Source organism: Elephas maximus, chromosome X, assembly GCF_024166365.1.
Source record: "Elephas maximus indicus isolate mEleMax1 chromosome X, mEleMax1 primary haplotype, whole genome shotgun sequence".
Lineage (NCBI taxonomy): Eukaryota > Metazoa > Chordata > Mammalia > Proboscidea > Elephantidae > Elephas > Elephas maximus.
In genome coordinates, this window is record NC_064846.1 from 73,536,786 (window position 1) to 74,113,501 (window position 576,716).

Here is a 576,716-nt window from a genome sequence, read left to right on the forward strand (position 1 = left end):
CTCATTAACATCATAGAGGTTAGGATTACAACACCCAGAACAATCACATCAGATGACAAAATAGTGGGCAACCACATGATACTGAGAATCACGGTCTAACCAAGGTGACACACACTTTTGGAGACACAATTCCATCCATAATATTCCATCTTTTGGCCCCCAAAAACTCATGGCCGTGCCACATGTAAAACACATTCACCCTATCACGTCACCCCAAATGTCTTAAATCAACTATAAGTTCAACTTTCATCCTGGGGGAAAATTCTTTTTCATCTGCGAAATCTAGAATCAAGTTATCTGCTGCCAAAGTACAATGGTGAAAAAGGCACGAGGTAGACATTTACATTACAAATGGAGAAATTGGAGAGAAAGTAAGGATAACAGACACGTAGCAAGTCAGCAGAACACATCAGCACATTAGCTCCCAAGGCTCAGAAACAATCTTCCGTTCTCTGAGACCACCCAGACAATGACATTCTCCTCCAGGTTCTGGGTGTTGGCCACACTTTCTGGATTCTGGATGGAGGTCCCTCAGCCCTGGGCTTCAGCTCTGCCTTCCAGGCCCACTGGAATGGCAACTGTGTTCCCTCAGCTTTGAGCAGCCCCATTCCCCTGGTCCATCTGAGTGGCGACTCTACCCCCTTGGCCCCAGGAAAACCCATTCTTCTACCCCTTGGGCATGGCAGCCCTACCCCCTGTTTTGGGCAGCAGATCTGGCTCCATCCCACTGAAACTCATGAAAAGCAGCCCCACACTCCGGAACCAAGTTGGTGAAGATCTGACTCTTTGAAACCTAGGACACTATGGCCCCACCCATTGAAACCACAGAGGTTCTGGCCCCACTCTTTGAGACTGAGGCAGCTCTGCTTCCTGTGTCCCTTGTCTCTTCAGCTTCTGATTCCTAGTTCCTTAGCCTCTTGGCCCCTCAGGCCCTTGGGCCAGCCTGGTGTCTGCCCTACCCAGGCAAGTGTGCCAAAGCTCTTTAGCTCTACCAATAAGTGCCTGGAGACACCCCACTCTACCAGTAAACCTCAGCCAGAAGACACTCAGCTCTTTTTCTTCAGCAAACGTAGCTCCAAGTATAAGTACCCAGAGGCACCCCACTCTGCCAAGAATCCTCCTGAGCAAAGACACTCGGCTCTCTCACTATGTGGGTTGGCTCACGTACTCTCATACTAGTCTGTGGGTTCTGGTGCCACTGTTTCTGTGCTGTTGCTTCTTACCATCTGCAGCATCTCCAGTGTTACAGCTCTCCTCACTTCCTTCTGAGCTCTCACCAAAATTGTCTTTGATGTCCATAATTCCACCAACAGTTCCTTCAAAGCAATCTAGGCTTTTACTATTAGGCACCTTAAAACTCTTCCAGCCTCTACTCATTCACAATTTCAAAATCGCTTCCACATTGTAGGTACCTGTTAGAGCAGCAAACCACTGTCAGAATCAAGTTCTTAGTTATCTAGTGCTGCTATAACATAAATACCACAAGTGGGTGGCTTTAACAAACAGAAATTTATTCTCTTGCAGTCTAGGAGGTTAGAAGTCTGCATTCAAGGGGCCAGTTCTAGGAGAAGGATTTCTCTCTCTGTGGGCTCTGGGAAGGCCCTTGTCATCAATCTTCTCCTGTTCTAGGAACTTCTCAGCACAGGGACCCCAGATCCAAAGAACGTGCTCTGCTCCCAACACTTCTTCCTTAGGGGTATGAGGTTCCTCTCCTCTCTGCTCAATTCCATTCTTTCTTCCATATCTCAAAAGAGATTGACTCAAGATACAACCCAATCCTGTAGATTGAGTCTGGCCCCATTAACACAACTGACTCCAATCGTGCCTCATTAACGTCATAGAGATTAGGATTTACAACAGCCAGAATAATCACGTCAGATCACAAAATGGTAGACAACCACACAATACTGGGAATCATGACCTAGCCAAGTTGACACACATCTTTGGTGGACAAAATTCAATCCATAACAGCATTGTATTTCTGGTTTTCTGAGGAAAGAACTCTGATGGCATGAGACTCTTAGTTTCCTAGGGCTGCCACAACAAAATACCATACGTGGATGTCTTCAAAAGACAGAAATTTATTTTCTCACAGTTCAGGAGGTGAGAAGTTCAAATTCATGCCATAGGTTCAAGGAGAAGGTCCTTCTTTATCTCTTTCAAGCTTCTAGTAGCTGCCAGCAATTCTTGGTGTTCCTGTTGTCACATGGCATCTTCAACCTGTGTGTGTCTATGTCTATTCTGCTCTTTTTATAAAAGACCACGCAGAAGAAATTAGCTAGAGGAGCCACCCTTCACCCTCTCTCCTCGCCACCCGCACCATGACTTCATTAACATAACCAAATAAAAACCTTATTTTCAAACAGGGTCATATTTACAGGTACTGGGGTTAGGACTTAAACATAACTTTTTGCAGGACACAATCCAATCCATAACTGAGACATGGGTGGATTTCGATGGGAGAAGAACAGAAGGAAAGGAATTTCTGAAACATTGTATTACTTCATAAGGAAAGCCAGAGGAATCATGAGATTACAAAATATTCATATACGGTTATCACTCAAGTATAGAGGTGCCAAACAGCCAAGGCAGTATGAGAGTGGGAGCTACCAAAAGTAAGGATGAAGATGAAACAAAATCTGCCTAATTCAAAGTTGTGAGATATTAGTAAGGAACCCACCATACTTATTCAAATATAGTGACTCAGCATCATGTAACCTTCCATTTTGTTTTCATTTGGAAACTAGACATGTTTTCCAGCTGTTTAAAGTGTTTTGGAGAGTTCTGTGCATCTGTAATTCAACCCCTGACAGCTGCAAATGTGATATTGGAAAAGGACCTAAGATAATGTATAAAAAAAAATATCTGTTATGTTTAGGGCCATATGAAATCATTCAAATTAAACATTGTCAATGCTGAACATTATTGTTTAGATTATATTAGACTGTGCTTATAGGATATTTCATTTGAATGACAGTTGAAATCAGCCATTAAGATTTGTGTACCATTGCAATCTGTTCTTTTCATGAGGTTCAAAAAAGCTTCATATTTCTCTTTTTATGGGAAAATATCAAACTTATTTAAAGAGACTTTGAGAACTCTCAATTGTACATTTCCAGCTAGAAATGTAATATGCTTCTTGCTGATAAAACTTGTGAAATAACTCCTAAAGCTTTATACTTTCTTGGAAACACATCAATCTTTCTTTTCCCTAAAGTTATTATGTATCAGGATTTAGAAGCACTGATAAGGAAAAGTGGCTCTTCTTTGTTTCTATCTATCTATATCAAGGTGTTAAAAAGTATTGATTAATGATTTGTTCATGCCTAGCCTTGTGCTCTGGATACTTGTCACAACTGAAAGGAAGATATTGGGTGGAGGTTGGGGCTCAGGACACAAAGAAGCAAAAGATTAGGTCACTGACAGGAAGGAGCTCACAAACTATTTAGGGAGAAGAAATATGCACACACGAATCAAAGAAAGGAAAACAGACAATAAGGTATGAGTCATTTTTGTAGTATAGATAAGTATATAGGAGGTCAGAGAAGGGGCCAAGTAGGCTAGTCATAGGGAGCTTTACAGAAGAGGTGGGCCTTAGGCCCAACCTGGAAGGACAAGTGAAGTTTGAATAGGAGGAAAGGAAAGTGATGGCATACTGGGCAAGACCAGCATGAACAAGGTTGCAGAGGAATAATAAGCCTGCAAATCATTCTAAGAAGCAGTAGGGAGATAGAATGGGATATTCAGTGTTGAAGGGATTTGTAATTTTCTTCTGTTTCCAATGTCTGAAAGAATAATTATCATTGTTACTATAATGTAGTAGTATAATTCATATTTAGCCAATATGGACTTAACACAAGGTCATGGTTGGGGGGACTAGTAGAGAGAGACAGAAACAGTCTGTCATATTGCCACTTATTTGAAAAGGGCAGATGCAGAACAAGGAAATCAGTTAAGGAATATTGATAATGCCATGACATTATTAGAATTAAATGTTTGACTTGGACAACGTGAGCAAGCTCTTCCAAATTATTAAAATCCTCAGAGATTTTGAATTCTTATCTAATTACTCTACAGCAGAGTTAGATTGCCTCAAGGGAAAAAAAAAGAAAAATCTGGTTATTTCTCATTTCAAATTATCACCCTATGTGCCTCCTTTCTCTCATCATCAAGGTTGATTCTCAACCCACTGTAATCTGCATTCTGTTCTCACCCACAATAATGAAAATTCTCTTAATTGAGTTCACAATTGCTTTCTATAAAACTCAATGGTATTTTATTAGTCCTAAACTCTTTTGACACTGACAGGAATATGACAATCTTGATCACTTTTCCATGCTTAAAACTCTCCCCTTTCTTAGCTGTTGTAACCTCTATCTTGTTTTTCTTCTTCTACTGCTCTTTTTTAGGCTATTAACTTTATTCCTCAACCTGCCTTTATGTGTTGGCATCATCTAACATTTTCAATTTATATTCTCTACATAGCTTCATCAGAAAAAAAAAAAGTAAAACAAAACAATCCATCGTAACCTTGTTCTACTTCCTATATTCCCTATCATGATCGATCATATATCATTCACCTATTTGTCCAAGCAAGAAATCCCAAATCAGCCTAACCCTTTTAATTAAGGCATTACGAATTTCTATTAGTTCTCACTCTAAAATGATTTTCAAATACATCCTCTCATCTCCCTACAGACCCTTATTTAAGGTTCTCATCATCTCTTGCCTGAATTAGTGAACGGATACTTCAATGGTCCTCTGCCTTCAAACGCTTAGCTTTTCTTCTGCATCTTCCTCAATGCCCACAAAATTAACTTGATCATGTCATTCCCTTGACTATAGTGCTTCAATCCCCACTGACTACAGAATAGCATGGTTTCAAAGTTCTGCCAGTTTATTAATCTCTTCTCCTTGAAATACATTCTGCATTTGACTACCAATAAGACACAAATCACTGGTTTTCTCCCATCTTACTGGCCACTTCTGCTGAGTCTCTTTTGATGGTCTTGTCATTTTTTGACAAAAGGAATATCTCAGAGTTCCATCTTTTGGCTTCTTTCTCTTCTCTAGCTTCCATTCTTTACCTCCAATTTGCATCTTTTCAGCAAATTCTTTAACGCTAGCATGTTAACTTATAAATATTTAAGATTTTAGACCTTCTGGGAAGATAGTTATCTTAATACATTTTTTTCTAAATGAAAATATTTTCATAATTTCTCTTTGTCTGGTGGGACATTTCAGGTACCATGCTAAATAATAAGAAATCATGTTCATTTTGAGAACACTGATTCTTTCCAAATAAAAGAGAAATAATATTTATTGATCAAATAATATTTGTTGATCACCTATTACAAATTGAGAACTGCAATAAATGTTTAACATATGTTAGCCTACCTAAGCCTCACAAAACAAACATTTGATTTAGATCTCTTCTTAGTGGACTTTCACATCTTATAAATCAGATTTTCCATTCTAAAAACAATTCAATCTACTTTTGACCAAGAATGATTCGCAATGTTCTGGAAGGTTACTACTATTTTATAAAAATTTATCCAGCTTCTAAATAAGTGGTGAAATATGGGCACTTTTTATTGTTATAATGACTGATACTACAGTTTTAGTTTCGTACACAGTTCAATTGTGAATATATATTTCAGCCTATTATGAGCTTGATCTTGAGTTCATTTTTTTAATTAATTAAATCCTTGTAGATTCTACATACCTTATAACAGAAAGTAAGATTTCTAACAAACAACACGTGGAACCCATTGCTCTCCTACAATGAGAAATAAGTGTACTTTTTCCATTTTTCTTTTTTTTAATGATACTTATTGCGTTTTCAGTTTAGTTACAATTCATCAATTTCTAAACAAGTTTTTCAGTGACACTAGTTACATTTTCCACAATGTGTGAACATTCTCATCACTTCTGTTCTGGTTGTTCCATTTCCATTAATTTAGTTTCTCTGCACCATTAATTCTCATCTTTGTTTTAAAGAAATTGTTGACCATTTAGTCTCATATAGGTAATTTTTTAAAGGAGTACAGTACTTACTGGTGATATTCATTATTTTTTGAGCCAATTTGTTATTTAGCTACAAGGTGACCTCAGGGCTTACTTTTGGTTCAAGGTTTGAAGAGTAACTCAAGGCAATAGTCTCAGAGAATCCTCCAGTCTCAACTGGTCCAGTATATCTGTTTTTTTTTGTTTGCTTTTAGGAATTTGAGGTTCTGTTCTACATTTTCTCCCATTCTATCAGGATCCATACACCATGGTCCTGATAAGAATGGCCAATAATGGTAGCCAGGAACAATCCAGTTCTTCTGAACTCAGGGTACATAAGGCCATGTTTCTTGTAGACTATTTTTCCTGTAGATTAGTTCCTTCTTTGAGTCCTTCTTTCTCTTTTCCTTTGAACGAGTAGAGACCAATAGTTGTATCTTCAATGGCCACTTGCAAGCTTTTAAGACCCCAGACACTACCCATCATACTAGGAGGTAGAACATAGCTTTATGAACTATATTATGACAATTGACTAAGATGTCCCATGGGACAATGGCCCTAATCTTTCAAACCCAGAAATCCAATCCTGTGAGATGTTTGGTTATGTTTAATGAGTACCTGTAAATGTGCTCCTCAAGTTCTTTATTATATATGAACATATGTACATACAGTCACATAAATGCATACACATATATATATATATATACACACACACAGATAGACATACCTATATACATATATGTCCATGACATCATGGACTTCATACATGAAGAAACCAACAGGTCATTAAAAAGAAAGAAAAGATCAAAATGGATGTCAAAGAGACCCTGAAACTTGCACTTAACCATAGAGTAGCTAAAGTGAAATAAGTAAATGACAAAATAAAAAACCTGAAAAGAAGATTTCAAAGATTGACTTGAGAAGTGAAGTGTTTTAATGAAATGCGCAAAGGCCCAGAGTTAGAAAATCAAAAGGGAAGAACATGCTTGGCATTTCTCAAGCTGAAAAAACTGCAGAAAAAATTCAAACCTTGAGTTGCAATATTGAAGGAGCCTATGGGCAAAAAATTGAATGATCCAGGAAGTATCAAAATAAGATAGAAGGAAAACGCAGTGTCACTGTGCCAAAAAGAATTTGTCAACTTTCAACTATTTCTGGGGGAAGCATATGATCAAGAACTGATGGTTCCAAAGGAAAAAGTCTAAGCTGCACTTAAGGTATTGGCTAAAAACAAAGCTCTAGCATCTGATGGAATACCAATTGAAATATTTCAACACATTGATGCAACACTGGAAGCACCCATTCGTCTATGCCAAGAAATTTGGGAGACAGCTACCTGGCCAACTGAGGGGAAGAGGTTCATATGTGTGCCCATTCCAAAGAAAGATGATCCAATGGAATGCAGAAATTATCAAACAATATCATTAATATCACATGCAAGTAAAATTATACTGAAGATAATTCAAAAAAGTTTGCAGCAGTACATTGACAGGGAACTGCTAGAAATTCAAGCTGGATTTAGAAGAGGACATGGACGGAGGGATATCACTGATGATGTCAGATGGAACTTGGCAGAAAGCAGAGAATACCAGAAAGATGTTTACCTGTGTTTTATTGACTATGCAAAGGCATCCAACTGTGTGGATCATAACAAATTAGGGATAACATTGCAAAGAATGGGAATTCCAGAACACTTAATTGTGCTTATGAGGGACCTGTACATAGATCAAGAGGCAGTCTTTCGAACAGTACAAGAGGTCATTGCGTGGTTTAAAGTCAGGAAAGGCTTTTGTCAAGCTTGTATCCTTTCATTATACATATTCCATCTGTATGCTGGGCAAACAATCAGAGAAACTGGACTATATGAAGAAGAAAGCAGCATGAAGATTGAAGGAAGACTCATTAACCACCCACAATATGGAAATGACACAATTTTTCTTGCTGAATGTTAAGGGGACTTGAACCACTTACTGCTGAAGACAAAAAACTACAGCCTACAGTATGAATTGCACCTCTACATAAAGAAACCAAAAAATTCTCATAACTGGACCAATAAGCAACATCAGAATAAAGGGAGAAAAGATTAAAGTTGTCAAGGATTTCATTTTACTTGGATCCTCAATCAACACCTATGGAAGTAGCAGTCAGGTAATCAAACAATGCATTACATTGGGAAAATCTGCTGCAAAAGACCTCTTTAAAATGTTAAAAAGTGAAGATGTCACCTAGAGAACTAATGAGCACCTGACCCCAACCCATGGTATTTTCAGTCTCCTCATAGGCATATGAAAGTTAGACAATGGATAAGGAAGAACAAAGAAGAAATGATGTCTTTGAATTATGGTGTTGGCAAAGAATACTGAACATACCATGCAATGCCAGAAGATCGAACAAATTTGTCTGGGAAAAAGTACAGCCAGAAGGCTCCTTAGAAACAAGGATAGTGAGACTTTGTATCACTTACTTTGGAAATGTTATCGGAAGGGACCAGCCCCTGAGAAGGACATCATGCTTGGTAAAGTAGAGAGTCAGTGAAAAAGAGGAAACAACAAGATGCATTGAACTAACTAGAGGCTGCAACAGTGGGCTCAAACATAACAATGATTGTAAGGATGGCACAGGACTGGGCAGTGTTTTGTTCTGCTGTGCTTGGGGTCACTTTGAGTCAGAACTGACTCGACAACACCTAACAACAAAAACAATACAAGTATATGCCTACATACATACTGTGATGGTTAAGGTTGTGTGTCAACTTGGCTAGGCCATGATTCTCAGTTTTTGGCAGTTGCATAATGACGTGGTTTGGCAGTAATGTAATGATATTGGTATCTTTTGTTCTATAATATAATAAATCACCTCCATGATGTCATATGATGTGATCAGCCAATCAGTTGTAAGGGGATTTTCTTCCAGGGTGTGGCCTGTATCCAATGCATATGGATGTTCTGGCAAAGCTTGCTGGCTTTTGCTCATTTTGGATCCTGCATCCAGATCATCATTATCTGACCCCCAGCTTGGGACTAGAGCCTACGGCTTGCTGTATTGCCTGCCGATCTTGGACTCCTCAGCCTCTGCAGGCCATGAGCCAGCAGCCTGCCATCTGTCCTTCTGATCTAGGGTTCATCAGTCCCTGTAGCTATGTGAGTCAGGAGAATCCTCTAGCCTGATGCATGACTTGCCAGCCTCTTCAACCACATGAGCCATTTCCTTGAGATAAAACTCCCTCTCACTCTCTCTCTCATCCTTTCTCTCTCTCTCTCTCTACATATATATATATATATATATACACACACATATACGCAAATATACACATATATACATACATACATATATATGTGTATGTGTGTGTATATATATATAAATGAATAATATATTTTATAAAGATCCACATAGAGCTGGTTGCTATGAGGTGGACTTTAGAGATGTCACAAATGTCCATCTTTTCCAAGCTGCTGTACCACTCCATCATCTCTAAAGTCAACTACTCAGTGCTCTTCCTCCTGTCTTTGGTTTACCTAACCCACTGCAACGTCTAACAAAGCTCGTAAACCCTATAAAGAAAATGGTTCATGCAGTTGTGGAGGCTGGCAAGTCCCAGTTTCATGGGTGATGCATAGGCTTCTCCCAACCCATGTGGCTGGAGCAGCTGACGAGCCTAAACTGACAGTTCAGACCACAGGCTTTTGGCTCACAAGGCTGTGAAAGCTGGCAAGTCAGGTCACAGGATAGGCCACTGGCCCAAGGGGCTGTCGAGGCTGCTGAATCGCAGAATTGGCAGGTCAGACAGCAGACTTCCGGCTCGAGTCCCCAGAATCAGAGGTCAATTTATCACCAACCAGAAGCAGGATACAGATACAGAGAGGGAGAGCCTCGCCAGGACAAACACATATATCTTAGATGCAGGCCACACCGCAGGGAAGGAAGTAACTTTAGTAAGGGTGGGACTTCAGTAAAGCCCTCCTACAAGGTTGTATCCCAAGACACACCCTACCCCAATTCTGCTTCATCAGCCTGTGGGGTCAGGGTCTACGACACATAAAATGGAGGACAACCACACAATATTGGGAACCATGGCCTAGCCAAGTTGACATATAACCCCAACCATCACAGGTTCCACATACCTTATTTGCATAGTACTACTCAATCTTTTTGTGTGAGTCACAAAGACCATGGCTAGAAGAAAACCAAAAAAAAAAAAAAAAACCCTTTGCCATCGAGTCGATTCCTACCCATAGCGACCATATGACAGGACAGAGTAGAACTGCCCCATAGAGTTTCCAAGGAGCGTGTGGTGGATTTGAACTGCTGACATTTTGGTTAGCAGCCATAGCACTTAACCACTACTCCACCAGGGTTTCCATGGCTAGAAGAGGGCACTGGTAATACTTGGTGTGAGGTGGCAATAGAAATATTCAAAATATCACCACCAATAGATCAAGTATTAGTGAGAGGCTGGCTCTGGGTGATGGCATGTTTGATACTTGTCCACAATTTTGTCAGCATGAGAAGAATAAGGAGGTTGTTTTGTTGGTCCTGCTTTCACTAGTCAATGTTGTGAAAGAAAGAGATAAGTTCAGGGCTTCAGAGTCACAGCTCAAGCACTACATAAAAAACCTCAAAGTTGCCACTTGTGCCCTGAAAGAAAGCCTTATTTCTTATAGTAACAGAGCTGATATTGCCAAAAAACAAACGGAGTCTTATCATTAAGAGTGGCTGTTCAATGCCAGTTGAATTCCCAACCTTAAATGGTGTCTTAATTCAAAGTGAAGGCATTGATTGGGATGAAATGGATCCAGAAACATGGGATGGGGAAATATGGGCAGATAATCAGGAAGCTGGGGACACTGAGCTCCTAAATTCTGTTGAATGACGCCTGCCAACAGAACCAGCTCTCTCACTCCCATCTGCAGAGATTACTCCATCTTTGTCTGTTAAGCCACCCTCCCCAGTAAAACCATTAGCCCCTCCATGCCCATCTGATGAGATTAACCCAGTTGTCTCTGGAGAACTTTTGTCTGAAATAGCACCTGGGAAAGCATCTGAGTAATTGCCTGGGAGGACTTCTGCCTCATTGCCTGGGGAATTGCCTGAGGCTGATCCCTTACAATACACTGTTGAATATCCCCAGAATCCATCCTCACCACCCATTTTTGGTTCTAGACCTATAATCAGACTTAAGTCCCAGCAAGCCCCAAAAGGTGAAGGACAAAGTGTGACCCAAGAAGAGATACACTACACTCCAAAAGAACTGCTTGACTTTTCTAATATGTACGAACAGAAATCTGGGGAATATGTATGGGAAAGGCTGATAAGGGTGTGGGATAATTGTGCAAGAAATATAAAGTTGGGTTAGTCTGAGTTTATTGATATGGGCCCGCTAAGCACAGATTCTTCAGTGTTTTAGCCCAAGAGGTTAGGTTTGGGCTGCCATGCAAGCCGCTCTGCCACTTAGGCCATATGATCTGGCTGATCCAATGGTCCTTGAAGTGTCCATAGCAAATAGAGATGTTGTTTGGAGTCTTTGTCAGGCCCCTATTGGTGAATCACAGTGCAGACCCTTAGGGTATTGGAGTAAAACCTTGCCATGCTCTGCTGATGACTGCTCTCCTTTTGAGAAACAGCTTTTGGCTTGTTACTGGGCCTTGGTGGGGACCGAAGGCTTAATCATGGGGCACCAAGTCACCATGTGGCCTGAGCTGTCCTTTATGAACTAGATGTTGCCTAACTCACAAAGCCATAAAGTCAGACATGAACAGCAGCACTCCATCATTGACTGGAAGTAATATATATGATATTGAGCTCAAGCAGGGCATGAAGGTTCAAGGAAGTTACATGAGCATGTGGCCCAAATGTCGATGGTCCCTACTCTGTCAGTTTACCTGCCCTCTCCCTGTCTGCACTATGGCCCCGTGGGGAGTTGTTTATGATCAGTTGATTGAGGAAGAGAAAACTCTTGCCTGGCTTATAGACGATTCTGCACGATATGCAGACATCACCTGAAAGTTAACAGTGGCAGCACTACAGTCCCTTTCTGAGACCTCCTTGGAAGACATTGGTGAGGGGAAATCCTCCCAATGGGCAGAAATTTGAGCAGTGTACATGGTTGGTCACTCTGCTTAGAAGGAAAATTGGACAGATGTGTGATTGTATATTGATCCATAGGCTGTGACCAATGGTTTGGCTGGATGGTCAGGAAATTGGAAGGAACATGATTGGAAAGTTGGAGTCAAGGAGGTATGGGGAAGAGATATGTGGATAGACATCTCTGAAAGGGCCAAAGAAGTGAAGATACTTGTGTCTCATGTGAATGCTTACTAAAGGGTGACCATAGCAGAGGATTTTTAACCATCAAGTGTATAGGATGACATGTTCTGTGTAAACCAGCCATCATCTTTCCCCAGCCACTTCTGTCATTGCAAAATGGGCTCATTAACAAAGTGGCCATGGTGGAAGGGATGGAGGTTATGCTTGGGCTCAATAACTTGCACTTCCACTCACCAAAGCTGACTTGTCTACAGCCCCTGCTGAATGACCAATTTGCCAGCAGCAAAGATTAACACTGAGTCCTCAATATGGCACATTCCTCGAGGTGATCGGCCAGTAACTTGGCAGATTGATTACATTGGACGACTTCCATCACGGAAGGGGCAGCATTTTGTTCTTACTGGAATAGACACTTACTCTGGATACAGACTTGCCTTCCCTGTGCACAATACTGCTGCCAAAACTACCATTCTTGGGCTTACAGAATGCCTCATCTACTGTCATGGTATCCCAAACAGGATTGCCTTGGATCAAGGGACTCACTTCACAGTAAATGAAGTTCAGCAGTGGTCCTATTCCCATGGAATTCACTGGTCTTACCAAGTTCCCCATCAACCTGAAACAGTTGGCTTGATAGAACGATGGACTGGCCTTCTAAAGACATTATTACGGTGCCTGCTAGGTGGCAATACCCTGCATGGTTGTAGCGATGTTCTCTAGGCAGCTGTATATATTCTAAACCAGAATAAAATAAATGGTGCTGTTTCTCTCATAGCTAGGATTCATGGGTCCAGGATTCAAGGGATGGAGATGGGAGTGGCACCACTTACTATTACCCCTAGTGACCCATTTGCAAATTTTTTGCTTCCTGTCTCCACAACCCTATGCTCTGCAGGTCTGTAGGTCTTAGTTCCAAAGGGAGAAATGTTCCCATGAGGAGACACAATAATCCATTGAATTGGAGGTTAAGAATGCCACCCAGCCACTTTGGGCTCCTCATGCCTCTGGATCAATAGCTCGTCATCTGACCTCTGGTTCTTGGGACTTGAGCCAGCTGCTGCTCAATATGGGATTCATCACTCGGCACAGCCTGTTAGCCAGTAGCCTGCCATCTGACCTGCCTACCTTGTGTTCATCAGCCCCAGCAACTATGTGAGTTAGGAGCAGCCTCCTGCCTGACATCTGACCCACAGACATGGAACATTCCAGCCTTGGAACATTCCATCCTCTACAGCCACATGAACCATTTCCTTGAGATAAATCTCTCTCTCTGTGTTTTTTTTTTTTTTTTGCTTCTCTAGAGAACCCAGCCTAAGACACATAAATATATACCCACACATACCTTTTTTGGTTGTTTTTGCTGTTGCTTCAAAATTATATATTCCATCGCAATTATCAATAACTTTTTTCTTGTGTACTCTTTAGCGACATCTTTTACTTTCGTCAAGCTTGTGCACTTCACTCTCATTCACTGTTACCTTTCTCATATTTTCTTCATCTTTAAATGAGGAAACTTGAGTTCTTGTAACCTGTAAAATCATTCAGTTAGTGGCAGATTAAGATTACAACTCAGAACTGCATGACTCTAAAACCTAGTCTCTATCCATTCTACTACACTATCACGGCATAGGAAGTATTGCATTAGCCTTATTATTTGTAGATTGGGAACTTAAACCTTGCAGAGGACACCGTACTTCCACTGCAAAGTAATTATATTAAAAATCTGTCTGTCTATCATCCGTCTATCTATTTATCCATCTCTTCTATCTTCCATCCATCCACTCATCTGCCTGTTTAGTTATCTGAATGTGGTTGTCATTAGTTGCCATCAAGTTGGCTTCGACCCATGGTGACATAATGTATAACAGAACAAAGTGATGCCTAGTCCTGCACCACCTTCATAATTTCTTTATACTTGTGAGCCCTTTGTGGTGGCTCTTTTATCAATCCATCTCATTGAGGTTTCCCCAATTTTCGCTGACCCCTACTTTACCAAACCCTATGTCCTTTTCTAGCAGTTTGTTTTTCCTTATGACATGTTCAAGGTAAGCAAGATTAAGTTTCCTCACCCTTGAATCTAAGGAGCATTCTGGTTTTATTTCTTCTAAGACTGACTTGTTCATTCTACTCAAAACTCATGGTATATTGGGTATTCTTTGCCAACACCACTATTCAAATGTGTCAATTCTCCTTTTGTCTTTTTTTTTTTTTTCATTGTCCAGGTTTCACATGCATATGGGGTGATTGAAAAGACTAAAGTGGGTCAGGAGCACCTTAGTTCTCAAAGTGACACCTTTGCTTTCGGAACTCCAAAGAGGTCTTTTGCAGCAGATTTGCCCAATGCAATGCATTGATTTCTTGACTGTTGCTCCCATGGGCATTGATTGTTGATTCAAGTAGGATGAAATTGTTGATAACTTCAATTTTTTCTCCACTTATCATGATGTTGTTTATTGGTCCATTGTGAGGACTTTTATTTTCTTTATGTTCAGGCATAATCCATAATGAAGGTTATAGCCTTTGATCTTCATCAGTAAGCTCTTCAAATAGACTTCATTTTGCAAACAAGGTTGTGCCATCTGCATATATCAGATTACTGAGTTTTTTCCTCAAATTCTGATGTTGCTTTCTTCATATAGGCCGGCTTCTCAGATTATTTGTTCAACATACAGATTGAATAAATATGCTGAGAGGAAGTAACCATCCTGCACAACTTTTCCAATTTTGAACCAATACAGTATCCCATTGTTCTGTTTGAATGACTGGCTCTTGAGTACAATTAAATGTCCTGGAATTCCTATAATGCTATCCATAATTTGTTACGATTTACACAATTGAATGACTTCCATTAGTTTATAAAACACAAGTTAACATCTGTCTGGTATTCTCTGCTTTTGGTGAAGATTCGTCTGACATCAGCAATGATAGCCCTCCTTCCATATCCTCTTCTGAAGCTTTAACTTCTGGCAGTTTCCTACTGATGTACAGCTCCAGTTGCTTTTGAATTATCTTCAGCAAAATTTTGCTAGCATGTGATATTAATGATATTTTCAATAACTTCCGCATTGAATTGGATTGCTTCCAGTTGGTTGGCAGTGTAGCTGTCTTCCAAATTTCTTGACATAGACAAATAAGCACTTCTAGGGTCATAACCATTTGTTGAAGCATCTCAGTTGGTATTCTGTCAATTCCTGGAGCCTTGTTTTGCACCATTGCTTTCAGTGCACCTTGAACTTCTTTCTTCAGTATCAGTGGTCCCTAATTACACTCTGCCTCATGAAATGGTTATATGTGGACCGATTATTTTTGATATACTCTTTCTGTGTGTTTTTTCTATCTTCTTTCTTTCTTTCAATTTTTTGCCCATAAACTCCTTCCTTATTTCAACTCAAGGCTTGAATTTTTCTCTTCATTTCTTTCAGCTTGAGAAATACTGATCATGTTCTTCCCTTTTGGTTATTTAACTCCAGGTCTTTGCCCATTTCATCATAATACTTTACCTTCTCTTCTCAAGACACCCTTTGAAATCTCTTAAGCTCTTTTACTTCATCATTTCTTCCTTTTGCTACTCTGCACTTAACAGCAAGTTTCAGAGTCTCTTCTGATATTCTTTATTTCTCTTTTTTTAGTCATCTTTCATTTTTTTCATGTATGATGTCCTTGATGTCATCCCACAACTCTTCTAGTCTTTGGTCATTAGTGTTCAGTGCATTAAATCTATTCTTGAGATTGTCTCTAAATTCAGGTGATATATACTCAAGGTTGTACTTTGGCTCTTGTAGACTGCTTTAATATTCTTCAGCTTCAATTTGATGGTCTGTTCCACAGATGATATTGAGCTTCCACCTTTTGCTACAGATGTAGTGGATTTGATTCCTGTGTAAATCTATCTGGCATGATCCACGTGTATAGTCAGCAATTGTATTGTTGGGGAAAAAAATTTCCAATGAATAATCCATTGGTCTTGCTGAATTCTGTCACGAGATCACTAAGGCCATATTTTCCAAGTACTGGTTCTTTTTCTTTGCTTCCAACTTTCTCATTCTAATGACCAGTAATTATCAATGCATCTTGATTGCATATTCAGGCAATTTCAGACTGCAGAACATCATAAAAATCTTCAATTTCTTCAACTTTGTCATTTGTGGTTGGTGTGTAAATTTGAATAATGGTCATATTAACTAGTCCTCTTTATAGTCACATGAATATTAACTTATCACTGACTGTGTTGTATTTCAAGATAGATGTCAAAATGTTCTTTTTAATGATGAGCGCAATGCCATTCCTCTTCAATTTGTCATTCTTGACATAATAAACCATATGATTGCCACCTTTAAAATGGCCAATACCAGTCTATTTCAGTTCATTAACACATAAGGTATTAATCTTCAAGCATTCCATTTCATTTTTGATGACTTCCAATTTTCTTTCATTCATGCTTTGTGCATTCCACATTCTGATTATTAATGGATGTTTGTTGATGCTACTTTTCATTTTGAGTGATGCCACATCAGCAAATGAAGGTCCCAAAGGCTTTCCTTCATCCACGTCATTAAGGTCAGCTCTACTCTGAGGCAGCAGCTTTTTCTCAGTTACATTTTGACTATCCTCCAACCTGAAAGGCTCATTTTCTAGCACTGTATTAGACAGTGTTTTGCAACTACGATAAGGTTTTTATTGGCCAGTTTCCTGAAGCCAGACTTTTCTTCCTAACCTGTCTTAGTCTAGAAACTCCAGTGAAACTTATCCACCATGGGTGACCCTACTGATACTTGAAATACCAGTAGCATAACTTCCAGTATCATAGCAACACATAACCCACCACGGTAAGAGAAACTGACAGGCATAAGTGCAATACTCTCTAGTGTGGACAATTCCAATACTTTTGTTGGTTAAGAAAACCCTGATAAGAAAAATACTATCAAAAATTTTAAAACAATAGAACAGATTAAGAACAGAATGTGGAATTAGGGCTGGGATTGGTTAAAAATAATTTATTCGATACAGTTATAAGTACATACTAAAGATTTATTCCAAAATTGCCACGAGGGGAGACCTAAAACAGATCAATCCAAAGATAACCTCTTGGTAAGGACATTTTTTAGGGAGTCAGAATGACTAGATCTTCATTTTTAAAATGGATACAGAGAAAAGAATGTCTGTTTAGAGATTAGTGGACACCTGACTGACATTAAGCTAATGGTCACCTGGATGAGTCATGTTATGAACAGGCTCACCCTTAACATTTGCAAAATTTTCCAATAGCTCACATGGAAATCCACATACTATGCACCTAAATATTTAAAATCTATAAATCCACCAAACTCTTTTTTTAAATATACTCTAACAAAATGTATTTTCGTAAAGACCTGGAAGGCCAGTTTCTAATTTAGAATACTGAAACTCCTTTGAGTTCTATACCAAAAGATAGAAATTCCAGGAGAGCCAGGACACAACTGATTTCTCTACTCTTACCTCCTCTGGAATCTCTGAAGTGTACTTCAAGAGGTCTTTCATGCCTATCTGAGCTCTGTCCACAAATCTCTGCAACCTTGCTTCTAAGGAGCATTCTGGCTGTACTTCTTCCTAGACAGATTTGTTCATTCTTCTGGCAGCCCATGGAAAATTCAAAATTCTTCACCAATGTCATAATTCAAAGGCATCGATTCTTCTCTGGTTTTCCTTATTCATTGTCCAGCTTTTGGACACATATAAGGCAATTGAAAATATCATGGCTTGGGTCACGCTCACCTTAGTCTTCAAGGTGATATCTTTGCTCTTCAACACTTTAAAGAGAACTTTTGCAGCAGATTTGTCCAATGTAGCACATCAATTGATTTCTTGATGCTGCTTCCATGGGCATTGATTGTGGATCCAAGTAAAATGAAATCCTTGACAACTTCAAAATTTTTTTCCGTTTATCATGATGTTGCTTATTGGTCCAGATGTGAGAAATTTTGTTTTCTTTATGTTGAGGTATAATCCATACTGAAGGCTGTGGTCTTTGATCTACATCAGTAAGAGCTTCTAGTCCTCTTCACTTTTAGCAAGCAAGGTTGTGTCATTTACATATTGCAGGTTGTTAATGAGTCTTCCTCCAATCCTGATGCCCTGTTCTTCTTCATATAGTCCAGCTTCTCAGGGTATTTGCTCAGCATACAGATTGAATAAGTATGGTGGAATACAACCATGATGGACACTTTCCTGACTTTAAACCATGCAGTATCCCCTTGTTCTGTTTGAATGACCACCTTTTGGTCTATGTACATGTTCCTCATGAGCACTATTAAATGTTCTGGAACTCCCATTCTTCACAATGTTATCCCTACTTTGTTAGAATCCACACAGTAGAATGCCCTTGCATAGTCAATGAAATACAGGTAAACATTTTTCTGGTATTCTCTGCTTTCAGCCAAGATCCATCTGACATTAGCAACGATATCCCTTGTTTCACATCATCTTCTGAATCTGGCTTGAACTTCTGGCAGTTCCCTTTCTATGTACTGCTAAAACTGCTTTTGAATGATCTTCAGCAATATTTGCTTGTGTGTGATGTTAATGATATTATTCAATAATTTCCACCTTCTGTTGGATCACCTTTCTTTGAAATGGGCACAAATATGGATCTCTTCCAGCCAGTTGGCCAGGAAGCTGTCTTCCAAAATCTTGACAAAGACAAGTGAGTACCTCAGGGCAGCATCTATTTTTTGAAACATCTCAATCTTTATTCTGTCAGTTCATGAAGGCTTGTTTTTTGCCATTTCCTTCAGTGTGGCTTGAAGTTCTTCTCTCAGTACTGTTGGCTCTTGATTATATGCTACCTCCTGACATGGTTGAATGCCTACCAATTCTTTTCAGTACAGTGACTCTGTGTATTCCTTCCATCTTCTTTTGATGCTTCTTGCATCATTTAATATTTTCCCCATAGAGTCCTTCAGTATTGAAACTCGAGGCTTGATTTCTTTCTTTAGATCTTTCAGTTTTAGAAATGCTAAGCTTGTACTTCCCTTTTAGTTTTCTAACTCCAGGTCTTTGCATCTGTCATTATAATACTTTTTCTTCTCAAGCATCCCTTTGAAATCTTCTGTTAATATCTTTTATCTCATTATTTCTTCCATTTGCCTTAGCTACTTGATGTTCTTGAGCAAGTTTTACCAAAATACAACATTGAGTATATCCCACCTGAATTTGGGACCATCTCAAGCATAGATTTGATGCATTGAATACTGACCAAAGACCAGACAAGTTGTGGATGACATTAAGGACATCATACGTGAAGAAAACAAAAGGTATTAAAAAGACAGGAAAGAAAGAAAAGACCAAAATGTCAGAAGAGAGGGTCTTATACTGGTAATTAAATGTCCCTTCTCACAACCCATTGGGAATAAGTAGTCACATGGACTTGCCCAACTGTGGGTGCAGGGGAAGGTGTGGGGAAACATAAGCTTCCAATGTGCCCTGGAGGAAAAGGAGGCAAGATGGGAGAACATTAGTATCTCTGCTACTGATTCTCAATCATAGTGGGAAGTATTTCAAGGCAGAGATTGTGATGTGAAGCAATGATTTTCACTTGGGTAGAAGGAAGAATGGACAAATTCTAGGATTTTCACTAGTGTCTCTCTTTCTCTCTACCTCCCTCCCTCCTTCCCTCCTTCACTCCCTCCATTCAGTTGTTTTTCCTTTCTCTTACTCTTATTCTAACTCTTTTACCCCCTCTTCCCACCTGCCCTCAGAACTTATTTATTTCTCTCATTCTGGGCAATACTTTTTTTGTTTTCTTATTACTATTGTACTACTGTTTTTGTGTTATGAAGCATCCTGAATGATTGGAAGACTATATACTACATGTTGCTAATACAAGTTAATAAATGTGCAATGGTCACGAGACAAACAACTCTTCAGAGAACACCTCTAACGTCTGCATGCCCCTCTTATGAAAATACCCAAACTTCTTACATTGGTTACAATACCCTTCTATCTAGATCTTACTGTTTCTGCCCCATCTGTCACTCATGCTCAAAATTCAGTGTGCAAAAGGGTCACCTGGACAATTTGTTACAAACTTAGAATTCTAAGCCCCATCTCAGAGGTTAGAATTAAGTACATCAAGGGTGGAGCCCAGGACCCAGAAGAGTTCTTAATCCCATTAAAGTTAATTGAAAAATTGCTTAAGCATTTTATCAGAAATGCTTATTTCTTTTCAAGGCTTATGAATTACACCATACACAAATATTCTGTCGTAGGCTAGGTTTGTGATAATCTTATTTATTAGGGGAAGTAGTTATCATCATCTCCTCTACCCCCAACATGCAAGAACACAGATTTATAAATACACCTGCTAGCCCTTGTGAGAGATCCAAAAAAGCAGAGCTTTAGAACTACTGGCACACTGTAAAGGGTATGGGCTTTGAAAGCCAGAGAGTCCCAAATTCAAATACAGTTCAACTATTGCCTCTTTGTGAAAACTTGGGCAAGTCATTGAACCTTTCTGAACCTAAGTTTCTTTATTTATAACATAGATATATTTTTTGAAATCTTTTCAACAAACCAAGGGAACAAAAAGTATGTCTAGATTTACCCTCCATTACTTAGAAAAGTGAATTAACCAGGTACTTCCTGAGGATTCTAGGGAACACAAGTTGCAGGGTGTATTTATTTGAAGATATTTTTGAGAGGAGGTCCTATAAGGAAAGACAAGGTGCATGAACCAAAATGGAAAAAGAGTTGTCTCCACTGTATATATATCAAGGTCTATGAGAGACCTAAATGCAAAATTTTTTAACCTTAACTGATTATCTTCTTATATTTACGTACCTACAAGCTTCAAGTGACTTTGGAAATGTGTCTATTTTGTAATCAATGCAAGGGTTTCCTTACTGATATAAATGGTAAGCATATGTAAATCTACAGGAGTAAATTTAGGCTTTAATTTTGCCATGAGAGAAAATGAGAAAGGTCATATAAAGAATAAGACAATGAGGTCCATTATTTCCTTTACTAACCCTCTTATGATTTGTAGAGCAGAGCTCGGTGGGAAGTAGGGGCAGGAAGGAATGTGTGCAGCTTATGACAAAGGATGAGGTCAGGAATGAAAGCAACAAAAATTTGACAACTATTACCTGTAAAAAAAAATTTTTTTTTTAAAGTTAACATTTGTAAAACTGTTTTCTTCTAAATTTTATTTCTTTTGTTGTTGTTATTGAGAACCAAACCAAACCAAGCCCAGTGCCATCGAGTGGATTCCGACTCATAGCGACCCTATAGGACAGAGTAGAACTGCCCCATAGAGTTTCCAAGGAGTGCCTGGCAGATTCGAACTGCCGACCTTTTGGTTAGCAGCCATAGCACTTAACCACTATGCCACCAGGATTTCCGGTACTGAGAACACGCACAGCAAAACGTACCCCAATTCAACAGTTTCTACATGTACAATTTAGTGACATTGATTACATTCTTATACTTATGCAACCATTCTCACCCTCACTTCCTGAATTGTTCCTCCCTCATTGGCATAAATTTACTGCCTCCTAAGTTTCCTATAGGGTTGCTATGAGTCGGAATTGACTCGATGGCAGTGGGTTTTTGGTTTTGGTTAAGTTTCCTGTCTAATCTTACAAATTGCTGTTGTCAATTTGATTGATTTAGATAGTTCTTAAAAGAGCGTAATGATCAAGGTTGACCTTTTTTACTAGTTAAGCTACACTATTTTTTGATTTTAAGATGATTTCAGGGGGTATTTTTGGCTTAAGGTTTGAAGATTACCCCAGGGCAATAGTTTCAGGGGCCCATCCACCCTTCATGGCTCCGAAAAGTCTAGAGTTCATGACAATTTGAAATTCTGTTCTGGATTTTCACTCTTTTGATCAGGATTCTTCTATGGAATCTTTGATCAAAATGTTCAGCTGCAGTACCTGGGCACCATGCAGTTCTTCTGGTCTCATGGCAAAGGAGGCAGTTGTTCATGGAGGCAATTAGCCACACATTCCATGTCCTCCTCCCATCCCGGACTCTCCTTCTTCCTTTGTTCTTCCAGGTGAATAAAGATTTTTTGTTTGCCTTGGATGGCCACTTGCAAACTTTTAAGATCCCAGGCACTACACAAGGAACCAGGAGGTAAAACAGAAGAACTAAATATGTTATTAGGCCAATTAACTGGGATGTCCCATGAAACCATGACCCTAAACCTTCAAAACCAAGGAACCAAGTCCCATGAGGTATTTGGTGGTACATAAGCAGCCTCAGCAGCTACTCTTTTTTTCTTTGTGAATAGATCTATCATGCAAATTTTGCCAGTTCAACTCTCTACAGGTGAGACAACCAGTCATTTAGATTGACACATTCTTCTTTGAAAATTCAAATTCTAATGAGTTAATGTACCTAAATCTAGGGGCTATTTTAAAGCTTAAATGAAGTAATGGTAAACAACCCAGCTCAGCATTTAGTATAAAATAGATTTTCAATAAATATTAGTTATGCTGCCCCTTCATATATAAAATTAAATTATCCATGATTCCTTTCAGCTACAATTTCCTATAAATATTTATGTATTTATTGAATCATATTAAATCAACAGATGAAATCAGTGAATGAAAACATTGTTTTTTTCTGGAAAGTCTGAGAAGGAAGCACAATTTTTACAGCATTAATATTGCCTGGAAATGGTCAGGCTGGCTAGGTTGAGTGAACTCTGGCCTAGGGAGAGTTTTTAAGTAGCTGAAAAGTACTTGTGGCTTGAAGAGGAGAGAAGACAAGAACTAGAAGGATCAGGGAGGTGAAAGGAGAGTTAACTTTAAAAGCACTATTATGGAACAAAACTGTGTTAAAAAAGAAAGAGATAAGGCATCTAAAGCAAATCCATCTGTAATCGAGCACATTCTTTCATATTCCTCCAACCAACACTTTTTGATACTTCATAACACAATACGGTTTTAGTGTATAAATGATCCACCTGCTTGGCATTGTCCTTTAAAAATTACAAAAGATTTAGCTAAAAAAAACCCTTAGAAAACACAGTTGGATACCCTCATTTGTCTGTAGTTATAGTGAGTTAACTGATTTCTAACATTTGCATAGTAACCTATCATGTGCAAAGTACTTTCATACATAAAACCCCAGTGCCCTCGAGTTGATTCCGACTCATAGCAACCCTACAGGATGGAGTAGAACTGCCCCATAGAGTTTCCAAGGAGCGCCTGGCGGATTCGAACTGACAAGACCTCTTTTGACTGTGCATTAGACACTGCTGAAGATGGTATTGGCCATTTTGAATTAGACAATCATATGATCTACTATGCTGGTGTCTATGGCTGGCTTTTCTAAAAAAAAAAAAAAGCAAAATCAGTAAAGCGTATAAATATATACATAGAGAGATTTATATTAAGGAAACGGCTCATGCAGATGTAGAGGCTGGAACGTGGGTCAGGCTGGAGGCTTCTCTTCATTCACGTAGCCTCAGGGCCTGGTGAACCCAAGATCAGCAAGTCAGACAGCAGGGCTCTGGCTCACAGGCTACAAAGAAGATAGATGAATACCACGATCAGCAGGCAAGATGGCAGGTAAGCTGCTAGCTGAGTCACAAGAACAGGAGATCGGGTAAACAGGAGTCAGCTGTAGGATCCAGTGCGAGCAAAAGCCCACAAGTTTTACCAGAAAATGCACTTATGCTGGATGCAGGCCACATGTCAAGGAAACGCTCTTTTAACTGATTGACTCCTCACAGCAGATTCCATACGGGAGGTGATTGCATTATATCAAATCTCATCATGGAGGTGATCACATCATTATAGGACTGCCAAACTACATCATAACTGCCAAACCACTGAGAATCACGGTCCAGTCAAGTTGACACACAACCTTAACAATCAGAGCTGGGAATGACAAGTTAAAGAGAAATAACATCACATTCATTGTCAAAAAAAATTGGAAGACTAAAACAGAAGAAGGAACTGGAGATCTACTCATGAAAAAGACTGAAAACCTTATGAATAGCAGCAGAATGTTATGTAATATAGTGCTGGAAGATGAGCACCTCAGCTTGGAAGACACTCAAAATACAACTGGGGAAGAGCTGCCTCCTCAAAGTAGAATTGACCTTAATGATGTGGATGGAGTTAACCCTTCGGGACCTTCATTTGCTGATGTGGCAGGACTCAAAATGAGAAGATACAATTATAAACATCCATTAATAATTGGAATGTGCAATGTATGAAATATCAATCTAGGAAAATTGGATATTGTCAAAAATGAAGTATAATGCATAAAGATCGATATCCTAGGCATTAGTGAGCTGAAATGGACTTGTATGGCCGTTTTAAATCAGACAATGATATGGCCTACTATGCCAGGAATGACAAATTGAAAAGAAATGGCATCACATTCATTATCAGAACCAACATTTCAAGATCCATCCTGAAGTAAAACACTGTCAGCGATAGGGTAATATCCATACACCTACAAGGAAGACCAGTTGATACTACTGCAATTCAAATGTACACAACAGCCACTAATGCCAAAGATGAAGAAATTGAATATTTTTACTAATTCTGCAGTCTGGAATTGATCGAACATGAAATCAAGATGCACTGATAGTTGGAACCAAAGATTAAGGATCGGTCCTTGGAAAATATGGCCTTGGTGATAGAAACGAAGCTGGAGGTCACATGATAGAATTTTGCAAGACCAAGGACTTCTTCATTGCAAATACCTTTTTTCAACAACTTTAACTGTGGCTATACACGTGGACTTTGATGGATGGAATACACAGGAATCAAATCGACTACATCTGTGGAAAGAGAAGATAGAGAAGCACAATATCATCAGTCAGAACAAGGCCAGGGGCTGATTGTGGAACAGACCATCGATTGCTCATAGGCAAGTTCAAGTTGAAGCTGAAGAAAATTAAAACAAGTTTACAAGAACCAAAGTAAGATGTAGCTTATATCCCATCTGAATCTAGAGACCATATCAAGAATAGATTTGACACATTGAACACTAATGACCTAAGACCAGACAAGCTGTGGGATGACATCAAGGATATAATACATGAAGAAAGTGAAAGGTCAGGAAAGAAAAAAAGACCAAAATGGATGTCAAAAGAGACTTGAAACTTGCTCTTGAACGTAGAGCACCAAAAGATAAAGGAAGAAATGATCACGTATAAGAGCTGAACAGATTTCAAATGGCAGCTCCAGATGACAAAGTATTATATTGAAATGTGCAAAGACCTAGAGTTAGAAAACCAAAAGGAAGAATACACTCCGTATTTCTCAGGATGAAAGAACTGAAGAAAAATTCAAGCCATTAGTTGCAATATTGAAGGATTCTATGGGCATAATATTGAACAATGCAGGAAGCATCAAAAGAAGATGGGAGGAATTCAGAGTCAACTGCATTGATCAAAGTTCAACCATTTCAGGAGGTAACATATAATTAAGAACCAATGATATTGATTGAATGAAGAAGCCCAAGCTGAACTGAAGGCATTGTCAAAAAAACAAGGCTCCAGAAATTGGCAGATTGCCAACTGAGATGTTTCATCAATGTATGTAACCCTGGAAATGCTCCTTCATCTACGCCAAAAAAATTTGGAATACAGCAACCTGGCCAACAGACTGGAAAAGACCCATATTTGTGCCCATTCCAAAGAAAGGCGATCCAACAGAATGTGGAAACTATCAAGCAATATCATTAATATCACATGTAAGTAAAAATTTTGCTGAATATAATTCACAAAAATTTGCAGGAGTACACAAACTGGGAAATTCCAGAAGTTCAAGTCTAATTCCAAAGAAGAGGTGAAACAAAAGATATCATTGTTGATGTCAGATGGATCTTGACTGAAAGCGGAGAATACCAGAAAGGTGTTTACCTGTGTTTCATTGACTATGCAAAGGCATTGGACTGTATGGATCATAACAAATTATGGATAACGTTGTGAAGAATGGGAATTCCAGAGCACTTAATTGTGCTCATGAGGAACCTGTACTTAGATCAAGAGGCAGTTGTTAGAATAAGGGGATACAAAATGGCTTAAAATCAGAAAAAAGTGTGCATCAGATTTGTATCCTTTTGCCATAATTATCCAATCTGTATGTTGTGCATATAATCAAGAAGCTGGACTACATGAAGAAAAATGGGGCATCAGGATTGGAGGGAGACTCATTAACAACCTGGGATGTACAGATGATACAACCTTGCTTGCTGAAAATGAAGAGGACTTGAAGCACTTATTGATGAAGATCAAATACTTCAACATAGATTATACCTTAATATAAAGAAAAAAAAAAACCTCACAAGTGGACCAATAAGCAACATCATAATAAATGGAGAAAAGATTGAAGTTGTCAAAGATTTCATTTTACTTGCATCTACAATCAACGCCCATGGAAACAGTAGTCAAGAAAGCAGACTATACACTGCATTAGGCAAATCTGCTGCAAAAGACCTCTTTAACATGGTAAAAAGCAAAGATGCCACTTTGAGGATTAAGGTGCACCCAACCCAAGACATGGTATTTTCAAATGCCTCATATGCATGGAAAAAACTGGACAATGAATAAGGAAGACCCAAGAAGAATCGATGCCTTTGAATTATGGTTTTGATAAAGAATATTGAATATACCATGCTCTGCCAGAAGAACAATCAAATCTGTCTTGGAAAAAGTACAAGAATGCTCCTTGGAAGCAAGAATGGAGAGACTGCATATTACATACTTTGAACAATTTATCAGGAGGGACCAGTCCCTGGAGACGGACATCATGTTTTGTAAGGTAAAGAGCAAAAAAGGAAGACCCTCAACAAGATGGATTGACCCAGTGGCTGCAACAATGGGCTCAAATGCAGCAACAAATAGTGTCTCTATGAGTTGGAACTGACTGGATGACACAAAACAAAAACAGTTGGGGTCTTTTTAAACAAGTGATATAAGTACCCTATATTTTACTAGAATAGTCTTCCTTTTCATGTCAAAACACAGTAAGCTAACCTCTTATCTTAATTCAAGGTATTGTTTGTTTATTTATTTATTATTTGACAAGATTCCCTTCCAGAAATATTTACAAACCTATGCATGCAATTTTTATGTGTTCTACAAATCTATTTGTTGTGCCCCTTTCCTTCTCAGCCAGCCTTTATTTTCCGGTCTGTGGACTTGTGCAAGGTATCATTTATTCACCGAAAGCTGGGTTTTCATAGGCTGTTGTGGCTCTTATACTTCTTCACCGCAAACATGAGCTGTCCCTCTCCCCTCAGGTCCTGACAGTGAAGGCTGAGAGGTATAATATTTAATTTTACAAAATTCTTGATTGTTAAGGGGATGGAATTACAACTTATAGAAACTTAAAACTGGGTGGAGCTTAGTGTCTACAGACTCAACAACAACTTCAAAATGATAACTTGGGTTGGCATTTCTCTCACTAGCCGAGGGCTGTAGACATGTTACCTGAACCAGCTCGCGTTTATCCCTTGAGAATCTTCTTGAGCATATCTCCCTTACCCATAGTTCTGCTCCCTACCAATTCTAAATTCCAAAGAAAGTTAACTTAATTTTCAAAATTCAACATTATTATGCAGATCAATTTAGGCTTATTTTTCATTTAATATTAGAATCTTAGATTAAACTTTGCATTATTTCTCCATTACAAGGAGGCAGCCATCTTCCCTTAAGGGTAATTTTAGCCTTTACATCTAGAGATATAAATCTTTTAGGAACTTTTAAAATGACAGTTTTTCCTCCCTGTTAGTCATTAACATTAAAAAAAAACTTATAGTTCAAGTTCAGCTAGAGCACCATATAACACTTCATTAAAAAAAAAAAAATCAAGGCAAAAAAAAAAAGTGGTTAGCCCTAATTTGTTGTTGTTAGCTATTGTGGATCAGACTATTGTGATTTGTAGGGTTTTTAATGGCTGATTTTCAGGAGTAGATCAGCAGGCCTTCCTTCCTAGCCTGTCTCAATTTGGAAGCTCTGCCAAAACTTGATGAACTTCACAGCAACATGCAAACCTTCAATGACAGATAAGTGGTGGCTGTGCTTGAGATGCATTGGCTTGGAATAAAATCTCGTTCTCTGCGTGGAAGGCAAGAATTCTACCACTGAACCACCACTGTCTTCTTGCTCTAATTGAAAACTCAAATCATACAACTAATGTATGGTAAAACTAGGAATAAAAATTAAGTCTTCTGACTGCTAATCCAGTTTTCTATTTACTCTGACACTATGCCTTGATGCAGTTAAGATAGAAACACTAGGTCTCCAATCTACTAATCCAATAGTTCATTTGTCTATACGAAGTGTTCTATGATGCCAACCAAGTTATATTTTTGTTGTTCATCAAACAATGAGAATTAAAATATTATGTGGTACTTCCAGTCCATACAAGATGGTGTAGACTCATTTTCCTTGCTCCATCCTGTTGAGTACAAAGATAAACCCTGGAAATAACACAGGAGACAACAAAAAGGACTCAGAAACTAGAGGAACAATGCAGGGGCAAGGTTCCTACATCCTCCAACCCAACAGAGGAAGGTGTCCCAGACTTGATATTTATCAACCCCCGAACTAGCAATAGAAGGCAGCTGAGTGGGCTTATTACTTCCTTAGGTTAAACGGGACTCCCACCAACAATGCCATGCCACTGGCACCACCAGCAAGGGGAATCAACAAGGACTCTGTTGACAATAAGCAGCTAGAGGAAGCGCTCTCCTTCCCCTTCATGGAGCCTGAGACTCCCATCCCCCTAGGAGAAATATGGAGGCCAATGGACAGTATTGATAGAGGGGAATTTGCCACAACAAGCAATCTGGCCCTGAAGTGGTTTCCCTCCCTCACAGGCAGGCAGAAGGAAGCACTCTTCCATAATATGGGCTGGAAACTCCTTTTTCCCACCTAGAGGTGCCAGACTACTCCATCTGGTGAAGCTGCTTTGTCCCCCTCAGACACATCAGCAGATACCAGTGGGAGCCTCAGTAGCACCAGAAAATTCAAGAACTACAAAATAACACTAAAAAGGCTCTAAAAATTAAACTGAGCAAGAGCCCAGAAAAGTACGTTAAACCTCCAATTAGAAAATGGCAAAAATATATGAATAAACATTTCGCCGAAAAGGATATACAGATGATAAGCACATAAAAAGATGTTTAACACTGTTAGCCATCAGGGAAATGAAAATTAAAACCACAATGAATATCACTGTTTACTTATCAGAATACCTAAAATAAAAATTAGCAACAACACCAAGTGCAAGTGAGGATGTAGAGAAACTATGACTTACATTGCTAGTGGATTGAAAATGTTACGCATATTCTAGAGAAAAGTTTGGCAGTTTCTTATAAAACTAAACCTGCAACTATCGTACAATCCAGCAATTAAACACTCCTGGGAATTTTTCCCAGAAAATGGAAAGCGTATGCCCTCACAAAAACCTGTACATGAATGTCCATAGCAGCTTTATTCATAACAGCCTACAGCTAGAAACAACCAAAATGTCCTACAATAGATGGATAGTTAAACTGTGGTACATCTATAGCATGAACTCAGCAATAAAAGCAAATTATTGATAGATGTGATAACTTGGATGGCTCTCTAGGGAATCATGATGAGTCAAAAAGTCAATTTCAAATGATTACATATTGTATGATGCCATTTATATGGAGAACAGATTAGTGGTTTCCAGGATCTAGGGACAGATGGGGAGTGGGGGGTGGGGTGGAGAGAGAGGTTAGTTTGGCTATAAAAATGCAATAGGAAGAGATTCTTGTGGTGATGGAAATGTTGTGTGTCTTGACTGTATGATGTCAGGTTCCTGGTTGTGATACTGTACTATAGTTTTGCAAGATGTTAACATTAGGGTACACAGGATCTCTGCATAATTACAACTACATGTGAATCTAAAATTTTTGCAAAATTAAAAAAAGTTTAGTGTTATCTCTTTTCATATTGTTAATCTTATCTCCCTTTTCCTTAAGAAGTTCATCTCTCTAAAGCAATGGTTTTATCAGCTAGGAATTATTTTGCCTACCTCAGAGACATTTGGCAATGTCTGGAGTTATTTTTGCTTGTCATATTTGGGAGAAGAGGTGCTGCTACTGGCATCTAGTGGGTACAGATCAAGGATGCTCTTAAACATCCTACAATGCACAGGACAGTCCTCTATAACAAAAGATTGCCTGGCCCAAAATGTCAGTAGTGCTGAGGCTGAGAAACCCTTCTCTAGTTGCTAGTACAATACTTCTTTATGGTTTATCAGAAACAAACAAACCAAATAGGTAAACAACTTGTTTTCTGTGATAGGAAAAAAACTCTATTTACAGCCCCACATTTTCAAGAACTTTCTGGACATTCCAACTTGGCTGCTTCCAAATATTCCAAACTAATCATGTGGAAAGCAAAACTCATTACTTTTCCCCAATACTTCATGTATTATAAATATCATCAATTTTATTATCATTGCTTTAGTCTTCTAAAGTAGAAACTAGAGAATTAAATTTGCATTTGCCTTCTCCCTAGAGCTCCACATTTAATTAGCTACTAAAATTGGTCAGTCTCTGATGCAAACATAATAAAAATTTCATTGCCCTTTTAACTTCTTGCCCTTGAATAACTTGGGCCTTTGTACATGCACTTTTTCTTCTTTATCTAGAATTTTACCACCACCACCTTTTTTTCACCTGTAAATTTCTTACTTACCCTCTAGAACCAGCTCAAGTACCATTTGTATGGGTCTTTCTTGGACTGCCATTCTTCTGAGATTTCACAATAGTACTTAAAATTTGTCTTTTATTTGTTCCCATGTTTCCCATGCTAGGCAGTAAGATTCTGAAAAACATGATTATTATTCATCTTTGTATCCCTAGCACCTAGCACAATGTCTGGCACATTGTAGATGACCAGAAAAAGGATGCTGAGTGATTGAATGAATAATAGGTAGGTAATGGAATGAATCTATGAATAAAAAAAAAAAAGTTAACACATTTCAAGTTGGCCTTTATACAGAAATTTTTTTGTGGAAAACAAAGTGAAAAAAAATGTCTTCTCAAATGAATCTGGTATCACAAATAATACCTAAATATTCATTAAAAATAGACTTCACAAAGTTAAAATGTATTTTTGAATATACAGAAATTTCCATAAAAAAAAAACCTTTTGAATTATGATTTGTCAAATGTGCTATAAGATCTTTCTCTAATTGTGCATGAACAAACACTATATTATATAGGCCACTCACAACAGCTTTCATAGAAAAATGATTAATGAATTAAAATTGTAAATTCTTATATATTAAATACAACTTAGAGGTAGCCATGGCTATTCTATTTTAGTATGAGCTATTAGGAATTGCCGTTTGTTATAAAAAAAAAAAAGTTGTTAAATGTATTTTTTATATAGACATGAAGATTATTTTTGATTTTGAAAAAATTTTTAAGTTTCTTAAAAGATGAGTTGAAACACATTTTATATATTATTTTCTCTCAAAGTTATATTAAAATAAGGTAGCCTAATGATTTGCTAATTTATTGATGTTTACATTTTAGATAATAATGTGAATCTTTTCCAATATCTAAATGTTTGACATTTGTATTCAGAAAAAGGAGGAAATATCTATAACCTAAACCCAGACCCAGTGCATCTATAACCTACTCATCATAATTTACATCTCCTCTCATGATCGTCTCAGTCATAAAATCACTTACTACCAATTCCTCAGGAAAACCTCACATTCTCCTCTACTAGAAAGAGATTACCTGAAATGTAATAAAAAATGAAAAATATAGCTAGGCACTTTCACATTACAAAGAGTTGACTGATGCTTCCTATGTTTGCCAGTCTTTAGGCCATTGCCTTACTCATTCTCTCCCCACTGGATGGTAAGTAGGAGAAAGGAAAATATTCGAAATTTAAACTAGCTACATATCTTTGTTACTAATCTGATACAAGAGCTTCTAGGAGAAAATATCAATGCTATTTGACTAAGATGAATTTTACATTATTTCTGCTGTTCCTATGTCCTAAAACATGCCTAGTAGAATTGAATAGAATGATGACTTGTACCCTTTCGTGACACGTGGGACACATTGTGTCCCTAAAACTCTTTATGTCTCTGGAGTTCTTTGGGAAGGAGGTTAAAAAAAGAAAAGAACCCACTGCCATTGAGTCCAACTCATAGTGGCCCTGTAGGACAGAGTAGAACTGTCTCATAGGGTTTCCAAGGAGGGCCTGGTGGATTCGAACTGCCGACCTTTTGGTTAGCAGCTGTAGCTCTTAACTACTACACCACCAGGAGATTCCCTTATTTTCACATATTTAGCCACAAGGGGTGTGCCTTTTGATATGTGTGAAACTCAAGAATTCTGAATTGGAGCCTCATTTTTGTGTTGATTGAGCGTTGTCTTAGGTGATGTCTCCAGAATGTGTGAATTTTCTAAACTTTGGACAAGTTTGCCTTTATTTCTGAGAGATAAGTCTCCTCACTACATTTCCCAGTTACTATGTTCTCCTGAGAATATTCTTATAGTAAAAGTAAGCTATTCTTTGTCTTCATTCAGTCATAGTGATGTTGTTAGATGCCTTCAAGTCGGTTCCAACTCATAGGACCCAACATACAACAAAACGAAACACAGCCCTGTCCTGCGCCATACTCACAATCGGTGTTACGCTTGAGTCCATTGTTAAAGTCACTGTGTCAATTCATCTCATTGATGGTCTTCCTCTTTTTCACTGGCCCTCTATTTTGCCAAGCATGATATCCTTCTCTAGGGACTGGTCCCTCCTGATAACATGTCCAAAGTATGTGAAATGATGTTTCGCCATCCTTGCTTCTAAGGAGCATTCTGGCTATACTTTTTCCAAGACAAATTTGTTCATTCTTTTGGCAGTCCATGGTATATTCAAATTTCTTCACCAACACTGCAATTCAACGTTGCCAATTCTTTGGTCTTCCTTATTCATTGTCCAGCTTTCACATACATATGAGGCAGTGAAAAACATCCTGGCTTGGGTCAGGCACATTCAGTCATAGTGGCCATTTTCTCCTTGACACCATTCATTGTTTCCAGGAGTTACTGGCTCCGTGACTTTCTAGCTTCTGAACAGTAATTAATGCCTTTGCAATAAAGAATACTTCATTGCAGTGGTACTTTTCAAGAGACTCAAACTCCTATAAGTTATTCTTACCTCACATTCAATCTTAGGGCTAAGTCTTTGCTTCCACGTGTAGCAGGTGGAATGCACCACTGTGAGCTATTCTGCAATATTCCATGGCAGCTGTTCCTGTTTTTTAAATGTTAGTACTGCTTTTATTATAATGAAGAATACATAGTAATGGTAATTTTCCTGAAATTCAAGTTCCTTTAGTTTTATTTGGCCTGTAAGTACTGCTTTTGCAGTAATGAAGAATGCATTGTACTGTTAATTTTCCTGAGGAAAACAACCCCTTGACATTATTTATTTGGGCTGTAAATACTGCTTTTTCAATAAGGAAGAATGCATTGTATCATGTTTTTGAAAAGTTTCATGCAAAATAGTAAAAAGGCTAGTAAGAAAAATCTATGTGCAGTCATTGCCAGGGTCTTCATGTTTTACCTCATGTCTGGCAAATTTTCAACAAAAAAAAGATTTTATCCTTGACTTACCAATATTTACTATGTCTAGGGCCTGCTGGAACATATGTGATCCCATGTAATAAGTATCAAAATCCATAACTCATAGCAAAAATTCTGAATTGGTCCTTTGATCAGCATACCTTCCATTAGTTAAAACACATAGTATCAACAAAAAATTCAAAGGACATTCTTCATCCCACTTTGGAGAGTGGCGTCTGGAGTCTTAAATGCTAGAAAGCGGCCATCTAAGATGCAGCAATGCGTCTCAACCCACCTGGAGCAAAGGAGAATGAAGAACACCAAAGACACAAGGGAATTATGAGACCAAGAGACAGAAAGGACCACATAGACCAGAGACTGCATCAGCCTGAGATCAGAAGAGCTAGATGGTGCCCAGCTACAACCGATGACTCCCCTGACAGGGAGCGCAATGGGAGAGCCCCTGAGAGAGCAGGAAAGCGGTGGGATGCAGACCCTAAGTTCTTGTAAAGAGATCAGATTTAATGGTCTGACTGAGAGTAGGAGGACCTCGGAGGTCATGGTCCCCTGACCTTCTGTTAGCCCAAGACAGGAGCCATTCCCAAAGCCAACTCTTCAGACAGGGATTGGACTGGGGTATAGGATAGAAAATGATCCTGATAAAGAATGAACTTCTTGGATCAAGTAGACAGATGAGACTATGTTGTCATCTCCTGTCTGGAGAGGAGATAAGAGGGCAGCGGGGGTCAGAAACTGGCCGAATAGACATGAAAATAGAGAGTGGAGGGAAGGAGTGTGCTGTCTCATTAGGGGGAAAGCAATTAGGAGTATATAGGAAAAAAAAAATATAGGAAGGTGTATATAAATTTTTGTATGACAGACTGACTTGATTTGTAAACTTCCACTTAAAGCACAATAAAGAAAAGAGTAAATCCATTGAAATTCAAAAAATCAAAGGAGAAAATAATTGGTTCTTGAAAGGGTTTAAATTTAAATATGATATTTTCAGAGTACTATTTCTGATTCATGCTTTAAAGAAAATTATTAGTTAACCCACCATTAACAACAGTCACTTAATGAAATATTACTGTTTTAAATTTATAGGGAAAGCAGTATCTTAAATGAATAGCTAATCATAGTGTTGATAGGTACATCTCTGGGTTATTTATAGAAAGGTAGATATAACTTCCTTTGAATGTGAATGTATCAATTTATTATATATTCATCATTTCTTCATTTATGAAGTACATACTATATGTTGTGAGTTGTGTTTAGCACTGGGATTACAAAGATGATTTATATCCAGAGTTCCTCAAGGAAGTAGTAGAAGAGACATGCATGCATAAGAAGCCATTTGCAAAGGGGAAAATTAGATATCTGTATTTCCTTACAATTATTATTAGGGAACCCTGGTGGCGTAGTGGTTAAGAGCTACATCTGCTAACCAAAAAGTTCAGCAGTTCGAATCCACTAGGCGCTTGTTGGAAACTCTATGGGGCGGTTCTACTATAGGGTCACTATGAGCCGGAATCGATTCAATGGCAATGGGTTTGGTTTTGGGTTTTGGAATTATTTTTAAGCCAGATATTTTAACAAATTCTTTTCAGAAACTGGTTTTCAGAGTACCTTTTATGAAATGGGAAACCCTGGTGGTGTAGTGGTTAAGTGCTACGGCTGCTGACCAGCTCAAATCTGCCAGATGTTCCTTGGAAACCCCATAGGGAAGTTCTACTCTGTCCTATAGGGTTGCTATGAGTCGGAATCAACTCGACAGCGCTGGGTTTGTTTGTTTGGTTGGTTTTTTATGAAATGAGATAAAAATACAGGATGTATGAAAGAAAGGAGTTTTAACTAGGGAACTTTAACAAACAGAAAGAAACCATGATACATTTAACAATCTTTTTTTTTTCAAGTAATTAGCCACAGTAATTGTCTAATTTTTTTTTTTTTTAATATTAGGCATACCTAATATATTTTAACTTAGTGTGTGAGCAATCCTTCTTGATTTGGAATAACTTAAAGATTAATTCTACGGATTTTGGAACCCCCTTTCATGAGAATTAAGATGGACATTTCTGGATAAAGTAGGCAGTGACATTATCTCTCTAGGAATATGGTGCAAAAATAAAGAAAAATACACAAACACAATAGAAGTTAATTTTTTTTTTTTTGCTTTCCATTTTCTCCCATTTGCTATACTAAAGCCAAAAGAGAATAAACTCTCATTGCTCTTTTACTATATGTGCCAGCTGGAGCTCTTTCACACAAACTGAAAGCTGGTGGAACTAAACTCTTCTTGGTTGGTGGACTAAGAACTGCTCTGCATGTAGCACAGCGGTTAGCAATTTAGTCTCCAGACACACTTTCTTTAGGGGCCAGTGTGTTTAGGATTATGCATGGACAGTGACCTAATAGTCCCTCTGACTGAGATTTCTAACAGCCAAGGGCATTCCTTCATGACTTCATAGCAGACTAATTAGTTTTCCAGTCTGTAGGGAGAGAGGAGGAATTGGCTGCAAGACTAACTTTCGCAAATGATTCAAAGCAAGTTGGTTGTTATTTTGTTAGGATTGGGAAAATCTATCAGTAGCTATCATTCTCTGGCCAAATATCAAAAGAGGTAGGATGAAAGCCTACTACAGGGTGGAAAAAATGAGCTAAACACTGGAAAGAACTGTGTTTACTTGGGTTTTCAATTAGATTTTCTGAGATTTATTGTTTTTATTGCTCATTTTCGGTTTTATGTCCTATTGTAGAACTGAATTTACTGACTTTGCATAACATGAACTATGCTTGTATGGAGAGTTTTGATATTTTTAGTCATTGATTTTAAAGAACTGAAAAATATGACAGATCACCAATCAGTACTGCAGTTATATATTTTGTCCTACCAAAGATATAGAAATATCTGATCAAGCCTTTAGCATTTATCATGCAAAGTTTTTGCATTGACAATAAATATACTTAGCATGAGACAGAGCCACCACAGTGTTGCATTAAAAATTCTGTTTTCTTTGTTTGGCTTCCTCTCCAGTGTTGCATTAAAAATCCTGTTTTCTTTGATGGGCTTCCTCCCTCCCAACTTTGCATTTGAATCTTGCTTTTGTTTGGGGGCTCTGTGTAAACCCCATTGCACTTGCGTTGTACGGTTAAGAATATTGCTGACCTAATTTGTGTGAACTCCTTACTTGTAAACCCAAATAGTAACTAATTTGCTCATGGGGAGCAGTCTTGGCAGCAGCAGCTCCGACTGACTCCCTTTCCTTGTACAATGAAAGAAAGGTGCCTTTCCTATTCTCGGAAACCCTGGTGGTGTAGTAGTTAAAAGCTATGGCTGCTAACCAAAAGGTCAACAGTTCGAATCCACCAGGCGCTCCTTGGAAACTATAGGGCAGTTCTACTCTTTCCTATAGGGCCGCTATGAGTCAGAATTGACTAGAGGGCAGTTCTTTTTGTTTGTTTTCTTCCTATTCTCCCACCTTGGTCTCTCATTTATTGGTTGACACAAGTCATACCATGCAAGAACCTGGAATTTCCACCTGGTATCAAGCATGTTGTATTTGTCGCATGTTCTAATCACAAATAGTTTTGCAATATCCACCTTTTAAAGATTCCATGGTTTTAATAAAAGTTGTCCACTGTATTAACTTTGCTTTTAAAAATATAACCTACATGGTGCCACATTATGTTTTGTGTACCAAAGATGTAATATTTAAGAATTCTTTCCTTTCACATACCTGCTCTATAGAAGAAAGCATTTAACTTTTATTTTTGTAAAATAATTACAGTTGTCATGCATGAAAAACTGCCACTAAGTTTTAATTGTGGTTGTGACAATGATAAATTTTCAGTGATTCTCAGACTCTTCTATGAAGTAATTAGGGCTACAGTATCCTAAAAATTATATAATCGAATCTCCCTATTTTAAAAATAAATTTGAAGTCAAGAAAGTTTTAAACACTCGCCTAATTTTATGTAGGTAATTAGTGGTAGAATAAGGACTAGAGATCAGGTTCTTTTTCTACTCATTTAATAATTTTCCATCATTAGTTTCCTGCATAATAAAAAGATTAACAAAACCTGAACAAGAGAAATTAATATAACCAGGGTGTGTATATTTTACATATTTCTTCTGGGCTGTCAAATGACATCTATGTGCCCACATCAACTAATTTTTTTTCTCTCTCTCTTTTAAACTTCCATAAACATCCTAAGTGGAAAAGTTCTTTAAGGGTAGTTGACCAAAGCTGTTGTTGTTGTTAAGTGCAGTGGAGTCAGTTCTGAATCATAGCAACCCTAGGTACAGCAGAAACAAAACACTACCCAGTCCTGCATCATCCTCACAATGGTTGTTATGCTTGGACCCATTGTCGCAACCACTTTGTCAATCTACGTCACTGAGAGTACTCCTCTTTTTTCGCTGACCCTCTGCTTTACCCAGCTGGTATCCTCCAGGGACTGATTGCTCCTGATAACATGTCCAAAGTATGTGAGGTGCAGTCTCGCCATCCTTGTTTCTAAGGAGCATTCTGGCTTTATTTCTTCCAAGACAGATTTGTTCATTCTTCTGGCATTTCATGGTATATTCAATATTCTTTGCCAGCACCATAATTTAAAGGCATAAATTCTTCTTAGGTCTTCCTTAGTCATTGTCCTGCTTCCACATACACGTGAGGTGATTGAAAACTCCATGGTCTGGGTCAGGCGCATCTAAGTCCTTAAAGTGACGTCTTTGCTTTTTAACACTTTAAAGAGATTTTTTGCAGCAGGTTTGCCCAATGCAATGTTTTACTTGATTTCTTGACTTCTGATTCCATAGGAGCTCCTATACCCCTTTTGCACAGTGGTTAAGAACCATAGCTGTTAACCAAAAGGTCAGCAGCTCGAATCCACAAGGCGGTCCTTGGAAACCCTATGGGGTAGTTCTACTCTGTCCTATAGGGTCACTATAAGTTGGAATTGAGTCAATGGCAACGAGTTTGGTTTGGAAACCCTGGTAGAGTAGTGGTTAAGTGTTACAGCTGTTAACCAAAAGGTCAGCAGTTTGAATACACCAGGTGCTCCTTGGAAACTCTATGGGGCAGTTCTACTCTGTCCTATAGGGTTGCTGTGAGTTGGACTTGACTCAACAGCAATGGGTTTGTTTTGTTTTGTTTTGTTTTGTTTTTTGGCTTCCATAGCCATTGATTGTGGATCCAAGTAAAATGAAATCCTTGACAACTTCAATCTTTTCTCCGTTTATCGTGATGTTGCCTATTTGTCCAGTTGTGAGGATTTTTCTTTTCTTTATGTTGAAGTGTAATACATACTGTAGGCTGTGGTCTTTGATCTTCCTCCGTGCTTCAAATTCTCTTCATTTTCAGCATGCGAAGTTTCGTCATCGAACATATCACAGGTTGTTAATGAGTCTTCCTCCAATCCTGATGCCCCGTTCTTCTTCATATAGTCCAATTTCTTGAATTATTTGCTCAGCATAGGGATTAAGTAAGTGAAAGAATAGCACCCTGATGCACACCTTTCCTGACTTTAAACCATGCAGTATCCCCTTGTTCTACTCAAATGACTGTACAGGTTCCTCATGAGCACAATTAGGTGCTCTGGAATTCCCATTCTTTGCAATGTTATACATAATTTGTTATGATTCACACAGTCAAGTGCCTTTGCATAGTCAATAAAACATAGGTAAATATCTTTCCTGGTATTCTCTGCTTTCACCCATGATCCGTCTGTCATAGGCAATAATATACCTTGTTCTATGTCCACTTCTGAATCCAGCTTCAATTTCTGGTGGTTCCCTATATATGTACTGCTGCAACCACTTTTGAATGATCTTCAGCAAAATTTTACTTGTATGTGATACTAATGATATTGTTTGATAATTTCTGCCTTCTGCTGGATCACCTTTCTTTGGAATAGATACAAATATGGATCTCCTCCCATTGGTTGGCCAGGTAGCTGTCTTCCAAATTTCTTGGCATAGACAAGTGAGCACCTCAGGTGTTGCAGCCCTTTGTTGAAACATCTCAGTTGGTACTCTGTCAGTTCCTGGATACTTGTTTTTCACCAATACCTTCAGTGCAGCTTGATCATCTTCCTTCAGTACCATAGGTTCCTGATCATATGCTACCTCCTGAAATGGTTGAACTTCAACCAATTATTTTTGCTACAGTGACTCTGTGCATTCCTTCCATCTTCTTTGGATTCTTCCTTCATCATTTAATATTTTCACCACAGAAGCCTTCAATATTGCAACTCGAGGCTTGAATTTTTTCTTCAACTCAGCTTGAGAAATGCCGAGTGTGTTCTTCCTTTTGGTTTTCTATCTCCAGGTCTTTGCACATTGCATTATAGTACTTTACTTTGTCTTCTCAAACCACCTTTTGAAATCTTCTGTTCAGCTCTTTTACTTCATCATTTCTTCCTTTCGCTTTTGCTACTCTATGTTCAAGAGCAAGTTTCAGAGTCTTTTCTGACATCCATTTTGATCTTTTCTGTCTTTTAAACGACCTCTTGCTTTCTTCATGTATGATGTCCTTGATGTCATTCCACAACTTATCTAGTCTTTGGTAACTAATGTTTAATGCTTCAAATCTATTCTTAAGATGGTCTCTAAATTCAGGTGGGATATAGTCAAGGTGATACTTTGGCTCTCATGTACTTGTTCTAATTTTGTTCAGCTTCAACTTGAACTTGCAAAGGAGAAGTTGATGGTCTGTTCCACATTTGGTCTCTGCCCTTGTTTTGACTGATACTGAGTTTTTCCATTGTCTCTTTCCACAAGTGCAGTTGATTTGATTCCTGTGTATTCCATCTGGTGAGGTCCACATGTATAGTCGACAGTGTTGTTTCCGTCACCCAAGCCATATATATATTTGTTCAACTTCTGAATCATTGAAGTGATATAATGTCAGGAAAGATTTCTTTCTTAAATCACATCCTGGGCATGAAGAATGCAAAGATCATTCAGGCAGATTATTTGCCATCCAGGACCACATGAATAAGATAATAAGGAATAATTAATAAAATAAATATAAAATGTAAATTGGGAAGAAAAGATAGGAACTCTAAGTTATAAATAGATGAATGACATTTTATTGATTCAATTAATTGATGAAAACATTTTGATCACTCATTTTCAACTTTCTGATTGTCACATTGATATTGTGGATGAAAAATAAAACAGCCATTAGGATAAATTTATTTTTTTTTGCCATTTTACCCATTTTTAAGTGTACCATTGAATGATTGGAAACCCTGGTGGCATAGTGGTTAAGTGCTATAGCTACTAACCAAGAGGTCAGTCGTTCGAATCCACAAGGCTCGTCTATGTTGTAGTACGTATCAAAACTTCATTTCTCTTTAAGGCTGAATAACATTCCATTTTATGTATGTACCACATTTTGTTTATCCATTAATCTGATGATAGACACTTGTTTCCACCTTTTAGCAATTGTGATAATGCTTCAATGAACACTGGTGTACAAGTATCTGTTTTAGTCACCACTTTCAAGTCTTTTGGGTATATAGCTAAGAGTGGTATTAATATTTTTTTTATGGTAATTCTCCCCCACTTGGCTGTCAGTTTGTCATACTGTGGGGGCTTGTGTGTTGCTGTGATGCTGGAAGCTTTGCCACCAGTATTCAGATACCAGCAGGGTCACCCATGAAGGACAGGTTTCAGCTGAGTTTCCAGACTAAGACAGACTAGGAAGAAGAACCCGGCAGTCTACCTCTGAAAAGTATTACCCAGTGAAAACCTCATGAACAGCAGCAGAATATTATCTGAATATAGTGCTGGAAGATGAGCCCCCCAGGTTGGAAGGCACTCCAAAGATGGCTGGGGAAGAGCTGCCTCCTCAAAGTAAAGTCGACCTTAATGATGTGGATAGAGTAAAGCTTTCGGGACCTTCATTCACTGATGTGGCACGACTCAAAATGAGAAGAAACAGTCACAAACTTCTGTTAATAATTGGCTCAGGACAGGGCAGTGTTTCGTTCTGTTGTGCATAGGGTTGTTATGAGTCGGAACCGACTCGACGGCACCTAATGACAACATGGTAATTCTATGGTTAACTTTTGGAGAAGCTGCCATACTGTTTCCATAATGACTGTACCATTGTACATTCCCACCATGAATGTGTGAGGGTTCCAATTACTCCACATTTTCACCCATGCTTACTACTTTCCATTTTTCTAGTAATAGTCATTCTAGTGAGTGTGAAGATATATCTCACTGTGGTTTTAATTTGCTTTTCCCTAATAACTAAGGAAGGAGCCCTGGTGGTACAGTGGTTAAAGCTCTTGGCTGCTAACTGAAAGTTTAACTGTTTGAACCCACCAGCTGCTCTACTCTGCAGGAAAAAGATGTAGCAGTTGGTTTCAGTAAAAATTACAGCCCTGGAAACCCTATAGGGGTAGTTGTACTCTGGCCTATAGGATCATTATGAATCGGAATTGACCCAATGGCAATGGGTTTTGATTTTTATGACCAAGAATTTTAATCATCTTTCCACCTGTTTATTGGCTATTTGCATATCTTCTTTGGGGAAATGTTTGTTTGAATCCTTTGCTTTTTATTTGGGCCATTTGTGTTTTTATTGTGGAATTGTGGGAGTTCTTTATATATTCTCTATATCAAACCCTTTTCTGATATATGATTCTCAAATATTTTCCCCCATTCTGGAAGTTGTCTCTTTACTTTTTCAATAAAGTCTATTGATGCACAAAAGTTTTAAGTTTTGATGAAGTCCAATTTATCTCTCTTTTTTCCCCCCTTTTTTGCTCTAGTTTTTGGTAAGAGTCCATTACCAAAAACAAGGTCCTGAAGCTTTACTCCTATGTGTTCTACAGTTTCATGGTTTTCATCCTTTTATTTCAGTAATTGATTCATTTTCAGTTAATTTTTGTATATGGTATGAGGTTTGGCTCCAACACACTTCTTTTCATGTAGAGATCCAATTTTCCCTGCGTTATTCATTTAACAGATTATTGTTGTTAGGTGCCATTGCATTGGCTCTGACTCATAGTGACCTCGCTTATAGCGGAATGAAACATTTTCCAGTCCTGTAACATCCTCGCTTCTAAGGAACATTTTGGCTGTCCTATCTCCAAGAATGATTTGTACGTTTTTCTGTGCAGTCCATGGTGTATTCAGCACTCTTCTCTATCACCACAATTTGAATGTGTCAGTTCTTCTTTGGTGTTCCCTTTCATTGTCCAGCATTTGCAAGCATATGAGGTGATTGAAACGATCATGGCTTGAGTCAGGCACAACTTAGTTATCAAGGGGACATCTTTGCTTTTTAAGATTTTAAAGAGGTCTTTTTTTTTCTTTGTCTTACATTTGTCCAATGCAATACCTCATTTGATTTATTTTTATTTTTTATTGTATTTTAGATGAAGGTTTACAGAACAAACTAGTTTCTCATCAAACAGTACACACATTGTTGTATGACATTGGTTAACAAGGCTACAGGATGTCAACACTCTCCCTTCTCAACCCTGGGTTCCCTATTACCAGCTTTCTTGTTTCCTCCTGCCTTCCAGTCCCTGCCCCAGGGCTGATGTACCCTTTAGTCTTGTTTTGTTCCATGGGCCTGTTCAATCTTTGGCTGAAGTGTAAACCTCAGGAGTGGCCTCATTACTGAGCTGAAGGGATGCCCAGCAGCCATACTCTCAGGATTTTTTTAGTCTTTGTCAGGCCAGCAAGTCTGGTCTTTCTTTTTGAGTTAGAATTTTGTTCTACATTTTTCTCCAGCTCTGTCAGGAAGCCTCTATTGTGATCCCTGTCAGAGCAGTCAGTGGTGGTAGCCGGGCACCATCGTGTTGTACTGGACTCAGTCTGGTGAAGGCCGTGGTAGATGTGGTCCATTAGTCCTTTGAACTAATCTTTCCTTTGTGTCTTTAGTTTATTTCATTCTTCCTTGCTCACAAAGGGGTGAGACTAGCGGAGTATCCTAGATGGCCACTCACAGGCTTTTAAGACCCCAGAAGCTACTCACCAAAGTAGAATGTAGAACATTTTCTTCATAAACTCTATAATGCCAACTGAGCTGGATGTTCCCTGAGACCGTGGTCCCCAAAGGCCTCAGCCCACTAATTTGGTCCATCAGGGAGTTTGGATGAGTCTATGGATCTATCGTGTCCTTGCTTTGTTCAGGTTGTGCTGGCTTCCCCAGTATTTTGTACTGTCTCACCCTTCACCAAAGTTACTGCCTACCTTTTGTCTATTAAGTTTTTTTTTTTTTTTTCCATCCCCATCCGTCCCCGCCCTTGTAACCATCAAATGTTGTTTCTTTTCATGAGTTTTTACAGTAGTGGTCTCATGCAATATTTGTTCTTTTGTGATTGACTTATCTCACTCAGCATAATGTCCTCCAGATGCATCCATGTTATGTTTCACAGATCCATTGTTGTTCTTTATCTTTGACTTTATTGCTATCATTTTATAGTTTTTTTTTTTTTTTTTTTTTTTTGCGGTGCTAACATTTTCTTTGTTCCTGTTACTCTCCTATGCTGAATTCCTTTTGTTTGAGCATTTTCTTTGTTTTTGTAGATTTTGTTTTTATTGAGACTTTATGTTTTTCTTCTTTATTTTGATGGGTAGTTTTGTTAACTTTCTTTGTGGTTACTTTGAAATTTACCCTTATCTTCCTAGGTTTGAACCAGTATATTATTACTCGGTATTGCCTTGCCTTCCTCTCTATCAGAAAGTTCTTTACCTACACCATATATTCCCTCTTTTATTGTTCTGATGTTGCTGTCATTTACAGATTAACCTCTCTGGTTCCCTGTTGCAATTGTTTTGGTTTTGGATAGTCCTTGAGAGTTCATTTCCTAGGTTGGTATCCAGCTGGTACAATCTTGCACCCTAGATTCAGGCTGTAGTCTGATGCTGTTTGTTCTCAGGCCAAAGGACTTCCTTTAATAATTCTTGTAAGTCTGGTTTGGTTTTTACATATTCCCTCAATTTCTGTTTATCTGGAAATGTCCTAATTTTACCATCATATCTGAATGAAAGTTTTGTAGGATATATTATTCCTGGTTGGCAATTTTTTCTTTCAGGGTTTTACATATGTCATCCCATTGCCTTCTTGCCTGCATGGTTTCTGTCAAATTGTTTCTCCTCTGTATGTGACTTTTTGTTTTTCTCAAGCTGCTCCCAGGATTTTTTCCTTGTCTTTGGTTTAGTGAGTGTGATTATTATACGCCATGGTGTTTTTCTCTTGAGGTCTACCCTATATGGGGTTTGTTGAGCTTCTTGGATGGTCAGCTTTTCATCCTTTCTGTGTTTTCCATTTTCTTTCCCTGATCTGGACCTCTGATCACTTGCAAATTTTTGCTTTTGATTGTATCCCACATAATTCTCAGAGTTTCTTCATTTTTTTTTCTTTTTTCCTGATTTTTCCTCAGAGTTGGATCCAAGTGTTTGTCTTCAGTTTTGCTGATTCCATCTTCTATCATTTCAAACCTGCTCCTCAATCCTTCTATGACACTGTCCGTTTCTGAAATCTTGTTTATCTTTTGGATTTCTAATTGTTTTTGTATGATTTCTAGTTGTGATTTTATTTTGGTATTTTGTTCCTGTATTACTTTCCTGAATTTTTCCATTTTTTTTGGTCTGTATTTTCCATGAACTTTTCTGCCTTTTCCAAAAAATTTGTCTATTTTTTCATCATTTTTGTCTGCTTTTTGCTTCAACTCTTGGATTGCTCTGAATATTAGAGATTTGAATTCCCTGTCAGGTAGTTCTAGGGGCCTTTTCTTCTACTGGAAAGTCACCTGGTGTTTTATTTTGGACCCCCACTCAAACCATCCTGTCCTTGTTTTTTTTATATGTTTTGATATTGTCTGCTGTCTTCGGGACATTCTGTAGTTATTTTGTTTGTTTCTTGATTGTAGATTTGTTTGTTTCATCCTGCTTTTTTGTTTTATCTGGGTATGTCTGAGCAGGTGGAGTGTGTGTTTTTTGTTGTTTCCTCATCTGTAGTCATACTTTTCATCTCCTTGTCCAATGGGCAGGGCCAGTCATTCAGTTACATTGCAGTAGGGCAGGTCCAGCTGAAGGGGGAGGAGCTGAGATGTTTTGTTTGTGGCATGTACTAGGGCCGACAGGGTGGGCCAGGAATCAGTGCTGGGAAGGTTCCAGTAGGCCATGCCTGTGCTGCTTGGAGGTGTGATGTTCAGTGCATGGTGCAGGTAGGCAGGAAAGAGGGGGGAGGTTGTGATGTTTGCAGCTAATAGAGGTGTGGGGAAGAGGAGAGAGAGGAGAGAAAAACAGGAGCCAAAAGCAAACAGCAAACAAAGAAAGAGAAATTAAAAAAAAAAGAGTGCTAAGGGCGCTCACTGTTGGAGTGGGGAGATGAGAAACCAAGAAATGAAGAAAAGAAAGAAAAAAAAGTAGATAAAAATTTGGAAAAGAAAAAAGGAAAAGCCCCCAGGAGTCCCAGAGTCCCACCAGTGCGGCTGCTAAGACTGGAGAAGTGATTCCCAGGCTGCACAGAGGGGGTATAGATGTCAAACAGCACCAGGTATTCAGGAGACAGGAAAAGAAGATATGTGTGGAGAGACACAAACTGAGAAATGAAGACAAACAGGAAGGGAAAAAGAGAGGAAAAAGAAAAAGAAAGAGAGAGAGAGAAAAAGAAAGGAAGGAATGAAGGAAGGAAAGAAAAAGAAAGGAGGAAAGAGAGAGGGAGAGAGGGAGAGAAACAGAGAAAGAGAGGGAGGGGGAGAGAGGGAGGGAGGGAGGGAGGAAGGAAGGAAGGAAGGAAGGAAGGAAGGAAGGAAGGAAGGAAGGAAGGAAGGAAGGAAGGAAGGAAGGAAGGAAGGAAGGAAGGAAGGAAGGAAGGAAGGAAGGAAGGAAGGAAGGAAGGAAGGAAGGAAGAAAAGAAAAAGAAAAAGAGAAATGCCCCCCCCCCACCAGGGTCCCACCTATCCTGTGGCTGCACAGACTGAGGGAGTGGCTCCTAAGCCGACCTCCTGTGCAGCCCGGCTAGAAGGGGCTCCCAAGCTGTGAAAAGAAAAAGAAAACAAACAAAACAAAACAAGGGGGAAAAAAGCCCCAGGGATCCCACCAGTGTGGTGTCACGGACCTGGGGAGTGGTTCTCCAGTTGAGTGTAGCTTCACAGCCTTTCAAGAAGAAGCCAAGATGGCACACGGAGCCAGGTGTTCCAGAGAAAGGAGGGGGAGGTAGTAGGAAAAAAAAAAAAAAATAGGAGGCACAGAAGAAACCAAAAGAGACAGAAAGAAGCAACGGCCAGTGTGAATGGGGTGAATCCAAGCAGCCTGAGGCCAAAGCAATTGCCTCCTGGCCAAGAGACTGTGGCTGGCAGGAGGCTGAAGGTGGGGAGGAGGAAGGGGGGTGTTAGGAAAGCGTATATCGCTGGTTACCGCGTGCTCTGTCTCCTGCTGGGAGTTCCTTCTGCGAAGCTGCTTTCCCATGCTCCATGTTGGCTGATTCCCGACTGGAGTCCAAGAAGGAGGATCCACGCTGCGTTAGTGGATGGGTCCCTCCACACATATCTCTTCTCGCTCTCCATCCTCTGTCAGTTTCTTATTCCCTTCAGTTCTTGGCTGAGTTCACTATCTCTTCATTTTGCACTTCAGGTTCCAGGAATGACGTTTGTTTGTTTTTCACTTAGTTTTTCCAGTCTTTGCTATGGAGGGGAAACCCTGGTGGCGTAGTGGTTAAGTGCTATGGCTGCTAGGCAAAAGGTGGGCAGTTCAAATCCACCAAGCACTCCTTAGAAACTCTACAGGGCAGTTCTACTCTGTCCTATAGGGTCTCTATGAGTCAGAATTGACTCAACCACACTGGGTTTGGTTTTTTGGTTTTGCTGTGGAGGGAAGGTGTGGTGCTTTTGTCTATGGCCCATGTTGGCTGGAAGTCCATCTTTTGATTTTTTGACTGCTGCTTCCATGGACATTGATTGTTGATTCAAGTAAAATGAAATTATTTATTTATTTATTTTTTATTGTGATTTAGGTGAAAGTTTACAAAGCAAATTAGTTTCTCATTCAAAAATTATACACAAATTGTTTCATGGCATTGGCTGCAATCCCACATTTTGTCAGCAATCTCCCCTTTTCCCTTTCCACCCTGGTTTCACTATGTTCATTCGTCCTGTTTTTCTGTCCTCTTCAACTTTGTTGTATCTGTTCCGGGCCATGCGTTGCCCAATTGATCTCATATACTTAATTGATCTAAGAAGCACTTTCTTCATGTGTGTTATTGTTTGTCTTATAGGCCTGCCTGATTTTTGGCTGAAAGGTGAATTTTGGAAGTGGATTCAAGTGTGAGTCAGAAGGGTGTCTGGGGGCCATTAGTCCAAAGAACTGATGGACCACATAAACCACAGCCTATGTGACACTGAGACCAGAAGATCTAGATGGTTCCCAGCTACCACTATCGACTGCTGTGACTGGAATTACATTAGAGGGTTCCTTGAGTTTTTAGTATTTTTCCCTCTCCTTTCTCCAAAATAGACTAGACCAATAGTTGTATCTTAGCTGTTCGCAAGCTTTTAAGACCACAGTTGCTACTCACCAAAGTAGGGTGTAGAGCAATACTTTAAGAACTATGTTGTGTCAGTTGACATACATGTCCCCCAAGTCTATGGTCCTATGCCTTTGAGCCTGGGACCTTCATCCTGTGAGGTGTTTAGTTATGTATAAAAGGGTTCCCCGATTGTGCCACATGTGTGCTCTATTGTCTATATTAATATGTGAGAAACACCTACAGTCATGTATTTAGAAATTTCCACTATGGAACCTGTATCAGCCAATGGGTGTGTTCCCTTATCACCCCCCCCACCTCTTGGCATATCTATCTATCTATGTATTGATTCATAGATTATTTTTTGTTGAATCTGTTGGTGCAGGATTGTCTATGCTATAGCACTTACCATTAAAAAAAAAAAAATAGCACTTACCATAGATGTTTTTTATTCCTGCATTCCTCTCAGTGTCCTCTCTTGCCTTGGTCATGTTGTGCTGACTTCTCCCATATTATGTATTGCCTTACCCTTCACTAATATTAACTCATGTCTACTATCTCTTCGGTAATTTCCCTCCCTACCCTCACATCCCTGGAAACCATCAAAGTCTTTTTTTTTCTTTTCCTGTGCATAAACCTTCTCTTGTTACTTTATAAAAGCGGTCTCATACAATATTTGTCCTTTTGTGATTGACTTATTTCACTCAACATGATTCCCTCCAGATCCATCCACGCTGTGACATGTTTCCAGAATTTGTCATTATTCTTTTTCATTTGATAGTATTCCATTGTGTGTATTTACCACAGTTTGTTAATACATTCATCTATTAATGGGCACTTAGGTTTCTTCCACCTTTTTGCTATTGTGAATTATGTTACAGTGAACATGGGTGTGCATATGTCTTTTAATGTTATGACTCTTATTTCTTTAGGGTATATACCTAGGGGTGGGACTGCTGGATCATATGGTATTTCTATTTCTAGCTTTTTGAGGAAGCGCCATACCATTTTCCTTAGTGATTGTACTATTTTACATGCCTTCCAGCAGTGTATAAGAGTTCCAATCTCCCTACAACCTTGCCAAATTTTGTTATTTACTGTTTTTTTTTTGTTGTTGTTGTTGTTAGCTCCAGTAATATCAGGGTGAGATGGTATCCCATTGTAGTTTTGGTTTACATCTTTCTAATTGCTAATGATTGTGAGCATTTCTTCTTATGTTTGTTAGCAGTCTGAATGTTTTCTTTGGTGAAGTGTCTATTTCCTTTGCTCATTTTTTAATTGGATTATTTACCCTTTATCATAGATTGAATTACGTCCCTCAAAAATGTGTGTATCAATTGGGCTGGGTCATGATTCCCGGTATTGTGTGATTTTCCTATATGTTGCAAATCCTGCCTCTACGATGTTAATGAGGGAGGATGGGCGACAGTTCTGTTAGTGAGGCAGAACTCAACCTACAGGATTAGATTGTGTCTTGAGGCAATCTCTTGAGATATAAAAGACAGAAGCAAGTGGAGAGCCAGGGGAAGGGACCTCATAACACCAAGAAAGCAATGCCAGGAGCAGAGCGCATCGTTTGGACCTGGGGTTTCTGCACAAAAAAGTTCCTAGTCCAGGGAAGGATTGATGAGAAAGCGGACAGAGAGAGAAAGACTTCCCCTGGAACTGACACCCTGAATTTGCACTTTTAGCCTACTTTACTGTGAGAAAATAAACCTCTGTATGTTAAAACCATCCACTTGTGGTATTTCTGTTATAGCAGCACTAGATGACTAAGACACCTTTTTTTTTTTGTTAAGATGTTGAATTTTTCTATAAATTGTAGAGATTAGACCCTTGTTAGGCATGTAACAGCCAATTTTTCCCCCCAATGTGTCTTTTTACTCTCTTCCAGAAGTCTTTTGGCGAGCGTGTTTAATTTTTAGGAGGTCCCATTTATCTGGTTAAATTTCTTCTGTGTGTGCATTTTTATTTATGCTTGGTAATCTATTTATGCCAAATATTATAGCCCCTAGCATTTTTCCTCCATGATCTTTATGATTTTAGGTATTATACTTAGCTCTTTAATCCATTTTGAGTTAGTTTTTTGTATGGTGTGAGGTATAGGTCCCATCTCATTTTTCTTCAGATTGATATCCAATTTTGCCAGTACTATTTTTTGAAGAGACTATCTCTTCCCCACCAATAACCTTTAGTCCTTTGTCAAAGAATAGCTGTCCATAGGTGGATGCATTTATGTCTGGATTGTCAATTCTGTTCCATTGGTCTACGTGTCTGTTGTTGTACCAGTACCAGGCTGTTTTGACTACCGTGGCTGCATAGTATGTTCTGAGATCAGGTAGTGAGGCCTCCTACTTTGTTCTTTGTTTTTTAATAAGGAAGGGCCTCTTTCCCCTTCATATAAAGTTAGTGATTAGTTTTTCCATCTTGGAGAAGAATGCTGTTGGTATTTGGATCGGAATTGCATAATATCTATAAATTGCTTTGGGTAGTATTGACACTTTCACAATGTTAAGTCTTCCTATCCAAGAGTATGCTTTTCCATTTATGTAGGTCTCATTTGGTTTCTTGCAGTAGTGTTTTATAGTTTTACTTGTTAATACATTATGTCTTTTATGTCCCTGGTTAGATTTATTACCTAGTATTTTATTTTTGGGGGGGCTATTGCAAATGGTATTGTTTCCCTTATTTCTTTTTCACAGTCCTCTTTGTTGATGCAGAGGAATCCAACTGATTTTTGTATGCTATTTTACTCTTGCATCCTCCCACTTTGCTGAATGCTTCTATTGGTTCCAAGAGCTTTCTTGTGGAGTCCTTAGGATTTTCTATGTGTAGAGTCATATCATCTGTGAATAGGAATAGTTTTACTTCTTCTTTACCAAAGTGAATGCCCCTTATTTCCTTTTCTTGTTTTATTGCTGTCACTAGGACTTTAAATATAATGTTGAATAAGAGTGGTGATAAAGGGCATCCTTGCCTGGTTTCCATTCTCAGGGGGAATGTTAGCTGTTGGTTTTGTGTAAATTTTCATTATTCTATTGAGGAATTTCCCTTCTATTCTTATTTTGTTGAGAGTTTTTATCAGAAATGAGTGTTGGGCTGTGAACTGCTCTCTTTCTAATTGTTTAAGTTGTAGTGTTAATGTTTTCATTTTTGTTCTTTCTTCTTTTTTGATGTATTTACTACTATAAATTGACCTCTGAGCACTGCTTTTGCTGTGTCCCAAAGGTTTTGGTGTGTTGTGTTTTCGTTCTCATTTCATTCCAGGGATTTTTTAAATTTCATCATTGATTTTTTTGTATTACCAAGTAGTTTTTAAGCAGGGTGTTATTTAGTTTCCATTTATTAGATTTTTTTTTCTTGCTCTTCCTATTATTGATTTCCACTTTTATAGCATTGTGGTCAGGCAAGATGCTTTGTATTATTTTGAGGTTTTTGAATTTGTTGAGGTTTGTTTTGTGGCCTAAAATGTGGTCTATTCTGGAGAATGATCCATAAGCATTGGAGAAAAATGTGTTCTTTTCCACTGTTGGTGATGTGCTCTGTGTATGTCTATGAAGTCAAGTTGGTTGATTGTAGCATTTAGATCTTCTGTGTCTTTGTTGAGTTTTTGCCTAGTTGTTCAGTCCTTCACCAAGAGTGGTATGATAAAATCACCTAGTATTTTGTGGAAGCATCTATGTCTCTTTTCAGTGCTGTTAGAGTTTGTTTTATGTATTTTGCAGCTCTGTCGTTGGGTGCGTATATATTTATTATCGTTATACCCCCAATTTGTCCTTCCTTGTTTTTTTTTTTTTTTGGTGGATTTTGCTTTAAAATCTATTTTATCAGAGATTAATATTGCCACTCCTGCTCTTTTGTGGCCATTATTTCCTTGATATATCTTTTTCCATCCTTTGAATTTTAGTGTATTTATATCCTTGTGTCTAAGATGTGTCTCTTGCAGACACCATATTGATGGCTTCTTTTTTTTTTTTTTTTTTTAATCCATTCTGCCATTCTCTTTCTCTTTATGGTGTATTTAGACCATTTGCATTCAGTATGATTATCGATAGGTATGAGTTTGTTGCTGTCATTTTCTTAAGATTTTTTTTGTGGGGGGGGGTTGACTTTTTTCATTCCATTTAATTTTCTGTGCTGAGTTTTTTGTTTTTCTTTTTTGTTTGTTTTTTAATTGTGGCTTGTCTTTTTATTTCCTTCATCATTTTTGGTTTTGTGTGTGCTGAATCTTTATGATTTTTTTCTTTTATATTTTGGTGAATAGGTTTGTTGACTTTTTTGTGGTTACCCAGATATTTACCTTTATTTTCCTAAGTTTAAAGCAGTAATTTATTTCTTGATATTGCCTTGACTTCCTCTCCGTATGGAAGTTCTAAACCTATTCCCTTTATTCCCCCTTTGTGTTTTGAAGTGGTTGTCAGTTACAAATTAACATCTCTCATTCCCTGTTTTCCATCTTTTAGTTTTATTTTTGAGAGTTTTTTATTTGGGTTGATATCTGTCTGATGTTGCCCTGTGTTTTCATCTCAAGTTGTTGTCTGGTGTGTTATTTTCTTTCCAAAGGACTTGCTGTAATATTTGTTGGAAAATTGGTCTGTTTTTTACAAATTCCTTTAATTTCTGTTTATCTGGAAATGTCCTAATTTCACCATCATATTTGAGGGACAAGTTTGCCGGTTATATAACTCTTTGTTGGCAGTGTTTTCTTTCAAAGCTTTGTATATATTACCCCATCGCCTTCTTGCCTGCATGTTTTCTACCCAGTAATCAGAACTTGCTCTTATCGATACCCCTTTGTAGATGATCTTTTGTTTTTCCTGAGCAGCTTTCATGATTCTTTCTTTGTCTTTGGTTTTGGAAAGTTTGATTATAATATGCCTTGTTGTTCTTCTATTGGGATCTATCCTGTATGGGGTTCGTTGTGCTTCTTGTATGGTTATCTTCTTGCTTTTCATGATATTAGGGAAGTTTTATGTCAACATATCTTCCACAATTCTCTCTGTGCTTTTTGTTGACTCCTCTGCTTCTGGGATCCTGATCACACGTTAAGTTATTCCTCTTAATGGTGTCTCACATAACTCTTATGCATTCTTCATTTTTTTTTTCTTTTAATTGTTCCTCGAACAGATTAGTGTCAAGGGTTTGGTCTTCTAGTCCACTGAACCTACTTTCTGTTGTTCCAATTCTACTCCTATGACTTTCCTTTGAGTTGTTAGTTTCTGCAATTTTATTGTTAAGCTTCTGGATTTCTAGTTGTTGCTTCTGTATCATTTTCAATTGTCTATTTATTTTGTCATTTTGTTCTTGTATTTTTTTCCTGAATTCTTCTAGTGTTTTGTCTGTGCATTCCTTAGTCTGGTCTGTGTTCTCCATAGTTTCGTCTGTGTTTCCCTTGATTCCTTTGAGAACCCTATTCATAAGCTTTTTGAATTCCTAATCAGGAGGCTCTATTACCATTTCTTCCTCAGATAAGATTTCTGGTGTTTTATTATGGCTACTTGCTGGGGCCATCTTGCCCTGCTTCTTTAGGTGGTTTGCTATCATCTATTGCCTCCAGGACATAAAGGGATTATATATTTTTATTTGTATAATTCTTTGTTGGGCCTTGTTTTTGTTGTTATTGTTTTGTTTTTGGTGATTCCTGGCAGGTGTGGCTGGAGTGGTGCTCTGGTCACTGAACTGGCTGTGCTGCAACCCTCTCTTTCTTTGGGCTGGTGGAGTGGCTGGTAGGTGTAGGAGCTTGGGTTTCTATTTACTGATCTTGTAGGATTTGGCCTCTGTCTCTCTTCAGTTTGGTGGCTCAAGAGTGGGGAATGATACTCTCTGTGCAGGTGGAGCAGCTGATGTGGTGAGTGTTGGGGGCAAGTGGGAGCATGCTTCTCTCCTTTTGCTTGTTACAGGGAGGGAGGTGTTTGTGTTGGGGGAGGTGGCAAAGGGACGTTTGCACAGTCACTATACTTCCACCTCCTCCTTGGCCAGGGGAGGGAGGAAGGAACAGCAGTCAGATGTTCACTCAGTCTTGCTGCATCTGTCTGTCAGTGGCAGGAAGAGGGAGGAAGGTGCATCATGTGGGTACATGCAAACTTACTCTTCTTCCTCCCTGTGCTGGCTAAGAGGAGGGAAGAAAAGGCCTCAGGGAGGATACACATGTAGTTGTAGCTCCTCTGCCCCTGCTGGATGGATTTAATTCTGGTGGATGCACACACAGTGGTGTCATCTCACATCAGACAAGGTGAGGAAGGAAGAGGATACAGGGGTTGCATGTGTTGTATCTCCTCTGCCCCTCACTGGGTAGGTTAAGGGATGGAGCTACGTCTGGTGAGTACATGCACAAAGGTGCTTCCTCAAGTCAGGAAAGGGAAGGGAGGAAGGAGCCGCTGAGGGATGTGCATGCAGTTGCTTTTCCTCTGCCCCTAGCTGGGTGGGTTAAAGGAGAGCTGTGCCTGGCAATTCCAACCGTAGTGATCCCACCTCATGTCAGTTTTGGAGGGGAGAAGGAAGGGGCTGTGGTGGGATGTGGACATAGTTTCTCTGCCCTTTGCTGGTCAGGTTAAGGGAGAGAGTCACACCTGGTATTTGGACTCACAGAAGTGTTACCTTGCACTGGATGGGGAGGGGAAGAAGGGAGTATGGGGGAATGCAGTCATAGTCATGGCTTTTCTACCAAGCACTGGGTGGGTTAAGAGATGGAGTCAAACCTGGAGGATGCACCTATAGAAGTGTCGTCTAGTGCCAAATGGAAGAGGGAGCAGTCAGCGAGCTCTATTGCTCTTCCACTGCTACTGCCCTCCACTGGGCCCTTAAGGGGGGAGTAGGTTGCAGTCAGGCACATGCATGGATATGTGCCTAGTCTTGCTCATCAGGTGGGCAAGGGGAAGTAGTGGACAGGGTTGAGTGGGGTGGCGGGAAGAAGTTAGGCTCAAGCTGTGGTCCCCCAGTCAAACAAGGAGGTTGGGGTATGGGGCCCTCTGCTGCCTCTGATCAGGAGGGTGGGGTATGGAGGAGTGTGTTTCTCTATCTAGAATATATAGGTGTCAAGGCATGTTGTGTCTTCACTTTCAGCAAGCAAGGTTGCGTCATTTGCATACCACAGGTTGTTAATGAATCTTCCTCTGATCCTGATGCCTTATTCTTCTTCATGTAGTCCAGCTTCTCAGATTATTTGCTCAGCATGCAGATTGAATAAGTAAAGTTAAAGGATAAAAACCTGCCATGCCCTTTTTCTAATGTTCGAATGACTGCCTCTTGGTCCATGTACAGGTTCTGCATGGGCACAATTAAGAGTTCTGAAATTCCTATTCTTCCCAATGTTATCCATAATTTGTTATGATTTACACAGTCAAATACCTTTCTGTACTTGGTAAAACACAGGTAAACATTTCTCTGGTATTCTCTGCTTTGAGACAAGACCCATTTGACATCAGCAGTGATAGCCTTTGTTCCACATTCTCTACTGAATCCTATGTGAACTTCTGGTGGTTCCTTGTCAATGCATACCCAGTAAAAACCCAGTGCCGTCGAGTCGATTCTGACTCATAACAACCCTATAGGACAGAGTAGAACTGCCCAGCCATTTTTTAATTATCTTCAGCAAAATTTTGATAGCAGGTGATATTAATGATATTGTTAGATAATTTTCACATTCCATTTGATCTACTTTCTTTGAAATGAGCATGGTTATAGATCTATTCCAGTGGATTGGCCAAGTAACTGTCTTGTAAATTTCTGGACATAGATGAGTGAGTGCTTCCTGTGCTGCATTCATTTGTTGAAGTTTCTCAGTTGGTATTCCACCAGTTTCTGGAGTCTCGTTGTCATGAATATTTCTCTATCCTTTCCCTTTCAACCTATTTGTATCTTTTGATCTAAAGCAGGTCTCTGGTAGGCAGCATATAATTTTCTTACTTTAGAATGAATTTTAACTTCTCAGCAACTTGTGTTGATTCACTGTATAATTCTTTATTCTGAGGAAAAAGCAAAGTTGTTAGTTAGATAAGCTGAGACCGGAGAATAGTGAATAGCCCCTTGCTTAAACTCAATATAAAAGTATATAAGGCATCTTTGCAACAACATTTTCTTATTTGAGGCCCAAGTGAGTTTAGTTAGCTTTCTTTAAACAAAGAATATGATAGGAAAAAAAAAAGTCCTTAATATATATTTTCCTTTTCCTGTAAAATTGATTAAACTATTAATGACTATATTAATATTGAGACTAAGTTCAAATAAAGGATTATCTTAATTATTCCCAGACTGATACTGTAACTTGTCAATAAAAGAAAATTAGACAAATAAATGGAATCTTGTGTTCCTGTTTAGCTTGCCAGAAACCTAATAGTTCTATGCTTGGCAGAGTTTTTTTTTTTTTTTCCCTTGAACAAAGCTAAGTGGGAATATTATTTGGGCACTGCAGAGACCACAGTATGGTATTTCTTCCTTGCAAATGATTATCTAAAGAACAGTAATCGTATTTTGAAGTTTGATTCAAACTGAAAGAAATACCTGAAATGGAAATTCGAGAAAAAAAGATGCAGTGTATTGTTTAATACATGATAACAAAAATGTGGCCTATTAAAATAAAACTATTCACATAGAACCCCTGTTGAAGTCTCCAGATTCTTATTATCAGAATGTGAAATTAACTTTAATTAGATTACTATACCCTTTCCTGTAGTTTTTAATTTGAACTTATTAATAATATTTAATAGAGGGTTGCATGTATCTCCGTTTACAGATGCACTCATATCAATGGGTGCAAAGCAGATACTTTTCCAATTAGTATAGGTCATTCTGCTTTTGGAGACTATTATTTTTATTAGTCTTTTTGTTTCCTCATTGTTGGAGAAGCTCCACAGAAACTTCTCTTTTTTTTTTTTTTTTTTAACTTATAGATATCACATACATATAAGGCAGGCATGATTTTAAAGTCTATTGATGAGGTATTATTTGACAAAGATAAATCTTCATCACATCTAATTTCTTAATTATTAGTTGAATTTTAGATTAAAAGTGGTTGGTTTTACTTGGTAGTAAGTGACCTAAAATATTTTTTGAAAAAAAATATGTATTTCTGTAAAAAATTCAAAAGTTAAATTCCAACACATGATTGACTAAGCTGATGCAGATTTTCCTCCTGCTAATTTTTTTTTTAAACACAGAAATAGACTATAACAGAAATAGTTTACGATATTCACAGCTAAGCTTAAAAGAAAAAGAAATTCTCAAGTTCTAGAAACAAAGTTAACACCATAGTTGGCTTGGTGGGTATTAGACCTAAGGCTTAGGGTTTGGGTTTCAGTAAGCAGGCAGACTGACTATACATGACTTCAGGTCTGATCAAAGTGGAATGCTAGTCCTGAGAACCTGAATAAAACCAAGACTTTTGACTTACCACTCAGTAATTGAAGATGAACTAGAAAACGTCTTCCCATAGGCAGGGAATGATAACAATATCATTCCCTTGAATTTCTAGGTAGAAGAAAAAAGCATCTTAGAAACTGAAACCACAAGACTATGCTAGACATAGGTGAAAACTCCAAATTTACACTACCAAGTTAGTATTTTAATCTGAAGCTTAGAAATTAAAAATGGGAAAAATTAACTGGTCTCATGCAACCACTGGAAACATAACAGAAAAAAAAATACTTCTCTAGGAAAACTACTGTGATCATAGATTTATTATGTGGGAAGGGCAGAGGTAGAGTCACTCAGAAGAGTTCATAAATGCATAAATCATAAAAAAGGAAATTCAGCAAAAGCAACAAATGGGAGGATTCCCTCTCCCAATTATTAATAATAATGGAGTAATATATGAAAGAGACTATGAAGTTAGCATGTTTATAATAAATATAAGAAATTGAGTTCACAGAAAATAATCTAAAAAAGGAAGAAGGCTTCATGACAATAAGACACACTATTCATAATTAATAGCACACATTAATGTTAAACTGTTTGAAAAGAAAAACAGATTTTCAGATTAGATTTAAAGGCAAAAAAATAAAATAAAATTCTTGGACTTCTGGTTGTGTTTATGAATGAAAAAATTGTGTTGGAATCATCCTTCCATGAAAAACAAATATGGAAATATGGGACAAAATTACATATAAAACAACTATTTAAAGTCGATGGGGGGAAAAATACTATAAATTAGGAATTCAATAGATGTGTTTTTGATAGTAAATTAGTCAAAGAAGAAAATACTGTTGATAAAGTGCTAGGCATCAGTAGATATTATTCATATTAATGAAGAAGACAATAAATGATAGAAAATACAAACAATAAGGGTAGCAAACAGTGGGGTATGGTCATCTGCTCTAATGTATGTGTGACTGGAATGTAAAGGGGAAAAAGGAACCACTGAGAGAGAAGCGATAGCTGAGGAAATACTTGCTGAAATTTTTTTAAATCTGAAAAAAGACATGAAATCACATATTCAAGAACCTTCATATGTACCTTAAAAGAATACCTACAAAGAAAACCACAAATAGGCATCTTACTAAAATTACTTAAAAATAGAAAAAAAGCAAATCTTAAGAGTTGCCAGAGAAATAATACACATTGTCTTCAAAGAAAAACAATTAGACAAAGATGACATACAACAACAATAAAAAAAAAAGTAGAAGCTGGAAGACCATGGAGTTCCATGTTTAAACTGTTAAAGAAAAGAAAAACAAACCATCAATTATTTTTCTACCTAATGACAATGTCTTTCAAATATGAAAGCAAACTAAAAGTGGTTTAAAAAAGCTGACAAAAATTATCACGTGTAGATCTCCGCTTCCCTCAAAAAATGTTTTTAGTTATCTTTGGGTTGGTTCCAACTCATAGCAACCACATATATAACTGGATCCTGTGCCTTCCTCACAATGGTAGGTATGCTTCAGCCCATTGTTGCAGTCACTGTCAATCCATCTCATTGAGGGTGTTCCTCTTTTTTTGCTGACCCTTTCCTTTACCAAGCATGATGTTTTATTTCTATTCCTTTCTCCAGGACCTGGTCCCTCCTCATGACATGTCCAAAGTAAGGGAGACAAAGACTTGCCATCCTTGTATCTAAGGAGTATTCTGGCAGTACTTCTTCCAAGACAGATTTGTAAATATTTCTGGCAGTCCCTGGTATATTCAATACTCTTCCCCAACACCATAATTCAAAGGCATCAATTCTTCTTAGGTCTTCCTTACTTATTGCCCAGTTTTCACATGTATATGAAATGACTGAAAATAAAATGGCTTGGGTCAGGCCCACCTTAGTCCTCAAGGTGACGTTTTTGTTTTTTAACACTTTAAAGAGATTTTTTACATCAGGTTTGCCCAATGCAATATGTCACTTGACCACTGTTTCTGTAAGTGTTGATTTGGATCCAAGTGAAATGAAATCCTTGACAATTTGAATATTTTCCCTGTTTATCATGATGTTGTGTACTAATTCAACAGTTATGATTTTTGTTTTCTTTATGTTAAGGTATAATCTTAATGTTGAGCTGTAGCTTTTGATTTTCATCAGTAAGTGCTTCAAGTTATCTTCACTTTGGCAAGCAAGGTTGTGTCATCTGCATATCACAGCTTGTTAGTTCCTCCAATCCTGATGCTGCATTCTTTTTCATACAGTCCAGCCTCTTAGATTATTTTCTCAGCATACAGATTGAATAGGATTGGTGAAAGCATGCTACCCTGGCACTAACATTTTCTGATTTTAAGCCAAGCAGTATCTTCTTGTTCTGTTCAAACAGCAGCTGTTAGTCTATGAACAGGTCCCACATAGCCACAGTTAAGTGCTTTGCAATTCCCATTCTTCACAATGTTATCCATAATTTGTTATGATCCACACAGTCAAATGCCTTTGCATAGTCAATAAAATGCAGGTGAACATCTTTCTGGTGTTCTCTGCCTTCAGTCATGATCCATCTCACATCAGCAATAATAGCACTTGTTCCGTGTCCTCTTATGAATCCAGCTTTGATTTTTGGCACTTCCCTGTCAAGGTACAGCGGCAGCCACTTTTGAATTATCTTCAGCAAAATTTGGCTTGTATGTGATATGAAAGATATAGTTTGATAATTTCCTCATTCAGCTGGATCATCTTTCTTTGCAATGGACACAAATATGGATCTCTTCAGTTGATTGGCCAGTGTCTTAGGCTGGGTTCTCTAGAGAAGCAAAACCAGTAAAGCTTATAAATATATAGAGAGAGATTTATATCACAGAAACTGCTCACATGATTATAGAGGCAGGAACGTTCCAAGTCTGTGGATTAGGATAGAGGCTTCTCTCGATTCACGCAGCCTCAGGAACTGGCAAATACAAGATCGGCAAGTCAGAGAGCAGGACACAGTTCACAGGTTGTGAAGATCCACAAATCCCCAAATCAGCATATAAGCTGATAGCCCAAGTCCCAAAAACTGGAGGTCAGACCAACAGGAGGCAGCCACAGGATACAGAGTGAGCAAAAATCCAGAATATCTGCTTATATTTGGATGCAGGCTACACCACCAAGGAAACTCCCTTTCAACTGATTGGCAGCAGATCCCATCATGGGAGTGATCACATATAAACACTGAGAATCATGGCCTAACCAAGTTGACACACCATTACAGCCAGGTAGCTGTCTTCCAAATTTCTTGGCATAAATAAGTGAGAGCTTCCACCTTGTATCCATTTGTTGAAGAATTTCAGTTGGTATTCTGTAAATTCCTGGAGCCTTGTTTTTCAGCAATGCCTTCCAAGTGAAGTTTGGACATCTTCCTTCAGTACCATCAGTTCTTGATCATATTTTAACTCCTGAAATATTTGAACATCTACCAATTTTTCTGGTACAGCAACTCTGTGTGTCCTATTTCTTTTGATGCTTCCATTGTCATTAAATTTTTTGCTCATACCAAAAAAATAAAATAAAACCCACTGCTGTCGAGTTGATTCTGACTCATAGCAACTCTATAGGACGGAGTAGAACTACTCCATAGGGTTTCCAAGGAGTGGCTGGTGGATTTGAACTTCCAACCTTTTGATTAAGAGCCAAACTGTTAACCACTATGTCATCAGGCCTCCTAGACAGTTTCAATATAACAACTCAAGGCTTGAATTTTTTCTCCAGTTTTTTCAGCTTGAGCAATGCCAAGCATGTTCTTCCCTTTTAGTTTTCTAACTCCAGGTCTTTGCACATTTCCTTATAATATTTTCTTTGTCTTCTCAAGTCACCCTTTGAAATCTTCTGTTCAGCTTTTTTACTTTATCTTTTCTTCCACTTGCTTTAGCTACTCTGTGTTCAAGAGCAAGTTTGTCTTTTCTAACATCTCTTTCTGTCTTTTCTTGCTTTCCTGCCTTTTTAATGATCATGTGTTTTTTCATAGATGATGTTTTACCTAAAAAATAGGGTAGTACTTTATGCTGGAGGAGAAAGATTCCAGAGAGAAGCACAGAATGGAAGAAAGAATGAAGACTATCAGAAAGTATAAATACGTGGGTAAATATAAATAAATCCTGATGGCTTAAAACTACAATAATAACGTGTGATTTAAAACATATGTAGAAATAAAATACATTACAACAAAGGCACAAAATTTGGAAAAGAATAAATGAAGTTAATATGTACTAAGATTCTGGCATTTTGGGAGAAGTGGTAAAAGTTCTAATTGAAAAGATACTATATTAACCATAGGATACATATTGTAATCTCAAAATTAGCCATTAAATTAGTAATAAGATAGCATGTACCTAAAAGCCAATACCAGAGAAAAATGGAAAGAAATATAAATGGTTTACCCAAAAGAAGGCAAGAAGGAATACAAAAGCAAAGAACAAATGGGGACAATAGAAAAGAAATAGCAAGATGGTAGACTTACACCCAAACATACGAATAATTACATGAAGTATTTAATGGAAGAAGCACTCCAAGTAAAAGAAAAAATTAGCTGGGTGGGAAATAAAATTCAGCTATATGCTGTTTAGAATAACCATGTTTTAAATACAAGGGCACAGTGGGTTTTAACCCTTTCAATACCCAATTATTTTCCCCTTTGCATTTTTTGTTGATATTTTTTGTTGAACAATGTGTGTTCAGTAGTGGAATGCATACTGAGTCATTGAGTGTGTTTAAATGTTTGGTTGATAATACAGATTTTGAGGGCCCTGGTGGCGCAGTGGTTAAGTGTTTGGAGGCTAACCAAAAGTTTGGCAGTTTGAATCCACCAGCCACTCTTTGGAAACCCAGTGGGGCAGTTCTACTCTGTCCTATAGGCTAGCTATGAGTTGGAATCAACTCAACAGCAACAGGTTTGGGTTTTTTTGGGCATAGACTTTAAGAAATATTACGTGAAAACACATGATTTTGTGGGAGCTTGTCTGACCCAATGGTCTTTGGTAGTAGTCTTTATTGCGTGGTGCTTTCCATTTGGATACATGGGGCACCTCTGATTTTGCCTAATACCCCAGCTATTTTGCTTCAATGAACATTTCTTTTGCCTTTCATTGTTACACAAGTCCCCACAGGAGGGAAACAAATCCTTTCAGTGGAAAAAGTATACTCCCAAAGAACTCCAGAGGCATAAAAAGTGAGTGGGATACTGTCTGTTCCAAGAGTCACAAAAGGGCTAAAGGAAAATAATGGAAAATATATACCATGTAAACAGTAAATAACAGAAAGTGTAGCTGTATCAATATTGGACAAAGAAGTCTTTAAGTAAGAAATATTACTAGAGGAAAAAAATTTCATAATGGTGAAAAAGTCCATAAATGAGATAAAGCAATCCTAAATTCTGGCTAATTTCATAAAGTAAACTCAAAATGTTTAAAAACCAAAAGCTGACAGAACTGAATCTAGTAATATGAAATTTTAACCCACAGTAACTGAGGGAATAATTAGATGTAAAATTATTAATCATACAGAAGATTTCAATTCATACCCATATTAAGAGCCCAATACCAAACCACTGTCTGATACATATTCTTCTGAATTGTTCATGGAATGTATGTCATATTCTGAGCTTAAAGCAACTCAATATGTTTCAAAGTATTGAAATAATAAAGGTTATATTCTCTGATGACAGTGGAATTAATGTAGAAGTCAACAATGTAAAGATAACCGAAAGATCACCACCTTTGTAAATAAAAGGCACATATCTAAATAATCCATGGGTCAAAGAACTAATCACAATAGAAATTGGAATATACTTTAAACTGAATAAAAATGAAAATAAGACCTATCAAAATGTGTGGGGTGCACTCATAGAGGCTTGTAGAGAAATTTATATGTTTAAAAAATATATTAAAATTAAGGAAAATTTTAAAATCAATTATCTAAGCTTTATTTCCAAGAACATAGAGAAATAACAGCAAATTTAAATGCAGAGAAAGTAAAAGGAAGGAAATAAATAAAATAGAACATTGACATACAACAGGGAAAATTTAAAAAGCCAAATGTTCGTTCTTAGAAAAGATTAAACTCCTTACAAGACAAAGAAAATACAAATTATCAATATTAGATATTAAATAGGCAGCATCATTAAAAATCATATAGATTTTAAAATGAGAATAATTTAATATTATGAATACTTGATTACAAATTAATTTGACAATTTAGAAGAAATGGATAAATTCCTTGAAAATTCGAGTTACAGAAAATGACAAGGAGAAATTGAAAAACCTGAATAGCCCTATATTTATATAATAAATTTTTTCAAAAGAAATTCCTCCCACAGAAAATTCCATGTACAAATAACTTGCTGGTGAAATTTTCCAAACATTTATTTCCAAATGAAAAAATAATAACCAATGTACACAACTTTTACAGAGAATAGAAAATTGTGGAACATTTCTCACATTATTGTACAAAGTCACAATAACTTTGATATCAAAATCTGACAAGGATATTATAACACAAAAACTTCAGGCCAATGTGTCTTATGAATATAGATGCAAACAACCTAAGTGCAGTATTGGTAAATCAAAACAGAATATATAAAATGAATTCAATTCTAGGAATTAAAGATTGGTTTAATAGCAAATCAATCAACGTAATTCACCACATTAGCAGAATAAATGAGAAAAGTCATAAAATCACCTCAATAAAAAAATAATAATAATAAAAAAAATTGGTGCTATAAAATCATTTCATAATTCCAACCTTCATTTTTTTGCTGAAAAATAAACTCTCAGCAAATTAGTAATATAAGGTCAAATCTTAATTTATTAAATGGTATCTTCAAAAATCTACAGTTAACATCATATGTAATTATGAAATAGTGAATAATCATGCCCTGAAAACAAGAAAAAGACAAATCTAGCCACTTTACATATTCTTTTCAGGCCTTTATTGAAAGTCCTTTCCAGTACAATAAAATCTAACATTTTTCCAAATGAACTGATTTAGTACCTAGAAAACACAAAAAAGATCACAAGGTTAATACTAGAATTAATAAGTGAATTTAGCTAGGTGGCAGAATACAATGTAAATATGCAAAAGTCAATTGCGTTCATACAGCAATAAACAATTAGAAAATGGTACATAAAAATACCATTTATAACAGTATTAAAAATATCAGATATCTGGGAATAAATGTAAAGAATTAGGTGCAAGACCTTTAAACTGAATACTACAAAACACAGCTGAGAAAAATTAAGCAGAACTTAAAGCAATGCAGGGATATTACAAGTTCACAGCTTGGAAGATAGTATCTTTAAGATGAAAATTCTCTCCATGTTGAATTATGAATTAAATGCAATTCTAACCAAACTCCACAATATGTGTGTGTGTGTTTGCCAGTAAATTGAAAACCTGGTTCTAAAATCCATGTGAAAATTTAAAAAAAGAAAACCTTAGGATGACAACATGATTTTAAAAAAGAATGAAGCACAAAGCACGACACAATGGGTATCAAGACTCAATATAAACCTATATAGATAAGAGAATGTAGAACTGGCAAAAGAATAGAAAAAACAGACCAACAAAAGAGAGTCCAGAATTAGATCCACAAATATACAGATATCTTATTTTCTAGAATATCTCCATGAAGTTCAATGAAGAAAAGGTTGATCTTATCAAATAATGGTACAGAGTCAATTGGACATTGATATGGGGGAGGAAAAACAACTTTTTCCTTACTCTACTGCATACACAAAAAGTAGTTTGAGATAGATATTTCTAATTGTGAAAGATAAAGCCTTAAAGCTTCTGGAAACAAAACCTTATCTTCATGATCTTAGGATACAAACATTTTTAAAATAGGACTCAAAAGATATCACCATAAAAGAGCAGACTGAGTAATTGTATGTCAATAAACTTAATAACTCTATATATCAAAAGAAACCGTTAAGAGACATAATGCAAACTGCAAAGTAAGAAAAATATTTACAATGCATTTTCTGACAAAGAAATATTACTTCAAATATATAATTACCACAAATCAGTAAGACAAACAAAAACAACCAGATTGTTCAAAGAGGACATTCAAATAGTCACCAAGCCACCAAACACATGAAAAAATGCTCAGCGTCATTAGCCATCAGAGGGAGCAAATCAAAACCACAATGAGATACCATTTCATTCCTGTTGGGATGGCTAAGATTTAAAAAAAAAAAAAAAAGAAATTAACACATGTTGGTGAGGATGTGGGGAAATTGGAACCCTTATTAATTTCTGGTGGGAATGTAAGGTGGTACAGACATTGTGGAAAATAGTACGGCAGTTCCTAAAAAAAACTAAAAATAGAACTACCATATGACCCAGCAATTGCACTCCTAGGTATATACCAAAAAAAAAATGAAAGCAGAGGCTCAGAGACTTGTTCACCAATGTTCATAGCAAAAGAATAGAAAAACAAGCCAATGGAAGAGAGTTCAGGATCAGATCCACGAATACACAGACATCTTATTTTCTAGAAAGCATCCATTAAATTTAATGGAGAAAAGGTTGAACTTATCAAAAAATGGTACATTTTTGTTCATTACAGCACTATTCACAATAGCCAAAAGCTAGAAACAGCGTAAATGCCCATCAATGGATAAACAAAATGTGGTACATACATACAATGGAATACTACTCAGCCAGTAGGAGAAATGCAGTCTTGATACATACTACAGTATGGTGGAGCTTAGACATTATGCTGCATGAAATAAGTCAATCACAAAAGGACAAATATTATATGACCTCACTTGTATAAAAAGACAAGAAAGGCAAATGCGCAGAGATGAAGGTTTATTACCGGTTGCCAGGGGCAGGAGGGAGGGGGCGAGGGGGTTATTACTTACAGAAAGATTGCACTGATTCAGGGGTAGGGTTTCACAGCTGATTATTGTAGGTGCTGTCAATAAGTTGTACGCCTGCAAAAAGCAGAATTGGCAAAAGTTGTGTGATGTATTTACAGCAATGCCAAAAAAAAATAAAAAGTAGCTGTTGAGGCTGCATATGTTCAACCAAACACAAAATAAATGAATGAATGGGCAACACACTTACATAAGCACTTCACACAAAAGAGGACTTGCAAATGGATGTTAAACATATGAAAAGTGCTCAGTTCATTAGCTACCAGAAAAATACAAACGAAAACCACAATAAAATACCACTACACTACCAGAAAGGTTAATAATTATTTAAAAAGAAAAAAGAAAAGCACATGTTATATTAAGTGTGGAGAGACTTGCAACACTGAAACTCTCATGCATTGCCCATAGGAGTATGAAGTGGTACAACCACTTAAGAAAGCTATTTGGCAGCATGTACTAAATTCCAACATAAATATATAAATATACACTGTAACACAGCAATTTGACATTAACAGAAATCAGCATTTATAGCCACACAAAAAAAGTTAATAGGAAATTTTTTTTATAATAGCCAGGAACTAGAAAGAACCTAAACCTTCGTCAACAGTCAGATGAATAAATACATTTTTTTGTAGCTTTTCCAACAGAAAATAACAAACAAGTGTTATAAAAAAAATTATTTTTTATTTACAACATAGATGAATCTCAATGATATAAGTTTGAGTAAAAGAAATCAGGCACAAAATGGTGAATACTGTGTGTGTCCATTGATTTGAAGGTCAAGAATAGACAAATTACTCTGTTTCTAAAAGTCAGAATAGTGATTTATTTTAATGAAGTACTGACTGGGAGGAGGCATGAAGGAACCTTCTCTTATGATGGAAATAGTCTATATCTTGATCCAGGAGATGGTTACATAATTGTATACATATCTAAACATTAATTCAGCTATTATCTTAGGAGTGAGTACCACACTTTCTTCTGGGGTCAACTAGAAAAGCAAGAGAATTTTTTAAAATAAATTAATAGCCATTTGAAGTCACTATAGAGTTACCAAACCAAACCGCTTTGCTGACGAGTCGATTCCTACTGACAGCAATCCTAAAGGACAGAGTGGAACTGCCCCATGGGGCTTCCAACGAGCAGCTGGTGGATTCGAACTGCCGATCTTTTGGTTAGCAGATGAATGCTTAACCACTGCACCACCAGGTCTCTGGAATTGGTTTAGGAGGATACAATTACTATTTATAAGGATTTGGCAATCTGTCAAATGAAGATGCAGTCTATATTCATTCTGCATTATTTCAGAGAAACGTAAATGGAGGCTCTAGAAAGGCAAAAGAAAACATACCTTGATTTCAAAGCTTACCCCCCTCACTTGTGATCTGGAGCAGATTGCTAAGCCTCTGCCTTTGTTTCCTTTATCTATAAAATGGAGAAAATATTAATACTTATCTTACAGAGTCATCGTGAGTATTGAATGATAACAACATCTAAAGGAATGCTTCAAACTGTATCTGGAACATTGCTATTCTCAATTAAAAAATAGGTAAAATTACTTTTAATACTCAATATAAAGTCTTCAAATAGTTATAATAATTTAATATTATAAAAGATTATGAATCAGAGTGCAGATGCACTTTGACTCATTTCCAAATTATTGGTATAACCATATTCAACACTATTTGCTGTTCTGTAAATTATATTTGATAAAGTTGAAGAGAGAACTGAATTTTAATTTTACTGTGAAGTAAACAAAATTAGATGGTTCCAGCTATTTTGAATCAGTGTTAAGTAGGATTTTAGAATAATTTAAAATAAATGTATTTTTAACACATTAAAATTCGGAGAGTAACACAAAATAACCAAGGCATTCTTTTTTTTTTAGTGTGCTTTAAATGAAAGTTTAAAAATCAAGTCAGTCATACAAAAATTTATATACACCTTTTTTTATATACTCCTAATTGCTCTCCCTTTAATGAAATAGCACACTCCTTCCCTCCACTCTATTTTCATGTCCATTCTGCCAGCTTCTGACCCCCTCTGCTCTCTCATCTCCTCTCCAGACAAGAGATACCAACATAGTCCCATGTGTCTACTTGACTGAAGAAGTTCATTCTTCACCAGTATCATTTTCTATCCCATAGTCCAGTTCAATCCCTGTCTGAAGAGTTAGCTTTGGGAAAAAGGCCCCTGTCTTGGACTAACACCTGGGGACCATGACCTCCAGGGTCTTTCTAGTCTCAGTCAGACCATTAAGCCTGGTCTCTTTACAAGAATTTGGGAACTGCATCCCATTGCTCTCCTGCTCCCTCAGGGGCTCTCTGTTGTGCTCCCTGTCAGGACAATCATCGGTTGTAGCCAGGTACCATCTATCTCTTCTGGTCTCAGACCAATGCAGTCTCTGGTTTATGTGGTCCTTTCTGTCTCTTGGTCTCATAATTCCCTTGTGTCTTTGGTGTTCTTCATTCTCCATTGCTCCAGGTGGGTTCAGATCCATTGATGCATCTTAGATGCTAGAGTTTAAGACCCCAGATGCTACCCTCTAAAATGGGATGCAGAATGTTTTCTTAATAGATTTTATTATGCCAATTAGATGTTCCCTGAAACCATCATCCCCAAACCCCACCCCCCGCTATGCTGGTCTTTGAAGCATTCAGTTTCTTCAGGAAACTTCCTTGCCTTTAGTTAATCCAGTTGTGTTGACCTCTCCTGTATTGTGTGTTGTCTTACCCTTCACCTAAAATAATTCTTATCTACTATCTAATTAGTGAAAACCCTTCTCCCTCCTTCCCTCTCTTCCTCCCTCCATCCCACCCCCCTCTCGTAACCATCAAAGAATATTTTCTTCTCTGTTTAAACTATTTCTCCGGTTATTATAATGGTGGTCTTATATAATATTTGTCCTTTTGAAACTGACTAATTTCACTCAGCGTAATGCCTTCCAGATTCCTCCATGTTATGAAATATTTCCCAGATTCATTATTGTTCTTTTTCGATGCTTAGTATCCCATTGTATGGACATGTCATAATTTATTTCTCCATTCATCCGTTGATGGGCACCTTGGTTGCTTCCATCTTTTTACTATTGTAAACAGTGCTGCAAGGAGCATGGGTGTGCATATATCTGTTCGTATAAAGCCTCTTATTTCTCTAGGATATATTCCAAGAAGTGGGATTCCTGAATCATATGGTAATTGTATTTCTAGCTTTTTAAGGAAATGCCAACTCGGTTTCCAAAGTGGTTATACCATTTTACATTCCCACCAGCAGTGTATAAGTGTTCCAGCCTCTCCACAACGTCTCCAACATTTATTATTTTGTGTTTTCTGGTTTGATGCCAGCATTGTTGGAGTGAGATAGAATCTCATTTTAGTTTTGATTTGCATTTCTCTAATGGTTAATGATCGTGAGCATTTCCTTGTGCATCTGTTAGCTACGTGAATGTCTTCTTTAGTGAAATGCCTGTTCATGTCCTTCACCCATTTTTTAATTGGGTTATTTGTCTTTTTGTATTTGAGTTTTTGCAGTATCATGCAGATTTTAGAGATCAGACACTGATTGGAAATATCATAGCTAAAAACTTTTTCCCAGTCTATAGGTAATCTTTTTACTCTTTTGGTGAAGTCTTTGGATGAGCGTAGGTGTTTGATTTTTAGGAGCTGCCAGTTCTCTAGTTTCTCTTCTGCGTTGTTAGTAATGATTTGTATACTGTTTATGCCATGTATTAGGGCTCTTAGCATTGTCTCTATTTTTTCTTCCATGGTCTTTATCATTTTAGATTTTCATTTAGGTCTTTGGTCCATTTTGTGTTAGTTTTTGTGCATGGTGTGAGATATGGATTTGTTTCATTTTTTTTCAGGTGGATATCCAGTTATGACAGCACCATTTGTTAAAGGGACTGTCTTTTCCCCATTTAACGGATGTTGGGCCTTTGTCAAAGATAAACTACTTGTACATGGATGGGTTTTTGTCTGGATTGTCAATTCTTTTCCATTGGTCTATGTATCTATTGTTGTACAAGTACCAAGCTGTTTTGACTACCGTGGTGGTATAATAGGTTCTAAAATCAGGTAGAATGAGGCCTCCCACTTTGTTCTTCATTTTAAGTAATGCTTTACTTTTCTGGGGCCTCTTTCCCTTCCATATGCTTTTCTGGGGCCTCTTTCCCTTCCATATGCAGTTGGTGATTGCTTCTCCATCTCATTAAAAAATGTTGTTGGAATTTGGATCGGAATTGCCTTGTATCTATATAGCGTTTTTGACAGAATAGACATTTTTGCAATGTTAAATCTTCCTATCTGTAAGCAAGGTATGTTTTTCCACTTACGTAGGTCTCTTTTGGTTTCTTGCAGTAGTGTCTTGTAGTTTTCTTTGTATAGGTCTTTTATTTCTCTGGTAAGATTTATTCTTAAGTATTTTATCTTCTTGGGGCTACTATAAATGGTATTGATTTGGTGATTTCCTCATCGATGTTCTCTTTATTGGTGTAGAGGAATCCAACTGATTTTTGTGTGTTTATCTTGTATCCTGATACTCTGCTGAACTATTAGTTTCAGTAGTTTTCTTGAGGCTTCTTTAGAGTTTTCTGTGTATAAGATCATGTCATCTGCAAACAGAGATACTTTTATTCCTTCCTTACCAATCTGGATGCCCTTTCTTTCTTTATCTAGCCTAATTGCTCTGGCTCCTAATCTCAAAGGGAATGCTTTCAGGCTTTCTCCATTTAGAATGATGTTGGCTGTTGGCTTTGTATAAATGCCCTTTATTATGTTGAGGAATTTTTCTTCTATTTCTATTTTCCTGGAAGTTTTTATCATGAATGGGTGTTGAACTTTGTCAAATGCCTTTTCTATATGAATTGATAAAATCATGTGGTTCTTGTCTTTTGTTTATGTGGTGGATTACATTAATTGTTTTTCTAATGTTGAACCATCCCTGCACCCCTGGTATGAATCCCACTTGGTCATGGTGAATTATTCTTTTGATATGTTGTTGAATTCTATTGGCTAGAATTTTGTTGAGGATTTTTGCATCCAAATTCATGAGGGATATTGGTCTGTAATTTTTTTTTTTTTTTTTTTTGTGGTGTCTTTACCTGGTTTTGGTATCAGGGATATGCTGGCCTCATAGGTTGAGTATGGGAGTATTCCATCCTTTTCTATGCTCTGAAATATCTTTAGTATTAGTGGTGTTAACTCTTCTCTGAAAGTTTGGTAGAACTCTGCAGTGAAGCCGTCCGGGCCAGGTTTTTTTTTTTGTTGGGAGTTTTTTGGTTACCTTTTTAAACTCCTCTTTTGCTATGGGTCTATTTAGTTGTTCTATCTCTGTTTGTGTTAGTTCAGATAGGTAGTGTGTTTCTAGGAATTCATCCATTTCTTCTAGGTTTTCAAATTTGTTAGAGTACAATTTTCATAGTGATCTGATATGATTCTTTTAATTTCAGTTGAGTCTGTTGTAATATCGTCCATCTCATTTCTTATTTGGATTATTTGCTTCCTCTCCTGTTTTTCTATTGTCAGTTTGGCCAATGGTTTATAATTTTGTTAATTTTTTCAAAGAATCAGCTTTTCGTCTTGTAACTCTTTCAATTGTTTTTCTGTATTCTCTTTCATTTAATTATGCTCTAATTTTTATTATTTGCTTTATTCTGGTACATCACGGTCACTTCTGTTGCTCTCTATTTGTTCAAGTTGTAGGGATAATTCTTTGATTTTGGCCCTTTCTTCTTTTCGTATGTGTGCATTTATTGATATAAATTGACCTCTGAGCACTGCTTTTGCTGTGTTCCAAAGGTTCTGAGAGGAACTGTTTTCATTCTCATTGGAATCTATGAATATCTTTATTCCATCCTTAATGTCTTCTATAATCCAGTTGTTTTTGAGCACTGTATTGATCAGTTTCCAAGTCTTTGATGCTGGAAAAGAAATTATACTTGACTGCTTTTGGGTGGAGTGTTCTGCATGTCTATAAGGTCAAGTTGGTTGATTGTTGCAATTAGATCTTCCATGTCTTTATTGAACTTCTTTCTGGATGTCCTGTCATTCAGTGAAAATGGTGTGTTGAAGTCTCCTACTATAATTGCAGAGCTGTCTATCTCACTTTTCAATGCTGATAGAGTTTATGTATCTTGCAGTCCTGTCATTGGGTGCATAAATATTTAATTTAGTTAAATCCTCCTGGTATATTGTCCCTTTAATGATTATACACTCTCCTTCCTTGTCCTTTGTGGTGGATTTAATTTTATAGCCTATTTTGTCAGAAATTAATATTGCCACTCCTGCTCTTTTTTCATTGTTGTTTGCTTGATATATTTTTTCCATCTTTGAGTTTTTGTTTGTGTCTTTAAGTCTGAGGTGTGTCTCTCGTAGGCAGCACATAGATGGATCATTTTTTTTTATCCTTTCTGCCACACTCTGTCTCTTTATTGGTGCATTTAGTCCATTTACATTCAGCTAAATTATAAATAGATATGAGTTTAGTGCTCTCATTTGGATACTTTTTTTTGTGCGTTGTTGACAATTTCTTTTTCCCACTAAATTTCTTGTGCTGGATAGTTTATCTTTATATATTGTCTTTTATTTGTTGCTGTTGATTTTGTTTCTGCTAAGTCTCTATATTGTTCTTGTATTTTATTTTTATTAGTAGGATAGTTAATCTCCTTTGTGGTTACCTTAATATTTACCCCTATATTTCTATGTTTAAACCTAACTTTTATTTCTTTATATCGCCTTGCCTTCCTCTCCATACGAAAGATCTGTGACATTTCTTAGTCCCTCTTTCCTGTTTTAACGTCTTCTTTTACATAGTAACATCACTTTTTCCCTTTTTCGAGCTTTTTTTTTTTTTCTTGATTTATTTTTGTGATTTCCGTGTCTGGGTTGACATCTGATTGCTCTGCCCAGTGTTCTAGTCTTGGGTTGAAACCTGATATTATTGATCTTCTAACCAAAGAACTCCCTTTAGTATTCCTTGTAGTTTTTGTTTGGTTTTTATGAGTTCCCTAAACTTCTGGTTATCAGGAAATGTCCTAATTTCACCTTCATATTTGAGAGACATTTTTGCTGGATATGATTCTTGGCTGGCATTTTTTTTTTTTTTTTGCTTCAATGCATTATAAAAGTCATCCTATTGCCTTCTTGCCTGCATGGTTTCTGCCAAGTACTCCAAGCTTATTCTTATTAACTCTCCTTTGTAGGTGACTTTTTGTTATCCCTAGCTGCTCTTAAAATTCTTTCTTTATCTTTGGTTTTGGCAAGTTTGATTATAATACATCTTTATGACTTTCTTTTAAAATCTACCTTATGTGGAGTTTGATGAGCATCTTGAATAGATAGCTTCTCATGTTTCACGATATCAGGGAAGTTTTCTGCCAACAGTCTTCAACAATTCTCTCTGTATTTTCTGTTATCCCTCCCTGTTCTGGGTCTCCAATCACTCATTGGTTATTTTTCTTGATAGAGTCCCACATGATTCTTAAGCTTTCTTCATTATTTTTTAATACTTTTATCTGATTCTTCTTCAAATATAGTGGTTCCAAGTTCTTTATCTTCAGTCTCACCAATTCTGCCTTCCACTTGCTCAGTTCTGCTCCTCTGACTTTCTATTCAGTTGTCTAATCCTGTAATTTCATTATTAATCTTCTGAATTTCTGATTGCTGTCTCTCTATGGATTCTTGCAGCTTATTAAATTTTTCATTATGTTCTTGAATAATCTTTTTAATTACTTCAACTACTTTATCTGTGTGTTCTTTGGTTTGTTCTGTGTATTGTCTGATATCTTTCCTAATCTCATTCCTGATGCATTGAAGAGTTCTGTGTATTAATCTTTTGAATTCTTCATCCGGTAATTCCAAGAAGGCACCTTCATCCAGAAGATCCATTGATTCTATGTCTTGAGAGCTTGTTGAGAAAATCCTGGTCTGTTTTTTTATGTGACTTGGTATTGACTGCTGTCTCTGAGCCATCTATAAGTTATCGTATTAGTTTATTTTATGTTTGCTTAGTGTATCCTTGCTTATTGCTTTGTTTTGTTTTGATATGCCCAAATGGATTGCTTGAGTGAGCTAGCCTGATTATTTTTGCCTTTGGGTCTCTGACGTCCTGTCCCCAGATGGCTAGAGCTGTTATCAGGTATATCAGTCTAGGAGACCATTCACTTTTCTTGTATGGATTCAGCTCAGGTGTCCAGGTAGTTGGTCATCAAGTGTGTGGTACAGGCTCTGTCCTACAGTCTTAGAGGGGCAGGGGTGATTGGTGTAGGTACCTCTATCTGGTTGCAGCATGGGGTCACAGTCTGAACAAGGCAGGGGGCTGAAAATCATCCCCTAAGTGTCTGTGAGGAAAGTGTGTCCTGTTCCCTAGAGTCTATAGGTGGATGGGTTCTGCAGACGGACCTTGGGCACCCAGTGCTTTTGGTTTTAAGGGATGGGAGGTATGAGCTATCTTTGGGCCCCTGTTGCAGTTTGCTTGTTGACCTGAGTAGAGCCACCAGTCCTTATGCCCCTCAGTGGGTAGGTGAGGACCTTGCTTAATAGGCCAAGCAGTGTCAGATATCAAACACCCACCCCGTCACTGCACAGCTGAAATGGTCGCAGTCTGCCAACAAGGGCCTAGTCTCCTAAAATACGCCCACACAGGACTATGCAGGGGGGAAGGTATTCAAAGTCCACAGGCTGTTTATGCCTGGACAGGAGCTGTTTTTGTCCTGAGCTCCCCCAGATAGTGGAGCTGGCAAATTATCTTTTCCCCAACTGTGAATTTATATCTACTCCAAGGCCAGGAGGATGGTTCAGAGTGCTTAATAGGGCCTATCTCAGGCCCAGGGAAATCAACAGACACTGAAGGTGGCTTGGGGGATGGGGGCATATTAAAATATACACTAGTACTTAGCTTTTGCAGAAAGTGCCATTCTTCTCTGGTTCTGGAGGTGTGAGGAGGCTATGTGGCAGGCTGCTTCTCCCTGAGGAAACTGCTGCCACATGCTACTACCAGCCTGCCACAGCCTCTCCTGGGGAATGGTGCCTGAGTGATCCCAGTGATTTAGGTCTGGCAACTCATCTCTGCTTCTGAACCATGTCTTCCTCCCCCTGCCACTCAATCCATTTTCTAACTTTGCCTTTCTGTTCAGGGCTCCTATCTTGTCATAAATATAATTGTTTCACTTGTTCTTTTGGGTCTTTGTTATAAGAGGGATCCCAGGAAGTGTCTGGCTATTCCACCATCTTGGCCCTACCTCCCAAGGCATTCTTAAATAGGTGTCCTATCAGGTTTCCTTGTATGAAGATGTAAAAGCCATTAGACCTTTTGCTATACATAATTAAGATTCTAAATGTTTAAGGAACAGTTAATTCTCTTCACTAAGTTAAATATTTTTACCTTGCTCTTTCCTCAAATTTCTTCGTAACAGGTTTTTATTTTAAGCTACTGTCTGCCAAGTCAGTCACTGCCTCATGATGACCCCATGCACAACAGAAAGAAATGCTACCCAGTCCTGTGCCATTCCTATGCTCCATTACGGCTTGGACTTTTGTGATCCATAAGGTCTTGATTGGCTGAGTTTTTGAAGTAGATCACCAGGCCTTTCTTCCTAGTCTTAGTCTGGAAGCTCTACTGAAACCTGTTCAGCATCATAACAACATGCAAGACTCCACTGACAGAGTGGTGGTGGCTGTGAATGAGGTGACCTGGCTGGGAATCTACTGCCTTCAATTCAGCCTGGTCAAGCATGACTTGAATCACTAAAGTACTTTAATGATATTTTAATATATGAAAGAACAAACCATCATTAAATGTAGAATTTTAGAGGAATGAATAGTTTTTGTTCTAAAAAGATAACTCTTCCAAGTATATCACCCGGAGTGAGAATTTGCAACAGGTTTACTTCACTCAGTTGTTTTCTTCTTTCATTTAAAATACTGACTTTCATGTTGACACTTTATTGCATTGGTTGTGACATTTTAATGCTATACAATATGGATGTCATCTCAGGAAGCATAAACATTGAATGAATGTTATTACATCCAGAGAATGGCCTCATTCTGTCTAAATTTAGGTATATCACAAGTTGTCATACCTAATTTACTATTCGATTTATGTCAGAATTCCATTTGATACCTGATATCAAATATTTTATTTATTTATTTATTTCAAGATCAGCCTCTTTTTTTAAAACTTTTTTTTATTGTACTTTAGATGAAGGTTTACAGAGCAAAACGAGTTTCTCATTAAACAATACACATACTGTTTTGTCACATTGGTTGCAAACCCCACTACATGTGAAACTATCCCCTTCTCAACCTTGAGTTCCCAATTATCAGCTTTCCTGCCCCTCCCGTCTTCTCATCCCAGCCCCTGGGCTGGTGTGCCCATTTAGTCTCTTATTGTTTTAAGGGCCTATCTAATCTTTGACTGAAGGGTGAACCTCAGGAGTGACTTCAATGCAGAGCTATAAGGGTGTCCGGGGTCATACTCTGAGTTTCTTCAGTCTCTGTCAGAGCAGTAAGTTGATTTTTTTGTAAGTTAGAATTTTGTTCTACATTTTTCTCCAGCTCTGTCTGAGATCCTCTATTGTGATCCCTGTCAGAGAGCAGTCAGTGGTGGTAGCCGGGCACCATCTATTCATGCTGGACACAGTCTGGTGGAGCCTGTGGTACTTGTGGCCCATTAGTCCTTTGGACTAAACTTTCCCTTGTGTCTTTGGTTTTCTTTCTCTCCCTTGCTCCAGACGGGGTGTGACAAGTGGAGCATCTTAGATGGCCACTCACAAGCTTTTAAGACCTCAGACATTAGTCACTAAAGTAGAAGGTAGAACATTTTCTTTAAAACTGTTATGCCAACTGAGCAAGATAGTCCCTAAGACCATGGTCCCCACAACCCTCAGCCCAGTAGTTTGGTCCCTCTGGGAGTTTGAATGTATCTATGGAGCTTCCATGACCTTGCCTGGGACAAATTATGCTGGCTGTCAAACACTTTCTTTAGAATTTCAAGAAAACACAACCTCATTCAGGTTGAGGACATTTCCTGTCTTACCACTGATTATATATTGTTGCTGTTATTGTAGGTACCGTTGAGTTTGTTCAGACCCATAGCAACCCCATAGGACAGAATAGAACTGCCCCATAGGGTTTCCAAGGAGTGGTTGGTGGATTTGAACTGTTGTCCTTTTTGTTAGCAACTGAGCTCTTAACCATTATGCCACCAGAGCTCCCTGATTTTATATATATATGGAAACCCTTGTGGCATAATGGTTAAGTGTTATGGCTGCTAACCAAAAAGATCAGCAGTTTGAATCCACCAGGTGCTCCTTGGAAACTCTATGGAACAGTTCTACTCTGTCCTATAGAGTCACTACGAGTCAGAATTGACTCAACAGCAATGGGTTTGGGTTATTTATGTACATATAAATACTCTGTCCTATAGGGTCACTATGAGTCAGAATCGACTCGACAGCACTGGGTTTTATATATATAATATATATAAAATGTATATAATAGTAAATATATACATTTTACTCCTTTGTAAAGTGAAAATAAAAAGCTATGCAACTACTTGCTTATAATTACCCCTCCACTTCCCACTACTGCACCACCACTCGCAGTCAAGGAAAAGCAGACTGCAAAGGAATATGAGACTTTTAATAATCAATATGGAAACTGCTTTTTTTTTAATGCTATTGTATTATGTTTCAAGACAGTTTTACCTCACACATGTTAGAAGGTAGTGGTCCAAGGAGCACATGAAAGATTGGGACTCTGAAATTAAAAGGGTCACAGTAGCTCCCATGCTGCTATAAAATCAGCTGCCATGGAGTAGATTCTGACTCATGATGACCCCATATGTGTCAGAGTAGAACTGTGCTCCACACGGCCTTTCTTCTGAGTCACCTCTGGGTGGACTCTAACTACCAACCTTAAGGTTAGCAGCTGAGCATGTCAACTGCTTGCACCACCCAGGTATTAAATTTCAGCTATAGTCATATTAATGTGAAAAGTGTTAATACAGGCCTATAAAATACTTAGTTTACATTTAATCATCTTCAGGGAAGCTTCAATTAGTGCTTTTAAACTACTAAGACTAGCACAGAGACTCACTGAAGTTCTTTGGAGATGTATCTTAATGGGTCCTTAATGATTTCTCCCTTCTACCTTCAGCCCAACTCTAATCATATTTGTTCTGTTTTTTTTTTTGTTTGTTTGTTTTTCCTGCTTTTTATACCATGCTTATTGGTGAGATTTTACTTGAAGACAACATATGCCAAGAAAGAGGTGGGCAATCAAACTGGTCAGGAACAAGAAGCTGCGAATTGCCTCTGGACTGTAGGGTTCAGGGAGGGAAGAATTACTTCTGTGAAGGAAATCCATTAAGCTTTAAAAACTGAACGCTAACACCCCTTAATAGTATCCAACTCTCTTTTTTGGTTGTGCAACAGAGGAGGCTCAAGTGTGAGGGATAGAAATCTTGGAGGTCTGGGATAATCAATCCTGCCCTCTTTCTTGATTAATATTATACTTTCTAGCTGTATATTTTTTATAATCTTCAATTATTTTCAAATAATACTGAAATACTATTTTAAATGCAATAAAGCAATCTTAATAGTGATTACTAACAAAAAGAAAATAAATCACAAAATTTTAGATAATAGATTTGTACAGGAACTTCGAGACCATGATTATATAGTTCAACCTCTTATTTTAAGATGAAAAATCAAGGCTTGTCCAATTTTTCGAGGTCTTCTGGCTCCCAGTTCAATGCTCTTTCCATTATGTCTCTCCTGCCTCCAAATTCTAAACTCTGAGACATTTTTAAACAATATACATTCTGAGTGCCTCATTTCAGAAGAAATATTGACACAAATGTATTTGAAAATAATTCCAGCATCTGAAATCTACAGGTCCTGCTGTGTGTAAAGCACAGACCAGGGTTGTGTGCATGTCTCTGTGTGTTTCATTCTTGTTTACATAAACTTTGCTTAAAATCTTTTTCTGTCTGTCGTTTTTTTGTATTCTTCCAATATTGGCAAGTTTCTTTCCCAAGAAGAAATGGCTACTTCTGGCAACAATAATTCCTGTATTTTTTTAACTACCCTCAACCAAACATTGTCACTCTAGCTTTTCTTACAGGTTATTGGTTAAGCACTTAGCTATTTTAACAGAGACGTCAGGGCTGAAACCCACCAGTGGCTCTGTGGGAGAAAAGACCTAGCAATCTGCTCCCGTAAAGATTACAACCTAGGAAGCCCTATGGGACAGTTCTATTCCATCATATAGGGTTGCTATGTGTTGGAATCGACTCACTGGCACACAACGAAAACAATACATCATTCTAGTACAACTAGAATGTCTGGGAAAGTAATTGTTCATGACATTACTGAAGTATGAGTGCAGATGGACCCTTTGCATTGTGCAGTTTAAATGACAACAGCTATCAAAAAAAAATCACATTGTTCTAAAAAAGAGCCTTTTTAGGAAACATGAAAAGCTGGCTTCTTTTAAAAATGTGTTACTGATCAATCCTGAAACTCTGTTTAGGAATTCAGATATTTAATGTCAACATTGTTTTCAGTGTAATTGCTCAATCAGTAAGTACATGTCTCTTTCAGTGCTATCTGTCTTGGCTTGAAAGTTATAGGAATGCTTGCTTTGATTTATTATTTTTGTCTTTGTAAATGTTGGTGTTGCACGATTTCCATTTTGTTTTTGAATGATATGCACAAACCAGATTATACCATATTAGATAAGATGGCTTTGGAAATATAACAGCAGCTTGCTGGATACAGCTTAAACTTTAGAAAATCTATTTTTGGAAAGAGAAGAATATTCTATTATGCTATGACATAAAATCTATAATTATATTTTACTTATACTTCTGGGATAAGTTATATAATTGTATTGCTTTTTTTATTTGAAATTTCACTGTTTAAAGTATAATACAGGGGATATAATTTGATGATATTCTTTTAATGTTGAGAAAAATTTCCAACACTGAAAATAAAATGAAAGGCGAAGTGTTTAAAAAGTTCCCCTGCACTAAAAAAAAAGCTTTGAAATTACTCACCAAGATATAACTGAATTGCATCTGTCAGTTTGTCATACTCTGGGGGCTTGTGCGTTGATGCAATGCTGGAAGCTATGACACTGGTATTCAAACAACAGCAGGGTCACCCTTGGCTGACAGGTTTCAGCTGAGCTTCCAGACTAAGACAGACTAGGAAGAAGGACTGGGCAGTCTGCTTCTGAAAAGAATTAGCCAGTGAAAACCTTATGAATAGCAGTGGAACATTGTCTGACATAGTCCCAGACTATGAGTCCCTCAGGTTGGAAGGCACTCAAAAGACGACTGCGGAATTGCTGCCTTCTCAAAGTAGAGTTGACCTTAAAGACGTGGATGGAGTCCAGCTTTCGGGACCCTCATTTGCTAATGTGGCATGATTCAAAATGAGAAGAAATAGCTGCAAACATCCATTAATAATTGAAACCTGGAATGTACAAAGTATGAATCTAGGAAAATTAGAAATCATCAAAAATGAAATGGAAGGCATAAAGACCCATATGCTAGGCATTAGTGAGCTGAAATGGACTGGATTTGGCTATTTTGAATCAGGCAATCGTATGGCCTACTACATTGGGAGTGAAAACTTAAAGAGGGATGGCAGCACATTTATCTTCAAAAAGAACATTTCAAAATCTATCCTGAAGTGCAGCGCTGTCAGTGATAGGATAATGTCCATACATCTACAAGGAAGATCAGTTAATACGGCTATTATTCAAATTTACACACCAACCACTAAAGCCAAAGATGAAGAAATTGAAGATTTTTACCAACTTTACCTCACTATTTCATGATATAAAAAATAGCAGCCTCAATTTTCAGCCAAATGAATTTCTTTCTTTGGTAGACAAAGTAGGTTAAGACATATTTGAGGATGTCTCACCTACTTTGTCTCATGTACTTTGGAAAAGTTATCAGGAGGGACCAGTCCCTGGAGAAGGACACCAAGCTGGGTAAAGTGGAGAGTCAGTAAAAAAGAAGAAGACCCTCAAAGAGATGGACTGACACAGTGGCTGCAACAACAGGCTCAAGCGGAGCGACCACCGTGAGAATGGCGCAGGACCAGGCAGTGTTTCATCCTGTTGTGTATAGGATCGCTACAAGTCGGAATCCACTGGATGGCACCTAACAAGAACAACAATATAACCGAATGTTCCTATTTTAAAAATTGAAATATTTTAATATAGGAAGAACATATTCAGTTTTAACAGTGTCGTTTTGATCTGTAATTATATTATTGAAATATTTCAGCATTTCTTGAGGATCAGTATTCAAATATATGTACATTTATCACATAGAACAATTCTCTTAGTGAAGCTATACTCTAAATCTAACTGCATTTAGCTCAGGTTAGCTTAGGATGGGTTGTCTTATGCATTGTCTACCTCGATTATACTGGTAGAATGCTATTTTTAAATTAAAATAATATATATTAAAAAAAACCTTAGGAATTTAAAAAATATATAACTAACTCGTAAGACAGATCTTGGCATTGTTAGAGGGTTGGCTTTACAATGTTACTGAGGGTCACTAAAAGCTCCTGGTCTGTTTTCCACAACAGCCTGCCACAAATACACAAATTTTTACTCTTGGGAAATTCTCCATTTTAGGCTATCAAATTTAAGTTTATCATGTTTATGTTGTCTGATGCGTACTAAAGTGATTTTGTTTATTAGGCTGGCTAGCAAAAAGAGACTGTAGGTGAAAACCCTGGTGGAATATCTATAGTTGGAGCCTAAAGGCTGCCAGGACTAAGCAAGAGGGGAGCAGGTATCTCTGTGTGGGTAACAATCAAGATAGAAGAATGTCAACAGGAACCTAAGTAACAGAGAATCCACTCCCTTTTTTTCTCGTATCTCTGGGAATTAAATATTTTGACTGCTCAGCATGAAGCAGCAGAGTGGTAAATTTCTGCCCCTGCTGAAAATTTTAGGACTTCGGTTGCCTTGTAGCCCTGTTTAGAGCCCGGTCTTCCCCTGTCTCAGTCCTGCAATCTAGATCATTCTTGAGCTTCAGGTATAGACAGTTGGATGAGGAAGGTCGAGAGTGAGATGTTTCTGTTTTCAAGACTTTGTTCAAAGGAACCGAGAAAAAAAAATTTGTAACAGTTACAATAAATTTAATTTCACTTTATATGATTTTGGGCAAAATTGTCTCTGTGTGTGTGTGCACGTGTGTGTATGTGACATTTATTTAAATCTGTGACTCTCTTTTGAGTCCACAGCTCATAGACTGTGCTCCTCTGTGAATCTGCTTCTTTAGAGTATACTTGGTTCATTGGAGAAGTCATGTTTATATATTCAAGGTGTGTTTAGATGGTATGGGAAAAATAAAAAAGAAACAAAACATTTTTGACAGAACAAAACCACACATTGATCATTGAGATTAGGTGTCTTAATCCACTAAATTATTTTTTTTAAAAGATCATCAGAACAATATGACAAACTTTTTCCAGTATTAGTTCTTGAGGATTATGGCACACACACATACACACACACAGCAACACATACTTAAATACAATGTTAATTTTGGTGGCAACATGCCAGTACAAATTCTCATCCTGTCCCAGGGGAAAAAAAAAAATATCTATTTTAAATAAATTATCAGAAAATAAATTAATACACACACACACTTAAGTCCAGTATTAGTTTTGATGGCAACATCCTAGCACAAATTCGTATTCTTGAAAGAGAAAAAAGTATACATCATTTAAAATAAATTATTTATACATCTCAAAATAAATTAGCACACACATAGACACGCATATCCTATAACCATTACTTTAGGTTAGTCTTAGGATAAATGGGAAATAAATTTGGTTTCCTGTATGGCTAAGGCCTTTAATTGCCTACTATTTTCTCACCTGGGAGGAAATATTTATAATTATCAAAGAACAATGTAACCTGATTAATGCATCTCAATGAAAGTTCTCATCTTTCTAAAAACAATAGCGGAACAACTCAAGGGAATTTCAGTGGAAACTTACGACTCTTCTATTTGTGTCAACAGACAATATGAATATTTCTGTAAGCTTGCTCTCAAAGATACATAACAAAAGGAGGCAGAGCCAAGATGGTGGAATAGTCAGATGCTTCCTGTAGTCCTTCTTACAACAAAGACCTAATAAAACAGGTGAATGGATTATATATGACAATCTAGGAGCCCTGAACATGAAAGACAAAGTTGAGAAACTGGACTGAGCAGCAGGGAGAAAGATAGTTCAGAAGCAGCAAAGAAGTGGTAGACCTGACCTACCTGGAAGCCTACAGGCTGAACCATTTGCCACGCGTAGGCTGAGGCAAGCAATAGTGCTTGGGGTGTGTTTTTACCATGTTGGGAGAATCCGAGTGTCCAAGAGCCTGCACAAGCCTCTGGACCCAAGGGGAAGCAGTGCTGGATCTGGAAATATAAAGGGCAAGTGTCTAACCTGCCACATGGAATCAAAATAAGCCTCCCCCCTCTGGGAAGTGCCTCTCTTCCCCTTACCCACCCCCTCCCCGTTCTGCTCTGGTGCTGGCCCAGCAGAGTTCAGCTATTGCCTTGACCCAGGGCATGAAGTGGGACCCCTCATGCCAAGCCAGTTTCCTGGCTTTGGAGAGGGAATAAACAAAGAAAATTAAAGGAAAATGCTAGCTCCCCTAAGCTGGACCCTCAGGGCTAACCGAGCCCAATCTAGATCCATGGCTTTAGAAAACTGCCACACCCACTAAGCTGGGAATTCAGGGTGGGCACTGCCCCTTTGCCTAGGCACAGGCATAAGAGGTTCATGGGCTTCGAATGCCTTTCACCCCTGCGTAGACTTGTATGGGCTCATTCAACAGCATAGTATAGCAGTGTATTTCCTGAAGCTTTTTTTCAACTGCAACTACTAAGTGGGAGTGACAGATTCATGACATTTGACACCACCCTGCCCATTACACAAGGTTCTCAGCCACCCACATCAGGGGCCTGAGGATTGGTGGCTTCACCCACTACGACTAACCACCCACAAGAGGGGTCTGAAAAAAGTGGTGCCTCCCAGTACTTACAGCCAACAGCACTGGGTACCCAAAGTTCTACTGCAAAACTCCCCCATCTATTCACTTCAGGGGACAGGAACATGCCTTTCCCCAGGCACTCAGCAGCAGCCTTCTGCCCCCTACCTTGCTCAACACATAATCCCCTACTATAGCCATATACCTGTGCCTGTTCCAATCACCCATATGTAGCCCTGCCCATGCAGGACTGCAGGTGAGAGTCTGCACCACACACTCAGTGACCAATGACCTGGGCACGTGAGCTGAATCCAGGCAAGAAAAGTAAATGGATTCCTGGCTCACATACCTGGTGACAGGACATGAGAACCTCAAAGACTCCAATAATCAAAGTAGTTCACATGTCTAGCTTATTTAGGCATATCAAAACAAAACAAAGCAAGAAGCTTGGACAGAGTAAGGAAACATATAATAAATAAATATAATAACTTATTGATGGCTTGGAGACAGGAGTTGATATCAAATCACGTAAAGAGGCAGACCAAAGAACCAGGAAATGTCCCAGAGGAAGAGAAGGTCTTGGAATTGCCACAGGTACAATTCAAAAAATTAATATACAAAGCTCTTCAAGAGATAAGGAAGGAGATCAGGCAAAATGCAGAGCAAGCCACGGAACACACAGAAAAAGCAATAAACGAATTTAGGAAAGCTATACAAGAGGAAAATGACAAATGAGACTTTAAACCAAAATCCAGCATAAAGGGTAAGAAAGAACAATATGTAATGATAAAGGGTCAATACACCAGAAGGACATAGTCATAATATTTACACACCTAATGACAGGGCTCCAAAATACATAAAACAAACCTTAACAGCTTTGAAAAGAGAAATAGACAGCTCCACAGTAGTAGTAGGAGGCTTCAACACATCACTTTCAGTGAGGGCAGAACATCCAGAAAGAAACTCAGTAAAGACACTGAAGATCTAAATCCCATGATCAACCAATTTGATCTCATAGACATATGCAGAACTCTCCACCCAACAGCAGCCAAGTATAATTTCTTTTCTAACGCACATGGAAGACTCTCCAGAATAGACCCCAATTAGGACACAAAGCAAGGCTTAACAAAATCCAAAACGTCAAAATATTACAAAGCATCTTTTCTGACTATAAAGCCATAAAAGTAGAAATCAATAACAGAATAAGCAAGGGAAATAAATGAAATACTTGGAAACTGAACACCTTGCTTAAAAACTACTGGGTTATAGAATAAATCAAGGATGGAATAAAAAAATTCATAGAATCAAATAAGAATAAAAACATCCTACTAGAACCTTTGGGACATAGCAAAAGCAGTGCTCAGAGGTCAATTTATAGCAATAAATGGACACATCCAAAAAGAAGAAAGGGCTAAAATCAAAACATTAACCATACAAATCAAACAGAAAGAGAGAAGCAAAAGAAGCCCTCGGGCACCAGAAGAATGGAAATAATAAAAATTAGAGCAGAAATAAATGAAATAGAGAACAAAAAAACAATTGAAAGAATCAATAAGACCAAATACTGGTTCTTTGAAAAGATCAACGAAATCAATAAACTGTTGGCCAAACTGACAAAAGAAAAACAGGAGAGGAAGAAAATAACCCAAATAAGAAACAGAATGGGTGATATAACAACAGACCCAACTGAAATTAAAAGAATCATAACAATATTATGAAAAATAGTAGTCCAACAAATTTGATAAACCTAGGGGAAATGGACAAATTTCTAGAAGCACACTGCCTACTTAAACTAGCACAAACCGAGGTCGAACAACTAAATAAACCTATAATAAAAGAAGAGATTGAAGAAGTAAAAAAAAAAAAAAAAAGAAATCCCAACAACAAAAAAAGTGCTTGCCCTGGTAGCTTCACTGGAGAATTCTATCAAACGTTCAGAGAAGAGTTAACACCAGTACTACTAAAGGTAGTTCAGGGCATAGAAAAGGATAGAATACTCCCAAACACATTCTATGAAGCCAGCATGACCCTGATACCAAAACCAGGTAAAGACACTACAAAAAAAGACAATTACAGACCAATATTCTTCATGAAAACAGAAGCAAAAATCCTCAACAAAATGCTAGCCAACAGAATTCAACAACATATCCAAAAATCATTCATCATGACCAAGCAGGATTCATACCAAGTGTGCAGGGATGGTTCAACATTAGAAAAACTATCAATGTAATCTATCATATAAATAAAAGATAAGAACCACATGATTTTGTCAATTGATGCAGAAAAGGCATTTAACAAAGTCCAGCACCCATTCATGATAAAAACTCTCAGCAAAATAGGAATAGAAGGGAAATTGCTCAACATAATAAAGGGGAGTTATGCAAAGCCAACAGCTAACATCATCCTAAATGTAGAGAGTTTGAAAGCATTCCCCTTAAGAACGGGAACCAGACAAGCATGCCTTTTATCAAACTCTTATTCAACATCGTGCTGGAGGTCCTAGCCAGAGCAATAAAGCAAGAAAAAGAAATAAAGGGCATCCAAATTGGTAAGGAAGAAATAAAAGTATCCCTATTCGCAGATGATATAGTCTTATATGCAGAAAACCCTAAAGAATCCACAAGAAAACTACTGGAACTAATAGAAGATTCAGCAAAGTATCAGAATACAAGGTAAACGGTAAAAACAAACAAAAAATCAGTTGGATTTCTCTACACCAACAAAGAGAACTTTGAAAAGGAAATGACCAGATCAGTACCATTTACAATGGCACCCAAGAAGATAAAATAAAAAAAATACTTAGGAATAAATCTAGCCAGAGACTTAAAAGACCTATACAAAGAAAACTGCAAGACACTACTACAAGAAACCAAAAGAGACCTATATATGTGGAAAAATAAACCATGCTCATGTACAGGAAGACTCAATATTGTGAAAATATCAGTTCTGTCCAAAACAATCTACAGATGCAATGCAATCCTGATCCAAATTCCAACAACATTCTTTAACAACATGTAGAAACAAATCACCAACTTCATATGGAAATGAAGAGAGCCCAGGACAAATAAACATTATTGAAGAAGAAGAACAAAGTGGGAGGCCTCGCACAGCCTGATTTTAAAACCTATTATAATGCCAAGGTAGTCAAAACAGCCTGATACTGGTACACAAGATAAATAGATTAATGAACAGAATTGGGAATCCAGATGTAAATTGATCCGCCTATGAGCAGCTGATATTTGACAAAGGCCCAAAGTCCATTAAATGGGGAAACGGCAATCTCTAACAAATGGTGCTGGATATCCATCTGCAAAAAATGAAACAAGACCCATACTTCACACCATGTGCAAAAACTGACTCAAAATGTGTTAAATATAAAATCTAAAATGATAAAGATCATGGAAGTAAAATTAGGGACAACTCTAGAAGCCCTGATACACAGCATAAACAGAGTACAAGCCATAACTAACAATGAACAAGCACCAGAAAGTAACTAGATAACTGGGAGCTTCTAAATATCAAATGCTTATGCTCATCAAAAGACTTCATCAAAAGAGAAAAAGAGAACCTATAGACTGGGAAAAAAAAATTGGCTATGACATATCTGACAAGGGCATAATCTCTAAAATCTACAAGATATTGCAACATTTCAACAACAAAAAGTCAAATAACCCAATTAAAAAACGTGCAAAGGATGTGAACAGACATTTCACCAAAGGAGACATTCAGGTGGCTAACAGATACATAAAGAAATGCTCACGATCATTACCCATTAGAGAAATGCAAATCAGAATTGCAATTAGATACTATCTCACCTCAACAAGGCTGACACTAATACAAAAAATACAAGATGATAAATGTTTGAGAGGTTGTGGAGAGACTGGAACACTTATACACTGCTGGTGGGAGTGTAAAATGGCACAACCACTTTGGAAATTGATTTGGCACTGAAAAAGCTAGAAATAGTAATACCACAAGATCAAGCCATCTCACTCCTTGGAATATATCCTAGAGAAATAAGAGCCATCACACTGATACATGCACACACCTGTTCATTGCAGCACTGATCAAAAGAACAAAAAGATAGAAACAATCTAGGTGCCCATCAACAGATGAATGGATAAACAAATTATTGTACATACACACAGTGGAATACTATGCAAAGATAAAGAACAATGTGCTGAGTGAAGTTAGTCACAAAATGACAAATGCATGAGACCACTATTATAAAAACTCAAGAAAAGGTTTAAACACAGAAAAAAAACACTCTTTGTTATGAGGGTGAGGAGGGAGGAAGAGGGGAATTCACTAACTGGATAGTAGACAAGAATCATCTTGGTTGAAGGGAAGGATGACCCACAATACAGGGGAAGTCAGCACAACTGGACTAAACCTAAATCTAAGATGTTTCCTGAGCACAACCAAACACTTTGAGGGACAGAGTAGCTGAGGCTGGGGTCTGGGACCATGGTTTCAGGGCACATCTAGGTCAATTGGCATAAGAAATTTTATTAAGAAAAAGTTCTGCATCCCACTTTGGTGAGTGGTGCCTGAGGTCTTAAAAGCTTGTGAGCAGCCATCTAATATACATCATTTGGTCCCAATCCACTTGGAGCAAAGGAGAATGAAGAACACCAAAGACACAAAGAAATTATGAGCCCAAGAGACAAAAGGGCCACACAAACTAGAGACTCCATCAGCCTGACACCAGAAGAACTAGATGGTGCCCGGCTACCACCAATGACCGCCCTGACAAGGAACACAACAGCGAGTCATTGAGGAAACGGGAGAAAAGCGTGGTGCAGAACTCAGACTCACATAAAAAAGCCATACTTAACGGTCTGACAGAGACTGGAGGAACCCCCGAAGCCATGGGCCCAGAACACTGTGTTAACCCAGAACTAAAATCATTCCCAAAGACCACTCTTCAGACAAAGATTAGACTGGACTACAAAGCATAATATAATACTTGTGAAAAGTGTGCTTCCTGGCTCAAGCAAATACACAAGACCAAATGTGTGGCTCCTCTCTGGAGGCAGGATGTGAAGGCAGGAAGAACAGGAGCTGGTTGGATGGATAAGGGAAACCCAGGGTGGAAAGGGGGAGTGTGCTGTCACATGGTAGGGATTTCAACTAGTGTCACATGACAATACCCCGCCCCCGCTGCTATCGAATCGAGTCCGATTCATAGCTGTGTATAAAATTTTGTATGGGAGATTAACTTGAGCTGTAAATTTTCACCAAAAGTACAATAAAAAGTAATAATTTTTAACCCCCCCCAAAATAAAAATTCTTTGGAATCCGTGTGATGTTAATTTATCATCATACAGACAATCTTAATCTATGACAAGTGTGAAATTCATATGGGTCACTGACTACTGAAATACATGGATTGACTTTTTGTTTTTTTCAGTTTTTGTTAAAAATGTGAAGGGAAGATCGAGACTAATCTTCTAGATTTCTGCAAGGATAATTGAATTTCATAGAACTACAATTTTTTTTTTTTACAATGACTTTTCATTAAAATATAGTTTATTTAAATCATAATATATTATTCACATATATTGAAATCAAATCCCTATAGTATTTAAAAACACTTGAAAGAGAAGAAAGATTTCTGTCTTGGGTAAACAGGGCATTTAAAGTTTCCCTTGTAGAGTCGTTTTCAAATATATATTCAAACAGAAAAGGAATCAGTATAACATTGTGTTAAGGCTCTTTGAAATGTATCATAAATGTTTTTTAGCTTAAGAATTCTTCAGGATGATTTGGGACATTATGGGGAGAATCATTAACATCTTTATATATTATATATGTATTTTTAATTATGACTCTGTTATGCAAACTTAAAACATCAAAGACTATTTTAAAACTAAACACAACTGGCGGAGCCAAGATGGTGCAATAGACAGACACTTCCAGCGAGCACTCTTTACAACAAAGATCCAAAAAAAACAAGTGAAACGAGTATATTTGTGACAAGCTTTGAGCCCTGAGCATCAAAGGCAAGTTTAGACAACAAACTCAGGGGCAGAGGAAGGAAGAGGCCGTTCAGAAGTAGAGGAGTTGCCGGCCCTGAATCGCAGGGGAGCCCTCAGGCACCATTCCCGGAGCAGCAGCAGCGGCGGCAGAGGAAGGCTGGTCCTAGTGTTTGGCCGCAGTTTCCTCAGGGAGAAGCAGCGAGCCACACAACACACTCACAACTCCCGAACCTGAGCAGAAGGGTGTTCTCGGCAAAAGCTAAGTACTTGCGTACATTTTACTGCTCCCCCCCAACCCAGCTTCAGCAAAATCTTTGGGTGCCCATGGTCCCTCTGCAGACCCCACCCACCAGCACGCTCTAGGGAACAGAGATGCGTTTTCCTCAGAGACACTTGGGGGTTGGTTCTCAGGCCCCTGCCTTGTTCAGATTGTGACCCCCTGCTGTAGTTAGATACGGATATATACGCCAATCACCCCTGCCCTCTAAGAATGTAGGACAGAGCCTGTACAACACACTTGATGGTCAGGTACCTGGAAACCTGAGCTGAATTCATACAAGAAAACTGAATGGACTACTAGACTGACATACCTGACAACAGCTCTGGCCAGCTGGGGGCAGGACACCAAAGCTCCAAAGGTGAAAATAATGAAGATAGCTCACTCAAGCAACCCATAGGGGTATACCAAAACAAAACAAAGCAAGCAGCTACGACACAGTAAGCAAGCATAAACTAATACTATAACTTATAGATGGCTCAGAGGCAGCAGTCAATATCAAGTCACATAAAGAAACAGGTCATGATTACCTCAACAGGCTCTCAAAACAAAGAATCCAGGGATCTTTTAGATGAAAGTGCATTCCTGGAATTACCAGACACAGAATACAAAAGTTTAATATACAGAACCCTTCAAGACATCAGGAAGGAAAAGAGGCAATATGCAGAACAAGCCAAGGAATACACAGATAAAGAAACTGAAGAACTCAGAAAGCTTATTCAGGAACATAATGAAAAGTTTAATAAGCTGGAAAAATCCACAGACAGACAGAAATCAGAAATTCAGAATATTAACAATAAATTTACAGAATTAGATAACTCAATAGAAAGTCAGAGGAGCAGAATTGAGCAAGTTGTAGAAGACAGAATTTCTGAACTTGAAGATAAATCACTTGGCACTAATATATTTGAAGAAAAATCAGACAAAAGAATTAAAAAAAATGAAGAAACCTTAAGAATCATGTGGGACTCTATCAAGAGAAATAACTTATGCGTGATTGGAGTGCCAGAACAGGAAGGGATAACAGAAAATATGAAGAAAATTGTTGAGGATTTGTTGGCAGAAAACTTCCCCGATATTGTGAAAGATGAGAAGATATCTATCCAAGATGCTCATAGAACTCCACATAAGGTAGATTTTAAAAGAAAGTCACCAAGACATATTATAATCAAGCTTGCCAAAACCAACGATAAGGAGACAATTATAAGAGCAGCGAGGGATAAAAGAAAAGTCACCTACAAGGGAGAGCCGATAAGAATAAGCTCGGACTACTCGGCAGAAACCATGCAGGCAAGAAGGCAATGGGATGACATATTTAAAAAACTGAAGGAAAAAAATTGCCTGCCAAGAATCATATATACATCAAAACTGTCTCTTAAATATGAAGGTGAAATTAAGACATTTCCAGATAAACATAAGTTGAGGGAATTCATAAAAAAAAAAAAAAACCAAAACTACAAGAAATACTAAAGGGAGTTCTTTGGTTAGAAAATCAATAATATCATGTATCAACCCAAGACTAGAACACTGGGCAGAGCAACCAGAAGTCAACCCAGACAGGGAAACCCCCCCCAAAAAAAAAACAAAGCAAGATTTTTTAAAAAAAGCCCAACACAGGGTAACGACGATGTTTGTATAAAAGAAGACAACATTAAAATAATAAAGAGGGACTAAGAAATGTAATCATACATCTTCCATATGGAGAGGGAGATACAGTGATACAAAGAAATAGAAGTTAGTTATAAATTTAGAAAAATAAGGATAAATAATAAGGTAACCACAAAGGAGACAAACTATCCTATTCATCAAAATAAAATACAAGGGAAAAATACAGACTCAGCAGAAACAAAATCAACAACAACAAATATGAGGAAAGGACAATATATAAAGACAATCTACTCAGCACATAAAATCAAGTGGGAGAAAGAAGCTGTCAACACACAAAAAAAAGACATCAAAATGATAGCACTAAATTCATACCTATCCATAATTACCCTGAATGTAAATGGACTAAACGCACCAATAAAGAGACAGAGAGTGGCAGAATGGATTAAAAAACAACATTCATCTATATGCTGCCTACAAGAGACACAGCAAAAGCAGTGCTCAGAGGCCAATTTATATCGATACATGCACACCTACATAAAGAAGAAAGAGCCAAAATCAGAGAACTGTCCCTACAACTTGAACAAATAGAAACTGAGCAACAAAAGAATCCATCAGGCACCAGAAGAAAACAAATAATAAAAATTAGAGCTGAACTAAATGAATTAGAGAACAGAAAAACAATTGAAAGAATTAACAAAGCCAAAAGCTGGTTCTTTGAAAAAATTAACAAAATTGATAAACCATTGGCCAGACTGCCTAAAGAAATACAGGAAAGGAAACAAATAACCCGAATGAGAAACGAGATGGGCCACATCACAACAGACCCAACTGAAATTAAAAGAATCATATCAGATTATTATGAAAAATTGTACTCTAACAAACTTGCAAACCTGGAAGAAATGGATGAATTCCTGGAAAAACACTACCTACCTAAACTAACACATTCAGAAGTAGAACAACTAAATAGACCCATAACAAAAAAAAAAGATTGAAACAGTAATCAAAAAACTCCCAACAAAAAAAAAAAGCCCTGGACCAGATGGCTTTACTGCAGAGTTCTACCAACCTTTCAGAGAAGAGTTAACACCACTACTGCTAAAAGTATTTCAAAGCATAGAAAATGATGGAATACTACCTAACTCATTCTATGAAGCCACCCTTTCCCTGATACCAAAACCAGGTAAAGACATCACCAAAAAAGAAAATTACAGATCTATACCCATCATGAACATAGATGTCAAAATCCTCAACAAAATCCTAGCTGATAGAATTCAACAACATATCAAAAAAATAATCCACCATGACCAAGTGGGATTTATACCAGGTATGCAAAAAAAAAAAAAAAAAAAAATGCAAGGCTGGTTTAATATTAGAAAAACCATTAATGTAATCCACCATTTAAACAAAACAAAAGACAAAAACCACATGATCTTATCAATTGATGCAGAAATGGCGTTTGACAAAGTCCAACACCCATTCTTGATAAAAACTCTCACCAAAATAGGAATTGAAGGAAAATTCCTCAACATAATAAAGGGCATCTATACAAAGCCAACAGCCAGCATCACTCTAAATGGAGAGAGCCTGAAAGCATTTCCCTTGAGAACGGGAACCAGACAAGGATGCCCTTTCTCACCGCTCTTATTCAACATTGTGCTAGAGGTCCTAGCCAGACCAATTAGGCTAGACAAAGAAATAAAGAGCATCCGGATTGGCTAGGAGGAAGTCAAATTATCTCTATTTGCAGATGACATGATCTTATACACAGAAAACCCTAAGGAATCCTCCAGAAAACTACTGAAACTAATAGAAGAGTTTGGCAGAGTCTCAGGTTATAAGACAAACATGCAAAAATCACTTGGATTCCTCTACATCAACAAAAAGAACATCGAAGAGGAAATCACCAAATGAATACCATTCACAGTAGCCCCCAAGAAGATAAAATACTTAGGAATAAATCTTACCAAAGACGTAAAAGACCTATATAAAGAAAACTACAAAGTACTACTACAAGGAACTAAAAAGGACCTACTTAAGTGAAAAAACATACCTTGCTCATAGATAGGAAGACAACATAGTAAAAATCTCCATTCTACCAAAAGCCATCTATACATACAATGCAGTTCCGATCCAAATTCTAATGTCATTTTTTAATGTGATGGAGAAACAAATCACCAACTTCATATGGAAGGGAAAGAAGCCTCGGACAAGTAAAGCATTATTGAGAAAGAAGAAAGTGTGAGACCTCACTCTACCTGATTTCAGAACCTATTATACAGCCACAGTAGTCAAAATAGCCTGGTACTGGTACAACAACAGACACATAGACCAGTGGAACAGAACTGAGAACCCAGATATAAATCCATCCACATATGAGCAGCTGATATTTGACAAAGGCCCAGTGTCAGTTAATTGGGGAAAAGATAGTCTTTTTAACAAATGGTGCTGGCACAACTGGATATCCATTTGCAAAAAAATGAAACAGGACCCATACCTCACACCATGCACAAAAACTAACTCCAAGTGGATCAAAGACCTAAACATAAAGACTAAAATGATAAAGATCATGGAAGAAAAAATAGGGACAACCTTAGGAGCCCTAATACAAGGCATAAACAGAATACAAAACATTACCAAAAATGACGAAGAGAAACCAGATAACTGGGAGCTCCTAAAAATCAAACACCTAGGCTCATCTAAAGACTTCACCAAAAGAGTAAAAAGACCACCTACAGACTGGGAAAGAATTTTTAGCTATGACATCTCCGACCAGCGCCTGATCTCTAAAATCTACATGATTCTGTCAAAACTCAACCACAAAAAGACAAACAACCCAATCAAGAAGTGGGCAAAGGATATGAACACGCACTTCACTAAAGAAGATATTCAGGCAGCCAACAGATACATGAGAAAATGCTCTCGATCATTAGCCATTAGAGAAATGCAAATTAAAACTACGATGAGATTCCATCTCACACCAACTAGACTGGCATTAATCCAAAAAACACAAAATAATAAATGTTGGAGAAGCTGTGGAGAGATTGGAACTCTTATACACTGCTGGTGGGAATGTAAAATGGTACAACCACTTTGGAAATCTATCTGGCGTTATCTTAAACAGTTAGAAATAGAACTACCATACAACCCAGAAATCCCACTCCTTGCAATATATCCTAGAGAAATAAGAGCCTTCACACAAACAGATATATGCACAGCCATGTTTATTGCAGCTCTGTTTACAATAGCAAAAAGCTGGAAGCAACCAAGGTGTCCATCAACGGATGAATGGGTAAATAAATTGTGGTATATTCACACAATGGAATACTACGCATCGATAAAGAACAGTAAAGAATCTGTGAAACATTTCATAACATGGAGGAATCTGGAAGGCATTATGCTGAGCGAAATTAGTCAGAGGTGAAAGGACAAATATTGTATAAGACCACTATTATAAGATCTTGAGAAATAGTATAAACTGAGAAGAACACATACTTTTGTGGTTACGAGGGGGGGGAGGGAAGGAGGGTGGGAGAGGGTTTTTTTACTGATTAGGTAAAAAAAAAAAAAGAAAAAAAATTTCTTTTTTTTCCTTTTTTTAGTAGATAAGGTCTGCTTTAGGTGAAGGGAAGGACAATACTCAGTACATGGAAGGTCAGCTCAACGGGACTGGACCAAAAGCAAAGAAGTTTCTGGGATAAACTGAATGCTTCAAAGGTCAGAGGAGCAAGGGCGGGGGTTTGGGGACCATGGTTTAAGGGGACTTCTAAGTCAATTGGCAAAATAATTCTATTATGAAAACATTCTGCATCCCACTTTGAAATGTGGCGTTTGGGGTCTTAAATGCTAACAAGCGGCCATCTATGAAGCATCAATTTGTCTCAACCCACCTGGATCAAAGGAGAATGAAGAACACCAAGGTCACACGATAACTATGAGCTCAAGAGAGAGAAAAGGCCACATGAACCAGAGACTTACATCATCCTGAGACCAGAAGAACTAGATGGTGCCCGGCCACAACCGATGACTGCCCTGACAGAGAGCACAATAGAGAACCCCTGAGGGAGCAGGAGATCAGTGGGATGCAGACCACAAATTCTCATAAAAAGACCATACTTAATGGTCTGACTGAGACTAGAGGAATCCCGGCGGTCATGGTCCCCAAAGCTTCTGTTGGTCCAGGACAGGAACCATTCCCGAAGACAACTCATCAGACATGGAAGGGACTGGACAGTGGGTAGGAGAGAGATGCTGATGAAGAGTGAGCTATTTGTATCAGGTGGACACTTGAGACTGTGTTGGCATCTCCTGTCTGCAGGGGGGGATGGGAGGATAGAGAGAGTTGGAAGCTGGCAAAATTGTCACGAAAGGAGAGACTGGAAGGGCTCACTCATTAGGGGAGAGCAAGTGGGAGTATGAAGTAAGGTGTATAGAGAGTTATATGTGACAGTCTGACTTGATTTGTAAACGTTTACTTGAAGCTCAATAAAAGTTAAAAAAAAAAAATCTTACCAGAGATGTAAAAGAGTTATACAAAGAAAACTACAGTACAATTCTACAAGAAACCAAAAGAGACTTACATAAGTGAAGGAACATACGTTGCGCATGGATAGGAAGACTTAACATTATAAAATGTCTATTCTACCAAAAGCTATCTATACATTTAATGCAACTCCGATCCAAATCCCAACGACATTCTTCAGTGAGATGGAGGAACAAATCACCAATTTCATATGGAAGGGAAAGAGGCCCCAGATAAATAAGGCATTACTGAAAAAGAAGAACAAAGTAGGAGGCCTACTTTGCCTGATTTTAGAACCTATTATACTGCCACAGTAGTCAAAACTGCCTGGTACTGGTATAACAACAGATCCATGGACCAATGGAACAGAATTGAGAATCCAGACATAAATCCATCCACATATGAGCATTTGATATTTGACAAAGGCCCCCAAACAGTTAAATGGGGAAAAGACAGTCTTTTTAACAAATGGTGCTAGCAGAACTGGATATCCATCTGCACAAAAATGAAACAAGACCCATACCTCACTCCATGCACAAAAACTAACTCAAAATGGATCGAAGACCTAAATATAAAATCTAAAACGATAAAGATCATGGGAGAAAAAATAAGGACGTTAGAAGCCCTAATACATGGCATAAACAGTATAGAAAACATTATAAATGATGTAGAAGAAAAACTAGATAACTGGGAGCTCCTAAAAATCAAACACTTATGCTCATCCAAAGACATCACCAAAAGAGTAAAACGACTACTTACAGACTGGGAAAAAGTTTTTAGCTATGACATTTCTGATCAGTGCCTGATCTCTAAAATCTACATGATACTGCAAAAACTCAACTGCAAAAAGACAAAGAACCCAATTAAAAAATGGGCAAAAGATATGAATAGACACTTCACTAAAGAAGACATTCAGGTAGCTAACAGATATATGAGGAAATGTTCATGATCACTAGCCATTAGAGAAATGCAGATCAAAACTACAAAGAGATTTCATCTCACTCCAACAAGGCTGGCATTAATCCAAAAAACACAAAATAATAAATGTTGGAGAGGCTGTGGAGAGATTGGAACACTTCTACACTGCTGGTGGGAATGTCAAATGGTACGACCACTTTGGAAATCGATTTGGCACTTCCTTAAAAAGCTAGAAATAGAACTACCATAAGATCCAGCAATCCCACTCCTTGGAATATATCCTAGAGAAATAAGAGCCTTTACACAAACAGATATATGCACACCCATGTTTATTGCAGCACTGTTTACAATAGCAAAAAGATCGAAGCAACCAAGGTGCCCATCAACAGATAAATGGATAAATAAATTATGGTATATTCACACAATGGAATACTACCCATCAGTAAAGAACAGTGAGGAATCTGTGTAACATTTCATAACATGGAGGAACCTGGAAGGCATTATGCTGAGTGAAATTAGTCAGTTGCAAAAGGACAAATATTGTATAAGACCACTATTATAAGAACTTGAGAAATAGTTTAAACTGAGAAGAAAACATTCTTTTGTGGTTACGAGAGGGGGGAGGGAGGGAGGGTGGGAGAGGGGTATTCACTAATTAAATAGTAGATAAAAACTACTTTAGGAGAAGGGAAAGACAGCACACAGTATAGGGGAGGTCAGCACAATTGGACTGAATGCTTTGAAGGCCAGCGTAGCAGGGGCAGGGGCCTCTGGACCATGGTTTCAGGGGACATCTAAGTCAATTGGCATAATAAAATCTATTAACAAAACATTCTGCATCCCACTTTGAAGAGTGGCGTCTGGGGTCTTATACGTGAGCAAGCAGTCATCTAAGATGCATCAATTGGTCTCAACCCACCTGGATCAAAGGAGAATGAAGAACACCAAGGACACAAGGTGATTATGAGCCCAAGAGACAGAAAGGGCCACATGTACCAGTGACTGCATCATCCTGAGACCAGAAGAACTAGATGGTGTCTGGCTACAACCGATGACTGCCCTGACAAGGAACACAACAGAGAACCCCTGAGGGAGCAGGAGAGCAGTGGGATGCAGACCCCAAATTCTCATAAGACCAGACTTAATGGTCCGACTGAGACTGGAAGGACCCCAGTGGTCATGGCCCCCAAACCTTCCATTGCTCCAGGACAGAAGCCATTCCCGAAGCCTACTCTTCAGACATGGATTGGACTGGACAATGTGTTGGAGAGGGATGCTGGTGAGGAGTGAGCTTCTTGGATCAGGTGGTCACTTGAGACTATGTTGGCATCTCGTGCCTGGAGGGGTGATGAGAGGGTGGAGGGGGTTAGAAGCTGGTGAAAAGGACACGAAAAGGAGAGTGGAGGGGAGAGCGGGCTGTCTCATTCAGGGGAGAGTAATTGGGAGTGTGTAGCAAGGTAGATAGGGGTTTATGTGTGAAAGACTGACTTGATTTGTAAACTTTCACTTAAAGCACAATAAAAATTATTTTTAAAAAAACTAAATACAATTTAACTCTTATGGTCTAGTTCATTCAACATAATTTGCTTACATACATGACTTTAAATTAGAAAGCTGAGATGCTGTTTTACATATATATGATATATATATATTTAAATATCAGCAATGACAAAGGGTATATTAGCACAAACACTAAAGATATGCAAACACCACTGACCTAATATATAAGAAAATTTTGAGGAAATGAAAAAAAAATTTTATTGAAAATATAAATTACCAAATTTTACCCAAGAATTAGAAATAATGAACAGATCATTAACTATGGAAGAAATGAAAGTTTTCAAATAATTACTTAATTGAAAGTGTCAGCTTATGAAATTTTATATATAAATTAGTTCAAAGAACAGATTATTTTCATTCTAAATAAATTTTCTTAGAACATGGAAAAAGATGGAAACATTCCAATTCATTTTATAAACTGGGAATAAACTTAAGAAAACATCGCCTAGTACAAAAATTAACAGATTAATTGATGTATGATTAAAGATATCAAATTCTAAATTTAAATATTGCAAGAACAATTTCATCAATACATTAAAGGAATAACATCTTGATAAAGGAGGGACCATTCATGGAGTTTCAGCATAATTTAATGTTAGGAAATCTATCATTATTTTTTTCAATACGTTAAACATAAAAAATAAGCTCATATAAACTAGGTATTTCATAAAATCCAAGAAACCTTTAAAATAGAGGCATGTAAATTTTGAACAAATTGATAGTTCAACATAAACCAGATCATATCACTGCACTACTCAAAACCCTCATTGACTTCACTTTCAGTAAAAATTAAAGCTTCTACATACAATTTCTTGTGAGGCCCTGCCTTTAAACCCCCTCTCTGCCCCTTATTTCCTCTACTACAGCTATATTAACATTCAAGTTTTTCCTAGAACATGCAAGGCATGTTCCTATGTTCTATTGCAGAAATAGAAAAGCTGATCCACAAATTCATTTGGAATTTCAAGAGGCCTTGGGTAGCCAAAATAGTTTTAAAAAAGAACAAAAAAGGAGGATTGGATGCTCAGTGTCATTAGTAATTAAACCCAAAAACCCACCGCTGTCGAGTCGATTCCGACTCATAGCGACCCTATAGGACAGAGTAGAACTGCCCCATAGTGTTTCCAAGGAGTGCCTAGCAGATTTGAACTACCAACCTCTTGGTTAACAGCTGTAGCACTTAACCATTATGCCACCACGGTTTCCGCGTTAGTAGTAATTAGGGAGGTCCAAATCAAAACTAAAATGAGTTATCACTTTACACCCACAAGATGGCAATGATCAAAAAAACCTGAAAACAGCAGGTGTTGATGAGGATTTGGAGAAATTGGAATCCTCATCCATTGATAGTGATAATTGAGTAGATACAGCTGAAAAAATATAGAGAAGAAAAGCGAGAGTAGCAAGCAAAACGAAATTGAAATGAATGAATAAATAAAAAAGATTAAAGAATTAAATTAAAAAAATTCTCTATAGATGTATGGAATAATGACTAAATTCTCAATTCTATTCCATTGCTCTATATGTCTATCCTTATACCAGTACCACACTTCATTCTTCTTTTTCAAAAGCTGAATTTGTAGGTCAGCTTTTCCATTTCTGCAAAATAGACTGTTGGAACTTTGGTAGATATTGTGTTGAAACTATAGATTGCTTTAGGTAGTATTTACATCTTTACAACATTAGGTCTTTCAATTCATGAGCATGGGAGAGCTTCCCATTTTCTTAGGTCTTCTTTAGTTTCTTTTAGCAGTATTTAATCTCCAATGTATAGGTCTTTCACCTTCCTGGCTAAATTTATTGCTAGGTATTTTATTTTTCTTAGATGCTATTGTAAATGGAATTATTTTCTTAATTACTAGTTCATATGTTTATTGCTGGTGTGTGGAAACACAACTGATTTTTATGTGATTTTGTATTCTGTAACTTTGCTGAATTTACTTATTAGCTCTAGCAGGTATCTTGTGGATTCTTTCAGGTTTTCTATGTATAGTATGATGTTATCTGCAAATAGATACAGTTTTCCTTTCTTATTTGGATACCTTTTATTTCTTTTTCTTGCCTAATTGCTCTGGCTAAAATCCCGTACAACGTTGTGTAGCAGTGATGAGAGAGCGCATCCTTGTCTTGTTCCTGATATTGAGGGAAAGGTCTCAGTTTTTCTCCATTGAATATGATGTTAGCTCTGGGGTTTCCATAAATACCTCTTATCAGATTGAGTAATTTCCCTTCTATTTCTTCTTTCCCGTTTCTATCAAGAAAGAGTGTTGGATTTTTTCAAATGTCCTTTCTGCATCAATTGCTCTATTAATGAGATATATCGATAGAGGTACACTTGTTTTGGTTCAAAACTTTAAAAGTCTCTTTACATAACTCAGAATTTTGGATAACCCAAATATTCAGATTTCCTCCCCTTTTTTCTTCTCTTCAAGATGATGACTATGTATATAGGGGGCTGATTGAACCTTGTGGCTTTTTGTTGCAGGGAGCCCTTGGCCTTATGCTGGGCATTTGGTACACAGTAAATAACTAGTGGTTATTTGCTGAAGTGTGATTTGTCTAGTCCTGTTGCTGGGCACTTTGATGAGAATCAATGTTGGGTTCTGCTGCTGGTATAGTTTAGAGTATGTTCTTTATAATTTAGGCAGTAACCTTTAGTCCTTTGTTATATATATGTCATGGATTGAATTGTGTCCCCAAAAAATATGTGTCAATTTGGTTGGGCCATAATCCCCAGTATTGTGTGGTTGTCCTCCATTTTCTAATGTTAAAGAGAATTAGGGTAGGATTGTAACACTCTTACTAAGGTCACATCCCTGATCCAATATAAAGGGAGTTTCCCTGGTGTGTGGCCTCTACTGCATTTTATCTTACAAGAGATAAAAGGAAAGGGAATCAAGCAGAGAGGGGGGACCTCATATCATGAAGAAAGCAGTACTGGGAGCAGAGCATGTCCTTTGGACCCGGGGTTACTGTGGAGAGAAGCTCTTAGTCCAGGGGAAGATTGATGACAAGAACCTTTTTCCAGAGCTGACAGAGAAAGCCTTCCTCTGGAGCTGACACCCTAAATTTGCACTTCCGGCTTACTATACTGTGACAGGATAAACTTCTGTTTGTTAAAGCCATCTACTTATGGTATTTCTGTTATAAGAACACTAGATGACTAAGACAGTATGCTTCTGTAATGGTCTCAAGTCTCATATGTGTAAGTCACTTATAATGTGAAGTTAGAAATAGACAAATTCTGAATTCAGGGATAGAAAAATTGGAGTATGTGAAGTTTGTTGTAAACAACCTCCCTAAATTTGCTTTTCATCTGCATGCTGTAATAAAAGAAAATGTAATATGTAAATAAATCTCTGTAAGATGGCCTTGAAGCATAAGTAGACCATAAACAATCCCCTAAATCTCTATGCTTGATAAAAAGATGAGGCATATAGCTAATATCTGACCAGAGAGAGAAGATCTAATAGACTAGTCTTTGTTAACTTGGCATTATCTGGCCCTTATTGTGTGAGGTCAGGGTGGTAAAATCATATATAAACTTTGGATTTCTGCCCACTCAATGAGAGAAAGAAAAAGTAGAGACTGTCTCTAGACTCTGACTCAAAAGTTTGAGACATAGACAGAAAGTGAGGGCCCTGCTCTCACCTTTGAGACTGAGATATCCCTTATGTCACTCTTCTTTATTTCTGGTTCCTTAGCATTAATAGTAGATACGGTCAAGGCAAAGAAACTGTTTTAGTAGTTAAAAAGCAAAAAATAGGAATCATTTCAGAATATTATCACTTTTAAAGTATTCATACATAATGACCTAGTGATTTCACTTCTAGGAATTAATACTAATGAAAAAATTTGATATAAAATATTTATGAATAATGGTATTCATCAGGATATTACTTATAAAAAACAGTCTAAATATCTAACAATACTACACCAATTAAAAATATTATGATAATATATACAGATGTGTATTCATTATTAAAAAACAGAAGGCAGATTGATAAATTGTTTGAGAACATAAAATTTAGAGCTAATTAGACTGGGTTTAAGTCCTGTTTATATAAATTATGATCTGTGTGACGATGCAAGTTAGTATTCCATCAAATATAAAATCTACTATTGGTACAAAAGTCTCTATGAGGGTTAACATAATAATGTATATGTATGTAATAGAATACTATCGGCCAGAAATAAAAGACCCACAAAAAGTAATCTATTAGCTCACATAGTAGCTCACATAAAAAAAAAAAAAAGAAGTCATTAATTAGAATGGTACTAAGTTTGGTTAAATTGCCACACTTAAGAATGTTGTTAAACATCAGCCTTTTTCATTTTCTCTGCTCTGCCATCTTCAGAGTGTTAGCGGTATCTCCCCTAGTGGCTGCAGGATAGCTGCAGAAGATCCAGATGTCACATGCTAGCATGATTTCTAATGAAGGAAAGATGCATTCCCTCTCACAGGAGTCTTTATTAGTGATGAAAACCTTTTTTTCAAGGCACAAGAGGAGACTTATCCTTAGGTCCCATGGGAAAAAATTGGGTTGTGTGCCCATGGTTAAAGCAACCACTGGCAAGAGGAACGAGATCATCATGATTGTATTTGACTTATTCACACCTGGGAACTGGGGAGGATAGCACTTTTCCTGAATGCATAGCTTTATAGAATGTGGACACAGAAATAAAATTTGGGCCATGCTAGTGAGAAAGGGAGCATGGAACAGAGAAGGGGGATGTGACTATGGTGACCACCACCAATTGCCAGAGTTTTTAAATAACTTAGGGCAGTGCTCTGTGTATGTTGTTATTGTTGGTAGGTGCCATTGAGAGGGTTCAGACTCATAGAGACCGTATGCACAAAAGAACGAAACACTGCCCTGTCCCACACCATCCTTACAATCGTTGTTATGCTTGAGTCCATTGTTGCAGCCACTGTGTCAATCTACCTTATTGAGGGTCTTCCTCTTTTTCATTGACCCTGTACTTTACCGAGCATGATGTCCTTCTCCAGGGACTGATCCCTCCTGAAAACATGTCCAAAGTATGTAAGACGAAGTCTCACCATCTTTGCTTCTGAGGAGAATTCTGGTTGTACTTCTTCCAAGAGATTTGTTCGTTCTTTTGGCAGTCCGTGGTACATTCAATATTCTTGGCCAACACCACAATTCAAAGGCATCAATTCTTCTTCTGTCTTCCTTATTCATTGTTCAGCTTTCACATGCATATGATGCGATTGAAAATGCCATGGCTTCAGTCAGGCGCACCTTGGTCTTCAAGATGACATCTTTGCTTTTCAACACTTTAAAGAGGTCCTTTGCAGCAGATTTCCCCAATGCAATGTGTCCTTTGGTTTCTTGACTGCTGCTTCCATGGCTGTTGATTGTGGATCCAAGTAAAATGAAATCCTTAACAACTTCAATCTTTTCTCCGTCTATCACGATTTGCTTATTGGTCCAGTTGTGAGGATTTTGTTTTATTTATGTTGACGTGTAAGCCATACTAAAGGCTATGGTCTCTGATTTTCATTAGTGTTTCAAGTCCTCTTCACTTTCAGCAAGGAAGGTTGTGTCATCTGCATAACACAGGTTCTTAATGAGTCTTTCTCCAGTCCTGATGCCCCATTCTTCTGCATGTAGTCCAGCTTCTTGTATTATTTGCTTAGAATACAGATTGAATAGGTATGGTGAAAGGATACAACCCTGACACACACCTTTCCTGACTTTAAACCACTCAGTATCCCATTGTTCTGTCCTAACAACTGCCTTTTGGTCTATGTACAGGTTCCTCATAAGCACAATTAAGTGTTCTGGAATCCCTATTCTTTGCAATGTTATCCATAATTTGTTCTGATCCATACAGTCGAATGCCTTTGCATAGTCAATAAAACACAGGTAAAAATCCTTCTGGTATTCTCATTCAGCCAGAATCCATCTGACATCAGCAATGAAATCCCTGGTTCCATGTCCTCTTCTGAATCCAGCCTGAATTTCTCCCAGTTCCCTGTCAATATACTGCTGCAGCTGCTTTTGAATAATCATCAGCAAAATTTTGCTTGCATGTGATATTCATGATATTGTTTTAAAATTTCCACATTCGGTTGGATCACCTCTCTTGGGATTAGGCATATATATGAATCTCTTCCAGTCAGTTGGCCAGGAAGCTGTCTTTCATATTTCTTGGCCTACAAGAGTGAGCACTTCCAGCGCTGCATCCGTTTGTTGAAACATCTCAATTGATATTCCATCAATTCCTAGAGCCTTGTTTTTCCCAATGCACTCAGAGCAGCTTGGACTTCTTCCTTCAGTACCATCGGTTCCTGATCATATGCTACCTCTTGAAATGGTTGAACGTCAACTAATTCTTTTTGGTATAATGACTCCGTGTATTCCTTCCATCTTCTTTTGATGTTTCCTGCATTGTTTAATATTTTCCCCATAGAATCCTTCAGTATTACAACTCAAGGCTTGAATTTTTTCTTCAGTTCTTTCAGCTTGAGAAACACTGAGCGTGTTCTCCCCTTTTGGTTTTGTATCTCTAGCTTTTTGTACAAAGTATTGCATTATAATACTTTACTTTGTCTCTTGAGCTGCCCTTTGAAATCTTCTGTTCAACTATTTTACTTCATCATTTCTTCCTTTTGCTGTAGCTGCTCGACTTTCGAGAGCAAGTTTCAGAGTCTCCTCTGACATCCATCTTCGTCTTTTCTTTCTTTCTTCCCTGTCTTTTCGATGACCTCTCGCTTTCTTCATGTATGATGTCCACAGGTCCTCTGGTCTTCCGTCATTAGTGTTCAACGTGGCAAATCTATTCTTGAGACAGTCTCTAAATTCAGGTGGTATATACTCAAGGTCATATTTTGGCTCTTTTTGAGCTTGCTCTTATTTTCTTCAGCTTCAGCTTGAACTTGCATATAAGCAGTTGATGTTCTGTTCCACAGTTGGCCCCTGGCCTTGTTCTGACTGATGATATTGAGCTTTTCCATCGTCTCTTTCCACGGATGTGGTTGATTTGATTCCTGTGTATTCATCTGGCAAGGTCCATGTGTATAGTCAACGTTTGTATTGGTGAAAAAAAGGTATTTTGCAATGAAGAAGTCATTGGTCTTACAAAATTCTATCATTCGATCTCTGGCATTGTTTCTATCACCAAGGCTGTATTTTCCAAGTACCGACTCTTCTTCTTTGTCTCCAACTTTCACATTCCAATCACCGGTAATTCCTAACGTATTCTGATTGCATGTTTGATCAGTTTCAGACTGCAGAAGCTGATAAAAATCTTCAATTTCTTCATCTTTGGCCTTAGTGGTTGGTGCGTAAATTTGAATAATAGTCATATTAACTGGTCTTCCTTGTAGGCGTATGGATATCATCCTATCACTGACAGCGTTGCACTTCAGGATAGATCTTGAAATGTACTTTTTTGATGATGAATGCAACACCATTCCTCTTCAAGTAGTCATTCCTGGCATAGTACACGATATGATTGTCTGATTCAAAATGGCCAATACCAGGCCATTTCAGCTCACTAATACCCAGGATATTGATGTTTATGTGTTCCATTTCATTTTTGACAATTTCTGATTTTCCTAGATTCATGTTTCATAATTCCAATTTCTGATTATTAATGGATGCTTGTAGCTCTTTCTTCTCATTTAGACTCATGCCGCATCAGCAAATGAAGGTCCCGAAAGCTTTACTCCATCCACATCATTAAGGTCGACTCTACTTTGAGGAGGCAGTTCTTCCAGTTGTCTTTTCAGTGCCTTCCAACCTGGGGAGACCATCTTTTGGCACTATATCAGACAATGTTCTGCTGTTATTCAAAGGTTTTCACTGGTAAATTCTTTTCAGAAGTAGACTGCTGGGTCTTTTTTCCTAGTCTGTCTTTTATCTGGAAGCTCAGCTGAAACTTTTCACCCATTCATGACCCTGCTGGTATCTGAATACCGGTGGTGTAGGTTCCAGCATCACAGCAAAATGCAAGCCCCCACAGTACAACAAACTGACAGTCACATGGGGTTTTTGGTATATAGTAAACATAAAAACCAACATGTAAACAAAATATTGTTATATTTGTAATTCAAATAAAACAAACTTGAAAAATATTTAATAAAATAGTAACATTCTCTCAATTTATTTTTGTAGAAAGTCTGATTACAGTCTTGTTTTATGAGGAATTAATAAATATAAAGAGCAACAGAAGAAGGAGAGTCAGGAATAGGAGAAAGATATGGAATGTGTAACTAATTGCCTCCATGAACAACTGCCATCTTTACCATGAGACCAGAAAAACTGGAGAGTGCCCAGCTATCATTACTGAACATTTTGATCAAGGATTCTACAGAGGAATCCTGATCAAAAGAGGGAAAATACAGAGCTGAATTTCAAATTCTCATGAACTCCAGCCTTTCTAGAGCCGTGAAAGCAGGATGAAGCACTGAAACTATGGCCCTGAGACAATCTTTAAACCTTAAGCCAAAAATATCCCCTAAAGTCTTCTGAAAACAAAACAATAAAAAAAAATAGTTTGGCTTAAATAGTTAAAAAAAATGTCTGCCTTGATCATTACACTCTTTTAAGAATTATCTGTATGTGATCAAAGTGACAACAGGAACTCAAAAGATTAGACAGAAAACTTATGGGAAAGTGTCTTAGTTATCCAGTGCTACTATAACAGAAATACCACAAATGAATGGCTTTAACAAACTGAAATTTATTCTCTCACAGTCTAGGAGGCTAGAAGTTCGAATTCAGGGAGCCAGCTCCAGGGGAAGATTTCTTTTTCTGTCGGATCTGAGGGAAGGTGCTTGTCATAAATCTTGTCTTGGTCTAGGAGCTTCTCAGTGCAGGGACCCTGGGTTCTAAAGGACAAACTCTGCTCCTGGCTCTTCTTGCTTGGTGGTAAGGAAGTCCCTGAACTGAATCTATAAAAGAGAATCCATTCCTTGCGTTCTGACCTCCATAACTATAAGATAATATATCTTCTTTTGTTTTAAGCCACTAAGTGATAATTTGTTACAGCAGCAATAAGAAATTAATATGAGACATTTCTATACTTTGATACATTCTTGGTTGTTTTCCAAGTTTGTAGGAAAAAACAGTGTGAAGTAATTCTATGTCTCTCTCCCTAGTGGAGATAGTTAAGTACACCTACTCCTCACTTATCGACTGTCTCATTATTCAAAGTCTTGCATTTATGACAAAGTAAAACCTCTTCTATTAAACTATTTTCTTAACTAACGACATACATCTGGCAGTAACAAATGCCGAGGTGCAAGGCAAGAAGAATAAAGCTGGCTGTGATGGTTAAGATTATGTGTCAGTTTGTTTGGGCCATTAATCTCAGTGGTTTGGCAGTTATGTAGATATAATTTGGCAACTATATAATGATACAATTTGGCAGTCATGTAATGATATAGTCATCTTCCATTTTGTGATTTGATGTGCTCATCCTCCATTTTTACATAATGCCAGTTTACACATAATGACCTGGCCTTTGTTTGGAACTTAACCATGTCCATAAGTGATGAGTAGGTGTAATATATTTTTCTTCTTAGAATAGCTCTTTCTTGTCCTGATATCTAAATCACTTTATCTCCTGATGGGCATAATTTAGAAAGTGTTAACCTTGGTAGAGTGAACATATTTTGAACAGTGTTCAAATCTATTTATGAACCTATTCTCTTTTCCATGTGAGATATTGTTTTTCTTTATACATATATTGTTTGTATTTGAGTATTACATGCAAAATAACATGCCCTGTAAGCATAATTTTTCTAAAAATAATCAATTAAACTCATAACAAATATATAATTCTGAATGGCCAAGTTTCTGGGCTATTCAATATACCACCTCTGTGATATCAGTCAGTAAGGAACCATTTTTGAAAAATTAGAGTGTACTAATGGATTTTTGGCAATTGTTCCAAGCCTTTTGGGGTTATTATGAGAAATAAGTGATATTATGTGTGTGAAATCTTTTAAAAAAAATACCGTGTGAAGCGAATATAATTTATTATCATTTAAAATAATATATGCTTTCCAAATTGAGTTACCTAAGGGTCCCTATATTTCTTAGTCATCTAGTGGTGCTATAACAGAAATACCACAAGTGGAGAACTTCAATAAAGAGAAATTAACTTTCTCACAGTCTAGTAGGCTAGAAGTCAAAATTCAGAGCATCAGCTCCAGGGGAAGACTTTTTCTGTTGGCTCTGGAGGAAAGTCCTTGTCATTAATATTCTCCTGAACTGGGAGCTTCTCTGCACAATAACCAAAGGATGCACTTTGCTCCTGGCACTGCTTTCTTGGTGGTATGAGGTCCCCAACTCTCTGCTTGCTTCCCTTTCCTTTTATCTCTTGTAAGATAAAAGGTGGTGCAAGCCACACCGCAGGGAAACTCCCTTTACATTGGATCAGGAATGTGACCTGAGCAAGACTGTTACATCCCACCCTAATCTTCTTTAACCATAGGCAGAGATTATGATTTATAACACACAGGAAAATCACAAAATGGAAGATAACCACACAATACCGGGAATATTGGCCTAACCAAGTTGACACATATTTTGGGGGGACACATTTCAATCCTTGACATTATGTTATAATTACATTGTTTGAATTCTGATGTGATTTTAATTAAAAAAAAAAAAAAAGAAATTTAGTAAAAATTTTCTACTTTAAATGGAACAAGTTTTCAGTCTGTCCTTATGCTTAATTTTTGTAGAGGTATGATTTTTGAAGTCTGACTACATAGACTTGTGGCTCAGAGGAGGTTATTATTAGTGGTTTCTGGAAGGAAGAGAACAGAAAAGAAGGGAAGATAATAAAAGATAGCTACATTGATGAGGAGTGAATGAGAATAAATCTATAGATTAAGAGTAGTGATTTTCTTCATGCATATCCCATTATATTTGGGGATGTGGCCACAACTGTAGGGGGCTTAGTATGACTACAACCATAGAAGCAGGTAAGGAACCAGTTGTTTTACAATTCAGGCCAGTGGATAACTCTTCTAACCCTACTCCCACCTTCTTACCATTCTTGGCTTTCTCTAATAAAACATAAAATGTTAATGAATATTTGAGTACATCAAATGAAAATGGAGATTTTGTGAATATTGGTCTTTCACCTGTAATCTTCCTATTTAGTTATGTAGCTTACCTCTTTATTAACATCTTTGTACAACCTCAGCTAAAATTCCTTACAAAATCTGTGTTTCTGTACGGTCATGTGTACACAGAGTATGCTAGCTATGTACTGGAGTAATTATACCTAATGCTACTGTGAGGGGATGTATTAGATGCTTATGATTCTAAAACTAGTGGCCTATGCTCTTGGATGAATATAGCAAGAGTTACACATATAATAGACATGTTTTTATATACTTATTTAATGAGTCAGAATTGACTCAATGGCAGTGGGTTTGGTTTTTTGGTTTATCATTAAGGTGATTAAGAGCTCAGCTGCTAACCAAAAGGTCAGCAGTTCAAACCCACCAGCTGCTCCTTGAAAACCCTATGGGGCAGTTCTACTCTGTCCTATAGGGTCACTATAAATCAGAATTGACTTGATAGCAATGGATTTGTTTTTTTTGTTGTTGTTTGTAATATTAAGGTAATTGTGTGTGTGTGCATGTATCCTCAGTTGAAAATTAGAGCTCAGTAGAAGAAGTAACTTAATCTTACTAGTACGCAATCATAAATATACCCTTGAAGTTGAAGGAAAGGTGACTACACCTTTACTGTTCTCCTTGGCTCATCTTTCAGCCCACATCAAATAAGTTTCCCCTGGGTTTGCAGAAATACCCCAATTTTTGATCTCCCTCTAACCATCTTTTTTGACCTTCTGTTCTCTCATCCATGATTCTTGCTTCATTATGTCACTGGTCTTTCTGTCCAAGGAGGTAACTACAAGAAAAATATCTACAAGCAAAACAAAATAAAATTTTGCTAACATTAATATTTTCTCATAGAGTAATTTTGATGTTATGATGAAAGACCCTTTCTCTACCAGTGGTGAGCTTGAGCAAGAGAAAAGTGGGCAAGTGAAACAGAGAGCCCCCCAACTGCCACCACCGACTCCTCCTCAGGTGGAACATTTTATTATGTTCATATTTTTAGCCTGAAGGAAAAAATCTTCAACCTTCACTTCTATGATTTAAAATGCATGCATGGACGCACCTGTGCGCGCACACACACACACACACTCCCGCACGTGTCCGTCCAATCTCAGGTAAAGTGGTGAGTAGCCCTTTGTACTTTGGCAACAAAACTCATGCCGAGTATGCTTCTGTCTTTACATGTGGTATCAGCTCATCAGATACCTTACCCTACAAAAAAGACTTTTGTCGTTTGGAGTTATTTTTCTTTCGCACTACTTCTACGAAATGATGATTTTTAAAAAGCTTGGCATTAGGTGCCTGTGGGTTACAGCCAAGTTGGTGGTGAAATGATCCTGTTTTCTGAAAATCAACTTTTTTTCTAGAGGATGATGATATTGTGTGTTGGAAAGTGGATGGAAGAGCAGCAAAGTTAAAATGAACACAGTCAGAGTCAATGAAGCAGGTGTTTGGAGTTCAGACTAAGTAAACAAAGGCTTCACATGGCCTCCCGTGCCAAAGCTTATGAGTATCTATTGTTCAGATAATCTTGTTCATGCATCTGATTAAAAATAAACATTGGAAATGCTCCTGCATCATGAATTAACCTGAAGATAGAAAAATAGAGCATCTCTAGCTCTGCCTTTCTCTATGTGCCTCTCTCTCTTCCCGTATACTGCATGTATGTGTGTCTGTGTGTATACATATAAATATACCAAACCCACTTGCCTTTTAGTCGATTCCGACTCATAGTGACCCTATAGGATGGGGTAGAACTGCCCCATAGAGTTTCCAAGGAGCACTTGGGGGATTCAAACTGCAAACCTTTATTTAGCAGCCGTAGCTCTTAACCACTACGACACCAGCGTTTCCTTATAAATATACACACAAACATAAATATATATGTGTGAACATATGCATATACATATATTGTCGCTCTTTGTTGTTGCGGAATTGGCTCTGACTCGTGGCAACCTTATGTATAACAGAACGAACGAAATGTTGCCTGATCCCACATCATTTTCATGACTGTTGGTATGTATGTGCACATATACATTAAAGGAGATAGTATAGCATAGTCATTGCTAAGAATGAGATATATGTATTCAAATGTATCTGTTGTAGGTGTTAGGATATGAGCACTGGGATATGAGTGCTCTCCTTGTTATGACAAAATGGGTGTTATGAAGTTATTCATTGTAAAGAACCATGGGGTAATGTAGATATAATTGAAGATTTCATCAATAAACTCATTTTCTGATACTGTTAATTCAAATGGAGATAGATGTTAAAAAAAAAAAAAAGAACTAGCTGGATTTAAATAAAACAGCTACTTCTCTCTGTAAAAATAATCAGTTTGGACAGGTGTCAATCTTCTGTAACTGTTGTTGCCTCTGGTTGTTTTCAATGAAGGTAGACTACATCAGCTCAAACCATCTAATCTGAATGAGATTAGAAAGGGCATAGCTTTAAGAGATACAGACTGTAGCTATAGATCATCCATAACATATTGTTAGAGAACAGATAAGGTAGAATAAGTTAGAATCAGTTACTATGGGGCTTCTTAATGACCAAGCAAAACACACTTGTTAATTCACTTCCTAATTACAGTGATTCCAGGTGACCACATTTTCAGTTTGACCACTTAATTAGATTACCTGTTAAGACCTTTGGACTATTTTTGTTGTGTTTGCTCTTTAGCTCTTTCTTTGGGCATAATTCTTAGGTTACACACTCCGATTTGATAGGCAGTTTGCTGTCTTTGCAAAGAGCTTACACGATTTGTTACAAGTATATTTTATTGAAGACAATGCCTTTATTCTGAAGGACTGCATATATTAAAAAAATGATTTTTAAAATTCTACAGAAATGACCTAGTTATTTCAAGAAATGATCTGTTGGATGAACTTTAAGAACAATGAAATAGTTTAGACCTGTTTCCTTACATGAAGTCGACTGAAAGGTAGTTTACCTCATTTAGGTAAGTGTGATTTTCAAAAAGTAAGACTTTTGAAAGGACTCCAAATTCTTTGAGTATTTTTAAAAATCAGTTTTCATGTATTCGTGAGTTTTGACATTTCACAACCTCTATTCTACTTCTTCTACTTCTTCCTATGGCTGATTAATTATATTTGACTTCATACACCGTAAAAAAGATAAAAACATATGATTAATTCAATACATTCAGAGGAAAAAAAACTGTTGATTAAAGCAGTAAACTTGTCATTTTAAAAAACTCTTGGCAAACTAGGAATATAATGAAATTCCATCTACTGATAAAGTTTACATTTCAAAAATATACCACTAATATCTTACTCTTAAGTTTTAAAATGATTTCCTTTAATGTCAGATACAAGACACGGGTTCCCATTATCATCATTTCTGTTCAACTTTTCAGTGATGTTCCAAGTCAGTGAGATATGTTAAAAAAAAAAATGGAAAAAAATGTTGTCAATATTTGCAGATAGCATGACTATTTACATAAAGAATCCAAGAAATCAGGTCTTACTTCATATCCACTAGGACGGCTAAAAATAAAAAGAAATACAAAGTAGGAGGTGTTGGATAGTATGTGGAGAAATTGAAAATTTCGTCCATTCCTGGTCGGATTGTAAAATTGTGTAGCTGCTGTGGAAAGCAGTCTGGTGGTTCCTCAAAAAGTTATATATAGAATTATTATACTATCCAGGATTCTCAATCCTGAGTATATACCCAAAATAGTTGAAAACAGAAAAGCAAACAGATACTCATACACCAATGTTCATTGCAGCAGTGCTCACAACAGTCAAAAGATGGAAACAACCCAAATGTCCATCAACAGATGAACAGATGAATAAAATGTGGTGCATACATACAGTGGGTTGTTACTCAGCCATAAAAAGAAATTAAGTCCTGATACAGGCTACAACATGGGTGAACCTTGAAAACATTATGCTCGGTTAAATAAGTAAGTCACAAAAGGACAAATATTGTATAATCCCATTTACACCAAATATCTAAAATAGGCAATTATATAGAGACCAACGGTTATTTAGTGGTTACCAGGGGCAGGCAGAAGGGAAAGCGAAAGGAAGATCTAATGCTTAGGGGACATTGAGCTTATTATCTTAGGGCAACGGTATGGTTTGGGAATAGATGGGGTAATGGTTGAACATTATGAACATAATTGATGTCACTGAACCGTACATGTGAAGATTGTTGAAATGTCAAATGGTTTGTTGCATAAATATTCACCATCATAATAATATTAAAAAAGCCACTAGTTTGACAAATTAGCAGGCACCAAAAGAAATTTCTTATTCCTAAATAATTTTAAATACCATAGAAAGGTACCATTTACAATTAAAAGAAATATGTTACCGTAAGAATCATTTTAAACTAATCCTGACTTGAGATTTTGAACTGCTCAAATGATGTGAATTTGGACTTTAAGATTATAGAAAGCCTTGTTTAGTTTGATTTCATGCTTACCTTGAAAGTGTAGGCTTTTGGGTCAGCAACTTAATGTGGAGAGTTTTTCCCATAGAGTCTCATAATTCAAGGCCGTGTAAATTAAAGTTCAATTTTTTCACTCACAGCGACCCTATAAGACAGAGTAGAACTTCCCCATAGGATTTACAAGGCCATAATCTTTACAGAAGCAGAGTGCCACATAGTGCGCCCACAGAGCAGCTGGCAGGTTCAAACTGCTGACTTTTCAGTTTACAGCCAATCTTTTAACCACTGAGCCACCAAGGCTCCTTCACCATCAACAAATGCCCTAAGGACAAATTTTGCTCAAGTGCTTTGCTGCCCTATCTGAGTTACTACTTGTCCTAATTATGGTCACTTAATTCTTTACTATTTTGTTAGATTTTTTAAAGCCTTCAGTAAAATTTTCAAATTTTAAAGTACTTTTAATTGTTTACAGCAGTAGGATTAATCCAGAAAACTTATCTCCAGTAATGATAATTTCAGACTGCTTTTTCTTAAACAGATTTTTTTTTTTTTATAACTTTTATTAAGCTTCAAGTGAACGTTTACAAATCCAATCAGTCTGTCACATATTAGTTTACATACATCTCACTCCCTACTCCCACTTGCTCTCCCCCTCTTGAGTCAGCCCTTTCAGTCTCTCCTTTCTTGACAATTTTGCCGGCTTCCCTCTCTCTCTATCCTCCCATCCCCCCTCCAGACAAGAGTTGCCAACACACTCTCAAGTGTCCACCTGATATAATCAGCTCACTCTTCATCAGCGTCTCTCTCCCACCCGCTGACCAGTCCCTTTCATGTCTGATGAGTTGTCTTCGGGGATGGTTCCTGTCCTGTGTCAACAGAAGGTCTGGGGAGCATGGCTGCCGGGATTCCTCTAGTGTCAGTCAGACCATTAAGTTTGGTCTTTTTATGAGAATTTGGGGTCTGTATCCCACTGATCTCCTGCTCCCTCAGGGGTCCTCTGCTGTGCTCCCTGTCAGGGCAGTCATCGATTGTGGCCGGGCACCAACTAGTTCTTCTGGTCTCAGGATGATGTAGGTCTCTGGTTCATGTGGCCCTTTCTGTCTCTTGGGCTCTTAGTTGTCGTGTGGCCTTGGTGTTCTTCATTTTCCTTTGCTCCAGGTGGGTTGAGACCAATTGATGCATCTTAGATGGCCGCTTGTTAGCATTTAAGACCCCAGATGCCACATTTCAAAGTGGGATGCAGAATGATTTCATAACAGAATTATTTTGCCAATTGACTTAGAAGTCCCCGCAAACCATGTTCCCCAGACCCCCACCCTTGCTCCGCTGACCTTTGAAGCATTCATTTTATCCCAGAAACTTCTTTGCTTTTGGTCCAGTCCAGTTGAGCTGACCTTCCATGTATTGAGTGTTGTCTTTCCCTTCACCTAAAGCAGTTCTTATCTACTGATTAATCAATAAAAAACCTTCTCCCACCCTCCCTCCCTCCCCCCCTCGTAACCACACAAGTATGTGTTCTTCTCAGGTTTACTATTTCGCAAGATTTTATAAGAGTGGTCTTATACAATATTTGTCCTTTTGCCTCTGACTAATTTCGCCAGCATAATGCCTTCCAGGTTCCTCCATGTTATGAAATGTTTCACAGATTCGTCACTGTTCTTTATCGATGCGTAGTATTCCATTGTGTGAATATACCACAATTTATTTACCCATTCATCCGTTGATGGACACCTTGGTTGCTTCCAACTTTTTGCTATTGTAAACAGAGCTGCAATAAACATGGGTGTGCATATATCTGTTTGTATGAAGGCTCTTGTATCTCTAGGGTATATTCCTAGGAGTAGAATCTCTGGGTTGTATGGTAGTTCTATTTCTAACTGTTTAAGATAACGCCAGATAGATTTCCAAAGTGGTTGTACCATTTTACATTCCCACCAGCAGTGTATAAGAGTTCCAATCTCTCCACAGCCTCTCCAACATTTATTATTTTGTGTTTTTTGGATTAATGCCAGCCTTGCTGGTGCGAGATGAAATCTCATCGTAGTTTTAATTTGCATTTCTCTAATGGCTAATGATCGAGAGCATTTTCTCATGTATCTGTTGGCTGCCTGAATATCTTCTTTAGTGAAATGTGTGTTCATATCCTTTGCCCACTTCTTGTTTGGGTTGTTTGTCTTTTTGTGGTTGAGTTTTGACAGAATCATGTAGATTTTAGAGATCAGGCGCTGGTCGGAGATGTCATAGCTGAAAATTCTTTCCCAATCTGTAGGTGGTCTTTTTACTCTTTTGGAGAAGTCTTTAGATGAGCATAGGTGTTTGATTTTTAGGAGCTCCCAGTTATCGGGTTTCTCTTCATCATTTTTGGTAATGTTTTGTATTCTGTTTATACCTTGTATTAGGGCTCCTAGGGTTGTCCCAATTTTTTCTTCCATGATCTTTATCATTTTAGTCTTTGTGTTTAGGTCTTTGATCCACTTGGAGTTAGTTTTTGTGCATGGTGTGAGGTATGGGTCCTGTTTCATTTTTTTGCAAATGGATATCCAGTTATGCCAGCACCATTTGTTAAAAAGGCTTTCTTTTCCCCAGTTAATTGACACTGGTCCTTTGTCAAATATCAGCTGCTCATACGTGGATGGATCTATGTCTGGGTTCTCAATTCTGTTCCATTGGTCTATGTGCCTGTTGTTGTACCAGTACCAGGCTGTTTTGACTACCGTGGCTGTATAATAGGTTCTGAAGTCAGGTAAAGTGAGGCCTCCCACTTTCTTCTTCTTTTTCAGTAGTGCTTTGCTTATCCGGGGCTTCTTTCCCTTCCATATGAAATTGGAGATTTGTTTCTCTATCCCCTTAAAATATGACATTGGAATTTGGATCGGAAGTGCGTTAAATGTATAGATGGCTTTTGGTAGAATAGACATTTTTACTCTGTTAAGTCTTCCTATCCATGAGCAGGGTATGTTTTTCCACTTAAGCATGTCCTTTTGAATTTCTTGTAGTAGAGCTTTGTAGTTTTCTTTGTATAGGTCTTTTACATCCTTGGTAAGATTTATTCCTAAGTATCTTATCTTCTTGGGGGCTACTGTGAATGGTATTGATTTGGTTATTTCCTCTTCGGTGTTCTTTTTGTTGATGTAGAGGAATCCAAGTGATTTTTGTATGTTTATTTTATAACCTGAGACTCTACTAAACTCTTCTATTAGTTTCAGTAGTTTTCTGGAGGATTCCTTAGGGTTTTCTGTGTATAAGATCATGTCATCTGCAAATAGTGATAACTTTACTTCTTCCTTGCCAATCCGGATACCTTTTATTTCTTTGTCTAGCCTAATTGTTCTGGCTAGGACTTCCAGCACGATGTTGAATAAGAGCGGTGAGAAAGGGCATCCTTGTCTGGTTCCCGTTCTCAAGGGAAATGCTTGCAGGTTCTCTCCATTTAGAGTGATATTGGCTGTTGGCTTTGCATAGATGCCCTTTATTATGTTGAGGAATTTTCCTTCAATTCCTATTTTGGTAAGAGTTTTTATCATGAATGGGTGTTGGACTTTGTCAAATGCCTTTTCTGCATCAATTGATAAGATCATGTGGTTTTTGTCTTTTGTTTTATTTATGTGATGGATTACATTAATGGTTTTTCTGATACTAAACCAGCCTTGCATACCTGGTATAAATCCCACTTGATCATGGTGAATTATTTTTTTGATGTGTTGTTGGATTCTATTGGCTAGAATTTTGTTGAGGATTTTTGCATCAATGTTCATGAGGGATATAGGTCTATAATTTTCTTTTTTTGTAATGTCTTTACCTGGTTTTGGTATCAGGGAGATGGTGGCTTCATAGAATGAGTTGGGTAGTATTCCGTCATTTTCTATGATTTGGAATACCTTCAGAAGTAGTGGTGTTAACTCTTCTCTGAAGGTTTGGTAGAACTCTGCAGTGAAGCCGTCTGGGCCAGGGTTTTTTTTTGTTGGGAGTTTTTTGATTACCGTTTCAATCTCTTTTTTTGTTATGGGTCTATTTAGTTGTTCTACTTCTGAATGTGTTAGTTTAGGTAGGTAGTGTTTTTCCAGGAATTCATCCATTTCTCCTAGGTTTTCAAATTTGTTAGAGCACAATTTTTCATAATAATCTGAAATGATTCTTTTAATTTCATTTGGTTCTGTTGTGATGTGGTCCTTCTCGTTTCTTATTCGGGTTATTTGTTTCCTTTCCTGTATTTCTTTAGTCAGTCTGGCCAATGGTTTATCAATTTTGTTAATTTTTTCAAAGAACCAGCTTTTGGCTTTGTTAATTCTTTCAATTGTTTTTCTGTTCTCTAATTGATTTAGTTCAGCTCTAATTTTTATTATTTGTTTTCTTCTGGTGCCTGATGGATTCTTTTGTTGCTCAGTTTCTATTTGTTCAAGTTGTAGGGACAGTTCTCTGATTTTGGCTCTTTCTTCTTTTTGTATGTGTGCATTTATCAATATAAATTGGCCTCTGAGCACTGCTTTTGCTGTGTCCCAGAGGTTTTGATAGGAAGTATTTTCATTCTCGTTGCTTTCTATGAATTTCCTTATTCCCTCCTTGATGTCTTCTATAACCCGGTCTTTTTTCAGGAGGGTATTGTTCATTTTCCAAGTATTTGATTTCTTTTCCCTAGTTTTTCTGTTATTGATCTCTAGTTTTATTGCCTTGTGGTCTGAGAAGTTGCTTTGTAATATTTCGATGTTTTGGACTCTGCAAAGGTTCGTTTTATGACCTAATATGTGGCCTATTCTAGAGAATGTTCCATGTGCGCTAGAAAAAAAAGTATATTTTGCAGCAGTTGGGTGGAGAGTTCTGTATAAGTCAATGAGGTCAAGTTGGTTGATTGTTGTAATTAGATCTTCCGTGTCTCTATTGAGCTTCTTACTGGATGCCCTGTCCTTCTCCGAAAGTGGTGTGTTGAAGTCTCCTACTATAATTGTGGAGGTATCTATCTCGCTTTTCAATTCTGTTAAAATTTGATTTATGTATCTTGCAGCCCTGTCATTGGGTGCATATATATTTAATATGGTTATGTCTTCCTGATCAATTGTCCCTTTTATCATTATATAGTGTCCTTCTTTATCCTTTGTGGTGGATTTAAGTCTAAAGTCTATTTTGTCAGAAATTAACATTGCTACTCCTCTTCTTTTTTGCTTATTGTTTGCTTGATATACTTTTTTCCATCCTTTGAGTCTTAAACAGATTTTTAAGCAATCCTCTTTTTTTTTTTTTTTTTAGCTAAACTCTGACTACACACTTCGAGATGTACATTGCATAACCATCATCCATTATTGAATCATTTTGAAATATTTGGGCATTTTGTGATACAAATCAAGATGATTCTCAACTTTTTCTACTTGCAGCTTCAGATGCAATTCTTTGAGGTTTCTAATTCAGTTAACTAGTCCATTTGCCATGCAGCTTCCAAATTTTGTTTCAGCTGGCCACCCTAACCCCTTTCACTGACTTTTTGTTTATGCATTTAAAAATATATGTATATTTTTTAGTTCAGTTTAAGGGGAATTGAGCTAAATGTACTTGTCCACTCTTCCTTTTATAATAAATTCTCAATACCATTTATATATAAAAGTGATCTTACAGAATTTTGCAACCTTTAGAAATCTTGGACAAATCTTACAGCATTTAAAAAGCATCATACAGCATTATGAAGGATTTTAATTTTAAAAATCTACTAATTTATTTCATATTAAAGTAGTGCTGTTCCAAAAAATGAAACAAGACCCATACCTCACACCATGCACAAAAAATAATTCAAAATGCACCAAAGACCTAAATATAAAATCTAAAATGATAAAGATCATGGAAGAAAAAATAGGGAAAATGCTAGGAGCCCTAATACATGGTATAAACAGAATACAAAACATAACTAACAATGTACAAACTCCAGAAGAGAAACTAGATAACTGGGAACACCTAAAAAATCAAACACTTATGTTCATCAAAAGACTTCACCAAAAGAATAAAAAGACAACCTCAGACTGGAAAAAAAAAATTGGCTATGACATATCCCATCAGAGTCTAGTCTCTAAAATCTGCAAGATACAGCAAAACTTCAACCACAAAAGTTGAATAACCCAATTAAAAAATGGGCAAAGAATTTGAACAGGCACTTCATCAAAGAAGACACTCCAAAGGCTAACATACCTGAGAAAATGTTCACGATCATTAGCCATTAGAGAAATGTAAATCAAAACTACAATGAGATACCATCTCACCCCAACAAGGCCAGAATTAGTCCAAAAAACATAATAAATGTTGGAAAGGTTGTGGAGAGACTACAACACTTATACACTGCTGGTGGGAATGTAAAATGATGCATCCACTTTGGAAATCGATTTAGCTTTTCCTTAAAAAGTTAGAAATGTAAGTACCATAAAATCCAGCAAGCCCACTCCTTGGAATCTATCCTAGAGAAATAAGAACCATCACGTGAATAGATATATGCACAACCATGTTCATTACAACACTGTTCAGAATAGCAAAAAAAGATGGAAACAACCTAGGTGCCCATCAGGGGATAAATGGATAAACAAATTATGGTATATTCACACAATAGAATACTATGCAATGATAAAGAACAATGATGAACCCTCAGAAGATCTCACAACATGGATGAATCTGAAAGGCATTATGCTGAGTGAAATTAGTCACAAAAGGACAAATATTGTATGAGACCTCTATTATAAGAACTCAAGAAAAGGTTTAAACACAGAAGAAAACATTATTTGATGGTTATGAGGGTGGGGAGGGAGGGGGAGGGCAATTCACTAACGAGATAGTAGACAAGAAATATCTTAGGTAAAGGGAAGGACAACATACAATACAGGGGAAGTCAGCACACCTGCACTAAACTGAAAGCTAAGAAGCTCTCTGAATACAACCAAATACTTCAAGGGACAGAGTAGCAGGGGCAGAAGTCTGGGAACCATGGTTTCAGGGGACGTCTAGGTCAATTGGCATAACAAAGTTCATTAAGAAATGTTCTGCATCTCACTTTGGTGAGTGGTGTCTGTGGTCTTAAAAGCTAGAGAGTGGCCATCTAAGATGCATCAATTGGTCTCAATCCATCTGCAGCAAAGAGGAATGAAGAACACCAAAGACACAAGGAAAATATGAGCCAAAGAGAAAGAGAAGGCCACATAAACCAGAGACTCTATCAGCTTGAGACCAGAAGAACTAGATGGTGCCCAGCTACCACGAATGAATGCCCTGACAGGGAACACAACAGAGAATCCCGACAGAGCAGGAGAAAAGTGGCGTGCAGAACTCAAATTCACATAAAAAGACCAGACTTAATGATCTGTGACTAGAGGAACCCCAGGAGACATGGCCCCTGGACTCTCTGTTAACCCAGAACTAACAACCATTCCTGAAGCCACCTGTTCGGGCAAAGATTAGACTGGACTATAAAACATAAAATAATACTCATAAAGAGTATGCTTCTTAGTTCAAGTAGATACACGAGACCAAATGGGCAGCTCCTATCTGGAGGCTAGATGAGAAGGCAGAAAAACATAAGAACTGCTTGAATGGACATGGGAAATCTGGGGTGGAAAGGGAGGGATAGCAACTAGGGTCACATAACAAAATGTGTATAATTTTTGTATGAGAAACTAACTTGAGCTGTAAACTCTCACCTAAAGCACAATTACAAAAAAAAAGGAACAGAGTTACATATAAATAGATAGTACTAATGTCTTAGGCTAGGTTCTCTAGAGAGGAAAAACAAGTGAAGAGCGTGCACACACACACACGCACACACGTACACACACACACACACACACACATCTATGTATTAGGAGCCCTGGTGGCACAGTGGTTAGGAGCTCAGCTGCTAAGCAAAAGGTTGGGAGTTCAAATGTTCAAATTCACCAGCTGCTCTTTGGAAACTATATGGGTGTGTTCTACTCTGTCCTACAGGGTCGCTATACATCAGAATCAACTCAACGGCAGCAGGTTACATAAAAGTATTAATACACACACACACACACACACACATATATATACACACACACAGACGGATTTATCACAAGGAAATGGCTCACGTGGTTGTAGAGGCTGGCAAATCCAAAGTCTGTGGGTCAGGTGTCACATTAGAGGCTTCCTGAAAAACATGGCTGCAGGGGATGATGAACCCAAAATTGACAGGTAAGATGATAGGCTGCTGGCTCACAGGCTGCAGAAGCTAACGAATCCCAAGATCAACAAGCAATATGGCAAGCAGATGGTTAAAGTCCCAAGAACCCGAGGTCAGGTGATGATGAACTGGATGCAGGATCCAGAGCAAGCAAGCAAGCTTTGCCAGAACATCCATATATATTTTGGATGCAGGCCACACGTCTGAGGAAACTCCCCTTACAACTGATTGGCTGATAAAAAAAGATCACATCATGGAGTATGACTACATCATTACATAACTGCCAAAACACTGAGAATCATGGCCCTGCCAAGTTAACACACAACCTTAACCATCAAAGTCTGTCCCACGTTAACTTGGAAAATGTATACATCTCTTAAACTCTACACAAATTCTAAATAAATACAATTACAAAGCTATACTTGTGCCTAACATGATACACCTAAAGTGCATATGACAAAAAATGCACTAGCCCCATTTGCAATTTATATTTTATATGTAAATGAAACAAAAATACTTGATACACACATACAGGGAAGAAATACCATAACAATTACAGTCCTCATTTCTAAAACTGATCACATGTTTGTAACTGGTATTTAGAACTACCTTCTTACACCACCCATTCTGTATTCCCTTTCCCCTCAGCTGGTCCTGGTTCTTTGTTTGGTGGAATGACCCAAACCTTGATACGTCAAGGGTTTGTACTATTAGTAGTCATGTCGTAATTGGATTGGTGTAGTTTTTCATTGGCTTCAATCAAGAGACGCCCTAAGGGATGTCCTGTATTCCAGATATACTCTTCTTTACCTCCATTAAGCAATGTCAGTCAGATTTCCTCTTGGTAGTCAGGGTCAATCGTTGTTGTTGTCAGGCGCTGTCGAGTCAGCTCCGACTCATAGCAACCCTATGCACAACAGAACGAAACACTACCAGGTCCTTCGCCATCCTTACAATCGTTGTTATGCTTGAGCTCATTGTTACAGCTACTGTGTCAGTCAACCTCATTGAGGGTCTTCCTCTTTCCCGCTGACCCTGTACTTTGCCAACCATGATGTCCTTCTCCAGGGACTGGTCCTTCCTGACAACATGTCCAAAGTATATAAGACACACTCTCCCCAACCTTGCTTCTAAGGAACATTCTGGTTGTACTTCTTCCAAGACAGATTTGTTCTTTCTTTTGGCAGTCCATGGTATATTCAATATTCTTTGCCAACACCACAATTCAAAGGCATCAATACTTCTTCAGTCTTCCTTATTAAATGTCCAGCTTTCACATGCCTATGATGTGATTGAAAATACCATTGCTTGAGTCAGGCGTACCTTAGTCCTTAAGGAGACATCTTTGCTCTTCAACACTTTACAGATTTGCCCAATGCAATGCGTCTTTTGATTTCTCGACTGCTGCTTCCATGGCTGTTGATTGTGGATCCAAGTAAAATGAAATCCTTGACAACTTCAAACTTTTCTCCGTTTATCATGATGTTGCTCATTGGTCCCATTGTGAGGATTTTTGTTTTCTTTATGCTGAGGTGCAATCCGGAAACCCTGGCGGTGTAGTGGTTAAGTGCTACGGCTGCTAACCAAGAGGTCGGCAGTTCAAATCCGCCAGGCGCTCCTTGGAAACTCTATGGGGCAGTTCTACTCTGTCCTATAGGGTCACTATGAGTAGGAATCAACTTAACCACTATGCCACCAGGGTTTCTGATATTAATGATATTGTTCTATAATTTACACATTGATTTGGATCACCTTTCTTGGGAATAGGCATAAAAATGGATCTCTTCCAGTCAGTTGGCCAGGAAGCTGTCTTCCATATTTCTTGGCATAGACGAATGGGCACCTTCCAGCACTGCATCCATTTGATGAAACAGCTCAATTGGCTTGGAGGTGCAATCCATACTGAAGGCTGTGGTCTTTTATCTTCATTAGTAAGTGCTTCAAGTCCTCTTCTCTTTCAGCAAGCAAGGTTGTGTCATCTGTATAACGCGGGTTGTTAATGAGTCTTCCTCCAATCCTGATGCCCGGTTCTTCTTCATATAGTCCAGCTTCTCGGATTATTTGCTCAGCAGATTGAGTAGGTATGGTGAGAAGACACAACCCTGACGCACACCTTTCCTGACTTTAAACCAATCAGTATCCCCTTGTTCTGTCTGAACAACTGCCTCTTGATCTATGTAAAAGTTCCCCATGAGCACAATTAAGTGTTCTGGAATTCCCATTCTTCAAAATATTATCCATAATTTGTTATGATCCACACAGTTGAATGCCTTTGCATAGTCAATATAACACAGGTAAACATTCTTCTGGTATACTCTGCTTTCAGCCAGGATCCATCTGACATCAGCAATGATATCCCTGGTTCCACGTCCCCTTCTGAAACTAGCCTGAATTTCTGGCCGTTTCCTGTCAATATACAGCTGCAGCCATTTTTGAATGACCTTCAGAGAAATTTTCCTTCAGTGTGATATTAATGATAAAATCTGTTACTGTCGAGTCGATTCCGACTCATAGCGACCCTATAGGTTAGAGTAGAACTGCCCCCATAGAGTTCCCAAGGAGTGCCTAGTCGATTTGAACTGCCAACCTTCTGGTTAGCAGCCATAGCACTTAACCACTATGCCACCAGGGTTTCTGATATTAATGATATTGTTCTATAATTTACACATTGATTTGGATCACCTTTCTTGGGAATAGGCATAAAAATGGATCTCTTCCAGTCAGTTGGCCAGGAAGCTGTCTTCCATATTTCTTGGCATAGACGAATGGGCACCTTCCAGCACTGCATCCATTTGTTGAAACAGCTCAATTGATATTCCATCAATTCCTGCAGCCTGTTTTTTTTGCCAATGCCTTCAGTGCAGCTTGGACCTCTTCCTTCAGTACCATCGGTTCCTGATCATATGCTACCTCTTGAAATGTTTGAACATCGGCTAATTCTTTTTGGTATAATGACTCTGTGTATTCCTTCCATCTTCTTTTGATGCTTCCTGTGTCATTTAATATTTTCCCCATAGAATCCTTCACTATTGCAACTCTAGGATTGAATTTTTTCTTCAGTTCTTTCAGCTTGAGAAATGCCGAGTGTGTTCTTCCCTTTTGGTTTTCTATCTCTAGCTCTTTGCACATGTCATTATAATACTTTACTTTGTCTTCTCGAGCTGGTATTTGAAATCTTCTGTTCAGTTCTTTTACTTCATCAATTTTTCCTTTTGCTTTAGATGCTCCAAGTTCGTGAGCAAGTTTCAGAGTCTCCGCTGACATCCATCTTGGTCTTTTCTTTCTCTCCTGTATTTTCAATGGCCTCTCGCTTTCTTCATATGTGGCGTCCTTGATGTCATTCCACAACTCGTCTGGTCTTCGGTCACTAATGTGCAATGCATCAAATCTATTCTTGAGATGGTTTCTAAATTCAGGTGGGATATACTCAAGGTTGTATTTTGGCTCTCGTGCACTGGCTCTGATTTTCTTCAGTTTCAGCTTGAACTTCCATATGACCAATAGATTGTTTGTTCTGCAGTCAGCCCCTGGCCTAGTTCTGACTGATGATATAGAGCTTTTCCATCGTCTTTTCCACAGGTGTGGTCAATTTGATTCCTGTGTGTTCCATCTGGCAAGGTCCATGTGTACAGTCGCCGTTTACCTTGGTGAAAGAAGGTATTTGCAATGAAGAAGTCGTTCATCTTGCAAAATTCCGTCATTTCATCTCTGGCATTGTTTCTATCACCAAGACCATATTTTCCAACTACCGATCCTTCTTTATTTCCAACTTTCGCATTCCAACCACAATAATTATCAATGCATCCTGATTGTATGTTCGAACAATTCAGACTGCAGCAGCTGATAAAAATCTTCAATTTCTTCATCTTTGACCCAAGTGGTTGGTGCATAAATTTGAATAATAGTCCTACTAACTTGTCTTCCTTGTAGGCGTATAGATATTATCCTATAACCGACAGTATTGTACTTCAGGATAGATCTTGAAATTTTTTTTTTACGGTGAACGCAACACCTTTCCTCTTCAAGTTGTCATTCCCAGCATAGTAGACTATATGATTGTCTGATTCAAAATGGCCCGTACCAGTCCATTTCAGCTCACTAATGCCTAGGACATCGATGTTTATGCATTCCATTTCATTTTTGATGATTTCCAATTTTCCTAGACTCATACTTTGTACATTCCAGGTTCTGACTATTAATGGATGTTTGCAGCTGTTTCTTCTCATTTTGAGTCGTGCCACATCAGCAAATGAAGATCCCAAAAGCTTTACTCCATCCACACCATCAACTTTACTTTGAGGAGACAGCTCTTCCCCAGTCGTCTTTTGAGTGCCTTCCAACCTGGGGGGCTCATCTTCTAGCACTATATCAGACAATGTTCCACTGCTATTCATAAGGTTTTCCCTGGCTAATTCTTTTCAGAAGTAGACTGCTGGGTCCTTCTTCCTAGTCTGTCTTTGTCTGGAAGCTCAGCTGAAACCTCTCCTTCACGGGTGACCCTACTGGTATCTGAATACCGGTGGCATAGCTTCCAGCATCACAGCAACACACAAGCCCCCACAGTACAACAAACTGACAGACACATGGGGGCAGGGTCAGTAAGACCAGCCAATATGGCAACTCATTCTTTGCCTGTGTGTTTAGAGGCATGAGGAACCCAAAGTGTCCGGGTAGCATTCTTAATTTCCAGTTCAATGGAATCTGTGGTGTGTCTCCAGTTGGTAGTGCTCTTTCCTTTGGAAGTAAGACCTCTTGATCCACAGAACATAGGGTGGTGGGGACAGGAAGCAAAAATTTTGCAAGTGGGTCACAACAGGAAATAGTGTGTGGTGCTACTCCCGTCTCCAACTCTTGATTCTTGGAACTGTGAATCCTGGTTATGGGAGAAACTGCATCATATATCGAACACTGGCTTAGAGCATATTATGGATTGAATGTGTCCCCCCAAAATGTGTGCCAACTTGGCTAGGCTATGATTCCCAGTATTGTGTGATTGTCCACCATTTTGTCATCTGATGTGATTTTCCTGTGTGTTGTAAATCCTACCTCTATGATGTTAATAAGGCAGGATCAGAAGCCGTTTCGTTAATGAGGCAGGACTCGATCTACAAGATTAGGTTATCTTGAGTCAATCTCTTTTGAGATATAAAACAAGAAGCAAGTAGAGAGTTACAGAAAACTTCATACCACCAATAAAACAACACTGGAAGTAGAGCATGTTCTTTGGAACTGGGGTTCCTGCATTGAGAAGCTCCTAGACTAGGGGAAGATAGATGACAGAGACCTTCACCCAGAACTGACATAGAGAGAAAACCTTCACCTTGTCCTGGCACCCTGAATTTGGGCTTCTAACCTAGACTGTGAGAGAATAAACTTCTCTTTGTTAAAGCCATCCACTTGTGGTATTTCTGTTACTGCAGTACTGGATAACTAAGATAGAGTATATACAGGCTGCTGGAGAACACTGGCCAAGTCCTGAAAGATATTTTCACCCAGCTGGAGCCATAATTGTTCTATGAAGTAAGCTGTTTCAGGATGATGGGGAACATGGTAATACCAGTGAATTCCACGGCATGGGCCCACTGCCATACTTCATTTGCTATGAAGTGAGTCCCTTGATCCAAGGCGATGCTGTGTGGGATAGCATGACAGAGGATAAGGCATTCTGTGAGTCTACAGATGGTAGTTTTGGCAGAGACATTGCATGCAGGGAAGGCAAATCCATATCCAGAGTAAGTGTCTATTGCAGTAAGAAAGAAAGAGTGCCCCTTGCATTATGGAAGCTGTTCAATGTAATCAACCTACCACTAGGATGCTGGTTGATCACCCCAAGGAATGGTGACTCAGTCCCAAGGAATATTGGGGACTCAGTGTTGTTCTCTGCTGCTGGCAGATTGGACACTCAGCAGTGGCTTTAGCCAAGTTGGCCTTGGTGAATGAAAGTCCATGTTGCTGAGCCCATGCATAACATCTATCCTTGCCACCACTGGGCAATGAAGGGAGCAGCATGGGAAAAAGAATGACTGACTTCAACAGAACGCATCATCCTATCCACTTGATTGTTAAAATCCTCCTCTGCCAAGGTAGCCCTTTGGTGAGCATTTACATGAGACACAAATATCTTCACTTCTTTGGCCCATTCAGCAAGGTCTATCCACATATCTCTTCCCCATACATCCTTGTCATCAGTTATCCAATTATGTCCTTCCAAATACCTGTCCATGCAGCCAAATCATTGGCCACAGCCAGTGAATCAGTATACAGTTGCACATCTGGTCATTTCTCCTTCCATACAGTGAACAACCAGGTGCACTACTCGAAGTTCTGACCATTGGGAGAATTTTCCTTCACTACTTTCTTTCAGGGAGGTCCCAGAAAGCAGCTGGATTGCTTTTGCTGCCCACTTTAGAGTGGTGCTTGCATATTTCAGAGAACCATCTGTACAACCGGCATGAGTTTTCACCTCCTCAGTCGGCTGATCATAAGTAACTCCCCACAAGGCTATGGATGCAGACTGAGAGAGGGCAGGTAATGTGACAGTGATGGAGAATATGGGCATTTGGGCCACTTCCCCATGCAACTTGCTTAAGCCTTCATCTCCTGCTTGGGCCTGATCTGGTATATACCACTTCAATTTAATGATGGAGCATTTCTGTGCACTTCCACCTTTATGACTCTGTGGGTAAGACACCACCCAGTTAATGATGGGCAGCTCAGGCTGCATGGTGACTTGGTGGACCAACAGTTAAGCAGTCAGTTTCTACTAAGGCTCACTAACAAGCTAAAAGCTGTTTCTCTAAAGTAAAGTAGTTATCTGCACAGGATGGCAGGGCTTTGCTCCAAAATCCTAAGGGCTTGGGCTGTGGTTCACCAATAGGGGCCTGCCAAAGACTCCAAACGGCATCTCTATCTGCCATTGACCTTTCAAGCACCATTGGATCAACCAAATCATATAGCCCTAGTGGCACAGTGGCTTGCATGGCAGCTTGAACCTGTTGCAGAGCCTTCTCTTGTTCTGGACTCCAAACAAAACTGGCAGTTTTTTGTCACTTGATAAATAGGCCAGAGTAGTATACACAAATGAGGAAAAGGTTACCATCAAAATTCAAAGAGGCCCACTAGGCATTGAGCCTCCTTTTTAGTTGTAGGAGAGGCCAGATGTAACAATTTATCCTTCACTTTAGAAGGAATGTCTTGACATGCCTCACATCACTAGTGTCTTAGAAATTTCACTGAGGTGGAAGCAGCACGAATTTTTGTGGAATTAATTTCCCACCCTCTAACATGCAAATGTTTTACCGATAAGTTCAGAGTCATTGACACTTCTTCCTTACTAGGTCCAATCAGCATAATAGCATCAGTGTAATGGACCAGTGTGATGTATTGTGGAAGGGAATGTTGATCAAGTTCCCTGTGGACTAAATTATGACATAGGCATGGGGAATTGCTATATCCCTTGAGGTAGGACATGTAAGGTGCATTGCTGGCCTTGCCAGCTGAAGGCAAACTGCTTCTGATGGTCCTTTGAAACGGGAATCAAGAAAAAGGCATTGGTCAGACCAATAGCTGTATACCAGGTACCAGGAGATGTATTAATTTGCTCAAGCAATAAAAGCACTTCTGGAACAGCAGCTGCAATTGGAATCACCACCTGGTTAAGTTTACGATAAGCCACGGTCATTCTCCAAGATCCGTCTGTTTTTTGCACAGGTGAAATAGGTGAGTTGAATAGGAAAGGATTTAGTGGGAATCACCACCCTTGCATCCTTCAAGTTCTTGTTGGTGGCAGTAATCTCTACAATCCTTCCAGCAAAGTGGTATTGTTTTTGATTTACTCCTTTCCAGTTATAATGACTTCCACTTGACCTTTCCTAGCATATTGCCCTGGCTGCACTTGTCGTGGGTGTTGAGGAGTGTATCTATTCCAATTACACATTCTGGAACTGGGGAAATCACTACAGGTTGGGCTCGGGGACCCACTGGACTCACTGTGAGATGAAACTGAGCTAAGGCTCCATTAGTAAGTTGACTTCCATACACTCTGACTGGTGCCACAGTGACATTATGAGTCTCCTAGAATTAGTGTCAATTCAGAGCTTTTCAGAGCCAGTTTCCAGTAATCCCCCCAAATGTCTGATTGTTTCTTTTACCCCAATGAACAGTCATTCTTATAAAAGGCTGTATATGCTGTTGGGGAAGGGTGGGAGATATATTAATGGTATAAATTTTTGACAGTGTAATGGGTTCCTTCCTCAAGGTGACCCAGCCTCCCCTTTATTCAAAAAGTTGTGGGTCTGTAAACTGGCTCAAATCTGGGAATTGATTGAGGGGCTGTGACTCTCTATTCTGGTGATTCAAGTTAGACTGCCATTCATGTGACATTTAATTCTTCCATTTGTACTTATCAAGTAAATATTTAGTATATTTCCCATCTATTTCACTCCTAGGGGCAGTTTAGGCTGTCAAATCACAGCAGTCTTCAAGGATGTTGGAGCTCCCTTTACAAATTTGTTCCTCACTGTTGTGGTAACTTCTGGCTGACCTCTGGGTATTCCATGTGTGGGTCTGTGGGTCTAACCTGATAAATCTACTCTAGCATGAAATTTCCCTAAGCCTTTGGACACCTTCTTCTACATTATACCAAGGCATATTTGCTACTTCAACTTGATTTAATGTAGACCATCTCATAATTCAGAGCCTAGTGGCACAGCAGTTCAGAGCTCAGCTGCTAACCAAAAGATTGGCAGTTCAAATCCCCTAGCTGCTCCTTGGAAACCCTATGAGGCAGTTCTACTCTGTCCTATAGGGTTGCTACGAGTTGGAGTCGACTCAATGGCAACAGGTTTTGGTTTTTTATCACAAAATTAATGCTTCAGCAAACCAATAAAATAAACTGTTAGATTCTTTGCTAATCTCTTGAGGTGAAACATTAAATGAAATATCTGTGCTTTGGGGACCATATCAATAAACTCAGACTGATCCAATTTTATGTTCCTTGTACCATTATCCCACACCCTTCATAGCCATTCTCACACGTATTTCCCAGCTTTCTCTTTGTACATATTAGAAAAGTCAAGTTGTTCTTTCAGAGTGTACCATACTGCCACCTGTGTCACTTTATACTGCATCTTTTGGGTTTCTCTGGACTTAAGTCTAGTTATAGGTCTAAAAACAAAAATGAGTGGTAGGGGTGGGTCCTGAGAACATTCAGCAATGTCTTTTAAGACATCTACCTCAGGCGATGCCCCAGGCAATGCCCTAGGCACAGTCCCAGGTGATATCTCAGAAAAACTCTTCAGACACAGCTAGGTTAATCTCATCAGATGGGCTAGAAGGAATAATGGTTTTATCGTGTTAGTTGGCTTAGAAGACAAAAATGGCATAATCTCTTCAGGTGGGAGTGAGATGGCTGATTCTGTTGGTAAGAGTGATTCAATAGAATTTAGGGGCTCAGTGTCCTCAGCTTACTGATTATCTTACCTTATGTCCCCTTCCCAAGTTTCAGAATCTCATTTCTTCCCATTCAGTGCCCCCACTATAACTTCAGACATCATTCAAGGTTGGGAATTCATTGGCTTTGTAATTCAGCTGCACTTACAATAAGATTCTGTGTTTGGTTTTCAGCAATATCAGCTGTTTACCACAAAAAATGAGACTTTTTTTCAGGGCAAAAATGTCAGATTTCAGGTCTTTTATGCAGTGCTTGAGCTGTGGCTCTAAAGCCCTGAGCTCATCTCTTTCTTTCAGCACTTTAGCAAAAGTTGGACCAATGAACCACCTTCCTTATACTTCTTATTCTGACAAAATTGTAGAAGAGCATCAAATATATGAACACCCAGAGCCTCGCTTCTCATCAATACTTGCTCTATTGGTGGTGATATTTTGTGTATTAACATTGCCATCTCACGTCATGGATTAGCAGCCTCCTCTTTACTACTGGAGGCAGAGTCTTCAGTGCCTTTAAGGCTAGTAAGTTTTGAGAACCAAGTTAGAAAACGCATCCTTAGGATTTTGTTTCTCTAGAATCACTCTTGGTACCAAATATCTTAGGCTGGCTTCTCTAGGGAAGAAAAACCATTGAAGAGTAATATATATATATATATATATACACGCACACATATATAGAGGAAATGGCTTGCACAGCTGTAGAGGCTGCCACATCCCAAGTCCATGGGTCAGGCATCAGGCTAGAGGCTTCTCCTGACTCACATAGCTGCAGGGGCTGATGAATTCAAGATCAGCAGGTCAGATGGCAGGCCACTTGTTCACGGGCTGCGGAGGCCAACAAATCCAAGATCAGCTGGTAAGATGGTAGCCTGCTGGCTCACAGGCTGCGGAGACTGACAGATCCCAAGATTGGCAGGCAATATAGCAGGCAGCTGGCTCAAGTACCAAGAACCAGAGTTCAGATGATGACAAGCCAGATGTAGAATCCAGAGCAAGCAAACCAGCTTTGCCAGAACATCCTATATATGTTGGATGTAGGCCATACACACAAGGAAACACCCTTTACAAATGATTGGCTGATCACATAAGATCACATCGTGGAGGATGACTGCATCATTACACAACTGTCAAACTACATTATTACTTAACTGCCAAACAACATCGTTACTTAACTGCCAAACCACTGAGACTCATGGGTGAGTCAGGTTGACTCACAACCTTAACCATCACAACTATCAAGCGAAGTGAATTAGTGTGGTAACTCACATTCAATATTGAAAGAAAACAAATTGTAGCTCAGTTGACTACTGCTGATAAACACTTGCAAATAAATATCTGCTAATTGGGGAGGGTTTCCAAGGATGTAATCTATATGGAATATGACTGTCACATGTATCTCCAGCAGAGTGGCTGGTGAATTCAAACTGCCGACCTTTCAATTTGCAGCCAAGCACATGCTTCTGACCCAAGCCATGGTATTTTCAATTACCTCATATGGATGTGAAAGTTGAACAGTGAATAATGAAAACCAGAGAAGAATTGATGCATTTGAGTTTATCATGTTGATGAAGAATACTGACTATACCATGAACTGCCAGAAGAATGAACAAATCTGTGATTCGATGGATCATTTTGTGTGACCTTTCTAGCCATGGTCTTGTAACTCCCACCCAAGTGATTGGGAAGGACTGTGTGATAGGGTAATTGTGACCCACCAAAGGGATTGGCCAGTTTTGCCATTCTCTCGGGCTTGAAACAAGCCACTCTGGAGGCAGGAAAGAGAAGATCCCACCACTATCAAGGAAGAACAGCCAGGAGCCAGCATGTCCTTTGGACCCAGGATCCCTGCACTGAGAAGCTCCTGTACGTAAGAGGCGGAGAGGAAGCTGTAACCTTGAAGACGATGAAACATGGTGGCAGGAGAGACCAGGCAGCAGAGACCCAGCAACAGGAGACAGCATGGTGGGCTTCCCAGCCCACAGAGAGAGAAAGCTGAGTGCCTTTGAGCAGAGGCTGAGAGCCAGGGAGAGGCGTGCCTGAGAGCACGGCTAGAAAGAGATTGTCCTGATGGAAGAATTGTATCCTGAGCATTTCTGAGCCTGAATTATAGCTTGTTACTTCCCTAATAAACCTCATAATCCTGAATATTGTCTGTGAGTTCTGTATGATATTGCAATGAATCATCAAACCCAGCAGAGAAGTAGAGAGTGCCATGGGAAGGATGGTTGGTGTCAGGAGGGTGGATTTATTTTCCTGTCCAATAAACTCAATCATAGAGTGAGAAAAAAATATAAATGTAATTTTTTTAAAGCCAAATCAGTTTAGTGATTTATTAATCAAAGCCTTTCTATTGGTTAATTTTTTGGGCTATCAAATTGGTAGGAAATACCTATTGTTCTTTCCATTATATTCCTGTTGTAAAGTTTAAAGAGATACTGTTAATAGGAAGGTTCAGCAATCTAAACATACCTGACTAAATAATAGTTCTTCTTTATTTAGGAATGTCGTCCTCACTAGCTCACTTTTATAGAAGAAATGTTCTTGGAGTGGCCAAATTGTCTGAATCAAATATGTTAACAATCAAGAGACAGATATTATAGTTACCTAAGATGCTTTGCCATCTATGTCTGTAATGACTTCAATCATTGCCATAATCAGTTCTGAGATTGGTGAAGACAGCTTGGAAAACATATACAAATTTACTTTCCTAAGATACCTTAACAGTCAGTCTTTTTGTTGTGATTCATATGAAGCAAATAAGAGAAACAGAAAACTGACGTGACTGATGTGATATTATACTTTACTATTGATTGGGTAGTAGATAACAATGATAATTTAAAAACATTTATAGATCACCTCCTGTAAGTAAACATGAGCTAGTTATAGATAGCTGTTTATGCATAGATCAATAATCTAAGCAGATTTCAATTTGAATTCTTTTATGTTGTTATATACAGTAAAATTTCAAAGTAGAGGAACTCAGTTAACAAGAAACCTCAAGTTGGCAGAGCTCCACCTTTAGAAAACATAAAGAGGGATCTAAAGCAACTTCTCTGATACATACTGCATTAGAGACACATTCAGCTCAGTTAGAAGAGATTAAGATTACTTGATTAATGAAAGGAGAAGTGAAGATTCAGAATCACATGGCCCGGCAAGCTCTTCAGTCATTAAATAAAATCTCAAATTGTATTACATTGAGCAAGACACTTAATCCCTCCAGCTCTCAGTTACATTATCATAAAAATGAAAATAAACTATTTCACTTATCTAAAGGCAAGGGGAAGATCTATATTTTTGAGGTGCCTTTATATCATTTTATGATTCTGATTGCATGGAACTGCAAGAAGTATAGTGATAGATATTAAAATAACCATGGTTAAGATAAACAGAGTTTCTATCTCATCCTCAGCTGAAAGTGTTCAGTTGTCTATAACTAAACACAACCGCCTTTTCTGGAATCATTTTTTTTTTTTTTGTCTCTACCTGTTGCTATTATTTTGATGTGGGCTAGATAAGAGTTTGCAACCCTACAACTATTGCATTGATGCTAATAGCTTATAATGGTTTAAATAAAAGATTCTAAATCAGAGGTATATATCAGAACCACCCGGACAGATTTTTAAGTTATATGTACCATGGCTCCAGACTCAGAAATTCTGATTTCATAGCCTGGGTTGGACATTGGAATATCTTTGTTTTTTAATGTTTCCAAGATGATTCTGATGAGCAGTCTAATTATAAGCAACTCTAAAGAGAAAATCTTGGATATTTGAATTTTATCAGAAAACTGCTAGTACCACGTTGCTTTAATCCAAGCCAAAATATGTTTTTTAAGTGGTAAAACATTAGACACAATGGTTGGCTGGTAGAGGTAGAAATTTTGGGGACAGCTTTTCAGGCCACTCCTCAAACTGTAATTTGACATGCCAGATTTTTCACTGACTTATTTGCATCTAAAAAGATGTAAAAGAAAAGACCAACATACTTCAGATTCTTACAGATTGGCATTGGTGTATCACCCTGGGGTTAGGGCTTATTCTCAGATGTGCAAGTCTTGAAATGAGTTTTTCAGTTCAACATGAATATGTAGGAAACTGCTTCACATGCGGGAAACTTTACAAACAGGTTTTATGATAGGAGAGGCTGAGTTTTCCATGAAGAACAGGACATTTATCTTTCAGGGTACCTAACATTGGTCATTTCATTAGGAATCTCTCCCTTTCAGTATTTTTCATCAATTCAAGTAATTCTCTTGAAATTAGAGGTCACCAACTTTCTATAAATAAATTATTTGATGGGGGAAGAAGCTTCATAGGGAGGGAATGTTTTCTGATGGAGAGAGATTAAAAACTGGGAAGTTTTTTTTTTTTTTAATCTCTATTCTGTAAAGTAAAATGAAGACTAATAGTTCAGTGGGGTTTCCAATGATCATCTCTGTAAAGGGAGCCCTGGCATGGAAGATAAAAATACAGATAAAAAGTGAATCTTACCTTTTAGGAGTTCATTGGATAGTCCTGGGGAAAGACTCATAAAGAAGTCCTTTTATACTGCTTGAGTTACAATGATAGAACTATTTATAACATCTAATAGAAAAATAAAAAAGGAGCACTATTAAATAAGGTAAAATAAAGGGGAGGCTGGTGGGGAAAATTCTGCTTTAACATTAACAAATCATCTTTTATACTATGGGCATTTTTTTTTTTTCTATAAAGAGCTAATACATTTTGTTTTATGGTTTGGTTGCTTAGCTTTAAATTCAGATAGTGCATGTTTACTTTTATATTGTTTCTATGGAAACCCTGGTGGCATAGTGGTTAAGTGCTATGGCTGCCAACCAAAGGGTCGGCAGTTCGAATCCACCAGGTGCTCCTTGAAAACCCTATGGGGCAGTTCTACTCTGTCCTATACGGTTGCTATGAGTCAGAATCAACTCGACGGCACTGGGTTTAGTTTTTTGGTTACTATAAATTTGACCCTAATTACAAAAACTTTCTACAAGCTAACATGAAAAAATTTTTTCAGCATATCTATACCTTGCATGTAGTCTACTCTTTAGTAAGAATTGCATGCTCAAAATGGCTATAAGATATAGTTGCAATTCTACATTTCTCATGGGGAACAGATTAACATCTAAATCTGAATTAAATAGATAAAATCTAGCAGAATGCTGTGAAATACAGTCTAACTAATAATTCATTTTCTATTTTTTGAATTAGAAGAAAATTATTCTTGAAGGAAAATAAATCTGCTTTTTGGAAGTGACACTTAGCTTCCAAAATTTTTTCTATTATTTTAAGAAATGTTTTTCCATATACTTTTATTTTAAAAATACGACTTAATCAGAAAACATCAAATTGCCTCCTCAAAAATGCATCTTTGTGCATGATATTAATTCATAATGGCAAGTAATTTCAATTGAACATTAGAAAAGACGGAATGATTTGACATTTTGATATATGGACCACAACATATTTGGGATGGTGGACATATATAAATACAAAGTAAAATGATCAATAAAATTTTATGAAGACACAAAACCAAATTCATATATGGTTTTAAGTTTCAACTTTTTTTCCTGTAAAGCAGGTGACATCACACAAATTATATAGTCCATATGCAAAAAAGAGGTGTGATAATTAATTTCAATTCAAAGAAATTGCATGCCATAAGAAAAAATTCATACTAGGTTTTCTCTCCTCCACACGTCTGTTGCTTTGCCATACTTTGGGTTTGTGCGTTGCTGTGATGCTGGAAGCTGTGTCACTGGTATTCAAATACCAGCAGGGTCACCCATGGTGGACAGGAATACCAACGGAGATGTTTCAGCAAAAGGGTGCATTCGACTGTGTGAATCATAACAAATTAAGAATAACACTGTGAAGAATGGGAACTCCAGAACACTTAATTGTGCTCAGGAGGAACCTGTACGTAGATCAAGCGGCAGTTCTTCGAACAGAACAAGGGGATACTGCAAGATTTAAAGTCAGGAAAGGTATGCATCAGGGTTGTATCATTTCACCATATCTATTCAATTTGTATGCTGAGCAAAAAAATCAAAGAAGCAGGACTACATGTAGAACGGGTCATCAGGATTGGAGGAAGACATTTACAACCTGCGTTATGCAGGTTACATAACCTTGTTTGTTGAAAGTGAAGAGGACTTGAAGCACTTATTGATGAAGATCAAAGACCACAGCCTTCAGTATGGATTATGTCTCAACATAAAGAAAACAAAAATCCTCACAACTAGACCAATAAACAACACCATGATAAAGAGAGAAAATATTGAAGTTATCAAGGATTTCATTTTTCTTGAATCCACAATCACCATCCGTGGAAGCAGCAGTTAAGAAATCAAAGGATACATTGCACTTGGCATATCTGCTGCAAAAGACTTCTTTAACGTGTTGAAAAGCAAAGACATCACCCTGAAGACTAAGGTGCTCCTGATCCAAGCCAGGGTGTTTTCTATCACCTCATATGCATGCGAAAGCTGGACAATGAATAAGGAAGACTGAAGAGGAATTGACGACTTCGAATTATGGTGTTAGCAAAGAATATTGAATATACCATGGATTGTCAAAAGAATGAACAAATTTGTCTTGAAAAAAGCACAGCCAGAATGTTCCTTAGAAGCAAGAAGCGCGAGACTTTGTGTCAGATACTTTGGACATGGTATAAGGAGGGATCAGTCCCTAGAGAAGGACGTCATGCTTGGTAAAGTAGAAGATCAGCAAAAAAGAACAAGATCCTCAATGAGGTGGATTGACACAGTGGCTGCAACAAAGCACTCAAGCATAACAACGACTGTGAGGATGGCACAGGACCAGGCAGTGTTTCATTCTGTTGTACATAGGGTCACTATGAGTTGAAACTGACTTGATGGCACCTGACAACAACAACAGGTTTTCTCCAGCACAATGAAAACAAAGCTATACATCTCAAAATAATTTATTTCTTGCAAAGACTGCCCCTTCAAATATGGTCATAGTTTTCAGGATATGGGAGAGAGCTGAATACTAATATTGACTTATAATGTGCACAGCACTCAGCAAGACCTAAGCAAAGAGTTCAATGTAGAGGCAAAAAAAGAAGTGTAACATATAGTTTACATTTACTAGTGAGTTCTGGTGACTCTCGGACACTTAGAGAAAATTTGAGAGAAACATCACTCAAAAGAATTTGAAGCTTTGTAGGGGTTTATTTAACAACTAGAAGCCAAGTGTGATATTTAAGGTTGTGTATCAACTTGGCTGGGCCATGACTCTCAGTGGTTAGGAGTTAGGATATAGTTTGTCAGTTGCATGATGATGTGATCTCCTCCATGATGAGATTGATATAATGTGATAACCTCCATGGTGGGATGTGCTGCAAGTAGCCAATCAGTTGAGAGTCTCCTTGGGGTGTGGCCTGTGTCCAACATAGGTGGACTTTCTGTCAAAGCTCACGGGCTTTTGCTTGCTCTGGATCCTGCAGCTGGCTCCTGTTCTTCTGACCTACAGTTCTTGGGACTTGAGCTGGCAGCTTACCAGCAATCTTGCCACCAGTCTTGGGGTTCGTTGATCTTCACAGCCTGTGAGCAAGAACCCTGCTGTCTGATGTGCCTATCTTGGGTTCACCAGCCCCTGTGGCTACATGATTCTGAAGAAGCCTCCAACCTGACCTATGGACTTGGGAAGTTCCAGCCTCTACAACTGGATGAGCCATTTCCTTGATATAAATCTCTCATATATATATACACACACACACACGGTTTACTAGTTTTGCTTCCCTAGAGAACCCAGCCTAAGACACCAAGAAATTTGATTTTAAAAATCCATTGGCCCTGATTATTATTGTTTATAAAATATCCCTTAAAAATAATAGGTTCTAGGTATTGTAGCTTTCCTGTGGGTCATGTGTCTTTTTGAAGAATCAGCTATATTTTATCAAATTACTCTTTCTTAATTTCCAATTTATTAACTTCAGCATTTATCTTATTTTTCCTTTCCCTATTACTTCTTTTTTTTTAATTATTTTTTTTCCTTGTCAATATTTTTATTTAAGACTATTATTTTCTTTCTAGATGCTGCTTTTTTTGGTATATTTTATTTTTGGTAAAAATACACACTGTGAAGATGAACCATTTCAACAAATTTTACATGTACAATTCAGTGACATTGTTTACATTCTTTAAGTTGTCTACATTTTCTCATTATTCTTTTCCCAATTATTCCACCACTGTTAACATAAACACTTCCCCTTAAGCTCCTCATGTAACATTTTGGGACATTGTCAAGTAGATCTTACATAAATAAATCTAAAGCACTGTAGCCTTTACAATAAAATAGTATGCTTTTATTGAGGCATAAATTGAGCTCAGACTTATGCTCAGCACTGCTCAATGCTCAAGGCACACACACTTTACAATTAAGGTAAACTCTTGTTTGATTCAAAGAAGACTTCTGGGGAAAGTTTTGGTTTGAGGTATTAGGTTTAAAGATTGTCTCAAGGCAATAGTTTCAGTTAGTCATCCAGCCTCAATGACTCCAGAAGGTCTGAATTTCAAGAAAAATTTGAAACCCTGTTTCAATTTTTGCCCCATTTGATCAGAATTCTTCCATAGATTTTTAGATCAAAATGTTCATCAAAATGCAGGGATGGTTCAACATTAGAAAAACAATCAATGTAATTCATCACATAAATAAAACAAAAGACAAGAAGCACATGATCTTATCCATTGATGCAGAAAAGGCATTTGACAAAGTCCAACACCCATTCATGATAAAAACTCTCAGCAAAATAGGAATAGAAGGGAAAGTCCTCAAAAGAATAAAAAGCTTTTACACAAAGCCAATGGCCAACATCATCCTAAATAGAGAGAGTCTGAAAGCATGCCCCTTGAGAATGGGAACCAGGTGAGGATGCCCTTTATCACCACTCTTATTCAACATTCTGGTGGAGGTCCCAGCCAGAGCAATTAGGCTAGAAAAAGAAATAAAGGGCATTCAAATTGGTAAGGAAGAAATAAAAGTATCTCTGTTTGCAAATGAAGTGATCTTATACAAAGAAAATGCTAAAGAACCCACAGGAAAACTACTGGAACTAATAGAAGATTTCAGCAAAGTAGTAGGATACAAGATAAACATACAAAAATCAGTTGGATTCCTCTACACCAACAAAGAGAACGTCAAAGAGGGAATCACCCAATCAATATCATTTACAACAGCCCCCAAGAGGATGTAATACTTAGGAATGCATCTAACCAGAGACGTAAAACACCTATACAAAGAAAACTACAAGACACTACTGCATGAAACTAAAAGAGGCCTACATAAGTGGAAAAACATACCTTGCTCAGGGATAGGAAGACTCAACATTGTGAAAATGTGTATTGTACCCAACGCAATCTACAGATACAATGTAATCCCAATCCAAATTCCAATGGTATTTTTAATGAGATGGAGAAACAAATCACCAACTTCATATGGAAAGGGAAGAGGCCCCTGAAAGTGAAGCATCACTGAAAAAGAACAAAGTTGGATGTCTCACGCTACCTGATTTTAGAACCTATTATACCACCTCATTAGTCAAAACAACTTATCACTGGTACAACAGATACATAGACCAATGGAACAGAATTGGGAATCCAGACATAAATTCATCCACCTACGAGAAGCTGATATTTGACAAAGGCCCAAAGTCAGTTAAATGGGAAAAAGACAGTCTCTTTAACAAATAGTGCTGGCATAACTAGATATCCATCTGCAAAAAAAATGAAACAAGACCCATATCTCACAATGTGCACAAAAACTAACTGAAAATGGATCAAAGACATAAATATAACATTGAAAACAATAAAGATTATGGAAGAAAAAAATAAGGACAACATTTGGAGCCCTTACACATGGCATAAAAGGTATACAAAACATTACTAACAATGCATTAGCACCAGAAGAGAAACTGGATAACTGGGAGCTTCTAAAAATCAAACACTTATGCTCATCCAAAGACTTCACCAAAAGAGTAAAAAGACAACCTACAGACTGAGAAAAAAATTTTGGTTACAAAAAACCCAATCAACCTCTAATCTCGAAAATCTACAAAATACTGCAAAACCTCACCAACAGAAAGACAAATATTGCAATTAAAAAATGGACAAAAGATATGAATAGCACTTCACCAAAGAAGACATTCGGGCAGCTAATAGATTCACGAGGAAATGGTCAGGATCATTAGCCATTAGAGAAATGAAAATCAAACTACAATGAGATACCACCTCATCCCAACAAGACTAGCATTAACCAAAAAAAAAACACAAAATAATCAGTGTTGGAGAGGTTGCGGAGAGAATGGAACACTTATACAACGCTGGTAGGAATGTAAAATGGTACAAGCACTTTGAATTCGATTTGGCACTTCCTTAAAAAGCTAGAGATAGAACTACCATAAGATAACGCAATCCCACTCCTTGGAATATATCCTAGAGAAATAAGAGCCTTCACAGGAATAGATTTATATGCACACCCATGTTCATTTGTAGCACTGTTCACAAAAACGAGATGGAAACAACCAAGGTGCCCATCAAAAGAGGAATGGATAAACAAATCTTGGTATATTCACACAAAGGGATACTAAGCAATGGTAAAGAACAATGATGAATCAGTGAAATATCTCATAAAGTGGATGAACCTGGAAGGCATTATCCTGAGTGAAATTAGTCAGTAACAAAAGGACAAATATTGTATGAGGCCACTATTATAAGAATGCAAGAGAAGGTTTATACACAGAAGAAAACATTTTTTGAGAGTTACAAGGGTGGGGAGGGAGGGAAAGGGGTATTCACTAATTAGATAACAAAATTAGATATATACAAGAATTATTTTAGTTGACGGCAAGGACAACACACAATACTTCAGAAGTCAGCACAACTGGACTAATCCAAAAGCTGAGAAGTTTCCTGAATACAACCAAATACTTTGAGAGACAGAGTAGCAGGGGCAGGAGTCTGGGGACCATGGTTTCAGGGGACATCTAGGTCAATTGGCATAACAAACTGTATTAAGAAAACATTCTGCGTCCCTCTTTGGTGAGTGGTGTCTGGGGTCTTAAAACCTAGTAAGCGGCCATCAAAGATGCTTCAATTGGTCTCAACCCACTTGGAGCAAAGGAGAATGAATAACACCAAAGACACAAGGAAAATATGAGCCCAAGAGAAAGAGAAGGTCGCATAAACCAGAGACTCCATCAGCCTGAGACTGAAAGAACAAGTTGGTGCCTGGCTACCACCAATGACTGCCCTGACAGGGAACACAACAGAGAATTCCTGATGAAGCAGGAGAAAAGTGGGATGCAGACCTCAAATTCTAGTAAAAAGACCAGATGTAGTGGTCGGACTGAGACTGGAGGGACCCCAGACATCATGGTCCCCAGACCCTCTTTGAGCCCAAAACTAAAACCATTCCCAAAGCCGACTCTTTAGAGAAAGATTAGACTGGAATATAAGATACTGGTGAGGAGTGTGCTTCTTAGCTCAAGTAGACACATGAGATTATGTGGGCAGCCCCTGTCTGGAGCCAAGATTAGAAGGCAGAGGGGGACAGAAGAGGGTTGAATGGACATGGAAATACAGAACAGAGAGAAGGAATGTGCTGACACATTGCAGGGAGAGAAACTAGGGTTATATAGCAAAGTATGTATAACCTTTTGTATGAGGAACTGACGAACTGTAAACTTTCACTCAAAGCACAATTAAAAAAATAGTTAATTAAAAAAAAGGTTCAGTAATGATATCTGGGCACCATCCAGTTGTTCTGGTCTCATGGCATAGGAAGCAGATATTCACAGTGACAACATTTCCTTTGATTTCTGCCTCTCCTTCTTCCTCTGCCACTACAGGTAAATGGAAACCTATTGTTGTAGCTTGGTTGGCTGCTTGTAAGATATAAGCCCCAGGCACTATGCAACAAACCGGGAGGAGGAACAGAAGCACAGAAAAACAGTACTAGGCTAATTGACTGAGATGTCCCATGAGATCGTGACCTTATTTTGTAAATTCTTAAGGCAATCTTTCTTCTTTAATAATAAAATATTGAATACTATGAATTTTTGTCTGAATACGTCATAGTTTTGGTTTGGTGCATGGTATTCAGGTGTTTTAAGATTAATAAATTATTTGTAGTTTCAGTTTTTATTTTTAATTTTTTAATATCCAAGTGGTTGAGTTTTTGTTGGTTTGTTTGGATTATTTTTAATTTTTGGTATAAACCCACATTGGTCATTGTCTTAGTCATCTAGTGCTGCTGTCACAGAAATACCACAAGTGGATGTCTTTAATAAAGAGAAATTTATTTTCTCACAGCCTAGGTGGCTAGAAGTCCAAATTCGGGGTGCCAGCTTTGGGTGAAGTCTTTCTTTCTCTGTTGGCTCTGGTGGAAGGTCCTTGTTATCAATTTTCCCCGGTCCAGGAGCTTCTCACTTCAGGGACCCTGGGTCCAAAGGACACGTTATTCTCCTCGTTCTTCTTTCTTGGTGGTATAAGTTCCCCTATGTCTCTCTTCTAGCTTCTTTATTTTATATCTCAAAAGAGATTGACTTAAGACACAACCTAATTTTGTAGATTGAGTCCTGCCTTATTAAATTATAGGGACAGGATTTACAACACATAGGAAAATCACATCAGATGACAAAATGGTGGACAATCACACAATATTGTGAATCATGGCCTAGCCAAGCTAAAAAACATCTTTGGAGTACACAATTCAATCCATAACAGTCATAGAATATTATTTATAAGATTTTCACTTTTAAGAAATTGTTAAGGCATCCTTTGCGACCAAGTGCATAGTATGTAATATTCCAAGAGCATACAAGACTGTTGTACATCCTGTGATAGAGATATGTTACTTCCATAATCAATATGTGAATGATAGATAGAGTCACAGGAGTAGACGGCCTTCTCAAGGGGCTAAGTGAAGATAGTGAAAAAAGATGTTCAAGAAAGAAGACTTTCCACTACGTAAAGGTATGAAACAATCTTTTCAGCAGGCGTTTATGGTCGTAGGAGATTATTACGGACCAAAACAATTGGGGAAGGTTTCATGGAGTTTGTGGAAAAAGTGGAAGGCATTTTCCACGAACTCCGCGAAACCTTCCCCAATTGTATTGGTCTATAATAATCACTACTTTAAACTTCCTAAATACCTCAAGGAGCCCTGGTGCAAAGTGGTTAAGTGGCTGGTGGTTAACCAAAATGTTGGCAGTTTGAATCCACCAGCTCCTCCTTGGAAACCCTATGGGGCCGTTCTACTCTGTCCTGTAGGGTTACTATGAGTTGGAATCAGCTCAACGGCAACGAGTTTAAGTACCTCAAAGTTTATATCATATATTCTAGAGCTTTCTTATATGTGCTATATTAAAAAAAAAAAAATCACCATCTATTCTTTGAATTATCCCATAGTACTGTTTATAAGGCTGAGTACAAAGTTGACTCAGTAAAAACATACTGATTTATTGTAAAAACTTCAAAGAATTAGATAACAAGTCAAGTCAGTAGATGAGAAATTGGGTCTTCAGTTTTGAAAGAAAACTAAAGCATTATATACTGGATGATTTATAATGTGAGATATTACCTAATAGTTAAAATAGCATTTACATAATGGATCTGCTTGAAGTTGTATGGTGAAAAGCAACCAAATAATGAGTATTGCAAATTGATCAAAATCAATTCTCTTAGATAATAGAGTTGCCAATAGGAACACTCCTGATGGTTTGGTCATTACTCAGATATCATATTTGGTAAATAAGTCATAGGTATAAAACCAAATATTTCAAGAAATTTAAATTTAAATATTTTATGTCTGTAAAACTCTGGAGTTTTCTGACTCTTAGGATTAAAAGCATACTAAGTCCAAGTGAGTTAGAATTATTTACTCTTACAAACCATGTATTTTCAAATGCATAAAACACTATAAAAATGATTCGATTAAGACTAAAAGAAAGAAAACAATGGAGGAAGAAATTAAAAGGAGAAGGAGGAAGGGAATTAGGGAGAATAAAAGAATAAGAAAATAAGTCAACTAAATGGTGATTGTTTTAGCAAAATGCTGTCACTGTCCAAGAGGAATACAGGGTTACAGAAAATAATGTGCTCAACAAGAAGTGATATTAGTGGGGGTTTGTTGCTAGGGGAAAGCCAGAGAGCTGTCACCAAAGAGGCCTCACAGGATGCCATTTATATATGTCTGTGAATTTACTTACTACAGTCCAATCTTTAAGCCTCTCTGACTTTATCTTCCAGCAGTATAACACAGTATTTAATACAAAATTTTTGGAAGAATGGGACGCACACTAATTATAATATTTCATAGGACAGGCACACTAAACAGGAAGGAACCAAACAGATGATTGGATTTAGCCTTCTCCATTTGTATAGATGAATATTTTGAGGAAGGGATAAGTTGTATGATTTGACGATGAATACTCAGCTGTTAGTGATAGTCCTTGGACATCTCCATTTTTAAAAATCATTCAACTCAACATTACAAAGAGTAGGCATAGTGATTGTTTAGGAAAACACAATTTGCCTTTTAAGAAGTATCGCAGAGCAGTGCCGTCACAATCTCATTTCTACAGCACATTATCTACCTCTCAATCTTGGATTGGATTGGATTCACATTATCCAAGGTCATGAGAGATGTGTAAGATCATAATGCCAATGTATTATAATCTGAAATGTCCCAGGGCAGGTCTTAGCTCATTGACACATACTGTTCTTACTACTTCCATTGGTTATTGAGTCAGTTTCTTTGCATACGGCAAATTGGGCATCTTTTCCATGTCTAAGGAATTTTCATGAAGAAAATCCAATGAGTTAAACACAATAAAATATTATTTTAAGAAAATCCAATGGGTTATTTTGATAGCGTTTTCCAGCCCTCACTATTTCATGATATAAAAAATAGCTGCCTCAATTTTCAACCAAATGAATTTCCTTCTTTGGTAGGCAAAGTGGGTTAAGACATATTTCAGGATGTCTTGTGTACTTTGTCTCATGTGCTTTGGACATGTTATCAGGAGGGACCAGGCACTGGAGAAGGACATCATGTTTGGTAGAGTACAGGGGAAGACCCTCAATGAGATAGATTGACACAGTGTCTGCAACAATGTGCTCAAGCATACCAAGGATTGTGAGGATGGCACAGGACTGGGCAGTGTTTTCATAGGAGTTCTGGTGGAGTAGTGGTTAAGCACTTGGCTGCTAACCAAAAGGTCGGTGAATGAACCCACCAACTGCTCTGCTGGAAATAGATGTGGCAGTCTGCTATTGTAAAGAATACAGCCTTGGAAACTCTCTGGAGCCGTTCTACTCTGTTCTGTAGAGTCCCAGTGAGTCTGAATAGACTAGACAGCAACATGTTTGGTCTTTTAGTTTATAGAATCTCATGTAACCATGGGTTGGATGCTAGAATTTGAGCTGATTGCACATACGTGAACAAAACTTATATCTGAATAAAACACCTGCCTTAGTTAGGAACTTCTGAAGGTAAGATGAAAGGGCCTCTCTCAGCCCACTTAAAACAAAAAGCGATTAAATATATTAGGACAGTTTGGCTGGAAGTGGGAAAGAATCTTGTTAAAATAATTGTGTTAACCCAAAATTCTCTTGGGATAGGTTAAAGTTTTGTTTGTTTGTTTTCTCCTTTATTCTCTCTAGCCCTTGTATTTATTATGATCTTTCAGTTTTAGCTACTGACGTTAACTGTCTTATACTCTTTAGTTTTTTTTTTTCAAATTCCCAGGAGAGGAATTTGGGTTGGTTCAGTTCATTTGGGGGGAGCAGGCTAGTCAATGTGTTATTATCTGTACTCTGTTTAGTTGACTAATCTTGAATTGGAAACGACAGAATTCAGTCTATGGCTACCTCTGTTCAGGGCTAAGAATGAGGCATAAAAAGAATGAGGCATAGTTGTCTAGAAATACAATAGTCATGGCAATTGCCATCATTTATATCTAGTAAACTACCACATTCCAAAGACCCATTATTATAGTAAAAATAATATTATTGCTTTTTGCTTTATTTCATTAGAGCTTTACTGATAGTTATAATTATGAGTACTTCTGTCTAATTTTACATAATAATATTTTACATTTATATTCTGTTGAAAAAATTATTTCACATACATTATCTCCTTTGACTGCTACATTAACCCTATGAAGAAAATGCAACAGGTTTACATATTCCCAGCTTTAGTGTTGTAAGAGCTGAATTTGAATGGGATATAATGAAATAAACATTCAACTAGCAGTTACCAAAATTTTATTCTAGTTCTCTCTATGATACTGATTAGTTGCAATATTGTTCAAGTTACTTCCTAAGTTTCATGTTTCTCATCTAAAATGAGAGAATTAGACTAAATCATCTACATGTGATCTTCCTTTTTTTCTTTTTTTAGGTGAAAGTTTATAGCACAAAGTAGTTTCATATTCAAAGATTTATACACAAATTGTTTTGTGACATTGGATGCAATCCCTGCAATGTGTCAGCACTTTCCTCCTTTTCTTTTACATCCTGGGCTTCCCATGTCCATTTATCCAGTTTTCCTGTCCCTTCCTGCCTTCTTATCTTTGTTTTTGGGCAGGTGTTGCCCATCTGGTCTCGTATAATTGATTGACCTAAGAAACACGTTCCTCACGTGTGTTATTGTTTCACAGACCTTTCATTTCCCTTTCTTGCCGTATTGCTCTGGCTAGGACTTCCAGTACAATGTTGAATAAAAGTGGTGATAAAGGACATCCTCGTCTGGCTCCCGTTTTTAAGGAGAATAGTTTCAGCCTTTCTCCATTGAGAATGATGCTGGCTGTTGCTTTTGTATAAAATTTTTTTTTTTTTTTTTTTGTATAGATGCCCTTTATTATGTTGAGGAATTTCACTTTTATTCCTATTTTGCTGAGAGTTTTTATCAGGAATCCTTGTTGGACTTTATCAAATATCTTTTCCAAGTCAATTGAGATAATCATGTGATTCTTTTCTTTTATTCTAATTATGTGGTGGATTACGTTGATTGATTTTCTAATGTTGAACATTAGAAAATCCATGCATACCTGGTATGAATCCCACTTGGTCATGGTGTTTTGATATGATTCTGAATTCTATCTGCTAGAATGTTGCTGAGAATTTTTACATCTATATTCATGAGAGATAAAGACTGGTCTGTAATTCATTTTGTATGTGTGTGGTGTCTTTGCCTGGCTTTGAATCAGGGTTATGCTGGCTTCATTGAATGAATTCAGGAGTATTTCTTCCTTCTCTATGCTCTGAAATAGTTTGAGTGGTATTGGTGTGAGCTCTTCTTTGAAAGTTTCGTAGAATTCTCCAGTTAAGCCATCTGTGCCAAGGCTTTTTTTTTTTTTTTGCTGGGAGTTTTTTTTTATTATTATTATTATCTCTTCTCTTGTTACAGGTCTGTTCAGATTCTCTATCTCAGTTCATGTTAGCTTAGTTAGGTAGAGTGCTTGTAGAATTTCCTCAAATTTGTTGAAGTTTAATTTTTCATAGTATTTTGTTATGATCCTTTTTATTTCAGTTGTATCTGTTGTAATATCCACCGTCTCATTTTTCTTTTATCAGTTTGGTCAGTTGTTTGTCAATTTTGTTGATCTGTTCAAAGATCCAACTTTTGGTTTAGATTTTCTTCATATTGTTTTTCTGTTATCTATTTCTACTCTAATCTTTATTTTTTTTCTTGTGGTGCCTGTGAGCTCCTTTTGCTGTTCGTGTTCTGTTTATTCAAATTGTAGGGCTAACATTTTGATTTTGGCCCATTCTTCTTTTATGATGTGTGGGTTTATTGCTAAAAATCGACCTCTGAGCACTGCCTTTGCTGTGTCCCAAAAGTTTTTGGTATGATGTGTTTTTAGTCTCCTTTGATTCTGGGAGTTTTTTTGATTCCCTCTTTGATTTCTTCTGTTACCCAGTTGTTTTTAAGCAAGGTGTTATTCAGTTTCCATATATTTGGGGTTTTTTTTCCTTGTTTTTTCCTGTTATTACCTTCTAACTTTATGGTGTTGTGATCAGAGAGAATACTTTGCATTATTTTGATGTTTTGGATTTTACTCAAGGTAGTAGCCTAAAATGTGGTGTATTCTGGAGAATGTTCCATGGGCATTGGAAAAGAATGCATACTTTGCTGTTGTTTGGTGGAGTGTTCTATATACGTCTGTAAGGTCAAGTTGGTTGATTTTGACCTTTAGAGCTTCTGTATCTTTGTTGAGTTTCTTTCTACATGTTCTGTCCTTTACTGAGAGTGGTGTTTTGAAGTCTCCTACTATTACTGTGGAACTGTTTCTATTTTCAGAGCTGTTAGTTTGTATTTTGGAGCCCTGTCATTGGGTGCATAGATAATTATTAAGATTATGTCTTCTTATACTATGCATCGACAAAGGACAACAAATGAATCTGTGAAAAGTTTCATAACATGGAGGAATCTGGAAGGCATTATGCTGAGTGAAATTAATTTCAAAAGAACGAATATCGTATGACACCACTAGTATAAGAACTCTAGAACAAGTTTAAACAGAGAAGGAAATATTCTTTAATGGTTACGAAATGTGAGAGGGAGGGAGGGAGGGAGGGAGGGAGGGAGGGAGGGAGGGAGAGGGGGATTCACTAATTAGATAGTAGACAAGAACTAATTTAGGTGAAGGGAAAGACAACACACAATACAGGAGGGGTCAGCAAAACTGGACTAAACCAAAAGCAAAGAAGTTTCCTGAATAAACTGAATGTTTTGAAGACCAGCATAGCAGAGGCGGGGGTTTGTGGTCCCTGGTTTCAGGAGACATCTAGATCAATTGGCATAATAAAATCTATTAAGAAAACATTCGGCATCCCACTTTGGAGAGTGGCATCTGGGGTCTTAAACGGTAGCAAGCGGCCATCTAAGATGCATCAATTGCTCTCAACCCACCTGGAGCAAAGGAGAACGAAGAACACCAAAGACACAAGGTAATTATGAGCCCAAGAGACAGAAAGGGTCACATAAACCAGAGACTGCATCAGCCTGAGACCAGAAGAACTAGATAGTGACTGGCTACAACTGATGACTGCCCTGACAGGGAACACAACACAGAACCCCTGAGGGAGTAGGAGAGCAGTGGGAGGCAGACCTCAAATTCTTGTAAAAAGACCAGACTTAATGGTCTGCCTGAGACTAGAAGGACCCCAGAGGTCATGGTCCCCAGACCTTGTGTTAGCCCAAGACAGGAACCATTCTCAAAGCCAACTCTTCAGACAGGGATTGACTGGACTAAAAGATAGAAAATGATGCTGGTGAGGAGTGATCCTCTTGGATCAAGTATACATATGAGACTATGTGGGCAGCTGCTATCTGGAGAGGAGATGTGAAGGCCGAGGAAGACAGAAGCTGGCTGAATGGACACAGAAATACAGGGTGGAGAGAAGGAGTGTGCTGTCTCATTAATGAGAGTGTAATTAGGAGTATATAGCAAGGTGTATATGTTTTTGTATCAGAGACTGACTTGATTTGTGAACTTTCACTTAGAGTACAATAAAAATTTAAAAATAAGTAAATAAAAAGGATTGTCTTCTTGGTGAGTTGTCCCTTTAATCATTACATAATGTCTTTCCTTGTCTTTTACGGTTGATTTTGTCTTAAAGTTTATTTTATCTAAGATTAGTATTGCCACTCCTGTCCTTTTTTGGTTATTATTTCCTTGATACATTTTTTCTGTTCTTTGAATTGTTAATTTTTGTCTTTGTTTCTAAGGTGTGTGTCATGGATTGAATTGTGTCCTCCAAAAATATCTATTAACTTTACTAGATCATGATTCCCTTGTATGATTGTATTGTTGTCTACCGTTTTATCTTCTGATGTGATTTCTCTATGTGTTGTAAATCCTAGCACTCTGATGTAATAAGACAGATTGGTGGCAGTTATACTGATAAGGTCTGCAAGATTAGGTATTGTCTTAAGGCAATGTCTTTTGAGATATAAAAGAGAGAAGTGAGCAGAGAGACATAGGAACCTCATACCGCCAAAAAAGCAACGCCAGGAGCAGAGCTTTTGGACCCGAGGTTCCTGAGCTGAGATGCTCCCAGATCAAAAAGGGAAGACTGATGACAAGGACCTTCCTCCAGAGCCAACAGAGAGAGAAAGCCTTCCACTGGAACTGACGTCCTGAATTTAACTTTTAGCCTACTAGACAGTGAGAGAATAAATTTCTCACTGTTAAAGCCATCCACTTGTGGTATTGCTGTTACCGCAGCACTAGATGACTAAGACAGTGTCTCTTGTAGACAGCACATTGATGGGCTGTACTTTTTTAATCCATTCTAGCACTATCTGTCTCTTTAAAGGTGCCTTTAAGCCATTTACATTCAGTGTGGTTATCAATCGGTATGAGTTTATTGCTCTTATATTGTTGTGCTTGTTTTTTGTGTGCTGACGTTTTCTTTGTTCCTTTTATTTTCGTGTGCTAAGTTCCCTTGGAAACCCTGGTGGCATAGTGGTTAAGTGCTACAGCTGTTAACCAAAAGGTCAGCAGTTCAAATCCACCAGGGGCTCCTTAGAAACCCTATGGGGCAGTTCTATTCTGCCCTATAGGGTTGCTATGAGTCAGAATTGACTTGATGGCAATGGGTTTCGTTTTTTTGGTTTTAAGTTCCCTTGGTTCATGGATTTTCTTTTCCTTCATTATTATAGATTTTGTGTTTACTGAGTCTTTATGTTTTTCTTCTTTTTTATTCTGATGGTTTGTTAACTTTCTTCATGGTCACCTTGAAATTTATCCTTCTTTTCCTAAGTTCGATCCAGTCTTTTATTACTTGATATCACCTTGACTTCCTCTCCATTTGAAAGTTATATACCTTATAACATTTATCCCTCCTTTTATTGTTTTGACATCGTTTTCATTTACGGATTTACATCTCTGTTTCACTTTTTAAGTCTCAGCTTTATTTTATTATTGAGAGTTCTTTACCTATGTTAGAATCTGGATGGTGCTGTCCCATGTCCTAGACTATGGTTGTTGTCTGATATTGTTGTTTCTCTAACCAAAGGACTCCTTTTAATTCTTCTTCTAAGTTTCATTTGGTTTTTACAAATTCCCTTAATTTCTGTTTATCCGGAAATGTCCTAATTTCACCATCATCTTTGAGAAAGAGTTTTTCAGAATATATTATTCTTGCTTGAGGGTTTTTTTTTCTTTCAAGGTTTTATATATGTCATCCCATTGCCTTCTTGCATCCACAGTTTTTGCTGAGTAATCAAAATTTAGCCTTATTGTTTCCCCTTTGTAAGTGACTTCTTATTTTTCTCAAGCTGCTCTCAGTGTTCTTTTTTGTCTTTGGTTTTGGCAAGTAGTTGCTATGAGTTGGAATTGACTCAACAGCAATGGGTTTGGTTTCTTTTTATTATTATTGTGATATGTTTTGGTGACTTTTTTTGGAATCTATCCTCTATGGGATTTGTTGAGCTACTTCTTGGATGGTCAGCTGTCCACCTTTCATGATGTTTGGGAAGTTTTCTGCCAAGAAATCTTCTCTGCATTTTCCATTTTCTTTCCCTGTTCTGGAACTCTGATCACATGCAAATTTTTGCGCTTGATTGTATCCCATATAATTCTTAGATTTTCTTCATTTTTCTTCATTCTTTTCTCCGATAGTTCCTCAAACAAAATGGTGCCCATGGATGTGACTTCAATCTCACTGATTTTATTTTCACTGTTTCAAATTTGCTCCTAAAACCTTCTATTGAGTTGTCCATTTCTGAAAATTTGTTGTCTTTGCATTTCTAGTTGCAGTTTTTGAATGATTTCTAATTTTTTATTTCTTTGATGTTTTCTTCTTGTATTATTTTCCTGAATTCTTCTATTGCTTTGTGTTTTCCTTAATTTTGGCTGTTTTCATTGGTTCTGTCTGTGTTTTCCATGATTTTGTCTATTTTTTCCTTGGCTTTGTCTGTGTTTTCCTTGATCTCTTTCCCAATCTCTCGGAGAACCCCAAATATTAGTCTTTTTTATTTACTTTTTTTTTGTGCTTTAAGTGAAAGTTTACAATTCAATTCAGTTTCTCATACAAAAACTTATACACACATTGTTATGTGACCCTAGTTGTTCTTCCTACAATGTGGCAACACACTCCTTCTTTCCACCCTGTATTTCCTGTGTCTATTCAACAGGTTCCTGTCCCCCTCTGAATTCTCATCTCGCCTCCAGACAGAAGCTGCCCACATAGTCTTTTGTGTCTACTTGAGCTAAGAAGCACACTCCTCACCAGTATCATTTTGTGTCTTATAGTCCAGTCTAATCTTTGCCTGAACAGTTGACTTCAAGAATGGTTGTAGTTTTGAACTAACTGAGTCTGGGGTTCATGGCCTCTGGGGTCCCTCCAGTCCCATGAAGTCTGGTCTTTTTACTAGAATGTGAGGTCTGCTTCTCAGTTTTCTCCTGCTCCATCAGGGATTCTCTGTTGTGTTCCCTGTCAGGGCAGTCATTGGTGGTAGCCAGGCACCATTTAGTTCTTCTGGTCTCAGGCTGATGTAGTCTCTGGTTTATGTGACCCTTTCTTTCTCTTGGGATCATATTTTCCTTGTGTCTTTGATGTTCTTCATTCTCCTTTGCTCCATGTGGATTGAGACCAATTGATATATCTGAGATGGTAAATATTAGTCTTTTGAATTCCATATCAATAGCTCTGCTACCTATTCTTCTAAGCAAAAGTCACCTGATTTTCTATTTTGTTCACTTGCTGGAGCCATCTTGTCCTGCTTTTTTGTATGTTTTGATATTGTTTGCTGTCTCCAAGACATGGAAGTATTTTTTCCTTTATATATTGGTTGTATGTTCATTTGTTTCCTTCTGCTTCCTTCTTTTGTTTTGATATGTCAGGGTGGGCAGACCAGGTGTGCTTTGCTGTCTCCTCCTATGTGGGCACAATAACTCTCACCACTTTATCTGGGTAGGCAGGACAGCAGCAGGCAGGGCAAGCCCACTTCACTGTACACTGGTTTGGCAAGGGCGGACTGGGCAGGTGCTGTCTTTCTCCTGATGTTGGTCCAGCAGTGTGGGAGTGTTCACAGCCCCTTGACAGATAGGTGAGTGCATTGGACAGGAGGTGCCATGGGCTTGCCTCCCACCACTCAGCAGCCTGTCAAATGATGGCAAGTGAGGGCAGTGCAGTCCTGGTGCAGCAGAGGGCCTGAGCTGGGAATGGTGTAGCCACAGCCAAATAATGAGGGCTAGTGGGAAGGGAGGGGTGGCATATGGGGCTAGGTGAGGGGAACAAAGAAAAGGAGAGAAAGTAAAGAGAAAGGGAGGCTGGCAGTTGCATGTATCAGCTTTTGATCAGCTCAAGCATTCTGTTTTTCTAAGTGACTTGGCCAAGATCATAAAGCAATTATTTGGGTAGTGTTTCATTTAATATCGTAATTTCAGCTTATGAGGCTTTTCTTCATATTTCCAAAGACAAATTTAAAATCATGGGCTTTGCGTTCTGTTGAGTGTTACAAGATGAGGCTACCGAATGATCCAGCCATATTTGTATTTACATGGCCAATGTACATTACATAAAGTTCTCCTCCCAGAATATTAATGATTTCTAGATGAAAGCAGTGATAATCTTGTGCCTAACATGTATTTTTTTCATTATATTTTGCATTTGTTGTTGTGTAGTATTGATTTGTTAAATTTTGGATTATATAAGCATTACATATTTATTATGCGTGTTTTACTTGTGAGAGTAGTGATAGGTATACAATTCACAACAGCTACAAAAGAGCTTAGTGAGAACAGGTGAATTTCCATATTTAATAGTAAGCAGTAGAGGGAAGGAAACCCTGGTGGCGTAGTGGTTAAGTGCCATGGCTGCTAACCAAAGGGTCAGCAGTTCAAATCTGCCAGGAGCTCCTTGGAAACTCTATGGGGCAGTTTTACTCTGTCCTATAGGGTCACTATGAGTCGGAATCAACTCGACGGCACTGGGTTTGGTTTTTGGTTTAGTAGAGGGAAAATGCCTTCTTTGTGTTTTGAAAACATGTTAATTATCCAAATAATTGTGTTTATTTAATGGGATGTAGTATAGTTCTAAAATAAATGTTAGTTTTGGTTCTTTGGGAATGCATATTTTTTCTTAATTTTCTCTAATTTAAGAAAGTAATAGAATTTTTACTAACAAGAGTTTGTCCTGTGTGGAGTTTTGTCAAGAATCATTGCCCTCATAATGGTAATTTTTCATTCTTCTTTATGTGCTTCAATTGTCTAATACAAAAACATTCTTAAGTACTTAATCATATTGAATAGATAGGATAAAGTAAACATAATTATAAAAAAAATTATGGTAAGTATAAAATTCTCTTGAGTAGTCTACTAGTTTGCAAATTTAGAAATTTTCTCCTATCTATGAACTCAAGAATAGAAGTCTAAATCTAGTACTCAATTGCACATTTAAAATTTTATTGATGAGTCTAAATATAATATTTTATATATCCATTTAAATAATGTATATATGTATATTTATATATTACAAAAGACCAAATATTAAACTTAAGACCAAAATGTTAATACTACAGAACCTTTTTATATGCCATCATATCTATTGTTAATTTGAAACTTATCCCATGGTTAGAAAAATATTAAAAAAAAAAAAAAAGGAATAACAATTTTATCATCTCAAGTGGGCTGGGGTTACCATTCCATCTAAGTTCACATAATGATAAGAGAGCCCTAGCTGGAATGTAAAATTTTATTATTACCTATGACCTATATGGAAGTCACTGAGTTTTTTAAAAAATATATAATTGCTGTAACAATATCTCTATACTGTGCAAAAATGTTGGGTTCATGACCCATGTTCCTAAGATTAAATTTTACTGTTCCTTCAGATTGGAATTTACAAAATCTCCTTCCCCAGTTGTTGCAAATTACTCATTCTTTCACTTCATTGTTTCTTTTTGTAATTATTCTACTTTGTTATTTTATTTATTTTTCCTTTATGATTCTAAAGACATTTTAAATACAGCAAACTTTTCTTCAAAATTCAACCAAATTCCAAGTTGGAGGCACATTTTTCTGCTCAACTGCTATTTGAATCAAGAAAAAGAAAAAGTTTGTCTGAATAACTGAGTCGAGGGATTTTCTTCAAATTCCTGTACTGCGACCACATTACCCCAAAACTTTCATTTTTAATCTGAAATGTATTAATGCACAGCAAAACAGTCATTTATTGTATCTGAAAGCAATCTATGGAATGAACCACTGGAAAATGGCAATGCTTCCATTACTGATGCCTATATTAATACATTGCATTAGTGTTCCCTGTAGTTTGCAGTCTTATGCTTCCCTGGAAATTATTAGGTTTAAAATTACATTTGCCCTCCTTCTGGAAGAAATTCAGGAGATAAATTTCACATTACAGCTATTAATTTATTTGGTTAGGAAAAGTGGATGCTATGGTTAAATGAATCAAAAACAGAATGAGGGGTAAGAGTTACCTTGAATAATGATGCTTTTCCAAAACATAAAGCAGATGACAATCTATTAATTGAATAACAGAAGTATGATTGGCTTAGCTTCCATGCCACACCATACCTACATATCTCATATTTCCCATACCTATCTCTTCTTCCAGGCTTTCAAACCATTCAGCCATTCAGGATATTTTCAAAACCCCAGCATCAATGAGCACTGGGTAATTTTTGTTGTTGTTGTTGCCTGTGGTGTGATCTCATTCTGTTTTAACATTAATTATTTATAGGTAATGTTAACGCATTTTAATATGATTGTTAGCTGTTTTCGGAAAGACTAAAAGAAATATTGTGGATTTTACTATCATGAGGCAGAGGTGGGGATGGCAGTGGCGGAAGTTAAAATCAGAGTTTAAATTAATGCACAGATTTTATGTTTCCACTGTGTCTCGATCTTTAAAATTTAGGATGCAAATAACAGTCCCCAGTAGTGTTGCATGTCTGTATATGTTTTTCCTGACAAATTGATTATAAGCAGAAGTCAAAGTTTTATTTCAAAGTTGCTATGAGGAAAGAGGTCTCAAAACAGGCACATTTGAAGATTTCCTCTACTAGGAAAATTATATAGAAAAAAATGGTTAATTAAACTACAATTGAAAATAAAATCTATTTATAAAGCATTAGATTCATTTTAAAACTGGTTAAAGGGCATTGAGCTCTAGTAGAGGCTGATAGTCAACTCTGTGGGATTCCCAGAGGGGGGTATTAAACTCATTAAAGTCTACAAAAATTTTTTCTACAATGTTAATTTCTTCCTACGAGAAACAACTAACTGCATCAGAGGACAAAATTCTGTCACAGCTCAAGGTTGGGACAATTGTCTTTCTGTATCCTCCTTTTGACCAAGATAATGTTACTGCAATTTCGCGAGTTAGAGCTGCCTGCCACAAACAACCAATTCTTGAGACGGGGTGAGGTGGGTAGCAAGAGCTTGATTATATATGCCAGTATATAGAGACAGAGGGGAAATATCTCCTCCTAAAGTCATCTGTCTCCCTGGACTACAGGTCAGCTCAGATTTTTAAGGGAAAAGGAGCCATAAGTTTTAGGGACTTGTGGAATGTGCACTCTCTTCTGTTTGGTTTTGGTGGTAAATCTCAAACATGTTGATCTTTTCCTCCCATTATCCCATCGCCTCACGGGGTGGCTGGCGCCATCCTTCCTCTTATTTGACAAACTTAGATCAATATCACTTGTATTCCACAGTCCTAGAGGAAACATTGGTTAACATTTAACCTTCTGGGGGAGCTGACATCAGCTGACTTGGAGACAAGGATGGGCTAGGGTAGGAGAAAGGAAAGAAAGAAGAAGGAAAAAAAATTGGTTCAGGTACTGTTCAAGATACGGCTGAGCAGCCTGTCTCAATAATATTTAAGGATTTGCCTTTATCAAAAAAATGGTCTATTTCATTGTGTTGTTGTGCTAAGATCATTAATTTATAGCTTAGTCAATTATGTTTTGCATTTTTTGTCTATTGTGGACATTTTAGAATTGGCTTAATTTATAGAGTACATGTATAATTATAGTTGCTAGCATTATTTGTGTACATATTTTATCCCTTTAAATCAGTTTTGTATGTTAGAGAAGACTTTCCAAGTAAATTTCAATAAACAGTTTCAGCGGTAGCTACTACAGATTGTGTATAGATCTGACTGAGCCTTTACGTTGTGATGTTGTTGTGTTGGGTCATTGATTTGATTCTGACTCATACAGACCCAGGTGTTACACAGTAGAAATGAGCTCCATAGGATTTTCTTTGCTGTAATCTTTAAAAAAGCAGATCATCAGGCCTTTTCTTCCTTGGCACCTCTGATTGGGTTTGAACTGACAACATTTCAGTCAGCAGCTGATTGCAAACAATTCATGCCACCCAGGAACATTATTTTGTTTCATTTGCATGGGCAAAATAAAAGCCGCATAAACCTCCTTGTTTTTAGCCAACAAATTTAGGGACAAGCAAATTTGCTGAAAAACTACTAAAGTCTAAGATGGAAGAGTTAAATTCATTCTCAAACTTTAAGTTATAAAATCCAGGGCTATATCTGAGATTATTTCTCAAAGTATTTACAATATCTCAGATTATTGGGTCCAAGAAATGTTTGTTTCTTTATTTCTTTCTCCCCTATCACTACCTCTGCTTGGATACAGAAACAATGCCTTCACTGGCCCTTTTCTGGTTTTCCAATGCAGTATCTATAAATATTCTTCTTTCACAAATTATTGAGCCTGATAGTGTTCCAAGTCTTTCAGGAAGCGGCAAGTTTTTCTACCTGTAAGATTATTACTCATAAAGAAACTGCCAGATTAATTTCCTAGAAAGAATTTATAGGCATTCTTTCCACATATTAAGTATAGTTCTATTTTTTAATAGTAAGATTTTCATTCCTAATTTAATAATTTTGATTGTTGAATGTGACCTACCGAGGAGATGTTAACAAATTTTTTTTCCTATTATATTCTGATAGACTGAGCTTGCAGAGTATTTAAATGTAATTTCAAATGCCACAAAAAATAACGGGAGCTAATAAAGGCAATTTGTATAATACCTAACTAGTGATCTGTGTAGTTTTGTATTAAAGAGCAAAATGCATATGTAACTTTTTATATACTTTCTGATATGTATATATCAGATAGTATATATAATCATCAAATACTACCAGTGACACTATCTAAAAATATGGTTGGCTTGATTACCCTATTTATATATATAAAAAAATATATAGTTAAGTAAAATTTAACCAAACATTCCTCATAAAATAATAATTGTAATTTTATTAAGCCTATTAAATCTCATTGGAATGCAAAAGTTAGAAACAAAGAACAAGGATCGGTAGTTGGAAAATATGACTTTGGTGATAGAAATGATGCATAAGATTGCATCATAGAATTTTGCAAGATCAGCAACTTTTTTACAGCAAATACATTTTTTCAACAACATAAACAGCAACTGTACACATGAACCTTGCTGAACAGAATACACCAGAACAAAATCAAGTACATCTGTGGAAAGAGACAATAAAGAAGCTCAATATCCTCAGTCAGAGCAAGGCCAATGGCTGACTGTCAAACAGACCATCAATTGCTCATATGCAAGTTCAAGTTGAAGCAGAAGAAAATTAAAACAAGCCCACAAGAGCCAAAGTATGACCATGAGTATATTCCACCTTAATTTAGAGATCATCTCAAGAATAGATTTGACCCACCAAACACTAATGACTGAAGACCAGACTGGCTGTCTGATGATATCAAGTACATTATACATAAAGAAAACAAAAAGTCAGGAAAGTAAGGTATTAAAGTTATTAATAGGAAGAAAAGTCCGAAATGGATGCCAGAAAAGACTCTGAAACTTGCTCTTGAACATAGAGGAGCTACAGAGAATGGAAGAAATGATGAAGCAAAAGAATTGAAGATTTCAAAGGGTGGCTTGAGAAGACAAGGTAAAGTATTGTAATGAAATGTGTAGAAACCTGAGGTTAGAAAACCTAAATGGAAGAATACACTTGACATTTCTCAAGCTTAAACAACAGAAGAAAAAACCCAAGTTTTGAGTTGCAATATTGAAGAATTCTGTGCACAAAATATTGAATGACCCAGGAAGCATCAAAAGAAGACAGAAGGAATACACAGTCACTGTACCAAAAAGAATTGATCGACATTCAATGGTTTCAGGAGGTAACATATGATGAAGAAATGGTGGTATTGAAGGGAGAAATCCAAGCTATGCTGAAGGCATTGACAAAAAACAAGGCTCCAGGAACTGAGGGATTACCAATTGAGGTATTTCAACAAACAGATGCAATACTAGAAACACTCATTCTTCTATGTCAAGAAATTTGGAAAACAGCTACCTGGTCAACCTACTGGAAGAGATCTCTGTGCCTGTCCCAAAGTAAGGTGATCCAAATGAAGGCAGAATTTATTGAACAATATCGTTTAATATGGCTTAACTCAACATAAAGAAAACAAAAAATCAATACAACTGGACCAATAAGCAATATCATGATAGAGAAAATATTGAAGTCGGCAAGGATTTCATTTTACCTGGATCCATAATCAACCTCTATGGAAGCAGTAGTCAAGAAATCAAATGATGTATTGCATTGGGCAAATCTGCTGTAAAAGAATTAAAGTGTTAAAAAGCAAAGATGTCACTTTGGGTACTAAGGTGCACCAGACCCTCAAGGAGATGGATTGACACAGTGGCTGCAACAATGGACTCAAACATAGGAATGATTGTGAAGATGGCGCAGGATGGGGCAGTATTTCATTCTGTTATACACAGAGTTGCTATGAGTCTGAACCACCTCGATAGCACTTAACAACAACATTAGTCAGCACAGGCTGCATTAAGTTGCTGAAACAAAAAAAAATCCTAAATTTCAATGGATTGACAGGTAAAGTTTTTTGCTCAAGTGAACTACATTGTAAATTTTGCGATTCACTAGAGAAGTTCTTCTGTATAAAATGATACACAATCCAAGAATTATTCATATGATTCTAACCACAAGGAAGCTGAGAAGTGAAGGAAAACATGACATAATCATCATTGCTATAACCACACAGCCATTTCTCCTGAGTACAAATCTGTTCTAGGAGAGCTATATTAGGGCAGCTTTCAATATCTATGATTTTACAAACCCAGAATGACCTTCTGTTTTCTCTCTCATCTAATTCAACGCCAGAGAAATCCCACTCCATCTTCTCTTTCTACCTTCTTGTTATGTAATCTTAGGTTTCTCATTTGTAAGTATACCTTCTTTGTGTATGTGTGTGTGTATCATAGAGCTTTTAAAATAAATAAGAAAAAGCTATCATCAATAGAAAAAAGGCAGTGAGAAGTAACAAAACAAAAAGAAAAGGGAAGAAAAAAAAATGGCCCAAAAGTACACATAAAAAAAAAAACCACTTTCAAGTAGATAGTAAGGGCAAAATGGAAAATTAAACGAGGTGCTATCTTTCTTTGATAAAATTCCCTTTAACTTGGTCTTGATCATATCCTTCTTGGTGGATACCAACTCCTTCATTCCAAACACTAAGGAGAAACATATGGAACACTAGCCTCAGAGTGCTTGGATCTCCCTATTCGAAATGGCCCAATTCTTCCTCCAGATTTCTGAATAGCATGGGATGGAGCTATCTTTATAAAGTCAAAGAAAATATGTTATTCTCTTTTATCCTGAGGAATGAAAATCTTCTTGAATTAATTTACATAAATAAAGGGATCTGATGAGGAGAAAGAATATCTGCTCCATCATTGACTCTGTTTCCTGACTACGTAAAGAATCAATTCTGGCTTATTTTTTCAGGGAAAAAATATCTGTCTGTCTGTCTATCTGTCTATTGGTCTATCTATCTATCTATTGATGTATGGTTTTTTTGTTTGTTTGTGTGTTTGTTTTTTTCTTTCCTTGCCTTTCCTTCACTTCCATCTTGATTGTTGGTGATTTTTTCCTCTTAATTAATTAAAGCTATCTTTATCTAAATTAAAATTGAAGTAGGATTTTTTTTTAAAGAAAAAAATACATTTATTTGTTATTTACAAAGCAGGGTTATGAGATCCAAAAGGAAATAGCAGGGAATGAGGTCTGTGTTTATACCACAACAATAACATTTTAAAGAGAATGAAGAAATTGGACACTATCCAAGATTTCTGAAAGATTACCAGGGTGTCGACTGGACTGGGAGATGAACAAAAGAGACTTCGTTTAAGAGGATTTAGTAGCTTGGGGAAAATAGATGAGGCCTGGAAAGCTGAGAGCACAGAAGCAGGGATTACCTTTGGGAGAGTTTCTAAGTAACTTTACTTCCTGTGCTTTGGAGCTGTGAAGGAGCCTAGTCAATGTTTGGATACCACACTAATGACTATAGATTATAGAAAAGACCCCAATAAGCAAAAATCCCCTCTTCATTCCTGAAGACACACACACCGTGAGGAAAACCTGTTAGCTCTTTCTCTCTCTACCTGTTAACGTGAGTTTTCCATTAAAAGAGATCTTAAGGTCCAGTATGACTACTACCTGTGGTTATTCGGGAGGTCCAGTCACAATTCTAGGAGGGTTTATTCACATAGATTATAATGAGAAATGCCAGTCCAGGGAGCTATGCAGTGCACAGCCTGCATAACCATATATAGGTGCCCTGGAAACTCCCCATACTTAGAGTTATATTAGAATTTCACGCAAACTAACCTATATATGCATCTACTTAGGAATGGCACAAGATACTTGTAAACACCCCAGAAGAGAGGGGCATAGAGGGACACATGATATCAAGATGGCCACAAGAGAAAGCCCCTGCACTAGAACTTGGTTGGATGTTTGAAGTGGTGCTATATATACAGTCACGCACCACGTAATGTTTGTTCAGGCAACATCTGACCACATATACATCCATGGTTCCATAAGGTTATAATACAGTTTAGAAATCCTGATAGGAGAATGGGACGTAGAAGGCGTAACCAGACATAGTGAATGGAACAGCTTTCTGACAACACCTGTGTCTCATGTCTCTTGTACACAAAGCAATTGCATTGCCAGGTGTATAATGGTATGGTACATGTATAATCTATAATACATACGTCTTGATAGTCATAAAAAATTCCTATGTTACTGGCTTATGTATGTACTGTACTGTACTTTCTATCATTATTTTAGTGTGAGCATTCCCTACTTCCAAATAAAAAGTTTACCGTATGAGAGTGTATCCTTTGACTCATAGGCAGCAGCATCCAATCTCCTGTATCATGGTCTCTTGAGTGTTATAACATCACCTCTCTATTTAATTTTCTTTTTAATATATTACTGTGAAGTGCATCATGGCTCCTGTATGCAGCAAAATCAGTGTTAGTGATGGCAGTAGCAAGAGGCAAAGGAGAAGTATTGATTTGGATGTCTTCATGGGTTGAATTATGTCCCCTCAAACTGTATGTCAACTTAGCTAGGCCACTATTCCCAGTATGGTGTGATTGCCCATTATTTTGGCATTTGATGTGATTTTCCCATGTGTTGTAAATCCTGCCTCTCTGATGTTAATGAGGCAGAACTCAACCTACAAGATTAGGTTGTGTCTTGTCAATCTCTTTTGAGATATAAAAGATAGAAGCCAGCAGAAAGATAGGGGGACCTCATACCACCAAGAAAGCAGTGCCAGGAGCAGTGCGTGTCCTTTGGACCTGTGTAAAGAAGCTCCTAGACCAGGGGAAGATTGATGACAAGGACCATCCCCCAGAGTGACAGAGGGAAAAAGTCTTCCCCTGGAGCTGGTGCCCCGAATTCAGACTTCTAGCCCCCTAGACTGTGAGAGAATAAATTTCTCTTTATTAAAACTATCCACTTGTGGTATTTCTGTTACAGCAGCACTAGGTGACTAAGACAGAAGTGAAACAAAATGTTGCTAAACAACCAACCCTTTGCCATCGAGGCAGTTCCCACTCATAGTGACCCTATAAGTCAGGTTAGAACTGCTCCATAATGTTTCCAAGGAGCTGCTTGTGGATTTGAACTGCTGACCTTTTGGTTAGCAGCTGAGCTTTTAACCAATGCGCCACCAGGGACCCATTAAACAACAGGAAGGTGGAAAATCTGTGAATGCTACTGCTTGCAATTTAGGCATATTCATAAAAAAAAATTTTTTTTTTTTTTTTTATACATAACCTCCTATTGCGTGAACACATCATGGACATTAAGTAACATATGACTATCTCTATATCTATGTCATCTATATCTATTTATATCTATAACTAGGAGCCTTGGTGCAGCAATGGTTAAGTGCTCAGCTGCTAACAAGAAAGTTGACAATTCAAACCCACCAGCCACTCCTCAGGAGAAAGATGTGGCAGTCTGCTTCATAAAGATCACAGTCTTGGAGAACATATAGGGCAATTCTACTCTGTCCTATAGAGAGTTACTATGAATCAGAATCGACTCAATGGCAACTGGTTTGGTTTTTAGGTATATCTATATTTATGTTTGCATCTGTACATTTACCTGTACTTGTACCAGTATCTGTATATGAGTCTATATCTGTATATGAATCTATAGCTAATCAAAATCTGTACCTATGTATATATATATATATACCTTTACTTATATCATTAACTTCAATATATTACCCACAATTGGATTATTTAAAAAGTAGTTTTAAATGCATTTATATTTCTTTATTGAGAGTATACGGACCCTCATTGCACAGTGGTTAAGCACTTGCTGCTAAACAAAAAGTTGGTGGTTCAAACCCGCCGGCCACTCCACGTGAGAAAGATGTGGCAGTTGGCTCCCGTAAAAATTTACAGCCTTAGAGACCCTATGGGGCAGTTCTACTCTGTCCACTATGAGTTGGAATCGACTTGACGGCAGTGGATTTGGTTTTAATTGAGAGTATGCATACAAATAAATGCTGTGAAATTCCACCTTTGTCTTATATAATTGATACCCTTTTTTTCTTCTTCAGTGTGTATGCGAGCAATGAAATTCAAAATTCCTAATTAATATATATATTTCTTAAATGTTAGTAGGTGACAGGTTTGATTGTTTACAAAATGGTCATAAATTATCCTTGTTGGGGGGGGCCAAGATGGCTGACTAGGTAGACACTACCTCGGATCCCTCTTGCAACAAAGACTCGGAAAAACAAGTGAATGATCATATACATGACAACCTATGAACTCTGACCATCAAACACAGATCTAAAGAGTTGACCTGAGTGACAGGTGAGCGAAAAGCTGCGCCCTGAATGAGCAACAGCTTCTGGAACCCGCAACCCACTCCACACCCTTGAGCCCTCGCGATTCCCTGGTGCCGATAGCGGCTTGCTGAGGCGGGACAGGCAAGGGACACAGCCCTAACCTCTAGCCCCCTGGGGTAACCTCCATAGAGACTCAGCCAGTACAAGCAGACTGCACACTAACGGGGCTAAAGAGAGAACGAATGAGCAACCAGGGGAAGCAGAAACTGTTTTTGGAGCCTGGAGCCAGTGTCCCAGTCAGAAAACATTGGCGCCGGGTTTTGGACTGGGCGTAGGGGAGCTGAGCACGGTATCCTGAGACGGCACAAACATGGGAAGCAGCCCTAGCCCTCTGAAGTGACCTCTTGGGAAGCCTAGTCAGTGCACGCAGGCAGCGCAGCGATGCTGCAGACAAGAGGAGAAGTCACCAGGAGGCAGAGACTGGTTTTGGAGCTGGGAGTGTGGCATCCCAGCCGGGGAACCTGCGGAGAAACTGACCACCGCTTCTGAGACAGCTAGTGCACAGGACTTGGGCCTGACCCCCGGGGGCAATCTCGACCCAGCCAACTCACACAGGCTACCCGCCCCTCGGGAATCTCAGATAAAACAGCTCTCACCAAGCAAGATAAGTAACTTTGTCTATATTCCTGGGTGCTACTCTCTCGTATCTATCTGATCCCTCTCCTCCCCTTCCAAGGAGGCTTCATTAACATTGGGATTTCCTGGCCCAGAGAGTGAAGTGCTCTGCGGTTTTTTTGTTTGTTTCTTTCTTTGTTTTGTCTTTCCCTAACCCATTCTCCTGGCCTGAGAGAAGCAGCTACAAAAAACCCAGGGAAAAGAATCCTTCCCTGACGTCCCAGAAATTGGAATTAAAATACAGAACCAGCTCCAGCCAAGCATACGAAATCCACAGTCTTGGGCTTTCATCCCTACAGGGAACAAGGTTGCTATTATAATAGAAAGGCAATTCTGATAGTGATCTGACTGTACTTGTTTTAGGGGATTACTGGAAATACAAGTTTCCCAGGTCTGATATCTCTACCTATTAAACAGAGCTCTCACTGACACACAACTGGGAACTGAGTGCGGAAGCTCCACCCAAACCACCTAACCTCCTTCTATAGGGGTCTGAGGATAGTGACATCTACCAATCTATAGAGGTACATGCATTGGATGCCTAAGGTATGGCTGCAGAGCCCACCCACCAAAGTGCTTTAGGAATAGAGACACACCTACCTCACTGGCACTTGGGGGAAGCCCGTCAGCATCCTGCCCCCTCCGGAATGTGACCCCCTGCTGCTCCTAGAATCTGGTGCACACAACTATCACCACTATTCCTCTAAGCAAATAGGGGACAGTCTACCCCACACACTTGGTGACCCCAAATCAGATTCTATTAAAGAATAGTGAACGGACTCTTAAGCTTATATTTCTGGTAACAGCCCAAACCAGCTGGTAAGAGGACATAAATGATTCAAAGGCTACAACAATCAAGACAGCACAATCTAGTAGCCCATCTATGTACATTGAAAGAAAACACAACAAGGTAAGACTCAGTGAGCAAATATAAAATAAATCATTACAATATCTTATAGACGGATAGGAGACAGCAGTCAATGTCAAACCACATAAAGAAGCAGACCATGATTGCTTCTACAACTCCCCAAACTAAAGAATCAAAATCTTTCCCAAATGAAGATACAATCCTGGAATTGCCAGATGCAGAATATAAAAAACTAATTTACAGAATGCTTCAAGACATCAGGGATGACCTCAAAAAATATAAGGCAATCTACAGAAAAAGCCAAGGAACACACTGATAAAGCAGTTGAAGAAATCAAAAAGATTATTCAAGAACATAGTGGAAAAATTAATAAGCTACAAGAATCCATAGAGAGACAGCATTCAGAAATCCGAAAGATTAACAGTAAAATTACAGAATTAGACAACTCAATAGGAAGCCAGAGGAGCAGACTCGAGCAATTGGAATGCAGAGTGGGGGAGGTGGAGGATAAGGCAATTGACACCAATATAGTTGAAGAAAAACCAGATAAAAGAATTAAAAAAAAAAATGAAGAAACCCTAAGAATCATGTGGGACTCTATCAAGAAGAATAACTTGCATGTGATTGGAGTTCCAGAACAAGGAGGGATAACAGAAAATACAGAGAGAATAGTTGAAGATCTGTTGGCAGAAAACTTCCCTGACATCATGAAAGATGAAAGGATATCTATCCAAGATGCTCATCGAACCCCATTTAAGATTGATCCAAAAAAGAAAATCACCAAGACATATTATCATCAAACTTGCCAAAACCAAAGATAAAGAGAAAATTTTAAAAGCAGCCAGGGAGAAAAGAAAGGTCTCCTACAAAGGAGAATCAATAAGAATAAGTTCAGACTACTCAGCAGAAAGCATGCAGTCAAGAAGGCAATGGGATGACATATATAGAGCACTGAAGGAGAAAAACTGCCAGCCAAGGATCATATATCCAGCAAAACTCTCTCTAAAATATGAAGGCGAAATTAAAACATTTACAGATAAACACAAGCTTAGAACAAAAACCAAATCAAAGCTACAAGAAATACTAAAGGAAATTGTTTGGTCAGAAAATCAATAATATCTGATACCAGCACAACACAAGGTCACAGAACAGAAGATCGTGATACCAACTCAAATAGGGAAATCACAAAAACAAATTAAGATTAATTTTAAAAAGAAAAAAAAAATGCTCAAAACAGGGAATCATTAAAGTCATTATGTAAAAGATCACAATAATCAAAAAGAGGGACTAAATACAGGAGGCATAGAACTGCCATGTGGAGAGGGATACAAGTTGACATAGGATGATACAAGTTAGGTTTTTACTTAGAAAAATAGAGGTAAATATTAAGGTAACCACAAAGAGGTCTAACAATTCCATAACTCAAAATAAAAACTAAGAAAAACGTAATAACTCAGCAAACATAAATTCCACTACTATGAAAATGAGGAACACATAATTTACAAAGAAAAAAGTCTCAGCACAAAAAAGTAAGTGGAAAAATGAGACTGTCAACAACACACATAAAAGGCATCAAAATGACAGCACTGAACACATACTTATCTATAATTACGCTGAATGTAAATGGACTAAACGCACCAATAAAGAGACAGAGAGTCTCAGACTGGATAAAGAAATACGATCTTTCTTTATGCTGCCTACAGGAGACACACCTTAGACTTAGAGACACAAACTAAAACTCAAAGGATGGAAATATATACATCAAGCAAACAACAATCAAAAAAGAGCAGGAGTAGCAATATTAATTTCTGACAAAATAGACTTTAAAGTTAAATCCACCACAAAGGATAAAGAAGAACAATACATAATGATTAAAGGGACAATTGATCAGGAAGACATAACCATATTAAATATTTATGCACCCAATGACAGGGCTGCAAGATACATAAAACAAACTTTAACAGAACTGAAAAGTGAGATAGACGCCTCCACAATTATAGTAGGCGACTTCAACACACCACTTTCGGAGAAGGATAGGACTTCCAGTAAGAAGCTCAATAGAGACACGGAAGACCTAATTGCTATAATCAACCAACTTGACCTCATTGACTTATACAGAACTCTCCACCCAACTGCTGCAAAATATACTTTTTTTTCTAGCACACATGGAACATTCTCTAGAATAGACCACATATTAGGTCATAAAACAAACTTTTGCAGAATCCAAAACATTGAAATATTACAAAGCATCTTCTCTGACCACAAGGCCATAAAAGTGGAAATCAATAACAGAAAAATCAGGGAAAAGAAATCAAATACTTGGAAACTGAACAATACACTGCTCAAAAAAGACTGGGTTATGGAAAACATTGAGAAGGCAGTAAAGAAATTCACAGAATGCAACGAGAATGAAAACATTTCCTATCAAAACATCTGGGACACAGCAAAAGCAGTGCACAGAGGACAATTTATATTGATAAATGCACACATACAAAAAGAAGAAAGAGCCAAAATCAGAAAACTGTCCCTACAACTTGAACAAATAGAAAGTGAGCAACAAAAGAATCCATCAGGCACCAGAAGAAAACAAATAATAAAAATTAGAGCTGAACTAAATGAAATAGAGAACAGAAAAACAATTGAAAGAATTTACAAAGCCAAAAGCTGGTTCTTCGAAAAAATTAACGAAATTGATAAACCATTGGCCAGACTGACTAAAGAAATACAGGAAAGGAAACTAATAACCCGAAGGAGAGACCAGATGGGCCATACCACAACAGACCCAACTGAAATTAAAAGAATCATATCAGATTATCATGAAAAATTGTACTCTAACAAATTTGCAAAGCTAGAAGAAATGGATGAATTCCTAGAAAAACCCTACCTACCTAAAGTAACACAATCAGAAGTAGAACAACTAAATAGACCCATAACAGAAGAACAGATTGATAAGGTAATCAAAAAACTCCCAACAAAAAAAAAAAAGCTCTGGCCTGGACAGCTTCACTGCAGAGTTCTACCAAACTTTCAGAAAAGAGTTAACACCACTACTACTAAAGGTATTTCAAAGCATAGAAAATGATGGAATACTACCTAACTCATTCTATGAAGCCACCATATTCCTGATACCAAAACCAGGTAAAGACACCACAAAAAAAAAAAAAAAATTACACACCTATATCCCTCATGAACATAGATGCAAAAATCCTCAACAAAATTCTAGCCAATAGAATTCAACAACATATCAAAAAAATAATTCACCACGACCAAGTGGGATTTCTACCAGGTATGCAAGGTTGGTTTAATATTAGAAAAACCATTAATGTAATCCACCATATAAATAAAACAAAAGACAAAAACCACATGATCTTATCAATTGATGCAGAAATGGCGTTTGACAAAGTCCAACACCCATTCTTAATAAAAACTCTCAGCAAAATAGGAATTGAAGGAAAATTCCTCAACATAATAAAGGGCACCTATACAAAGCCAACAGCTAACATCATTCTATCTAACATCATTCTAAATGGAGAGAGCCTGAAAGCATTTCCCTTGAGAACGGGAACCAGACAAGGATGCCCTTTCTCACCGCTCTTATTCAACATTGTGCTAGAGGTCCTAGCCAGAGCAATTAGGCTAGACAAAGAAATAAAGGGCATCCGGATTGGCATGGAAGAAGTCAAATTATCTCTATTTGCAGATGACATGATCTTATATACAGAAAACCCTAATAAATCCTCCAGAAAGCTACTGAAACTAACAGAAGAGTTCAGCAGAGTCTCAGGTTACAAGATAAACATACAAAAATCACTTGGATGCCTCTACATCAACAAAAAGAACATCGAAGAGGAAATCACCAAATCAATACCATTCACAGTAGCCCCCAAGAAGATAAAATACTTAGAAATAAATCTTACCAAAGATGTAAAATCCTATAAAAAGAAAACTACAAAGTACTAGGGCAAGAAACTAAAAGGGACCTACATAAGTGGAAAAAAAATAACTTGCTCATGGATAGGAAGACCTGACATACTAAAAATGTCTATTCTACCAAAGCCATCTATAGATACAATGCACTTCCAATCCAAATTCCAATGACATTTTTTAAAGTGATGGAGAAACAAATCACCAACTTCATATGCAAAGGAAAGAAGCCCCAGATAAGTAAAGCATTACTGAAAAAGAAGAAGAAAGTGGGAGGCCTCACTCTACCTGATTTTAGAACCTATTATACAGCCACAGTAGTCAAAACAGCCTGATATTGGTACAACAGGCACATAGACCAGTGGAACAGAATTGAGAACCCAGATATAAATCCGTCCATATATGAGCAGCTGGTATTTGACAAAAGCCCAGTGTCAGTTAATTGGGGAAAAGATAGCCTTTTTAACAAATGGTGCTGGCATAACTGGATCTCCATTTGCAAAAAAATGAAACAGGACCCATACCTCACACCATGCACAAAAACTAACTCCAAGTGGATCAAAGACCTGAACATAAAGACTAAAATGATAAAGATCATGGAAGAAAAAATAGGGACAACTTTAGGAGCCCTAATACAAAGCATAAACAGAATACAAAACATTACCAAAAATGACGAAGAGAAACCAGATAACTGGGAGCTCCTAAAAATCAAACACCTATGCTCATCTAAAGACTTCACCAAAAGAGTAAAAAGACCACCTACAGATTGGGAAAGAGTTTTCAGCTATGACATCTCCGACCAGCCCCTGATCTCTAAAATCTATATGATTCTGTTAAAACTCAACCACAAAAAGACAACCCAATCAAAAAGTGGGCAAAGGATATGAACACACACTTCACTAAAGAAGATATTCAGGCAGCTAACAGACACATGAGAAATGCTCTCGATCAGTGCCCTCGAGTCAATTCCGACTCATAGCGACCCTATAGGACGGAGTAGAACTGCCCCATAGAGTTTCCAAGGAGCACCTGGAGGATTCGAACTGCCAACCCTTTGGTTAGCAGCCGTAGCACTTCACCACTACGCCACCAGGGTTTCCCATTATTAGCCATTAGAGAAATGCAAATTAAAACTACCATGAGATTCCATCTCACTCCAACAAGGATGGCATTAATCCAAAAAACACAAGATAATAAATGTTGGAGGGGCTGCAGATAGACTGGAACTGTTATACACTGCTGGTAGGAATGTAAAATGGTACAACCACTTTGGAAATCTATCTGGCGTTTTCTTAAAAAGTTAGAAATAGAACTACCATACAACCCAGAAATCCCACTCCTCGGAATATTCCCTAGAGAAATAAGAGCCTTTACACGAACAGATACATGCACACCCATGTTTATTGCAGCACAGTTTACAATAGCAAAAAGATGGAAGCAACCAAGGTGTCCATCAACAGATGAATGGTTAAATAAATTATGGTACATTCACACAATGGAATACTACGCATCGGCAAAGAACAGTGACGAATCTGTGAAACATTTCATAACATGGAGGAACCTGGAAGGCCTTATGCTGAGTTAAATTAGTCACATGCAAAAGGACAAATATTGTATAAGACCACTATTATAAGATCTTGAGAAATAGTATAAGCTGAGAAGAACACATTCTTTTGTGGTTACAAGGCGGGGAGGGAGGGAGGGTGGGAGAGGGTTATTTACTGATTAGTTAGTAGATAAGAGCTACTTTAGGTGAAGGGAAGGACAATACTCAATACAGGGAAGGTCAGCTCAACTGGACTGGACCAAACGCAAAGAAGTTTCCGGGATAAACTGAATGCTTCGAAGGTCAGCGGAGCAAGGGCGGGGGTTTGGGTACTATGGCTTAAGGGGACTTCTAAGTCAATTGGCAAAATAATTCTATTAGGGAAATATTCTGCATCCCACTTTGAAATGTGGCGTCTGGGTTCTTAAATGCTAACAAGTGGCCATCTAAGATGCATCAATCGGTCTCAACTCTTGGGCCATTAATTCTTTGCCTTAACGTAGGATATTGTGTCAAATGATCTCCTAAGCTCATCAGCTTTGCACATTTCATGGTTCTGAGCTTGATAGAAATTATGAAGATATTTCAAATTATAATTTTTGCTTCCTGAGAAGGAAACAATTTGTGGGGAAAATTGTATTGCAACCACCAAAAAGGAATGAATTTACAGTGTAGTAATTATCCTACATAGTTTATGAGTTGTTTTAAAGAAAAAGAAGTTCACAATTTAATTTAATTTAAGCAACTAATGATGTAAAATATGTATCTTTGAACCCAAATGTGTGTTTGCTTTACTCATAATAATGAAGCTGCTTTTTGTCTGCTTGACCTTATAAAAAAGGTTAAAGTAAGTATTTTAAATTTACGAGTAGAAATTATTTTACTAAACCCTAAAATAAAGATGTGTTAAATGATAACTGAGTTCTTAAAGTGCTACTTAATTAAGCTAACAATAATCTACCCTCAGACTTAGAGGAAATTCAAAAGAGCACAATATGACATGCCTTCATTTGCCACAGTGTCTTGCTGAGAATCTGGGTTGTCAGTGTGTCACGCTGAAAAAAATGTTGAATATAATAAACTGAACTTTTACAAAACCAAATGGAACACACAGAGAAATATTTAACATTCCTGGAGTTGGTCTGTAACAGATGCTTTACAAAATTAAGTGGTTGGACGCATTTCAAAATTCATCAAAACACTGTGAGCATTTCACTAAATCTGAAGTTTTGGTGTTTCACAATGCCAAGCCTTTGTCAATAAAATTAGTTTAGTGCAAACATTAAAACTGTTTCGTTTATTGCGGAGCAATGAAGGTTAACAGATTTTAATTAGCATTCAAGACTTAAATTCATCATTAGTCAATGATTTCTTTTGGAAATATCTGTCTTTAAGCTTTTCACAGAGCATGAGGAAGACAATACATTTTACTCCTTAAATTTGAAGAAAAAAATTTTCTCATTGAATTTCTTACTATGAAAATCTATCCTGCAGCAAAACTTACAAGGCAAATAAGTTAACAAGGCTTAGGACAATGATTCTAAAGAGTCTGCTTGCTCATATCAATGATCCTCAACATATCTATCTAACCACAGATGTATTTTTTTTGCACCATAGCATACAGTAATTATACTCTCAGATGAGAACTTTTCAATAATAAATGTGCAATAGATATAGTTTGTGCCTGATTTGAAAATGATCAAGAACTCATTATATGGCAAGCATTTATATCAGAGAGAAGACTGAAGTGGTTGAGAATTCTCTGAGTTAAATTTTGTTGCCTCTGGGAGCTGTCACTTTGCACATTTTGGTAGCAATTCTGTCTTCATGATGACTTTCTCCTGAAAATCTCAGTTCTCCATATTAAGTATAGAGCAAGGAAAATAATCTCCATGTCTACCAAATTTTCAAGGCAGTTGCTGAAACATAGACAAATTACTTGATTAACTTTCAGTTGCTTTGCCCTGTTGAGAAGATGGTAATGAGGACTGAGCAGGCAAAGTAAGCAGCGGGAGGGCCTGAAGCATGAGGCCAGAGGACTGAATAATCTGAGAACTGGCTAATCAATTCTTAAATAAACAAGTATTAACCGAAATGGTACATATATTTGGAGTTCCATCAAAGCTCAGATGAAGTAGGATAGAAAGAGTAACCCTACTAGAATAATGAAAATCAAAATGTGTTTTATGCAAAGCACAAGGAAAAACTGAAATTGCAAAAAGTTTATGCATTTACTTAAGGCTGAGTAAACTACATCTACATCAGATGTGAAAGACACAGTCATTCTTATTTACTTATTTTTAACCATTAATTACATTCACACTTATAAATAATCAGTCTATGTGGGTTAGAATTAGTAACAACTGTGTGGTTCCTCCTGGATCTGCCAGCCGTTTAGAATAAAAAACTGAAGCCTATTTTCAAACTTTAATGCGTTGATTGCTCCTGTATAAAAACCACGGGGAGTGTACACTGGGTTATAGGAAAGGATAGCCTAGAAGAGATGTCACCTCTTTTAATTAGATGGCTATTGTCCCTTTAGTTACTACTGGTTTAATGGTGTGCCAGCCACTTTTTATGCCTCTGGACCTCTTAGGGGAGCCCTGACAGCGCAGTGGTTGAGCTATGGCTGCTGACTAAAAGGTCGGCAGTTCCAATTTCCAGCTGCTCCTTGGAAACCATCAGGAGCAGTTCTACTCTATCCTGTGGGGTCGCAATCAGTTGGAATCAACTTGAAACAGGTTTGGTTTTTTTATTTTACTTTTTTTTGGACCTCGTAGGTAGTAAGCTACTCTGGTTCTAAAGTATTTAGCTTCAAGGTGGGTCCCTTTTGAAATGCAGGAAGTTGATCAGACCAAAGTTGGAGCCTCATTGCTGTGTAGATTGAGCATTCTGTTAGGTGATGCTTCCTGGATGTGTTAGCTTTGTGAACTTTTGCCTTTTTTTCCCTCTTTATTTCTGTGAGATAAGGCTTGTAAGCATAATTATGGCTTTCCTGTGTATTAGTTATGGAGCCCTGATGGGTATGTTTTGTTTTTTCTGCATCATATTTGGGAAACTAGAGGTTCCCCATGTAACCTAATGGAAAGGCACTGGAAATAAATTCTCTATTTAGTTCTTATTGGTATATTGTCATACCACAGATTAGTGGAGTCAGAGTGACACCAGAGTGCCACTCGCTTTATTGATGGATGGTATTACCGTATTACATTTCTCAAAATCCGTATTACCAACCCCAAATTTAAATACACTCAATTAGTAAACATGCATTCCAATACTGAAGACACATGCTACTAAAAAGAATTTTTTTTTTCTGAAATGAAAATTTGATAACTAAAGGGTTATGCAGAAACAACTGTCAGGCTGAGAATCTATTCTATTTTTTTAATGCTTCTGGGTAAATCATAAGTGATTTATTTTCATTTGGTTTTCAATGCCCTCCCTTAACTTTCTTTACACTAAAGTAAAAAAAAAAAAGGCTACTATTAATCAAGCAGTATTTACCCATTGCCATTGAGCTGATTTTAACACATAGCGACCCTATAGGACAGAGCAGAACTGCCCCATAGGGTTTCCAATGAGCAGCTGGTAGATTCCTACTGCCAACCTTTTGGTTAGCAGCCAAGCTCTTAATCACTATGCCACGAGGACTCCAAGCAGCTATTTAGATACTGACTTCTGGTATTTTACATATATTTTCTCACCTAACTTCCTGTGGTCAGTTGTATTTTGCAAATATGACATCCCTTCCATTCCATACGGTCTTCTTAGAATGTGATGCTGGCATCTTCCTTCAACAGTGAGGTCTATATTCTCTTTCATTGAACTTGAGGCCTAGGATGGGAGCTTTAGACCATGTGGTATCAGATGACCTGGAGGTTGAGATAAACTATATTGGCAATCAATCAATCAATCATGCCTACATAATGAAACCCCCCAAAAATATCTGGACACTGAAGTTCAGTTGAACTTCCCAGGTTGATAATACTCCTTGTATATTGTCATACATTGATTCTAGGAGAGATTCACAGGGAGAAGATAACAGAGCTCCGCATTTGGTATTTCTCCTGTACTCTTGCCTTATGTAATTCTTCCTTTGGCAGATTTTAATCTGTACCCTTTCCTTGTAATGAGCCCAAACCATGAGTATAATAGCATTCAGTGAGTTCCATGAGTCCTTCTAGTGAATTATCAAACCTGAAATTGGTTTTGGGAAGCCCCCTAAACTTGCAGTTGTGTGTCAGAAGTGAGGGGAGTCTTGGGAACTGCACTTTCAAAACTCTCACAGGTAAAAACTAGTCTTCAGCTATTGTGGTAGTTAATGTTATGTGTCATTTTCTCTAGGCTATGATTCTCAGTGGTTTGGCAGACACTTGGACTGATTACAGGAAGCTCTGGTGGTACAGTGGTTAAAGCGCTCTGCAGCGAACCAAAAGGTCGGCGGTTTGAACCCACCGTCTGTTCCATGGGAGAAAGATGTGGCAGTCTGCTTTCATAAAGATTTACAATCTTGGAAACCCTATGCAGCAGTTCTACTCTGTCATATAGGGTCGCTATGAGTCAGAATCAACTCGAAGGCAGTAGTTTTTTTTTTTGGTTTTGAACTGATTACTCTTCCATAATGTAATATAATGTAATCACTTCCATGAGGTGATCTGATATGATCAGCCAATCAGGTGAAAAAGAAATTTCCTTGAGGGTGGGGCTTATCTCCAGGACATAAATGTATTTCCCGACAAGGCTTGTTCTCTCTCTCAATCCTGCGCCCTCCTGATTGCCTAACCTCTGGTTCTTGGAACGTATGCCTCAGAAGTCTTCAGCCTACAGCCTGACCTGCAGATTTTGGATTTGTTACCGGAATAAGGTTCTTGCCTCTCACTGGTTAAGAATGAGCAGGTAAGGCACGTAGTTTTCCACAGGACCAAAGCTTTATTGAAGAGGCTTGCAAGCGGAGACCAGGAGGGCCTAGCACAACGCTTACCCTCATATCACAGAACAAAAGATAGGCCCAAGTTTTTAAAAGATCTTGAGCGGGATACGATTCATATTTATTCATAGACACAGGCGGGGATATGTTAAGGAAAGTGAGCACGCAGCAGCTTTCCAAGATGGCTAGTGTCCTGGAGGCAACTGGGATTCATGTTGTTGTTGTTAGGTGTCCTATAGTCGGTTCCAACTCATAGTGACCCTAAGCACAACAGAACAAAACACTTCCCGGTCCTGCACCATCCTTACAATCATCCTTATGTTTGAGCTCATTGTTGCAGCCACTGTGTCAATACACCTCATTGAGGCTCTTCCTCTTTTCCGCTGACCCTGTACTCTGCCAAGCATGATGTCCTTCTCCAGGGACTGATCCCTCCTGACAACATGTCCAAAGTATGTAAGATGCAGTCTCGCCATCCTTGCCTCTAAGGAGCATTCTGGCTGCACTTCCTCCAAGACAGATTTGTTCGTTCTTTTGGCAGTCCATGATATATTCAGTATTCTTCACCGATACCACAATTCAAAGGCCTCAACTCTTCTTTGGTCTTCCTTATTCATTGTCCAGCTTCACATGCATATGATGTGATTGAAAATACCATGGCTTGGGTCAGGCGCACCTTAGTCTTCAGGGTGACATCTTTGCTCTTCAACAGTTTAAAGAGGTCCATTGCAGCAGATTTACCCAATGCAATGCGTCTTTTGATTTCTTGACTGATGCTTCCAGGGCTCTTGATTGTGGATCCAAGTAAAATGAAATCCTTGACAACTTCAATCTTTTCTCCATTTATCATGATGTTGCTCATTGGTCCAGTTGTGAGGATTTTTGTTTTCTTTATGTTGAGGTGCAATCCATACTGAAGGCTGTGGTTTTTGATCTTCATTAGCAAGTGCTTCAATTCCTCTTCACTTTCAGCAAGCAAGGTTGTGTCACTTGCATAACGCACGTTGTTTATGAGTCTTCCTCCAATCCTGATTCCCTGTTCTTCATATACTCCAGCTTCTCGGATTATTTGCTCAGCATACAGATTGAATAGGTATGGTGAAAGAATACAACCCTGACGCACACCTTTCCTGACTTTAAAACACTCAGTATCCCCTTGTTCTGTCCGAACAACCGCCTCTTGATCTATGTAAAGGTTCCTCATGAGCACAATTAAGTGTTCTGGAATTCCCATTCTTCACAATGTTATCCATAATTTGTTATGATCCGCACACTAGAATGCCTTTGCATAGTCTGCTTTCAAGGATTCATCTGACATCAGCAATGATATCCCCGGTTCCACGTTCTCTTCTGAAACTGGCCTGAATTTCTGGCAGTTCCCTATTGATATACCACTGCAGCCGTTTTTGAGTGATCTTTAGCAAAATTTTGCTTGTGTGTGATATTAATATTTTCTATAATTTCCACATTCAGTTGCATCACCTTCTTGGGAATAGGCATAAATATGGATCTCTTCCAGTCAGTTGGCCAGGAAGCTGTCTTCCATATTTCTTGGCATAGACGAGTGAGCACCTCCAGCAATTCATCTGTTTGCTGAAACATCTCAACTGATGTTCCATCAATCCCTGGAGCTTTGTTTTTTGCCAGTGCCTTCAGAGCAGCTTGGACCTCTTCCCTCAGTACCATCAGTTCCTGATCATATGCCACCTCTTGAAATGGGTGAACATTGACTAATTCCTTTTGGTGTAATGAACTCTGTGTATTCCTTCCATCTTCTTTTTATGCTTCCTGCGTCATTTAATATTTTTTCCATGGAATCCTCCACTATTGCAACTCGAGGCTTGAATTGTTTCTTCAGTTCTTTCTGCTTGAGAAACGCCAAGTGTGTTCTTCCCTTTTGGTTTTCCATCTCCAGCTCTTTCCACATGTCATTATAATACTTTCCTTTGTCATCTCGAGATGCCCTTTGAAATCTTCTGTTCAATTCTTTTACTTCATCAATTCTTCCTTTTGCTTCAGCTGCTCGACGCTCAAGAGCAAGTTTCAGAGTCTCCTCTGACATCCATCTTGGTCTTTTCTTTCTTTCCTGTCTTTTCAGTGACCTCTTGCTTTCTGCATGTGTGATATCCTTGACATCATTCCACAACTTGTCCGGTCTTCAGTGGCTAGTGTTCAGTGCATCAAATCTATTCTTCAGATGGTCTCTAAATTCAGGTGGGATATACTCAAGGTCTTATTTTGGTTTTCGTGGACTTGCTCTGATTTTCTTCAGTTTCAACTTGAACTTGCATATGAGCAATTGAATATCTATTCCACAGTCGGCCCCTGGCCTTATTTCGACTGATGATGTTGAGCTTTTCCATCGTCTCTTTCCACAGATGTAGTCAATTTGATTTCTGTGTGTTCCATCTGGCAAGGTCCATGTGTATAGTCACACTTTTTGTTGGTGAAAGAAGGTATTTGCAATGAAGAAGTCATTGGTCTTGCAAAATTCTATCATTCAATCTCCAGCATTGTTTCTATCACCAAGGCTATATTTTCCAACTACTGAGCCTTCTTCATTTCCAACTTTCGCATTCCAATCGCCAGTAATTATCAATGCATCTTGATTGTATGTTCGATCAATTTCAGACTACAGCAGCTAATAAAAATCTTCAATTTCTTCATCTTTGGCCCTAGTGGTTGGTGCATAAATTTGAATAATAGTCATATTAACTGGTCTTTCTTGTAGCCGTTTGGATATTACCCTATCACTGACAGCGTTGTACTTCAGGATACATCTTGAAACATTCTTTTTGAAGATGAATGCTGCACCATTCCTCTTCAAGTTGTCATTCCCAGCATAGTAGACTATATGATTGTCCAATTCAAAATGGCCAATACCAGTCCATTTCAGCTCACTAATGCCTAGGATATTGATGTTTGTGCGTTCCATTTCATTTTTGATGATTTCCAATTTTCCTAGATTCATACTTCGTACATTCCAGGTTCCAATTATTAAATGGGTATTTGCAGCTGTTTCTTCTCATTTTGAGTCATGCCACATCAGCAAATGAAGGTCCCGAAAGCTTTACTCCATCCACATCATTAAGGTTGACTCTACTTTGAGGAGGCAGCTCTTCCTCACTCACCTTTTGAGTGCCTTACAACCTGGGAGTCTCATCTTCCAGCACTATATCAGACAATGTTCTGCTGCTATTCATAAGGTTTTCACTGGCTAATGCTTTTCAGAAGCAAACTGCCGGGTCCTTCTTCATAATCTGTCTTAGTCTGGAAGCTCAGCTGAAACCTGTCCTCCGTGGGTGACCCTGCTGGTATCTGAATACCAGTGGCATAGCTTCCAGCATCACAGCAACACGCAAGCCCCCACAGTATGACAAACTGACAGGACTTATTATGGGGCGTCACCCCCGAGCAATCTCTTGCTCCCTGGGTTCGATTCCCTGGCTAGGGCTGTAGCCCCTCACTGGCCCTGGTGGAAGTTCACACAGCTTTCACAGGTGGATGTTCTGCGCATGTCCCTGGGCCTGGTCTTCTCTATCTGCTTCTGAAAGGCAACTTTAAAGTTTGTGGGCTATTTTTAGATACCCTCCCCCATTGTTCTGGGGAATGACTTTGTTTCTGTGCCCTGGCCTATTACTTGTTACTTTGTTTGCAGATTTAGGGGCCCCTCTGTTCCTTGTCTTACTAAGTTTCTAGGTTCCACACTCAGCCCCCTAGTACCTCTCTTATAGTATAGTCTATTTCTCTTTTACTTGTTTCTCCTCTAACCACATCAGTCTCTTCACTGTTTTTCAAACAGGCACCCTCTAATCTCAGGGCTTTTGCTCCCTGTCTTAGATTCACCAGCCCCTGCAACTCAGTCAGCCAGCAGAGGCCTCCAGCCTGCCCCTTGATGTGCAAATTATGGGTTAGTCAGCCCTTTGAGTTAGTCAGCCCCTGAAACCATGTGGGCCAGCAGAAGCCTTCAGCCTGCTGCTTTACCCATGAATTTGGGACTTGCCAGCCCCCACAATAGCATGAGCCATTTCCTTAAAGTAAATATTTCTCTATGTGTTTATATATATGCTTCATTGGTTTTGCTCCTCTAGAGAACCTTGACTAAGACATTTATGCAGATGAAAAAACTGAGATCAAAGGAAGATAAATTACTTGATCAAGCCCATACAACTAGCCATTAACAGGGATGTGTTTGTAATTCAGGTTTCTTTGGCCCCAAAGCAAGCCATCTTTCTACTAGAGCATTCCTATTGGTATTTCCTCAATTTATCAATAAGACCTTACACCCACCACACACACTTTTATAAACAAAGATAATATTAAAAATTTTTTAAAGCCATCACTGCATAACCAAAAAAACCAAACCCAGTGCCATTGAGTCGATTCCGGCCATCAGTGCGTAGTGTAATAGTAATCTATTGCTGCATAATAAATTATTGTAAACCTTAGTGGCTTAAAATAGGAAAAAGGTATTTATTTTTCTCATAATTTCTGTGGGTCGGGAATTCAATGTAATTAGTTAAATTAGGATGAGATCATTATGGTGGACCCTAATCTCTTTATGACTCTGTCTTTATAAGAAGAGAAGAGACAGAGGAAAGATGACCATGTGATTACAGAGGCACAGAGGCAAAGGTTGGAGTTCAAAACCAAAGCAACTAAACCCGTTGCCATCGAGTCAATTCTGACTCATGGCAATCCTATAGAACAGAGTAGAACTGCTCTATGAGGTTTCCAAGAATGTAATCTTCACAGAAGCAGACTGTCATATATTTCTTCCGTGCAGAGGTTTTGGTGGGTTCAAACCATCAACCTTTTGGTTCGCAGCTGAGCTCTTAACCACTGCACCACCAGAGCTCCTTAAGATTGGAGTTAGACAGATCAAGGAATCAAGGAATGCCTGGAGCTGAAGCTGGAGAGAAAGTAAAGGATCTTTCCCTAGAGCATTCTGAGAAAGCATGGCCTGCCAACGCTCTGAATTCAGACTTCTAGCCTTCAGAACTCTGAGAAAATATATTTCTGCTGTTTTGAACCACCTAGTTGGTAGTAATTTGTTATGGCACCCCTGAGAAACTAATATAGAGAACAAGATGGAGGCTTCAGCGTTCTTTATGACCTAGTCGTAGAAGTCATATATCATCACCTTGTTATATACTTTTGGTCATGCAAACCAGTAATCTGATTTAGGAGGAGACTACACAAAGATATAACTACCAGGAGGCAAGGCTCGCTGGGGGGCTACCTTAGAAGCTAGCTAGCATAGTCTGCCCTCTTACCTTCAATTAATCAATTCCTTCCACAGGCAAAAAGCATTCACACAAATCTCATTCCATTATAGCATCAAGTCAACGTCCAGGACCTAGCCATCTAAGTATCAAACTAAGTTGCTCTGAACATTGCAGCTGCTAAGCTGCTAGAAACTGCAGGGAAGGTTGTCTGGTTTACTACCTCAGAAACACATTTTGTGCTCCCCTCAGATCCCTTATTTCCTTTCTACCCTGGTTTCAGCCTCTTCAAGGGTTAGGGGCAGCCCCACTTTTCTGGTTGTACAGGGAAAAAACAAGAGAGAAGAGGGATTGAAATGTTGATAGCTTTGTTGGACACTGGCGCACATGTGCCTCTGTGGGGAAGGGACACAGGATGCAGAGGTGGATGGAGATGCTGGAGGAGTGTAGGGTGAAACCACAGGGGCATGATGTGAGAAGACAGAAAGAAAGAGCCCTGAAAACTTCCGGAACTAGCTAAATGCCAAAAGAAAAAAAGGGACAGTGTAAAAGACTGCCCTGCAGCTGCATTCCACATCACATTTGTATTCCCCTGCCCAGAGCAGAGGAGCCCTGGTTGCACAGTGGCTAAGAGCTCTGCTAACTGAAAGGTAGGGAGCTGGAACCCACCAGCTGCTCTGTAGGAGGAAGATGTGGCAATCTGCTTCCTTAAAGATTATAGCCTTGGAAACCCTATGAGGCAGTTCTACTCTGCCCTGTAGGGTCCCCATGAGTTGGAAGCAACTGAAGACAAAAGCAATGTGTTTTGGTTTTGGCCCAGAACTGGGAGACTACAGCTTTACTGGGCAGCTGCGACTTTAACCCTGTAAATGCTGAATTTAACTGCTAGGGGTTTGAGCAAAACTTGTAATGGAAAAAAGTTTTCTTGTTTTGTTTTGCTTTAAATGGCTTTGTATTATTTTCCATGCTATTGCATCTGCATTATGTATGGTATAAATTGATGTTACATGTTATATGCTCCTCGTAAGTGCTGGAGCTGGATCATACTGTTCGGAGAAATGTGCAAAGAGAAGCGTTAGTGGAACAAACTGCTTTTTGCCTCCAATGGGTGGGACAGATGCCTGTTAACCTCTGAGGTTCTGGCAGTCAAGAAAAAAACTGCTGGTTTCTTATTATCAAAAAGGAGGCCTGAAATCTTATTAGAATTAAGTATGGGAAATAGAACAACCTTCTGTGATGGATTTTTGCTATGATTTCTAGCTAAGGGAAGGCAACGTGCAAAAGGAGATAGCTGGAAAGAGGGAGACAATCTCCAGATAAAGGTATATTTGGAGTTTTAGACAGGCTACTACCTACCACTACCACCCATTGCTGTCGAGTCGATTCGAACTCATAGTGACCCTGTAAGACAGAGTAGAATTGCCCCATAGGGTTTCCAAGGCTATAAATCTTTATGGAAACAGACTGCCACATCTTTCTCCCATGGAACAACTGGTGGGTTCAAACCACTGACCAGCTGAGTGCTTAACCACTGTGCCACCAGGACTCCTATACAGGCTACTTATAAACATGCTTTCTTGAAAAGCAGCTTTGAAGCTTACTAATGAGCTCTTATGTATGGTGAAAGTATGGTGAAAGGATACAACACTCACACACACCAAGCAGTATCCCCTTGTCTTTTCAAATGACTGCCTCTTGATCTATATACAGATTCTGCGTGAGCAATGTTGTCCACAATTTGTTATGATCCACACAACCAAATGGCTTTTTTGTAGTCAATAAAACACAGGTAAACATCTTTCTGGTAGTCTCTGCTTTCAGCCAAGATCTATCTGACATCAGCAATGATATCCCTCCTTCCGTATCCTTTTCTGAATCTGGCTTGAATTTCTGGGAGTTCTCTGAAGATGAACATCATGCTTGGTAAAGTACAGGGTCAGCAAAATGAGGAAGACTCTCAATGAGATCTACTGACACAGTGGCTGCAACAATGGGCTCAAACATACCTACTATTATGAGGATGACATGGGACTGAGCAACATTTCCTTCTGTAATACATGGGGTCTGATTTAGATAACAATACTGGAGTCATTATTCCCTTTCCTTGAGCATAGAGAATGTGACCCAGCTGGAGCTGGGCTCACAAGAGCTCATGAGGACTCACGAGGACACACCAACTGGGCCCTGAGGTATAAAGACAATAGCTCAAATAATCTTGGAAAATATATTTTAGGGAACTGTGACCCCAATGGAAACCTTGGTGGCATAGTGGTTAAGTGCTACGGCTGCTAACCAAAGAGTCGGCAGCTCGAATCCGCGAGGCGCTCCTTGGAAACTCTATGGGGCAGTTCTACTCTGTTCTATAGGGTCGCTTTGAGTCGGAATCGACTTGACAGCACTGGGTTGGTGTTTTGGTGACCTCAAAACTCCCCAGCATGTTTTCTCCTTTTTCAAAATGGGTGACTGAGAGCTTGACATAACTAATGCCATGATGAACCTATAAGTTCCCCTTGCTCTGCCTGCCTCCTCTTTCACATACCTCTCTGTTAATGACTTTGTTTAGACCAAATGTTAATGACTTTGTTCTTTGTTTTAAACTGATGCAAATAACCTTTTGCTATGTCCCACAACCTGTGGCCTACAACCCCCACAGGAAAATCAGGGAGCGGGTATCTGATATGTACATCTTTAGCCTAATAAAGAAATGTCTGGCAGGGGACTACAAAGACACTTGTAACTCTTGTAAGATTCTATATAAGCAGTAACGTAAAATGCTCTTTGGGACTCCACAGAGAAAGTCTGTGTTGCTGCTGTGTCCCCGGTGATGTATAAAAAACCCAAACCAAACCCACTGCCGTCGAGTCAATTCCAACTCATAGCATCCCTATAGGACAGGGTATAACTGCCCCATAGAGTTTCCAAGGAGCGCCTGGTGGATTCGAACTGCCGGTCTCTTGGTTAGCAGCTGTAGCACTTAACCACTACGCCACCAGGGTTTCCTGGTAATGTATAAAGAAAAAAAAAAGTTTTTTTTTTTTTTTTCTTTCTCACTCTTTCTGACTTGGAGTATGTTTCATTGGCTCAACTGCTCCAGGGCATGGACCCCAATCAAGTAACAGAACCTTTCACATAAGCCAGAACACAAAAAACTTTCCACTCTTATCTTCTGCTATTAACATTTAGTAACAGAAAATCTTTTGGGCCAATGAAGACCCTCCTGACTGTCTGTTACTGAAACCTGTACCAATGATCATTAAGAAAGGCAATTCAAAATGTAAGATCACAGTTTCTAACCAATCTGTGAAAAGGTGAAGCTTTCAATGGCTTTGTCCATGACTCTGTAACCCTCCTTGGACTCGGGCAGACATGGCTGTGGCAGCATGCTTGTCCATTTTCCCATTCTTGCTTCTTCTGTAATATTTCCGTGGATTCGGGCAGACATGGCTCTAGCAACACGCTTGTCCGATTCCCACTTTTGTCTTTTTGGATATATGACGAATAAAACTTTCCTTTTGCTTTACTAAATTTTGTGATGTTTTTCCCTACAACAGGTCTTTATAAGTCAGAGACAACTTGAGGGCACTTAACAACAAGGACCTCTTGCGTTATTCAGACACACCAAATTTGGGGGTGGGTCAACTCGGACTCTGTGAATCACAGAGTAAGGGGGGCTCAAAAATAATAATAATAAAACTTGCAAGCAAAGCTCCAGCTTACCTAGGAGAGTCTCAAATTTACATGAGAAACCGGCAACTACCCCTTCTGCTTCCTGAAGCAAAGAAAAATGCCAAGGTTTTTGACATTCTCCATTCACAAGATGTTTCCTTAATTGCCTGGGCCTGCTTCATGCATTGTTCCCTGCTGTGGCTTTCAGCTACTCAAAGCTGAAAGCAGGCATGATCATACTCTCAGTGCACAGATCTAGGACTCTGAGACTGAAGTAGAGAAAATACATTTTCTGTAGTGTTTTAGTATTAAAATAAGAGAGAATATATTTTCTAGTTTAGCTGTATAAGCTGTGGTTAAAATCTTTGGTCTTTGAAAATGTTGATTTTTGCTCTGGAATCTGTCTCACGATTGTTCCATTTTAGGAAAACAAGGTAATCAAGATTTTTGTTGTTGATTAAACCATGTTTCTCTCCGAGGTGACAAAAACAATGGGCAATACCATCAGCACCCGAGATAATTGAGCAAAACCTGGACCCATCCAGTGACCGAAACCAGGATGGCGTAAAGAGGCCTGCAAGACGTCAACAATAAGTCACTTCGTCATTACGTGTCCCCCTCAAAGAAGAATCAACATTCCTGGGAATTTCTAAACCCTGACCCTCTCCCTATAAAACCCTTTTGTCCCTCTCCCCATAAAACCCTTTTGTAGCCTTCTTGGGGCAGACAGAATCTGGGGGAAACGTTGCCCCCTCTGTCTCTTGAACACAGTGTTCAATAAAGCCCTCTTGCTGCTTACCTCCTCCTGTCTCACTATTGGCTTGCGGCAGGTGGCTCGAATCTGCAATTTGCTTTAACAAGACTGTTGAAATACACCCCTGTATGGGGCCGTGAGCTGTACAAATGGATCTTGGATATTGGATGAGCTGTCTGGATCCCACACAGATGCCTGCAGAAAGGACTGTTTTCTGATGAGACGGCTGCTGATCAAGCCTGTCTCATTCTTGGCTTGTGATTTCTGCCAAAAGCTGCAAGGTAGGGGAGGACCAAATTTCAAGTGTAAAAGCCCTCCTCCCTCCTGGAAGAGTGAATCAAATGGGACTTTCAACCCTCCTCTCAGGAATTTCTCATTACTCTTGGTTTTTTGTGTTCAGACTATTTGAAGTCTAAAATGTGTGCCTTTTATGGCACAATGAAACGATCTGATAGTCTTAGTCTACACCCTTACCTGTTTCCTGGTGCACACACCTTAGTAAAGTAGTTTGATTATTAAATACGGCTGTCATCAGAGACAGCTGATCTCTCTGGATGTTTGTTTAGATCATGATCTGGACAAAAATGATGGGGGGTGGGGTGGTGTAGATCAATTTTGAAAAATTTGGAAATTCCAAATTTTGCTCTGATCATTCATCTGGACATGGCGTGTGTTTATTTTTTGTAACAGTAACCCAGGATCAGTTTTCTTTTAGACTGTTTAAGTTGTATGAAAATGTTCTTCTCTAAAAAAGCTTTTATCTCTCTTCTACTCTACCTTTCTGGATGAAAAGTCTGAAAATAACAGATGGTTGGGAAAAAATAATGTACAAGTAGAGCTACTGAAATGGGACACAGATTTTTTAACAATGAAGGGAAAGTAAAAATCATGGCTCTGGGGAAGGGAAAGGAGCATTGAAGAGCTTTGTCTTGCAGAAATTGCTTCTGGAGCCTTGTTCCCAGAAGGAAAATGACCTGTGTTGCTTTCCCAACTTGCTGCCCCAGTACAGATTTTCAAAACTTGTTTCCATGCTGCTGCTAGCTTTTTGAATTCAAACTGACTACTCAGCTAAGGGTACTCAGCTAACTATCCTCCTCAAGACAGCAGAGGGTGGTCCCAGCTCCTGGCTTTTCCACACAAGACACCTACAGATATCATCGACATCTCATAGAACAGTTGAATTGGTTTCATGGTCAAGCAAAACTGCCTGAAACTGACTTCCTTCAAGCTTGTTGTTGTTAGTTGCCAACGAATAGGCTCTTACTTGTAGTGACCTTATATTTAACAGAACAAAATGTCCCGTAATCCTGTGCTTTCTATACCATATTTGGTATGTTTGAATCATCTCCTTGAGGGTTTCCCTAGCTTTTGCCAGCCCTCTACCAATCATGAAGCCCTTTTCTAGCGATTGTCCTTTCCTCATGATATATTCAAAATAAGTGAGCCAAAACCACACCTTCCTCATTTCTAAGGAGTGTTCTGGTTTTATTTTTTCTAAAACGGATTTGTTCATTCTGCCAGTCCACAGTATACTCAGTAATATTCACCAACACAATTCAAATGCTTCAATGTTTCTTATGTCTTCTTTTTTCATTGTCCAGCTTTCCCATGCATAAGAGGCCATTGAAAAGACCATGTCTTGGGTCAGGCACACCTTATTCATCAAAGTAACATCTTTGTTTTTTAGAACATAAAGGGGTCTTTTGCAGCCCAATTGAATACATTGTATGACTTCTTGACTGCTGTTTCCATGGGCTTTGATTGTTGATTCCAATAGAATGAAATCATTGAGAGCTTCAGTATTTTCTCCATTTAACATGATGCTGGTCCAGTGCAGAGGATTTTTGTTTTTTTCTTTTTCATGTTCAGGTGTAATCCATACTGAAGACTATAGTCTTTGACCTTCTTCAGTAAATGCTTCAAGTCCTCTTCATTTTTGGCAAGCGAAGTTATGTCATCTACATATTGCAGGTTGTTAACAAGAGGCAAACTCGTTGAAAACAAACCCTTTGTTGTTGAGTCGAGTCTGACTCATAGTGACCCTATAGGACTGAGTAGAACTACCCCATAGGGTTTCCGAGGCTGTAAATCTTACAGAAGCAGATTGCCACACCTTCCTCCTGTGGAGTGACTGGTGAGTTCGACCTCCAACTTTTTGGTTAGCAGCCGAGCACTTCACTATAGCACCACCAGGGCTCTGTTTCTCTGAAATCAAGGACAGAATGAACTGAATTATTCAAACTGAACTGGGGGGCCCTAAAGCTTACCAACCACTATGAGTTGTGAGACCATACTGGAGACTCTACCCACTTGTTCTGCCCAACTGAGGTATGCCCCACCTGGGACCCTTAAGTGTAAATTCTTGGTTTGAAGGAGGGTGCATGAGTGCTCTTGGGTTTATGCTTCTTGCGTCCTTTATGTGAAAGGCAAGCAATAACTTGCCTCTCTTGCATGAAAACAAAACACTATGATTTACATCTAGGGATGGTTATCAGAAACTTACAAATATTTAAGGAAACACGTCTGGTAGATCAAGTAGCCCTCAGATATGTACTCTGTGAGATGTTTACTTACAATGGGAATTATTCCATTAGAACCAAACCAACCAAACCAAACCCAGTGCCATCATGTCGATTCTAACTCATAGCGACCCTATAGGACAGAGTAGAACTGCCCCATAGAGTTTCCAAGGAGCACCTGGAGGATTCGAACTGCCAACCCTTTGGTTAGCAGCTGTAGCACTTAACCATTACACCACCAGGGTTTCTGTGGCATTTGTGCCTGACTTTAGCTCAAGTGATTCATGACCCCACCTCAGCCTGATGAGCATGGAGGTCAGCTTCAACTCACTGGCCAGAATTTGCCATAGATTTCTTCCTTACAGGCCAAAGTGAAGTTTGGTCAAATTATTAATATGTCCTATTATTCTTCCAAGGTATATAGGAGTGTGTGGGTGGTGCAAATGGTTAAGCACTGAACTACTAGCTAAAAGGTTGGCGGTGGCAGCTCACCCAGAGGCACATCGGAGTGTTGCATGGCAAGGCTTCTCAGCTTGGGACTAAGCCCTGCCTAGGTTCTTGCCTTCTGCTGACCAAGGATGATCAGGAGAGGCTCAGAGTTTCCACACAAATAAAGGTTTATTAGTGGCAGAAAGAAAGCAAAGGCTTACAAGTGGGGAACAGAGAGGGACTAGGCAACGGTAGCCTCAGTTCCCTCAAACAAAGGTTTTTCTGGGGTTAGTAGGGGTTTGGCGAGGGTAATAGGGTAATGAATATTTACTAGGTTTCTTTCAAGGAGCAGGTACTTCTCAGAATGGCAGTGCATACTAAATTAGGCTGCCTGCGCATCTGGAATCCAAGATGGAACCCATGGCAAAGGCTCCTGGGACTGGAAGGCAGGACATATTATGGGATGTTGTACCTGTTCAGTCCCCCTGCAGTGCTGGTTCAATTCCTGTCGTGGGTACTTGAATCAGGTGGAGGTCTTCCATCAGTCAACTTGTGGATGTCTGCACATGCTCCAGGAACCAGATCAGGCTGGTCCTTCTGAAAAACATCTTACTAGGAAGTACATTGTTCTTTCCTTATCATACATTCCAGAATGGGGGTTTTGTGTCATTTAGCCAAATAGTATTGTAAGTAAGTTGCGAGTTGCAGGTGTTGCAGGATTCCTCGCTTAGGGGCTCAGTCCCTTTTTCTTCCCTATCTCAGGAGAACAGGCCTGGTGATCAGCTTCTGAAAAGGTACAGCCTTTAAGACCCTTGGAGCCCTTCTACTCTGCACCCTTGGGGTCACCATGAGTTGGAATCAACTTACAGCAACTAACAACAGCAACAACACCTAGGTGTATGCCTCTGCTTAGTTGGACAAAGTTAATACAGGAATCTTTATGGTAAGATTTGTTTAACCACGTCAACCCAGGACCCATACAGGATGTGGCTGAGATCAATACTGCAGATTTGATCATTACATCTTTGAAATCCTGCTAGCTTTAGCAGTATGAGTATTGTTTAAGACAAACTGAATGGATTTGGACTTAGCCCCTGTAAAAAAAAAAAAAAAAACTTTGAATGAAATGTCCCATGGAGTGGCATATTATGAAAAACTAGCCAGAAGACAACAATGGAGAAACACAAGTGATAGAGTTGTGGTATAAAGAAAAAGTGTTTTTTTTTGTTTTGTTTCCTGCAATGTTGGGTAATTTTAAATAAATTTTGCTAAAAACTTGTGATCCTAGGCTAAGAGCGAGCTTTGGGAAGTTAATTTAAAACTGTATAGTGAGAGAATTACAGAAAGATTTACCTGACTTTGGAGGTATGTGCTCACATTTCAGGGGAAAATGAGGCCTAGAACCTTGGAGCCAACCTTATGTCATAAAAGCAAGAGACCCCAGGGCTCAAGGAGAAATGTATTTATATTCCAAAAAGTCAGAGTGAGCCCAGGTTTCTCTCCATTCCATATCCAGGAGTAAAAGTTTTTATCCATTTTTTTGGGAGGGGCAGGGAAACAGCTACCTCTTTTTCCTGTATATAAGCGGGAAAAATCCATTTTCTCAATCCCTCATCTATGGAGTATCTGGACACTTGTGTAGGAGATTTTTCCACTTTGTTTTCATTATATCACCCCAGAGGTGAGACCAGATTCATAGGAAACCAACACATTTATTATTATGTAAATGCTAATAACTAATCTCTATTCTATACAGAGGAAACCCTGGTGGCATAGTGGTTAAGTGCTACAGCTGGTAACCAAAGGGTTGTCAGTTTGAATCTGCCAGGCACTCTTCGGAAACTCTATGGGTCAGTTCTACTCTGTCCTATAGGATCTCTATGAGTCAGAATCGACTCGGCGGCACTGGGTTTCTGGGTTTATTCTATACAGAACACCATGCATGCACATTTGGGATATAATTAATTAAAATGAATATTAAAAACCCAACAGCACACCACAGAAGAAGCCAGGTGGAATTTTTAACACTGTTCTTGGAAATTTCCTTGGCTAGATCATTGGGTTCATTAGGTACATACATTACCTTTCATGTTAATATAGGCTATAGCATGGCTCAACTTTTTGCCACTGCAAAACAAGGATCTTCTTTCCTCTAATTTCCAATAACATTGTCTTCATTTTAACTTCACCAACAGGCTGTTCTAGGATTATTAGACTTCTGCTAAGTCTCTTCAAGGATTTTAAGGCTTTCGCTAACATTTCTTTCAAGGTCCTTCTGGCTTGTACCCATAGGCCAATCCTAAAACGCCCTCCACATTTTAAGGTTTTGTTATGGCATCATACTACTTTAAGATACAAATATTTGTATTATCTATTGCTGTGTAATAAATTATACCAAACTCAGTGGCTTAAAACAGAAATAAATGTGACTTATCTCTCACAATTTGTGTGATTCAGGAATGTGGGAGTGACTCAGCAGAGAAATTCTCAATTAAATCTCTCTTGAGATTGCCGTTAGATGTCTAACAGATTAGCTGTCAATTGAAAGCGCAACCAGGGCTGGAGAACCTGTTTCCAAGGTGGCTCACTCACATGGCTGGCAAGATGATGCTGCCTTTTGGTGGAAGGTCTTAGTACATTTCCATGTGGGCCACTCCATAGGGATGCTTGAGTTTTCCTGATGGCATGGTAATTGTCTTTCTCCAGAGCAAGCGATCCAGAAGCTAAAATGTACTTTATGATCTAACCTCAGAAGCTACACACTGTCATTTCAGTATAGTCTATTGGTCACATAGGCTATATGTGACCAATAAAAAATTTTGTTGTTTTTATTGGTCACATAGGCCAGTATTGCTTTAATGTGGACAAAGATTAAACAAGGCCATAAATAATAGACTGTGAGAATCATTGGGGGTATTTTAGGTGCTGGCTACCATATATGGGAGGACACTTGCATGTTCTAGCACGTGAACATAGTTCCAGCAGTCCCTGTGATCTTGACCCCACAGTGACTGAATTGTGAGAGGTCTGGGGAATTTGCAAGGAAGAGCATTTAAGGTCTTGGTGCTGGGTGGTACTTGCAGATATGACCCAGGCAGAGGTTATTTACTGATGGGTACAGTCAGCTGAGAAGGAGCCTGGGTGGCATAAATGGTTTTTGATCGGTTGTTAAACTAAAGGTTGGCAGTTCAAACAGACCCAGTGACTCCATGGATGAAATGCTTGGTGAACTGCTTCTGTAAAGAGCATAGACAATAAGACCCTATGGAGCACAGGGGTGCCCATGAGTCAGAGCCAACTTGACAGCATCTAACAACAGTCAGCTGAAAATTAACTGCATAAAAGTGCATGCACATGCAGGAACCCCTCCTCCCCCCCCACACACACAGTGTTTGGCCCCTAGAGTCAATAATCAAAAAAAGGAATGACACATCCTTTTTAGGGTTCTTGTGTGAGGAAAAAAAAAAAAAATATATATATATATACATATAGACACAAAAACATTTCACATAAGAGATGTTCATATTTTATTTCTCTTCACCTTCATCAAACTGTCAAAGTTTAACATTTACTTGTTATCTAACTCTTAAACTCTTCTATATGATCATTTTGCCTCCCCTCTGGGTTGGTCACTCTTTCAAAAATAGAATCTCTAACTTAAACACTTTTTAAAATCTCCATATACCTGAAATATTGATGCTGTACAGATAACTTATGATTGAATAATAAATCTTATTTATTGAACTCTGTTAACTCCTCCATCTCCTTATCATTTACTTAATTTTTTATTGTCTACTGAATTTAGAGCCTTTATTTAAGAAAAGATGCGTTGAAGTCTTGCTTCAAGAATCACTGATTTTTAATCAAATGATAAGAATTTGGAGATTACAAAATGTATCAGGAAACATTTTTTCAAGTAGGGTTATATGAAGGGGGTAGCCTACCACCACCAGAATAAGGATAGCAAAACTATTTGCAGGATACTTTTAAAACTGTACACACCCTCTGGAATTTCTGTCACTATCACTAGGTATTTCTGACTTTGACAACCAAAAACCTCTATCTTCTCCCTCCTCCTTCAGTGTACCTGCAAGTAGCCATTTTTTAAAAACATGGATCTAGAAAGTAGCTGCAGTCTAATGGCTTTTTTATACATTAAATACTCAGTTTTGTTTCATCAGGGGTTGAGAAAATCCTTCTTGGTTTGGCATGTATGTAAGCTATTATTTCATTGTATTCTTTTTAAAATAGAGCTCTGAGAGCTTATGAGAATTAACTCATAGATCAAAACCTTTAAATGTAGTTCCTAAACTTGGCAGACTAGAAAACAGTCAGTTACTCACAAAAAGTAAATGGAGGAAGCAAAGTCAACATGATGCCTGTTATAGATTCAAATGTGTCCCCCCAAAATATGTGTCAGCTTAATGAGGCCATGATTCCCAGTATTGTATGGTTGTCCTCCATTTTGTGATTTAATATAATTTTTCTATGGGTTGTTAATCTTAATCTCTGCCTGTGGTTAATGAGGAAAATGAGGTTATGTTAAAGAGGATTAGAGTGAGATGCAACACGCTTACTCAGGTCACAGCCCTGATCAGATGTAACAGGAGTTTCCCTGGGATGTGGCCTGCATCACCTTTTATCTTACAAGAGGTGAAAGGAGAGAGAAGTAAGCAGAGAGATAGGGACCTCCTACCATCAAGAAAGAAGACCTGGGAGCAAATCACATCATTTGGACCCAGCGTTCATGCTCTGAGAAGTTCCTAAACCAGGGGAAGATTGATGACAAGGACCTTCCCCCAGAGCTGACAGAGAGCAAAAGCCTTACCGTGGAGCTGGTGCCTTGAATTCGGAGAATGAATTTCTGTTTGTTAAAGCCATCCACTTGTGGTATTTCTGTTATGGTAGCACTAGATACCTAAGAAAGTGCCCTAGGCAGACACATCATGCCAACCCTTGGCAGCAAAGACCTGAAAATCTAAGTAAAACAGATACAAATGTCAATTCTGGAACCCTAAGCAACAAGTGTAGGGATAAAGAACTAGATCAAACACTGAGTGGAAGAAGACACTGAAGGAGAACAGAGAACAAGGAGAGATACGAAATAGAGGTCCTCTGCCAACTAACACAGAACAGTGCCGCCATCTTGGAGCATAGCCAGCAATGTTCTCAGACAGGGAATATGGGAAGGCAACTTCATGGAGCTCCAAACAGGAGACAGAGCATCTGGTAACCAGATAAACATGCTTTCCTATCCCTCACCCTTCTTCCACATACACCACCTCCACCATTTCCTGAAGAGCCATTCTGTGCCGCATTGACTAGAGTGCCACTGGCCCACTGCAATCCTGAGTCTGCCCTGCCCCCTCTCGCTAGCTATCATCATGCCATTATTTTTTTTTCCCTTTCTTCCTTTTCTTTCTCCCTCCCACCTAGTCTCATATGCCACCTTCTCCCCTTCCTTTCAGACCCTGCTGCACCACCAGGACTAGAGATCCACTGGTATACTGGCCTGCCACTATCCCAGGTCTGTCCCACCCCCATCCACAGCTCCCACCATACTGCCACCATTTTTTTTAATTTTTCCATTCTTTCTCACTCCCACCTAACATTGTATGTCACTTTCCCTCCCTTCCCACTGGCCCCCAGGTCCATCCCGCCCCCACTCTCTGGTCCCCATCATGCTGCAATTTTTTTCCTTTTTTTTCTTTTCTTATTTTTCTTTCTCTCTTCCATCTAGCCCAGTATGCACCTCCCCCCACTTCCCACCAAGCTCACTGTACCACCGCAGATAGCGTGCCAATGGCATATCAACCCACCCCCACCTGTCAGCTCTGACCATGCCATCATTTATTTTATCTTTCTTTCTTTTCTTTCTACCTCCCACTTAGCCCTGTGTGCCACCCCCACTTCCTACCAGCCCCAGGTCCACCCTGCCCCCACCAACTGGCTACCTTTTATTTTCTTCCTCTTTTATTTTATTTCTGCCCCCATGTAGCCCCCTCATTCCCACCAGCCTTAGCCATGCCACCATAGCTAGTGCATCCACCAGCTCTCAGGCTCAGGGAAATAGGTCATTGTAAATATAGGATCTCAAATGTAATTTTCATGGCAACCTATAAGAAAATACTTTAAAAATATACACAGACTGTAAGAAGGAAGAAACCGAATAGACTCAACACAAGAAAGGAACTTAACACAAATCATGACAAAATTGTAAAATAAAAAAAGGTAGAACAAAAAAATTATAAGACACAAAAAACAAGTAACAAACTGACAGAAGTCCTTCCTTATTGGTAATTATTTTAAATGTAAATGAATTAAACTCTCCATGCGAAAGGCAGAGAGTGGCAGAATGCATAAGAAAATACGATCCATCATATGCTGTCTACAATAGACATCTCTTAGGCACAAGTACAAAAACAGACTGAAAGTGAGATGACAGAAAGAAATATTCCATACATGTAATAACCAAAAGAGAGCAGGGATGGCCATATAGGTAGCAAACAAATAAGACTTTAAGTCAACATCTATTATAAGAGATGAAGAAGGATATCATATATTAAGAAACGGGACAATTCAGCAAGAAAATATAACAATCACAAATATATATGCACACAACATCAAAGCACCAAAATACATCAAACAAATGCTGACAGAACTGAAAAGAGCAATAGAAAATTCGATTATAATAATAGGAGACTTCAATGAACCATTGTCCATACTGGACAGAACTTCCAGAAAGAGGGCCAGTAAAGAGATAGAGGACATGAATAATAGCATGAACAAATTAGATCTAATAGGCATATATAGAACTCTCCACCCAACATCAGAACAATACACGTTTTTTTCCCATTACACGTGGGAAACTCTCCAAGAGAGATTAAAAAGATTGAAATGATACAAAGTATCTTCTCTGACCACAGAAATAAAATAATAGAAATTAATCACACAAGGAAAAATAGAAAAGACATAAAAATGTGGAAACTAAATAGCACACTATTAAATAACCAATGAGTCAAGGAAGAAATAAAAAGTGAAATAAAAAATATTTGGAATTAAACAAAAATGAATATACCGCATGCCAAAACCTGTGGGATACAGAGCAGGAAGTCAGCAGAGGGGAAATTTATAGTGATAAAAGCCTACATCAAGAAAAAAAAAAAACAAGATCTGAAATCAACACTCTAACTTTATGACTTGAAGAACTAGAAAAAGAATATCAAACTAAGCCCAGACATACCTAAAGAAGAGAAATAACAAAGATCAAGGCATAAATGAATGAAATAGAGAATAGAAGAACAATACAGAAAATCAACAAAACCAAAACTTGGTTCTTTGAAAAGATCAATAAAATTGACAAACCTGAGAGGGGGCCAAGATGGCTGACTAGATAGAAGCTACCTCAGATCCCTCTTGCAACAAAGACTTGGAAAAACAAGTGAATCGATCACATACATGACAATCTACAAACGCTGACCATCAAACACAGATCTAAAGAGTTGACCTGAGTGACAGAGACTGAGAATGAACAACCACGGGGAAGCAGTGACTGTTTTCGGAGGCTGGAGCCAACGTCCCAGTCAGGAAACCTTGGTGCCGGGCTTTGGACTGGGCGCAGGGGAGCTGAGGATGGCATCCTGAGATGGCGCTAACACGGGGCACAGACCTAGCACCCTGAACTGACCTCAGGGGAAGCCCAGCCCGTGCACTCAGGCAGCGCAGTGACGCAGCTGACAGGAGGAGAAGTCACCAGGAGGCAGTGACTGGTTTTGGAGCTGGGAGTGTGGTGTCCCAGCCGGGGAACCTTGGCACTGGGCTTTAGACTGGGAGTGGAGGAACTAACCACGGCTTCTGAGACAGAGCAAGCACAGGACGCAGGCCTGACCCTCGGGACAATCTCTACCCAGCCAGTGCACACAGTCCACGTTCCCCTCAGGAATCTCAGATAAAACAGATATCCCAAGCAAGATAAGTAACTTTGTCTATATTCCAGGGTGCTACTCTCTCCTATTTATATGAACCCTCCCCTCCCCTTCCCAGGCGGCTTCATTAACATTGGAATTTCCTGAGCCAGAAAGTGAACTGTGCTGTGGTTTTTCCTTCTTTTTTTTTTTGGTCTTTTCCTAACTCATTCTCCTGTCCTGAGAGAAGCAGCTACAAAAAATCCAGGGATCAAAAATCCTTCCCTAACTGGACTAAAAACACAGAACCAGCTCCAGCCAAGCATATGTGATCCACAGTCTCCGGCTTTCATCCCTACAGGGAACAAGGTGGCTATTATAATGCAGAGGCTATTCTGATAGGGATCTGACCGTAATTGTTTTAGCAGATTACTGGAAAGACAAGTTTCCCAGGTCTGATATCTCTGCATATTCAACAGAGACCTCCCTAACCCACAACAGGGAACTGAGGGCTGAAGCTCCCCCCAGACCACCTAGCCTCCTGCCTTAGGGGTCTAAGGAGGGTGAAACCTACCAATCTGTAGAGGTACTTGCATTGGGGGCCTAAGGTACAGCTGCAGAGCCCACCCACCAAGGTGCTTTAGGAATAGAGACACACCTACCTTACTGGCACTTGGGGGAACCCTGTCAGCATCTTGCCCCCCCTAGAGTGTGAACCCCTGCTGCTACTAGAATCTGGTGCACACAACTATCACCACTACTTCTCTAGGTGGATAGGTGACAGTCCACACCACACACTTGATGACCCACAATCAGATTCTACTCAAGAATAATGAATGGACTCTTAGGCTTATATATCTGGTAACAGCCCAAACCAGCTGGTAATAGGACATAAGTGACTCATGGGCTAAAAAAATCAAGACAGTGCAATCTAGTAGCCCATGTAAGTATATTGAAAGAAAATAAAACAAAATAAGACTCAGTGAGCAAATATAGAATAAATCACTACAATATCTTAGTGATGGCTTGGAGAGAGCAGTCAATATCAAACCACATAATGAAGCAGACCATGATTGCTTCTACAACTCCCCAAACTAAAGAATCAAAATCTTTCCCAAATGAAGATACAATCCTGGAATTGCCAGATGAAGAATATAAAAAACTAATTTACAGAATGCTTCAAGACATCAGGGATGACCTCAGAAATGAAATAAGGCAATCTACAGAAAAAGCCAAGGCACACACTGATAAAGCAGTTGAAGACTCAAAAAGATTATTCAAGAATATAGTGGAAAAATGAATAAGTTGCAAGAATCCATAGAGAGACAGCATTCAGAAATCCAAAAGATTAACAATGAAATTACAGAATTAGATAATGCAATAGGAAGTAAGAGGAGCAGACTCGAGCAATTGGAATGCAGAGTGGGAAATCTGGAGGACCAGGAAATTGACACCAATATAGCTGAAAAAAAAAAAAAATCAGATAAAAGAATTTAAAAAAATGAAGAAACCCTAAGAATCATGTGGGACTCTATCAAGAAGAATAACTTGCGTGTGATTGGAGTCCCAGAACAAGGAGGGATAACAGAAAATACAGAGAGAGTAGTTGAAGATCTGTTGGCAGAAAACTTCCCTGACATCATGAAAGATGAAAGGATATCTATCCAAGATGCTCATCGAACCCCATTTAAGATTGATCCAAAAAGAAAATCACCAAGACATATTATCATCAAACTTGCCAAAACCAAAGATGAAGAGAAAATTTTAAAAGCAGCCAGGAATAAAAGAAAGGTCTCCTACAAAGCAATCAATAAGAATAAGTTCAGACTATTCAGCAGAAACCATGCAGTCAAGAAAAAAATGGGATGACATATATAGAGCACTGAAGGAGAAAAACTGCCAGCGAAGGATCATATAGCCAGCAAAACTCTCTCTAAAATATGAAGGCAAAATTAAAACATTTACAGATAAACACAAGCTTAGAGAATTTGCAAAAACCAAAGCTACAAGAATTACTAAAGGAAATTCTTGGTCAGAAAACCAATAATATCAGATACCAGCACAACACAAGGTCACAGAACAGAACATCCTGATACCAACTCAAATAGGGAAATCACAAAAACAAATTAAGATTAATTTTAAAAAGAAAAAAAACACTCAAAACAGGGAATCATTGAAGTCAATACGTAAAAGATCACAATAATCAAAAAGAGGGATTAAATACAGGTGGCATAAAACTGCCATATGGAGAGGGATACAGGGCAATATAGGACAATACAAGTTAGGTTTTTACTTAGAAAAATAAGGGTAAATATTAAAGTAACCACAAAGAGGTATAACAACTCCATAACTCAAAATAAAAACCAAGAAAAACATAATGACTCAACAAACATAAAGTCAAATTCTATGAAAATGAGAAACACACAATTTACAAAGAAAAAAGTCTCAGCACAAAAAAGTAAGTGGAAGAATGAGACTGTCAACAATACACATAAAAAGGCATCAAAATGACAGCACTGAACACATAAAAAAAAAAATTTTTTTTTTTTTACTTATCTATAATTACGCTGAATGTAAATGGACTAAACGCACCAATAAAGAGACAGAAAGTCTCAGACTGGATAAAGAAACACGATCCGTCTATATGCTGCCTACAAGAGACACACCTTAGACTTAGAGACACAAACTAAAACTCAAAGGATGGAAAATAATATATCAAGTAAACAATAAGCAAAAAAGAGCCGGAGTAGCAATATTATTTTCTGACAAAATAGACTTCAAAGTTAAATCCACCACAAAGGATAAAGAAGGACACTACGCAATGATTAAAGGGACAATTGACCAGGAAGATATAACCATATTGAATATTTATGCACCCAATGACAGGGCTGCAAGATACATAAAACAAACTTTAATAGAACTGAAAAGTGAGATAGACACCTCCACAATTATAGTAGCAGACTTCAACACACCACTTTCGGAGAAGGACAGGACATCCAGTAAGAAGATCAATAGACACGGAAGACCTAATTGCTACAATCAACCAACTTGACCTCACTGACTTATATAGAAAAATCCACCCAACTGCTGCAAAGTATACTTTTTTTTCTAGCGCACATAGAACATTCTCCAGAATAGACCACATATTAGGTCATAAAACAAACCTTTGCAGAATCCAAAACATCGAAATATTACACAGCATCTTCTCTGACCATAAGGCCATAAAAGTGGAAATCAACAACAGAAAAATTAGGGAAAAGAAATCAAATACTTGGAAACTGAACAATACCCTGTTAAAAATAGACTGGGTTATAGAAGACAGTAGGAGGGAATAAAGAAATTCCTAGAATGCAACGAGAATGAAAACACTTCCTATCAAAACATCTGGGACACAGCAAAAGCAGCGCTCAGAGGTCAATTTATATCGATAAAAGCACACATACAAAGAGAAGAAAGAGCCAAAATCAGAAAACTGTTCCTACAACCAGAACAAATAGAAAGTGAGCAACAAAAGAATCCATCAGGCACCAATCATAAAACAAATAATAAAAATTAGAGCTGAACTAAATGAATTAGGGGACAGGAAAACAATTGAAGGAATTAACAAAGCCAAAAGCTGGTTCTTTGAAAAAATTAACAAAATTCATAAACCACTGGCCAGACTGACTAAAGAAATACAGGCAAGGAAACAAATAACCTGAATAAGAAACGAGATGGGCCACATCACAAAAGACCCAACTGAAATTAAAAGAATCATATCAGATTATTACAAAAAATTGTACTCTAACAAATTTGCAAACCTAGAAGAAATGGATGAATTCCTAGAAAAACACTACCAACCTAAACTAACAGAATCAGAAGTAGAAAAACTAAATAGACCCATAACAAAAAAAGAGATTGAAATGGTAATCAAAAAATCCCAACAAAAAAAAGCCCTGGCCCAGACGGCATTACTGCAGAGTTCTACCAAACTTTCAGAGAAGTGTTAACACCACTACTACTAAAAGTATTTCAAAGCTCAGAAAATGATGGAATATTACCTAACACATTCTATGAAGCCACCATATCCCTGATACCAAAACCAGGTAAAGACATCACAAAAAAAGAAAATTACAGACCTATATCCCTCATGAACATAGATGCAAAAATCCTCAACAAAATTCTAGCCAATAGAATTCAACAACATATCAAAAAAATATTCCACCACGACCAAGTGGGATTTATACCAGGTGTGCAAAGCTGGTTTAATATTAGAAAAACCATTAATGTAATCCACCATATAAATAAAACAAAAGACAAAAACCACATGATCTTATCAATTGATGCAGAAAAGGCATTTGACAAAATCCAACACCCATGTATGATAAAAACTGTCAGCAAAATAGGAATTGAAGGAAAATTCCTCAACATAATAAAGGGCATCTATACAAAGCCAACAGCCAACATCACTCTAAATGGAGAGAGCCTGAAAGCATTTCCCCTGAGAACGGGAACCAGACAAGGATGCACTTTATCACCACTCTTATTCAACATTGTGCTAGAGGTCCTAGCCAGAGCAATTAGGCTAGACAAAGAAATAAAGGGCATCCGGATTGGCAAGGAAGAAGTCAAATTACCTCTATTTGCAGATGACATGATCTTATACACAGAAAACCCCAAAGAATCCTCCAGAAAACTACTGAAACTAATAGAAGAGTTCGGCACAGTCTCAGGTTATAAGAAAAACATACAAAAATCACTTGGATTCCTCTACAACAACAAAAAGAACATCGAAGAGGAAATCATCAAATCAATACCATTCACAGTAGCCCCCAAGAAGATAAAATACTTAGGAATAAATCTTACCAAAGATGTAAAAGACCTATACAAAGAAAACTACAAAATACTACTGCAAGAAACTAAAAAGGACCTACTTAAGTGGAAAAACATACCTTGCTCAAGGATAGGAAGACTTAACATAGTAAAAATATCTATTCTACCAACAGCCATCTATACATACAATGCACTTCCGATCTAAATTCCAATGACATTTTTTAATGTGATGCAGAAACAAATCACCAACTTCATATGGAAGGGAAAGAAACCTTGGATAATTAAAGCATTACTGAAAAAGAAGAAGAAGCAAGTTGGAGGCCTCACTCTACCTAATTTTAGAACCTATTATACAGCCACAGTAGTCAAAACAGTCTGGTACTGGTACAACAACAGGCACATAGACCAATGGAACAGAATTGAGAACCCAGATATAAATCCATCCACATATGAGCGAGCAGCTGATATTTGACAAAGGCCCAATGTCAGTTAATTGGGGAAAAGATAGTCTTTTTAATAAATGGTGCTGGCATAACTGGATATCCATTTGCAAAAAAATGAAACAGGACCCATACCTCACACCATGCACAAAAACCAACTCCAAGTGGATCAAAGCCCTAAACATAAAGACTAAAACGATAAAGATCATGGAAGAAAAAATAGGGACAACGTTAGGAGCCCTAATTCAAGGCATAAACAGAATACAAAATATTATCAAAAATGACGAAGAGAAACCAGATAACTGGGAGCTCCTAAAAATCAAACACCTATGCTCATCTAAAGACTTCACCAAAAGAGTAAAAAGACCACCTACGGACTGGGAAAGAACCACATATTCATCTCAATAGACACAGAGAAGGTATTTGATAAAATTCAAACCCTTTCCTGATTTAAAAAAAAAAAAACTGTCTGTAAGATGGGAATAGAAAGGATGTTCCCTAGCAATATTAAGGGCATCTATGAGAAACCAACAGCCAACATTATACTCAGTGGAGAAAGACTGAAAGCCTTACCCTTGAGAATGGGACTCAGACAAGGATGTTGCGATCGTCACTTCTATTAAATATTGTGATATTGTAGTGGAAGTCCTAGCCAGATCAATAAGGCAAGAAAAATAACTCAAATGTATCCATATTGGAAAAGAAAAGTTAAATTATCTATTTGGAGAAAACACGATCCTATACATATATATAACCCCAAAGCACCCACAAGAAAGCATTTATAACTAATAGAATTCAGTAAATTTTCAGTGTACAAGATCAATACACAAAAATAATTTGTGCTTCTATACACCAACAAAGAGAATTCTGAAATGAAAAAAAAATCCATTTACAATAGCGTTTAAAAGAATAAAATACCTAGGAATAAACTTAAACAGGGATGCAAAGAACTTATACAATGAATACTGTAAAACACTGGGGCAAGAGGCTAAAACAGAGCTAAAAAATTGAAAGACATTCCATGCTCATGGACTGGAAGACTTAGTATTGTAAAAATGTCAATATTACCTAAATCAATCTATAGATTCAACACAATTCTGATAAAAATTCCAACATTATCTTCACAGAAATCGAAAAGCTAATTCTCAAATTTATATAGAAAGAAAAGAGCCCTTAATAGCTGAAGCAATTTTGAAGAAGGAGGCAGGAAGCCTCACACTTCCCATTTTCAAAACCTACTATACAGCTACAATAATGAAAGCAGCCTGGAACTGATTTAATGATAGACACATGGATCAATGGAATGGAACTGAGAGTCCAGAAATAAAACTGTATATCTCTAGTCAACTGAGTTGTAACAAGGGTCAATTCAATGATGAAGAAACAGTCTCTTCAATATATGGTGCTTGGAAAATTGGATTTCCACAGGCAGATAAATGAAACAAGATCCATACCTCACTTTGCACAAAAGCTAATTCAAGATGAATCAAGGACCTAAATGTTAAATCTAAAGCCATGAAGTTCTTGGAAGGAAATATAGGGGTGAAGCTACAGGACCTAGTTTTTCTTTAATGATAGATTATCAAATACATCAACAAATCCATGAGCAACAGTAGAAAAATAAATCGTTGAGACTTCACAAAAATTAAATACTTACATTCATCAAAGGACTTTTTCAAGAGTAAAAAGAAACCTACAGACCGGGGAAAAAATCTTTGGGAACTATATATCCAGTAATAGTCTAATATCCAAATATTTATATAAGCGCCACAACTTAACAAGAAGACAAATCACCCGATCAAAAAATGGCCAAAGGAAATGAACAGACACTTCACCAAAGAGGATATTCAAGGAGCCAACAAGCATATGAATAGATGTTCATTATCAATAGTCATTAGTGATATGCAAATCAAAATTACAATATCACTTCACTTATATTAGAATTGCAATGATAATTTTTTTAAAAATCAGGAAATAAATGTTGGTGAGGATATGGGGAGATCAGAACCTTTATCCATTTCTCATGGGAATGTAAAATGGTACATTGTGGAAAACAGTATGGTGATGTCTCAAAAAATTAAAAATAGAATTACCATATGACCCAGCAATTCCACTTCTAGGAATATACACTAGGGACATAAAAGTAGCAACATGAATGGACATATGTACACTTATGTTTATAACAGCACCATTTATTATAGCAAAAGAGTGAAAATAGCCTAAGCGCCTATCAATGGAAGAATGAATAGACAAAATTTGGTACATATAGACAATGAAATACTACTCAGCCATAAAGAGAAATCAAGCCCTGATGGATGCTAAAATGTGGATAAACCTTGACATTTATGCAAGTTAAATAATCAGAAAAGAACAAATATTGTATGACTTCACTTATACAAAATGACAAGAATAGGTAAATATAGAGAGAACAATGTTTATTAGTGGTTAGTTGGGTTGGGAGAAGGGAGGGAGAGGGAATCGTTCTCTAGGAAGTAGTGATTTTAAGTCTATGGTGACAGAAAAATTGGCATCAGTTAAGGGTAACAGTTACACAACTTGAGTAATGTAACTGATATCACGAAGTCGTACACCAAAAAGGGGTAAAATGGCAAATGTTGTGTTATATAAAATTTTATAACAACAGCAGCAACCAAAAAAAAGTTGATGCAGTTTCCAAAACTACGTGGGTACAACCAATCACTTCATGGAGTTAATACTCTTAATTTGAAGGCTTACAGTCATGGCTTCACGGGACTGTCTAGCCAGTTGACCTAACAACTGTTTTTAGATTTTCTATTTTACCCTTCGATTCAGTGAGCAGTGCTCGGGATCTTAAAAGTCTGTGAGTTGGTCTCTATTTGCCTGGAGCAGCAGAGGAAGGAGACCCAGGAATTGGAGAAGGAACTGGGCTTCAAATCTGGTTGCCTCCACAAACTACTGCCTCCTATGCTATGAGACCATAAAAACTGGATGGTGCCCGGCTACCATTACTGAACTTTTTGATCAACTACTCAATAGATGAATCTCGATTAACAGGGGAATAAATGTGTGAAGGAAGGGGGCTGCTTTCTAGCATGAGATTCTCCTCCCACCATCTCCATCACTACACATGATCACTTAATTGTACTAAAGTTTATGCACCCAAGGGAAGGTAGTTTCTCCTGGGGACTTTTAACCCACTACATCATTAATCAGAAAATGAAGGCTTACACAATCTTGTAGCTAGTGGGGAAAGAAATGTTCTTCCTAATCATGCATTCCTGGTCATAAGACTGTTACGCTGTTTGAGATTGAACAAAGACACTTTCTTGGTAACGAAATGGTAACAGGATGGTCAGGCCAGGTGTAGCTCAACAAAGGCGTTTTCCTCTTACCCCATTTCCCTGTTCTCATGCACTCTGAAGTATAAAACCCTTATACCTCTTTGCCTCACAGTTTTTCGCCAGTATAACATAGCCTTGGAGCTTTACATGTGCAAAAGAGGTTTTTTCTGTCAACTCACCCTTGGACGGGAATCTGAGGGAGACCACACAATGAACCTTACCCCATTCACCTGTGTCCTAACTACATATGTAAGTAAACAAAAGTTTGTGATCTCATCACTTGGTAATGTCAATTAATTACTGGAAGGTGTGTCCCTCTATGAGCTCATTTTTCATCTCGGCTCACCACAATGTGAAACATAATTTCAGATTTATTTTAGAATCCAGACTTCTGGGCCTATTGAGACTGAAGGAATCCCCAAATCTTTTGCCCTAAGAAAACTTTTGAACTATCCCTGAAGTCATCTTCAAACTAAACAACAGTTTAGATGAATTACTAAAGAATATTCACCTTGAGCACTTTGTTCTGTTAAAGAATTATCTATATCAGATCAAACTGACAAAATTAACCCTAAAGCACAGATGGGTAGTTTATGGGATAGTCAAAGTCAATGGGGGTGAAAAAATATGGGGAGAGATAGCAAAAATAGTGACACAACATGAAGAATATTACTAAAGTAATTGAACTCTTACCAAACCCAGACTAAACCCATTGTCATTGAGTCAATTCCGACTCATAGCAACACTATAGGACAGAGTAGAACTGCCCCACAGTGTTTCCAAGCAGCTGCTGGTGGATTTACACTGCCGACCCCTTGGTTAGTAGCCGAGCTGTTAACCACTTTGCAACCAGGGCTCCAATTGAACTGTACATGTAGAAATTGTTAAATGAATATATGATCTGCCCTGTATATTTTTACCAAAAATAAGTATTTAAAAAACAAAGAACGACTTGAGAAAGAACTGGATACAGATAGCCGTCAGGTAGTTTCTATGCTAAATAGTTTGGCACAAGTTTATCGTAAGATATAAATAGGGGTAGATCAAGAAGAAAAAGGAATAATCAAATTAATACAACTATGTGAAAATGAATAGACTTTATAGGACAGATGAATTGTTTCTCTAAAACTATTTCTACCCCACACTGGCTCCTTTAAATGTTAGGCATATTCATACTGATACTATTGCTCTGTAATATAGATGCTCAGACCAATATGATTGTTTTACTGTAAAAGAATCATGGGTCAGGTGGTGGCCTGTGCAGTAAAAGACTAATTAAGCAGGACAGGGTTGCACACACCCTGAATATTAAAAGTTGTGTCCTTGACCAGCTCTTGTGAAATAACGTATAAGCACTTGGAATATCTTGCCTGATAAGACTGTCTTCCTTTACCCCTTTCAAGATCTCATTATTTTCTGCTTTGAATTTTTTGTTGGTACCAAGTGTTTTCTTTAATGCAATGCATACTGAATCATTGAATGTGTTTGAATTTTTGGTAGATGCTATGGATTTTTTTTCTTGCCTCATTTGACCAATTCTACCCTCAGAGTCCAGAGGGACACATGTGTCCCACTAATTTTACCCCCCCCCGAGTCCAGTGAGATTTATGTGTCCCAAAAACTTTTTATCAAAATCCATATTTTTCATACCAAAAACATTGTTTCAGCACCACCTCATACCCTATAAAAACAGTAATTTGCAGCATATGTCCATTTTTTCTTTTTCAAACTGTCATACACACTGTCAACGGGAAAGCAACTTCCCAATAAGCTCCAGAGGCAGAACATATAGGAGAAAATATATCCCAATGGTCATGAAGAGGTTACCTGGGGACTTTGGGCCATGTCACATAATCTATGTTCACAATGTGATTTATGATGGGGGCCTTGGCTCATGTAGTGTACTTGCTGTTGTTGTTGTTAGGTGCCATCGAGTCAGTTCTGACTCATAGCAACCCTATGTACTACAGAACAAAACACTGCCCAGTCCCGCGCCATCCTCACAATCATTATGCTTGAGCCCATTGTTGCAGTCACTGTGTCAATCCATCTTGTTGAGGGTCTTCCTCTTTTTCACTGACCTTCCACTTTACCAAGCATGATGTCCTTCTTTCACTTTACCAAGCATGATGCAGTGCACTTAGGATATACTTTTATATCCCAAAACGTTGGATCCTCCATAGTAGCCATAGTAGAATTAGATGAGTGGTAGTCACCAAATATAATTTAGTTTGACTATGTCATAAAACCTCTCACAGCCTTCTTCATCTTAGGGCTGTTCCCTAGGCAAATTTGGGTCCACTATGTGATGTCTACTGCTTTAATCTCATCAGAAATCTATTGTTTCCATCTCTTCTGTTTAACAGTTTTCCATCTACAAAATCAGTGGTGATATGTATTTGTGCATAGAACACTGTGGCATACTGGGCATGTGGCAGCTATATTTTGTCCATTATAATTAGGAACCTTTCTAAGCATACGATCATCAAGATTTATAGTTACACGGTGATCAGTCTACTGATATTTGTACACTACACAGCATGATGGCAGCAGGGAGTAGTTTTAGGAATGTCCTCTCCAAATGATATCTTGTGTGTAGATGTAACCTGAAAAATAAGAGTAAAATGATACTGGCCCATTACTAGAGCTCCATTCAGTCGTTAACATTTGATATAATTTTTCACCATATCATATGATTAAATGTCTCTCACAGTAATGCCACTCAGGTTTGAATGTTTCCATTTGACCTTGTCAGTTTCTAAAAGCGGGGCTAGTCTTGGCAAACACATACCTTTACTCTTGCAAGCATCTGGTATATATCGAAGAGACAATAGTATTCTCTTGCTTTAAACCTCTTGAAGTATCAATGTAATAACAGATTTTTCTCTTTGTATAGCCCATTTATTCATTCCTTTACCCTCAAGCACTATTTCTCCTTCGCTGCATTTTTCATTGATTTTTACCCAAACTTTCCCACCTTTAGAAGGAATATTATGTTGGCCACCGTGCTCGTCCAGATTGCTGGAAACAATATTAGTCTATCAAGTACCTCTTCCTCGGTTCACTCCAACTCATAGAGTAGAATTACATTGGTACAGAACCAGTGTGTTATCTTGACAACAGGGCAATACAACTGCCTTTACTGTCAACTCCAATTTTGCGATATGAGATGAAGGCACAATCCACCCCATGAGGCCCTTAGGAATCTGACACAAAGTTTAAAGATTTAGATACACTTTCTTGCTTAGGGATTATCTCTGCTTCCAGCTTACAGTTTCAGCCCTTATCCTAGGATCACACAGCCTGTAGGAAAAAAAAGAAAGTAGGGATGAAGTGGGGAGAAAGTATTTAGTCATGCCAGCATCCTCCCCTGCTCCGTCTTCTCCAGATCTCTCAGAAAAGCAGAAGAATCTGTCTTGTGGGAACCCTCTCTTTGGCCCCCTTCAAGCTGTTTTTCCATCCACCATTTTAAAGAACAAAATAATATCTCTGTTTAGTAAGCCTTTGCCTAGTAAGTGTAATGTCTTAGCTGCCTCAGGGATTATTTCTGTCAATTTATTTAATTGCTATGAATAGGCCATCCTTTCATGTTTCTTTGTATGTTTTGTGATTTTTGTTGAAAACTGTACATTTGAATATTAAAATATGTTAACACTAGAATCAAATTCTCCCCCTTCCCCAGGGTTTATTGCTTTTTTTCCCCCAATTGTTGAAGGATGTATTAGTCCATTGATTTAATGACTTTTCCAAATTATTTTTGCAAAGACTCATATTCTTTTGTATGTATAATCACTGAAGTTCCTTTATCTTGTGTTCAGCTAATATTTTCTTAGAAATTTCCTTTAAACCCAGGAGCTTAAAAACCTCAAAAAGCAAACAAATAAACAACAACAACAAAAACCCTCTCCATGTCTTTGAAGATTGGCTCTGTGCTTGGGCACTCCAATTCTTAGAGAGGCTTACACTGAGCCTAGATATCAGCCCAATAAGGAAGCTTAAGGTTTGCTTAGGTCTTTTCTGAGTATGTGACTGCCCTGGATATGCATATTGTTTTCTTAATTCTTCTGTATACACCAGTGCTTTTTGAATGCTCTAATTACTCAAAGAAACTATCTTCCCTCACTTTTCCTCGCAGGCTTTAGGCAGTCTATTGTATGTGTGAATCATACTCTTTTGCCCCAGCTGGCTGTTGGTTGTTCATTCACCTTACAATGTTTTACAGAAATGCCAGCCAATTTTCCACCCTGAGTAAGTTTTGAGATAGGTAAAGCACAGATGAGTGCCTTGTGTCAGTCCTTCAGGTAGCCACTGGACAGGTTAGAACAAACTCAATAATTTTTGAATAAGGTCTGTTTTGCTCCCTCCAGAGCCAAGAACCGGGACCCCTCATTGTGAACATGGGCTTCTGTCTTTTAGTCAGTTGCTGTGATAAGGACACTTGGAGTATAGGCAAGTAAAAATGCCACAAATCTTTTCTACCATTTGGAAGTTGTCTTTTTCTTTATTCAGCACATCCTTGGTTGCTATAAACTTCTATTGTTTTCCTGACTTTTGACAAAGTTGATTCTGAAAGTTTCTGCTTATTTTTCAAAACAAAAGCTTCTCTTCTCTTCAATCTTGCGGACATGATTCTGTCTGTTCATCCCATTTCTTAATATATGTTTAAAGATTTTCCCTTTGATGGGATGAGTCCTGTGACTCTCTACTGTGTCTTCCCCATTCTCTTGAAAATTACTCTAATTTTCTTAGCTACCTTTTGTTTTAAGGAGACCTGGTGGTACAAGAGTTAAGCGAACAGCTGCTAACTGAAAGGTTGGCTGTTCATATCCACCCAGCTGCTCTGCAGGCAAAAGACTGGGCAATCTGCTCCTATAAAGATTACAGCCTAGAAAACCCTATGGGGCAGTTCTACTCTGTTACATGGGGTTGCTATGAGTCTAAACTCATCTCAACAGCACCCAATAACAACAACAACATCTTTTGTTTTAGCGTAATTTTTCCCCTTAATAATGGCCCTGAAGCTAGCAGCTGTATCTCTGGCCAACTGAAATCTGGGCATAAACCAGACTCAGGATCTGTTCCAACACTCTATTTTACTTTTATTTTAGCTATTATAGGTAATAATAACCAAGGAATTATATACAGTGAAACCTGTGAGAGCCAGAAGTCAACAGGACTGCCTTGTTTCTCTGGTTCTCATGAGTTTTCCGCCTTTAATGGGTTGCAGTTTTACCACTTTTCTATCACTCATTTTAGTGGATAATATATGTGTTTTCCTGACAGGTTTCTGCCTTACACAGGTTCCAGCTTCTGCAGGTTTTACTGTATTTTACATGTCTCACGTTATTTTGCATTACTTGTGTATCCAGTGAGGCAACTTCTTAGGTGTTAGATCTATCATTTCTAAATTCTGTTGGTACCTTTTACATCCAGTAACTGATCACAGTGCAGCTTCAGTTTCATATGATGTGTGCCTCAAAGGCTATTCATGAAACGAAGGTTTATCAACCCCCACCATATTGTCTTTATTTTCCCAACCTACATTTCTCCAGGTTTTCATGAGTCAGAGTTGTTTTAGTGAACCCTCCCTCCAGCATTAAATGTGTTTGTGCTTCTTCAAGACAAAACTCAGGTTCACAGATTCCCTAGAAGAACTTACAGATCTCAGAAAAGCCACTATAATTACAGTTACTGTTCATTACAGTGAAAGAATACAAACTAAATTCAGCAAAGGGAAGAGGCACACAGGACAGAGTCCAAGAGACACCCAATACAAACTTCCACTTGCCTTATCCCAGTGGAACCATGCAGGCAATGCTTACTTCTCCTAACAATGATATGTGGCAATGCGCATGATGTATTGCCAACCATGGAATGTCACCCAATCCTTGGTGTCCAAGGTTTTTATTGGGAGTTGATCATGTAGGTATGCTTGAATGCCTGCATCACTGACCTTAGTCTCCAGCCCCTACAGAGGTCAAGCTGATTCAACATGACCCAAGGCCCCCACCATAAATCACATTCTTGGCATAGACTATCTGGTGTGGCTCAAGACTTCCAGGTAAACAAATGTTTTATTAGGCAGAATATTGTAAGGATTTATGGGTTACCTCCCAGGAGCCAGTCAATGGGGCAACTTTTAATGTTCAGAGTGTAGACAACCCAGACTTGTTTAGTTAATTCTGTGTTAGTATTAGTACAGCCTCACAGCACTAATATTTATGTGCAAAATATGGGCAATCTCATTCTATCCATTTTTAATACGGTATTCTTTTAAAATAATTATTTTGCTTTTGAAATTATTTCTTTATATTTTGCATGTAAATGCCATGTAAAGTTTGATGATTTTATTGCTTCTTTAAACAAAACTTGCTGTCATTGGGTCAATTCCAACTCGTAGTGACGCTATAGGACAGAGTAGAACTGCCCCTAAGATTTCCAAGGCTGCAATCTTTATGGAAGCAGACTGTCACATCTTTCTTCCATGGAGCAGCTGGTGGATTTGAACCCCTGACTTTGGGTTAGCAGCCCAGCACTTAACCACTGCACTGCCTGGGCTTCATTACAGCTGGGTGAATTTAACATTTTTGTCTGATCCGTTTCCATACTTTTTGGAATGTTTGGATTTTGGTTACATTGTTTTAGCCAAGAAAGATAATTTGGGGATTATTCTTCTCATCTTTGTATGTTTGTTATTTCTTTTACTGCAAAAGGGGTCACAACTAAAAAGTGTTTACTATTACTTAAAATGCAGTAGTTAAAACACTATTTCAAGGTTGAACTGAGTTTGGCACTGGCCTGATACTAACATCAAAAGAAACTACTGGGTGTATCTAGCATTCATGCAAATTTTTTTAAAGTCAGAGAATACAATAGAGATGTCTTTTCTGTGGTTTTCAATGGTCTCTGTAGACCCAAATTTTAAAAGGTGTTACTCTAACTGTCACTTCAGTGAGTTTTAAAATATTGCTAGGACTTACTTCTTAATTGTTTAACAGAATCTAACTCATAAACCAGGAGCCAAAAGAAGTTTCAATAATCATAAGGAAAGGTTCAAGAATAACATCAACAAAAACCTTCACCTATTTTCCATTTCTTATCTCTTGTAGATGTGATTTTCTTTTCTCTTTTGTAAATATTCCATTTCTTTATACACATACAACTATATAATTTTATATAAATATATGTGATTCCTGCATTCGCCTCCTCCCTCACATTAACCTCACACCACCTTTCCTGCAGATAAGCAATGCAAATAATCTAGTGTGTATGCTAATATATTTTTATCCATGCTACTTATATCAACTGGAATCAAGCTTATCTGCATGTGACAGAAAAACCTAAATAACAGTACCACAAAAACAAAGCAATGTTTATTTTTCTATTAGGTAAACGAAGTCTGTATTTGGGGAAATAAAAGCAGATATGCTAACTCTATGTTAAGAAATCATCAGAGAAGGCGGGCCAAGATGGCGGAGTAGTCAGATGCTTCCGGTGGTCCCTCTTACAACCAAAAAAAAAAAAAAGACCCTGAAAAAACAAGTAAATCAATTATATATATGACAAGCTAGGAGCCCTGAACATGAAAGGCAAAGTTAAGAAATCTGGCTGAGTGTCAGGAGGAGGGAGAGACAGTTCAGAAGTAGCTATGAGTTGCCGTACCTGACTCGGTGGAAACTGGTACCCCTCATCCCCAATCCCCTGGAGAGACTGTGGTGGGGCTGGTGGTAGTGTTCAGGATGTGTTTTCCACAGCCAGACAGAGTGAGAGGCACAGAGTCTACTCACGCCTCCAGAATCAGTGAACAACAGCGCTCTCAGGAAAAGATAAGTACTTGTGTCTAATTTACCACGTGGATCGAAAGCACCACTTTTGAAAGAACTCCCTCCCATTAATCTGATCCCTCCTCCCTCTGCCCAGACCCAAGCTGGCTTCAGTGGCAGTGGATTTCTGTGGGCCTGAGATAGGTCTTAATAAGCACCCTGAGCCATTCTCCCAGCCTTAGAGAAGGAACAAACTAACAAATAGGGAAAAATAATCTGCCAGCTCCCCTAAGCTGGAAACCCAGGGCAGAAGTAGCTTCGGTCCAGTCACAAGTGGTTGAAGGACTTTGAATGACTTTCACCACTGCATGGAACCGTGTGGGCCCATTTCAGTAGCTTAGGCCCCTGTTGGCACTGTGAAATGGTGTATGTGCCTAAGGTCTGTCTTCAGCTGTTTCAGCTGTACAGCAGAGAGGTGGGTTTTTGACGTGTGACACCACTCTACCTATTAAGCAGGGTCCAAAAAAAAAAAAAGTTTTTTTTTTTCACCTACCCACATCAAGGGCCTGAGGACTAATTGGTCCACCCACACCACCTAGCCATCTGAGACAGGGGTCCAAGGATAAGTGATGCCTCCCAGTCTTTACAACCAAAAACATTGGGGCCCATGGCCCAACTACAGAGCCCACCCACCTGTGGACTCTAGAGAACAGGGCCATGCTTTCCTCACAAACACTTGGGGGATGGTTGTCACCCCCTGCTTGTTCAGAGTGCAAACCCTGCTGCAACCAGATACCTGTGCGTACACCAATCATACCTGCTCCTCTAAGACATAGGAGAAAGCCTACACCACAAATTTGGTGACCAACTACCTGGACACCTGAACTGAATCTGTAAAAGAAAAGTGAATGGACGCCTAGGCTCATATACCTGGTAACAGCTCTAGCCATCTAGTGAAACGACATCAGAGCTTCAATAGAGCCAACAATCAAGCTAGAGCACTTTAGCAGCCTATTTGGGTATATTAAAACAAACAAAACAAGGAGCTAGGACAAAGTAAGCAAACATAAACTAAATTAATAAGTAACTTATAGATGGCTCAGAGACAACAATCAATATCAAATCACATAAAGAAACAGACCATGATCACTTCAACAAGCTCCCAAATCAAAGAATCAAGGAATCTTCCTGATGAAGATATATTCCTGGAATTACCAGCAGTAGAATACAAAAGATTAATATACAGAACCCTTCAAGAGATTAGGAAGGAGATCAGGCAAAACACAGAATAAACCAAGGAACACACAGATAAAGCAGTTGATGAAATTAAGAAGGTTATTCAAGAGCATAACGAAAAATTTAATAGGCTGGAAGAATCCATAGAGAGACAGAAACCAGAAATTAAGAAGATTGAAAGTAAAATTTCAGAATTAGACAACTCAATAAAAACTCAGAGGAGTAGAATTGAGAAAATGGAAGTCAGAATTAGTGAGACTGAAGATAAAACTTTTGGAAACAATATATTGAAAGAAAAATCAGATAAAAGAATTTAAAAAAAGGAAGAAACCCTAAGAATCATGGGGGACTCAATCAAGAGAAATAACATGAGTGACTGGAGTACCAGAACCGGAAGGAGAACAGAAAATACAGAGAGAATTGTTGAAGATTTGATGGCAGAAAAATTCCCGGATATTGTGAAAGATGAGAACATATCTATCCAAAATGCTCATTGAACCCCACACAAGGTAGATCCCAAAAGAAAGTCACCAAGACATATTATAATCAAACTTGCCAAAACCAAAGATAAAGAGATAATTTTAAGAGAGGCTCGGGATAAATAAAAAGTCACTTACAAAAGAGAGTCAATAAGAATAAGCTCAGCCTACTCAGCAGAAACTATGCAGGCAAGGAAACAATGGGATGACACACATATAAAGCCTTGAAGGGGAAAAAAAAAATGCAAGCCAAGAGTCATTTATCCAGTAAAACTGTCTCTCAAATATGAAGGAGAAATTAGGACATTTCCAGATTAACAGAGGCTTTGGGAATTTGAAAAAATCAAACCAAAACTACAAGAAATACTAAAGGTAGTCCTCTGGTTAGAAAATCAATAACATCAGTTAATAACCCAAGACTAGAAAACAGGACAGAGTAACCAGATAACTGTCCAGATAGGGAAATCACAAAAATAAATCAAGATAAAAAATGCTCAAAACAGGGAAACAGCACTGTTGTTACGTAAAAGATGACTACATTAAATCAGCAAAGAGGGACTAAAAAAATGTCATAGATCTTTCATAGAGTAAGTCAAGGGAATATAATGAGATAAAAGTTTGGTTTAAACTGAGAAAAACAGGGGTAAATAATAAGGTAACCACAAAGGAGACTAACAATCCTACATTAAAAAAAACCATACCTGTGGCTGTCAATTCTGACTCATAGCGACCCTATAGGACAGAGAAGGACTACCCCATACAGTTTCCAAGGAGCACATGGTGGATTCGAACTGTCGACCTCTTGGTTAGCAGCCGTAGTACTTAACCACTACACCATCAGGTTTTCCTTGCATATCAAAATAAAATATAATAAAAACATAAAGATTCAACAAATACAAAATCAACAACATTAAAAAAGAACGAAAGACAATATATAAAGAAAACTACTGAGCACAAAAAATTAAGTGAAAAAAAGAAACTGCCTAGAACACACAAAAAAAGACATCAAAATGATAGCATTAAACTCATACCTACCCATAACTACCTTGAATGTAAATGGACTAAATGCACCAATAAAGAGACAGAGAGTTGCAGAATGGACAAAAAACAAGATCCGTCTATATGCTGCCTACAAGAGACACACCTTAGACTTAAAAACACAAACAAACTAAAATTCAAAGGATGGAAAAATATATATATATCAAGCAAACAACAATCAAAAAAGAGCAGGAGTGGCAATATTAATTCCTGACAAAATAGACTTTAAATTTAAGTCCCTCAGAAAGGATAAGGAAGGACACTATGTAATCATTAAAGGGACAATATACCACGAGGATATAACCATATTAAATATTTACCCACCCAATGACAGGGATTCAAGATACATAAAACAAACTCTAACAGGATTGAAAAGGGAGATAGCTCCAAAATAATAGCAGGAGATATTAACACACCACTTTCAGTGAAGGACAGAACATCCAAAAAAATCTCAATAAAGACCTAGAAGATCTAAATGCCATAATTAACCAACTTGATCTCATAGACATATACCGAACACTCCACCAAACAGCAGCCAAGAACACTTTCTTTTCCAACATAGGTGGAACATTCTCCAGAAAAGACCACATATTAGGTCATAAACCAAGCCTTAGCACAATGCAAAACATCAAAATATTACAAAACACCTTCTCTGACCATAGTACCATAAAAGCAGAAATCAATAACAGAAAAAGCAGGGAAAAGAAACCAAACACATGGAAACTGAGCAACATCTTGCTCAAAAACTACAAGGTTACAGAGGAAATTAAAGACAGAATAAAGAATTTCATAGAATGAAATGTGAATGAAAACATTTCCTACCAGAACCTTTGGAACACAGCAAAAACAGTGCTCAGAGGTCAATTTATAGCAGTAAAAGGGCACAAGTAAAAAGAAGGGCCAAAATCAAAGAACTATCCCTAAAACTCAAACAAATAGAAAGAGAGCAACAAAAGAAACCCTCAGACACTAGAAGAAAGCAAATAACAAAAATTAGAGCAGAAGTAAGTGAAATAGAGAACAGAAAACCAATTGAAAGAGCTAACAAGGTCAGAAGCTGGTCCTTTGAAAAGATCAACAAAAATGATAAACCATTGGCCAGAATGACAAAAGAAAAACAGCAGACGAAGCAAATAACACAAATAAGAAATGAGATGGGTTATATTACAACAGACCCGACTGAAATGAAAAGAATCAAAACAAAATACCATGAGAAATTGTAATCTAACAAAGTTGAAAAACTAGAAGAAATGGACAAATTTCTAGAAACTCACTACCTAAACTAACACAGAGAGGTAGAACAATTAATAATCCTGTAACAAAAGAAGAGATTGAAAAGGTAATTTAAAAACTCCCAACAAAATAAAGCCCTGGCCCTGTCGGCTTCACTGGAGAACTCTGCCAAACTTTCAGAGAAGAGTTAATACCACTACTACTAAAGGTATTTCAGAGCATAGAAAAGGAAGGAATACTACAGAACTCATTCTATGAAGACAGCATAACCATCATACCAAAACCAGGTAAAAACACCGCACAAAAAAAAAGAAAATTACAGAGCAATATCTCTCATGACTTCAAACCAATCGGTATCCCCTTGTTCTGTCCAAACAACTGCCTCTTGATCTATGTAAAGGTTCCTCATGAGCACAATTAAGTGTTCTGGAATTCCCATTCTTTGTAATGTTATTCATAATTTGTTCTGATCCACACAGTAGAATGTCTTTGCATAGTCAATAAAACACAGGTAAACATCCTTCAGATATTCTCTGCTTTCAGCCAGGACCCATCTGACATCAGCAATGATATCCCTGGTTCCACGTCCTCTTCTGAATCCAGCCTGAATTTCTGGTAGTTCCCTGTCGATATACTGCTGCAGCTGCCGTTTTTGAATTATCTTCAGTAAAATTTTGCTTGCGTGCCATATTAATGATATTGTTCTATAATTTCCACAATCTGTTGGATCACCTTTCTTGGGAATAGGCATAAATATGGATCTCTTCCAGTCAGTTCGCCAGGAAGCTGTCTTCCATATTTCTTGGCATAGATGAGTGAGAACCTCCAGCGCTGCATCTGTTTGTTGACACATCTCAATTGATATTCCATCAATTCCTGGAGCCTTGTTTTTCATCAATGCCTTCAGAGCAGCTTGGACTTCTTCCTTCAGTACCATCGGTTCCTGTTCATATGCCACCTCTTGAAATGGTTGAACATCGACTAATTCTTTTTGGTATAATGACTCTGTGTATTCCTTCCATCTTCTTTTGATGCTTCCTGAGCCATTTAATATTTTCCCCATGGAATCCTTCGCTATTGCAACTCAAGGCTTGAATTTTTTCTTCTGTTCTTTCAGCTTGAGAAATGCCGAACGTGTTCTACCATTTTGGTTTTCCATCTCCAACTCTTTGCACATGTCACTATAATACTTTGTCTTCTCAAGATGCCCTTTGAAATCTTATGTTCAGTTCTTTTACTTCATCAATTCTTCCTTTTACTTTAGCTGCTTAACTTTCAAGAACAAGCTTCAGAGTCTCCTCTGACATCCACCTTGGTCTTTTCTTTCTTTCCTGTCTTTTCAATGACCTCTTGCTTTCTTCATGGATGATGGCCTTGATATCATTCCACAACTCATCTGGTCTTCAGTCACTAGTGTTCAATGTGTCAAATTTATTCTTCAGATAGTCTCTAAATTCAGGTGGGATGTACTCTAGGTCATATTTTGGCTCTCGTGGACTTGCTCTGATTTTCTTCAGTTTCAGCTTGAACTTGCATATGAGCAATTGATGGTCTGTTCCACAGTCGGCCCCTGGCCTTGTTCTGACTGATGATATTGAGCTTTTCCATCGTCTCTTTCCACAGATTTGTTTAAAGTCAGAAAAGATTGGCTTAAAGTCAGGAAAGGTGTGCAAAGGGGTTGTATTCTTTCGTTATACCTATTCAAACTGTATGCTGAGCAAATAATACGAGAAGCTGGGCTATATGAAGAAGAACAGGGTATTAGGTTGGAGGAAGACTCATTAACAACCTGCATTATGCACATGACACAACCTTGCTTGCTGAAAGTGAAGAGGACTTGAAGCACTTACTAATGAAGATCAAAGACCACAGCCTTCAGTATGGATTACACCTCAACATAAAGAAAACAAAAATCCTCACAACTGGACCAATGAGCAACATCATGATAAATGGAGAAAAGATGGAAGTTGTCATGGACTGCATTTTACTTGAATCCACAATCAACAGCCATGGAAGCAGCAGTCAAGAAATGAAAAGATCCATTGCATTGGGTGAATCTGCTGCAAAGGACCTCTTTAAAGTGTTGAAGAGCAAAGATGTCACCTTGAAGACTAAGGTGCATCTGACCCAAGGCATGGTATTTTCAATTGCATCCTATGCATGTGAAAGCTGGACAATGAATAAGGAAGACTGAAGAAGAATTGACACCTTTGAATTGTGGCATTGGTGAAGAATATTGAATATACCACGGACTGCCAAAAGAATGAACAAATGTCTCTTGGAATAAGTACACCTAAAATGCTCCTTAGAAGCAAGGATGGCGAGACTGCGTCTTATATACTTTGGACCTGTTGTCAGGAGGGATCAGTCCCTGGAGAAGGACATCATGCTTGGCAGAGTACAGGGTCAGCAGGAAAGAAGAAGACCCTCAAGGAGGTGGATTGACACAGTGGCTGCAACATTGAGCTCAAGCATAACAAGCATTGTAAGGTTGGCTCAGGACCAGGCAGTGTTTCGTTCCGCTGTGCATAGGGTCTCTATGAGTCAATACCAACTCGACAGCACCTAACAACAACATCCCTCGTGAACTTAGACACAGAAATCCTGAACAAAATTCTATACAACAGAATTCAACAACACATCAAAAAAAAATTCACCATGACCAAGTGGATTCATACAAGGTATGCGGGGATGTTTCAACATTAGAAAAATGTAATCCATCACATAAATAAAAGACAAGAAGCACATTATCTGATCAATTGATGCACAAAAGGCGTTTGACAAAGTCCAACACCCATTCATGATAAAAAGTCTCAGTACAACAGAACAGAAGGAAAATTGCTCAACATAATAAAGGTATTTATACAAAGCCAATAGCTAACATCATCCTAAATGGAGAGAGTCTGAAAGCATGCCCATTGAGAACAGGAACTAGACAAGGATGTCCTTTATCACCACTCTTATTCAACATTGTGCTGGAGGTCCCAGCCAAAGCAATTAGGCTAGAAAAAGAAATAATGGGCATCCAAATTGGTAAGGAAGAAATAAAAGTATCTCTATTTGCAGGTAATATGATCTTACACACAGAAAATTTTTAAAAATCTGCAAGAAAACTGATGGAATTAATAGAAGAGGTCAGCAGATTATCAGGACAGACAATAAACATACAAAAATCAATTGGATTCCTCTACACCAACAAAGAGATCATCGAAGAGGAAATCACTAAATCAATACCATTTACAGCAGCCCTCAAGAAGATAAAATTGTTACGAATAAATCTAACCAGAGACGTAAAAGACTGATACAAAGAAATCTATAAGATACTACTACAAGAAATCAAAAGAGACCTATGTAAGTGGAAAAATATACCTTGTTCAAGGCTAGGAAGACTCACCATTGTGAAAATGTCTTTTCTACCCAAAACTATCTATAGATACAATGCTATCCCCATCTAAATTCCAAAGGCATTTTTTAATGAGGAAGAGAAACAAATCATCAACTTCATATGGAAAGGGAAGAGGCCTCGGATAAGTAAAGAATTGCTGAAAAAGAAGAACAAAGTGGGAGGCCTCACACTACCTGATTTTAGAAACTATTACACTGCCAAGGTAGTCAAAACAGCTTGCTATTGGTACAACAACAGATACATAGACCAATTGCTCAGAATTAGGAATCCAGATGTAAATTTATCCACTTATGAGCAGCTGGTATTTGACAAAGGCCCAAAATCTGTTAAATGGAGAAAGGACAGTGTCTTTAACAAATACTGCTGGCATATATAGATATCCATCTGCAAAAAAATAAAACAAGACCTATACCTCACACCATGCACACAAACTAAGTCAAAGTGGATCAAAGACCTAAATATACAATATAAAATGTTAAAGATCATGGAAGAAAAAATAGGGACAATGCTAGGAGCCCGAATACGTGGCATAAACTGTATACAAAACATTATTAATGATGTACAAACACCAGAAGAGAAACTATACAACTGAGAGCTCCTAAAAATCAAACACTTATCCTCACTCGAAGACTTCACCAAAAGAGTAAAAAGACAACCTACAGACTGGGAAAAAAAATTTGGCTACAACAAATCTGATTAGTGTCTAATCTCTAAAATATACTCGATATTGTAAAACCTCAACGACAAAAAGAGAAATAACCAAATTAAAAACTGGGCAAAGGAATATGAATGGACACTTCACCAAAGAAGACTTTCAGGCAGCTAACAGATACATGAGGAAATGCTCACCATCTTTAGCCATTAGAGAAATGCAAATCAAAACTACAGTAACATACCACCTCACTCCAATATGGCTAGCATTAATCCAAAGAGCACAAAATAATATATGTTGGAGAGGTTGTGGAGAGACTGGAACACTTATACACTGCTGGTGGGAATGTAAAATGGTATAACAACTTAGGAAATCAATTTGGCACTTCCTTAAAAAGCTAGAAATAGAACTACCATATGATCCAGCAATCCCACTCCTTGGAATATATCCTGGAGAAATAAGAGCCCTCACACAAATAGATATATGCACAGCCATGTTCATTGCAGCAGTGTTTACAATAGCAAAAAGATGAAAACATCCTAGGTGCCCATTGAGGGATGAATGGATAAACTAATTATGGCATATTCACACAATGGAATACTATGCAACGATAAAGAAAAATGATGAATCCGAGAGACTTCTCATAACATGGATGAATCAGGAAGGCATTATGCTGAGTGAAATTAGTCAGTAGCAAAGGAGAATTATTGTATGAGACCACTATCATAAGAACTCAAGAAAAGGTTTAAACAACAGAAGAAACCATTCTTTGATGGTTACAAGGGTAGGGAGGGAGAGACAGGGGTATTCACTAACTAGGCAATAGATAAGAATTATTTTACGTAAAGGGAAGGACAACACACAATACAGGGGAAGTCAGCACAACTGGGCTAAACCAAAATCTAAGAAGTTTTCTGAATACAACCAAACACTTAGAAGGACAGAGTAGCAGGGACAGGATCATGGTTTCAGGGAATATCTAGATCAATTGGCATAACGATGTATGTTCAGGAAAAGCTCTGCATTCACTTTGGTGAGTGGCATCTGGGGTCTTTAAAGCTAGCAAGCCTCCATCTAAGATGCATCAACTGGTCTCAACCCACCTGTATCACCAAAGATACAAGGAATATAAACCCAAGAGACAGAAAGGGACACATAAGCCAGACTTCATCAGCCTGAGACTGGAAGAACTAGATGGTGCCTGGCTACCACCAATGATCGCCCTGACAGGGAACACAACAGAGAATCCCTGATAGAGCAGGAGAAAAGTGGGATACAGAACTCAAATTCTAGTAAAAAGACAAGACTTAATGGTTCGACTGAGACTGGAGGGACCCCAGAAGACATGGCTTCTGGACTCTGTTAGGCCAGAACTAAAACCATTCCCAAAGCTGCCTCTTCAGAAAAAGATTAGACCAGACTGAGACTTAAAATGATACTGGTGAGGAGCGTGCTTCTTAGCTCAAGCAGACACATGAGACTATGTGGGCAGCTCCTGTCTGGAGGTGAGATGAGAAGGCAGAGGGGGACAGAAGCTTGTTGAATGGACACGGAAACTACAGGGTGGAGAGGAGGAGTGTGCTGTCACATTTCGGGGAGAGCAGCTAGGGTCATGTAACAATGTGTGTATAAGTTTTTGTATGAGGAACTGAGTTGAATTATAAACTTTCACTTAAAGCACAATAAAAAAAGAAAAAAATTATTAAGATGTTAAAACATAAAAGGGTAGTAGAAAAAAATAAAACGAACATCTATATACCCTACTGTTATTTTAAAAATTGTTAACATTTGTAGTGAAATTGATGAATATTTCAAAGAAAATTTCACTCATAATGATCGTTCCTTTCTAAATATTTCTGCATCCATCTTGAAAAATAAGATTATTTTCTTATACCACCACACTGTCACATGATTCCTTTGTATTACATAATAGCCAGATAATACTCATATTTCCTCAATTGCTTAAGATATAAACATTTCTTGAGCATTTTGAGCCAAAATCAAATTAAGAATAAAACCCAAACTCATTGCAGTCGAGTCAATTCCAACTCATAGTGACCCTACGGGACAGAGTAGAACTGCCTCATAGGGTTTCCAAGGAGAGGCTGTTGGATTCCAAGTTCCAACCTTTTGGTTAGCAGCTGAGCTCTTAACCACTGTGCCACCAGGGCTCCAAATTAAGGAAAGCACATTGTATTTGGTGATTATTTCTCTTGATTATTCTTTAATCTAGAATACTTCTCTATTTTTTCATGATATTGACATTTAGATAAGAATAAATCAGTTACCTATCAGTTATCATGTAGAATTTCCCACTTTCTCGATTTATTTGATTGTTTCTGTATGGTGGCCTCTAGTTCGTTTTGTCACTTTTTTTTATTTTACTATATAAAAAAATGTAAAATATTATTGGTAAAAATACATCTTATGTAGTACTGGCTATTTCATATTACATCACTTAAAAAACATACAATTTCCAATTATCCAACTAATAATGATGCTATCTGATTACAATTTTAAGGTGATAATATCTCCCCATTGCGTAAAGATACACATTTCTTTTTGCAACCAGCAAATAGGGTGATACGAATGGTGTTAGCCTCCATTTATAATCCTGGACTGAATTGATTATTTTATTAATGACTTCAAAATGGTGATTTCCCAATTCTACCATTATTTTTATATTTATAAGCTGTCATTCTTTTGTGAAGAAAAGATTTTTCCTCATCACCTGGGGCTTTTAAGTTACCTCATGTATAGTTGCTACTGAAAAGACATGGTAACTGCCTGATTATGTCCCTTTAATTATAATTTTCATACTAAAGGGCTTATGCAATAGTCACTGTTAGAGGTGATAAATTGAGATTTTTTTTTAAAAATTATCATCATGACTCATAGATTTTTTTTTTTTTGAGCATGAACTTTTTTTTTAATAACTTTTATTAAGCTTCAAGTGAACGTTTACAAATCCAATCAGTCTGTCACATATAAGTTTACATACATCTCACTCCCTACTCCCACTTGCTCTCCCCCTCTTGAGTCAGCCCTTTCAGTCTCTACTTTCTTGACAATTTTGCCTGCTTCCCTCTCTCTCTATCCTCCCATCCCCCCTCCAGACAAGAGTTGCCAACACACTCTCAAGTGTCCACCTGATATAATTAGCTCACTCTTCATCAGCGTCTCTCTCCCACCCGCTGACCAGTCCCTTTCATTTCTGATGAGTTGTCTTCGGGGATGGTTCCTGTCCTGTGTCAACAGAAGGTCTGGGGAGCATGGCTGCCGGGATTCCTCTAGTGTCAGTCAGACCATTAAGTTTGGTCTTTTTATGAGAATTTGGGGTCTGTATCCCACGGATCTCCTGCTCCCTCAGGGGTCCTCTGCTGTGCTCCCTGTCAGGGCAGTCATCGATTGTGGCCGGGCACCAACTAGTTCTTCTGGTCTCAGGATGATGTAGGTCTCTGGTTCATGTGGCCCTTTCTGTCTCTTGGGCTCTTAGTTGTCGTGTGGCCTTGGTGTTCTTCATTTTCCTTTGCTCCAGGTGGGTTGAGACCAATTGATGCATCTTAGATGGCCGCTTGTTAGCATTTAAGACCCCAGACGCCACATTTCAAAGTGGGATGCAGAATGATTTCATAATAGAATTATTTTGCCAATTGACTTAGAAGTCCCCGCAAACCATGTTCCCCAGGCCCCCGCGCTTGCTCCGCTGACCTTTGAAGCATTCATTTTATCCCGGAAACTTCTTTGCTTTTGGTCCAGTCCAATTGAGCTGACCTTCCATGTATTGAGTGTTGTCTTTCCCTTCACCTAAAGCAGTTCTTATCTACTGATTAATCAATAAAAAACCCTCTCCCACCCTCCCTCCCTCCCCCCCTCGTAACCACAAAAGTATGTGTTCTTCTCAGGTTTACTATTTCTCAAGATCTTATAATAGTGGTCTTACACAATATTTGTCCTTTTGCCTCTGACTAATTTCGCTCAGCATAATGCCTTCCAGGTTCCTCCATGTTATGAAATGTTTCAGAGATTCGTCACTGTTCTTTGCCGATGCATAGTATTCCATTGTGTGAATATACCACAATTTATTTAACCATTCATCTGTTGATGGACACCTTGGTTGCTTCCAACTTTTTGCTATTGTAAACAGAGCTGCAATAAACATGGGTGTGCATATATCTGTTTGTATGAAGGCTCTTGTATATCTAAGGTATATTCCTAGGAGTGGGATTTCTGGGTTGTATGGTAGTTCTATTTCTAACTGTTTAAGATAACGCCAGATAGATTTCCAAAGTGGTTGTACCATTTTACATTCCCACCAGCAGTGTATGAGAGTTCCAATCTCTCCGCAGCCTCTCCAACATTTATTATTTTGTGTTTTTTGGATTAATGCCAGCCTTGCTGGTGTGAGATGGAATCTCATCGTAGTTTTAATTTGCATTTCTCTAATGACTAATGATCGAGAGCATTTTCTCATGTATCTGTTGGCTGCCTGAATATCTTCTTTAGTGAAATGTGTGTTCATATCCTTTGCCCACTTCTTGATTGGGTTGTTTGTCTTTTTGTGGTTGAGTTTTGACAGAATCATGTAGATTTTAGAGATCAGGTGCTGGTCGGAGATGTCATAGCTGAAAATTCTTTCCCAATCTGTAGGTGGTCTTTTTACTCTTTTGGAGAAGTCTTTAGATGAGCATAGGTGTTTGATTTTTAGGAACTCCCAGTTATCGGGTTTCTCTTCATCATTTTTGGTAATGTTTTGTATTCTGTTTATACCTTGTATTAGGGCTCCTATGGTTGTCCCAATTTTTTCTTCCATGATCTTTATCGTTTTAGTCTTTATGTTTAGGTCTTTGATCCACTTGGAGTTAGTTTTTGTGCATGGTGTGAGGTATGGGTCCTGTTTCATTTTTTTGCAAATGGATATCCAGTTATGCCAGCACCATTTGTTAAAAAGGCTATCTTTTCCCCAGTTAATTGACACTGGTCCTTTGTCAAATATCAGCTGCTCATACGTGGATGGATCTATGTCTGGGTTCTCAATTCTGTTCCATTGGTCTGTGTGTCTGTTGTTGTACCAATACCAGGCTGTTTTGACTACTGTGGCTGTATAATAGGTTCTGAAGTCAGGTAAGGTGAGGCCTCCCACTTTCTTCTTCTTTTTCAGTAGTGCTTTGCTTATCCGGGGCTTCTTTCCCTTCCATATGAAATTGGTGATTTGTTTCTCTATCCCCTTAAAATATGACATTGGAATTTGGATCGGAAGTGCGTTAAATGTATAGATGGCTTTTGGTAGAATAGACATTTTTACTATGTTAAGTCTTCCTATCCATGAGCAGGGTGTGTTTTTCCACTTAAGCATGTCCTTTTGAATTTCTTGTAGTAGGGCTTTGTAGTTTTCTTTGTATAGGTCTTTTACATCCTTGGTAAGATTTATTCCTAAGTATCTTATCTTCTTGGGGGCTACTGTGAATGGTATTGATTTGGTGATTTCCTCTTCAGTGTTCTTTTTGTTGATGTAGAGGAATCCAAGTGATTTTTGTATGTTTATTTTATAACCTGAGACTCTGCCAAACTCTTCTATTAGTTTCAGTAGTTTTCTGGAGGATTCCTTAGGGTTTTCTGTGTATAAGATCATGTCATCTGCAAATAGAGATAATTTTACTTCCTCCTTGCCAATCTGGATGCCCTTTATTTCTTTGTCTAGCCTAATTGCCCTGGCTAGGACTTCAAGTACGATGTTGAATAAGAGCGGTGATAAAGGGCATCCTTGTCTGGTTCCCGTTCTCAAGGGAAATGCTTTCAGGTTCTTTCCATTTAGAGTGATATTGGCTGTTGGCTTTGCATAAAAAAAGATGCCCTTTATTATGTTGAGGAATTTTCCTTCAATTCCTATTTTGGTAAGAGTTTTTATCATGAATGGGTTTTGGACTTTGTCAAATGCCTTTTCTGCATCAATTGATAAGATCATGTGGTTTTTGTCTTTTGTTTTATTTATGTGATGGATTACATTAATGGTTTTTCTGATATTAAACCAGCCTTGCATACCGGGTATAAATCCCACTTCATCAGGGTTAATTATTTTTTTGATGTGTTGTTGGATTCTATTGGCTAGAATTTTGTTGAGGATTTTTGCATCCATGTTCATGAGGGATATAGGTCTATAATTTTCTTTTTTTGTAATGTCTTTACCTGGTTTTGGTATCAGGGAGATGGTGGCTTCATAGAATGAGTTGGGTAGTATTCCGTCATTTTCTATGCTTTGGAATACCTTTAGTAGTAGTGGTGTTAACTCTTCTCTGAAAGTTTGGTAGAACTCTGCAGTGAAGCCGTCCGGGCCAGGGCTTTTTTTTGTTAGGAGTTTTTTGATTACCGTTTCAATCTCTTTTTTTGTTATGGGTCTATTTAGTTGTTCTGCTTCTGAATGTGTTATTTTAGGTAGGTAGTGTTTTTCCAGGAATTCATCCATTTCTTCTAGGTTTTCAAATTTGTTAGAGTACAAATTTTCATAACAATCTGAAATGATTCTTTTAATTTCATTTGGTTCTGTTGTGATGTGGTCCTTCTCATTTCTTATTCGGGTTATTTGTTTCCTTTCCTGTATTTCTTTAGTCAGTCTAGCCAATGGTTTATCAATTTTGTTAATTTTTTCAAAGAACCAGCTTTTGGCTTTGTTAATTCTTTCAATTGTTTTTCTGTTCTCTAATTCATTTAGTTCAGCTCTAATTTTTATTATTTGTTTTCTTCGGGTGCCTGATGGATTCTTTTGTTGCTCACTTTCTATTTGTTCAAGTTGTAGGGACAGTTCTCTGATTTTGGCTCTTTCTTCTTTTTGTATGTGTGCATTTATTGATATAAATTGGCCTCTGAGCACTGCTTTTGCTGTGTCCCAGAGGTTTTGATAGGAAGTATTTTCATTCTCGTTGCTTTCTATGAATTTCCTTATTCCCTCCTTGATGTCTTCTATAACCCAGTCTTTTTTCAGGAGGGTATTGTTCATTTTCCAAGTATTTGATTTCTTTTCCCTAGTTTTTCTGTTATTGATCTCTAGTTTTATTGCCTTGTGGTCTGAGAAGATGCTTTGTAATATTTCAATGTTTTCGACTCTGCAAAGGTTTGTTTTATGACCTAATATGTGGTCTATTCTAGAGAATGTTCCATGTGCACTAGAAAAAAAAGTATATTTTGCAGCAGTTGGGTGGAGAGTTCTGTATAAGTCAATGAGGTCAAGTTGGTTGATTGTTGTAATTAGATCTTCCGTGTCTCTGTTGAGCTTCTTACTGGATGCCCTGTCCTTCTCCGAAAGTGGTGTGTTGAAGTCTCCTACTATAATTGTGGAGGTATCTATCTCGCTTTTCAATTCTGTTAAAATTTGATTTATGTATCTTGCAGCCCTGTCATTGGGTGCATCAATATTTAATATGGTTATGTCTTCCTGATCAATTGTCCCTTTTATCATTATATAGTGTCCTTCTTTATCCTTTGTGGTGGATTTAAGTCTAAAGTCTATTTTGTCAGAAATTAATATTGCTACTCCTCTTTTTTTGCTTATTGTTTGCTTGATATACTTTTTTCCATCCTTTGAGTTTTAGTTTGTTTGTGTCTCTAAGTCTAAGGTGTGTCTCTTGTAGGCAGCATATAGATGGATCGTGTTTCTTTATCCAGTCTGTGACTCTCTGTCTCTTTATTGGTGCATTTAGTCCCTTTACATTCAGGGTAATTATAGATAAATAAGTTTTTAGTGCTGTCATTTGGTGCCTTTTTATGTGTGTTGTTGACAATTTCATTTTTCCACATACTTTTTTGTGCTGAGGCGTTTTTCTTAGTAAATTGTGAGATCCTCATTTTCATAGTGCTTGACTTTGTGTTAGTTGAGTCGTTACATTTTTCTTGGTTTTTATCTTGAGTTATAGAGTTGTTATACCTTTTTGTGGTTACCTTATTATTTACCCCTATTTTTCTAAGTAAAAACCTAACTTGTATTGTTCTATATCGCCTTGTATCACTCTCCATATGGCAGTTCAATGCCTCCTGTATTTAGTCCCTCTTTTTGATTATTGTGATCTTTTACCTATTGACTTCCATGATTCCCTGTTATGTGTATTTTTTTTTTTAATTAATCTTAATTTGTTTGTTTTTGTGATCTCCCTATTTGAGTTGATATCAGGACGTTCTGTTTTGTGTCCTTGTGTTGTGCTGATATCTGATATTATTGGTTCTCTTACCAAACAATACCCTTTAGTATTTCTTGTAGTTTTGGTTTGGTTTTTGCAAATTCTCTAAACTTGTGTTTGTCTGTAAATATCTTAATTACGCCTTCATATTTCAGAGAGAGTTTTGCTGGATATATGATCCTTGGCTGGCAGTTTTTCTCCTTCAGTGTTCTGTATATGTCGTCCCATTCCCTTCTTGCCTGCATGGTTTCTGCTGAGTAGTCTGAACTTATTCTTATTGATTCTCCCTTGAAGGAAACCTTTCTTTTCTCCCTGGCTGCTTTTAAAATTTTCTGTTTATCTTTGGTTTTGGCGAGTTTGATGATAATATGTCTTGGTGTTTTTCTTTTTGGATCAATCTTAAATGGGGTTCGATGAGCATCTTGGATAGATATCCTTTCGTCTTTCATGATGTCAGGGAAGTTTTGTGTCAGGAGTTCTTCAACTATTTTCTCTGTGTTTTCTGTCCCCCCTCCCTCTTCTGGGACTCCAATCACCCGCAGGTTATCCTTCTTGATAGAGTCCCACATGATTCTTAGGGTTTCTTCATTTTTTTTAATTCTTTTATCTGATTTTTTTTTTTTTCAGCTATATTGGTGTCAATTTCCTGGTCCTCCAGATTTCCCACTCTGCATTCTAATTGCTCGAGTCTGCTCCTTTGACTTCCTAGTGCGTTGTCTAATTCTGTTATTTTATTGTTAATCTTTTGGATTTCTACATGTTGTCTCTCTATGGATTCTTGCAACTTATTAATTTTTCCACTATGTTCTTGAATAATCTTTTTGAGTTCCTCAACAGTTTTATCAGTGTGTTCCTTGGCTTTTTCTGCAGTTATCCTAATTTCATTTGTGATATCATTAAGCATTCTGTAAATTAGTTTTTTATATTCTGTATCTGATAATTCCAAGATTGTATCTTCATTTGGGAAAGATTTTGATTCTTTTGTTTGGGGGGTTGTAGAAGCTGTCATGGTCTGCTTCTTTAAGTGGTTCGATATGGATTGTTGTCTCCGAGCCATCACTGGGAAACTAGTTTTTCCAGAAAATCCGCTAAAAAAAATGCAGTCAGATCCCTATCAGAGTTCTCCCTCTGGCTCAGGCTATTCAGATGTTAATGAAGCCGCCTGGGGAGGGTGGGGGAGGGAACAGAGAGATAGGAGAGTAGCACCTCAGAATATAGCCAGAGTTGCTTGTCTTGCTTGGAATGACTATTATATCTGAGATTCCCGCGGGCGCGTCGCCTATGTGTGCTGGCTGTGTGGAGATTGCCCCCGGGGGGTCTGGCCCGCTGGAGTCACGGTCAGATCCTCCGCTTCCATCCCCATGCCCAGCGTCAAGGCTCCCCTACTGGGATGGTGCACTCTCGACTCCAAAATCAGTCGCTGCCTCCCCGGGACTTCTCGTCCCTCCAGCGGCGTGGCCATGCCGCCCCCGAGAACCAGTTGGGCCTCCTCCCGGGGTTAGTTCAGATGGGTGGAGCAGCTCCCCGTGCTTGTGCCGTGACCGAGTGTCCCGGCTGGGACGCTGTTCTCCCCGCTCCAATACCAGTCGCTGCCTCCTGGGGACTTCTCCTACCGGCTGAGTCCCACGCCGCCCGCGCGACCGGGCTGGTCCCCTTCCCGGGGTTAGTTCAGGGGGGTGGAGCAACTGTCCGTGTTTATGCCGTACCCACGTCCAGTCCAAATCCCTGCGGGACGGTTCCCTGGCTCGGACGCTGCTCTTTCTGCTCCAAGACCAGTCACTGCCTCCCGGGGACTTCTCCTACCGGCTGCGTCCCATGCCGCCCGTGGAACCGGCTGGTCCCCCTCCCGGGGTTAGTTCAGGGGGGTGGGGCAGCTCTCTGTGATTGTACCGTACCTGACTGATACGCTGGCTCCAGGCTCTGGAAACAATCGCTGCTTCCTCGTATTAGTTCGTTCTCCGTCTCTAAATCTGTGTTTGTTGTTCAGGGTTCGTAGATTGTTATGTATGTGATCGATTCACTTGTTTTTCCGTGTCTTTGTTGTAAGAGGGATCCGAGATAGCGTCTGCCTAGTCCGCCATCTTGCAGCATCGACTCATAGATTTTTAAATATTAAGTGTGTCTTAATAAATCATTGTCATCAGTTTTCTAATCATCAAATTGTCCCAAATGTTGCATGTGAGAGCCCGCTGTGCTGGATAGAGTGGGAGGAAAAAAAATACGTATTTATTTTTTAATCATGAGTCAACTTCTGCTTCCGGTCATGATGAAGCAAATTGCATTGGACTTGCCTTACCATGGTAGCAACTAGAAAAATAAAATAAAATAAGAAAGAAATGTTTTCTGATATTAGAAAATAGGCAACGCAGGACTGTAATCCCTGAGAGAATGGAAACAAATACAGAAGCAGGGCAAAGTGATGGAAGAGAGCATTCAGGTGCTCTCTGCCTGGAAGCACATTCCAGTCTACGGTGCAATGAAGGGGAACCTGAAGACAGCTCTACAGAGATAGAAGATACAGAGAAAAGAGTTTGAGGAGCCCAAGGCAGCCTCAAATTTTTAAGGAGTATATGGTAGAGGAAAGAGCTATACAGAGAAAAAGCTCCAGAAATCTGCATAGGAGTACACTGAATATTTGGTGGAGTACTAGACCGTGTAGGCATAGAATGAGAATTGACGAAGCAAGCTAAAAGGCAATTGGGAAAGTACAACTACCAGGGAGCTATAAGCTTAACAATTACCAGAGCTCACACAGGACTAAAAGAGATTCATGTTGAAACCTGCAAGAGTGAAGTCCTCATTGAGCACCTGATAAATTCAGTAGAAACCCCAGGAAGTTTAATCACTAGGAATAGGGCTAAATCTAGCTAGAGAGTAAATTATATTCTAGACTGACTTAAAAAAGCCTAAAAACAAGAATCAACAGGTTGAAGCTGATTTATAAGTTACTTAAAATTACTTAACAGCACGTGAACAAAAGGCAACCCTTCATTTAAAATGAAACAACAAAATCAAGACACTCAATAGCATAAAAGGAGGCCTCGTTGCACAGTGGTTAAGAGCTATGGCTACTAACCAAAAGGTCTGCAGTTCAAATTCACCAGCCACTCTTTGGAAACCCTGCAGGGCAGTTCTACTCTGTCCTATATGGTCGCTGAGTTGGAACCAGCTTGAGGGCAACGGGTATGTACGTTATGTAGTAATGTAGAATTCACAGTATCCAAAATGAAATAAAAAACAATAGGTGAAAAAGCATAAAAAAGGTGACTCAAACAAGGAAAAAAATAAACAGTCAAGAGTAAAAGACAAGAAATGACAGAGATGATAAAAATAGAAGAAAAACCTTTAAAAGAGCTATTGTAAATATGTTCACAGGTTTAAAGGAAGCTTGAACATAAGGAGAATTTAAATGAAAGATATAAACTATAATCAAATGGAACTTCTATTGCTGAAAAATATAATATCTGAAAAAGAAAAATTGACCGGACAGGCTTAAGAGCATATTAGATACTACAGAAGAAATGATCCATGACCTTAAAGATTATCAAATAGTGAAACAGAGAAAAAAACAAAAAGACTAAGAAGTGAATAGAGCCTCAGTAACATGTGGGGTAATATTAATGATCCCGACATAATTATATTTGGAGTCTCTGTAGTAGTAAAGGAAAATATTTGAACAACAGCAAAAAATATAAAGTTAGGCATGTGAAAAACTATAAAAACACAAACCCAAGAAGCTCAAACAATCTAAGGCAGGCTACATATAAAGGTACACCATAATCAAGTTGCAGAAACAAGTGATAAAGAGCTATATGTTAAAAGTAGCCACAGAAAAAAGGTCATATCACAGACATGGGAACAACAACAGCAAATAAAAGGATCACTGACTTCTCGTCAGAAACAATTTTAGAGATTAAACCCCCTAAAACCCATTGCCATGGAGTCAATTCTGACTCAGGGTAGAACTACTCCATAGGGTTTCCAAGGCTGTAATCTTTACAGAAGCAGACTGCCACATTTTTCTCCCATGGAGCAGCTGGTGAGTTCAAACTGCCAACGTTTCAGCTAGCAGCCATGTGCTTAACCACAGTGCCACCAGGACTCCCTTTGAGTAAAAACAGTGAAGTGATATCTTTAAAGTGATGAATGAAAAAAAGAACTTATCAGCCTAGAATGCTGTATCTAGCAAATAGGCCTGTCAGAATTTAGGTTAAAAACACTTTCAGATGTAAAAAAGCCTGAGGGAATTTATCACCAGTCTGCCTACACTAGAAGAAAAGTGAAAGGAAGTTCTTTATACTTAACAAAAATGATATGAGATGAAAACTTGAGTATATACAAAATATAGAAGCATCTTTGAAATGATGAATAGGTGCAAAGATATAAACTAATTTATTGTTTTAAAAATGTCTCTAAAAGATAGTGGACTATTTAAGGGAAAAAATGCACAATATAGTGGGGTTTAACAGAAACATAAGTGGAATGAAAAACTAGCACAAAGGAAGAGGAAAAAAACGGATCATAAACTGTTCCTGTTGTTAGGTACCACAGAGTTGGTTGCTACTCATAGCGACCCCATGTATAATAGAACAGAACTTTGCCCAGTCCTGTGCCGTTCTCACAATAATTGCTATGTTTGAGCCCATTGTTGCAATCTTACATTATACTTAATGGAAGTATAACACTACTTGAAGGAATGCTGCGATAAGTTAAAAAATGAGTATAATAAACCCTAGACCAATCATTAAAGATGAAATAAAAAGTGTAGTTATTAAGCCAATTGTTGTCTTGTTAGCTGCCATTGCATTGGCTCTGACTCATGGCAACCTTATATATAACAGAACAAAATGTTGCCAGGTCCTGTACCATCTTCATGATTGTTGGTACGTTTGAGCCCATTGTTGTGGCCGTTATGTCAATCCATCTTTTCTGGAGTTTCCTTCATTCTCGTTGACCCTCTACTTAACCAAACATCATGTTCTTTTCAAGCAATTGGTCTCCCCTGATGACAGGTCTAAAGTAAGCAAGCTAAGTCTCACCACTTTCACTTCTAAGGAGCATTCTAGTTGTATTTCTTCTAAGACTGATTTGTTCATTCTTCTGGGCGTCCATAGTATGTTCAATATTCTTTTGCCAATGCCACAATTCAAATACTTCAATTCTTCCATCTTCCTTTTTTATTGTCCAGCTTTCTCATGCATATGAAGTGATTGAAAAGACGATGGCTTGGGTCAGACGCACCTTATTCATCAAAGTGCCATCTTTTCTTTTTAAAACTTTAGGGGGGTCTTTTGCAGCAGGTTTGTCCAACGCAATGCATTGTTCAATTTCTTGATTGCTACTTCCATGACCTTGATTCTTGATCCAAGTAGAATTAAATCTTGGACAATTTAATTTTATCTACTTATCAGGATGTTGTTTATTTGTCCAGTTGTGAAGACTTCCATTTTCTTCTCCATTATATCTCCATTATAGCTGTTTTCCATTATACCTCCTCTATTGGCTTAATTTGTGAAGAACAAATTATGCAACAGGAGATACATGCAAAAATTCTTAACATAATATTAAAAAATTAAGCCAAAAAGGAGTCATGATGGCATAGTAAAAAAATAAAAATGCTCACTTATTTCAAAGGAAGATAGGAAAGATTTTAAAAGAAATGAAGAAAAGATGGGACGGATAGAAAACAAAGAGCAAGATGGTAAATTTAAACCCAAATGCATCAATTAGTACATAAAATGGAAAGAGTCAAAAGGTATAATTATAAAGCAGAGATTATCAGACTGGATAAAAATGCCAGAACCAAATATATAAAAAAAAATGTACTATCAGTACAGTGATACCTATAATTTAAAAGGCAAACATTGGAAAACTATATACCATGCAAACACTAACCATAAGATAACTGATACGGTTACATTAACTTCAGACAAAAAAGGCTTAATGAGATAGAATATTATCAAAGGTAAAAAAGGGTATTTCCTAAAAAGAAAAGGGTCAATTCATAAAGAAGACAAAACAGTTGTAAATGTGCATGCTTAAAATAAATTAAGTAAAAATTTAACAATATTAAAAAGAAAAATAGAAAAATCTACAATTATAGTTGGACATTTCAAAACACTTCTCTCGTAAATGATAGAAAAATTAAATAGAAAATTCGTATGAATATTGAAGATTTGAGCAATGCTAAATTGATCGAACTGACATTTACAGGGCAATCCCCCCCAATACAGTAGAATGCACATTTTTTCAAGTGTACATGGAACATTTTTAACTCAGACAATATCTTGGGTCATAAATAAAATCTCAACACATCTTAAAGAATTTAAATCAGAGTATGTTCTCTGATCATGGTGGAAGTAAATTTGACATAAAGAACAATAATTAATTAGGAAAATCCTCAAATATTTGGAAATTAAAATGCATACTTCTAAGAAACTCAGCGTAAATTCAGAGAAGAAATTACATGGGAAATTAGTATTCTATGATGATTATAATGAAAACAAAACAATATATCAATGTTTGGGGGATGGAGCTAAAACTGTGCTTAGAAATTCATAGTTTTACATATTTATAAGAGAAAATATGCATAAAAGTCAATTAAAGAAGATTAAAAAAAAAAAAGTTGCTGTCAAGCCATTTCTGACTCATGACAACCCTATGCATGTGAGAGCAGAAGTGCAGTTTATAGGGTTCTCAATGGCTGAGTTTTCAGAATTAGATCACCAGGCCTTTCTTCTGAGGCACCTCTGGGTGGACTCAACTTCCAAACTTATGGTTAGCAGCCAAGCATCTTAACCACTTGTACCACGTAGGGACTCCAAGTAGAAAATATGAAATAAGTATAAGACCCAAAAGTTCCAAGGCCAGATCACTTCACTACTGAATCCTATTATATATTCAAGGAAGAAATGATACCAACTGTATACAAACTTTTTTTCCAAAAATAGAAGAGGAGAGGACACTTCTTAAATTCCTGAGGCTAGTATTACCCTGTTACCAAAGCAAAAGGAAAAAAGAATAGATTATAAGAAAATTTCATACCAATATGCAACGTGAAATAAATGCAAAAATTCTTAACAAATTAAGTTTAATGATATATTTAAAAAAAAAAACATAGCCAACTAGATTTTGTCCCAGAAACGTAATATTGCTTTAACACTTGAAAATCAGTCCATGCACTTCAATATATTAAGAGAATAAAAGTGAAAACATGCAAAATATACTCAATGTACAGAGAAAAGCAGTTAACATATATCAACACCTATCCATCCATGATAAAAACTCGCAGAAAACTTGGAATAGAAGAGAAGCACCCCAACTTCTTAATGCGAAAAAAGAATCCTACTTAATGAAGAAAGATTGAAAACATTCTCTTAAAATTGGCTATAAAGCAAATGTGTTCAGTTTCTATTAAAAAACTGATCTGGACTTTCTAGCCATTTCAGTACGATGAGAAAAATATATAAAAAGCATACTTACTGAAGACAAACATGTTAACTCTATTTACAGATAACAAGCTCATGTATGATGAAACTATTAAGGAATCTACACAAAAAAAATCTAAAACTAATAGGTGAATTTCACATAGTCACATCATATAACATCAGTATACAAAATCAGATGTATTTCCATATACTAGAAGAATAAAATTGGAAATTTAAATGAAAAACACGGTATTATTTACAATAGCAGCAAAAACATAAAACAGTAGAAAACATTGCTGAGACAGATAAAAGTAGATCTAGGTAAACACAGAGTTTTACTTTGATCTTGTGTTGGAAAAATCACTATGATTAAGATGTTAATTCTCAGAAACTGATATACTGACTCAGTGCAATCCCCATCTTTTTTTATAGATGTTGACAAGCTGATTATAAAATTTATATGGAAATGCAAAGGACCTACAGAATATCCAATATCATTTAAGATAAAAAAGTTTGGAGGATTTACATTACTTGATTTCAAGACTTACCATCAAAAAAAAAAAAAATCTTTTGCTGTCGAGCCGATTCCAACTCATAGTGACAATAATCAAGATAGTATGGAATTGGTTTAGGGATAGACAAATAGATCGATAGAAAAAAATTGAATAAAATAAAACATGTAGAAATAGTTCCACACATATATGACCAATTGCCTTTTGACAAAGGTGCCAAGGTAATTCAGTGGTGAAAAATAGACTTTTCAACAAATAGTTCTAGAACAATTGAATATCTTTACTTCATACACACAAAAATTAACTCAAAAGAGATCACAGACCTAAATGTAAAAAATAAGTAATAAAACTTCTAGGAGAAAATATAAGAGAAAATCTTCACAAACTTGGGATAGGTGAAGACTTTTTCATACAATATGTGAAATGTGATAATCATTAAAGATTAGATTGATAGATTGCATGTCATCAAAATTTTGTCTTACAAACTTCAAAAAAAAACCCTCATTAAAAATTGTAAATAAACAAGCTGTAGATTGGCAGTAAATACATCAAAATTATCTGGGAAAAAATTTGAATCCAGAATGTATTAAGAACACTTAGAACTGAAAATTAAAATAAACTTCCCAATTAAAAAAAAATATATATATATATATATGCAAATGATTTGAACAGACACATCACAGAGAAGATACATGTCTGGTGAGGAAGCACAAGTAATAAGCTCAACATACTTCGTCATTACAGAAATACATAACTATCGTGAGATAACACTACACCCCCGAAGTTCATACTGTTAACCTCCAATTCCAATCAAACGCCACAAGCTACCTTGTAGTTCATATCAAGATTTTCATCACCCAAAAAGTTACCTTGAACTCCTCCCCAGTAAATTCTCAGTCAGTAACATTATATAGTGTGAAAGAACTATAATTTATCCTGCTATTGTTAAAAAAAAAAAAAATTATTGTTATTATGGAAGTTAACTTTTTTTTTTTTATCACTGAGGGTGAAATAAACTAAAGTAAACATTCTTGTAAATATGTTTTTATAGGATGGAGCTTTTATTTTCAACAGGCAGATTTCTGTAAGTAAATTTTGCCAGATTGAGTTTCCAAAAACTCTCTAACAGTCTGTTTCCACCAGCAATGCATTCTCACCTGCCCATTGCTCTCAGCAATAGATGCATAAGCAGTCACTAACCGTAACTGGGAGCCCTGGTGGTGCAGTGGTTAAGAGCTATAGCCACTAATCAAAAGGTCGGCAGTTCAAATCCACTAGCCGCTCTTTGGAAACCCTACGGGGCAATTCTACTCTGTCCTATAGGGTCACTATGAGTCAGAATCTACTGGAGACAGGGATAGGTTTGTTTTTTGGTTTTGGAACTGTTAGGGGGAGGGGAAGAGCTTATGCTCGGGAAGAGGAAGAGACGGGGTGGTGACATTCCTCAATAAAATGGTCCCTACATAGTTAAACTTTAAGCCAAGGAAATGATCTTTACAGGGGTCTTTGATATGATAAAGTCCTTAACTTGATAAAGTCCCTAACTTGATAAGATCCCTAACTTGGTAATTAAACCTTAAGCCAAGGAAGTAGTCTTCACAGGGGGTTTTGTCCTGGCTTTTAAATGTTAACAGAGACAGATAAAGAGACAAAAAGGGTATAAAACCCTAAAAAAAAGACTATGGGGCACTCAGATTCTTTCTCTACCTGAGTAGCCTGCTTGAGGCTTCCTAGTCAAGTGTGCTTTTACTGCTAACCCTCTGCTTGCTAATAAACCTCTGCTCACTTGGCACTATTTGTCTCAGTGTTTGAATTCGTTCCTACACCAAAGACAAGAACCGAGGCTATTCTCTGGTTTTCCATTTTCTTGACTACTAGTGAGTATGCTAATTATTTCAAATATTCTCCACTCTTGCATTCTATTATTAAATACCTGCTTTTACAGTTTACAAAGGGTTTTTGCTTCCATTTTCTCATTTGACTATCACAATAAAACCACAGAAGGAACAGGGCAGGTATTATTAGCTGCATTTTACAAATGAGAACAGAGATATTTAAAGGGGAAATGACTTGTCTAAGGCTTCCCAGGAATTATACAGAAGACCCAAGAGAGAACTTCGAGTTCAAAATTCTTTCCACTATAACATTCTGCTTCTCTGTCACTATAATACGTTTAGAGAAATATGTCTATACTTTTCTGACACCAGAGGATGGCAATTTGTGAACCAGGTAAAAAAATAGCCAAATTTACTCAGATATTCAAGTCCTTTTATGTTCTCTAGCGCAAATTTTCAGGCAGTCTCAAAATTACTTTCTCCTCTCTAAAAAGACTATGATTTATTTGACAAGTTACCCTTCATCATTATATATTTTATGAGATTGTCGTCTTGAGTCCTAGAAACTACTAGTCAAGGGTTATAATTCAAGTTAAGAAATCAGATGTTTTCTCTTAGAATTTGGATCTTGAGAATGGGAACACAAAGACTAAAAACGGTTGTGGATCAATGCAATCTCCTCAGTAGGTACTTGACCAAGCTCTTCCTATTAAGAAACTACAAATTGTTACCTTTGTCTAAATTGTTTTCTACACTCATGTTGACCCTATGTTGGTGTATTTAATTAATATTTAATAAAAAGCAGAAGTCTAGGATGGTTTTTCAAATACCTGTGGGCATTTTTTGTTTGTCTGAATCATTAGGGAGAACTACTGGTCATTAAACCTATGAGTCAGAATCGACTTGACGGCCCTGGGTTTGGTTTTTTTTTTTTTGATTTACCGGTCATTAATGAGTGAGGCAGGGCTAGGACTAAGGTGAAAGAAGTTAAGCATTTACTTTGGGTGGAAAATCTGAGGTGGCACAAAAACTTGTTAGTCAATATAAGTAATATTTCAATACAATATTTAAAAACACCAAAATTGAGAAACATCCTAGAAGAGTAATTTCATGCTCCCGTCCCCTACATGATCACTGAGAAAGACAACCAGAAATGGAATAAATCAACTCTGTTTAAGAACCGTAACAACAAATCAGAGGGTTGCAGCAACAAGCAAATGCTGAAAGAAGAAAAAGGTAACTTCTGAAAGGTAGGAAAACTTTTTTTTTTTTTCCTGCTGCCTGCACTCCTTCTGATAGCCAAGGCAGCCAGGAGCTGCTTACCTGCTCCTCCTGTCCTTAGCAAACAAAAGCTCAGGTGACGGCAATGGGTGTGGCTCAATTGGATGCTGCTCAGACCAAGCAAAACCTGCCGCCTCAAGTCCATTGTCCTCAAAGCCCTGGGTGTGGCTCAAGCCAGTCAAACCCAGTTTACTAGCCTTCATGCCAAAGAAAAAAAATACAATTTGTCTTACTGTGCCTGTGCACCATGTTAACCTGTGGAGTCCCTAATGTTTGTATGCACTTCCTTGTGAGAGACTGCCTTTGTTTGGGGAGCTTGATTGAGGTATACACCTCCTTGCTACTTGCCTGTGTGCTCGCAATAAACACTCTTTCTCCCTCCTCACCTCGGTGTGTCTTTATGGATGAGAAGCCTCACCTAGCAGGACCTGCTTTGGATAACAAATGGGTAACCACAGATGGGACCAGCACTGCCGGACTCCTGAGATCACCTCCAGCTGACAGAAATTGACAGCTTTTCCCAGATGCACACCGGTGATATTTCTCTGGGGGAGATTCGTTTTGGCTCTCTAGGCCATAGCCGACCTCGGACCCCTCAGTGGTGGACTATATGAGGAAGAGAGAGAACGGTGTCAGGTGCCCAGAGAAGAGTGAAAAAAAACTTCCTTGGTGTGTATAGAAATAAACACTATTGTTCAGAAAGTGGATAGACTGTAGATCTGGAAATGCTTAGCCAGTGAAGGTTGGGTCAACCACTTTCATTTTGAACAGGCGTATGTGACTCCAGGTTTGATAGAGAAATATGTCCTATTTAGACAGACTGTTGTTTTTGTGTGGTCAGATGCCATCCGGTTGATTCTGACTCATAACCACCCAATGTACAACAGAACGATACACAGCCTGGTCCTGCGCCATCCTCACAATCGTTGTTATGCTTAAGTTCATTGTTGCAACCGCTGTGCAATCTATCTCGTTGAGGGTCTTCCTCTTTTTCACTGATGCTCTACTTTACCGAGCATGATGTGCTTCTCCAGGGACTGATCCCTCCTGACAACATTTCCAAAGTATGTGAGACATAGTCTCACTATTCTTGATTCTAAGGGATATTCTGGCTGTACTTCTTCCAAAACAGATTTGTTTGTTCTTTTGGCAGTCCATGGTACATTTAATATTACTCTCCAACACCACAGTTCAAAGGCATCAATTCTTCTTCAGTCTTGTTCATCATCCAGCTTTCACATCCATAGGATGTGATTGAAAACACCACGGCTTGGGTCAGGAACACCTTGTTCTTCAAGGCGACATCTTTGCTTTTCAACAGTTTAAAGAGGTCTTTTGCAGCAAATTTGCCCAATGCAATGTGTCTTTTGATTTCTTGACTGCTACTTCCATGGGTGTTCATTGTGGATTTAAGTAAAATGAAATCCTTGACAACTTTAATCTTTTCTCCATTAATCATGATGTTGCTTTTTGGTCCAGTTGTGAGGATTTTTGTTTTCTTTATATTGAGGTGCAGTCCATACTGAAGGCTGTGTTCTTTGATCTTCATCAGTAAGTGCTTCAAGTCCTCTTCACTTTCAGCAAGCAGGGTTGTGTCATCTGCATAACACGGGTTGTTAATGAGTCTACCTCCAATCCTGATAACCTGTTCTTCCTCATACAGTCCAGCCTCTTGGATTATCTGCTCAGCATACAGATTGGTGAAAGGATACAACCTTGAGGCACACCTTTCCTGACTTTAAACCACCCAGTATCCCCTTGTTCTGTTTGAACAACTGCCTCTTGATCTATGTACAGGTTCCTCATGGGCACAATTAAGTGTTCCAGAATTCCCATTCTTCACAATGTTATCCATAATTTGTTATGATTCAAGCAGTTGAATGGCTTTGCGTAGTCAATAAAACACAGGTAAACATCTTCTGGTATTCTCTGCTTTGAGCCATGATCCATCTGACATCAGCAATGATACCTCTGGTTTCGCGTCCTCTTCTGAATCCAGCTTGAAATTCTGGCAGTTCCTTGTCAATATACTGCTGAAGCTGCTTTTGAATGATCTTCAGCAAAATTTTACTTATGTGTGGTATTAAGCATATTGTTTGATAATTTCTGCATTCAGCGGGATCACCTTTCTTGGGAATAGGCGTAAATATAGATCTCTTCCAGTCAGTTGTCCAGGTAGCTGTCTTCCAATTTCCTTGCCATAGATAAGTGAGTACTTCTAGAGCTGCATCCGTTTGTTGAAACATATCAATTAGTATTCCACCGATTCCTGGAGCCTTGTTTTTCACCAAATGCCTTCAGTGGACTTCCTTCAGTACCATTGGTTCCTGCTCATATGGTACTTCATGAAATGGTTGAACATCAACCAATTTTTTTTCTGGTATAGTGACTCTGTATTCCTTTCATCTTCTTTTGATGCTTCCTGAGTCATTTAATGTTTTCCCCTATAGAATCCTTCAATATTGCAACTCAAGGCATGAATTTTTTCTTCAGTTCTTTCAGCTTGAGAAATGCAGAGTGTATTCTTCCATTTTGGTTTTCATCTCCAGGTCATTGCACATGTCATTATAATTCTTTATGTTCTCAAGCAGCCCTTTGAAAACTTCTGTTCAACCCTTTCACTTCATCATTTCTTCCTTTCTCTTTAGCTACTTGACATTCAAAAGCAAGTTTCAGAGCCTTTTCTGACATCCATTTTGGTCCTTTTCTTCTTTCTTTTCTTTTTAATGACCTCTTGATTTCTTCAGGAATGATGTCCTTGATGTCATTCCACAACTCATCTGGTCTTCAGTCATCAGTGTTAAATGTACCAAATCTATTCTTGGGATGGTCTCTAAATTCAGGTGGGATATACTCAAGGTCATACTTTGGCTCTCGTGGACTTGTTCTAATTTTCTTCAGTTTCAACCTGAACTTGCATATGAGCAACTGGTAGTCTGTTCCAAAGTCTGACCCTGGCCTTGTTCTGACTGATGATATTGAACTTTTTTATCATCTCTTTCCACAGATTTTGTTGGTTTGACTCCTGTGTATTACATCTGGTGAGGTCCACCTGTATAGTCACTGTTTTTGTTGGTGAAAAAAGGTATTTGCAATGAAGAAGTTGTTGGTCCTGTAAAATTCTCTGGCATCGTTTCTATCACCAAGGCCATATTTTCCAACTATCATTCCTTCTTCTTTGTTTCCAACTTGAGCATTACATTCTTCATTAATTATCAATGCATAGTGATGCATGTTTGATCAATTTCAGACTGCAGAAGTTGGTGAAAATTTTCGGTTTCTTCATCTTTGGCCTTATTGGTTGGTGGGCAAACTTGAATAATAGTGGTATTAACTGATCTTCCTTGTATGCATATGGATATTATCCTATCACTGACTGCTTTGTACTTCGGGATAGATCTTGAAATGTTCTTATTGACATGAATGCAATGCCATACCTCTTCAAGCTGTCATTCCTGGCATGGTAGACCATATGTTTGTCTGATTCAAAAGGCCAGTACCAGTCCATTTCACCTCACCAGTGCCTAGGATATCAGTGTTTATGCACTTCATTTTATTTTTGATGACCTCCAATTTCCCTAGATGTATATTTTGTACATTCCTGGTTTCAATTATTAATGGATGTTTGTAGGTGTTTCTTCTTATTTTGAATCGTACCACATTAGCAAATGAAGGTCCTGAAAGCTTGACTCCATCCATGTCATTACGGTTGACTCTACTCTGAGGAGTTAGTTCTTCCCCAGTCATCTTTTGAGTGCTCATCTTCTGACACTATATCAATCAATGCTTTGCTACTATTCATAAGATTTTCACTGACTAAATCTTCTTCCTAGTCTGTCTTATTCTGGAAGCTCAGCTGAAACTTGTCTGCCATGGATGACCCTGATGGTATTCATACTGGTGGCATAGCTTTCAGCATCATAGCAATATGCAAGCCCCCACAGTATGATAAACTGACAGACACGTTGGGGAGGCAGGCTACAGATTTTGGTAATGATTAGCCATTGAAAGTCAGGCCTAATATTTTAATTTTAAATAGATGTTCTGTAGTTTGGGGTTTTGGTACCATGGGAAATAATTCAGGCATAGTCCTCTGGGGTGTATTTTAAAGAATTGATCTTATTTTGAATATGACCCAACAAAAAAGTCTAAAATGAAGTTTTTTTGTAACATCACCTCATCTGCAATGGATCCTTGAATCGTAACACCATACTGCAATTAGATTTGTTCAGTACTAAAGAAAGTGGGATGAGAAAATGCATGATGAAGCTTCTAAGTCATTGTGACCAAATAAGAATTTGTGGAAACAATGTAAAATTATGGCTCAAACTGAGGTTAAAACCCTGTTTTTTCTAGTCCTCCAGAAAAGGACCTGGTTTTAACCAGTGGCCATTGACTTTACCTTTATCCTGTAAACCCTTTGTCAGCCCCTGAGGTCTCTAGTGTTTAGATGATTTCCCAGCACATCCTTGAAATGGAGTCCCATTTGGTTCGGGGGCCCTGAACCCTCCACAGGGCTATACCTGTTAAGGCAACTTCCTGAATTAGGTGGAGGAGATCAGATACAGCCCTTAAGCTGTTTGTACAGTTGGTGTCAGAAGTGAGATTCTTTGCAATGGCTCCAGACTCATGAAAGCATGGGAGTTTGTAAAAGAAAGAATAAAGAGGCTCGAGAAGTGAAGCTTTTGATTCTTAGATGGTTACTTTGGTTGCTGTTTCCAGCAACGGCTGAAGGGAAGTTTATGCTACAGCTGAGGGGAGAAAACCCCCACCTGGAATGTTTTTAAAAGGTTATGTGTTTAAAAGGTTTTAAAAGGTTATGTGTTTAGGATTATGCATTTATCTGAATGTACAATGGTAGAAATGAATATTGAGTGTTGTAGATTACAGAAAGCCTGTAACTGTACCTTCAGCCAATACTTAATTGGATATGCTAAAAGGAGAACTAGGATTTGCCTGGGAGAAACACAGACTTTTTCTTTTAAGCCAGTGGCATTCCTTGGTTCTTTGGCTCGTAGATGATACTCTCATGGAATCTGTCTCCCCCTGCCCCTGTGTGCATATTTTTGTGTCTAATCTGCAGCTTTTATACCTCAGAAGTGATTAGATTTAGAACTCACCTTACTTGGGTATGATTTAATAAACATAGCAAAGAGAACACTATTCCAAACAGGATTATATCCCAATTCCAATGGAAGAAAAAATAGGGACAACCCCAGGAGGCCAAATACATGACATAAACAGTATAAAAAACATTAGTAACTATGCACAAACACCAGAAGAGAAACTACATAACTGGGAGCTCCTAAAAATCAAACACTTAGGCTCATCTAAAGGTTTCAACAAAAGAGTAAAAGGACAACCTACAGATCGGGGAAAAGAATTTTGGCTACGACAAATCCAGTTAGCGTCTAATCTCTAATGTCTACAAGATAACTGCTGCAAAGCCTCAACTACAAAAAGACAAATAACCCAATAAAAAAATGGACAAAAGATATGAACAGGCACTTCACCAAAGAAGACATTCAGGTGGATAACAGATACTTGAGGAAATGTTCATGATCATTAGCCATTAGAGAAATGCGAATCAAAACTATGAGATACCATCTCACCCCAACAAGGCCAGAATTAATCCAAAAAACACAAAATAAGAAATGTTAGAGAGGTTATGGAGAGACTGGAACACTTATACACTGCTGATGACAATAAAAAATGGTACAGCCACTTTGGAAATTGATTTGGCACTTCCTTAGAAAGCTAGAAATAGAACGACCATATGATACAGCAATCCCACTCCTTGGAACACATCCTAGAGAAATAAGAGCCTTCATAGAAATAGATATATGCACACCCATGTTCATAGCACTGTTTACAGTAGCAAAAAGATGGAAACAATCTCGGTGCCCATCAATGGATGAATGGATGAATAAATTATGGCATATTTGCACAATAGAATACTACGCAATGATGAGGAACGATGATGAATTTGTTAAACATCTCATAACATGCTTGAATCTGGAAGGCATTATGCTGAGTGAAATTAGTCAGTCTCAAAATGACAAATATTGTATAAGACCACTACTATGAGAACTCAAGAAAAGGTTTAAACACAGAAGAAAACATTCTTTGATGGTTATGAGGGTGGGGAGGGAGGGAGAGAGGTATTCACTAACTAGATGTTGTTGTTGTTAGAGTGCCCTCCAGTCGGTTCCGACTCATAGCTACCCAATGCACTACAGAAAGAAACACTGCCAGGTCCTGCGCCATCCTTACAATCATTGTTATGCATGAGCTCACTGTTGCAGCCACTGTGTCAATCCACCTCATTGAGGCTCTTCTCTTTTCCGCTGACCCTGTACTCTGCCAAGCATGATGTCCTTCTCCAGGAACTGATCCCTCCTGACAATATGTCCAAAGTATGCAAGACGCAGTCTCTCCATCCTTGCCGCTAAGGAGCATTCTGGCTGCACTTATTCCAAGACAGATTTGTTTGTTCTTTTGGCAGTCCATGGTATATTCAATATTCTTCGCCACCACCACAATTCAAAGGCGTCAATTCTTCTTTGGTCTTCCTTATTCATTGTCCAGCTTTCACATGCGTATGAAAATACCATGGCTTGGGTCAGGTGCACCTTAGTCTTCAAGGTGACATCTTTGCTCTGCAACACTTTAAAGAGATTCTTTGCAGCAGATTTACCCAATGCAATGCTGTTGATTGTGATCCAAGTAAAAAGAAATCCTTGACAACTTCAATCTTTTCTCCGTTTATCATGATGTTGCTCATAGGTCCAGTTGTGAGGATTTTTGTTTTCTTTATGTTGAGGTTCAATCCATACTGAAGGTCTTTGATCTTCACTAGTAAGTGCTTCAAGTCCTCTTCACTTTCAGCAGGCAAGGTTGTGTCATCTGGATAACACAGGTTGTTAATGAGTCTTCCTCCAATCCTGATGCCCTGTTCTTCTTCGTATAGTCCAGCTTCTCATATTATTTGCTCAGCATACAGATTAAATACGTATGATGAAAGAATACAACCCTGACGCACAGCTTTCCTGACATTAAACCAATCAATATCCCCTTTTTCTGTCTGAACATCTGCCTCTTGATCTATGTAAAGATTCCTTAAGAATATGATTAAGTGCTGTGGAATTCTCATTTTCCACAATGTTATCCATAGCTTGTTATGATCCACATAGTTGAATGCCTTTGCATAGTCAATAAAACACAGGTAAACATCCTTCTGGTATTCTCTGCTTTCAGCCAGGATCCATCTGACATCAGCAATGATATCCCTGGTTCCACGTCCTCTTCCGAAACTGGCCTGAATTTCTGGCAGTTCCCTGTCGATATACTGCTGCAGCTGTTTTTGAATGACCTTCAGCAAAATTTTGCTTGTGTGTGATATTAATGATATTGTTCTATAATTTCCACATTCGGTTGGATCACCTTTCTTGGGAATAGGCATAAATATGGATCTTTTCCAGTCAGTTGGCCAGGAAGCTGTCTTCCATATTTCTTGGCATAGACGAGTGAGCATTTCCAGTGCTGCATTTGTTTGTTGAAACATCTCAAATGATATTCCATCAATTCCTGGAGCCTTGTTTTTCACCAATGCCTTCAGAGAAGCTTGGACTTCTTCCTTTAGCACCATCGGTTCCTGATTATATGCCACCTCTTGAAATGGTTGAACATCGACTAATTCTTTTTGGTATAATGACTCCGTGTATTCCTTCTATCTTCTTTTGATGCTTCCTGTGTCATTTAATATTTTCCCCATGGAATCCTTCACTATTGCAACTGAAGTCTTGAATTTTTCTTCAGTTCTTTCAGCTTGAGAAAAGCCTAGTGTGTTCTTCCCTTTTGGTTTTCCATCTCCAGCTCTTTGCACATGTCATTATAATGCTTTACTTTGTCTTCTCAAGATGCCCTTTGAAATCTTCTGTTCAGCTCTTTTACTTCATCAATTCTTCCTTTTGCTTTGCAAGACCAATGACTTCTTTATTGCAAATACCTTCTTTCACCTACGTAAACGGCAACTATACACATGGACCTCGCCATATGGAACACACAGAAATCAAATTGACTACATCTGTGGTAAGAGACGATGGAAAAGCTCAATATCATCAGTCAGAACAAGGCCAGGGCGGACTGTGGAACTGCTCATATGCAGGTTCAAACTGAAACTGACGAAAATCAGAGCAAGTCCATGAGAGCCAAAATAAGACCTTGAGTATATCCCACCTGAATTCAGAGACTATCTGAAGAATAGATTTGATGGATTGAACACTGGTGACAGACGACCAGACAAGTTGAGGAATGACATCATACATGAAGAAAGCAAGAGGTCACTGAAAAGACAGGAAGGAAAGAAAAGACCAAGATGGATGCCAGAGTAAACTCTGAAACTTGCTCTTAAGCATCAAGCAGCTAAAGCGAAAGGAACTAGATAGTAGACGAGAATTATTTAAGGTGAAGGGAAGGACAACACACAATACAGGGGAAGTCAGCACAACTGGGCTAAACCAAAAGCTGAGAAGTTTCCTGAATACAACCAAACACTTAGACGGACAGAGTAGCAGAGGCGGAGTCTGGGGACCATGGTTTCAGGGAACATCTGGGTCAATTGGCATAGCAAAATGTGTTAAGAAAACTTTCTGCATCCCACCTTGGTGCGTGGTGTCTGGGGTCTTAAAAGCTAGCCAGTAGCCATCTAAGATGCATCAATTGGTCTCAATCCACCTGGAGCAAAGGAGAATGAAGAACACCAAAGACATAGGGAAAATATGAGCCCAAGAGACAGAAAAGGCCACATAAACCAGAGACTCCAACAACCTGAGACTGAAAGAACTAGATGCTGCCCAGCTACCCCTAATGACTGCCCTGACAGGGAACACAACAGAGAATCCCTGATGGAGCAAGAGAAATGTACTACGTAGACCTCAAATTCTAGTAAAAAGACCAGAGACTGGAAGGACCATAGTGGTCATGGCCCCTGGATTCTCTGTTAGCTGAGAACTAAAGCCGTTCCCAAAGCCAACTCTTCAAAGATTAGACTGGACTGTAAAACATAAAATGATACTGGTGTGGAGTGTGCTTCTTAGCTCAAGTAGACACATGAGACTATGTGGGCAGCTCCTGTCTGGAGGCGAAATGAGAAGGCAGAGGGGGACAGGAGCTGGTTGAATGGACATGGGAAATACCGAGTGGAGAGGAGTGTGCTGTCACATTATAGGGAGAGCAACTAGGATCATATAACAATATCTGTTTAAGTTTTTGTATGAGAAACTGACTTGAATTGTAAACTTTTGCTTAAAGCGCAATAAAAATAAAATAAAATAAATTGTATCCCCATCTCAAATCTGTCCACAAGATAAATCATTATCATAAACTTCTCTATTGACATTAGAACTGTATTCATTATCTTAATGAATGTAGTGCCATCCACACAATTTTTCAAGTGAGAAACCTGGGACACACCCTAGATTACAAAATTTCAGTTATACTTCCTTTAGACAGGCTTTCGTAATGTTAATTTCATATATTTTTATAAGAGGGCTAAAAGGTAAAACCGACATTTTATGTCTTCTATTCTAGGTATTTTACTGTGAATTAAGTTTCACTAATAATAATATAAAATTATTAAATGCATTCTTGTGAGTTGTGGAAAGCAAAATGAGGCATTGACTAACTTAATGTGAACCTGGGCAGCTTCTGTTGGCAAGCAAGTTTTGGAAATGTGATACTTCCTATATCAACATTCCAGGTTTCTTTCTCCAGTGCAATAGATGTAAAAATGATTGGTGAATGTGGTTTTCTTTATTTTATTTCCTATTCTTGGACCACAACTTGAGGTGTCCATCATCTAGCTTTGTGGAAAGGCAGTTGAAGCAATGACTACTTCTTCCTTCCTATCATGGCTCCAGTTGTGGTTTCGGGGATAATATCTTCCTTAGTGGATCAGTTGTCTTTTGTTCTGGGAATCATCCAGGAGATACAGCCTAGAACATGAGCATTTAATCTTTTCCTGTTGTATTAAGTCTTTTTTTTTTCTTTTTTAAAATGTCCACTCCTTTTTATAGACATGTGCAACCAGTACCACTACTCAATTTCAGATCATTTTCATTACCCCAAAATATAACTCTGAACACATTAGGAGTCACCCTCCATTCCCACCTTCTCCCAGCTCCTAGCAAATGCTAACCTACTTTCTGTCTCTGTGGATTTGTCTATACTCAACATTTCATATAAATGGAATGATACAACATGTGGCTGGCTTCTTTCACTTAGCATAATGATTTCAAGGTTCATGGTTCGTGCATGTTGTGCCATTAATCGGTACACCTACTCCTCAATTATCGATAATCTTGTTATCCAAGATTTTGCATTTATGACCATAGTAAAAAATTTACTTTCCAACTCTTTTTTTCATTAGCAATGTATGTCTGGCAGTAATGAACACCAAGGTATGAGAAAAGAGTAGCACTGGCTGTGATGGTTAAGGTTATGTGTCAAGTTGGCTAGGCCATGATTCTCAGTGGTTTGGCATTTGTATAATGATGTAATTTGGCAGTTATGTAATGATGTAGTCATTCTCCCTTTTGTCATCTGATGTGGTCATCCTCCATTTTTGCATAGCCTAATTATTACAACAACCTGGTCTTCGTAACCTAACCATGTTAAATGAGGAGTGAGTGTTCTTTATTCCTTTTAATTGTCAAATAACATTACATGATATGAACATACATTTATTTTATCCATTCATCAGTTGATGGACATTTGGATTGTTTCCATCTTTTGGCTATAATAAATAATGCCGTTATGAATATCTATGTACAAGTGTTTGTGGACGTATCTTTTCAATTCTCTCAGGATTAAATGCTGGGTCATACAGTAACAGTATATCCAACCTTATGAGGAGCTGCCAAACTGTTTGCCAAAGCAGTCGCACCATTTTACATTCCCACTAGCAATGTTTGATCCATTTTTTCCATATTCCAATCAAACTTTTGTTATTGTTGTCTTTTTTGGAGTATAGCTATCGTAGTAGGTGTGAAGTGATATTTCCTTGTAGTTTTGATTTGCATTTCTCTAATGACTAAAGATGTTGAACACCTTTTCATGTGTTTATATACCATTTGTATATCTTCTTTGGAGAAATGCCTATTCAAATCCTTTGCCCAGTTTACAACTGAGTCATTTGTATTTTTTGTAATTGAGTTGTGTTTTTTATATATATTAGATACAAGTGTCTAATCAGGTACATAATCTGCAATCAAAAACAAAAGAAACACCCATTATTTGGGTTGTCTTTTTAGTTTTTTCATCGCACCTTTGCATGATAAAGTTTTTTAATTTTGATGAAATCCAAATTATTTGTTATTGTTCTTTTGTCACTTGTGTTTTTGTTGTCATATATAAGAATCCATTGCTAATTCCAAGGTCATGATTTATCCCTATGTTTCTTCCAAGAGCTTTATAGATTTAAATCTTACATTTAGGTCTATGCTCTAATTTGATTTAATTTTTTATGTAGTTTTAGGTAGCCTTTGTCCTTGGCTCCAGAGAAATAAACCTAGGAGTAATTTGGGTGCCTTGGTCTGGGACTTTTAAGCCACACCTGAGGATATGTGCTGATGAGTGGGATCTGGCTGGAACAGAAAAGGCTCACCTGGGAGGCTGATATCAAGTAGGATCAGGAGGTATGATTTAGCCTATCATGCAGGACTGGCTAATAAAAAAAAAAAGAACACTGAGGCTCAGAAAGCTTCATGATCAGTGAAGGGTGGGTGACACGTCCTCTCTGAGACATGGCAGCTTTGCATTAGGAACCATCCCAGACCTCACCTGTGCATCTCTTCCTTATGGTGATCCTGGTGTATATCCTTTTACTATAATAAAACTAGTGTTCGTTTAAGTATAATATTTTCTGTGAGTTTGGTGACTAGTTCCCGCAAATTAATGAACCCAAGGATGGTGTGTTCTTAACTTCTAAGGCTTGTTGTAACCCCAGGTTGCTAGGAACAGACACACACGCAGAGTGCTATGTGGGCAGCCAGTAGCAGAAGTGATAAAAAAGTAGGGATGGGGGATATGATTGATCTCTGCCTTCTGGGAATTGAATTTGTACTGATTCTTATCCAGGAAGATATCATCATAAGGTCAACTTCATATTTTTCCATGTGGATACCAAGTTGGCCCAGAACAATTTGTTGAAGAATATTTTTATACATTGTATTATCTTGGCACCATTGCCAACAATCAATTCACAATAAAATTAAGGGTTTATTTCTGGACTACTAATTCTATATCATTAATCTTTATGTCTATCCTTATGTCATTACCATTCTTTTAATTACTGTAGTTTTGTGTTTGATTTGAAATTGGGAAGTATGAGTCCTCCAATTTTGTTCTTATTTTTCAAGTTGTTTTGGCTATTGTGAGTCCCTTGTATTTCCATATGAAGTTTAGGATATGCTTGTCAATATCTGCAAAAAAGTCAGCTGAAATTACATTGAATCCGTAGATCAATTTAGTAAATATTGCCATCTTAGCATTATAGACTGTAGTGACCTATATAAGTGGGATAACTTCCCAGTTTTTTTGATGTTCTTTAACTTATTTCTATAATGTTTTATAGTTTTCAGAGTACTGGTTTTACACTTACTTTGTTAAATTAATTTGATAGTATTTTATTATTTTGCTATTGTAAATGGAAGATTTGCTATTATTTGGGATTGTTCATTACTAGTTTATAGGATACAAAATAATTTTTTATATTATTCTCGTATCTTGCAAATTGCTGAATTTTAGTTATAATACTTTTTTCATGTGTGTGTATGTAAATTCCTTAGGATTTTCTATATGCATAGTCATGTCATCGGTAAATAAGGGTAGTTTTACCTTTTCCTTTCCAATCTGGGTGCCTTTTATTTCTTCTTGCCTAATTGGAATGGCTATAACCACCACTGTAATGCTAAATAGAAGTGAAGAGAGTTCATGTCATTATATTATTCCTGATCTTAGTGAGAACAAATTCAGAATTTCACCATTAAATATGATGTTAGCTTTGAGGTTTTTGTAGATAGAGCCATTGTCAGGTTGAGAAAGTTTTCTTCTGACCTAGTTTGTTGAGTAATTTTGTCCTGAAGGAGTGTTGAATTTTGTCAAATGCTTTTTCTTCATCAGTTGATGCCATCATGCCATCATGTGGCTTTTATCTTTATCTATTTATTAGATATGGTGTGAAAAAAAATTTTTTTACGGTGTATAATCATTGATATTCATATGTTGACACAGCCTTGCATTCCTGGGATAATTCCCACTTTTTTGAAATGTCTAATGCTTTTTTCTATGTTGCTTCATTTGGTTTTACTGTATTTTTGAGATTTTTTTTGTGCTTATAGTCATACATTGGTCTGTGGGTTTTTTTTTTTTTTCCTTGTGATGTTTGTGTCTAGTTTTACTATCAGGAAAATACTGGTCGCACAGTATATTTTAAATATAGGTGTTAATTCCTTTTTATTGTAGTAGGTGTATATGTAACAAAACCTTAGCAATTTCAGCATTCTTCACACCTACAATAGTGACATTAATTGTGTTCATCATGTTGTGCCACCATCACCATTATCTGTTTCCAAATTTTTCTATCACTCTTAATAGAAGCTCATTGTTCCCTAAGCAGTGATCCTCCCTTTACCTCTCCATCACACCTGCTCCTGGTGACCACTAATAACCTTAGATCTGAATATACTTGCTTAGATATTTCATCTAAGTAGGATCATAGAATATTTCTTCTTTTGTGACTGGCTTTATTTTACTCAGTATGATGTTTTCAAGGTTCAGCCATGTTGTAGCATGTATCAGAACTTCAATTCTCTCTGTCTCTCTTTTTTGAATCCTTTTATTTACTAAGGGTTCTAAAGTCAATGGAAAAGACAGCTTTAATGTGTTTTGGCTCTTTAAAGGTGGTAGAGCGAAGCAGTCAGAAGCCCAATCAAATGCACAAGTACACACACACACATTCACTTTGGACAATGCAAGAAAGACCAATATCAATTTTATTTCTCTGTAACACATGTTATCATATACTTTATGCAAGGCCTTATAGCCAAAAAAGATGAATGAGGCACTTCTTGAAGAAGTTCTTAGAGAACTTCTTTTCATTACTGAATTTTTTCTTCTTTAAATCAGAATGACTCTCACCTGCAACCAAGCAGATTATGAAATAATCTTGTTGGCTACTAGGAAAACAATTCCATTTTCATTGAAAATGTTATTGGCTACTTGTAAGATACTTGTGTTTTCACAGAGACAGGTTTGAAGGTACCATGGGAACAAAATGAACAACGATGAAAACCATTTGGATAATCCTAATAACTTTAGTGATTTTTCAAGATACAATGGAGTGATATTTGCTTATTTATCATAAAAGTGTCCCAAATATCTAACTTAATAGAATTTGAGCACTCCCTGAACAAGTTGTCTAAAGGAGGTAAGCCATGGACTTTTTTCAATGGTTCCTAAAGTATAAGCAAAATAATCACTCGTGAAGTTGTAAATTACATGCAAAAGCAGAAATAGAAGTAATCTCAAATTGACTGTTCCTACTACCATTTTCAGAATCTAATAACAGTACAAGTACATTGCCTCTGGGAACTGCAAAGTACATGCTGTACTGTTTACCTCCAATACCCAGTATACGCAGTGCCGTCTGGTCAATTCTGACTCATAGCAACCCTATAGGACAGAGTAGAACTGCCCCACAGAGTTTCCAAGGAGTGCCTGGCAGATTTGAACTGCCAACCCTTTGGTTAGCAGCTGTAGCACTTAACCACTACGCCATCAGGGTTTTGTTTACCTCCAATAGGAAAAAAAAAAACTTCTTGATATGTGCTATTTAACAAAATAGTAGCCAAGGCCATTCATGTCTGAGTCCTAGAACTGGAATTTCCTGCATTAGGGCTATACTGTGTTGGAATTGTTGCTGGTTTGGCAGTGTGAAATATATATGGCTTTGGCTCTGTTAAGAAATAGCACTGTGAACTGAATCACTGTGACTACTTGGAGCCTTAAGTTCTAAGTTTGGTCATTTAGTTGGATTGAATTCTGGAGGATGAGCATCCTTAGTAGATATCTGTCTTAGTTATCCAGTGCTGCTGTAACAGAAGGACAACTAGTAGGTGGCTTTAACAAACAAGTTTATATTCTCACAGTTTAACCAAACCCATATTCTCACAGTTTAGGAGTCTAGAAATCTGAATTCAGGTTGCTGGATATAGGAGAAGGCTTTTTCTCTCTGCCGGCTCTGGAGGAAGAACCGTATGTCTTTGAGCTTCTGCTCCTGGGCATTCTTAATGTGGTTTGGCATCTCTCTTCCGCCTTCTCTGCCAGCTTGCTTGTTGAATCTCAAAAGAGACTGACTCGATACACACACTACATTAATCTTGTGTCACTAAGGTAACAAAGACAACTCATTTCCAAATGGGATCAAAAACACAGGCATAAAGGTTAAAAAAGGTAACAAAGACAACTCATTTCCAAATGGGATCAAAAACACAGGCATAAAGGTTAGGAATCACAAAACGTAATTTGGGGGGATGCAATTCAATCCATAACATTCTACTCTTTGGCCACCCAAAATCCATGTCCTTCCTACATGCAAAACACATTTACCATATCACATCATCCCAAAAGTTTTAAATCAACTCCAAGTCCAAAATCTAATCTTCTGAATCATCTAAATCAAATATGGATGACTAGGCATATTTCATCCTGAGGCAAAATTCCTCTTCATCTGTAAACCCATAAAATCTAGAATACAAATTATCGTCTTCCAAAGTACAGTGGTGGAACTGGCAGAAGGTAGACATTTCCATTACAAGTGGGAGAAACTGGAGGGAAAGAAGGCATAACCAGCACTAAACAAGGCAAAATTCTGGTAGAAAAAATTACATTAGCTCTCAAGCCTTGAAAATAATCCTCTATTCTCTGAGACCATCTGGGCAATGGCCCTGCCCTCCAGACTCTGGGTGTTGGCCACTCCCTCTGGATTCTGGGTGGAGACCCCTTGGCCCTGGGCTTCAGCTCAGCCTTCCAGGCCCACTGAGATGGCAACTTTTCTCCTTTGGCTTTGGGTGTCCCCATTCTCCTAGTCCCCGTGAGTGGTGATCCCACCCTCCTGGCCCAGGGAGGCCATATTTTTCTGCCCATTGTGGATGGCAGACCCACCTCCTCAACTGTGGGCAGTGGCCCTATCCACCGGCACTCATGAATGGCAGCCCCACACTCTGGAACTGAGTTGGTGACAATCTGTCTTTTTGAAACCTAGGAGGCTGCCACCGCAGGCTTTGAAACCCATCAGGCCGTAGTTCCAACCCTTCGAAGCTGAGACAGCCCTGCTTCCCATGTTCCTTCCAACAGTTCTGCTGATCTCCAAGTTGCTCCAGGGATGATCCTTTTCTTCTCCTGGATTGCAACAAATGTAGTTGTTTTGGCCTGTTTCCTGCCTGTAGAATTCCAAGACGCAGATAGATTTCTTCTTTTTGTCCTGTCTCTATCCACTTCAGTCTAAGCTGATTGGCTTTCTGCTGTATTAGTTGGTTAGATCCATCAGTCATAGGCTTAATCTCTTTAACAAAGAATTGTGTACCACGTCTTTGGTGAAAAGTCCAGGACACATGCTCTTAGATTGTACCACAGAATTTTCCAAATCTTTGTTTTATTTTCATTTGCACAGTTCATTTTTAAGTCCACCTCTTTCCTCTCTCATTTTACTATAAGTGGCAAGGAGACACCACACAGTCCCTTTAAGATCTTGCTTAGAAATCTCCTTTGCCAGTTATCCAAGTTTATCATTTACAAGTTCTATCTTCCACCAAACATTTGAGCATAGTTCAAACAAGTTCTTTGCCACTACCTAAAAACATTTTAAAAAAAAAAAAAAAACATTGCCCTTCCTCCATTGTCCAATCAGATGTTCTTCATTTCCTTTTAAAGTCTTACCAGAAGTGCATTTAATGTCCACATTTCTCACAACATTCTGTTGCTGGTGCCGTATGTATGCTCTAAGATGATAGAGACTTTCTGTATACCTGTCCTTACTTCCTTCTGAACATTCACCAGAATTTCCTTTGAGGCCCATAATTCTACCAACAGTCTCTTCAAGGCAATCTAGGCTTCTACCATTAAAACTCTCCGAACCTCTACACATTACCCAATAGCAAAAACTCTTCCACATTTTAGGTATCTGTTAGAGCAGTACCCCTCTCCCAGTACCAAATTCTGTCTGCTAACAGGAAGACAACTAGTGGGTGACTTTAACAAACAGAAATTTATTTTCTCACAGTTTAAGAGACTAGAAGTCCAAAATCAGGTTGCTGGCTTTAGGGAAAGGCTTTTTTGTCTGACGGCTCTAGAGGTCCTTGTCTCTTTGCACTTCTGCTCCTGGGCAATCTTCATGTGGCTTGGCATCTCTCTTCCTCCATCTCTACTAGCTCACTTGCTTGTTTAATCTCTTTTATACCTCAAAAAGAGATTGACTCACGACACATCCTAGACTAATCCTGCCTCATTAACATGACAAATACAGCCCATTTCCAAATGAGATTATAACCAGTTGAGGAGGTAGGTCTGCCATCCACAATGGGCAGAAAAATATGGCCTCCCTGGGCCAGGAGGGTGGGATCGCCACTCATGGGGACTAGGAGAATGGGGACACCCAAAGTCAAAGGAGAAAAGTTGCCATCTCAGTGGGCCTGGAAGGCTGAGCTGAAGCCCAGGGCCAAGGGGTCTCCACCCAGAATCCAGAGGGAGTGGCCAACACCCACAGTCTGGAGGGCAGGGCCATTGCCCAGATGGTCTCAGAGAATAGAGGATTATTTTCAAGGCTTGAGAGCTAATGTAATTGATGCTCAGTACTGCACAATGTTCAAGGCACACACACTTTACTAAGCTAAACTATTGTTTGGTTCAAAGCAGACTTTTTAGGAAAGATTTGGTTTGAGGTTTAAGGTTTGAATATTATCTCAGGGCAATAATTTCAGGTATTCATACAGTCTCAATGGCTCTAGATGGTCTGGATACCACTGAGAATTTAAAATTCTGTGCCATTTTTCCCTCCCCTTTGATCAAGATTATTCTATAGAATCTTGGATGAAAGCGTTCAGTAATGGTAGCTAGATATCATACAGTTCTTCTGGCCTACGGCATAGGAGGCAGCTGTTCATGGTGGCAATATTTCCTCTGATTCCCAACTCTCCTTCTTCCTCTGCTACTCACATGAATGGAGAACCTGGATGTTGTTTTAGCTTGGATGGCTGCTTGCAAGCTTTTAAGACCCCAGGCACTATGCAATGAACTGGGAAATAGAGGCACTGAAAATACCATGAGGCCAACTGACTGAGATGTCCCATGAGATTATGACCTTAAACTTCCAAATCCCGTGCAGTGTTTGGTTGTACGTAAGCAACATCATCAGTTGCTTACCCCTTTTTTCAAAAAACAATATATATTACACAGCATTTGTCAATTCAACATTTTTCAGATGTACTGCATGAATTGAACTGGTTGTGAAACCCTTACCCTTACTTAATGTGTGTCAAGTTTTTATCACCACAAACAGAAAATTAATGCTTCCCAAACAATGGCTCCCCTTCTCCTCCTCCCACCTGCTTCTATAATCCACCAACAGACTTTGATCTCTATATATTTGCCTACTTTTGTCATTTTACATAAGTGAGATCATTCAGTGTTTGTCCTTTTGTGTTTGACTTATTTCACTTGGCATGATGTCTTCAAGGTTCATCCATATTGTAGCATGTATTAGGAGTTCAATTATCTTTCTGATTGTGTAGTATTCTATTGCATTATGTACCACATTTCGTTTATTCATTCATTCGTTCATGGACATTTAGGTTGTCTCCATCTTTTGGCTATTGTGAATAGTACTGCAATGAGCACCAATATCTGTGTTCCTGCTTTCAATTGTTTTGTGTATATACCTAATAGTGAAATTGTTGGATCATATGGTAATTTTATGTTTAACTTTCTGAGGAGCTGCCAAATTGTTTTCCACAATGGCTGTACAATTTTACAATTCCACTAACAGTGTATGAGGGTTCCTGTTTCTGTACATCCTAACTAACAACTGTTGTTTTCCATATTTTTAATCTCAGCCATCTTAATGGATATGAAGTAATATCTCATTGTGGTTTTGATTTGCATTTTCCTAATTAATAATTATGTTAATTACTTTTTTAAACATTTAGTAGACTTCACCAGTGAAACCATATAGTGCTGGGCTTTCCTTTTTGTAAGTTTTGGGTTTTTTTTTTGTTTTTTACTAGTTCATTATGTTTATTTGTTATAGGGATATTCAGATTTTCTATTTTTTCTTCAGTTATGAGTCTGTGTCTCTCTAGACATTTTTCCATTTCATCTAGTTTATCTAATTTGTTGACATACAGTTGTTCATAGATATATCTTACAATCTTTTTTTTATTTCTGTCTTTATGGAATCTAGTCAATTTCCAATTTTGCTAATTAGAGTTTTATTTCTTTTTCTCTTGGTATACCTAAAGTTTGTCAAATTTTATGATCTTCTCAAAGTATCAACTTTTAGTTTTTCTGATTTCTCTATTTTTTATTTTCTATTTCATTTATTTTACAATATTGCCTTTATTATTTCTTTCTTTCTGCTTGTTTTGAGTTTAGTTTTCTCTTTTCTAGTCTCTATTTTAAGGTGGAAGTTTTTTTTTTTTTTTTTTTTTTTTAGGTGGAAGTTTAGGCTATTGATTCAGTATTTTTTAATATAGGTGTTAACAACTATAAATTTCCCTCTAATCAGTATTTTTAGCCACATCCCATAAGTTTTGACTTTTTTTTTTCATTTTTATTCATCTCCTGATGTTTTCTAATTTCTCTTGTTATTTCTTCTTTAGTCTATTGGTTATTTAGCAGATAATTGTTAATTCCCACATATTTTGAATTAACCAAATTACTTTTTTATTGGCTTATTTCCTTCCATTGTGGTTAGAGAACGTATTTGGTATTATTTCAATCTTTTAAATGTATTAAGGCTTCTTTTATGGCATAGCGTATGTTCTATGATGGAGAATGTTTCATGTGTAGCTGAGAAGAATGGGTATTCTGCTGTTGTTGAGTGAAGTGTTCTATAAATATGTGTTAGGTCTATTTGGTGTATAGTATTTTTCAAGTCTTCCATATCATTTTTGATCTTCTACTTAGTTGTTATCTCCATTATCAAAAGTGGGGTATTGAAGTCTCCAACTGTTATAGAATTGTCCATTTCTCCCTTCAAAACTAGCCGGTTTTGATTCATGTGTTTTGGGAATCTGTTGTTATATTTGTATATGTTTATAATTGTTATATGTTTATAATACATATTCCTGATGGATTGACTGTTTTATCAGTATAAAATATCCTCTTTTGTTTCCAGTAATTATTGATGTCTAAGTGTCTATTTTGTCAGATATTCGTATGGCTACTACAGCTCTCTTTTGCATTCTTTTGTAGACAATATGTTGTTGGATCATATGTTGTTATCCATTATGCCAATTTTTACTTTTTGATTGGAATGTTTAGTCCATTTACATGTAATATAATTACTTACAAATTAATATTTTATACCTGATATTTTGTTATTTGCTGAATGTCTTAAATCTTCTTGTTCTTTTATCTTACCTACTTTTGTGTTAAGTAGGTATTTTCTAGTATAGCATTCTAATTACTTTGTTTATTTTGAGTCAGTTTTTCCTTGCGGATTGTAACTAACATCTTAACTTAAAACAATGTGGCTTTTATTAATTCCAACTTAATTTCAGTAATATCTTAGTTTATTAAAAACCCACTGCCATTGAGTCGATTCTGACTCATAGTGACCCTATAGGACAGAGTAGAACTGCCCCATAGAGTTTCCAAGGAGCACCTGGTAGATTTGAACTGCCGTGCTCTTGGTTAGCAGCTATAATGCTTAACCACTATGCCACCAAGGTTTCCCTTAGTATATTAGTGCTTCTGAAACTGAAACACTACAAATGGGTGGCTTTAATGAAAATAAATATATATTCTCACAGGTCTGGAAGGTAAAAGTGTCTCAACCATGTTGATTTCTTCCTTGTAGGTCTCCCTGGGCATTCTTTGGTTCTTTGGATTGTAGATGATCCTCACATGGAATCTGTCTCCCCCTACCCCTGTGTGTGCATATTTTTGTGTCTAATCTCCTCCTTTTATAACTCAGAAGTGATTAGATTTAGAACTCACCTTACTTGGGTATGATTTAATAAACATTGCAAAGAGAACACTATTCCAAGCAGGATTACATCCACAAGTGTAAGGGTTAGAATCCCAGCATATATTTTGAGGGAGACACAATTTAATACATAACAAGTAATATACAAAAATGAAGAGGACTTGAAACACTTACTGATGAAGATCAAAAACCACAGTCTTCAATATGGATTACACCTCAAAGTAAAGAAAACAAAAATCCTCACAGCTGAACTAATAAGCAGCATCATGATAATTGGAGAAAAGATGTCACCTTGAAGACTAAGGTGCAGTTGACCCAAGTCATGGTGCTTTCAATCACCTCATATGCATGCAAAAGCTGGATGATGAATAAGGAAGACTGATGAAGAAGTGAAGCATTTGAATTGTGATGTTGGCGAAGAACATTGAATATACCATTGACTGCCAAAGGAATGAACAAATCTGTCTTGGAAGAAGTACAGTCAGAGTGCTCCTTAGAAGCAAGGATGGTGTGACTACGCCTCAAATACTTTGGACATTTTGTCAGGAAGAATCAGTCTCTGAAGAAGGACATAATGCTTGGTAAAGTAGATGACCAGCAAAAAAAGAGGAAGACCCTCAACAAAATGAATCGACGCTTGCTGCAACAATGGGCTCAAGATAGCAACGATTGTGAGGGTGGCGCAGGACCGGGCAGTGTTTCCTTCTGTAGTACATAAGGCCACTGAGTTGGAACCAGCTCAGTGGCACCTAAGAATGACAACATACAAAATCTTTGTTCCAATGTACAGTAGTTACCCCATACCTGTGGAGGATATGTTCTAAGACGCCCAGTGGTTGCCTGAAACTGCAAATAGCACCAAACCCAATATATATGCATTTTTTCCTATGCATACATACGTGTGATAAAGTTTAATTCATAAATCAGGAACAGTAAGAGATTAACAGAAATAACTAATAATAAAATAAAACAATTATAGCCAGGTTAGTTCTTACCATAGATCTTACCAACCTCAGCATATGTTTTTTTTTTCTTTCCTTAGTAAGTCAAGAACTTTCACCTTTTCACTTAAAGGAAGCATTTTATGGCTTCTCTTTAACATATGTGACTTGCCAGCACCACTACTCTTATGCTTTGGGACCAGTATTAAGTAAAATAAGGGTTACTTGAACAGAAGCACTGCGATACTGCAACAGTCAAGTCTGCTAAACCAGCAGGCTTCTAACAGATGGGGTAGCCGTATACAGCGTGGATATGTTGAACAAAGGGATGATTCATGTCCTGGGAGGGATGGAGCAGGCTGGTGTGAGATTTCATAATGCTACACAGAAGAGATTGCAATTTAAAACTTATGAATTATTTATTTCTGGAATTTTCCTTTTAATATTTTCAGACCACAGTTAATTGCAGGTAACTAAACCTGTGGAAAGCGAAACTGCAGATAAAGGGGAACTATTTTAGCTTGATTATCCCCCCTCCACTTTGTATTATTGTCATACAAATTGCAACTTTTTTATGCCTATAAGCTCATCACAACAGTTTTTAAATTATTGCTATATGCAGTTGTCATGTAAATCAAACAGGAGACAAAAAGATTTACAAAAAAATACATTTATTTAGGAAACCCTTGTGGCGTAGTGGTTAAGTGCTATGGCTGCTAATCAAGAGGTCGGCAGTTCGAAACCGCCAGGTGCTCCTTGGAAACTCTATGGGGCAGTTCTAGTCTGTCCTATAGGGTCGCTATGAGTCAGAATCGACTCGACGGCAGTGGGCTTTTTTTTTATGTTTATTTAAGTTTTACCAGTGCTCTTTATTTCTTCATGTGGATTCTAGTTATTGTATAGTGTCCTTTCATTACAGTTTAAAAGTTTCCTTTTAGTATTTCTTCTAAGGCAGATTTGCTAGCAACAAATTATCTCTGGTTTTGTTTGTCTCCATTTTGGAAATTTTTGCTATGTATAAACTTATTGGTTGACTTTTTCTTTCATCCCTTTATACATGTCACCACCCCCCCTCAGCCTTTTGACTTCCATGGTTTCTGATGGTAAGTCAAATACTAATCGTATTTAGGATCACTTGTACATGATGAGTCATTTTCTTTTGCTGCTTTCAAGATTTTCTATTTGTCTTTGACAGTTTGACTATAATATGTTCAGGTGGGGATCTCTTTGAGTTTACTTTACGCAGAGTTTGTTGAGCTTCTTATATGTGCAGACTGATATTTTCTTCAAATTTGGGAAGTTTTTGGCTATGACTTCTTTAAATATTTATTCTTCTTGGTCTTCCCTTCCTTTCCGCGACTCCTATTATGTGTGTGTTGGATGCTTGATGATGTCCCAGAGATCTCTGTGGCTCTGTTAGTTTTCCTTCCTTTTTATTCTTTGTGTACCTCAGACTAGATAATTTCAATCTCAGATGTGTTGATTCTGTCTTCTGACAGTTCTAAACTGTTGCTGAGCCCTTTAGCGAATATTTTTCATTTCAGTTGTTGCACTTTTCAACTCTAGTGTTTCCATTTTTACTTTTATATGATATCTATAGCTTTATTGATATTCTGTATTTGATGAGACATTGCCTACTTCTTTTAAATTATTTTGTAAATAGTTTCTTTAGTTATTTTCGTAACATTAATCATAATTTAATTTTTGTTTCTCCATTAAATCCAGCATCTGGACCTCCTCAGTGTCAGTTTTTATTAACTGTTTTACTTTTTCCCTGTGTATGACCAAAACTTTCCTATTTGCATGTCTCATACTTTTTTTGTTGAGCACTGGACATTTTAAATAATATAAATTTTCAAATTTAGAAGTCAGATTTCTCACTCTTCCTCTGGTTTTGTTGTTGTTCCTGCTTTATTTTTGCTGTTCATTTGTTTAGTGAGTTTATTAGACTAATCCTATAGAGATTGTATTCTTTGTCTTGTGTGTCAACCCAAGTCTCTTTTCAGTTAGCTTCCTGAGCAGCTAATAATGGTACAAATTTCCTTAAATGCCTTGAACCCATAAGTCATCCAGGCTTTGCTTTGAGTTTTTGTGTGTGTTGGTATATGTTTTTAATGTTTTATCAGGCAATTAACATCTCTGCTTTAGTCTTTACTTCATACTTGAATAGAGCCTCAAGGTCAGTCAGAGGTGATTTTTTTTGCTTTCTGATTTCATTTTTGAGCATGTGCACAGTCCTACAAATGTGAATGTCATTGTAGATTCCAAAGAATATGATGGAAGTTTTCAAAGCCCTCTAGGAACATCTCATTCCCTAGATTTTCCACCTAAGAGTTTTGGTTAGCCCTTAGTTAACTCCATCTGGTAATATCACCTCAAGTACCTGTGATGTTAAACAGTTGCCACTGATTTTTTTTGACGAATACCCTGGAAGTAAGGAGGGTTCTTTTTACAGAATGAATCAGGTCAAATAAAGAGAAATCTTGAGAATGTGGCATTTTATTGAGCTGCCAGACAGGTGAAATAGTGATAGTCTGGGGTTAGGGTATTAGGGGAGCTCCAAACTCTTCCTCCTGCTTCTCGTGGCTGCTAGACTGCTGATTTTCACAACTGCCATCCTGTGAATCTATTGGTTTTCAAATATTCTTTGGAGCTGGGGAGAGAACAAGGGAAGTAGGGCAAGCTAAAATGCCACAAAACTCACTGCTCTTACTGAGATTCAGCTTTTTTCTTGATTAAATGGTTCTCAGATTTTTGCAAACTTTTAGTTAATATCCAGAGTTTTGTGAAAAATTTGAATTTTAACACTTTTTTACAGTGTTCTCATAGATTTTAGTAAGAAATTAATTTTCAGATTTCTTATTATGCCATTCTGGATGTGCTTCCTTTTAATAACATTTTTTTAAAGCATTTTATTTATAGTAGTGGAGGGCTTAAACCATTTGAACCACTCAGAGAATCCATGCGATCTTTACTAGTTATTTTCCCCATAGTTATAATGCATGGGTCAAGGATCCAAGGGGGTAGAAATAGGAATAGAATAGAATATCACAGTGTTATAACAAATGATTCATTCACTCATAGAATTTTTTAGCTTTCTGTCCCTGTTCCTTTGGGATCTGCTGATTTTAAGATTTTAGAAGCCAAGATAGGAAGGCTTACATTCGGAGACACTACAGTGATCCATTGAAGCAGATGCGGAGACTGCAAATTGAGGATGTTGGTTTCTTATGCCACTTAACCAATAGTAAGAAGAACAAAAAATATATATATAGTTTGTTTCAGTGATTGCTCCTTTCTCCTTTTTCCTTCTTTTCTTTACCATTATTATTTCATATAAAGATGGTAGTGGTGATTAAATTAAAAGATTAGTCCCTAAGTCAAAAGTTATCAAGGTGGAATTGTTATCGAACTAGAAGAGGAATGAACATCACCAAGTTGATCAAACAGATTAACAGGATTTTTAGTCTTTCCTTTCGAAGAATAAAAAAATGCAATTTTGTTAAGTAGGAGAATTATGTGATTGCTATTGTTGTTTGTACTGTTAAGCTTAAGTAGAAAAAAATGTATGAATATTTTCTGTCCAAAGGCATAGGCAGTGGTGAATATAGTTGATTGACCCACAACATTCATTCTCTGTCTAGTGTGCCTTCCTGTACCGGAGAACTTGAAAAACTAACAACTATATATCCTAGATTTTATTGAAGCTAGAGTCCTGTAAGGAGCCTTGGTGGCACAGTGGTTAAAGAGCTTGTCTGCTAACCAAAAGGCTGGCAGTTCAAATCCACCAGAGTCCTATAACATACTAGAATTAAGTATTCTTGCTTGAGATATGGAAGGTAAAAGTGAGCCAGAGTCCTTTCTGCTACTTTAGGTTATTTTGCTGACAAACACTGTCGTGGCGATATTGGGCTATCCTCCAAGTTTATGGGATTCAGAGACAGCAAAGTGGTATTTTTCTGTTCCTGGGATCTTAGCAATTGCATTTTCCAGATTCTTCATTATTGGATTGTGGCGGAGGTAGCTTTTCTCTTGGAAGGTCAGTTCTGAAGTATCGTTCTGTGTATAATTCTTAGAGGTCAAGGTTAAAATTCACCTCTCCAGATCTTTCAATGATCAGTAAGAATTATCTCCATTTATTATTTTTTTAATAGCTATAAATGTTTATTACCTGTTTCCTGAAACTGAACTGTGACTATTATTCTTGCTGAATAGAATTCTGAGGTGATAAGATAAGAAGGAGGTAGACAGGAACAGAAGGAGAGTGATGATAGGTAGTGTGGCCAGAATAATGAATAACGACATTGAAGAATCATAATTCTCATATTTCACCTGGATAACTTGCTTTATCCAGGTGAAATATTAGATTTTGATAATACTATATAATAAAGTGGGACTAGGAGTGTGAGCAGATGAAGAAAGGAAGGCAAGCATGGATCAGGCCATGGGGAAATATGAATGCCACATTATGGATTTTAAATTTTGTATAAACAAAAGATGGGTGACAACACATCCTAATTTTGTTCTGACAATCCTAGTTTATACCTGTTTTCCAGTAATAACTTTATTAATATCCCCTCTTTAACTCTAAAAGTATACTGGTTTGTAAAGTAAATCATAATTACTCTAGAATAGGTAATCTTCAAGAATTTTAAATAGATAACTGATATGATCAGATTTTCATGTCAGACTTATCACAGGTTAATGAGCAGCTTGACAATGAGTTGCAGGGTGATTATATTGTTGATAGAATGACCAGACTCCACATTAGTACAATACTCCAGGTAAGAAATACCGAGGGCTCTCATACATTGCTGGTGGGATTGTAAAATCATGCAGCCACTTTGGATCAATTTGTTATTTCATTAAATTGTTAAACATAGTGACCATATTGCTATCAATTCCACACTTAGTAATATATCTAATAGAAATGAAAACATATACAGTATATATACTATATATGTTTTCATTTCTATTAGATATATTACTAAGTGTGGAATTGATAGCAATCATTCCCAGAAAAACTTGTACATGAATAACCCACTTAAGTATTATCCATAATAGCTCTGAAGTAGAAACAATCTAAATGACTGTTAACTCATGAGTGGGTAAACAAATGGTTTATCCATACAATGGAATATTATTCAACAATAAAAATGAATGAAGTCCTGATACATATTATAACATAGATTAACCTTGAAACATTATGCTAAATTAAAGAAGTTCACAAAAAAGATCACATATTGTATGAGTATACCAATATGAAATATCTAAAAAAGGAAAACGTATAGATATAGAAAGCAGATTAGTGCTTGTCGAAGGGGAATGGAGAGTGACTGCTAAGAGGTATAGGGGTTCTTTTCAGGGTGAGGAAATGTTCTAAACCTAGATTTCAGTAAAGGTTGCACAATTCTGTGACTATACTAAAAACCAGTGAATTGTACATTTATAAATGTCTGGTTTTATTGTATGTGAATTGTATCTCAATAAAGTTGTTAAAAAACAAGTACATGTAGGAGAAATATGGTACATTACATAAAGGAGACAATTGATGATTAAGGTGCTCTTCATTATCATTACCAGCACTCTAAATATTTGAAATAATTTATTGCTCTGCCTAGAATATTACGTTTCTTCTTGTCCATCTATTATTCTTACTGTTGCTAATATTTACTGTCATTTAATGAGCAATTAATAAGAATTTAATTAGCTACGTAACCTATTTCACGGCTAATTGTTACAAATCTACAAAGTCTATACAATAAAGGCCACATCTTGTATGATTCCACCTACAGACAAATGTCTAGAATAAGCAATTCAACTGAGACCGATGTAGATTAGTAGTTTTGAGGGACTGGGGTGCTGTGGAGAGTTACTGCTAAAGAGTACAGGCTAAAAATGTTCTAAAATAAGATTGTGGTGAAGGTCACACAATCTGTGAGCATAATAAAAAACATTAAATTGTACACATTAAATAGGTAAATTTTATTGTATATGAATTATAACTTATTTGGGATTTTTTTTAAGGACAATTTAAAAAAGAATGAACAGCTCATCATGAAATATTTTAGCTGTGTCACCATATAACTGAAATGCTAATGATAAATATTTTACATATTGAAAGTGGTTCATGGCTTATCGTAATCATAGCCGGACTTTAGATATTCTCTCAATATAAATCTGTTATGCAGAAAAAGTAACAGTAAAGACAAAACAAAGAAAACTTCACTTACCTAAAATATGGATAAAAAACCACAAACTTAGATGGCAAAGCTGTTTCATTAGCCTGATTGCTCTTTCTATCACAACATGCAAGATTATCACTAATGAAAAAGCCAAAATTATATTTTACTTAGTGTTCTAAATTTAATGTTGTATACATTTCTCATTTAGGTGACAATGAATATTTTTCCTTTTTTCAAAAAAGACAATTGAAATAATCTAGACAAGTAAAAAATGCTAAGGTTCCAATGACTGGCATTTTAGTACGGTTATATTCAATAAAACCTGCAAAAGCCAGAATGTGTGTAAGATAGAAACCTATCAGAGAAGGAAAACTCAAATATTTTTCATTAAAACAAGTGATAGAAAAATGGTGAGACTGCATTCTGTCAAAAGTGGAAAATTCACGAGACCCAGAAAAACAAGGCAGTCCTGTCAAGTTCTGGTTCTCACAGGTTTCACTGTAGTTAATAGTTTAGAAATATATTTTTCATGCCATGGTGGAGTAACAAGGATTTTATTTATCCTCCTGAATTAAACAACTAGAAAACCAGACAAAATATATGAAGCAACTGTTTTCAGTTATTGGGTACCAGATAACACAGAACTGTAATAACAGGGAAATAATGCAAGTGGTAAATTTTATGATTGCCCAGTTACAGCCTGGAGGCAATTTCTAGACTGCGGCCCAGGGAGGGGGAACTCAAACAGACTCTCACGTTCTAGCTGAGTTGAAAAGACAGATATTGGTGTTTGGAGAAGCCAAGTTGTCTAGAATTTGTGGGGCAGAGTACCACAGAAAAGGAACGTGCACAGATAGTATAAGTTGAGGAGATCTGGAGTCCCCTTGAGTCTTTGCCTGAGTGTGGATCTGTTCATTTGTGAGAGGAAATTATCCACAGCAAGGAAAACAATGAATGAAAAGCAGTACGCTGAAAAATTACAGAGCTCAGGCAGGGCTGAAAATGTGTTATATTCCCATTAGAATGAAAAAACTTTGTAATCCACAGAACATCAGGTATTATCATCAGAAGGATGTTGCCTTAGTAGTTAGAAAAAATTAGCCTAAGAATACTGCTATTCTTGAACCACACTGACAAAGTTTTTAAAAAACAGTACTAGAAAGGATCCAAGTGATTCCAAGTAACTTAACTGCATTCCATTATAAAGTCCAACACTATTCAGAAGAGTACAACAAAATCCATTAATATAATGAAAAATTAAGGGTATCTGACATCTAATCTAAAATTACCACACATAAAAGAAACAGGAAAATATGTCACATAACCAGGAAAAAAGCAATGAAAAGAAACAGACACAAAAAATAAAAGAGATGATGGAATTAGGAGACTAGGATCATACCAAAAAAAAAAAAACCCAAACCTGTTGCCCTTGAGTTGATTCTGACTCACAGCGACCCTATAGGACAGAGTAGAGCTGCCCCATAGGATTTCTAGGGAGCACCTGATGGATTCAAACTGCCGACCTTTTGGTTAGCAGCCAAACTCTTAACCACTACACCACCAGGGTTTCCAGAATCATAAACCAGTTATTATAAATATGCACCCATTTTAGAGAAGGTAGAAAAAAATGAATATTATGGGAGAGATAGGCTACATGTGTAAGATCTACATGGAAATTATAGGGGTAAAAAATACATCTAATGTGAAAAATACACTGGTTGGTATTAACAGTGGATTAGACACTGCAAGAAGAAAAAAAAAATGAGATCAGTTAAATTGATTATATAGCAATAGAGACTATTCAAAATGAGTCCTGGCAAGAAAAAGACTGGAAAAAAATGGTATTTGTGTAAGGATAAACATGTAGATCAATACAACAAAATAAAGTCCTGAAATATACTCACATACATAAGGATACTAAGCCTATTAAATGGAAAAAGGGTAGTTTTTAAAGAAAATGTTGGAACAATTAGTTATCCATATGCAAAAAACCCTTTCTTAACACTGTATAAATATAACTCAAAATGGATCATAAATGTAAATTTAAAAGATAAAACAATTGAACTTTTCGAAAAAAATCAGTTTTTTTTATGATGTTGAGCTAGGCAACAACATTTTAGATTGCTAACAAAAAGCATGAAGAGGAAGAACAATAACAACAAAACTTAGAAAAATTACATTTTATCCAAATGAGAAATTTTGCTTTTCAAAAGATACTATTAGGAAAATGAAAACAACAAGCTATGAACTGGAATATAATACTATATGTTTTATATATATAAACAAAATCCATTGCCATCGAGTCAGCTCTGACTCATAGCAACCCTATAGGACAGAATAGAACTGCCCCATAGGGTTTCCAAGGAGCAGCTGGTAGATTCGAACTGCCAACCTTTGGGTTAGAAACTGTAGCTCTCAGCCACTGTCCTGCCAGGGCTATATATATTACATATGTATATATATGAAGAAAGACTTGCATATAGAATACATAAAGAATACTTTCAATTAAAAGGAAGTTGTAAACTTGATAAAACTGAATGGGCAAAAATTTTGAACATAGAATTCACCAAGAAGATATGAATGGCAAATAAGCACTTACGAAGATGCTCAACATTGTTAGTCATATGGATGTAAATTGCAACCAATGAGACCCCTCTAAACACTTGTATGGTTAGCGAAAACTGAAAACTGATAATACCATGTGCTGAGAAGGATATAGAGCAATGGCAACTCTCATACATTGCATCTCATCATGATACATTTTTATTCCATTAAATACAAAAGGTCACAGTCACTTTCAAAAGCCTTTATAATTCTCTTATAACATTAAATATGGTCTGTGCCCAAGCATTACCAAAGAGAAATGAAAGTATATGTCCACACAAAGTTTTGCATACAAATGTTAATGCAAAATAATAGCTCCAAACTGGAAACAAGCAAGATGTCCATCAATTGGTGAGTAGATAAATTATGGTATATCCATATAATGAAATACTACTTGATAATAAAAAGGAAGAATAGCTTCAGGTTTAACATAAACTCATTTCTCCCTGTTCATGGCCACTATAGACAGTTGTAATCCTGAGGATAAGCCAAAAGGCAGACATACTTAGAACTCCAAAAAGTGGTTTAAAAGGAAGGTCAACTGGATTGTGAACCCAGACCTGAGGAACAACGTAGTGACAGGGTGCTTTATGACCCTCTTCCCAACAAAGGGAGGCGAACAAAGGTGACTCATACCCAGCATTTATCAACCTCCAAATAAGCACAAGAAGGATACTTAGGTAGGCTCATCTCTCCTCTGGAGCTATCCGGAGCCCCTCCACACCACAAGGCAAGCCCAGTACAATCTTCAAGGGAAGTAGATTGAGAGCCCACCAGCATAAGTGGCCAGAGGAAGCACTCTCTTTCTCCAATAGGCCTGAGACTCCCCTTTTTCAAGTAGAGATTCAGAGGTAGGCAGATAAAACAGCCAAGAAAGATACAGTCACAGCAAGTGGCCTGGTCTAGGAAACCTTTTTGTCCGTGCTGGCCTAAGAATCTCCTCCCCTGCCCAGAGATACCAGGGTGGGCAGGCAACACCAGCAAATGGGATTTGGTTTTAGATAAAACCCAAGCAAGGAATCTTATTATCTCCAAGACCCAACTCGTCTGCTCAACCCAGAAACACCAGGCAGAATGAGCAAGGAAGAGGGAGCAAGTCACACCAAGTGGTCCAGTTTGGAAAGCCTCTTTTACCCTGCAGGCCTGAGGATCTGAAACAATTAGATTTTCTTCCCCCTCCAGAAGGTGTTGGACCAGGTGGGAAGTTTCTTCAAAAATTAAACATGCAACTACCATACAACCTAGCAATTGCACTCCTGGGTATTTTTCCCAGAAAAATGAAGATTTTGCTCACACAAAAACCTGTATATGAATGTTTATAGCTGCTTTATTCATAATATCTGAGCACTGTAAAAAGCCCAGTTGTCCTTCAAAGAGTGCATGGTTAAACAAACTGTGGTACATATAGATCATGGAATCCATACTATGGAATACTACTTAACAATAAAAAGGAATACAATTGCTACCCTCAGCAACTTGGATGAATCTCCAATGAATTTGCTGCCTTATAAAAAGCCAATTCCAAAGCTTACGTACTGTAAAATTCCACATATGTAATGACTTTGGAATGATAGAATTTTGTAAATGGAGAACAACAATGAGTATTGGGTGGGATATAGGTGAGCATGGCTATAAAAAGGATCATAAGGAAGCCTTGTTATGATCAAACTATTCTGTATGTTGACTGTGGTGGTGGATACATGAACCTACTCATATAATTGTCTAGAACAACACATACACACACACATAAGTAAAACATAAAATCTGAATAAGATCAGTGGATTGTATCAAGGTCCGTATTCTGGTTGTGATTCTGTAGCATAGTTTTGCAAGTTATTACCATTAGAGGACACCGGGTAAAGGCTGCCTGGAATCTCTCTGTATTATTTCTTACAACTACATGTGAATTTAAAATTATCTCAATAAAAATTTCAGTTAAAAGTGATTACTGATTAAGAGTACATGGATTTATCTGAAAAACATTAGGCTAAGGGCAAAAACCTAGGTGAAAACAAGCTACATATTGTATGATCACATTATATGAAATTCTAGAAACGCAAAACTATAATGACAGAAAATCAGTCATTACATTGGAGCAGTGATTTGAGGGAGGGGAAGATTCTGTATCTTGATTTTAGTGTCAATTATGGAACTCTATTTTTCAAAACTCATTGAATTGTACATTTAAAATATATTATGTTTATTGCATGTAAATGGTATTCTAAAATTGATTAAAATATTTAAGAATTTATAACTGTATTTAAGTACCAATTAAAAGTGGATTGCATATTGAAAGCATACTTTTTGATGTGGACTCTTTTACATTTAAAAGTATATACCACATCCTTTCCTCCTGTAAAAACAATTCTCCACTATGTTTAAACTCCGTGTGCTGTGATATCATAGCCATGCACATAAATACTATAGATTTTCTCCCGTTTTACAAAACTGACCATTTATAAAGGTATGCATGTAGACTACTTCCTTATAAGTATGCACTGCTTAAGAAAGTTTATCTCCAACTGGGACAGTAATCTTTGGCATTAGTGTTGTGAATATGTGTCTTTGAATGTGTGTATGCTACAATCTAATTTTTATTAGTTACCAAGCTGTGTTCTTACTTCTGTAATCACTTTTGTTTTCTCTTACAATGACACAGTTTATTTTTTCTATTATGTATTTGAAAATATGTTATATTGGCTAACATATTTACATTGCATTAAGAAACCATGGCATAACTTTTTGAAGCATTATGGAACAGTCACCTTGTATTTAGCAAATTCCCTTTGTCACATGCACATGTTGTAAAAAGGTATTCAAAGACTAATACTGTTTCTTGGTATGCTTCAGTGTAGAGTTATTCAGCTGGGGGAGAAAAAGTTCAGAGGAGATCATGAATACATAAATTAGTACAGCTCCTAAGAGAGGCAAATCGTGATTTGAATTAATGTACACTTTATTTCTTTTTTTTTTATTGATTAAATAAGGAGAACTTTCTCATTTGAGAGAACAGACTTAAATGACAAATACTAACGTAAAACCTCATTTGATCTTTCAGTACACGTGTCAATCTATCAACCAATGCCTTTTTCAAATTGTGTAACATGGAAAGAATCAGATTTTCTTAACTTGCTTCTAACTACATTAAAAAAATCACTTAGGGGGCGGAAAAAACATGGCGTTCTAGACAGACTCCTCATGTCATCCTTCTGCAGCAAAGACCTGAAAAACTAAGTAAAACATACAAACGTCAATACTGGAACCCTAAGAATCAAATGAAGGGATAAAGAGCTAGATCAAACACTGAATGGAAGAAGAAACTGAAGGAAAACAGAGAAAAAGGAGAGATACGGAGTGGAGGTCCTCTGCACAGTGTTGCCATCTTGGAGCAGAACCAGCAACTACTCTGGACAGGGATTATGGGAAGGCAACTTCACAGAGCTCCCAGTAGGAGACAGACCACCAGGTAACCAGAGAAACACGCTCTCCCATCACTCACACTTCTACCCCATATGCCACCCAACCCGTTCCGATGGGCTACGCAGCACTACTCAGCTAGGGAGCTACCAGCCCACCACCAACCTGGGCCCACCCCACCCCCATCCACCAGTTCCCATCATACCATTTTTTTCCTTTCCTCCTTTCTTTTTCCCTCCCACCTAGCCCTGTATACCACCCCACCTCTTCCTGCTGGGCCATGCCATGCTCCCTTGGCTAGAGAGCCACCAGCCCGATGCCACCATGGTTTCCAACTGTCCCACCTGCCAGCTCCCACCATACCATTTTTTTCCATTTCTTCCTTTTCATTCCCCCCCAACTAGCCCCATACACCATCACTACCCCTTCCTGCTGTGCCAAGCCATACCACTGTGGCTAGAGAGCCACCAGACCACTGCCACCCCACCTCCAACCACTGGCTCCTGTTGTGCTTTTTGTTTTTCTTTTCCTCCTTTTCATTCTCCCTCCCACCTATCCCCATACACCACCTTCCCCCCTTCCCACTGGCACCCAGGTCCACCCTGCCCCTACTCACCAGCTTCCCCTTTTTTTCTTTCTCACTCTTTTCTTTCTTCTCCCCAAATAGTGCCCCATATGCCACAACCCCATCTGCCCTCACTGTGCCACCATGGCTAGAGCATCCCTGGCTCAGGGCCACCACCATGCAGGGCCTCCACTGCCCCTTCTCTCCCACCCCTTGACCAGGTGGTGAACAGTGGGAAACAAGCCTATAACCCTCTCCATCTGACACACCTGCCTATCTGGTAAGGAGCTGTGAACACTTCCACACTGCTGGACCAAATCAGGAGACCGACAGCACCCACCCAATACACCCTCAGCCACCTCACTAAAACAGTGTACGGTGAAGTGGGCTCACCCTGCCTGCTGCTGCCTTGCCCACCCAGACAAGGTGGTGAGACCTATCATGCCTACAGGAGAGAAGGCAGCAAAGTATGCCTGGCCCACAAGCCCTAATGTATCAAATCAAAACAAAGAAGCAGGGCAAAACGAACATACAATCAATAAATAAAGAAAATAATATCCTAATGTTTCTGAGATAGGTGATGATTTCAAAACATATAAAAGAGCAGGACAAGATGGCTCCAGCATGTGACCAAAATAAAGAATCAGATGAACTTCTGATAGAAGAAAAGGCAGTGGAACTACCTGATATGGAATTGAAAAGGCTAATATTTAGGGCTCTCCAAAGGATTAAGGAAGAGATCAAGGGAACCCCCCAAAACAAGGAAAAAATAGACACAATCATGGAAAACACAGACAAAGCAATAGAAGAATTCTAGAAAATAATACAAGGACAAAATGTCAAAATAAATAAACTGTTAAAAATCATATGAAAACAAAAACTAGAAATGCAAAAGATAAACAAAATTTCAGAAATGAAAAACTCAATAGAAGGTTTTAGGAGAAATTTTGAAAAAAATGGAAGACAGTATCAGCCAGACTGAAGACAAATCAATGGACACCGTCTTGTTTGAGGAAAAATTAGAGAAAAGAATGAAAAAAACCTAAGAATTATGGGTGACATAATCAAGTGCAAAAATTGCACGTGATCAGAGTTACAGAACAAGGGAAGAAAATGGAAAACACAGAGAAGACTGTTGAAGATTTTCTGGCAGGAAGCTTTCCAAATGTCATGAAAGATGAAAAGCTGACCATCCAAGATGCTCAAAGAACCCCATATAGGACAAACCTCAAAAGAAAGTCACCTAGGCATATCACAATCACACTTGCCAAAACCAAAGAAAAAGAATCCTGAGAGCAATTCAAGAAAAATGAAAAATTACTTACAAAGGGGGGACAATTAAGACTAAGCTCTGATTACTTGGCAGATACCATGGAGGCGAGAAGGCAATGAGATGACATACATAAAACCTTGAAAGAAAAAAAAAATTGCCAACCGAGAATAATATATCCTGCAAAACTCTCAAATACAGTATCAAAATTAGGACATTTCCAGATAAACAGAGGAAGTCAAGATGATACCTAAGTTTCAAACTTAGGGAACTAAGGGTAAATTTCAAGGTAGCCATGAAGAAAGTTAACAGACCTACTTATCAGAATAAAAAAAGAAGAAAAACCAAGTATCAGTAAACACAAAATCTACAAAAAGAAAAGAAAATCTACAAACAAAAGGAACTCATCACAGGAAAGTAAGGAAAACATCAGCACTGCAAAAAAAAGCACAGTATGACAGTAATAAACTGATAACTATTGATAATGACACTGAATGTAAACGGCTTAAATGCACCTGTAAAGAGACAGAGAGTGGTAGAATGGATAAAAAAGCACAACCCATCAATATGCTATCTACAAGAGACACGCCCTAGACACAATGACATAAATATATTAAAAATCAATATCAAGCATATAGTAACCAAAAAAGGGCAGGAGTGGCAATACTAATCTCAGATAAAACAGACTTTAAAGCAAAACTGTAAAAGACAAGGAAGGACATTATATAATGATTAAAGGGACAATCCACCAAGAAGACATAACCTTAATAAATATCTACATACCCAACAACAGGGCTCCAAAATACATGAAACAAAATCTAACAGATTACTTCTCTGTACTCTTCTGAAGGGGAGCTTTAGGTTTTTTTGTGGTTCACAGGAGCATGTTTGCTTCTCTTTTGGTGCTTCTGATGAGGTTTATGTTGTCTTTTTTGAAGAGAAACTTCAAGTCTTCTGCTGGTTCACAGGGGTAGGCGATGATGTCTCCTTGTCCATCAACTCTATCAGCCAGCTCCTGTGGGGTACAAAGCTTAATTCGAGTATTATGAATCCAGGGAGTGATTCCTTTACGTTTGACTTCTGAAGGGGTGGTCAGCATGACCTGGAAGGGCCCCTTCCATTTCTCAGACAACTGATCTTTAGGTCATCCTTCTTTCCAGGTTTTGAGAAGGACAGTATCTCCTGGCTTAACAGGAGTAAGAGTTCCTTTTTCTGGTGTGGGGAGCACATTACTACCATATTCTCTTAGCGCCTTCTGCACTTGTCCCAGATGGGTAACATATTTAAGAAGTTGGTATAGTTCAGGGTCCAGTAGTAAATCTGTTGATAAAAAGGGCCTTCCATATAGCATTTCATATGCAATCAGTTTTAAATCTCCCCTAGTGGCAGCCCTAATTCTCATGAGTGCTATGGGTAATAACTTAATCCAAGTTTCCTGAGTTTCTTGGCATAGCTTTGCCAATGTCCTTTGTAGTGTCTGACTCATCTTTTCTACTTTTCCTGAGGACTGAGGATGCTAGGCTATGTGTAACTTATAATTTATGCCTAAGGCTGTGGAGGGAGCTTGGCTTATTTTTGCTACGAATGCTGGGCCATTGTCAGATTGTAAAGACCTTGGTAGTCCAAGTCAGGGAATTATTTCTTTTAATAAGAATTTTCCCACCTCTAAAGCCTTTTCTGTTCCAGTGAGAAAAGCTTCTACCCATCCAGTGAAAGTATCTACAAACACCAACAGGTATTTTACTCCCTGCTCGGATGGCATAACAGTGAAATCTCTTTGCCAATCCTCCCCTGGGTATGTACCCCAATGGTGGACAGGTCTAGCCAGAGGTGGGGGTATAGGGTGGCTTTGTGGGTTGTTCCTTAGACAGGTCTCACAACTATCGGTAATTTGTTTAACTACTTTGTGTAGCCCTTTTCCTTTTATACACTTAGACAATAGTCCTAGGAGGGTGTCTGTGCCATAGTGTGTAGCATCATGAAAGGCTTTTACTAGTTTCCATAATAAATACTCAGGCACATATAATACTCCCTCATCACTCTTCATCCATCCTGTCTCATCATAAGAAACATCCTTTCCTTTCCCTTCCTCTTATTCTTTTTGGGTATATTTTGGCTCTAACTGATTTAATTTGTAAGGAATGAGGGCCATTAATTGTGATGTCTCTGCCATCCTTGCAGCAGCTTTAGTGGCCAAATCAGCCTTGTGGTTCCCCATCGCTTCTAGGGAGTTGTCTTTCTGATGTCCCTTGCAATGAATTACTGCTAACTCTTCAGGCTTATGTATTGCTTCTAGCAGTTCTAGGATTAACTATATTTTATAGGGGAATTTCAAGCTGTTAACATTCCCTTTCTTTCCAAATGGCAGCATGTGCCTGAAGAATAAGGTATGCAAATTTCGAATCAGTGTATACACTCAGAGTTTTTCTTCTCCTAATTGGAGGGCACGCACCAGGGCGGTTAGCTCAGCTTTTCAGGCTGATATTCCTGATGGTAAAGCTCTTGCCTCAGTAACACCAGTCTGGCTGACAATCGCATAACCTGCTTATGGATGCCTTGTTTGACAAAGCTGCTCCCATCTGTATACCACTCAACCTCTGGGTTTTCTAGGGGTTTTTCATGGAGGTCTGGACAACTAGAGTAGACCTCATTAGCTATTTCTATTCAGTTATGAATAGGCTCAGATACTCTGAGGGGTGGTAAGAGGGTGGCAGGGTTCAGAGTTCGGCACACCTTTAAGTTTAACTCTGGGGTATCTAGGAGGAGGGCCTGGGATTGAGTAATCCTGCCACCTGAGAGCCAGTGATTCCCCTTGACTTCCAAGACTGCCTGTACCTGGGAGGGTGTATATACTTCCATGAGTTGTCCCAGAGTAAACTTAGAGGATTCTTTTACTAGGAGAGCAGTTGCAGCTACTGCTTGTAGGCATGCTGGCCAGCCCGGGGCTACCGAGTCGAATTGTTTGGAGAAATAGGCTACAGGTCGGATAACCGGCCCTACACTCTGAGTAAGAACTCCTAGCTCCACTCCCTGTTTTTCATGAGCATAAAATTTGAATGACTTCCTTATATCAGGCAGTCCTAAGGCTGGGGCTTGCCCAAGATTATTTTTAGGCTTTCAAATGCTTGCCAGCATTCAGCTATCCATTCTAGGGGTGACCTCTCTTCTCCTCTTAGGGCCTCATATAAAGGTTTTGCTATAAGGCCAAAATTGGGAATCAAAATTCTGCAAAATCCGGCCATCCCCAGGAATCCCCGATGTTGTCTCTTGGATTTGAGAAGGGGATACATTTTGATCACCCTCTTCCTGTCAGAGGCCAACATTTGCTTTCCAGGCATCAGGATAAATCCAAGATAATGCACCTGGGTTTGGAAAATTTGTGCCTTTTTTGGGGATACCCGGTATCCTCTCTATCCCAAGAAATTTAATAAAAGGATGGTATTTGTATCTGAGGCCTCTTTGGTCCTGCTGGCCAATAATAAATCATCAACATACTGTAATAATGTGCTTTTTGGCAAATATATTTCTCTTAATTCTTTTGCCAGGGCATTTCCAAATAAATGGGGTGAATCTCAGAAACCCTGGGGTAACTGGGTCCAGGAGTATTGTATATTGCGTGTCTGGGTCTCTCCATTCAAAGGAGAAAGGAAATTGGCATTCAGGATGTAAAGGTATACAAAAGAAGGCATCCTTCAGATCTAAGACAGCAAAATATTGAGTATCCCCTGGGGCTTGTGGTAGAAGGGTGTAGGGATTGGGGACCATGGGGTATATAGGAACTACTCCTTCATTAACTGTCCTTAAGTCTTGTACCAACCTATAGGTGCCATCTGGTTTCCTTACTGGGAGTATTGGAGTATTACAGGGTGATTGACAAGATCTAATCAACCCACGTAATAGGTAACGTTTTAATAAAGGTTTGATGCCAACTTGAGCTTTGGGCTTCAGTGGGTATTGTTTCCTCGAGGGGTAAGGTACTCCTCGTTTTAGTTTAATGAGTAATGGTTCTATAGCTTTTGCCTTCTCTGGTGTGGTTGTATCCCGTACTGTTGGGGTCACCTGACTTAAAATGTCTGGTGGTATTTGGTCTCTAGGTTGGGGTGCATTAGTTAATAACATAAGTAACTCCAGGTTCTCACTTTTGACACCTATTAAATCTGTCTCTAAATGTATTTTTGCCCCAAGATTACTCATTAGATCCTGTCCCAACAAAGCGACTGGTCATTCTCAGACATAGAGGAAAGAGTGTGTTACAGAGTACAGTCCTATCAGACGCAAGATGGGATGAGCGAATTTCCTAATTCTGGCTTCCCGGCCAGGCCAGTAATTACACAGTCCTTCCCAGAAAGAGGAGCTATCATGTAATTCAAAGCAGGGAAGGTAACTCCCATGTCCAAAACAAATTCAGTCTCCTTACCTTCCACATCGAGTGTAACCCTGGGCTCTTCCGTGGAGATATCGATGGTACAGTTGGGAGCTAGGTGAGCTCCAGGTCCCTGTCAGTGTTCAGCCTCTTCAAGACCGTATTCTGAGAATGTCATCATTCTCTGAATGGGGGTTGTCGGTCCAGACCTTTGAAGGGTGTCAACTGGGCGTCCTGCTTTAGTGAGCTCAGGGCACTCCACCTTTCAGTGGCCTTGCTTTTGACAATACCCACACTGGTCAGGGCCTATACTCGCCGGCCATCAGGCTGGCCAAAATCCAGGCTTTTGGGGTCCCCTGGGGTTACCTTGAGGTGGGTGGCCTTGGAGAGCAATTGCCAACAAATGCTCTTCATTTTTTCTTCGGATTCCCTCTTCGCTTTCTCTTCAGCAGCCACGTGCCTATCATTGAATACCTTAAAAGCCTCCTCCACCAGATGGGAGAGTAAGGTCTAGGGGCCTGCTCCAATTTTTAGAGCTTCCGTCTTATGTCTGATGAAGACTGGGAGATAAAATGCATGGCTATCAAGGCTTTCCCTTCCCTACTTTCCATGTCAATATTGGTATATTTCCTAAAAAGATTCAGTAATCCTGGTGAGGATTATAGCCAGATTCTCTTCTAACCCCTGAGTGACTTCTCTGACTTTGTCATGGTTAACAGGCTAAGTGATGCACTTTTGAATTCCTTCTAACACACAAGTAACTAGATGTTTGGCGTTTTCTGATCCCACATCTGTATTGTAATCCCACCCTGGGCCTATCTCGGGAACTGCTTCCCCTCCCGGTTTAAAAATTTCATGAGTCGGATGGGATCAATGGACACCATCAGCATACTCTCTGGCCTTTGTCGGAATTCTAGCCTTTCCATCAGAGGAACAACAATGAGTAAGAATAGCCATAACATCTCTCCAAGTTAGACTAAAGTTCAGGCTAAGTTTCATGAATTTGTCTCTAAATTTTTCAGAATCTTCAGAGACACTCCCCAATTTTTCTTTACATAAGCTAAGGTCAAACACTGAGAAGGGGACATGTATCCATGTGATTCTTCTATTCCTATCAGCTACCTGTATTAAGGGGTACATTTCAGGGCTTTGTGTAGGAGGCAAAGGTGGGTACAACTTATTTCCTGACCTCAATCCCATAGGAGAAAGTTGGTAAGTTAAAGGGTTAGGTTCTGTTGGAACTGGGGTCAGTGAAGGGGATAGTGGAGCACATATTGACAAAGGAGGATTTTCATGAGTCCCTCTGTGTGGAGTCTTTGAATTACCAGTCGATGGGATATATAGTGGAGACTCTGAGTTTACTGCCCCAGGAGGATCGGAGGAGGAACTCACGGTGGGTACTTCCTCCTCCACATTTGGAGGTGCAGTAGGTTTAATTGGAGTTTGGAAAGGTGGGTCCAAAAGTAAATCTTCCCCCTCTTCTGACTTTCGGAAGAAGAGTTTAAAGGATTTCTCTCCTTCTCTTTTAAATTTACATTTGGCTCTAAGATTTGGTTCTTGATAAAGGGTCATGAAGGCTTGTACATAAGGGATCTCTCCCCATTTTCCTTCTCTCTTACAAAATAGATCCAGCTGAGAGATGGTATTAGAGGAAAGTCCCATTCCTAGGCCAAGTCTCCTGATCTCTAGGGAATATTGGGGTCAAATTGTATTACAAAGAAAAATCAACCACTCTGTCATTAATCCGTCTAAAGCAAAAGATGACCAATTGCTCAATAAGCAGCCCAGGGGAGAGTCCTTGGGGATACCAGAAACGGTACTCACCCTGTATTTCTTCTGTCCTATTACTAAAGACCCTGGGGCTGGATGGAGGTCCATAGAATGGACATCCCGGTGATTATAAGATCTGGTCTGATCAATTCTACCCTGCTGGATCAAGGTTTTTAAGCAGCTCAAGCAATTTCATGAAGTTTCCAAGAGCTTCGAAGTCCCTGAGGATGGTTTTGCTCTGTAAATGGGTTATGTTTTCCAGAGAATCAAGTTTGCACCAAGTCCAAGTATGACTGGTGGCTATCTCCCTTTGATAGGACAACAAAAAGGAAGAAAAGAATCTGGGAAGGAGTCAGTAAGCGTCTACTCAGTAAGACCCAAGGCCAAATACTCTGGGACACGCATAGACAACAAGTATCAGCTCGACAAACAAGACACAGACAGAGGTGACTGAGAGAATCTCCCAGCCTCCACCTCCCAGACAGCCCCAGTCACACATAAGACAAACAAACAGAGAGCGCTGGGACCAGACAAGTGAGGAATATCTGAATCTCTACTTTAATCTTCTAGATACCTCTTATCTCCAATATCAAACGGAGGGACTTCAATCTCTCAATCCAGAGACCTATACATGCATTCCCCCAGAAACAGGGTGTACCATCTAGAGACAGACAATATCCAGACACACAAAAACGACAGCTGAAACAAGTGGCTGGGCAAAAGGCCAGCTTGACAGGAGAGGAAAGAGGGGAAAAGGGGCAGGCTGCAGTTCCTGCCAAGAGTGCACTACCAGCAGGTCAGAAATTCCCTACTTCCTGGGGTCAAAAAAAAGGCGCCTTGGCCCCTAGGGTTTGAAAAGCTCTGGGGACGCTCCGTGGAATGTGTCCCTTGGTCCTTAGGGTCAAATGACCCTTTGCACTGGGGACAATCCGAAGACCTTTCTGTAGTAATTTCTGACGAGTAGACCCCTAGTCCCTGAGGTTTAAGATGTCCCTTGGCCTCTAGGGTCAGTTTAGACCCGTTGCACTGGGGACCCTTCAGAGGACGTCCCTTAGTCACTAGGGCCAGTTTAGACCCATCACTCTGGGAACACTTTACCCTTCACTAGTGCCTCTGACCCCCACAATATGAGACACCTCTCCGTGGGGGACTCCCAGGTGGCCTTACCTGGGCGAGCAACTCATCTGCCGCTCGGATTTCTATTGAGTCCTCGTCATTGCGCTTCATGTTTCCAAGGAAAAACAGACAGAAAGTTTGCTCGGGAGGAAAATGAAACTAAGGTCGGGGAAGAAGTCCTTACAGGGCGGAGAAACGCGAGAACAGTCTCAGCAGCTGCTTCTTTCATCTGCCGGGGGTCAGGCAATTTTCCTCTCCACTGCCTCGGATCCAAGAATGGGACTCAAAGGATCCCATTGTGCCTCCTGGCTCCTGGCTTGACAAAATTGTTACCTGAATAAGGCTCTTGCCTCTCACTGGTCAAGAAGGAGCAGATAAGGCACGTAGTCTTCCACATGAGAAAGTTTTATTGAAGAGGCTTGCAAGCGCAGAGAAGGAGGACCTAGAGCAATGGATACCCCGCCCCTCAGAAAACAGAAGATAGGCCCTAGTTTTTAAAAGTTCTTGGGCGGGAAAAGATTCATGTTTATTCATAGACACAGGCTGGGATATGTTAACTAAGCGCACACAGTAGTTTTCCAAGATGGTTCCTGTCCCTGAGGCCTCTGGGATTTGTAGCAGGGCTTATTATGGGGTATTGCACCTGTGCAGCCTCCTGTTCCCCGGTTCGATTCCCCGGCTGGGGCTGTAGCCCCTCACTGCCCCTGGTGGAAGGTCACACAGTGGTCACAGGTGGATGTTCTGCGCATGTCCCTAGGCCTGGTCTTCTCCAGCTGCTTCTGAAAGGCAACTTTAAAGAAGTTTGAGGGCTATTTTTAGATACCCTGCCCCATTGTTCTGGGGAATGGCTTTGTTTCTGTGCCCTGGCCCATTTCTTATTACTTTGTTTGCAGATTTGGGGGCCTCTCTGTTCTCTGTTTTACTAAGTCTCTAGGTTCTCCGCTCAATCCCCTATTACCTCCTTGATAGTATAGTCTCTTTCTCTTTTACTTGCTTCTCCTCTAACCACAACAGTCTCTTCAGTATTTCTCAAACAGGCACCCTCCAATCTCAGGGCCTTTGATCCCTGTCTTAGTTCCACATGAGCACAATTAAGTGTTCTGGACTTTCCATTCTTTGCAATGTTATCTATAATTTGTTATGATCCACACAGTCAAATGCCTTTGCATAATCAGTAAAACACAGCCAAGATTCATCTGACATCAGCAATGATATCCCTCATTCCACAACCACCTGGCCACCTGACTGGAAGAGATCCATATATGTAGCCATTTCAAAGAAAGGTGATCCAACAGAATGCAGAAATTATTGAAAAATATCATTAATATCACACGTAAAGTATAATTTTGCTGAAGATCATCAAAAGCAGCTGCAGCAGTACATCAACAGGGAACTGCTAGAAATGCGAGTGGGATACAGAAGAGGGCATGAAACGAGGGATATCATTTCTGATGTCAGATGGATCCTGGCTGAAAGCAGAGAATACCACAAGGATGCTTAAACCACCAAAACTCGCTGCCGTCGAGTCGATTCCGACTCATAGCTACCTGCGTTTTATTGACAATGTAAAGGTATTTGGCTGTGTGGATCATAATAAACTATGGATAACATTGCAAAGAATGGGAATTCCAGAACACTTAATTGTGCTCATGAGGAACATTTACATAGGTCAAGAGACAGTTGTTTGGAAAGAACAAGGGGATACTGATTGGTTTAAATCCAGGAAAGTATGCATCAGGGTTGTATTCTTTCACCATACCTATTCAATCTGTATGCTGAGCAAATAATACGAGAAGCAGGACTATATGAAGAAGAACGAGCCAGCAGGATTGGAGGAAGACTCATTAACAACCTGCGTTATGCAGATGACACAACCTTGCTTGCTGAAAGTGAAGAGGACTTGAAGCACTTACTAATGAAGATCAAAGACCACAGCCTGCACTATGGATTGCACCTCAACATAAAGAAAACAAAAATCCTCACAACTGGACCAGTGAGCAACATCATGATAAACGGAGAAAAGATTGAAGTTGTCAAGGATTTCATTTTCCTTGGATCCACAGTCAACAGCCATGGAAGCAGCAGTCAAGAAATCAAAAGATGCATTGCATTGGGTAACTCTGCTGCAAAGGATCTCTTTAAAGTGTTGAACAGCAAAGATGTCACCTTGAAGACTAAGGTGTGCCTGACCCCCCCCCCCCAAAAAAAAAACACCCAAGCCATGGTATTTTCAATCACATCATATGCATGTGAAAGCTGGACAATTAATAAGGAAGATTGCAGAAGAATTGATGCCTTTGAATTATGGTGTTGGCAAAGAATATTGAATATACCATGGATTGCCAAAAGAACGAACAAATCTGTCTTAGAAGAAGTACAACCAGAATGCTCCTTAGAAGCAAGGATGGCGAGACTGCGTCTTACATACTGTGGGCATGTTGTTGTGAGGGATCAGTCCCTGGAGTAGGACATAGTTCTTGGCAAAGTACAGGGTCAGCAGAAAAGAGGAAGACCCTCAACGAGGCGGATTTACACAGTGGCTGCAACAATGAGCTCAAGCATAACAACGATTGTAAAGATGGCACAGGACCGGGCAGTGTTTCATTCTCTTGTCCATAGGGTCACTATGAGTCGAACCAACTCGGTGGGACCTAACAACAACAACAATTAACATCTAAATTCTGCCATGCTTATAAAAAGCTCGAAAAAACAATTCCAAAATATGTTTTGTAGGGGAAATCACAATATTAGCCTAGAAAATTAAAGAAGAGTGATTTGTGCATGAAATTTTATCTCATGATGGTTTTGTTTTGCAATTTTAATAAGTGAGATCGATCGTATTTTCATAAGTGCATTTCAGTTTCTTCTGTGAATTGAGTCTTCATTTGACTATGTTGATTTTTTTGTTGTGTGCTAATTGACTTTATATCATTATATCTTGCTCTTTGTTCCATTTTCTTTTCTCCTACTGTCTTTGAATGTAATTTGATGCTCTTTTGTAAGTTTGATACGGGTCATTGATTTTTCACTTGCTCTTTTTCAATATACGTATTTTAGGCTGTAAGATTTCCCTCTAAGCTGGCTTTAGCCACGTCCCACAAGTTTTGACGTGGCATATTTTCATTTGCATTCATTTGAAATTATTTGCTAAATTATATTTTTTCTTCATTCTGTGTGTTATTTAGGAGTCTAGTACTTAATTCCAAGAATTGTGAATTTATATTTTCCTTTGTCTTAATAGGAAACGCTGGTAGCATAGTGGTTAAATGCTATGACTGCTAACCAAAGGGTCGGCAGTTTGAATCCACCAGGTGCTCCTTGGAAACTCTATGGGGCAGTCCTACTCTGTCCTATAGGGTCGCTATGAGTTGGAATCAAACTTGACGGCACTGGGTTTTTTTTTTTTGGTTTTGTCTTAATGATTTTTAGCTTAATTATATTGTGGTCAGAGAGCATATTCTGAATGATTTTAGGACATTGAATTTCTTTCTTTTTTTTTTTTTTTAATTTGCTGTATGGCCTGCCATATGGTCAATTTTGGTAAATTTTCTACGTGCACTCGAAAAAAATATGTTCTTTTTCTATTGAGTGCAGTGTTCTATGTTGTCAATTAGTTCAATTTTGTTAGTTGTATTATTTAAATTTTTTACTTGTTTATTTGTTTAACTTGTTTTACCAATTACTAAAAGGTTTCTCAAAATCTTCCATTATGATTAATGATTTGTCCATTTTTTCCCTTTACTTCAGCCAAAATTTAATTAAGATTTTTGAAGATTTTATATTAGATGCATACAAATTTAGATGTGTGAGATGGAGCAGGACTGGGCTACGTTTTTCTGTTATACATAGGTCACCATGAATCGGAGCCAACTCAACAGCAAGTAACAATATCAACTTACTTTCTGATGAAGTGGCATGTTCATCTTAATGAAATGTGCCTCTTTCTCTCTAGTAAAATGCTTATTGCCTTATCTACTTTCTGTGATATTCGTACATCTATGTCGTTGTTTTGCGCCCTCAAGAAAATTTCAACTGAGAGTGTTCCTATATGAAAGAGTAGAACTGCCCCTATAGGGTTTCCTGGGCTGAAATCTTTAAGGGAGCAGACCACCGGGTCTTTACTCCTGGGCTGGTGGGATTGAGCTACTGACCTTTAGGTTAACAGCTAAGTGCTTAACCACTGCACCACCAGGGCTCTTAGTATAGCTATACCAACTTTCTTTTGGTTGGTGTTTGTGAAATGTGTCTTTTCTCATTATGTTACTTTCATCCTTTCTGTGTCTTTATATTTAATTGTATGTCTAACAAGCAGCATGATTTTTTAAACTGATTCTATCAATCTTTATCTTGTATCTAGAATATTTTGTGTATTTTATTTAGTAATAGCAAGATCATAGATAAAAGGCCAAATATATCAGAAATATTACTATTTGCTTTTTTTGTTTCTCCTTTTCAATGTTTCTTTTTCTCTCCTTTATTGACTTTTCAAATAATCACACATATATTTAAGCCTGTTTACTCATCTAATGGTTTGTTATTTAAACACAAATTTACTACCATTTTAGTGGATGTCTGAATGTTGCAACTTATATTCTTTTTTATTTAAGATATAAATTAGTTCTTTTTACACTTTCTGAACAATTCAAGGACTTTAAAACAGTTCCATTTATCCTCATCTGCTTTTTTTGTTACCTTGCCATGTATTTTAATTCTACATAAATTTTATATCTCACAATTCTATAATTATTGTTCTTTACAGCCAATATTGATTTAAATGTATTTTTCCCTGTTTTTTTTTTTTATTGTTTTGTGGATTTATATGTTTCTTTGTGCCATCCTTTTCTTTCTGCCTGAAGAAAACCCTTTGAAACCCATTGCGACCCTATAGGACAGAGTAGAACTGGCCCAAAGAGTTTCCAAGGAGTGCCTGGTGGATTTGAACTGCTGACCTTTTGGTTAGCAGGCATAGCACTTAACCACTATGCCACCAGGGTTTCGAAAAACCCTTTAGCATCCCTTTTTTACATTTTTAAAAAATTTATTTTGTTGTTGTTGTGGTTGAGAATATACACAGCAGAACATATACCAATTCAACAGTTTCTACATGCACAGTTCAATGACATTGATTACATTCTTTGAATTGTGCACCCATTCCTACCCTCCTTTTCTGAGTTGTTCTTCCCCCATTAATGTAAACTCACTTCCAGCTAAGTTTCCAATCTAATTTTTGAGTTTCTATTATCAGCTTAATCTCCAATAGATAGACCTTGAAAAGCACAACACTCAGGGCAGACATTCTTTAATAGTTAAGCTGAAGTATTGTTTGGTTTTAAGAAGACTTCAGGAGCTATTTTTGGTTTAAGATTTAAAGATTATCTCAGGGCAGTAGTTTCAGGGGTTCATCCAGCCTCCATGGCACCAGAAATTCTGGTTTCCATGAGAATTTGACATTCTGTTCTGCATTTTCCCCCTTTTGATCAGGATTCTTCTATAGAATTTTTGATCGGAATGTTCAGTAATGGTAACCAGGCACCATCCAGTTCTTCGGGTCTACTGGCAAAGGGGGAAGTTGTTCATGGAAACAATTAACCACATATTCCATATCCTCCTCCTTTTCCTGACTTTCTTTCTTCCTCTGTTACTCTCAGCAAATAAAAAATAATTGCTGTGTTTTGGATGGCTGCTTGCAAACTTTTAAGACCCTAGGTACTATGTAATAATCTAGGAGGTGGAACAGAAGAACTAAATACTTTATTCCAAAAAAAACAAACCAAATGCATTGCTGTCGAGTCATTTCCAACTCATAGCTACCCTATAGGAGAGAGAAGAACTATCCCATAGTGTTTCCAAGGAGCGCCTGGTAGATTCGAACTGCTGACCTTTTGATTAGCAGGCATAGCTCTTAACCACCATGCAACCAGGGTTTCCAATACTTTATTAGTCCATGAATAATGAACAGCTATGTAAGTCAGGGTTCTCCAGAGAAATAGAAGAAATGAAATATGCATACACACACACACACACATATGCATATACATATGTACATATATGTATGTGTGTGTTTTAAGGAACTGCGTATGATTGTGGGGGCTGGCAAGTCCTAAATTTATAGAGCAGAATGGAAGGCTAGAAATTCATGCAGGGGTTGATGCTGCAGTCTTAAGGTAGAATTTCTTCTGCAGGAAAACTCAGCTTTTGCTCTTAAAGCTTTTCATGAGATTGTATGAGTCCCATCCACATTTTCAATGGTAACTTCTTTTACTTAAAGTCGACTGATTATAGATGTTCATCACATCTACAAAATAACTTCACAGCAACACCTGGATTAATGTTTGATTAAATAACTAGGTAGTGTACCCTAGCCAAGTTGGCATATAAAACTAACCATCACAGCAGCCAAGAAGGATATTGCTTAATTTATACCACCAGATGAAATCTGGAATGGATGGAAAAGAAGGAGGGCAGCCACTTACCCAAAAAAGGTACAACACTTTGCCCAGTTTTCGGACTTGTGCCAGATCACAGACCTGGAACCCATTTTTTTTTAATTGTGCTTTAAGTGGAATTTTGCAATTCAAATCAGTTTCTCATACAAAAACTTACATACACATTGTTAATATGACCCTAGTTATTCTCCCTACAATGTGACAGCACACTCCTTCTCTCTACCCTGTATTTCCCGTGTCCATTCAACCAGCCCCTGTCCCCTCTGCCTTCTCATCTTGCCTCTAGACAGGAGCTCCCACATAGTCTCATGCGTCTACTTGAGCTAAGAAGCACACTCCTCACCAGTATCATTTTATGCTTATAGTCCAATCTAATCTTTGTCTGAAGAGTTGGCTTCAGGAATTCTTTTAGTTTGGGGCTTTTGGAGTCCAGGGGCCATGACCTCTGGGGTTCCTCCAGTCTCAGTCAGACCATTAAGTCTAGTGTTTTTACTAGAATTTGAGGTCTGCCTCCCACTTTTTCTCCTGCTCCATCAGGGATTCCCTGTTGTGTTCCCTGTCATGGCAGTCATAGGTTGTAGCCAGACACCATTTAGTTCTTCCAGTCTCGGGCTGATGGAGTCTGGTTTATGTGGCCCTTTCTGTCTATTGGGCTTATTCCTTGTATCTTTGGTGTTCTTCATTCTCCTTTGCTCCAGGTGGGTTGAGACCAGATGATGCTTCTTAGATGGCTGCTTGCTAGCAATGAAATAATTTTTAAGTTAATAAGGCTTTGGGAATGTGGCCCTCTCTTTCTCTTGGGCTCGTATTTTCCTTGTGTCTTTGGTGTTCTTCATTCTCCTTTGCTCCAGGTTGGTTGAGACCAATTGGTGCATCTTAGATGGCCGTTTGCTAGCTTTTAAGACCCCAGATGCCACTCACCAAAGTGGGATGCAGAACTTTTTCTTAATATACTTTGTTATGCCAATTGACCTAGATCTCACCTGAAACCATGGTCCCCAGACACCTGCCCCTGCTACTCTGTCCCTCGAAGAGTTTGGTTGTCTTCAGAAAACTTCTTTGCTTGTGCTTTAGTCCAGTTGTGCTGACCTCTCCTGTATTGTGTGTTGTCTTTCCCTTCACCTAAAGTAGTTTTTAATCTACTATCTAATTAGTGAATACCTCTCTCCCTCCCTCCCCACCCTTGTAACCATCAAATAATGTTTTCTTTGGGTTTAAACCTTTTCTTGGGTTCTTATAATAGTGGTCTTGTACAATATTTGTCCTTTTGCCACTGACTAATTTCACTCAGCATGATGTCTTATACCTGGAAGCCATTGACTGAATGAACCTGGATTGGTTCCCTGAGAAAGATTCCTTCAATACTATAAGAAGGTGTATTGTAATACTTGTTGTTTTAGTTAGTTGCTGTCCAGTCAATTTTGACTCATGACGATACCAAGTGTGCAGAGTAGAACTGCTTCATAGAGTTTTCAAGGCTGTGATCTTTCAGAAGCAGATCACGAGGCCTTACTTTCAAGGCATCTCTGGATGGGCTTGAATCACCATCTTTTGTTTTGTGGTGAAACATTTAACCATTTGCACCACCAAGGGACTCCACGTGGTAATACTACTAATAGTCTTATAGGGACAAGTGGTCATTTACTCAGTTAACTGTATCTGGAGATTGTTAAACACAAGATCATAACTGACATTGATACCCAGGCACTTGCAGCCTAATCATAGTCAATGTGGGAGTATATGGAGGCAAGGTTAATGAAGTCCTGTGCCAGTTCTAGCTTATAGTGTGTTCACTGGATCCACAGATCAATCCAGTATTCATTTCCCAGTGTGTAAATGCACTATCCTAATGGATATACTTGGTAGTTAGCAGCATCCCTGTATTGAATTTTGGCCTTTGGGGGAAGCTATCATAATGCATAAGATCAAGTGGATATCTCTAAAACTGTCCTCTCCCTGACCAAAACGGCACATTATAAAAAATATCACATTCAAGTGCGTGGGTGGCAGACAATAGTGCTGCATTTAAAGATCTTAAGCATACATTAATATCCTCATTTAATTCACCAGTCTGGCTCCCATGAAAACCAGATGTAATCCAGCAGATGACAGTGGATTAGCACAAACTCAACCAAACATTAACCCCAATTGCAGCTGCTGTGCTAGACATTGTGTTTTTGACAGAGAAGATCATAGTGGTTTCAGGTACATGGCATTTGACCATTGAAATCTTTTCTATACCTATCAGGAAGAAGGGTCAGAAGTAGAAGGAACACATTTAAATAGATGAACAATACTGGGTAATTGTGTTCTTGCTCCAGGGCTATGTTAAATTTCTGGGCCTCTGTCACAATATAGTTCAAAAGCACCTTGACCATCTGGACATTCTACAGAACAATCACCTTTGCCCACTATATTGATGACATCGTGTTAACCAGATTTAATGAGATCAATTGGCAAGTGCATTGGAGACTTTGGTAAGACACGTATGCTCAAAAGAATGGGAGATAAACCCTAAGAAAATTTAAGGGCTTACCACAACAGTTAAGATTATGAGGGTCTAGTGGTTTTTACATATTGGGAAATCCTTTCCAAAGTAAAGAGCACTCTATGTCATCATGTGACTACAACCGAGAAGAAGGCAGCATAACATCTAGTAGGTGTCTTCACTTTCTAGAGGCAGAATATTCCACAATAGAGAAAATTATTCTGACCATTTACTGAGAAACAAAAAATGTTGCCAGATTTGTGTGGCGTCCAGAAAATAAAAGATCTCTACTAAGATGAAGTCAGGTCTCCCATAATATCCAGGAGATCCTGTGATATTAAATATATCTGAGGTGGGAAAAGATGCTTTGAAGAACTTATGGTAAGTCACAATTGGAGAATCACAACACAGTCACCTAAGATTCTGGATCAAGTCCAGACCATCTACACAGTTGAACTATACACTGTTCACAAAGTAGCTTCTTGTGTGTCACTTGGCTTTGGTATAAATCGAGTGGCAAGTCCTCAAACAAACAGACATGCCTATTATGGGCTGTATTTTGTCAGATTCATTATATTAGTTTCCCATTGCTGCTGGAACAAATCACCACAAACCATGGCTTAAAAGTACACAAATTTACTTTCTTACAGTTCTGGAGGTCAGAAGTCCAAAATCCATCATTGGGATAAACTTATTTGTAAGGTATCAGCAGGACTGGTGTCTTCTAGAGAGAAAAGATTTCAATTCCTTATCATTATCAGCTTCTAGAAGCTGCCTGCATTCTGTAACTCACGGCCCCTTCATCCATCTTCAAAGTCAGCAGGGCAACATGTCCAAGTACTTCTCTGACTCTGACCTTCTGCCTCCAGCAACTTCATCTTTTAAGGACCTTTGTGATTACATTGAACTCACCAAGATAATCCAGGATAATTTCTCCAACTCGAGATCTTTATTTTATTCTCATCTGCAAGGTACCTTTTGCCATGTAAAGTAATTTATTTACAGATGAGGACCACCATGTGTCTGTCAGAACAGTGCATCAGGATTGGAGGGAGACTCATTAACAGCCTGTGATATGTAGATGACACAGCCTTGTTTGCTGAAAGTGAAGAGGACTTGAAGCATTTACTGATCAAGATCAAAGGCTTCAGAATGGATTACACCTCAACATGAAAACAAAAATCCTCAAAACTGGACCAATAAGCAACATCATGATAAATGGAGAGAAGATTGAAGTTGTCGAGAATTTCATTTTAATTGGACCCGTAGTCAACACCCATGGAAGCAGCAGTCAAGAAATCAAAGAACGCATCACATTGGGCAAATCTGTTGCAAAAGATCTCTTTAAAGCATTAAAAAGCAAAGATGTCACTTTAAGGAATAAGGTACGCCTGACCGAAACCATGGTGTTTTCAATGGCCTTATATGCATGCAAAAGTTGGACAATGAATAAAGAAGACCGAAGAAGAATTGATGCCTTTGAATTATGGTGTTGCCGAAAAATATTGAGTATACCGTGGACTACCAGAAGAACAAACAAGACCGTCTTGGAGGAAGTATAGCCAGAATGCTCATTAGGAGCAAGGATGGTGAGACTGCATCTCATGTACTTTGGAAATGTTGTCAGGAGGGATCAGTCCGTGGAGAAGGACATCATGCTCGGTAAAATAGAGGGTCAGTGAAAAAGAGGAAGACCCTCAATGTACTGGACTGACACAGTGGCTGCTACAACGGGCTCAAACATAGCAACTATTGTGAGGATGTTCTGTTGTACACAGGGTTGCTATGAGTCAGAATTGACTCAACAGCGCCTAACAACAACAACAACATGATTAAGACATGGATATCTTTGAGAGAGGGCATTATTTAGCCAATCACGCCACATTTTCTTTCTGAGACTTAAATTAAATATGATTTAGATCTTCTCCATCCTTTTGACTCCTTTTGCTTCACTGTGGGTGGTTTTTTTCTGACATATCTTCCAATTCATTAATGTCCTTTTCAGCTCTTTAGAGGCAATTATAACACAAATTTAATAAATTCTTATTTTCAGTTATTGCAATCCATCTCCTCTGGAAATCTTCCTTAGTTCTTTTTTTCAGCTCTGCAATATCACATTTTAGATTTCTAATTTCTCACTTAAATTTTGAAATTCAGCTTTTATCTCCATATAATGGTAAGTATAATTATTTTATATTACGTGTCTGTTACCTTATTTTTACGCGAATAGTATGTTTCTTCTACGTTTGTTTGCTGACCGCTGCCCCGAAAGGTAGTTTTATGAGCAACACTATACCAATTTTTTAATACGTTGCTGTAAAAAAATTAGCATAGAGCACTGATGAAAGTACTGCGAGGGGGGAGGGAGAGGTTAGTAAACAAATGTAGAAGTGCATAATTTGTGTAAAAATATGGTAATTCTATTATCTGCAGTATATGTAGATCTGATTCTTTTGTCTATTTTTGATGCTAATTTTCATTTATGTAGTCTTAACTATTCATGTGTTAGTTTATCTGACCATGTGTTGACTATTATATTTAGATGATTTTTATAGAATTAATGTGAGATCTAAAATGATGTCCTTTTCCTTCATAGGGGCTTCTATTTGTGCAAGGCAACTGTATCCACTGTTTTACAGATCAGTTCCCTATTGCTGCCTTGACAATCTTACATGTACCCACATAAGCCACACAGGCAAGGTTCAACTATAGGCTGTCCTAAATACTGGCAAACTACCCTGTGATCCTCCAAGAACACAGGAATATAGGCAGTCTTGTGGGGAGCTGCCACAATGCTATTTTTCAACCACCACCCTATGTTTAAGGAGCCTATCATAAGGCTGTTTTTCATTCACCTCCCCGATTTCAATGAAGTATGGGACTTTCCACCTCTGCCCACCAATTTAGGGTACAAATATAGGCTATAAAACTGCTTAATTGCAGAACAGAATTCACTCCTTAGTAAGAGGACACCACACTGCTCAGGTTGCTCATTATCTGGCCCCTGGGTTTTGGTGCTGTCCTGTGGGATACAGGATATGATGAACTGACAACATGCTGATTTTACTTTTGCTGTTTGTGTAAATAATAAATTGTCTGAATCTATTTAGGCTCATTGTTTCTTCAATGGCCAAATCTGTCAGCCTGTTTGACATAGATATCCAACATAACCTTAATCCAAGAACTAAGATTATGTATGTTTTACAGATGAGACTTGATGCCAGGCTGCAGTCCACGTGAGTTTTTTTTTTTTTTTTTTTCCCCTCTTATTTACTTTTGGTTTACCTTAATTCCTATGGAGAATATCCAGCTGTACATGTGAGATAATTTACTGTGGACTCCAGTAATAGAAGAACCTATATTCCAACTGATACTCCCATAGGCCTACCAGGATGTCAACAGTGGGAGGGTTCGTCTGAATGACCTAGCCCACCATTACTAGAAGTGGAACTTTGGGAACAATTTTTTATTAATAAATTTTGATTGTTGCATCCGTGCAAATGTTGTAGTCAGTTATTTTTAGGAAGGGGAAAATAAAAGATATCCTTGTGCAATCGAGATTTCCCATTCATGAATATGGCATAAGTCTGCATTTTGAACCAAGCTCTCTGTTCTTATCTTGTTGCATTATGGAGGTGCTCCATATAGATTTGAATTGTAGTGGAGCAGGCAGGTATTTGTATTTTTTAATGTTCTAAAGTTTTACTATTACATGTGAGTTTTCTATAGGCTTTTAGAAGATACATATTACCAGATGTGGAAATTCCTTTCTATTGTTTGCTGAGAGATTTTAGCCAGAATGTGTACTGGCTTTTATTGAGTGTAATTTCTACATCTACTGCATTTTTCCTCAGTTAATTTCTTAATTAGTGAGTTAAAGCATTCGATTTTTTTTCACATTAAATCAGCTTTGTAATTCTTGAATAAACTGTAATTGTTTATTATGTACTATTTTTTATATTTTATTTATATTATAGAATGCTGGAATAGACTTTCTAATATTTTATTAAGGATTCTTGAAATAATTTATTTTCTTTTAAAATATATAACTGTAACTTCTATCCAATGTAAAAATTTATGCTCTTAAATAGCACACTTTTGTCCATTTATAATTAATAAATTATTAATTTATTAATAATTAATTTATATATTTAGTAATCTAAAATACACCTGGATTTATTCTACCATTTTTTAAGTTTCAATTTATACTCCTCTTCTTTTTCATTTTCTAACCCATACTCTTTCTGCTGATTTCATCAAATTTTCTTATTCCTTTAAACAACTCCCCTTGTTTGGTAGTTATACTTTTGATTTCTACTATTTTCATAGTTACTATTTGCATACTTGACTTAATAAAATACAATTATTGAATATCATTACCAAAAAAAACCAATAAGACTTTAAAAAACAAAAATCCAAACACGTTGCCGTTGAGTCGATTCTGACAAATAGCGAACCTATAGGACAGAGTAGAACTGCCCCATAAGATTTTCAAGGAGTGGTTGTTGGATTTGAACTGCCAACCTTTTAGTTAGCAGCTGAGCTCTTAACCACTGTACCACCAGGGCTCCAATAATACTTTATAATCCTTAAATTTGATCACTCCTTCTTGCTTTACATATTATTGTTGCCCAATACTTTTGTTATTGTTAGTTGCTGTCAAGTTTATTCCGACTCATGGCAAACCCATGGGTGCAGAATAGAACTGTTCCATAGGGTTTTCAAAGTTCTGACCTTTTGGAAGCAGATCAACAGGACTCAATTCCCAGGTGCCTCTGGGTGTGTTCAAATCATCAAACTTTTGGCCAGTAGTCCAGCACTCAAATGTTTGCACTACCCAGGTGTGATCATAAAGTTTGTGTGTGAAACTGGCTGGGCCATGTTTCTTAGTGGTTTGGCAGTTATGTAATGATGTAGTCATCCTCCATTTTGTGATCTGATGTAGTCATCCTCCATTTACACATAACATCAATTTTTGCATAAGGACCTGTGCTTTGGATCCTAACCATGCCGATAAGTGAGGAGTGGGTAGGTAGTCTCCAACTTATGATGTATTCGAGTTATGACGAACTGCACTTATGGCTGTTCTTTTTCTTTGTTTGGTACATCTTCTTGTCAGTAATATGCAGTACAAACAGTGTTGTAGCACATGATTTGCTGATGTCATCATATATTTATATGTGGTGTTTCTAACCCCCCAAAACAAATGAATACCGGATTTATAAAGATACTGATAATAAAAGTCAATAATAATAAAAACTAAAAAAAAAAGTGGTATTTGACCTATGTCACCACTGAATTATGACGGAATATTCAGAACAGAACCCCGTCATAAGGCAGGGACTACCTGTATTTCATTGGTCTATAAGTCTATCCTTATTACTATTATCATACTGTCTTGATTACTGTAGCTTTATAGTGCATTTTGAAACCGGGACCTGTGAGTCCTCCTACTTTGTTTTTCTTTTTCAAGATTGTTTTGTCTAGTCAAGGTCCCTGGCAATTCCATATGAATTTGAGGATTGGCTTTTCCATTTCTGCAAGGAAAACTTTGAGTTTTGATAGGCATTGCATCAAATCTATAGATCACTTTGGGTGGTATTGAGATCTTAACAATATTAAATCTTCCAATCCATAGACACAGATATCTTTCTATTCATTTAAGTCTTCTTTAATTTCAGCAATGCTTTATAGTTTTCGGTGCTGCCTTCTTTTGATACTATGAGAAGTCCGTTATCAATCTAGTTTACATATTTAATACATAATCTGTCTTTTCTTAGCTGAATGGCTTTTAAGATTTCTATGTTAATATTGTTCCAAGATTTCACTATAAACTTTCTAGGTATGGATCTTGTTATTTATCGTGTTCAGATATTGTTTTGCTTTTGAATCTTACTATTGTTGCCTTTCATCAACTCTAGGCAATTGTGAGCCAAAATATTATCCAATATTTTCTCTCGCCATTAAAAAAAAAAAGTACTATTAAAAATATGTTGAACCTTTGTATTATGTCATCCTCATCTCTTAACCTTTTTCATATATGCTCTTTATCTCTTTGTGCTACCTTTTAGGCAATTTCTTTAGATTAATCTTTCAGTTTACTCCTTCTTAGTTCACTGTAATGTAAGATTTACCCTATCTATTGAGTTTTTATATTGTCACTTTATTTTTCATTCCTAGAACTTAAGTAGTTTCTAGAAATATATTTTTAAAAATTATTTTTGTTCTTTTTGGAGATGTTTTAGTTTTGGCTCTTTAGTTTTTCTTTAATTATTTTTAACATTTATTTTATCATCTTTGTCAATTTGTTCTATCTTATAAAATTCTTAGGGTCTATTTCTGTGATTGTTAGGTTAGCTGATTTTATAGTGGATTATTTCTTCATTTGTGCTATAAATTTTGAATTTGAAACTCTTGTTTAGAGATACTTAATCTGCAGGAATCCTGTTCTTATCAACTGAGGAATTTTTTTTTGCTTGCTTCTGGCAGATGCCACGATTTATCTCTGACCTTGACTTACCAACCTGGAATCAACCTGGTGTTATCATCCTGGTGTTTCCCAGACCATGTAGCTGGTGAGGAGTGAGCTTCTTGGATCAGGTGGACACTTGAGACTATGTTGGCATCTTCTGCCTGGAGGGGAGATGAGAGGGTAGAGGGCATTAGAAGCTGGCGAAAAGGACACGAAAAGAGAGAGTGGAGGGAGGGAGCGGGCTGTCTTGTTTGGGGGAGAGCAATTCGGAGTATGTAGCAAGGTGTATATAAGCTTTTGTGTAAGAGACTGACTTGATTTGTAAACTTTTACTTAAAGCACAATAAAAATTAAAAAAAATTTTTTTTTTGAAACACAAACTTGTGTGATGTTGTGCCTGTATATAAATATTCTCAGGGGGAGAGCAAGCATATGAGAACTCTGTATAGTTTCTGAGCTTTTTTGTTTGTTAAACCTAAAAATGCTCTTAAAAATCAAATCTATTAAAAATAATTCTCAGGGGAGATTTTTATTACAACCAGAACACAAGGCAAGATAAACAAGTTTCTGTGTGTTGGTGGATAGGCTTTTCACTGTACTGTTTTACTGTGCATGAAGCTTTATAGGATTCAAGTTTTTAAAGGGGTTTCAACCCTGCCTCTATCATATATCAGCCTATAACTTTACATTCTCTGCCTATAAGGGCATTAAAACCAAAGACTCTAATTATTGAGATTTTTAAACCTCCCCATAGTCGCTGAGGTGTCAGATTAAATAATAAGGGCTCTACCCTACTGGCCTAGTGGTCAAGATCTGGGCTGCTAACCAGAAGGTCGGCAGTTCAAATCCACCAGGTGCTCCTTGGAAGCTCTATGGGGCAGTTCTACTCTGCCCTATAGGGTCACTATGAGTTGGAATTGACTGAATGGCAACGGGTTTTAGTTTAAAATTTCTACATTTTGACCTGTTTTCTTGCAAGTTTCTGTTCACTATCCTATACACTACATTGAAAGTCACTTCCTTTTTTGTCTTCTGGCCCTTTGAGAAATTTCCTTTATTCTTTGAACTTTGGTTATGCATTTTTACCCCGTGATTTATACTGTTTCTAGAATTCCTGTTTCACAAATCGAGACAGGAATTCCTTCATTAGTTTAATAGACCATAGTGTATACTTATGCATTAATTATGTATTTTAGGAAAAAGAAAAGAAAAAAAGCCTAGTAGAGATTTTTTTATTTGACACTGGAGAAAATGTACCTAACCTGAATTGCGGTTTTATTTATTGTCCGGTAGGCAATGACTGTATCAAGGAAGCAGAAGTAGAAATGTGTGTTGAAGACTATTCAAGTGGTTAAAAGAGATTAGTAAGGAAAATGATCTCTTGAAAGTGACAGTATAATTCAAAATATCAGTAAGGCCAGTTTTGGTTCTTAATATTTACATTTAAGGAACCTTTTATGTAGTTAAGTTGTAAATATATTATTTCATAATATGTCATAATAACGCAGGTATTTTAAGTTAGTTTTGATAGTTTTAAGTACAATATTTTTTAAAGCCTTAGCGTTCTTCATGACTTCTTTAGAGTATTTTAAAAATTCTGCAGCTAGTATAAGTAAAACTATTTTAATTTACTTGCTGTGGTCAATGTATTTATAACCTTTTATTATGCATCAATTTGATGAACATAGTTTTTAAAAACATGAAACTTTAATGATAGTACAATTTGTTCCACTTTTATCCTGAGATCAGATGTTGAGTGGTTTCATGAAATTTAGATTTTTGTTTGGTTTTGCAAAATTCATTGCTTCATTGGAGATCTCTTTCTGAGAAGTAATAACATTTTAAGAGCTAGTTAAAGAGGACAAAGCAAAACAATTTATTTTTGTGTGCTTCAAACAGGTGTTAACTGAAAAGAAACTATGATCTTGTGTCTTAATCTAAAAAAGTGATGAGATCATTTGGAAAATAATATCTCTTGTTGTCTTAGTCATCTAGTGCTGCTCTGACAGAAATACCACAAGTGGGTGGCTTTAACAAACAAATTTATTCTCTCACAGTCTAGGAGGCTAGAAGTCTGAAATCAGAGTGCCGCTCCAGGGCAAGGCTTTCTTTCTCTGTCATTTATGGGGGAAGATCATTGTCATCACCCTTCCCCTGGTCTAGGAGCTTATCAGTGCAGGGACCCTGGGTCCTAAAGGACACACTCTGCTACCAGTGCTTCTTTCTTGGTGGCCTCATTAACATAACTGCCTCTAATCCGGCTTCATTAACATCATAGAGGTTAGGATTTACAACACACAGGATAATCACATCAGATCACAAAATGGTGGACAATCCCACAATACTGGGAATCATGGCCTAGCCAAGTTGACATACAGTTTGGGGAAACACAATTCAATCCATAATAATCATAATTAACAAATATCAATTGTAAATTATACATTCATGCTAATAATATCATTTATCTAACTTGTTTCTTATCATAATATGCTTGCATTTCTCATGGTTTATATTTTTGGGGTGATTATCCTTATTTTTTCCAGTACTCTTTCATGTTCTTTATACTCTTTTTGACCAAAACAAAGAATAGAGAAACTCATAATAATTATCTTTCCCTTGACAACCTCAGTACATATTACAAGCATGATTTAAACATCATTCTTCTCTTAATAGACACATAGCTTAATTGAATGTAATGGAACAGTATAATTCATGATTATGCTTTGAAAGAATAATTTGATTCACTAACATTTAACAGTAGATAACGAAGTAAAGTGACTGGTTCCAGGTTATCTAGCAAAACAGGTGTAGGCACTATGCTAACATGGCTGATTTCTCAGTCTCATTTTATAACCTATTGGGCTAAATTCAAATTTTGCATGGTTTCCATAGTTATCCAGGCTGTGAAGCTTGGAGAAATCTGAATTGATTCTCCTATATGAAAGTGGACTACGAAATAACAATATGAATTTTGTTGACTCACAAGAATTATTTAGTAGATTAATTCTTTTTATTCCAGCATAAAACACCACAGATTTAGAAAACACCATGACAGAAAATAAAGATTTATGTATCAGATTTTTTTGTTTATTTCTTTTCTCTCTCTGTATTTCCTAGGGACTGAAAAGGACTGAATCATCTGGAATTGTACCTTGAAAACCTAAGGTAGATATTTGGAAAAAATGCATGACAGAAAACTTTCTAAGTTACCAGAGAGTAAAACAAAGGACTGTCATTTGGCTAGTGAATTTGAGCCAAATTCATTATAGATTATATATCAATAGTCAAATAAATTATGCACTATCAACCAATGGATTGGGAATTCTGTGATAATATATATAATTTGAAGCTGAGACTACAAGTCTCAAAGTGATTAAATGAGTTAAAAGAAAGCTATAAAACAATCTCCTTCAGCCTTAATAGGATACCTATCGGCCTGTAGCAGTTCAAAAGTGTTTATACAAAGCTGCTGATATTCTTATATCTTATAAAAATTATAGGTGTCATCTATGCATCAGAATGCAATGTGTTGACTTTGGCAATTACTTATGAGTTTAATTTGTGATACATCCCATCTAGATAAACATTAAATTCAAATGAAATATTGCCGAACTCTCTACATAAGTCTCAGCAGATCTTACCTCAGAATTCTATGTGGATTATCTCAATTGTCTTATATTCAAATTTGCCGATTCTTTCTTCTGCAAGTTCATATATGCTGTTGAGATCCTCTACTGAATTTTTCATTTCAGCTATTGTGCTTTTCAGCTCTAAAATTTCTGTTTGGTTTCTTTTTATAGTTTCTATATTTTTACTCATGTTTTCATTTTGTTCATAGTTTTCCCAATTTCCTCTACTTCTGTGTACATGTTTTCTTTTAGCTCTTTGAGCATATTTAAAACAGTGTCTGAAAGTCTTTATCTAGAAAGTTCAAAGTTCTACCTTTCACAGAACAAGAATGGTTTCTGTAGCCATATTTTGTTCCTTTGAATGGGCAATCCTTTCCTGTTTATGTGTATGCCTTGTTGAAAATAGAACATTTATCTGAGTAGTATAATGTGGTAGCTGCGGAAATCAGATACCCCCTCTCCTTCTTCATAGTTTGCTGATTATTTTATTTCAATTTTTATTGTTGAAGGCTGTAGTAGTGTGTTGAATTACTGAGTTTTCCATATCATTTTTGCAAAGACTGGATTATTTGATGTATGTTCATTGAAGTCTCAATTAAAAAAAAATCTCCTGTAGTCTTTGCAGGTTGGCTCTGTGAGTACTCCTTCAGCACTTAGCCTGGTTTATACTGGATGTAGAGATGATCTCGTGGTAATTGTTTAGAATTTTCTCAGATATTTTGTGGCATGAAAGAAACTCTTTTCCAGGCCTCCTCCCCCACCCCCCCAGCAGACATTCACAGTCCCTGCTTTATTTTCCTTTGGTTGCTCACACTTAAAAAAGATACATAACACTCAAAATACCCAAATATCAGGAATTAGAAGATATAAAACAAGGTGCTTAATAGGCTGAAAGACTATCCTAGGCTTCAGAACAAAACAAAACCAATTAACTATTGAAAATTTTGTTCAAAATACAAAGGTGTTTTGTTTTTAATGGAATTTGTTTTTAAACTTAAAAGAAAAGGAAAAGAGAGATTTAGAGACAAGAACTAAGTTTCTTATGTTGCCTGAGGCAGGGCTGGCCTTCTCTTCCTTGAAGGTCTTTAGAAAATACAGAGGCCAGCATTCACAGCTTAGTGCTCAACTTCCCTCCACTTCTGCCCACCATCTGAAAGTGCAGGCACTCAGGCCAACCCTGAGCATGATGGATAGAGGCTACAGTGCATCTAGAATGTGGTCAGCCTTGGTGATCAGCTCATGCTGTTTTCCCAAGATGAGCTTCTCATTCTCAAAGTATGTATTTTTCTTGAGCTTGCCTTTCACCAGCTGCTCATCTTCCACCGCTGACTTTAGGACCAGGTCTTTAACGTGGGCATTCAACTTTTGCATTTCACTCACTTCGTTGCACACAGGTCAGAGTCCTCTGTCTTGAGGCTATATTGCAGCAGTGCAATTTCACTAGTCAAGGCCTTGTGTTCAGTCTACAGGTTCTCCTTGCCACTGTTGAGGGTGGAGACATCCCAGAATTGCTTGTACCTATTAAAGGTTTTGTCAAAGTGATGGTAGAGACCTATCCTCTTGCTAACCAGGGTCAGGACCTGCTCTATGATGCAGGTCACCTTCATCCTGGCTTCAGTGGCTGGATCCTTTGGGATGGAAAAGTCCAGCCTGTTGTAGATGATTGCCATCTGGGCCCAGCACTTCTGTCCCACCTCCTGCCATCCAGGCTCTTTGATCTTAGCCCTAAACTTTGTATTGTGTGTCTCAATCTCTCTTGTCCTGGGTAGCTATGGGCATTTCAATCTGTCCTACAGTGCTACGACCTGTGCCCAGTGTGTCTCCACCCTGTCCTGTCTCCAAGATGGATAAAACAGAGCTGTATGATTTTTGCTTCAGTAATTTAAGTAGCCACAGGTTCTAAAAGACAAACACAATAATGTGTGTATAAGGCATGGTCTGCTTTCTTTGGAACACAGGACCATTGTCCTCATTTGGAAATATGGGTTGCCACTTCAAGACAACTGATGAGCTGCCAGTAACAAAAAGCCACAAAGATTTTCTACAACTTTCTTCACTCAGTGTTCACTTGTTTGCTGTGAACCTCTGACTGTTTACGAGTGTTCTGACAAGATTAGTTTTAAGAATTTCTACCTTTTTTTATGTTTCTTTTGGGGACAGGAGCATGAAGCTTTTTGCTCTGCCATCTTTGAGGGATGGTGTGTTCTTTGAAAACGTACTTGAGGATTTAAAACATGGGTAGCTTTAATGTGACTTAGGTGCTTTGAGAACTTTTTTTTCCTAATAGAAAGATTTCTGTACCTCAGTAAACATTTGTAAAATGTGTCATCCACCATATTAAAGTCCTTAGGTTTAAGTAAAAGTGATGTTTTTCATTTGGATCAATTTCATGGTTTCTGGCATCTGGACATCAGCTAATGCTTCATCCATTAGAAATGGATTGGGTTGCTGTCTTAAAGAAACTTTTATCTTTCTAGTATAGGCATTTCATAGTAAAATCAGTCATTCTACAACATATATATTTTTTTCTCCACTTACCAAATATGTTTATCCTACTAGGGGATTTACCTTTATACTTTTGTTTTAAATGACATTGTCTTCTCTGACTAGTTCTGGGATTTGCCAGAGGCCACTTTTGTATTATAGCATGTGTCATGAATGCCAAGAATGTTTGGAAATGTTGGCACATGTATATTACTCTAACTCTGTTTTAAAATATCCATTTCTGTTTTGATGCTAACTATCTTGGAGACCTTTACATAGTGACTTCACTTTCCATTGATTGACAGGCTTTAACTTATTAACAGCTTAAAACATGTTTACAAATACAATGCAATCATCGCAGCTAAGCTTTAGATACCAAATTATTCTGTAAGCTATTCGTCTTTATCACAGATTTGCAGGGCACTACTGAACACACTAATAACTATATACAACCACTTAAATAATTAAACAAAAACTCCTGGCAATCTTCTTATTCGCTATGGTGATTTATTAGAGTCCTGTATAAGGTATTTACCACTAGTTTAATTAAGCCTTTGAATGATTTTTTTATCTCTTTCTTAGTATTCTAGAAAACTGCTTTTATTTTTCTTGAATTTCTGTGAGAAAATTTTCATAAAAACAGCAATATATGAACTGTATTAGATTCTGATTCTGTATAGCTAGTACCTTAGTTCTACACACTGAAAAGCTGTATTTCTTTAAAATTTAGATTAAATTAGCATTTAATTAAATGTTCTTTGTCCTCAGCTATATTAATCTGCACATTAAGGGCCTTTTGATAACTATTCATTTCTTTATCTAGATACACAGCTCTCTCATTTTCATTTACTTATTATAGTTGCATATGGAACACTTATTCACATGCATTATTCAGGGTCAGAATTTCTCCTTGAACGAAGTGGGGCAAATTCCCATGGTACAAAGCCATGGAGAGGAAGTGAGAAAAGTGTTAAAAAATATCGTTGTAATTAAAATTATAATCATTATCTATTAGATTATGCTGCTACCTATAATAACTCTATAGTAATTGAGTAATTCTGTCTCTCTTCTCCTTGCCACTATTTCCATCCAACCACAGACAGAGATACACACATGCACATGCACTGTCTTCCCTGGCCAGCAGCTCAGATGTCAGACAAATTATGTTTCTTCTCTGCCAGAAAAATATTAATGTGTACCCTAGACACAGGGGCATGGGTGGTTCAGTGGTAGAATTCTCACCTTCCATGCAGGAGACCCAGGTTAATTCTTAGTCTAAGCACCTCGTGCACAGCCACCACGTGTCTGTCAGCGGTGGATTGCGTGTTGCTGTGATGCTGAGCAGGTTTCAGCGAAGCTTCCAGACTAAGACATACCAGGAAGAAAGATCTAGCAATCTACTTCTTAAAATCAGCCAATGAAAACCCTGCGAGTCATAATCATGGGGACGGCACAAGACTGGGCAGCATTTCAATCCTTTGTGCAGGAGGTCTTCATAAGTCAGGGGCCAACTCAACAGCAGCAAAAAACAACAACTCTATGTAGAAGCTAATATACTATTTGCCTTCTTTTATGTTAGTCCCTTAAATTATTTCTGCTTTCCTAGGAAAAAGCTGTCTTCAATCATTAAGTGTGTCCCCAATAAAGAATAGGCAGAGTTCTCAAATTATTTAAGCTTTTAGCTATATAACAAGGCTAATTGATATCGTAGCTTCAATTTCTTGAGTGCTTCCTGTGTCCCAGGCCTGATGTTAATTAATATCTCATTTATCATTATAACATTTATACATCTCTAAAAGACGCATATTATTATTTTCTCAAATTTACTACTGAGACAGCTGTGGCCAATAATTTTATCAAGGGTACACAATCATTAAATGGAAGAGCCAGGACCAGAATCAATGACCAGGCCCCAATGCACGTACACTTAGCCTCCCTGCAGGCTCTTTTTACAGATAATAAATATGAATACGATGAAGAGTTTTCCATTCCTTCAGTATTGCATAACATCTCATAACAATTTACTTGATATTTCTGGAGTTAACTGCATTCCTTTTCCTTATTGACATCTTTCCCATGAACTATTGCTTATTAGGGAGAGAAATTGAGGCTTCTTGTCAGTATAATTTAGTGATAGTGTTAAACATACTGGTTATGTTTTCAAAGATAATCACAAGTTTATAGCGAAACAGAATTATGTATCACAGGCCATGCTAGCTCTTAAACATCAAAAAAAATAATTTTTTTTTCAATGAGGACTAGTAGTTGACTTTGATATTGTTTAAAAATCTACTTGCTGTCTGCATCATTACATATTTCTAACTGTATGTTTACATTCAGAAAGTGTCCAAATTCATAGCATCCAAAATATTGTTTTAACATCGAATCTACAGGTGGTTTAAATGTTTTAGATTTTACTTACAGCTGCAAATTTTTATAAATTTAATATCAGCAAAACTTCAACACAGTACCTGTGAATCTCTAGAGACATGAAGACATTAACATTTAATGTCTTAACAACTAAATTCACCTGCATATGAAGTTCAAATTATATTAAGGAAAGGTATAAAGCCTAATAAAGCAAGATGGCTTGTGGAAGACATATTAATGGAAATCTTAAACTTTAATGCAGAGGCTGCATTTTGATTATTAAACTTTACTAATGTGGCAAACTGAAATGATTAGATTACTCTTCAGGTTCCAAAAAAAAAACACCATTTGTACGTTTTTGAACTTCAATTTAAATTTGTCATGTATAGTTGTTTCAACTTTAAGCAAATTATTTGGAAATACAAAATAACTAAAGAAAATTCAAATACTTAGTTATAAAAATAAGAAGCTACATCTTCTGGTAATAAGATCTGTTAAACCCCTGCAAATACAGCCTGCACTATAAAAAGCATTACAAATTATGAATTGGGGTCAAATATCCATTAGACTTCCACTTTACAAAGAGTTGACTAAGACAGATTTTTTTTTCTTATGGATAATAAAAATGCTACATTTACTTCCATAATGAGCTATTTAATAGAATACAAACAAAATCTTTTTTTTTCCCCCTGAAATAAGTAGTTTTTAATGGCTAAAAGTTTGCTAGCTAGCAATTTGTATAGCCTGCACCCTTCAAGGTTAATAGGGTACTAAGCTGATTCATCTTTTCTTAAAATAATTGAATACCATCATTATGGATCATTTAATTTAGGCAACGAGCACATGGAAAAGGCAGGAAGAGGATTTAATGTCTCAATATGCAACCAGAAAATTATTATATTTTTTCTAATATGATTTGAACATAGGGTGAAAGGACACATGCTATTTAAAAGTTCCCCTGGAACTTTTAATGGAATTGGCAGTTTAGTGAAGTAAGTTAATTCAAAATAATTTACTCAAAAACATTTTATTGACCTCAGAATTTTTTAAACACAGCTGTTCATATGTCATGAATAAACTCTTAGTTTAAGAATATACTTTAGTAGTCATTAACTGCAAAGCTTAAATACATCCTTGAGATTAGAGGCAAAACATGCATTAACACCATCCATTTGTGATAGTGTTTTTGTTGTTGTTGTTTTCACATATTGTGGATAGTAAATCCAAGAAGTGAAATCAAACAATGTTTAGTTTCAATGAAACAAAAATAATTACCTACCTAAGGGTCAAGTCCCCCATGTGTCTGTCAGTTTGTCATACTGTGGGGGCTTGTGTGTTGCGGTGATGCTGGAAGCTATGCCACTGGTATTCAGATACCAGCAGGGTTACCCATGGAGGACTGAGCTTCCAGACTAAGACAGACTAGGAAGAAGGACCTGGCAGTCTACCTCTGAAAAGCATTAGCCAGTGAAAACCTTATGAATAGCAGCAGAACATTGTCTGATATAGTGCTGGAAGATGAGACTCCCAGGTTGGAAGGCACTCAAAAGATCACTGGGGAAGAGCTGCCTCCTCAAAGTAGAGTCGATCTTAATGATGTGGATGGAGTAAAGCTTTTGGGACCTTCATTCACTGATGTGGCATGACTCAAAATGAAAAGAAACAGCTGCAAACATCCATTAATAATTGGAACCTGGAATGTATGAAGTATGAATCTAGGAAAATCGTCAAAAATGAAATGGAATGCATAAACATCGATATCCTAGGCATTAGTGAGCTGAAATGGACTGGTATTGGCCATTTTGAATCAGACAATCATATAGTCTACTATGCTGGGAATGACAACTCGAAGAGGGATGGTGTTGCATCCATTGTCAAAAAGAAAGTTTCAAGATGTATCCTGAAGTACAACGCTGTCAGTGATAGGATAATATTCATACACCTACAAGGAAGACCAGTGAATATGACTATTGTTTAAATTTACACACCAACCACTAGGGCCAAAGATGAAGAAATAGAAGATTTTTATCAGCTGCTACGGTCTGAAATTGATCGAACACGCAATCAAGATGCATTGATAATTACTGGCGATTGGAATGCGAAAGCTGGAAACAAAGTAGAAGGATCAGTAGTTGGAAAATATGGCCTTGGTGATAGAAACAATGCCGGAGATCGAATGATAGAATTTTGCAAGACCAACGACTTCTTCATCCCAAATACCTTCTTTCGCCAACATAAATGGCGACTACACACATGGGCCTCGCCAGATGGAACACACAGAAATCAAATCGACTACATCTGTGGAAAGAGACGATGGAAAAGCTCAATATCATCAGTCAGAACAAAGGCAAGGGCTGACTGTGGAACAGATCATCAATTGCTCATATGCAAATTCAAGCTGAAACTGAAGAAAATCAGAGCAAGTCCAGGAGAGCCAAAATATGACCTTGAGTATATCCCACCTGGATTTAGAGACCAGCTGAAGAATAGATTTGACACACTGAACACTAGCGACAACAGCCCAGATGAGTTGTGGAATGACATCAAGGACATCATCCATGAAGAAAGCAAGAGGTCACTGAAAAGACAGGAAAGAAGGAAAAGACCAAGATGGATGTCAGAGGAGACTCTGAAACTTGATCTTGAGTGTTGAGCAGCTAAAGAAAAAGGAAGAATTGATGAAGTAAAAGAACTGAACAGAAGATTTCAAAGGGCCTTTCAAGAAGACAAAGTAAAGTATTATAATGACACGCGCAAATTCCTGGAGACCGAAAACCAAAAGGGAAGAACACGCTCGGCATTTCTCAAGCTGAAAGAACTGAAGAAGAAACTCAAACCTGGAGTTGCAATAGTGAAGGATTCCATGGAGAAAGTATTAAATGACGCAGGAAGCATCAAAAGAAGATGGAAGGAATACACAGAGTCATTATACCAAAAAGAATTAGTCGATATTCAACTGTTTCAAGAGGTGGCATATGATCAGGAACCGATGGTACTGAGGGAAGAAGTCCAACCTGCTCTGAAGGCACTGGCAAAAAAAAAAGGCTCCAGGAATTCATGGAATATCAATTGAGATGTTTCAGCAAACAGATGAATTGCTGGAGGTGCTCACTTGTCTATGCCAAGAAATATGGAAAACAGCTTCCTGGCCAACTGACTGGAAGAGATCCATGTTTATGCCTATTCCCAAGAAAGGTGATCCAACAGAATGTGGAAATTATAGAACAATATCATTAATATCACACTCCAGCAAAATTCTGCTGAAGATCATTCAAAAACAGCTGCAGCAGTATATTGACAGGGAACTGCCAGAAATTCAGGCTGGTTTGAGAAGAGGACGTGTAATCAGGAATATCATCGCTGATGTCAGATGGATCCTGGCTGAAAGCAGAGAGTACCAGAAGGATGGTTACCTGTGTTTTATTGAGTATGCAAAGGCATTTGACTGTGTGGATCATAACAAACTATGGATAACACTGTGAAAAAAGGGAATTCCAGAACACTTAATTGTGCTCATAAGGAACCTTTACATAGATCAAGAGGCAGTTGTTCAGAGAGAACAAGGGGATACTGATTGGTTTAAAGTCAGGAAAGGTGTGTGTCACGGTTTTATTCTTTTGCCATACCTATTTAACCTGTATGCTCAAGAAATAATATGAGAAGCTGGACTATATGAAGAAGAACGGGGCATCAGGTTTGGAGGAAGACTCACTAACAACCTGCGTTATGCAAGTGACACAACCTTGCTTGCTGAAAGTGAAGAGGACTTGAAACACTTACTAATGAAGACCAAAGACCACAGCCTTCAGTATGGATTGCACCTCAACATAAAGAAAACAAAAATCCACACAACTGGACCAATGAGCAACATCATGATAAACGGAGAAAAGATTGAAGTTGTCAAGGATTTCATTTTACTTGGATCCACAATCAACAGCCATGGAAGCAGCAGTCAAGAAATCAAAAGACGCATTGCACTGGGCAAATCTACTCCAAAGGACCTCTTCAAAGCGTCGAAGAGCAAAGATGTCACCTTGAAGACTAAAGTGCTCCTGAGCCAAGCCATAGTATTTTCAATCACATTATATGCATGTAAAAGCTGGACAATGAATAAGGAAGACTGAAGAAGAGTTGATGCCTTTGAATTGTGGTGTTGGCGAAGGATATTGAATATACCATGGACTGCCAAAAGAACGAACAAAACTGTCTTAGAAGAAGCGCGGCCAGAATGCTCCTTAGAGGCAAGGATGGCGAGAGTGTGTCTTCCATACTTTGGACATGTTGTCAGGAAGGATTAGTCCCTGGAGAAGGACATCATGCTTGGCAAAGTACAGGGTCAGTGGAAAAGAGGAAGACCCTCAAGGAGGTGCATTGACACAGTGGCTGCAACAATGAGCTCAAGCATAACAATGATTGTAAGGATGGTGCAGGACCAAGCAGCATTTTGTTCTGTTGTGCATAGGGTCGCTATGAGTAGGAACCGACTCGACGGGGCCTAACAGCAACAACAAGGGTCAAGTTAAATTAAATTTAAAAAGCCACATCTACTATAATAGAACTCTTTAAAACCAATAAGAAAATTAAGCTTACAAAGCTTTGAAATAAAAAATAGAAACTTTTCTCTACAAGTCTGTTTTGAACACTGCGTTCTTTATTACAATTACATTTACATAGAGCTATTTTTAAAGCACTTTCATAATCATTTCATTTTTGTCATTCTGAAGCAAGTATAACTTTATAGTTCTAAAAGCAATTTCACATGGATTATCTCACTTAATTCTTAAAGGAATCCATGTAAGATTGTCAGTGATGATTTTATTATTCATAATTTACAGATAAAGAAACAGACTACATGAGGTTAAGTGATTTGCATAAAGCCATAGCTAATAAACGGCAGCTCAGGTTTTCTGACTCTGTCACTAACTTTCTTTGGAACCTTGGAAAAAGGATTTAGGTCTCTATTTCTTCATCTGTAAAACAAGATTTTAGCCAAGATGATCACTATGGTCCCTTCTATTTCTCACATTCTGTGATTCATTGATGCATTGACTTTAATGCAGTCCTCTCTTCTACTACAATATTTATATTTTTAAATTGAAAATTTTTGTGAGATAATTATAGATTCACATGCAGTTGTATGAAATAGTACAGTGGAATCCCTTGCACACCTTAGCATCTTCGTGCAATGCGCACAGCTTGCAAAATTGTAATTCAATATCATAGCCAGGATATGGACGTTGATACAATCCACCAGTTTTATTCAGGCTTCTTTAGTTGTACTTGGACTCTTTTATGCATGTGTAATTTGTTCTATAGAATTTTATTATACCTGTAGATTTGCGTATATTAATCACCACAGTCAAGATTCTAATCTTTAGTTTTCTTTCTTTCTATGTCTTTGTCAGGTTTTGGTATCAGGGTAATATTGAACTCAAAAAATGAGTTGGAAAGTGGTTCATTTCTTCTATTTCAAGAAAAGACTGAAAAATTGGCATTAATTCTTCCTTTCTGATTTTCCCCTTTCCTAATCTGCCTTATTAACAACACCTCTGTTTTATTATGCTTTATTTTCTTAGCAGTTGCTCCCAAACTTGCAATATCCATCTTTAAGTTTTTGCAATCTGCCTTCAAATAATGTTATAGCACTCCAGGAAATGCTCAAGAATCCTAAAAAATGCACTTCGGTTTTCCTCCACTGGGTCTTTGTGTTATTTTTGGTCACATATTTTACTTTTACATGTATCATAAATCTCAAATATGTTGCTATTATTTTTAGTTTGAAGAATTATTCTTTAAGAAGTTTAAAAACGAGAAAAGACTGGCACTTGTATTTTGCCACATACTAAACTTTTCTGATACCACTTTTCTTCTCCCTAAAGAAGTTGCTTCAAAATTTCCTGTGATATACTTTCGAGTGAATTCTCCCAGATTTTGATTGTCTGAAGGGATTTTCATTTAACCTTATTTTCAAAAGGTATTTTCTTTGTTCTGGATAGAGAGCTCCAATTTGACATTTTTTTCTTCTCCATTTCCATGCTTTAAAAATGTCACCCTGTTGTTTTCTATACTACATTCTTTCTGAGAAGAACTCTGGTGTTACTCTTAATTTTGGTCCTCTGTATGTAATGTGTGTGTTTTGCTTGGGATACTTTTAATATTTTCTCTTTTTCACTGGTTTAATTTTAATGTTAAATAGTATAATTTTCCTTTTGTTTATTCTGTTTGTTTTTTCTCAAATTTCTCAGATGGGAAAAAACAAACCCAGGCCGTCAAGTCCATTCTGACTCATAGCGACCCTATAGGACAGAGTAGAACTGCCCCATAGAGGTTCCAAGGAGCACCTGGCAGATTCGAACTGCCAACCCTTTGGTTAGCAGCCATAGCACTTAACCACTATGCCACCAAAATGAGAGTTTATATTTGTTTCATATTTTTAAGTAATACTTAGTAATTGTTTTTTCAAATATTTGTTATCACCACTACCACATCTAACATTCCAATTACATATGTGTTATGCTGCTTGATATTATGCCACATGTTATATTATGCTTTGTTCACTTTTATTTGTTTTTCTCTGTGCTTAATTTTGATTAATAGGTAATTTATATTTTCAAGTTCATGTTTTTTTTTCTTCTGTAATGTGTAAGTTGTCAATGTCACTAATATCACACTCAAGTAAATTTTTGCTAAACATGATTCAAAAATGGTTGCAGCATTATATCAACAGGGAACTGCCACAAATTCAAGCAGCATTCAGAAGAGGACATGGAATGATGGATATTATTGGTTATGTCAGAAGGATCTTGGTTGAAAACAAAGAATACCGGAAAGATGTTTACCTGTGTTTTCTTGAGTATGTGAAGTCATTCGACTGTGTGAATTGTAATGAATTATGGATAACATTGCAAAGAATGGGAATTCCAGAACACTAAATTGTGTTCATGAAGCACTTGTACATAGACCAAGAGGCAGTTATTCAAACAGAACAAGGATATACTGCATGGTTTAAAATCAGAAAATATGTGCATAAAGGTTGTATCTTTTCACCATACTTAGTCAATCTGTATGCTGAGCAAATAATCTGAGAAACTGGACTATATGAAGAAGAATGTGACATCAAGATTGGAGGAAAACTCATTAACAACCTGCAGTATGAAGATGACACAACCTTGCTTGCTGGAAATGAAGAGGACTTGAAGCACTTACTGATGAAGTTCAAAGACTACACCTTCAGTATGGATTACACATTAATATAATAAAAAAAAATCCTCACAGCTCAACCAACAAGCAATATCATGATAAATGGAGAAAATACTGAAGTTGTCAAGGATTTCATTTTACTCAGATCCACAATCAAATCTCATGCAAGCAGCAGTCAAGGAATCAAATGAGGGTATCATTTTACACCCATAAGATTGGAGAAAAAATAGAAAATAGGACATTAACTACTAGTGAATATAGGGAGTTGGAATCAACTTGATGGAATTTTTTTTTCAAATATTGTTAAATGGAAATTCTCATACACATCTGGTGGAATTATAAAGTTGTGCAGCCATTCTGGAAAGCAATCTGACAACTAATTGGGATAAGTGTTAGGAACAAGGGGAAAAAATTACATAAAAATGAACATTTGCCTGGACCAATAACAAAAATGTTCCATGTACAGAGTGTGCTAGCTCATTTCTGTGTACATTATCTTAAAAAATAAAAAAAAAGACATTTCTCTGGGAACTTAAAAAAAAGAAGGAAATCAAATAATGTGTTGCATTGAGCAAATCTGCTGTAAAAGACCTCTTTAATGTGTTAAAAAGCACTGATGTTACTTTGAGGACTAAGGTGCACCTGACCCAAGCCATGCTATTTTCATGGCCTAATATGCATGCCAAAGCTGGACAATTTATAAGGAAGACCGAATAAGAATTAATGCTTTGAATTATAATGTTGGCAAACAATATCGACTGCCAGAAGAATGAAAAATATCTGTCTTGGTAGTACACCCAGAATGCTCCTTAGAAGGGAGGATGGAGAGACTTCATCTCACTATCTTTGGACATTTTATCAGGAGAGACTAGTTCCCAGAGAAGGACATCATGCTTGGTAAAGTAAAGGGTCAGCAAAAAAGAGGAAGGCACTCAAATAGACTGACACACTGCTTGCAAATATTGGCTCAAATAAACCGGTGATTGTGAGGATGGTGTAGGACAGGGCAGTATTTCGTTCTATTGTACATAGGGTCTCTATGAGTCAGAACCTACTTCACAGCACCTAACAACATAAAAAAAAAACAAAAAACATAGCAATGTGTAATTGACTGTAATCCTTATCAAAGTTTTTTTCTTTCAATTCCAGACATGGTAATTTTTGTCTAGACGTTTCATGTATTTTTTTGTAACTTATATATATACATATTTTCTTATTTTTGTCTGTCCTTTAAAATTCTAGCACATAGTGTTAAGGTTAACTTCAGTTTTTTTTTTTTTTCTTTTTGTGTGAGAGAGTGTTCCATCATTGCTTTCTTTTTCTGGGTCTGTTTTCATTGATTAATTTTACTGTTAATTATGGCACATATTTTCTTGCTTCTGTACATATATATTAGCTTTTTATTGGATCTTAAACATGTGTTTGCATTTTAAGTGCTGGATTTTGTTGTATTATTTTAAAGAATGCTGGACTTTGTTCTTAGGTGCAGTTGTTACTTAAAATATGTTGGATCCTCGAAGACTTGCTTTAATTTCTTTTAGGGTGGATTCAGCACAATCTGTATACTGAAGCTAGTTTACCACCTGCCCCATTACTATGTTAAGATACTTCTGAAGACTCTACCCAATTCCCTGTGTATTATGAGGTCTCTTTTCTCTGGAAAGTAAAAATATAAAAGATTTACAACACTGTGAGAAATCCAAGAATTGATCAGCCTACTACTTAAGTACCTCTTGGGATTAAATTCCACTCATGCACAGATCAGAACTCTGTCAAAGACTTGAGGGGATATTTCTGCATATCTCTGGGATCTTTCTATCTGTGTCTCATACAATTTTTCTGAGTTCTGCCCCACAAATTTTGTTATTTTTGTTACGTGCCATCTAATTGATTCCAACTCATTGGAACCCTATGTACAACAAAATTAAACACTGCCTGATCCTGCCCCATCCTCACAATCATTGTTATATTTGAGCCCATTGTTGCAGCCACTTTGTCAATCCATCTAGTTGAGGGTCTTCCTTTTTTGATGACCCTCTACCTTACCATGCATAATGTCCTTCTCCGGGGACTGGTCCCCCCTGACAACATGTCCAGAATACATAAGACAAAGTCTCACCATAGTCACTTCCAAGGAGCACTCTGGCTGTATTTTCAAGACATGTTCATTCTTCTGACAGTCCATGGGGTAGTCAGTATTCTTTGCCAACACCACAATTCAAAGGTATCAATTCTTATTTGGTCTTCCTTATTCATTGTCCAGCTATTGCATGCATATGAGCCAATTGAAAATAGCATGGCTTGGGTCAGGTACACCTAAATCCTCAAATGACATCTTTGCTTTTCAACAATTTAAGGAAAAAAAAAAATTTTTTTTTTTTTTTACAGCAGATTTACCCAATGCAATACATCATTTGGTTTCTTGACTGCTGCTTCCATAGACATCAATTGTGGATCCAAGTAAAATAAAATCCCTGACTACTTCAATATTTTCTTCATTTATCATGATGTTGCTTATTGGGGAGTTGTGAGGATTTTTTGTTTTCTTTATGTTGAGATGTAATCCATAGTGAAGACTGTAGTCTTTGATCTTCATCTGAAAGTGTTTCAAGTCCTCCTCACTTTCAGAAAGCAAAACTGTGTCACTTGCATATCACAGACTGTTACCAGTCTTCCACCAACCCTGGTGCCAGGTTCTTCTTCACCTAGTCCAGCTTCTCAGATTATTTGTTAAGCATGCAGTTTGATCAAGTATGGTGAAAAGATACAAATGCTGGTGCACGTCTTTCCTGATTTTAAATCATGCAGTATCCCTGTGTTCTGTTTGAACAATAGCCTCTTGTCTATGCACAGGTTCTGCATGAGCACAATTAAGTGTTCTGGAACTCCCATTCTTGGCAATGTTATCCGTAATTTGTTGTGATCCACACAGTGTAATGATTTTACATAATCAATAAAACACAGGTAAACATCCTTCTGGTATTCTCTGCTTTCAGCCAAGATCCATCTGACATTGGCAATGATATCCCTGGTTCCACATTCTCTTCTGAATCCAGCTTGAATTTCTGGCAGTTCCCTGTCAATGTACTGCTGCCGCCATTTTTGAAAGATCTTCGTCAAAAGTTTACTTGTGTGTGCTGTTGTTCAATAATTTCCACATTCTATTTTTTATTGAATCACCTTTCTTTGGAATGTGTACAAATATGGATCTATCCAGTCAGTTGTCCAGGTAACTTTCTTCCAGATTTCTTAACATAGACGAGTGAGCACCTCTAGCGCTGCATTCATTTGTTGAAACATCTCAATTGGTATTTCATCAATTCCTGCAGCCCTGTTTTTCACTAATGCCTTCAGTGTAGTTGGACCTCTTCCTTCAGTAGCATTGGTTCTCAATCATATGGTACCTCCTCTAATGACTGCAAATTGGACAATTCTTTTTGGTACAGTGATTCTGTGTATTTCTTCCATCTTCTTTTGATTCTTCCTGCATCATTTAATATTTTCCGCATAGAATCGTTCAGTATTACAACTTAAGCTTGAAATTTTTCTTCAGTCCTTTCAGCCTGAGAAATGCTAAGCACATTCTTCCCTTTTGGTTTTCTAACTCCAGGTCTTTGCACATTTCATTATAATACTTTACTTTGTCTTCTCGAGCTGCCCTTTGAATTCTGTTCAGCTTTTTTGCTTCATCATTTCTTTCATTCACTTTAGCTACTGTACATTCAAGAGCATGTTTCACAGTCTCTTCTGACATCCAATTTGATCTTTTCTTTCCTTCCTGTCTTTTCAATGACATTTTCCTTTCTTCATGTATGATGTCCTTGATGTCATCCCACAATAACTCTGGTCTTTGGTAATTAGTGTTCAACACGTCAAATCTATTCTTGATATGGTCTCTAAATTCAGGTGGGATATACTCAAGGTTGTATTTTAACTCTTGTGGCCTTTTTAAAAAATTTTCTTCAGCTTCAACCTGAACTTGTATATGATCAGTTGATGGTCTGTTCCACAGTTGGCCCCTGGCCTTGTTCTGACTAATGATATTGAGCTTTTCCATCCTCTCTTTCCAGAGATGTAGTTGATTTGATTCTTGTGTTTTCCATTCAGTGAGGTCCACATATATGTACTAACTTTTTAATTTTTTTTTAAAGGTATTTTCAATGAATAAGTCATTGGTCTTGCAAAATTCTATCATGTGATCTCTAGAGTCATTTCTATCACCAAGGCCGTATTTTCCAACTACAGACCCTTCTTTGTTTCCAATGTTAGCATTCTAATCACCAGTAATTATCAATGCATCTTGATTGCATGTTTGATCAATTGCAGACCACAGAAGTTGGTAAAAATCTTCAATTTCCTCATCTTTGGAGTTAGTGTTTGATGCATAAATTTGAATAATAGTCATATTAACTAGTCTTCCAAGTAGGTGTATGGATATAACCCTATCACTGGCAGGATAGATCTCGAGATTCTTTTTTTTTTTTGCAATAAATGGGACGTCGTTATTCTTTAATTTGTCATTCCCAGCATAGTAGATCATGGGAATGTCCAATTCAAAATGGCCAATACCAGTCCATTTCAGCTCACTAATGACTAGGATATCGCTCTTTATGTGTTCCATGTCTTTTTTTTTTTTATGAAGTTCAGTGTTTTTTGTTATTTTTTTAATAATTTTTATTGAGCTTTAAGTGAATGTTTACAAATCAAGTCAGTCTGTCACATATAAGCTTATATACACATTACTCCATACTCCCACTTACTCTCCCCCTAATGAGTCAACCCTTCCAGTCTATCATTTCGTGACAATTTTGCCAGTTTCTAACCCTCTCTACCCTCCCATCTCCTCTCCAGACAGGAGATGCCAACACAGTCTCAAGTGTCCACCTGATACAAGTAGCTCACTCTTCATCAGCATCTCTCTCCAACCCATTGTCCAGTGCCTTCCATGTCTGATGAGTTGTCTTCGGGAATGGTTCCTGTCCTGGGCCAACAGAAGGTTTGGGGACCATGACCGCTGGGATTCCTCTAGTCTCAGTCAGACCATTAAGTCTGGTCTTTTTATGAGAATTTGGGGTCTGCATCCCACTGTCCTCCCGCTCCCTCAGGGGTTCTCTGTTGTGCTCCCTGTCAGGGCAGTCATCAGTTGTGGCCAGGCACCATCTAGTTCTTCTGGTCTCAGGATGATGTAAGACTCTGGTTCATGTGGCCCTTTCTGTCTCTTGGGCTCATAGTTGTCATGTGACCTTGGTGTTCTTGCTCTTCATTCTCCTTTGATCCAGGTGGATTGAGACCCATTGATGCATCTAGATGGCCGCTTGTTAGCATTTAAGACCCCAGACGCCACATTTCAAAGTGGGATGCAGAATGTTTTCATAATAGAATTATTTTGCCAATTGACTTAGAAGTCCCCTTAAGCCATAGTCCCCAAACCCCCGCCCTTGCTCCGCTGACCTTTGAAGCATTAAGTTTATCCCAGAAACTTCTTTGCTTTTGGTCCAGTCCATTTCAGCTGACCTTCCATGTATTGAGTATTGTCCTTCCCTTCACCTAAAATAGTTCTTATCTACTATCTAATCAGTAAATAACCCTCTCCCACCCTCCCTACCTCCCCCACTCATAACCACACATGTATGTGTTCTTCTCAGTTTATACTATTTCTCAAGATCTTATAATAGTGGTCTTATACAATATTTGTCCTTTTGCCTCTGACTAATTTCACTCAGCATAAAGCCTTCCAGGTTCCTCCATGTTATGAAATGTTTCACAGATTCGTCACTGTTCTTTATCGATGCGTAGTATTCCATTGTGTGAATATACCATAATTTATTTAACCATTTATCCGTTGATGGACACCTTGGTTGCTTCCAGCTTTTTGCTATTGTAAACAGAGCTGCAATAAACATGGCTGTGCATATATCTGTTTGTGTGAAGGCTCTTATTTCTCTAGGGTATATTGCAAGGAGTGGGATTTCTGGGTTGTATGGTAGTTCTATTTCTAACTGTTTAAGAAAATGCCAGATAGATTTCCAAAGTGGTTGTACCATTTTACATTCCCACCAGCAGTGTATAAGAGTTACAATCTCTCCACAGCCACTCCAACATCTATTATTTTGTGTTTTTTGGATTAATGCCAGCCTTGTTGGAGTGAGATGGAATCTCATCGTAGTTTTAATTTGCATTTCTCTAATGGCTAATGATCGAGAGCATTTTCTCATATATCTGTTAGCTGCCTGAATATCTTCTTTAGAGAAGTGCGTGTTTATATCCTTTGCCCACTTCTTGATTGGGTTGTTTGTCTTTTAGTGGTTGAGTTTTAACAGAATCATATAGATTTTAGAGATAAGGCACTTGTCGGAGATGTCATAACTGAAAATTCTTTCCCAATCTGTAGGTGGTCTTTTTACTCTTTTGGTGAAGTCTTTAGATGAGCATAGGTGTTTGATTTTTAGGAGCTCCCAGTTATCTGGTTTCTCTTTGTCATTTTTGGTAATATTTTGTATTCTGTTATGCCTTGTATTAGGGCTCCTAACGTTGTCCCTATTTTTTCTTCCATAATCTTTATCATTTTAGTCTTTATGTTTAGGGCTTTGATCCACTTGGAGTTAGTTTTTGTGCATGGTGTGAGGTATGGGTCCTGTTTCATTTTTTTGCAAATGGGTATCCAGTTATGCCAGCACCATTTGTTAAAAAACCTATCTTTTCCCCAATTAATTGACACTGGGCCTTTGTCAAATATCAGCTGCTCATATGTGGATGGATTTATATCTGGGTTCTCAATTCTGTTCCATTGGTCTATGTGCCTGTTGTTGTACAAGTACCAGACTGTTTTGACTACTGTGGCTGTATAATAGGTTCTGAAATCAGGTAGAGTGAGGCCTCCCACTTTCTTCTTCTTTTTCAGTAATGCTTTACTTATCCGAGGCTTCTTTCCCTTCCATATGAAGTTGGTGATTTGTTTCTCCATCACTTTAAAAAATGTCATTGGAATTTGGATTGGAAGTGCATTGTATGTATAGATGGGTTTTGGTAGAATAGACATTTTTACTATGTTAAGTCTTCCTATCCATGAGCAAGGTATGTTTTTCCACTTATGTAGGTCCTTTTTAGTTTCTTCTAGTAGTACTTTGTAGATTTCTTTGTATAGGTCTTTTACATTTTTGGTAAGATTTATTCCTAAGTATTTTATCTTCTTGGGGGCTACTGTGAATGGTATTGATTTGGTGATTTCCTCTTCAATATTCTTTTTGTTGATGTAAAGGAATCCAAGTGATTTTTGTATGGTTATCTTATAACCTGAGACTCTGCCAAAGTCTTCTATTAGTTTCAGTAGTTGTCTGGAGGATTCCTTAGGGTTTTCTGTGTATAAGGTCATGTCATCTGCAAATAGAGATAATTTTACTTCCTCCTTGCCAATCCGGATGCCCTTTATTTCTTTGTCTAGCCTAATAGCTCTGGCTAGGACCTCTAGCACAATGTTGAATAAGAGCGGTGATAAAGGGCATCCTTGTCTGGTTCCCGTTCTCAAAGGAAATGCTTTCAGGCTCTCTCCATTTAGAGTGATGTTGGCTGTTGGCTTTGTATAGATGCCCTTTATTATGTTGAGGAATTTTCCTTCAATTCCTATTTTGCTGAGAGTTTTTATTAAGAATGGGTGTTGGACTTTGTCAAATGCCTTTTCTGCATCAATTGATAAGATCATGTGGTTTTTGTCTTTTGTTTTATTTATATGGTGGATTACATTAATGGTTTTTCTAATATTAAACCAGCCTTGCATAACTGGTAGAAATCCCCCTTGGTCGTGGTGGATTTTTTTTTTTTTTTTGATATGTTGTTGAATTCTATTGGCTAGAATTTTGTTGAGGATTTTTGCATCTATGTTCATGAGGGATATAGGTCTGTAATTTTCTTTTTTTGTGATGTCTTTACCTGGTTTTGGTATCAGGGATATGGTGACGTCATAGAATGAGTTAGGTAGTATTCCATCATTTTTTATGCTTTGAAATAGTTTTAGTAGTAGTGGTGTTAACTCTTCTCTGAAAGTTTGGTAGAACTCTGCATTGAAGCCATCCGGGCCAGGGCTTCTTTTTGTTGGGAGTTTTTTGATTACCATTTCAATCTCTTTTTTTGTTATGCGTTTATTTAGTTGTTTTACTTCTGATTGTGTTAGTTTAGGCAGGTATTGTTTTTCTAGGAATTCATCCATTTCTTCAAGGTTTACAAATTTTTTTAGAGTACAATTTTTCGTAATAATCTGATATGATTCTTTTAATTTCAATTGGATCTCTTGTGATGTGGCCCATCTCATTTCTTATTCAGGTTATTTGTTCCCTTTCCTGTAGTTCTTTAGTCAGTCTGGCCAATGGTTTATGAATTTTGTTAATTTTTTCAAAGAATCAGCTTTTGGATTTGTTAATTCTTTCAATTGTTTTCCTGTTCTCTAATTCATTTAGTTCAGCTCTAGTTTTTATTATTTGTTTTCTTCTGGTGCCTGATGGATTCTTTTGTTGCTCGCTTTCTAATTGTTCAAGTTGTAGGGACAGTTCTCTGATTTTGGCTCTTTCTTCTTTTTGTATGTGTGCATTTATCGATGTAAATTGACCACTGAGCATTGGTTTTGCTGTGTCCCAGAGGTTTTGATAGGAAGTGTTTTCATTCTCATTGCAGTCTATGAATTTCTTTATTCCCTCCTTAATGTCTTCTATAACCCAGTCTTTTTTGAGCAGGGTATTGTTCAGTTTCCAAGTATTTGATTTCTTTTCCCTAATTTTTCTATTATTGATTTCCACTTTTATGGCCTTGAGGTCTGAGAAGATGCTTTGTAATATTTCAACGTTTCCGATTCTGCAAAGTTTTGTTTTATGACCTAATATGTGGTCTATTCTGGAGAATGTTCCATGCGCGCTAGAAATAAAAGTATACTTTGCAGCAGTTGGATGGCATGTTCTGTATAAGTCAGTGAGGTCAAGTTGGTTGATTGTAGCAATTAGGTCTTCTGTGTCTCTGTTGAGCTTCTTACTGGATGTTCTGTCCTTCTCTGAAAGTGGTGTGTTGAAGTCTCCTAGAATAATTTGTGGAGGTGTCTATCTCACTTTTCAGTGCTGTTAAAATTTGATTTATGTATCTTGCAGCCCTGTCATTGGGTGCATAAATATTTAATATGGTTATATCTTTCTGTTCAATTGTCCCTTTTATCATTATGTGGTGTCCTTCTTTATCCTTTGTGGTGGATTTAAGTTTAAAGTCTATTTTGTCAGAAATTAATATTGCTACTCCTCTTCTTTTTTGCTTATTGTTTGCTTGATATATTTTTTTCCATCCTTTGAGTTTTAGTTTGTTTGTGTCTCTGAGTCTAAGGTGTGTCTCTTGTAGGCAGCATATAGACGGATCATGTTTCTTTATCCAGTCTGAGACTCTCTGTCTCTTTATTGGTGCGTTTCGTCCATTTACATTCCGCATAACTATTTTTTATGTGTTTAGTGTTGTCATTTTGATGCCTTTTTATGTGTGTTGCTGGCAATTTCATTTTTCCACTTACTTTTTTGTGCTGAGACGTTTTTCTTTGTAAATTGTGTGTTTCTCATTTTCATAGTATTTGACTTTATGTTTGCTGAATCGTTACGTTTTTCTTGGTTTTTATTTTGAGTTGTGGAGTTGTTATACCTCTTTGTGGTTACCTTAATATTTACCCCTATTTTTCTAAGTAAAAACCTAGCTTCTATTGTCCTATATCACCTTGTATCTCTCTCCATATGGCAGTTCTATGCCACCTGTATTTAGTCCCTCTTTTTGATTATTGCGATCTTTTACACATTGACTTCAATGATTGCCTGTTTTGAGAGTTTTTTTCTTTTTAAAATTAATTTGAATTTGTTTTTGTGATTTCCCTATTTGAGTTGGTATCAGGATGTTCTGTTCTGTGACCTTGTGTTGTGTTGGTATCTGATGTTATTGATTTTCTGACCAAACAATTGCCTTTAGTATTTCTTGTAGCTTCAGTTTAGTTTTTGCAAATTCTCAAAGCTTGTGTTTATCTGCAAATGTCTTAATTTCACCTTCATATTTGAGAGAGAGTTTTGCTGATCCTTGGCTGGCAGTTTTTCTCCTTCAGTGCTCTATATATGTCATCCCATTTCCTTGTTGACTGCATGGTTTCTACTGAGTAGTCTGAACTTATTGATTCTCCTTTGTAGGAGACCTTTCTTTTATCCCTGGCTGCTTTTAAAATTTTCTCTTTATCTTTGGTTTTGGCAAATTTGATGATAATATGTCTTGGTGATTTTCTTTTTGGATCAGTCTTAAATGGGGTTCGATGAGCATCTTGGATAGATATCCTTTCATCTTTCATGATGTCAGGGAAGTTTTCTGCCAACATATCTTCAACTATTCTCTCTGTGTTTTCTGTTATCCCTCCCTGTTCTGAGACTCCAATCACACACAAGTTATTCTTCTTGATAGAGTCCCACATGATTCTTAGGGTTTCTTCATTTTTTTTTAATTCTTTTATCTGATTTTTTTTCAGCTATATTGGTGTCAATTCCCTGGTCCTCCAGATTTCCCACTCTGCATTCCAATTGTTCGAGTCTGCTCCTCTGACCTCCTGTTGTATTGTCTAATTCTGTAATTTTATTGTTAATCTTTTGGATTTCTGAATGCTGTCTCTCTATGGATTCTTGCATCTTATTAATTTTTCCACTATGTTCTTGAATAATCTTTTTGAGTTCTTCCTCTGCTTTATTAGTGTGTTCCTTGGCTTTTTCTGTAGATTGCCTTATTTCATTTCTGATGTCACCCCTAATGTCTTGAACATTCTGTAAATTAGTTTTTTATATTCTTCATTTCCAATTCCAGGATTGTATCTTTATTTGAAAAAGATTTTGATTCTTTAGTTTGGGGAGTTGTAGAAGCAATCATGGTCTGCTTCTTTATGTGGTTTGATATCAACTGCTGTCTCCGAGCCATGTCTAAGATATTGCCGTGATTTATTCTGTGTTTGCTCACTGAGTCTTATCTTGTTTTGTTTTCTTTCAATATACGTAGATGGGCTACTAGATTGCTCTGTCTTGATTTTTGTAGCCCTTGAGTCACTTATGTCCTATTACCAGCTGGTTTGGACTGTTACCAGATATATAAGCCTGAGTCCATTCACTATTCTTGAGTAGAATCTGATTTTGGGTCACGAAGTGTGTGGTGCAGACTGTCACCTATCCACCTAGAGAAGTAGTGGTGATAGTTGTGTGCACCAGGTTCTAGTAGCAGCAGGGGTTCACACTCTAGGGTGGGCAGGATGCTGACAGGCTTCCCCCAAGTGCCAGTGAGGTAGGTGTGTCTCTATTCCTAAAGCACTTTGGTAGATGGGCTCTGCAGCTGTACCTTAGGCCCCCAATGCAAGCACCTCTACAGATTGTTAGGTGTCACCCTCCTGGTGGGGAGCTTCAGCCCTCAGTTCCCTGTTGTGGGTCAGTGAAGGCTCTGTTGAATACGCAGAGGTATCAGACCTGGGAAACTTGTCTTTCCAGTAATCTGCTAAAACAGTTACAGTCAGATCCCTATCAGAAATGCCTCTGCATTATAATAGCCACCTTGTTCCTGTAGGGATGAAAGCCCAAGACTGTGGATCACATATGCTTGGCTGGAGCTGGTTCTGTGTTTTTAGTCCAATTAGGGAAGGATTTTTGGTCCTTGGGTTTTTTGTAGCTGCTTCTCTCAGGCCAGAAGAATGGGTTAGGAAAAGACAAAAAAAAAAAAAAGAAGAAGAAGAAGAAAGAAAAACCGCAGAGCAGTTTACTCTCTGGCTCAGGAAATTCCAATGTTAATGAAGCCGCCTGGGAAGGGGAGGGGAGGGTTCAGATAAATAGGAGAGAGTAGCACCCCGGAATATAGACAAAGTTACTTATCTTGCTTGGGATGACTGTTTTATCTGAGATTCCTGAGGGGCGTGTTGACTGTGTGCCCTGGCTGGGTAGAGATTGCCCCCGAGGGTCAGGCCGCATCCCGTGCTTGCGCTGTCTCAGAAGCCACGGTTAGTTCCTCCGCTCCCAGTCCAACGCCCAGTGCCAAGGTTCCCCGGCTGGGACGCTGCACTCCTGGCTCCAAAACCGGTCGCTGCCTCCTGGTGACTTCTCCTGTCAGCCGCGTCGCTGCGCTGCCTGCGTGCGCTTGCTGGGCTTCCCCCGTGGTCAGTTCAGGGGGCTAGGGCTGTACCCTGTGTTTGCGCTGTCTCAGAATGCCGTGCTTAGCTTCTCTGCGCCCAGTCCAAAGCCCGGCGCCAAGGTTTCCTGACTGGGACACTGGCTCCAGGCTCTGAAAACAGTCACTGCTTCCCCGTGGTTGTTCGTTCTCAGTCTCTGTCATTCAGGTCAACTCTTTAGATCTGTGTTTGATGGTCAGGGTTCGTAGATTGTCATGTATGTGATCGATTCACTTGTTTTCCCGAGTCTTTGTTGCAAGAGGGATCCGAGGTAGCTTCTACCTAGTCCGCCATCTTTCCATGTCATTTTTGATGACTTCCCATTTTCCTAGGTTCATACTTCTTTCATTCCACTTTCCAATTATTAATGTTTAGGAGCCTCAGAGTCTGCAATCATTGATCTATCTCCTCATGTCAGTACGATTTCTGCACTCTGGATTTCTCCTTCATGAACTGTGGCCAGAAACTGTCTCTAGGAATTAAGTTGGAAAAATCATAAGGATCACATAATTTGTTTCCATTCTTTTGGAAATCATAGTCCTGTTCTGCCTATTATTCAGTGTCTAATTTATTTGTTTCATAAATTTTGTCTATTTTCTAGAATATTTAAGTCAGCAAGGCGATTCCCATAGTAAGGAATCCTTTATAGGTAAAAATGGAAGTCGTCCACTTTTTTGTTTGTATTACTTTTGTTGTTGGAGCAATATATCGTGGTGACCACTACATTATGGTATACTGAACAAGTCCTCGTTCTTTTTGTTTTTTTAGCTGTAATACACTCAACAAAGTGTAATTTATTCAGCCAGTCCCATTAATGGGCATTTGAGTTGTTTTCTGTCTTTTATTATCAGAAATATGATTTCAGTGATTTGTCTTAGGCCTTTGTATATTTCTTGTGTATTGGGATAGATTCCTAGATACAGGATTGTGAGTCAAAGGATAAATTTATGCCTGACACATTTTCAATTGACAAGGTTGAATATTTTTTCAACGCCGTGTAATAAGTGGCAAGTGAGTACGGAAAACAATTCCTTGAGGTTGAATTTTAATGGATAGAAGGACAATTGGGCAAAAGGAGGGAAGAAAGGAGAACTGTCAGGAAAAAATAGCTTTGGAGAAGCACTTTCAAATGTTGAAGTAAGGGCCTCAGAAAATTCGCTCCTCTGTAAAAACAGCAAGGACACTGGCAAAAAATTGTCAAAGCCAACTTTGCCAAAAATCTTGATAACTTAAGAAATGCAATAACTTAAGGGTCACTTAATGAATAGAAATGGCTGAATCTCAGCACTAACAAGAAGTTTTGTGATGTTATGATCTCTAATATTCCTTTATTTTTTTTCTCCCTAACTGGAAGAAGGCTTGAAAGCCAACAGCCTAGTAGCCAACGGAGACTGAAGAATGGCTTGGGAGCTCCCCTAAAACTCCCTTTCTCATATAATTGTTATAATTTGCCTTGCCTGGCAGTTCCATGAAAAGCTGCAAGCCCAGGGATTGTATTTATTTGACCTGACAGAGCAGTCTCCAGGTTGTTTGTCAAAAAGATTCATGGCAATTGATTAGCATTGCAGCTCCCTGGGGTGACAATATAAGAGGCTGATGAGACAATTTAAAAGTAAGATCTGTAGAATGTCATGTCCCTAGGGTGCTTGAAACTCTGCAAAATCTTTCTACACACATGTGCACGGTTGTGCACATTGCCCAGAAAAGACTTCCAAAGACCTTAATCTATCACCTCTGGCAGAGTTGTAAACTGTCAGTTGAAGCATTGAAGGTATGACTCAACATGGCACAGAGCCCCTCAGCATAAGCCCTTGGCCTCCCAGGTCTCTTGGGCCTGCCTGGCATCTGTCCTGCTCATGCAGGTGTTCCAAAGATCTTTAGCTCTACCAATAAGTACCCAGAGGCACCCCGCTCTGCCAAAAAGCCTCCTGCCCGAAAGCACTCAGCTGTCTCACTAGATGGATCAGCTTCCACACCATCTCGCACCACTCTCCTGGTTCTGCTGTTGCCATTTCTCTGCTGCTGCTTCTTGCTGTCTGTGCTATCTCCAATGTTACAAGTCTCTTTACTTCCTTCTCCTCCTTCAACAGAATTGTCTTTGATGTCAATAATTCCACCAACAGTCTCTTCAAGGCAGTCTAGGCTTTTACTATTATGCACTTAATTCTCTTCCAACCTCTACCCATTACTCAATTCCAAAAATGGTTCCAAATTTTAGGTATCTGTTAGAGCAGCACTCCTCTCCTGTTACCAAATTCTGTCTTAGTTATCTAGTGCTGCTAGAAATACCACACGTGCATGACTTTAACAAATTGAAATTTTTTTCTCTCACAGTCTAGGAGGTAGAAGTCAATTCAGAGTGCCAGCTCCAGGGGAAGACTTTCTTTCTCTTTCGGCTCTAGGGAAGGTCCTTGTCATCAATTTTCACTTGGGCCTAGGATTTCTCAGCACATGTACCCCAAGTCCTAAGGACGTGCTCTTCTCCTGGCTTTTCTTTCTTGGTCCCTCTCCTCTGTGCACGCATCTGTCATTTATGTCTCAAAACAGATTGACTCAAGATACAGCCTAATCCTGTAGACTGTGTCCTGCCTCATTATCGTAACTGCCTCTAAGCCTGCCTTATTAACATTACAGAAGTTAGGATTTACAATACACAGGATAATCACATCAGATCACAAAATGGTGGACTACCATGCAATTCTGGGAATCATAGCCTAGCCAAGTTGACACACATTTTGGGGGGACACAGTTCAATACATAACAATTATATTAGCGTGTATCAAAATTACAAATAGTTAACACAAAATCTAAAAGTTAAAAATAAGGAGCAGAGTAAAATCTCTCAAGATAAGGGGAAAAAGTATGCTTTTCTAGATTTTAATTAAAATAAAGGAATTTTTATTAGTATGTCTTACCTTCTTCCAAATTTATGGATGGTATTCTCTGCTGGAAAAAATTTACAGCCAAAAAAACAAAAAAAAGGAAAATGTAAAGAATAGACATACTCACAGAACGGTAGTAAGGCACTGTACGCACTCACAGTCAGTAACAATGCAAAATGAAGTGGGTGACTGAGCCTTCATTTCTGACTCTTGTACTTCTTAGAATTATATCTGGCTTTTACATTTGGGTTGCAAAGCCAATGATTTCTGATTCCATCTGCATCTTGAAGGTTCTGGTGTTCAGAGAATATTTATGAGGCTGAAGTAATTGTTTTGCTGGAAAATATTTGAGTTTTCCTTCCACCAGTTCAGGCTTTTGCAAGTTTTACTTTGTATATATATAGCCAACAACCAACCAGTTGCCACTGAGTCAATTACTACTCATGGCGACTCCACATATTTCAGAGTAGCACTGTGCACCATAGGATTTGAATGCCTGTGGTCTTTTGCAAGTAGATTGCCAGGGATTTCTTCTGAGGTACCTCTGGGTGAATTGAACCACCAACCTTTCAGTTAGTATCCAAGTGCTCATATAAGTTGGGTAATAACCCTATATGACTGTTGCCTTATAAAAGAGGGCAGACATGGAGACAAAGCTACACAGAGGGAAACAGAGGGAAGGTGCTATGTGAAGATACATCTACAAGCAGTGAAGGAATGCCAAGAATTGCTGGCAGCCACTAGAAACTAGGAGAGAGGCATGAGCCAGTTCTTCTCTCAGAACCCTCAGTAGGAACCAACATAGACAATACCTGATTTGGATTTCTAGTCTTCATAACTGTAAAACAATAAATTCCTGTTTTTTAAAACGACCCATTTCACGTTACTTCGTTACTGTAGTCCTAGGAAACTAAGACGCTTTAGATTCACAGCAAACTAAGTTCAAAGAAAAAAGGTACAAAAACATAATCCATGCAAATGGTAACTGAAAGAGAGTTGGAATGGTTATATAAATATCACATAAAATAGGCTTTAAAACAAAAATTGTTACCAGAGGACAAAAAGGACATTGTATAATGATAAATGTGTCAATCTATCAGGAAGAAATAAAAATTGTAAACATACATACACCTAACAAAATAGCCCCAATATATATGAAGCAAAAACTGACAGAATTGAAAGGAAAAAAATAGACCACTCAACAATAATACTTGGAGATTACAATACTACAATTTCAATAATAGCCCAACTAGAGAGAAGATGAAAAGAGGTATGAAAGACCTGTAAAACTTTATAAAGCAACTAGAGCTGACAGACATCTATGGAACACTCCATGTAAAAAAAGCAGAATACACTTTCTTCTAAAGTGCACATGGAACTTTCTCCAGGATAAATCATAAGTTAGGTCATGAAATAAGCTTCAATAATTTTAAAAGGATTGAAATCATACAGTATGTCCTCTGATCACAATGGAATGAAACAGAAGTCAGTACTAGAAGGATATTAGGGAAATTTACAAATATATGGAAAAATCAGGAATAAGACAAATATGCACTCAATACTTCTATTAAGCACTCTACTAGAGATGTTGGCTAAGGCAGTCAGTAAAGAGAATAAACAAAACAAAATTGAGATTGGAAAAGAAAAGTAAAATTACTGCTATTCATGGAAAACATGATCTTATACACTTAAAATCATAAGAAATCTATATACATGCACACAAAAACTACTAGAACCAATAAAGAAGTGCAACAAGGTGGCAGAATATAAAATAAATACATACAAAAATTGATGCTGTGTCTATAAAAAAAAAAAGTACTACCAAAATACAATCAAAAAATAAAATTAAGAAAATAATGCCATTTACAATAAAAAAATGCTTCAGAATAAATTTATCAAAAGAAATGTGATATTTGTGTATTGAAAACTACAAAACATACTTTAAATAAATTAAATAAGACCAAAATATGTGGAAAGATACACCATGTTCATAAGTTAGAAGACATAATATTTTTTAAATTGGCAATGTTTCCCAAATTTATGTACAGATTCACCATAATCTCTATCAAAATTTCAGCTACCTTTTTTACCAATCTGATTCTAAAGTTTATATGGAAATTTAAATGACTCAGGTTATCTGAAACAGTCTGGAAAATGAAGAACAAAGTTGACGGACTCACATTTCCTGATTCCAAAACATACCACAAAGCTACAGTAATCAAAACAGTGCAGAGGTATTAACATAAGCCTAAACATATCAACCAATGCCATAGATTTGAGAGTTCAGAAATAAACACTTGCATTTATGGATAATTTATTTTCAACATGTATCTTATGATTCAATTGGAAAACAAAAGTCTTTTCAGCATATGGAGCTGAAAATCCACATGAAAAGGAATGAAATTGAACCCTTGGTTTATACCATAAAGAAAAATTAACTCAAAATGGATCATTGATCTAAATATAAAACTAAAGCTATCAAAATTTAGAAAACATTGATAAATCTTTGTGACCTTAATTAGACAAAAATTTCTTAGATATGGCACCAACAGCACAAGTAACAAAGAGAAAAATATAAATTGGAATTCATCAAAATTTAAAACTTTTGTCCTTTCTAGGGCACCAACGAGAAAGTTGAAAGACAATAACCAACCAAATGAGAAAAAATATTTTCAAATCATGTATCTGATAAGGAGCTTGTATCCAGAATATATAATAAACTCTTACAAAATAACAACAAAAAGAAAACCAACACAATTAAAAAAAGGACAAATGATTTAAATAGACATTTTTCCAAATAAATAACCAAGAAGCTCATGAAAATATCCTCAATATCTTTAGCCATTAAACCAAAAAGAAAAAAAAAACACACCCATTGCCTTTGAGTCAATTCTGACTCATAACAACCCTATAGACAGAGTAGAACTGCCCTATAGAGCTTCCAAGGAGTGCCTGATGGATTCAAACTGCCAACCTTTTGGTTAGCAGCTGTAGCACGTAACCACTATACCACCAGGGTTTCTTCTTTAGCTGTTAGGAGAATGCAAATCAAAACTACAATGGGATACCACTTCACACCCAGTAAACCCACTGCTGTCGAGTCGATTCCGACTCATAGCGACCCTATAGGATAGAGTAGAACCACCCATAGAGTTTCCAAGGAGCGCCTGGAGGATTTGAACCACCCACCTCTTGGTCAGCAGCCGTAGCACCCAACCACTACGCCACCAGGGTTTCACACTCAGTAGGATACTTATAATCAAAAAGGCAAGTAATAACAAATGTTAATGAAGATGTGGCAAAATTACAATCCTCATACACTGCTGTTAGGCATGTAAAATGGTGCAACCACTTTGGAAAACAGTCTAGCATTTTCTCAAATATTAAACATAGTGTTACCATATGACCCAGGAACTCTACTGAAAAAATATATCCACACCAAAACTTGTGTATGAATGATTTTACCAGCATTAGTTATAATAGCCCCAAAGTGGAGAAAACCCAAAAGTCCATCAACAGGTGAATGGATGAACAAAATATGATATACCCATTTAATGGAATATATTTAGCTATAAAAAAATGACATAGTGCTACATGCTTCAATGTGGATGAACCTGAAAACACTATGTTAAGTGAAAGAAGCCAGACACAAAAGGCCACAGATAATAAAATTCCATTCTCATGAAATGGCCAGTAAAGGGAAATATATAGGGACAGAAAATAAATTAATGTTTTGAAGTTGCTAGGTGAAGAGGAGGATAAGGTGTGAATCCTAATGCATACAAGGTTTTTTGGGGGGATGTTAAAGATGTTCTAAAATTAAATATCGGTGATGATTGCATAATTCTGTGAATATACTAAAAAAACTACTGAATTGTACACTTACAATGGTGAATTTTATGATATGTAAATTATATTTTTAAAAGTATGATATAAAAAAAAGATGCTTACAAAATTACCTTTTGATGAAAGCAATACAGAGGAAAGAGTGAGAGATTTCAATGAAATCATAAGCAGATTGTCAGCTAAAAAAAAAAAAAAAAAGCTAGCTGGCATTTATTCATAAAATTTTAAATGTTAGAAATTTCATTTTTTTGTCCAATACTTCATAATTCCAAATGGTGTTCTTATTATTTGTTATCGAACATGATTAACTTAAGGTAATGGAGGTCCCATAACCTGTGTTCTTTGTACTATCATTGTCAATAATGGTTGAGTTTTGTATCCCACCTCAGTCTTTCTCCTGAGCTCCAATATTTATATCTACCACTACCTGCTAAATATTTCCACTTGAATGTCTAATTGCTATCTCACAATGAACGTTTTCAGATTTAACTCTTAATTTGCAGCACTTCTTCAAGCCTGCTCCTTCTCCTCTTTCCTTCATCTCAGTAAATCACACTGCCATCCATATAAGCATAAGCATTGGGACAGTTTTCGGCTATTACGTTTTCCTTCCAGACCACATCTAAAACATTAGCAAATACCGTTGGCTGTACCTGCAAATGTGCCCAAAATATGACCACTTCTCATTACCTCATCACTACCAGTTTAGTATAAAACATAAACATATAATCTCTCACCTATTCTACGTAATAGCCTCCTAAATAACTGAAGCTCATTTCTTTTCTAAATCTTATATCTATTTTAAACCTAGTAGCCAGATTTATACTTTGCAAGCATTGTCACTGTTCTAGTAAAAATCTTTCAGTGCCTTCCTAATAAAATGCAACTGTTTTACCTTGGTAAACAATCCCTTACCTGATCTGGCTCCTGGGTACCTCTCTGAACTCATCCCTTACCGGACTCTTCCTCACTCTGCTTCCTTCCTTCCTTGCCAGCTTGCTTGATTTCTTCTTTCTCTCCTTGTATTCCCATTATGCATATAATACAATTTTTGTTACTGTTTTACACTTCTGGGGTATTTGAAGTAATAATGGCTGAGAATTTGCCAAAATTAAAGGTATGCAGAAGCCACAAAAATCCAGGAAATTCAGAAAACACCAAGCAGGATGAATATAACAAACAAAACCAAACTAATTAAAAAAAAAAAAAATCTGCATCTAGGCATGTCATATTCAGGCTGCAGAAAATCAAAGACAAAAAGAAATTTTTTAAGGAAACCAGAGAGGTAGGAAAAACAAAAAAAACTTATAGTGGAAAAAAGAGTTAAGAATTATACTGGATTTCTCTTTAGAAACTCTACAGCTGCAAGGAAAGCGTCAAAAGAAAAAATTGATAGATTCTTCAAGTTCTCTTCACTTTCAGCAAGCAAGTTTGGAACAACTGCTTCTTGATGTAAATACAGGTGCCTCATGAGCACAATTAAGTGCTCTAGAATTCTCATTCTTTGCAACGCTATCCATACAGTGTTATGATCCACTCAATCAAATGCCTTTGCATAGTTAATAAAACAGAGGTAAACATATTTCTGGTATTCTCTGCTTTCAGCCAGGAACCATCTGACAACAGCAGTGATATCCCTGGTTTTGCGTCCTCTTCTAAATCTGGCTTGAATTTCTGGCAATTCCCTGTTGATGTACTGCTGCAACCACTTTTGTACGATCTTCAGCAAAATTTTACTTGTGTGTGATATTAATGATATCGTTTGATAATTTCCACATTCTATTGGATCACCTTTCTTTGGGATGGGCATAAATATGGATCTCTTCCACTTGGTTCGCCAGGTAGCTGTCTTCCAAATTTCTTGGCATAGATGAGTGAGCACCTCCAGCGCTGCATGCCTTTGTTGAAACATCTCAATTGGTACTCCGTCAATTCCTGGAGCCCTGCTTTTTGCCAATGCTTTCAGTGCAGCTTGGATGCCTTCCTTCAGTACCATTGGTTCTTGATCACAGGCTATCTCCTGAAATGGTTGAATGTTGAACAGATCTTTTTGGTCCAGTGACTGTGTATTCCTTTCATCTTCTTTTGATGCATCCTGAATCCTTTAATATTTTCCCCATAGAATACTTCACTATTGCAACTCAAGACTTGACTTTTTTCCTCAGTTCTTTCAGATTGAGAAATGCTGAGCGTGTTCTTCCCTTTTGGTTTTCTATCCCCAGGTCTTTGCACATTTCATTAAAACACTTTACTTTGTCTTCTTGAGCTGCCCTTTAAAATCTTCTGTTCAGCACTTTTACTTCATCATTTCTTCCTTTGGCTTTAGCTACTCTTCATTCAAAAGTAAGATTCAGAGTCTCTTCTGACATCCATTTTGGTCTTTTCTTTCTTTCCTGTCTGTTTAATGACCTCTTGCTTTCTTCATGTATGATGTCCTTGATGTCATTCTACATATATACTAACATTAATCTAATTATATAAAAAATTACTTTAAATGTGAATAGTCTAAATATACAGATTGAAAGATAGAGATTGTCAGAGTGGATAAAAAAACAAGACTCAAATGTATATTTTCTAAAAGAAACCAATGACTACCCTGACAGGGAACACAACAGAGAATCCCTGAGGGAGCAGGAGAGCAGTGGGATGCAGACCCCAAATTCTCACAAAAGACCAGACTTAATGGTCTGACTGAGACTAGAAGGACCCTGGTGGTCATGACCCCCGGACCTTCTGTTGGCCCAGGACAGGAACCATTCCCAAAGCCAACTCTTCAGACAGAGATTGGACTGGACAATGGGTTGGAGAGAGATGCTGGTGAGGAGTGAGCTTCTTGGATCAGGTGGACACTTGAGACTATGTTGGCATCCCCTCCCTGGAGGGGAGATGAGAGGATAGAGGGGGTGAGAAGCTAGCAAAATGGACATGAAAAAAAGAGAGTGGAGGGAGGGAGTGGACTGTCTCATTAGGGGGAGAGCAATTGGGAATATGTAGCAAGGTGCATATAAGTTTTTGTGTGAGAGACTGACTTGATTTGTAAACTTTCACTTGAAGCACAATAAAAATTAAAAAAAAGAAACCCACTTTAACTATAAAGACACAGACCTATTGAAATTGAAAAGATGGAAGAAGATATACCATGGTAACACCAATATCTTTGGAAACCATATATCTGATAAAAATCTAGTAATGAAAATGCATATGAAATTTTGACATCTTAACAACAAATAGACAAATAACCTTGTCATAAAATGGGCAAAGACCTTAAATAGGCACTTCAACAAGGAGGACATTCAAATGGCCACCAAACATATAAAAAGATGCTCAACCTCATCAGGCATCAGAGAGATGCAAATTAAAACCACAATAAGATACCATTTCACTTCCACTAGATTGTTAAGATTTAAAAAAAAAAAAAAAAAAAAAACAGAAAAGAACAAATATTGGAGAAGATGTAAGGAAATGGAACCCTTACCCATTGGTGATAGGAGTGCAAAATGGTACAGCTGTTGTGAAAAACAATGTGGCAGTTCCTCAAAAAATTAAAAATAGAACTACCATATGTTCCAGCAATTCCACTCCTAAGTATTTACCCAAAAGACTTGGAAACAGAGACTCGAACAAAGACTTGTACACTAATGTTCATTGCAGCACTATTTACAATAACCAAGTGGTGAAAACAGTCTAAATACCCATCAACAGATGAATGCATAAACAAAATGTGGTTGTTGTTGTTGTGAGGTACCATCAAATTGGTTCCAACTCATAGTGACCCTATGTACAACAGAAAGAAACCCTGCCCAGTCCTGCACCATCCTTACAATTATTGCTATGTGTGAGCATATTGTTACAGCCGCTGTCTCAATCCATCTCTTTGAGGAAGATCCTCTTTTTTTGCTGGCCCTCTACTTTACCTAGCACGATGTCCTTCTCCAGGGACTGGTCACTCCTGATAATATGTCCAAAGTACATGAAATGAAGTTTTGCCATCTTCCCTTCTAAGGAAGATTCTGGCTGTACTTCCTCCAGGACATATTTGTTTGTTCTTCTGGAAGGGCATGATATAGTCAATATTCTTCACCGAAACCAAAATTAAAAGGCATCATCAATTCCTCTTTGGTCTTCCTTATTCATTGTCCAGCTTTCGCATGCATATGAGGTAATTGAAAATACCATGGCTTGGGTCAGGTGCACCTTAATCCTCAAGATGATATCTTTGCTTTTTAACACATTAAAGAAGGCTTTTGCAGCAGATTTTCCCAATGCAATGCATGGTTTGATTTCTTCGCTGCTGCTTCTATGGGCATTGATTGTAGAACCAAGGAAAATGAAATCCCTGACAACTTCAATCTTTTCTCTATTTATCATGATGTTACTTATTGGTCCAGTTGTGAGGATTTTTGTTTTCTTTATGTTGAGGTGCAGACCATACGGAAGGCTGTGGTCATTAGTAAGTGCTTCAAGTCCTCTTCACTTTCAGCAAGCAAGGTTGTGTCATCTGCATATCACAGGTTGCTAACTAGTCTTCCTCCAATCTTGATGCCCCGTTCTTCATATAGGCCAGCTTCTCAGGTTACTTGCTCAGTATACAGATTGAATAAGTATGGTGAAATGATACAACCCTGATGCATACCTTTCCTGACTTTAAACCACTCAGTATCACCTTGTTCTGTTCGAATGAGTGCCTTTTGATCTATGTACAGTTTCTATATTAGCACAATTAAGTGTTCTAGAATTCCCATTCTTGACAATGTTATTCATAATTTGTTATGATCCAAACAGTGACGTACTTTTGCGTAGTCAAACAAATGACACAGCACATGCATACAATGGAATACAACTCAACCATCCAAAGCACAACTTTTTTTTTTTTTTTTCTATTCACTGAGAGCAACAGAGGAAGAAGGAGAGTCAGGAATAGGAGGAGGAAATGGAATATGTGGCTAATTGCCATGAACTACTGCCTTCTTTGCCATGAGACAAGAAGGTTCCTACAATTCCCAGAGCTGATAAGTGTGGCTTTGTGTCTAAACTGTTTGCAAAAACAATACGGTTTGTTCTCAGCACCTGCTCTCCTTCTTGGTTTCTGGAATATTGTTACATGGTAGGCAGAGGGTGCCTACATGACAGTCCCCCAATAAAAAACTAATGCCGAGTTGTTCTTGAGATTCCCTGGTAGACACGTTCCATACATGATGTCACAACTAATTGCTGGAAAATTACTTGTGACTCCACTGGAAGAGGACTATTATAAACTAGCACCTGTTTTCTTCTGGATTTAACCCCATGCAACTTTTCTCTTTGCTAATTTTGCTTTATATAATTTTTTATAACAAATATTAGCCATAAGTTTGATCATATGCTGAGTCTTACTAATAATGAATCAACAAACCTGGAGGTGATTCTAGTCACCAATAAAGCAAAGATAAAAATTATCATGATCCCAATAAAAAGCAATAGGCAAAACTCCCATATTAAAGGATAAAGGAAGACACTTATTTTTGGTTTTTAGAAATTTATCTGTATAAGTTTTAGAGAAGATTTAACTAAAATAAATGTCATCTTAAGGTCGAAAATTAATTGTTGGCGAGAAATGCCCAAAAAATTCTGCAAAGATTGAACAGGTATAAACTTTTTAAAATAAAGCAAACCAGGATTCCAGAAAAAAAGCTTTAAATATGGAACATAGTGATTATTTATTATGAAAAGTTACAATCTATGAGGAATAAAGTAATAAAATTTTCTCCAGCAAACAACATATCATTGGAATATGTACACATATTTAAAAATGAAAGCACCGAAAATACAAGACTATATTACAAGATGTCAAATATTGTGTTTTACTTTCATAGGTCTTTCTTAGGATTTGGCAACTCAAGAAAACAAAAAGTAAATATATATATTAATAGTAGAAATAAAAACTTTGTTGTAATAGTTTATATAGGATATTATACCTAAAAAAGGTACACACTAAAAAAAACTGACATATTTTACAAAATTTAAATATGTAGTAGGGCACAAATTATGTCTCAAATTTCAGAAAGGAATTTTTTTCTACTAAACTTCATTTTAATAACTAAAACCTAATATAACTAACATTGGCATCATTGATGATAATGTATCTAAGATCATCAACAACATAATCATTAGGCCTAATAACTCTTAGGTCAAAGAGGAAACACATCTAAAATTCAGTATTAAAATTCATTTTTGAAGAATATATCAAGTGAATTTCCTCACCACTTAGCAAAACTTATAAACTATCGCTAAACCAAATCTCAGAAATTCATTTCCCTAAATACTTTTATTATTAAGAATCTAAGAAGAAAATTTAAGAAGACAGAAAAAAAATACATTAAAAATTTTTTAAAGCATTGAAAAAACAGGCATGTAGCATTTACCAATAAAATCATGAGACCATGCATGGATAGAAGAAAATCATCAAATACACTTCTCAAATTTGTGATAAAAAGAAAAAAATAAGAAATTAAGACAAAGAATTACACTAAGAATGAGAAAGATAATATATTATATATTTCAAGATTAAACATTTATGCATACCACTGATTCCTTTGGTATTCAGTGTATGTCTTGCCAATGCCCTTTAATACCTTGATGAAAGGATCCATTTTCTGGGAAATTTTGAATGATGTAAATGGCTTCCAGAAGAGGTTTATAAAATGAATAGATAAATAATTGATCAATAAGCATAAAAGAGACAAAAAATATCAAGGATGTGGGTAGTTGAGAAAAACAAAAATAAACATGTCCTAATTCTATTACATCAGAAACTTATAAGAAATTATGTATACTTGGAATCTGGCATCAATTAGACTTAATAATGAATTCGAGTGACATATCAAATAAATTAATAGATGTCAATATTTTAGACATTTTAATCAGGATATTCAAAAATGCTGGGATACAGTTTTAATCTAATGTAAAACTAAAAGAAAATAAATACATAAGGAAAACTATTACCACTTTTAAATTACTACTATCATTGATATTAATATGTTGCTTTTTTAAATTAATCTATTACAGGTGAATGTGTGAAATTTAACATACTACTTTTTCTGGTTTACAAAAAGCTGTCTTTAAAGTCTGCATTTTAAAATAAAAGCATTCTTTTCTAAGTCTGTTAGTACTTTCTAAAATACTTACCTCAGTACATAATTTTATATAGACTGTTCACTACTGATTCGGTTAGTACAACACAGTTGGATCATTTTCTTCTCTAGTTCACATGCAAGTTCCTTCACGTATAGGCATTTCACACTTGATGTCAGTAATTCATTCCTGAAATTAAAATGTTCTTCACAAAAATGCTAACCAGTGTCAACAACTGTGAAGGTTCTGAGATTTTACCTTACCTGCAAGCTCACAAGTTAGTGCCATAGTTTCATGGATGTTAGCGACAACCAGCCAGGGTGTCAGCATTTTCTCAAGCCTGAGCTTCAATTCCCATTAGGGAATGCAAAGAGGACTAGGTGATACCTGTCACACAATGAGTTGTTTTACAGGAGAAGAACCCTGAACTTAGAAAATTCAAATCTCTTTGCTCCTTAGAAAGACATTTTCTATATCCCAAGGTTGTTCACTGTACAATTGTCCTTGAAGATGTCGTCTGGAAGAAAACCTGTCAGTGCCTCTGCTTTTAAGATATATAGAAACTTGAGAAACCCATGGAGAAATATCTTCCAATGATCTGAAACCTATTTTTCATTATTTTTAATAAGGAAAATCTTAATGAATTTCTTGTCAATTCAAAATCCCCAATTTCCTAAATCATAAGTAAAACATATGAAATGCCTGTATATACATAACAGCAAATCGTGTTGACATAAAACACTTAAAATAGTGCTTCCTGACGGCAAAACAGTATTAGCAGTCGCTCCATATGTAGTAAGTAAATAGCACGATTGCTTAATGCCAGCTACAACCTAGATGCTCATTCTCTTTAACTGGTGTTCGATGTACTTTTCCCAACCTCAATACATAATTCAGACATTCTTCAGTTGTATATTGGGAATAGCTGAAGAATTTCCCTCTATGTCTTTTTTGTAAAAATTGTGTTTTAATTTCTTTCCAATATTAAAATTGTCTGAAAACATTGTATTGAATTATTTATGTATCATATGAAGTCTTAGTATTAATAACTAAGAGACACACTATATTAACTGGGGAGATGCTCTGCAGGCTATATTCCTGTGTTCCTGCGTTGCTTACTGAGTGCCTTCTTGCAAAAACAAAAAACAACTCTGGTGTAGTCCAAGCCAGGGTACCTTAGTGTGAGTGGTATTTGAAAAGAACCAATCAGATTTGCTGAAAGAGGTGGCATTAAGAAAAACATTTTTTTTAATGGGATATGTAAATAAATTTAGCATAAGAGCACTGGGAGTTTCTTTTTCACCTAACCCCGTCCTTCTCAAACTTAATATACATAAGGAAGAGCTGGAATAATTTAGTAAGTTTAGGAGGTGGGGCTTGGGATTCCGTATTTCTAAAACACTTAGGTGATGTCCATATTGCTGGAAGGAAGTCTAAACTTTTAGTAGAAAGGTTGTGACTTACTGGAAATGGGGATGATGGAGTTAAGAAGAAATAACTGAAAGGAGAATATTAAACAAACATAAGGACTTGGGAAGAATTTCTTAAAGAATAGTTGTTACTATCTCAAAATAGAAAATAAGACTTGTGTAGTGGATGGATGCCTTTGGACCCTAGTTTCACATTTCTTCAGCCTACCTCTAGTTTCCAATGCCTTTAGAGTGCACAGTTCCATGCAAGTTCATATTCACCTTGAAATGGCAATGTCCCAAATCAAGCACACACTAAATGTCTTCCAGCTTTCCACACCAGAACCCTCTATAACTTCCCTGAAGTACCCTCTGCCTACGGGAATGCATAGCCCGGAAGAACAAGGAAGTTTACACTGTCAGGGAAGTCCTCAGCCAATGGTGAATGTGAGACAGTGGATACATTTTTCTAGGCTTTCAGCTTGCAGAAGAAAATACTGAGAAGCGTTTTGTATGATTCTCTCGTTCTGGTGAATTGAGCCGCTGTTGCCTTTATTATAGTTCAGGAGGAGCTTACTTACCAAAAGAAATATACCCAAAACCCCCATGCCGTCAAGTCAATCCCGACTCATAGTGACCCTATAGGACAGAGTAGAACTGCCCCATAGAGTTTCCAAGGAGCACCTGGTGGATTCGAACTGCCAACCTTTTGGTTAGCAGCCGTAGCACTTCACCACTATGCCACCAGGGTTTCCAAAACAAATATAGGACCTGGCTAATACTGTACAGGCAGGAAATCTTGAGGGTATCAAACCAGCAGAACTTTAGTATAAGACTGTATGGAGAAGAATTTACAAATTACTGACTTATGTTCGAGTTACAACAAACGGCACTTAACTATCAGTTGCTTTTTTTGTCCATTTTATCCTTATTAGTGTGTCTTACATACAATATTGCAGCATGTAATTTGCAAATGTTATCATTCTCAGATGTTCACTTCCTGATGTTCAATTCTGTGATTTACTCTTCAAAACACTGCCGTATAGATTTAGTTTTCTAAACTAAATCAGAAGCTTTAGTTGCGTGAAAACATAGACCCAAATGCTGCTCGCTCTGCTGAAGTTGATCGGCAAATTCCGGAAGCAGTGAGATGTTAATGTGGAATATATGAAGAAAAATAGAAAAGATCCATACTGACATCTCTCACTAATTTTCTGACTACGTGCCCTATCCTTATTCTCAGGGATAATTCAGATGATTCCGAACCTTCCACAAGTGGAATTATTACCACAACTGACAAAATGCCAATGTCGTCCAACTCGTCTTCAATGTCTGAGTAAATTTTTATGATTTGTGAATTATTTTATGTATCTATTGAAATATATCTGTAAGTTTATATGTAATGTTTCCAACCCCTAAAGACAAGTAAAGATTGGATTTATAAAGATACTGATAATAAAAGACAATAATAATGAAAACTAAAAAAAAAAAAAAAAATGAGGTAGTCGATGTAGGTCAGAACCAACTTACAGCACAGTCGTGGGAATGGAGGCCTGTCCTAAGGTGGGGACTACCTGTATATCTCCAAAGAATGAGCAAAAGCTCAGGCTGCAGTTTCTGATTCTGAGATTGGGACCTGCCCTAAGTCACTCCCCATTTCCTTCTCTCCTACCAGGTGAGTCTGGTATGAAGGTTTAATAGAAAATTTTAAAGTTGGGCAGCACATAATCTACCCAATAAATGAGTGCTCCGATTAATCAGGATTCTTCAAATGCTTATATATAAAGCTATCAGGAGCTTTTGAACAAAATTTCTGATTGGTTGACATTTACATAAGTTTGCTAAACAGTGCAAGAAAATCACAAGATCAGTGAGTCTTGGTTACAAGAGCCCTAAAGTTTTGAAAACAGGATATATTCTTCAATCTTGAAAACAGGATATGTTCATTAATTTTGAAAGCAGGATGTTTATTAATTTTGATTGTTTTCTGAGTTTTAAGTGAAAGTTAGTAAGTAGCAAAAGTTGCCTTTTCTCGTTTCAGTGGGCCTTGTTACCTAGCTACTTTTAAAGGTTAGTTAAAAAATTATTTATTAGTTAGTGTGCATAGATTTTATACATTTAACAAGATGACCTTTAGTGTCATGGGTAAGAACATTCTTTTGTTTTCACAGTGCAAAACTTGTAATTTTTGACACTACTATAGGCAATGAAGGATTGATTCCACTCAGATTTCAAAGGAGAATATAGAATGCCAGAGTTCTTCCCTGAAGGACCGGAGGATGGAAAATGTATCCACTTTTTCTTATCCCCAATTGGTTGAGGGTTGTCACCGGGGATTTAAATACATTCCCATCCTTCTGGGTTGTGCTCATATGTACCCCAAGTGCCAGAAAGAAGGACAGCTTATAGCACATGCTAAAGATAATCACTTTTAGTGCAAAGTGAGTCTGAGATCACACTCAGATAGGTGACATGAAAACTGGGATACCTGTTCATGTAACTCATTTTTGCCCACTGGGTTAGCCCAAGCCTGATCTCAAATATACCATGTTTTGCTGTTATAATCATAAGGTCAATTACCGATATACTTTTAATGGACCTGACAATATGCACTTTGATATGAGCGGCTCCTGTTTGATGTGCCATCATCAGGTGCCTCTGTCTCTGATAGGGCCCAGCAGCATGGCAGGAGCTGATTTCCAAAGGAAAGCAATTCTCTGCTATAGAAGGCAAAATCATACTCTAGAACTCTTAGGGATCCGCTCTGCAACTCCCTTATTGGTGCTACCAGAAAGTCCAGGAATACTTGTAGCACTACTGGATCTACAGAATCATATGGCTCAAATGGCAGGCCTGTTTGCATCACAGCCTGCATCTTCTACTGAGACTTTTCTTATCTTGGAGCCCATTAAAAGCTGAAAGCCTTCCAAGTAACCTAATAAATGAGTTTTAGCAGTAAGCCTAATTGTAGTATATGTTGCCTCCAAAAATTCAAGGAGATCCACCAAGTGCTTTGTTTCTTACTTACTGGAAGGAGGTTCAAGATGAAATAATTTCTCTTTGACACAGAGATTTTTGTATGTTCCATATCACTGGAGATCTAACACCTTCACAAGTGTATCAGGCACATGAATCTTTGCAGGACTTGTGTCTCACTCTCATGCATTAAAAAAAAAAGTTGCTATCAAGTCTATTCTGACTCACGGCAACCACATGTGTATCAGAGTAGAACTGTGTTCCACAGGGTTTTCAATCACTGGTATTTTAGAAGTAGATCACCAGGTCTTTCTTCTGAGGTGCCTCTGGGTGGACGCCAACAGCTACCCAGAGATGACCTTCAAGCATACATGTGTCTTACTGAATCATACAGAGTATTTGACACTTTCTATTTGCCAGTTCTAATTATTACAATGTCAACAACCTGGTGTTCCAGTGAGATGTTCTGAGGAATATCAAAATCATTAAGGTCCTTTTAGCCTCTATTGTAACAGCAGCACAATTAACATAGATCTAAAGGAAGACAGTTATGTGCTGTTACTCTTCCCACATGACAGTAAGAGTATTTCTAACACTTTGAGTGATAAAAACTGAAAATAACACTTCTGCCATCTTATACCTGCCTACCAAGTGCAGAGGCTGAGTTAATCTGCTTTAGTAAAGATTCCACCTCCAAAACAAAGGATGTAATTAAAGCTACTACTTCATTAAGTGCACAGTAGTCCATCATCATCAGTCACTATCCACCCACCAGGCTTTTTTAAGAGCTTTACAAATGAACTGAATGGTGATATAGTTGATATAGGGACCCTGGTGGTTAAAAAGTTCTCAGCTGGTAACAAAAAGTTCGACAGTTTGAACCTACCAGCTGCTCCGCAGGAAAAAAATGTGGCAGGCTTCTTCTGTAAAAATTTATGGCCTTAGAAACCCTATGGGGCAGTTCTACTGTGTCCTATAAAGTCTTTGACTTGAAATCAACTCAGCAACAGTGGGTTTGGTTTTCAGTGGGTATAGGTGATATGTAGGTGATATGATAAGGTCCACATCTTTGTGTTTTTTAAACTTGGAGGGTGGCACTTAACTCTTCAGTTTTATTCTCAGTGTCATATTGGTCTTGTTTTACTTTTTTGGCCCAGGGTGCCAGTATCTGTAGCTCAAGAAATCAATGTAAGAATTGTGCCAGCTGCTAAGTATATTCACTGCAACTATTTATGCAGGGACTGGAGAAACAATCGCTAGTGTGTCTGTGGAACCACTGGATTCACTGTAAGATAAACATGGGTATTAAGTGGTATCTCACTGTGATCTTGATTTGAATCCCTTTAATGACACAGGAAGCATCAAAAGCAGATTGAAGGAATATGTAGAGTCACTGTACCAAAAATAATTGGTCGACATTCAACCATTTCAGGAGGTAGCATATGATTAAGAACCAATGATATTGAAAGAAGCTGCACTGAAGGCACTGGCAAGAACAAGGCTCCAGGAATGGACTGAATAGCAACTGAGATGTTTTAACAAAGGGATGCAGCACAGGAGGTATTCACTCATCTCTGCTAAGAAATATAGAAGACAGCTACCTGGCCAAAAAAGTGGAAGAGATGCATATTTGTGCCCATTCCAAAGAAAGTGATCCAACACAATGCAGAAATTATCGAACAATATCATTAATATCACACACAAGTAAAATTTTGCTGAAGATCATACAAAAGTGGTTACAGGGAGCTGCCAGAAATTAAAGCAGATTTAAAAGAGAACAAGGAACCAGGGATGTCAGATGGATCATGGCTGAAAGTAAAGAATTCCAGAAAGATGTTTACCTGTGTTTTATTGACTATGTAAAGGCATTTGACTGTGTGGAACATAACAAATTATGGATAACATTGCAAAGAATGAGAATTCCAGAGCACTTAATTGTGCTCATGAAGAACCTATACATAGTCCAGGAGGCAGTCACTGGGACAGAGCTAGGGGATATTGCATGATTTAAAATCAAGAAAGGTGTGCATCAAGGTTGCATACTTTCACCATACATATTCAGTCTGTATGCTAAGCAAATAATCCCAAAACTTGGACTATATGAAGAAGAATTTAGCATCAGGATTGATGGAACTCATTAATGACCTGCAACATGCAGATGACACAACCTTGCTTGCTGAAAACCAAGAGAATTTGATGCACTTACTGATGAAAATCAAAGACTACAGCCTTAAGTATGGATTATGCCTCAACATAAAGAAAACAAAAATCCTAACAGCTGAACTGATAAGTAACATCATGATAAATGGAGAAAAGATTGACATCAAGGATTTCACTTTACTTGGATCCACAATCAACTCCCATGGAGGCAGCAGTCAGGAAACCAGAAGACTTATTGCTTTGGGCAAATCTGCTGCAAAGACTCCTTTAAAGTGTTAAAAAGCAAAGATGTCATTTGGTGGACTAAGGTGTACCTGACTCAAGAGATGATATTTTCAATTGCCTCATGTGCAAGTGAAAGCTGAACAATCAATAAGGAAGACCAAAGAAGAATTGATGCCTTTGAATTATGGTGTTAGCAAAGAATATTGAATACTGAATATTCTGTCTTGGAAGACATATAGCCAGAATGCTCCTTGGAAGTGAGGATGGTAAGACCTTGTTTTGAGTACTTTGGACGTGTTCTCAGGGGGGACGAGTCCCTGGAGAAGGACATCATGTTTGGCAAAGTAGAGGGTCAGGGAAAAAGAAGAATACACTCAACGAGATGTATTGACACAGTGGCTGCAACAATGAGCTCAAGCATAACAACAATTGTAAAGATGGCACAGGACCGGGGAGTGTTTCGTTCTCTTGTGCATAGGGACACTATGAGTCGAACCAAGGATGGTGCAGGACCTGGCAATGTTTAATGCTGTTGTACATAGGGTTGCTGTGAGTCAGTACTGACTCAATGGCACCTAACAACAATGACTAATGATGTCGAGCATCTTTTCACATGTTTGCTGCCATTTGTATATACTCTTTGGTGAAATGTCTATCCGGATCCTTTGCTCATTTTTCAATGTGTTTGTTTATTTTTTTCCTGTTAAGTTGTAGGTGTTCATTATATATTCTGGATATTAAACCCTTATCTGATATATGGTTCCAAAAATTTTAACCCATTCTGTAGGTTGTCTCAACTTTGTTGATAAACTCCTTTAATGTACAGATGTGTTTTTTTTTTTTTTATGGGATCCCGTTTTTCTCTTTTGTCTTTTATTGTTCATATTTTTGGTGTCATATCTAAGAATATATTGTTAAAGACTGGGTCTTGGAGCATTAGCCCTGTTTTTTTCCTGAGAGTTTCATGGTTTATGTCATACATTTAGATCTTTGATCCATTTTGAGTTAGTTTTTGTGTATGGCGTGAATTATGAGTCTAACTTAAATCTTTTGCAAGTGGAAATCCAGTTGCCCCAGCACCATTTATTAAAGAGGCTACTCTTTTCCGTATTTGATGGATTTAGCACACTTGTCGAAAATTAATTGACCATAGATGCATGAGCTTAACTCTGGACTTTCAAATCTATTCCATTGGTCTATATGTCTATCGTTATACTAGTACAAGACTGAATTGATTACTGTAGCTTTATAATATGTTTTGAGATCAGGAAGTGAGAGTCCTAATCTAGTCTTCTTTTTCAGGAGTACTTTGGCTATTCAGGGCCCTTTGCAGTTCTGTATAAATTTGAGGATTGGGTTTTTCATTTCTGCAAATAAGGCTGTTGGAAATTTGATGGGATTGCCTTGGATTTGTAGGTCCCTCTCATCTTGACAGTATTAAGACTCCCAATCCATGAGCACAGAATGTCCTTCTATTTGTTTAAGTCATCTTTAATTTCTTTCAGTAGTGTGTTCTAGTTTTCTATGTACAGGTTTTTCATCTCTCTGGTTAAGTTAATTTTGTGTGCAGCTTTAAATAGTGAAATCACCAAAAAAAAAAAAAAAAAAAAAGCACAAACATGCAAAATATTTGGCACTAAATAAACCATGGAAAAGACACATGTTTATAGTATGACAACTGAAACAAGAAGGCAAAGCATCATCTTGTCGGACCTCAGATGAGAATGTGTGTCTCAGGTGATTCAAATTTTTGCCACTCTGCACAAATCTGCAAATGACCGCTAAATTGCCATGAATATTAAGATTGGGGTTACAATTAAATTTTATTGAGTAGTCAAATTTACGGAGCCTTGGTGGTCCAGTGGTTAAGAGCTCAGCTGCTAACCAAAAGGTCGGTAGTTCAAATCCACCAGTTACTTCTTAGAAACCCTATGGGGTGGTTCCACTCTGTCCTAAAAGGTCACTATGAGTCAGAATCCACTGGATGGATGGACAGATGGATGGAGGTAAATTTTCAAAAGTAGAGTCCACAAAAAATGAAAATAAATTGTATTTAAAAAGGAACCTCTGCTTCCTATTCAGGTAAATATAGTCTCCCATTCAAATAATGGGCCCAAGGTCTGAGAACTGTTTCAGTTTCTAGACATTGTGTAAGAGATCATAATTTTCCATTAGTGTCTGACATCAGCCTTATGCTTATCAGCTTTTCATTTTATATGATTAAATACATCAAGTAGCATTTTAGTTAGTTGTCCATTCACCTCACCTGTAGGTCTACTTTCCACTGCCACTGATTCCTGTAAATCAATGTACCATGGTTGATATTCTGGTCTTGCTATCTTTCATGGTAACTATGTCCCCTTTGCCTCTGATAGTTAAGTGCCAATATCTGGCCTCTAATATTCCAGAAACCTATCATTGTCATTGACTAAAGGGAGCCAGGTTTTATGGTACCATCTCTTACCATTGCCTCTGTTCTAAGGAAAATATCCACCACAGAGATTCTCATAACTGAGTTTCTCCAATATGAGTGCATTCCTTTTGCCTTAGTGAAAAGTTTCTTCTGGACACTTCGGGGAACTTGGTCAGCTGTTAGATTCTCTGATCTCGTTGAATAAATCTGTTCTAATATTCTCACCTCCCTGAGTCTTGTGACTTCAGTTCTGATGTAAGTCAAATACCTGTTTTTTTTTTTTTTTTCAGTTTTCATTATTATTGCCTTTTGTTGTTAGTATCGTCATAAATTCAAACTTTGTCTTTGGGGGTTGGAAATGTTACATATAGTCTTGTAGATGAATTTTAATAATGCATACATATTACGAACGATAAGATATACAAAAAAAGATTCATAAATGCAGTTCATCATAACTTAAATACATTATAAGTCAGGGACTACCTGTATGCTGTAGACTGCCATAACCCAGTGCCATAAGAACAAACAAATAAATCTTAGAAGAAATAAAACCAGGGCATTCCTTAGGAAGTAAGGATGGTGAAACTTTGACTTGATTATTTGGGACATGTCATCAGGAAAGACCAATTGCTAAAAAAGAACATTATGCTTGGTAAAGTAGTTGCTGTTGCTGTGTGTCATCGAGCTAATTCTGAATCATAGCTACCCTACAGAATAGAGTAGAGCTGCCTCATAGGGTTTCCTAGACTGTAATCTTTACGGGAGCAGAACACCAGGTCTTTTCTCCTGTGGGGAGGCTGAACCATCCACATTTTGTTTAGCAGCCAAGCACTTTAACCATTGTGCCATCAGGGCTCCTTCGTAAAGTAGAGGGTGAGCAAAAAGGAGGGAAATGCTCGGTGAGATGAATTGACACAATAGCCACAACAATGGACTCAAACATACCAAAGATCATGAAGATGGCACAGGACTGACAATGTTTCATTTGTTTTTTTATACATAAGGTCTCCATGAATCAGAGCTGACTCTATAGTAACTAACAACAAGAGCAACTACATTGCAGGAGAAACTTGAGTGGTTTCGAGTTTCTGAAAAGAAATTCAATATCACTGGCAATTAGCTGAAGACAGATTAGGTGTCCATCATTTGAGGAATGGATAAGTATGGTATGGTAGATTTATATGTAGAATGCTATACACAATTTAGAATCAGCAAACTATATATGTACAGCAACATGGATAGCTTTTCAAAATATTGTATTGTATAGATAAAATAAGAAAAATGAGATCCATAGCACAATTCTTTTTATATAAACTAAAAATTTATATATTCAAAACTATATATACTTTACATGTATAACAGTAAATAAGGGCATACATCAAACACGTTTCTGTAGGTGTGTATGGGAAGGGAAGGAGAATTGGATAAAAAAATAAATTTAATAGAGGCAAAGCCAACATGGGCTATAGACAGAAGCACCACACTGTCCCTCCACAGCAAAGATCTGAAAAACTAAGTAAAACAGAGACAAACATCAATCCTGGAACCCTAAGCATCAAATGAAGAGGTGAAGAACTCAACCAAGCACTGAATGGAGTAAGAAACTGACAGGGAACAGAGAATGAAGAGAGATCTGAGCAGAGGTTACCTATCAGCTAACACAGCACGGATTCACCGTCTTGGACTCCTGTTGTAGATTGGTGGACAGAGGGTACAAGAAAGTAGTTTCATGGAGCTCCCAGCAAGAGACAGAGCACCTGGCAACCAGCGATGCACGCTTTCCCACTCCCCACCCTTCTTCCCTCCTGCTTGGCCTCTGGTGCTCCCCAGCAGGCCAATCCGCTGCTACCCCTCAGGTCGAGCTCCCTTGGCCCAGGAGGCACTGGCTCCATGCCATGCCCAACACTGGCCAGCTCCTTCAGTGCCATTTTTTTATTGCTGGTGTTCCCTTTTTCAGCTTCTTTTGGTTTCTTCCTTGCCTTTCAACTCCTCCCCCTCTTTCTTCTCAAATACCTGACTCTGTGTGCCATCTTTGCTTCTTCTTGACAGGCTGTGAAGTGCCGCTTGGCTGGGGAACTGCTTCCCCGGTCTATGCTACCATGCTGGTGAGATCCATGGGGGCTTTTTGTTTGTTTGTTTTCTCTTCTTTTCCCCTATTTATTTTTCTTCATTTTTTGGTTTCCTGTCTTTTTTCACTTACCTTCTTTACCTGTCTCCTGAATACATGACACTGTGTGCTATCTCTCCCCTTCTAGCCATTCTGTACTGCATGGCTTGGGAGTCACTGCCCTGGTCTGAGAAGCTGCTTCAGTGGGATCTCTGGATGCACATATTTTTATTTTTACTTTTTGTTTCTCTTCATTTCTTGGTTTTCTGTCTCTCCACTCCAGTGGTAGGCTCCCTAAGAACTTTTTTATATTTGCTCCTGTTTCTCCTCTCTTTCTTCTTTCCAATACCCAACCTAGCTCCACACATCAAAACCTCCCCCCTCAAACTCCCTCCTGCCTGTCTGCACCATGTGCTGAAAATCACACCCACAAGCAGCACAGGCACAGCCTACTAGAACCTGCACTGCACTGACCCCCGGCTCACCTTGTTGGTCCCAGTATGTGCCACAAACTACATATTCTGGCTCAACCCCCTTCAGCTGGACCTGCCTTGCTGCACCCTAGCTAAATGACTGGCCTTGCCCATTGCACAAAGAAGTGAAAAATATCGTGCCACAGACAAGCAGACAAGGAAGAATGCACAGCCCACCAGCTCAGACATAACCAAATAAAACAAAAAAGCAGGATGAAACAAACAAATCTACAATCAATAAATGAAGATAATAACTACTTAATGTCCCAAAGGCAGCAGACAATACCAAAACACATAAAAAACCAGGACAGGATGGTTCCAGTAGGTGTCCAAAATAAAACACCAGATGACTTTCCAGTAGAAAAAAAGGCACTAGAACTACCTGATAGAGAATTAAAATCTCTAATACTCAGAGCTGTCTAAGAGTTGAAGCATAAAGCAGACAAAAATGAGGTAAAAATAGACAAATTCGTGGAAAAGGCAGACAAATTCAAGGAAAATACAAACCAAAAAAATGAGTGAATTCAGGAAAATAATACAGGAACAAAATGCCAAAATAAATTCACAACTAGAAATCATACCAAAAAAAAAAAAATTAGAAATCCAAAAGATAAACAACAGGATTTCAGAAATGGAAAATGACAGAGAAGATCAGAGAAGCATGCCTGAAACAATGGAAGACAGGATCCACAAAATTGAAGACAAACACTGGAATACCACTTTGAGGAAAAATCAGAAAAAATAATGAAGAAAAATAAAGAAACCCTGAGAATGACGTGGGATACAATCAAAAGCAAAAATCTGCAAGTGATTGGAGTTCCACAACAGGAGGAGAAAACAGAAAACACAGAGAGGATCACTGAACAACAGTTGACAGAAAACTTCCCTAATATCATGAAAGATGAACAGTTGATCATCCAAGAAGCTCCATGAACCCCATATAGGATAGATCCCAAATGAAAATCACCAAGACATATCATAATCACACTTGCTAAAACCAGACAAAGAAATAAACCTGAGAGCTGCTCAAGAAAGACGAAAAGCCACATACAAAGGGGAAACAATCAGACTAAGCTCTGATTACTCAGCAGAAATCATGCAGGCAAGAAGGAAATGGGGTGACATATATAAAACCTTGAAAGAAAAAAAATTGCCATCCAAGAATAATGTATCTTGCAAAACTTTAGTTCAAATATGATGATGAAATTAAGACATTTCCAGATAAACAGAAATTAAGAAAATATGCAAAAACCAAACCAAACTTGCAAGAATTATTAAAAGGAGTCCTAGTTGAGAACAAACAACATCAGACGACAGCCTCAATCTAGGACACAAGATCACATTAGCCAGATATCAACCAAGAAAATGAACTCCCAAGGACTATTCAAAACCAAAAGATTCACAACATGTAATCAGTGAGGTTAATCTGTAAATGACAATAAATAAGAACAATTAAAAAAGGAATAAATGGTGTAGGTATAGAACTTTCTAATGGAGAGGAAGACAAAGGCAATACCAAGTAATAATAGCCTGGTTCAAACCTAGGACGATAAGGGTAAATTTCAAGGTAACCACAAAGAAAGTTAACAAGCTTACCCATCAAAATAAAGAAGAAAAACATAAAGTTGCAATAAAAACAAAATCTACAAAAAACAAAACAAACAAAAAGAATTCAGCACAGGAGAGTAAGAGGAACAAAGAAAATGTCAGCACCACACACACAAAAAAAAACACTACAAAATGACAGCAATATACTCACACCTATCAAAAATTACACTGAACACAAATGGCCCAAATGCACCAGTAAAGAGACAGAGAGCGACAGAATGGATAAAAAAAAAAAAAAAAAAAAACAGCATCCATCAATATGCTGTCTACAACAGACACACCTAAGAAACAAGGATATAAATTTATTAAAAATCAAAAGATGGAAAAAATATATCAAGCAAACAGCTACCAAAATAGACAAGGAGCAGCAATACTAATCTCAGATATAATAGACTTTAAAACAAAATCCACCATAAAAGGCAAAGAAGGGAACAAAATAAAGATTAAAGGGATGATCCGTCATGAAGACATAACCATAATAAATATCTACTCACCCAATGACATGGTTCCAAAATACATAAAACAAACTCTAACAGCACTGAAAAGAGAAATTGACAGTTCCACAACAATAGTAGGAGACTTCAACACATCACTATCTGTGAAGGATGGAACATCTAGAAAGAAACTCAACAAAGATACAGAAGTGCTAAAGGATACAATCAGCAAACTTGAACTCATAGACATACATAGAACACCCCACCAAACAGCTGCAAAGTATGCATTCTTTTCCAATGCACATGGAACATTCTCCAGAATAGACCACAACTTAGGTTGCAAAGCAACCCTCAACAAAATCCAAAGCATTGAGATTATACAAAGCATCTTCTCTATTCACAACACCATCAAAGTAGAAATTAACAACAGAAAGGGCAAGAAAAAAATCAAATACATGGAAACTGAATAACACCTTGTTTTTTTAAAAAACCACTGGGTAATAGAAGAAATCAAAGATGAAATAAAAAAAAAAAAAATTCCTAGAATCAAACCAGGATGAAAAAACATCATACCAAAACCTTTGGTACACAGCAAAGGCAGTCCTCAGAGGTCAATTTATAGCAATAGAAGAAAGAGACAAAGTCAAGACATTAGCTACACAACCCAAACAAATAGAGAACAGCAAAAGAAGACCACAGCCACCAGAAGAAAGGAAATAATAAAGATCAGAGCAGAAATAAGTAAAATAGAGAATAGAAAAATAGAATCAGCAAAATCAAAAGTTTCTTTGAAAAGATCAACAAAATTGACAAACCACTGGCCAAACTGTCAAAAGTAAAACAGAAAAGGACACAGATAACCCAAATAAGGAATGGAATGGGGGACATTACAACAGACTTAACAGAAATAAAAAGGATCATTAACGCAGTATTATAAAAAACTATACTCCACTAAATTTGAAAACCTAGAGGAAATGGACAAATTTCTAGAAACACACTGCCCAAACTCAAAATGATGTTGAAAATCTGAACAGACCCATAACAAGAGAAGAAACTAAAACCACCCACACACCACCCCACCAAAAAAAAAAAGCCCTGGCCCAGAGGGCTTCACTGTAGAATTCTACCAAACATTCAGAGAAAAGCTTATACAAGTACTACTCAAACTATTTCAGAACATAGAGAAGGAAGTGAGGAAGGGATACTTCCAAATTTATTCTAGGAAGCCAGCATAACCCTGATACCAAAACCAGGTGAAGACATCACACAAAAAAGAAAATTACAAACCAATATCTCTCATGAACATAGTTGCAAAAATTATCAACAAAATTCTAGCCAAGAGAATTCAGAATCATTTCAAGAAAATAAAACACCATGACCAAGTGGGATTCATACCAGGCATACAAGGATGGTTCAATATTAGAAAACTAATCAACATAATCCACCACACAAATAAAAGAATCACATGATCATCTATTCAACAAAGTCTAACACCCATTCCCGATAAAACCTCTTTGTAAAGTAGGTGTAGAAGGGAAATTTTGCAACTTAATAAAGGGCACCTATATAAAGCAAACGGTCAACATCATTCTTAATGGAGAGAGGCTGAAAACATTCCCCTTGAGAATAGGAGCGAGACAAGGATGCCCTTTATCACCACTTCTATTTAACATTGTGCTGGAAGTCATAGCTGGAGCAATAAGGCAAGAAAAAGAAATAAAAGGCATCAAATTTGGTAATGAAGAAGTTAAACTATCCCTATTTAAGGATGATATGATACTATACATAGAAAACCCAAAAGATTCCACTGGAAAATACTGGAACTAATAGAAAGATTCAGCAAATTAGCAGGATACAAGATAAACATACAAAAATCAGTTGGATTCCTATATACTGATATAAAAATGATGAAAGGAAATCAGGAAAATAATACTGTTTATAATAGTCCCTAAAAAAATAAAATACTTGGAAATAATTTTAACCAGGAATGTAAAAGACCCATACAAAAAAAAAGTACAAAACATTACTTCAAGAAACCAAAAGAGACCTACATAAATGGAAAACCATACCATGCTCATGGATAGGTAGACTCAACATTGTAAAAATGACAATTCTACCTAAAACAATCTATAAATGCAATGCAATCCCAATCCAAATACCAACAACATTCTTTAAAGAGATGGAAAAACTAATCATTAACTTTATATGGAAAGGGAAGAGGCCCTGGATAATAAAGCACTACTGAAGAAGAAGAATAAAGTAGAAGGACTCGCACCACCTGACCTCGGAACCTACTATACAGCTACGGTAGTCAAAACAGCCGGATACTGGTACAATGACAGATACAGTGATGAATGGAACAGAATCGAGAACACAGATATAAATTCATTCACCTATGGTCACCTGATCTTAGACAAGTTTCCAAATCCCTTCAAATGGGGACAAGACATTCTGCAAATAGTGACAGCAAAACTGGATATCCATCTGCAAAAAAATGAAACAGGACCCATACCTCACACCATACACAAAAAATAACTCAAAATGGATCAATGAACTAAATATAAAACCAAAAACTGTAAAGATTATAGAAGAAAAAATAGGATCAACACTGGCAGCCCTAATATACGACATTAATAAGGTACAAACTAGCTAAGAACACGCAAGCTCTAGAAGATAAGCTAGATAACTGGGATCTTCTAAAAATTAAACACTTAATGTTCATCAAAAAACTTTTCCGTAAGAGTGAAAAGAGACCCTACAGACTGGGAAAACAATTTTGTGTATTACAAATCTATAGGAAAATCCAACACCTCTACAACAAAAAGACAAAAAAAAAAATCCAACTAAGAATGGACAAAGGGAATGAATAGACATTTGGCCAAAGAAGACATTAAAGCAGCTAACAAACACATGAGGAAATGCTCTCAATCACTAGCCATTAGAGAAATGCAAATCAAAACCACAATAAGATACCATCCCAGCATTACTGGCATGAATCAAAAATAAAAAAAAAAAAACAGAAAATAACAAATGTTGGAGAGGCTACAGGGAGACTCTAAGTCTTATGCACTGGTGGTGGGAATGCAAAATGGTAAAACCACATCGAAATCGATATGACACTTCCTTAAAAAGCTGGAAATTGAAATACTGTATGATCCGGGAATCCCACTCCTAGGAATATATCCTAAAGAAATAAGATCCGTCACATGAATAGACATATGCACACCCATGTTCATTGCAGCATTGTTCACAGTAGCAAAAAGATGGAAACAACCTAGATGCCCATCAACATATGAGTGGATAAACAAACTATATGGTACATACACACAATGGAGTACTATGCAATGCTAAAGAACAATGATGACTCTGGAAAGCATCTCACAACATGGGTGAATCTGGATGGCATTATGCTGAGTGAAATAAGCCAGTCACAAAAGGACAAATATTGTATGAGACCACTACTCTAAAAACTCATGAAAAGGTTTACGTACAGAAAGAAACAATCTTTTACGGTTACGAGGGAGGGGAGTATAGGGGATGGAAAAACACTAAAAATAGACAATAGATAAGTGGTAACTTTAGCAAAGGCTAAGACAGTGCACAATACTGGGGAAGCCAGCACAACTTGTATAAGTCAAGGTCATGGAAGTTCCATAGACACATCCAAACTCCCTGAGGGACTGAATTACTTACTGGGCTGAGGGCTGTGGGGATCATGGTCTCAGGAACATCTAGCTCAATTGGCATAACATAGTTTATAAAGAATATGTTCTAAGAAGACTTTTTTTTTTCCTAACAAATTGTAGGATAGCAAGATATTGATACTAAAAAGATAAACTTCTAGTTTTAAGAAGACTTTAGGGGATATCTTTAGTTTAAGGTTTAGAGATTATCTCAGGGCAATAGTTTCAGGGGTTCATTCAGCCACCATGGCTCCAGAGAGTCTGGATTCCAGGGGAATTTTAAGTTCTTTTCTGCATTTTTCCCATTTGATCAGGATTCTTCTACAGAATCCAAGCTTTTAAGACCTTAGGCATTATGCAATGAAAAGGAGGCAGAACCAGTGCACTAAACATGATATTAGGCCAAATAACTGGCCATGTCATAATTTATCATTTTTGGACTTATTTTTATTCTGATTCTGAAAGGAAAATATTTACTTTGCTTTTTTCTACTCACCAAGAGAAGCACTTGCTGTACTTTTTAAATTTTTTAAAACTCTTTTCTTGTATTAAGAGATCCTTCCTGCCTAACCAAGTGGTCAAATGCAGCCCCTACCTTTCCAAGCCCTTGAAAATCCACATCTAGGCCAGTCTGCAAATATTTCTTGTGTTTCTCAAAAAAGTGGATTTACCTAAATGATAAAGAGAAAAAGAACAGTTAAGAATAATTTATGTTACGAAATGAATGATAGTGATGTGGGAAATAGCTGGACTTAGGGGCTTGGCAGAACTGTATTGAAATCCTGTTTCTGTAATTTACTAACTGCATAAACTTGGAAAAGACAATTTTTTTTTAATCCTCAGGTTTGCCATATTTAGCATAAAAAATCTACCCATTGCCGTCGAGTTGATTCCAACTCATAGCTACGCTATAGTACGGAGTACAACTGCCCCATGGGGTTTCCAAAGAGAGGCTGGTGGATTTGAACTGCCAATCTTTTGGTTAGCGACCTGAGCTCTTAACCACTGTGCCACAGGGCTCTATATTTAACATAGGGATTAAAATAATATCTGTTTAATACAGTCTTTATAAAAATACTTAATGTATACAAACTGCATGTCTAATAGTAAGCACTAAGTAAATGGTAATTTTAATGAAAGGGGTAGGGACAAAATAATTTAAGATTCTTATGGATTTCAAAGGTCCCTGGATGGCTCAAACAGTTTGCTCATGGCTATTAACCACTGTGGAAGAAAGGCCTGGTGATCTTCTGTAAGATTACAGCAGTTGAAAACCCTATGGAGTGCAGTTCTACTCTGAAACACATAGTGTCATCATGAGTCAGAACCAACTTGATGGCAATGGATTAGGTTTTTGGTTATGCATTTCAAAGCATAGCTGATAAACGTGTTACTTATATTTCTCAGCCTGAGTCTTCAAATTTATCTCAAGCATAAAGTTTGAGAACATTAAATGAATGAGCTCTAGGACAGTTCAAAATGCTCATGATCAAGGACAGATTACACAACTGATCCGGTGACTACCTTGCTTACTGTAAGCCTGATCATGCCTTGCTTATTGGTTAATCTGCTCCTGCTCAGGATGAATCTTTAACTCATATTTTAGTTATCACCAAGACACAGACAGTAAAAGGATTTTGGCAGAGAAACATGAAATAGTAACTTTGAGAGTAGAATGACTATGTTAGTTTTTTTTTTTTACTGAAGCAGGTAATAATCAATAGGTCAAATTTTAATTCTTTAACTGACTTTTATACAGTCTGTACACTTTAAGGTTGAGGGACTGAGAGACTAGGTTATTGACTTTGAACAATTAAATTACTTAAAAGAATACCAAACAAAATAACCCGTTGCTTTTGAATCAATTCTGACTTATAGCGACCCTACAGGACAGAGTATTGCTGCCCCATAGGGTTTCCAAGGAGCAGCTAGTGGATTCAAACTGCCAACCTTTTGGTTAGCAGCCAAACTTTTAAACACTGGGCACTAGTGTTTAGTGCACCAGGGCTCTAGGTATTGTAGAAGAATAAGGGACCTATAATGTAAAGGCCTTGAATCCATTATTCACCGTTAGTGTGAAAAACACAAGAGTGTAAAGTTTTGTCTGCAATAGCATAGAAAGTGGGATTTAATGTATATGCTGGATTGGTTATGCTTTTATATTTCCTTCTGGGTGAAAATCAAATATATGTAAAGTTAAAAATTCACAATGTAGATACCTGTGCAACCATTCTAAAACCAGCCTATCGGATAGTAGTTAAGACTTCCCTACTGTAGAATCTGCCTCATCTAGGAAAAGCAGCTGAGAATGTCCGTTTACCAAGTAATTTAAATGATGATGATGTTCGTTTTGGCCTGATATTTTGGGATTTTTTTTGAGAAATACCTAAAAGCTATCTCTTCGACTTATCTGAAATTTCTTAATTTTCTTTGCATTGATAAGCTACTGCTGCCTTTAAGATGTAATAAAATTATCTCTGAATAATCAGTGTTAAAAAAATCAGTAACAACAATAATTGTTGTTGAGGCATTTCTGACTCATGATGACCCCATGTGTGTCTAAGCTTAACTGTTTTCCTTCCACAGGGTTTTCAATGACTGATTTTTTAGAAGTGGATCACCAGCCCTTTCCTCTGAAGTGTCTCTGGGTAAACTCGAACCTCTAACCTTTCGGTTAGCAGCTGAGCACTTGACTGTTTGCAGCATCCAGGTGTTAACAATTCTCCTAAAAACGTTTTCGTAACGTATCTTGGTGGCTTAGTTATCTAGTGCTTCTATAACACAAATACCAGAAATGGGTGGCTTTAATAAACGGAAATTTATTTTCTCACAGTTTAGGAGGCTAGAAGTTTGAATTCAGGGTGCCTGCTCTAGGGCAAAGTTTTCTCTCTCTGTAGGCTCTAGGTCTTTGTCTCTTTTGAGCTTCTGCTTTTGGTAAATCTTTGTGTCACTTGGCATCTCTCATTCCTGTGTCTCTGCTTGCACTTGTACTTGTTTAATCTCTTTTATATTTCAAAAGAGACTGACTTAAAACACACACTACAATAATACTGTCCCATTAACATAACAAGGAAAACCCATTCCCAAATCGGATTATAATCACAGGTATAACCAAACCAAACCCACTGCCGTCAAGTCGATTCCGACTCATAGTGACCCTAGAGGACAGAGTAGAACTGCCCCATGGAGTTTCCAAGGAGCACCTTGTGGATTCGAACTGCTGAACTTTTGGTTAGCAGCCGTAGCACTTAACCACTACACCACCAGGGTTTCCTCACAGGTATAGGGATTAGGATTTATAACACATATTTTGGAGGGACACAATTCAAACCATAACACTTGATCACTTATTACATGTTGTTGTTGTTAGGTGCCATCGAGTCAGTTTCAACTCATAGCAACCCTATGTAAAACAGAATGAAACACTGTCCGGTCCTACACCATGCCCACAATCTTTGTCAGGCTTGTGCCCATTGCTATAGCCACTGTGTCAATCCATCTCATTGAGGGTCGTCTTCTTTTTCTTTGACCCTGTACTTTACCAAGCACGATGTCCTTCTCCAAGGACTGATCCCTGCTTATAACATGTCCAAAGTAAGTGAGACGTAGTCTCGCCATCCTTGCTTCTAAGGAGCATTCTGGTTGTACTTCCTCCAAGGCAGATTTCTTTGTTCTTCTGGCAGTCCATGTTATATTCAATATTCTTCACCAACACCACAATTCAAAGGCATCAATTCTTTTGTCTTCCTTATTCATTGTCCACCTTTCACATGAATATGAAGCAATTGAAAATACATGGCTTGGGTCAGGCACAGCTTAGTCTTCAAGGTGACGTCTTTGCTTTTCAACACTTTAAAGAGGTCTTTTGCAGAAGATTTGCCCAACGCAACGTGTCTTTTTATTTCTGGACTGCTGCTTCCATGGCTGTTGATTGTGGATCCAAGTAAAATGAAATACTTGACAACTTCAATCTTTTCTCCATTTATCACGATGTTGCGTGTTGATCCAGTTGTGAGGATTTCAGTTTTAAAACAAAACAAAACTTATTACGTAGTTGAAAAAATTATTTACCACCTTGATTCTTTCAGTGGCAAAGGAGATTGACATATCATTTCAAATTTTATTCTGTTGCCTCTTTAGTATTTACTAAACTATTATTTTCCATTAGAGGTGCACTACTAACACAGGAACTTACTGGAACCTGCAGTCAGCAAGGGCCAGAAAACCATTTTCAAATTTTTAGAGAAATCCTACTTATGGAAAATGAAGCAACTATGTTCTTGAAAAGTATATAATTGGTGCCTCTCTCTAGGAACACATGCACACGTAATTCAAAAATAATATTTTCAAAAAAAAGTGACATCTATTTATTTATACCATCCCAACCTCAGGGAAATACTGTTTCAATATGAGAGATATGTTCAATTAGTGGATTAGAAATTAATGTATATAGCATTTGCCATATTGAAGTAACAATGGATTGGGCCACACAGGTTGCTTAGATATTTGGACTCAATAGCTTAGGTAGATTTAACAAGAAAAGCTCATTTTAAAAGTCCGTACTTTTTTATATAGTAAGCACACTTCATCACTTCTGTTGTCATTGGGTGCTGTCAAAGCAACTCCAACTCATAGAGACAGAGACCGCACATGACAGAGTAGAGCTGCCCCATATGGTTTTCTAGGCTGTAATCTGTACCAAAGCAGATTGCCTTGTCTTTCTCTCGTGGAGCCACTGGGTAGGTTCAAACTTCCAACCTTTAGGTTAGCAGCCAAGTGCTTAACCATTTAGCCACCAAGTCTGCTGATGGCTACCTATACCAAAAAAACAAAACAAAACAAAACAAACCTCTTGCTATGGAGTCAATTCCAATTCACAGCAACCCTATAGGACAGGGGAGAACTGCCCCATAGGGTTTCCAAGGAGTGGCTGGTGGATTTGAACTGCTGACCTTTGGGTTAGCAGCCAAATGATTAACCACTGTGCCACCAGGGCCCCAGAAAACCAAACACATTGCCATCAAGTCCTACCCAGAGCAACCCTATATAAAAAAAAAAAAAACCCTATAGGACAGGGTAAAACTACCCCACAGGGTTTCCAAGGAGTGGCTGGTGGATTAAAATTACCAACCTTTTGGTTAGCAGCTGAGCTCTTAATCACTGTGCCACCAGGGCTCCTGTATGTGTATATATATGTTTATTTATTTATATATATACACACACGGAAACCCTGGTGGCGTAGTGGTTAAGTGCTACGGCTGCTAACCAAAAGCTCAGCAGTTCAAATCCACCAAGTGCTCCTTGGAAACTCTATGGGGCAGTTCCACTCTGTCCTCTAGGGCCACTATGAGTCAGAATGGACTCAACGGCTATGAGGTATATATATAAAAAATATATAATATATAGTAACCACTAATAAACTTTGGGGATTTTTGATACATGTATATCAGAGTGTATATAGTATATCTCTATAGCAGTATGTATATATACTATAGAGATCATATATATAGTATAAAAAAAATATATAGTATGGACAATATATATATGTATATATCTTGTCATATTGTATATATGTATATATATATATTGTCCATACTATATATAATGTCTATACTATATATATTTATGGAAACCCTGGTGGCTTAGTGGTTAAGTGCTACAGCTGCTAACCAAAGGGTTGGCAGTTCAAATCTGCCAGGCGCTCCTTGGAAACTCTATGGGGCAGTTCTACTCTGGCCTATAGGGTCGCTATGAGTCAGAATCGAATCGACGGCATTGGGTTGGTTGTTGGTTGGTTATATATATTTGTTTATATACACACATTTTTAAAAATAAATGGGGACCTTACTTTCAAATTACTCAATTTTCTGGATAACTATACTAAATCAATATGGATTAATCCTCGCCAGTGTTTACAAAGCCCAACAAAGTCCAACGTTTACAGTCAGTTAACAATAAAAATTCACATTAGTATCTACTAGCAGTCCAATGTTTTCTTTCAATCTATTGTATATTCAAGAATTGACAAGTGCATTCTTATTTCTTAATTTCCTCTTTTTCCTGTTGCTGTCCAGTCGATTCCGACTCATAACGACCCCATAGGACAGAGTACAACTGCCCCATAGGATTTCCAAGGAGCAACTAGTGGATTCAAACTGCCAACCTATTGGTTAGCAGCCCGGTTTTTAATCACTGTGCCACCAGGGCCTCCCATTTCTTAATAGTGATAGTTAACCTGATTGACTTTTTCCCCCTATAATTCATAAAACAAGCATGTTGTTTTATTGGCTTCTCTTCCATTTTGTTTCTACCTATCACCCATGGCCCCCATTGCAATATTCTCACTTTCAGCCTCTCTTTTATGGCAGCGTCTGTTATTCTTGAAATTTCTGTCCCATCAACATGTTCTAGATCTTGAAAGATTTTATTCAAGACGTTCCACTGGTTAATCGAGGTGATTATGATTGTTTGCCTTTCTTTGACATCTATTGCTGTTTTATGAGTAAACGATGATAGGGATTTTTGTTTACAATTAATTGTTGGCCTTTTGACTTTTGTCTAACTATAATGTATAAACGTATATAATAGTGAAGAGTTATGGTTATTATTTCTATGAAAAATGTAAACCAAGAGATGTGATATATCAGAATGAAGAGTAGACTAATAAGAAGACACCAGTTGTAGTTTACCATTTACTAATTGTGTGACAGTCACAGTTAACCACTCTGAGCTTCTTGCATTTTATGTGCAAAATCAGAACAATAAACTCTGCCTTGCATACTTCAAGGATTCTTATTACAATCAATTTTAATTACGTATATAAAAGCATTTTGTCAACTGCAAATAAACTCTAAATATAACCATTTAATTAAGCAGTATTTGGCATACATAGGATAATTCTTTTTCAGATAATCTAGTGTTAATCTTGATATCATTTTAGCCAGTAATGACTTGAAGAACCATAATACAGTCTCTTGAGAAAGAAATTTAAAAATTGCTCAAAAAGATACAATAAAAAAACATGCTAAATGCAGTGAAAGTATAAGAATCTGAGTCTTTAAAGTGATACTAATGAAAAAATATTTCTTGTGGCAGAGTTAATTAGTACTCACCAAATATCCCCTAAGGTCTCTGTCTTTATTATCTAGTGCTGCTATGACATAAACACCATAAGTGGATGGCTTTAACAAACAAATTTATTTTCTCAGAGTTTAAGAGACTAGATGTTTGAATTCAGGACACTGGCTTTAGAGGAATGTTCTCTCTCCATTTTGGCTCTGGAGGGAGATCTTTGTCTCTCTTCAGCTTCTGGTTCCTGGTTCCCTGGAGATCTCACGTGGCTTGGCATCTACCTGCCTCCATCTCTTCTTGCTTGCCTACTTAATCTGCCTTTATATCTCAAAAGAGATGGATTTAAGACACACCCTACACTAATAATGCATTATTAACAACAACAACAAAAGAAAACCCATTCCCAAATGGGATTATAACCACAAGTATAGGGATTAATATTTACAGTATGTATTTTGGGGGGACATAATTCAATCCATAACAATCCCCTACATTTTTCAGCCTTCTTTTCAGGATAGGCTAGGGCCATTTGTCTATTTCTTGTCATATTGTGAGCCACATCTAGGTTGAGACAACTTAAGGCTGCTGTGCTTTGTCCATTCCTCTTTCCCCTCAGTGACAATGTCAGAAGACTCATGGTACAGATGACACAGCTACAAGATGACAAAATATCTGTCAGGATGGGTCCATGAATGACTACATTGAGCACACCCTCACTGACCTGTAAAGGATATGTAAAGTGAATGAAAAATAAACTGTTTTAGCCACTGAGATTTCAGGGCTCTTCTTACGGTAAAATAATTTATCCTTTAATGTTTAATATATTATACAACTACCCTTAAGGGAATTAATAAAAAATATTATGTGACCTCTATATACCCCGGTTTGTGAATACTGTCAGAATGAATGTGGAGAATACCAAGACATTTCTGGTAGGAGTATAAATTTATATTACCATTTTTGAAAATGCGTTGGCACTATTTGGGAAATTTGACGATATACCTATACCCTAACCTAGCAATTCAGCTCTGACGTTTATCCAAAACCAAAAAATCATTGCTGTCCAGTCAATTTTGACTCATGGTAACCCATGCGTGTAGGGTAGAACTGGACTCCTTAGGGTTTTCTTGGCTGTAATCTTTGCAGAAGCAGTTTGCCAGGCCTTTCTTCCATGTCATCACTGGTTAGGTTCAAACTGCCAACCTTTAGATTAGTAGTTGTACACAGACTGTTTGTGCCACCCAGGGACCCCATAGGTATATAGTCCTAGAGAAATGCAGGTGCATATTTACCAGGGTGCATGTACAGGAACTGTTCACTGAAGCATTGTCACATTACCTAAAACCTGTTAAAATATGAATGTCCATAACAATAGAACATACAAAGACATTTTGATACACAATAGACTTTCACAGTAATGAAAATTACTGGACTATAAATTAAAGCAATATGTTTAATACGTCTTACAAACAATACCCATGCAAAGAAGCAAGGCATACACACCAAACACATATACTCTGTAATTCCAATAATGTATAGTCCAAACCCCCACATGTCTGTCAGTTAGTTGTTCTGTGGGGGCTTGCATGTTGCTGTGTTGCTGGAGAAAAAATTCAAGCCTCAAGTTGCAATAGTGAAGGATTCTGTGGGGGAAAATATTAAACAACGCAGGAAGAATCAAAAGAAGATGAAAGGAATACACAGAGTCATTATACCAAAAAAAATTAGTCGATGTTCAACCATTTTAAGAGGTGGCATATGAACAGGAACTGATGGTACTGAAGGAAGAAGTCCAAGCTGCTCTGAAGGCATTGGCAAAAAACAAGGCTCCAGGACTTGACGGAATATCAATTGAGATGTTTCAACAAACAGATGCAGCGCTGGAGGTGCTCACTCATCAATGCCAAGAAATATGGAAGACAGCTTCCTGGCCAACTGACTGGAAAAGACCCGTATTTATACCTATTCCCAAGAAAGGTGATCCAACCAAATGCGGAAATTATAGAATATCATTAATATCCCACTCCAGCAAAATTTTGCTGAAGATCATTCAAAAACGGCTGTAGCAGTATATCAACAGGGAACTGCCAGAAATTCAGGCTGGTTTCAGAAGAGGACGTGGAACCAGGGATATCACTGCTGATGTCAGATGGATCCTGGCTGAAAGCAGAGAATACCATAAAGATGTTTACCTGTGTTTTATTGACTGTGCAAATGCATTCAACTGTGTGGATCAAAACAAACTATGGATAACACTGCCAAGAATGGGAATTCCAGAACACTTAATTGTGCTCATGAGGAACCTTTGCATAGATCAAAATGCAGTTATTCTGACAGAACAAGGGGATACTGATTGGTTAAAGTCAGGAAGGGTATGTGCCAGGGTTGTATCCTTTTAGCATACCTATTTAATCACTGTGCCGAGCAAATAATCCGAGAAGCTGGCGTATATGAAGAAGAACGGGACGTCAGGATTGGAGGAAGACTCATTAACAACCTGCGTTATGCAGATGACACAACCGTACTTGCCTTCAGTATGGATTAAAACTGAACATAAAGAAAACAAAAATCCTCACAACTGGACCAATAAGCAACATCATGATAAACAGAGATAAGATTGACGTTTTCAAGGATTTTGCTTTACTTGAATCCACAATCAACAGCCATGGAAGTAGCAGCCAAGAAATCAAACGATGCATTGCATTGGATAAATCTGCTGCAAAGGACCTCTTCAAAGTGTTGAAAAACAAAGACTTCACCTTGAAGACTAAGGTGTGCCTGACCCAAGCCATGGTATTTTCAATCGCATCATATGCATGTGAAAGCTGCACAATGAATAAGGAAGACCAAAGAAGCATCGAAGCCTTTCAGTTGTGGTGTTGGCGAAGAATATTGAATATACCATGAACTGCCAAAAGAATGAACAAATCTGTCTTGGAGGAAGTGCAACCCGAATGCTCCTTAGAAGCAAAGATAGTGTGACTACATCTTACATGCTTTGGACATGTTGTCAGGAGGGATCAGTCCCCGGAGAAGGACATCATGCTTGGCAGAGTACAGGGTCAGCGGAAAAGAGCAAGACTCTTAAGGAGGTGGATTGACACAGCGGCTGCAATGTTGAGCTCAAGGATAACGATTGTAAGGATGGCACAGGACAGGACAGTGTTTTGTTCTGTTGTGCATAGGGTCGCTATGAGTCAGAACTGACTCAATGGCACTTAACAACAATAACATAGTTCAAAAACAGACAAAATTAAAATATATTTTTGAAGAATGCATCCATAGGTGGAAAGAATAAAGGAAAACAAAGAAATAATTACCAGAAAAGTCATTATTGCAGTTATCTCTGTGTGGGAGAAAATTTACTGTTACTATGAGGAGAGACACACGTATTTTCTGAGATACTGTTTTTTTATTGATAATGTTACATCTTGACCTATGTGGTGATTGTATAGGTTTTCTTTTTGTAACCCTTTCTTAAACGCATGTTATATTTCAAAATTATAAAAATTTCAGTACACACATTATATACCATAACATACATTTTTAATATTGAAGGCTTATTTAATCAAGCTATATTTTATTAAAATAAAAAATATCACCTTTCTATGGAAGTGAGTTAGAAAATTAAACAATCTAAAGTAATTCTGATTTCTACTATGTGAAGAACAGAATAAAGCCGGTAGCGACGGTAAAGTTTTCCTGTGATCTTGACTCTATTTATATGGATGCCAAATTTTCTCCAGTATTGTTTCATAGCCCTACTTAAAACCTCTTTTAACTTTAGCCTAGAGGTTTGCATAAAAAAGCTGGGGCACTAGCAAAATTAACATGTGCCCTGTGAAAACTGAAGATTACCGTTTGTGTTTGTATTGTATACTTCTGTATAAATAATGATAGTCTAAAATATAATTCTATACAAATGGACTTTAAATGTTATTCAAATAGAAACTTAGTTTCAATTCAGACGTGGGTTTTTAGGAATATCATGAAAATAAGAAATTCAAGGAAGTCTCTCAGGTAGCTACTACATAGTATTGGAAAGGCTATCTAATGTTATTTATTAAGATAAAACTACAGTCTCCATGAAAGCAATAAATACCTTCACGCAAAGGGAAGGTATTTTGCTTTATCTTAAACACTGAGACGTGCTCCTAAATAAAAGTCACTCACCCACCTAACTGGGTTGCAATAATATATTCTCAACAGCAGACAGCCACATATAATGGCCTGAAATCTGCTTAGTGTGCACCAGCACGTGGCATGATATTGGGGAGGTGGGAGAAAATTATTCTCAGGTTAAGGATCAAATGTAGGTTTTGACTACGATTCAGTGTGATGCTGGTCCTAAACAGGGAGTGAATAAAGAACATGATTCAGAATATGTTTCTATGTTAAATAGATGTGGTAACAATTTGTTTTTTCCTGAGGTTTGTATGGAATTGTTTCTAGTAGTATAAAAACTCTGGCCAGGATATCTAGGCCAAAATCCAACTTTTAAACATTATGTTTGAAGTTGCCATTTCTGCCATGGGATGACACCTCAAGAGCAGATTGCTGAGGCAAGATATTGGCAATGTTTACTTCAGAAGAAGGCTATGTGTGTTCCTGTGATAGTCTCCGTATGTCCCTGACTGCTGAAAAATCATGGTAGTCTTTCATTCTCAACACACCTCCCTAGGCAGCCACTACCAATGTCATCAGATTCAAAGCAACATCAAGTGAATATTTGTTAACCCCTTAACCAGGGCTAAAAAAAAAAAAACTGCTTAAAAAAGACTTTGTATGTATGTCAATACTTACTGACTCAATCCTTATAAAACTTTATAAGGTAGGTGCTGTTTGTATTCCCATTTTATAGATAAAGCAACCAAATCACATTGAGATTAAATTGCTTGCCCAACGTCAGGTCACGTGGCTAATAACTGGACAAGTGAAAACTCCTCAAATCCAGGTTATCCGATTCACTCTTAATTACTACACTTTAATGACTTCCACATGGTATTTGTAAGTATATTTCGTTCTGGGGTGAATTAGGTGGAGAAGGAGAGACAGACAGAGGCAGTAAATTCCTACCTAAAACTAGTAACCATATAAGCCCAAGGCTGTTGAGTCAATTCTGACTCATAAAGACTCTATAGGACAGAGTACAATTGCCCCCATAGAATTTCCAAGGCTGTAATGTTTATGGAAGCAGATTGCTACATCTTTCTCCTGCAGAGAGGCTGGTGGGTTCAGAACCCTTTCAGTTAGTAGCCAAGTGCTTAACCACTGCACCACCAGGGCTCCACCCCCCAAAAGATTAGAGCTTAGGAAAACCTATGGGGCAGTTCTACTCTGTCTTATAGGGTCACTATGAACAAGAATTGGCTAGATGACACACAACAACAATATATGTGCTATCTTATTTGTTTAAAAGAAAAAAAAATATTTATTTATTTATTTTTTTAGAGAACAAAAATATGTGCCAGGGACAACTTCATTAAAACATGGACAACTCAATGGAATACTAAAAATAAAAATTGCCATGATATATAATTTAAAGGAAAAAAATTTCAAAAGCTTCAATGTAATTAAGATTTTTAGACTTACTTGAACAATGTTCACTTAAACATTGTACCACTCTTCTTTTCTTCTCTGTTTACTCATAAATACCTCTAGGTCACTTATTGTCATCCCACTGACTTTAAAAGTAAAATTACATCCTCAATCCAGCCTTCAAGAAAGATTAGACTTTGCAACCATATGCAAATTCTTACTTCGTATTTTAAGTGTCCTGAAAGATCCTGGCCAAATAGTTATTCATTACCTGAGTTAAGCATGAGACTGGGACCTTACCATTTGTCAATTTAGAGTCTTTTTATTTCAAGACACCCCTAACATTCAAAATGTTTTCCTGAAGTGTCTTAGTAATCTAGTGCTGTTATAACAGAAATACCAGAAGTGGATGGCTTTAAAAAACAGGAATTTATTTTCTCACAGTTTAGGATGCTAGAAGTCCAAATTCAGTGTGCTGGCTATAGGGAAAGGCTTTCTCTCTGTGTCAGTTCTGGGGAAGGTTCTTGTCTCTTGAGCTTCTGTTTTCTGGTTCCTTGGAGATCACCATATGGCTTGACATCTATCTTCCCCCATCTCTGCTTGATTCCCCGTGCCTAATCAGCTCTTTTTATATCTGAAAGGGATTGGCTTAAAACACACCCTGTACTGATATGGCCTCTTAACATAAAGAAAATCCATTCCCATATGGGATTATAAACACAGGCCTATTATTGTTAGGTGACCTCAGGTCTGTTCCCACTCATAATGACCCTATGTAGAACAGAATGAAACACTGCCCAGTCCTGTGCCATCTTCACCATCATTGCAATGCTTGAGCCCATCAGTGCAGCCACTGTGTCAATCTGTCTTGTTGGGGGCATTCCTCTCTTTCTCTGACCGTCTGCTTTACCAAGCATGATGTTCTTCTCCAGGGACTGGTCCAAAAGTAAAACAGGTCCTGAAAACAGGTCCAAAGTTCATGAGACCAAATCTTTCCATTCTCCTTTCTAAGGGGCATTCTGGTTATACTTCTTCCAAGGCAGATTTGTTCCTTCTTCTGGCAGTCTATGGTATATTAAGTATTCTTCTCCAACACTGTAATTCCAAGGCATGAGTTCTCCTTTGGTCTTTCTTATGCATTACGCAGCTTTTGCATGCATATGAGGAAATTGAAAATACCATGGCTTGAGTCAGTTGTACCATAGTCCTTAAAGGGACATCTTTGTCTTTTAACACTTTAAACAGATCTTTTGCAGCAGATTTGCCCAATGAAATACATCATCTGATTTCCTGACTGCTGCTTCCATGAGCATTGATTTTGGAAGCAAGTAAAATGAAATCCTTGACAACTTCAATCTTTTCTCCATTTATCATAAAGCTGCTTATTGGTCCAGTTGTGAGGATTTTTGTTTTCTTTATGTTGAGGTGTAATCCATACTGAAGGCTGTAGTCTTTGATCTTCATCAGTAAGTGCTTCAAGTCCTCTTCACTTTCAGCAAGCAAGGTTGGGTCATCAGCATATCACAGGTTGTTACTGACTCTTCCTCCAAACCTGATGCCTCATTCTTTCTCAGATAGTCCAGCTTCTCCTATTTTTTGCTCAGTGTACAGATTGAATAAGTATGGTGAAAAGATACAGCCCCAATATACACCTTTCCTGGTTTTAAACCAGGCAGTATCCCTTTGTTCTTTTTGAACGACTTCCTCTTTGTCTATGTACAGGTTCCTCATGAGCACAATTAAGTGTTCCGGAATTGCCGTTCTTCACAATATGGCCCATAATCTATTATGATCCACACAGTAGAATGCCTTTGAGTAGTCAATAAAACAAAGGTAAACTTCTTCTTGATATTATCTGCTTTCAGCCATTATCCGTCTGACATCAGCAATGATATCCTTCATTCCATGTCCTCTTCTGATTCTGGATTAAATTTCTGGCAGCTCCCTGTTAATGTACTGCTGCAACTGCTTTTGAATGATCTCCAGCAAAATTTTACTTGAGTGTGACATTAATGATATTGTTCAATAATTTCTGCATTCTGTTGGATCACCTTTCTTTAGAATGGGCACAAATATGGATCTCTTCCAGTCAGTGGGCCAGATAGCTCTTTTCCAAATTTCTTGGCATGTATGAGTGAGCACCTCCAGTGAACTGATGTTCTGTTAATTCTTGGAGCCTCCTTTTTTGCCAATGTCTCAGTGCAGCTTGGACTTCTCCCTTCAATGCCATGGCTCTTGATCATATGATACCTCCTGAAAAGGTTGAATATTGACGAATTCTTTTTGGTACAGTGACTCTGTATATTCCTTCCATCTTCTTCTGATGCTTTCTGTGCCATACAATATTATGCCCAGAGACTCTTTCAACAATGTAACTCGAGCCCTGAAATTTTTTTTTCAGTCCTTTCAGCTTGAGAAATGCCAAGTGTGTTCTTCCCTTTTGGTTTTATAACTCCAGGTCTTTGCAGATTTCATTATAATATTTTACTTTGTCTTCTGGAGCTGCCCTTTGAAATATTCTGTTCAGCTCTTTTACTTCATCATTTCTTCCATTTGCTTTACCATTCTTTCAGTGTCTCTTCTGACATCCATTTTGGTCTTTTTTTTTTTTCCCTGTCCTTTTAATGACCTTTTGCTTTCTTCATTTATGATGTTCTTGATGTCATCCCACAACTCCTATGGTCTTCACTCATTAGTGTTCAATGCTTCAAATCTCTTCCTGAGATGATCTCTGAATTCAAGTGAGATATACTCAAGATCATGTTTTGGCTCTCGTGGACTTGTTTTAATTTTCCTCATCATCCACCTGAACTTGCATATGAGCAATTGACGGTCTGTTCCACAGTCAGCCCCTGGCCTTGTTCTGACTGACGATATTGAGCTTTTCCATCCTCTTTTTCCACAGATATAGTTGATTTGATTCTTGTGTATTCCATCTGGAGAGGTCCACGTGTATAGTCACCATTTATGTTGTTGAAAAAAGGTATTTGCAATGAAGAAGTCATTGGTATTGCAAAATGGTATCACGTGATCTCCACTGTCATTTCTATCACCACTGGTATTATTTTCCAACTACCGATCCTTCTTCTTTGTTTACAATTTCCCATTCCAATCACCAGTAATTATCAATACATCTTGACTGCATGTTTGATAAATTTCAGAATGAACAAGTTGGTAAAAATCTTCAATTTCTTCATCTTTGGTTGGTGCATAAATTTGAATAATATTCTTATTAACAAGTTGTCTATGTAGGCATATGGAAACTTTCCTATCAGTGACAGCAAGGTACTACAGGATGGGTCTTGAAATGTTCTTTTTTATAGTGAACGGGTTGCCATTCCTCTTCCTTTTGTCATTTCTGGTATAGTATACCGTATGATTGTTGGATTCAAAACGGCTAATACTAGTCCATTTCAGCTCAGTATTGCCTAGGATATCGATCTTTATGCAGTCCCTTTCATTTTTGATGACTTCCAGTTTTCCTAGATTCACACATCATACATTCCTCATTCCAATTATTAATGGATTTTGCAGCTGTTCCGTCTCATTTTGAGTTGTGCCACATCAGCAAATGAAGGTCCTGAAAGCTTTACTCCATCTACATCACTAAGGTTGACTCTGTTTTCAGGAGGTAGCTCTTCCCTAGCTGGGTTTTGAGTGCCTTCCACCCTGAGGGGCTCATTTTTTGGCAGTATACCAGACAGAATTCCATTGCTATTCATGAGGTTTTCATTGGTCAGTTTTTTTCAGAAGTATTCTCATGGTCCTTCTTCCTAGTCTGTCTTAGTCTGGAAGCTCCACTGAAACTTGTCCACCATGGATGACCCTGCTGGTATTTGAAATACCGGTGACATAGCTTTCAGAACCATAACAACACGCAAGTCACCATAGTACAACAAACTGACAAACCAGTAGTGGAACCACAAGTCTAGGGGTTAGATTTACAACACACAATTCATTCCATAACATTCCACCCTTTTGCCCTCCCAAATTCATGTCACTCATACATACAAAACACATTCACTGCATCACATCATCCCAAAAGTCTTAGATCAACTCCAAGTACAAAATCTCATCTTCTGAATCATCTAAAATGAATATGGGTGAGACTTTAGCAGTATTCCATCCTGGGGCAAAATTTGTCTTCATCTCTGAACCTATGAAATCTAGACTACAAGCTATCTGTTTCTAAAGTATAATGGTGAAACTAGCATAAATTAGACATTGTCTTTACAAATGGGAGTAATTAGAGGGAAGGAAGGGCTAATGGGTACCAAGCAAGTCCAAAACATAGCAGAAAAATTTATGTTAGCTCACAAGTTTTGAAAATAATTCTCTCTTCTTTGAGAACATTTGGGCAAGGGTCCCTGCCTCCAGATTCTGCGTGTTGACCATACTCTATGGATTCTGGGTGGAGGCCCATTGGCCCTAAGCTCCACCTTTTAGGCCCCATGGGGTGGCAACTCTATTCCCTCAGCTTTGGACAATCTCATTCTCCTAGTCCATCTGAATGGTGATCCCACTCCCTTGGCCCCAGTAGTCTTATTCTTCTGTCCATTGGGCATGACAGCCCCACCCCCTCATCAGCAGTCCCATTCCCCTGACTCTCTAGAAAGGAGTTGGTGAATATCTGTCCCTTTGAAACCTAGGAGGCCATGGCCCCATGCTTTGAAACTGAGGCAGCCTTGCTTCCCATGTTCCTTCCAACAGTTCTGCTGATCTCCAAGCTGCACCAGGTATGGTGCTTTGCTTTTCTTGGAAAACAGCAGATGTAGCTTCTTTGGCCTGTTTCCTGCCTGTAGAATTCCAAGAGGCTGACAGTATTCTCTCCTTTTGTCCTATATCTATCCCCTTCAGTCTAAGCTGATGGGTTTTCTGCTGTGGTAGTTGGTTAGATACACCAGTCACAGGTTAAATTTCTTTGACAAAGAATTGTGTAGCCATATCCTTGGTGAAAATTCTAGGAACATGCCCTCAGTTTATACAGCAAAATTTTCTGAATCTTTAACTTTTGTTTTCATTTTGTGCAGGTCATTTTTAAATCCATTTCTTTTCTCTCTCACTTTACTATGAGCCGCAAGGGGACACCACGTGGTCCTTTTAAGGTCTTGCTTAGAAATCTCTTCAGCCAGATATCCAAGGTCATCACTTACAAGTTCTACCTTCCACCAAACATTTGAACATAATTCAGACAAGTTTTTGCCACTGCATAAAAAGTATCACTCTTCCTCCATTGTCTAATCACATGTTCATCATTTCCTTTTAAAGCCTCACCAGGAAAAAATTTAATGTCCACATTTCTAACAACATTCTGTTGTTGGAGCCATATGTATTCTCTAAAATTACTGAAGCTTTCTCTATAGTTCTCCTCTCTTCCTTCTGAGCCTTCACCAGAATTTCCTTTGACATCCATAATTCTTCCAACAGTCTCTTTAAGGCAATTTAGGCTTTACTATTAGGCACCTTAAAATTCTTGTGGCCTCCACCCATTACCTAATTCCAAAACCACTTTCACACTGTAGATATTTGTTAGAGCAGCTTCCCTACTTCTCGGTACCAAATTCTGTTTTAGTTACTTAGTGCTGCTATAACAGAAATACTACAAGTGGATGGCTTTAACAAACAGAAACTTATTTTCTCACAGTTTAGGAAGCTAGAAGTCCAAATTCAGGGCCCTGGCTCTAGGGGAAGGTTTTCTCTTTCTGTTTGCTCTAGGGGAAGTCCTTTGTCTCTTCAGCTTCTGTTTCCTAGTTCCTTGGAGATTTCCATGTGACTTGGCAAGTATCTTCCCCCATCTCTGCTTCATTCTCCATGCCTAATCTTCTCTTTTTATGTCCCAAAGGGGATTGGTTAAAAACACACACTACACAGATATGGCCTCTTAACAAAGAAAACTCATTCTCAAATGGCATTAGAACCACAGGTGTGGGGGTTAGGATTTGCAACACATATTTTGAGGGGACATGATTCAATTTGTAACACTGAGACAGACCAAATTCTGTCTCTCAACATTTCTAATGATTGTTCTTGTTCTGTACCATGAAAACAACAATAATGACAATAATGGGGTTACAAAAATCTTTCTTCTACATTTCAACACTTTTGAAGACACCCATCATTCTCAATCCCCTTTCCTAACATTACTTAATGTATCAAAACTCCTATTAAGTTAACTAGATCTGGATTTTCTACAGTCTTCTTGAGTAAATTACTATACTGGCATTCCTGGTTTAAAATAAATTGAAATTACTTTCAGAAAATTCAAGTATTTAAGGAATTAATCCCTGCTTTATTATGAGACCCAAGGTCATAACATGGATCACACAATATTTTTAAGTTCTTACTAGTTAGTACGTGCTTGGTCTGCTTTCCAGTTTGTTGCAGTTGTAACATAGCTCCAACCACATAATCTCTACTGCTTGGCTGTCACTGATAGGATAAGATCCATACACCTACAAGGAAGACCAGTTAATACATCTATTATTCAAATTTATGCAGCAACCACAAGGGCCAAAGATGAAGAAATAGAAGATTTTTATCAGCTGCTGCAGTCTGAAATTGAACATGCAATCAAGATGCCTTGAGAATTACTGGTGATTAGAACGTGAAAGTTGGAAACAAAGAAGAAGGATCAGTAGTTGGAAAATATGGCCTTGGTGATAGAAACAATGCCAGAGATCAAATGATAGAATTTTGCAAGACCAACGACTTCTTCATTGTAAATACCTTCTTTCACCAACATAAACAGCGACTATACACATGGACCTCACCAGATGGAACACACAGAAATCAAATTGACTACATCTGTGGAAAGAGATGATAGAAAAGCTCCATATCATCAGTCAGAACAAGGCCAGGGGTCACCTGTGGAACAGACCATCAATTGCTCATATGCAAGTTCAAGCTGAAACTGAAGAAAATCAGAGCAAGTCCATGAGAGTCAAAAGATGACCTTGAGTACAATCCACCTGAATTTAGAGACCATCTGAAGAATAGATTTGACGCATTGAACATTAGTGACCAAAGACCAGATGAGTTGTGGAATGACATCAAGGATGTCATACATGAAAAAAGCAAGAGGTCGTTGAAAAGACAGGAAAGAGAGAAAAGACCAAGATGGATGCCAGAGGAGACTCTGAAACTTGCTCTTGAACGTTGAGCAGCTAAAGCAAAAGGAAGAATTGATGAAATAAAAGAACTGAACAGAAGATTTCAAAGGATGTCTTGAGAAAACAAAGTATTATAATGACATGTGCAAAGAGCTAGAGATGGAAAACCAAAAGGGAAGAACAAGCTTGGCGTTTCTCAAGCTGAAAGAACTGAAGAAAAAAATCAAGCCTCAATTTGCATTAGTGAAGGATTCTATGGGGAAAATATTAAATGACACAGGAAGCAACAAAAGAAGATGGAAGGAATACACAGTGTCATTATACCAAAAAGAATTAGTCGATGTTCAACCATTTCAAGAGGTGGCATATGATCAGGAACTGATGGTACTGAAGGAAGAAGTCCAAGCTGCTCTGAAGGCATTGGTGAAAAACAAGGCTCCAGGAATTGATGGAATATCAATTGGGATGTTTCAACAAACAGATGCAGCGCTGGAGGTGCTCCCTCGTCTATGCCAAGAAATATGGAAGACAGCTTCCTGGCCAACTGACTGGAAGAGATCCATATTTATGCCTATTCCCAGGAGAGGTGATCCAACCAAATGTGGAAATTATAGAACAATATCGTTAATATCCCACTCCAGCAAAATTTTGCTGAAGATCATTCAAAAATGGCTGCAGCAGTATATTGACAGGGAACTGCCAGAAATTCTGGCCGGTTTGAGAAGAGGACGTGGAACCAGGGATATCATTGCTGATGTCAGATGGATCCTGGCTGAAAGCAGGGAATACCAGAAGGATGTTTACCTGTGTTTTATTGACTAAGCAAAGGCATTCAACTGTGTGGATCATAACAAATTATGGATAACATTGTGAAGAATGGGAATTCCAGAACACTTAATTGTGCTCATGAGAAACCTTTACATAGATCAAGAGGCAGTTGTTTGGACAGAAAAAGGGGATACTGAGTGGTTTAAAGTCAGGAAAGGTGTGCATCAGGGTTGTATCCTTTCACCATACCTATTCAATCTGTATGCTGAGCAAATAATATGAGAAGCTGGACTATAAGAAGAAGAACAGGGCATCAGGATTGGAGGAAGGCACCTAAAAACAAGAAAAACTGCTTGGCTACATGTTTTAGTCAGTAATTTTTATTTTTAATTTCTCATGGTCTTCGCACTCCTCTCACATCACTAACCAGCCTTGGCCTCTTCCTTGGAGGACAAAACTACCACGTATCTTCATAGAAACAACTGTAACTGAAAACTATGACTTAACAGAAGAATGCTCATCTGATCTACGTCCACTTAGGGTACAACATATTCCAAAGAGTAAGCCATATGGTAGCGAACCCCAATACCTATAATCTTATACATATTCTCTGGAGGCTCAGAAGTTAGGGTGAAAAACCCAAAAGCCTAAATCTCTATGTTCTAAAATGAATGGTCAGGAGATATTACCAAAGATATGAAATATTTCTATTACTCCAAGTTGTTGTTAGGTGTCGTCAAGTTGGCTCCGACTCATAGCGACCCTGTGCACGACAGAACGAAACGCTGCCTGGTCCTGTGCCATCCTTACAATTGTTGTTATGCTTGAGCTCATTGTTGTAGCCACTGTGTCAATCCACCTCGCTGATTACTCCAAGAGTTTCCCTTGTTCCCATTACAATTTCCAACCCCTATATGCAACCATTGTTTGAATTTCTATCACGTAGATCATTTGTCCTATTCTTGAACTTCATGTTCAGAGAATAATACTGTATATAATCTTTTGTGTCAAGCTTCTTTTGCTCAACATAGTATTTTTGAGACTCATTTGTGTTATTGAGTGTATATGTTTTTTTAATTGCTGATTGGTATTCAATTCTATGAATATACAGCATTTATTTATCCATTACCACAGTGATAGACATTGGATTGCTTCCAGCTTTTGATAACTAAAAGTAAAAATTCCATGAATATTTCTGTATAGGTCTTTGTGTGGATATATACTTTCTTTACTATTGAGTAAAACTTAGGAGAGGAATAGCTAGATAACATAGAACGTGTTTGCTTAACTTTTTAAGAAACCACCAAAAAGTTTTCTATAGTTGTTGTACCATTTAACATTCTTGCTAACGTTGCAGGAAAGTCTCATTTTCTTTACATCTTCGCCAGTAATTGAAATGGTCAGTCTTTTAAATTGTAGCTATTCTAATGTGAGTTATTGTTTTTAGGTGCATCAAGTTAGTTCTTACTCATAGCGACCCTATGTACAACAAAACGAAATGCTGCCTGGTCCTGTGCCATCCTCACAATTATTAGGATTGAGACCATTGTTGCAGCCCTTGTGTCAATCCATCTCATTGAGGGTCTTCCAATTTTTCACTGACCCTCTACTTTACTAAGCATGATGTCCTTCTTCAGAGACTGGTCCCTCCTGATAACATGTCAAAAATACATGAGATGAAGTCTCGCCATCCCTGCTTCTAAGAAGAAAATTTCACAGTATCTTCTGGCATACATTTTGCTCTTTTCTTTCTTTCCTGTCTTTTTATTGACCTCTTGCTTTCTTCATGTATGATGCCCTTGGTGTCATAGTGGTTTCGATTTCTTTTCTCAGGTTTAATTTTCATTCTGTAGTGACTATTGATGTTGAGCATCTTTTCTTGTGCTTATTGGCTATTTATATAGTTTCACTTTGAGAGGTGTTTGTTCAAATTTGGTTGCCCACTTTTTAATTGGGTTGTTTTTCTTATTATTAAATGAGAAGCATTACTTATATATTTTAGATACAAATGCTTTGTCTGAATGTGTATGTATATCTAACTGGCCAGTTTTATGAATTTGTGAGTTATATCAGATATTTTATGAGTGTATTTTTGAAAATTCATCATTCTATACACTTATGATCCATAAACTTCTTGGTATTTTTACTACACCACAAAATCAATTTTATATAAAAACAACAACCAAAACATAGTAATTGTAAAAAACTTTGTGGTAGTAGGTTTTAAAATTTAGATGAATTTGGTGTCAAAACAATTAAACAAAAAAATGCACAAAACTATTTGTTTCTTTTTAAATTAATTGAATACATAATTTAAAATATTCCCCCAAAAATCTCCAGGCCTGGTTAGATTTTTTTTTATATAAGTTTTATTGTGCTTTAATTGGAAGTTTTCAAATGAAGTCAGTCTGTCACACAAAAACTTATATACACCTTGCTACATACTGCCAATTTCTCCCCCTAATGAGACAGCCCGCTCTCTCCCTCCACTCTCTCTTTTTGTGTCCATTTCATCAGCTCCTAACCCCTTCTACCCTCTCATCTCCCCTTCAGGCAGGAGATGCCAACATAGTCTCAAATGTTCACCTAATCCAAGAAGCTCACTCCTCACCAGCATCCCTCTCCGTCCCATTGTCCAGTCCAATCCCTGTCCGAGGAGTTGACTTTGGGAATGGTTCCTGTCCTGGGCCAACAGAAGGTTTGGGGTCCATGACCACCAGGATCCTTCTAGTCTCAGTCAGACCATTAAGTCTGGTCTTTTTACGAGAATTTGGGGTCTGCATGCCACTGCTCTCCTGCTCCCTAAGGGGTTCTTTGTTGTGTTCCCTGTCGGGGCAGTCATCAGTTGTAGCTGGGCACCCTGTAGTTTTTCTGGTCTCAGGCTGACGTAGTCTCTGGTTTATGTGGCCCTTTCTGTCTCTTGGGCTCGTAATTACCTTGTGTCCTTGGTATTGTCCATTCTCCTTTGGTCCAGGTGGGTTGAGACCAATTGACGCATCTTAGATGGCACTCTCCAAAGTAGGATGCAGAATATTTTCTTAATAGATTTTATTATGCCGATTGACTTAGATATCCACTGAAATCATGGTCCCCAAACCCTCACCGTGCTCTGCTGACCTTCAAAGCATTCAGGAAACGTCTTTGCATTTTCTTTAGTCCAGTTGTGCTGACCTATCCTGTATTGTGTATTGTCTTTCCTGTCATCTAAAGTAGTTCTTATCGACTATCTAATTAGTGAATCTCCCTCTGCCAGCCTCTCTCCCTCCCCTGTCACGTAACCATCAAAGAGTATTTCCTCTGTTTAAACTATTTCTTGAGTTCTTATAATAGTGGTCTTATACAATATTTGTCCTTTTGCAACTAATTTCAATCAGCATAATGCCTTCCAGATTCCTCCATGTTATGAAATGTTTCACAGATTCATCACTGTTCTTTATTGATGCGTAGTATTCCGTTGTGTGAATATGCCACAATTTATTTATCCAATCATCTGTTGATGGGCACCTTGGTTACTTCTATCTTTTTGCTATTGTAAACAGTATTGCAATGAACATGTGCACCTGTTCTTGTAAAGGTTTTATTTCTCTAGGATAAATTCCAAGTAGTATATTATAGTTCTATTTCTAGCTTTTTAAGGAAGCACCAAATTGACTTCCAACATGGTTGTATCATTTTACATTCCCACCAGCAGTGTATATGTGTTCCAGTCTCTCCACAACCTCTCCAACATTTATTATTTTGTGTTTTTTGGATTAATGCCAGCCTTGTTGGATTGAGATGGAATCTCATTGTAGTTTTGATTTGCATTTCTCTTAATGGCTAATGATCACGAGCGTTTGTTCATGTATCTGTTAGCTACCTGAGTGTCTTCTTTAGTGATCTGTTCATCTCTTTTGCCCATTTTTAAATTGGGTTATTTGTCTTTTTGTAGTTGAGTTTTTGCAGTATCATGTAGATTTTAGAGATCAGACGCTGATCGGAAATGTCATAGCTAAAAACTTTTTCCCAGTCTGTAGGTAGTCTTTATACTTTTTTGGTGAAGTCTTTGGATGAGCACAGGTGTCTGATTTTTGGGAGCTCCCAGTTATCTCGTTTTTCTTCTGCATTGTTAGTAATGTTTTGTATACTGTTTATGCCGTGTATTAGTGCTCCTAACGTTGTTCCTATTTTTTCTTCCATGATCTTTATTGTTTTAAATTTTATATTTAGGTCTGTGATCCATTTTGAGTTAGTTTTTGTGCATGGAGTGAAGTATGGATCTTGTTTCATTTTTTGCAGATGGATACCCAGGTATGCCAGCACCATTTGTTAAAAAGGCTGTCTTTTTCCCATTTAACTGTTTTGAGGCCTTTGTCAAATATCAGCTGCTCATATGTGGATGGATTTATGTCTGGATTCTCAATTTTGTTCCATTGGTCTATGTATCTGTTGTCGTACTAGTACCAGGCTGTTTTTTACTACTGTGATGATATAATAGGTTTTAAAATGAAGTAGAGTAAGGCCACCCACTTTGTTCTTTTTCAGTAATGCCTTACTTATCCAGGGCCTCTTTCCCTTCCTTAAGAGTTTAGTGATTTGTTTCTCCATCTCATTAAAAATGTCATGGGAATTTAGACCTGAATTGCAGTAAATCTGTGGATCATTTCTGGTAGAATAGACATTTATATAATGTTGTCTTCCTATTCATGAGCAAGGTATGTACTTCCACTTATGTAAGTCTCCTTTGGTTTCTTGCAGAAGTGTTTTGTCTTTTCTTTGTATAAATCTTTTACATCTCTGGTAAGATTTATTCCTAAGTATTTTATCTTCTTGGGGGCTACTGTAAATGGTATTCATTTGGTGGTTTCCTCTTCAATGGTCTTTTTGTTGGTGTAGAGGAATCCAACCGATTTTTGTATGTTTATCTTGTATCCCGATACTCTGCTCAACTCTTTTATTAGTTTCTGTAGTTTTCTTGAGGATTCCTTAGGGTTTTCTGTGTATAAGATCATGTTATCTGCAAATAGAGATACTTTTACTTCTTCCTTACCAATCCGGATGCCCTTTATTTCTTTATCTAGCCTAATTGCTCTAGCTAGGACCACCAGCACAATGTTGAATAAGAGTGGTGCTAAAGGGCATCCTTGTCTGGTTCCCAATCTCTAGGGGAATGCTTTCAGACTCTCTGCATTTAGGATGATGTTGGCTATTGGCTTTGTATAAATGCCCTTTATTATGTTGAGAAATTTTCCTTCTATTCCTTTTTTGCTGAGAGTTTTTATCTTGAATGGGTGTTGAACTTTGTCAAATGCCTTTTCTGCATCAATTGATAAAATCATGTGATTCTTGTCTTTTATTTCTATGATGGATTACATTAAGTGTTTTTTTTATTGTTGAGCCATCCCTGCATACCTGGTATGAATCCCACTTGGTCAAGGTGAATTATTTTTTTTATATGTTGTTGAATTCTATTGGCTAGAATTTTGTTGAGGGTTTTTGCATCTAAGTTCATAAGGGATATAGGTCTGTAATTTTCTTTTTTTTGGTGTCTTTACCTGGTTTTGGTATCAGGAATATGCTGGCTTCATAGAATGAGTTTGGGAATATTCCTTCCTTTCCTATGCTCTGAAATACCTGTAGTAGTATGGTGTTAACTCTTCTCTGAAAGTTTGGTATAACTCTGCAGTGAATCTATCGGGGCCAGGGCTTTTTTTTGTCAGAGTTTTTTGATTACCTTTTTAATCTCTTCTTTTATTATGAGTCATTTTAGTTGTTCTACCTCTGTTTGTTTTTGTTTAGGTAGGTAGTGTGTTTCTAGGAACTCATCCATTTCTTCTAGGTTTTCAAATTTTTTAGACTATAGTTTTTCTTAGTAATCTGAAATGATTTTTTTAATTTCAGTTGGGTCTGTTGTAATAGCGATCGTCTCATTTCTCATTTGGGTTATTTGCTTCCTCTCCTGTTTTTGTATTGCCAGTATGGCCAATGGTTTATCAATTTTGTTAATTTTTTTAAAGAACCAGCTTTTGGCTTTGTTAATTCTTTCAATTGTTTTTCTGTTTTCTATTTCATTTAGTTGTGTTCTAATTTTTATTATTTGTTTTCTTCTGGTGCCTGAGGGTTTCTTTTGTCGTTCTCTTTCTATTTGTTCAAGTTTTAATGATAATTCTTTGATTTTGGCCCTTTCTTCTTTGTGAATGTGTATATTTATTGATATAAATTTACCTCTGAGCACTGCTTTTGCTGTGTCCAAAAGGTTCTGATAGGAAGTGTTTTCATTCTCATTGGAGTCTATGAATTTCTTTATTCCATCCTTAATGTCTTCTATAATCCAGTCTTTTTTGAGCGAGGTATTTTTTTTTTTTTTATTGTTTAGTTTCCAAGTGTTTGATTTATTTTCCCTGCTTTTTCTGTTATTGATTTCCACTTTTATGGCCTTATGGTCAGAAAAGATGCTTTGTAATATTTCAGTGTTTTGGATTCTGCTAAGGCTTGATTTATGACCTAATATGTGGTCTATTCTGGAGAATGTTCCATGGGCACTAGAAAAGAAAGTATACTTGGTTGCTATTGGGTGAAGAGTTCTGTATATGTCTGTGAGGTCAAGTTGGTTGATTTGGCATTTAGATCTTCCATGTCTTTATTGAGCTTCTTTCTGGATGTCCGTCCTTCACCGGAAGTGCTGTGTTGAAGTCTCCTACTGTTATTATGGAGCTGCCTATCTCACTTTTCAATGCTGTTAGAGTTTTTTAATGTATCTTGCAGCCCTGTCATTGGGTGCATAAATATTTAATATGGTTATATCTTCTTGGTGTATTGTCCCTTTAATCATTATATAGTGGCCTTCCTTATTCTTTCTGATGGATTTAATTTTCAAGCCTGTTTTGTCAGAAATTAATACTTCCACTCCTGCTCTTTTTTGATTGTTGTTTGCTTGATATACTTTTTCCCATCCTTTGAGTTTTTTGAGTTTTAGTTTGTGTCTCCAAATCTAAGGTGTGTCTTTTGTAGGCCTCATATAGATGGATTGTGTTTTTTAATCCATTCTGCCACACACTCTCTGTCTCTTTACTGGTGCATTTATGCCATTTACACTTAGCGTAATTATGGATGGGTGTGAATTTAGTGCTATCATTTTGATGTCTTTTTTTGTATGTTGTTGACAGTTTCTTTTTCCCACTTAATTTTATGTGTTGAGTAGATTATCTTTATATATTGTCCTTTCCTCCTTTTTGTTGTTGTTGATTTTGTTTCTGCTGAGTCTCTTTTTTTATATAATTTTATTTTGATGTGTAGGATTGTTTATCTCCTTTGTGGTTACCTCATTATTTACCCGTATTTTTCTAAATTTAAATCTAACTTTTATTTCTCTGTAAAAGCCTGTTTTCCCCTCCGTATGGAAGATCTATGACTACATTTCTTAATCCCTCTTTATTGTTTTATTGTTGTGTTCTTTTCAATAATAACATTGCTGTTTCCCTGTTTTGAGCATTTTCTTATCTTGATTTATTTATGTGATTTCCCTGTCTGGGTTGACTTCTGATTGCTCTGCCCAGTGTTCTCATCTTGGGCTGTTACCTGATAGTACTGATTTTCTAACCAAAGAACTCACTTTAGTATTTCTTGTAGTTTTGGTTTGGTTTTTACAAACTCCCTAAACTTCTGTTTATCTGGAAATGTCCTAATTTTACCTTCATATTTGAGAGACTTTTGCTGGATATAATAATCTTGGCTGGCAATTTTTTTCTTCAATTTTTTATATAAGTCTTCCTGCATGGTTTCTGCCGAGTAACCTGAGCTTATTCTTATTGGTTCTCTTTTGTAGGTGACTTTTCATTTATCCCTAGCTTCTCTTAAAGTTCTCTCTTTATCTTTGGTTTTAGAAAGTTGGATTATAATATGTCTTGGTGACTTTTTTTTAAGATCTACCTTATGTGGAGTTCGATGAGCATCTTGGATAGATATCTTCTCATCTTTCACAATATCAGGGAAGTTTTCTGCCAACAAATCTTCAACAATTCTTCTGTATTTTCTGTTACCCCTCCCTGTTCTGGTACTCCAATCACTCTTAGGTTATTACTCTTGATAAAGTCCCACTTGATTCTTAAGTTTTCTTCATTTTTTTAAATTATTTTATCTGATTTTCCTTCAAATATATTAGTACCAATTGCTTTATCTTCAAGTTCACTAATTCTGCCTTCCACTTGTTCAGCTCTGTTCCTCTTTCTATTGAGTTGTCTAATTTTGTAATTTTATTGCTAATCTTCTGAATTTCTGATTGCTGTCTGTCTATGGATTTTTCCAGCTTATTAAACTTTTCATTATGTTCCTGAATTATCTTTTTAATTTCTTCAATTTCTTTATCTGTGTGTTCCTTGGCTTGTTCTACATATTGCCTCATTCCTTCCTGATGTCTTGAAGGGTTCTGTATATTTATCTTTTGTATTCTGCCTCTGGTAATTCCAGGGATGCACTTTCATCTAGAAGATTCCTTGATTCTTTGTTTTGAGTGTTTGTTGAGGAGATCATGGTCTGTTTCTTTTTGTGACTTGATATTAACTATTGTCTCTGGGCCACCTATTAGTTATTGTATTAGTTTATTTTCTGTTTGCTTAATGCGTCTTAGCTTCTTGCTTTGTTTTGTTTTCATATGTCCAAATAGGTTGCTTGAGTGAGCTAGCTTGATTATTTTCATCTTTGGAGCTCTGACATCCTTTCCCTAGATGGCTAGAGCTCTTATCAGGCATATCAGTCTAGAAGTCCATTCACTTTTCTTGTATGAATTCAGCTCAGGTGTCCTGGTAGCAGATCATCAAGTGTGTGGTACAGGCTCTGTCCTAAGTCTTAGAGGGACAGGAGTAATGGGTGTAGGTACCAGTATCTGGGCAAGGGGTCACACTCTGAACAAGGCAGGGGGCTGAGAGTCATCCCCCAAGTGTCTCTGAGGAAAGTGTGTCTCTGATCCCTAGAGAGTATAGGTGGGTGAGCTCTGCAGATGGAACATGGGCATGCAATGTGTTTGGCTGTAAGGACTGTGAGACACCAGTTATCCTTGGACTTCTGTCGTGGGAGGCTGGGTGACCTGAGTGGAGCCACCAAACCTTAGACCTCTGATGTGAGTAGGTGGGGACCCTGTTTAATAGGCTAAGCAATGTGAAACTTCAAACACCCAGCTCTCACCCGTACAGCTGAAATGGTTGAAGTCTGCCAACAAGGGTGTATTCTCCTGAAATAGGCCCACACAGGTTCATGCAGAGGGGAAAGGTTCTCAAAGTCCATGGACCACGTATGCCTGGATAGAAGCTGTTTCTGTCCTGAACACCCCCTCTAGTGGAGCTGGCAAATTATTTTTCCCCCAATTGCAAATTTATTCCTTCTCCAAGGCCAGAAGGAGGGCTCTAGGCACTCAACAGGCCCAGGAAAATTAGCTGCTGAAGCCGGCTTGTTGGGGGGGGGGGCGGGGTAAAATATATGCCAGTACTTAGCTTTTGTCGAGAGTTTGTTTCATCCTTCTCTTGTTCCAGAGGTGTGAGTAGGCTGTGTGGCTGGCTGCTTCTCCCTGAGGAAAGCTCAGCTGAACGCTAGTACCAGCCCACCACTGCCACTCCTGGGAATGGTGCCTGAGTGCTCCCCGCGATTCTTGTCTGGTGACTCCTCTCCACTTCTGAACTGTCTCTTCCTCCCCCTGCCCCGAGTTCATTTTCTAAGATTGCGTTTGATGTTCAGAGCTTCTTGCTTGTCATAAATATACTTGTATCACTTGTTTTTTTGTGTCTTTGTTGTAAGAGGGCGCTCACCGGAAGCATCTGTCTATTCTGCCATCTTGGCTCTGCCTACCCAGTTAGTTTCAATTGTGGTTTTTGCCCTCAAATATTTGCTTAAGAAACAATGTCAATGTGAGCCCCTCTTACAAAGCATACAAATCATGAAATCCTTGCCAACTTGTTTTATGGCCAAATTAGCAGTGACACCAAAATCTTCCATGAATGTTGCATAAAAACAAATTAGCAGGCCAATATCTCTTATGATTACAGATGGAAAACTCCTAAAAAAAGTTTAGCAAAACTTATGTAATAATATGTTAAAAAGAGAAAAAATAGTATAATACTTTATGGTTGTCTATGCTTTTATGCCAAACTTTCTTACTTGGCTTAATTTCTACAACTACCTTACACATAATTAATCTCTGTTATTGTACAATTCTATTATCTCACTGCAGTGCTAATTTCATATATTAAGTCCATTAAAGATATCCTTCTTTTTGTGTCTTTCTCCTCTATGATTTAATTAGTGATACCCTACTCACAATTCAATGCTTATCTTGAGCCTCTTCTTAGCAGTAATTGCTCCCCTTTTTCATTTTCATAGTCTTGCACAGCTGTTGGCACATATAGCATGTATTTATTATTTTCATATATGCATTGCCCCCTAGCTATATTTGAATCTTTTTAAGGAGAATTTATATAAAGCCTACAGTATTTAGAATAGTAGTAAAATGATTTTACATGGGAGGTACAAACATTATTAAATACATTAAGTAGCTTGGTTTGAATAAGTATTTGACTCAGATTTGCTTTCTATCAGGAATGACAATCAAAATAATTTAGCAACTGCTACAATCACAGGCAATGCAAAACCAGTCAGAACTGATGCATATCATAATGCTGAAGAAGGGTTGTGGAGGCCTTCTGCTGTATCAATTATTAGACCTTTGGGCATAGGTCTTGGAATGGTCCATTGGGTTCCAGCAAAAAAGTCTCTTATCTAGACACACAGATACTCAGTACAATGGCCATGTTCCCTCTGGTTCAGAAGAATTTTAATTTACAACTAGTCCTACTGGGACAAAATGCCCAAATATCATTATTGCTTATTGTGTCTAAAAATATTATTTTATTAACGTATTGGAGATGTTGATCTTTTGTGAAAGAAATTTGAATAACATCTTGAAAGATAAATAGGGTTTTATAAACTAAGCAAAAGGTGGGAATAAGGAATGGAGGTATGTATTTCAGGCAGAAGAAGGCACATATGAATTAGCCTGACATTCAAGAAGAAATAGTAAATAGTTCAGTTTGAGTAGAATGTATGGTGAATTGGAGACTGTGTTTGGAGATGAGGCCAGTTGAAATTTATAAACCTTGTTTATAAAGAGTATTATATGTCATGATATAGAGTTGAGACTTTAGCTTATGGCAAAGTAGAATTATTGTGTTTCTTAGAAGAAGATTGAAGTAAATGTATTTGTATCTTTTAAAAGAGACAAGTAATTGGTGCAGTGTGGAGCACAGATTGCTATGAAAAGACTGGAGATAGGAAGTCAGGTTATAATTTGCAATGTAGCTCATGAGAGATAATGAGGGCTTGAACTATGCCAATATATGGAATGGGAGAAGCTCATGGTAAAAATGGGTTGAATTCAAGAGTTATTTAGAATATTATAATTTATAAGCTTTTATTATAATTTGGGAAACCCTGGTTGTGTAGTGGTTAAGAGCTACAGCTGCTAACCAAAAGTCAGCAGTTCAAATCCTGCAGGCCCTCCTTGGAAACCCTATGGAGCAGCTCTACTCTGTCCTTTATGGTCTCTATGAGTCGAAATCTACTCAACGGCAACAGGTTAATTATGGTTTGGATATGGGGTATGTGAAAGAAGGAAGATAATGAAATGTTTCAGATTTCTAGATTTTACTGATAATGATGGTCTAAACTGAGATAAGGAACATGAGGTAAACATTTTTTGAGCACAGTAGCATTCAACAAATGGTTGCAATGCTGGAAGCGCTCACTCATCTATGGCAAGGTATTTGGAAGACAGCTACTTGGCCAACCGACTGGAAGAAATCCATACAGATGCCTATTCTAAAGAAAGATGACTCAACAGAATGCAGAAATTATTGAACAATATCACTAATATCACACACAACTAAGTTTGGAGAAGATAATTCAAAAATGGTTGCAGCAGTACATCTATAGGGACTTGCCAGAAATTCAAGCTGGATTAAGGAGAGAATGTGGAATAGGGAAATCATTGTTGATGTCAAATGGATCTTGGTTGAAAGCAGAGAATCCCAGAAAGACGTGTTTACTTGTGTTTTATTGACTACTGGAAGGCATTTGACTGTGTGCATCATAACAAATTATGGATAACATTGTGAAGAATGGGAATTCCAGAACACTTAATTATGCTCATGAGGAACCCATACATAGGCCAAGAAGCAGTCCTTCAAATAGAACAAGGGGATACAGTGTGGTTTAAAATCAGGAAAAGTGTTCTTCAGGGTTGTATCCTTTCATCATACTTATTTAATCTGTACACTAAGCAAATAATCCAAGAAGCTAGACTATAGGAAAAAGAACCCAGCATCGGGATTGGAGGAAGACTCATTAACAGCCTGTGACGTGCAGATGACACAACCTTGCTTGCTGAAAGTGAAGAGGACTTGAAGCACTTACTGATGAAGATCAAAGACCACAACCTTCAGTATGGACTACACTTCAACATAAAACAAAAATCTTCACAACTGGACCAAAAAACAACATTATGATACATGGAGAAAGTACTGAAGTTGTCAAGAATTTCCTTTTTGTGTCACCACAATCAATGAACATGGAAGAGGCACTCAAGAAAAAAACAACACGTTACCCTGAACAAATCTGCTGCAAAAGACCTCTTAAAAGTGTTAAAATGCAAAGATGTTACTTTGAGGACTGAGGTGCACTGACTCAAGCCATGGTATTTTCAATCACCTCATACGCATGTGAAAGCTGAACAATGAATGAGGAAGACCAAAGAAGAATTGATGAATTTGTACTATGGTGTTGGGGAAGAATATTAAATATACCATGAACTGCCAGAAGCAACAAATCTGTCTTTGAAGTACAGCCAGAATGTTCCTTAGACACAAGGATGGCACGACTTGTGTCTCACGTACTCTGTACTTGTTATCAGGAGGGACCAGTCCCAGGAAAAGGACATCATTCTTGGTAAAGGATGGGGTGAGTGAAAAAGAGGAAGACACTCAATGAGATGGATTGACACAGTGGCTGCCACAATGGGCTCATACATAGCAATGACTGTGAAGGTGGTGCAGGACTGGGAAATGTTTTGTTCTGTTGTACATAGTGTCACTTTCTTAGTTATCTAGTGCTGCTATAACAAAAATACCACAAGTGGATGGCTTTAACAAAGAGAAATTTATCCTCTCACAGTCTAGGAGGCTGGAAGTTTGAATTCAGGGCACCAACTCTAGGGGAAGGCTTTCTTTCTCTGTGGGCTCTGGGGGAAGATCCTTGTCAAACTTCGCCGGTCGAGGAGTTTCTCAGCTCAGGGACTACGACCCCAAAGAACTCACTATGCTCCCGGTGCTGCTTCCTCGGTTTTAGGAAGTCCCCCCACTCTCTGTTCTCTTCTCTTTTATTTCTCAAAAGAGATTGGTTTAGGACACAACCTAATCTTGTAGATTGAGTCACCTCATTAATGTAACTGCACTTATCTTGCCTCATTAACATCATATAGGTAGGATTTACAACACATAGAATAATCACGTCAGATGACAAAATGGTAAACTATCACACAACACTGGGAATCAAGGCCTAGCCAAGTTGACAGATACTTTTGGGGGACTCAATTCAATCCATGACATTCCACCCTTTGGTCCCCAAAAATTCATGTCGTTACCACATGTAAAACATATTCACCTCATCATATCATAGCAAAACTCTTAATTCAATTCCAAATCCAAAATGCAAAAATTCCTCTTCATCTGTGAAATCTAGAATACAAGTTATCTGCTTCCAAAGTACAATGGTGGAGCAGGCACAAAACATTTCCATTACAAATGGGAGAAATTGGAAGGAAAGAAGGGATAACAGGCACCAAGCAAGAACGTATTACATTAGTCCTCAAGGCTTGAAAATAATCCTCTGTACTGTGAGACTATTTAGGCAATAGCCCTACCCTCCAGACTTTGGGTGTTGACCATGCTGGATTCTGGGTGGAGGCCCCTCGGCCCTGGGCTTCAGCTCCATCTTCCAGGCCCACTGGAATGGCAACTCTGCTGCCTCGAGTTTGGTGGGTCCTTTTCTTCTAGTTCATCTGATTGGCGACTCTGTCCTCTCTGCCTACACCGGCCCTTCTGGGGAAAGAGTTACAAAGCCCTTTAGGTCCACCAATAAATGCCTGGAGGCACCCCACTCAGCCAGTAAACTTAGACTGGAAGGCATTCAGCTTTCTTTCTCCGTGGGTTGGCAAGCTAGCTCCACTGTTAAGTACTCAGAAACACCTCACCCCGCCAGGAAACCCCCGGCGGAAAGGCACTCAGCTGTCTTGCTCTGTGGGTCGGCTCCACTGCTGTCTCACGCTGGTCTCCTGGTTCTGTTGCTACAGTTTCTTTGCTGCTGCCATTTCTCTCCTCACTTCCTTCTGAGTCTTCAGAGGAATTGTCTGATGTCCGTAATTCCACCAACAGTCTCTTCAGGGCAACTGCTTCCACATTTTGGGTATCTGTTAGAGCAGCACCCCACTCTAAGTACCAAATTCTGTCTTGATTATCTAGTGCTGCTATAACAGAAATACCACAAGTGGATGACTTTAACAAAGAGAAATTTATTCTCTCACAGTGTAGGAGGTGAGAAGTCTGAATTCAGGGCACCAGCTCCAGGGAAAGTCTTTCTCTCTCTGTCGGCTCTGGAAGAAGGTCCTTGTCATCAATCTTTCCCTGATCAAGGAGTTTCCCAGGGCAGGCACGCCTGGTACAAAGGATGCACTATGCTCCCGGTCCTTCTTTCTTGGTAGTATGAGGTCCCCATGTCTCTCTGCTTCCTTCTCTCTTTTATATCTCAAAAGAGATTAGTTTAAGACACAACCTAATCTTGTAGATTGAGTCTTGCCTCGTTAATATAACTGCCTTTAACCCTGTCTCATTAACATCATAGAGGTAGGATTTACAACACATAGGATAATCACACTGGTTGACAAAATGGTAGACAGTCACACAACACTGGGAATCATGGCCTAGCCAAGTTGACAGATATTTTGGGGGGACACAATTCAATCCATGACAGTCACTATGCATCAGAACTGACTTGATGGCACCTAACAACAAGCACAGAATTCAATAAAGCGATATTGAAGGAAGCAAGACAAATTGATATTTTCTAGCTGTAGAAAAAAGTGACATATAATATGAAGAACTAACAATAAAATGTATAATTGTTTGCTAGTCAAAATTTTAAAACATTTCTGTTAATTTAAGAGAACTATACTTGTGCTGGTTGTTTATCAAGATAGTTTGAATCTCAAAGTGGATTTTTTAGGCCAGAATCAATTTCTGTATCAATGACTCATAGATTTATCATACAGAATATCTTTCTGATTGAACTTTGACATTGAATCTCTCTCTAGTCTTTCATAGATTTTATAATTCATTTATTTCTTTTATTTGACTGATAGGAAGTTTGTACATTAAGATTTTCTCCACACTTTCACTAGTTAGATTTAAAAAACAAGATAAAACAACTTCTCTTGAATAAGTTTCTAAGAATAACACAATTTTAGTTTAATATCTAAAATAAGGTCAAAACGAATAACACATTAAGAGTTTTGAACACAACTGGAACTGTTTTTGTAGGCAAAAGACTACAATCTCGAATTGAGTAAAGGAGATCAAAGTTTGTCAAGGATAGTTGAAATGGCTAAATGCAATAATTTGAATACCAAAACCCATTGCCATGGAGTCGATTCTGACTCATAGCGACCTTATAGGAACAGAGTAGAACTGCCCCATAGGGTTTCCAAGGATCGGCTGGTGGATTTAAACTGAAAATATTTCAGAGGAAATTTCATATGATTTATAAAGTTAGTTTTTCTTCATTAAATTGAATAAATAATTTGGATATTTGATAGTCAATTTTCTAATTTTACTATGAGTAGATAATAAAAACCGATCTACACTATACGAGGTCTTCCATTTATATAAGCGTACAGTTAGCAAGCTACTGAGTGATGAGAAATTTGCATGGGCAAGAGTACATACTCAAACAAAGTGTTCATGCTAAAAGCTTTTCATTGTATATAATTCTATGTTAATTCTCTAAACATTCATTGTTGTGTGCCCTTGATTCAATTCTAACACATAATGACCCGATAGGACAGGGTAGGATTGTCCCATAGGGTTTCCTAGGCTGTATCTTTATGGGAACAGATTGCCAGATCTTTTGTCTTTGGAGCCACTGATTGATTCGAACTGCTGACCTTTCAGTTAGCAGCTCACTGTGAGTCTGAATCAACTCAAAGACGTCCAACAACAACAACAACAAGGGAATATTACATCTAATTTAAGGAGACCTGGTGGCAAAATCGTTAAACATTTGACTGTTAATCAAAAAGTCAGCAGTTTGCTGGACCGAAATCAAAGAAGTTTCCAGGATAAACTGAATGCTTTGAAGGTCAGCAGAGCAAGGGCGGGGGTTTGAGGACTATGGCTTAAGTGGACTTCTAAGTCAATTGGCAAAATAAATTCTATTATGAAAACATTCTGCATCCCACTTTGAAGTGTGGCATCTAAGGTCTTAAATGCTAACAAGGGGCCATCTAAGATGCATCAATTGGTCTCAACCCACCGGGATCAAAGGAGAATGAAGAACACCAAGGTCACACAATAACTATGAGCCCAAGAGACAGAAAGGGCCACATGAACCAGAGACTTACATCATCCTGAGACCAGAAGAACTAGATGGTGCCCAGCCACAACCGATGACTGCCCTGACAGGGAGCACAACAGAGAACCCCTGAGGGAGCGGGAGAACAGTGGGATGCAGACCCCAAATTCTCATAAAAAGACCAGACTTAATGGTCTGACTGAGACTAGAAGAATCCCGGCGGTCCTGGTCCCCAAACCTTCTGTTGGCCCAGGACAGGACCCATTCCCGAAGACAACTCATCAGACATGGAAGGGAGTGGACAATGGGTTGGAGAGAGATGCTGACGAAGAGTGAGCTACTTGTATCAGGTGGACACTTGAGACTGTGTTGGCATCTCCTGTCTGGAGGGGAGATGGGAGGGTAGAGAGGGTTAGAAACTGGCAAAAGGGTCACGAAAGCAGAGACTGGAAAGAGGGAGCGGGCTGACTCATTAGGGGGAGAGTAAGTGGGAGTATGGAGTAAGGTGTATATAAGCTTATATGTGACAGACTGACTTGATTTGTAAACTTTCACTTAAAGCACAATAATAATTACAAAAAAAAAACTCAGCAGTTTGAAACCACCAGCAGCTCTGCAGGAGAAAAGACCTGATGATCTACGTCTTTATTCTATACACGTCTGTTAGGTCAAGTTGGGTTATGGCTTCATTTAAGTCCTCAGCAACCTTACTGATCTTTTTAGTTGTTCTGTCTAGAATTGAAAGTAGTGTGTTGAAGTCCCCAACTATTATTATGGAGTTATTTATTTTTCCTTTCATATTAGACCATATCTGTTTCATGTATATTGGAACATTGTTATTAGGTGCATATTACAGACTAGAGCTTGTGGAAGTGCATGATGCTACAGTCACTGTGAAAACAGTGTGGTGGTTCCTCAAAAAAAAAAACCTAAATCTAGAACTACCATATGACCCAGCAATTCCACTTCTAGGCGTATACCCAAAAGACTTGAAAGCAGAGACTCGGAGACTTGTACACCCATGTTCACTGCGTCATTATTCACAATCCCCAACAGGAGGAAACAACTTAAATGTCCATCAATACACGAATGGATAAACAAAATGCGGTACATACACAATAGAATATTACTCAGCCAGTAGGAGAAAAGAAGCCTTGATACATGCTATAACATGGATGGATTGAAGACATTGTGCTGAGTGAACAACTCAATCACAAAAGGATAAATATTGTATAAACTCATACCTTAGTTAGCTAGTGCTGCTATAACAAATATACGATATGTGGATGGCTTTAAGGAACAGAAATTTATTCTCTCACAATTTAGGGGGCTTGAAGTCTGAATTCAGGGTGCTAGATTTAGACAAAAGCTTTCTGTCTTTGTCGGCTCTGGGGGAAGGTCCTTGTCTCCTTTCAATACCTATGGGCCTGGCTTTCCTTGGGAATCCCCATGTGTCTTTGCGTCAATCTTCCCCTGGGTCTAGGAGGCTCTTGGCACAAATGAAGGTGTATTGCTGGCTTTGCCAGCTGAAGAGAAACTGCTTTTGGTGTTCCTTTGAAACCAGAATCAAGAAAAAAGCATTGGCCAGGTCTGAAGCTGCATATCAGGTACCAAGAGATGTATTAATTTGCCCAAGCAATGAAACCACGTCTGGAACAGCAGCTTTAATTGGAGTCACCACCTGATTAAGTTTACGATAATCCACTGTCTTTCTCCAATCTCCATTTTTTTTTTTTTTTCCACAGGCCAAATAGGCGACTTGAATGGGGATGTGTTGAGAATCACCATTCCTGCATTCTTCAAGATCTTGATGATGGCAGTAATGTCTGTAATTCCTCCAGGAATGCTGGATTGCTTTTGATTCTAACAGCTTCCATATGGCATTTTCTGCCGTAATAGCCCTTACTCCATTTGTCAGGGGCCCAATGTGGGTGTTCTGCCAGTTGTTGAGTATATCTATTCCAATTATGCATTCCGGAACTGGGGAAATCACTACAGGATGGTTTTAGGGACCCGCTGGGCCCATTGTGACATGAACTTGAGCTAAGACTCCATTAATAGCCTGATACAACCCCCACTCTGACTGGTGGGCCACAGTGACATTTTGAGTCTCTTGGAATTAGTGTCAGTTCAGAGCCAGTATCCAGTAATCCCCAAAAAGTCTTATGATTTTCTTTTCCCCAGTGAACAGTCACTTTCATAAAAGGTTATAGATCCCTTGGGGAAGGCTGGTAGAAAGATTAGCAGTATAAATTTTTGGCAGTGCACTGGGAACCTTCTACAAGGGGATCAGGCCTCCTCTTCAATCAAGGGGTTGAGGGTCTGTAAACAGGCCTAAGTCTTGGAATTGATTTAGGGGCTGTGACACTCTATTCTGGTGATTCAAGTTAAACTGCTGTTCACTTGACCTAAAATTCCTCTGCTTGTACAGATCAAGTAAATATTTAGTGTATTTCTTCCTAGTGACACCATGATAGGTAGTCAATGCCATTAAGTCCACACAAGTCAGATTATTCTGATTACTGCTTAGACTTTGCTGTCCATTACAGTAACCTTGCCCACTTTGTCTTTGTTAATTGAGTGCCACCATTTGGCCTCTACCACCATGTGGTGTAATCAGCTCCACTGTAGTTAGGTGTCTAAATTCAGTTCAGAGAGTTCCTGCTGTTAAATCTGACTTACATAAAGCAGCAATCAAAGCAGTCTTTAAGGTTGCTGGGGCTCCCTTCACAAGTTTATTTCTCAATGTCATGGTAAAAGTTGTGTCCCCTGGGCATTCCATGGTGGATCTGAGTGTCTAACCTGGTAAATCCATTCTAACATGCCAATTTCCTTAAGCCTTTGGATACCTTCTATAATATATCAAAGCAGGTCTGATACTTCAACTTGACTTAGTGTAGGCAACTACATAATCCATAATTCAGCTAACCAACCAAATAAACTATTAAATCCTTTCCTAACCTCTTGAGCTGAAACAGTGAATGAAGAATCTCTGCTTAGTGGGCCCATATCAATAAACTCATACTGATCCAACTTTATGTTCCTTGCACCATTCTCCCACACACTTAATAGCCACTCCCACACATGTTCCCCAAGTTTCGGTTTGTACATATAAGAAAAGCCAAGCACACTTCTTTTGGAGTGTAGTGTACCTCCTCCTGGGTCACATTTTGTTCTTCACCTTTTGGAGCTAGCTGGGACTTAAGTTTAGTTATAGATCTAGAAGCAAAAATAGACACTGGGGATGTGTTCTGAGAACATTCAGCAATGTCTTGTAAGGCATCTGCCTCAGGCGATGCCTCAGGTAATGACTCAGATGCCTCCCCAGGCCATGATTCAAAGGCCTCCCCAGGCAATATTTCTGACAGACTTCAGACACAGCTGGGTTAATCTCATCAGATGGGGGTGGAAGAGCTAATGGTTTTACTGGGGAGTGTGGCTTAGCAGACAAAGATGGAGTAACCTCTTCAAATGGGAGCTAGAGGGCTGGCTCTGTTGGCAGGTGTCATTCAACACAATTTAGAGGCTCAGTGTCCCCAGCTTCCTGATTATCTGCCCATAGGTTCCCATCCCAAGCTTCAGGATCCCATTTCTTCCCAATCAATGCCCTCACTTTAGCTTCAGACACCATTTGAAACTGGGAATTCAATTTGCATTGTAATTCAGTCACTCTTACAATAAGACTCCGGGTTTGACTTTCAGCAATATAAGCTCTGTTACTACAAGAAATAAGGCTTTCTTTCAGGGCACAAGTGGCAACTTTGACGTTGTTTATGCAATGGTTGAGCTATGACTCTGAAGCCCTGAGCTCATCTCTTTCCTTCACCACGTTGTCTATAGACTTCTCATTCTGATAAAAAGTATCAAACATACAATCACCCAGAGCCTCACCTCTCACCAATACTTGGTCTATTGGTGCTGATATTTTGTGTATTTCTGTTGCCACCTCATGCCATGGGTTTTCAGTGCCCTCTTTACTACTGGAAGCACAGTCATCATGTTTAAGACTCAACAGACTAGAGAACCAATTTAGAAAATGCATACTTACAATTTTGTTTTTCTAGAACCACTCTCACTACCAAATGTGTTAGTCTGGGTTCATGTATATGTATATATATATAGAGAGAGAGAGAGAAATTTATCTCAAGGATATGGTTCATGCAGTTGTGGAGGCTATCAAGATGCAATCTGTGGGTTGAGTGTCAGGCTGGAGAATTCTCCTGACTCACATAGCTGTAGGGGCTGACAAACTCAAGATTGGCAGGTCAGATGGCAGACTGCTGGCCCATAGGCTGTGAGGCCAATGAATCCCAAGATCAGCAGACAATAGGGCAGACCACTGGCTCATGTCAGAAGAACCAGAGGTCAGATGATGACAAGCCAGATGCAGGATACAGATTGAGCAAAAGCTGGTGAACTTTCTCAGAACACCCACATATATTGTATGCAGGCCACACCACTGAGCAGCTCCCCTTACAACTGATCAGCTGATCTCATCAGATCACATCATAGAAGTGATAACGTTATATTACAAAATGGAGGATAACTACATCACTGCATTACTGCAAAATTATATCGTTACATAACTGCCAACCACTGAGAATCATTGCCCACTTAGGGCCTAGCTCATTTTTATAAAATGTTGATGATTAGTTTTTCCATTTCAATAAGGAATGCTGTTGGAGTTTTAATTGGGATTGCATGGTATCTATAGATCACTTTGGGTAGCATTGACATTTCACATTAAATCTTCCAATCCATAAGCATAAAATTTCTTCCAACTACTGATGAATGAATAAGCAATATGTGGCATATCCATACAATAAAATATTATTCAGCCATAAAAAGAAATGAGCTATTTATATATGTGACATGGATGAACTTTGAAAAATTTATGTTGAGTGAAAGAAGCCAGGCAGAAATGGCACATATGGTATTACTCCATTTTAATGAAATGTCCAGAATAGGCAAATATGTTGAAACAGTAAGTAGATTAGTCATTACCAGGGTCTGGGTGGAAGGGGAATTGGAAGTTACTGTGTATACGGTTTCTTCTGGGGGTAATGAAAATACTCTTGAATCAAATAGTGGTGATGGTTGCACAAATTTGTGAATGTACTAAAAACCACTGAATTATACACTTAAAAAAAAAAGCTAAAAAAAGAGAGCATAAGGTAACATCTTTGTGACATTGGTTTAGCCAAGTAATTATTGTTGTTTTCTTTAGAGGACAAACAGTTGAGTTGAATGGGGACATGTTGGCAATCACCACCCTTGCATCCTTCAAGTCCTTAATGGTGGCACTAACAAACTGTTAAATCCTGTATTTCCTGGATTTATGTCTGCATAAATTAGAACAATCATGTAGTTATTTTGGAGTGTAGCACACCTCCTTATGGGTCATACATTGTACCTCACCTGCTAATATTTGAGTCTAGTTATAGGTCTAGAAGCAAAAAGGGGTGATGAGTGTAGGCCCTAAGGACAATCAGCAGCATCTTTCAAGGAACCTGCCTTTGAAGGATGTCTTTACAATTTTCTCAGACAACAGTAGATTAATCTCCTTAGATAGGGGCAGAAGGACTGAGTATACTGGTAAAGATGACTCAGTAGAATTTTGGAGCTCAGTGTCCCCAAATTCATCAGTATCTATCCATATGTCCCCATTTCAATTTTTGGTATTCCATTTCCTCCCAATCACTGCCCTTACTGTTAGCATGAGACACCTTTTGAGACTGGGAATTCAATTGGTGTTTTAACTCAGCCACTCATAGGACTGTCACTGGTTTTTAGCAACCTCAGTTCTGTGGCTACAAGGGATAAGCTTTTCTTTCAGGGCACGAAATAGCAATTTTCAAGTCATTTGTGTGGTTCTTCAGCTGGGAATTTGAAGCAATAAGCTCATTCTTTTATTTCTCTGCTCTGTTAAACAAAAGTAAGAACAGTAATGTTATTATACTGGTCAGTTTGACAAAAATGTTCTAAGGTATTGCCTTAGTCATCTAGTACTGTTATAACAGAAATACCACAAGTGGATGGCTTTAACAAAAAGAAATTTATTTTCTCACAGTCCAGTAGGTTAAAGTCCAAATTCAGCGTGTCAGCTCCAAGGGAAGGTTTTCTCTTTGTGTCAGCTCTGGAGGAAGTTCCTTCTCATCAATCTTCCCATGGACTAGGAGCTTCTCCATGCAGTAACTTCTCCACATGTCTCCAATGGGTTGCTTTGTTGGTAGTATGAGGTCCCCCTGTCTCTCTGCTCACGTCTCTCTTTTATATCTCAAAAGAGATTGGCTTAAGACACTATCTAGTCTTGTAGATCTCATCAGTATAACTGCTGTTAATCCATCTCATTAACATCATAGTGATAGGATTTACAACACATAGGGAAATCACATCTCACATTGGATGACAAAATGGTAGATAATCATACAATGCTGGGAATCATGACCTAGCCAAGTTGACAGATATTTTTGGGGGACACAATTCAATCCATGATAGGTATCAAATAAATGATCACCCAGAACCTTGTCTCTCTTAAGTATTTGATTAAGCAAGTACAATGATGTATCTCTATTGCCACATCACACCTTGGACTAACAGTGCCCTCTTTACTGCTGGGAATAGATTCTTCGTGCCTTTAAATCTAACCAGATTTGAGAAGCAATTTCAGAAATCAGAAAACCAATTCAGAGAATTCATCCTTAGGATTCTGTTTCTCTGGAACCACTCTCACTACCAAAATGTCTTAGTCAGGTCAGAGCTCTCTAGAAAAACACAGTCAGTGAAATATAGATATAGATATATCTACATTGAGAAAGACAGGCAAATTTACTTCAAGGAATTGAGAATTGGCTCATGCAGTTGTGGAGCAGTAGCAAGTCCAGAATCCATAGGTCAGGCAACAAGCAAGAGACTCCTGCAGGCTTCTGTTCCAAGCTCAGTAAGTCAGGTAGTAAGAATGAGGGGAGAGTTATGTTAAAATATCTATTTACAGTCTGGAGGGAGAACATAACTTAAGGAGACTCCTTTTTAATTTTAAGACCTTCAACTGATAGATTGATTATATTACATTAGATTAGATTGTCAAATGAATTACATTACATTATATTAGATTATATTATGAGAGGTATAGGCAGTCCTTGGATTATGAACGAGTTCCATTCCTGAATCTATCTTTAAGTTGAATTTGTATATGCTTGTAGTATGTAGTGTACCTTTCTATGCATAAAAAAATTAAAGGAACACTTCCAGGTACACCAAAAATGTTTAACATAATAATACAATAGTAATAATAACACTGTTTTGATATAGGTCACAAAGTAGCAGCTGTTAGTTATTACGAACTCTTGTTTGTACCTTCTCCACAGTTGAAGAGATACCTACAAAGCAAACGTTGTCCGAAATACTCAGAAGATTCTGTTCTGTAACATCTTTGAGACCAATTAGATACTTTATTGTAGACTCTAAACTAAAAAAATCTATGTTGAACCACCGGGCCATATTTCTGCTGGGTTTTGGACCCTCCTCAGCAGAGGCAGGGAGGGTTGGGGGCATGCATAGGATGGTGCTGGAACCAGACAGATCATTTCGCTATCACCTCCTCACCAGACCTGTCAACCCCACACACCAAATATGAGTCCCCTGCCTTGGGTGCAAGGGAGAAAGTGCAGATCGGGGTGTGCTAAGAGTGAACCCAGGTCCCAAGGGTTGGGAAAGAGAAAGCTTAGGGAAACCCAAGTCTGAATTTCTCCACGGACCCCCAGAAGCCATATGGACATACAGAAGTCAGGAATTTAAGACTGCTTCCTCTCCTCTTCCCCCCGCAAAAACTATTCCAGCCACCAAAAGTCCAGGAATCGCTGCAGTAGTGAAATCGCTCGTGTGCAAGCTAGGGGAAACAGAAGCCCAGAGAGATGCTGCAATGGCCCTGGGCTGCACAGCACAGAGGGCCCGGTGGGATGGGGGGGTGGAGCTGCGTAAGGCTGCACCACAGAGGACCTGCCATGTGCCCATCGTGGCCCACTGACTGGTTGTACTTAGAGAACAAGTAATGCGTGGCGCTTGCATCTGGGCCACTGGCTGCCATCACCTGCAGGCCTGCTCCGAGGGAGGCAGGTGGATATGGGCTCTCCACTCACTGCTGCCAACCTTGGCGGGGCACAGCGTGTCGCAAGGGCTCACCTGCTGCCACGAGCCTCCCAAAAACCCTCCGAGGCACCTGCGCATGTGGAAGAAGCGCTGCCCATCGTGGGAGCCTGGGGGCTTGAACACCAAGTCAGTTTTTTTTTTGTCTGATAAGCTTTACAGAGGTTGGTTCTGTCACTATGGGTTGTGCCTAAATTGGACATTCATAACTTGGTGACTGCCTGTAATCTGCTTTACTTAAGGCCAACTGATTTAATCACAGGTAAGTACCCCATGATCCCTCATGTCTCCATAGCTGCAACTAGTGTTTGGCCAAAAAAAAAAAAAAAAAAAAATGGGAATCATAGCCTAGCCAAGTTGATACATAAAATTAACCATTACACAGAGTAATAAGAACTTAAAGTTATTTGGAATAATGTATAATACTGCTGTAGTAGTGTGACTGCTCTGATCGCCTTTCTTTTAACTAATGCTTCCATGTTTTCTCATAGCAACCCTATGAATCGGAATCCACTCAACGGCACTGGGTTTGGCTTGGTTTTTTGGTTTCCATGTTTTCTGTTTCTCAGCTGTTCTGTATCCCCAGCTGATGGCCTCTTGAAATTCTATCAGGTTTTGTATACCACTTTATTGGGTACAGTGACCTGCCTTGTTTGCCAGGGAATTTAGAAATCCCCTGTTCTTTCAGTGAGAGTAGGAAAATTACTCTCTAATAGTTAAGTGTTGCTTTGTAGAGAAAATTAAACTATTCTATAATCCCCATTATGATTCAGTTATAATTCAACAAATGGAAGTCATTTATCTACTACTTAAAAAAATGATACCCTAGTGCTTTTTTTTTTTAGTGCTTTAGAAATAGCTAATGCACCTCAACTGTGATTTACAAAGAAAAGAAGATGGCTTTCTCCCTAACTCCAATTCTTTTTATCTAGAGAGAATCAATAACAATATGATAACTTTTAGAATTCATATTTTTATTATAGCAATTCAGTCCTTATTTGTTTAATCGTCTGAGATAGGGATTAATGTCTCTTTGCCACCACAGTTTGGAATATTCATAAAATAAGCTTAAAATTATTTTTGAGTGTTTTACATAAATTTAATAGATTTTCATCTAAGGTTTAGCAATATATCAATAAATAAGACTCCTTCAACTTTGGGACAGCTAATAAATAACTATACATTTACATTCTTAATTTATTAATGTAAACTATTTATAGACTCAATGGAGAAATGCTCGCCTTCTGATAGGCTACCTTTTTTTTTTTCTTCTTTTCAAACCAATTGTGACTCAAAAAAAGATAAAATGAGTGGAAATGAATAATCAGTAGCTCCAACTGTCTTTTTAATTCCATTAAACTTATATACAACTGTCATCACTGAGGACCAGTGAGAAGATGGTCAATAAAACTTGCCTATATAAAAAAAAAATTTTTTTATATATATATTTTTTTATATAAAATACATATATGTATAAACCCACCCATTTGCCATCGAGTCAATTCCAACTCATAGCAACCCTATAGGACAGCGTAGAACTGCCCCATAGGATTTCCAAGGGGTGGCTGGGGAATTGGAACTGCCAACATTTTGGTTAGCAGCCTGAGCTCTTAACCACTGTACCACCAGGGCCCCATATATATGTGTATGTATATATATTCAATTCAGATTGTAATGTATATATATTACAACTCTTGCAAAAAATTCATTTTTCTAATACATTTTAGGTATCATTTTATGTTATGAAAATTTATTTAATCTATTTAGCTGGCAAAACTAGCTTTGACACTACTCTTATTTCTTAATGTCTTATCTTTGTCATCCAGTCATTCATTGCCTTGGACCTCAAGTCATTGTGCTGAGAAAACAAAGCGTAGTTTCTTTTGTGTGTGTGTGTGTGTGTATTAACTGTTTAATGAGAAACTAATATGCTATGTAAACTTTCACCAAAATAACAATAAAAAAAATCCTGCTAGAATTTTGTTTGGAATTACATTAAATTTATAGATTAATTTGGGGAGAATTGACATTTTTATTATTTTGAGTCTTCTAAATCCAAATCAGGAGTTTGTAAATCAGCAATTTTCTTTCAGATTTAGTTAAAATTGCCTGCAAGTCTGACTTTTTTTAGCTGTCTGTTGAGGGTTATTTATGAATCTTGAGATTGAATGGCTGTTGGCTGGGGTGACTCAATTTTTCTTACTCCTTCCATCTTCTTTTCATGCTTCCTGTATTATTCAATTTTTTGCCCATAGAATCCTTCAATAGTGCAACTCGAGACTTGAGTTTTTTCTGCAGTTCTTTCTGCTTCAGAAATGCCAATTGTATTCCTTCCTTTTGGTTTTCTAACTCCAGGTCTTTAAACATTTCATTATAATACTTTACCTTGTCTTCTCCAGTCACCCTTTGAAACCTCCTGTTTAGCTCTTTTACTTATCATTATTATTTGCTTTAGCTAATCTGTGTTGAAGAGCAATTTTCCGAGTCTCTTCTGGCATCCATTTTGGTCTATTCTTTCTTGTCTTTTTGATAACTTTTACTTTCTTTGTGTATAACGTCCTTGATGTCTTCCTACACCTCTTCTGGTCTTCGATCAGCAAATGGGAAGCCACTAGAGTAAATTTAGGAGGCTAGATGTCCAAATTCAGGATGCCAGGTCTAGGGGAAGGCTTTCTGTCTGTGTCAGCTCTGGAAGAGGGTCCTTGTCATTAATCTTACCCTGTTCTAGGAGCTTCTCAGTGCAGGGATCCTGGGTCCAAAGGACACTCCCTGCTCCTGGCACTATGTTCTTGGTGGTATGCAGTCCCCTCACCACAAAGCATATTTTCTTTAGTCAAAACCAGAACCAAACCCATTCCTGTCGAGTCAATTCTGACTCATAGTGACCCTGTAGGACAGAGTAGAACTGCCTCATAGGGTTTCCAAGGAGTGGCTGGTGGATTCAAACTTCCGACCTTTTGGTTAGCTGCCGAGTTCTCAACCACTGGGCCACCAAGGCTCAGATGGGTTAAAAAAAATGTACTGTATGACACGACTCGATGGCACTGTATGACCTGTATGAACAGGAATACTCAAGATTCTGTTCTATCTGTTCATATGAAAGTATGGTGTATTTTGTGCTTTTTCAGCAATATTTTCTATAATATTCTTTTCCTTTTCTACTGCTCCAAAGAACAGTTACGCAAATTCCCAATATTTTTTAAACATGGTGAGTACTTCTGTTATAAGTAATTAGGTGGATTCATTTTGTAAACATTTAAAGTGAATGGAAATTTTCTCAGGTATTCAATTTTTATTGTTGTTAATGTTCTAAAATGAACTACAAATAAGGAATTATTGCTAATGCATTCATATATAGGCAAATTAAAAAAGCAGCTTAACTCTGATGGCAGTAGTAGACATTACTTATAGTTGGTTGTTGTTAGTTGCAATTTTAATTCATGGCAACACCACAAATATTTATTATATATTATTTTATATTAAAAAAAAAAAACTTTGCCATGGAGTTGATTCTGACTCATAGTGACCCTATACGACACAGTAGAACTGCCCCATAGAGTTCCCAAGGAGCACCTGGTGGATTTGAGCTGCTGACCTTTTGGTTAGCAGCTATAGCACTTAACCACTACACCATCAGGGTTTATATAGAAAGCTGTATTATATTTATTATATTCTAGGCACAGTTATATATCGCAAGAACATTTGGGGAAAATGTCATTAAGATTCCAGCTTTACACTTGAGAAAACTGAGGCACAGAGAGGTTAATTAACAAGTTCATGCAGTTAATAGATAACAAAGTTAGAACAACTCAAATATGACGCTTACCCAAAAACCAAACTCATTGCTGTCAAATCAACTCCAACTCATAGCGACCCTATACAGAAGATAAAACATATCAAGCATCTTTGAAAAGTGCCTTAGAGTTTTAGACATTACAAACAATAGGTGCTGTTATTTGGAAATATTTGTGTTTCTGAAGTAGAAAAAAATGGACTAGTATTTTTGGGTTCTGATTTAAATTATTTTTACAATAAGAAAAAATATAACTTAAAATGGGCTATAAGCCAAATTTTTCTAGCAAGAGAAATTGAGATATTGGTATCACGATGGCCTTGTAGGAAACTCCACATTCCCTGCCTCCCACAGAGAAAGTTAAAAAAAAAAAAAAAAGGCAGAAAATGGCAGTGCTCATTTTGTATTCATGGTGGCGAATAGTTGGAACATTAAGACAGAAGGGCAAAGACTGGCAGAATGGCAGAAAAACTGAGACTTTTTTTTTCTTGGTACTGCCTTGAGTACCATCCCCCATCCCATTGGGCAGTTTGCTAGAAGTGGCAGCTACACTTCCAGCTTGGGAGCTTGGTTCCTGGCTCTAGAGTGAGCAGAAACCACTTTATTAATGGAATATGGTGTTTGCCTGCTCAAATCAGTTGAGTGATTCTTCAAAAGACAAAAGCAAAGTACTGGTCTCTTTTATGTCTATCTTGGAGGTCACTGGGGCAGAGTAGCAGCAGGCATAGCCTGGGGCACTGTAAAGTAATTAAAGGAACCCATGGTACTAGTCTTTTTTTTTCATGGTAGCCCGGGACAAAGGAAGCCAACAGAGACACCAGGGTAAAAATCTCAGGGGAAGTGTTTCCTAAGTAAATTGGGGCATTTAATTTTTTTTTTTTATGTGTGTTTAATTCAGAGTCACACGCATGCCCAAGGCAAGATGCATGGCCAGAGAAACCTGAGGTAATCCTAGCCTTTCTTCTTGGGTGGATCTCTCTGCTCAGAATAAGCTTGCTTGAAGATTGTGCCAGCATAGATACAGTCTGCAAAGACTGAAATAATTTCTCTCAACAGTATTCCTCCATTTATTTCTGCAAAAGTAGTTGTAATGTAAAAAGTCACCAAGCTAATGGACTACCACAGCCTGCTGCCAAAAAAGAAAGGAGAATGGAAGAGAAAGAAAAAAAGAAAATTTAGCAAACTCTTAGAAAGAGAAGAATGTGAGTTTTAGAACTGCAAAATTATATTACTCAAATGTCCCATTTTCAACAATAGCAAAGAAAAAAATCATAAGACATACAGAGAAATAGGGAAGCATGTAGATATTGGAATTACTAGATACAGATTTTAAAATAGTCGTTCTAAATAAGCTGAAAGAACTAATGGAAAATCTGAACAAAAAACTAAAGAAATCAAGAAAATAATGTATGAGAAAACTTAGAATATTAGCAAAGTGATATAAATTATACAGAGGAACCAAACACACATTCTGAATCTTAGAATTACAATAACTAAAATTAAAAATTCACTAAAGGAGATCAACAACAGATATGAGCTGGAGAAGAAAAAAATCAGTGAACTTGAAGATAGGACAATTGAAATGACCTAGTGTGAAGAAAAAAATATATTAAATAAAAATGAAAAGAAGATAAAAGAACAGCAAAAAAAAAAAAAAAACCTCCTTGCCATGGAGTTGATTCTGACTCATAGCAACCCCATAAGACAGAGTAGAAGTGCCCCATAGGAGCAGCTGGTGGATTTCAACTGCCGACCTTTTGATTAGCAGCTGAAGCCTTAACCACTGTACCACCAGGGCTCCAAGAACAGTGAGTACATCATTAAATGGAATAATATGTGCATTATGTGAGTCTCAGAAGAAAAGGAGAAAGAGAAAGGGGCAGAAAGAATATTTGAATAAATAATGGCTGTAAACTTCCAAAATCTGACCAAAGATATGAGTTTGCTCATACATGCAGTTCAGTGAATTCCAAGTAGGAGAAACCTAAGGAAATCCATGTCCAGACACATTATAAACAAATTGTTTATAATAAAATAAAAACTACAATTTTTGAAAGCAACAAGACAAAAGAAAACTGTGACATACAAGGGTGCCTCCAATAAGACTAAGTATTGATTTCTCCTCAGAAATCATGGAGGTCAGATGGCAGGGAGATGATATATTCAAAGTACTGAAAGAAAAAAAACTGCCATTCAAGAATACTGTACCCAGAAAAACTGTACTTCAAAAACAATTATGACATTACCAAAAAAAAAAAAAAAAAAAATGTTGCCGTCGAGTCGATTCTGACTTATAGTGGCCCTATAGGACAGAGTAGAACTGCCCCATACGGTTTCCAAGGAGCTTGAACTGCTGACCTTTTGGTTAGCAGCCATAGCTCTTAACCACTATGCCACCAGGCTTTCCAGTGACATTGTAGGTTACCTGGAAAAACAAAAATGAAGGGGTTTGTTATTGCCAGACAAGCCCTAAAAGAAATGCTGAAGTGAGTCTTCCAGTTTGAAAGATGAGGTTACCAGATAGTACCCAGAATCTGTATGGAAAAAAAAAAAAAGACCTTTGATAAAGGTAATTTGAAAGGCAAATATAAAGACCAGTTTTTCTGTATTTTTACTTTTTGGATCTGTAATCATATTTGTTATGTTCTATATGATATTGCAAAAGCTTGGCAGCTTGAATCCACCAGGCCCTCCTTGGAAACTCTATGGGGCAGATCTGCCCTGTCTTATGTGGTCACTAAGAGTCAGAATCTACTCGACGGCAATGGCTTTTTTTTTTATTTATATGATATAAAAGGCAAAGTATAAATATTAATTAAAATATATGATAATGGTAGAATAATAAATACAGATGCATCTTCTGATCTCAACAACATAAAGGGGGTGGAGGAGAGGTATAGGAACAGAGTTTTTATATGTTATGGAAGCTAAACTGGTGTCAATGTAAACTAGGTTGTTATAAATTTTGAATGGTAAAGATAACCCTCATGATAAGCACAAAGAAATTTTTTTTTAAATGTACATGAAAGGAAAGGAGAAGGGAATCAAAATAATTCACCACAAAAAATCAACTAAACATTCAAAAAAGTGAGTAATTTGCTGAAAGAAGGGAGAAAGAAAGTATAAGATAAGCAGAAAACAAACAGCAAAAGGGAAGAAGTCCTTCTTTACCTGTAAATACTTTAAACTCTTCAATCAAAAGGCAAAGATGGGCAGAATGGACAAGAAAACAACCCAAATATACGTTGTCTACAAGAGACCCATTTTATATCAAATGATACAAATAGTTTGAAAGTGAAAGTTTGGAAGAAAAATTTCCACATAAACACAAACTGAAAGAGGATATGTGCAGCTAAATGAATATCAGACAGAATAGACTTTAAGTCAAAAACACTTATAAAAGACAAAAAAGGACATTGTATAATGATAAAAATGTTAACCTGTTAAGAAAAAAAAGAAAAGGTAACAATTAAAAACATATATGCACCAAACAGTGGAGCCGCAAGAAAAGGATTAAGTAAATTATTTTATAAATGCACTTGAGTCTCTGTGACTTTGGTCCAGCCGCATAATTTCTGAGAGCCTTTGTTTCATCATTTGTGAAATGGAGGGAATGATACTCTGACAATGAAGAAGAGTTGTACAGCTTTGGAGTTTTGTCAGTTGTAGTAATAACTCCATTTGTGGAAGGTTCTGGAACATATGGATTTTCCCTGGGAATGAGGCTGGTGTTTCTAGTCAGAAAATTGGTGAGCATTGTCTGTGTGATCCTTTTCTTTTTTTCTTCCTGTATTTCTCAGTAACATCTCACTGTTTCCTGAATCTGCGTATTGACTTTAACAAAGCAGTCAGCTTTTCGGGTCCATGTTTTCAAGTAACTGAAGCCCCGATTTGGAGCCCTTGTCGCATTATGGTCAAAAGCTTGGCTGCTAACCAAAAGGTCTACAGCACAAACCCTATGGTGCTGTTCTATTCTGTCCTACAGGGTGGCTATGATTTGGGATCGACTTGAAGGCAACGGGTTTGGTTTGGTTAGGAAGCCCTGATTTAGTTTAGAAAACAAAATTTATAGAGCAGTGTTTTGAGCAGTAAATCATAAGACTGAACATCTGAGAGTGAACATCTAAGAATGATAACATCAGCAAATTACGCTCTGCAGCATTTTATGTAGTACACGTTATTAACGATATGATGTACACAAAAAAAAAGGACAGTCGTAAGCATGATTCATCATAACTCAAATATGTTGTAAGTTGGAAACTACCTATACGGAATTTTCAAGAAAGCCACCTTTTATAACTTTTATAGCAGTCTTTAAACTGCTTACCGAAATACAACTGTCAGTTTGTCGTACTGTGGGGGCTTGCATGTTGCTGTGATGCTGGAAGCTATGCCACCGGTATTCACATATGAGCAGGGTCACCCATGGACAACAAGCTTCAGCTGAGCTTCCAGACTAAGACAGACTAGGAAGAAGGACCTGTCAGTCTGCTTCTGAAAGAATTAGCATATGAAAACTTCATGAATAGCAGTGAAACATTATCTGATATAGTGACAGAAGATGAGCCCCTCAGATTAGAAGGCACTCAAAACACTGATGGAGAAGAGCTGCCTCTTCAAAATAGAGTCAACCTTAACAATGTGGATAGAATCAAGCATTCCGGACCTTCATTTGTTGATGTGGCATGACTCAAAATGAGAAGAAAAAGGTGCAAACATCCATTAATAATCAGAATGCGAAAAGGACAAAGTATGAATCTAGAAAAACAGGAAATTGACAAAAATTAAACAGAATACATAAACTTTTATATTCTAGGCATTAGTTAGCTGAAATGGACTGGTATTGGCCATTTTGAATCACACAGTCATATGGTCTACTATGCCAAGAATGACATCTTGAACAGAAGATTTCAAAGGACGTCTCAAGAAGGCAAAGTATTATAATGACATGTGCAAAGAGCTGGAGATGGAAAACCAAAAGGGCAGATCACGCTCAGCATTTCTCAAGCAGAAAGTACCAAAGAAAAAATCCAAGCCTCGAATTACAATATTGAAGGATTCTATGGGGAGAATATTAAATGACACAGGAAGCATCAAATGAAGATGGAAGGAATACACAGAGTCACTATTCCAAAAAGAATTGGTTGACGTTCAACCATTTAAGGAGGTAGCATATGATCAGGAACCGATGGTACTGAAGGAAGAGATTCTAACTGCACTGAAGGCATTGGTGAAAAACAAGGCTCTAGGAATTCACAGAATACCAATTGAGATGTTTCAACAAAAGGATGCAGCACTGGAAGTGCTCATTGATCTATGCAAATAAATTTGGAAGATAACTACCTGGCCAATCAATTGGAAGAGATCCATATTTATGCCCATTCCCAAGAAAGGTGGTGCAATATAAGACAGAAATTGTGGAACAATTTCGTTAATATCACACACAAGTACAATTTTGCTGAAGATCATTGAAAAATGGTGGCAGCAGTACATCGACAGGGTGCTGCCAGGAATTTAAGCTGGATTCAGAAGAGGATTTGGAACCAGGGATATCACTGCTGATGTCATTTGGATCCTGGCTGAAAGAAGAGAATACCAGAAAGATGTTTACCTGTGTTTGAATGACCACGCAAAGGCATTCAACTGTGTGGAGCATAACAAATTATGAATAATATTTTGAAGAATGGGAATTCCAGAACACTTAATTGTGCTCACAAGAAACCTGTGCACACATCAAGAGGGAGTCATTCAAACAGAACAAAGGGATACTACCTGGGTTAAAGTCAGGAAAGGTGTGTGTCAGGGTTGTATCCTTTCCCCGTACTTATTCAGCCTGTATGCTGAGTAAATAATCCGAGAAGCTGGACTATATGAAGAAGAATGAGGCATCAGGATTGGAGGAAGCCTCATTAACAACCTGCCTTATGTAGGTGACACAGCCTTGCTTGCTGAAAGTGAAGAGGACTTGAAGCACTTAGTAATGAAGATCAAAAACCACAGCCTTCAGTACTGATTGCACCTCAACATAAAGAAAACAAAAATCCTCACAACTGGACCAATAAGCTACATCATGATAAACAGAGAAAAGATTGAAGTTTCAAGGATTTCATTTTACTTGGATCCACAATTAACATCCATGGAAGTAGTAGTTAAGAAATCAGATGATTCATTGCATTGGGGAAAACTGCTGCAGAAGACCTCTTTAATATGTTAAACATCAAAAACGTCTCATTGAAGACTAAGGTGCTCTTGACTGAAGCTGTTGTCTTTTCAATCGCCTCATATGCATGTGAAAGCTGGACAGTGCATAAGGAAGACTGAAGAAGAACTGACGCCTTTGAATTATGGTGTTGGCAAAGAATATTGAATATACCATGAACTGCCAAAATAATGAACAAAACTGTCTTGAAGAAGTAAAGCCAGAATACTCCAGAAAGGAGAGGATGGTGATACTTTGTCTCACATACTTTAGACATGTAATCAGGACGGATCAGTCCCTGGAGAAGGACATCATGTTTGGTAAAACAGAGGGTCCATGAAGAAGAGGAAGACCCTCAAGTGTGTAGATTGACACAGTGGCTGCAACAATGGGCTCAAGCATAACAAGGATTGTGCAGTTGGTGCAGGACTGGGCAGTGTTTCATTCTGTTGTGCATAGGGTCTCTGTGAGTTGGAACCGAGTGGACGGCACCTAACGACAACAACAACAGATTGTGAGAGCATAAATTTCTCTGTTAAAGCCATCCACGTTTGGTATTTCTGTTATAGCAGCGCTAGATAACTAAGACAGAGTGGTTCTGGTTCAAAATTTAAAGAGTATTTCAGGGTGATAGTCTGAGGGAATTCTCTAGCCACAAGTGGTGCAGTAAGCCTGGACTTCTTAAGAATTTGAGTTCTGTTCTGCTCTGTTCTTCCATTCTATCAGTGTCCATATAGTGTGGCCCCGATCACAGGGCCGCAGTAGGTATTGGTAGCCAGGCATCATTTAGTTCTTCCGGTCTCAGAATAGATGAGCTTATGGTTCGTGTAGACTGTTACTGTAGACTAGTTTCTTATTTTAGTCTTTGGTTTCCTTCCACAAAACTTCTTGAAGCACAGGTTGTGAGTTGATTTATAAAGAATAATTTAGCTAGATTACCCCTGCAGTGCTTTATATGGAGATAACAATCATTAGAATTTTTCACATTTTAAAGGGTTTCTTTTTAAAGGGAAGGATTAGATATTGCCTTAAAATGACCATATGTCTCCATCTGTTTTCAGGAGAGAGGGGTGCATGCAGTAAAGTATACAAAGATGTGTCAGTTCAATGAAGTACTTTCCTTGGAAAGTGTGCATCTTTTTGTATTGTGGATTTTGCAATAAGATATTGACAATATTTAAAAAGAAAAAATTAGCCCACAGTTTGAGTGTATCATTATTTACAGGGTAACTACTCTAAAACAAAACTACTTCTGAAGAGAATAATGGATCCCTGGTTTTCAGTTTGGTGGTGCAGTGGTTAAAGCACTCAGCTGCTAACTGAAAAGTCAGTGGTTCAAACCTACCAGCTGATGTGTGACAGAAAGAAGTGTTAGTCTGTTTCCATGAAGATTTACAGCCTTGGAAACTCTTTAGGGCTGTTCTATTTTGTCCCTTAGGGTTGCTGAGTCAGAATTACCTCGACAGCAGTGGGGTAAGGTGTAGTTTAATTTGTAGAAAAGTAAAAACCAACTGTAATATGAAAATAGAGTAAAAATTCAGAGTGAAGATGGAAATATTAGTCTCTTTTTCAAGCTTAATATTTTGGATGCCTTTATAAAAATGCTGTGGTAAATATATTAAAAAAATTAACATAAAATTTCTATTTTAACAGTTTTAAGGGTAGAATTATGTGACCTTAGTTATAATCAACATATTGTGAAAACATTGCCACTATCTATTTCAAAAAGAATTTCATTACCCAGAAAAGAAGCTCAGTACCCTTTAAGCAGTAACTCCCCCTTCCTTCTTCCCACCAGCCACTGGTAATCACTAATAAACTTTTGTGTGGTAATCACTAATAAACTTTTGTGTACATTTGACTATTCTAGATAATTCATTTAAGGGGATCATAAAATATTTGTTGTTTTGTGTCTGACTTATTTCACTCAACACAATATTTTTAAGGTTCATCCATGTCATAAAACCAAGACAAACCTGTTGCCATCGAGTCGATTCTGACTCATAGCGACCCTACAGGATGGAGTAGAACTGCCCCATAGAGTTTCCAAGGAGTGCCTGGTAGATTCCAACAGCCGACCTCTTGGTTAGCAGCTATAGCACTTAACCACTATGCCACCAGGGTTTCCATCCACGTCATAGTAAGTATCAAAACTTCATTTCTATTTATCACTCAGTAACATACCCTTGTATGTATATACTAAAAATATACTACGATGTGTTTATCCATACATCTGTTAATGGATACTTGAGTTGTTTCTACCTTTTGGCTATTGTGAATGATGCTGCAATGAACACTGGTGTACACATATCTGAGCCCATGATTTAAAAGGTTTTGTCTGCATACCTAAGAGTGGATTTGCTGGGTCATAAGTTAATTCTACCATATGGTAATTCTGAAAACCCTCGTGGCATAGTGGTTAAGAGTTATAGCTGCTAACCAAAAGGTCGGCAGTTAGAATCCACCGGGTACTCCTAGGAAACCCTATGGGGTGGTTCTACTCTGGCCTGTAGGGTCATTATGAGTCAGAATCGACTTGACCACAACTGTTTTTGTTTTTTTTTTTAATGATAATTCTATGTTTAACTTTTTGAGGAACTATCAAATTGCTTTCCCCAGTGGCCATACCATTTTAGGTTCTCACCAGCAATGTAAGAAGATTCCAATTTCTCCATATACTTGCCAACACTTGCTATTTTCCTTTTTTTTGATAATGGCCATTCTAATGAGTGTGACATGGTATCTTACTGAGGCTTTGATTTGCATTTCCAACTAATTAAGGAGCCCTGGAGGCACAGTGGTTAAAGTGCTGGACTGCTAACCCAAAGGTCAGTGGTTGAAAACCACCAGGGGCTCTGTGGGAGAAAGATATGGCAGTCTATGTCCTTAAAGACTTATAGCCTTGGAAACCCTATGGGGTCACTATGAGTCAGGACTGAATTTTTGGCAGTGGGTAATGACTAATTACGGAAATGCCACTTTGAAAACAAAGGTGTGCCTGACGCAAGCCAAGGTATTTTCAACTGACTTATAAAAAAAAAAAAAAAAATTTTATATGCATGCAAAAGCTGGACAATGAATAAAGAAGAATTGATGCCTTTGATGTATACTGTTTGTGAAGAATATTGAATATACCATGAACTGCCAGAAGAATGAACAAATTTGTCTTGGAAGAAGTACTGCCAGAAAGCTTCTTAGAAGCAAGGATGGTGAGACTTCATCTTACGTACTTCGTACACGTTATCAGGAAGGACCAGTCCCTGGAGAAGGACATTATGCTTAGTAAAGTAGAGGGTCAGCAAAAAAAGAAGACCCTCAGTGAGATGGATTGACACAGTAGCTGCAACAGTGGGCTCAGGCACAGCAATGATTGCCAGGATGGTGCAGGACCAGGCAGTGTTTTGTTCTGTTGTACTTAGTGTCACTAAGAGTCAGAAATGCCTCTATAGCACCTAACAACAACAACGATGACAAAAGATGCTGAACATCTTTTCTTGTGGTTACTGGCCATTTGTGTATCTTTTTTTGAGAAATTTCTATTCAAGTCCTTTGCCCACTTGTTAATTTTTTTTTTGTTTGTTTTTTGTTGTTTGGTTGCAGGTGTTCCTTATATATTCTGAATATTTAATCATTATCAGATATATGTTTACCACATATTTTCCCCCATCAGTAGGTTATCTATTCAATTTTTTGAAAAGTCCTATGATGCACAAAAGTTTTTAATTTTGATAAAGTCAAATTCGTCTATTATTTCTTTTGTTGTTCTTGTTTTTCGTGTCATATCTAAGAATCTATTATCAAAAGCAATGTCTCAAAGCTTTATCTATATGTTTTCTTCTAAGAGTTTTATCTTCTTAGTTCTTATATTTATGTAATTTAGCCATTTTGAGTTAATTTTTGTATATCATGTAAGGTATGGGTCTAACTTAATTGTTTTGCTTGTGGGGATCCAGTTTTCCCATCATGATTTGGTAGAGACTATTGTTTCCCTATTGAATGTACTTTTCCCCCTTGAAAAAATAAATTGCCCAAAGGTATATGGTTTTATTTATGGACTCTCAATTCTATTCATCTGGTCTATATGTCTATCCACAAACAAGAACCACATTTTTTGATTACTGTGGCTTTATATTACATTTTGAAATTGGGAAGTGTAAGTTCCCTTACTTTCTTCTTTTTCAATATATTTTGCTATTTGGGAGGCCGAGATCATTAAGCTTGTGTGTCAACTTGCCTGGGCCATGATTCTCAGTGGTTTGGAGGTTATGATGAAGTTTGGCAGTCATATGATGATGTGATCACTCCCATGATGAGATTTGTTATACTGTGATCATCTCCATGGTGGGATCTGCTGTTGAGTAGCCAATCAGTTGAAAGGGATTTTCCTTGGAGATGTGGCCTACATCCAATATACGTGGACTTTGTGCCAACTTTTGCTCATTCTGGATCCTACATCTGGCTCCTGTTTGTCTGGCCTCTAGTTATGGGACGTGAGCTAGCAGCTTACCTGCCATCTTGTCTGCTGATCTTGGGATCTGTCAATATTTGCAGCCTTTGAGTCAAAGGCCTTCTGTCTGAAGTGTCGATCTTGGATTCACCAGCCCTTGAGGCTACATGAATAAGGAGAGGCCTCTATCCTGACCCACAGGCTTGGGACATTCCAGACTCTACAACCACATGAGATATTTCCTTGATATAAATCTCTCTCAATATATGTTTATATGTTTTACTGGTTTTGCTTCTCTAGAGAACCCAGTCTAACACATTTGGTGCTGAGAGTGGTTCCAGAGAAACAAAACTGTAAGAATGAGTTTTCTAAATTGATTCTCAAGTCTGGTTAGTCTTAAAGATGTTGATGACTCTGCCTCCAGTAATAAAGGGGGAAATGCTAATCCATAGCATGAGGTGGCAATAGTTATACACAAAATATCAGGGCCAATAGATGCGGTATTGGTGAAAGGCAAGGCTCTGAGTGATTGTATATTTGATACCTTTCTAGAACTTTGTCATTTCAAGAAGTATAAAGAAACTGGTTGGTTGGTCCTACTTTTGCTAAACAAAGTGGTGAAAGAAAGAGATGAGCTCAGGGCTTCAGGGTCAAAGTTCAAGGACCGCATAAACAACCTCAATGTTTCCACTTGTTCTTGAAAGAAAGCCTTATTTCTTGTAGTAACAGTGCTGCTATTGCTGAAAACCAAACCCAGAGTCTTACTGTTAGAGCAGCTGAATTACAACACCAACTCATTTCCCAACCTTGAGTAGTGTCTGAAGTTAAAATGAGCGCATTGATTGAGAAGAAATGGGGTACTAAAACTTGGGATGGGGACATATGGACATATAATTAGGAAGCTGGAGACATTGAGCCCTTAAATTCTGTTGAATCACTCCTGCCACCAGAACCAGCTCTCTTACTCCCATCTGAGAAGATTAATCCATCTTTGTCTACTAAGCCACCCTCCCTCCCCAGTGAAGATGTTAGCTCCTCCACCCCCATCTAATGAGATTAACCCAGCTGTGTCTAAGAAGCCTTAGCCTGAGACATCACCTGGGGTATTGCCTGAGGCATATGCCTTAGAAGACAATGCTGAATGTTCTCAAAACACATTCCCACCACTGATTTTGGCTTCCAGACCTATAAGTAGACTTAAGTCCCAGGTAGCCCCAAAAGGTGAAGTACAAAGTGTGAACCAGGAGCAGGTATGCTACATTTCAAAAGAACTGCTTAACTTTTCCAATAAGTACAAACAGTAACCTGGGGAATATGTGTGGGAATGGCTATTAATGGTGTGGGATAATGATGCAAGAAACATAAAGGTGAATCAGCCTAAATTTATTGACATGGTTCCACAAAACACAGATTATCATTCAATATTTCAGCTGCAGAGGTTAGGAAAGATCTAATAGTTTATGTGGTTGGGTCACTATGGTGTGATGAATTGCTTAGTATGGCCTCTCTTCTCATAGTCTTGTAACTTCCACTCAGGTGATCTAGTAAGGCTGTGTAAATAATATAGTTGTGACTCACCAAGGGTATTGGTCAGTTTTGCCTTAAAAGAAAGCCAATTCCAGAGCAGAAAGAAGAGCTTACCACCACCAAGGAAGGAGAGACTGGCAGGAGATGACACAGTCACATCTTTAACCTCCACCTTTTTTTTTTCATAGGAGCCAACTTTGGGCTCATCCTTATAAAACAAATTATTCATTTAATCACTGAAGCATGGATTACATGGTGGCCTACACTAAATCAAGTTGAAGAACCAGACCTGCATTGGTGTACTGTAGAAGACGTTATCCAAAGACTTAGGGAAATTGGCACGCTAGAGTGGATTTATTAGGTTAGTCCCAGAGACCCACATGTGGACTACCCAGAGGACACATCTTTTACCACAACGGTGAGGGACAAGTTTGTGAAGGGAGTCCCAGTATCCTTGAAGACTGCTGTGATTGTGATGTAAGTCAGATTTGACAGTGGGAGCTGACCTAACTGAATTAAGACATCTAACTACAATGGGGTTAATTGGAATTTCTGGTAGTAGGGCCAAATGGTGGTACTCAATTGATAAAGACAAGGTGGACACCATTACCATAATGGGCAGTGAAGTCAAAGCAGTAATCAGAATAGTCAGACTCGTTTAGACTTATAGCCTTGGCTACTTAGTCATGGTGTCCCTAGGAATGAAATAGATAGGCAATCTACTAAATATTTACTTGATCTGTACAAGCAGAAGAATTCTAGGTCAAGTGAGCAGCAGCCTAACTGGAATAACCAGTCTAGAGTGTCATGGCCTCTCAGTCAATTCCCAGACTTGAGGGAGCTTACAGACCCACAACCCCTTTAATGAATGGGAGGCGGTACAACCTTGAGGAAGGACTCCAATACACTGTCCAAAACTTACACTGTTACTCTTCTACCAACCTCCCCCAAAGAGCTTTACAGTCTTTTTACTAGAGTGACTGTTCATTGTGGAAAAGGAAATAATCAGACTTCTTTGTGGTTATGGAATACTGGCTCTGCACTGACATTAATTCCAGGAGACCCAAAATGTCACTGTGGCCCAGCAGTCACAGTGGAGGCATATTAATGGAGTCTTAGCTCATGTCCATCTTACATTAGGACCAGTAAGTCCCCAAACCCATCCTGTAGTCATTTCTCCAGTTCCAGAATACATAATTGTAATAGATATATTCAGCAACTGGGAGAACCCTCACATTGGATCCCTGGCAAATGGAGTAAAAAGGGCTATTATGGTAGGAAATGCCAAGTGGAAACCACTAGAACTATCCCTACCTAGGAAAATAGTAAACCAAAAGCAATACTGCATCCCTGGAAGGATTGCAGAGATTACTGCCATCATCAAGTGCCTGAAGGATGCAAGGGTGATGATTCTCACCACATCCCCATTCAACTCACTTATTTGGCCTGTGCAAAAAACAGATGGATCTTGGAGAATGACGGTGGATTATCGAAAACTTAACCAGGTGGTGACTCCATCTGCAGCTGCTGTTCCAGATGTGATTTCATTGCTTTAGGAAATTAATACATCTTCTGGTACCTAGTATGCAGCTATGATCTAGCTAATGCCTTTTTCTCCATACCTGTTTTGAAGGACCACCATTAGCAGTTTGCCTTCAGCTGACAAGGCCAGCAATATACCTTTAGTGTTCCACCTAAGACCTACATCAACTCTCCAGCTCTATGTCATAATTTAGTCTTCAGGGACCTTGATCACCTTTCCCTTCAACACATCACCCTGGTCCATTACATTGATGAGTTATGCTGATTGGACCTAGTAAGGAAGAAGTTTCAATGACTCTGGGCTTAATGGTAAAACAATTGCATGCTAGAGGGTGGGAAATTAATCTGACAAGAATTCAGGCACCTTTCACCTCAGTGAAATTTCCAGGGATCCAGTGGTGTGGGGCATGTTGAGATATTCCTTCTAAAGTGAAGGATAAGTTATTGCATCTGGTCCCTCCCATAACTTAAAAGGAGGCACAACATCTGATAGGTCCCTTTGTATTTTGGGTGAGCTACTCCAACCTATTTATCAAGTGACTTGAAGAGTTGCTGGTTTTTAGTGAGTCCCAGAACAAGCAAAGGCTTTGCAACAGGTTCAGGCTGCCGTGCAAGCAGCTCTATCACTTGGGATATATAATCAGCTGATCCAATGGTGCTTGAAGTGTCAGTGGCAGATAGAGATGACATTTAGAGTATTTGGCAGGCCTGTATTAGTGAATCACAGTGCAGATCCTTAGGATTTTGGAGCAAAGTGCTGCCATCCTCTGCAGATAACTACTCTCCTTTTGAGAAATAGCTTTTGGCTTGTTACTGGGCCTTAGTAGAGACTGAACACTTAACTAAGTTACCATACGGCCTGAACTACGCATCACGAACTAGATATTGTCTGACCCACAGAGTCATAAAGTTGGATGTGCACAGCAGCACTCCATCATTAAATGGAAGTGGTATATACGAGATTGGGCCCAAGCAGGACTTGAAGTCACAGGTTGCATGAGGAAGTGGCCCAAATGCCCATGATCTCTGCTCCTGTCACATTACCTTTCATCTCTCAGTCTGAACCTATGGCCTCATGGGGGAATTCCTTATGATCAGTTGACTGAGGAAAAGAAAACTTGTGCCTGTTTTACAGATGGTTCTGTGTGATATACAGACACCATTTGAAAGTGGACAGTGGCAGCACTACAGCCTCTTTCTGGGACCTCCCTGATGGACAGCGGTGAAGGGAAATCTTCCCAATGGGCAGAACTTCAAGCAGTGTACCTGGTTCTTCACTTGGCTTGGAAGGAGAAATAGCCAGATGTGTAATTATATGCCAATTCATGGGCCGTGGTCAATGGTTTGGCTGGATGAAGGAACATGACTGGAAAATTGGAGACAAGGAGGTATGGGGAAGATGCATGTGAATAGACCTCTCTGAATGGGCCAAAGAAGTGAAGATATCTGTGTCTCATGTGAATGCTCACCAAAGAGTGATTTCAGCAGAGGATGATTTTAACAATCAAGTGGATACGATGATGCTTTCTGTGGAAAGCGGTCCTCCTCTTCCCCAGCGACCCCTGTCATTGACCATGGTGACAGGAATGGACTTCCACTCACCAGGACCGACTTGCTGAATGCTCAATCTGCCAGCAGCAGAGGCCAACACTGAGTTCCCAATATGGCACCATTCCTCAAACTGATCAGCCAGAAACCTGGTGGCAGGTTGATTACATTGGACTGCTTTCATCATGGAAAGGGCATAGTTTTTTTCTTACTGGAACAGACACTTCCTGTGGATACTGATTTGCTTTTCCTGTACACAACACTTTTGTTAGACACTGGCAAAACGGTCACGAAAGGAGAGACTGGAGGGAGGGAGCGGGCTGACTCATTAGGGGGAGAGTAAATGGGAGTATGTAGTAAGGTGTATATAGGCTTATGTGTGACAGACTGACTTGATTTGTAAACTTTCACTTAAAGCAAAATAAAAAAAAAAACAAAAAAAAAACTGCCATCTGTGAACTTACAAAATGCCTTATCCACTGTCATGGTATCCCACACGGCATCACCTTGGATCAAGGGACCCACTTCACTGCAAATGAAATGCAGCAGTGGGTCCATGCTCATGGAATTCACTGGTTTTACCGTGTTCCCCATCATCCTGAAGCAGCTGGCTTTGTAGAACGATGGAATAGCATTCTAAGAACATAATTACGGTGACAGCTAGGTGGCAATACCTTGCAGGGTTTGGGCAATATTCTCCAGGAAGCTGTATATACTCTAAACCAGTGTCAAATATATGGTACTTTTTCTCCCATAGCCAGTATTCATGGGTCCAGGATTCAAGGTGTGGAAATGGGAGTGTCAGCACTCACTATTACCTCTAGTGACCCACTAGCAAAATTTTTGCTTCCCGTTCCCATAACCCTATGCTCTGCAGGTCTAGAGGTCTTAGTTCCAAAGGGAGGAATGCTCCCACCTGAAGGCACATCACTGATTCTGTTGAACTGGAAGTTAAGAATGCCACCTAGCCACTTTGGGCTCTTTACGCCTCTGGATCAACAAGCAGTTACCATATTGGCTGGTGTAATTGATCCTGATTACCAGAGGAAATTGGATTGATATTACATAATGAAGGTAAAGAAGAGTATGTCTGCAATGCAGGAGGTCCCTTGGGGCACCTCTTAGTACTACCATGCCCTGTGATTAAAGTCAATGGAAAACTATAGCAACCCAGTTCTGACATGACTATTAGTGGTCCAGACTCTTCAGGACTGAAGATTTGGGTCACCCCACCAGGCAAAGAACCACGACTAGCTGAGGTGTTTGCTGAGGGCAAAGGGAATATGGAATGGGTGGTAGAAGAAGATAGTTCTAAATACCAGTTACAACCATGTGACCGATTGCAGAAATGAGACTGTAATTGTTATAAGTATTTATGCTTTGTATGTGTGCATCAAATATTTTTGTTTTCTTCAGTTATAGGATATAAGATGTAAACAGGGCTAGTGCATTTTTCATTGTGAGTGTGTTAGTAGTATCATGTTAGGCATAAGCAGGATTTTGTAATTGTCTTTATTCAGAGTTTATGTATGGCTTAAGGAGATGCGTATAGGTGCCGAATTGACAAGGGGTGGACTGTAATTATTAAGGTTATGTGTCAGCTTGCCTAGGCCATGATTCTCATTGGTTTGGCAGTTATGATGTGGTATGGCAGTCATATGATGATGTGATCACTTCCATGACGAGATTTGATATGTGATCGCCTCCATGATGGTATCTGCTGTAAGTAGCCAATTAGTTGAAAAGGAGCTTCCTTGTGCTTGTGGCCTGCATCCAATATAGGTGGACTCTTCTGGCAAGGCTCATGGCCTTTTGTTTGCTCTGGATCCTGCTTTTGGCTCCTGTTCATCTAACTTCTGGTTCTTGAGACTTAAGCTAGCAGCTTACCTGTGGTCTTGTCTGCTGATCTTGGGATTTGATGATCTTTGCAGCCTGCAGCCAGAGGCCTGATGTCTGACCTGCCGATGTTGAGTTTGCCAGCACCCGCAGCTATGTGAATCAGGAGAAGCCTCTATCCTGACCCACAGACTAGGGAAGCTTCAGCCTGTACAACCATGTGAGTCGTTTCCTTGATATAAATCTCTCTCTACATACACTCTTTGCTGGTTTTGCTTCTCTAGAGAACCCAGCCTAACACAACCCACACAGAGCCCTTGCAATTCCATATAAATTTGAATATTGGCTTTTCCATTTCTGAAAATAAGGATTTTGAAATTCTGATAGGGCCTTTTTGAGATCCATAAATCACTATGGGTAGTATTAACATATTACCACTATTAAACATTTCAATCCACAAATATATATTTAGTCATTTATTCAGGTCTTCTTTAACTTCTTTCAATTTTATATTATAGTTTTCAGTGTACAAGGTTTCACCTTCCTGGTTAAATTTATTTCTAGTTATTTTACTCTTTTATGGATCAAATTATATCCTCCCAAAATATGTGTGAAAATCCTAACTTCTGTACCTGTAAATATGACCCTGTTTGGAAATAGCATTATTTTTTTGCTGTAGTAACAAGGTTATAGGAGAGTAAGGTTGGTCCTAAATCTAATCACGTCTAAGACGTGTTTTATAAAAAGAGCAGAGTAGATACTGAGACTCACACAGGGGGATGACAGGTGATGGGCACTGATGCATCTACAAACCCAGGAATACCAAATATTGCCAGCAGCTAAAAAATGCAAAGAAGAATTTTCTCCTGGAGCTGACACACTAAATTCAGACTTCCAGCCTCCTTAACTGTGAGAAAGTAAATTTCTATTCTTTAAAGCCACCCATTTGTGGTATTTTGAGTTATGGCATCACTAGGTTAACATCTTTCTAGTATTCTCTGCTTTCAACCATGATCCATCTGACATCAGCAATGAAATTCTTCATTCCAGGTCCTCTTCTGAATTTGGGTGAATTTCTGGCAGTTATCTGTGGATGCACTGCTGCAACCGTTACTGAATTATCTTTAGCAAAATTTTACTTGCATGTGATATTAATGATATTGTTCCATAATTTTTGCATTCTGTTGGATCACCTTTCTTTGGAATGGGCAGAAATCTAGATCTCTTCCAGTCAGTTGGTCAGGTAGCTGTCTTCCAAATTTCTTGGCATAGAAGTGTGAGCAACTCAAGTGCTGCATCTGTTGAAACATCTCAATTGGTATTTCATCAATTCCTGTAGTGCTGGTTTTTGCCAATGCCTTCAGTGCAGCTTGGACTTCTTCACTCAATACCATTGGTTCTTGATCATATGCTACTACTGGCACAGTGACTGTGTTCCTTCCATCTCCTTCTGATGCTTCAAAATGGAGCTACTTGATTATATACATCTGTCATCTTCCAAGAAAATGAAAGAACCATACAGGGATCAGTTCAGAGACTTAGCAGGACAGTTGGACAGAGTTTGGGAAGCAAGTCCAACATGTCCTAGTCTTCAAAGCGTAGGGCTAGCTCCTAGGATTCAAAGAGTGGGGTTGCTGCCAACTCAGTTTCAAATTGTGGGGCTGCTGCCTTAATGCCAAGAGAATGGACCTGTCACACAAAGTTGGGAGGGTGGTGGTGCTGTGTTGGTGGGCTGGGAGAATGGGGCTGTACAGGGACGGGGGAGGGGGTTGATACCACTCAGGCAGACAAGGAGAATGGGGCTCTTCAAAGCCGAGTAAGAACAGTCACTATCCTAGTGGACCTGAAAAGCCAGGCACACACACCCAGGTTTAAGTAGTCTCTGCCCAAAACCCAGAGTGTGGCCAATGCTCTATACTATTTTTTGTTGGTTTGTTTGTTTGTTTTTAATATTGTGATGTCTTTGTCTGTTTTTGGTATCAGGACAATTCCGGATTCATAGAATGAGTGAGAAATTATTTCATGGTCTTCTATTTTTTTGGAAGAATTTGAGGATCGATATTAATTCTACTTTAAATGTTTGTTAGAATTCAGCAACAAAGGCATCTCATCCTGGACTTTTCTTTGTTCAAAAATTTTTTGATTACTGATTCACTCTCTTCACTTGTTATATGTTGATGTGGTTTTCTATTTATTCTTTAGGAAGTTTGTGTTTCTCTAGGAATTTGTCTATTTTACGTAGGTTATGTAATTTGTCAGTTGTGCAATCATTCATGGTATTCTTTTACAATCCTTTTTATTTCTGTAGGGTTGGTAGTAATGGCCCACTTTCACTTCTGATTTTAGTTATTTGTATCTTCTTTGTTTCATCTTTGTCAGTGTAGCTAATGTTTGTTGATTTTATTAATATTCTCAAATAATCAACTTTTGGTTTCATTCTCTATTGTTTTTCTGTTCTCTATTTTTTTTTTATATTTCATTTATCTCCACTATAATTTTTTTTCTTCTAGTAGCTTTGGGCCTATTTTACCCTTCTTTTTCTAGTTTAAATTTAGGTTATTAATTTTAGATTATTCTTTTTTTAATGAAGACATTTAGAGCTATGAATCTTCCTCTAAGCACTGCCTTCACTGCATCCTGTATGTTCTGGCATGTCATACTTTTTAAAAAATTGTATTGTGTTTTAGGTGAAAGGTTACAGCACAAATTACTTTCTCATTCAAAAATTTGTACACAAATTGTTTTGTGACATTGTTTGCAATCCCTACAACGTGTCAGCCCTCTCCCGTTTCCCTTTCTACCTGGGTTCTCAATGTCCGTCCATCTAGTTTTCCTGTCCCTTCCTGCCTTTTTATCTTTGCTTTTGGGCAGGTGTTGCCCATTTGGTCTCAAATACTTGATTGAACTAAGAAGCACGTTCCTCAGATGTGCTATTGTTTGTTTTAGAGGCTTGTCTAATCTTTGGCTGAAAGACGGACTTCAGTAGTGGCTTCAGTTCTCAGTTAGCAGAGTGTCTGGGGCCATAGCCTTGGGGGTTCCTCCAGTCTCTGTCAGACCAGTAAGTCTGGTCATTTTTTGCAAGTTTCAATTTTGTTCTACATTTCTCTCCTGCTCTGTCTGGGACCCTCTATTGTGATCCCTGTCACAGCAGTTGGTGGTGGTGACTGGGCACCATCTGGTTCTTCTGAGCTTAGGCTTGTGGAGGATGTGGTTTACATGGTCCATTAGTCCTTTGACTTATATTTTCCTTGTGTCTTTGGTTTTATTCATTCTCCTTTGCTCTTAATGTGATGGGACCAATAAATGCATTTTAGATAGCTGATCGCATGTTTTTAAGGCCCCAGACACTACTCACCAAAGTATGATGTAGGACATTTTCTTTATGAACTTTATTATGCCAAATGACTTAGATGTCCTCAAGACCAGGGACCCCAGCCTTCAGCTTCAGTAAAGCGGTCCCTCAAAGTGTTTGGATCTATCAAGGAAGCTTCTATGATTTTGCCTTCATCAACTTGTGCTGACTTCCCCTATATTGTGTGTTTCCTTTCCCTTCAACAAAATTAACAATTTTCTGCTATCTAGTTAGTGATTTACATTCCCCACCCCTACACTTCATCGTAACCATCAAAGGTTTTTTTTTTTTTTATTGTGTGTGTGTAAACCTTTTCTTGAGTTTTTTTTTTTTTTTTAATAGAAAAGGCATAAATCAGTTTATTATAAATATAATTAAACCATTAGTTTTTGCAGCTTTCGGGTAAAGTACAGCACTTCTTTTATACAAAGTCTATTTTTTTTTTTTTATGAGAAGAGGTCAGTAGAGATCACCTAATCTGAAGTTGTGACACCATCCATTCAAGTCCTTGGTACAATCCCTTGCTAGTAAGATGCTAGTAGCATGCCTGGATATGCCACTGATGATCTTTAATAGAAGTGAGTTTCAAAAACTGGGAGATTTCTGCTAAAGTCACGCGTTCTTTAGCAACTTGTTTATTTAGGAAAAATCATCAATCCAGCTTTCCTTAGGTCTTCATGTGCTAACATTTTACAGAGGTCTTCTCTAGTTACTGAAACCCCTTCTCTGTCTGTACTGTCCACAACAACTATTACAAACTAGTTGGTAGTATAGTAAGTGTTCCAGGAAGAATGAAGAGATTCTTGGCCACCAATGTCCCATATTAGGAAATTTGTGTGTTATTTCTCTAGGGTATATTCCAAGCACGATGGCCCTGGGTTTTTTTTTTTTTAATCCGAGGAATGGGATTTCTGGGTTGTATGGTAGTTCTATTTCTAACTTTTTAAGAAAACGCCAGATAGATTTCCAAAGTGGTTGTACCATTTTACATTCCCACCAGCAGTGTATAAGAGTTCCAATCTCTCCGCAGCCTCTCCAACATTTATTATTTTGTGTTTTTTAGATTAATGCCATCCTTGTTGGAGTGAGATGGAATCTCATGGTAGTTTTAATTTGCATTTCTCTAATGGCTAATGATCGAGAGCATTTTCTCATGTATCTGTTAGCTGCCTGAATGTCTTCTTTAGTGAAGTGTGTGTTCATATCCTTTGCCCACTTTTTGATTGGGCTGTTTGTCTTTTTGTGGTTGAGTTTTAACAGAATCATATGTATTTTAGAGATCATGCGCTGGTCGGAGATGTCGTAGCTTAAAATTTTTTCCCAATCTGTCGGTGGTCTTTTTACTCTTTTGGTGAAGTCTTTAGATAAGCATAGGTGTTTGATTTTTAAGAGCTCCCAGTTATCTGGTTTCTCTTTGTCATTTTTAGTAATGTTTTGTATTCTGTTTATGCCTTGTATTAAGGCTCATAACGTTGTCCCTATTTTTTCTTCCATGATCTTTATCGTTTTAGTCTTTATGTTTAGGGCTTTGATCCACTTGGAGTTGGTTTTTGTGCATGGTGTGAGGTATGGGTCCTGTTTCATTTTTTTGCAAATGGATATCCAGTTATGCCAGCACCATTTGTTAAAAAGACTATCATTTCCCCAATTAACTGACACTGGTCCTTTGTCAAATATCAGCTGCTCATATGTGGATGGGTTTATATCTGGGTTCTCAATTCTGTTCCATTGGTCTATGTGCCTATTGTTGTACCAGTACCAGGCTGTTTTGACTACTGTGGCTGTATAATAGGTTCTAAAATCAGGTAGAGTGAGGCCTCCCACTTTCTTCTTCTTTTTCAGTAATGCTTTACTTATCCGGGGCTTCTTTCCCTTCCATATGAAGTTGGTGATTTGTTTCTCCATCACTTTAAAAAATGTCATTGGAATTTGGATTGGAAGTGCATTGTATGTACAGATGGCTTTTGATAGAATAGACATTTTTACTATGTTAAGTCTTCCTATCCATGAGCAAGGTATGTTTTTCCACTTATGTAGGTCCTTTTTGGTTTCTTGCACTAGTACTTTGTAGATTTCTTTGTATAGGTCTTTTACATTTTTGGTAAGATTTATTCCTAAGTATTTTATCTTCTTGGGGGCTACTGTGAATGGTATTGATTTGGTGATTTCCTCTTCGATGTTCTTTTTGTTGATGTAGAGGAATCCAAGTGATTTTTGTACGTTTGTCTTATAACCTGAGACTCTGCCAAAGTCTTCTATTAGTTTCAGTAGTTTTCTGGAGGATTCCTTAGGGTTTTCTGTGTATAAGATCATGTCATCTGCAAATAGAGATAATTTTACTTCTTTCTTGCCAATCCGGATGCCCTTTATTTCTTTGTCTAGCCTAATTGCTCTGGCTAGGACCTCTAGCACAATGTTGAATAAGAGCGGTGATAAAGGGCATCCTTGTCTGGTTCCCGTTCTTGAGGGAAATGCTTTCAGGTTCTCTCCATTTAGAGTGATGTTGGCTGTTGGCTTTGTTTAAAAAAATAAAATAGATGCCCTTTATTATGCTGAGGAATTTTCCTTCAATTCCTATTTTGCTGAGAGTTTTTATCAAGAATGGGTGTTGGACTTTGTCAAATGCCTTTTCTGCATCAGTCGATAAGATCATGTTGTTTTTGTCTTTTGTTTTATTTATATGGTGGATTACATTAATGGTTTTTCTAATATTAAACCAGCCTTGCATACCTGGTATAAATGCAACTTGGTCATGGTGGATTATTTTTTTGATATGTTGTTGAATTCTATTGGCTAGAATTTTGTTGAGGATTTTTGCATCTATGTTCATGAGGGATATAGGTCTATAATTTTCTTTTTTTGTGATGTCTTTACCTGCTTTTGGTATCAGGGATATGGTGACTTCATAGAATGAGTTAGGTAGTATTCCATCATTTTCTATGCTTTGAAATACCTTTAGTAGTAGTGGTGTTAACTCTTCTCTGAAAGTTTGGTAGAACTCTGCAGTAAAGCCATCCAGGCCAGGGCTTTTTTTTGTTGGGATTTTTTTGATTACTGTTTCAATCTCTTTTTTTGTTATGGGTCTATTTAGTTGTTCTACTTCTGACTGTGTTAGTTTAGGCAGGTAGTGTTTTTCTAGGAATTCATCCATTTTCTTCTAGGTTTGCAAATTTGTTAGAGTACAATTTTTTGTAATAATCTGATATGATTCTTTTAATTTCAGTTGGGTCTGTTGTGATATAGCCCATCTTGTCTCTCATTCAGGTTATTTGTTTCCTTTCCTGTATTTCTTTAGTCAGTCTGGCCAATGGTTTATCAGTTTTGTTAATTTTTTCAAAGAACCAGCTTTTGGCTTTGTTAATTCTTTCAATTATTTTTCTGTTCTCTATTTCATGTAGTTCAGCTCTAATTTTTATTATTTGTTTTCTTCTGGTGCCTGATGGATTCTTTTGTTGCTCACTTTCTATTTGTTCCAGTTGTAGGGACAGTTCTCTGATTTTGGCTCTTTCTTCTTTATGTATGTGTGCATTTATTGATATAAATTGACCTCTGAGCGCTGCTTTTGTTGTGTCCCAGAGGTTTTGATAGGAAGTGTTTTCATTCTCGTTGCATTCTATGAATTTCTTTATTCCCTCCTTAATGTCTTCTATAATCCAGTCTATTTTGAACAGGATATTGTTCAGTTTCCAAGTATTTGATTTCTTTTCCCTGATTTTTCTGTTATTGATTTCCAATTTTATGGCCTTGTGGTCTGAGTAGATGCTTTGTAATATTTTGATGTTTTGGATTCTGCAAAGGTTTGTTTTATGACCTTATATGTGGTCTCTTCTAGAGAATGTTCCATGTGCACTAGAAAAAAATGTATACTTTGCAGATGTTGGGTGGAGTGTTCTGTATGAGTTTATGAGGTCAAGTTGGTGGATTGTAGCAATTAGGTCTTCTGTGTCTCTATTGAGCTTCTTACTGGATATCCTGTCCTTCTCTGAAAGTAGTGTGTTGAAGTCTCCTGCTATAATTGTGGAGGTGTCTATCTCACTTTTCAGTTCTGTTAAAGTTCGTTTTATGTATCTTGCAATCCTGTCATTGGGTGCATAAATATTTAATATGGTTATATCTTCCTGGTCAATTGTCCCTTTAATCATTATGCAGTGTCCTTCTTTATCCTTTGTGGTGGATTTAACTTTAAAGTCTATTTTGTCAGAAATTAATATTGCTACTCCTGCTCTTTTTTGCTTGTTGTTTGCTTGATATATGTTTTTTCCATCTTTGAGTTTTAGTTTGTTTGTGTCTCTAAGTCTAAGGTGTGTCTCTTGTAGGAAGCATATAGACGGATCGTGTTTCTTTATCCAGTCTGAGACTGTCTGTCTCTTTATTGGTGCATTTATTCCTTTTACATTCAGCGTAATTATAGATAAATATGTGTTTAGTGCTGTCATTTTGATGCTTTTATGTGTGTGTTGTTGACAATTTCATTCTTCCACTTACTTTTTTGTGCTGAGACGTTTTTCTTTGTAAATTGTGTGTTCCTCATTTTCATAGTAGTTGAATTTATGTTTGCTGAGTCTATGTTTTTCTTGGTTTTTATTTTCAGTTATGGAATTGTTAGACCTCTTTGTGTTTACCTTAATATTTACCCCATTTCCCTAAGTAAAAACCTATCTTGTATCGCCTTGTTTCCCTCTCCATATGGCAGTTCTATACCTCCTGTATTTAGTCCCTCTTTTTGATTATTGTGATCTTTTACACATTGACTTCAATGATTCCCTATTTTGAGCATTTTTTTCTTTTTCAAATGAATCTTAATTTGTTTTTGTGATTTCCCTATTTGAGTTGATATCAGGATGCTCTGTTTTGTGACCTTGTATTTTGCTGGTATCTGATATTATTGATTTTCTGACCAAACAATTTTCTTTAGTATTTCTTGTAGCTTTGGTTTGGTTTTTGCAAATTCTGTAAGCTTGTGTTTATCTGTAAATGTTTTAATTTCACCTTCATATTTGAGAGAGAGTTTTGCTGGATATATGATCCTTGGCTGGCAGTTTTTCTCCTTCAGTGCTCTATATATGTCATCCCATTGCCTTGTTGACTGCATGGTTTCCGCTGGGTAGTCTGAACTTATTCTTATTGATTCTCCTTTGTAGGAGACCTTTCTTTTATCCCTGGCTGCTTTTAAAATTTTGTCTTTATCTTTGGTTTTGGCAAGTTTGATGATAATATGTCTTGGTGATTTTCTTTTTGGATCAGTCTTAAGTGGGGTTCGATGAGCATCTTGGATAGATATCCTTTCATCTTTCATGATGTCAGGGAAGTTTTCTAGAAGCCAACATATCTTCAACTATTCTCTCTGAATTTTCTGTTATCTCTCCCTGTTCTGGAACTCCAGTCACACACAAGTTATTCTTCTTGCTAGAGTCCCACATGATTCTTAGGGTTTCTTTATTTTTTTTAATTCTTTTATCTGATTTTTCTTCAACTATATTCGTGTCAATTGCTTTATCCTCCTCCTCCCCCCTCTGCATTCCAAATGCTCGATTCTACTCCTCTGACTTTGTATTGAGCTGTCTAATTCTGTAAGTGTACTGTTAATCTTTTGGATTTCTGCATGCTGTCTCTCTGTGGATTCTTGCAGCTTATTAATTTTTCCAGTATGTTCTTGAATAATCTTTTTGATTTCTTCAACTGCTTTATCAGTGTGTTCCTTGGCTTTTTCTGTAGATTGCCTTATTTCATTTCTGAGGTCATCCCTGATGTCTGGAAGCATTCTGTAAATTAGCTTTTTATATTCTGTATCTGGCAATTCCAGGATTGTGTCTTTATTTGGGAAGATTTTGATTCTTTAATTTGGGGAGTTGTAGAAGCAATCATGGTCTGCTTCTTTATATGGTTTGATATCGACTGCTGTCTCTGAGCCATCTCTAAGATATTGTAGTGATTTATTCTATATTTGCTCACTGAGTCTTATCTTGTTTTGTTTTCTTTCAGTATAAGTAGATGTGTTACTAGATTTTGCTGTCTTGATTGTTGTAGCCCTTGAATCACTTATGTCCTATTGCCAGCTGGTTTGGGCCATTACCAGATATATAAACCTAAGATTCTATTAACTATTCTTGAGTAGAATCTGATTTTGGGTCACCAAGTGTGTGGTGCAGACAGTCACCTATCCACCTAGAGGAGTAGTGGTGCTAGTTGTGTGCACCAGTTTCTAGTAGCAGCAGGGGGTCACACTCCAGGGGGCAGGTTGCTGACAGGGTTCCCCCAAGTGCCAGTAGGTAGGTGTGTCTCTTTTCCTAAGGTACTCTGGTGGGTGGGCTCTGCAGCTGTACCTTAGGCCCCCAATGCATGTGCCTCTACAGATTGGTAGGTGTCACCATCCTCAGACCCCTAAGGCAGGAGGCTAGGTGGTCTGGGGAAATCTTCAGCCCTCAGTTCCGTGTTGTGGGTCAGTGAGGGCTCTGTTGAATATGCAGAGATATCAGACCTGGGAAACTTGTCTTTCCAGTAATCTGCTAAAACAATTACAGTCAGATCTCTATCAGAATTGCCTTTGCATTATAATAGCTACCTTGTTCCCTGTAGGGATGAGAGCCCAAGACTGTGGATCTCATATGCGTGGCTGGAGCTGGTTCTGTATTTTTAGTCCAATTCTGGGAAGTCAGGGAAGGATTTTTGGTCACTGGGTTTTTTGTAGCTGCTTCTCTCAGGCCAGGAGAATGGGTTAGGAAAAGACCAAAAAAAAAAAAAAAAACAAAAACCTGCAGAGCACTTGACTCTCTGGCTCAGGAAATTCCAATGTTAATGAAGCCGCCTGGGAAGGGGAGGGGAGAGATCAGATAGATCGGAGAGAGTAGCACCCCAGAATATAGACAAAGTTACTTATCTTGCTTGGTGAGAGCTGCTTTATCTGAGATCTCCAAGGGGTTTGTAGCCTGTGTGCTTTGGCTGGGTCGAGATTGCCCCCGAGGGTCAGGCCCAGGTCCTGTGCTTGTGCTGTCTCAGAAGCCTTGTTCAGTTTCTCCGCTCCCAGTCCAAAGCCCAGCACCAAGTTTCCCCGGCTGGGACTCTGCACTCCAGGCTCCAAAACCAGTCGCTGCCTCCCGGTGACTTCTCCTGTCAGCCGCGTCACTGTGCTGCCTGCGTACACTGGCTGTGCTTCCCCCAACGTCACTTCTGGGGGCTAGGGCTGCGTCCCGTGTTTGTGCCATCTCAGGATGCCGTGCTCAGCTCCCCTGCGACCAGTCCAAAGCCCGGCGCCAAGGTTTTCCAACTGGGATGCTGGCTCCAGGCTCCGAGAACAGTCGATGCTTCCTTGTGGTTGCTCGTTCTCAGTCTCTGTCACTCAGGTCAACTCTTAGATCTGTGTTTGATGGTCAGGGTTCGTAGATTGTCATGTACGTGATGGATTCACTTGTTTTTCCGAGTCTTTGTTGCAAGAGAGATCCGAGGTAGCTTCTACCTAGTCAGCCATCTTGGCCCCACCCCTGTTATGATCTTTTTATTTCTGTTGAGTCTATTGTGATGCCCTTGTCATATTTCTTATTTGGGTTATTTGCTTTCTCTCTTGTTCTGGCCTTGATTCTTTCTACAGTTTTTCTGTTCTGTATCTCATTTTTTTTTTTCATTAATTTATGCTCTAACTTTTATTATTTTCTTTCTTCTGGTATCTGTGGTCTTCTTTTGCTGTTCTCTATTTGTTTGAATTGTAGAGCTAAAGTTTTGATTATGACCTGTTCTTTTTCCTTGTGTGTGTTTATTTTTATAAATTGACCTCTGAGCACTGCCTTTGCTGTGTCTCAACGGTTTTGGTATGATGTGTTTTCATGCTTATTTGATTCTAGGAATTTTTTTATTCCCCCTTTGATTTCTTCTATTACCCAGCTGTGTTTAAGCAAAGTATCATTTAGTTTCCATGTATTTGATTTTTTCCCTTCCTTTTCCTGTTATTTATTTATAGTTTTCTGGCTTTGTGATCAGAGAGAATGCTTTGTATTAATTTGATGTTTTGGATTTTTTTACGAGTTGTGGCCTAAAATGTGGTCTATTCTGGAGAATATTCCATGTGCATTGGAAAAGAATGTACACTTTGTTGCTGTTGGGTGGAGTGTTCTGTCCATGTCTATGAGGTCGCATTGTTTGATTATGGCCTTTAGATCTACTGTGTCTTTGTTGAGTTTCTTTCTAAATGTTCTGTCTTCTACTGAGAGTGGTGTGTTGAAGTCTCCTGTGATTATTGCAGAACTGTTGATTGCTCTTTTCAGTGCTGTTAGAGTTTTCTTCTTTTTTTAATGTATTTTGGAGCCTTGTCATTGAATGTGTATATATTTATTAAGGTTATGTTTTCTTAGTGGATTATTCCTTTGATCGTTATATAATGACCCTCCTTGTTGTCTTAGTCATCTAGTGTTGCTATAACAGAAGAACCACAACCTGATGGCTTTAACAAAGAGAAATTTATTTTCTCACAGCCTAGTAGGCTAGAAGTCCAAATTCAGGACATTGGCTTCCTCTGTTGGCTCAGAGGAAGCTCATTGCCATCAATCTTCCCCTGGACTAGGAGCTCCTCCATGCAGAAACCCCAAATCCAAAGGATGCGCTCTGCTCCTGATACTTTCTTGGTGGATAAGGTCCCCAACTCTCTGTTCCAAAGCTCAGTAGCTCCACTGATAAGTGCCTGGAGGCACCCTACTCCACCAGAAAGCCTCCTCTCCACAGGCACTCAGCTATCTTGCTCCCATGGATTGGCTCCAGTGCTGTCTAGTGCTGGTCTCCTGGTTCTGCTGCTGCCAGTTTGCTGCTGCTGCCAATCCTCTGCTGCTGTTTCTCACCATCTGTGTCTTCTTCAGTGTTAACAGTTCTCCTCACCTCCTTCTGAGTCTTCTGTCCATTCACAATTTCAAAACCACTTCCACATTTTAGGTATATGTTAAAGCAGCACCCCACTCTCTCAGTACCAAATTTTGTCTTAGTCATCTGTGGGGGTGGGGGCCACCCCCTAGTGCTGCTTTAATAGAAATACCAGAAGTGGATGGCTTCAACAAAGAAAAAATTATTCTCTCACAGCCTAGTAGGATAGAAGTCAAAATTTAGGGTTTCGGTTCCAAGGGAAGGCTTTCTCTGTTGGCCCTGAGGGAAGGTCCTTGTCATCAGTCTTCCCCTGGCCTAGGAGCTTCTCCATGCAGGAACCCTGGGTCCAAAGGACATGCTTTGCTCCCAGCACTGCTTTCTTGGTGGTATGAAAACCCCAACTCTCTTTTATCTCTTGTAAGATAAAAGGTGGTGCAGGCCACACCCCAGGGAAACTCTATTTGCATTGAATCAGGGATGTGACCTGAGCAAGGCTGTTACATCCCACCCTAATCCCCTTTATCCACAGGCAGAGATTATGATTTATAACACAAAGGAAAATCACAAAATGGAGGACAACCACATAATACTGGGAATCATGGCCTAATGAAGTTGACACATATTTTGGGGGGACATGATTCAGCCCATGACACTTGTCTTTTATGGCTGATTTTTTCTTAAAGTCTGTTTTTTCTGAAATTACTATTGCTACTCCTGCCTTTTTTTAGTTACTGTTTGCAGGATATATTTTTACCATTCTCTGATTTTTTAAATTTATTTTTGTCTTTGTGTATAAGGCACGTCTCTTGTAGACATCATATTGGTGGCTTGTGCTCTTTTATCCACTCTGCCACTCTCTGTCCCTTTACAAGTGCATTTAAGCCATTTACATTCAGTGTGATTATCGATAGGTATGAGTTTATTGTTATCATTTTTTGTGTGTGTGTGATGCTAACGTTTTGTTTGTTTCTCTTACTTTCCTGTCCTGAGTTCTTTTTGTTTGTGGATTTTCTTTTAGATTATGTGTTTACTGAGTTTTTATGTTTTTGCTTTGGTTTCATTCTGATGATCGAGTAGGTTTGTTAACATTTTTGTGGTTACCTTGAAATTTACCCTTATCTTACTAAGTTTGAACCAGTCTTTTATTAGTTAATATAAAATGTGGAAATTCTATACCTACACTGTTTTTTCTCACTTTTGCTGTTTTGACGTTGTCATCATTTACAGATCGATGTCTCTGTTACCCTTTTTTAAGTCTTTTGTTTTGCTTTATTACTGAGAATTCTTTACCTAGGTTGGTATCTGTCTGATGCTGTGCTGTGTCCTAGACTCTGGTCATTGTCTGACGTTGTTGGTTCTCTAACTGAAGGACTCTGTTTAATATTTCTTGTAAGTTTGGTTTGGTTTTTACAAATTCCTTTAATTTCTACTTCTCTTGAAATGTCTTAATTTCACCATCATATTTGAGAGAGAATTTTGCAGGACAAATTATTCTTGGTTGAAAGTGTTTTTTTCTTTCATGGTTTTATATGTAATCCCGTTACTTTCTTGTCTGCATAGTTTCTACCAAGTAACCAGACCTTAGTCTTATCATTTCACCTTTGTAAGTGACTCTTCAGTTTTCTTAAGCTGCTCTCAGCATTCTTGCTTCGTCTTTGGTTTTGGCAAGTGTTATTCTGATATGTCTTGGTAACTTTGTTTTGGGGTTTATCCTATATGGAGTTTGTTACTCTTTTGGATAGTCAGTTTTTTGTCTTTGGTGATATTTGGGATGTTTTTTGCCTGCAAATCTTCACCCATCTTCTCTGTGTTTTCCATTTTCTCCCCCTGTTCCAGAACTTTCATCACGTGCTAATTTTTCCTTTTGATTGTGTCCCACATAATTCTTAGGTTTTCTTCATTCTTTTCAATTTCTCTATCTTGTCATTAGTTTTCTTTCTTGGTGCTCTATTCATTACTGTTAGTGGTATATTGAAGTTTCCCACTATTATTGTAGAACTGCTTATTTTTCCCTTCAAATTTGTGAATGTTTCACATATTTTGGTGTTCTGTTTTTGGGTGCATATATATTTATAATTGTTATATCTTCTTGATAAATTGACCCTTTTTCATTATATAATGGTCTTAGTCTCTTGTTATATCTTTTTTAAAAAATAATTTATTCTCATTGTTGAGAATAGCACAGCAGAACATTCATCAATTCAACTATTTCTACAGGTACAATTCAGTGACATTGATTACATTTGTCAAGTTGTGCAACCATTCTCATCCCACTTTTCCAAATTATTCCTCCCCTATTAACATAAACTCACTGCTTCCTAAGTTGCCTATATCTCATCTTTTGGGTTACTGTTGTCGATTTGGTCCCCTATAGATATTTCTTAAAAGAGCACAGTGCTCAAAGTAGATATTCTTTATTAATTAAGTTAAACTATTGTTTTTTTTTATTATTATTATTGTTTAGTTTAAGGAAGATTTCAGGTGATATTTTTGGTTTAAGTTTCAAAAATTTAAATATTATCTCAAATATTATCAATTTCAGCAGTTCATCCAGCCTCAATGGCTCTGGAATGTCTGGATTTTATGAGAGTTTAAGATTATCCTCAGCATTACAGATTTTGACTTAAAGCCTACCTTGTCTGATATTAGTATATTCAACTCATATTATTTTGGTTACATTTACATAGAATATGTGTGTGTGTTTTCATTCTTTCACTTTCCACCTATTTGTGCCTTTGAACCAAAAATGGATCTACTATAGACAGCATATAGTTAGATCTTTCCTTATTCAGTGTACCAATCTCTGACTTTTGATCAGTGTTTAGTTTGTGTTTAATTTATATTTAAGTCATATTTAAAGTAATTATTGATAAAGACTTCTGCCAGTTTGTCTTATGCCTTTTTTGACCCTCATTTCCTCCAATACTGACAACTTTCATGTTTAGCTTATTTTTGGTAGTGATCCATTTTAATTCCTTTCTCCTTCCTTCCTTTTTTTTTTTGTATATTTTAAGGTATTTTCTCTGTAGTTTCCTTAGAGAGTTCATTTAACAACCTAAGTTTATAAGACCCTGATTTAAACTGATAACAACTTAACCTCATTAACATAAAGAACTTTGTTCCTGTACTGCTCTTCCTCTTTTTGTGTGTCATTATTGTCATAAAGTATATCTTTTTTTTTTATACATTGTGTGCCAAAGAAATGCATTTTGTGTTATGTATTTGCCTTAGAAATCATGTAGGAAATAACAAATAGAGTCACAACACAAAAATACCTTAAAACTAACCTTTATGTTTACCAATGAAGTTAGTTTCATAGAATTTTTTTTTCACATAACTTTGTGTTACTGTCTAATGTCCTTTCATTTCAACATCCCTTTAGTGTTTCTTATAGGGCACGTCCTATGGGGATAAACTCCTACAATATTTGTTTATCTGGGAATGTCTTAATTTCAACTGCATTTTGGAAAGACAGTTTTGTTGGATATAGAATTCTTGGTTGACTTTTTTTTACCCCCAGAACTTTAAATGTGTCATCCCACTGCATCTGGCATCCATGGTTTCTGAGGAGACAATGACTTAATCTTAGTGAGGATTCCTTGTATGTGATGAATCACTTCCTTCTTGTTTCTTTCAAGATTCTGTCTTTATCTGAGGTTCTTAAGAATTTAATTATAATATATCTGCATCTCAATGTTGACATTTTTGGGTTTATACTACTTGGAGTTTGTTGAGTTTCTTTAATGTGCAGATTTATTTTTTTATCAAATTTACCAACTGTTTAACTATTATTTCTTCACATAGTCTCGTTTTGGTCATCTAGTGCTGCTATAACAGAAATACCACAAGTGGATGGCTTTAACAAAGAGAAATGTATTCTCTCCCATTCTAGTAGATTACAAGTCCAAATTCAGGGTGTGGGCTTCAGGGGAAGGCTTTCTCTCTCTATCAGCTCTGGAGGAAGGTGTTTGTCCTCAATCTTCCCCTGGTCGAGGAGCTTCTCAGGTCCAGAGACCCCGTGTCCAAAGGACATGCTCTCCTCCTGGTGCTACTTTCTTGGTGGTATGAGGTCCACAACTCTCCGCTTGCTTCCTTTCCTTTTTATCTCTTGAGAGAGAAAAGGTGGTGCAGGCCACACCCTAGGTAAAATCCCTTCACATTGGATCAGGAATGTGACCTGGGTAAGAGTGTTACAATCCCACCCTAGACCTCTTTAGTGTAAAATTACAATCACAAAGTGGAGGACAACCACACTATACTGGAAATTATGGTCCAGCCAAATTGATATACACATTTTGGGGGGGACACATTTCAATCCATGACACACAGGTATAAGAAAGTGGCCCAAACAGCCATGCTCCCCACTCCTGTTACATGACCTTCTCTCTCCCAGCCTAAACCTATGTCTCACAGGGAGTTCCTTATCATCGGTTGACTAAGGAAGAGAAAACTCATGCCTTGTTTACAGATGGTTCTGTGAGATCTGCATGCACTACACAAAAGTAGACCGCTGCAGCACTGTAGCACCTTTCTGAGACTTTCCTGAAGGGCAGCCATGAAGGTACATTCTCTCAATTAGCAGAACATTGTGCAGTGCACCTGGTTGTTTATTTTGCTTAGAAGGAGAAATGGTCAGATGAGTGATTGTATACTGTTTCATGGACTGTGACCAACAGCTTTGTTGAATTGTCAGTGACATGGAAGGAACATGATTCAAAAATTGGTGACAAGAACGTATAAGGAGAGACCCCTCTGAATGGACCAAAGAGAAGATATTTGTACACATTCTGTGGATACCAGTCAGCTTCTCTCCCCAGCCACTCCTGTCATTGCCCAATGGTCTCATGAACAAAGTGGCCATGGTGGTAGGGAGGGAAGTTATACTTGGGATCAACAACATGGACTTTCACTCACCAAGCAGAGAAAAATACTGAATTCCTGATATGACATCAGTCTTCAGGGCAATCAGGCAATAACCTGGTGGCAGGTTGATTACGTTAGACTGCTTCCATCATGGGAAGGGCAGAGTTTTTTTTTTTTTTTCTTACTGAGGTGGACACTCTGGGTATGGATTTGCCTTCCCTGCACACAGTGCTTTTGCCAAAACTACCATTTGTGGACTTATAGAATGTGTTATCCACCACCATGGTGTTCCACACTTAATTGTCTCAGATCAAATGAAGTGCAGCAATGGGCCCGTGCTCATGGGATTCACTGGTCTTACCATATTCCCCATCATCCTGAAACATCTGGCTTGATGAAACAATGTAATAGTCTCTTAGAGACTCAATTACTGTACCAGCTAGGTGGCAGTACCTTACGTGGCTAGGGAAATGTTCTCTAGCAGTCAGTATATGCTATAAATCAGTGTCCAAAATATGATGTTTTTTTCTCCCATAACCAAGATTCATGGATCCAGGAATCAAGGGGTGGCAATGGAAATCACACCGCTCACTCTTACTCGTAATAACCCACTCCCAAAATATTTGCCTCCTGTCCCTATGATTCTATGTCCTGCTGGGCTAGTGGTCTTATTTTCAAGGGGAGGACTGCTCCCATCAAGAGACACAACATTGATTCCATTGAACTGGAAGTTAAGAATACCAACCAGCCACTTTGTGTTTCTCATGTCTCTGGATCAACAGGCAAAGAAGAGAGTTACCATATTGGCTGGTTTGATTGATCCTGATTAACAGGGGAAATTGAACAATTATATAATGGAGGTAAAGAAGATTATTTCTGGCATACAAGAGATTCTTTAGGGTCTCTCTTAGTACTATTCTTCCCTGTGATTAAAGTCAATGGAAAACTATCACAACCCAATTCAGACAGAACTACTAATGACCCAAACCCTTCAGGAATGAAGATTTGGATTACCTCACCAGGCAAAGAATCGCCACCAGCTGACTTACTTGCTGATGACAAAGGAAATATGGAATGGGTAGTGGAAGAAGGTAGTTCTAAATACCAGCTATGACCACATGACCAGTTGCAGAAATGAGGACTGAAATTGTTATGAGTATTTTTTTCTTGTTTTCATATATATATGTGTGTGTATTTTCTTTGTTTTCTTCCCTCCCTTATCCCACTAAAAAAAAAAAACAAAAAAACAAAAAAAAACACTACTTGCTATTAAATGCAAGATGTAAAATAGGTTAGTGTATTTTCTATTGTACATGTGTTAATTGTATCATATTAGATGGAAGTATGGCTTTATACTGTTCTTATTTGTAGATTATAATGGTTTAAAGAGATGAGCATAGGTGCTAAGTTGAGAAGGGGTGGACAGTGGTGGATAATTTTTATGTGTCAACGTGGCTAGGCTATGATTCTCAATGGTTTGGCCAGACACTGGACAGATTACTGTTATGTAATGTAATCACCATCCATGATATGATGTGATGTGATCAACGAATCAATTGAAAGGGGAGTATAAATGGGGGTGTGGTCTGCCTCCAGGATAAAAATGGATTTTCTGGCAGAGCTTGCTCTCTCTCAACCCTGCATTCTTCTCCTTGCTTGACCTTCAGATCTTGGGACATAAGCCTGCAAAATTCTCCAGCCTGCCACCTGACCTGTAGATTTTGGGTTCTCCAGCCCCTGCAATGCCATAAGCGAGCACAGGTCTCCAGTCTACTGCCTGACCTATTGACTTAGGACTTGCCAAGCCCCATAATTGTGTGAGCCATTTCCTTGAACTAAACCTCTCTATTTATATATGTATGTATACGTATATGTATATGTGTGTATATATATATAAAAACATATATATATACACACACACGCATATAGCTGGTTTTTCTCATTTAAAAAAACAAAACCAAATCCATTGATGTCGAGTTGATTCTGACTCACAGCAACCCTATAGGACAGAGTTGAACTGCTCCATAGGGCTTCCAAGGAGCACCTGGTGGATTAGAACTGCTGACCTTTTGTTTAGCAGCTGTAGCTCTTAACCACTATGCCACCAGGGTTTTCTTTTCTCCTGTAGAGAACCCAATTATGAGAAGGAAGTATAAATGGTAAACAGCTAGCCAAATCTTTACCATAAAGTGTATAAAATTTTTAACTTATTTTTCCATGTTGCCAAACTTCCTTTTATAAGGGTTATTTCAATATAAATTCCTACATCACATGCATTACAATGACTATGAAATAATACTTTTTGAAAGTGGAATTTCAGAGTGCATTTCTATTTAATTCTTAGAGTCTTCTGCTTCTTTATCTTTGCATGCAGAGTTTTATAACTGTTACTAAAACATTTTGTAAAATATCTTCTTTCTCAAAAATATTCTAAAATTTACAATAAGTTTTCATATATTTACAACATTTTCATTTACATTTGTGTTCAGTTATATGCATCATAAATATCACAGGCTGACAGTGAAAATATTGGAAAACATGAACATGAAAAGAGAGGGTAATAAAATTTTATAGTTATAATGCAAAAGTTTCTAGAGAGAAGGTATTTTACATAAATGAATCCACTAAAGGACAAGATGGCCCGTTGAAAAGAAATAATCATTGAGGAAGCCCAAATATTGGACTTATTAGACAAAGACTTTAACTCCAGTATTAAATATGGCTATATTGCTACAAGAAAACATGGGAAGAGTTAAGGAAATCAGGAAAATGATATATGAACAAAATGAAAATATAATAAAGAGAAAAATTATAAAAAGTAGTAAATAAAAGTACCAGAGCTGAGAAGTACAAAAATTGAGATAAAAATTTACTAGAATGGTTCAATAGCTGATTTGAACCGGCAGAAGAAACAGGCAACTTGAAGGCCAGAAAGCCAGACCATTGAAATCAATTGATTATGAGGAAGAAAAGAAGAGTGAAGAAAAGCATAGAGAGCCAAAAAAAAAAAAAAAAAAAAAAACCCTGTAATAACCATCAAACGAACCAAAATACACATATGGAAGTTGTAGAAGGAAAAGAGAGCAACAAAAGGGTGTAAAGACTCATCATGGATTGAATTGTGTCCCCCAAAAAATGGGTCAACTTGGTTAGGCCATGATTCCCAGTATTGTGTGGTTGTCCTCTATTTTGCGATCGTAATTTTATATTGAGAGGATTAGGGTGGGATTGTAACACCACCCTTACTCAGGTAATCTCTCTGATCCAAGAAAACAGTGCTGGGAGCAGAGTGGGTCCTGTGGACCCAGGGTCCCTGTGTGGAGAAGCTCCAGGCCCAGGGGAAGACTGATGAGCAGGCTGACAGAGAGATAAAGCATTCCCCTGGAGCTGACCACCTGAATTTGGACTTTTAGCTTACTTTACCATGAAGAAATAAATTTCTGTTTGTTAAAGCCATCCACCTGTGGTATTTATGTTATAGCATCACTAGATGAATAAGATACTGTGCCTTCAGAGCTTGCTTAGGCCCAATCTCATATATTCCACTTCTGTTTTGATGGAGTGCTGAAGTGCATGTACAACTTTGTGACATTGTGGGCCAGACAACACCCAATTCCTGATAGACAGCTCAAGTCACATGGTAACTTGGTGGCCCATGGTTTATTGTTCAATCCCTACTAAGGCCCAGTTAAAAGTAAAAAACTATTTCTCAAAAAGAGTGTAGTTATCTGCAGAGAATGGCAGCGTTTGTGCTCCAAAATCATAAGGGTCTGTTTGGAGATTCACCAATAGGGGCCTACCAGAGTCTTCAAACAGCGTTTCTATCTGCTACAAATCTTTCAAGCACCATTGATCTGTCAGATGATATGGCCCGAGTGGCAGAGCAGGCTTCATGGCAGCCTGGACCTGTTGAAGAGGCTTTTCTTTCTTTTGGACCCCACTCAAAAACAGCAGCTTTTTGTTTCATTTGGTAAATAGGCTTAAGTAGCACACCCAAATGAGAAATACGTTGCCTCCAAAATCCAAAGAGACCCACCAGGTGTTGTTCATCTTTTTTTTTAGTTCTACGAGGGGCCAGATGCAACAATTTAACCTTCACTTTAGAAGGGTTATTTCTACATGGCCCCTACCACTGGACCCTTAGAAACTTCACTAAGGTTGAAGGCACCTGAATTTTTGTCAGATTTATTTCCCACCATCTGCCACTCAAATGTCCTACCAATAGGTCTAGAATAGTTTCTACTTCTTGCTCACTATGTCCAATTAGCATAATATCAGGAATATAATGGACCAATGTGAAGTCTTGGAAAGAGGAAGACAATCAAGGTCCTTGTGGTCTAATTTATGACACAAAAGGGGAGAGTTAATTTATCTCTGACATGGAACAGTGAATGTATATTGCTGGCCTTGCCAGCTGAAAAGTATATTGCTCCTGATGGTCTTTACAAACAGGAATCAAGAAAAAGGCACTGGCCAGATCAATAGCTCTGTACCAGGTACCAGGAGATGTATTCATTTGCTCAAGCAATGAAACCACATCTGGAACAGCAGCTGCAATTGGAATAACCACCTGGTTAAATTTACAACAATCCACTGTTATTTTTAAAGATATATTTATTTCCTGCAGAGCCCAAATAGTTGAGTGGAATGGGGATGTTGTGGGAATGACCACCCTGGCATTCTTCAAGTTTTGGATGGTGGCAGTAATTTCTTAAATCCCTCCAGGAACACGATATCGCTTTTGGTTTACTATTTTCATAGGTAGAAGCAGTTCTAGTGGCTTCCACTTGACCTTTCCTACCATAATAGCCTTAATTCACATGTCATGGTTTCCATGTGGTGATTCTGTCGTTTGCTGAGTATGTCTATTCAAATTATGTATTTTGGCACTGGGAAAATCACTACGGGATGGGTTCAGGGACCCACTGGACTTACTATGAAGTGGAGCTTAGCTAAGACTTCACTGATAACCTGACTGCCATACACCACTACCTGACTGGTGGACAACAGCAACATTTTGCATCTCCTGGAATTAGTGTCAGTTCAGAACTGGTGTCCAGTAATTCACCACAAGTCTAATTATTTACTTTTCCCCAATGAATAGTCAGTCTAGTAAAAGGCTGTAGATCCATTTAGGGAAGGCTTGGAGGAAGATTAATGATATAAATTTTTGGCAGTGTAATGAGGTTCTTCCTAAAGAAGACCTGGCTCCTCTTCATTTAAGAGATTGTGGGTCAGATCTGGGCATCAGTTGAGGGGCTGTGACTATTTTGGCGATTCAAGTTAGACTTCTGTTCACTTGACTAAGAAGATTTCCGCTTATGCAAAACAAACAAACAAGAAAACTCCACTGCCGTCGAGTCGATTCTGACTCATAGTGACCCTACAGGACAGAGTAGAACTGCCCCATAGAGTTTCCAAGGAGCGCCTGGAGGATTCAAACTGCCAGCCTCTTGGTTAGCAGCTGTAGTACTTAACCACTATGCCACTAGGGCTTCCTTCTGCTTATACAGACCAAGTAAATATTTAGTACATTTTGGACCTATTTCACTCCTAGGAACACCATGACTAATTAGCCAAAGCCATAAGTCCATGAGAGTCAGCCTCTTCTGATTACTGCTTTGACTCTGCTGGCCATTATAGTAGCCACACCACCTTGTCTTTAGCAATTTAAGCGCAGCCACTTTGCCCCAGCCACCCTTTACCCAATCACCTCCATTGTAGTTAGGTTCCCTGATCCAGCGAGGGCAGTTCCCACTGTAATATATGACCAACACAGAAGAGAAATCACAGCCCTCTTCGAGGATGCTAGAGCTCTCCTCACAAATTTAGTGGTAAAATATGTGTCCTCCGTGCATTCCCGAGGTACGTAGGTGGGTCTTACATAATAAATTCATTCTGACATTCCAGTTTCCCTAAGCCTTTGGATTCCTTCTTTTATAGTATACCAAGGCAGTTGTGACATTTCAGCTTTATTAAGTGTAGGCCAACGTACATTCCATGTTTCAGTCAACCAACCAAATAAACTGTTAGATCCTTTTCTAACCATTGAACTGAAACATTGAAGAATCTCTGCTTTGTTGGCCCATATCAATAAATTCAGACTGATCCAACTTTATGATCCTCGAACCATTATTCCACACCCTTAATAGTCATTCCCACACATATTCTCTGGATTTCTGTCTCAATAAAAAAAAAAAAAATTTTTTTTTTGTCTCAATAGATTAGAAAATTAAAGTAGCTCTTTTGAAGTATAGTGTATCTCCACATGAGTCACACTTACTTTTTGGGACCTGCTGGGACTTGAGTCTAGTTATACATCTAGAAAGAATATGGATGTTGGGAGTGGGTCTTGAGGACACTGAGCAGTGTCTTGCAAGGTGTTCGCTTCAGGAGTTGCCTCAGACAAAGATTCCAGATAGAAAGCTGGATTAATCAGTAAAGATGGAGGCAGAAGGGCTGATTTTACTGGCAAAGGTGGCTAAGCTTTACTGGCAAAGCTGGATTGCTCTGTTAAGGTGAGAGTGAGAGGGCTGGTTCTACTGGCAAGGGTGATTCAACAGAATTTAGGGTTTCAGCGTCCCCAGCTTCAAGATTTTTTGCCCATATGTCCTTATCCACATTTTCAGGGTCCTTATTTATTCCCAACCAGTACCGTCACTTTAACCTCAAACTCCTTTCTAGTTTGGGAGTTAAGTTGGCTTTGTAATCCAGCTGCTGTTAAGATAATACTCTGGGTTTAGTTTTAGCGATCTCAGCACTGTTACTACAAGAAATAAGGCTTTCTTTCAGGGAAAAAATAGCAACTTTCAAGTCGTTTATTTGGAGCTCCAGCCAGAACTTTGAAACCTCTACTCATCCTTTTCTTTCTCTACTTTGTCCAGCAAAAGTAGGCGAAACCAGCCAGCTTCATTACATGTATCAGTTTAGGAAAAAAAAGGTGAAAGATATCAAATACACAATTGCCCAGAGCCTGTCTCTCACAAGTATTTGATTTAGAGTAATGGTGGTGATATCTGCATATCTCTATTGCAACATCATGCCATGGATTAACAGTGTTCTCTTTACTACTGGAAATAATCACTGGGTGGCGTACTGGTTAAGTGCTATGGCTGCTAACCAAAGGGTCGGCAGTTCAAATCCGTCAGGCGCTCCTTGGAAACTCTATGGGGCAGTTCTACTCTGTCCTGTAGGGCCGCTATGAGTCGGAATCGACTTGACGGCACTGAGTTTGTTTTTGAGTTTATCTTTAAACTAGCTAGACTTGAGAACCAATTCAGAAAATGCAACCTAAGGATTTTGTTCCTTTAGAATGACCCTGGTACCAAGCGAGACACAGAGAGAGAAACCTGGCAAGTCCTAAATCCGTGTGTCAGGCATCAGGCTGGAGACCTGTGCTGGCTCACTGGTTTTGGGGGGCTGATGAATACAAAATCTTCAGCTCAGGTGGCAGGTCAGAGACTTCTGCTGGCTTAGATCCAGAAGTCAAGCAACGAGAAGAGTGCTGGGTCAAGAGAGAGCAAGCTCTGCCAGAATATCAATTTATATGCTGGAGGCAGATCACACACCCATTTAAACACCTTTTTCAACTTATTGATCATATCAGATCACATCATGGACAGTGATGACATGACATGACATCATGTCACATTACATTATGAAACAGCAATCAGTCCAGTATCTGGCTAAACCACTGAAAATCATAGCCTAGACAAGTTGACACATAAAATTAACCATTACACATAGCAAGGCTAGTTTTTCCAGTGTGCATTGTTCAGGTCTGCCATGTGACTGAGTTCTGATGGTTGGAAAATGCATGAAATATGCACCACTGCCAAACCTGATACATAATCAAAACCAAACATGTTTTCATTGAGTTGAGATTAGCAGCTGAGCTCTTAAGCACCAGGGCATGACATAACAAATATTCCTACTTTGTGACACTCCAAGTTGTTTTCCACTCCAGTTGGTTGGAATGAAGACAACTCGGAGGAAACCAATGGAAATCAAATGTTGGTGATGACATGAGATTTTAAGAAACTGATGTGTCATATTTGACAAAAACAAAAACAAAAAAGCATTGCCATTGAGTTGATTCCAACTCCTAGCTACCCTATAGGACAGAGTAGAACTTCCCCATAGGGTTTCCAAAGAGCTGCTGGGGGATTCAAATTGCCGAACTTTTGGTTAGCTGCCGAGCTGTTAACCACTATGCCACCAGGGCTCCTCATACGTGAAACAAGATGTTAAAATAGGTGTCATGTACCCCCCAAAATGTGTGTTGAAATCCTAATCTCTGTAACTGTGAAGATGGCCCTGTTTAAAAATAGGTTTTTTTTTTTTTCTTGTTATACTTATGAGGTCATGTAAGTGTAGCATGGATCCTAAACCTAATCACTTCTGGGTAATAAAAAGACCAGACAAGACATAGAGGCACACATGCGGGAAGAAAGATGCTGTCTTAGTCTGGTTTCTCCAGGAAAGCAAAACCAGCAAAGTGTATAAACATATATAGAGATTTATATTAAGGAAATGCCTCACGAGGTTGTAGAGGCTGGAAAGTCCCAAGTTTGTGGGTCAGGATGGAGGCTTCTCCTGATTCACATAGCCACAGGGGCTGGTGAACCCAAGATCGGCAGGTCAGACAGCAGAGCTGTTGCTCACAGGCTTTGAAGACCAGTGAATCCTAATATTGGCAGGTAAGCTGCTAGCTCAAGTCCAAGAACTGGAGGTCAGACAAACAGGAGCCAGATGTAGGATCCAGTGTGAGCAAAAACACACGAACCTTGCCAGAAAGTCCATTTATATTGGATGCTAGCCAGACCCCCAAGGAAACTCCCTTTCAACTGATTGGCTACTCACAGCAGATCCCATCATGGAGGGTTATCACATTGTATCAAATCTCATCATGGAGGTGATCACATCATTATACAACTGACGAACTACATCATAAGTGCCAAACCACTGAGAATCATGGCCCAGCCAAGTTGACACACAACCATAATGATCACAGATGCCAATGAACACCAAGGAATGACAAGGAACACTAAGCAATGCCAAGCAAATCTGGGGCTATCAACAATGAATGAAACTACCTTAAAGCTGATGTCTTGGTGTGAGGAGATTGCAGCACTCATGCACATATTAATTTCGGTGAAGGGAGAGACAGTACCCAATATGGGGGAAGTCACCGCAACATGACCAAGGCAAAGGAAGACGCTGAGAGGCACACAAGTGTAAAAGGCAACAATGGTAAATACTATTACATACACAATCCTGCAATAACAGTAATAACAAATTATGAATGAATACATAGGTAGATATGTAAGCTGAACAGGTGAGGGATGGCATATGGGAGTACACTCTTATTTCTACATACTCATTATATGTGCTGCAAATATATGCATGTATACAGTAGAGCACACGAGGGGCACAGTAATGAAAAATTCTTAGCTATAACTAAATACCACAAGGGACAGAGTAACTGGGCTTGAGGGCTTAAGACAGGGGACATCTAGGTCAATAGGCATAACATAGTTCTTAAAGACAATGTTCTACATCCAAATTTGGTGAGTAGTGACTGGGGTTTTAAAAGCTTGTGAGTGGCCGTCTAATATACAACTATTACTCTCTTCCTGTCCAGAGCAAAGAAGAGCAAAGAAAATCAAGGTTTCAAGGAAACAATTAATCTAAAAGACTAATGGACCACACAAACCACAGCCTCCACTAACCTGAGACCAGAAGAACTAGATGGTGCCCAGCTACCAATATCGACTGCTCTGATCAGGGTCAAGTAGAAGGCCCTGGACAAAGTGCGAGAAAAATGTAGAACAAAATTCAAATTCATAAAAAAGGTCAGACTTATCAGCCTGATAGAGACTGGCAGAACCCTCGAGACTATGGCCCTTAGACACCCTTCAAACCTGGAACTGAACCCACTCCTGGAGATCACCTTTCAGTCCGACAATAGACAGGCCTATAAAATGAACAATAACGCCCGTGAGAAAAGTGCTCCTTGGAGCAATTAACCATACTAGATCAAAAGGGTAGCATTTGCCCAAAAACAAAATTCAGAAGGCAGGAAGGGGCAGGAAAGATGGGCTGATAGAAGTGGGGAACTCAGGGAGGTATAGGTAGAGCCCTGTCACATTGAGGGGATTGCAACTAATGTCACAAAACAAAATGTATATGAATTGTTGAAAGGGAAACTAACTTGCTCTGCAAACTTTCACCCAAACCACAATAAAGTGTTCAAAAAAAAGTTGATGTCTTGGCTTGGACTTGTTGCCTCTAAAACTGTGAGAAAATAAGTTTCTGTTCCTTGAAGCTACCTACTTGTGGTATATTCTGTTACAGCAGCACTATGTAACTAAGAGAGTGGGTTTTAAATTTACAATAATTTATGGGAATACTTACAATGTGAAAGAAAGATAAATGAATAGTAGAATAAACTTTGTATAATATGAACTTACTACATGATCAAGAATAGGAAAGGGAGGTTTTATTAAAAATATGTTATAAAAATTGTCAATTAAAAATAAATTAGTCACTTGCATCATACTATAAAACAAAATTAAAAATAGAAGGACGAAAGAAGGGAAAATGATAATATAAAATAATCTGAAATATTACAAATGAAAAGAACTTAGAATGATGAAGCACTTTTGCTGAATTAAAAGCCATGGGAAAAATTATTATTACATATGATTTCATCAGCATTAATATTTCTGAACACCAAAATACACTATTGACAAAATTGAAAGACAAATGGGAAGTATGAGGAAGTATTTACAAAACTTGTTCCTCAAAATTAAACGTACTACAAAGGAAAAAAAAAAAACTATATTATTTTCAAAAGAAATAAAATGGTCAGCAGACTTAAATAACTCAATTATATACATAAAAAAGGGACAATGAATAAGGAAGACCAAAGACGAATTAATGCCTTTGAATTGTGGTGTTGGAGAAGAATATTGATACCATGGACTGCCAAAAGAACAAACAAATCTGTCTTGGAAGAGAAACAACCAGAGTGCTCCTTAGAAGCAAGGATGGAGAGACTATGCCTCACATACTTTGGACATGTTGTCAGGAGGTATCAGTCCCTGGAGAAGGACATCATACTTGGTAAAGTAGAGGGTCAGCAGAAAAGAGGAAGATCCTCAATGAGATGGATTGACACAGTGGCTGCATCAATGGGCTTAAGCATAACAACGATTGTGAAGATGGTACAGGACCGGGCAATGTTAAGCTCTGTTATACAAGTGTTGCTGAGTCGGAACTGACTCAATGGCTCCTAACAACAACAACATACATAAAAAATAATACAAATGATCAATAAACATAGTTAAACATAAAGGAATAAAAGTATACAAAAGAGCATTAAAATAGGATGTGGTTTTCACCCATTCAAACTGATAAAAATTAGATATATTGTAAAACATTAAATACCATATGCAATAATTTAGATGGGTATATTGGAGGATAGTATTCTTATACATTTTTGTTTAAAAAGGAAAATTGAAATATTACTTTAACTGGAAAGAATTCTGAAATTTTTATTAAGACCATTAAAAGTGATCTTACACCTTGACCCAGTATACCTATTTTTTACAATTTATTTTGAAGAATCATTAGAGATGTGAGCCAAGATTTATGCACAAGGGTGTGTATTGCAGTTTTTTATTATTGATAAAAATGTGGAAACTACTTGCATTTACATAAATAGGGCAATAATATATCCTTATGATGGAATATTAGCAGACATTATGAATCAGATTGTGAAGAATGGTAATGACCTTGAAAAACTTTTTACATAAAAATATAAAATAATAATTTATTTAAAAATATAATATACATAAAATATATATTCAAATGTATTTAATGACAATATCAAATTTTTACACTAGACTATTAAGAGTACAATATACTTACATATGTACATATTCTAGATATGTATTTTCCCTACCTGTATATATATATTCATACAGACTCATACAGCTATGTAGTCACATATATAGGAAAAGAAAAACTAGAAAGAAACCTAAAAAGTTATCAGTTAAAAAGTAGCTTTTAAAATAATTTATTTTATTTTTTCACAGTTTATATTTTCCCAAGTTTTCCCAATAATAATGCACTTTACAAGCAGGAAAAAAAGTGCCTTCAACATTAAACATTATGCACGAAATATGCATAGTGAAGCTCTGTATATTTCAAACAGTACATAAATGTGTAAGCTGAAGGTAAGGCCCTCCTCCCTAAGTCTTAATACCTTTCTCAAAAGTTAATTACTGTTAACAGTTTTATTTCTATCTATTGAGGAGAAAAATAGCATTCACATATACTATATAAAGTTTATGAACTTTATTAAAAACATTGTTTCCATTTATAAATTATTAAATTAATCCTTATATTCAAGTTAGGGTAAGTGTGTTAGGCTGGGTTTCCTGGAGAAGCAAAACCAGTAAAGCATATAAATATATATATAGAGAGAGATTTATATCAAGGAAAGAGCTCACGCAGTTGTAGAGGCTGGACCGTCCCAAGCCCATGGATCAGAATACAGGCTTCTCCTGATTCATGTAGCCACAGGGGTTGCTGAACCCAAGATTGGCAGGTTGGAGAGCAGAGCTCTTGCTCACAGGCTGTGAAGATGGATAAATCCCAAGATCGGCAGGTAAGCTGCTAGCTCAAGTCCCAAGAACCAGAGGTCAGACGAATAATCCAGAGAGGGCAAAACCCAGAAAGCCCACTTATATTCGGATGCAGGCTACACAGCCAAGGAAACTCCCTTTCAACTGATTTGCTACTTACAGCAGATCCTATCATGAGGGTGATCACATATAAACACTGAGAATTGTGGCCCAGCCAAGTTGACACACAGGCTTAACCATTATGGTATGTTATTTGACATAATTCAGTCATTAGACGGTCCTTCTTATTTTCTATAGAAAATGAACATGCAATAGGCATAGGAAATGGTTTTTGTGTATTAGTCTAACTATACTTACAGTGGATCCCTGGTGGCAAAGTGGTTAAGAGCTCAGCCACTAACCAAAATGTCGGCAGTTCGAATCCACCAGCCTCCCCTTGAAATCCTATAGGCCAATTCTACTCTATCCTGTAGGGTTGCTATGAGTCAGAATCGACTCAGTGGCAAGGGTTTGGCTTGGTTTAGTTCTTATATTTAGTACATTGATCCATTTCGAGTTAGTTTTCATATAAGATGTGAACTATGGATCAAATATTCTTTTGCAGGTGGAGATCCAGACATCCCAGCACCATTTGTTGAAGAGATTGTTCTTTTCCCATTGAATGGACTTGGCATCTGAGTTGAAAATCAGTTGGCCAGAGACTTATGGGTTAATTTCTGGACTCTCAATTCTATGCCACTAGTCTGTATGTGTATTCTTATATCAGTATCACATTTCTTTGATTACTGTACATTTATAGTTATCGACTCTATGGCAACGGATTTGGTTTGGTTTAACCAAGACATAATGAATCCAATTTAGGAAATATTTGGCGCGTTCAAATTTGGACACTCTTAGGACAGACTGGAAGTGACTTACCAGGGGGAAGGTCCATCCTAAATTATATTTAGGGTTAGGAAGAGTACAGAGTTTCAGTCATGGTTTCTAACTCTAAGGTAAGGAGGAACTATATTTGAATCCTTATTCTGCCAAGATTGTGTTACCTTGAATAAATTGCTTAATTTCTCTAAGACTTAGTTTTCTGATTTTAAAGTGGGGATAAATACCTACCTCATAGCTAGTATGGTATGATGATGATATGATATATTTCCTTATCAGTATAGGACTATTATTGTAAATATCGAGGAAATGAACTCATCTTACACTGATTTTTTTTTATGAATACTTTAGAAGAATAGCTAGTAGCTCACATAATCAACATAAAAGCTTTAAAAAGGGGGCATGAAAAGTAGGCAGAAATTAAGGAAGGCTAGCAGCAGAAAATTCCCCAAAACTATGAAGGAGTCTGAATGTTGGGCACCCAAAAACAAGGACAAGCCGCCACAATAGTGGGATAAATTACTTGATTTTTATGCTGTGCCTAATTCAATTCTGAACCAATAAAGTTTTCTTGGCCCTGAGAATAGCCAGGGTGGTCTTATCTCTGGTAGCCCAGAGAAGAAATGAAATTTCAAAAGAAAGGAGATAAGGTGTCAACCTGAATGGAATGGAACTAGGAAGGCTGTGAACCGTATAAACATGAAGAGAAAGCATAGGAGATCAAAAAGAAGATGGCCTGTAATCTGGAACTTTATTGCTTGAGTTATATATTCTACTATGACTAATCATTGAAATTCTGAGACTCCCGATGTTATATCCAGTGCTGATATCTGCTTGTGTCTGAGTATCAGGGAGAGACTTGAGGGTCCTGAGAATTGCTTAAAGAAGTTTCAGCAGGACAGTTGGGTAACTTTCTCATCCATCTCTGTATGTTAGATAAAATCCGACATATTATTGAGATTTTAAATTACCAGTTTGAACCTTATAATTTTAAACCCTGGTGGTACAGTGGTTAGGCTGCTAACCAAAAGGTCAGCAGTTCGAATCCACCAGCCGCTCCTTGGAAACTCTATGGGGCAGTTTTACTCTGTCTTATAGGGTCAATTTGAGTTGGAATCAACACTAGGTCAAGGGGTTTGTTTTTTTTTTGGGTATAGGAAGAAAAAAGGCTGCATATCAATAATTCCATTTGGTTCGACTTATTATTTAGCTGAGTGGAAAAAATGCAGCAATTTCACTAAATGTCATATCTATCAGAGACCCTATATATTGTCCAACTACCTTATTTTTCTGGTCTTGAGCCGAAATTAAGAGGTTAAGGTTTTTTTTTTTTTTTGTCCTGTATATCACAGATCTAGTTAGTAGCAAAGCTGGAATATGAAATCTTATTTTATAATTCTCCACCCAATGTTCTTTTAAATAAATGACATGGTCTGTATTTAATCTTCCTGATTTTTCGTTGTTCCATTTGTTCAATAAGCAAATGAATGATTCACAATCAGAAGCTTGTTTTTTTCTAACCCATCAGTCAGAAATCTCTGCTTACAATCATTCTCTGGCTTCATGCAGATTTTTTTTAACTTACTAAGAATGGCAAATATTTACATCAAATTGCAGCACAGGCTTTTCAACGACAATGAAAAAAAAAAAAAAGAAAGAAAGAAACTGTGATCTGACAGTGGCTGCATACTGTGGGGAAAAATCAAACCAGACCAAACAAATAAACAAATAAAGTGAAAAAAAGCATGACACAAAAAAGGTAGCATATGCCATCTAAGCTACTTATATTACAGGGAAAGAAAATACAGTAGCTGAAATATGGCACTCTTGAAACTCAACTATTCAACTTCTAAATGAAACAAAATGCCTTTGAAATTATTGAATTTACTTGTTTATTAGTAATGAAATTCCACCACAATAAATTGTCCAATATTATATTCACTATTATATATACAATATATTTACATGTTTTTTTTTATTATGTATATGACATATAGTATATTTGTAGTGTTAGACTTAAGTGCAGAGGTGGATCTGTTTTGCTTTTTTTTTAACTAAATAAATTAATATACTTCATAAAGTCCATAGGCTTTATACAGTCTCACTGTATCACATAAAAACCATTGCCATTGAGGTGATTCCAACTCATAGCAACCCCATAGGACAGATTAGAACTGCCGCATAGGGTTTCCAAGGAGCAGCTGGTGGATTTGAACTGTGGACCTTTTGGTTAGTAGACAAGCTCTTAGCCACTGTGCCACCAGGGCTCCTCTGTATCACATAAGTCAATTTAAATCAAGGTATACGTTATCAAGGTTGCATAATTTCACTTGGGACTACCAGCAGTCTAAAGTCTCAAATCAAGTATTTAACATTCACTTTTAGTTAATCAAATGCAAAGGCATTAAAATGTTCTCAAATTGTCTTTTATCTTCTTCACTTGATCCTCAGACTATAATTCCTGAACATTTGAATGGGGGTGTATGAGCAGATAGTTATGAATCTGGGAACATCAAACCCCTAAGTTCCTGAGTCTTCCTTGCCAGTAGAAGTAGCCCTTTTAACCTTATTTAAGGAGGTGACCCCTAATTTGCCCGAAGAAACTGTATTGGCGTCCCCTTGCTTGAAAGACACTGTTGTTTCTCCTCAGGCCCTATCCCCAGCACCCTTATTTGCTTCTAGCATATAACTAGACTTAAGCTCCAGAAGATCCCTAATGGTGAGATTCAAAATGTGACTCACGAGGGGGTGTGCTACATTCTGAAAGACCAGCATTTTTTTCCCAATTTATACGGACAGTAAGAAGTCCTTGGATGGTGCAAATGGTTAAGAGTTTGACTGGTAACCAAAAGGTTGGAGGTTTAAAAGAAAGGCCTGGAAATCTACTTCTAAAAGATCACATCCATTGCCAACTCTAAGGAGCATAGTTCTATTCTGAAACAAGTGGGATTCATCATGAATCAGAACTTAGTAGCAACTTATTTTTTTAATGTAATATTTAATTTTAAAAAAATTACCATTCAGTTAATAGTAATTGAGCAATATATGTGGGTATGAGGAGGACCTAGTTTTATCCTAAGTAAGGGGACCATTGTCCTTGGCTCCAGAGAAATAATCTTTGCAGTAATTGGGGCACCTTTGTCTGGGACTTGCAGGCCACACCTAAAAATTTGTGCTGGTGAGTTGGGGTTGGACAGGCCAAACAAGACTCACCTGGGAGACCTATATCAACTAGGCTCAGGAAGCATGTTTAGTTTATCATGCAGGACTGGTTGGAGAGAGTGTCTGCTCTCAGAAGGGTAACATGTCCCTTGGGACATGGAAGCTCTGTGTTGGGGACCCTCCAAAGGCCTGTATCTCTCTGTGTCCTTTTTGGTTATGGTTATGAGTTGTCCCAGCAAATTATCAAACTCAGAGGAGCAGTGGGAGACATCAGGTCAGAAAGTAAGGGTGTTGGGTGGACTCTCAAGCCTATGGCTGGCATCCTGAAGAGGTAGTGTGAAGAGGTAGTAGAAAATCAGTCCTGAATTTGTGACGAGCAGGTCTGGAGGTTGGGGTGTCAGGTTGTGTCTGCCTGTTTGGCATTCTGAAGGACAGTGTCCTTTTAATTAACTTGTAATCTCTGACCTAGCTCCAGGTGGATAGGGCCAGAAAGAGAGAGAGTGCCATGGAGGCAGTTGGCAATGATGATGGAGAAGTGGAAATGTAAGGTCTGGATCGATCTCCATATTTTGCAGATTGGATTCATGCTAATCCTTACCACTCAGAATGTGAGTGAGAAAAAAGTAGTAACCACTCTAGATGTGAAGGGCAGTGGGAGAATTCTTGCCTTTCATTCAGGAGACCCAGATTCTATTCCCAGTCAATGCACCTCATGCGTAGCCACCACTTCCTTGTCGGTGGAGGCTTGCATGTTGCTATGATGCTGAACAAGTTTTAGCTGAGCTTCCAGACTAAGACAGACTAGGAAACATTGGTGTTCTACTTCCAAAAAATAAGCAAATGAAAATCCTGTGAATCATAATGGTCCACATTCTATACCGCATGGAGTCACCATGAGTTGGGGGCCAACCTGATGCGAGCGAAAAACTACAATAACCCTAGATTTATTGGTAAGACATTTGTGTGTGTGTCAATGGGTGGGAAATAAGTCCAACGAAAATTTAGAAGCCTTTCATCTCAGTAAAACTTTTAGAGTTCCAGTGGCAGGTGGCATTTTGACATATCTCTTCTAAGGTGAAGAATATGTTGTTGCATCTGTCCCCTTTTACAACCAGAAAAGATTTACCATGTCTAGTTGTCTTATGAACCACTTTGGAATTCAAAGGCAGCATATTCCTCATTTGGATATGCTGTTCCACCCATTTACTGAGTAACCAAGAAAGCTGCTAATTTTAAGTGGAGCCTAGAAAAGGAGAAAGCTCTGCAACATGTACAGGTTTTTGTGCAAGCTGCCCTGCCACTTGGGCTATTGATCCGTCATTTGGACTATATGATACAGCACATACAATGGTGCTTAAAGCTTCTGTGACAGATAGCGATGCAGACTGGAGCCTATTGCAGGACCTTGCATGAGAATCATAGCACAGGCTCTTAGGATTTGAGAGCAAAGCCCTGCCATGCTCTGCATGTAACTACTTTTGGGATACAGCTTTCGGCTTGCTAGCAGGTCTCAGTAGCGACTGAATGATTAACCATGAGCCACCAAGCTACCATGTGATCTCAGCTGCCCATAATGAATTAGATGTTGTCTGATTCACCAAACCATAAAGCTGAATGAGCACACAAGCACTCCACCATCAAATAGAAGTGGTATATATAAATTTGAGCTTCAGCAGCCCTTGAAGGCACAAGTAAGTTATATGAGGAAGTGGCCCGAATGTGCATGGCCCCCAAACCTGCTACATTGCTTTCTCTCACCCAGCCCACACCTATGGCCTCACAGGAAATTTCCTACAATAAGTTGACTAAACAGACAAACAGAAAACTTGGGTTTGGTGTACAGACTGTTCTTCATTCTATGCAGGCATCAGCTGAAAGTGGAAAACTTCAGCATTACAGTCCTTTCTTGGACATCCCTGAAGGACAGTGTTCAAGGAAATTCCTCCCAGTAGGCAGAACTTCAAATAGTGCACTTAGTTGTTCATTTCGTTTGGAAAGAGAAATAGCCAGGGGTGCAATTGTATATCAATTCATAGACTGTGGCCAATGGTTTGACTGGATTGTCAGGAACTTGGAAGGAACATAATTAGAAAATTGTTGACAAGGAAGTCTGAGGAATAAATGTACAAACAAACTTCTCTGAATAGGTAAAATACATGAAGATATTTGTGTCCCATGTGAATTATTCACCAAAGAATGATCTCAGCCGAGGAGAATATCAATAATTAATTGGATACGATTTTTTTTTTTGATGGCCCATTCTGTGTATATCAGTCAGCTTCTTTCACTAGCCACTTCTGTCGTCGCCCAGTGGGCTCATGAACAAAGTAGCCATGGTTGCAGGGACCAAGGTTATTTATGAGCTCAGCAACATGGATTTTCACTCACCGAGGCTAACTTAGCTATAGCAATTGCTGAATACTCAATCTGCTAGCAGTAGAGAGCAATATTGAGTCCTTGATATGACATCATTCCCCGGGGGATCAGACTTTCCCCCACCCCGCTGTAGAAAGTTGATTACGTTGGACTGCTTACATCACGGAAGGAGCAGCACTTTGTTTTTCACAGAATAGACACGTAATCTGAATAAGGATTTACCTTTCCTGCATGCAGTGCTTCTTGAAAACTGACATCTGAGGACTTACAGAGGGCCTTATCCAAGCGGAAATTGAGCTGCTATTACACAATAGGAGAAAGACTGTATCTGTAATACAGGAGATCCCTTAGGGCATCTCTTAATACTATCATGCCTGTGATTTAAGTCAACGGTAAGCAAAAACAAATCAACTCGTACAGGACTACTAATGGCTTAGACCCTTCAGATTTAGGTCATTCCACCAAGCTGAGGGGCTTGCTGAGGGCAAAGGAAATATAATATGTGTAGTGGAAGAAGGTAGTTCTAAACACTAGCTTCAACTACGTGCCCAAATGAGGACTGAAATTGTTATGAGTATTTCTTTCTGATTTTGTTAGGAACATGTTTAGATAGATAGAGAGCATATATCTTTGTTTTCTTCCCTTTCTTATCCCTTTTTTCATATAACATAAAATGCGTTATCTTTACATTTTCATAATAAATATTCTTAGCTATACATCATAGTATTTAAGTTACAGAATATCAAAAAAAAAAAGAATGCATCACTCAAGGTCTTTGCATTCTCTTCTGGAGGAAAGGTTACTGTATTTTAATTTGTGTATGAGATAGTTGTGTCATGTTAGGTGGGAGTATGACTTTACTATTGCCTTTATTTGGAGATTAAGTATGTTTTAAGGAGATGTGTAGAGGCTCCAACCTGACAAAGGGTGGACTGTGATGGATAATTTTATGTGTCAACTTGACTAGGCCAGTTATTTAATCTAGGTGTTACTGTGAATACATTTGGTAGATGCGGTTAACATCTATAATCAACGGACTTTTCATAAAGAAGATTATTCTTGATAGTATCGGTGGGGCTCATCTAATCAGATGGAAGGCCATAGGAGCAAAAACTGAATTTTTCTAGAGAAGAAGAAATTCTGCATCAAGGCTGCAGTATCAACTCCTGCTTAGTTTTCAGCCTGCTGTTCTACTCTCCAGATTTCAAATTTAGTAGTCTCCACTATTATGCAAGTTATATGACCCAATTTCTTAAAAACTCCCCCCTTTACATTTATATCTGTATCTCTATCTGTTGTTGTTGTTGGTTGCTGTCAGGTTGATTCCGACTCCTATTGGTTCTGTTTCTCTGGAGATCCTTGAGTGATACATCTTCATTCCTATCTTCTTTATAAACTGCTATATCATTAATTTTTCCATTTTAATTTTTTTTCTCTTTCTGAATTACTCTTGAAACTTATTTCATTAAGTGTTCTATGTTTCATATATGTGAGTGCTCTCATCGCAACTACCTTGTAAATTCATTAATTCTACAGACCACCTCTTATACATTCTCAGTCCATAGGTGTTGTTGCCAATATCCTTACCAAAACCCATTACCATCAAGTCAATTTCGACTCATAGTGGCCAATGCTTCCATTGGAACATCAGATTACTTAGGTGTTGCACGGACACATGTGCTGTACTTACTGAATATTTACCATCACTTCTATATTTACTGTTCAGTTTCAGTAAAACAATCTATGAAACCTAATAAGGAGGAAACTATCCTCCTGGGATTATTTCTACCCCTTGGCAGTCCTCTTTCTGCCAACCATTCTGGTATCTCACATTTCACTCTTCAGTAACTGTTCCTCAGGCCTTATCTTCCTCACATTTCATCTCTTAACACATCAATCTTCTATCTCTGTTATGAAATGAATTGTGTCCCCCAGAAATGTGTATCAACTTGGCTAGGCCATGATTCTCAGTATTATGTAATTATCCTCCATTTTGTGATCTGATGTAATTAGCCTATGTGTTGTAAATCCTAACCCCTGTGATGCTAATGAGGCAGGGATAGAGGCAGTTATGTTAATGAGGCAGGACACAACCTACAGGATTAGGTTATATCTTAAGTCAATCTCTTTTGAGATATAAAAGAGATTAAAAAAAGTGAACATAGATCAAGGGACCTCATTGCCACCAAGTAAGAAGAGATGGGATCAGAGCACATCCTTTGGACCTGGGGCCTCTGTGCTGAGAACCTCCTAGACCCAGCAGAAGATGGATGCCAAGACATATGGAGATCTCCAAGGAGACAAAGACCTTCCTCTTAAAGTGTGAGCTGGCAGAGAAAGAAAGACTTCCCTTAGAGCTGGCTCTCTGAATTTGGACTTCTAATTTCCTAAACTGGAAGAGAATAAATTTTGGTTTGTTAAAGCCATCTACTTGCAAGATCTCTGTTTATAGCAGCAGTAGATGACTAATTCAACCCTCACCAATCCTCCAATGTCCTATTTAAAATTGTAACCTATCCCTTTGCTCTCATATTATTATCTCCTTTTAACCTCTCTTCCCTTAGCCCACTTATTAATACTTCATCCTATGCCTCAATTCCCACACTGTACTCCTATCTCAGTCCAAACTCTCCCCAATAGTGACTTACTTAAATCTCCAGAAAAATGCCTGTGACAGGCTCTCCATCTCTCAGCCCCAGCTCGTCCTCAGGTCCTCCCATCTACTCATTTTCTAGTATGTCTTTAGTTGTGCCCTCACTCTAACTGCAATCTTTCACTATAAAAACTTTATATGAATCTACAAGTTCAGATACACAATCCCTTGCTTTCTATTCATTCCTACATTTTTCCTTGACCAAAATTTCCCTTCTTAGACTGGAGTTTCCTTCTTTCATATAGTTTTCAGGATACCATAAATCCCGCTGAGTTCCTCTGTTTTTATCATTTTCCTACCCTCTTTTGATCTTAGGCTTTAGAAGCTTGTTTCAGCTGGTCAGTATCCAATCTCTTGCTATTAGCCGAATTGGGAGTCACTACTCTTCAACTGGAAACCCTGGTGGCATAGTGGTTAAGAGCTATGGCTGCTAACCAAAAGGTCAGCAGTTCGAATCCAACAGGCGCTCCTTGGCAGTTAGTTCTACTCTGTCCTATAGGGTCGCTATGAGTCAGAATCAGCTCGACGGCAACAGATTTGATTTTTTGATTTGACTCTTCCACTTTGAGTGCAGTTTTTTCCTCAGAGGACATTGTCCTATGCAGCATTCATACCTGTCTCTTTTTTCTTATCTACTCATGTCCATTGCAAATAAACTTATTTGAAAAAATTAACCAATTTAAATAAAACTATTATGTAAATAATACAGGTGCTATTTGGATATGGCAAGCATCTTGAGAGGTTAATACAATTAACTGAAATTTGACAACACTGTTCTTATCATGCCTAACACTGTTACGCATGCACTGAGAACTCAGCAAAACTCATAAAGATTATTTTTCCTTATAAGTCTCAGGTTTGATAATTAAACACATTAGGATTGCATCCATATTATTAAGAAATTAATCCTGAATTTATAGCTGCCCTCTCCTCAATAAACTGGAAATATTTTCAGGGATCCCCTTTATTTGTATGCCTTTTTTCAGGAAAGAAGAGACACAACATAAATAAAAATGGAATAAGAGGGAGAAGAAAATGTATAAGTAGTTATCGCATATGAATTTTGAAATGCTAGAGTAGTCTTTACTGGCAATTCCATAACCGATATGGTTGAGAAATATAGAAAAAGAAGATTTCTGGGAGGGGGATTATGTTCAGGTGAATGTTTCTGTTATTTCTACTTTTGAGTGGAGGAGACTGAACCTGATACGTACTCCTTAACGATGAATTTGATCTAAAGTGTGCACTCATAAAAGCTGTGCAGTTGTTTTTTATTGATCCAAATATGTGATATATGATTTTGCAAATGTGTTCTAAGTGTCTGAGAAGTACTCGTAAACACACAAATAAGTACAAAACATTTCAGTGACATCTAAAATGACCTGTTATAGCATTAAAAACAAAAAAGACCCTACCCTCTGACTATGACTTTTAAGTTAGTGATTATCCATTTTCCTCTTTTGGTTCATGCAGCACAGATTTCCCAGATGGTTTCCTCTTATTAAAACACCTGTCTATGGCTCCGAATCCCATTCAAGCTAATGATTTTCACATTAGGTCATATTATCTCGTTCTGTCTCTGTTAATTGTTCGTGTATCCTTTCTTTCGTTAGAAACTCTTTTAGATCAGGTTCACTAGGAAATAGACTCTGAGATAGAGATTTATATTCAGGAGAGTTTTATGCAGGTGACATCGACAACAGCATCTGTGAGAGAGTGAGGGAAGCACGATTACTTACAGGCAGAGATTGAACATGATACAGTTGAAAGAAAGGTGTTAGACAATTTCAGGGACATCCGCAGCTAGGATAGCCCTTCAGAGACGTTTTGATATGAGACAAAGGGGACCACTTTTATACTCTTTCTTAGGCCAGTAGGTGGATGTGGGTTGGCACTGGGAAGGAGTGGTGCTTTAGGAGAGGTAGAATCTTTGGTCAAGGGCAATTACTAGTGAAGGACTCCACTGTGAATGGCCAGAAGGCAACATTCTTTGTAGTTTGGGGAATGAATCTCTCAGTCTTCAAGAGTGATATCTGAGTGGCATACTGTGCATCCACTATAAAATCTTTTTGCTTGCTGAATGTTTGGAAATTTTATTCACTCATTCTTAAACATCACCAGGTTTCAGAGAGACTAAAACAAACCAAGTCTATAGTATTTTTTAATTGTCCCTTTCCTTTGGTATAGAGATAATTGGATGAATGATTAATGTTAAATTTTCACGGACTGCTGTCTCTCTGCAATAAAGGCTAGATTGTATGGATTATTCAACAGCATAACTACTCTATATGGAATATACCAAGAAAGTATGTGTTACTTGTTGTTACTCCATACTGTATGTTGTTATAATCAACTTTTAAGGGAAATCATAAAATAAAGTAGTTTGCAATATAACTACAGTTTCACATTTGCAAAAAGTTCAGTATAAGTCATCTATGAAACAATATTTTAATTATAACATCTTTATTGATAAAAATGGTTACAGTAGGAAATTCATAAATAGCTCTCTGAAAGGATATGCTCTCCAATGCTTATTTAAAGAGCCAAAGTATCATACAATGCCAAAAATATTGAAATATTTTTGAATCTTTGTCATCATCCTTGAATCTGATTTTCCCTACTCTTTATTCGTTTTTTTTTTATTATTCATTAATAAGGAGCCTAGCGATTCTCAGTTAAATAATTCAGTTACCTTCTTTGCCCTTTTTTTTATGTGCTTTTGTCCTTATTTTACTGCCAGATACCTCTAGATGTTTCCAAGAAGTAAATATAGTTATCTGAACATCCAGCAGAAGATAAAGTTTTCTAATAATACACAATTTCCTGAGGGTTAAGTCATGTTTATATTCTATAAGCACAGCTTTGGAGGCATGTCACAGATACGTAAATTCCTCCATTCACAGAAATGGTTGTTTGATAAAGATCAGAGTGAGAACCCCTTAAATTATTCTAACGCTCCTTCTGTTAAGTTGTGTGCACTCACATGTACACACACTCACACAAATACTTTATCACCTTTAACCGTGTTAAGCTTTCAAAGATGCTGAACCTCCAGCCTACTAAACGATTAGAAAGTGATATTTAATTAAAAACAACAAAATTGGTTAACAAAGATTTCATACATTCAGCTTTCTTTCTACCGTCAAGAACTGTGAAAGGTTTGAGATTATACCCTGCTTGCAAGCTAACGAGTTACCCTGGTGCTAACAAAAGACTTGAGACTCCTGGGTCTGAGACAAAGGACTTTATTACTCACAGCACAGCACACAGTATGAACTTCAAATTTGATATGGGTTTCTCTTGCCTCTAAAGAAACACAAGGGCAAGACAGAGAAGTGCAGGTAAACGCTGTGCACACAATGGCCTTGTGTAACAGCAGAGGAACCCAGAGTTTAGGGAACCCCGTATCTTATCAGTGAGCTGCTTGCAAACATGTCCAAACTTTGTCCTCAAGGAAGACATTGTATGTATCACCCTGATTAGGAAACAAATTTTCCCTCTGCCGTGGAGGAAGACACCATTCCCTAGCACAACGGACAGTATATAAACATATGGGAAAAGATAAGTTGGAACAAAAGCCATTAGTATCTCCTCACAAGACATGTAGAAACACCAAGGGGTATTGTTTCTAAACACCCGCCCTATATCCTGGAAACCCTGGTGGCGCAGTGGTTAAGTATTATGGCTGCTAACCAAAAAGTTGGCAGTTTGAATGCACCAGGCACTCCTTGGAAACTCCATGGGGCAGGTCTACCCTGTCCTATAGGGTCGATATGAGTCGGTGTCTTTATGGCGACTTTAGGGCAACGGGTTTGGTGTTTCGGTTTTGCCCTATAGCTTAAGCTTAGTCAAGTTTGAGACTTATGCGTTTGTTAGACTAGTGCCCCCTTCCTTTGCCCTAGTCCATGCAATCAGAATATAGCAAGAACAAGGGGAGTGAATAATCCCATACCAAATTCATAAAAAAATCCTAACGATAGATAATTTACACTAACTACATTATTTTTTGCAACTAAGTATTATATGGAATAGATCACAAATGCTTGTGTCCCAAGTTTTCCTCTTCAAAAAATGAACGCTTTACAAAATTGTTTAAGATAAGTTTTTAGCATCATAATATTCAAAATTTATAATAAAATGTTTGGACTGATTTTAAAGTAATAATCAGATTAATTGAAATTTATTTTAAATTGACAATGAACAATTAACTGGTAGCTTCATATTATTTTAGTATATTGATGTATTTTATACATGTAGTTTCAATAATAAAAGTATGCTTAGCACTAAAGTCTGTTTTACTGATTACAAATGACACTATTGTTTTGATATTCAAGATACAATGAACTGCATTACCACCATCTTTTTTTTGTACATCTTGTCATTAGTAATATGTACTACATACAATGTTGCAGTATGTAATTTGCTGATGTAATCATATGTGTAACTTTATATGTAATGTTTCCAACCCCCAAAGACAATTAAAAATTGGATTTATAAAGTTACTGATAATAAAATGTAATAATAAAAACAAAAAAAGAAAAAGATACTCAACTTATGTCAGAACCAATTTACAACAGAGTCATCAGAAAGGAACCCCACGGTAAGTTGGGGACTACCTGTATAAATTCACAGTTGGGGGCTCTTGTCCCCAAATTCTGCTGCAAGAACAAAACCAAAATCACAAAGCAGCCCCTTTATTTCCATTGATTCAAAGAGTTAGCTCAGATTGTTTCTATGTAGAAACTAACGGTATTAAACACTAACTAGGCCCATTAAGAGTGTAAGTAAGATCAAGTATTATTTGAAAATTCATTTTTGGTATAATTTTAGAAGATTCCCTGAAATATTTTTTATACTTTCAATTTAACTTTTAAAGTGCCTTGCATAAATTAAAATAAAATTATTACCACACATGTGAGCCTGTTTGATTCTTTCAAAAGCCTGGAATTGTTCTGGTTAAGTATGCCTAAAATATAATTTACAAAGATATATACAATATCCTGATGACAGAGAAATGATATGAGGCAAATGGAAAACTTGTTATTAGATGAACTTTTGAAATAAAATGTTAGAATGTATTCTTAAGTTCTAAACAAAGATTGGGAACTTTAAAATGGTAAAAGACTGCCCTCTTCAGGGTTCTATGAACTTATTTCTTTATTCTCTGTGCTGAGTACTAGAATTTGCAGTTCTTGCTCATGCTAAATTCAATCTGTTATTGTAGGTTTAGTTATTTTGCATATATGAAGTAAAAGCATTCTCCTACACCTATATTTTTAAAAACTTCCGTGAAGAAATTTTTGAAAATTATTAATAGAATCATAAAGGAATAAAATACATGTTTGTTCACACATTATCTTTGAAATACAGAAAGTATAACTATTATGATCGTTAGAGTTACTTTGTCATATTTTAAAAATAGGAAGCTCAATCTTTTTAAACATTGGCCTGTGTCACTCATCCATCTTTTGTAGGTAAATTTTCAGCCATCCCCCCTGCATGGTAGTTGTAAATGGTATCTTTAAAGAGGGCTGCTAAAAAAGGATATGCTTAGGATTCCCTTAGATTCTTCTGCTTTCCACATCCTGCCTTAACTCTGGCTCTCATTTGTCATTTGTAAAATTTTAGCTTGTATTTTTAAAAATGGGAAAAATATGCAGTCTAACTACATTGTTCTGCATTCGAATCCTGTTTTCAAATTTTGTGGAGGTCTTACAGGTAAAATACCACTTCTATGAGGGCCCTGGTGGCACAGTGGTTCAGTGATCAGCTGCTAATCAAAAGGTCAGAAGTTCAAATCCACCAGCTGCTCCTTGGAAACCCTATGGGGCAGTTCTACTCTGTCCTATAAGGTTGCTATGATTTGGAATTGACTCAATGGCATTGAGTTTGGTTTCTGGTGGTTTAATAATAATAACATGAAAGTGATTAAAGAAAATTCTTTAACCCAATTACTATTTTTATTTTATCAACAGTTAGGAAAAGTGAGGAATAAAGCAATTTTTTAAAATTTATTTTTAGTGATACCTATCTGATCGACTTTATCCCATATTGGATAAATGGAGAAAAGATCAAGGTTGTCCAGGATTTCATTTTACTTGGATCCACAATCAACACCCATGGAAATCAAGAGATGAATTGCATTGGCAAACTGGCTGTAAAAGACCTGTTTAAAGTGTTGAAAAGCAAAGATGTCACCTTGGGGACTAAGGTGCACCTGACCCAAGCCGCGGTGTTTTCAATCGTATCATATGCATGCGAAAGCTGCACAATGAAGAAGAACTGAGGCCTTTGAATTGTGGTGCTGGCGAAGAATATTGAATCTACCAAGAACTGCCAAAAGAATGAACAAATCCGCCTTGGAAGAAGTACAACCAGAATGCTCCTTAGAAGCAAGGATGGCAAGACTACTCAAATACTTTGGACACGTTATCAGGAGGGATCATTCCCTGCAGAAGGACATCATGCTTGGTAAACTAGGGGGTCAGCAAAAAAGAGCAAAACCCTCAATGAGATGGATTGACACAGTGGCTGCAACAATGGGCTCAAGCATAGCAACAATTGTGAGGATGGCACAGGACAAGGCAGTGTTTCCTTCTGTTGTGCATAGGGTCGCTATGAGTCGGAACTGACTCCATGGCACCTAACGACAACAATATCCTATATTCAAAAGCAAATGATATAAAAATTCAAATAGCCTATGTTTTCTAAGATGTAGTAACAGGTGTTTTAGGTGCTCGAAATGGCTTAAAACCATTGAACCTGTTGCCATTGAGTCAATTCTGACTCATAAAATAGAGACCCTATAATCAGGGTAATTTTTCAATCCAATTCATTGCTCACAATAAATAATTGTATCTGCAAGTAGCTAATTTACCATCCAGATAAACAAATTTGATCTGTCTTGGACGTAGCCAAAGTCTCATCTGTTTTTCATGAAAGTTTAGAATTCCTGTAATACAGCATATCTATGAGTTAAATAAATTCTATATGCTATTTCATACATAAATGCATAATTTTTAAATAAGGGGTAATATGTGAAAAGCCTACATTATTATGTGATGACAAAATCATGCACTTACTGTGCAATCTGGGCAAGGTAATCAATTTTTGGAGACTTTTTCTATGCATTTAGATGATTGTAAAGATTAGCTAACATGTACGATTTTCCTATCACAATGCCTGACAACAACTGGGCAATCAATAAATATGAATTAACCTAAAGAGGTGTAATTTTGGAGCCTATATTGAATTATAAGTATTCAGATCAAAGGAAAAAAGAGGCACGGATGTTAATAAGCTGCAAGTAGCAAGATAGGGAACACCTTACATATGTGTGGGCATTTGCACATATATGTATGGAGGGAATGGAAAATTTGGGTATTGATAATGGGTGATGGTGAAGGAGCTAACCAAGAAAAAAATGATTACAATTATATGTTACCAGTTCATCATCTCTTCATTCTTCACTTATATCTGGAACTATTTCACTCATATTAAGCTATTCTTTTTCACGCGCTTTCTAATGTTTTTATTTTGAATTATCAAAATGATTATCTAAATATAATCTATTGATTCATAATACTTTGCACCTTTGTTTTCTCCCCTAGGCATAGGTCTTTTTGCATAGTACTAAGCATACAATACAACATTGAATGTCTTTAAAATGATTTTTATTGAATTTAGAAAGAACACTTTAGATGTTACATTTAGCAGAATTTCTGGAAACACTTAGACTTTGGCTGGCCCTTCAGTACATGTTTGCTATCATTGTCAGAATCCTGTGAGTTTGGAATTTGCTAATGGTAAAAATGTCCTAAGTCCAGAAATAGATGTTAAGAAAGGGCAAACATTTTCTCGGTGCAGTTGCTGACATGCTGAGGGCCTGATATTTTGGTGATCTATTTGTATCTGCACAGCATAAACAGATTTTTTCATTTTGAGTTTTTTTTCCTCTTTCCAAAGTTGTTTCTTGCTAATGCATTAGTGTGTGCTCTTTTCTGCATTTCCATCTAATACTACTAAAATTTATGTTCACGAATTTATGTCACTTGGGCAGTCAAATCACAAATTTTTGAAATCAAATTTTAAAAGGAAATTGCCCCAATTTAACTTAATTTCTCGGAAACCTGCAGGGATGCTGTCTAAATTCAACCAAAGTGCTGAAACTATTCCCACAGAGAGGGCACAGGTATTTCCAACTATTATTGGTGCCTATGATCACAATTGGCATATTAGGATGAGATCTCATATGATCCTCAAAAGCTTTCCTATTAAATGTGTTTTGTAATTGGGCTCTTGGGACGCAAAACACTGGTCTTATAAAAATGTGGAATCCGTCTTTCCCTTTAGTATTACCAGATTTGCAAAATTTTCCTGGAGTAATTCTGTCAGTAATGGGGCGATGGTAATACAGCCTCAAAGGCCTTCCAAATATTATGGCTCTCTCACCATTGGTGAGGCCATTTGGGCGAGGAAGAAATGCTACGTATTTTTGTTTCATCCACATGGCATTTGGACGATTTCCAGCCTGACTGATGTATCTCTCGCACAGCAGATGGAGAATCATTCTTCTTATATCATGATTGCTAATGAATGGAATTTTCCATGAAATTGAAAGTTGGAAAGGAATTTTGTAATTTATGGTGGCATGACATAAACTATTTGTTTCCCCCTCCACTTTGTCTGAGTAGAAATTTGAGCTATCAGGATTGTTTTTATCAGTTGGTTCTACCTGGATACTCAGAGAGGTAATTCTCCCTAATCCTGACATGAGAAAGACCCATTTTCTAGGAATGGGGATCTGAATTAGAAGGGGCTTTTTCTTTGAATTTTCTTCTTGAGGCTCTTTCTCAGTCTTTTGTACTTCAAGCTCAATATTTTCTACTGCTTGTGGACCATCAGCCTCCTGTGAGACTGGTGTACTTGGCTGTCTGTCAATTTGATCGGTTTCCACTTGGTGGGCCCTGTTGGGATCAGCAAATGAAGGTTCTATTTCTGCGTTACAGTCATTTAGAGCCACTTCAGAATTATTGCACTCGTCAGCTGGATCACCTCCTTCTTCTGTAGGAGAAGTCATTCTGGGTTCTATTTTTGAGAAGGAAAGATCTATTAAATTGAGAAAAGTATCATTTCATAAGATTTCAGTAATAATCACAGCTCCTCGGTCCTGGCAATAATCATGTAGAGGGGTATTTCCTGTGCTTTCTCACATCTATAAATATTTTATCAGAGTTTTAGACTTACAAAATAAAATAAGTCAAAAGCAATACTAAGGTCAAATGTAAGACTGTTATTAAATAGGTCTTTTCATTACATAGTTCAATAACTTGTAAAAACATAACATAATGTGACTTCTCATCTGGCAATATTGTAAGTTACTCTATACACTAGAACACATATCCTTCTGGGTAGGAAGCCCAATTATTCCCTTTTGGATGATGAACTAAATAGCATTTTTATTAAATCAGATAGAATTACTCACCGGGTAGTTAAAAATGATACTAAATTAAAAGGCATTTTTTTTTTTTTATGAGTATGTATGTTCAAGAAAGAATTGACACTTACGTGCAAAAAGAAGTGGTTGAATTTATGTGAAGAACAAGCTATTCTACCCCTGGAATTTTTCCTGTGTTTTATTATTTTTAATCTAATCTTTTAAAGCAATATCTATATAAAGAAAAACAGTTGTGAATTATGTGGGAGCGGAAGGCAGAGTGGATAAGAGTGTAGGAAAATGAATAATAAAAAAAAAATAGAGAGAGGTCCAAATTCTGAGTTCTTTGAGTAAATTATCTTTCAAATTCACCTTTTCCTTTTCATTATTATTGCTTTGCACCGGTCAAGCTGATAATCACATCGTGCTTACTTTACTGCACCAGATATCCATGGCTCTAAATTAAACTTTCATTTTACCCTCTCTTTTAACCTATTTATTTTATCGTGTCACCTACTTATTCGAACATCTTCAGTGGATCCTAATTCTATTAACTATAAATTTCCCATCCTCCTCTAAAGGGGAACTTGGGAAAATACCAGTTGGAAGATTTCTTCAGGGCAGTTGAACAAGGGAGGTGCAGTCAGATTGTGGAGGGTCTTTGAAGGCTTCATTATGAGTAAAGTGCCCATGCCATTCTCCATCTGTAAATTCAGATGACCTATCCATAAACTATACCTCAGTTGCCATAAAAGCTAGTCATGAGAAATGGAAGCCAATTTTAAGTAATTTTTCAAGTATCTGCAGGTTTTCTGTCCACTTGCATTTGCCTTTCCTCACTATTGCCTTTAAAGGCAAATATAAGTGGACAGAAAACAAATCTGCAGATACTTGAAAAATTACCTAAAATTGGCTTCCATTTCTCATGGCTAGCTTTTATTGGCAACCTAGGCATTTTTTATGGATAGGTCATCAGAGTTTAAAGATGGAGAATAGCATGGGCACTTTCCTCATACTGCAGTCTTCAAAGACCCTCCACAAACTGACTCTACCTCCCTTGTTCAACTTTCTTTATGCTACTCAATTAACACACTTTTTTTTTCTGTTCATACATATGCATTTTACCTACAATTTAGCCTGCAATTATTTTTCTAATATTTGATCTTAATTCAAGTATAGGTGTTTTTATCTTAGACTGCAAAGGCTTTACTGAAGCCAGTGATGGCAATGAGATTTTATTCTGTATTTCTCACTGTTTAGTGCTGTTCTAAAGTCAGGGAACCGTCCATTACTCATCTCCTCTTACTTTTAAGCATTTCATTCTTTGACTTCTGTTACTATGTGATATTTTTGATCCTTTTGCGTTTTTTACCCTTATTTCATTTATGCATTTTTTTTAACTCTTCCTAACATTTAAATGCAGGCATTACTTAAAACGCATTTCTTGAACCTTTATTTTACTTTTTTTCTATACTCTCCTCTTAAGAGCCTTCATACACTTCCACACCTCCACCAGCAAATTTGTAGGATCTTGCTGAGCTTTACTAACTAAATTTTATCTGCTCAAGATTGACAATTAGAGAAGTTGTGCACCGAGATATCTTGTCACCTGCAGAGGTAGAATCAAAGTGAGATAATAAACAGAATGTCTAGTTTAGAGAATGTCAATAACGAAATCGAACTCACTAAGTTTGAGGGTAATGTAACCGGCTGCTTCTCATTAAGGTCGAGATCCAGCAACTCAGTGGGAACTGAAGTTCTTGGTGGTCATCTAGTTCTTGTCAGATGCACCTGAAAACAAACCAACGTATTTTCATAAAATAAATCGAGAACAGTCAACTCCTGCATCTTCTTCTCCCAAGTAAAACATCGATGTTGTTTTTTCCTTTGGTAGTGTCACCCACTGCTGCATTCCAGACCACCTATAAGATTCATTGTTCCTTTCCACATTCATATAACATTTTATTTTTTTTATACTCTATATACATTGTATTTATACTCCTATGTATCACAAATATTCATGCTATTGGAATGTATTAAGATGTCTTCCTCAAAAACAGCGTATGAAGGCTTGTTATTCTGTTCAAACTAATCACATAAAAAGCTTGTAGTCAGAGTCATTGTTACTCATTTAAAACAAATTCTCATCAGGATTACACAAGAAATTGCCAAATGGAAATAATGTCACTGAGCTATTGAGTCGATAATTTCAAAGAAAAAGAAAGCACTACTCAACTCATGAGTAATGGAGGAGTTTGCTTTTGTTGATTAATTTATTTTACTCAACTAGAGCATCTCTTTTATTATATCACATTTATTGAAAGCAATATTTCACTGTCTACTAAACAAAACTCCCAAATTGTTGTGCTTCTTAAAGGTAAATGTAAACATACTTGCTAGCTTTAAAAATTATAAATATTAAACATTTTTAAAGTACAACACCTTTTGAGTTGGTAATTGGGTCATGGAGAAAGCACAATATTACAGTTAGATCTTAGTCTTATATTTTTAATAAAAATAATATAAAGCACAAACTATAAATATTCAGGTTGGTGTTCTTAAATATTCTCTCCTCTTATTCAGATTTTTACATACACAGCCTGTTGGAATTAAAAACTATATGGAGTTTGCAATAAACCCAGCTATTTTGAACCTTTATAAATCAGCCTCAATTATCCACCAAATTTAGGGAAGCACTTTTATATTCTAGTAAAACTGTGTCCTCCAATGGTCACATATTCTGGAAATGATATGTGATCCTTCCACTAAATTAAAAAAATAATAATAATTACACCAAATTTTATTGATGATTCTTATCAGCTCTGTCAAGATTTCTTTACATGGGTATTTCATCATCCCCTATTGCCAGACTCTTTAAGATACAATTTAACTTCTATGAAAAGTCTTCAACTGCCATACCCGTTCTAAGCCCTGTGAATTTATGAATGTCAGAAACCCCTCAACATGCCCCTACTCCTTCATTTTAGGGAACGCAATCTTTCCTGTTCATCCAAAATGATATTTTTAATCTCAAAATTTTTGGTAACTCCATGAGTTTAAAAAACCCTTGCTGTAGAGTCGATTCTGGCTCATAGTGACCCTATAAGACAGAGTAGAACTGCCCCATAGAGTTTTCAAGAAGTGCTTGGTGTATCTGAACTGCCAACCTTTTGGTTAGCAGCTGTAACTCTCAACTACTACGCCACCAGGGTTTCTCAATGAATTTAGTGACCAATAAAACCATGTACTTTTCTCCCTATGAGACACATTTACAATCATATATGACTATATTCACACTCTGACCCAGAGGGACAAGTCTCAGAGTAGTGTCTCTATCAAAGAATCTTAACTGAGACACAACGACTAACTTCAAAATAATTTAAACACTATAAAAAGGAAACAGAATAAGAATTGCTAAGAGATCTTAAAAACTCCTGTTCATTTTCTACTCACCCTTCATCTCCATTCTCATTGTTACAAATCCCTCCAGAAGATGTGCTTCACAGTCCCAGCCTACCCTCCTCCTTTCCTTCTGCCCTCTACCTCTCCATTTATACCTCTCTCAGAGTTACTTTAACTCTACATCACAATGTCCACATAACTTGGTAACCTAGCAACCAAACAGAACCCTGTGCAGAGGGTGGGAGAGGGTGGGAGGAGGGAATAACTGAAATGGCAAAACTAGAAACTTCTTTAGATGTCAGGGGAAGGGTAAAGACTGGGAACACCCATGAGTTTATCATTTTTGCCTTATCACAGATAGGAAAATCTTAACTGTTTTCAAGACCGAAGCAACATGAAGATATGGTTGCTAGATAAAATAAACACACAAAATTTGAATTTCTGATAAATGATACTTTTCAGTATAGGTATGTAGCAGATATACAGTCAAATATGTTTGGGGGTATACTTACACTAAAAAATCATTGCTTATCTGAAATTAAAATTTAACTGGGTGTTGTGTATTTTTATTTTCTAAATCTGGCATTTTACATGAAGATGCTATTTGACTGTTACATTTTATTAGGTTGACTTATAAACTTCAAATTTTCTTTACACCATTTGCCTGGTTCTTGTTCTATTAGCCTGGGTAAATATTTCATTTTCACTACGTAGCTAATTTTCCTTTATTTTCTCAGCTTCCAGTCAACAAACAATATACCTTTTTGAATCTTATCAATATACTTTTCTATTCATCATGTCCCCAGAACACTTCTAATTCCCTTCAGCTGTTGGGTGGAGAAAATGAGAGGTTTCCTGATACACATGAGCCCATGGGGCTCAGAGGAAATATGGGAATTGTGTTTTTATCATCTAAAGTATGTCTCACCTAAAGTGAATTTACATCCTTGAAAAAAAAAAAAACTACATCCTTGAGGGGCTGTCAAAAGTGGATGATAAAAAAAAAAAATTGTTGGTTGTTTGTCCTAAAACCAAAGGGTCAATATAGTGACTAAGTAGAGACTGAGAGTCAAATTGTGGCATCAAAACTGAACAATTGAAGTAATCTCAGCAAAATGGCAAAGTAGGCAACTCTAAGTGAGCAGAGATTGTCAGAATGAACTTTGTCAGAACTCTGGAAAGCATTCAAGGGTTTATAGCAATCAAGCGAATGCTGAATGAAGAAAAAGATAACTTCAAAATGGTAGAAAAGCTTTGTGACATTTTTACTTGTCCACAACTCAGTCCTTCCCCATCTCAGCATCCAAATTGAAGACAGTTGGACAAATTTTCAGTGTGGGATTCTAGAACCCAGCTCCAAAGGGAGCAGCGTTGGCCTTATTTGTACATTATTGTGTTTATCTGTTCTAAACTGGTGGCTACCTGAAAGACTGATGCAAGGTGCACATTTCAAAACTCACTCAGGGTGGAAAAGTGATAAGGATTGTTCAAAAACACTGTAAGATGAGCAATCAACCTGTTACCACGTGGAGCCACAGAGTGTGATAGAGACACTCAGTTTAAGGCCTGAGAGTAAAAACCAGTGAGGGAGTTTCTTTGGTAAATTAAGGCATTCAAAAACACAATTGAGAAAGACATGCACATAATCAGAGAAAAGCACATGCTCAGAAAAGACCTGAGAAAGCCCTAAACTTTCAACTTGGGCCGATCTCTAGAGTCAGTGTAAGCTGCATAACTGGTAGAGAAGTGGCACAGCACAGGGCCAATCTGCAAAGGGTGGGAGAACTCCTGTGTGTGTGTTTGCTTTTTTTAAACTCTAGTATTCAAAGAAATCTCTGTCAAAACACTAGCTGAACAAAAGCTAAAGGAACAGAAACTTTAGTGACTACACTCAAAAAGTGATATGATCTATGCAAAAAATAGTTTATAAAAATTACTAAACCAACAGATTACTGAAGCCTTCAACAATGTCTTAGGTATCTAGTGCTGCTATAACAGAAATACCACAAGTGGATGGCTTTAACAAACAGAAATGTATTCTTTCATAGTCCAGGTGTCTAGAAGTCCAAATTCAGGGTGCCAGCTCCAGGGGAAGGCTTTCTCTCTCTGTCAGCTCTGAGCGAAAGGCCTTGTCATCAATCTCCCCCTGGTCTAGGAGTTCCTCAGCTCAAGAACCCCAGATCCAAAAGACACCATCCACTCCTGGCACTTCTTTCTTGGTGGCATGAGTCCCCTCTCCTGTCTACTAGATTCTCTTATATTTTAAAACAGATTGAGGCAAAATACAACATAATTCTGATATTAATGAGTTCTCCCTCATTAACATAACTGTCTCTAATCCTGCTTCATTAACATCACAGAGGTTAGGATTTACAACACAAAGAATAATCACATTAGATCACAAAATGGTGGGCAACTATACAATATTGGGAAACATGGGCTAGCCAAGTTGACACATTTTGGGGGGACACAATTCAATCCATAACAAACAATAATAAAGAGCATTAAATCTCCAACAAACTCTGGAAAGGACAGATAATCTGATTTTTAGAGTTGCTATCAAATGTAGAGTTCTCAAAAACAACCACCACAACAACAAAAAACTCAAGGAGGAAAGAATAGCCCTTTTATAGAAACAAAATAAAGCAACAGAAACCATCCCAATGTGATGATTAATTTTATTTTGTCATCTTCTCTAAGCTATGATTCCCAACGATTTGTCCAAATACTAGACTAATTGCTGTTCCATAATGTAATGTAATGAAATGTAATATAATACAATCAATGAATCAGTTGAAAGGGGAATGTCCTTAGGGTGTGGCCTGCCTTCACACTATAAATACATATTTTGACAGAATGCACTCTCTCCACTCTGCACTCTTCCCATTGTCTGACCTATGGATTTTGGGACACAAGCTTTAGGGAAGAACGGGAATTCCAGAACACTTAATTGTGTTCATAGAGAATCTGTACATAGACCAAGTGGCAGTCATTTGAACAGAACAAAGGGATAGAGCATTGTGTAAAATCAGAAAAAGTGTGCACCAGGGTTGTAGTTTTTACCATACTTATTCAATCTGTACACTGAGCAAATAATCCAAGAAGCTGGATTATATGAAGAAGAACATGACAGCAGGTTTGGAGGGAGACTCATTAAGAACCTGTGATATACAGATGAAACAACTTTGTTTGCTGAAAGTAAACAGGATTTGAAGCACTTACTGATGAAGATCAAACACTACAGCCTTCAGTATGGATTACATCTCAACATGAAGCAAACAAAAATCCTCATAACTGGACCAATAAGCAATACCATGATAAATGGAGAAAATATTGAAGTTGTCAAGGATTTCATTTTACTGGATTCACAGTGAATGCATATGGAAAGAGCAGTCAAGAAATCAAAGGGAGCACTGCATTGGGCAAATCTGCTGCAAAAGATCTCTTTAAAGTGTTAAAAAGCAAATATGTCACTTTGAAGACTAAGATGTCACCTGACCCAAACTTTGGTATTTTCAATCACCTAACATGCATGTAAAACCTGGACAATGAATAAGGAAAACCTAAGAAGAATTGATGCATTTGAATTACAGTGCTGGTGAGAAATATTGAGTATACCAATGACTTCCAGAAGAAAGAATATATCTGTCTTGGAACAAGTACAGCCAGAGTGCTCCTTAGAAGCAAGGACAGTAAGACTTCGCCTCACTTACTTGGGACAAGTCATGAGAAGGGACAAGTCCCTGGAGAAGTACATCATGCTTGGTGTCTTGGTCATCTAGTGCTGCTGTAACAGAAATACCACAAGTGGAGGGCTTCAACAAACAAAATTTTATTCTCTCACAGCCTAGTAGGCTAGAAGCCCAAATTCAGATCATCAGCTCCAGGGGAAGGCTTTCTCTTTCTGTCAGTTCTAGGGGAAAGTCCTTGTCATGAATCTTCTTCTGGCCTAGGAGCTTCTCCGTGCAGGAGTCCCAGGTCCAAAGGACGCATTCTGCTCCTAGCACTGCTTTCTTGGTGGTATGAGGTCCCTATGTCTCTCTACTCACTTCTCGCTTTTATATCTCAAAAGAGATTGGTTTAAGACACTATCTAATCCTATATATCTCATCAATATAACTGCTGATAATCCATCTCATTAACATCAGAGAGATAGGATTTATAAGACATAGAAAATCGGATGACAAATTGTGGACAATCATACACTCACTACTGAGAATCGTGGCCTAGCCAATTTATACACGTATTTGGGGGAACACAATCCAATCCATGACACTTGGTATGGTATAGAAAAAAAAAAAAAAAAATAGGGTCAGTGAAAAAGAAGAGGACCGTCAACGAGATGGATTTACACAGTAGCCGCAACAATGGGCTCAAATATAGCAATGATTGTGAGTAGGATACAGGACTAGGCAGCGTTTCATTCTGTTGTACATAGGGTCACTGTGAGTCAGAACCAACTCAATGGCACTTAATAACAACTAAAAACCCATTTACGGCTGAATCAATGTTGACTCATAGTGACCCCATAGGAGAGAATAGAATTGCCTCATAGGGCTTCGGAGCTGTAATCTTTATAGAAGCAGACTGCCACACCTTTCTCCATCAGAGTTGCTGGGGGGTTCAAACCACTGACCTTTCTGTTAGCAGCCCTGCACTTAACCACTGTACCACCAAGGCTCCTTTAACAACAACTATATATATATAAACTATATATATATATATATATAAACCCTAGTGGCATATTGGTTAAGAGCTATGGCTGCTAACCCAAAGGCTGGCAGTTTGAATCCACCAGGCATTCCTTGGAAACCCTATGGGGCAAATCTACTTGACCTTTAGAGTTGCTATGAGTTGGAATTGGCAACGGATTTGGGTATGTTTTATATATATCTCCAAGTAAAATGAAAAACGAAATCCTCAACAACTTCAATCTTTTCTCCATATTGTGATGTTGCTTACTGATCCAGCTGTGAGGATTTTTGTTTTCTTTATGTTGAGGTGTAATCCATACTGAAGGCTTTGATCTTTGATCTTCACCAGTAAGTGCTTCAAGTTCTCTTCACTTTCAGCAAGGAAGGTTGTGCCATCTGCATATTGCAGGTTGTTAATGAGTCTTCCTCCAATTCTGATTCCCTGTTCTTCATCATATAGTCCAGTTTCTCAGATTATGTGCTCAGCACACAGATTGAATAAGTATGGTGAAAGGATAAAACCCTGACACACACCTTTCCTGACTTTAAACCATGCAGTATTCCTTTGTTCTTTTTTAACAACTGCCTCTTGATCTATGTACAGGTTCCTCATGACCACAATTAAGTGTTCTGGAATTCCCATTCTTGGCAATGTTATTAAAACAGGCTGCTCAGCCATATATTGAACAGTACCTGAACCAATTTTTTTCCTTCTTCTTTCTTCTTTCTCTCCTTTCCCTCCCCTAGCCCATCCCTGCCTCCAAGTAAGATCCTGATGTTAGCTCCCCAAATGGTTGTTAACCAATGTGTACTCTAAGACTGTGGAAAACAAGTGATATAGATCTAAGCCTGTCAAATAAGACAAAGGATGGCGCCAGCTACCCCATGAGCTGATGGGATAATGGGCAGGAAAAGATCAACATGGTTGAGATACGACCACCGAAACCAAACAGAAGAAAGAGAGTGCACATTCCACAAGTCCCTAAAACTTATGACCCTTTTCCCTTAAAAACCCCAAACTGAGCAGTAGTCTGGTGAGACAGACGACTTTAGGAGGAGATCATTCCCCTCTGTCTCCATATATCGGTATATCTAATAAAGCTCTTGCTACGCACCTCACCCCATCTCAAGAATTGGCTATTTGTGGCAGGTGGCTCTAACTCACGAAATTGCGGTAACATTATCCATAATTTGTTACGATCCACACAGTACAAGGCCTTTGCATAGTCAATAAAACACAGGTAAATTTCTGCCTGGTATTCTCTGCTTTCAGCCAGGATCCATCTGACATCAGCAATGATATCCCTATTCCATGTCCTCTTCTGAATCCAGCATGAATTTCTGGCAGTTCTCTGTTCATATACTGCTGCAGCTGCTTTTGAGCGATCTTCAGGAAAATTTTACTTGTGTGTGATATTAACGATATTGTTCGATAATTTCCACATTTGGTGGGATCACCTTTCTTAGGAATAGGCATAAATATGGATCTTTTCCAGTCGGTTGGCCAGGTAGTTGTTTTCCAAATTTCTTGGCTGCATCCGTTTGTTGAAACATCTCATTTGATATTCTGTCAATTCCTGGAGCCTTGTTTCTCGCCAATGCCTTCAGTGCAGCTTGGACCTCTTCCTTTAGTACCATCTGTTCCTGATCATATGCTACCTCCTGAAATGGTTGAATGTCAACCAATTCTTTTGGGTAGAGTGACTCCCTGTATTCCTTCCATCTTCTTTTGATGATTCTTGCATTGTTCAATATTTTCGCTATAGAATCCTTCACTATTGGAGCTTGAGGCTTAAGTTTTCTCTTCAGTTCTTTCAGCTGGAGAAAGGCACAAAAATCCTTACAACTGGACCGATAAACAACATCACAATAAAGGGAGAAAAGATTGAAGTAGTCAAGGATTTCATTATATAGATCCACAACCAACATCCATGGGATCAGCAGTCAAAAAACCAATCGATACATTGCATTGGGCGAATCTTCTGGAAAAGACCTCTTTAAAGTGTTAAAAAGCAAAGATGTCACCCTGAAGACTAAGGTGAGCCTGACCTGAGCCATGGTGTTTTCAGTTGCCTCATATGCATGTGGAAGCTGGACTATGAATAAAGAAGACTGAAGAAGGATTGATGCCTTTGAATTGTGGTGTTGGTGAAGAATACTGAATATACCACAGTCTGCCAAAAGAACAAACAACTCGGTCTTGGAAGAAGTACAACCAGAATGCTCCTTAGAAGCAAGGATGGCAAGACTATATCTCACATACTTTGGACATGTTGTCAGGAGGGATCAGTCCCTGGAGAAGGACATCATGCTTGGTAAAGTAGAGGGTCAGCAAAAAACAGGAAGGCTCTCAATGAGATGGATTGACACACTGGCTGCAACAATGGGCTCAAGCATAACAACAATTGTGAGGATGGCTCAAGACTGGGCAGTGTTTTGTTCTGTTGTGCGTGGGGTTGCTATGAGTTGGAACCGACTCGATGGCACCTGACAACAACAACAACATATATATATATCACTGATTTTCTTTCTCTTAGAACATTTACTAAGGCATTCTGGTATTGCATATGATTCTAGAGGGAACCCTGGTGGTGTAGTGGTTAAGTGCTATGGGCTGCTAACCAAAGGTCAGCATTTCAATTCACCAGGTGCCCCTTGGAAACTCTATGGGGCAGTTCTAGTCTGTCCTATGTGGTCATTATGAGTTGGAATCTAATCAACAACAATTTTTTTTTTTTATGGTTCTAGAGCAACAGCATCTTAAGAGTGAGTTTTCTCAATTGGTATTGATGTTTCTGGAATTGCTTCTCAAATCTGGTTAGACTTAAAGGTGCTAATTTTCTATTTCCTGTGGTAAAAATGACACTTCTAGGCTATGGTGTTATGTGGCAAAATATCACCACTGGACACTCCTAATCAAATATTTATGAGAGACAACGTTCTGGGTGATCATGTAATTGATACCTTAAAACATTTTTGTTAAACTGGCAAACATAATTGGTTGTTCCCACTTTCACTGGACAAAGTGGGGGAAAAACAGATGAGTTCAGGGCTTGAAAGTACCAGTTCAAATGGCACATAAATGACCTGAAATTTGCTATGTGTTCCCTGAAGGAAAGCCTTATCCCCTGTACCCACAGAGCTAAGTAAGATTGCTAAAAATCAAATCCAGAGTCTTATCTGAAGAGTGGCTGAAATACTACATCAAGCGAATTTAGAACCTCTTAACATATCTGAAGTTAAAGTGAGAACATTTCCTGGGAATAAATGGGATTCTGAATATTGGAATGAGGACATATGGGCAGATACTGATGACGTTGAGGATATTAAACCCCTAAATTCTGTTGAATCACCTTTTTCAATATAATTAGCTCTCCTACCCTCATCTGTTGAGTCGTGTCTTCCAGTAGAAGAACATTTCGGTCACCGTCTGATGAGATCAATCAAGGTTTGTCTAAGGAATCTTTGCCTGAGACATCTCTTGGGGCAGATACCTTGTAAAACATTACTGAATATCCCAAGGTCCACCCTTACCACCCACCTTTGCTTCTAAATCTATAACAAGACACAAGTCCCAGCAGGCCCCAAAAGGTAAGGTACAAAGCGTGACTGATGAGGAGATGCACTACACTCTAAAAGAACTACTTAATTTTACTAATTTGTACAGATAGAAATCCAGTAAACATGTGTGAGAATGACTGTTAAAGGTGTGGGATAATTGTTCAAGGAACATAAAGTTGGTTTAGTTTGAATTTGTTGGTATGGAACCACAAAGCAGAGATTCTGCTTTCAATACTTCAGGTCAAGGGGTTAGAAAAGTAACTAACAGGTTAATTGGTTGGTTGACTGAAACATGGTGCCTACACTAAATGAAGTTAAAATGTCAGAACTGCATTGGCATACTGTAAAAGGTATCCAAAGGCTTAGGTAAATTGAAATTTTAGAGTGGATTTATCATGTAAGGCCCACCCACCCACCCCAGGAATCCTCAGAGGACCTACCTTTGATTGCAACCGTGAGGAACAAATTTGTGAAGGGAGCCCCACCGCTTCTGAAGAATGCTGTGATTGCTCTTCTGTGTAGGTCAGATATTACAGTATGAACTTCCCTCAATGAACTAGGGAACATAATTCAGTGGGAGTGATTGGATCCAGGGGCCAAGTTGCAGTACTTAATCACCAAACACAAGGTGGGCATGATTACCATAGTGGACAGCAGATTCAAAGCAATAATCTGAATAGTCTGAAGCATATGGACTTATGACTTTAGTTAATTGTTCATGGTGTCCCTAGGAGTGAAATAGATGTGAAACCTACTAAATATTTACTTGGTCTGTACAAGTGGAAGAGTTCTAGGTCAAGTGAACAGAAATCTAACCTGAATTGCCAAAATAGAGAGTCATGGCTCTTCAGTTACTAGACTTGAGCCAGTTTATAGATCCACAACCCTTTGAATGAAGGTGAGGCTGAGTCATCTTAAGGAACAACCTTACTATGTTGCCAAAAATTTATAATGTTAATTTTCTTCCCAGCCTTACCCAACAGGATCTATGACCTATTATAAGTATAAATGTTCATTGAGGAAAAGGAAATAATTAGACTTTTGGGGGATTACTGGACACTGACTCTGAAATGACATTAATCCCAGGGGACAAAAAACATCACTGTTGTGCACCAGTCAGAATAAGTGTGTATGGATGTCAAGTTATCAATGAAGTCTTAGTTCAGGCCCATCTCCTAGTGGGTCCAGTGGATCCTTGCAGCCATCCTGTAGTGATTTCCTCAGTTCCAAAAAACATAGTTGGGATAGACATGCTCAGCAAATGGCAAAATCCCCACAATGGATTCCTGACATATGGAGTGAGGACCATTATGGTAAGAAAGGCCAAGTGGAAACTAATAGAACTATCTCTACCTAGGAAAATAGTAAAACAAAAGCAATACTGCATTCCTGGAGGGATTGCAGACATTAGTGCCACCATCAAGGATTTGAAGAATACAGGGGTGGTGTTTCCCACCACATCCCGATTAAACTCCCCTATTTGGCCTGTGGAGGGGAAAAAATGGATCTTAGTTTTAGAGAATGAAAGTGGATTATTGAAAACTTAACCAGGTGGTGACTCTAATTGCAACTGCCATTCCAGACTGGTTTCATTGCTATTGATCTGGACAATGACTTTTTCTTGATTCCTGTTTGTAAAGACCATCAGAAACAGTTTGCTTTAGCTGGGAAGGCCAGCAATATACATTCACTGTCCCACCTCAGTGGTGTATCAATTCTCCAGCTGTATGTCATTTAGTCTTCAGGGCTCTTGAATCCCTTTCACTTCCACAAGACCTTACACTGGTCCATTAATTGATGACATTATGCTGAGTAGACCTAGTGAGCAAGAAGTGGCAACTGCTTATTGGTAATACATTTGCATGACAAAAAGTGGGAATTTAACCCAACAAAAATTAAGGGGCCTTCCCCATAAGTGAAATTTCTAGGGGTCGAGTTGTGTAGGGAAAGTAGAGATGTTTCTTCTAAAGTGGAAGATAAGTTGTTACATCTGGCCCCTCCAACTAAAAAAGAGTCACAATACCTGGTGGCAACTTATCCCTCATTTGGGTGTGTTAATACAGCTTATTTATCAAATGACTCAAAAGCTGCTAATGCTGAGTGGGGCTCAGAACAAGAGAAGGCTCTGCAAGAGGTCTAGGCTGCCATGAAAGGTGCTTTACCACTTGAGCTATATGACATGGCTGATCCTATGATGCTTGAAGTGTCAGTGGCAGATAAACATGCTGTTTGGAGTATTTGGCAGGCCCTTATTAGTGAATCACAGCACAGACCCTTATGATTTTGGAACAAATCCCAGCCATCCCCTACAGATAACTACTCATCTTTTAAGAAACAGCTTTTGGATTTTTACTGGGCCTTAGTAGGGACTGAACCATGAGCCATCCAGTTACGATGTAACCTGAGCTATCCATCATGAACTGACTGTTGTCTGACCTATGAACTCAAAAAGCTGAGCATACACACCAGCACTCCATCATCACATGGAAGTAGAATATACAGGATCAGGATTATTCAGGCCCTAAAGGCAAAAATGTATTGCCCAAAGTGTTGGCTAAAATACAGGAAGACACTCAACGAGATGAAATGACACAGCAGCTGCAAAAATGGACTCAAACATAGCAACTACTATGAGGATGGTGCAGGACTAGGCAGTGTTTCGTTCTGTTGTACATAGGGTTGCTATGAGTCAGAACTGACTCAACGGCACCTAAGAACAACAAAACAAAGGCAAAGAAAGTTACATGAGGGCACCCAAATGCCCATGGTCCCTACACCTGCTACATTCTCTTCTCTCTCTCAGCCCACATTTATTGTCTCACAGGGAATTCCTTATGATCAGCTGACTGAAGAAGAGAAAATGTGGGCCTGGTTTACAGATGTTTCTGTGTGATATGCAGCCGCTACTTGAAAGTGGAAAGCTGCAGCACTACAGCCCCTTTTTGGGGCTCCCTGAGGGACAATATGAAGGGAAATCCTCCCAGTTTGCAGAACTTTGAGCAGTGTACCTAGTTGTTTTGTTTGGAAGGAGAAATGGTCAGATGTGGTTCATGGTTTGGCTGCATAGTCAGGGACTTGGAAAGAACATGATTAGAAAATTAGTAACAAGAAGTTACGTGGAGGGGGCCAAGATGGCGGAGTAGTCAGATGCTTCTGGTGATCCCTCTTACAACAAAGACCAAAAAAAAAAAAAAAAAAGAAATGATTATATATAGGACAAGCTAGGATCCCTGAACATCAAAGGCAAAGTTAGGAAATTGGACTGAACGGTAAGGAGAGGGAGAGACAGTTCAGAAGCGACGAGGAGTTGCCAGACCTGACTCAGCAGGAACCGGAGCCTCTCAGGATTCCCTGGCACGACTGCAGTAGGGCTGGTAGCATTAGGGACATGAGTTCCTCAGGGAGAGACAAAGAGTCACACAGACCACTCATGCCTCCAGAATCAGAGAACAGTGCTCTTGGCAAAAGCTAAGTACTTGCATCTATTTTACCATACCCCCAGCTCTAAATACATATATTAAAAAAGAAGAAGAGCTCAAATCAATAATCTAATCTACACATCAGTGAACTAGGAGAAAAAAATGTCTGAAACTAGCAAAAGGGAGAAAATAAAAAAGATTAGGGCAGAGATAAATAAATAGAAAACCAATAGAGAGAATCAATGAAAACAAAAGTTGGTTCTTAAAAATGCTCAATAAAATTGTAAAATCTTTACTTAAACTGACAAAGGTAAAAAAAAAAAAAGATGCAGATAAGTAACATCACAAATGAAAGTGGGGACATTATTACTGGCTCTACAGAAAAAAAAAATAATAAAGGAAACCACAGTAGACTTGTAACACACAAGAGATCTAGTCGGTTATCAACTCCTTGCCACTCCAAGAAAAAAAAAATCCTCAAACAAAATGGCTTCACAGGTAACTTGCTACTATAAACAGTGCTGCAATGAACATGGGTGTGCATATATCTGTTAATGTAAAGGCTCTAATTTCTCTAGGATATACTCCAACGAGTGGGATTGCTGGATAGTATGGTAATTCTATTTCTAGCTTTTTAACAAAGTGGCAAATCGATTTCCAAAGTGGTTGTACCATTTTACATTCCCAGCAGCAGTCCATAAGTGTTCCATTCTCTCCACGACCTCTCTAATGCTTATTATTCTGTGTTTTTTTGGATTAATGCCAGCCTTGTTGGAGTGAGATGGTATCTCATTGTAGTTTTGATTTGAATTTCTCTAAAGAATTAGTCAATGTTCAACCATTTCAAGAGGTGGCATATGATCAGGAACCGATGGTACTGAAGGAAGAAGTACGAGCTGCTCTGAAGGCATTGGCGAAAAACAAGGCTCCAGGAATTAGTGGAATATCAATTGAGATGTTTCAACAAACAGATGCAGCTCTGGAGGTGCTCGCTCGTCTATGCCAAGAAATATGGGAGACAGCTCCCTGGCCAACTGACTCGAAGAGATCCATATTTATGCCTATTCCCAAGAAAGGTGATCCAACTGAATGTGGAAATTATAGAATAATATGATTAATATCACACACAAGCAAAATTTTGCTGAAGATCATTCAAAAATGGCTGCAGGAGTATATCGACTGGGAACTGCCAGAAATTCAGGCCAGTTTCGGAAGAGTACGTGGAACCAGGGATATCATTGCTGATGTCAGATGGATCTTGGCTGAAAGCAGAGAATACCAGGCAGAAAGTTACCTGTGTTTTATTAACTATGCAAAAGCATTCAACTGTGTGGATCATAACAAATTACGGATAACATTGCGAAGAATGGGAATTCCAGAACACTCAATTGTGCTCATGAGGAAACTTTACACAGATCAAGAGGCAGTTGTTCGAACAGAACAAGGGGATACTGATTGGCTTAAAGTCAGGAAACGTGTGCATCGGGGTTGTATTCTTTCACCACACTTATTAAATCTGTATGTTGATCAAATAATCCTAGAAGCTGGACTATATGAAGAAGAACGGGCATCAGGATTGGAGGAAGACTCATTAACAACCTGTGTTAGGCAGATGACGTAACCTTGCTTGCTGAAAGTGAACAGGACTTGAAGCACTTACTAATGAAGATCAAAGACCACAGCACCTCAACATAAAGAAAACAAAAATCCTCGTACCTGGACCAATGAGCAACATCACGATAAGTGAAGAAAAGATTGACGTTGCCAAGGATTTCATTTTACTTGAATCCATAATCAACACCCATGGAAGCAGCAGTCAAGAAATCAAAAGACACATTACATTGGGTAAATCTGCTGCAAAGGACCTCTTTAAAGTGTTGAAGAGCAAAGATATCACCTTGACGACTAAGATGCGTCTGACCCAAGCCATGGTACTTTCAATCGCGTCATATGCATGTGAAAGCTGGACAATGAATAAGGAAGACCGGAGAAGAATTGATGCCTTTGAATTGTGGTGTTGGCAAAGAATATTAAGTATACCATGGACTGCCAAAAGAATGAACAAATCTGTCTTGGAAGAAAGACAACCAGAATGCTCCTTAGAAGCAAGGATGGTGAGACTGCGTCTTACATACTTTGGACGTGTTGTCAGGAGGGATCAGTCCCTGGAGAAAGACATCATGCTTGGCAGAGTACAAGGTCAGTGGAAAAGAAGAAGACCCTCAATGAGGTGGATTGACACAGTGGCTGCAACAATGAGCTCGAGCATAACAACGATTGCAAGGGTGGCTCAGGACCGGGCAGTGTTTCGTTCTGTTGTGCATAAGGTCGCTATGAGTTGGAACCGACTTGATGGCACCTAACAACGAAAACTACAATGGATAATGATAGTGAGCATTTCCTAATGTATCTGTTAGCTCCTTCATGTCTTCTTTAGAGAAGTGCCTGTTCGTATCTTTTGCCCATTTTTTAATTGGGTTACCCAATCTGGATGGCCTTTATATCTTTCTAGCCTAATTACTCTGGCTAGGACCTCCAGCACAACGTTGAATCAGAGTGGTGATAAAGGGTCTCTCCATTTAGGCTGATGTTGGGGGTTGGCTTTGTATAAATGCCCTTCATTATGCTGAGGAATTTTCCTCCTATTCCTATTTTGCTGACAGTTTTTATCATGAATGTGTGTTGGACTTTGTGAAATGCCTTTTCTGCATCAATTGATAAGATCATGTGGTTCTTGTCTTTTTTTTATTTATATGATGGAATACATTGGTTGTTTTTCTAATGTTGAACCATCCCTGCATACCAGGTATGTATCCCACTTGGTCATGGTGAATTATTTTTTTGATATGTTGTTGAATTTTATTGGCTAGAATTTTGTTGAGGATTATTGTGTCTAAGTTCATGAGGGATATAGTTCTGTAATTTTCTTTTTTTGTGGTGTCTTTACCTGGTTTTGTTATCAGGGATATATTGGCTTCATAGAATGAGTTTGGGAGGACTCCATCCTTTTCTATGCTCTGAAATACCTTTAGTCGTAGCTAACTCTTTTCTGAAAGTTTGATGGAACTCTTCAGTGAAGCCGGTAAAGCCGGGGCTTTTTTGTTGTTGTTGCTGGGAGTTTTTTAGTTACCTTTTAAATGTCTTTTTTTTTGTTGTTATGGGTGTATTTAGTTGTTCTTCCTCTGTGTTAGTGTAGAACTGTTTGATGTGTAGAATTGTTAGTCTCCTTTGTGGTTACCTTAACATTTACCCCTAGGTAGTTTGTTTCCAGAAATTCTTCCATTTCTTCTAGGTTTTCAAATATTTTAGAATACCATTTCTCATGGTAATTTGATATGATTCTTTTAATTTCAGTTGGGTCTGTTGTGATATCGCCCATCTCTTTTCTATTCGGGTTATTTGCTTCCTCTCCTGTTTTTCTTTTGTCAGGTTGGTCAATGGTTTATTGATTTTATTTTTTCAGAGAACAAGCTTTTGGTCTTGTTAACTCTTTCAGTTGTTTTTCTGTTCTCTATTTCATTTAATTCTGCTCTATTTTTTTTATTTATTATTTTTACTATCTTTCTGTTGCCTGAGAGTTTCTTTTATTGCTCTCTTTCTATTTATTCAAGTTGTAGGGATAATTCTTTGATTCTGGCCCTTTGTTCTTTTTGAATGTGTGCCTTTATTGCTATAAATTGACCTCTGAGCACTGCTTTAGCTGTGTCCCAGAGGTTCTGATAGGAAGTGTTTTCATTCTCATTGGATTCTGTGAATTTCTTTATTCTCTTATTAATTTCTTCTATAACCCAGTCATTTTTGAGCAGGGCGTTGTTCAGTTTCCAAGTGTTTGATTTCTTTTCCCTGCTTTTACTGTTATTGATTTCTATTTTTATGGCTTTTGGTCAGAGAAGATGTTTTGTAATATTTTGATGTTTTGGATTCTGTTAAGGCTTGCTTTATGACCTAATATGTGGTCTATTCTAGAGAATGTTCACTGGAAAAGAAAGTATACTTGGCTGCTGTTGGGCAGAGTGTTCTGTATATGTCTATGAGGTCAAGTTGGTTCATTGTGGCATTTAGATCTTCAGTGTCTTTATTAGGCTTCTTTCTGGATATTCTGTCATTCACTGAAAGTGATGTGCTGAAGTCTCCTACTATTATCGTGGAGCTGTGTATCTCACTTTTCAATGTTGTTAGAGTTTGTTTTACGTATCTTCGAGGACTGTCATTGGGTGCATAAATATTTAATATGGTTATACCTTCCTGGTATATTGTCCCTTTAATCATTATATAGTGTGTGTCTTTATCCTTTGGGGTGGATTTAACTTTAAAGTCTATTTTGTCAGAAATTAACATTGCCATTCCTACTCTTTTCTGATTGCTGTTCGCTTGATATATATTTTTTCATCCTTTGAGTTTTAGTTTGTTTGTGTCTTTAAATCTAAGGTGTGCCTCTTGTAAGCAGCGTATAGACAGATCCTGTTTCTTTAATCTATTCTCCCTCTTTATTGGAGTATTTAGTCCATTGACATTCAGCATTTTTTTATGAGTTTAGTGCTGTCATTTTGACATCTTTTTTTTGTGTGTTGTTGACAGTTTCTTTTTTCCACTTAATTTTTTGTGTTGAGTATTTTATCTTTATATGTTGTCTTTTCCTCTTATTCATTGTTTTTGATTTTGTTCTTGTTTTATGTTTTTCTTGTATTTTATTTTGATGAGTAGGGTAGTTAGTGGCCTTTGTGGTGACCTTAATATTTATCCATATTTTTCTAAGTTTAAACCTATCTTTTATTTCTTTATATTGCCTTGACCTCCTCTCTGTATGAAATATCTATGACTACAATTTTTAGTCCTTATTTATTATTTTATATTGTCATTTTTTACATAATGACATCGCCGTTTCCTCTTTTGAGTGTTTTTTTAAAATCTTGATTTTTTTGTGATTTCCCTCTCTGGGGTGATATCTGGTTGCTCTGTCTTGTATTCTAGTCTTGGGTTGATACCTGATATTATTTATTTTCTAACCAGAGAATTCCCTTTAGTATTTCTTGTAGTTTTGGTTTGGTTTTTACAAATTCCCTAAACTTGTCTACCTGGTAATTCCCTAGTTTCACCTTCATATTTGAGAGACAGTTTTCCTAGATATATGGTTCTTGGCTGCCAATTTTTTTCCCTTCAATAATTCATATAAGTCATACCATTGCCTTCTTGCCTGCATGGTTTCTGCGAGTTGTCTGAGCTTATTCTTATTGACTCTCCTTTGTAGGTAACTTTTCATTTATTCCTAGCTGCTCTTAAAATCCTCTTTTTACCTTTGGTTTTAGCAAGTTTGATTATAATTTGCCTTGGTGATTTTCTTTTGAGACCTACCTTATGAGGGATTTGATGAGCATCTTGGATAGATATCTCCTCATCTTTCACGATATCAGGGAAGTTTTCTGGCAACAGATCGTCAGTAATTCTCTCTGTATTTTCCTTTATCCCTCCTTGTTCTGGTACTCCAATCACTTGCAGGTTATTTCTTTTGATAGAGTCCCACATGATTCTTAAGGTTTCTTCATTTTTTTTAATTCTTTTATCTGATTTTTCTTCAAATATATTGGTGCCAAGTACTTTATCTTCAAGCTCACCAATTCTGCCTTCTGCTTACTCAATTCTGCTCCTCTGACTTTCTGTTGAGTTGTCTAATTTTATTGTTAATCTTCTGAATTTCTGATTGCTGTCTCTCTATGGATTCTTGCAGGTCATTAAAGTTTTCATTATGTTCCTGAATAACCTTTTTAATTTCTGCAACTGCTTTATCTGTGTGTTCCTTGGCTTGTTCTGCGTATTGCCTGATTTCCTTCCTGATGTCTTGAAGAGTTCTTTATGTTAATCTTTTGTATTCTTCACCCAGTAATTCCAGGGAGGCTTCTTCATCCAGAAAATACCTTGATTCTTTGTTTTGAGAGCTAGTTGAAGCAATCATGGTATGATTCTTTATGTGATTTGATGTTCACTGTTGTCTCCATGCCATGCATAAATTATTGTATTATTTTATTTTATGTTTGGTTACTGTATCCTAGCTTCTTGCTTTGATTTGTTTTGATATGCCCATATAGGCTGTGTGAGTGAGCTAGCTTGATTATTTTCACCTTTGGAGCTTTAACATCCTGTCTCCAGATGGCTACAGCTGTTATCAGGTATATGAGCCTTAAGGAGTCCATTTATTTTTCTTGTATGGATTCAGCTCAGGTGTCCATTTAGGTGGTCATCAAGCGTGTGGTACAGGCTCTGTCCTATAGTCTTAGTGGGGCAGGGGAGATTTGTGTAGGTATAAGTATCTGGTTGCAGCAGAGGGTCACACTCTGAACAAGGCATGGAACGGACAACTGTCCCCCGAGTGCCTGTGAGGAAAATGCATCCTTGTTCCCATGGGTGGGTGGGTTCTGCAGCCAGACCATGGGCACCCAATGCTTTTGGTTTAATGCCTGGGAGGCACCACTTTTCCTTGGGCATCTTTTGCAGGTGGCTAAGTGATGTGCGTGGTGCCACCAGTCCTCAGGTCCCTAATGTGGGTAGGTGAGGACTCTGTTTAATAGGGAAAGCAATGTCAAACATCAAATGCCCACCTCTCCACCACACAGCTGAAACAGCTGAAGTCAGATCTCAAGCACATACACCGTTGCAGTGATAAATGCCTAATCTCCTGAAACAGGCCCACACAGGTGCATGCAGGGGTGAAAGGTATTCAAAATCTGCAGGCCATTGGTTCCTGTACAGGAGCTGCTTCTGCCTGAGCTCCCCAGCGTAGTGGAGCTGAAAGATTATCTTTTCCTCCAATTGTTAATTTTTTCCTTCTTCAAGGCCAGGACAATGTCTCAGGTGCACAGCAGGACCTATCTGAGGCCCAGGGAAAGCATTAGCTCCTGAAGCCATCTTGGGGGCTGGGGGCACGGGTAAAATAAACACAAGTACTTGGCTTTTGTCAATACTGCTGTTCTTCTCTGGGTCCATAGGTGTGAGCAGAGTGTGCAGCTTGCTGTCTCTCCCTGAGGAAGCTTCATTCCAAATGCTGCCATCAGCCCCTCCATGGTTGCTCCCACTGAATCAGGTCTGGCAACTCCTTGCTGCTTCTGAATGGTCTCTCTCTCCCCCTGCCACTCAGTCCAATTTCCTGACTTTGCCTTTGATGTTCAGGGCTCCTAGCTTGTTATATATATAATCGTTTCACTTGTTTTTTTGGGTTCTTTGTTGTAAGAGGGATCAGCGGAAGCATCTGACTACTCCACCATCTTGGCCTCACCTCTCTACAAAAGATTTAAAGAAGTGATGATGCCAACTTTTCTCAAACTCTACCAAAAAGTAGAAGAGGAGGGAACACTTCTTAACTAATTGTGTAAAGTTATCATTAAACTGATATCAAACCCACATAAAGGCTTCACAAGAAGAGAATATTACACATCAATATCCCTTATGAATATAGATGCAAAAATCCTTAATAAGATACTAGCAAAATGAATCCAACAGCATATTAAATAAATTATATGCTGTGACCAAATGGGGTTTATCTCAGGAATGCCAGAGTGTAAGAAATCAGTCAATATAATACACCATCTTAATAAAGTCAAGAGGCGTGGGGAAAAAAACATGATCATCTTAATTGATGCAAAAAAGCATTCGACAAAATACAATACATTTTAAGGGAAAACAGAAAACTAGGAATGGAAGGGAACTTCCTCAAAATGATAAAGAGCATTTATGAAAAACCAAGCGCTAACATCATACTCACATGGTAAAACACTGAAAGCGTTCTCCTCCAACATCAATAACAAGACAAGGATGACCACTTCCACCACTGTTATTTAAAATTGTACTGGAAGTTCTTTCCAGAACCGTTAGACAATTAAAAAATATATAAAAATGCTTCCAAATTGGAAAGGAAGAAGTAAAAATTATTTACAGATAACATTATTCTATATATAGAAACTCTCAAAGAATCTACAGAAAAAGAGGCCAGAACTAATAAATGATTTCAGCAAAGGTGCAGGGTACAACCCCACACATCTGTCAGTTTGTCCTGCTGTGGTGGTTTGAATGTTGATATGATGCTAGAAGCTATGCCACTGGTATTTCAAATACCAGCAGGGTCACCCATGGTGGACAGGTTTCAACAGAGCTTCCAGAATAAGACACACTAGTAAGAAGGACCTGGTGATCTACTTTTGAAAATACTGGCCAGGGAAAACCTCATGAATAGAAGCAGAACATTGCCTGGTATAAACCGGAAGAGGAGACACTCAGGTTTGAAGGTACTCAAAATATGACTGGGGAAGAGCTGCATCCTCAAAGTGGAGTCAACCTTAATGACGTGGGTGGAGTAAAGCCTTTGGGGCCTTCATCTGCTGATGTGGTATGACTCAAAATGAGAAGAAACACCTGCAAACATTCATTAATAATAGGAACATGAAATGTACGAAGTATGAATCTAGGAAAATTGTAAGTCATTGAAAATGAAATGGACCACATAAAGGTCAATATCCTATGCGTTAGTGAGGTGAAATGGACTGGTATTGGCCATCTTGAATCAGGTGATTGGTCTACTATGCTGGGAATGAAAAATTAAAGAGGAGTGGTGGCACATTCATCTTCAAAAAGAACATTTCGAGATCTGTCCTGAAGTACAGTGCTGTCAGTGACTGGGTAATATTCATACACCTACAAGGAAAACCAGTTAATACAACTATTATTCAAATTTACACACCAACCACTAATGCCAAAGGTGAGGAAACTGAGGATTTTTACCAACTTCTGCAGTCTGAACTTGATTAAGCATGCAATCAGGATCCATTGATAATTACCGGTGACTGGAATGCAAAAGGTGGAAATAAAGAAGGCTTAGTAGTTGGAAAACATGTCCTTGGTGATAGAAATGACACCAGAGATCACATGATAGAATTTTACAAGACCAATAACTTCTTCATTGCAAATACCTTTTTTCAACAACATAAACAGAGAATATAGAGGTGAACCTTGCCAGGTGGAATAACAGGAATTAAATCAACTACATCTATGGAAAGAAATGATGGAGAAGCTCAGTATCATCAGTCGGAACAAGGTCAGGGACTGACTGGAACAGACCATCAATTGCTCCTATGCAAGATCAAGTTGAAGCTGAAGAAAATAAGAACAAGTCCATGAGAGCCAAAATATGACCTCGAGTCAATTCTACCTGAATTTACAGACCATCTCAAGAATAGATTTGAGGCATTGAACACTAATGGCTGAAGACAAGTAGAGTTGTGGAACGACACAAAGGGCATCATACATGCAGATAACAAAAGGTCATTAAAAAAACAAGAAAGAAAGAAAAAACTGAAATGGATGTCAGAAGACATACTGAAACTTGCTCTTGAATGTACAGTAGCTAAAGCAAAAGAAAGAAATGATGAAGTAAAACAGCTGAATGGGAGATTTCAAAGGGTGGCTCAAGAAGTCAAAGTAAAGTATTATAATGAAGTGTGCAAAGACCTGAAGTTAGAAAACCGAAAGGGAAGAACATGCTCAGCATTTCTCAAGCTAAAAGAACTGAAGAGAAAATTCAGACCTTGCGTTGCAATATTGGAAGATTCTACTGGGAAAATCTTGAATGATGGAGGAAACATTAAAAGATGATGGAAGGAATAGACAGAGTCAACTATTTCAAGAGGTAGCATATGATCAGGAACCAATGGTACTGAAGGAAGAAGTCCAAGCTGCACTGAAAGAAATGGCAAAAAACAAGGCTCCAGGAATTCACAGAATACCAATAGAGATGTTTCAGCAAACAGATGCAGTGATGGAGGTGCTCACTCATCTGTCTCAAGAAATTTGAAAGACAGCTTTCTGGCCAATGGACTGAAAGAGATCCATGTTTGTGTCCATTCCAAAGAAAGGTGATCCAGCAGAATGTGGAGATTATCAAACAACATAATTAATGTCACACACAAATAAAACTTTGCTGAAGATTATTTAAAAGAGGTTGCAGCAATACATTGACTGAAAGTTCAAACTGCTGAAAGTTCAAGCCAGAGTCAGAAGAGGATATGGAAGGAAGGATATCATTGCTGCTGTCAGAGAATACCAGAAAGATGTTTACCTGTGTTTTATTGACTATGCAAAGGCATTCAACTGTGTGGATCATAACAAATTATGGGTAACATTGAGAAGAATGGGAATTCCAGAACACTTCATTGTGCTCATGAGAAATCTATACATAGACCAAGAGGCAGTCATTTGAACAGAACAAGGGGGTACTGTTTGGTTTAAAGTCAGAAAAGATGTGCATCAGGGTTGTATCCTTTCACCATACTTATTCAATCTGTATGCTGAGAAAATAATCCAAGAAGCTGGACTATATGAAGAAGACAGTGGCATCAGAATTCGAGGAACACACTTTAACAACCTGCGATATGCAAATGACACAACCTTGCTTGCTGAAAGTGAAGAGAACTTGAAGCACATACTGATGAAGAGCAAAGACCAGTCTTCAGTATGAATCTCACCTAAACATAAAGAAAACAAAAATTCTCACAACTGGACCAATAAGCAACATCATGATCAACAGAGAAAATATTGAAGTTGTCAAGGATTTCATTTTGCTTGGGTCCATAATCAATGGTCATGGAAGCAACAGTCAAGATATCAAACAACATATTGTGTTGGGCAAATCTGCTGCAAAAGACCTCTTTAAAGTGTTGTAAAGCAGGGATATCATTTTGAGAACTAAGGAGCCCATACATCTACGGCCAAATGATTTTTATAAGGTTGCCATGTTCCCTCTTATGAAGAAAGAACAGTTTCTTTAAAAATGGTGCTGGGACAACTAAATTTCCACATGAAAAAGAATGAAGCTAGACCCCTAACTCATACTATATAAAAGTTGAACACAAAATGGATCAATGGCCTAAATAAAAGGTGAAACCATAAACGATAGGTGTAAATCGTCACGACCTTGTATTTGTCAGTGAATTCTTAGATATATCAACATAATCATAAGAACAAAAGAAAAAAATGGTAAAGTGGACATAATCATAATTAAAACCTTTGTGCATCAAAGAACATTACTATAAAGGGAAATAGGATCTTCAGAATGGGAGAAAAATTATCAATCATATATGTAACAAGGGTTTAATATCTTGAGTATATAAATGACTCCTACAGCTCAATAATAAAAAGTCAAATAAAATAAATCATCAAAGTACTTGAATAGACATTTCACCAAAGAAAAAACAGAAATGACAGACAAGCACTTGAAAAGATGCTTAATGTCGTTAGTCATTAGGGAAATGCAAATCAAAACCACAATGAAATATTACTTCATACAAACTAGAATGGCTATTATCAGAAAAACAGCACCCAACAAATGTTGGTGAGGATGTGGAGAAGCTGGGTCCCTCCTTCATTGTGCGAGGGATTTTAAAATGGTGTAGCCATTCTGGAAAACAATTAGGCAGTTCCTCAATAAGTTATTCACAAATTTACCATATAACCCAACAATTTTGCTTCTAGGTATATACCCAAAATAGTTGAAAGCAGGGACTCAAGCAGTTACATGTCATTGCAGCTATTACTCAAGATAGCCAAAAGGTGGAAACAATTTAAGTGTCGGTCAACAAATGAATGGATAAATAAAAAGTGGTATATCCATCCAATGGATTATTATTCAGCCGTAGAGAGGAATGAAGTTTTGATACATGTTCCAGCATGGGTAAACCTTGAAAAGATTATGCTAAGTGGAATAAGACAGACACAAAAGGACAAATATTGTATGATCCCACTTACATGGAAAATCAAAAATAGAAAAATGCATAGACAAAAGTAGAGTAGTGGTTCCCAGGGCCTGGTAGGAGAGAGAAATGGGGAGTTATTGCTTAATGGGTACAGAGTTTCTATTTGGTGTGATGAAAAATTTTGGAAATGGAAAGTAGTGATGGTTGCACAACACTGGGAAATTAATGCCACTGAATTGTACATTTAAAAATGGTTAAAACTGCACATTTTATGTTATATTTATTTTTAAAAAATGAGCTGTTATTCCAGGATAAAGGAGTAGTGGAAGAAACAAAGGAAAGTCAGGTTTGGAGAAATTCCAGAGATTAGGGGCAGTTAACCACAAACATGTTGTCTTTCAGATATCAGCTTATGTGAGCATATTAATACTGTAAAAGAGATCTAAGATAATTATAGTATCAATTCACTCTCCTTACCATTTTATTTATAATATATTTATGTATCTGTTGCTCCTTTTCTTCCTTATTTCCCCATGTCTACTTCTGCTACGCCATTTAGCTGTAGTTAAGGGCACTAGAGGAGCAATGGTGGTACAGTTGTTAAGCGCTTGGCTGTTAACTGAACGTTCAGTGGTTGGAACCCACCAGCTGCCGCATGGGAGAAAGGTGTGACAGTCTGCTTCTGTAACAATTTACAGTCTTGGAAACCTTATGGAGCAGTTCTACTCTGTCGCTGCAGGGTCCAGGGTCGCTATGAGTAGGAATCTACTCAATAACAATGGGTTTGGTTTTGGTACTAAGGGTTTTAGAGTATAAGTTGGAGGTGTAATTTCTAAGGATTCAAATTTATTGTGATATTCCTAGAAACTCCTTCAAGTAGTTTATTTTCTTAAGAAACTAAAGATTTTTATGAGGAACAATTCACCTGAAAGATTGAATCTAAACATTCAAGTCTAACACAGTGATTTTGAATATAGCAGAGAATGTGTATCTATGTCTATATCTGTTTATTTTTATATCTGTCTATAATTTTAGTATCTATATTAATTCTAGTTCTGTTGTAGGTCTCTCCCCAGGAACACGTGTTAAAACTTGAAAAACAAAAAGTAAAGAAAATATGATCTGATTTCTGCATAAAGGGCATTTTCTCCACTTCATTGAAGTGATTCTTAGAAAGCACCATAGCTCAGAATAAAAAAATGGCTCCACAATGATTGTGTGGGTATGAGAGAACAATGAAAGGGGCATTGTGAGAAAGAGGGTGTATAGGCCTAACATCTTGGGCATTATGGTATTGTTTTTACCTAGCTTGCGTAGTTAACTTTTGCATACCCCAGTGATTTTGTGGTTTCCCTCTCCCTCCCCCACCTCGTGTCTTTTTTATGATCCTATAAAGCTTGAAATTAACCTATGTTCCCCTTTGGGAGGTAGAACAACAAGCGATACATCTGGAAGAGAGAGAGACTAAACAAAGGGCCAGTCTTGTGACTGGAACCAGGAGGGCATCAGATGACCTTTGAGAATGCTCACAAAAGGTCAACATGTCCGGAACACTGTCATCGTGCCCACCTCAAGGGGAAACTAACAAATTCCTTGAGTTCTTCAGACCCAAAACTGGTCCCTATAAAACCCTCTGGTTGGTCTCCAGGAGACAGACAGATTTTGAAGGAGCCCATTTCTCTCTGTCTCTTGTGTACCGGTATACAATAAAGACTCTCTTGCTGCTCACCTCACCCCTGTCTCAGTATTGGCTTCTGTGGGAGGCGGCTCAAATCTGTGCTTTGCGATAACATATTAACTAGACATCATGAGGTTTAACAAAATGTAAGACAGAGTCACACAAGGTCAAAATCAGAAGCAACCCCCTCCTTGCAGATACAAAACTGTATAGTACTTAATTTGAACGAAACAGCAAACACAGAATCACGTTGCTACAGTACAGCTTAGGTCAGAAAACCAGTACCAGGAAAACGAAAGAAGGTAAAGCCTGGCATTTGGAAGCCAAAAAGACCGTATTTACTAGTAGAAATGAAACAATAGCTGGGAATTTCCTAAATTACTTTGAAGAGTGTTGGGAAACAATAGCAATACAAAATATTTTACAGATGGAGAATGAGTAAAGAATATGAGATTATTTCATGTGACCTTAAAGTTAATACTTCCTTTTCTTAATATCATTGAACTTGATTTCCAATTCTTTAATAATCCCACACTGTTCTTAATTCCTTCTCTAAAAACATTTATTTGGTTTCTACATGCTACATATTTCTAAAATTCAAGTATGTTGTTAGTAGCTGTCGAGTAGATTCTGACTCATGGCTACCCCATATGTGCAGAGTAGAACTGCTCCATAGGGTATTCAAGGCTGCAATATTTTGGAAGCCTATCTCTAGCCCTGTCTTCAGAGGCACCTCTGGGTGGGTTCTAGCCACCAATCTTTGGGCTAGTAGTTGAGTAGTACATTTGAATTTTAAACAGTCCTAGGGTGGCACATTCAAATTTTTTTATTGTCATTATTGAAGGAGACCTGGTAACAAAGTGGTTAAGAGCTTAGCTCTTAACTGAAAGGTCAGCATTTGGAACCCACCAGCTGCTCTGCAGGAGAAAGATGTGGCAGTCTGCTTCCGTAAATATTACAGCCTCGGAAACCCTATGGGGTAGTTCTACTCTGCCCTACTGGGTTGCTATGAGTCAAAATCAACTCCACGGCAACGTGTTATTGTCACTATCAGGAGCCCTGGTGGCGAAACAGAGCTTGGCTGCTATAAAAAGTTGGCAGTTTAAACACACCCAGTGGCTCTGTAGGAGAAAGAACTGCCAATTTGCTATGCCAAGGATTACACCCTAAGAAGCCCTATGGGGCAGTTCTATTCTGCACATGTGTGATTGGCATTAGTCAGAATTGACTTGAGGGCATACAACAACAACAACAATATTGTCATTACCATAGGTATATCGCATATGTTCTCTGAATACATTATTGGTGGAGTGCACTGTTGGATAGGGCAATAATTGTCTTTTGCTGACTAGAAATATATAATGATAAGCAGTCATATGTCACTAGATAATTTAGCTCAAGTTTTATAATGCCGTATATACTTTATGGACTTTAGAGTGAAGGGAAAGGTTTTTTTTTTTTTTTCCTAGTTTCCAATCAGATTTATATAGCTTCCTAAACAAGTCCCTCCAGTTTGTATGCTAAGAATTAGTCTTTTTATTGCTTGACACACATTGACTGTTAGTCTTCTCCTTTATCTCTGGGTAACCCCTTTGATTCCTTCTCCAACATTCTACAGATAAGAACATTCAGAGAAGAATTTCTGCTCTTAGAGTCACTAGAATCACTACTGAGTGTCTTAGGTTCACAGTGACAAAGCCAGGCTCATGATCAGTTTTTAGGAATAATCTCCCCAAGAGGTGTGGAAGTTGTTTCTGGAAATAATCAGGAGAAAGTAACTTGCTAATGGAGCAAGTTCCAACCTCCTGTCACCCCCACCCCGACGGGTGTTTTCAGTGATATCCTTGTATCCTTCTACTTTCCCCCTATCTAGTTCCACAGCTGCTGCTTGATACAAAAACGCTATTTATACTCCTAAAGGCAACAGACTGAGGGCAAACCTTATCAATTATGCAAGTGATTTTAGAAAAATGCAAATCTGTTGTCCTTACTTTATTTAACATTTTTTTATTAATGGATCAGATTTCACTTTCCAACATGTTACACAAATTTAAATAATTTTACATCCAGTTCCCTGGATTAAGTGGAAAGTAATAAATAAAAATAAGTGACAATAGGCTTATAATTCCAAAATAACAGTTTTCATATTTTAATGGTGCTTCTGTATCCTTTTTTTTTTTTTTACTGTTTCCTTTTGTTACTGTAAATAGTTCATGCCGCATTATTTTTGACGTTTTAAGGTTGGCTTAATTTAAGCCTGGTGGCATAGTGGTTAAGTGCTATGGCTGCTAACCAAAAGGTCAGCAGTTTGAATCCAGCAGGTGCTCCTTGGAAACTCTTTGAGGCGGTTCTACTCTGTCCTATAGGGTCGCTATGAGTCAGAATCGACTTGATGGCAACGGGTTTGGTTTTTGGTTTAATTTAGCTTCAAGTCTATTATTTTGAAGAAATTTTCAATGCATACTAGAGTCCAGTTGCATTATACATTAAACAAAGTTTCCATGATACTAAATTCAATCAGATTTGACAGAATGGGTCAGAGAAGCAGTTGGGCACTTTGTGTGCACGCACCTGGGTGCATATGTGTGTTTGTAGAAAAAAGCTATTCGTCTAGTGTATGATCCATAAAATATTCACCCATGTTTAAATATAACACAATGAATCTAGACAGAAGCAACTGGAATTAACTCTTACGTAGGGAAAGGGAATCAGAGGAAGAAAACTGATACTGCCTTTTGTGGCTGGTTTGATGGCCAATTGTTGATGTAAAAATATTGCTGCTATGAAATCAATTCCTAAGTGAAGTTGAGGTATTCAGTCAGCTGATTCTCTAAGAATATAGATAAAGGCAATTAAAGCCAAGTGTTTTTTCTTGTAATTTTGTAGATTACGTGAAGGATACTGACTCAAAAAGATTCTTTTCTTTGGACATACTTGATTGTCATGTTGTAAATAACTGATGCTATGTCATCATGTAAGTAGCAAAATAAATAAATAAATAAATAAAAAGGGGTGGATAAAATCTACACGGTAGTGGAAATTGAAAACAAGGGTAGAGGATATGCTCAAGCTGTGGAAATCACTGATTATCTTATTCTTTTTTTTCCCCCACAGTCCAAAGAAAGACTTCTAATTCAAATATCATCTCACATCTTGTTTTCTATTTTCGACATGCATTTTGTTTTCCCTTCTTTTCTTGGTGTTGTATCAATAATTTTCACCTTGATGTGTACAAGCACTTTCCCTGGGGAATTGGAGTAGTACCATGGTAAATAAACGCAGTGTAACTCTCAACGTAAGTATGCAGAGTTAAGCAAAAAAAAAAAAAAAAGTTTTGAATTGCATGATATCTTTCAAATTCATGTGCCCTCTAAATTTTAAATGTGTGAGTCAGATAGATAAGAAATTCATGAACCTATCAGTGTCTACAGTACAAACAAAATGGAAATGATTAAGTAATCCCATTGTTGTTGTTGTTAGGTGCCATCGAGTCAGTTCCCACTCATAGCGACCCCACGCACAACAGAATGAAACACTGCCCAGTCCTGTGCCATCCTCACAATCCTTATTATGCTTAAGCCCATTGTTGCAGCCACTGTGCCAATCCATCTCACTGAGGGTCTTCCTCTTTTTCGCTGACCCTCTACTATACTAAGCATGATGTCCTTCTCCAGGGACTGATCCCTACTGATAACATGTCCAAAGTATGTGAGACATAGTCTCGCCATCCTTGCTTCTAAGGAGCATTCTGGCTATACTTCTTCCAAGATGTATTGGTTCTCCTGGCAGTCCATGGTATATTCAATATTCTTCTCCAACATCACAATTCAAAGGCGTCAATTCTTCCTCAGTCTTCCTTATTATCATCCAGCTTTCACATGCATAGGAGGCAAATGAATACACCATGGCTTGGGTCAGGTGCACCTTAGTCTTCAAGGTGACATCTTTGCTTTTCAACACTTTAAAGAGGTCTTTTGCAGCAGATTTGTCCAATGCAATGTGTCTTTTGATTTCTTGACTGCTGCTTCCATGGGTGTTGATTGTGGATCCCAGTAAAATGAAATCTTTGACAGCTTCAATCTTTTCCCATTTATCATGATGTTGCTTATTGGTCCAGTCATGAGGATTTTTGTTTTATGTTGAGATGTAATCCATACTGAAGGCTGTGATCTTTGATCTTCATCAGTACATGCTTCAAATCCTCCTCACTTTCAGCAAGCAAGGTTGTGTCATCTGCAAAATGCAGGTTGCTAATGTCTTCCTCCAATTCAGATGTCCCATTCTTCTTCATATAGTCCAGCTTCTTGGATTATTTGCTTAGCATACGGATTGAATATGTATGATGAAATTATACAACCCTGACACACACCTTTCCTGACTTAAACTATGAAGTATTCCCTTGTTCCGTTTGAACTACTGCTTCTTGACCTACATACAGGTTCTTCATGAGCACAATTAAGTGTTCTGGAATTCCCATTCTTTACAATGTTATCCATACTTTGTTATGTATATGGAATTCTATATATATAATGCTATTTCTCCAGTAACAAATCTGACATGACTTTTTGTGAAATCTAGAATGAGTTTACAATCCTCACACTGCTATTATGCTTTAAAATGAAAAGTTTTCCTGACAAAGCAATTGTTGCATATTCAGGCATAGTTTCTTGCCCAAAAAGCTAGAATAAACCAATCCGAGAGAGTGGCACAGTTTGCATTTATGTGAGAAATAATATGTAAAAGCAAAATTGTGAGTTTCAAACTGTGTCAAGCCTATCATTGTCCATTTGCTGCAACTTATAGTACTTCAGGAATTTGAAGAATTCTATTATGATTTTGAAAAGTAAAAAATAGGTGCTCAAATAAATGATCGCCCTACATTTAAAATACAAAGGCATATTGTTCAGAGCAATCTTTATTTTTCTTCACCAATTTTTTAAACAGTTTTTATTGTTTTAAGTGAAAGTTTACAGAGCAAATTAGTTTCCTATTCAACAAATTGTACACAAAGTGTTCCATGACATCAGTATCAACCCCCATGCTGTTTCCACACTCTCACGATTTCTGCCCTGGTTCCTCCATTTCCTTTCCTGTTTTCCTACCCTTCCTGTCCTCTCATCCTTACTTTTGGGCAAATGTTGCCCTTTCAATCTTATGTAATTGTTTGTTTTATGGAATACATTCTTTTTGGGTATTATTTTTTTATTTTATAGTCCTGTTGCTTGGCTGGAAGGCGGTTTCTGGCGGTTTCTGGGAACAGCTGCAGTTCTAAGTCAGAGGGGTGTCTTATGACCATAGACTCGGGGCCCTCTCCAGTGTTTTTTGAACCTCTTACAAACTGACCTACTGAAGGATTTGCTTTATAATGGAGAACTATTTGAGAAATTATGGATGTAAAAAAATTTTTAATATATTTCAAAGGAGATTCTAAAATAACATTTATTCTTTTAATATATATAATCTCCAAATAATACACAATGAGGTTACTCACTTGCACCACATTATTTATTACAGAATTCATATTCATTTTTTTTTCACTTTCACTACTCTTTAGCTACCACCTCTGTACTGCAAAATAATACACACTTCTTAATTATTTGAACTTTTTTTTTTATACCATCTACACAATTATTTGGGAGATCTCCTTCAATCTTCTCCTTTCTTCTCTGAACAGCATGTTACTTTATTTTATTTGTTTATTTTTTATAATTTTTATTGTGCTTTAAGTGAAAGTTTACAAATCAAGTCAGTCTTTCACACAAAAACCCATATATGCCTTGCTACACAATCCCCATTACACTCCCCCTAATGAGACAGCCCACTGTCTCCCTCCACAATCTCTTTTCATGTCCATTGCGCCACCTTCTAACCCCCTCCACCCTCTCATCTCCCCTCCAGGCAGGAGATGTCAACATAGTCTCAAGTGTCCACCTGATCCAAGAAGCTCAGTCCTCACCAGCATCCCTCTCCAACCCACTGACCAATCCAATCCATGTCTAAAGAGTTGGCTTCGGGAATGGTTCCTGTCCTGGGCCAACAGAAGGTCTAGGGGCCATGACCACCGGGGTCCTTCTAGTCTCAGTCAGACCATTAAGTCTGGTCTTAAGAGAATTTGGGGTCTGCATCCCACTGCTCTCCTGCTCCCTCAGGGGTTCTCTGTTGTGTTCCCTGTCAGGGCAGTCATCAGTTGTAGCCGGGCACCATCTAGTTCTTCTGGTCTCAGGATGATGTAGTCTCTGGTTCATGTGACCCTTTCTGTCTCTTGGGCTCATAATCGTCTTGTGTCCTTGGTGTTCTTTATTCTCCTTTGATCCAGGTGGGTTGAGATCAATTGGTGGATCTTAGATGACTGCTTGCTAGCATTTAAGACCCCAGATGCCACTCTTCAAAGTGGGATGCAGAATGTTTTCTTAATAGATTTTATTAAGTAAATTGACTTAGATGTCCCCTGAAACCATGGTCCCCAGACCCCTGCCCCTGCTACGTTGGCCTTCAAAGCATTCAGTTTATTCAGGAAACTTCTTTGCTTTTGGTTTAGTCCAATTGTGCTCACCTCCCCTGTATTGTGTGCTGTCTTTCCCTTCACCTAAAGTAGTTCTTATCTACTATCTAATTAGTGAATACCCGTCTCCCACTCTCCCTCTCTCCACCTCTCATAACCACAAAAGAATGTTTTCTTCTCAGTTTAAACTATTTCTCAAGTTCTTATAATAGTGGTCTTCTACAATATTTGTCCTTTTGCAACTGATAATTTCACTCAGCATGATACCTTCCAGGTTCCTCCATGTTATGAAATGTTTCACAGATTCATCACTGTCCTTTACCGAGGCGTAGTATTGAATTGTGTGAATATACCATAATTTATTTACCCAATCATCTGTTGATGGGCACCTTGGTTGCTTCCATCTTTTTGCTATTGTAAACAGTGCTGCAGTAAACATGGGTGTGCATATATCTGTTCGTGTAAAGGCTCTTATTTCTCTAGGATATGTTCCAAGGAGTGGGATTGCTGGGTTGTATGGTAGTTCTATTTCTAGCTTTTTAAGGAAGTGCCAAATCAATTTCCAAAGTGGTTGTACCATTTTACATTCCCACCAGCACTGTATAAGTGTTCCAGTCTCTCCACAGCCTCTCCAACATGTATTATTTTGTGTTTTTTGGATTAATGCCAGCCTTGTTGGAGTGAGATAAAATCTCATTGTAGTTTTGATCTGCATTTCTCTAATGGCTAATGATCATGAACATTCCCTCATATATCTGTTAGCTACCTGAAGGTCTTCTTTAGTGAAGTGTCTATTCATATCTTTTGCCCATTTTTTAATTGGGTTGTTTGTCTTTTTGCAGTTGAGTTTTTGCAGCATCATGTAGATTTTAGAGATCAGGCACTGAGCAGAAATGTCATAGCTAAAAGCTTTTTCTCAGTCTGTAGGTAGTCTTTTTACTCTTTTGGTGAAGTCTTTGGATGAGCACAGGTGTTTGATTTTTAGGAGCTCCCAGTTATCTAGTTTTTCTTCTGCATTCTTAGTAATGTTTTGTATACTGTTTATGTCATGAATTAGGGCTCCTAACATTGTCCCTATTTTTTCTTCCATGATCTTTATCATTTTAGATTTTATATTTAGGTCTTTGATCCATTTTGAGTTAGTTTTTGTGCATGGAGTGAGGTATGGGTGTTGTTTCATTTTTTTGCAGATGGATATCCAGTTCTGCCAGCACCATTTGTTAAAAAGACTGTCTTTTCCCCAATTAACTGTTTCAACTGCTCATATGTGGATGGATTTATGTCTGGATTCTCAATTCTGTTCCATCGGTCCATGGATCTGTTGTTGTACCAGTGCCAGGCTGTTTTGACTACTCTAGCGGTATAATAGGTTCTAAAATCAGGTAAAGTAAGACCAACCACTTTGTTCTTATTTTTCAGTAATGCCTTATTTATCCGGGGTCTCTTTCCCTTCCATATGAAGTTGGTGATTTGTTTCTCCATCTCATTAAAGAACGTCCTTGGGATTTGGATTGGAATAGCATTAAATGTACAGATCGCTTTTGATAGAATAGACATTTTTATAATGTTAAGTCTTCCTATCCATGAGCAAGGTATGTATCTCCACTTATGTAAGTCTGTCTTGGACTCTTGCAGTAGTGTCTTGAAATTTTCCTTGTACAAGTCTTTTACATCTCTGGTAAGATTTATTCCTAAGTATTTTATCTTCTTGGGGGCTACTGTAAATGGCATGGATTTGGTGATTTCCTCTTCGATGATCTTTTTGTTGGTGTAGAGGAATCCAACTGATTTTTGTATGTGTATCTTGTATCGCGATACTCTACTAAACTCTTTTATTAGTTTCAGTAGTTTTATGGAGGATTCCTTAGGGTTTTCTGTGTATAAGATCATGTCATCTGCAAATAGAGATACTTTTACTTCTTCCTTACCAATCTGGATGCCCTTTACTTCTTCATCTAGCCTGATTGCTCTGGCTAGGACTTCCAGCACAATGTTGAATAAGAGTGGTGATAAAGGACATCCTTGTCTGGTTCCTAATCTCAATGGGAATGTTTTCAGTCTCTCTCCAATTTAGCGTGATGTTGGCTGTTGGCTTTGCATAAATGCCCTTTATTATGTTGAGAAATTTTCCTTCTATTCCTATTTTGCTGAGAGTTTTTATCATGAATAAGTTGAACTTTGTCAAATGCCTTTTCTGTATCAATTGATAAAATCATGTGATTCTTGTCTTTTGTTTTATTTATGTGGTGGATTACATTAATTGTTTTTCTAATGTTGAACCATCCCTGCATACCTGGTATGAATCCCATTTGGTCATGGTGAATTATTTTTTTGATATGTTGTTGAATTCTACTGGCTAGAATTTTGTTGAGGATTTTTGCATCTACATTCATGAGGGATATAGGTCTATAAATTTCTTTTCTTGTGGTTTCTTTACCTGGTTTTGGTATCAGGGATATGGTGGCTTCATAGAATGAGTTTAGTAGTATTCCATCCTTTTCTATACTCTGAAATACCTTTAGTAGTAGTGGTGTTAACTCTTCTCTGAAAGTTGGTAGAACTCTGCATTGAAGCTGTCTGGACCAGGGCTTTTTTTTTGTTGGGAGTTTTGTTATGGGTCTATTTAGTTGTTCTACCTCTGTGTGTGTTAGTTTAGGTAGGTAGTGTGTTTCTAGGAATTCATCCATTTCTTCCAGGTTTTCAAATTTGTTTGAGTATAGTTTTTTCATAGTACTCTGATATGACTCTTTTAATTTCAGTTGTGTCTGTTGTCTATCGCCCCTCTCATTTTTCATTCAGGTTATTTGTTTCCTCTCCTGTTTTTCTTTTGTCAGTTTGGCCAGTGGTTTATCAATTTTGTTTATTTTTTCAAAAAATCAGCTTTTGGTCTTGTTAATTCTTTCAATTGTTTTTCTGTTTTCTATTTCATTTAGTTCAGCTCTAATTTTTATTATTTGTTTTCTTCTGGTGCCTGTGGGTTCTTTTGTTGCTCTCTTTCTATTTGTTCAAGTTGTAGGGATAATTCTTTGATTTGGGCTCTTTCTTCTTTTTGGATGTGTACATTTATTGATATAAACTGGCCTTTGACCACCGCTTTTGCTGTGTCCTGAAGGTTCTCATAGGAAGTGTTTTCATTCTCCTTGGAGTCTTTGAATTTCTTTATTCCATCCTTAATGTCTTCTATAATCCAGTCTTTTTTGAGCAGGGAGTGTTTGATTTCTTTTCCCTGCTTTTCCTGTTACTGATTTCCACTTTTATGGCCTTATGGTCAGAGAAGATGCTTTGTAATACTTCAATGTTTTGGATTCTGCTAAGGCTTGCTTATGACCTAATATGTGGTCTATTCTAGAGAATGCTTCATGTGCACTAGAAAAAAAAGCATAGTTGGTTGCTGTTTGGCAGAGTGTTCTGTATATGTCTACGAGGTCAAGTTGGTTGATTGGGGCATTTAGATCTTCTGTGTCTTTATTGAGCTTCTTTCTGGATGTTCTATCCTTCACCAAAAGTGGTGTGCTGAAGTCTCCTACAATTATTCTGGAGCTGTCTATCTCACTTTTTAATGCTGATAGAGTTTGTTTTATGTATCTTGTAGCCTTGTCATTGGGTCCATAAATATTTAATATGGTTATATCTTCTTGGTGTATTATCCCTTTAATCTTTATATAATGTTCTTCCTTATCCTTTCTGATGGATTTAACTTGAAAGTCTATTTCGTCAGAAATTACTATTGCCACTCCTGCTTTTTGATTGTTGTTTGCTTGGTATATTTTTTCCATCCCTTGAGTTTTAGTTTGTTTGTGTCTCTAAGTCTAACGTGTGTCTCTTGTAGGATGCATACATACGGATCTTGTTTTTTAATCTATTCTTCCACTCTCTGTCTTTATTGGATCATTTAGTCCATTTACTTTCAGGGTAATTATGGATAGGTATGAATTTAGTGCTATCATTTTGATGTCTTTTTTTGTGTGTTGTTGACAGTTTCTTTTCCCCACTTGATTTTATGTGCTGAGTAGATTTTCTTTATATATTGTCCTTTCCTCATATTTGTTATTGTTGATTTTGTTTCTGCTGAGTCTGTATTTTTCCGTTGTATTTTATTTTGATGAGTAGGATAGTTTTTCTCCTTTCTGGTTACCTTATTATTTACCTCTATTCTAAATTTAAAATTAACTTTTATTTCTTTGTATCGCCGTATCTTCCTCTCCATATGGAAGGTGTATGATTACATTTCTTAGTCCCTCTTTATTATTTTAATGTTGTCTTCTTTTATATAATAACATCGCCTTTACCCTGTGTTGGGCTTTTTTTTTTTTTTATAGTCTTGCTTTGTTTTTTTGGATTTCCCTGTCTGGGTTGACTTCTGGTTGCTCTACTCAGTGTTCTAGTCTTGGGCTGATACCTGATATTATTGATTTTCTAACCAAAGAACTCCCTTTATTATTTGTTGTAGTTTTGGTTTGGTTTTTACAAATTCCCTGAACTTGTGTTTATCTGTAAATGTCTTAATTTCACCTTTGTATTTAAGAGACAGTTTTGATGGTTATATGATTCTTGGCAGGCAATTTTTTTCCTTCAGTTTTTAAAATATGTCATCCCACTGCCTGCTTGCCTGCATGGTTTCTGCCAAGTAGTCTGAGGTTATTCTTAATGGCCTTCCTTTGTAGGTGACTTTTCGTTTATCCCTTGCTGCTCTCTTATAATTCTCTCTTTATATTTGGTTTTGGTGAGTTTGATTATAATATGTCTTGGTGACTTTCTTTTAAGATCTACCTTATGTGGAGTTTGATTAGCATCTTGGGTAGATATCTTCTCATCTTTCACAATATCAGGGAAGTTTTCTGCCAGCAAATCCTCAACAATTTTCTCTGTATTTTCTGTTATCCCTCCCTGTTCTGGTACTCCAATCACTCATAGGTTATTTCTCTTGATAGAGTCCCATATGATTCTTAAGGTTTCTTCATTTTTTTTTTAATTCTTTTATCTGATTTTTCTACAAATATATTAGTGCCAAGTTCAGAAATTCTAGCTTCTACTTGCTCAATTCTGCTCCTCTGACTTTCTATTGAGTTATCTAATTCTGTAATTTTATTGTTAATCTTCTGAATTTCTGATTGCTGTCTGTCTATGGATTTTTCCAGCTTATTCAACATTTCATTATTTTCCTGAATAATCTTTCTAATTTCTTCAGTTGCTTTATGTTTGTGTTCCTTGGCTTGTTCTGCATATTGCCTCATTTCCTTCCTGATGTCTTGAAGGGTTCTGTATATTAAACTTTTATATTCTGCATCTGGTAATTCCATGAATGCACTTTCATCTAGAAAATCCCTGAATTCTTTGTTTTGAGAGTCTGTTGAGGTGATCATGACCTGTTTATGTGACTTGATATTGACTGTTGTCTCTGAGCCATCTATAAGTTATTGTATTAGTTTATGCTTGCTTATTGTGTCATAGCTGCTTGCTTTGTTTTGTTTTGGTATACCCCTATGGGTTGCTTGAGTGAGCTAGCTTGATTATTTTCACCTTTGGTGCTCTGGTGTCTTGTCCCCAGCTGGCTAGAGCTGTTATCAGGTATATCAGTTTAGGAGTCCATTTAGTTTTCTTGTATGAATTCAGCTCAGGTTTCCAGGTAGCTGATCATCAAGTGTGTGGTACAGGCTCTGTCCTACAGTCTTAGAGGGGCAGGGGTGATTGGGTGTATATACTGGTATCTGATTGCAGCAGGGGTTCACACTCTGAACAAGGCAGGGGGCTGAGAACCAACCCCCAAGTGTCTCTTAGGAAAATGCATCTCTGTTCCCTAGACCCTGCTTGTGGGTAGGTTCTGCAGAGGGACCATGGGCACCCAAAGTTTTTGGTTGTAAGGACTGGAAGGTTTCAGTTATCTTTGGACCCCTGTCGCAGGTGGCTGGGTGGCCTGAGTGGAGGTACCCATCCTTAGGTCCCTGATGTGGGTGGGTGAGGGCCTTATTTAATAGGCAAAGCAATGTCAAACATCAAACACCCACCTTTCCACCGCACAGCTGAAATTGTTGGCATTTGCCAACAAGGGCCTATTCTCCCAAAATATGCTCACACAGGTCCATGCAGAAGGGGAAGGTGCTCAAGGCCCAGACAGTTTATACCTGGACAGGAGCCACTTTTGTCCTGAGCTCCCCGGTTAATGGAGCTAGCAAATTATCTTTTCCCCCCAGTTGCAAATTTTTTCTTTCCCCAAGGCCAGGAGGATGACTCTAGATGCTCACCAGGGTCTATGTCAGGCCCAGGGATTCAGCCACTGAAGCCGGCTTGGGGTGGTGTGGGCACAGTAAAATATAAGCAAGCAGTTAGCTTTTGCCAAGAATGCTGTTCTCCTCAGGTTCCAGACGTGTGAGTTTGCTGTGTGGCTGGCTGCTTCTCCCTGAGGAAACTGCTGCCGAACGCTAGTATCAGCCCACTGCCGCCACTGCCGCCACTCCAGGAATGGTGCCTGAGGGCTCCCCATGATTCAGGTCTGGTAATTCCTCTCCACTTCTGAAAGGTCTCTTCCTCCCCTGCCCCCAGGTCGTTGTCTATGCTTGCCTTTGATGCTCAGGGCTCCCAAGTTGTCACAAATATACTCGTTTCACTTGTTTTTTTCAGGTCTTTGTTGTAAAGAGGGCTCTCCAGAAGCATCTGTCTGTTCCGCCGTCTTGGCTCCACCAGCATGTTACTTTAAATGATCAAATTTCTAAGTAGAAATATGGGAATGGAGTGAGGCTGAAACTTTTCCAAATACTTTCGCTGAAAGGAGTAGAATTTATAGGGGGAATATTTCATTTCATATGGGAGAAACCTTGTCCCAGATTATACTCCTGCATTGAAGATATTAAGAATTTTGAAAATATATATATATATAGACTTTTCCTTCTATCACAAGAATGGATACACACTGGAGAGAAATTGTGAGCCAGATTCCATTGTTACTAGGAACTGCAATCCCAGAAGTAATATTTTTTCTTATAAAAATGACTATCATTTTATTTTTAATTTATTGTAATATTTTCACATTTCAGTATGTTACCTTTGCATCATTATAGTGAAGTAGTCTAACAATATTTCTATTTTACAGATAAAAAGAAAAGCAAATAAAGTGGAAGTTTTCAAACTAAAACCTCACTGGAGAGCTAAAATTAAAATCTTCCTGACTTTAAATCACAGATTTTTTTCTATTACATTACACAGTGTCTCTATTTTAGGTTAGATCAATTCCAGCATCCTCCTAGTATGTCTTCCTGTACTGTATATACTGGAAAGCTAAATACTGCATTTCTATATATCCTTTGGAAACCGTAGTGGCATAGTGGTTAAGTGCTATGGCTGCTAACCAAAGGGTCGGCAGTTCAAATCCACCAGGCCCTCCTTGGAAACTCTACGGAGCAGTTCTACTGTGTCCTATAGGGTCATAATGAGTCAGAATCAACCTGATGTCAATGGGATATACCCTTTGCAACTAAAATTTTAGATGCAAATTAGGTGTCACTATTTAGCAATGTGAAAGATGAAAGTGAAAAGGTCATAGAATTGCTTTTCTGATTATTGTTCCTCAGAAGCAAAACAAAAGAAATGAGACATTGGGTTTTTGTTTACTAGTATATATTCAAGCACAAGTTCTCTGAGAGACACTTGCACTGGTGGTAGTGTCAGCCAGATCCACTCAAGGTGCAGTTAGTTATTAGTTTATGGGTATCAAAAGACTATGTGTATGGCAACGGGTGGGACTTTCTGGTTACTGAATTGTAGCCATTCTTCAGCTCAGTAGTTCTACTGGTAGTTTCTTGATTCTGAATCTCCCAGACTGTGGTAGGCATAGTAGCACTTTACAGACCAGTGCTGAGGAATCATTCATACAGAACCAGCCCAGAGTTTTCTTTTTTAGTCATTCTATGGATACTGAAAGCACCTCTTCTTTTGTGCTAAATAATTTTTGGCTTAAAATAGCTAGAATGGTGTATGCTTCCTGCAATTAAATCCAGACTATAAATACTACAAACTACCAAAAAAAAATGAATATTTCATTATTTATTATTTTATTCCCACATATTAAGCTTCATGAATTATGAAGAAAAAAATTTCAGTCAAAATTCTCCATCTTCAATCAGAAGGACTGAAAGAAAATAAAATCAAAATATATTCTTATAACTGGCAAAACTGTATAAAATATAAAATTAGAAATAAAAATTTGCTGGATGGATTCTTCATCGGCATGAAGATAACAGAGGAAAAATTAGTCAACTAAAAGATAGATCAATATGTCATCCATTGTGGAAAAAAAGAGAGAAATAATAGAAAAAAATTAATGAACACATTTCAGGGAACTATGTAGAAACAGCAACATTTCATACACATGGTACTTTGAGTCTCATAAAAATAGGAAAGAAAAAAATTTAGCAGAGAAAATATTTGAAGAAATAAAATGGACTGACTTTTCCAAATTTGATAACAGCATATTTTATAGATCCATGAAATTTAGCAAACAAAGCAGAATGAATGTACAGAAAACCATGACTAAGAATACCATAATCAAATTGCTGCCAATAAAATACAAACATGAACTATTAAAAGCAGCCAGAGAAAAAGAGAACATTACATATAGGGGGAAACAATATGAATGACTGCTTACATCTCATCAGAAACAATGGAAGCTAGCAGAAAATAGATGGGCTGAATTAAAATACCTAAGGCAAATGTCAACCCAAAATACGGCATCAAATAAAAATGCCCTTGAAAAATGATATTGAAATACATATATATACAGATAAATAAAACTAAGAGAATTGTTGCTTGAAGACATGCACCACAAGAAGTGCTAAAGACAGTTTTTCAGAATGCAGAATGCATAAATTGAATTATGGCTCCCCAAAAGCTATGTCCAAGTTTTAATGTTTAAAAAAATGTGATCTTATTTGGAAAAAAGCATTTTTTTCCGGATGTAATAAGTAAGTGATCTTGAGATTAGGTCATCCTGGATAAAGCAGGTGGGCCATATATCCAATGACTAGTGTTCTTACAAAAGATGGAGAGAAGACACAAAGACTCAGGTGAGAGGGTCATCTGAAAACCCATATGAGGATAGAGACAGAGATTCAAGTTGTATTTCCCCAAGCCAAGTGTCTTAGTAATCTAGTGCTGCTGTAACAGAAATACCACAGCTGGACAGCTTTAACAAAAAGTTTATTCTCTCACAGTCCAGTAGGCTAGAAGTCTGAATTCAGGGCACTAGCTCCAGGGGAAGGTTTTCTCTCTCTGTCAGCTCTGGAGGAAGGTCCTTGGCATCAGTCTTCCCTTGGTCTGGGAGCATCTCAGTGCAAGAACCTCTCTTCCAAAGGACACACTGTACTTCCAGCACTGCTTTCTTGGTGGAATGAGGGCCCCCTGTCTGTCTGCTGGCTTTTCTTTTATATATCTCAAAAAAAGGTTGACATTACCTGATCTTGTAGACCTCATCAATATAACTGCCACTAATCTATCTTATTACATCATAATAATAGGATTTACAACATGTAGGAAAATCACACAAAATGGTAGATAATCGCACAACACTGCGAATCATGGCCCAGCCAAGTTGACAGATATTTTGGGGGGCCATGACTCAATCCATGACATTCCACACTTTGGCCCCCAAAATTTCATGTTCTTGCCACATGTAAAACATATTCACTTCATCATATTCTAGCAAAAGTCTTAAATTGTCTCCAAGTCCAAAATCCAAAAATTCCTCTTCATCTATGAAATCTAGAATACAATTTATCTGCTTCCAAAGGTACAATGGCAGAACAGACACAAGCTAGACATTTCCATTACAAATAGGAGAAATTGGAGGGAAAGAAGGCATAACAGGCACCAAGCAAGTCAGCGGAACACATTACATTAGCCGTCAAGGCTTTGAAAACAATCCTCTGTTCTCTGAAACAATTTACACAATTGCCCTGCCCTCCAGACTCTAGGTATTGGCTACACTGGCCACATTACGAGTGGAGGCCTCTTGGCCTTGGGCTTCAGCTCCACTTTCCAGACGCACTGGGACAGCTACTCTGCTCCTTAGGCTATAGGTGCACCATTCTACTGGTCTATCTGAGTGGTGACTCCACCCGTAGAAACACCAGAGGCCGTGGCTCCACCCTTTGAAACCCCAGAGGTTGTGGCCATACATTCTGAGACTGAGGCAGCTCCACTTCCTGTGCTCCTTGTCTCTTCAGCTTCTGCTTCCTGTGGCCTCTCAGCCCTCAGGTCTCACACCCACATCTGCCCTGCTGGGTTAAGTGCTCCAAAGCTCAGTAGCTCCACCAATAATGCCTGGAGGCACCCCACTCTGCCAGAAAACTTTGGCCGGAAGGCACTCAGTCGTCTTGCTCCTTGGGTCGGCAAGCTTAGCTCCACTGATAAGTGCCTGGTAGTACTCCACTCCTGCAGGGAGCCTCCTGCACACAGGCACTCAGCTATCTTGCTCCATGGGTTGGCACTAGTGCTGTCTGGGGCTGGTGTCCTGGTTCTGCTGCTGCCAGTTCTCTGCTGCTGCTGGTCCTCTATCCATTCATAGTTTCAAAACTGCTTCTTCTATTTAGGTATCCATTACAGCAGCACCCCACTCCTGTTACCAAATTCTGTCTTAGTCATCTAGTGCTGCTATAACAGAAATACCACCAGTGGATGGCTTTAACAAAGAGAACATTATTCCCTCATAGTCCAGTAGGTTGGAAGTCCAAATTCAGGGTGCCGGCTCCAGGGGTGGGATTTCTCTCTCTGTCGGCTCTGGAGGATGGCCCTTTTCATCAGTCTTCCCTTGGCCTGGGAGCATCTCAGCATAGGAACCTCAGGTCCAAAGGACACACAGTACTCCCAGCACTGCTTTCTTGGTGGTATAAGGTTCCCCTGTCTTTCTGCTGGCTTCTCTTTTTTATACCTCAAAAGACACTGCTTAAGACACTACTTAATCTTAGAGACCTCATCAATATAACTGCCACTAATCCTTCTCATTACATCATTGTGATAGGATTTACAACATATAGGAAAATCACATAAAATAGTGAACAATTACACAACACTGTGAATCATGGCCCAGCCAAGTTGACAGATATTTTGGGAGGACACAATTCAATCCATGACACTGAGGAACATATAGATCAATGAGAAGCTGGAGGAGGAAAAGAAGGGTTCTCCCTTAGAGCCTTTGGAAGAAATGTAGCCCTATCAACATCTTGATTTCAGTGTCTGGCTTACAGAACTGTGAGAGAGTAAATTTCTCTTGTTTTAAACTCTATAGTTTGTGGTAATTTGTTATGGCAGCCCTAAGAAAGTCAAATGATACCAGATGAAAATTTTGATAAGCAGAAAGGAAATAAGAGAAATGGAAATAGTAAACACCTGGTTAAATAAATATTGCTTTTTAATCTAGTATTTTAAAATACAAATAATTAATAAAAATTAGAACAGTGAATTTTCAGATTAATAACTTTTGTAGAAGTAATACATAGGGCAGGAATAATATAACAGTGTTTTGGGGTTTCAACAGGCCTATAAAATTGCAAAATAATAACTACGAGTATCACGAAAAAAGTTAAGTATGCATATTGCAATCCATAGAGTAATCATTAAAAAGTAAAGGATTCTAGGAAGATGGCAACATGAGTATGTTTAAGATTCCAACCCTTCCACATGAACACCAAGGAAAGTAATTAAATATCTGTAATCTCAACTCTGTAAGAACTCTGAAAAGTAGGTAGAGGACTGAAGAATCGAACCACACACAGTAACAAGAAAAGGCAACTTTTAAGTGATAGAAAATATCTTTCACTACTATTTCTGCCCATCTTCCTCCCAGTGTGTTAGCCAAGTGGCTGCATTGAAGGCAAACCATGATTCTCACATTCAAAAATAATGGCACCTGATCTCAGGCTCTGGTGTGAATAAGGTATATTTTCTGAAAGACTATTCAGTGTGTCTGTTCTGACATGTCTTGGGGTTCCCTGAAATAGTAACCCTCAATCTGGCCTGAGTCACAGTTCTCACAAGATGGGGCACAGAATTGTGAGAAAAGACTGAAGGCTGTGCATGCCTGAGAGTTTCTTGCAAAAATCAGCACTTTCCAAAGCATTGTGTATATGGGATATTTAAGAAAGGTAACACAATTTAATATTATAATGTCCTGGCATCAACAAAAAATATGAAGGTATACAAAGAAACTGGATATAATGGCCCATTCAAAAGAACAAGATAAGGAGAAAGAAATTATCTCTACAGAAGCCAGATAATGGACTGATTAAACCAAATCAAACCAAACCCACTGCTGTCAAGTTGATTCCCATTCATAGTGACCCTATAAGACAGAGCAGAACTGCCCCATAGGGTTTCCAAGGCTGTAAATCTTTATGGAAGCAGACTGCCACATCTTTCTCCCATGGAGAAGCTGGTGGCTTTGAACTGCCAAACTTTTTGGTTAGCATCTGAGTGCTTTAACCCCTGTGCTACCTGGGCCCCCATGGACTGATAAGACTTTAAAACAACAATATTAAACATGCTCAAAAAATAAGAGAAAACATGGGCACAGTACTAAAAGGAATCAGTAAACCAATATATGAACAAAATGAGAATGTTAATAAAGAAACAGACACTATAAGAAGGACCAAAAAGAAATACTGGAGCTGAAAAACACAATAACTGAAAAAAAAAAAATTATCTGGAGTATTTCACTGGCACATTTGAGCTGGTAGAAGAATCAATGATTTAGAGAATAAAGCAATTGAAATTATTGAATCTGGAGCACAAAAAGAGAAAAGTATCAAGAAAGCTGAACAAAATCTAAAGGAATTTGGGGTACCACCAAAAAGCTAGCATACATATGGGAACCGAAGAGGAAGAGAGAGAGAGAAAGAGAGAATATTTTAAGAAATAATGTCACGAAACTTTCCAAATTTGAAGAAAGACATGAATCTACACTTACAAGACGCTCAACAAAGTTCAAGTAAGACAAACCCAAAAATACCTGCACAGGGCACAGTATAATCAAACTCTTAAAAAACAAAGATAAAGAGAGACTCCTGAAAGCAGCAGAAGAGGAGAGATAAGAGATTCTCAATTAGATTAAGTGCCAACGTTTCCTCAGAAAACCTGGAGTCCAGAAGATAGGGAATGACATATTTGAAGTGCTGAAAGAAAATAATTGTCAACCAAGAATTCTATAGACAGCAAAACTGTCTTTCAAGAATAAGGATGAAATTAAGTCATTCCCAGGTAAACAAAATCTTAAGGAGTTCGTGACAACTAGACCTGCACTGGTAGTGCAAACAGTTAAGTACTCGACTACTAACTGAAAGGTTTGATGTTAGAATCCCCCCAGTGTCTCCGAGGGAGAAAGACCTGGTAATCTGCTTCCATAAAGATTACAGCCTAGAAAACCATATGGAGCAGTTCTACTCTGTCACTTGGGGTCTCTATGAGTTGGAATTGACTCAATGGCACCCAACAACAACAACAGATCTGCACTACAAAAAAAAAAACATGCTAGAGAGTTTTTCAGATAGAATTGAAATGACACTAGACAATAACTCAAAGACACAGGTAGAAAAGAAAGATCTCTGACAAAGGTAATCTTATGTGCAAATATAAAGGCCAGTTTTATAATATTTTAGGTTTGTAATTTTAGTAGTTATGTCCTACATTATTCCAAAGACAAATGCATAAAATAGAATTATAAATTTTGCTACGGGACACATAATGTATAGAGGTGTAATTTATGAAAACAACTATATAAATGGAAGGGAAGGAACAGTAAAATATTAGAGTTTTTGAATGTTACTAAAGTTCATATCAATGTAAAAGAGTTTGTTATAAATTTAAGATGTTAAATGTAATCTCTATGGAAATCACAAAGAAAACATCTAAAAAATACAGAAAAAAAAGAACGGAATCAGAATTGGTTACCACAGAAATTCAATTAAGCACAAATGATGGCAATATTGGAAGCAATAAGGGGCAAACAAGGTATAAGACACACACACACACACAAAACAGCAAAATGGCAAAAGTAATTCCTCCTTTATTGATAATTACCTTTAATGTAAATAGATTAATCTACCCAATTAAAAACAAAGTGTGGCAGACTATATGCTGTTTACTGGAGACATAAGTTAAGCCCAAAGACACAGAGAGATGGACAGTGAAAAGATGAAAATAATATTCCATGCAAATTTTAATAAAAATAGAACTGAGGTGGTTGTATTGATATCAGACATAGTAGACTTTAAATAAAAATCTGTTATATGAGACAAAGAAGGATATTATATAATGATGAAAAGGCTAATTAATCATGAAGATCTAACAATCATAATTAAATATGCACCTAACAACAGAGCCCCTAAGTATATAAAGCAAACACTGATACAACTGAAGGGAGAAATAGTTCTAAAATAATAGGTAGAAACTTAAATACACCACTTTCAATAATGAACAGAATATCTAGAAAGGAAATAAATAAGGACCTGACTGACACTATAAGCCAACTAGCCCTAAAAGACATACATGCAACACTCCACCCAAAAACAGCACATTATACATTCTTCTTCAGTCTACATGGATCATTCTCTAGCATACACCACGTATTAGGTCACAATGAAAGTCACAATAAATTTTAAAAAAAGAAAATGAAATCATATCAAATATTTTCTTTGGCCAAAATGGAGTGATATTAGAAATTTAGTAACAGAAAGAAAGCTGGAAAATATACAAATAGATGGAAACTAAACAATACAATATAAAATAACCAATGGGTCAAGGGAGAAATCAATAGACAAATAAAAAAGAATACTTAGAATCAATGAAAATGAAAGGACTACATATCAAAACTTATGGGATGCAGCTAATGCAATGCTCAGAGGGAAACGTATGGCTATAAATGCTTTTATTTAAAAAAAAGAAACAAATCAACAACCTAAATTTACAATATGAGGAACTAGAAAAAGAAAAGCAAATCAAACCCAAAGACCAGAAGGAAGGAGATAACAAAAATCAGAGCACAGATAAATGACATAGATAATTTGAATTTGACAACTTCAATAAAATTGACAAAACTTTAGCAAGAATGACAAAGTAAAAGAGAGAAGATACAAATATCTAAAATCAGGTACAAATCTGGGTCCCCAAACAACTCTACGGAAATAAAAAGGTCATAAAAGAATATTATAAAAAAAAAATACAATGAACAATTGTATGCCAACAAATTCTAAAATGTAAACAAAATGGACAAATTCCTAGAGCCAAATAAACTTCCTACGTAGACTCAAGAAGAAACAGATCACAACAGACCCCAAAAATGTGAAAAGATTGAATCAGGAATCAAAAGCCTCCCACCATCAACAACAAAAGCCCTGGACCAGGTTATGTCACTGGGAAGTTCTACCAAACATTTAGAGAAGTCACCCCAATCCTTTTTAAACTGTTCCAAAACACTAGAGGAGAAGGGAGAGCTTTCTACCTAATTTTATAAGATTAGCATTGCTCTCATAACAAGAAAACTACAGACCAATACCTCTTATGAATGTTGTTGTTGTTGTTAGATGCTGTTGAGTCAGTTCCAACTCATAGTGACCCTATGTGCAACAGAACAGAACACTGCCCCGTCCTGCACCATCCTGACAATCGTTATGCCTGAACCGATTGTTGCAGCCACTGTGTCAATCCATTTCCTTGAGGGTCTTTCTCTTTTTTACTGACCTTCTACTTTACCAAGCATGATATCATTCTCCAGGGTTTGATGCCTCCTGATAACATGTCCAAAGTATATGAGACATAATCTTTCTGTCCTTGCTTCTAAGGAGCATTCTGGTTGTACTCCTTCCAAGACAGATTTGTTCTTTATTTTGGCAGTCCATGGTATAGTCAATATTCTTCTCCAACACCGCAATTCAAAGGCATCAATTCTTCTTCAGTCTTCCTTATTCATTGTCCAAATTTCGCATGCATATGAGGCGATAGAAAACACCATGGCATGGGTTAGGTGCACCTTAGTCTTCAAGGTGACGTCTTTGAGTTTTAACACTTTAAAGAGGTCCTTTGCAACAGATTTGCCTAATGCAATGTGTCATCTGATTTTTCGACTGCTGCTTCCACAGGTGTTGATTATGGATCCAAGTAAAATAAAACCTTTGACAACTTCGAGCTTTTCTCAATTTATCAAGTTGGTGCTTATTGGTCCAGTTGTGAGGATTTTTGTTTTTTTTATGTTGAGGTGTAATCCATACTGAAGGCTGTGGTCTTTGATCTTCATCAGCAAGTGCTTCAAGTCCTCTTCACTTTCGGCAAGCAAGGTTGTGTCATCTGTATAACACTGGTTGCTAATGAGTCTTCCTCCAATCCTAATGCTGTCTTTCTCACATAGTCCACCTTCTCAGATTGTTTTCTCAGCATTCAGTTTGAATAAATATAGTGAAAGTATACAACCCTGACACACATCTTTCCTGGCTTTAAACCACGCAGTATCCCCTTGATCTGTTCAAACAATTGCCTCTTGATTCATGTACAGGTTCCTCATGAGCACAATTAAGTGTTCTGGAATCCCCATTCTTCTTAATGCTGTCCATAATTTGTTATGATCCACACAGTCGAATGCCTTTGCATAGTCAAAAAAACACAGGTAAACATCTTTCTGGTATTCTCTGCTTTCAGCCAGGATCCATCTGACATCATCAATGATATCCCTGGTTCCATGTCCTCTTCTGAATCCAGCTTGAATTTCTGGCAGTTCCCTGTTGATATACTGCTACAGCCGTTTTTGAATGATCTTCAGTAAAATTTTAATTGAATGTGATATTAATAATATTGTTTGATAATTTTTGCATTCTTTATGAATATAGATGCGAAAGTCTTCAACAAAATACTAGCAAACTGAATCCAAAAGCAAACTAAAAGGATTATATACTGTGATTAAGTGGGTATCCCTGGAACACAAGGGGGTGATTCAACACTAGGAAATCAATCGATGTGATATGACACATTCATTGTGTTAAAAAAAACCCATCAGGTCAGTTCCAAGTCATAGTGGCCCTATGTACAATAGAACAAAACACTGCCCAATCCCAGGCCATCCTCACAAACATTGTTATGTTTGAGCCCAGTTGCAGCCACTGTGTCAATACATCTCGTTAAGGGTCTTCCTCTTTTTCGATGACTCTCTATCTTTGCTTTGTAACACTTTAAAGAGGTGTTTTGCAGCCAATTTGCTTAATGAAATGCTTTGTTTGATTTCTTGACTGCTGTCTATGGGTGTTGATTGTGGATCCAAGTAAAATGAAATCCTTGACAACTTCAACCTTTTCTCCATTTATCATAATGTTGCTTATTGTTATAGGTGTGAGGATTTTTGTTTTCTTTATGTTAAGGTATAATCCATACTGAAGACTGTACTCTTTGATTTTCATCAGTAAGTGATTCAAGTTCTCTTCACTTTCAGCAAGCAAGGTTGTGTCATCTGCATGTTGCAGGTTTTTAATCAGTTTTCTTCCAATTCAGATGGTGCATTCTTCATATAGTTCAGCTTCTCGGGTTATTTGCTGAGCATACAGATTGAATAAGTATGGTGAAAGGATATAACCCTGATGCACATCTTTCCTGAGTAAACCATGTGTATCCCCTTGTTCTTTTTGAACAACTGCCTCTTTGTCTATGTACCGGTTTCTCATGAGAACAATTAAGTGTTCTGGAATTCCCATTCTTCCCTGCATTAATAGAACAAAGGAACAGAACCACACGATCATCTTAATTGACACAGAAAAGCCATGTGACAAAATTTAACACACTTTCACGATAAAAGCATTCAACAAACTTGGAATAGAAGGAAAATCCCTCAATGTGATACAGAGCATTTATGAAAAACCGACAGGTAACATCATTCTCATTGAAGAAAGAATGAGAGCTTTCTCTTTAAAATCAGGAACAAGATGAGGATGTCCACTCTCTCCTCTCCTATTAGGTAAAAAAAGAAATAAAAGCCATGCAAATCAGAAAGGAGGTAGTAAAATTATCCTTTTTTGTAGATGACATGATACTATGTATAAAACAAGGCTTTGATCCAGTTCATTTCACTTCAAACCCCTGCTAAAAATTTGCATTTGTGTCCCAAATACACTGAATCCAAATCTACATTTTAAGAAGATCCTCAGGTGACTCTTATGCATAATAAATTTTGAGGACCACTGCTCTACTAGTGGGTCTCAGATTTGATCCCTAACCAGTAGTATTAACACTGCCTGGGAATCTTTTAGAAATGAAAATTCTCAACAGGGGTTCAAACTGGAGCAAACTGGTTCAAAGTCCTGGTATAAATGACTCCAAATAATCCAGAAGAAAACTACTAGAGCTAAAAAATGAATTTAGCAAAGTGGGAGGGCACATCAGCACACAAAATACTGTTTTTTTTTAATCATACATCAGCTATGAGTAATCTTAAAAGAAAATTAATTAAACAATTCCATTTACAATAAGCATCTGAAAGAATAATATATCTAGGAATAAATTTAGCCAAGGAAATTAAACACTTGTACACTGAAGCATGTATTACTGAAAGAAATTGTAGAAGACCTGAATAAATAAAGTGATAGTTCATGTTCTTGGATCCGAAGACACAATATTGTTAAGATGTCAATACTACCTGAAGTAATCTATAGATTCAATGCAATCCTCTTCAAAATTTCAATAGCCTTCTTTGCAGAAATGGAAAAGAAATCTTCAAATTTATCTGGAATTGCAAGTGGGCTTGAATAGCCAAAGAAATTCTGATAAAGAAGACTCACATTTCCCAGTTTCAAAGTGTGTTATAAAGCTACAATAATCAAAGCAGTCTGGTACTGGTCTAATGATAGAGACATAGACTAATGGAATATAATTGAAAGTTGAGAAATAAACCTGGACATCCATGGATGCCTTGCCACTCTCTAGACTAATATTCCCATTTGGGATGGGTCAACTTAGACTCAATGATTAAGAAAGTGGGGAGGCCCTAAAAATCCTAGCTTGTTGAATAGAAATGCTATATTCAATATCACAGCTTTCCCATTCTCAGATGTATCTTGGCTTTACATGAAAAAGTGGGAGTTATCACTCTGAGGGAAAATCCATCTCCTACTTGACTGCCTCAATGGCACTATTCACAGAGATTCCTGTAAATTGTTGGGCATGGTTCTGATGGTTTGTCTAAACTGAAATATGATTGATTCTTTGTCTCTTGCCAATGCTCTGTTTGATCTGCCACTTGTAAAACTACAGACTTGCAGATTAAGGGCACCTTTGGTGCCACCAACTGTGGAAACGAATCATGGCTGCTGATTGAACTGCCTGGGCCACTCATGTAGATGTCCACAATAAGAGCCAATTTTCTGACGAGACCAACTGGAATTAGGCTACTGATCAAGCCTGACTCTATGTTTCTGAAACAGAGGCTAACACTGTATGTCAGATTTGTGACTCTTGCCAAAAATAGACTCATTGATCTTAAGGTGAGGAAAGCCCCATCTTGCTCCTGGAAAATCAACCTCATCAGACATTCAATCCCCTTTGGGAGTACCAGTGATGCCTTTCCACTGTTGGTACTTTTTCATGTCATTGATCAGCTGACTCAAACCACATTATTGTGGGACTTGAAACTAATCTGTGTTATGTGGTTAGCTGTCTGGGCCACGTGCAGCTTAACAAAGACGAACCTTTTTTTTCCAAAAGTTGCTAATAATGATCTTATAACCTGACTGTGTCTCTGTCATCACTTCCTGGTACACACACGTTAGTAAGGCAGTTTGGTCATTAAATACAGTTTTCCCCAAAAAGGGATTCTCTCGGTGGCTTCCTGAGTAATGATCAGAATGAAAGCAGTTTGAGATAACAGAGGATTAGATAAAAATAGACCTATCTAATTCTGGCCTGACCATTTCTGGGCATGATGAATCTTTCTTTCCCCTAACAGTAACTCCAGGCAAGCCTGGTAAGCACACCTACCAGATGGCAGCCTGTATAAAAGCGAATTTAAGAATTTTAAACTTAATTCTGGTTATGTTTTATAAAAAGATTCGTCCCCTGCAATTAATTTTCTGAACAAAAAAGTGTGGATGTGAGTAGTGGATTATTGAGAGGGAGGAAGATGAGTTATATTTACAGGAATGGGCACCTAGACTTTGTGGAGTTGAAGAGAGAACAACAACACAATACCTGAGGAGGGAACATCTTAGACATCCATAGATCTGGGTGAGGAAAGGACATTACCTTTGTCTTTCTGAACTGCCAGTAGAGTCCTTCTCAAGAAAGGTTATGCCCTGATGCCGCTCTCCCAAATGGTTGCAAATGTCTTAAATTTTACTGACATTCCCCAACAAACGGCTGTGATCATATTAGAGACCTTAATGGATGGCTCCAGCTTCTGAACCTCCCATGCAAAATACCTCTGGATGTCACTCCCAGCACATTCTCAATTATTTATTGGGGAAGACATATGCCACCTAGCTGATAGCACGGGCAAATAAAACAGATTAGACTGACTGTCCACAGTCAGAACCTGCCAAGATAAGCACTGTAACCTGACCCTACAAATGCCAGTAAATTTTCATTAGTCCTTAAACTAGCTCAGGCCAGATTTGGCCCACGCCACATGCACAGAAAGGCCTGCTGTGACCACTAATTGACCTCAGCAGAGGACACAGCAACAGAAGGAACAAATTAGAAGGAAAATCACCACCCAGACCCACCTTCCCGTATTCAGTAACAACTTTGGTGCCCAATGCAGGGCCGGGGGTTACACAGACCCTCTGTCCAGAGCCTAGCATCCCCTCGACTACAAGCAGAACCTCCACCAACCCTCAGTGCACACCGATCCTCTTGTTCAGGAGGATTGGGTGGGTCTTCTAACTGCCACTGAGGTGGCGACCAGCCTGAGGCCTTCTACTTTGAGAATTAGAAACTAACTCAGGTATGGTCATCCACTAGGTCCCTAGGAATTTTTCTTGTTAAGTGTAAGTGCTTGGGATTGGAGGTGGGGAGGTGCTGGAGGATTGAAGTGGGACTAAAAATTCCCCATTAGCGGGGACAGAAGCTCTACTAAGATCATTCTTGTTACTCCACCACTCCCTCTAGCCGACAGCAGAGAATGGGCACCCTACTTTCTGGCTGACCATGGTCCTGGTTCTGGTTCTGAGGTGGGAAGGTATCTGGAGAATTGAAGTAGGACTAAGACATCCCCATTACAGGGGATTGAAGCCCTACTAAGATCATCCTCGTTATCTTGCCCCACCACCCCCACTAGCCGACGGCAGAAAACGGGCAGCCTAGTTTCTGGTTGTTGACTTTGGTTAGGTTCAGGTTCTGTTTCTGAGTGTGTGTGTGTGAGTGAGTGAAATATGGGAAATCAACCTAGTGTACCTTTACTAGTGCTCTTCTTTTTTTTCATGTGGACTATAATTACCATTTGGGGTCACTTAACAATGCTACCATCTTAAAGTTAGATCTGTTTTGCACAAGAGAGAGAAAATGGGATGAAATACCCTATGTACAGACCCTTTAGGTCTCTATAGCAAAATAAAAACCTACGAAAACAGTGTAAGCTAATGGTGCAGTGGAAAAAGGAAGGGGAGAAAAAGCCCCATCTGGAGAGGCCTGGGGCCAAAGCCAGGCCAGATAAAGGGATGGATAGGGAACCAGGGTTTTCTGGTTCTACCCAGCCAGAGGCCCAAGGCCATATGCATATGCATAGGAAGATAGTAAAGGTGTAGAGAAGACTAAGCTGGAATGCTTTAAAAGAGTTATGTGTTTGATTATTGGGTATTATAGATTGTAGAGCATGTAACTCCACCTTCAGCCAATACTTAATTGGATAAAAGGGGAACTAGGATTTGCCCAGGAGAAACACAAGCTTTTTGTTTATACAGTGGAGGCTTAGGTCGAAAACCTGAGCCCCACAAAGATTTGCATTTATCCATACCCCTTCCACCTGGAGGTATAGGCCTGGTTCCCAGCCCAGCATCAGCCCTGATGGCAGTGGCCCCCCTGCACTGCCTCATGAATGGCAGCTGCTACCCCTTTGGTGGAATCCTCCTCAACCCCTCCGGCAAATTTCTTCCTGGCCCCTCAAGAGTCAGAAACTCCAGGTCCTGCCCAGGGAATAGTCTCCCCAGCACACACACGTACTGGGGTGCAATTTGGCCAGGAATGCACCCAAATCTCCTCTGGACAATTTCCCCTGAGACAAATGTCTGCCAGACTTCATCACGATGGCCAGCCTAGAGGGTTTATCTGGGTCCATACACTGTTCTCCACCTCTGAGCTGTATAACTGATATAGTCTTTTAACTCCAGAGGAATGGAGGATGGTCTTAGAAAAGGCACAAGAAGAAGCTGACAGGTTGCATAACCTCAACCCTCAAAATGCTATTAGGCACCTGGCAGCCCAGGCTGTACCTGCCACAGCTATTGGCTGGGGGGAAGGACAGCTAGAACATTATAAAAACTGCTTGACAGCAAGGGGTTCTAAAAGAGAAGAGCCTTAGAAAAGTTCAGCGTGTACAAGGCCCTAAAGAAAATCCTTTCAGCTTCCTAGAACGGGTATGTGAAACACACTGGAAGTTTACTAATATAAACCCTGAAAACTCAGAGAATGCCAGATTAATAATTATGACCTTCAACAGCCAGAGCTCCCCTGAGATCAGGTGGAAACTTAAAAAGTTAGAAGGAGGTCTAGGAATGAATACTTCACAACTTGTTGAGATTGCCTTTAAGGTCTTCAATAATCGGGACAAGGTACAAGGAAAAAGGCCACACTTCTGGCAGCAGCTCTCAGAGGTAACTTGCTGCCCAGGGAGACCTCGAGTGGGGTAAGTTCTCGTGGGCCTCAAAGGTGCTGGTGGCCAACCCAAGGCCTCCTAAAGCTAGGCCCCAGACAGTCTGCCTACGGCAAAGATGAAGGCCACTGGATACAAGAGTGCCCCCCCGGCCAACCCAATTGAGCAGGAAACCCATAATACAGCTCCTGCAGCTGTTAGCCTATTACTCAGATTGATGGGGCCCAAGGGCACCCCTGCAACCCACGAGGAGCCCTGGGTTGCAATAACAGTTGGAGGACAACTTGCTGACACAACAGACCAGAGAACTGGAGAACACGGCCTCTGCTGCTGTGCCAAGCACACAGGAGACCCTCCAGCTGCCCCAGCCAGGGGCAAATCTACAGTCCCAGCCCTGGGTCAGCTTCATTGGCAGGGTGGAAAACTGCCAAACACAGGCAGAGGAGACACACAGCTTCAGGGCCTGGCATGACGGTCACCATCCTTACCTCACCCCAAACCCTGGCAGGCCCATGACAGCAAAGAGTATCTCAGCTGGAGGAAAGAAAGCCTACTAGAGATGCCCTTTTTGAATGATGTACTCAGCTACCAGAAAACCCCCAGTGCACTGAATGGATATAAACAGAGCCTGTGAATGGGGCATTGACCTTAGTGACAGAGCAGAAGATGAGTGGTTGTACAATTTCCAAGGACAGGTGTTAATACCAGAACACCCAAAGCACCCGATAATAAAGACAGTTGAGATGCTATGTTTCACTTCCTAGCTAAACTGATTAAAGGGCCTAATCTGCAAAAGACTCAACAATGTGTCACCTGTGTGAAGAACAATCCAAAAACAGGCCCACCACCTCCTATGCCTGGGGTACAAGCCTGTGGGAGTAAACCCAGAGAAGACTAGCAAGTGGACTTAACAGTTATGCCAATGGCTACAGGAGGTTTCAAGTAGCTTTTAGTGTTTGTAGATACCTTTACTGGATGGATAGAAGTCTTTCCCTTCTGAATGGAAAAGGCATCGTAGGTAAGCAAAACTCTCCTCAATGAAATTATTCCTAGATTTGGCCTACCTTATTCAATTCAAAGCGATAACAGAGGAGCCTCTGTATCCAAAGTCAGGATATTTAGGAATTTGGTGGAAGTTACATGCTCCCTGGAGACCAGAGTAACTACTGCATTAACTGTGTGCTTAAAAGGTCTAATTAGAAGCCCAAGTCAGTGTAGGCAATGTGTTTGAATAAGAGACCAACCTGCCCTGGATCAAGCTGCTACACTGCCTTGTTGAGAGTCCAGATGGCCCCTAGAAAGCAGGCTCCAATTGAGCCCCTATGAAATGCTGTATGGGAGATCTTTCGTTAAGGCAGCCGGGGTATGTAGAGCTTCAGATAATCCTTAAGTAGTAAACACTTTCACATCCTGGTTCCTCATTCCCTGCTCCACTTCTATTTCAGTCTCCTGGGCTGAGGTGAGGCCAACTTGCATTTCAGTGGTTATTGGCCATGTGTTCGGCTTATACAAGGCAATTTCCTTTGCTTCTCTCAGCGCCTAAGATTAAAAAAAAGCCATTCCTAAATCTTAGGGGTGGAGCAAGGCAGCAGAAGCTGGCGAGTAGCACCGGTGCCTAGAAGTTGGAAGCCATCAATGCGTGTACAGTGTTTACTGGGAGGATTGAAGGGAAAACCTCTGAGTGTATGAAAGGGCCTGACACCAGGAGAAAGCCAATAAAGCTTCTGGGGTCAGTACAACAGAAGAGTTCTGGAGACCATGGGCCTAGGTTCAAATCTTGGCTCTCATAGCTTTTGATTTTGGGGTCAAGGGGCCTCACTTCCAGGTGGCTCAGTTTCTTTAACTGCAAAATACCGGTAAACAACAGTGGCCTATTAAGATTAAACAAAATAAACTGAAAACCACGTAGCTCATTGCCTGGCATATATTTATGATATACCAGTTGAGCTAGATGTTCCCCTAGAGCATGGTCCCCACAGCCCTCAGCCCAGTAATTTGGTCCCTCAAGGTGTTCAAATGTGTCTATGGAGCTTCCTTGACCTTGCCTTGGACAAGTTGTGCTGGCTTCCCCAGTACTGTGTGCTGTCTTACTCTTCACCAAAGTTACCACTTATTTATTGTCTCTCATTTTATTTTATGGACCTGTCTAATCTTTGGCTGAAGAGCGACTTACATTTTTCTCCAGATCTGTCTGGGACCCTCTACTGTTATTTATTTATTTATTTTTAATCAGAGCAGGAGGTAGTGGTAGCCTGGCACTATCTAGTCGTGCTGGACTCAGTCTGGTGGAGGCTGTGGTATTTGTGATCCATTAGTCTCTTGGACTAATCTTTTCCTTGTGTCATTGGTTTTAAATCTTCTTTGCCTGCTACCCTCAGGAGCTGATGATTCCTTCCCTAAAACTCAGTTCCATTTCAGCAGGAAGTAGTCAGATGAGTCACCAACACTTATCCCTTAAGATTAAGGAATTGCTACAACTCAAGGCGGGGGTTATAACCTGACCCTACAAATGCTATTTAGAAAAAAATTCTTAGAATGAAAATGCAAGTTTAGGAATATTAAAAGAAAAAAAAAATAGAAGATGAAAATGCAAAAATTAACTGTTTTTATATATAGTTGCAATGAACATTTGGAAATCAAAATAAAAATTACAATACTATTTATGGTTACAGAAAAATACTTGTGTAAATCTCTTAAAACACGTACAGGACTTGTGTGCTGAAAATCTAAATGAATGGAGAGACACATCATATTCGTGATGGAGTGTTCAACATAGTGACGGTGTCACTTATTCCCAAATTGAGGTAAAAGTTTAACACAATTCCTATCAAAATCTCAGCTTTGCTTTTTTTGTAGGTAGAGACAAATTTATTCTAAAATCCATATGGCAAGGCAAGATAATTAGAATCACTAAAACAATTTTGAAAATGAAGAATAAAGTGGAAGGAATCATTATACTCAATTTTAATAAATATTATGTAGCTACAATAATCATGATAGTGTGATATTGATAGAGGTATAGTCACCGAGATCAGTGGAACAGAATAGAAAAGCCAGAAATAGACCCACACGAGTAAATCCACTGATTTTTGACAAAGGTATAAAAATCTTTCAATGGAGTGAGGATAGCCTTTTCAACAAACAGTGCTGGTACAATTGGTTATACATAGGTAACAAAAAGAAAAAGGAAAAACAACAACAACAAAAAGGAATCTCAACATAAACTTCACATCATATACAAAAATGAACTCAGAATGGTCATAGGAGAAAATCTTTGGGACCTAAGGCTTGGTGAAGATCCATTCACGTTGTTGTGTGAATTGATAATTCATTCAATTTTATCACTGAATAGGATTGCACTGTACACATGGACCACAGTATGTTTATTTACTCCCCTGTTGAATAACATCTTGATTGCTTTCAGTTTTTTTAAATCAATTATCAATTATAAACAAAGTTGCTATAAACACCTGTGTACAGGTATTTTGTGAGGATATACATTTTTGATTCACTTCTGTAAGTACCTAAGAGCGTGATTGCTGTGTCATGTGGTAAGTCTGTGTTCAACTTTCCAAGAAGCTGCCAAAGTGTCTTACACAGTGACTATAACATTTTGCATTCCCACCACCAATGCATGAGAGTATTGTTGTTTTTTTTAAATAATTTTTATTGTGCTCTAAGTGAAAGTTTACAAATCAAGTCAGTCTGTCACATATAAACTTATATACACACCTTACTACATACTCCCATTTACTCTCCCGCTAATGAGTCAGCCCGCTCCCTTCTTCCAGTCTCTCCTTTAGTGACCATTTTGCTAGTTTCTAACCCCCTCTACCCTCCCATCTCCCCTCCAGACAGAAGATGCCAACATAGTCTCAACTGACCACATGGTGCAAGTAGCTCTCTCCTCATCAGCATCTCTCTCCAATCTATTGTCCAGTCCAATCCATGTCTGACGAGTTGGCTTCGGGAATGGTTCCTGTCCTGGGCCAACAGAAGGTTTGGGGACCATGACCGCCGGGGTCCTTCTAGTCTCAGTCAGACCATTAAGTCTGGTCTTTTTATGAGAATTTGGGGTCTGCATGCACTGTTCTCCTGCTCCCTCAGGGGTTCTCTGTTGTGTTCTCTGTCAGGGCAGTCATCGGTTGTGGCCGGGCACCATCTACTTCTTCTAGTTTCAGGATGATGTAGTCTCTAGCTCATGTAGCTCTTTCTGTCTCTTGGGCTCATAATTACCTTGTGAGCTTGGTATTCTTCCTTCTCCTTTGATCCAGGTGGGTTGAGACCAATTGATGCATCTTAGATGGCTGCTTGCTAGAGTTTAGACCCCAGACGGCATTCTTCAAAGTAGGGTGCAGAATGTTTTCTTAATAGAATTTATTTTGCCAATTGACTTAGATGTCCCCTGAAGCCATAGTCCCCAATCCCTGCCCCTGCTTTGCTGACCTTCGAAGCATTCAGAGTTTATTCAGGAAAATTCTTTGATTTTGGTTTAGTCCAGTTGTGTTGACCTCCCATGTACTGAGTGTTGTCCTTCCCTTCACCTAAAGTAGGTCTTATCTACTATCTAATCAGTAAATAACCAACTCCCACCCTCCTTCCCTCCCCTCCCCCTTGTAACCACAAAAGAATGTGATTGTTGTTGTTTTGCATCCTTGCCAGCATTTGTCATTGACAAATATTTAGAATTTTTTCATTGTAATAGATGTTAGTGGTATCTCATTGTCTGCCTGTGTTGTATATGCAGACAGTCTGTGCCTCAAAATTCTAAGCAGCAGTAAGACTGCTAGGAATGTGACTTCAGCCAGTGGCACTAACAATTCTTGGGTACTGCCTTTGTCTAGTATGATTGGGTCATGCACATGAGACATATATACAGTGTTGGCAAATTGAAAGCCATTATTATCATTTATAGAAAGCAAAGGGTAATCAACACATTACTTATGGTGAACTGGTCTCATCTCCTGCACATGCAGCTCACTTTGGAACCTGATTATTTCTCAAAGGGGAACCCTAGCTTACTTTCTCCCAAATCACGCATGTCCATTCTATGTCACCCAACAGACTCACTGTGGTTCAGATAAGATGTTGTGTGTGGTTCTTGCCGTGCCCTGCTTTGCCTCTGGGCCTTGCTGGGCTATGCATTGTCAACTCTGCTGCTGGGCATTTCTAGGCCTCTTTGCCTCCCAGTTCCTGCTATGCTTCCCTGGGCTTGTGTGGCTCTGCCTGCTCTGCCCTGGGGTCCTGCACAACTTACGCTGCCACCCTGCCTGGAAGGCCTGCACCTCCCCTCTGTGCTTTGCTCTGTGGTCTGGCCTCACCCACCTTACCGCTGGACCTCACTGTCTCTGCCCTACAGTAGGAAGGCCCTCATAGAGAAACTTCTGAGCCCTGCAAACAACCCTTGCATGGGGGTGCCCAGCTCTGTTGGCTAACACCTGCCTAAGAGTGCCTAGCTTCTCTCCGTGAGCTCCTTAGCCCACCACAGCCATCTCTATGGGTCAACAATCCCACCATCTCTCTCTGTGTTCAGTGTTAGAGCAGTTGAATCATAGCTCTTTTATTTGATTCTAGGATGTTCTCAGAGCAGGGACCCTGGGTCCAAAGCACATGCTCTCCTCCAGGCTCTTCACAAAGTTCTGTGAGATTGACCACTAATATAGGCAATCTCAAACCCTGACCCTTCCAGGAGGACCACAAGTCATTCCATCCTACTGGGCAGATTAAGAGCCATTTGTGCTTCTAGTAAACCAACCAATCCCTGCAAGCGATTTATGTGGATGGTAAATAGACCAATCAATTGAAAGGTTGTGGCCTGACCAATCGTTTTGGGAGAATTACAAACCCAGGTCCAGAAGGCTATATATAAGAGAAACCCATTGCACCACACTCCTTTCGGTTTAAAATTGCATTTTATTAACGACAAATGATACTGAACATCTTTTCATGTGTTTGCCATCCATGTGTCTTCTTTGGCAATGTGTCTATTCATATCTGATTTTCATGTTTTTTAAATTAGGTTGTTTTCTTCTTAATGTTTTTTTTAATTGAGGTAAAATTAGCCACTTTAAATTGTACAATGTGGCATTAGTACATTTTCAATGTTGTGTAGCCACTATCTCTCACTAATATCAAAACTTTTTGATATCTACAAAAGAACATCTTAAACCCATTAAGTAATCACCCCTGATTCTCATCCCCCATCACCTGGCAACTGATAATCTGCTTTCTAGCTTTATGGGTTTGCATATTCGTGATATTCCTTATAAATGAAATCATACAAAATGTGGCCTATTGGGACTTGCATTTTTCCCTAAAAAATGTTTTGGGGGGGCGGAGCCAAGATGGCGGACTAGGCAGACGCTACCTCGGATCCCTCATACAACAAAGACACGGAAAAACAAGTGAATCGATCACATACATAACAATCTACGAACCCTGAACAGCAAACATAGATTTAGAGACAGAGAACGAACTAATACGGGGAAGCAGCGATTGTTTCCAGAGCCTGGAGCCAGCGTACCAGTCAGGTACGGCACAAGCACAGAGAGCTGCTCCACCCCCCTGAACTAACCCCGGGAGGGGGACCAGCCGGTTCCACGGGCGGCATGGGACGCAGCCGGTAGGAGAAATCCCCGGGAGGCAGTGACTGGTCTTGGAGCAGAAAGAGCAGCGTCCGAGCCGGGGAACCGTCCCGCAGGGATTTGGACTGGATGCAGGTACAGCATAAACACGGACAGTTGCTCCACCCCCCTGAACTAATCCCGGGAAGGGGACCAGCCAGGTCGCGCGGGCGGCGTGGGACTCAGCCGGTAGGAGAAGTCCCCGGGAGGCAGCGACTGGTATTGAAGAGGGGAGAACAGCGTCCCAGCCGGGACACTCGGTCACGGCACAAGCACGCGGAGCTGCTTCATCCATCTGAACTAACCCCGGGAGGAGGCCCAACTGGTTCTCGGAGGCGGCACGGCCACGCGGCTGGAGGGACGAGAAGTCCCCGGGAGGCAGTGACTGATTTTGGAGTCGAGAGTACACCGTCCCAGTAGGGGAGCCTTGACACTGGGCGTGGGGCTGGAAGCGGAGGATCTGACCGTGACTCCAACAGGCCAGACCCCCCGGGGGCAATCTCCACACAGCCAGCACACATAGGCCACGCGCCCGCGGGAATCTCAGATATAATAGTCATTCCAAGCAAGACAAGCAACTCTGGCTATATTCTGAGGTGCTACTCTCCTATCTCTCTGTTCCCTCCCCCACCTTCCCCAGGCGGCTTCATTAACATCTGAATAGCCTGAGCCAGAGGGAGAACTCTGATAGGGATCTGACTGCATTTTTTTTTTTAGCGGATTCTCTGGAAAAACTAGTTTCCCAGTGATGGCTCGGAGACAACAATCCATATCAAACCACTTAAAGAAGCAGACCAGGACAGCTTCTCCAACCCCCCAAACAAAAGAATCAAAATCTTTCCCAAATGAAGATACAATCCTGGAATTATCAGATACAGAATATAAAAAACTAATTTACAGAATGCTTAATGATATCACAAATGAAATTAGGATAACTGCAGAAAAAGCCAAGGAACACACTGATAAAACCGTTGAAGAACTCAAAAAGATTATTCAAGAACATAGTGGAAAAATTAATAAGTTGCAAGAATCCATAGAGAGACAACATGTAGAAATCCAAAAGATTAACAATAAAATAACAGAATTAGACAACGCACTAGGAAGTCAGAGGAGCAGACTCGAGCAATTAGAATGCAGACTGGGACATCTGGAGGACCAGGGAATCAACACCAACATAGCTGAAAAAAAATCAGATAAAAGAATTTAAAAAAATGAAGAAACCCTAAGAATTATGTGGGACTCTATTTTCTATCAAGAAGGATAACCTGCGGGTGATTGGAGTCCCAGAAGAGGGAGGGGGGACAGAAAACACAGAGAAAATAGCTGAAGAACTCCTGACAGAAAACTTCCCTGACATCATGAAAGACGAAAGGATATCTATCCAAGATGCTCATCGAACCCCATTTAAGATTGATCCAAAAAGAAAAACACCAAGACATATTATCATCAAACTCACCAAAACCAAAGATAAACAGAAAATTTTAAAAGCAGCCAGGGAGAAAAGAAAGGTTTCCTTCAAGGGAGAATCAATAAGAATATGTTCTGACTACTCAGCAGAAACCATGCAGGCAAGAAGGGAATGGGACGACATATACAGAGCACTGAAGGAGAAAAACTGCCAGCCAAGGATCATATATCCAGCAAAACTCTCTCTGAAATATGAAGGCGTAATTAAGATATTTACAGATAAACACAAGTTTAGAGAATTTGCAAAAACCAAACCAAAGCTACAAGAAATACTAAAGGATATTGTTTGGTCAGAGAACCAATAATATCAGATATCAGCACAACACAAGGTCACAAAACAGAACGTCCTGATATCAACTCAAATAGGGAAATCACAAAAACAAACAAATTGAGATTAATTAAAAAAAAATACACATAACAGGGAATCATGGAAGTCAATAGGTAAAAGATCACAATAATCAAAAAGAGGGACTAAATACAGGAGGCATTGAACTGCCATATGGAGAGTGATACAAGGCGATATAGAACAATACAAGTTAGGTTTTTACTTAGAAAAATAGGGGTAAATAATAAGGTAACCACAAAAAGGTATAACAACTCTATAACTCAAGATAAAAACCAAGAAAAACGTAACGACTCCACTAACATAAAGTCAAACACTATGAAAATGAGGATCTCACAATTTACTAAGAAAAACGCCTCAGCACAAAAAAGTATGTGGAAAAATGAAATTGTCAACAACACACACAAAAAGGCATCAAAATGACAGCACTAAAAACTTATTTATCTATAATTACCCTGAATGTAAAGGGACTAAATGCACCAATAAAGAGACAGAGAGTCACAGACTGGATAAAGAAACACGATCCATCTATATGCTGCCTACAAGAGACACACCTTAGACTTAGAGACACAAACAAACTAAAACTCAAAGGATGGAAAAAAGTATATCAAGCAAACAATAAGCAAAAAAGAAGAGGAGTAGCAATATTAATTTCTGACAAAATAGACTTTACACTTAAATCCACCACAAAGGATAAAGAAGGACACTATATAATGATAAAAGGGACAATTGATCAGGAAGACATAACCATATTAAATATTTATGCACCCAATGACAGGGCTGCAAGATACATAAATCAAATTTTAACAGAATTGAAAAGCGAGATAGATACCTCCACAATTATAGTAGGAGACTTCAACACACCACTTTCAGAGAAGGACAGGACAACCAGTAAGAAGCTCAACAGAGACACGGAAGATCTAATTACAGCAATCAACCAACTTGACCTCATTGACTTATACAGAACTCTCCACCCAACTGCTGCAAAATATACTTTTTTTTTCTAGCGCACATGGAACATTCTCTAGAATAGACCACATATTAGGTCATAAAACAAACCTTTGCAGAGTCCAAAACATCGAAATATTACAAAGCATCTTCTCAGACCACAAGGCAATAAAACTAGAGATCAATAACAGAAAAACTAGGGAAAAGAAATCAAATACTTGGAAACTGAACAATACCCTCCTGAAAAAAGACTGGGTTATAGAAGACATCAAGGAGGGAATAAGGAAATTCATAGAAAGCAAGGAGAATGAAAATACTTCCTATCAAAACCTCTGGGACACAGCAAAAGCAGTGCTCAGAGGCCAATTTATATCAATAAATGCACACATACAAAAAGAAAGAGCCAAAATCAGAGAACTGTCCCTACAACTTGAACAAATAGAAAGTGAGCAACAAAAGAATCCATCAGGCACCAGAAGAAAACAAATAATAAAAATTAGAGCTGAACTAAATGAATTAGAGAACAGAAAAACAATTGAAAGAATTAACAAAGCCAAAAGCTGGTTCTTTGAAAAAATTAACAAAATTGATAAACCATTGGCTAGACTGACTAAAGAAATACAGGAAAGGAAACAAATAACCCGAATAAGAAACGAGAAGGACCACATCACAACAGAACCAAATGAAATTAAAAGAATCATTTCAGATTATTATGAAAAATTGTACTCTAACAAATTTGAAAACCTAGAAGAAATGGATGAATTCCTGGAAAAACACTACCTACCTAAACTAACACATTCAGAAGTAGAACAACTAAATAGACCCGTAACAAAAAAAGAGATTGAAACGGTAATCAAAAAACTCCCAACAAAAAAAAGCCCTGGCCCGGACGGCTTCACTGCAGAGTTCTACCAAACTTTCAGAGAAGAGTTAACACCACTACTACTAAAGGTATTCCAAAGCATAGAAAATGACGGAATACTACCCAACTCATTCTATGAAGCCACCATCTCCCTGATACCAAAACCAGGTAAAGACATTACAAAAAAAAGAAAATTATAGACCTATATCCCTCATGAACATGGATGCAAAAATCCTCAACAAAATTCTAGCCAATAGAATCCAACAACACATCAAAAAAATAATTCACCCTGATCAAGTGGGATTTATACCAGGTATGCAAGGCTGGTTTAATATCAGAAAAACCGTTAATGTAATCCATCACATAAATAAAACAAAAGACAAAAACCACGTGATCTTATCAATTGATGCAGAAAAGGCATTTGACAAAGTCCAACACCCATTCATGATAAAAACTCTTACCAAAATAGGAATTGAAGGAAAATTCCGCAACATAATAAAGGGCATCTATGCAAAGCCAACAGCCAATATCACTCTAAATGGAGAGAACCTGAAAGCATTTCCCTTGAGAACGGGAACCAGACAAGGATGCCCTTTATCACCGCTCTTATTCAACATCGTGTTGGAAGTCTTAGCCAGGGCAATTAGGCTAGACAAAGAAATAAAAGGTATCCGGATTGGCAAGGAAGAAGTAAAGTTATCAGTATTTGCAGATGACATGATTATATACACAGAAAACCCTAAGGAATCCTCCAGAAAACTACTGAAACTAATAGAAGAGTTTCGCAGAGTCTCAGGTTATAAAATAAACATACAAAAATCACTTGGATTCCTCTACATCAACAAAAAGAACACCGAAGAGGAAATCACCAAATCAATACCATTCACAGTAGCCCCCAAGAAGATAAGATACTTAGGAATAAATCTTACCAAGGATGTAAAAGACCTATACAAAGAAAACTACAAAGCTCTACTACAAGAAATTCAAAAGGACATGCTTAAGTGGAAAAACATACCCTGCTCATGGATAGGAAGACTTAACATAGTAAAAATGTCTATTCTACCAAAAGCCATCTATACATTTAACGCACTTCCGATCCAAATTCCAATGTCATATTTTAAGGGGATAGAGAAACAAATCACCAATTTCATATGGAAGGGAAAGAAGCCCCGGATAAGCAAAGCACTACTGAAAAAGAAGAAGAAAGTGGGAGGCCTCACCTTACCTGACTTCAGAACCTATTATACAGCCACAGTAGTCAAAACAGCCTGGTATTGGTACAAGAACAGACACATAGACCAATGGAACAGAATTGAGAACCTAGACATAGATCCATCCACGTATGAGCAGCTGATATTTGACAAAGGACCAGTGTCAATTAACTGGGGAGAAGATAGCCTTTTTAACAAATGGTGCTGGCATAACTGGATATCCATTTGCAAAAAAATGAAACAGGACCCACACCTCACACCATGCACAAAAACTAACTCCAAGTGGATCAAAGCCCTAAACATAAAGACTAAAACGATAAAGAGCATGGAAGAAAAAATTGGGACAACCCTAGGAGCCCTAATACAAGGTATAAACAGAATACAAAACATTACCAAAAATGATGAAGAGAAACCCGATAACTGGGAGCTCCTAAAAATCAAACACCTATGCTCATCTAAAGACTTCTCCAAAAGAGTAAAAAGACCACCTACAGATTGGGAAAGAATTTTCAGCTATGACATCTCCGACCAGCACCTGATCTCTAAAATCTACATGATTCTGTCAAAACTCAACCACAAAAAGACAAACAACCCAATCAAGAAGTGGGCAAAGGATATGAACACGCACTTCACTAAAGAAGATATTCAGGCAGCCAACAGATACATGAGAAAATGCTCTCGATCATTAGCCATTAGAGAAATGCAAATTAAAACTACGATGAGATTCCATCTCACACCAGCAAGGCTGGCATTAATCCAAAAAACACAAAATAATAAATGTTGGAGAGGCTGCGGAGAGATTGGAACTCTCATACACTGCTGGTGGGAATGTAAAATGGTACAACCACTTTGGAAATCTATCTGGCGTTATCTTAAACAGTTAGAAGTAGAACTACCATACAACCCAGAAATCCCACTCCTAGGAATATACCCTAGAGATACAAGAGCCTTCATACAAACAGATATATGCACACCCATGTTTATTGCAGCTCTGTTTACAATAGCAAAAAGCTGGAAGCAACCAAGGTGTCCATCAACAGATGAATGGGTAAATAAATTGTGGCATATTCACACAATGGAATACTACGCATCGATAAAGAACAGTGACGAATCTGTGAAAGATTTCATAACATGGAGGAACCTGGAAGGCATTATGCTGAGCGAAATGAGTCAGAGGCAAAAGGACAAATATTGTATAAGACCACTATTATAAGATCTTGAGAAATAGTAAACCTGAGAAGAACACATACTTTTGTGGTTACGAGGGGGGGAGGGAGGGAGGGTGGGAGAGGGTTTTTTATTGATTAATCAGTAGATAAGAACTGCTTTAGGTGAAGGGAAAGACAACACTCAATACATGGAAGGTCAGCTCAATTGGACTGGACCAAAAGCAAAGAAGTTTCCGGGATAAAAAGAATGCTTCAAAGGTCAGCGGAGCAAGAGCGGGGGTCTGGGGAACATGGTTTGCGGGGACTTCTAAGTCAATTGGCAAAATAATTCTATTATGAAATCATTCTGCATCCCACTTTGAAATGTGGCATCTGGGGTCTTAAATGCTAACAAGCGGCCATCTAAGATGCAGCAATTGGTCTCAACCCACCTGGAGCAAAGGAAAATGAAGAACACCAAGGCCACACGACAACTAAGAGCCCAAGAGACAGAAAGGGCCACATGAACCAGAGACCTACATCATCCTGAGACCAGAAGAACTAGTTGGTGCCCGGCCACAATCGATGACTGCCCTGACAGGGAGCACAGCAGAGGACCCCTGAGGGAGCAGGAGATCAGTGGGATACAGACCCCAAATTCTCATAAAAAGACCAAACTTAATGGTCTGACTGAGACTGGAGGAATCCCGGCGGCCATGCTCCCCAGACCTTCTGTTGACACAGGACAGGAACCATCCCCGAAGACAACTCATCAGAAATGAAACGGACTGGTCAGCGGGTGGGAGAGAGACGCTGATGCTAATTATATCAGGTGGACACTTGAGATTGTGTTGGCAACTCTTGTCTGGAGGGGGGATGGGAGGATAGAGAGAGAGGGAAGCCGGCAAAATTGTCAAGAAAGGAGAGACTGAAAGGGCTGACTCAAGAGGGGGAGAGCAAGTGGGAGTAGGGAGTGAGATGTATGCAAACTTATATGTGACAGACTGATTGGATTTGTAAACGTTCACTTGAAGCTTAACAAAAGTTATTAAAAAAAAATATGTTTTGAGGTTTATCCAAGTTGCATGTGTCATGTATCAGTACTTCATTTCTTTTTATGGTTAAATAATATTCTATTGCACATATGTAACAAAATTCACATATCCATTCATCCATGGATGGATATTTTGGTTGTATCCACCTTTTACATACAATGAATAATTCATCTGTAAGTAATCTGTATACAAGTTCTGCGTGGACTTCTGTTTTTATTTCTCCTGAAAATATGTCCATGAGAGGAATTATGGTTAATATGTTAATTCTGTGTTTAAATTTATAAGGAACTGCCAATCAACACCGTTTTACATTCCCACCAGCAAAGTATGAGGTCTCCTATTTCTCCACATCTTCACCAAAACTTGTCTTTTTTTTTTTTTAATATTATTATAGCCATTCCAGTGAGCGGCTAGTGGTATTTTTTTGTGGCTTTGTTTTCCATTTTCTTAATGGCCAATGATACTGAACATCTTGTATGTGCTTGTTACCCTTTTTTAAAAACTCTTTTTGGTGAAATGGCTATTCAAGATTTTTTCTCATTTTTTAATTGGGTCGTTTGTATTTTTATTATTGAGTTGAAAAAAAAATTTTTTTTTTTAATATTCTGGATACTAAAGCATTACCAGATATGTGATTTGCAAATATTTTTCCCATACTATAAGTTTTGTTTTACTTTTTTGATATTTTTGATGCACAAAATTTTTAACCTTTAAACACCCAGCAAACTAAGAATAGAAAACTTCCTTAAATGATGAAAGACATTTACCAAAATTCCAAAGATAACATAAGTTTAATTTTGAAAAACTTAAAAATATCCCCTTAAGATAAAGAAAAAGACAGATGCCAATGTTCACCACTGCTGTTCAATAATTCACTGGAAGTCCTTGCCCAAGCAATTAGGCAAGAAAAAAATTTTTAAAAAGATCAAAATTTGAAAGGGAAAAGTAAAACTTTCTCTTTTCACAGTTCAAATGATCCCATGTATGTTGTTGTGTTAGGTGTCTTTGAGTCATTCTGTGGCTTGGGTCAGGTGCACCTTAGTCCTCAAGGTAACATCTTTGCTTTTTAATACTTTAAAGAGATCTCTTGCAGCTGATTTGCCCAATGCAATGTGCCTTTTGATTTCTTGACTGCTGCTTCCATGGATGTTGATTATGGATCCAAGTAAAATGAAATTCTTGACAACTTCAACCTTTTCTCCATTTATCATGATGTTGCTTATTGGTCGAGTTGTGAGGGTTTTAGTTTTCTTTATGTTGAGATGTAATTCATACTGAAGGATGTAGTTTTTGATCTTCTTTAGTAAGTGCTTCAAGTCCTCTTCACTTTCAGCAAGCAAGGTTGTATCATAACGCAGGTTGTTAATGAGTCTTCCTCCAATCCTAATGTCCCATTCTTCTTCATACAGTCTGGCTTCTCAGATTATTTTCTCAGCATACAGATGGAATAAGCATGGTGAAAGGATAAAACTGGACACACACCTTTTCTGACTTTAAACCATGCAGAATCCCCTTGTTCTGTTCAAACAACTGCCTCTTGATCCATGTACAGATTCCTCATGAACATGATTAAGTGTTCTGGAATTCTCGTTTTCCACAATGTTATCCATAATTTGTTATGATCCACACAGTCAAATGCCTTTACATATTCAATAAAACACAGGTAAACATCTTTAAGGCATTCTCTGCTTTTAGCCACAATCCATCTGACATCTGCAATGATATCTCTGGTTCCACGTCAATTGTATAGAATTGTGTTATTTTCTCTTTAATTATTTGATACAACTCACCAAATAGTCATAAACCATTGGGGCATGGAGTTTTATTTTTTGAGTTTTTAAAGTATAAATCAATTTATTAAAAAAATACAGGGGTATCCATTTCTAGGAATATATCCTAGAGAAATAAGAGCTGTCCCATGAAAAGGCATATGCACACCCATATTAATTGCAGATTGTTCAAAGTAGCAAAAAGATGGAAACAACCTAGGTGCCCATCAACAGATGAATGGATAAACAAATTATGGTACATACACACAATAGAATACTATGCAAGATAAAAAACAATGATGAATCCACGAAACATCTCACAACATGGATGAAACTGGAGGGCATTATGTTGAGTGAAATTAATCAGTCGCAAAAGGACAAATACGGTATGAGACCACTATTATAAGAACTCAAGAAAAGGTTGAAACAGAAAAAAGCATTATTTGATGGTTACAAGGGTGGGGAGGGAGGGAGAGGGAAATTCATTAGATAGTAGACGAGGTTCAACTTCAGTGAAGGGAAGGACAACACACAATACAGGGGAAGTCACCACAACTGGACTAAACCAAAAGCTAAGAAATTCCCTGAACAGAACCAAACACTTTGAGGGACAGAGTAGCTGGGGCTGGGATCTGCGGACCATAGTTTCGGGGGACATCTAGGTCAAATGGCATAACAAAGTTTATTAAGAAAATGTTGGGCATCCTACTTTGGTGAGTGGTGTCTGGGGTCTTAAAGTGTGTAAGCAGCCATCTAAGATGCATCAATTGGTCCCATCCCACTTGGAGCAAAGGAGAATGAAGAAAACCAAAGACACAAGGAAAATACTATCCCAAGAGACTAAATGACCACATAAACCAGGGACTCTTGAGTTCAGAAGAACTGGATGGTACCCGGCTACCACCAATGACCACCCTGACAGGGAACACAACAGAGAGTCCCAGATGGAGTGGAGGAAAAGAGTGGAGCAGAACTCAAATTCATGTAAAAAGACCAAACTTAATGGTCTGATAGAGACTGGAGGAACCCCCAAAAGCATGGTCCCCAGATGCTCTGTTAACCCAGGGCTGAAACAATTCCCAAAGCCCACTCTTCAGACAGGAGTATAGAACAAAAAATTATACATGTGGAGAGTGTGCTTGCTTCAGTCAGATGCACGAGACCAAATGGGTGGCTTCTGTCCAGAAACAAGATGAGAAGGCAAGAAGGGGCAGGAACTGTTTGAATGGACAAGGTGAACTGGGAGTGGAAAGGGGGAGTGTGCTATCACATTGTGGGGATTACAACTAATGTCAAAAAACAGTATGTGTATAAATTTTTGTATGAGAAATTAACTTGAACTGTAAACTTTCACCTAAAAAACCTAAAGCATCAAAAACAAAAAATTCAGGGGTATCATGGTTGTATATTTCTTTTTAAGGAGTTTTGATAGCGTGTGTTTCAAGGAATTAGTTTATTTTATTGAATTTAACAAATTTATGAGCACAGAATTAGTAGCATTCCCTTAGTATCCTATTAATGTCCGCAAGATAATCATTGATGTCCCCAATTTTATTCTTGACTTTGTTTATTTTCTTCTGCTTGCTTTGATTTTTTTAAAATATAACTTTATTGTGGTAAAATATATATTTTGAAAAATGACATTTTGACTGTTTTCAAGTGTACACTAAATATTTTGAGCATCTTTTAATACACTTATTTACCATTTTTGTATCTTCTTTGGAGAAATTTCTATTCCAGCCCTTTGACCATTTTTATTTATTTTTTTATTTTGTTGTTTGTCCTTTTGCTGTGAAGTTATAGAAGTTCTTTATATATTAAATATATTATACCCTTATCAAATACATGGTTATCAAATATTTTCTCTGATTCTATAGGTTGTTTTTGGTTTTTGATAAAGTCTTTTGATGCACAATATTTCTTTTCAATTTTGATGAAGGTCTAGTTTATTTTTTCTTCACTTTTATGCTCATATCTAATAATCCGTGGTTATAATCAAAGCCTTGAAGCTTTACCTCTGTGCTTTCTTCTAACTTTTAAGCATTTTATGGTGGTGCAGTGGTTAAGAGCTCGGCTACTAACCTATGCTACTAACCAAAAGGTCAACAGTTCAAATCCACCAGCTGCTCCTTGAAACCCTTCTACTCTGTCCCGTAGGGTTGCTATGAGTTGGAATCGACTCAACCGCAAACGGTTTGGTTTCGTTTAGTTCTTATATTTAGGACACTATTTCATTTGAGTTAATTTTCACATAAGATGCGAAGCATGGGCCAAATATTCTTTCACAAGTGGAGATCCAGACACCCCAGTACAATTTGCTGAAGAGGCTATTCTTCCCCCAATGAATGGACTTGGCATCTGAGTTGAAAATCAATTGGCCATAGTCATATGGGTCAATTTTTGGACTCTCAATTCTATGCCACTAGTCTGTAAAGGGTCGCTATGAGTCAGAACCGACTTGATGGCAGCTGATTTGGGTTTTTTTTTTTTATTAGTCTGTATATGTATTCTTATATCAGTACCATATTTCTCTTTTTTTTAACTTTTTAATGCCTTTTATTTATATAATTTTTAAGTGACAATGTCAGAGGAGCCTATGAGAAATTCAGACAGTATACGTATTGGACATGTGAGAAAAGACACCAGATGAAAAAGAGAAAAGCACACGTTTTATGAGTATTCCAGTAGAGGAAAATATCCATTATTTTTCTGCTTTTGAAGAAAAAAAATGTTTTCAATTATTATTGTACTTCCGATGAAGGTTTACTGAACAAACTAGCTTCCCATTAAACAATTAGTACACATATCATTTTGTTACATTGGTTACCAACTCAAAGACATGTAGACCCTCTCCCCATTTTGAACTTGGATTCCCTGTTACCAGTTTTCCTGTCCCCTCCTGCTTGCCCCTGGGCTGGTGTGCCCTTTAGTCTCGTTTTGTTTTATGGGCCTGTCTAATCTTTGGCTGTAGGGTAAACTTCAGAAATGACTTCATTACTGAGCTAGTGATCGCAAGCATTTCTTCATGTTCTCTGTTAGCCACTCGAATGTCTTCTTTGGTGAAGTGTCTATTTCCTTTGCCCATTTTTCAATTGGATTATTCATCTGTTTGTTGTAGAGGTGTTGAATTTTCCTATAGATTTTAGAGATCAGACCCTTGTTGGATTTGCCATAGCCAAAATTTTTTCCCAGTCTGTATGTTCTCTTTTTGTGAAGTCTTTTGATAAGCGTAAGTTTTTACTTTTTAGAAGATCCCAGTTATCTAGCTTATCTTCTGTAGTTTGTGTGTTGTTAGTTATGGTTTGTATCCTGTTAATGCTGTGTATTAGGGCCTCTAGTGTTGATCTTATTTTTTCTTCTATGATCTTATACTTTTTGGTTTTATATTTAGGTCTCTGATTAATTTTGAATTAGTTCTAGTGTATGGTATGAGGTATGGGCCCTGTTTCATTTTTTTGTGGATGGACACCAAGTTATGCCAGCACAATTTGTTAAAAAAGACTGTCTTTCCCCATTTGATAGACTTTTTTTCAGGTCACCATCTGGGTTTACATCTGGTTTCTCAATTCTGAACCATTGGTCATTGTATCTGTCATTGTCCCAGTACCAGGCTGTTTTGACTACCATAGCTATATAGTAGGTTCTGAGGTCAGGTAGTACCAGTCTTCCTATTTTATTCTTCTTCTTCAATAGTGCTTTATTTATCCAGGGCTTCTTCCTTTTCCATATAAAGTTAATGATTAGTTCCCCATCTCTTTAAAGAATGCTGTTGGTATTTGGATCAGGATTGCATTGTATTTGTAGATTGCTTTGGAAAGAATTGACATTTTCACAATGTTGAAGCTACCTATCCATGACCATGTATGTTTTTCCATTTATGTAGATCTCGTTTGGTTTCTTGCAGTAGTGTTTTATAGTTTTCCTTGTATAGGTCTTTTACAACCCTGGTTAGATTTATTCCTAAGTATTTTATTTTTTTTAGGGGCTATTATAAATGGTATTGTTTTCCTGATTTCATTTTCACCATTCTCTTTATTGGTATAGAGGAATCCAACTGATTTTTGAAGATTGATCTTGTATCCTGCTACTCTGCTGAATTTTTCTATTACTTTTAGTAGTTTTCTCGTGGAGTCTTTTGGGTTATCTTAGTATCATATCCACAAATAGGGACAGTTTTACTTCTTCATTACCAGTTTGGATGCTCTTTAATATCTTTTTCTTGCCTTATTACTCTAGCTGGGACTTCCTGCACAACGTTAAATAGGAGTAGTGATAAAGGGCATCTTTGTCTTGTTCCTGTTCTCAAGGGGAATGTTTTCAGCCTCTCTCCATTAAGAATGATGTTGGCTGTTGGTTTTGTATAGATGCCCTTTATTATGTTGAGGAATTTCCCTTCTATACCTATTAGTTGAGAGTTTTTATCACAAATGGGTGTTGGACTTTGTTGAATGCCTTTTATGAGTCTAGCAAGATGATCATGTGATTCTTTTACTTATGTGGTGGATTACGTTGATTAATTTTCTAATGTTGAACCATCCTTGCATATCTGGCATGAATCCCACTTGGTTGTGGTGTATTTTTTTTTTTTAATATGGTGCTGACTTCTATTGGCTAGGATTTTGTTGAGAATTTTTGCATCTATATTCATGAGAGATATTGTTCTGTGATTTTCATTTTTTTTTTTTTTTTTGTGGTGTCTTTGCCTGCTTTTGGTATCAGAGTTATGCTGGCTTCATAGAATGAATTTGGAAGTATCCCTCCTTTTTCTATGTTCTGAAATAGTTTGACTAGTATGCTCTTCTCTGAACGTTTGATAGAATTCTCCAGTTCTCCAGTGAAGCCATCTGGGCCAGGGCTTTTTTTTGTTGGCAGTTTTTTTTTTTTTTTTAATTACCTTTTCAATCCCTTCTTTCTTTCTTTTCTTTTTTTTTTTTGCCAACATTTGTTATTTTATTTTTTTAAAATAATTTTTATTGTGCTCTAAGTGAAAGTTTACAAATCAAGTCAGCCTCTCACATATAAACTTATATACACCTTACTACATACTCCCATTTATACTCCCCCTAATTTTAATAAGTCAGCCTGCTCCCTCGTTCCAGTCACTCCTTTCGTGACCATTTTGCCAGTTTCTGACCCCCTCTACCCTCCCATCTCCACTCTAGACAGGAGATGCCAACACAGTCTCAAGTGTCCACCTGATACAAGTAGCTCACTCCGCATCAGCATCTCTCTCCAACCCATTGTCCAGTCCCTTCCATGTCTGATGAATTGTCTTCGCGAATGGTTCCTGTCCTGGGCCAACAGAAGGTTTGGGGACCATGACAACCGGGATTCTTCTAGTCTCGGTCAGACCATTAAGTCTGGTCTTTTTATGAGAATTTGGGGTCTGCACGCACTGTTCTGCTCCCTCAGGGGTTCTCTGTTGTGTTCCCTGTCAGGGTAGTCATTAGTTGTGGCCAGGCACCATCTAGTTCTTCTGGTCTCAGGATGATGTAAGTCTCTAGTTCACGTGGCCCTTTCTGTCTCTTGGGCTCATAATTACCTTGTAAGCTTGGTGTTCTTCATTTTCCTTTGATCCAGGTGGGTTGAGACCAATCGATGCATCTTAGATGGCCACTTGTTAGCATTTAAGACCCCAGATGGCATTCTTCAAAGTAGGGTGCAGAATGTTTTCTTAATAGAATTTATTTTGCCAATTGACTTAGATGTCCTGTGAAGCCATAGTCCCCAAACCCCGGCCCTTGCTCCACTGACTTTCATAGCATTCAATTTATTCAAGAAACTTATTTGCTTTTGGTCCAGACCAGTTGAGCTGACCTTCCATGTGTTGAGTGTTGCCCTTCCTTTCACCTAAAGTAGTTCTTATCTACTGTCTAATGAGTAAATAACCCTCTCCCACCCTCCTTCCCTCCCCCTCTCATACCACAAAAGAATGTGTTCTTCTCAGTTTAAGCTATTTCTCAAGATCTTATAATAGTGGTGTTTGATTTTTAGGAGCTCCCAGTTACCTGGTTTCTCTTCGTCATTTTTGGTAATGTTTTGTATTCTATTTATGCCTTGTATTAGGGCTCCTAACATTGTCCCTATTTTTTCTTCCATGATCTTTATCGTTTTAGTCTTTATGTTTAGGTCTTTGATCCACTTGGAGTTAGTTTTTGTGCATGGTGTGAGGTATGGGTCCTGTTTCATTTTTTTGCAAATGGATATCCAGTTATGCCAGCACCATTTGTTAAAAAGACTATCTTTTCCCCAATTAACTAACGCTGGGCTTTTGTCAAACATCCGCTGCTTATATGTGGATGGATTTATATCTGGGTTCTCAGTTCTGTTCCATTGGTCTCTGTGCCTGTTGTTGTACCAGTACCAGGCTCTTTTGACTACTGTGGCTGTATAATATGTTCTAAAATCAGGTAGAGTGAGGCCTCCCACTTTGTTGTTCTTTTTCAGTAATGCTTTACTTATCCGAGGCTTCTTTCCCTTCCATATGAAGTTGGTGATTTGTTTCTCCATCACATTAAAAAATGTCGTTGGAATTTGGATTGGAAGTGCATTGTATGTATAGATGGCTTTTGGCAGAATAGATATTTTTACTATGTTAAGTCTTCCTATCCATGAACAAGGTACGTTTTTCCACTTATGTAGGTCCCTTTTTGTTTCTTGCATTAGTACTTTGTAGTTTTCTTTGTATAGGTCTTTTACATCTTTGGTACGATTTATTCCTAAGTGTTTTTTCTTCTTGGGGGCTACTGTGACTGGTATTGATTTGGTTATTTCCTCTTCGATGTTCTTTTTGTTGATGTAGAGGAATCCAGGTGATTTTTATATGTTTTTCTTGTAACCTGAGACTGTGCTGAACTCTTCTATTAGTTTCAGTAGTTTTCTGGAGGATTCCTTAGGTTTTTTTGTGTATAAGATCATGTCTTCTGAAAACAGAGATAATTTTACTTCTTCCATGCCAATCCGGATGCCCTTTATTTCTTTGTCTAGCCTAATTGCTCTGGCTAGGACCTCTAGCACAATGTTGAATAAGAGCAGTGAGAAAGGGCATCCTTGTCTGGTTCCCGTTCTCAAGGGAAATGCTTTCAGGCTCTCTCCATTTAGGATGATGTTGGCTGTTGGCTTTGTATAGATGCCATTTATTATGTTGAGGAATTTTCCTTCAATTCCTAATTTGCTGAGAGTTTTTATCATGAATGGCTGTTGGACTTTGTCAAATGCCTTTTCTGCATCAATTGATAAGATCATGTGGTTTTTGTCTTTTGTTTTATTTATATGGTGGATTACATTAATGGTTTTTCTAACATTGAACCAACCTTTCATACCTGGTATAAATCCCTCTTGGTCATGGTGAATTATTTTTTTGATATGTTGTTGAATTCTATTGGCTAGAATTTTGTTGAGGATTTTTGCATCTATGTTCATGAGGGATATAAAAAAATATAGGTCTGTAATATTCTTTTTTGTGGTGTTTTTACCTGGTTTTGGTATCAGGGATATGCTGGCTTCATAGAATGAGTTAGGTAGTATTCCGTCATTTTCTATGCTTTGAAATACCTTAATAGTAGTGGTGTTAACTCTTCTCTGAAAGTTTGACAGAACTCTGCAGTGAAGCCGTCCGGGCTAGGGCTTTTTTTTGTTGGGAGTTTTTTGATTACCTCTTCAATCTCTTCTTTTGTTATGGGTCTATTTAGTTGTTCTACCTCTGTTTGTGTTAGTTTAGGTAGGTTGTGTGTTTCTAGGAACTCAGCCATCAATTTATTTTTGATGTTAAAACAATGTTGTATTCCTGGAATAAATGTCACTTGTTCATGCTATATAATCATTTTTATTGACTGCTGGATTTTTTTTTCTTTCTTTTAGCATTTTGCAGAGGATTTTTGCATCTTTATTCTTAAGGGATGTTGTTCTAAAGTTTTCTTGTGAAGTAATTTTCCGTTTTTGATATCCAGGTAATATGGGCCTCATAGAATGAGTAGAAACGTGTTCCTTGTTCTTTTTTTTTTTTTAATGATTTTGTATAGGATTAGTGTTAATTGTTCTTTAAGTGTTTGGTAATATTCACCAATAGAGCCATTTTGGGCTAAGATTTTTTTCATGTGAATTTTTAAATTTTTAACTCATTCTCCTTACTTTTTATATTGTTGTTGTTAGTTGTCGTTGAGCAGGTTCCAACTCATGGTGACCTCATGTGTAGGCCAACACATATTTGCTATCTTTTCTTTAGTAGTTATTTTGAGTCAACTTTGGAAGTTTTGTGGCTTATTTTTTTTCTTTCCTCATTTTTTGACATAGGTGATATTTTGTTTATAGTATTCCCTTTTAATACTTTCTGTAAGTTTGGTAATGATAGCTATTATTTTATTTCTGACTTTAGTAATTTGAGTCGTCTCTCTTTTTCTTGATGAGTCTAGAGAAATGTCTGTGATTTTTTTTCTGTTTTATTGAAGAGCTAACCTTCATTTTTGTTGATTTTCTCTATTGTTTTTATATTCCCTATTTCATTAATTTCTGCTCCAATCTTTATTATTTCCTTCCTTCTGCTTGCTTTGGATTTAGTTTGCTCTTATTTATCTAGTTTCTTAAGGCAAGAGGCAGATTTTGATTTGATCTTTCTTCCTTTTTAATATATGTGTTTACACAGCTATACATTTTTCTGTAATGACTACTTTGGCTACAACACATGCATTTTGATATGTAGTGTTTGTTTTCATCATCTACCAATATATTTTAATATCCTTTGTGATTCTACTTTGACTCATTTATTATTTAGGGTTGTGTTGTTTGATTTGCACTTATTTGTGAATATCCCAAATTTAATTTTGTTATTAATTACTAATTTAATTCTTTTCTGGCAGGAGAACATGATTTGTATAACTTCAATAATTTACACTTGTTTTATAGCCTGACACATAGTTTACAATGAAGAATCTGCCATGTGTGTAAGTTTGAGGAATTTGGAGGCTGATCAAGGAAAAATGTATGACGATGAGGTGGCTGTAGCATATAACAGAGCTTTATTTGGGCTGCCCTTTGACATATTTACATGAGGTAAAAATTCCTCACAACATGAAATCTTTCAAAGGCAATTCTTAGGGGCCACTACCCAAAAGGGAAGGAGGGCAAGGGAACCCCTGGTAGAAAAGGGAATTGTAAAGGGGGCTTACATGTCTATATTATTTTACTCAGAATCATGGCAGGGAGTCTCTGGGTCAGAGATTATCAAGGGCTCAGAGTCTTTTATAGCCTCAGGGTTTATCTTATCTTTAGCTAGCAGATGTTGGGAACACTTTTGTGAGGTATGCTAAGCAGGTAGGCTTTAAATGGCTAAAAATACACTTATTTAGCCTATATTTAAGCAATTGGATGTGTAAAAAAATTGAATTTGATGACAGAGGGCTTTCAAGCTGATGAATTCCAGCCTGCTTTGAAGAAGTAAATGACATAGGATCAAAATACAAAGGTCATTATTTACTAGTTTATATAACATCCGTCCCCTGCCTCCATATTGTTTTATAATCTAAGGTGCATGTTATTTTGTAACATCTGAGTTTGGTGGCTGTGATAAAACATCCTAAAGATTCAGAATTTTATAAGGGTAAAAATTGGTTTTGAAAGCCCATTTACAGCCAGTCTTCTCATTTAATGGATGAAATCCAGGGGAGTAGATCAGAAAAATGAGAAATTTTGGTTTATTCAATCTGTTTAGTAAATAGAGCGATATTATGGCTCCTTTGGTGCATGTCCCTAGCTTTCTGTAAAACTTGGTGAGTGCTAACTGTCCACAAGATGCAAGATATATTAACAAATGCACAGACCTCTCCTTCAACAGTCAATAGGTAATCTAGAGCTATGAGCTTATCTAACACGATTGATCCTAAAGTATGGTGAAGAGTTTGGCCAACAGTTCCTGTCCTTGGGCCTTTCATTTAATTTGTGTACGTGCATTAAGGTTCAGCATGAATCTAATCCCAAAAAATGTGGAGATTAATTCAGTCCTCACATGCCCACTTCTCTATCCTTATCACTAGCCACTCCTGAGGCACTTTCTTACATTCTGACCCTAGCCACCTGGAGCTGGGTCAAAGCTCACAAGTTAAAAGGACACCATCCTTCATACTGCCAAATAGGCAGATGCCAGCCACAAGTTTCAGGAGTCTACAGGATACTCCAACCTTTTGGCCTTCTGGTCACAAATTTGGTTCTGATTTCTCATTACCCTTTTCAGAATGCTAGCCACAAGTTCGAGAGTCTACACAACACTCTTACTTTCTGACCTGCTTGTTCCTACTACCCCTTTGGGTTTGAAAATTTGCTGAAATGACTCACAGAACTCACAGAGAGTATACCATACTTATGACTAGAGATTTATTATAACCCAAAAGGATATAGACGAAGAGGCACATAGGGTGAGGTCTGGGAGTCTTCCCACCATGGCACTTCCATGTCCCAAAGGATGTGCTACCTTCCTGAGAGCAGGTGTTCTCATTAACTAAGAAGCTCTGAGCCTCTGTGTTCAGGAATTTTATTGGCCAGTCCTGCATGATAGGCTAAATTATGCTTCCAGAAGCTACTTGATATTGATTCTCGTATGACCAGCCCACACTCACCAGCACAAATTCAAATTCTCAGGTGTGGCCTGGAAGTCCCAGATAAAGGTACACCAATTAATGCAAGGGTTATTTCTTCAAAGCAAACACAAAGGCCACTTTACTTGTGTTAAAACTAAGTCCTTTACCCCACAGAGTGGATAACAAACATCTTGGCCACGGCCATCTGTGTGTGTATGTGTTGTTTTTTTTTTTTTAAATTGTGGTGTCCTGCACATATGCTGTTTCTAAAAAAAATAAACTACCCCCAAAATTAGTGATCCTTGGGTGGTTAGTACCAGGGGGACTATTGGGAATCTCATTTGTGGTGTTGGAGAGTTGCAGCTTACATGGCTTATGGGGACAATTACTTGTAGGGATTCCATTGCTGTGTAAAAATCTACTAGAATTTAAGCCAAATCTACTTGTAGGAAATATTTTCCAGGGTCACATGAGGGAAGCTTGTGATAGGGGAAACCATTCGATTCCCTTATGGGCTCACCAGGTTCCTTTTGCTGCCTGTATTCTATATGTTCCTATACGTAAGTTTTGTGGTTTAGTGCAGTTCCAGGTGGTGTTGATGGGAGCATATAATGTTATAGTCAAACAAGTTTGTGTGTCATCAGCCTTGTATTCAGCGTCTGAGTCGAATAAATTGAGGATTGGCTCAGTCCACCATTACCCACATATTTATGCAAGATTATCCCCTGGATATTGTTGTTGGATATCAATGGTTAGAAGAATAGTCTAATCTTGATAAGTGAAGTTTTATGGGGAGCTGGTTGGAACAGACATGAAGGAAACCAGTTCATTATGTTGGTGTCTAGGTATTATGTGTACTAAAATCAGGTTAGTAGAAGCAAGACCAGTAAGTCATTAAACTTGCAGTGTTATGTATTGTCTTGCCTAAGTCTATATGCACGTTTGGTTTGATGGAAAATTGTGTGTTCCTTCTTATTTTTATTGGTATGCATTAGTGCTTGAGCGTTCTGATGATTGCTGATAGCTGATAGCATTTACTATTTATTATGTGTTTCCATGGGCATAGAATAGGTTTAATAGGTGCTCTCGAAGGTTAAAAAAAAAAAAAAAGTTGTTAGTTTACCCATGCACCAAATCAGATGCCAAATAATGGGTACCTCACATATGGGATCCTCACAGGTGGGCCAAACTATTTTAAAAGTAAACATAAATTGTATTATACATTTGGCCAATTTCTGTCACTGTTTATTGTGAAGTTGCTATGTTTCAGTGGGGAAAAACCTGTTCTATTGTTTCTGTTCTAGGGGAAATTTTTCAAGGGCAACAATTTGTATAGCCTTACAGATGGCCCCTTGTGAGATGGTGGTGTAACTACACCAATAAATTCCTTCCCAGGCTATTTTTTGCTACTGGGCCTTTCATTATTGTTTCTATCTCCTATAAGGTTGAATGTGTATGTTTTTTATGGATTCCTCAGAAGAGAAACATCGGGAAGCAGTTTCCTTCAAATATTTCCCAAGTCCTTAGTAGTGGTGGTCTTGGCAGGTCCAGCAAATTTTTAATAACTGTAAGCAAGTGGTTGTCAATTTATTTGGAGAAACTCCCATGAAGAGAGTGGTTAGATTTTTTCCATGGGATCAAATATTTTTTTGGTAAGAATTGTCTTTGATGTAACACCCAAAAGATATGATTGTTTATTCTCGGCAGCCAGAATTGCAATTCCTGCAGCACTCTTTTCCACTGAGTGCTATATAAAACTTACAGTTGCTTTGTGATGAAGTAAATGCCTTGACATGACTGTATAACTTTGGCACATCCAAAGGCTATAACGGCTGTTTGTTAACACTTCAATAACATTAGCAGAGTTTGGTGCCTTAATGACCAAGACAACAGAAGGCCTGTGTAGGTATCTACTATGATAAAATGCATGATTAGTGACTCCTCTCACTGAAGGAAGAGGTTCAATAAAATCTATTAGCTCTGAAGTGGCCCTTCTCTTTTGTCCTCCCCATGTGGTACGACCAGTGTCTAGATTTCTGGCATGATACAGTCCCTAATGGCTTTGTATACATGTTTCTCTGCTATGTTGGGTCTTCTGTAATCTATTTTCATAACCCCATGATGTCCAAATGCCCTGATCGCTCATATGTCCATTGATAGAAGGAGTTGGGTGACTCACCCCAAATTGCTGGTGACTCCCTCTCCTTCAGGAGACTTACATGCTTTGGTGGTCTGGTTAGTTCATTGGTTTTGGCATTGTATAATGCCTCCTCTGTGTCTTGTTTGGAATGAACTAAGGTATGGTTCATTAAGAAATGCATGGTGGAAGCCAGTATGTTTTTTTCCTCCATATCTCTTTACCCCAAATGTTTCAGCCTTATATTTTCCAGTCCTAAGTTTTTCAAAGTTCCAACCAAGTAGCTAGCCCATTAACCACCAACAGTCAGTAAAAATATGAACCTCAGGAAACTGTTTTCAAGGGCACACTCTATTGCCAGAAGTATTGCACACAGCTCAGTCCATTGGGTGCTTTGCTCTATCCCCCACATGGAAATTGGAGTATTTGTATAGAAGTGAAAGTCTGTGGCTGTCAATGTCTGACTCCCTTATATCCCATGCTTGATCAATCAGTTAAAAAAAAAAGTCATTGCTTTTCTTGTTTTGAGGATGCTGACTATCCTACCTCCAGTTCCCATTGGGTAAGAGATCTGCACATTTATGGGATTTTGACAAATTAACCTCAGTGACAGGGTGTGTGGCTATTTCCTCATGAGGTTGTGATGTGACATTCCAGTAGGTCTGGGTTTAGCTTGATCTTGTAGATACCATTTCTAGTTTACTACGGAGACCTCTTCTGCCAACCCAATTTTATGGGCAACTTTTTTCATTACCCAGGACATAATAAGAATCTTAGTCCATAGGGTAATTGTCTCTGCCCTAGTAAAAGTTTCGATTTCAGTAAGTACCCAGTATGCCACCAGGATTTGAATTTCTGGTAGTGAATACCTTTTTCCTGTAGTACAGTCTTGATCATGTGCAGTGAGAAGGATGTCACTGATATAATTCTAATGCCAAGTTTCTGTGGAAGTGCAGGGCAGACTTCTAGGTCTTGTCTGCAAGTCCACGTGCAATCACATGGCTATTTAAGTACCCCATAGGCAACTAGGAAATTGTGTACCATTTTTTTATTTTGATTAAAATATGCACAACAAAACATTTGCTGATTCAAGAGTTTCTACATGTATAATTCAGTAACATTGATTACATTCTTGATGTTGTGCATCCATTATTGCTATCCATTTACAAATTATTCCACAACATTAACATAAACTCAATGCCCCCTAAGCAAAATCTCCCCCTTCCCTTTTCCTTCCCACACCTGGTAACCACTAATCATCTTTGGTTTCTATATATTTGCTTATTTCATCTAAATGCAATCATACAGTATTTGTCCCTTTGCAATCAACTTTTTTCACTCAGTATGTTGTCAAGATTCAGAAAAGGTGTATTGTTGACTTTCACAGGTGAAGCTGAACCATGCTTGGCTTTACTGCAAAATTTTTACTAAATAGAAAGTTTGCCAAGCTTGTATCTCCAAATCATTTATCCACATTATTTTTAATGCCATTCATTAAGGCGACAATACCTGATAGACATGCTTTAATAAAGGCAAGAACTTTGCCTAGTTCTCTGTAGTCAATAGTTAGCTTCCACTTTTTAGTGGTGGCTTAAAGCATATGCCATACTAAAGAACTGAAAGGTGAGACTGTAGGAATAAATATCCCTTCTTTAACTAAATCATCTACAAACAGTCATAATTCTTTCATGCCTTGCCTTGGCTAGTACTGTGGTGTATTCACCACCCACACTGGTAGGGTAAGTTTTAACTGGTTCCTACTGGATGGTGCAGACCAAAAGTATAAAAGCCTTAAGCTTTTTCCATTAGGTTAACTACTGAGCTGACTGAGGAGGTTGATTCTAATAATAGGATAGGGGATATTCTCAGAGGGAACAACCAGGGCAGAAGCATTTTTTTTTTTTTTTAGCAAAACAAATTGACAATTTTAATAATTAAATGGGCAATAACTGCCTTAATTGATCCTCCTTCCAAGCCAGTCGCCGCCTGAATGGTTCCTTTTAAAACATGAGTGCTTCCTGGGATTAGGGATATCTGGGCAAACTTGTTCAACAAAGCCAGCCAATCTTGTTTGTTCTTTGGAATTCATACTGCAATTAATGTGGTGGAAGAGTGATTATCTGCCAGAAGAGGCCCACTTTCACAATTTCCTGATCCCTATTTTTATGTGATGATAGGTCCCTACCAATGTCAGAAATCATGGGAAGATGTGGTAGGTAAGGTGTGTCCGAAGGGAAAACTTGTGGATTATAACCTAATCCTAGTAAATATTGTAATTGCTCCACTGATTTATCACATATCATCCAATTTGGGACTTCTTTGTTACTTCAGGTCCAATATAACCCGTCTCGTTAATCTCACAGTTCTCATGTAAGTGACAGCCTGGTTACAGGTTGTTTGTTTGGTTTGGGGATAGAGGCAGCCTTGCTGCTGCTAGTAATTTTGGTTTAGGCCAGGTGGAGCGCTGTTTGTAGAACGAACTGGCAATAATTAACTGAGTTCGTCTTTTTATGAGTGTTTAATAAATCCAGGGCATATATGGCATCTTGAATTGTTTTGGCATTAGCCATTATTGCCAATAAAGAGGGCTTGCATTTGTACCTCCTGAGAAACAGTTGGGTAGACTCAAGACTCAAACCAGCCAGCTCAGGAATTCCTAAACTATGATGCTACTTGTTATCTGTTGTCTCATAAACCCACTACAACATACCCAGCTGATAGAGGAAATTTTTTGGCCTCAGGTAACGGTTTCCTTTGGCAATCTTCCTGGGCCATTAAAAGGCCTTATATAGGATGTATAGCCTTCCAGGCAGCCATAGAGATCTACAACAACAAAGTATATGTGGACTGAGGTTAAAGCCTCCTTTGTGAACCATGCTCACTTTCTGCACTAATTGTGCAGGATCCTTTGCAGGGACACCATTTGCCATCCTGTACGATACAGCCAATTATTTAATATTAGTCCCAATTAGGTGAAGCTTATCCCACCAGATCCATTCTAGATAGCCAGGCATCCCTTTTTCCATTTGGTTCCTGGATGAGGTCCTTAAGGAGAGACTGGACCTCAGATCGAGGGAGAGAGCGTGGATCTCCTCATCTAAAAAGAATTGGCTTCTACTTCTTGGGCTTTCCCTTTTTCTTTTCCTGTCTTTATCTCTTTGCAGGTGGTTAGTGGGAAAGCAGAGGGTAAATTATCCATCATTATCATTGTGAGACCATACTGCCTCTTCTCCTAGGAAATCCTTGTCTATCTCCCCAGGATTCTTCCCTCCAGCTAGTCTCTCCCAGTAATTTAAGCTCCTACCTCCTGTACAGGTGGTATTCTGGTGAAAAGTGGCTGCAAGCAAAGCCCAAAACACATGTCATTGTTTGGGGCATCTGTTCAGTAGGACAGTGGCTTTCTTTGCAGTACTGTGAGCGGTGGGTATATAAACTTTCTTGATTTTAGTCACTTAAGTAATGCTTTAGCTGGCTTGATGTCCTTTGTGGTAGGGACTACAAAGACTGATCCACAGTAGCAAACCAGAATGTCACAGCAACAGGGGCATGCCAGCTGTTTGGAAAGGTGTCTTCCGCAGTGTGGTTATGAGACCAGTTTTAGCCTGATGACTCAGCACTATCAACCCATTTACCTGCCACAGCAGTCCCGTGTACAACAATATCTTTTCATCTCAAATTTCCCCAAATCATTGGCCCAGCAACAGGAATCTCTTTTTGCTTAGCCCATTATGGGGTCGAGTTCAGCCGACCCTAGATCCAGAGACATGCATTTCTCTGCTTTTTTTCTATTCAGGCCTATGGGTCTCACAACATCTAACACTTGCCTAGTAGGGCACCCAGATGGGTGGACCAACCTTCATCCACAGGCAGCTTGGTGCCTCTGATCCCAAATTCAGCCCTCATGGTGTGAGTTCACTCAGTATACTGACACTGTTTTTTGACCAGGTTAATGAGACACAAGGAAAACCATGACAGAGTGTACCACAGCAATATCTCACCAAACTGATGTGGAGGTGTTACAAATTTTGGGTCCTAACCACTTAAGGCTGTCCAGGATCATTCTGCCAATTGATTACCCTATTGGCTGGGTAGACCCTATATTAATTTGTTGTCACCAAAATCCTCCTGTTTTTTTCATCACCACTTATGGTCAGTTTAAGGGATCTGAGGGCTGATCAAGCAAAAATATATGAGGACAAGATGACAGCAGCATACAATCAGCTTTACTCGAGCAGTGTTTTGGCAGGTTTGCATATGGGGAAAATCTGTCATAGTATGAGATCTTCCAATGGCAAGAGTTTGGGATCAGTACCCAGAAGGGGAGTTGGCAAGGGAATTCCCAGAGGACAGGGGCATCTGAGAGGAACTTATGTGTCTAGGCAATGTCACTTACTAGCATAGCAGTGAGGCTCTGGGTAGAGAGCTGCAAAGTATAGTAGTGGCTTCGGGTCTTTTATAGCCCCAGGGTTTATCTTATCTATGGTTAGCAAATGATGGGTATGCAAAGCAGGCAGATTTTAAAAGTGTGCTTAAAAAAAAGATGCTTATTTTTAAAGCCATTGGATATATAAAGCTCTGAGTTTGGCACCAGCAGGCTTTTGATCCAATAAGTTTCAGCTTGCAGTGAAGTAAACAACATTGGATCAATATACAGAGGCTATCTTTGGCTTATTGAGACAATGTATATTCTACTTCTGTTTGGAGGAGTATTCTACAGGTGGCTTTTAAGCCTAGTTGTTTTATAGTTTGTACAAGTCTTCTATTTAGTTCTTGGTCTTCTGCATAGAAGCTATATCAATATTCAAGTGTATTTTTTTTTTTTTTTTAGTATTAGTGTCATGCATTTTGGGACTCTGTTGTTAGATGATTATATCTTAAAATTTTCTTATCTTCCAGTGGATTGACTCTTTCATCATTATAAAATATTCGTCTTTGTCTCTAGTGATCAGTTTTCCTCTTAAAGTCTATTGTCTCTGATATTACAATAGCCATTCCTACTGTTTTGGTTACTGTTTGCATGGTAATATTTTATGCCATTTTACTTTCAATATCTTTGTGTCTTTGAATCTAAAGTGTGTCTCTTTACACATCGTATATTTAGATCATTTTGTAATCCATTCTGCCTATATTTGCTATTTAAATAGAAACAGGAAAACCATTTATATTTAATGTAATTCCTAATAAGATTTATACCTATCATTTTGCTATTTGTTTTCTATATGTTTTGTGTCCCTGTTTATTTCTATATTACTGTTTCTTTTGCACCAAATAGATTTTTTTAGCAAAACATTTTACTTGTTTGGTTACATACATATATATGTATGTGTATATATATAGTTATTTATATTCAGTTATTTCCTTAGTGCTTGCACTGAGGACTATATTTTACATTAATTAAAATAATATTTAAAAAATTAGGTTGCCATGGTCAATTCCAACTGATAGCAACCCCATGTGTTTCAGAGTAGAACTGGATTCCATAGGATTTTCAAAGGCTGTGATCTTTCAGAAGTAGATCACCACTCCTTTCTCCCTAGGTGCCTCTGGGAGTATTCAAACTGACAACCTTTCAGTTAGTAGACAAACATTTAGTCATTTGTGCCACCTAGGGACTCCTAAAATAATATAATCTTGGTTAATTCTAACTTAATTTCATTGGTATCATATATAGCACAATTTTCTTTCCTATCTTTTGTGCTATTATTTTTATACTAAGTAAAAAAAAAAAAAATTTTTTTTTTAGTATATCCTTATCCATTATATACTCATCAGCACAGATTTGTAATTATTGCTTTATGCTGTTATCTTTCAAATAAAACTGGAGAATTACAAAAACATTTTTATCCTCGACTTTCTGTTTACTTATGTAATTACCTTTACCAGTGTTTTTTATTTCTTCATGTGTATTCAAGTTACCATCTAATGTCTTTTCAACTGAGCCTGAAGAACTCATTTTAGTATTTATTTTAGGGAAGATCTCTCAGTTTTGTTTAATCTGTAAATGTCTTAATTTCTCCTTTATCTTTGAAGGACCGTTTTGTAGTTTACTTTTTCTATCACCACTCTGAATATCTTATTTTATGCCAGTAATAAGTGCCTTATACATTTGTTTGCCAGCCACGCCGTCCCCTCGTGAGGTATTTTCATAAGCAGTACTATGCCAACTATTTTTTACATGTTGATTAAAAAATTAGCATAGCATGCTTACAGAAATACCTTGCAGACTGAGGCCATGGCTGGCAAACAAATGTACAAGGTGTGCACTATTTGCATAAATATGTGGTATGTCATTACACTACCTTCTGTCCTTCATAGTTTCCAATTAGAAGTAATCTGTTTATCTTAATGAGGATCCCTTGCACATGATTCATTTTTTTTATTACTGCTTTCCATATTCTACCTTTGTCTTTGTGTTACAACAGTTTGATAGTGATGTGTATAGGTGTGGATCTTTTTGATTTTATCCTACTTGAAATTCATTTGGATGTATAAATTCATTTATCACATTTGTGAAGTTCCCAGACATTATTCTCTCTGTTACTTTCTCTCCTTGATCTCCCTCCTCTTCTAGGACTCTCATATGCCAATATCGTATGCTCAGTGGTTTGGTATTCCACAGGTCTTTATGTTAATTTTCTCCTTCTTTTATTTCTTTTACATCTTTCTTTGTGTTCCCCAGATTGAATGACCTCAATTGCTATACCTTCAAATCTGTTTATTCTTTCTTTTGCCAGCTCAAATCTGCTGTTGAAATCCTCTAGTGAAATTTTCACTTGAGTTACTGTATTTTTCAACTCTAAAAATTCTATTTTTTTATTATTTATAAATTCTACCTTTTTTTATATTCCCTGTTTGTTGAGATATCATTGACATACTTCATTTAATTCCTTAGACACAGTTTCATTTATTTCTTTGAATATATTTAAATAGATGACTTAAAGTCATTGTGTAATAAGTCCAATGTCTGCCTTCATCTGTCTGGGACAGTTCCTATTGAATGATTTTTTTTTTCCTATGTTGTAACTCTGGAAATCATATTAACACCTCCCCAGGGTGGTTGTGGCACATTTTTATTGTTTTTGGTGTTATTGTTGTAGCTCTTTGATTGTTTAATGACTTTTTTCCCTGTAGCATACAGCCACAGAAGTTTCTGCTAGGATAGCTTATGGTCAGCTAATAATTGTTTACCAATTTCCTTGAAAACCTCAATGCAATGAGTTGTTCACAAGTTGAAAAGGGTCTCTGTGTATGTTCGGGTACACCTTCAACAGTCAGGTAGTTTACAACTCTGCCCTAAGTTTGACTTCCTATATGTGCAGGGCATCAAGATCAGACAGAGGTGACAGACCAGGCAGGGTCCTCTCACATCTTTCTTGGGGGAGCAGCAAGTTGCATATACAGTAAAATCTGCAAAAGCAGGAATGTATGTAAGACAGAAACCTTTCAGAGAAAGAAAACTCAAATATTTTCCACTAAATTGAGAGCAATAAAAAAGTGGTAACCATCCCTGTCAAAGGCAGAAAACTTGTGAGATGCAGAAAAACAAGGCAGTCCTGCTGAGTTTCAATTCTCACAGGTTTCACTATACTTCTAGTCTTCTAGATTCCCTATGGACATCTTATTCCACAGATTTTCTTTTTAAATTGTTGGTCAGACTCTTGTTTGCACAAAGTAGTATAGCCATTTCTGGCCGTTGAGTTGTTAAATAATAGTCACTCAGTGTTTCCAACAAGAAACCTGGGGATAAGGTTTTTCCTTTTTTTCAATTTTGAAATTGTCTTTTTTCGTCTTTTATTTTGCTTGAGGAATTACTTGTTACATTTATTTGCTTTTTTGTTACTTCCTGTTTATTATTTCTAAAATGATTTTCTTCTAATTATTTCCTGAATTCTGGCATCTCATTTCTGGTTATTCTAATGCTTATTTATTATTTTATCTTGTATCATTTTCTTATTGTCTTTCACTTAATTTTAACATAGAAGGGTACAGTTTTTATCTTTTTTTTTTTTTGGCATAACTGCTGGTGTAATTTCATTATCTGTAAGGATGTTATTCTCTTTCCTGTTTTAATTTTTTCCTTTATAATAACATTGGATATAATTTCCCCTATATTCTTTTCTGTTGTTTAGTGGAAATTAGTTTCCTTAAGATTTTGAAGGAGGTATTTTCCAGGGTAGTTTTCCCACCTATGTCTCATGTTGTTGTTTATTTTAAAAATATAGTGTCTTGATTTCTTGTTCTACTCCCATTTCTAACTTTTTTCTGGACCTTTAGTTTTCTTTGCATCTATTGCACAGCTTTTCTCACTGTGGGTCCCTTTCTTCAAAGGAAGTCTGGTTTTCACGTTAAAGAGTTTATAGAAACTAGACTATAGTGACTCCTCCTTTCCACCCTGTAGTTCCCGTGTCCATTCAACCAGCACCTGTCCCTTTCTGCCTTTTCATCTCACCTCTGGACAGGAGTTGCCCACTTAGTCTCATGTGTCTACTTGAGCTAAGAAGCATACTCCTCACAAGTATCATTTAATGTCTTATAGTCCAATCTAATCTTTGCCTGAAAAGTTGGCTTCGGGAATGATTTTAGTTTTGGGCTAACAGAGAGTCCGGGGGCCCTGTCTTCTGGGGCCCCTCTAGTTCCAGTCAGACAATTAAGTCTGGTCTTTTTACTAAAATTTGAATTCTGCATCCCACTTTTCTCCTGCTCCATCAGGGACTCTCTGTTGTGTTCCCTGTCAGTGTGGTCATTGGTGGTAGCCAGGTACCTTCTAGTTCTACTGGTCTCAGGCTGATAGAGTCTTTCGTTTATGTGACCCTTTCTGTCTCTTGGGCTCTTATCTTCCTTGTGTCTTTGGTGTTCTTCATTCTCCTTTGCTCACGTGAGTTGGGACCAATTGATACATCGTAGATGGCCACTAGCAAGCTTTTAAAACCCCACACGCCATTCACCAAAGTGGGATGCAGAACATTTTCTTAATAAAATTTCTTATGCCAGTTGACCTAGATGTCCCCTGAAACCACGGTCCCCAGACCCTGCTACTCTGTTCCTTGAAGTGTTTGGTTGTATTCAGGTAACTTCTTAGCTTTTGGTTTAGTCCAGTTGTGCTGACTTCCCCTGTATTGTGTGTTGTCCTTTCCTTCACCTAAGATAATTCTTGTCTACTATTTTTATTTTTATCTAATTAGTGAATACCTTTCTCTCTCCCTCCCAACGCTTATAACCATCAAAAAAGATTTTCTTCTGTGTTTAAACCTTTTCTTGAGTTCTAATAATAGTGGTCTCGTACAATATTTGTCCTACAACTAATTTTACTCAGTGTAATGCCTTCCAGATTCATCCATGTTAGATGTTTCAGGGATTCATTGTTGTTCTTTATCATTGCATAGTATTCCATTATGTGAATGTACCATAATTTGTTTATCTATTCATCCATTGATGGCCACTAGGTTATTTCCATCTTCTTGCTATTGTGAACACTGCTGCAATAAACATGGGTGTGCATATATCTATTTGTGTGAAGGCTCTTATTTCTCTAGGATATATTTCAAGGAGTGGGATTGCTCGATCTTTTTTTATGGTACTTCTATTTCTAGCTTTTTAAGGCAGTGCCAAATCAATTTGCAAAGGGGTTGGACCATTTTACATTCCCACCAGCATTGTATAAGTGTTCCAGTCTCTCCATAACCTCTCCAACATTTATTATTTGTGTTTTTTGGATTAATGCTAACCTTGTTGGGGTAAGATGGTATCTCATTATGGTTTTGATCTGCATTTCTCTAATGATTAATGATCGTGAGCATTTCCTCATATATCTGTTAGCTGCCTGAATGTCTTCTTTGGTGAAGTGCCTATTCATATCCTTTGCCCATTTTTTAATTGGGTTATTTGTCTTTTTGTTATTGAGGTTTTGCAATATCTTGTAGATTTTAGAGATTAGACACTGATCGGGTTTGTCGTAGCCAAATTTTTTTCCCAAATTTTTTTATAAGTTGTCTTTTTACTGTCAAAGTCATCAATTCTTATTCATTCTTCTTTATTCATTGTTCAGCTTTCACATGCATATGAGACAATTGAAAATATCATGGCTTGGGTTAGGGGCACCTTAGTCCCCAAAATGACATCTTTGATTTTCAACACTTTAAAGAGAACTTTTGCAACAGATTTGCCTAATGCGATACACTGTTTAACTTCTTGACTGCTGCTTCCACGGGCACTGTCATGGAATGAATTATGTTCCCCAAAAATGTGTGTATCAACTTGGTTAGGCCATGATTCCCAGTATTCCGTGGTTCTTTTCCATTTCATGATAGTAATTTTATGTTAGAGAGGATTAGGGTGGGATGGTAACACCCTTACCAGGTCACATTCCTGATCCAATGTAAATGGAGTTTCCTGGGTTGTGGCCTGCACCACCTTTTATCTCTCAAGATAAAAGGAAAGGGAAGCTAGCAGACAGGATAGACCTCACACCACCAAAAAAGCAGCACCAGGAGTAGAACATGTCCTTTGGACCTGGGGTCCCTGAGCCTGAGAAGCTCCTTGACTAGAGGAAGATTGAAGATAAGGACCTTCCGCCAGAGCTGACAGAGAGAGAAAGCTTTTCCCTGGAGCTGATGCCCTGAATTTGGACATTTAACCTACCATACTGTGAGAAATTAAGTTTCTCTTTGTTAAAGCCATCCACTTGTGGTATTTCTGTTACAGCAGCACTAGATAACTAAGACAGGCTCTGATTGTGGATCCAAGTAAAATGAAACCCTTGACAACTTCATTCTTTTCTCTGTTTATCATGATGTTGCTTATTAGTCCAGTTGTGAGGATTTTGTTTTCTTTATGTAAAGGTGTAATCCACACTGAAGACTGTGGTCTTTGAACTTCATTAGTAAGTGCTTCAAGTCCTGTTCTCTTTCAGCAAGCAAGGTTGTGTTATCTGCATAAGTCAGGCTGTAAATGAGTCTTCCTCCAATCCTGATGCCCCATTTTTCTTCACATTGTCCAGCTTCTTGTATAATTTGCTCAGCATACAGATTAGGTATGGTGAATGGATGCAAACTTGACACACACCTTTCCTGATTTTAAACCATGCAGTATCCCCTCGTTCTGTTCAAAAGACTGCCTTTTGGTTTATGTACAGGTTCCACATGAGCGCAATTAAATGTTCTGGACAACACAGGACATAGCAACATTTTATTATGTTGTATATAAGTTTGCCATGAGCTGGTGTAGACTGGATGCCAGCTATCTATGTATCTATCTATTGATCTGTCAATATATCTATCATAAGTGTGTAGTGATATCACAATGTGATTTAAATTTGCATTTCCCTTATAGCTAATGATGTTCGTCATTTTTCATATGTTTATTTGTAATCCCTATATACTCTTTTGTGAAATGTATTTTCATATTATTTGTCCATTTTATAATTGAATTCTTTGTTTACTTTTGAGTTTAGATTGTCCAATATATATTCTGAGGTTCCCTAGTGGTGCAAATGTTTGAGCGCTCGGCTGCCAACTGAAAAGTTGGCAATTCGAACCCATCCAGCTGCTCTGTAGGAGAAAGGCCAGGGGATTTGCTTTGGTAAAGATTACAGCCACGAAAACCTTATCTGCCATGAAAATCCTATCTGGCAGTTCTACTCTATCACATGAGGCCCCTGTGAGTCTGAACAACATTATATATTCTGGATATGATTCCTGTGTTGTACATGCAATTTGAAAACATTTTGTCTCACTTTGTAACCTGTTTTTTAATCCACTTATTAGGGTCTTTTGCAAAGCAAGTTTTAAATTTTGATGAAATGCACTTGGATCTTTTTTTTGGTCTTTTATAGTTTATGCCTTTGGTGTCATGCATAAGAACTCTGCTTAACCCTGTATCATACAGCTTTTCTGCTGTGTTTTCTTCTAAAAGTCTTATAGCTTTACACTTTTCATTGATATCTGTGATAATATTGGGTTAATCTTTGTGTAAGATATCAGGTTTATGTTTAGATACATGGATTCTTCTTTTTCCCTTTTTGGATATCTAATCTTTCCAACATCATTTATTGAAAACACTATCCTTCCTCTATTGGATATTGAACTACTACCGTGCTTTGTTAAAAAAAAAAAAAAAAAAGCAGTCTGTTTGTATGAATCTGTTACTGGATTTATTATTCTATTTCACTGTTCTTTATGTCTATTACTCTGCCAATACCACATTACAAAAGCTATATAGTACATCTTAAAATCAAGTTCTGTGATTCCTTGAACTTTATTCTTCTTTTACAAAATTGTTTTGGCTATTCTAGTTCCTTTGCCTAAGTCTCAAAAAAAAAAAAGTGCTGAAATTTTGCTAATTTTATAGATAAATTTGGGGAAAATTGACATCTTTACTATGTTCAATCATTAACATATGGTTTAATTGATAATTTAGATGTTTGATTTCTTTCATCAGCATTTTCTAAATTTCAGCATACAGATACTGTGCATATTTTGTTAGATTTATGCCTAATTATTTCTTTTTTAAAATTTTTTCAAAGGTCAAAAATAGTTTTTTGCTGTTGTTTAATTTTAGTTTCTAATTTATTTATTTTTCTAAAATAGATTACTTGAGATATTCTATGTAGACAGTTATGTCATCTGCAAATTAGGGCAGTTTTACTTTTTCTGTTTCATTTTTTTCTCTTACTGTGCTAGAACTTCCAGTACTATGCTGAATTAGATTGGTAAAGAGAACTTCCTTGTTTTTATCTGGATTGTAAAAAAAAAAGATTGTAGGGGAAATATATTTGGACTTTCACCATTAAGTGTGATGTGAGCTGTAGGATATCAGTGGATGCTTTTATCAGATAAAGGAAGTTACCACTTCTAGTTTTCTGAGAGTTTAATTCATGAATAGGCACTGAATGCTGTCATATCATTTTTCTGCATCTGTTGATATAATCATATAATTTTTTTCCTTAGCCTATTGATTTGGTAGATTATAGTGATTGATTTTTGTAGGTTTGAATGGCCTTTCAAATCTGGCCTAAATCCCACATTGTTGTGCTATTTAGCTATTTTTATACATTGATGGATTCCATTTGCTAATAATTCAATTAGGAATTTTCCATCTAAGTTCATGAAAGAACCTGGTATAGTATTATTATTATTATTTTTACTCTCTTTGTTTTTTGTATCAGCATAACGCTGGCCTTATCAAACTAATTGGAATGTATTCCCACAGTTTCTATTTTCTGGAAGAGATTGTGTAGAATTGGTGTTTTTTATTTTCTCTTTAAAAATATTTAGTAGAATTTACCAGTGAGACTATCTGGCATTAGGGATTTCTTTTTGGGGAGTTTTTAAGTTAAAATTCAATTTAAACATACTTACAATATTAGATTTTCTATTTATTCTTGGGTGAGTTTAGATAGATTATGGCTTATTTTGTCTACATAATAAATTTATATGTAAATGTATTCAAGCATTTCGTTATTATCATTTCATTGTCTGCAGAGTTTATAGTGATATTGCTTGCGTCATTCTTGACATTGATAAAGTGTCTTTTCTTTTTTCCTTGTCAGACTTGCTGGAGGTTTATCATTTTTGTTGATCTTTTCAAAGAAACTACCTTTGGTTTCATTAATTATTTCTATTGTTTTTTGGATTTCAATTTTATTGATTTCTGAACTTATCTTTATCATTTTCTCCCTTCTGCTTGATTTGTGTTTATTTCATTCCCATTTTTCTGATTTTTGAGGTGGATGCTTACATTGTTTTGAGACACAATTTCTTTTCTAGCATAAGCATTTAGTGTTGCAATTTCTGTTTAAGTATTGAGTTAGCTGTTTCCCACAGATTTTAAAATATATATTCATTTGTATTTTGACTGATATAATTTTATTTAATTTAAGCCTTCCTTATGATCCCTGGATTATTTAGAAGCCTACTGTTTAATTTTGAAATGTTTTAAAATTGTCCTGTTTTCTTTCTGTTATTAATTTCTTGATTGATTTAATTATGCTCAGAAAACATGCTTTGAATGATTTCAATTCTTTTACATTAGCCAAACTGTTTTGTGACCTAAGATGTGTTCTATTTTGGTGAATATCTCATGCACACAAGATAAGAATGTGCATTCTACTGTTGTTAATTATACCAAAACTCACTACTGTCAAGTGAATTTTGACTCATAGTGACCACATAGGGTTTCCAAAGCTGTAAATTCTTCTATGGAAGCAGACTGCCCAATCTTTCTCCCACGGAGCCATTGGTACTTTCAAACCTCTAACCTTTCAATTAGCAGTTGATCATTTTAACCACTGAGCCACCAGGCCTCCTTGTTGTTAAGTGTGAAACAAAAAAACCAAACCAACTCGTTGCCATCAAGTCGATTCTGACCCATAGCCACCCTATAGGACAGAGTAGAACTGCACCATAGAGCTTCCAAGGAGCGCCTGGTGGATTCGAACTCATAGAGACCCTATAAGAGAGTAGAACTGCCCCATAGGGTTTCCAAGGAGCAGCTGGTGGATTCCAACTGCCAACCTTTTGATTAGCAGCCAAACGCTTAACCACTGTGCCATCAAGGCTCCTTGTTAAGTATAGAAAAAAAGAAAAGAGAAAAATCACTGCAGTTGAGTCGATTCTGACTCATAGTAACCCTATAGGACTGGGTAAAATTTCCCCAAAGGGTTTACAAGGAGCTGCTGGTGGATTCGAATTGCCCACCTTTTGGTCAACAGCCTGAGCTCTTAACCACTGTGCAACCAGGGCTCCTTGTTAAGTATAAAAAACCAAAATCCAAACCCATTGCCATCGAGTCAATTCTGATTCTTAGCGACCCTATAGGACAGAGTAGAACTGCCCCATAGGGTTTCCAAGGAGCACCTAGTGGTTTCAAACTGTCAACATTTTTGGTTAGCAGCAGTAGCTCTTAACCACTATGGCACCAAAGTTTCCTTGTTAAGTATAAAAAAAAAAAAATTGTCAGTTATATTTCATAGGTTGAAAATATTGTTGGATTATTCTTCACCTTTGCTTAATTTTGGTCCTGTGGTTTTATTAATTGTTGAAATGGATGTTTACGTCTTTAAATATAATTGTGGATTTGTTTATTTCATTTACAGTTCCATCCATTTTTGCTTCATTTATTTTTGCCAGATTTCCTGGTCCCTGTGGTTTCTGATGATAAATATACTGTCATTCGAACTGGTATTTCCCTATAGGTAACATGTTGTTTCTCTCTGGGTGGTTTCCATATATTTATATATACATATATTTTGGCTTTAATTTTCAGAAGTTTAATTCTGACATGCCTTGGCATGAACTTTGTTGGATCTATTCTATTTGGGATTGGTTTAGCTTTGTGAATCTATAGATTTATTTATTTATTCATCCTCACTTGTGAAGTTTTTGCTGTTATTTCTTTCAATATTTCTTCAGCACTGCAGTGTGATGAATT

General features: G+C 38.0%; 1 protein-coding gene across 1 annotated transcript; it reads right to left on the minus strand.

The window, feature by feature from the left end:
• Nucleotides 1-474,029: 474,029 nt before the first annotated feature.
• CPXCR1 (CPX chromosome region candidate 1) lies at nt 474,030-474,995 on the minus strand. The gene is made up of 2 exons (XM_049871453.1): nt 474,699-474,995; nt 474,030-474,650 (listed from the first exon to the last, which is right to left on the minus strand). Exons 1-2 carry the CDS (start codon nt 474,993-474,995, stop codon nt 474,030-474,032), a joined length of 918 nt encoding a protein of 305 aa, XP_049727410.1.
• Between the last annotated feature and the right edge of the window lie 101,721 nt (nt 474,996-576,716).

Bases quoted from the DNA above. Each gene is read 5' to 3' on its own strand.
- CPXCR1 (XM_049871453.1), bottom strand. From the start codon at position 474,995: ATGACTTCTCCTACAGAAGAAGGAGGTGATCCAGCTGACGAGTGCAAT. The intron at 474,651-474,698 runs GTCTTTCTCATG...CTGAGTATCCAG, and splicing joins TCCCCATTCCTAGAAAATGG to GTAGAACCAACTGATAAAAA.